The following is a 576716-nucleotide window of genomic DNA, read 5'->3' as shown; positions in this document are numbered from 1 at the left end:
AGTTTTCCATGAATGATGGAGTTGGATATTACTGCTAAACAGAGGGATTTAAGCAGAGTTGTTGTTGTGAGGCTGAACTCATCTTGGAAAGAAGCAACATTTTGGGGGATGAAAAATACAAGTTGATATGTAGGTCAAAAGGAAGAGTCTCTTTATAAAGAGTATTACACAGGGTTGTTATGCCCTGATATTGGATATTTGAGTGGGAAGCACTTTGAAATACTAACCTTCTGGCTCCAGGCATGGCCACAACTAAACCACCTGAATCATCTAGTTGTTCAGTTATTAAAGATGTTTGTGGAGATAATTATGTTTTTTTAAGCACTCACTATGTGTCAAGCACTGTCCTAAGTGCTGGGGTAGATACATGTTAATCAGGTTGGGAAAAGTCCCTGATTTGCATAGGTCTCACAGTCTAAGTAGAAAGGAGAATGTAGAAAAGTATTGAATCCCCATTTTACAGTTGAATCAATCAGTTAATCAATGGTATTTATTGAGCACTTACTGTGTGCAGAGCACTGCACTAAGCACTTGGGAGTGACAATACAAGAGAATAAGCAGACACGTTCCCTTCCCATAACAAGCTTACAGTCTAGAAGATGAGTTTACAGTCTAAAAAGAAGTGAGGGGTGCAGCATCTTGGGGCCCCAGAGAAAGAGGGGCAGAGTCTGGGGTGTGAGAGAGACTTCTCCCCCAGCACCCGATTCCCTCTGACTCTCCCCGTTCTTGCCTCCACATGGGGGTCATGGTTGGGGCTGGAGTGGGGTCCAGAGGGCAGTTTCCTCAAGTTGAAGAAACTGAGGCACAAAGAAGTTAAGTGGCTTTGCCACTTGTCTGTAGTGTGATCTGGGTCAAGTCACTTCTCTGTGCCTCAGTTACCTCATCTGTAAAATGTGATTAAGATTGTGAGCCCCATGTGGGACATGTACCCTGCGCAAGCTGATTATCTTGAACCTACCCCAGCACTTAGAACAATGTCCGGCACATAGTAAGCACTTAACAAATACCATTAATAAAATAAAAAAGGTGACTTCCCCAGGGTCACCCCAGCAGGCAAATGATGGGGCTGGGTTTAGAACCCAGGGCTTCTAACTCACAAACCCGTGTTCTTTCCACTTGGGCATGCGGTTTCCTGATTCTCAGCCCTGGGCTCTTTTCACTAGGCTATATTCCTTCCACAGACATTCCCCAGGATAGCTAATTTAGCCAAGGGCCTCCCCTGCCTAGATCTCAGTAGCAGCAACAACACTGGCCTTGAGTCAATTAGTCAATCAGTAATATTTATTGAGTGCTTACTTTGTGCAGAGCACTATACCAAGCACTCAGGAGAGTACAGTAGAGAAGATAGAACTGATCCATGACCTCAAGCAGTTTACAATCTAATAATAATAATTATTAAGGCACTTGTTAAGCACTTACTGTACGCCTAACATTGTTCTAAGAGCTGGGGTAGATACACGCTAATCAGGTTGGACACAGTTCCTGTTCCACATGGAGTTTACAATTTTAATCCCCATTTTCCAGATGAGGTAACTGAGGCCCAGAAAAGTTAAATGACTTGCACAAAGTCACAAAGCAGACATGTGGCAGAGCTAGGATTGGAACTTAAGTCATTCTGACTCAGGCCCATGCTCTATCCACTGGGCTGGTCTCCTCAGGCAGAAGAAAGTGGAGGACATGGTAACACTGCAAAACAATCCAGGATGGTCCACTTCACCAGGGGCCAGCAGAGCCAAGGGGACTAGACCACCCCATGCTGGAACCGCAAATTTGTGATTGTGAAGTCCTTGAGAGCATTCTGTCTTCTGTGGGGATGGAAGCAAATAGTACTCCTTACAAGCACCCTAGGTAAATCATAAATTACCCTTAAATTTCCTTTTATAAAATGAAATAATGACTTCTTTAGCCTTCCACATGATCGGTTTCCTAGTCCTACAATTACTCGTTCATCAAATGAAGGCCTCCAGTTCATTCTGAGTATTCCCAGTGACAAGGGTATCTTTCCTTTGATGGAACACTCAATTTTTTGATACTGTACATAGGAATTTTCAGTTTCTAATTTTTCTGCATCTTTCAGGTTCTAAACATTCAGATAAGCTATGGACTTTGGTGTGAAAGACAGCTACCATAAAACAGCTTATTAATCACAACAAAATCAATTAATGGCCATTTTCTTCAGAGAAGTTCAGAGCATACAGTATTATACCTTTCATCCTCCACAGAAGGTGCTAGGTATTAAGATTCCTTCAGTGTGGAAATCATTAATAAAGTTTTTCTTGTAAAGTGAATAAGTCTTTATTCCTTAGCTACTCACTCCAAACTTTCAGCTTCATGAACAAGTGAACAACCGTTCACTTCCCAGTGGCTCCTTCTCCATTGTTTTCAAACATGTCCATATATCTGCTATCCTAAAATGAAACCTCCTGTGACCCCACGGCACCCTCCAATTATCTCCCTAAGCCCCTGCTACCATTTGTCTCCCAACTGCCTCCATTTTCTCTATTCCACCTCTCTCCTTGACCCTTGCAAACTGCCTTTTCTCTCCTTCACTCTAAGGAAACTGCTCTCTCATGTCACCAATGACTTCTTGCCAAATCCAATCAATTGTATGTATTGAGTACTTGTGTGCAGAGCACTGTACTGTATTAAGTGCTTTGGAGAGTACAACATATCCTAATCCTCCTCGACCTTTCTACTACCTTTAAGACTGTGGACCCCCTCTTGTCCTGGAAACAATATCTAACCTTGGCATCACTAACACTGTCCTCTGTTGGTTATCTCCCTATCTCTCTGACTGCTCCTTCTCAATCTCTTTCAAGGTCTCCTACCTTCTAACTGTGGGAGTCTCTACAGACACAGCTCCGATTCCCCATCTATTCTCCATCTTCACCCACTCACTTGAAGAACTCATTCACTTCCATGGCTTCAATTACCATCTCTACACAGATGATTTCCGAATGTATATCTCCAGCACTGATCATTCTCCCACTCTGCAGTCTTGCATTTCCTCCTACCTTCAGAGCATCTCTATTTGGAAGTCCCCTGGACACCTCAAATTTAAGATGTCCTAAGCAGACCTCTTTATCTTCCCATGCAAACCCCCTCCTCCCCATGACTTTCCTATCACTTTAGACAGCACTGCCATCCTCCCTGTCTCACAAACCTGTAACCTTGGCATTATCCTTGACTCTTCTGACTTATTAAACCCCCAAATTCAATCTGTCACCATATCCTGTCAGTTCTTCCTTCAAAACATTGAAGCAGCCTGGCTTAATGGAAAGAGAATGGGCCTGGGAGTCAGAGGTCTTGTGCTCTAATCCCAGCTCTGCCACCTGTCAGCTGTGTGACTTTGGGCAAGTCACTTAATTTCTCTGTGCCTCAATTACCTCATCTGTAAAATGGGGATTAAGATTCCATGTGGTACAACCCGATTACCTTGTTTCTACCCCAGTGTTTAGAACAGTGCTTAGTACATAGTAAGCACTTAACAAATGCCCTCTATTATTATTATTATTATTAGAATCCATCCTTTCCTCTCCATCCAAACTGCTCTAGAGAAGTTTAATATGGTAATATTTCAGGTTCCACTCCTTTAAGAGCAATGCAATTCTGGATTGTTTATTCCCTTAGGAGAGGAATAGAGTTGAGGAGAAGATGAAGATTTTCCATCTTCCCCTCAACCTCCAACCCCCGTACTCGGGCAGCAGTTTCTTTGAGGCTGCACCCCTACTCTGCGGCCTGCTGGGCCTAAACTTTAAGGAAGAGCTTTCAAGCAAGAATACTGCAGTTGGAGATTCCCCCCAACTTCACAGTTACATCTTTTCCTCTGACGATCCCTTCTCACCCTGCACTGAGATAGCACTGACGTAAGAAAAAATGGCTGGTTCTTCAAGTGGTTGTCCATCCACCTCCACATCAATCGGAAATTCCTTACCATCAGTTTAAAAACACTCTATCATCCTGACCCCTCCTATCTTACATCACTGATTTCCTGCTACAATTCGTCATACTCACTTCAATCCTTTAACACCAACCTATTCATTTTACCTCATTTTAGTCTATCTCGATGTCGACCCCTTGACCATGTCTTCCCTCTGGCCCGGAGCTCTCTGCCCTTTCATATGTGACAGATGATCACTCTCCCCATCTTCAAAGCCTTATTAAAATCATATCTCATCCAAGAGGCACTAAGTCCACATTTTTTCTATTCCCTCTTCCATCTGTGTCAACCTTGCACTAAGATTTGTGCCCTTTACCATAGGCATTAACTCACTCAATCACCTTGTCCCGCCTACCTTACCTTGCTACTACCTTACCCTCCTACTACAATCCAACCCACACATTTAACTCCTCTAATGACAACCTACTCAGTATACTTCAATCTTGTCCACCTTGCCGCCGATCTTTTGACCAAGTCCTGCCTTTGTCTTGGAAGCCCTCCCTCTTCATTTCCAACAGACAATTACTCCCCCCCCAACTTCAAAGCCTTATTGAAAACACATCTCCTCCAGGAGGCCTTCCCAGACTAAGCCCTCTTTTCCTTATCTTCCACTCCCTTCTGTGTTGCCCTGACATGCCCCCTTTATTCATTCCCCCACTCCTCACCCACAGCACACTAAGGCAAAGTGTGGAAGCACTGCTGGCTCAGACGTTAACTCTCCCGAACAGTCATTTAATTTTGCTAATGCAAGAAACTGCTGATGCGCAATTTGGTCAGGTCTCATGGTGAAGAGCAGAGGGCAGCTGCTGGATGGGTGTTTTCATATGGCTGGAAGGACCCTGGAAAGGTCATCTAGTCCATTCCCCAACTACAAGAAAGCCTCAAGGAAAAAGGGTTGTAATTCCAGCACTGTGCCATTGAGACGTAGCTTCTAAAACTCTGCCTCTGTCTATATTCCTGTTTGTCACCTTGCATGTTTGATTTTTTTTTAATGCTAATGAATTTAAACCCTCCCTGCTCTTTTGGACTGTGGCTTCCCTTGCAGTCACATCTTTGGAGCAATGCATCACAAAGAGTATTGCAACCTAGTGATTTATCATACTCATCTATCAAGGGAGCACTATCTCTTTGCTGATCTATTAATGCAATGCATCATTAAAACTTCCCTGCTTTGGTGAAGCATTCATTGCTCAGTGGTGACAGGCCAGCCTGTAGCTGGGTGGAAGAAAAACAAGTTAACAGCTTAAATCAAAACCAGATAGATTTGCTCAAAAACTAAAGGAAAGATATCAAGCCTTGTGTCAAGGAACCTGGAGTGACAGTATTAATAGGCTCAGTAAGAGGCCCCAGTAATCTCTTAAGGCTTTAAAAAATTACAGTGCTCGATTGAGTGCTAGACTGTAAGCTCTTCTTCTTAGCTGTAAGTGACTTGTGGACATGGAACGTGTCTACCAACTCTGTAACATTCTACTCTCCCAAACACTTGGTACAATGATCTACACACAGCAAGTGCTCAATTGATTGATTGGTTGGTTGATTTTGCCTCCCACAATGTTTTCCTGTTCTGGAATGTGCAAAAAGGAAGGGGAAGAAAATGAGGATGATGTATGTTGAGGGCAAATTTCCAATGGCATGACTTGAATCTACTTGAATCTTCTCTAAGAAGGAGGGGTGGGGAATAGTGACACAAGCCATCAGCATCAGGTAAGGACAGATACCTAACCTTCCCATGGGAACCAACTGAGTCTCTTAGTGGTAGTTAGATGCTTGGACTCGCTTGCCAGTGACAGTATTAGGATGAGTTGAAAAGATGCACAGGTACCTATTCGAACAAAAGGATAATGTATGTTAGTCTTTGTTAATTTCTGGCAAATTACAGGGCTCAGGAGTAGAACATTTGTAAAATTCCCTGGCTGCCTCAAGTGTGCTGTGATTTGTTCAGAGGAAAATAAGGGTCACATCTGCTGAGGTGAAGTGGTCATGATGGAGTTGCCCAAATACAATTTATCTGATGCACTTACCCTGGGAAAAATAGTCCTTTAAAAAAAGTCTTAGGAGAATATACAGAAAATGCTCCAAAGGGTTAGGTATATGAGGTAATGTCTTTTTCCTCTTTAAGCAACTCAACCTATTTTTGGGACAGAAAACATTGGAGATCTGTAGTGGGTGGTAAGAAACTTGCACATGGTGTTTTTTTGGCTGTGGATGTAGGAAACTGGAACTGGTTCCAAATGAGATGAAAAGCTCTGTCAGCTTTAGGTTTCTACCTGATTGCACTGTCAGCTTTACTTATATACCTGGAAAATTATTGGAAGAAATGAGACCAAAAAACCCCACTGGAAAGAGAATGGAATTTTGGGTAGTAACCAGTGTGACATGCCAGATTAATCTAGTTTTCTTCTTGGACCATTCTGAGAAAATATGGTCTAGGCCACATAGCTGCCTGATAGCTACTTGATTGGTTGGAGTAGAGAAGCAGTGAGACTAGAAGAAAGAGCGTAGGTCTGGGTGTCAGGAGACCTGGGTTGTAGTCCTAGACTAGCTGCCAGCATGCTGTTTGGCTTTGGGAAGACTAAGGCCTAGTAGAAAAAGCATGAACCTAGGAGTCAGGGGACCTGGGTTCTAATCCTATCTCTGCCCACCTCCACATCAAACAAAAACTCTTTTCCAACAACTTTAAAGCACTCTATCACCTTGTCCCCTCTTACCTTATCTCATCGCTTTTCTAGTACAACCCAGCCTGCACACTCTTCTCTTCTAATGCCAACATACTTGCTGTACCTTGATGTCATCTATCTCACTGCTGACCTCTTGCCCACATCCTGCCTCTGGTCTAGAACACCCTCTGTCTTCAAAACCAATGATGAACACTCTCCCCACCCTCAAAACATTATTAAAAGCACATCTCTTCCAAGAAGCCTTCCCTGACTAAGCTCTTATTTCTTCTTCTCCTACTCCCTTAGGTGACACAAAAGGGGAATGTGTCTTCTGAGCCCCACAGCACTTATGTACATATCTGTAATTAATTTATTCATATTAATGTCTGTCTCCTCCTCTAGACTGTAAATTCACTGAAGGCAGATAATGTGTCTACCAACTCGGGTACATGTAAGCACATTATGGGCATGGAACATGTCTGCTAATTCTGTTGCTTTGTACTCTCCCAATTACTTAGTACAGTGCTCTGCACAGCGTAAGTACTTGATGAATACAACTGATTGACTTATTGATTGGTCAACTAATTGCCACTTGTCTGCTGTGTGACCCTGGGCAAGTCGTTTCACTTCTCTGCTTTAATGATGTTTCTTCATCATTAAAAATGAGGATTAAATCCTACTACCTCCTACATAGACTGTGAACCCCATGTGGAACAGGGACTGTTTCTAATCTGCTTATTTTGTATCCACTCCAGTTTTTAGAATAGTGCTTGGCACAAAGAAAGTGCTTAACAAATACCATCATCTGCAAAATGAGAATAATTGTGACCTCCTGCCTCTCACTATCTCACAGGGCTACAGAAATGATAGCATTGTTACAATGAAGCACAAAGAGTGGGCTTCACAAGAAATATGCTATTTTATAGGAATCAGGCCTCGGTCTCCTGTTATCTAAGCAGCATAGCTCAGAAAAGCAGCATGGCTCAGCGGAAAGAGCACGGGCTTGGGAGTCAGAAGTCATGGGTTCAAATCCCAGCTCCACCAATTTTCAGCTGTGTGACTTTGGGCAAGTCACTTAACTTCTCTGTGCCTCAGTTACCTCATCTGTAAAATGGGGATTAAGACTGTGAGCCCCACGTGGGACAACCTGATCACCCTGTATCCACCCCAGTGCTTAGAACAGTGCTTTGCACATAGTAAGCACTTAACAAATGCCATTATTATTATTATCTATTTTATCAGGGCAAGTTGGCCCTTCCTCTCTATCCAAACGGCCACCCTGCTAGCCCAAACACTTGTCATATTCCAACTTGACTCCTGCATCACTCTCTTAGCAGAATTCCCAGCCTCCAGTTTCTCCCCTCCCTAGTCCAAACTTCAATCTGCTGCCCTGATCATTTTTCTTAAATGTTATTCTGCTCACATTTCCCCCACTCTTAAAAACCTCAAACCGTTGCCCATTCTTCTCCAGATCAAGAACAAATTCCTGACCACTGATTTTAAGGAGCTCAATCAGCTCTCATGCCTATGAAGTTTCAATAGATTCAGTGGTGGGGCTAGGGAAAGAAAAATAAACCCCAAGTACATACATTTGTGATAGGGACAAACCGACTTAAAATAACAATGGCAGAAAAAGATCTGAGGGTTAGGGTGGCCCATAAGCCTTAACAACTCCCCCAGCCCACCCCCCACCAAAAAAAAACAACAAACAAAATCCAAAACAGTTCATTTTGTTCTTTACCAGTCAAATTCAGAGTAGAAATTTACATCCAGCTCTGAGTTCCAAAACTTCAGAGGAATCTAAAGAATTTGGAGAAGATCCAGAAGAAAGTTTGTTAAGGGGGCTGGAGGAAGAAAAGGCTTTCTTACTGTAGGAATGAGTGGAAACAGTGTTCTGGTACCTCTGGGGGAGGAGAAAAACTTCCAGTAAGCTCTCAATAAAGGTCACTGTCAAAAGCAGGAGAAAAAAAAACCTCTCAGCACAAGAGGATAAGGTCAGGAAGGAGGTTTTTAAAATAATTGTCCTTCTCCTACCATTGCCAAGAGTTGTTGAGAGCATGCTAGCTCATCTTCAGGTTCAACATTATTGAGAATCAGTAACCCTTTCTCTTGCCCTCCCTCCACTCCACCTGGTCTAGGTCTGACAGTCACGTGTGGATATAAAAATCAACAGTTCCAGATTCTTTTTTCTGGAAAGGGCTTAGGGTTGGGCCAAAATGATCGTTAGGTACATGGAAATTGAGTATCTGGAAGATAATGACCAGCTGTTCTTCTCCACGGAGGATAGGATAGGTGTCACTGGGCTTCTATCCAATAGAGGATAGTGAGGCTAGATATAATGAGTTATCAAGAGTGGTTGCTCTAGAGTCCTCTTGCTTTGTGGGCCTTAGAAACAGGATGTTTCCTGCCTGTCTGTCTGCAATGGGTTAGGTCCTGTGTGCCTCCTAAGGGTCCTCCCAGCTACATCATTTTATTTGTGGCCTTCAAGAACTCTTGAATCCAACTTTAGGAAATCCTGTCTGGGGGAGTGCTAATTATCCTTTAAGGTTGGAACAGATTTGGGTAGATTATCACAGTGAACTAGACACTGTGCCATACTGAAAAGCAGTGTTACCTAGTGAAAAGTGCACCAGCCTGGGAGTAAGAGGACCTGGGTTCTAAACCCAGCTCTGCCATTTGTTGATTGAATGAATGAATTTGTCTGCTGTGTGACCTTTGATAAGTTACTAAACTTCTCTGTTCCTTGGTTTGGTTATCTCATCTGTAAAAAGGGGATTAAGACTGAGAACTCCATGTGGGACATGGGTTGTGTCCAACTTGATTACCTTGTATCTACCCCAGCACTTTGTACAGTGCCTAGCACATAATTAGTGCTTAACAAATACCCTTAAAAAAACAAAAAACAAAAAACTGTACAGACAGAACAGGTCTCAGGTTTTTGTATGGTGTCCTGAATAATGTTAGAAAAATTGTCAAATGTTCTGGAATTAGGACCCTCCTAATTAAATTGGGTACTTTATCTTGTTCTTACTCACTTTTAAATTTTTGGATATCCACATCTGGGTTGGAGCATGTTCAGCAAAGTGCATGTTTAAGGCCAATGGCAATCTGAGATTTGTAGTTTGGAACTGCCAGGAAGTAGAGCAGTTTAACCTCACATCTCCCTACCTGGGAAGCATCATGGCGGGTGGATAGATCATGAGCTTGGGAGTCAGAAGGACCTGGGTTCAAATCCCAGGTCCACCAATTGTCTGCTGTGTGACCTTGGGCAAGTCATTTAAATTCTCTGTGACTCAGTTACTTTATCTGTAAAATGGGGATTAAGATTGTCAGCCCCATGTGGAACAGGGACTATGTTCAACCTGATTTGCTTTTATTCACCTATGCATTTAGTACAATGCCTGGCACCTAATAAACACTTAACAAATACCACAAGTATTATTATTATTACTTTCATTCTATCCCTGAGAAGGAAGGGATAGTGCCTTGATGTCCCCGTTTTCATCAAAAACCATATGATCCCCTTGCTGGGAGCCTTTCCACCTGACCAGTCTCTGAAAGGGAACAGGGGTACAACTGAGATGTGAAACTCTGCCTTAGGGGTAAGTCTATACAGTTCTGGGTAAATGCTGACAATTAAGTTGGCTCAATTCTGGCTTGTTCTTATATAGAAAAGCAAAAGGCTGGAGTAAAGGACAGCCAGAGAAATAGGCAATAAATTGAGCAAATAGCAACAAACTCACAAGTAGCCACCAGAGTCAAACTAATAGTATGTTGGGGAAAGGATAGCTAAGACTCCAGGTTCAAACAGTCATCTGTAATCTTTGAAAATGGGTCATACTGTAAGGAAGCCATCTGCTAGTAAGAGGTTTGGCTCTAAGAGCCTGGTGAATAACAGGTCTCTGAAAAGCAATAATGAATTTGTTCCTGTTTTCATTGTTGTGACTACTGACAGGGATGCCTTACTAATAAACTTGTGATGATAGGATTCTGGACAGAAGCTAGAATGATATGTCCTAAGTAATAATAATAATAATGATGGTATTTGTTAAGTACTTACTTACTATGTGTCTAGCACTGTTCTAAGTGGTAGGGTAAATACAAGATCATCAGGTTGGACACAGTGTCTGTCCCAAATAGGGCTCACAGTCTTAATCCCCATTTTACAGATGAGGTAACTGAAGCACAGAGAATAATAACAATAACAATAATAATAATAATGATAGCATTTGTTAAGTGCTTACTATGTGCCAGGCACTGTACTAAGTGCTGGAATGGATACAAACAAATTGGGTTGGACACAGTCCCTTTCCCATGTGTGGCTCAAAGTCTCAATCCCCATTTTACAGATGAGGTAACTGAGGCCCAGAGAAGTTAAATGACTTGCCTGATGTCACACAGCAGACAGGTGGCAGAGCTGGTATTAGAACTCACATCCTTCTGACTCTCGGGTCCATGCTTTCATCCACTAGCCGATGCGGCTAAGTGAAAAACAAGGCACAAAAAGACCACAACAGAGACTGGTGCATTCTTTCCCAGTGCTTAGTCCAGTGCTCTGCACACAGTAAAGGCTACTATTATTACACTACTATTGCTACTATTCAGTAGATACATGTGTAGAACATGGGGCCTGACTCCACAATGGCCAATGGAACTTCTGGTTTTACCTTCTGTCAGAGATCCTTTGATAGCTGCAACAGCATTTAAGCAGAGTTGTAAATTCTACCTAGCCTTTTTGTGACTTAGTTTAGTGTCATATTCATATGCTGCAAAACTGGGCCTACTTTTGAGTCTACCCCACCCCCATCACTTTCTAAAAACACTTATTCCCACTCTTTATCCTTTCTGACTGCCATCTTCCACTACTCACTCACTGATGACTCTTCCCTTCTGTCTTCAAACATATCAATGACCTCCCTGCAATAAAAAAGCCTAATCTCACTGTGGGCAGGGAATGTGTCTACCATTTCTGTGGTATTGTACTCTTCCAAGTGTGTAGTACAATGCTCTGCACATAGAAAGTGTTCAATAAATATCACTGATTATGATGATGACGATTATGATGACCCAGAGTTCAAAACCCTGACCCCATCCTCATCTAACAACTCCACAGAAATATCTGTCTCTCCATCTCTTATTCTGGAAGGATGGAGCCCTTTATGAAGGACAGAAATCCTTCAAAATGGACTTCCTGGGTATTTTTTATCAATGACTCTCAGGTGCAAAGATCTAGTAAAATGGAAAATAAGGGGAAATTTGTTCTAAGCCCTCTGATTTAAAGTCTTGGGTTGTAGTAGAGATTGAGTCAAATGGAAAAAAAACACCCCAGTATTTAGAATTCTTAAAAAATAATTTGATTAGTGAGAATTTTAATTAAAACCACTGGGTGCAAATTAAGGGGGTTGGGGGAAAGGGAGCAAGCAGAAAGAAGGTATAGATTAACAAATGACTTACAGTAGCTTAAAGAGCTTTGATTGCTGGAGGTCCATTGATGTGAAAGAGAGAGTGAGACCAATCAATCATATTTATTGAGCTCTTACTGCGTGCAGAGCACCGAGCACTTACTGTGTGCAGAGCACTGTACTAAATGCTTGGGAGAGTACAATTTAGCAGAGTTGGTAGACACATTTCCTGCACACAACAAGCTTACAGTTTAGAGGAGGAGATCAACATTAGTTTAACTAAATGAATTATGGATATGTACATAAGAGGTGCAAGGTTGAGGGAAGGGTGAATAAGGTATGCAAATCCAAGTGCAAGGGCATCACAGAGGGGAGTGGGAGAAGAAGAAATGAGAGCTTAGTCAGGGAAGGCTTTTTGTCGATGTACCTTTAATAGGGCTTTGAAGGAAGGGAGAGTGATTGTCAGATAAGAAAAAGGAGGGTATTACAGGCCAGAGACAGGATGTGGGCTAAGGATCTACAGCAAGATAGATGATATCACGGTACATTGAGTAGGTTGGCATTGGAGGAGTGAAGCATATGGTCTGGGTTGTAGCAGGAAATCAGGGAGGTAAGGTAGGAGAGGGCAGAGTGATTGAATGCTTTAAAGCTTACAGCAAGGAGTTTTTGTTTGATGCAGAGGTGGATGGGCAACCACTGGAGTTTCTTGAGGAGTGGGGAAACATGGTCTGAACATTTTGAAGAAAAATGATTTGGGCAGCAGAATGGAGTATGAACTGGAGCGGGGAGAGACAGGAGGCAGGGAGGTCAGCAAGGAGGCCAATACAATAGTCAAGGTAGGATAGGATAAGTGCTTGCATTAATGTGGTAGCAGTTTGGATGGAGAGGAAAGGGTGGATTTTAGCATGTTGTGAAGGTGGGACGACAGGATTTAGTGATGGATTGAATATGTGGGTTGAATGAGGGAGAGGGGTCAAGGATAATATCAAGGTTATGGGCTTGAGAGACAGGAAGGATGGTGGTGCCGTCAACAGTGATGGGAAAGTGAGAGGTAGAACAGGATTTGGGTGGGAAGATAAGAAGGTCATTTTTAACCATGTTAAGTTTGAGGTGACAGGAGGACATCCAAGTAGAAATGTCTTGAAGGCAGGAGGAAATGCAAGACTGCAGAGAAAGAGAGGGGTCAGGGCTGGAGATGCTGATTTTGGAATGCAGATGGTAGCTGAAGCCATGGAGTGAATGAATTCTCCAAGGAGGTGGGAGTAGATGGAGAATAGGAGACCCAGAACAAATCCCCTAAGGGGCTCTCTCAGTTAATAATAATAATGGCATTTGTTAAGTGCTTACTATGTGCAAATCACTGTTCTAAGTGCTGGGGAGGACACAAGGTGATCAGGTGTCCCACGTGGGGCTCACAGTCTTAATCTCCATTTTACAGATGAGGTAACTGAGGTACAGAGAAGTTAAGTGACTTGCCCAAAATCACAAAGCTGACAAAGTGGGAGAGCTGGGATTGGAACCCATGACCTCTGGCTCCCAAGCCCGTGAAATTTTTGGAGCACCAACTACATGGAAAGCATTGGGACAATAAGCTCATTGCAGGAAGGGAACATGTCTACCCACTCTTTTGTACTGAACTCTCCCCAGTGTTTAGTACAGTGTTCTGCCCATAGTCAGCACTCAATAAATACTATTGATAACGATGATAGCGATGATGTTAGGAGGTAGTAGGCAGAAGATCAGCCCATAAAAGCAACTTGAGAATGAGCGGCCAGAGATATAGGAGGGGAACAAAGAGAGAACGGTGTTAATGAAGCCAAAGTTGGATAATGTTTCCAGGAGAAGGGGATGGTCAACAGTGTCGAAGGCAGATGAGCAGTTGAGGAGGAATAGAAAGGAGTAGAGGAGTCTGGATTTGACAAGAAGGAGTTCATTGTTGACCTTTGGAAATGTAGTTTCAAATGAATGAAATTTGAACTCACACAGAAAATTAGGTACGGGAAATACAAAAGGAAGGAAAGATCCTTTGAAACTTCTGGAACTCAAAATACAGAGGAGATTTTACACTTTTGAATAAGAAAATTTTCTTTCAAATTTTAAAATGTTTTGTAAAATCCCTGACCCTCCCAATGCCTCTAAACCCTATTTTGCTAACAAGACTGGTTCCTAGGATTTGAGTTAGGGCAAGAAAAAGTACCTGAGAGATTGGGTCACGGATGAAAATTGTGACTGGAAAGAAAGCATATGAAGGGAAAATAACAAAACACCAGGGGAGCTGGTGCTTTGTAATTCAAGAAAAATTTGTATCCCAGGAAGCAGTCGCTCCATATTTGGATTAATCACAGGTCTGTTCCCCAGGGCAACTAGCTTAATCTAAGATGTTTGCTCATTCCTGGGAGATAGGCTAATGATGAGGGAAGAGAATCCCTTCCTCAGTGCTGCACACTTCTAGAAGAGTGATAGGTATAAACCATGCCAAGCATCCATCTTCTTTTCAAACACTTCACTTCTGCCTAACTATAGGAGTCCCTCAAGCCTCTCTTCTGAGTCTCCTTCGCCATCTACACCCACTCCCTTGGAGAACTAATTTGCTCCCATGGCTTCAATCACCATGTCTATGCAAATGATTCCCAAATCTGCATCTCCAGCCCTGATCTCTATCCTTATCTTTCTCCTGCCTTCAGAACATCTCTACTTGGATTTCCAGCTGACACCTTAAACTTAACATGTCCAAACCAGAACTTCTAATATTACCATTCAAACTCTGTCCTCATGTTTACTTTCACATCACTGTAGACAGCACGACCATCCCCCATCTCACAAGCCCATAACTTCGGCATTATCCTCGACTCATCTTGTTCATTCAACCCACATATTCAATCTGTTACCAAATCCTGTCAGTTCGACCTTTGCAACATATCTAAAATCAACCCTTTCCTCTCTATCCAAACTGCTACCATATTAATCCAAACACTTATCCTATCCCATTTTGATTTCTGCATCAACCTCCTTGCTGACCTCTCTGCCTCCTGACTCTACCCACTCCAGTCAAAACTTCACTCTCCTGTGTGGATCATTTTTCTACCAAACCATTCAGTCCATGTTTCTCCAGTCCTTAAGAACGTCCAGTGGTTGCCTATCTTATTTCACATCAAACAGAAACTCCTTGCCATAAGCTTTAAGGCATTAAATCACCTTGCCCTCTCCTACTTTACCTCCTTGATTCCCTACCATAACCCAGCCAGCACACTTCATTCCTCTAATGTCCCTGTAGTCACTGCACCTTGATCTTGTTTATTGCTTTTTTTTAAGATATTTGTTAAGCACTTAATATATGCCAGGCACTGTACTAAGTGCTGGGGTAGAAACAAGTTAATCAGGTTGGGCATAGTCTATGTCTCACATGGGGCTCACAGTCTTTATGTCCATTTTGCAGATGAGGTAACTGAGATCCAGAAGAGAAATGACTTGCCCAAGGTCACATTGTAGACAACTAGCGGACCTGGGTTTAGAATCCAGGAACTTCTGACTCCCAGGACCAGTTTCTTTCCACCTGGCCATGCTGCATCTATCTTGCCTCCAACCCCTCGCCCACAACCTGCCTCTGGCCTGGAATGCCCTCCCTCTTCATATCTGCCAGACAATCTCTTTCCCCACCTTCAAAGGCTTATTATCATCATTCATTCAATCGTATTTACTGAGCATTTACCTGAGCACTTGGATTTGCACCCTTCATTCACTCCATTCTCAGCACCACAGCACTTACATACATAGCCATACTTTTAATTTTTATTAATGTCTGTCCCTCCTGCAAAATTGCAGGCTCTTTGTGGGCAGGGAATATGGCTACCAGCATTCCCAAGCCCTTAGTACAGTGCTCTGCACACAGAAAAAACTCGGTAAATACAACTGATTGATGGATGGATTTTTTCTGCCTCCTAGCCACACCAAGAACTGTCCAGACTGCCTTTTTACAAGATGGAATTATCTTGAGAATGATTCAGTGACTGGTGATATTTGGAGGAAGGTAAATGTTTGACCACTGGGTGCCAGAGATGTACACACATACATTAAGGGCAAAGAAATTTGCCAGGAGGAAGGGAGGACAGAATCAATCAATCTGTCAATTGTATTTATTGAGTGCTTACTATGTGCAGAGCATTGCATTAAGTGCTTGGGAGAGTACAATATAACAGAGTTGGTAGGCACGTTCCCTGCCCACACTGGAGCCAATGAATTCTCCAAGGGAGTGGGTTTAGATGGAGAATATAAGGGGACCCAGAGTTGACTCTTGAAAGAATCCTACAGTTAGGGGGTGGGAGACAGGAGGAGCCCATAAGACAGACTGAGAATGAGCAGCCAAAGAAATAGGAGGAGAACCAGAAAAGGACAATGTCACTGAAGCCAAGGTTGGATAATGTTTCCAGAAGAAGGGGGTGGTCCACTGTGTTCAAGGCAGCTGAGAGATCGAAGGAGGATTAGGATGGAATAGACATCACCGGATTTGACAAAAAGGAGATCACTTATGACCTTTGAGAGGGCAATTCCTGTGGAGTGAAGGGGGTGGAAGCCAGATTGGAGGGGCTCGAGGAGAGAATTGGCAGAGAAGAACTGGATAGAGTGGATGTAGACAAGAAGGCAGTCCTAGGAGGAAGAGGAAGGAAAGATCCAATTGAGGAGGGCGGTTGGACCTTCAGGAGCTGTAGAGAAGTAGGTGGTGAATGCTCATTCCTGCCATCTCCCAAACCTTGAAATCAGATGAAAGGGACAAAAGGCAGAAGCAAACCTGCCTACCTGCATCAGCCCCAGAGTACAGAACCATTAATCTGTGGCAGGGAGACGGCACCACTGCTCCATTACTCCAGATGGATGAAAATGTAGATGGGGCTGAAAGACAACCAGCTACATTCAGTCTTTGTAAGCTCACCCAGCAAAATTGGGGGGAATTAATTAGGAACGCTTGAGTGGTTTGTTTCCAGAGAGTACCTTAGTGCCTGTGGGGTCCTGTGATGAGAGGAGAGAATTACAAGCAAGGGATTTTGTATTTCTGCCTAATTGGATTTAAACTTCAGGCAAACCCTTTCCAAAGCAGAACTCCTCATGTTCCCACCAAACCATGTCCTCCCACTAACTTTCCTATCACTGTAGACAATATCACCATTTTAACCATCTCACAAACCCGCATCCTTGGCACTATCCTTGAATCATCACTCTCATTCAACCCACACATTCCTTCTGTCACGTTATCCTATCAGTTCTACCTTCACCACATCTCTAGAATTCACGCTTTCCTCTCCATCCAAACTTCTACCATACAACATATCATATCAATCATATCATATCACTTAGCATATCTTACCTTGATTACTGAAACCCTTGCTGAACTCCCTCTCTCCTGTCCCTTCCCTCCCCAGTCCATACTTCACTCTGCTGCCTGGATTATTTTCCTGAAAAACTTCTCAGTCTGTATCCCCCTTCTCCTCAAATATCTGCAATGGCTCCCCATCTACCTCCACATCAAACAGAAACTCCTTACCATATGCTTCATGGTACTCTCCTTCCTTACCTCACTGATCTTCCATTACAACCTAATCCACACTCTTTGTACCTTGATCTCAGGTATCTTGTTGCCAACTCCTAACCCACGTCTTCCCTTTGACCTGGAACTCCCTTTCCCTTCACATACGACAATCCACCACTCTCCCCGCCTTCAAAACCCACCTAACATCACATCTCTTCCAACAGGCCTTCCCTAACTTAGCCCTCAATTCCTCTACCCACCCTCCCCCTGTGCCACTTAGGTAGTTGGCTGTTTGGAAGCACTTTGATACTCATCCCAGCCCCACAGAACTTATGTGCATATCCTTATATTCTATTTCCTCTATCTGTAATTCATTATAATGTCTGTCCCAACTGTAGACTGTAAACTCCTTGAGGGCAGGGATGGTTTCTGCTAATTCCATTGTATTGTACTCTCCTAATTGCTTAGTACAGTGCTCTGAACTCAGTAAGTGCTCAATAAATACCACTGACTGACTGATTGGTCAATTGAAAAAGAGCTGAAGAGTGAACTGGAGCAGGGATAAAAAGAATATTTGATTAGGCTGCACTTTCTCACCCTGCTGTGGACATTTATTTGAAGAAGAGTAGCAGCTTCTAACCCATTTTGAAGAAAACAGCATAGTCACATCATCATCACCATCATCAAAATCATCATCATCATCCACATGATTTATTGAGTATAAAGAGAAGTGGGATTCCCAGGATTCCCCACTGACAGAACAAGAAATCCCTAGGAAGTCACACCTAGCTTTCTCAGCCTTGTTTTTTCATGCTGGCAAAACTATGTTCTGAGCCTCACCCACTCACACTTCATCAGCCCACTGAAGAAACCAGTGTGGAAACAACTAGTATTAATTAACTCTTCCATTTCATTCCACAGCTAAGAACATTCAACAGAAGATCATGTTTGCCTAGGGCTCCTCAGGCAGCAATGTCAGCACCAATAAGAGATTCCTAAGAAGGCAGGTGGGACCCAAAGGAATAAATCTAATGTGTACTTTTGGGTCATAATTATTTGGATAATTTGCTTCTGTAGAACCAGTCTGAAAGAGAGAGCAAGAGGAGGTAGGGAGCAGAGGTTAAAAAGGGGAAAGGTTGAGGGAGGTGAAGGAGGGAAGAAAAAGGAAAGAAGATGTATATGCTCAGATAAAATGAAGAAAACAATAGTAAATACAATTTTCTGGGCCAGAGAGCCTCCCAGAATCTGAGAGGGCCCTAATAGTAGAGAAGCATCATGGCATAGTGGATAGAGCCTAGGTCAAAGAGTCAGCAGGACTTGAGTTCTAACCCCAGCTCCTCCTCTTGTTTGCTGTGTGACCTTCAACAAGTCACTTCACTTCACTGTGCCTCAGTTACCTCATCTTTTAAAATGGGGATTGAGACTGTGAGCCCCACGTGGGACAGAGACTTTGTCTAACCCTATTTGCCTGTACCAACCCACTGCTTAGAACATTGCCTGGCACGTAGTAAGCATTTAACAAATACCATGATTATTATTATTATTATCATTATTATTAATTACAGCTAAAGGATGAGCTTCAAGTAGTCTTCAGTCCATTCCCAACCCTGGTGCCAAATCTGGAACAATTGTAGCCCCTTTCCTCAAATTTCCACCCCCACCCTCATCATTAGTCCAGTGTTTCTTATCATCCCTGGGCAGCAGCAGCAGCAGTGGTGAGAGCAGAGGGGGTGGAGAAGCAGTGTAACCAAGAGAGGGACCACGAGATCCCCTCTCCCCAAATCACTGCTCCAACCAATCGCAATGAGCTCACCCCCTCCAGAAGGCCTTCTCAGACTGAGCCCCCTCCTCCCTCTCCCCCTCCCCCCCTCCCCATCCCCCTGCCTTACCTCCTTCCCCTCCCCACAGCACCTGTATATATGTATATATGTTTGTACATATTTATAACTCTATTTTACTCGTGCATATTTATTCTCTTTATTTTATTTTGTTAATATGTTTTGTTGTCTGTCTCCCCTTTCTAGACTGCAAGCCTGCTGTTGGGTAGGGACCATCTCTATATGTTGCCAACTTGTATTTCCCAAGTGCTTAGTACAGTGCTCTGCACACAATAAGCGCTCAATAAATATGATTGAATGAATGAATGACATGACCTGAAGAGCAGCATGGGCTAGTGGAAAGAGCACAGTTTGGGAGTCAGAGGATCTAGGTTCTAATCCAGATCCACCACATGTCTGTTGCATGGCCTTGGGCAAGTCACTTAACTTCTCTGTGCCTCAGTTACCACACCTGTAAAATGAGGACTAAGGCTGTGAGCCAACCTGGACTGTTTCCAATCTGATCAACTTGTATCTACCCCGTTGCTCACTACAGTGCCTAGCATATAGAAAGTGCTTAACAAATACCATCATACCATTAAAAAGCAAAAAAAGAAACAAAAAATGATCTGCTTGTCGATTGGCAGTTGTCATTCCGGATCTGCATTATGCTGCCTTGAGTGTGTATCCTGGTTCCCCAACATGTTCCCTTTCCTCAAGCAGCTTCAGAATGCCCGGCCAAGGCTAGCTGTCAAACTTTGTCCTAATAATGGCCCAAGTGACCAAAATCCTGGACCACCTCCTCACATAGGACCTATTTGAATGCAGATATGAGACATCACTAGGACTTGAACTTGAATTGTTTCTCATTAACTGGTGATCATCATCATCATCAACCATATTTATTGAGTGCTTACTATGTGCAGAGCACTGTACTAAGCACTTGGGAAGTACAAATTGGCAACATATAGAGACAGTCCCTACCCAACAGTGGGCTCACAGTCTAAAAGGGGGAGACAGAGAACAAAACCAAACATACTAACAAAATAAAATAAATAGAATAGATATGTACAAATAAAATAAATAAATAAATAAATAGAGTAAAAAATATGTACAAACATGTATGCATATATACAGGTGCTATGGGGAAGAGAAGGAGGTAAGATGGTGATGTTTTGTTCTGAGCAATGTACTCTTTTTTTACCCAGTCCTTTAGATGCCAACAATCAATTAATAGTATTCATTGAGCACTTACTTCGTTCAGAGTATAGAACAGTTAGTAGACATAATCCCTGCCTTCAAGGAATTTACAGTCTAATGGGGTAGACAGACTGAGTAGTATATGTACATAAGTGCTATGAAGGATGGGGTGGAGTTTGTTCCTTTGGGTGAGGCAATACAGAGGCAAAATAGAGTGAGGGATGAGAATGTAATCAGGGAGGGCTTCCTGGAGGAAATAGGATTTTTTAGTAATGATGATGGCATTTATTAAGCACTTAGTAGGGCTTTCTATTTGGGGAGAGTGGTAATAATAATAATAATAATAATAATAATAGGCCATATTTGTAAGCAGAGGGAGTTCCAGGTAGGAGGGAGGGTGTGAGCAAGCGGTAAATAGTGGGTGAGGTGAGAGTGTGGAAAGTGAGTACGATGCTATAGCAATAATAATTATGGTATTTGTTTGTACCAAGTACTGTTCTAAGCACGGGGGTAGGTACAAGGTAAACGGGTTGGACACAGTTCCAGTTCCATGAGGCTCAAAATCTTAATGTATTAGAGGAGCAAGGTGTGTGGACTGGGCCCAACCTGGTAGCTTGAATTAGCTTAGTGTAATTCCTGGCACATAGTAAGTGCTTAATAATTATCATTAAAAAAAATAAAAATAGGTGACAAGAAAGAAAACAGGCCCCGGCATTGCAAACATTAAATCTAACATCACAATAAGGACAGTCCTTTCGTGTGCACAACATGGCCAGGACTGTGGGGTCCACATTGGCCTTTTCATTCACATATGCACTAACTGGTGAATTTCATCATCAGTGGTGTCTTCAAATACGAAGGACAGCTATATTAAATCATGCCCCTTCTCTGTTCCCTCATTGACTCAATAAGATCACAGGGTCCATCCCCTCTAGGAGCTTATCTGTTTCAATAAATTGGGCCCCAAACATCTAGAATTGTGCTCTGAAACCTGAGACATACATATGGCTGATTAGTTGACTTTGCCTATTGTTTTTCCACTTCAAATATTCCATCTTTCCCTCTTGTTGGGGGGCTGGTGAGGCTTAGTGGGCTGATTAGCCATCTAGCACTTGATGTTCCCTGGATGAATAAAATGACAGAGAGTAACAGATTCCTCCTATTTATTGTGTGATACAGCATCTGCTCCAACACTGCCAGACCAGACATACCACACCACACTGCAAAATCATTTCTGTGACTTTCAGGGCAGACACCTGGGCATTTCTGTCATTATAGGGAATGCACTGGCTCTGCAGCCCTCTTTCCAAACTGATCGCCATGCTCAGGAAGGAACCCCCCCCTTCCTCTCCTCCTCCCCTCTTCCCCTCTTCCCAGGTCCACACTGCACAATTGCTGGGTACAGTCTGGATGGTCTGCGGGCTCATCAGGGAATAGTGCCTGCCAGAGGCAGAACACAGATCTTGGGCTCATTTTCTTATCTAGTGTGGCAAATTCAGGGCTCTGTTTTCCATTTGCACATGAAGAGGCTCAGGCAATTAAGTCTAAGGAACCGGATAGATTATCAAGGTTCCTCCCCTCCTGCTGAGTTAACAGCACCCAGCACTACTCTCTTTCACATATTTGTCCAAATCTGAACATATGGCACAGTTAATATTGAATAATTTATACCCCACGATTCCCTTCAGCCTATTACTGATTCATCAACTCTCCAGCTATTTTCAAATCTCATTGGAAAAACCTCTTTCCTCCCTTGCCTACCTCTTAATTATGTTCTTTCTCTGTGTTCAGTTCTCATTTCTATACCAGAGTGCTTGGATTTGCATGAAAGATTCTTTCCCATAACGACAGATTTTCCCAAACTGTGGGGACACTATAAATTCAGGGCTAAAATTCTCAGTGGCGATCTTTAATTTGGAATTTGGGTTTTGGCAAATGTGAATGACGATTCTTGTTCAGTCAGTCAGTATTTATTGAGTTCAATGCAACAGTTTAGGTAGACATGTTCCTTGCCCACAACAAGCTTTCCTCTCATTTGGAGGGTTTATTGGTACACTGCTTTATCATCCCAACTATGGACTTAGGGCTTTTGTTCAGGCCTTAAAAATGTTAAAATATCATTAGAAAATGGGGTAGTGACCCAGGCTTCCCCACTTCGTGCCTGTCTGGTGTACTTAGAATGTGAGCCCTAGGTGGGACAGGGACTGTGTCCAACCTGATAAGCCTTGTATCTACCCCAGAACTTAGAAGAGTGTCAAGCACTGCTTGACACATAGCAACCTCCTCTTCTCTTCTCCCACTCCCTTCTGAAGTGCTCTTAATTGCTCCTTCATTCACCCTCCTTCCCATCCCCACAGTTGTGTGTATATATATATACACACAAACCACAAACAAAGAAAGTCCATTATTATCAGAATGTTTAATGTGACTTCTAGGCTTTCACACACAAACTTTTGGCCTTTCTATAATCCAGAGTGACAAATCATTAGATGGAAGCAACTTATCGAGGGCCATTTTATCAAACGGTATGTCAGGATGAAGGGCTGATTCTTTGTTCGTATTCCAGCCAGTGAGATGTGTGTCAGTCAAGCATTCTCAGCAACTCATAGCTAGAGATTTCAACCTCTGTCAATGGGGGCAAAGATTCTCCCCATGCGTGTTCATTCAATTGTATTCGTTGAATGCTTACTGAGTGCAGAGCACCTCCAGCCTCCCTTCCTCCCTGGCCTCATCTTCAAAGGAAGGATAGAGTAAGTAGCTTGTTTGCAATTGTACTGGCTCAACTTTTAAGGGAAACTGAATTGTAGAAATTTCCTTTTCTTTTTGGGAAATATAATAATCTAGGTATATTCTGCAGCAAACCAGAAACCTCGTGCTTCCTCCACCCCTCTACATATGTCACCCTGAAGGAATGAGGGCAGGAAGGAGACCTGTAGTCCTCTGGTTCTAGCTCCTTCCTGTTGGGCAGGAGACATTTTTCTCAACTAACCTTTCAGGTGGGTGTTCAGCCATTTTACAAATTCTTCAGGGAAAGAGTGTCTATCTCTTCCCTCTGATGATGAATCTAGGGTCTGTAAATGATGATAATTGTATCTGTTAAGTGCATTAAGTGCCATTCCAAGCATTGGGGTAGATACAAGTAAATCACATTGATCTCATTCCCTGTCATAGATGGGGCTCACAGTCTAAGTAGAAGGGAGGACAACTGACTATGAAAACCCTGAGTTCCTTGGGGGTGAAGTGGGTGATTGGACTGGACTTCTTCTTCAGTCTTCTCATCCCTGACAAGCCCTGTGAGTTTCCAGACAGGGCTGAAAAGACTGAAAATGGTGACTTTCCTTGTAAAAAGTTGACAACTATGCCCAAACCTCCTTATTTCTGTTGGAACCTTTACTCTCTCTGTCCTCCTAGTGAGAGAGGAGCACTCCTCTCCTCCTCCTCATCAGTCAATCAATCAGTGGTAATTATTGAGCATTTACTGTTTGCAGAAGACCTTGGGAAAATACAATACAATAAAGCTGGTAGACATTAAAATAAATTGCAGGAGGGGAGATACTTCTCCTTGCTACCAAAACTATCATTTTAGGCCTAGCTAGGATTCTAACAGGTCTCTCCTCTCAGCTATCTCGTCCACTGCTTATGGGGAGCTAGGCTTTCCACCTTTAAATCAAGTCCTCTAGATGCTTGGTTTTGCATCCAAATCTCCTCAGCTCATTCTCCAAGAGAGCACCCACCCTCTTCTTCAAGTTGAGAGTCCCAGCTGGATCTCCAACACTGTCCTGGGACAGTTCATGATGCACCATCACTTTACCAATCAATCAATAGTACTCACTGAGTGCTTACTATGAGCACAGCACTGTTCTAAGTGCTTGGGAGGGTACAATACAGGGGAAATTAGCAGACACCTTGCCTGATGATAATGAGCTTATATTTTACCTTCATCCCTCTTCTTAAACCACTCTAGATTCTTATTTACTTTCCAGTTAAATGGAGCATAGTGCTTTTGCCACGGGTGAGGTTGAGTAGAAAACAGTGGCAAGGACACACCCACCCTTCTTCAATCAATCAATCAATGGTATTTACTGAGCACTCACTGTGTGCAGAGCCCTGTACTAAACACTTAGGAGAGTACAATACAACACAGTTGGTAGACACATTCCCTGCCCACAAAAAGCTTACAGTCTAGAGGGGGAGAAAGAAATTGACATAAATAAATTACAGATATGTACATAAGTTCTGTGGGGATGAGGGTGGGGTGAATGCCAAGTGACCAAAGGGTACAGGTTCAATTGCACCATTTAACCAAGCTTATAAGCACATCCTAATGGAGCTGCCCATTGCTTATGGGACATTTCTATCTATTTGCCATCCTGCCAACACAGCCACAAATAGGGAGGGGTGGGGGGGAAGAGGATGGGCAGGAGGCGAAGAGTGAAAGTCCCTTCTTCCTGGGTATGAATTTTCCCCTCCCTGATGACAGAGCTTGAAAACAACTAGATCAAATCTCTGTTCTTCCTGCTTTTCCCCCTCACCAGTACCAGCCTTCCCCTCTCTCTCCTCCACAGGCCATTCCTAAGGCCCCAGGAGACCTGTCTTTCAAGTTCCAGAAAAAAACCCACAAACACAACATAGCTCTTAGCTCTCCCTGGGGTGTCCCTGTTCCACTGGGGAAGATCAGGCCCCGAACAGAACAAGCGCCAGAAGAGCCAGAGGGAGCAAAGAGCTGAGAGCCAGAGGTGGTAGTTCTTTGAGGGGAGAGGGATTTGGTTCATGGGGAAGTGCAAAAAGGAGAGGAGGAGCATTGAAAGAGCTTAAATCTTCCTGAACCTCTGATCTGCCACCTTTCTTTGTGGGGGGCAGGGAGGAGGGCCTGGGCAGTCCTGCCTCTGGGACTCAAAGAGGTGAGTTTTCTTGGCCAGATACTGGACTACTCCCATAGCAGCTGGGGCCTGATTTATTTTCTCCCCTTGAGCTGCCACTGCAAGGTGGTGCTGGTGGGCATGGTCTGGTGGGTATGCTCGCTCTCCTGAGCGAGGTCTGCCCACCTGCTCCCAAGGCTCTGTGTCCTTAATGGCTAAATGGCACCAGCTGCCAGGGCTCTCTCTGCCTACTGCAACATCTGGTGCTTTCCTTCATATGGGCCAATAGTGCATCCTTTCAAAATGGTCCTAGGGCAAAGGGAGAGGGGAGAGAAAATCCTTTGGGATACACAGCCTAATACCTCACCAGGAAGGGCCCCAGGCCAGGTGGGGTCAGAGGCCAAACCACAGCAAGGACAGGCTAAGAGTGAGTTGGGACAGGTGGATTAGTGTCAGTCATTTGTATTTATTGAGTACTTACCTGTGCAGAGCACTGAACTAAGTGCTTGGGAGTGTACATATAACAAGGCACATTCCCTGTTGACAGTGAGCTTACAGCTAGAGGGACAGACAGACATTAAAACAAATAAATGAAATTACAGATATGTACATAAGTGCTGTGGGGTTGGGAGGGAAGATGAATAAAGAGAGCAAGTCAGGGCAGCAAAGAAGGGACTGGGAGAAGAGGAAAGGAGGGCTTAGTCAGGGAAGGCCTCTTGGAGGAGGTGTGCCTTCAGTAAGGCTTTGAATGGGGGTGGAGAATAACTGTCTGTCAGATATGAACAAGCTAGGTCTCTTCCTCCCTTCCTTCCTTCAAGGCCCTACTGAGAACTCACCTCCTCCAGGTGGCCTTCCCAGACTGAGCCCCTTCCTTCCTCTCCCCCTCGTCCCCCTCTCCATCCCCCCCATCTTACCTCCTTCCCTTCCCCACAGCACCTGTATATATGTATATATGTTTGTACATATTTATTACTCTATTTATCTATTTATTTTACTTGTACATATCTATTCTATTTTATTTTGTTAGTATGTTTGGTTTTGTTCTCTGTCTCCCCCTTTTAGACTGTGAGCCCACTATTGGGTAGGGACTGTCTCTATATGTTGCCAACTTGTACTTCCCAAGCGCTTAGTAAAGTGCTCTGCACACAGTAAGTGCTCAATAAATACGATTGATGATGATGATGATATGAAGAGAGGGCATTCCAGGCATGACAGAGGAGGTGTGTGAGAGGTCAGCGGTGAGGTAGACAAAATCCAGGTATAGTGAGTAGGCAGATGATGCAAAGATGTTGCTCTGCCTGAGACATGCCAAATTTTCCCTGATTCCCTGGTGGGGAGGCTAATCACTGGTTACCAAATGTCTGTCCATCTTCGGCAGGATATTGAATTAACACAGGTGGGAAAGGAAGACCTTTGACTGGCCAGCCAGGAGATGAGCTATCCAGAATGCCAGTGAGCAGTCGACATGAAACTGCCACTGGTAACCTCTGCTGCCATTCCCCACATCCTATGGCAACCTGGCAGAAAGGAATAAGAGCTAATGAATTGTGTTTCAAACCACCTGATGTCAGTCCCATGCTTTTACCCCTCAGATTTGAGGGCTGGAGTTGGGGAAGGATGAGAGGTAGGTTTCTGTGGGCTCTGCGGATAACCTCAAAACTGCTAATCAGCCAGCTCTGCAGTGTACTGCAGAGTTTGCTTTATTCAAACTCTCTGCTGCCTGCACACGTTCACTGGCACAGGCATAAGGAGACAAGCAAATACTTATCAAAGTGCACAGCACTTACTGCTGCATTGCAGAGTTTGCTGTATGTAAAGATAGGGGGAGGTAATTGCAGGTAGAAGCTTGGGTCATTCAGCCGGCCAATTTACATTCAGTTTTGCTGGCTGTCTGGAATACAGTGGCTTGGAGGAGGGCAAGGAGAGTAGAAGATCCGTGCTTTTGTGCCTGTTTTTTCCCCCTAATTAGCCCTTTGATGCCTAGACGTCACACCTCGTCTGAAATAACTGTAGAGTGGAATTCTCTGAGACTGCCTGGCTGTTGTACTTTAGGTATGTTTGTCCAGAGTTATTTACAGAGACTGATAGTTCTTTTCAGTGAAGGAGCTAGCAAAGACGTGCTTTAACAAAACCTCTAGAGCTGTCTAGGAGGTTGCTTACATAATGACTTTGCTGCCTCAATTTATAGACTAAGTGGGAGTGGGGGGCGGGGGGAAGCTTAAAACAGCTTTTCTGGGCATTTATGCTTTTGGTTTTGTCCAGTGAGAATGCAGTATTTTGCAAAATATTCATCCAAAACATCCTCCCTGGTAATATTTTAGACCAGATACACAGGGAAGTCTGCCCTCAAAGCAGAGTGACAATGCAAAGGAGTGTCTAAAGTTCCAAGTGTTCCTTAATGTTTTCTCAGAGAAATATTTGAATTTTCTCCCCGACTGCTCACTTTGCAGAAGAAACCCATCCCTCCACCTTGATAAAGAACAATAACAGGTGGTTAAATTTATAGTGGGACTTGTTTTAATTTTCAAGAGGAATTGAGTCTCTAGGCAGAGCAGTGCTACATATTGGAAAGAGACCCATACCTGACACTTTAGCGTTACCCCATATAGGACTAAATATGATGTAGCTTTGCACTGTTTGTTCTGTCTGTCTGTGCTCAGCTGCCATCTTATACAGGATCTGGCTGATGCTGACAGAAACACAACAGTTTTGACTGCAGTAGTGGGCTGCTCATAACCCTGCCCCATTTCCCTCCTTTTCAAGTATCTCTGTGGGGGATCTCCAAGCAGGCACGGGAGGACCCAGATCAAATCACTAGAGCAGAGCAACCACGATCTCTCTTCCTGAGAAACTGAACCAGATCATAGAGCTTTCTCTACCCCTGTATATGAGGTTGCTGTAGTGTCAGGAACCAAAGTTCCACTGAGCTAGCCTCAGTGGAATTCACCAGACCACATTTATATTATAATAATAATAGTAATAATAATGGTACTTGTTGAGCACTTACTCTATGCAAGGCACTGTATTAAGTGCTGGGGTGAATACAAGCAAATTGGTTTGGACACAGTCTCCAACCCATGTGGGGCTCACAGTATTAATTTCCATTTACTGATGAAGTAAAATGAAGTGACTTGCCCAAGATCAGACAGCAGACAAGTGTTGGAGCTGAGATTAGAACCTAGGACCTTCTGACTCCCAGGCCTGTGTTCTATCCCACTAGGCCACGCTGCTTTTCAGTTATAAGCAATAACAATCAATGGCATTTATTGAGTACTTACTGTGTGTAGAGCACTGTACTAAGGACTTGGGAGAGTACAACATAATAGAGTTGGTAGACACATTCTTTGCCCACAACGAGCTTTTCCCCCTAGAGACTGCCTGCAACAACCTGCACACATTGCTCAAAGCCTTACAACTTGACATAGGGTCTGTTGGGGAGGGATTTTATTTGAAGGGCATTTTAACTTAGCTGCAGATTTTCAGGTGACAAAGAACTTTCTATGAGCCTCAAAACCTAGCCATCATTCCCTGTGGCGGGATCTGGACTGACTTCATGCTGAACCAATGAAGTGAGTTAGGACCATTTACAGAGCATTAAGATAGTACACTGTAGTGTGGTATAGCTGACCTTCGAATTCAAAGATTACCCTATTGATGGTGAGATTTTAACCAGGGGTATATGTTAGGCTTCAAAGAAGACAGGGGTAACTGACAATCCTTTTCCAGAGAGGACGCAGTAAAGATAATCCTTTGCTGGGCTGCTGCAGTTGCTATTTGCAGTGCCTGGCACTGTTTTCAATTATGCCTCTTGGTTTCATGATCCCCCTGAAGCCTCAGCTCTGAAAGAACCACCCAGTCTTGATTGCTGCCTGCCAGACTCGTCTGACCATTACATCATCAGACCAAAGCCTCATTGGCTGGAGGCGTTTTTGCTTTATCAAATCAACTCCGTTATAGATACTGCACATACCTCAGGTTTCAAGTCTCACAGCATTGATATTTTAGTGCGAGCGGATGGGTGGTTTGTCCTTATGTCACATGGCTACATTTGGGGGTCACACAGAAGGCTCCAGTGGGCTAAAGTGTTCTGGGGGGGAACGGGGAGGATGTGGGACAATTTTGGAGTTGCTCTGTTGGCTGGCATGAAGGAAGGAAGGGCAAGAGAAACTGCAGCTTTTATTTGTATTCCTGAAGCCCTGAGGGGGTTTGTTTGCCTTCCTGCCAGAAAGATCCCATTGCTCCTGGGAGATGACAGAGCCCTCTCCTGCAGTGAGACGTCACCCTTCGTGAACCCCTGGACATTTTCTCAGTCGGGCTCGTGGGAGGCTCAAGAAGAAAGAAGTGATGTTGTTTTTCACTTCCCTGTTTTGTACTTCCCAAGCGCTTAGTACAGTGCTCTGCACACAGTAAGTGCTCAATAAATACTATTGATTGATTGATTTTATGGTCTGAAATGCAAGCGAATCAATGAAATTTATTGAGCACCTACTGTGTGCAGAGCCCTACACTAAGCACTTAGGAGAGTTCAATACAACAGAGGAGGTAGATACATTTCTTTGCCTACAAGAAGCTTGCAATCTAGAGCAGAAAAGCAAATTTTGCTTTTCTGGATAAAAGTAGAAAACACTCATGATGGGAGACAAGGCAAGAGGGCAGGTGGGAATGAGGAAGGACAAAGCTTGGGCAGAACCCCTGGGACCATCCTTAAAGTACAAGGAACTTTGGAAGGAGAAGCAGGCACTCAAACAGCAATGTGAACGCCTTTCTAACTGAATGATTTTCATCCCTGGGGAAGGCAGAAGGACCATCAATGGCTCAGAGCAGGCTTGGGGCATTGATTTGCATTCGATGTGGCAGCAAATACACAGGCATTCTCACAGGCTTGTTATAAACGGGTTTTTTTTTATAGCAAATCCTTCAATGCCACTCAAAATCACTCAGTGGGTTGGTGGAAGGAAAAGTGGAGGTGGGGTTTTATTCATTCAATCATATTTATTGAGTGCTTACTGTGTGCAGAGCACTATACTAAGCGCTTAATAATAATGGCATTTATTAAGCACTTACTATGTGCGAAGCACTGTTCTAAACACTGGGGAGGTTACAAGGTGATCAGGTTGTCCCATGGGGTGCCTCGTAGTCTTCATCCCCATTTTACAGATAAGGTAACTGAGGCCCAGAGAAGTTAAGTGACTTGTCCAAAGTCACACAGCTGACAATTGGCGGAGCTGGGATTTGAATCCATGACCTCTGATTCCAAAGCCTGTGCTCTTTCTACTGAGCCACGCTGCTTCTCATAATAGTGGCATTTATTAAGCACTTACTTTGTGCAAAGCACTGTTCTAAGCGCTGGAGAGGTTATAAGGTCCTCTGCCGCTAATCTCCTCACCATACCTCGTTCTCGCCTGTCCCGCCATCGACCCCCGGCCCACATCATCCCCCAGGCCTGGAATGCCCTCCCTCTGCCCATCCGCCAAGCTAGCTCTCTTCCTCCCTTCAAGACCCTACTGAGAGCTCACCTCCTCCAGGAGGCCTTCCCAGACTGAGCCCCTTCCTTCCTCTCCCCCTCGTCCCCCTCTCTATCCCCCCATCTTACCTCCTTCCCGTCCCCACATCACCTGTATATATGTATATATGTTTGTACATATTACTCTGTTTATTTATTTAACTTCTATTCTATTTATTTTGTTTTGTTAGTATGTTTGGTTTTGTTCTCTGTCTCCCCCTTTTAGACTGTGAGCCCACTGTTGGGTAGGGACTGTCTCTATATGTTGCCAACTTGTACTTCCCAAGCACTTAGTACAGTGCTCTGCACACAGTAAGCGCTCAATAAATATGATTGATTGATTGATGGATCAGGTTGTCTCACAGGGGGCTTACAGTCTTAATCCCCATTGTACAGACGAGGGAACTGCGGCACACAGAAGTTAAGTGACTTGCCCAAAGTCACACAGCTGACAATTGGCAGAGCCGGGGTTTGAACCCATCACCTCTGACTCCAAAGGCCGTGCTCTTTCCACTGAGCCACGCTGCTTCTCTTTCATAAGAAGATATGACAACAAGCCAAACAGGCTCTCCTTGTATGCATATCAACCACCTTTTACACTAGAAAGAGACAAAGATTGACTCCAGACAAGGTTGCTCACATCCTAGATTGAAAGGGATGGAGAAAAATTTCAGGCAATTTGCATTTTCCCAGTGGATATTTGATCCTATAGCTAAGGGTCAGTAGGCTAATATATAGCCAGTACTAGACCATTGATATTATTGTCTAAGCCTCTTGTACAGCACAGTAACAATTTGGAGAGAGTTCAGAGTAGAATGTCATTTAAGTGGTTTGTCAGGGGTGAGTCTGATCTGGTTCAATAGTCTTAGCCATAACCTGTTTCATGATGTGGTAAACCTGCAAAAAGAACTCTTTATTGATTTCCAAAATAATTTCATCAATTTCTCACCCTTGGAACCATGGCTCATAAATCATTTGAGGAAGTCTTATCTAATAGCAGCCATATCAGCAAAAATGTTTGAAAGGGCTTCAAATGTTTCTGAATGAATTCAACAAGATGAAAGTGTCCTGCTCATTTCTGTTTCCACAGTGGCACTGTAGGGTGAGCTCAGGGCATCTATAAACATGGTGCAGCCTGGGGGGCTTTCTCACGGGTGGGCCTTTGATGGGCAAAGATGGTGAATGGTGAACAGAGTGAGTGGCCTCAGTATCCTCACCTTATCCAACAGGCCTCAGGAAGGCACTTTACTGATTGCAGGAGAAAAACAAAACAAATAAAATGGACATTAACAGTCACTAACTGAAGATTTCAAAGCACTTCCACCAGCCTTCATGACTTAACTCCTCCAAAGATATTCATTTTATGGAGAAAATCATCAGTGTTCATCTGAGACTTTCAAGGTCCCTTAAAGACTAGAGACAAAGCATCTCCATTGGCCCTTGTGGGACAAGGACCATGTGGGATCTGATGGGTTCTAATCCCAACCCCCCTCGTGTCTGCTGTCTGACCTTGGGGAAGTCACTTAACTTCTCTGTGTCTCAGTTACTTTGTAAAATGGGGACTGAGACTGTGGGCCCCACATGGGACAAGGGACTGTGTCCAACCCAGTTGGCTTTTATCCACCCCAGAGCTTAGTTCAGTGCCTGGCACATAGTAAGAACTTAACAAATACCACAATAATAATAATAATTATTATTATTTTATATCTACCCCAGCTCTGAGCACAATGCCTGGCACAGAGTAAGTGCTTAGTAAATACCATCATTACTAAAGATAATTCAAACCAGAATTTAACTTTCTTATCCCAGATTACTTGGGATGTAAACCTCAAGGCTGACACAGAACCACAATGAATTTCCTCTAGTCTGGAGGTGTGGAGCATGCAACTAACTCATGGTTTGTCCCTGCACTGATGAGGCATTTGGCATTTAGGTTAAAGAAGAGTGAGTGTCTCTGCCTTCCAGGTGTTTACAATATAGTAAGAAAGACAATAAAGACACACACTGGTCAACATAATTATGTACAAATAGGTCATTCTCCACCTTTTAGAGGAAGATATCATTCTAATGAACAATCCCACAGCTCACAACTAGTAAGGGAACAGCTACATAACAAATGTTGCTCTTATGAGACCACGGAGAATACTAATCAGATGGCACAGAACTTTTGATGGTAAAAATGATTTTGGTTAGATATTTCCTCACATTATTCTAGGGAGGTAATTCTGAACAATAAATGACCTTTGTAGGTGTCCCCTTTTGGTAAACCTTACTTTTTTAATGGTACTTATTAAGTGCTTACTATGTGCCAGGCACTGTACTAAGCGCTGGGGTAGATATAAGCAGTGTGGCTTGGGAGTCAGAGGTCATGGGTTTGAATCCCAGCTCAGACACTTGTCAGCTGTGTGACCTTGGGCAAGCTACTTAACTTCTCTGTGCCTCAGTTACCTCATCTGTAAAATGGGGATTAAGACTGTGAGCTCCTCGTGGGGCAACCTGATCACCTTGTATCCACCCCAGCGCTCAGAGCAGTGCTTTGCACATAGTAAGTGCTTAACAAATACCAACATTATTATTATTATTATATAAGTTATTCAGGTTGGACATAGTCCATGTCCCACATGGGATTACATCATTTTACAGATGAGGTAACTGGGGCACAGAGAAATTAAGTGACTTGCCCTAGGTGATGCAGCTGGCAAGTGGCAGAGTCAGGATTAGCACCCAAGTCCTTCTGACTCCCAGGCCCACGCTCTATCCACTAGGCCATGTTGCTTCTCAAGCTTGCAGGGTGTCAAGCATCTCTCTTTCCTCACCACTTTACAGCTTGCCCTAATCAAAGCAAGTTAAGCATTTTCTGAACTCCTAGCTAGAGTTAGGGGAGCTTTGTATCCTAGCAACCTAAAAAAGCATTTCAAAAGGGTTTTGTAGATATTCATCCTTCGTACCCCATGCCTCCATTTGAAAATGTTAAAGGTATGACACCCACGGAAAAAAAAAAGGCAGTTCAGAGTTGAGGCTTATCTGGATCCTTTCCTTAGACCACCATTAAAAACAGCCGTGGCAGAGCTGTGGGAGGTGCAGGCAGGCCGCTCACACTCTCCCGATACCATCGCAACATGTCTTGTAATGATTCCAAATTCAGATTATTATCATTTCAGGGATGTAGAGGGAAGTTGAGAGTGTTAAAATGGTCCATCCTTAAACTCCAGGGCAGCCATCAAAAAAGGCAGCCATCATTCACTTAATAATAACTGTGGTATTTGTTAAGCGCTTACTATGTGCCAGGCACTGTACTAAGCGCTGGAGTAGATACAAGATAATTAGGTTGATCACAGTCCCTGTCCCACATAGGGCTCAGCATCTTAATCCCCATTTTACAGATGAGGTAACTAAAGCACAGAGAAGTCAAGCGACTTGCCTAAGGTCACACAGCAGAAAAATGACAGAGCAGGATTAGAACCCAAGTGCTTCTCACTCCCAGGCCTGTGCTCTATCCACTAGGCCATGCTGCTTCTCATATGTATGGTTCTTCCAAACATCCTGTTACCAGGATAGAATACTGAACTGGATGGGCCATTCGTCTGAGCTAGTTATACCATTGCTTAGGTTCTCTGGAGCAGTGTGGTCTAGTGGACAGTGCCTGAACCTGGGAGTCAGAGGACTTGAGTTCTAATTCCAGCTCTACCACGTGTCTGCTGTGTGACCATGGGCAAGTCACTTCACTTCTCTGTGCCTTAGTTTCCTCATCTATAAAATGGGGATTCAATGTCATTCCCTCCTACTTAGACTGTGAGCCCCATGTGGGAAAGGGACTGTGTCCAACCTGATTGGTAAACTACCCCAGCACTTAGTACATTGCTTGGCATATAATAAATGCTTAACAAATACCATTATTATTATTATTATTTCCGGGTGTCATGTTCATGAAATATTCTGTTTGAATGGCCCTGAGATTCTAAACTCCTGACATGGACTCCAATCCTATACAAAAAAGTTCCAGATAAAAAAAAAGATCACTAATATTCCTATTATTTAGCACACATTTGCACACTGGATTCAAGAGATGCTGCTGCTAAGTTTATAAGATGAACTGGTTAGAACTAGCCATTACAACCGAACTCGAGCCCAAACTGTCCTCAGGCCTCACCATCATCACTAGCTCCCTGAGTAAGACAGGGAGCCTTGCCCTCTTTTCCTGCCGAACATTTCAATATGAAGTCCTACCCTGACAGCTGGTGGAGAAAGCCAGCTGTGAAGCCCTTTTCGCCTCCTGCCACAGGCCCCTCTCCTTGCTTCCTCACAAGGCCTGAGGGATAGTTGAGGAGCCGGGGCTCAATGATGGTGATAGGGGACCCCACATACAACCTCCACCCGATCTAGGCTTCCATCAGGGAGGGGCTTCTAGCTCTTCAATTGGACAGCTACTGGACTGCAAACTTTCTGAAGGGAGGGATTGTGTCTTCCAAACACTTAGTACAGTGTTCTGCACACAGTAAGCATTCAACAAATACCATTGATTGAGTGACTGATAGAGAAATGTGTGTCGGGGTGGGGGTGGGGGAAAAGGGAGCATTAGAATACCCCAGAGTAAAGAGCAGATTCGTGGTGGATGGAGTACAGTGAGGGAAGAGACTTTCAGAATAATTTTTTTTAAAGAGGAATGGAAACAAAATAGACTAGATCAAGAAACAGAAATAGAGTAAGTCAGAAGGGAGGAGAGAGGAAACACAAGTGGGAGGAAAAGGAGATGGCGCCGACTGTATCTGGAGTGGACACTGGAGCTGTGGAGTTCTGAGGTAATGGGCAGCAGTCCCACCGGCCTCCAGTGGCTGGAAAATTCCATTTTCATTCTCTGGGCTTGTTAATCACTGTTCATCTAAACCCCATTGCTCCGCATTTGCTTGCTTTTTACAAAATCAATTTCATTCAATTATTTACTAATTGCTTATTTATTATTTTTATGAATTGAAAAGTGCAGCCAGGCCCCTGGATGCATATAAAACAAACAGAATTTTCCTTATTCCCCCTAACATCAACAGACCCACCAATAAGAAATAAATGCCAAGACTGGCAAAGATAGGCAAAGGCCACTCTGCCTGGATATCTGCAGCCCTGGCTTTAAGGAAATTGCCGTCTTAATTCCCTATTGATCTAGCAAAAAGAGCAAGGGCCTGGGAGTCAGAAGACCTGAGTTTTAATCCTGGCTCTGCCACTTGCTTGATGTGTGACCTCTGGCAAGCCACTTAACTTCTCTGTGCCTCAGTTCCCTCATCTGCAAAATGGGATTCAATACCTGTTCTCCCTCCTACTTAGAATATGAGCCCCATATGACATATGGTGATCCTGTACCTACTCCAAACCTTAATACAGGGCTTGGTGCATATAAGTATTTAATAAATACCATGTTCATTGTTATTATTATCATTCCATAGCACTGTGATCTAGTGGATAGAGCACGGGCCTGGGAATCAGACGGACCTGGATTGTAATCCCAACTCTGCCACTGGTCTGTTGTTTGACCTTGGGCAAGTCACTTAACCTCTCTCATCCTCAGTTGCCTCATCTGTAAAATGGGGATTTTGACTGTGAGCCTCATGTGGGACAGGGACTGTGTCCAACCTGATTAGCTCATATCTACCCCAGAGCATTGTACATTGCCTGGGACATAGTAAACACTCAACAAATACCATAAATACAAAACGTAGCCAGACTATATTCTTCCTTTACAGGTGGCTGGGATAGGTTAAAAGTCTCTACATTCAAAGCCCTCTTGAAGAGGTCAGTGCTCATCTTAAGGCTCAGCTCTAGAGCTCAGTTAGTGTGAAAAATGTCTTTCCACAGAGGGAGGGAGAGGTGGGTGGAGTGGGGAGGAGGAAGGGAAGGAGAGAGGGAAGGAAGCACAGAGGGAGGGATAGAGTATCTCCTAAGATATGACTAACCCTGACTCTGATCCCACTGTGTGTCCCTGCCCCAGGACACATTCCCTCACTGACTGGTTATCTCCTAGGTGACAGTCCTCCAGCAGCTGGGGTTAGGGTTCAACAAACTCATTTAGAGGAGCGGTTCCAAGTGGGTTCAGAAACATAATACAGCTCTGTCAACCGAGAGGGTAAACAAGCCTCTCTGAAAAAAATGACATGTCATATTGCTTTCCTGAGCTCAGTCAAGGACTCTTTCCACTTGGTTGGACGTGAGGCACTTGATCAGCCAGTTCAAGAAGTAAATCTTTCCCCAACCTCAGGTCTCCTCATTAGCCGAACTCTTCAATGCAGGAACCAAGACTTCAGTCTCATTTCAGGAAAGTGGGTGTCCTGATGCAGTGGGTGCTGAATTTAGGGAGATTAAATGAACTGAGGAGTCCGAAACAGATTGGTAACTCAGAAACTATGAGTATTTAGCCCTCTATTGCCTCACTCTTTAAGGCAGAAGAAAAAGTCCCTCCTTGCCCAGACAACCAATTCATCAATTCAATTCATTCAATCGTATTTATTGAGTGCTTACTGTGTGCAGAGCACTGAACTAAGCGCTTGGAAAGTACAATTCGGCAACAGAGACAATCCCTTCCCAACAACGGGCTCATAGTCTAGAAGGGGGGGAGACAGACAACCCATCAGTTGTATGGTATTGAGCACCTATTATGTATAGGGTACTGTAATGAGCCCTTGGGAGAAAACAAGACAGTGAGAATAATTCTTAAATTATTCTAATTTAGTAAATTAGAATAAATAAATCCTTTAAATACATTACAGCTAGGAGGAAGGACTGGAATGTTGCTCGTAGATAGAGCACAGGTCTGTGTCAGAAGGATCTGTGATCTAATACTAGCTCTGTCACTTGTCTGCTGTGTGACATTGAGCAAGTCATTTAACTTCTCTGTGCCTCGGTTATTTCATCTGTAAAATGGTATTTAAGACTGTGAGCCCCGTGTGGGACAAGGACTGTGTCCAACCTGGTTTGCTTTTATCCCTGGCAGCGCTCAGTACAGTGCCTGGCTCATAATAATAATAGTAATATTAACTGTGGTATTTGTTAAGCACTTACTGTGTGCCAGGCACTGTACTAAACATGGGGTGGTTACAAGCAAATGGGGTTGGACACAGTTCCTGTACCTAACTGGAACATATTAAATGTTTAACAAATACCATTATTATTATCATTATTATAAAGTGTTTAAGCACTGAACAAGTACCACAGCTATTAAGACATGAACTACAGAAGGTTGGGAGTAATAATAATAATAATGGTATTTGTTAAGCTCTTACTATGTGCCAAGCACTATTCTAAGTGCTGGGGTAGATACAAGCTAAGCAGGTAATCCCACGTCGGGCTCACAGTCTTAATCCCCATTTTACAGATGAGGGAACTGAGGCACAGAGAAGTTAAGTGACTTGCCCAAAGTCACACAGCTGAAAAATGGCAGAGCTAGGATTAGAACCCATGACCTCTGACTTCCAAGGCCATGCTCTTTCCACTAAGCCATGCTGTTTCCCAGTCATGCTCCTTTCCCAAGTGCTAAGTGCTTGGGTGAGATGAACTTGTTGATGTGGCATTTGGAAGATATACTGTGGGGATTTAGAAATGAATTGGGAAAGGCCTCCTGGAGGAGCTGTGCTTCCTTCTTCACTTCCATGGTAGCCCTAGGAGGGAAATGGGGTGGAGAGTAAGGGGAAAATCCAAATCCAGGAGCTGGAAGCAGCGCATGGAGAATATGGGCTTTCCTTCTCCACTACACCCAGGCACAATCCACCTACTTCCCTTTCCAGTCTCTGTCCTTGAAGATGTGCTCAAAGATGGGGAGATTATCAATCAATCTATCAATCAGTTGTTTTTATTGAATTCTTACTGTCTACAGAGCACTGTACCAAGTGCTTGGGAGAGTATAATACAACAGAGTTGGTAGACATGTTCCCTACACACAGTGAGTTTAGAGCCTAGAGGGGGAGACTGACATTAATATAAATAAATGAATTAATTAAAAGTATGATAAATAAATTATGGATATAATTTAACTACGTGGGCAAATTCGTTCATTAATTTAATCGTATTTATTGAGTGCTTACTGTGTGCAGAGCACTGTACTAAGCGCTTGGGAAGTGCAAGTTGGCAATATATAGAGATGGTCCCTACCCAACTGCTGGCTCACAGTCTAGAAATGAGACTGAAGAGACCAACTACAGCCCCTGCTGGCCTATCCACACTGTGCACATGAAGGAATCTCTTGTGCAGGGCTGCTAGGCAGGATTAAGGGTGCCATGGTCTGGAGCAGGTTGCTTTGGAACCTCCTGAAGGTCATCCTGGGACCTCGAGAGAACAATTAGGGGCTTTTTGAGACACAAAAGCTCTTTTTCTTTCATCATAATACTTGCTCGCTTGACTCCTGGGGGATCTTTTTTTTTATGGTATTTGTCAAATGCTTACTAAGTGTCAGGCACTATACTAAGCAGTGGGGGTAGTTACAAGCTAATTAGATAGTACACAGTCCCTGTCCCACATACGGTTCACAGACCTAGTGCTTCTGCACCAAAGTGATGCAGTGAAAAGAAAAGGAGCTTTCAAGACATACTTAGGCTGCCCCAGGCAACACTGGACTGTGTGAACACTGTCCCACTGGGATTTTCCAGGATGGCACAGGGATCCCTAGCATTGCAGGACCTAGATCAGTTGCCCCAGGATTAATTTGACCCTCCTCCCCCACATTTGCTTTTTGCAGGCTCTGGTGTTGTTTTCAGCTCTGCTTGCTGGTGACATGTTCTTCCAGAAGCCTCTGCTCCAAAATAGCCTCTGCTGTCCTGACTGGGGCATTCTAGGCTGCTCTGTTGGCTGTTTTTGACTCCCAGAATCCTCTACTCTTCTGTAACACCCAAGAGTGTCTGGCACTGATTCTTGAGATGTATCTTCTGTCCTCTTTGCTTATGGTTTCCACACTTAAGCTCACCATCTCATGGATGTTTGGACATCCTGCTGACCTCTGTTCTTCTCTTACACCGGGCCAGTGAAGCTGTATTGTCATGAGCATCGCCTCAGTGCTGGTGGTCTTGACTGTGGTTTAGGAAGTCGCTATTTGTAAGCCCATTAGAACACAAGCAATGGCGTGCCTCAATCAGTCCAATAGCCCATCCAGTCCCATCTTCTGGCAATGGGATGCTTGGAGAAAGCATCTGATGGTTGCCGTCCTGGACATTTGTGTATCATCTTGGCATTAGATATTGAGGGTGGCACAAGACACTTCACCTTATAAAGATCACACACAGAGGGAGCTGGACCAGTCTAATACCTTCCGTTGATGATCCATTTGTGGTCAGAAAGGTTTGATCTCGGCAACAGTCATGCTCACTTTCATGTGAGTTAACTGGGAACATTTAAAAAGAAGGTTTTCTTCTTTATGACCATGACTGAGTATTTAATTTATTGAATTTCCACAGGGCCCATGGGGGAGAGAGTCACATCATCTCGAATGAAATAGCTAAAATGACTCATGATTGAATTCCGATCACTGACATTTCCAAAAATTAAGATGAACCCTTCTTCAACCTCAGTTGTTGAGAACACTATATTGATGAAACAGCCTTTTTTTCTCCAGGAACTTGGGCTCCAAGTGGGGTCCACCAGGGCATGGCCCAAGGTACTGCAGTCAAGCTGATATATTTTGTCCTAGGCGGCACTGGGACAGATGGGATGTGGAACTGGGGGGATGTGATGCCTCTGACTAGTGCCTATTGGGAGAAATATCTGCCATTCTCCACCAACTTTCCCTTCAGTCACCCAGTGTCAATCTGGATCCAAAGTCTCATCCATGGAAGGGCTCCAGCAAACTTATCTGAAGCCATTCCAAGAATGGTAACTACCCCAGGTCTAAATTTGATCAACAGCTAGGTCGTTATTCGGGCAAAAGTTGAGATAATTTCCCTCTGCCTAAATAGTCAGCAGGTGGAATTTGGGACCCAGTTTGTGCAGAGGGGGCTGCATCCATTGAAGCTCCAGCAAAGGGATCCCAACCTCAGCTCAGAAAGAGACAGAACCATTCTGGACCCTTCATTTCTGACGCCTGTCTATGTTTAGATTTTTTGATGGCTAAACATTAGGGTATTAATTTTCTGATGGCTTCCCTATAAATACTCAATTTTCAATAATTTGTTATACTGCTGCTGGAGAGCCTCTTACTTTGTGTTCTGCTATTGGTCACATCTCCAGAATAGATAACTGTGTGCCACAGAATTTTTAGTATGAGAGTACCACTTGCAACTTTTCCTGAAGTTCTCCTTTTGGTTTACAGAAGACTTTCAGATAAGCAATCAATCAACAGTATTTATTGAGCTCTTGGTATAGGGCAGTATACTAAACATTTGGAAGAATACAATAAGAGTTAGAAGACACTGGAGGCAAAGTGAAAGACTGGGCAGTTTACCATTTCCTCTATTTCCTGCTACTGAAAGTTTTTAAATAGGTGAGTGACTATCTCTTTAAAGTGTTGGAAATATGTTGTATTAACCAGACACTGGGGATGTTCAGTGGTACTGTACTCTCCTAGAATTAAATACAAAAAATAGATTTTTTTTGCTATTTATTTTCCCAGTGTAGTCTTTTTAGTAGTCCAAACAAACAAGCTCTGAAGATGCTCTCTAGACAGCTATTCACCAAAGACATGACAACTTAAATGCATGCAAGGGCACTCTATGCAATGCTAATTAATTTTTAAGAGTTCATTTCATTTTCCAAGCTCCATATCCCTAGCATAAATATTGGTTTGTTTCTCTGTCCAGCTCTCTTTCTAAAATATGGTATATTCCTTGTAATGATATGGAATTTGTCTTCATGATCTATGAGGAAATGAAATGACACTCCTTCAAGTCCTTTGATCATCACGAGCCTTTTGAGCAACAAAGGAGACTTTTAATGAAACAACATTGCTTAGAGAGTTTTCTCTGAATTCACTGGGAAATTTGTGTCTCTCCTAGCCTCAGAGAAATGAACTCATCTTCACTACTGTCAGAATGGCCTTAACTTGAGTTTGGGGAACCTACATTCCTGGCTAGTTGACTTGGAACCAAAATGGCATTTCCAAATGTTGGGAGGGGGGAAGTGGGAGGTATAATAACTAACAATGAGACTCTGTATTTGAGATTATTTGAAAATCAGCCACCTGAATTTCATCAGTTTTGTGTTACTGACAACAAATCAATGGACAAGATCCAAAGTCTACTTTCTGTTTGCTTTACTCTCCTGGCACTCTATTAATGGCACTCACTGAACAACAGAGTTGGAAGACATGTTCCCTGCCCTCAAGGAGATTATGGTCTAGAGGGGGAGACAGACATTAAATATATTACGAATATGTACATAAATATAGTTGGACTTTTTTTCCAATTCTGTCCCATTTCCCTTTCTCTTGTTTTAGTCTCTATTCGTGCTCCCCTTCTCCCTCCTTTTCTCATTTAGTTTTTCCCCCTCTCCCCTTTACCTGTCCTAAGTAAGTTTAAATATTACAGTTAAGCTTCCAGACAGGAGACACAGCTTTCAGAGCAGCTGGTCAAGCTGACAGAAGACTCCCTCTTGGTAACATCAGAAAGAATGCTTCAACCATTTTCTTAAAGCCACCATGTTTCCACTAGTGGAAAGCTGCCCCAGTCCAGGAAATTCAGAAAGAAGACTTGATCCAGCAGCCTCTACTCAGTCAACCACTATATGTATCATTATACTCTTACTGATTCCTCCTACCTGTAATTTAATTTACTGTTCATCTCCCTCCAAAGCTGCAATCTCCTTGAAGGCAGCAATTGTGTCTACCATACTCCTCCAGGTTTTAGAACAGTGCTCTGTACTGAGTACAGAGTACTCCCTCTCTCTGCCCTACCCCCTTCCCCTCCCCACAGCACTTCTAATTACTTTATTTATTTTATTAATGATGTGTTTATATCTATAATTCTATTTATTTTGAGGGTATTGACACCTGTCTAACTTGTTTTGTTTTGCTGCCTGTCTCCCCCTTCTAGATTGTGAGCCCATTGTGGGTAGGGAATGTCTCTATATGTTGCCGAATTGTACTTTCCAAGTGCTTAGTACATTGCTCTGCACACAGTAAGTGCTCAATAAATATGATTGAATGAATGAATGAAGTGGAGTGCTAATTGTTTGATTGACTCTGGAAGTGAGATCCATTGCACAGAAACAAGTTCAACCATCCAGAAACAAGCCTAGAAGCAGCTTGGCCTAGTGGTAAGAGCACAGGCTTGGGAGTCAGAGGCCATAGATTCTAATCCTGGCTCTGTCACTTGTCTGCTGTGTGACCATAGGCAAGCAACTTAACTTCTCTGTGCTCATCTCTAAAATGGGGATTAGGACAGTGAGTCCCATGTGGAACGGGGACTGTGTCCGGCACTATTACCTTATATCCACCCCGGCACCTAGAACAGTGCTTGGCACATGGTAAGTGCTTAACAAATACCATGATTATTATCTTGCCCAGCAAGAACTCAGCCTACTAAGTGCATCCTACATGGAATTTTCAGCAAGAGATAAGGGCAGATTTCTAACTGCAATAGGGGTATCTTCAGGACCTCATGGGCAATTGAAATCAGTAATGATAATGGAGGAAAAGGAAACAGCCAATGGGTGTTGGAAATGGAGGGACCGTGAGGAAAACATTCTGGGTCATCCCAGTCCCACACTAGGGAAATCATTATTTCTAGTGATAATAATATCACCTTGGATTTAGAGAGCACTTCTCCAAAGATTTCACAGTCGTTTATCCTCATGCTAGCTCTGTGAGGTAGAGAAGAGCTGCTATTAATAGCCACTACACTGTTGATGTTCCCAGAGGAAATCATCTTTCTGACCCAATCAACTCTTCTAAAACATCATGTCTAGCTGAAGTTGAAGCACCGTATCAAAACTTTGGCTAACCTATGAGGAACTGGGTAATTCACACAAAAACATAAAAAGTCATACTAAATACTCATCCAACTAAGCCCAGTATTCTGTCTCCTTCCAAAGTACACATACTTAGCACTCTAACTTTCCCTCTAAAAGCTCACATGTACATATCAAAAGCATATCTGAAAAACTTATTTCATTATTCATTGAAGGGTTAAACCGTATTGTACTAAGTGTTGGAGAAATACATGAACAGTGATTCAGATGCAGTCACTGGCTCACCAGTGTAAAGATAACTAGCTGAACAACCTCTGTCCCTAATAGGGCTCACAGTCTAAGTAGAAGGGAAAACAGGTATCAACTCCCCATTTTACAGTTGAGGAAACTGAGGCACAGAGAAGTGAAGTAACTTACCCGTGGTCACACAGCCAGCAAGTGACAGAGCTGGGCTTAGAGCCCACTTCGTCTGACTTCCAGGCCCATGCTCTTTCCACTAGGCCATGCTGCTTCTCATTGTTTGAAACAGTTTTATTTTCTTTTGTTTGCTGGAATCTATCATGTTCAAAATTCAAAATATTGTGAGTTTTGGTAAACCCCACTTGCATGTTCATGTTTCATTTTTTATGATATTTGTTAAGTACTTACTATATATCCCACTAAACACTGGGGTAGATCTAAGCTAATCAGTTGGACACGGTCCATGTTCCACAGGGGACTCACAGTTTTAACCCTTGTTTTACAGATGAGGTGACTGAGGTACAGATAAATTAACTCACTTGCCTATGGTCACACAGAATGTGTGGAGTTGGGATTAGAACCCAGGTCCTTCTGATTCCCAGGCCCATTGCTCTATCCACTAGGTAACACTGCTTCTTGATTTATGACCTGCCACGATTTCTCTCAGCTTTCCATGTTGAAGAAACCTAATCCTTACAACCCATTTTGACACTGAAGCTACTCCATTCTTCTGACAATTTTGGTTACCCTTCTTCAACTCTGTAACAAGCACTGCACACAACATTCAGTGTGGATACCTTTTTGTGTATGAATTATATAAACTATATATATATATATATGAGTGTATATATATATGTGAGTGTATATATATATATAATGCCTTTAGATTTGTGATGTCTAGATTTTGATGCCTTTTTGACTGCTGCCAAACACTCAACCTGGATCCAAATGCACACACACACACACACACACACACACACACTGATAATGAATCATGGTGGTGGGAATGTTAAACAGGATTAAAGGATGTGGTTCACTGGGGCAATCTCTGAAAGTCTGACTTTGTAACTACACAACAAGCAGTCATTTTCACACAAGCTCTTGTGTAAGATATTAACTGATTCTGTAACAAGGTTGCCCAACCAACAAATGACTGAAATTTAGTGGAGAGTCACTATCTCATTCTTTCCCATACTGAGGAAATGACAAGGTACTCAGGGTCTTTCCTTGTTCTCTGCATAATTTGGTACTAATTGCATGTGTTTCTTTCTCAAATCCTGATCCCAACATCAATCTTGGTGTCTGGAATCCGGGTCACCTAGAAGCAGTGTGGCTTAGTGGAAAGAGCGCGGGCTTGGGAGTCAGAGGTTGTGGGTTTGATCCCAGCTCCACCACTTGTCAGCTGTATGACTTCGGGCGAACCACTTCACTTGTCTGTACCTCAGTTATCTCATCTGTAAAATGGGGACTAAGACTTGTACATATTTATTCTATTTATTTTATTTGGTTTATATGTTTTGTTTTGTTGTCTGTCTCCCCCTTCTAGACTGTGAGCCTGCTGTTGGGTAGGGACCATCTCTATATGTTGCAAACTTTTACTTCCCAATCGCTTAGTACAGTGCTCTGCACACAGTAAATGCTCAATAAATATGATTGAATGAATGAATGAATGAATGAATGTGGGACAACCTGATTACCTTGTATCTACCCTAGCACTTAGGACAGTGCTTGGCACATAGAAAGCGCTTAACAAATACAAATACCACCATCTCTCAGGTGAGCAATCTGGATCAGGCTTAGAACAGTGCTCCAGTGCTTAGAACAGTGCTTTGCACATAGTAAGTGCTTAATAAATGCCATTATTATTTTTATCAGGGAGAGTCAACATGCTCCAGAAGTAAGTTTTAGTCATAAAACACTTTGGCCATCATTGCCCTTGACTGTAAGTGGGGATTTCTGGGTTCTCTTAGTTTGTTAAACTCTCAGTCTCTCTCTCTCTCTCTCTGTCTCTCTCCTCTCTCTCTTTCTCTTTCTCTCTCCCTCTGTATGTGCGTGTGTACATATATAAACACACACACACATTTTCACATCCAGATTATAGTTATCTAGATATCTCTGAGGCAATCAGTGTTTTCCTCATAGATTTGGGCTTCCACATACTGATATTCTGTTTGTGGATAATACCTATGGAAACGTTGCAAGAGTAGTGTGAATGAGGCCGTTAGGCAGGGGAGTACTGTTCTCTACTGCAGATCTATGTGATGACATACAGCTCTTCATCTGTAACTGAAGTCAGAATAAATCAGGTGAATACTATAAGGTAGAACATGGCTCCACACCATCTTTTAGAAGAGGGTTTGGCAGCCTTTGTGCACAGAAGAGCTAAACCTTTGAACAGTTGGTATGCAAATGAGCCAATCATACAGTTTGAAGATACATTAACATAGTTTACTTCATTGTAAATCATCTAATTGTTTGAAAAAATTCCTCATCCTCCTTTCCATACAGTGGTGGTTGTCCAAAACTTCACCCCTGTGCAACGCCTCATCAGCAGATACTGAGCTAGATTAACTCCCCGACCACCCTGGGGGCCCAGGGATATTTGGTCTCACAAGCTCGTAATCTTGGCATTATCCTTGACTCCTCTCTCTCATTCAGCCCACATATTCAATCCCTCACTAAATCCTTTCACTAGGACCTTCACCACTCCAAAATCCACTCTTTCCTCTCCATCCAAACTGCTACTACATTAATATAATCACTCGTATTAACAGCAGCATGGGAAGCAGCATGGCTTAGTGACTAGAGCACAGGCCTGGGAGTCAGAAGGTCATGGGTTCTAATCCCGTCTCTGCTACTTGTCTTCTGTGTGGCCTTGGGCAAGTCACTTCACTTCTCTCTGCCTCAATTGCTTCATCTGTAAAACAGGGAGTAAGACTTGAGTCCTTTATGGGACAGGGGCTATATCCAACCCGATTTGCTTGTAGCCATCTCAGCACTTAGTACAGTGCCTGGCACATAGTAAGAACTTAACAAATAGTAGTAGTAGTAGTAGTAGTAGTAGTAGTAGTAGTAGTAGTAGTAGTATCATCATCATCATCTTCATCATCATCCTGCCTGGATTATTGCATTAACCTCCTGGCTGACCTCCCAGTCTCCACCCTCTCCCCACTCCAATATACTTCATTCAGCTGCCCAGATCATTTTTTTACAAAAATGTCTGGACATGACACCCTATTCCTCAAAACACTCCGGTGGTTGCCCATTCACCTCTGCATAAAACAAAAACTCCTCACCATTCGTTTTAAAGCACTCAATCACCTTGCTACTTTCCTACTACAACCCAGCCAGCATATTTCATTCTTCTAAAGCTTCTCAACTATCTCACAACTGACCCCTTGCCCAAATCCTTCCTCTGGCCTGGAACACCCTCCCTTCTCAAATCCAATGGACAATTACCCTTACCCCTTCAAAGCGTTAGTGAAGGCACAGCTCCTCCAGGAGGCCTTCCCTGACTAAGACCCCCTTTCCTCTTCTTCCACCCTGATTACAACCCTGATTTGTTCCCTTTGTTCTTCCCCACTCCCAGCCCCAAATCACTTAAGTACATATCTGTAATTTATTTATTTATATTAATGTCTGTCTCCCCATCTCTAGATTGTAAGCTCGTTGTGAGCAGGGAATGTGTCTGTTTATTGTTGTATTGTATTCTCCCCAGTGCTTAATACAGTGCTCTGCACACAGTAAGTGCTTATAAATGTGATTGAATGAATGAATGGATGGGCAATCTAATCACTGGAGGGTCTTAAGGAGAGGGGTAACATAGACTGAATGGTTTTGTAGAAAAGTGATCTGAGCAGCAAAGTGAAGTATGTACTGGAATTGGGGGGAGACAGAGGGCCAGGAGGCTGATAAAGTAATCAAAGTGGGAGAGGGTAAGTGCTTGGATTATTGTGGTAGCAGTTTGGATTCAGAGGAAAGGGAGGATTTTAGCAATATTGTGCAGGTTGAACTGACAGGATTTAATGATAGATTGACTATGTGGGTTGAATAAGCGAGATGAGTCAAGGATAGCGCCAAGGTTCCAGGCTTGTGAAACAGAAAAGATGGTGGTACTCTCTACAGTGATGGGAAAATCAGGGGGAGGACAGGGTTTGGGTGGGAAGATAAGGAGTTCAGTTTTGGACAAGGAAAATTTAAGGTGTTGGTGGGACATCCAAGTAGAGAAGTCTTGAAAGCAGGATGAAATGTGAGACTGCAGAGAGGGAGAGAGGTCAGGGCTGAAGATGTAGATTTGTGAATCACCTGCGTAGAGGTAGTAGATGAAGATGAAGCCATGGGAATGAATGAGTTCTCCAAGAGAGTGGGAGTAGATGGAGAATAGAAGGGGACCCAGAACTGAGCCTTGAGGGACTCCCACAGTTTAGGGGATGGGAGGCAGAGGAGGAACCCATAAAATAGATTGAGAATGAGCAGCCAGAGCAATAGGACCTGGAGAGGACGGTGTCAGTGAAGCCAAGGTTGAATAATGTTTCCAGGAGAAAGGAGTGGTCTACAGTGTCAAAGGTAGCTGAGAAGTTGAAGTGAACTAGGATGGAGTGGAGGTGTTCGATTTGGCACATGAGATCAATGATGAGTTCATAGAGAGAAGTTTCCATGGAATAAGGTGAGGAGAAGCCATATTGGAGGGGGTCAAGGAGAGAACTGTTGATGGCACTACCATCCTTCCTGTCGCACAAGCCCGCAACCTTGGTGTCATCCTCGATTCCGCTCTCTCATTCACCCCTCACATCGAAGCCGTCACAAAAACCCGCCGGTCTCAGCTCCACAACACTGCCAAGATCCACCCTTTCCTCTCCATCCAAACTGCTACCCTGCTCATTCAAGCTCTAATCCTATCCTGTCTGGACTACTGTATCAGCCTCCTCTCCAATCTCCCATCCTCTTGTCTCTCCCCACTTCAATCCATACTTCACGCCGCTGCCCAGATTGTCTTTGTCCAGAAACGCTCTGGGCATGTTACTCCCTTCCTCAAAAATCTCCAGTGGCTACCTATCAACCTACGCATCAGGCAGAAACTCCTCACCCTGGGCTTCAAGGCTCTCCATCACCTCACCCCCTCCTACCTCATCTCCCTCCTCTCCTTCTACAGCCCAGCCTGCACCCTCCACTCCTCTGCCACTAATCGCCTCACCACGCCTCATTCTCGCCTGTCCCGCCATTGACCCCCAGCCCACGTCATCCCCATGGCCTGGAATGCCCTCCCTCCGCACATCCGCCAAGCTAGCTCTCTTCCTCCCTTCGAGGCCCTACTGAGAACTCACCTCCTCCAGAAGTCCTTCCCAGACTGAGCTCCCTCCTTCCTCTCCCCTTCCCCCCCCCTCCATTACCCCACCTTACCTCCTTCCCTTCCCCACAACACCTGTATATATGTTTGTACGTATTTATTTCTCTATTTATTTTACTTGTACATATCCTATTCATTTTATTTTGTTAATATGTTTTGTTTTGTTCCCTGTCTTCCCCTTCTAGACTGTGAGCCCACTGTTGGGTAGGGACTGTCTCTATATGTTGCCAACTTGTATTTCTCAAGTGCTTATTACAATGCTCTGCACACAGTAAGCGCTCAATAAATATGATTGATTGATTGACAGCACTTTTAGGCAATTCACTCAAGGAGTTTGGAGAGGAATGGTAGGAGGGAGGTGGGGCGATAACAGGAGGGAAACATGAGGTCAAGGGAGAGTTTTTTTAGGATAGAGAGACCTGGGCATGTTTGAAAGTAGTGGGGAAGAAGCCACTGGAGAGAGAACAATTGAAGACAGCAGTCAGGGAGAGAAAAATGGAGGGTGCAAGTGCTTTGATAAGGTGTGAAGGGTTGGGGCTGGATGCACAGGTTGAGGGGTGAATTTTGAGAGAAGTTAGGTGATTTCCTCTTGAGATACTGTTCGAGATAAAGCACTCAATCACTTTGCCCCCTCCTAATTTACCTCTATGATTTCTTACTACAACATAGCCTGCACACTTTGCTCCTCTAATGTTAACCCCCTCACTCTTCCTCAATCTAGTCTATTGCCACTGACCTCTTGCCCACATCCTGCCTCTAGCCTGGAATTCCCTTCCTCTTCCTAGCTGACAATCACTCTCCCCATCTTCTAAGCCCTAGTAAAAGCATATCTCCTCCAAAAGACTTCCCCCAACTAAGACCTCAGTTTCTCTTCACCCATTCCCTTCTATGTGGCCTTTGCATTTGGATTTTCAACCTTTATTCACTCCACCCTTAGCCCCACAGCACCTATGTATATAACCATAATTTATTTATATTAGTATTTATCTTCCCTTCTAGACTGTAATCTCCATGTGGGCAGGAAGCATGTCCAACAACTCCATTATATTGTACTCTTCCAAGTGCTTAGTGCCATCCTCTGCACACAGTAAGTGCTAAATAAATACGATTGATTGAGTTGGAGAGACAGCTGCCTGCTGTCTTCAGTAATTCAGGACCTAATGTTTAGCCAATAAGTTCACATTGAAACATTAAGCATTGTAGGCTCACTGTAAGGTTCTTGTGGGCAGAGACTATGTCTACTAACTCCATTATATTGTACTCTCCCAAGCATGTAGTATAGTGCTCTACACACAGTAAGCACTCATTAAATTCATTGACTGATTGATTCTGATTTAGTGATTGCTCACTCTTTCTGATTTGATCTATTTGTAGAGGATTCCCTTCCAGGTTTGTGATCCATAAGTGCGGGGGTTGCGAGAAAGTGGCCATTCTGAACTTAGACAATACCAGGTCATTAGGTTAGGAAACAGTTTGGAGTGAAGCAGCTATAACTTGAATTCACTCCCAAAGATCTAGAACACCTCAATCAAGCTAGCAATTTGGAAAAGACATGGATTCATGTAGTGGTAGTGAGGGCATCCTCCCCCTGGAACTGGTTTTCACATGTTCAGGTTCAGAAGATACTACAGAATGAGAAAAATGTCCATCATCATCATCAATCGTATTTATTGAGTGCTTACTATGTGCAGAGCACTGTACTAAGTGCTTGGGAAGTACAAATTGGCAACATATAGAGACAGTCCCTACCCAACAGTGGGCTCACAGTCTAAAACGGGGAGACAGAGAACAAAACCAAACATACTAACAAAATAAAATAAATAGGATAGATATGTACAAGTAAAATAAATAAATAAATAAATAAATAAATAGAGTAATAAATATGTACAAACATATATACATATATACAGGTGCTGTGGGGAAGGGAAGGAGGCAAGATGGGATGGAGAGGGGGACGAGGGGGAAAGGAAGGAAGGGGCTCAGTCTGGGAAGGCCTCCTGGAGGAGGTGAGCTCTCAGTAGGGCCTTGAAGGGAGGAAGAGAGCTAGCTTGGTGGATGGGCAGAGGGAGGGCATTCCAGGCCCGGGGGATGACGTGGGCCAGGGGTCAATGGCGGGACAGGTGAGAACGAGGTACGGTGAGGAGATTAGCGGCGGAGGAGCGGAGGGTGCGGGCTGGGCTGTAGAAGGAGAGAAGGGAGGTGAGGTAGGTGGGGGCGAGGTGATGGAGAGCCTTGAAGCCCAGGGTGAGGAGTTTCTTCCTGATGCGCAGATTGATTGGTAGCCACTGGAGATTTTTGAGGAGCAACCTTGTCCAACCTTGTCCAACTTTGTCCAGCAACCCTTCCCAGAGCTGCAAGAAAATCTGGAGTCTGGGAGTGGGTTATGGCTCATTTGGTATTCCCATTTTGTCTCTGAACCACATTCCCACCCCTCAACCCACTGTTCACTCTCAGAGAAATATGAAGATATTGGCACTTTCAAAAGTAGCATTTCTGTTACAAGCCAGCTTCCCGTTCTCAAAACCAGAGTCCGAAATACCTAATTAGTATGGAGATTAGACAGTGAAAACTGAAAAAGAAATTGGGAAATAGCAACAGCAAAGGCAGCAATATATAACTTTATTCATACTACTTTTCTCTTCCTGAACATTTATTATTATTGTCACTAGTAATAGTAGTAATAATAATAATGATTGTAATTGTTAAGTGCTCACTATGTGCCAAGCACTGTACTAAGCTCTGGGGGAGATAGAAGGTAATCAGGTTGTCCCATATGGGGTTAACAGTCTTAAGCTTCATTTTACAGTTGAGGTAACTGAGGCACAGAGAAGTTAAATGGCTTGCCCAAAGTCACACAGCTGACAAATGGCAGAGCCAGGATTCAAACCCACAATCTCTGACTCCCAAACCCTTGCTCTTTCCACTTATGACATGCTGCTTCTCTAGGAGTAGTATTTTGGTTAAGGGCTAACTATGTGTTAAACACTGTTCTAAGTGTTGGGGTAGATAGAAGTTACTTAGATCAGACACAATCCCTGTTCCTCCTGGGATTTGCAGTCTCAGTAGGAGGGAGAACAGGCTTTGAATACTGATTTTACAGATGAGGAAATGGAGGCACAGAGGAGTTAAGTGACTTGCCTGAGGTCACACAGGAAGCAACTGGCAGATCAAGGTTTAGAACCCAGGTCCTCTGATTTCCCAGCCCATGCTCTTTCCTCTGGGCTGCAGCTGATCTTCAGTACCTTCCAAAATCCCTCAACTCTCTGGAAGCAGATACTGGTAAGTTCAATCTCACCAGGTTTACATTTCTGTAGCATCTTGGACTTGATCTGCAAATATTGGAGCAGCGTGGCTCAGTGGAAAGAGCGCGGGCTTCGGAGTCAGAGGTCATGGGTTCGAATCCTGATTCCCCCACATGTCCGCTGTGTGACCTTGGGCAAGTCACTTCACTCCTCTGTGCCTCAGTTCCCTTATCTGTAAAATGGGGACTAAGACTGTGAGTCCTAAATGGGACAACCTCATCTCCTTGTATTCCCCCCAGCGCTTAGAACAGTGCTTTGCACATAGTAAGCGCTTAACAAATACCAACATTATTATTATTATTAAATATTTTTCTAGGTAAAATTGAATTAGGTCTGCAAAATCAACCATCAGAAAGTTTAATGATTTTTAACACTGTAGATGAAGAAACTGAAGCTTACTTGAGGTCCCATGAGACAGGTAGGGCTAGGAGCTAGAACTTAAGATTTGAGTCCCATTCTTTCTCCAAACCACAAGCCTATGCTGTTTCCTTGCCATTTGCACCCGGTCCTGATGTCCTGTACAAGACAACCTGCTTTGGGTTGGAATGCTTGACTTTTTATCTTTAGAACTGGAAAAATGGAACGTGAACTGCTTGTGACTTGACACTGCTTAATAACGTCTCATGCTTACATTACTCTGTCTCGGCAGCTTGTTTGTAGCTTTGCTTCACTCTGTGCATCATACCCACGTCTGGCACAACAGTGCCACTGGCATCCACACCAACACCACATTGTACTGCATTGGTAGATAGAAATGGACATGATGCATCCCCCAATCTTGCAGCAGTTGCTATGGTGGGGCTTAGAAAACCAGCACTAACTCAGCGACCCATCCCCAGTGACCCATAAAGCCAGTGTGAGGACCTCTTAGGATTCCACATGGCATCTGGCATAGACCAAACCTTGGCAACTATAGAAAACCCGCATCTATCCCGATGTCAAAGAGAGAGGTCTGATTCTGGTAGTGTGCAGGCCTTGGGCCACTCATGGCAGAGGATAAACTTAGAGGGTGGCGATGGCATGAATTGCGCAGCAAATGTCTAATGAACAGGATGTCTCATTGAACCCACAGTTCTTTTAAAGGACATCATTTATCTCCTAGCTCTCAAGCCGCAATTGGGACAAATTTCATCTCATTTCAATATGTTTTGTAATTCTCTCTGTTTTAGGGCGACCTACTCATCTTCTTGTGGGTGGAGTATTAATACTGCTCCATGTGGGTGGAGTATTAATACCACGGCACGTGGGTGGACACGGGCCAGATTGCAGAGACCCAGCACATTTCCAAATATGTCAGAAATGGATTGAGGCAGGGTAACTGGGAGCACTACTGTGGAGAGATAAGATGTGGGGAGAGAGACTGAGTGAGTGAGTGAGTGTGTGTGTGTGTGTCTCTGTGTGTGTTTGGGTGTGTGTTTAGCAAAAGTTACTCTGGGTGCAATCACACACATCAGGAGTTATGTGTGTGTGTGTGCATGCATTTGGGTCTGCAGCAAAGTTTGGGTGGCTACAAAGAAGAGGAGGGCGGTCAGGGAAACTCAGTGGAAAATGCCATCTGCATTGTTCTTTTGGTACATGATCAAGGGTAAGAATGTGAAAACGCCCCTAAAAATCTCTTGCAGAGGAAACTCCTGTGTTTTTCAGCTTAGTCCAGCTGGAGAAGGCAGCAAGCAAGCAAAGAGCTTGTCATTGGGCAAGAGGAAACAGCTCCTGTTGAGCCTGGAAAAAAAAAAAATTTCCAGAGCCTTGAAATCTCAGATGTAGAAACCAGTGTTCTCTCACCTGACCATCCCTCAAATAACTAGCAGACAGAGTATGTTCTGGAAACACAATGCATTTTAGCTGTTGAAAAAATATCTAAAATTACCACTTGACTTCTGGGTTCAGCATGAGTTGAGAGAAAAATAAATTATCTTCCTGGGACATGTACCAATGCAACTCCTGCTGTTCCAGGATCTCTTTACTTCAATTCCTACTGCATCAACAGTTCTCCTGTGGCTCCATCAAATCTGGGGGTCAAGTTTGCTACTGCAGGGAGTGGCGTTTTCTTGCCCTGCTCAGCTTCCAGTCTGGACCTGAGACTACACCAGAGTCCAACAACAATGTAAGGAGGGAAAAGGAAGGTGAGAGAGAGGATGGTTGTGGGAGGCAGGAGATGGTGCTTGCTGGACCTATAATTGGATTCATTTACTGTAATGGCAGAAGCCCCTGGATGGAAAATGGTGGCTCTCAGGTCTAAAATCTTGCTTAGCCTGACTAACAGCAGGCTCTCAGGGCATTCCAGGGATCAATGGGCCCAGATGATGGTGGGCGGTTTGGGGGGAAGATAAGGTGTCAGCTCTAAACAATGCCCTCAGTTATCTTGAGCCCAACTGTCTCCAAAGGATCAGCCAATATTTACTGAAGTCCTTTGGTATGTCTTCAGGGTTTCTAATGTGGAGGAAAATGTTAAGAAGCAAATTGGCCTAGCGAATAGAGCACAGACCTGGGAGTCAGAAGGATCAATGAATCAATCAATCGTATTTATTGAGTGCTTACTGTGTGCAGAGCACTGTACTAAGCAGTTGGGAAGTACAAGTCGGCAACACATAGAGACAGTCCCTACCCAACAGCGGGCTCACAGTCTAGAAGGGAGAGACAGAGAACAAAACCAAACATACTGACAAAATAAAATAAATAGAATAGATATGTACAAGTAGGATAAATAAATAAATAAATAGAGTAATAAATATGTACAAACATATATACATATATACAGGTCCTGTGGGAAAGGGAAGGAGGTAAGATGGGGGGATAGAGAGGGGGACGAGGGGGAGAGGAAGGAAGGGGCTCAGTCTGGGAAGGCCTCCTGGAGGAGGTGAGCTCTCAGTAGGGCCTTGAAGGGAGGAAGAGAGCTAGCTTGGTGGATGGGCAGAGGGAGGGCATTCCAGGCCCGGGGAATGACGTGGACCGGGGGTCGATGGCGGGACAGGATCTGGGTTTTAGTTCTGGCTTTGCCATTTGTCTACTGTATGAACTTGGGTAAGACACTTAACTTCTCTGGGCCTCAGTTATCTCATCTGTAAATAGGAATTAAAACTGTGTGCCCCATGTAGGACGTGAACTATGTCCAATCTGATTACCTTCTATCTACCCCAGTGCTTAGAAGAGTGCCTGGCACATAATAAGCACTTAACAAACACAATTTAAAAAAAGTCTTCCTGATACCTAATATTTTAAACCCCCTTTCGTTTGTGGAGTCCACAAGTTTTACCAAACTTCATGGCTTTGGCTATAGCGTTTGAAGCCAAGTTATGACCAAATTGTAACAGGTCTTATTAATAATAATAAATAATAATAATAACTGTTGCATTTTTAAGCTCTTATTATGTGGCAAACACTGTACTAAGTGTTGAAGTAGATACAAGATAATCAGGTCCCACATAAGGTCCATAGTCTAAGTAGGAGGGAGAATAGGTATTGAATCCCCACTTTACAGATGAGGCAGCTGAGACATGAAGTGGCCAGGGTTACATAGCATGTATGTGGTGGAGCCAGAATTAGAACCCAGGTCCTCTGACACCCAGGCCCATGCTCTTTCCACTAGGCCACTAGGTTGGGTATGCCCTTTTTTAATGGTATTTGTTAAGTGATCACTACATCATCATCATCAATCATATTTATTGAGCACTTACTGTGTGCAGAGCACTGTACTAAGCGCTTGGGAAGTACAAATTGGCAACATATAGAGACAGTCCCTACCCAACAGTGGGCTCACAGTCTAAAAGGCGGAGACAGAGAACAAAACCAAACATACTAACAAAATAAAATAAATAGAATAGATATGTACAAGTAAAATAAATAAACAAATAGAGTAATAAATATGTACAAACATGTATACATATATACAGGTGCTGTGGGGAAGGGAAGGAGGTAAGATGGGGGGATGGAGAGGGGGACGAGGGGGAGAGGAAGGAAGGGGCTCAGTCTGGGAAGGCCTCCTGGAGGAGGTGAGCTCTCAGTAGGGCCTTGAAGGGAGGAAGAGAGCTAGCTTGGCGGATGGGCAGAGGGAAGGCATTCCAGGCCTGGGGGATGACGTGGGCCAGGGGTTGATGGCGGGACAGGCGAGAACAAGGTACGGTGAGGAGATTAGTGCTGGAGGAGCGGAGGGTGCGGGCTGGGCTGTAGAAGGAGAGAAGGGAGGTGAGGTAGGAGGGGGCGAGGTGATGGAGAGCCTTGAAGCCCAGAGTGAGGAGTTTCTGCCTGATACGCAGATTGATTGGTAGCCACTGGAGATTTTTGAGGAGGGGAGTAATATGCCCAGAGCGTTTCTGAACAAAGATAATCCGGGCAGCAGCATGAAGTACGGATTGAAGTGGAGAGAGACACGAGGATGGGAGATCAGAGAGAAGGCTGATGCAGTAGTCCAGACGGGATAGGATGAGAGCTTGAATGAGCAGGGTAGCGATATGGATGGAGAGGAAAGGGCGGATCTTGGCAATGTTGCGGAGCTGAGACCGGCAGGTTTTGGTGACGGCTTGGATGTGAGGGGTGAATGAGAGAGCGGAGTCGAGGATGACACCAAGGTTGCGGGCTTGTGAGACGGGAAGGATGGTAGTGCCGTCAACAGAGATGGGAAAGTCAGGGAGAGGGCAAGGTTTGGGAGGGAAGACAAGGAGTTCAGTCTTTGACATGTTGAGCTTTAGGTGGCAGGCAGACATCCAGATGGAGATGTCCTGAAGGCAGGAGGAGATATGAGCCTGGAGAGAGGGGGAGAGAGCAGGGGAGGCACTCAGGACAAGCACTGTCCTAAGTACTGGGGTAAGTTCAAGTTAACCAAGTCGAATACAATCCCTGTCACACATGGGACAGTCTAGGTACCTCGTTCTCGCCTGTCCCGCCGTCGACCCCCGGCCCACGTCATCCCCCGGGCCCGGAATGCCCTCCCTCTGCCCCTCCGCCAAGCTAGCTCTCTTCCTCCCTTCAAGGCCCTGCTGAGAGCTCACCTCCTCCAGGAGGCCTTCCCAGACTGAGCCCCTTCCTTCCTCTCCCCCTCGTCCCCCTCTCCATCCCCCCATCTTACCTCCTTCCCTTCCCCACAGCACCTGCATATATGTATATATGGTTGTACATATTTATTACTCTATTTATTTATTTGTTTATTTTACTTGTACATTTCTATCCTATTTATTTTATCTTGTTGGTATGTTTGGTTCTGTTCTCTGTCTCCCCCTTTTAGACTGTGAGCCCACTGTTGGGTAGGGACTGTCTCTATGTGTTGCCAATTTGTACTTCCCAAGCGCTTAGTACAGTGCTCTGCACATAGTAAGCGCTCAATAAATATGATTGATTGATTGATTGATTGAATCCCCATTTTTTGCAGTTGTGTAAATTGAAGTACAGAGAAGTTAAGTGACTTGCCCAAGGTCACACAGCAGATAAATGGCAGACCCGGGATAAGAATGAGCTGGGATTAGAACCCAGGGCCTCTGACTCTTAGGCCTCTACTTTTTCTAATAAGTCATGCTGCATTCAAATCTTTGTAAGACCTCGGTCTCAGTCCTGGAAGGCCTGCTCAGAATATCATTGAAGTATTGTTGCTACCTCTGCAGGTTTCTCTCCTGAGTCACTGTCAGCTGACAATAGCTACAGTCACAATTTACAAGAATTCAATCTAGTTTCACAATAGCTCTCTCTTGAAATGTTATTTTTAAAAATAAATGGAAGCAAAAAAATTTCATGATTGCAAAGCGGATAAAAACAACAATAACAAAAATAATAATTAATAATAGTATTTGTTAAACAGCGTGGCCGAGTGGAAAGAGCATGAGCCTAGGAATCAGAGGTGCTGCGTTCTAATCCAAGCTCTGCCAGTTACCTTCTTTGTGAACTTGGACAAATCTCTTAACTATTCTGTACCACAGCTTCCTCAATTGTAAAATGGAGAATCAAAACCTGTTCTTCCTCCTATTTAGACTGTGAACCCCACGTGGGCAGGGACTGTGTAGTCACTTGTATCTCCACCAGTGCTCAGAACAGTGCTCGACACATAGTAAGTGCTTAAATATAATAATGATAATAATAAAATAATGATAGTAATGTGCTAAACACTGATGTGGGTGCAATATAATCAGGTCAGACACAATTCCTGTCTCACATGGAGCTCTCAATCCAAGTAGGAGGGAAAACAGGTATTCAATTCCTATTTTACAGATGAGGAACGAGTCACTGAGGAGCTAATTGACTTACCCATGGTCACAGAGCAGGCAAGTGTTGGAGTCAAGGTTGCAACCCAGGTCTCCTGATTCCCAGACCTGTGCTCTTTCCACTAGATCATGTTGAAATCCTCAAGTAGTGATACAGACACACACACTCTCTCTCTCTCTCTCTCTCTCTCTCTCTTTCTCTCTCTCTCTCTCTCTCTCTCTCTCTTTTCTCTCTCTCTCTCAGCCCTGGTTGCTAAAACAGATTCTCAGGCTTAAGTGATTAGACAATTTTGAAAACCTGAATAGCTCCTTCCTTACCACTGAAACTACTGACTTTATCAATCGATCAATCATATTTATTGAGCATTTACTGTGTGAAAAACACTGTATTAAGCATTTGGGAGAGTACAGTATTAAGAGCTGGTGGACTTGTTCCCTGCCCAGGAGGAGCTAACAGTCTAGATGGGGAGACAGACATTGATATAGTTAAATAAATTATGGGTATGTATATAAATGCTTATGACTAGGATTGGTCAGCAAAGACACTCAAAAAACCAGCCCTGAGGGCCATGGGCCAATAAATGCTTTATACTGGCAAGCAGCAAGATGTAATGAGATCACATAGATGCGTTTTCTGTGGAAGTCCACCCAATTCCACATGAATCCTCTTAAAAGTTAAAGTCTCTGCAGTCTAGTGTTAACCAACCCCTCTGGATTGTAAACTCATTTTGGGCAGGGAAAGTGTCTGTTTATTGTTGTACTGTTCTCTCCCAAGCACTAACAGTGCTGTGCACAAAGTAAGAGCTCAATAAATATAATAGAATGAATGAATGAATGAATGACCCCCATCCCCTGCCTCATTGTGGTCTCCTCCCAGGTCCCTCTGAACCCAGGTGGGGCTTGTGGGTGGTGGAACTCAGCCATTGAGCCATAATGGAGGAAGGCTGAGTGTTAAAGGCATAAAGATTCCGAGGGCCAAACCTGTACTAGACAGAGGAGAGACCAACTGAAAATCTGCCTATCTAGTATAAAAACTTACAACTGACTGCTCTACTTATGGCAACAAGCCACAGCAAGCTGCACGACATAGTAGATATAGCACTGACCTGGGATTCTGAAGGACACTGGTTCTAATTCTGGCTCTGCCCCTTGTCTGCTGTGTGACCTTGGACAAATCACTTCACTACTCTGGGCCTCAGTCACCTCATCTGTAAAATGGTGATTGAGACTGTGAGTCCCACATGAGAGAGGGACTGTGTCCAACCTGATTTGTTTGTATCCACCCCCAGAGACTAGTACAGTGCCTGGTACCTAATAAGCTCTTAACAAATACTATTATTGTAAACAAATTTTAGTTGCAGAGCTTTTTAGCTGGGCAAGTCCTAAATTCAAAATCTGGGTCTCATTAAAGAATGGGTTTCCCTTCCTTTTGGGTTTATAAAACATCGTCAGTCTTGGAATCCTTGAGGGGAAGGACTGTGTACCCTGACTTTATTGTACTTTCCCACATGCTTAGTACTCAGTTAATAGTATTAAATAACTCATTGGAAGGCCAGGGATGTGATGGTCATTCCCTATTTACTGCTGTTTGCTTGAGTTCTTGTGTTTCTTCCTACTGCTTTCTGCAAAAAAATTCTAAAATATTAAGCTATGATTGGCACCAGCATCAACTCAAGCAGCCCCACAGCAACTCCCAAGCATGGGAGAGAGCAAGAGAGGAAAGCAAGTCTTGGTACGGAAATTGCTTCTGATTTTTATCTTCCAACAAATATCTGTAAACAACAGCGAATAAAAAAAATCTTTTCAAAATGATGAAGTGTTTGCTTTGGCTGCATTATGTCTCTTATTGAGTCTGGCTGCCGAGACGGCAGGGAAGGTGGGTGAGAGTTAAGTTATGTTAATTGTTAAAAAGGCAATTTTATAGAAAAACACGCATACCCCAACAGTAGGCAAATATAATGCCAGTATAACATTCCAAGAGACTGAGGAAAAGCAAATGGAGGAGCGCATTATGAGTGGAAAACATCACATCTGTGTGTGCTGCTGAGAGAAAATACCATAGTTTTGCTTGTGGAGTCATTTACCCATGAGCTCTTACCTAAAGCTGACTGATAAAAGGGGAGCAAAGAGAGGGGTAGAGAGGGGTACATGGTGATTTTCCTGTAGTTTTCCTCAAATTTTCTGCCTATGGACCACTTAGGAATAAAATAGCTTACTAGCAATCTTATTTGGGTGGGTTAACTTCCCCCTCCCTTCATACTCCTCCTGTCTTGCCTCAGTGGTGATTGGGTTGGTGGCATCAGTCCCATATCCAATTGTTCCCTGAGTTCTTTCCATTTTCACAACAGGGACACACCAGACAGCAGCTGGAAAAGGGGCCATAGGCCAGCTGGGTCAGGGAGTGGATGGGGAACCTCCTTCCACAAGTGAGGAAAGGCAAAATATGAGGAAGAAGTGGTATTACCTTTTCCAGAGGTGAAAGTCTGCTAGAGGAGCTGCAGCAATGGTAGCCCCAGACTGAACCCAAGTCACTTAGAGATGTTACTGGCTCAGCTCTGAGAAAGAATTTCTGCTCTTAAGAAATTTGCACCTGCTTTCTGTGATACCCAGATGGGGACTGCCATTTCTACTCACAATAGTTTGACAGTCTTCTGTTTCTTAAGTCTCTCCAGTGCCAGCTTGCCTCACTGAGCTTCAACAGACCACTCTCCATTTTCCTCAATAACTGTTTGGCCTTTGAGTGTGGACTTTTCAACTTCAGCATTACAAGAACCTCAGGGAACTTCATCCCCTTAAGTAGAAGGAGCTATCTTAGCACATGAGAAGTGGTTTCCAAGCTCAAAGAAGTTAGAGCACTATAGCTTTGCCTTTGGATCTATTGGTCCTGCCCTTCCTTGAGTGAAAAAAAGAGGCCTTTCCCTATTGTTCTGTGATTACAGTCCTCTAGACTGCAACCTCACTGTGGACAGGGAACATGTCTACCAATTGTGTTATATTGCATTTTAACCACACACAGCACGTGCGCGTGCACGCGCATACACACACACACACACACACGCACACAGAGCTCTGCACACAGTAAGTGTTCAATTAATATGATTGATTGATTAATATAGCTGATCGGCTGCTTTCCTCACCCCAGAATTGGAGCTTTTAGTGAATCCATGAAGGATAAACAAATTCATTTTTCTTTCGGTTTATGTGAAATGTCTTGCAAACTTTGGCCAGCCCATTCTAGAAATGGTTTCCTTTTCCAGATCTTTCCCAAAGATGCAGGAGTTGCTAGTAAGAAATATGTTTGTGATTAAAGATTGCTTATGTGTGTTGCTAGGGCTCTCAGCTTTTCCTCACTGCTAGTCAGCACTAGACTCTAAATTCATGGGGGCCAACCCCAAAATCAATTTAGGCATCCAGAACAAAAAATATGATCCAATTGGATGCGTGTATGTTTATGTGTTTGTGTGTGTGTGTGTGTGTGTGAGAGAGAGAGAGAGAGAGAGAGAGAGAGAGAGAGAGAGAGAAGGGGAAGAATTTTTACCTTTCTAGCTCACTTTTCATTCTTCGTAGTAATTGTACCAGTAGTATTAGTAGCAGTAGCATTTATGGAGCACTCACTAAGAACAGTACACTGTGCTAGGCATCTGGGAATTACAGAATTACAAAGTGACAAATTCCCGGCTCCTGAGGAGCTTACATTCTAATGGGGCAGACAAACATAAAAATATTTATAAAGAAAATGATCAAAAATAAATAAAAGGGGCAAGACTGTGAGCCCCACATGGGACAACCTGATCACCTGGTATCCTCCTCAGCACTTAGAACAGTGCTTTGCACATAGTAAGTGCTTAACAAATGCCAGCTTTATTATTATTATTATTATTATATGCATGAGTGCTTAAAGAGCATGTATAAAGCTCATAAATGCTAGGGATAGATGAAGGGATGGCTCATTGCAGGGTGCTAGAAAATTAATTGGGGACAGTTTTCTGGAAAAATGGAGTTTTAGGAAGGATTTAAATATGGGAGAAATGTCTGTCTGATATTAGAAGAGAGGGAGTTCCAAGCTAGGAGACAGCATGAGCAAGGAAACAGAGACAGGAAAGTTGATAGCAAGGCAGAGCTAGAAGCTGGCTTGCAAGGAAAGAAGACAATGAGTTAAGGAGAAGTGAAAGGAGAGAACAGAGAGATAAGATGGGGTCAGGTGGTGGAAAGCCCTGAAGCTGATTTTGAGGAATTTTTGTTTGATGTGAAAAGACAAGCAGTGGAGGGTTTCAAGGACAGTAGAGATGTAGGTCAGTAAGATGATCTGTGCAGTAGTCAGTAGTACATAGTAAAGACCGAAGAGGTGAGAGGCTAGGGACTAGGAGACCTGTGAGAAGACTAATAATAATTATGGCATTTGTTAAGCATTTGGTATGTACCAGGCACTTTACTAAGTACTGGACTAATACAATAGTCTAGCCGTGGCAAGACCTGAGCTTGTATCAGGGTGACAGCAGTTTGAGTGGAGAAGAAGGGGCGGATCTGGGAAATGTGCAGGAGGAACCAGCATGATTTAGCAGTGGATTGGTTGTGAGAATTGAATGATAGCTAAGAATTGAAATACTGCATGGACTATGGAAGTCAGAGGAGTAATAGTAATAGTAGTAATGATTAAGCACTTACTACTGCCAGGCACTGTACTAAGGGAAGCAGTACTAGGGAAGCAGCTTGGCTCAATGGAAAGGGCACGGGCTTGGGAACCAGAGTTCAGGGGTTCAAATCCCGGCTCTGCCAATTGTCATCTGTGTGACTTTGGGCAAGTCACTTAACTTCTCTGTACCTCAGTTACCTCATCTGTAAAATGGGGATGAAGACTGTGAGCCCTGCTTGGGACAATCTGATCACCTTGTATTCCCAGTGTTTTGAACAGTGCTTTGCACATAGTAAGCGCTTAACAAATGCCATTATTATCATTATTATTATTATTAAGGGCCGGGATAAATGCAAGATAATCAGGTTGGACAGAGTCCTGGCTCCACATGCTCTGCCACTGATTGCCATCTGATTTTGGACAAGTCACTTAATTTCTCTATGCCTCCTTTTCCTCATCTGTAAAATGGGGATTCAATACCCATTTCCCTACTCCTTAGACTGTGATCCCTGTATGGGATGGGCACTGGGTCTAACCTGATTAACTTATAGCTACCCTAACACTTAGAATAGTGCTTCACACCTAATAAGCACTTAACAAATACCACAATTATTATTATCAATACTGTAATTCATTGAGGATGGCATCAGGTTTGTAGCTTCTGGAACAGGTTGGATGGTGGTACTGTCCTCCAAGGTGGGAAAGTGGTGGGGGAATGAATTAAGGGGGAAAGATGAGACGTTTCCTTTTTGACATGCTGAGTTTGAGGTGCTGGCAGGATATACAAATTAAAATGTCCTGAAGACACAGGGAGATGTGGAATTGAAGATCAGAAGAGAAAGGTCAGGGCTAGAGTGATAGTTAGAGATGGCAGCTGAAGTCATGTGAGTGGATGAGCACCCCAAGAGAGGGTGTAAAATGAGAAGAGTAGGGGATGGAGAATAGAGCCAGAGGGACAACTGCACTAAGAGAACAAGAGATGGAGTCTAATTTTTACTCCAAAGTGTCAGCCGCAATGATTTCAGCAGTTCTCCATTGAGGATAGGCAAATGTATAGACAACAATCACTGATTCCAGAGCCAGGGTTGAGGACACAGCTGCTTTTCATGTCTCTCTACTTTTCAAGTGACCTCTTCTGCCCTGGAGATAGCCTCTGTGCTTTTTGCATCTGCAGGTTTGTCAGCTAGAATGTAGCCTGTTCATGATAGTTCTGTGTGATGTGATTCCAAGCACTCAGACATCTGCTGCAGTTCCAGGAAACAGACCTATGGAAAAGCTCTAAAATTCTGCCAGCCAATCTGCCAGCCTCTCATATTTTATCAAAATATCTTTAGAGAAGTGATTTTTTCAACCTGAAGGATGAGTTCTGAGGAAGATGAAAAACTAAATCAGGAGTTACGTCTCCAAACACAGCTGTTGATGGGAAAGGGAGGGAGAAAAAAAGAATCTTATTCATGTTGGTTCAATTCCACCATTTTCCCCTCAGAAGAACAAGTTAAAGGCAAACAAAAGGAACATGAAAAAGCAAAAACCTCCACTAGTCATTCATTCCTCTTTGCATCTAGCAGAAAATCTAACCATTGACTTTAAGGCACTGTATCAGCTTTCTTTTCCCACTATACTCCAGCTCGCACCCTCTGTTCCTCCAAGGCTAACTTCACTGGGCTTTGTTCTTGACTCTCCCACCTCTGACCCACAACTCTTGCCCTTTCTCCAGCCTACAACTCACTGCCCTTTCAAATCCATCAGTCCATAGCCTTCACCATCTTTGACGCCCTCCTGAAATTGCACTTCCTTTGGGAAGCTTAACCCAATTAACTATTTTTTTTCCTCTCCAGGTTACATCTTCCCATCTACCAATTCAGCACTTTTACATTCAAAGTTGCCCAGTGTAATTTGTGTATATCAATGCATGTACTCCATATTAAGCACTTCTTTATTCACCTATACCTATTTATATTCTCTTCCTCCTCCTAGCAGTAAATTACTTTGTGGCTATCTCTCCAGTTAGATTGCAAGGTCCAAGGGCAGGGATTGTGTCTTGTGTCTTTTACTTGTACTGAACTCTCCCAAGTGCTCAGAACAGCCCAGTAATTTGGACATGGTAGGCTCCTAACAAATACTGATAACTGATTGATTGAATGCTGGAGATGTGAGGAGGGGCCCTCAGGAATGCAAGAAGTTGAACATGCCTCTGAATTTGCAGATGATTTCAGAAAGGAGGATAACAGAAGAGCCAGCTGAAATATGGAGTGATGTGCAATAGTAATAGGACATCTTTCAGTAGGGAATTAGAGATGGAATGTTAGTCGGCAAAAGTCTGGATTGTGCATTTTCCATGGAAACTCCAAATGCATCACTGATACATTTGGGAGAGTGCTGTCCATTCATGGAAGAATCCCCAGCAATCCCAGAAAACCTCACCAATATCCATTCCAGACAAGGAGTAATATGTTTCCTCGAGGTAGGGTCTGCTTCTCATTCCCTTCCCTGATCAAGGAGCAGGGAAATAAGGCAGTAGGGAGTACAGATTAGGAAGAGGAAGGGGATGGTTCCTGAAGCCCCCTTTGCTATCAATGAAGTTGGGGCCTGGTGAGCTTCCAGTCTACTGAAAAACCTCTCCCAGGTTTATCCAGAATTGGCTGTTCCCTGTTCTGAAACTCTGGAGAAATCCACCCCAACACCAGTGACAAAAATGGCACAAATTCAACACTGTTTCTGTCTGTGGGCTTTGCAGACACATACTCCTTGCTATAAGCAGCATGAAGCAGCATGACCTAATGGATAGAGCACAGACCTGGGAGTCAGAAGGACCTGGGTTCTTATCTTAGGTCTGTCCCTATTTGCTGTGTGACCTTGGGTAAGTCACTTAACTTCTTTATGCCTCAGTTACCTCATCTGCAAAATGGGGATTAAGACTGTGAGCTCCAAGTGGGACAGGGGCTGTATCCAACCTGATTAGTTTGTATCTTCCCCAGCTCTTAATACAGTGCTTTGCACACAGTACATGCTTAGCAAATGCCATAAAAATAAATAAATGAATAAATTTATCTCACCTCACTTCTCTTCTTCTACAAACGAGCCCACACACTTCGATCCTCTAGTGCTTACCTTCTCAATGTGCCTTGATCTTGCCTATCTCACTGCCGATCCCAAGCCCACATCTTGCTTCTGGCCTGGATTGTCCTCCCTCCTCAAATCCGACAGACAATTACTCTTCCCAGATTCAAAGCCTTATTGAAGGCACAGCTCCTCCAAGAGGCCTTCTCAGACTAAGCCCCACCTTTCCTCATCTCCCTCTCCCATCTGTGACACCCTGACTTGCTCCCTTTGCTCTTCCCCCCTCCAGAGCCCACAGAACTTATAAACATATCTGTATTTGTATTTATTTGTATTGATGTCTATCTCCCCTCCCCAAGACTGTAAGCTCATTGTGGACAGGGAATATGACTGTTTATCATTGTATTGTACTCTCCCAAGCACTCAGTACAGTGCTCTGCACAAGTAAGCACTCAGTAAATACGATTGATTGAATGAATGAATGAATAAATAAATAAATAAATAAATAAATAAATAAATAAATAAATAAAGGGCTTGGCTTGGTGGGCTTGCTCTCCTGATGTTCTTAGCAATGTCTGGTAGGGGTTTTCCTCCAAAGGGTCTTTTTCAGGCTCTTTCCCCAAATCTGGACGAGGTCAGGCAATATGTTCCAGAACCTTTGAATCCTCTAAGCAGAACTTTGTGGCTTAGCTTTCCTTCCCTTCCCAACAGGAGTAGGGAGAGGAAGAAGGAGAGGGTGCAAATGAAGGTATCCCCATCTCAGAGCAGAGCAGGGTATGGTCACTAGGAACTACTGTTCTTAGCAATCTAGATTACTGCCTGTAGAAACGGCACCAGGCTTGTGGGGCCCACGCTACAGTTCCTTGTGACAAGCAGCTCTATGCACCCACCAGAAGGTACAGAAAGGCACACAGGGGAAGACATGAAGGATTTAAATCAGCGGTTTAGCCACTGGCTCCCTTAAAGTTCCTGTGGATGGCTGAGGCCAAGGGTCTCACAGCACCTCACAAACACAAGAGGGGCAGTCCAGAGATGGCCAGCTGGCACCTTCAGTGTTCCTAGAGGATGAATAGCTTCAGGGCACCAGCTGCCAGCCTGGAAGGACCATCAGTTTCAAAGAAACTGGAAGAGAAAGTTAGCACAAGTGGTTGTCTGGGCTGAATGCCTGTTCCATCCTCCACATGCTTCTGTGCTTAGCTCAGAGTTGGACTCGGCTTTGCAGTTCCCTCTTTGAAAGAAAAGGAAGATCCTTCCAAGTGTCACCCGAGGAGAAGATTCTGTCAGCCCCTGGAGCCAAGGAAGCAGCATGAGAAGCAGCATGGCCTAGTCGATGGAGCACTGGCCTGGGAGTCAGAAAGCCCTGGTTCTAATCCCAGTTCCTCCATTTGCCTGCTGCTTGATCTTGGGCAAGTCACTTTACTTCTCTGTGCCTCAGTTAACTCATCTGTAAAATGGGGATTAAGACCATGACCCCTATGTGGAACATGAACTGTGTTCAAGCTGATTTGCTTGTATCTATCCCAGCGCTTAGTACAGTGCCTGGAACATTGTGAGGACATAACAAATACCATTAAAAAAGAAGCTCATTAGGTAGGGAGGGGGGTGACAGGGATATCCCTGTCTGGATCTGGACTTCCTAGTGTCAGGGATGAAACAAGTTGCTGAATCAGTTCAATTAAGCAGGTCTGCTCATCTCCCAGAAGACGCTTCATTGCTGGTTCCTGAGTTACTGTATCTAGCAAGGGAGAATTACCCTTACCCAGCAGTAAGAACAAAACCCAATATACTTGGCAAAAACATGGAAAGCTAAAGCAGTAGCAGCAGGCCACAACGACAGCTGCCTCCCAGCTCAAACTGGATAGGTGGGCAATTGCTTCCCTCATTCCCCACCTCCCCATGTCCAGGGCTGAACCAAAGTCAGGAGCATGCTGAGAGAGGCAGTGTGCTGTTCTGTTTGAAGAGGGGAATATGAAGACCACATGTATGTTCTCAAGGCTTTAGAGAAGTTATAATGAGCCAGGCACATTTAAATTCAAGCTAGGGGGAATTTGCTATTCTGTGTGGGCAGATTTCAATTGTGAGCCTGGCAGCTATGGTATCCTGTTCTCTAATGCCATGGGATGAGGAAAAATAGGCTTTTCTTTCAGAGCAGTTGATTATTGAATTCGCACCAGCTGTTCACTCTAATCCAAGCTTTCTGTGCTTTCTCCCTCCAGTAGAAGCAACTCTCATCCATCCATCCCCCAGCTCCCATCTTTAGGCTTCTTTTGTAATCTCTGAGAAAGGTGGTGAGCAAGCAGCGGCAATGATAGAAAGAGACAGAAGTGTTGATGGAAGACGTGGGTTATGGCTAATTGGGGAGTGGAAAAAGGCAAAGAAGTGATTTGCCTCAACCTATGTCACATTTTTGAACACTGATGACAGGTCAAAAAAAATTGACAGCAGAAGTCAGGGAGCTATTTCATATCAGCAACTCTGTGGCTGAACTCACCAGAAAAATGCAAAGACGGGACTCTGGCTGGTACCAAATGGTGCATTTATTCTGCACCATTTCATTTCTTTAGGTGACCTTGTGGGGCTGCTTTATAAAACTGTCCATCCTCCCCCTGTTTCCACCAGTCCACAGAATCTGTCCTGACCATTTCTTACCAGTATCACCCTTCCCAAGATGGTCTTCTCCACTCCCTTTGTCCCCAGGCTAGGAGGCACAAACAGCTGATTTCCCCTGTAAGCCTGATGAATAGATAAAGGCAAAGCAAAGCAGAGCTTATTAAAGTTCTCTTCGACCTAGGTCTGATTACTTTTAAGCCAGAGACATTGCTGGCAGGATTTCCTTTATGTCTTTGTTTCATCCCTTTATGTGTCCAAATTAAGCAAAGTTGAAAAGGCAAGGTTCTTAGGTAACAATGTGTTTAGTCAATCTTCATTTTGAATGAAAATGTCCCTGGGCATTGCAGCACATAGCATTAAATTGGCCATTTCTGCCAACATGGTGTGACAAATTAATACATTTGAAAACCACTTGAAATTCCCTTTGATCATGTAACTGTAGGAAAGATATTAAACATTTGTTTTGTTGCCTAGCAGACAGAGAATGAAGAACCCTGTATAGCAGGGTTGAGCAGTATAAGAATATAATACTATGCAAAGTTGTACTGGTCAGCTCAGAGTTTCATCCAGCTAAAAATTTTCTTCCTGATAGTGGAGACCAAAGAATGCTTGGAGGGAGAGTGCATAAGTATTCTCCTGGTCCCCTTTGTCATGTCTATTAGTTCTGCTGTATTCTCCCAAGTGCTTAGTACAGTGCTCTGCACAGAGTAGGTGCTCAACAAATGCTATTAATTGATTGGTATTGACTGCATGGCTGAAGACATCATTTTAAAATCCCTAATAACTCAACATGGACCTATCATCTATGGGCAAAAATACTGCCCATGGCCTGGATCTGACCTGCCAATAAGTCTAGTGTCTGGCCTGTGGGCAACTCTCTCCACAGAGTTAATTGCTTCCCTCCGTGGCATCTCCCACCTAGCTTCAGGCCAGCCTGCAAAACCGATGTGGATAGCATGCTTTCACTGGTTAGGTGTCAAGCAGGTGTCAAAGACTGAATTCACAGTTGGGTTCGAGCTATGTAAGCAATTCTATACATGGAGGCAGCTGCACTTCAGTTTAAAACCCCCTCCTTTCCCCTCCTCAATCTCAACTTGGCAAGATTTGGCATGTGGCTGGCTCTTTACAATCCTTAAAAGTCCATAAATGGTCTGTAGTAAATATAGTTGCCCAGCTCAATCTAAACTCTTGTTGAGTCTTCTACCATCCTTTTCTTTTTCTTTTAATACTCCTAACTTTTTCTTCAAAAATCTCACAGTAATCCTTTCACCCTTATATTTATTCAAATATTTCTAAACCCATTGACATTTTCTGCCTGCATATCTTCCTGGAGTAATCAATTCTACATCCAGTAGCTGCTCCTTGCTATGTGAATGAAATGCGATTCCTGGATGAATTTACCTTCTGAAGAGGATAGAAAACTGTGGGGGAAAACGTGACAAATGGTGTGAAGGTCAGAGTGCTGGTCAGCACATCAACTACTAGAAAGAGAAATGGGACATTCCAACGACCTTGTAATGTTTTCCCAGTTCTTGTTTAGGGCTGAAGTTTGGCTCCCAAGATGGATGCCAGCCTGGCTCCACAATAGCCAGGGAGGAGGCCGATGCTCCTGACACTCCTGGTCCTTAAATGTTTGAGATCTGTCAGCACTATTCTCTCATCTCCACTCACAGCCTCCTGAAAGAATGGAGGTAGGAGATTCTGAGTGTTTCCAAACCAGCTTCCTTCTTCCTGAGGGAAATTACAGTGCTACTCTGACTCCTTCTAGCCCACAAAGCTGCCATATCCAGTCTGCCTAAGGGGTTCTTAGAGAAAAGCTCCAATGTGCCACACACAAGCCCTTTCGTGTTTCTGCAGCGATGACAGCCCAAAAGCTGCACAGTGTGTTCCTGAAAAAAGAATGACTCATATGAGCATATGTAAGAAAAAAAAAAGCCAGTGATGCCGCTAACTCTGTATTTCCCTAAGGGCAAGAGAATCCTAGATCTAATTTTATCAGTTGTGTGTGAATGTGTGTGTGTGTGTGTGTGTGTGTGTGTGTGTGTGTGTGTGTGTGTGTCTATACATGTACAGATATATAACACAGATACTGCAAAAAGGGATGAGGGAAGAGACAAGGCAAACTCAACCAGACGCTCGTGGGATGGAGATGATGCTAAGGTCTGAAAGCAGTTTTGCATTTCTGATTAACTTCCCTGTCCAGGGGGAAGCAGCCCCTTTTATCCGGAGCACAATCTCCAGTCGAAAGCTTTGAAGTGTTTGCAGAAGCAGCTCAAACAGACAGCCTATTAGGCACATAACCATATGACAGACTCAGAGGAAACTCCAAAGCTGTCAGGATAATTTATTATGTTTGGGGAAACTGGTGGCTTGAGGGATTGTAAAGGGAAGCAATTTCCTTCTTAGCATCTGAGAAGCTAAACAGGGAGGGATGTAACATTCACACTGGGTGACAGTTATTCCAGGCCCAAGGATGCTGAAGCTAAAAGGAATGCAATAGGAAAAATGGTTGTTCACCCTGCTCCTCATCTCACAACCCTGAAGGCCAGTCAGGCTGAAGTCCTTCCCAAAAGGCCCATATCCAAGGCACTCACAGAGGTCTGGACTGATCTCTCATCATTCTCAGTCTGAATACCCATGTAGACCAATGTGATTTTTAACCTAGTTCCATGGGTTCCCCAGGCTGAGCTGAACACAGCAGTGGGATTTTTCCTTATATTAACTCAGAACATACTTTCCCTCCCTTACACCTGTGCTGTATTTGATAGCAGCAACTTGTGATTCATGGAAAAGGACTTGATAGAGAAGTAGCGTGGCTTAGTGAAAAGAGCGTAGGCTTGGGAGTCAGAGGTCATGGGTTCTAATCCCGGATCCACCACTTGTCAGCTGTGTGACTTTGGGCAAGTCACTTAACTTCTCTGTGCATCAGGTACCTCATCTATAAAATGGGGATTAAGACTGTGAGCCCTAAATGGGACAACCTGATTACCTTGTTTCTATCCCAGCACTTAAGAATAGTGCTTGGCACATAGTAAACATTTAACAAATACAAATGCCATTATTATTATTATTAGCTCCAGGAATGAAAGCCTGGAATTCTGGGAGATTTTCTTCTAAACTAGGTCATGAATTTTCTATGAACCTCATCATAAGAATTAGATGCATGATGGCTTGAGGTAGAGTTAGAGAGGGAAGGGAGAAGGAAAGAGGGAGGAAAGAAGAGAGAGAACGCTAAGCCACAAATGTTCATTAGCACAAATACAAGTCTTTACATTGGCTAGCCCCCTCCACCTTCATCCTGCTCCTCCTGATACCAGAGGTGGATTAATGCAGAGACCAATGGGGGTTAAATTCCTGGCCTACATCTTAAGGGGACCCCTGGCCAACCCCCAACAGAAATCACCCCCACCCCCCAATCCTAGATCTTACCAAGAGTTACTACTTGGGGCAATATGAAGATGGTATCGGAAAAAGGACATTCCCAATATAGTCGCCTCAATTGGCAGCTTGGTTGCAAAAAGAAAAGTGTTGCACTTTCCCAGGCACTTAGCACAGTGCTTTGCATACAGTAAGCTCTAAATGAACACCACTGCTTGATTAATAAGTAACTGTGGTGTTTGTTAAGCCCTTACACTGTACAAAGTACTCAGGTAGAGACAAAATAATTAGGTCGGACACATCTAGTCACAGTCTAAGTAGGAGGGAGATTAGGCATTGAATCCCCTACAATGAGGGTGAGGAAACTGAGGCACAGAGAAGTTAAAAGACTTGCCCAAGATTAAACAGCAGTCAAGTGGCAGAGCCGGGATTAGAACCCAGGTCCTCAGACTCCCAGGCCAGTGCTGTTTCCTTTAGGCCATGTTGGGGGGTAGGGAAGAGAGAGTGACAGATGGACTGACAGGCAGGCAGACAGACAGAAAAGCATGCAGTGACAGAGAAAGGCTAACCTGAAAGATTGGGAGGGTGGTAACAGTAGTTTCAGCCATGATGGGAAAGGAAAAGATGATTTGGGAAAGAAAATGAGTAGTTCAGTCAATCAATGGTAAGACTGTGAGCCCGTTGTTGGGTAGAGACTGTCTCTATATGTTGCCAATTTGTATTTCCCAAGCGCTTAGTACAGGGCTCTGTACACAGTAAGTGCTCAAAAATGCGATTGAATGAATGAATGAATTATTAACCTGATTGTCTGCAGAGCACTGTACTAAGTGCTTGGAAGAGTACAATACAACAGTGTTTGTAGGCATATTTTCTGCCCACAGTGAATTTTTAAGTCTCCAGAATATGAGCAACATGAGGCTGTGTTCAGCTAAAGGAAAACATTTCCAAACTTCATGGAAAGGAAATCAACTCTTCGGCCACAATAAGGAACTCAGCACATCTCCACTGTTCCATGGAGGGCACAACTGGTGCCTGAGGTACACAGGTATGAAATGAATCCAAGAACTTTAGACTGCAGAGAGCTAATTCAGAATAACCTGGGAATAACCAAATGGTTATCCTTTCTCCAAGGGAAATACTGCACAACTGAGCCTGGAGGCCTGGAGCTGTGCTACCTGGATTGGGCGTGGGTCAGCTGGGTACAATGTGGCCACATCCCTTCCTAGACCGTTTTTATTTAGTCAGACAGTCCAAGGGGTGGGAGCTGAGCTCTCTGTGGGCTCACAGGAGAGAGGTTATGGCTGGGCACCTAAGTCCAGACCTGGGAACTACAGAAATCATCTCAGTTGGGAAGGTCAGTTTAGCATTCTTTCAGGAAGCCTCCCCTACTTTGAGGTCAAGAGACTTTCCCTGGTCTTCTTTTGCCTGAGCTGGGACAGAGAGCACACAGCAAAGATTGCATCCCACTAAGCTCCTTGAAGATGAGGTCTTCGTCTTTTATTTCTGTTATATGTTTGCAAGTGCCTTCCACAGTGCTTTGCATCCAGTAAGCACTCAGACAATACAGTTGATGAGGAGGCATAGGACCATCCTCCAGAACACATATCAGGACTGATGACATTCCAGTTACAGCAACAACTGAGGGATAATGGAACTACAGGGTGATTTCTCCAATGGAACCAGCCTACAATCCTGTCAAAATCTTCCCATAATCCATGATCCCCAGTTGGAGAAGTGCAACAAAGCCTATTTATGACCAAACCAAAAGGGCCAGTTTTAGAGGGGTTTTGTTATATGGAAGCTCTTTCTGATATAAAAAGGTAGGGGATTACACAGTGAGTGGTCAGGATTACAAAAGAGCGCAGAAATTTCATTCTAAAATAGATGGTTTTGAAGAAACTTCTCTGTACCCTCCTCTAGAACGAGACTGGGATGTCTGGTGGGACAAGAGTAAGAGAAATGGAAACAATGACTGCCCATTGTAAACCAGTGGGAAGCAGGAACTAGGGCAGCTATGACAGTGGTCCTCATTGCAGCTCTGTGCCCAGTGAGTAATGAGAAGTAGGTTATTTATGGAAATTGATGTCAAGATGTTGCAAACATATCCAGTGAAGGGCCAGCTGCAGCAGTGCTGGTGGTTCAGCTTCTCTGAGTACAGAAAGACATCACCGAGGCTCTCCATTTCCCCTTTTCCTGGAAGAATGTCTGATAGCAATCTAATAAAGGTCTGGATTTGATGACACCCTCTCTAATCACTCCAGAAAGGTCACAAAATCAGTGACTGTGGCCACATTCCTTCCTACGCTGTCATTGTTTAGTCAGACTGTGCAAGGGGCAAAACAACCTGAATCAACAGGGACAGAAGATGAAAACAGACCCCTCAGTGGTTTGGTTATAAGGTGAATTTCTGCCCCAGTCAGAGTGAAACAAGCTCCCTTCAGGGTCTCACAGCTATGGGAAAACCCTGGCTGGCAGTGGGGCTGGGCACCAACTTGAGTAGATCTAATGAGTGTGGATGTGCCACTTAGGTCAAGCCTGTACTAGGTCAATTATTCATGTCTGAGAAGTGGAAATTACCTGTCTGACTCTTCCATGTTTTCAGTACAAAAGGGAGAACCCATTAGCATCTGTGAGAAATGCCCCCAAATGCATTCAAGGGGTAATCAACCAATCTGGAGTATTATTCCCTTGGTGAACGGGGTGGGCTTTAGTTCTCCTTGGATTGATAGTCATGTCATTTCCCTGACACAGGTCCTGGGACACCTGCTGATGAAAGTGCATCTGGAATATATCAGTTAGCTTGATTAAGCCACCTGGCAGAGAAAAAGACAAAGTCAAAACAAGGGAAGAAAGATTTCCATCCTACTAAAAAATGCAATATCACCCTTAGTTGGTAAGGTTTTATCTTTCACTCAGAGTATTCTTTTAATCTAACTGTGAGAGTGGATTGAGTGCCTGGTGCCAGAGAATAATAATAAATAATGATGGCATTTGTTAAGCACTTACTATGTGCAAAGCACTGTTCTAAGCGCTGAGGGGATACAAGGTGATCAGGTTGTCTCACTTAGGGATCACAGGCTTAATCCCCATTTTACAGATGAGGTAACTGAGGGTCAGAAAAGATAAGTGACTTGTCCACGGTCACACAGCAGACATGTGGCAGAGCTAGGATTAGAACCCATGAACTCTGACTCCCAAGCACAGGCTCTTTCCACTGAGCCACGCTGCTTCTCTGCAGCAGAATATAACTGTAGAGGCAGACTCCACCTCCTGGGTCCTGGCATGAGCAGATGGGATGTTTCATTGGCTTTGTTTTGGTGTGTTGAATCTCTGGGCTGAGAAACCGTGGTATGGATTGCTGATCTTGTTCTCTCAGGACCCTAGCTGACTCCTGTCCCTGGTTTCCTTTTATTTAAAGCTGTCTTGAGTTTTAATCTCTCTTTTAAAAAATTACAAATAAAATGATAGTAGAGAGCTTAAGTATCCCCAGTGGCCTCCATGAGAAGTGTTCAAACATGACAGCATTATTTTTGGCAGAAGGAAAAGAAAAAAAAACCCAGAAAGTTCAACTTTATTGTTCACATGGGGTCTGAGTCCTGAGAGATCTGGTCTCCTGCCCCATGTTTTTGTTTAATTCCATCCAGCAATTTCAAGGCGTGACAGTAAGTCCCAGAAGATAAAATTCATGTCACTCTACTAGATTTGTTGCTTTCCTGAAGAAATGACTTCAGCCCTAGCTACAGAACTGCTAAAAAACAAGAAAAAAGCAATTTATTTTGGTAGCAGTGCCATGAAATATTTTAAAAAATCAGAATCATTAGATATAACAATATATGTATAGAGCACATAAAACTTAAGTAGAGAAAGATGTTATATTAAGTAATGAAATATCAACACAGATTTTAGAAATACAAATCTGTATTTAAGAAATAGGATAGATTTTACTTGGGTTATGCCATCTGAAATGGAGGAAAGAAGAGTAGAAAAGAGAAAAGATGACTGGAGACAAGGATGGAAAGACATGGGGAAAAGAAAGAAGAGCTGGTTAAAAAATTACAAATTGGACCTCTCCTCACTACGGCAACAGGATACAAGTACAGATAAGACCATTTTAGTCAGAGGTGCGGCTTTATAAATAAATAATATTTTGACTGAATTTCCACTTCTCCAGTCCTCAATCCAGCAAACTGAGTGACCATGTAAATCCTGCAGTCCTTTACAGAGGTGGTTGAGTGATAAGATGAACTTATTGCTGAATTCATCCAGAGATCATTTTAATCAATCATCAGCTTAACAAAACTTCCTTACAGTTGTCCATGGCCACATCACTGTCAAAATTTTCTCCAGAAAAGAGGAAAGAAGGAAGGAGAAGTGGACGGCAGGAAAGAAAATGGAGAGAAGAATATGTCAGGTTAAGGAAACTAACTAAAAATTATGGCAGTAAGTTGTTTCCCAGTGGCAGGCCTCCATCAATTCTCTTTTCTCCGCAACATCTTCCCCAATGTAAATCTCAAATTCAGGAAGTGGCCTGCTCTTCAAGGGCCTGGCTCCTCCCACATTTTCCATCTGAGACAATGATGTTGCAGGCTCCACCCATGACTTTAAGCATTGTTTGATGCTCACAAACCAAAGCAATTCTTTTTTCCTGCTTCTGGTGCACAGGCCTGTGGAGACACTACCTTATTGATTGGCTTCTCTTGGAGTCATTTTAGCAGTTTGATTAGAATTGGTTGGAAGGAAAGAAGAAAAGTCCTTTTACTCATCCAGCTGGATCAGTCCAGAGGCAGCCTCTATCTTGCATCCACTGGAACAATACCCAGTCCATATTTCATTGGCTAGTGATAAATTACTCCCTGTTTATTTCAACATAAACAGCAAAATTATTGCAGGGCTTTATCCCTTTTAATTCAGAATTAACACCTTTTAAACTCTTGTAGGAACAAAGCCAATTCCCTAACCGATCGAAGATGTCCTACTTTATCTTTCTTCAAAGAAAGTCTCCCTTTTCAGAGATTGTTTAAATTCCCTTAGACTGTGAGCCCACTGTTGGGTAGGGACTGTCTCTATTTGTTGCCAATTTGTACTTCCCAAGTGCTTAGTACAGTGGTCTGCACATAGTAAGCGCTCAATAAATACGATTGATGATGATGATGATATTGGTTATCTTATCCCCTTTCACCAGAGAAACCAGAGAAACAATTTGACAATTTGACAAAGACTGATTGGGGAGGGTAGAGAAGGGATGAAACTAAAATCCACCCCTCAGGTTCTTATCAAAGAACTAGAAGGTGGCTACTCAGTATGAATAGGGTAAGGCAAGATTTTAGACTGTGTTGGCTCCATATCAAAAGGTAACTTGCTGAAATGTCATGTGCCAAGGTGGGATTAATGCTAGATGACATCTTTCTCTTTAGTAGTCCCTGTGTCCCTGCCACATGATCCCTCCCATGATCTGGAAAACCCTCAGTGAAGCCACAAGTATGGCCTTATGGCTATTGCTTTTTTAATTGTATTCATTAAGCACTTACCATGTGATGGGCACTGTACTAAGTGCTGGCGTAGATATATGCCAATCAGTTTGGGAACAAGTCCCTGTCCCATTTGGGGCTCACAGACTTAACCCCCATTTCACAGATGAAGTAGCTGAGGCACAGAGAAGATAAGTCACATGGCCAAAGTAATTGAGTAGACGTGTGGCAGAGCCAGGACTAGAACTCAGGTCCTTTTGACTCCCAGGCCCATGATCTATAAACCAGGTCACACTGTTTCTTTCTTTGCCAAGAAGTGTTTTATCTTGAGGGGTGAGGGGGAGAGAGACAGAAAATTTGGGAATTGGGGATAATAAAGGGAACAGGGATTAAAGAAATGTCCCCAATTTATGATATACAATAGGTATAAAAACAAAAAAGCAACCTGTGCATACCAGTTGCAAGGGCTTGATCAGAATTTGATGCCTTTCAGGACCTGGGCAGAATCTGCCCCTCCCGCTACACCAGAGACCTGACATCACCTTAAATATATTTCTCTGGTGCCTTTTAAATGAAAGATTTCAATGAAATGCAGGCAGAAGCCAACCCTGAGATAGCTATTGGAGAAGAAGAGGTTAATCTTTTTTTAGTAACCCCAGGCTAAAGCCCAAGAGTGTTTTTTTTCCTCTTCCACAAAGTGATTAACACTAATGAAACTCCTGGGAGGGCCAAAAATATTAAGCAGAAATGAAATATAAGAGGAATTCTGGTAAATATGCATAAAATGCTACCCTGGGGGTTTGAAGAACGCATATCTGAAGGAAACTGTGGAAGGGCAATGGATGGTTTCCATGGTCTTGTATGCAGGAGGTGGAAAGGAAAATACATCTCTCACAGAAATCAGAGTGTAAGGCAGATGGGCTCCCAGAAAATAAGTGCAGCCCAGCCAGGGTTAGGGTTGACGCTTCCTGAATTCTCATGCCATTGAACCTGAGTGACCCTGGGCAAGTCACTTTATCTTTCTGTGCCTCGATTTCTCCAGCTACCAAATGGAGATAGAACACCTGTCTCTCTCCACCTTCCAAGAACACTGTGCAGATTCAGAAGACCTTGACTGTCATTATTTCTGGAATTTCTTGGCAAAAAACACAATTATTGTCAGTCTTTTGCGGGGACTGTACCATGAGTAGAGTCTGTAAGGTTTGCTCCTTGTTTGCTGGTGAATACACATGCCATTCTTTGGGGATCCCTTGGGGACTGTTTTTTAAACAACCTTAATCTCAATATTCTAATGAATTTCGCTTTCTGCCAGCAGTTGCTATGGTGATCGAAAAATGGACGAGGTAGAAGATTTTCTACTTGGCATCAGTGTATGGCGGTTCGCGTGTGTGGGTGTGTAAATCAAATGCATTTTCAGCTTCCTAAGTGCAAACTTATCTCTTTGTTGATTAGGAAGTCAATTGCTAAATTCAGGGTTTGTCAAACCCCACCACACCATAGTTGAGCCCCAGGGAAACTTGATTTTAGCCTGCAGAGAAGCAGAAATGACCTGCTGAAATCAACTTAATCAAGGTGGTTTAAGACCTAAATTTGGCCAAAATCTTGTGTCTCTTTGAAAAATCTGAGGGATATGTTTTGTTCTTTTTTCTCCCTTCTCTAGAACTGCTTGAACTGGAGGGTTTGGTTATTTGTCCATACAAATCCTTTAGGACCATCAACCCTAAACTTGGGCATCATCTCCCAGAAAACGAGGGCAAGGAGAAACTCTGTCACTAAGGAAATAAGATTTCAGGACTGAGTGCTTTTTATAAAAAGTGAGTGGGGAGAGGAAGAGGATAGGATTTAAAATGCTGGAAATCTTCACCAGGAGCAGTCTGGAGCTTTACCTTACCCCACAAGTGGGGCCTGGACAAGATACGTTTTCCCTCTGGTCTGGAACTTCCTCCCCCTTCATATATGGAAGACCACTCCTCTCCCCACCTTTAAAACCTTATAAAAATCACACCTCTTCCAAGAGACCTTCCCCAGAGAAACTCTCATTTCCCCTACCTGCACTCCCTTCTGTATCACCTATGTTCTTGGATCTGTACCCTTTCAGTACTTGATAGTCACCCAACCCTCAATCCCTACAACACTTTGGTACATATCAGTAATCTATTTTATTATCTCTCTCCCGGCCTCTAGACTGTAAACTCCTTTTGGGGAGGGATTGTATCTTCCAGCTATGTTATATTGTATTCTCTTGAGTGCTTAGTACAGTGCTTTGCACACAGTAAGCGCTCAATATGTACCATTGATTGACAGAGTATGTGGGCCATGCCTCATCCTACCTGCTCTGTTGGGATATTTGTCCAAACTTAGAACACTGCCTTACGGGCCACACTGCTCCAGTACAGGGAGAGATTCCTCCTGAACTTTTGATGTGTTTGCAGGTCCTGGCTGGGCCACATGTGAGGTGCTCTAGTTCTCAATCAGTGAGACACCCTGGTCCAAAGTAATCTTCACAAGCAGTAAGGTATATGCCTGAACTGCAGCGGTTTACTAACCACCCATATTCCAGTCCCCAGGGGTCATTCTTTCCCTGCCAGAGAGCAACAGAGCCTGAACCCCTCTCTCATGACCTCCTCCAGCTACTTGCAACTTTTGCCCCTGACTTTGCCTCTGAGGACAAGTGGTAGAAGACTTTGGGGAATGATCATTTTTATTTCATTTGCAATAGGAGGGTCATCTTCAAAAGATGATTCCTCCTTCCTCTTTTTCATCTCCCTTCCTCCCTCCCTCCTTTTGTCCATCCCCTCTTCTCCATAATAAACACACAGATTCTCAAAGAGTCTAATTTTGGGTCAAAGGCAGCAAACGCTCCATTATCTTTTGGTGAATTCCCATCTAGGCCTTTTATCCTAGAAGCCTCAGGCTCCTGTGCCTTTTGGCCAGGAGTCTCTCTTTCTCACACACACACATATGCCAAGGAGCTTGGTGTGCTTGTCTCTTGGCAATGTTGCGGAGCTGAGACCGGCAGGTTTTGGTGACGGCTTGGATGTGAGGGGTGAATGAGAGAGCGGAGTCGAGGATGACACCAAGTTTGTGGGCTTGTGAGACGGGACGGATGGTAGTGCCGTCAACAGTGATGGGAAAGTCAAGGAGAGGGCAGGGTTTGGGAGGGAAGACAAGGAGTTCAGTCTTGGACATGTTGAGTTTTAGGTGGCGGGCAGACATCCAGATGGAGATGTCCAGAAGGCAGGAGGAGATGCGAGCCTGGAGGGAGGGGGAGAGAGCAGGGGCAGAGATGTAGATCTGGGTGTCATCAACGTAGAGATGATAGTTGAAGCCGTGGGAGTGAATGAGGTCACTAAGGGAGTGAGTGTAGATCGAGAACAGAAGGGGACCAAGAACTGAACCGCTTACTATGTGCAAAGCACTGTTCTAAGTGCTGGGGAGGATACAAGGTGATCAGGTTGTCCCTCATGGGGCTCACAGTCTTAATCCCCATTTTACAGATGAGGTAACTGAGGCACAGAGAAGTGAAGTGACTTGCCCAAAGTCACATAGCTGATAAGCAGCAGATCTGGGATTTGAACCCATGACCTGTGATTCTCACGCCCATGCTCTTCCCACACAACTGAGTGTGGGAAGCAGCATGGCCTAGTGGATAATAATAATAATAATAATGCTGGCATTTATTAAGTGTTTACTATATGCAAAGCACTGTTCTAAGCACTGGGGAGATTACAAGGTGATCAGGTTGTCCCACAGGGGCTCACTGTCTTCATCCCCATTTTTCAGATGAAGGAACTGAGGCCACAGAGAAGTGAAGTGACTTGCCCAAAGTCACACAGCTGACAATTGGCAGAGTCGGGATTTGAACCCATGACCTCTGACTCCAAAGCCCGGGCTCTTTCCACTGAGCCACACTGCTTCTCCAAAAGCATAGGCCTGGGAACCAGAGGATGTGGGTTCTAATCCAGGTTCCACCCTTGCCTGCTGGGTGACCTTGGGAAAGCCACTTCTTTTTGCCTCAGCTTTCTCAACTGCGAAATGGGGATTCAATACCTGTTCTCCCTCCTACTTAGACTATGAACCCCATGTGGGAGAGGTACTGGATCCAGCCTGATTATCTTCATCTATTATATGCTTGTCACATAGCAAGCACTTTTAATGAATACCATTTTTTTTTAAAAAAAAAACAGGCTACCCCTCACCCCCAAACTCCTCCTATAATAGTAATAATAATGTTGGTATTTGTTAAGCACTTACTATGTGCCAAGCACTGTTCTAAGCACTGGGGTAGATATAAGGTAGTCAGGTTGTCCCACGTGGGGCTCACAGTCTTAATCCCCATTTTACAGATGAGTTAACTGAGGCCCAGAAAAGTGAAGTGATTTGCCGAAAGTCACACAGCTGACCAGTGGCAGAGCCAGGATTTGAACCCATGATCTCTGACTTCCAAGCTGGTGCTCTTGCCACTGAACCACGATGCTTCCCTAATAGTAAGAGCAGCAGCATACTATGTACTTGATGGGCCTCCAGCCCCCAGGGACATTTAATGAAGCATCTGCTATCACATCCCCTATCCATCCCCTATCACATTTACCCCAGGAATAGAAATGAAATGGAGGAAAAGAGGAGGAAGAGTAAGCTTATGATATGATTCCACCAAGACAACCATTCTACCTGTCTTCCTTTCCTTTCAATCTAATTCTGGAGGTCCAAAACTAGGTTATGCTTTAGGGTGTCTCTGAGCTGGAGCAGAATTACTGAGATTCAAGAAATAATAGAAAAATCGAAGACTTAATCCAAGCTTCACCAGTGGAAGAAGTACTTTGTACTGTACTGGGGCTTTCGGGTTTTGAGTCAGTAAATTAGCCACCTAACCATTCCCCTTAAAAGGCAATTGCACAAAGCTGAATGCTGCTTCTGGAAAATGCTTCTTCCTATTTGGACTTTCTGAACTTTTTCATTTCCTCCTCCATTCTGAATCCATATTCTCTGCTTCTTTATCCTCACCTCTTCCTGTTTCCTCCACCATCAGCAACCCAGCTGTTTCCCCAGGCTCTATAGCTTTTCTCCCAAGCTAGTCTCTCCAACCATTAATCATTGATAGTTGCTCTGATTTATATGCATGGAGCTGACCTGAAAAATTTCCAGGTTGGTGATGAGGCAACAGCAGTGGGTTATTCACAGGGAAAGTCAGCGCTTTGGTAGCCAGGCAACTCCCAGGTCACAGATCTGGGGAGGCAAGGTACCTGTGGTTCATGCAATGCAGTTGGGAGGTGTGAGAGAGTGCCAGGCAGTGAGAGAAGGAAGAGAGACTCCAGGAGATTTTACTGAAGCTAAATCTTGCTGCAGAAGGGGGAAACATTTTTCCCATCTCCACCCCATCAAAGCAGCCAAGACCGAAAACAGAGTTTTACTGTGGAATCTAGATATTCTGGGAACTGTGTTCTCACCTAAGCCACATTACCATTTCAGAAACTCACGGGCTGGTTGGTACAGGTAGCTACAACCCCCAGATTTCCCTAGGAACAAAATTATGAGTCAGCAAATAATTTTCTATATGACATTTGCTAATGCTTACTATGTACCAGTCACTGTACTAAGTGCTGGGGAAGATACAAGCAAATCAGGTTGGTCGCAGTCCATGTGCCACATGTGGCTCACAGTATTAATCTCTATTTTACAGATGAGGTAATTGAGGCACAGAGAAATTAAGTGCCTTGCCCAAGGTCACACAGCATTCATGTGGTGGAGCTGGGATTAGGACCCAGATCCTTCTGCCTCCCAGCCCTGTGGTCTGCCCACTAGGCCATGGTACTTCCCATCCACTTACCCGCTTATGCGAAAGTCAGTCAGAGAAATCAAACCATCTTCCTTGATGCCCTGAATGCAACCCAGAAGTGAGGTCTCTCAGTCATATTCATGCCACAGCAACTTTATTCACTAGGTAGAGTTGAGCCCCTGGGTAGCTGTTCTCTGCCACTCTGACTGCCACTTCCTAGGGACCCACTGGAGACATATGCCCTGGCCTGGAGTGAGAGGACTCAGGTCCTAGTAAGTAGAAAAATGATTTTTTTAACCCTCTAAATGTCTGAGTGGCAAGGGGAATGATGGTTGGGATTAATTCCCAGCTAGCCCTGGCTCACTTTCCCCAACACACACCTAGACTCTCTGAAGATCACTGGAGCAAGGGAACAGATGCCTTCCCTAGCTACTGGAGCCCATCCACGTCACCCCAAGAGGAAAGAGAAAGGAACCTGGCAAGGAGAGGTAGCAAGGGAAGGAGTGGAGACAGCTCCAGACAGGGCAGGAAGCAGATGAGACTGAGGGGGAAGGAAAAAGAGATGAGAGGAGAGGAAACTAATGAGACTTAGACAAGAGGGGAACTGAAAGCTGGGAAAAAGAAGTCCCTGAAGGCTGAGGGTGTCATTTATCTGGGAGAAAATATGGTGTTTTGAACTTACTCTGGGTAGTTTAAATTTAGACTCAAAGCACTGCTTAATAACCAAATGAATACACTTGGATGTAATTTGCTAGCAAAATACTATCCCTTACAGTACATATTTTGATCTTGGCTACTCTCCAACTCCTGCCAGATAAGAAATTCAATTTTAAGGGATATGAAGTCTCTATTGTACCCAGGCAATGAGCTCATGAGCAAGCAAGAGGCGATTTTTACTTGTTCTGCTAACTTGGCTTGGATTTCCTTTCCACATCCCCTTTCTTATTTTCTTTCAAAAATCCTTGCTTCAGAATCTTCCTGTTATGGAAAGTTTATTTATAATGCCCTGGTTCCTGCCACCTGAGTAGATGGAGGAGAGTTTCTCTGGGTCTTCCCCAGACCTACACGTGAACTGAAATTCATCTGAACAGCAAGTACCACTTCATCTCAGCGGGGGGCCCTTTCACAGGACCCTCTGATTTTGTCCCTCAGCAGAAACACCCATCTCCAGCCAATGAGCCCAGCTCACCAGTCGCTGCTGTCTGTTGGATCCATTAAAGGCAGACTCAGCATCCCACTGGGTTGGGATTTCAACCTTTCATTTGTTTCAAGCTGGAGTTCTCCTCTCCCCTCTGCTGTTGTGGCTGAAAGAAAACCAAAACTCCCCTCTGTCAGGCCTTGGCTTCATGTTCCCCAGTCCTCCCCCTCCCAGGTCCTCTCTGACCACAGTTGTGCTAAGCTTATAGGTTATTTCCTCCAACATTGTCGTCAACTACAACATTGACAAAACACTTCTTGGGTGCTGAGTATGGGGCTAGTCACTTGGAAATGCCCTCTAGAAGAAAGACATAATAATAATAATAATTATAGTACTTGTTAAGTGCTTACTATGTGTCAAGCACTGCTCCAAATACTGGAGTAGATACAAGTTAATCAGGTTGGACACAGTACCTGTCTCACATGGGGCTCACAGTCTTAATCCCCATTTTACAGATGAGGTAACTGAGACACAGAGAAGTGAAGTGACTTGCCCAAGGTCACACAGCAGACAAGTGGTGGAGCCAGGATTAGTTTCTGCCCACAAGGAGATTGCAGAGCAGTGAGAGAGACAAGTGGACATAAATTGCCAAATTTACAATAGGAAAAAGAGGGAGGCAATAGAGAAAAAGACAAATGCTAGTGAATAAATAAGGGAGTAGCATGTACATTGTATGCTCCTTACGGGCAGAAAATGTTATCACTTGCTTTATATCTCTTGCCCTGCTAGACTGTATGCTCATTATGGGGAGGGGATATGTCTACTAATTATGTTGTATTGCACTCTCCCAAGTGCTTAGTACAGTACTCTGCACATAACAAGTGCTCAATAAATACTATTGATTGATTTGTGCATCTCAAAGTGCTTCATAAGGTGAATTTCCCCCAGTGGGAGCTCTAGAAATGCTATTATTACTGTTACTATTGGACTGTGTATCAATCAATTGTACTTATTGAGCACTTACTATATGCAGAGCACAGTATTAAGTGCTTGGGAAAGTACAATATAACAATATAACAGGGTTGGTAGACACATTACCTTCCCAATGCAAGCTTACGCTCTAGAGGGGGAGACAGACATTACTATAAAACATACATTACAGATATGTACATAAATGCTGTGGGGCTGAGGGGTGAATAAGGAAAGCAAATCAGGGTGATGCAGAAGGGAGTGGGAGAAGAGGGAATGAGGTCTTAGTCAGAGAAGGCCTCTTGGAGGAGATGCGCCTTCAGTAAAGCTCCAAAGGTGGGGAGAGTCTGTCTGTAGGAAAAGAGAGTGACCAGATGGGACCAAGCTAAGTCTGATCAGAGCATCTGCTAATCCCACCTTCTGCTTCTGCAAGGACCAATCATTGGCATTCCTGTGGAATGCCCCCATCCCAGCACCCCAAGTCTCTTGAGAAACATTACTTGCAGGAGGAGGGAGAAGGAAGGTGGGGAAGTTAATACAGCACTTTTAGAAAATGAAACCTACCAAAGTTTCAGTTGTATATTCTGCTAGGCTGAGTGAAAATAAGCATATAAGTGAGTAACCCAAACAAGAATGGCTGTCATTTGAAACCCTTAGAATGACTTGTTTCCATGCTTGCAATGTTCCCTGGACACACACTTTCATTGTATAACAGTGACATTGCTGTGGTTTTTAATGTTGTTGTTTCAGAGTTAAGGATCTGTGGCTCTTAATATTTCCTTGGGATAACCACATAGCTGCCCTCTCATGTTGACATTCCCCTAGAGGGTAGGTTTTGAGTGGTGCTAAGATAACTCACCGGCTCCATTTTTAAATATGTAAATACACATGTTTAAATGCACAATAACCAGGAAGCCCTTGAAAATCCTGCAAAGATTTAGGGTTGTAATAAGACTAATTCTTTGGAGTTATGGCTCCCTTTTCCTCTAAAATGCTGAAAGTGCATTCTAATTTATCCTTCCGATATCCTGGCATAGCAGGCAGGGGCAGGTACTCTCCCCTCATCTAACAATAGGAAAACTGAGACCCAGAAGGGTGGAGAAACTTGCCCAAGGTCACCCAGGAGCTGAGTCTGCATAAGGCCAACCAACATCTGCTTGAAAATATTTTGTGGAGTCAGCATACATCTGGATGAGGCTAATGGCAGTCATTAACCAGATAGTACTAGAACTTCACACTAGAAATTTTATCTCAATTCAGCCTAGAAAAGCTCAAAATTGTAAGGATGCAGTGGTGTGAACAGGGAATATTTTTTTGTGAGATTGTCTCTTCTGCCTGGCCTCGATTGTCCGATCAATCAGTCAGTCATACTTATTGACTGCTCACTGTGTGCAGAGCACTGTACTAAGTATTTAGTTGAGTACAATATAATACAGTTCATAGACGCGTTCCCTACCCACAACAAGCTTACGGTTTAGATGGGGATATAAATAAATTATGGGTATGTACATAACTGCTGTGGAGCTGAGGGAGGGGTGAATATCAGCCAATCATATTTACTGAGAGCTTACTATGTGCGAAGTCCTGTACTAAGTGCTTTGGAGAGTACACTACAACAGAGTTGGTAGACACTTTCCTTGCCCACAACTAGCTTACAGTCTAGAATGAAGAGCTATAAGCTGCTGACTGGGAGTGCACAGGGTCCATACTTCTCCCCTTCCCTTCCAGCCCCCCATTCCAGGCCCCATCTGGTTTAGAGCCTGCTCTGAGTTCACCTCCCCCTGCAGGGGGTAACAAGATGGGGAGTTGCAGTGCTGGCAGGTAGAAAAAATGAAGGGGCTTGATGGTGAGTGAAGAGGCATGAGTAGGAAATGTAATTCCAGAAGTGGTGATGTTGCTTAATTTTAGATTGAGGCCCAAACCAGATATTTCTTCAGGCAAATTCTATTCAAAAATATTCTTGGTCCCTGAAGTCATGGCCAGTGAATCTATAACAGAATCAGTTTTAGAACACTGATCTTATTCTGCTGCCCACACAGTTATTCCTCCTAAATGAAGAGAATTCTTCTCCACACAAACACCCACTTTTCTGTCACTCTAAGCGAATCTCAGCCAGATTCCAATTTGTTTTCCACCCCGAGGCGCTATTTCTTCTACTTGGAGGAAATAGTCTCTCTCATCACTGCCAGAGAACTGACATCTTCATTGAATATCAATCACCAACAAACTGTCACAGTGTGATTTGACTAATCAGTTGGGATCCTCTGTCAGTGTTGATAATAGTAAACAAATTTAGGGTGACAAGTTGTCTTATTGGTTCACTCTTTTAAAATTAGTCTCCAGGCCCACTAAACAAATGCAGGATGTTTGTGTCTTTGGGAGGAGTAACCACAATGGAGCTCTTTTGGGTTGGTGTATTGCAAAAATCAGAGACAAAGGAAGACAGCCAGGCCACTGTTTCCCCCCAGATTCTTCATGATTTTAGGGAACAAACAGGACAACTGGTTCAAAGGATAGTATTTGGGGAATATATGAAAACATATTCATCCTTCTTTTTCCTTTTATCTCCAAAACCCGGGATAAATAATAATAATAATAATGGTATTTGTTAAGCTCTTACTAGGTGACAAGCACTGCTCTAAATGCTGGGGTAGATTCAATGTAATTAGGTTGGACACAGTCCCTGTCCCACATGGGGCTCGCAGTCTGGATCTCCATTTCACAGATGAGGTAACTGAGGCACAGAGAAGTTAAGTGACCTGCCCAAGGTCACACAGCAGATGTGGGGCAGAGCCGGGATTAGAACCCATGTCCTATATTCCCAGGCCTGTGCTATTTCCACTAGGCCATGCTGCCATCTCTGAGGTGATTCCACAAGCTCTCCTTGCCAGCTGCCTGGTCCAGAAGAAATACCTCTTAGTGTGGCTCCACTTGCTCCCCATGCCTCGTTGCCTTCCACTGGGTCTCAGGCTGTAATTCACTGAATCAGAGCTGTTTCAACAGTTAACCTCGGGAGAAAACCACACCTTAGAAAAACAGTCACCAACCAGCATGCCCAAAGACATGAGGTTGACTCATGCTAATGGACACCATATTCAATTTCCCCTCCCAGTTCTCTAGAGATGTAGGAGAATTCCTAGATTGCTTCCTGAGTGACAACCCTCCTCTTAATCATTGCTGCATCAGTCAGAGAGCCCTGGCAAGGCTGAGAGAGTGATGACTAATATTTCAAGGACTAAGACATCCCATTTGCAAGACAGCTTTTTTGTCTCCAAGCCTGGCTAGTGTCAGGGATTTTGCTGGCCATTGAACCCATCTAGTTGAAAGATGGGAACATCAGATGTCACATGACAGACCCACTGGAGATCTGTAGCAGAACTGGGGCATCCTTCTAGTACCAGAAAGCATTACAGCTTTCTTTCAATCCTGAGGCCCATGGACTCTGGCCTTCAGTCTGACAGAAGATACTGCCTATCGCTGGAACAGGTAGATGCTGGGAGGCAGCTGAAGGTATCAGGGGCAGTGGCTAAGGGAAAGAGAAAGGGAATAGGAATGGTGGCAGTGGGTGGTGGCAGCCCTAGATGGTCTCTTGTCAGCAGGGCAGAGGAGCTTCTGAAGCCTGTATCTCTCTGATGACCAGGCAGTTGGTTGCCATTTCTGGAACTGCCTCTGGGAGCATGGCATTCAACTAGAACTTGACTCCAGGGCATTCCAGGGAGTCTGGTTGAGGGGAAAGTTTAAGGGTGAAGATGTCCCTTGGGTCTGAGTACCCTGCCTGGGGAAGGCAGCAAGGAGAAGCAGACCTTCTCCCACTTTTTTTCATCTGAACTCCACCATTGCATGGGAGAGGCTGAAAGGATAGTCCTATGAGATTGGGCCCATTGGTGGAAGAACAACATCACTCTGCCACACACTTCAGCCCAAATGTTATATTTTCAACTCTATGAGGGGCAATGTCTATGCCTGTTTAATAACAGGATCTCCAGTACATTGGGTACCCAGTACCAAAAGCACTTAGTCCTCTGACATCAATTGGCCATAATTTATAGGTATCAAGACCAACATTTTCCAACTAAATTATAAAGTATACTAATAATAATCATAGCAATGATTTTTAAGCATTTACTATGTGATGGGCACTACTCTAAATGCTGGGGTTGATATAAGAAAATCAGGTTAGACACAGTCCCTGTCCCACATGGGGCCCACAATCTAAATAAGAGGGAGAAGAGGGATTGAGTCTCCATTTTAAAGATGAGGTAACTGAGGCACAGAGAAGTTAAGTGACTTGCCCAAGGTCATACAGCAGGCATGTGACAGACATGGGATTAGAACCCAGATCCTCTGACTCCAGGGCCCAATTCTTTCCACTAGGCCATGCTGCTGTTGACATTTACCGTCACAACCTACACTGTGGCCGAGGAGTAATGATCAAGTGCAGCATGTAAACTGATTATCATGATGAATGATAATTGCATTTGTTAAGTACTTACTATGTGCCAAGCACTGTACTAAGTACTGGGTTAAATACACAGTAATCAAATTGGACCAGGTTGTATATTCATTCAATTGTATTTGAGTGCTTGCTGTGTGCAGAACACTGTAGTAAGCGGTTGGGAGAGTACAATACAACAATAAATGGTCATATTCCCTGCCTGCAACTGACTCCACAAATACTAACTAAACTTCTGAAAGAGATGGGGTTTCATTAGGTGATGATAGTTCAGTAGGACAACTTCCAGGAAACTGTTACCTTCTTCTGGATACATTCACCTAGCGAGGATTTGCTTAAAATCTAAACAGTAGATTGTTCTAGTATCCAGGGATGATCCATAGTGTTGCAATGTGCAAGACAATGTCACCTGAAAATCAAGCTCCTTCATGAAGAACACAGGTTCCTGACCATCTCTTCCTTCAGCTTCACTGAACCACATGCTCCTCTCTTTTTTTTTAAAGATATTTGTTAAGTGCTTACTATCTTCCAGGCACTGTGCTAAGTGAGGGATAGACACAAGATAATCAGGTTGGACACAGTCCATGTCCCACATGAGGCTCATAGTCTTAATCCCCATTTTACATATGAGGTAACTGAGGCACAGCAAAGTTAAGTGACTTGCCCAGGGTCATACAGCAGAAAAGTGGCAGAGCTGGAATTAGAACCCAGATCCTTCTGACTCCCAGGCCCATATTCTATCCACTAGGATGCCCTGCTTCTTTCAGGACACTTTCAAAAGCTACCTCTCCACAAAGTTTCCTTGTTTAATCACCCCACCTTCCTAGTTATGCCTTCACCTCTTACATACTTGTTGGTTTATTAATGACATTGAATGATATATCTGCTTATCTTTATTATTTATAAACCCTCTTACACTCTCACTTTAAACTATTGTATAATCATCACTTTATGAAGAAGCATGGGAAGCAGCATGGTGTAATGAATAGAGCACAAGCCTGGGAGTCAGAAGGTCATGGGTTCTAATTCCAGCTCCGCCCCTTGTCTGCTGTGTGACTTTGGGCAAGTAACCTCACTTTTCTGTGCCTCAGTTACCTCTGGGCTCCTTATCTTCCCTCCCAAACCTTGTCCTCACCCTGACTTTCCCATCACTCCAGAAGGCACTACCAACCTTCCCGTATCACAAACCCATAACCTTGGTGTCATCCTTAACTCCGCTCTCTCATTCACCCCACACATTCAATCCGTTACCAGAACCTGCTGGTCTCTCCTTCACAACATCGCCAAGATCCGCCCTTTCCTCTCCATCCAAACCACTACCTTGTTGGTTCAATCTCTCATCCTTTCCTGACTGGATTACTGCATCGGCCTCCTTTCTGATCTCCCATCCTCCTGTCTCTCCCCTCTTCAGTCTATACTTCACTCTGCTGCCCAGATTATTTTTGTACAGAAGCTCTCTGGGCATGTCACTCCCCTCCTCAAAAATCTCCAGTGGTTGCCTATCAACCTTTGCATGAAGCAAAAACTCTTCACTATCGGCTTCAAGGCTCTCCTTCACTTTGCCCCCTCCTACCTCACTTCCCTTCTCTCCTTCTACACCCAGCCTGCATAATCCACTCCTCTGCTGCTAACCTCCTCACTATGCCTCGTTCTCTCCTGTCCCGCCATCGACCCCTAGCCCATGTCCTACCTCTGGTCTGGAATGCCCTCTGTCTACACATCCACCAAACTAGCTCTCTTCCTCCCTTCAAAGCCCTACTGAGAGCTCACCTCCTCCAGGAAGCCTTCCCAGACTGCCCCCCCCCCTTTTCCTCTCCTCCTCCTCCCCTCCCCATCACCCCCCTTGCCCTACCCCTTTGCCTTCCCCACAACATTTGTGTATATTTGTACATATTTATTACTCTATTTATTTTATTAATGATGTATATATAGCTATAATTTTATTTATTCTGATGGTATTGACACCTATCTACTTGTTCTGTTTTGTTGTCCGTCTCCCCCTTCTAGACTGTGAGCCTGTTGCTGGGTAGGGACTGTCTATATTGCTGATTTGTACTTTCCAAGCGCTTAGTACAGTGCTCTGCACACAGCAAGTGCTCAATAAATATGATTGAATGAATGAATGAATCTATAAAATGGGGATTGAGACTGTGAGCCCCATGTGGACAGGGACTATGTCCAACCTAATTTGCTTGTATCCACCCCAGTGCTTAGTACAGTGCCTGGCACATAGTAAGCGCTTAACAAATACCATTGTTATTATTATCATTAATATTATTATTATTATTAATTCTTGCCTAGTTCTTGCCTTCCTGATTTCTCTGTAAGATATCCCACTGCAGAGACTGTGTCTTTTACTTCTGAAGGTCCTCCAATTTCCCAGCCCAGGGTTCTGCACCCAGTAGGCACTCAATACTCAATAAATGTTGTTAACACTAAGACATAAAAAGGACAAGATGAGCATCTTGGATGGCATCTCTGTATCCTTCTTCCAATTCAAGGTTGGGAATACAGAAAATATGCATTAGTTTTGGCCCAGACATCAGACAATAGTCACTGAGTGGGAAAACACTGGGTGGGAAGTGGTGAATGAAAGGGAGAAAAGGAAGTGCAGGAACAACTTATAAAACAAAGCAGGTACACTGGAATCCTGAGAGCCAAACATCAGTTTGTTGTGGACAGGGTAACATGTCTAGCAACTCTGTTGTATTGCACCCTCCCAAGCGCTTAGTACAGTGCTCTGCACACAGTAAGCCCTCAATAAATACTATTGACTGATTGATGTCAATAATGATCATATTTGTTAAGGGCTTACTCTGTGTCAAGCACTGTTCAAAAGCTGGAGTAGATATAAGGTAATCAAGTTGGACACAGTCCCTGCACCACATGGGGCTCAAAGTCTAAATCCCCATTTTACAGATGAGGTAACTGGGGCACAGAGAAGTGAAGTGACTTGCCCAAGGTCACACAGCAGACAAGTGGTGGAGCTGGGATTTGGGCTTAGGTCCTTCCAACTCCCAGGCCCTATCCCCTAGGCCATGCGGCACAGAAGATGAGCTGGCCCATTGAGCAGCATAACTGGGGTTAAATGGAGGGAGATATGGTCTCAGCACAACAAGGATGTGCTCTCCAAGTTGCTATAACAGAGTCTGGAAGCTCTAAACACTCCTGTTTACTAAGACTGAGCAAATACATTAGCACACATAGCAACTAGGGAGACAAAGAAGAGTTTGTTGGCCATCTCTCTATCAGAGAATATTGTACTGGGTGGGAACAGAGAATTGGAAATGCCAGAGACCACGGGCGCCCCATGGGAACTTTCCAGATGATAATGAACTGTGGCATAACAAAGGTTCCAATCTGGAATCAGATCTGTAGTGCCACAAGGGGGAATAAGCTATGACCCAAAAAAATTCAAAAGCTTGACTGATGTGACTATGAAGGAAGACAATTATTCATGTTCAGATAAGGGCCATGGAGCGATAGGGCATTGGAACTCCATGGCAACTGTCCCAGCTTGCAGTGAAAGCCAATGAAAACAGACCTGAAGTAGATGGGGCCAATTAACAAAGTGATGAGTTAGGGGAGCTGGGGGTTGAGCAGGTTACGATCAGGCCATCGTCTTGCTCCTGCAATAATGAAATGGAGATGTTTCAGTTCAGTCTTTCACTACTGGAATAAATACTGGTGACTCATCTCATGAATTTATTACTTTAACCAATTCTTAGAGGGGGCGGGGCAGGTAAGGAGGAAATGGGGGGAAAAGAGAGGACAGAGCAGAGGAATGGGTGGACTTCAGCAGCTTGAACAGCGTGATCAGGCTTCTGGCCAGAAAGGAATCATAAAACTTCTAGAATGAGAGTGTGTGAGTTGGGGGATACAATAGTGGGTGTAGGCTGGTCAGACTTTTTTCCAAGGCCCTTGGAGGCATGAGCTCACAAATTTCCAAGAAATCGCTTTGTAGAAGGCCAGTGGCAAGTATGTATAACACCATTTTACTGATGGCAAGTAGGTTCAGAGGAGGTAAACAGTTGGCTCAAGGTCACACACAGCCATTCAGTGGTGAAAGAGGGACTAGAATTCAGGTTTCCCAACTCCCACTCCGTTTTATCTTTTACCCATGTCCACTGCCTTCCAACATTGAGTCGGGGAGGAGGGATGCTGAAGGATGGAGAGAGAAGAGGATGTTTGAGGTATATCGTGGGCGTATATTCACAGTTCCCAGGTACCATGGTGATATGGAGATGCATTGATGTGGAAATGCATCAATTGTCGGAAGGCTCTGGGTGGTGTGTCAGATTTCAAGGTGCTCTGCCAGCCAGAGAGAAGTCCTTGTACACAGTGAGGGCTCAATAAATACGAATGAATGAGTGAATGAATGAATCTCAGCTCCTGGTCAAAACTCCTTTATACTAAGGAGGCCCTGGGATCAGACAGCACATATAGTTTGTGCAATTCATAATCTACAGCCCTATCCTCTGCCAGAAGGGAGTTAGCCCTACTTCTTATTCAGCCAAGACTCCCCAGTACCTACTCTCTCCTGCTGCTCTCTCAATGGCAGCTTGCCCTTTCTGCTTTCTGGGTCCCAGGCTCACTCCACCTATTTAGCCTAAGAACAGAACATTCTGGGGGGAGAGTGGGGAGAGGAAGAAACAACCGATGAGTTCAGTTCTACAGGAAGCTCAGTATCCCAGACAGAGGAGTGTACATTTGGACACTCGATGGGTTCAGAAAACAAATGCTTTTTCCTTCTGGCAGTGTGTGTGTTGTGTGTAACGGGGCAGAAGCCTGCAAGCTATAACCTTATGTCATGGAGTCTAGAAAAATGTTGTTAGGAGGCCTGGATCATCCTATGACCCTTCATTAGAATGCCAGGTTCTGGATGAGGCAAAAATAAAAATAAAAGAGATGGTCTCTTGCATCTGGGGGCTAAAGAATTATCACATTCATCAGGTAACTTCAAAGTCTGCCTTACTTTTGATTGATTGGTATTTGTTATGCACTTACTATTTGCCAGACACTATATTAGGAGCTAGGGTAGATACAAGATAAACAGGTCAGACACAGTCCCTGTCCTACATAGGGCTCACAGTCTTCATCCCCATTTTACAGATGAGGTAACAGGGGCACAGAGAAGTTAAGCGACTTACCCAAGGTCAAGAAGCAGACAAGTGACAGAGGGGGAAGTAGAACTCATGTCATCTGACTCTCAGGTCCATGCTCTTTTCATTAGGCCACGCTGGTGTCCTCCAAGAAATGAACTTAATCATCCAGAACAGTAAGGCTGTGCTTCTTGTGAAGAAACAGTTAGGTGGTACTTGCAATGTATAAATCTCTCAGTGCTATTCCTTAATTGCATTTACAGTAATTACATGGATTCTATCAGGTAAAAGTGTAAGCTTGCATACAGCTGCTTTGCAGAAGCTTCCCTTTGTTGCATAGGGGCTGGAGCAATTTCCTGTTACTCCAGTCAGATAAGGCAATACATTTATATTATGGTGATATGATACTTATGGTGCAATTAAACTACCACCAAATGGCTTGCCCTGCAACTCTGTGATTGATGCGTATAAAGAGTAATGAGTTTTAAATATGGACTAGGGATAGGGCTATTAGTTTCCTATTAAACAGTTTATTATTATCATTATTATTAATAATTGTAGTATTTGTTAAGTGCTTACTATGTGCCAAGCCCTGTAACAAGTGCTGGGATAGATACAAGATAATCAGATCCCATTTGGGGGTCACAGTCTAAATAGGAAGGAGAACAGGTGTTGAATCCCCATTTTGTAGGTGAAGGAACTGAGGCACAGAGAAGTGAAGTGATTTGCCCAACATCACACAACAAACAAGAGGCAGAACTGAGATTAGAACCCAAATAATCTGACTCTCAGGCCCATGCTCTTTCCACTAGGCCACACTGTTTTCATGATGATAGATGACGGTCTCAAAGCCATTTCTTAAAGATCAATCAATGAATGGTATTTGAGTTCTTACTGTGTACAGAGCACTGTACTAAATGGTTAGGAGGGTACAACATAACGGAATTGGTAGACACGTACACTGTTCTTATCACAAACCTATCACTGGGGGATGAGGCCTTGGCCTGGAGGAGCCACCCAAAATGGAGTGAATCAGGATGGTTTAGTGGCTGGAGCTATGCTTAGGGAGCTTGGTCCATGGCTGGGAGTGACAAAGTGAGGAACACACTGACCTTGCAGCAGGAACAATCTGAGTTCCTATATTCTGGGACCTGCCTCCTCCCCGCATCTTCCCACATCCTCTCCTCATTAGATTGAGAAGCATGGCCTAGTGGAAAGAGCACAGGTCTGTGAGTCAGAGGACCTGACTTCTAATCCCAGCTTCACCACTTGCCTCTTGAGTGACTTTGGGCAAATCACTTTATTTCTCTGTGCCTCAATTTCCTCAACTGTAAAATGGGGGTTCAAAGCCTGTTCTTCCTCCTACTTAGACTGTGAGCCCCATGTGGGACAAGGACTGTGTCTGACCTGATTAACTTGTATCCATTTCAGCACTTACAATGGTGCCTGACAGATAGTAAGTGCTTAATAAATACAACAGGACAAATAAAATAAATTGTAAGATTCTTGGGGGCAGAAGCTGGCTCTACAATGTCTACAATAGAGAGAGAGTGTTCCAGGCATTCATTCATTCATTCAATCCTATTTATTGAGTGCTTACTCTGTCCAAAGCACTGTACTAAGCGGCTTAATACTAAGGCAGGAGAGACGATGGAGAGAGGGATGAGAACAAGGCACAATGGGTAGGTTGGCATTAGATGAGCAAAGTGTGTTGGCTGGGTAGTAGTGGGAGAGGGCGAGAATAAGTAGGGGAGAGAGAGCTGACCGAATGGTTTGCAAGTAATAAAGTCCTTCCTTTAGGCGTTCTCTTTAGCTACTGATGGCTGGTGCAACACCACTGTCTTGGTCCTTCTGAAATAACCTAGTTCCCTGCAGATGTTAGAGAAAGAAGCATCTTTTATTTTTTTGTATGTCTGTTCCCCAGGCATAGGTGTTTTGCCCAAATAGGTGGGATTCAGTCTGATTGAAGATGACGATGTGAGGATGCTAATGATTATACTTTATTTATATATGAACTAATTTATTTATATTAATGTCTGTCTCCCCCTCTAAATTGTAAGTTCTCTGTGGGCAGGGAACATGTCTACCAACTCTGTCATATTGTACTCTCCCAAGTGCTTAGAACAGTGTTCTGCATACAGTAAGTGCTCAGCAAATGCGATTAATTGATTGACTGATTGATTACTACCTTTTTCCTCATGAGACTACTCAGGCCCAGAAAAGAGAAAACACAGACTGTTCAGCTGCTCTCTGCAGAATGTGGGAGTCAGGCAACGTAGGTTCTAGTCCCAGTTCTGCCACTTTCCTACTGCATGACCTCGGGCAAGTCACTTGACCTTTGTGCCTCATTTTCTTCATCTGGGACTCTGAGCCCCATATGGGACAAGAACTGTATCTGGTCTGATTAGCTAGAACCTACCCCAGTTCTTTGCTCATAGTAAATGCTTAATAAATACCATTATATTTTTTTTAAAAAACCCTTTCCTATGACTGTGTGACAGAGGCTAGGTGCTCTTCCAATATCCAGGCTCACTGGCACATTTCTCATAATCATTTACCCCTAGCAATCTGTGTAGGTGCTGCCCTTGGGTCTTCTGCATCAGTGGGTGAAACAGGAAAATCCATGAGAAGCAGCGTGGCTCAGTGGAAAGGGCATGGGCTTGGGAGACAGAGGTCATGGGTTCTAAACCCTGTTCCGCCACTTGTCCGCTGTGTGACTTTGGGCAAGTCACTTAACTTCTTTATGCCTCAGTTCCTCATCTGTAAAATGGGGATTAAAACTGTGAGCCCCATGTGGGACAATCTTGATTACCTTGTATCCTTCCCCAGTTCTTAGAACAGTGCTTGGCACATAGTAAGTGCTTAAAAAATACCAACATTATTATTATTATGTGGGCTGAAAGAGAAGGAAATGTCTGTTGCCCTTTTGGAAATGAAAGGGAACTTAGTTTTCATTAGCAAGTAGGCCAGGAAGAGACTCAGTGGTGAAAGCTCCATTGTGTCGTATCTTTCCCTGAGGCTTCATCATGTCATCTCTGCTGAGCCCAACCTAATACAACAAAATAAACTATCGACCGAAACAAACCGTAATAACCTTTTAGGAAAAAAAAAATTCACCCTAGCCTCTCTTTCATTCAGGAGAATCAGTCTGACAACAGAGTGGCTCCTTGACTTGGGCACAGGAATTCTCAGCGAAGCATTGCATCTTAAGTACATTAAAAATGCTCACAGAAGTTTGGGCAAAACACATGACAGTAACAGCTCTAAAACTGGACCAGCAATACCAGTCCACCAACTTTGGGGATCTGGATTCATTTTAGGTCCCTTGCAGAGGGAAGATTCTTCACTCTGTTTCCCTCTTTATCTTTCCAAAGTCCTAAAACATCAAAATCAGTTGATATCAGTGGATTATCAAAATATGATAATGCTCCTGCTGTTGGCTCTCTAGACTCATGCAGCGTGTCACCAGCTGTGTCCGGTATGGATGGTGGTTTACTCCTGGGGCACAGGGGATTGTGGGAAAGGAGGTGGAGGTGCTGGGAAGTGGACTGGAGGAGGCTAATGGATAGCTTTGAGGGACCAAACACCTTGTGTGCAGAAAATGTGCCTCATGTTTCTGGTGTGCTTTTCCAACTGCTTTGTACAGTACCTTGCACCCATGGGGGTCTCAATAAAACACCATCATAATTACTACTACAGGGACTGCATTCAGGTGATAAGAAAGTAGTTCCATCCATCCATCCATCCATCCATCCATCCATCCATCCATCCATCCATCCATAGTTTCATCCATAAGACTTGTCCTTCTAGGTAATGATTGAACCAGAAATTCTCCAAGTGATCTTAAGTCTCCCCCCTGAATTGCACAAAGGCCTTCCAGCATCATGGTTTAACATTTTGTGCTCTGCTGTGAGGACCTGAAGGGTCAATTATTATCCCTGATCAACTGATGGGGCAATGGAGATCAGGGGAATTGGCTTACTTCTCCCCAGCATTCAAACACTCAAGATAAGATCCTCAGAAAAGTAGCACTTGGCATTGGATAAAAGGCAGTAACTACAAAGGAGGGCAGCCCATATCTACCTTTCCCCTTATCCTACTAGTCTTTTGAGCATTTGAGTCTTTTTTCCAGGGAACTAGAATGAGTCAACATGTAATACCTCCAGCAGAATGCATATTCTAGCATTTATCCCAAGCTATTTATTCCAAATCTGCAGCTGCTGAGTTTCGCTCTTCTGGATCAGCCTATAAGGGTTTGTGGGCGTGTGGGTAATGGGGTCAATTTGTGAATTCTAGGCCTCTAATGGGATATCCTCCACCAGGCCCACGAGTCATTCCCCAACCTTCTGATGACCTCACCTCCATGAAAGCAAGCACCAGCAGTTGTTCCTCTTGGACCTGCTCCACCATGGTTCCAACTGTACAAAACCAGCAATCTCTTTCTTGCCAAACTCCAGAGAACTCGCCATTAGCAGACTGTGGCCCAGAGGCTCTCTCAATTTCAGCACAGTTCAGGTGCTTGGAGAGCATTTCTAGACTTGAATAATCGGGAAGCTTGCAGACCACCAGGCTTTTAAAGTCTGGCTGGGGGAGGAGACTGAATCAGGGAAAATGGGCACATAATACAGTCACCTTGGTGGAAAGAAACAGCATAAAGAAACAGCATGGCCTAGAGGATAGAGCATGGGTTATGGAGTAAGAAGGACCTGGGTCCTAATCCCGTTCTGCCACTTGCCTGCTGTGTGACCTTGGGAAAGTCACTTAACTTTTCTGTGCTCAGTTATCTGTAAAATGGGGATTAAGTCTGTGAATCACATGTAGGACATGGATTGTGTTCAATCTCATTGGCTTGTATCTACTCCAGTGTTAGTATAGTGCCTGGCACATAGTAAGCACTTAACAAATGGCAAAAAATCCCAACACCTTGGCTGTGGGAAAAGAGAGGCTGAGGCTTTCTAACACTAACTTCAGCTCTGAAGAAGGAGGATGAATCTCTGGAGTCCCTGGAGTGGGTGAGGGAGGGTACAGGCCTCCAAATGAGGCTTTGGGACTGGTTTGATTAATCGATCAATAATCAATCACATTTATTGAGCATTTTGCAGAGCACCATATGTTGAATTAGGCCCCTTCATTTATCCCCAAAAGAGCCCCGGCAGCCATTGTGGGAGCTGGCCCTTGGAGTTGTGCTCTGGGATGTGAAAAGCAGGGGGAAAGGGTTCCTCATCCAGGCCAGTAAATTCTAATGATAACAACAATTATAATTTTTATTATGGTATTTGTTAAACACTTACTATGTGCCAGGCACTGTACTAAGTGTGGCACTGTATTAAGTGCTGAGCCCTGAGCCTGGGAGTAGGAGAGGTGTGGATCCAGCTGCAGTCTGGGTTGGGCCCCATGTGTAACCCCTGACCTCGAAGATTTTAGGTGGCTGATGCACCTAGGATATGCTGCATTCTACAGAACAGGAAAGATCATCAGCAGGAGGGCCAGTCTGTCTGCATTAAATATATGCAGTTGTCCTCCTAGTCATAGCGAGTGCTGCTGATGGTGAGAGAGTAGACATGAGGGAAGGGCCGAGACACCAGTTCTGTGGCTGCTTTCACTGTGGGGTAGCCATGGACACACGTGGAAATACCATATGCCCCTTTGCTCCCCTGGAAGTAACAGATAAGGGTTATGCAGCATAACAATACTAATAATTATGGTACTTGTAAAGTGCTTGCTATCTGCCAAGCATGTTCTAGTGCTGAGGTAGATAAAAATTAATCTGGTTGGACACAGTCCCTGTCCCACATGGCCCTCACACTCTTAATCCCCATTTTACAGATGAGGTAACCGAGGCCCAGAGAAGTTAAGTGATTTGCTCAAGGTCACAAAGCAGACACGTGGTGGAGCTGGAATTAGAACTCAGGGCCTTCTGACTCCCAGGCTTGTGTTTTTTTCATATGGAGCCTATTGCTCAAATCCAGAAGCTGGAGTACTTAGCTGGGGGAGGGCCTTAACCATCCTCTTTCCCCACCTAATCTTTTCCAGAGCAGTTGCAGATATAAAAACACCACTCATAAAGGCAACTGAAGCTGTATCCCTACTGAACAGGGGCAGATTGGCTGAAAATGAGACTGTTCAGTATAAAAGCAGACAAATGGCCACTTTTCCTTACGGTCAGGATGCAAGGTTTTCCCAAAGATAAAGATGATCTCTGACCTGGAAGTGGAAGCATTGCAATCCAATGCAATTGTTTCCTGCATTTTGAAATCAGACTGGCTTTGGAATTTCTTTGTTATGAGGCAAGGCTTCCAATGGAGGAGTCTACACTTGGAGGGGACCTGCTCATCAAGCAGTCAGTAATATTTACTGAGTTGCTATTCTATGCCACTGCACTGAATAGCTTCCACAGGAAGCGGCATGGCTTAGTGGCAAGAGCCTGGGCTTGGGAGCCAGGGGTTGTGAGTTCTAATCCCTGCACTGCCACTTATCAGCTGTGTAACACTGGGCAAGTCACGTAACTTCTCTAGGCCTCAGTTGCCTCATCTGTAAAATGGGGATTAAGACTGTGAGTTCCATGTGGAACAACCTCATTACCTTGTATCTACCCCAGCACTTAGAACAGTGCTTGGTACATAGTAAGCGCTTAACAAATACCATTATTTGAGGTGGGGAATTGTTTTAGAAGCAGCATGGCTCACTGGAAAGAGTGTAGGCTTGGGAGTCAGAGGTCATGGGTTCAAATCCTGACTCAGCCACTTAGCAGTGTGACCTTGGGCAAGCCACTTAACTTCTCTATGCCTCAGTTACCTCATCTGTAAAATGGGGATTAAGACTGTGAGCCCCACATGGGACAACCTGATCACCTTGTATCCCCTCCAGTACTTAGAACAGTGCTTCACACATAGTAAGCACTTAAGAAATACCATCATTATTATCACTGTGCTAAGTGTGAAAGAGTACAATACATTCAATAAATTCATTCATTCATTCAATCGTACTTATTGAGCGCTTACTGTGTGCAGAGCACTGTACTAAGCGCTTGGGAAGTACAAGTTGTCAACATATAGAGATGGTCCCTACTCAACAATGGGCTCACAGTCTAGAAGGGAGAGACAGACGACAAAACAAAACATGTAGGCAGGTGTCAAAATTGTCAGAACAAATAGAATTAAAGCTATATGCACATCATTAACAAAATAAATAGAATAGTAAATATGTACAAGTAAAATAAATAGAGTAATAAATCTGTACAAATATATACAAGTGCTGTGGGGAGGGGACGGAGGTAGGGCAGGGGGATGGGGAGGAGGAGAGGAAAAAGGGGGCTCAATCTGGGAAAACCTTCTGGAGGAGGTGAGCTCTCAGTAGGGCTTTGAAGGGAGGAAGAGAGCTAGCTTGGCAGATGTGTGGGGGGAGGGCATTCCAGGCCAGGGGAAGGATTTGGGCCGGGGGTCGACGACGGGACAGGCAAGAATGAGGTACAGTGAGAAGGTTAGCGGCAGAGGAGTAGAGGGTGTGGACTGGGCTGTAGGAGAGAAGGGAGGTGAGTTAGGAGGGGGGTAAGGTGATAGAGAGCCTTGAAGCCGAGGGTGAGGAGTTTTTGCATGATGCATAGGTTGACAGGCAGCCACTGGAGATTTTTGAGGAGGGGAGTAACATGCCCAGAGTGTTTCTGCACAAAGATAATCTGGGCAGCAGAGTGAAGAATAGACTGAAGTGGGGAGAGATAGGAGGATGGGAGATCAGAGAGGAGGCTGATGCAGTAATACAGTCGGGAGAGGATGAGAGATCGAACCAGCAGGGTAGCGGTTTGGATGGAGAGGAAAGGGCAGATCTTTTGCTGTGGAGGTGAGACCGGCATGTTTTTGTGATGGATTGGATGTGTGAGGTGGATGAGAGAGTGGAGTCGAGGATGACACCAAGGTTGCAGGCTTGTGAGATGGCAAGGATGGTAGTGCTATCTCCAGTGATGGAAAAGTCAGGGAGAGGGCAGGGTTTGAGAGGGAAGATAAGGAGTTCAGTCTTGGACATATTGAGTTTTAGATGGTGGCCAGACATCCAGATGGAGATGTCCTGAAGTCAGGAGGAGATATGAGCCTGGAGGGAGGGAGAGAGAGCAGGGGCAGGGATGTAGATTTGGGTGTCATCAGCGTAGAGATGGTAGTTGAAGCCATGGGAGTGAATGAGTTCACCAAGAGAGTGAGTGTAGATAGAGAACAGAAGAGGACCAAGAACTGACCCTTGAGGAACCCCTACAGTGAGGGGATGGGAGGGGGAGGGGGAGCCCGCATCTCTACCTTCAAAGAGCTTACAAATCAGGACTGGGTTAGGGAGTTAAGCTGCTCTGAAGTCCTCAGCTCCTCCCCCAGCCCTTCACTTTCTCACTGGGGAAAAACAGAGACATTTTTCTACACTCTGTCCTGAGGCTTTCAACCAACCCATGCTGACTATTTATTTCTAGATTTGGGTAGAACAGAATTTCCATTTATATCCCAGATCAAAACTAAGGTAGACACTTGTATTCAACCACTTTTTATTATTATTGTTGCTATATTATTATTATATTTGTTAAATGCTTACTATGTGTCAAGCGTTGTTCTAAGTGTTGGGGTAGATTCGAAATAATCAAGTCAGACACAGCCCCTTGTCCCATGTGGGGCTCATAGAGCTCACAGTTTAAGGAGGGAGACTAGGTGTCGAATCCCCATTTTACAGTTGAGGAAACTGAAGCCCAGAGAATTGACCTGACTTCAGCAGGCAACTGGCAGGGCTCGGATTAGAATCCTTCTCCATCCTCTTCTCTTTCTCTCCTCCTCTCTATCACTTGGTAAGCAAGTTTGATCAGTGTAGTGATGCTAATGTATGAGTTTCTGGAAAGATTTCACTCTTCCCTTGGGTCTGGCCTGCTAGCCAGCACCCAGGAGGCTGGGGACAGTGGGAGGCTATGTATGAGGACCTGGGGGAAGACTTTTCCTTGGATGGGCTGACCCCCAGGGCACAGATGGTGGAGCTAGGGGCTATGTGAGCTGTCTGATTACAGCCCCTTCAGCATGCAGCCCCCTGCTCCAGCCCAACAAGCTGCCCTTCCTCACATCTCCCATGCTCCTTCATGGAGGGTCAAGGAGAAAGGTAATGAGATGAGTGTGTTCCAATATCACTCTGCCTGGCCTGGGGGATGGTGAGCCTGCCTATGAATGATGACTGTAATTTGTGCCTATTACCTTCACACTCCAAATAACAGCCCTTCCCACCCACTTCCCAACTCTGTTTCTAGAATTTTTCAAGAGCCCACAAGCCTTCACTAGCTCTTTGCATGGTCTTCAAATAAGGCTGCTGCCTTTGCCGAAACAACAACAAATGAGCTTTCATGACTGCTCCTCCCTCTCAGTCGCAGGCTATTCTTCCTCAGAGGCAGGAACTAGCAGGGTTAACACTAAAACCCTGCCCTGGCCTCAGCCCTCTGGCTCTGGCTGCCCTGCTGCATCCTACAGAACAGTTAGGATCATCAGCAGGGGTCTCAGCATGTCTGTATTAAAGCTGCCCCTAGAAGGATGGAGACAATTAGCTGTGTGGTTACTTAACTTCCAGCCACAGGGAAGGAGGAGGGATGGGTGGTGAAGGGGTCTAATTTTCTCCTTGAATTTTCAATGCTGAATTTCTGTGTACTTCAATGCTGAGATTCCCCGGATCTGACCAGTTTTCAGTTGTCTTTCTGATGACACCAGATGCAGAGAAACAGTAGCAGTTAGTTGTCCCGATCAGGGTCCATCCTGCCTTCACGCCCCCCCGCCCATCCTTTAGTGAGCTTCCTTTAGTGAGCTTTGCTGGCCACCCCTCGGGCTTACTTGCCTCAACCAAGGCAAGCCCCGTGGGACGACTCAGCCTGCTTAAGCAACAGCTTAGAGACAGCCTTGGGAGAGTAAGTGCTGGCATTGGTGGGGCAGAGTGTACCACCCCCATCCCGGGTTGGTCCTTTGTCTTCCCCACCCCCACCTCATCCTCTGTCCGTCCCTGTCCTCCTGCTTGAGGACAGCTTCCCCCTGGAGCCGTGGAAGGGACAGGGTGACCTGGATTGGAGTGGCTTGTCAGTAAAGAGAGTGGGCAGGGAGCGGGGAGGGGTGGCCGCCCAGTGGCCGACCCTGATTTTGGCAAGTGGCCTAATGTGCAATTATCTTCCTGGGATAAATGGGGTTGTTACTGCGAGAATCTCATAGTGAAGTTGGACAAGTGGTGTGCAAGGGCACAGGGACAACAGGGTGATGCGAGCAAGGCCACCTCTGGTGGCATGAATTCCTGGGGGTATTGGAGAAGGGTTCTCCAAGGCTTACCCACCATCCCCTACCCTGACCCAGTTTGGATAGCTCCTCTGGGGAAGGGTAGAAGGCGGCAACTGCAAGCACATTAACATGTCCCCACGTTGCTGGTCTGCGCTACCGTCCTAGGGAGCAATGCCAGTTCTACTGGCCTGGGAGTCAGAAGGTCATAGGTTCTAATCCCAGCTCCACCACTTGCCTGCTGTGTAGACTTGGGCAAGTCACTTAATTTCTCTGTGCCTCAGTTAGCTCATCTGTAAAATGGAGATTTAGAATGTGAGGCCCAAGTGGAACAGAGACTGCGTCCAACCTGATTTGCTTGTATCCATCCACCCCAGAGCATAGTACAGTACCTGGCATATAGTAAGTGCTTAACAAATACTATAACTATTAATTTTTATTATTACATCCTGTGCCCAGAGGAAAGCTAGCCCAAGTCCTGGGGCTGGCCCTGAGGCCTCTGTAAGATCTTTGAGGGCAGTGGTTGTGTCTACTTACTCTATTGTACTCTCCTAAGCACTTAATACAGTGTTCTTCACTTGGCACTCAATAAATATCACTGACTGATTTTATTGGGTTGTGGAGGGGGCAGGGGAGGATGGGGTTAACCCCTTGAGACTCTTAATGACTGCAGTTAACCCCTTGAGACTCTTAATAACAACATTCCATTAGTCAACAAAATCAGCCCCTATAATCCACAGCTCCTGAGAAGATTTTATCTTCTGTATAACCCTCATATGGTCCTTGTTGTCTCTGGCTCACTGCACTTTGAATCTTGTAGCAGGACAGATCTTTCCCACTGCTATCCATATCAATTGGCTCCCTTGCCCAACCACCAGATAAATGTCACCTTTTCCCTCCTCTTAATTGTACCAATTGGAATCAGACACGCCCGTCCGAATCATTAATGACTCTGCCTAGCTAAGTGAATATGCCTTCCTTCAATGTCTACCCTCATGGTGACGATGACCCAGAAATCATTTATTCATTCATTCATTCAATCAATCAATCATTCAATTGTATTTATTGATCACTTACTGTGTGCAGATCACTGTACTAAATGCTATACAACAATAAACAGTGAAATTCCTTGCCCACGAAGACCTTACAGTCTGGGGGTGGAGGGAGACAGACAGCAATCCAAATAATTAAAATTGTCATGCTGCCTCTCCTATTGGATAGCCACTGACAAAAGAAAGTGCAGAGAGATGAGATGTCAGGATGTATTTAAGCAGGAATGGCTTTCTGCTGGAGACCTTGGTAGGACCATATTTTTAAGAGCCTCTTGTTTTTCCAGCATAGTTTAAAAAACTCCAGCATCAGGACTCCAGCACCTTCCCTTCCAGCCTTGTTGTGCAGCTATTGGATCTCAGTAGTTAGTGGCTCTTCCTGACTTCCCAGCTAAATTGGTCTCTGTCTCATTTCACCTGGCTTTCCATAGCTACATCTCTTGAGCCTCTTTGCTACTCCTCTTGTCTGCTCTCACCCTACACATCCTCTGTGCCCCCATGGCTTTTTTAGATTTATACCGACAGTCCTAGGACCCAGGCTCCTGCAGTTTCTCTGTGTTTCATGGGACCAGTCCCCTTCTGGAACTACATGTGTTCCCCCCAGCAGCACATGTGATGCCTCCTTTTCCAACAGGATTTCAATACCCTATGCAGTGGCTTTCCTGCTTCCACTGCTACTTCCCCTTCAGAAATACAAAGTGACCTGGTGTGTAATGAACTCTAGGGAATGCTCACTAGCACTTGGTGAGTCATTACTGTAAATTTTAGGCCCTGTTTTGTCTTTATTTGGTATCTTAACAGGTTTTCCTATTGTGTATGCTCTGATTGCCTGACTCTCCAGTGACAAGGCAGGCCATCAGAGACTCAACTGGGCCGACAAAGCATCGCTGCCAGATGCCTCCTGCCTTTAAGGGTTTCCTGAAGGTCCCGTTGCAAATTTTCACTGACATTTTGGGCTTCATGGGGTCAATGAGTAACTGAAGAACAATACTGAATGCTCAACTAAAGGGTCCAGTAGCCTTTGTGCTGAGCTGGTGATGTACCAACACTTAGATTCATTTAAAAACATTATTTTAGACTAAAACCCATTTTTTAAAATATCCAATGAATCATTATCTGCTCCTTCTGGTGCCCACCTGGGGCAATCCCATGGACCGCTGCCTCAAATTCCCTGGTGAAGCCATCCCATGGGATCTTTTATTAATAATAATAATAATAATAATAATAATAATGGTATTTGTTGAGTGCTTACTATGTGTGAAACACTGTTCTAAGTGCTGGGGGGATACAAGGTGATCAGGTTGTCCCACATGAGACTCACAGTCTTCATCCCCATTTTACAGATGAGGTAACTGAGGCATAGAGAAGTTCAGTGACTTGCCCAAAGTCATACAGCTGACAAGTGGTGGAGCTGGGATTAGATCCCATGACCTCTGACTCCCAAGGCCATGCTCTTTCCACTGAGCCATGCTTTTCTGGGACTGCACTCTGCATACATACACAAATTAGAAACATTTTAAGACCAGCTGGAGCCCACTAGGTCATAGGAGCATAAGAACTACTATCCTGGGTCACACCAGTGATCTATCAGCTTGGGGTTCTGTCTCTGAAAGTGGCTCCACTGCCTTCCTTGGCCTCCGTCCTCTTTATCATCTCTAACATCCTGTCATTCTCGCAAACATCTCCAATATCTAGTTATCTTCTGTAACATCTCTAACATCCTGTCATCCTTGTTAACAACCTGTCATCCTCTCTAAAATCCCTATTCTCCTGCCATCCTAACATCTCCAACATCCTCTCCTACTCTCTAACATCTAACATCCTCTCATCCTTTCTAACATCCCTATCTTCCTGTCATCCTAACGATTCCAACATCCTTTCATCCTTTCTAACATCTCTAACATCCTGGTATTCTAACATCTCTAACATCTTCCCATTCTTTCTTACATCTCTATCTCTCATCCTAGCTAACAGCTCTAACATCCTATCATTCTCACTAACATCTTTAACATCCTATCATCCTCTCTAACATCCCTATCCTCCTGTCATCCTCTTGAATGATCCCAACACCCTCTCATCCTCTCTACCTTATCTAACATCATCTCATCCTCTCTAGTTTATCTAATATCCTCTCATCCTCTCTAACATCCTCCCATCCTCTCTAACATCCTCCCATCCTTTCTGACATCTCTAACATTCTGTAATTTTCTCTTACATCTCTAATATTCTGTCATCCTTGTTAACATCCTGCCATTCTCTCTAGCATTGTTATCCTGCTGTCATCCTCTCTAACATCTCCAACATCCTCTCATCCTCTCTAATATCTCCTACATCCTTTCATCCTCTCTAACATCTTCCCATCCTAACATCTCCAACATCCTCTCATCCTCTCTAACATCCTCTCATACTCACTAATATCTCTAACATCCTGTCATCCTTGCTCATATCTTTATCATCCTGTCATCCTCAAAAACATCTCTAACATCTTTTCATCTCTAATGCCTCCAATATCCTTTAATACTCTCTAACACCTTATCCTCTCTAACATCTCAATCATCATCCAATCCTCACTAATATTTCCACCATCCTCTCATCCTCACTAATATCTCTACCATCCTGTCATCCTCTCTAACATCTTTAACATGCTTTCTCTCTCTATTTCTCTTTCTCTCTGCATGCACACACAGATGTAGTAATTATGGGTGTGGCTAAAACCCCTGAGGGTGATGGGTAGCCAATTCCCCAGTACATGCAGACCTATTGTGTGGACCCTTCTCAAACCTACTGATTTTTTTTCTTACACATTGCTGAGCCCTGAAACATGAGGTGAGATGGGGTGGGATGAACACTGGTCTCTAGCTATGACTGGCCTGCAGAGTTTGGATTTCCTTTTCCCAGGCATAATTCAAACCTGCTCATTAAATAATGAAAATCCCCTGACATTAAAGAAGCCTTCTCCCTCCCTCCAAAAGTGGATTAAGGCTTTGGAAGACCTGGGGGCACATTAGATTGAGGAGCTAGGATTTCCCACTCAGTCTTGTAGCCCAGCAGGGGTGAGAGGTGCCCACTGAGTTCTGGGACAAGACCCAGAGCCCACTGCCTGTTGGTCAGTGTTCCATGTGGTAGTCCTTGTCTGACTCTGAGAAGTGGGGCTCCAAGAAGTGGAGGCAATAATAATAATAATAATAATAATAATGATAATAATAATAATAATAGTATTTATTAAGCACTTACTATGTGCAAAGCACTGTTCTAAGCACTGGGGATGTTACAAGGTGATCAGGTTGTCCCACGGGGGGCTCACAGTCTTCATCCCCATTTTACAGATGAGGTAACTGAAGCACAGAGAAGTGAAGTGACTTGCCCAAAGTCACACAGCTGACAATTGGCAGAGCTGAGAAGGCAATGAGTCAGAGGGAAAGCCCCATAGCTTTTTAGACAAGCTGGGCAATGGAGACTTTGCCAACTGTATGGAACCAAGGGGACCCCACATTTTGAGAGACCTGGGGCTTGTGCCCCCTGATCCCTACATCATCCACCCCCTATAACAATCCCTCTCTACTATTAAATGATGACTGGGGGAATTGAAGGAGGAGAGCAGGGTCTGAATGATTTGGCAAGCTTCAGCAAGGCCATGGATTGACCCAAACTATCTGAATTATTTGCATCTGGGAAAAACAAAACAAAGCAAAGCAGAAAAAAAAAGCCCCATTCCCCACCACAAACTATGAGCTGTGGGCAAGGATTCTCTGAGATTTTCTGCTGATTTTCAGGCCAAAGATTCCCTGAGAATAAGCTTTTTCAAGACATTTCAGCACTTCCTCTGCAGTCTTGCTCAGAACAAGGAAGTACAGAAGAAGAAAGCAGTTAAAAATAGTTTTTCTTTCTTTTAAAGGTTTATTGACCTCCGCTGAACTTTGGGAGCTCATATGGATTGATTTTTTTCAATGGTACTTGTTAGTGCTTTCTGTAGGCCAGGCACTGTACTGAGTGCTGGGGTAGATACAAGATAATCAGGTTGGAACCAGTCCCTTTCCCACACGGGGCTCACAGTCTTAATTACCATTTTACAGATGAGATAACTGAGGCACAGAGAAGTTAAATGATTTGCCTAAGGTCACAAAGCAGACAAGGATTGGAGCCAGAATTAGAACCCAGGTCCTCTGACTCAATCAATCATATTATAGAGCAAGTACTATGTGGACTCTCTTGGGAGAGTCCAGTACAACAGAATTAGCAGACATGTTCCCTGCCCACAATGAGCTTTCAGTCTAGTGAGAGAGACAGATATGAATATGAATAAGTAATTTATAATATACAATTTAAAGATATGTACTTAAGTGCTGTGGGGTTGGGGGTGGAGAGAATATCAAGTGTTCAAAGGTCACAGATTGGAGTACACAGACAATGATGCAGGTGGGAGAGTAAGCTGGGAAAAAGAGGGCTTAATCAGAGAAGACCTCTTGGAGATGTGACCTTAGTAATACTTTGAAGATGGAGAGAGTGGTGGTCTGGCATATATGGAGCGGGAGAGAGTTTCAGGCTAGGAGGATGATGTGGGAAAAGGGTTGGCCGTGAAATAGATGAGATCAGGGCACAGTGAATAAGCTGGCACTAGAGGAGTGGAGTGTGTGGACTGGGCTGTAGTAGATTAGTGAGGTGAGGTTGTGGGTGGGGAGGTGAGCTGATTGAGTGCTTTAAAGCCAGTGGTAAGGAGTTTCTGTTTGATGTGAAGGTGGATGGGCAGTCATTGGAGGTGCCTGAGGAGTGGGGAGACATGAACTGTATGTTTTTGTTGATAAGTGATTCATGCAGCAGAGTGAAATATGGACTGGAGTGCGGAGAGACAGGAGGCCGGGAGGTCAGAGAGGAGGCAGACGCAGTAGTCAAGGCAGGAGAGGATAAGTGCTTGGATCAGCATGGTAGCAGTTGGATGGAGAGGAAAGGGTAGATTTTAGCAATGCTGTGAAGGGAGGACTGACGGGATTTGGTGATGGATTGAATATGTGGGTGGAATGAGAGAGACGAGTTGAGGACAATGCCAAGGTTATGAGCTTGTGAGATAGGGAGGATAATGATGTTGTATGCAGTGATGGGAAAGACAGGAGGAGGACAGGGTTTGAGTCAGAAGATAAGGCATTCCGTTTTGGACACGTTTAATTTTAGGTGTCAGAGGGACATCCAAGGAGATATGCCTTGAAGGCAGGAGGAAATATGAGATTGCAAGGAAGGAGAGCGGTCAGAGCTGGAGACATAGATTTGGGAATCATCTATATAGAAATGGTAATTGAAGCCATGGGAGCAAATGAGTTCTCCAAGGGAGTAGTCCTAGAAGGAGAATAAAAGGGGACCTAGAACTGAACTTTGAGGGACCCCTACTGCCAGAGGGTGGGAGGCAGCGGAGGAGCCAACAAAAGAGACTGAGAAAGAGCAATCCGAGAGAGATAGGAGAACCAGGAGTGGATAGTGTCAGTGAATCTAAGGTTGGATAATGTTTCAAGGAGAGGGGTTTGTCTACATGATCAAAGGTAGCTGAGAGGCCTAGAAGGATTAGGATGGAGTAGAGGTCATCAGAATTGGTGAGAAGAAGGTCACTGGTTGCCTTAGAGAAGCCTTCACTCTGTGGAGTGAAGTGGGCAGAAGCCAGATTGGAGGGGATCTAGGAGAGAAATGGAGGCTAGGAAATGGAGATAGCAAGTGTAGGCTCCCAGTACCATGCGGTTTCCCCTAGGCCAGACTGCTTATTTTTTGTTTTGTCCCCATTGCCACATCTAACCTCATCTTCAAAATCAACTCCCTCACCCTCCTGACCCTTCATCATTCTCACACCATCAATCCCCAGCCCTGGGCCACTCTTTCAATCTCCAAATTGAGTATGTTACCAAGACTTGTTGATTCTTCCTCCACACTAGTTCCTGGATCCACTCTTTCTCTCTCTCCAAATGGCCACCACACAGGTCCAGAGCTTTTCAAGTTCCAGTTTGGCTGATGCATAAATATTCTTTTGCTGTATAATTTCCCCATCTGTAATGTCTTTTAATGTCTGTCTCTCACTGTAGACTGTAAGCTCCTGGTGGGAGGGGATCACACCTCAATCAATCAATCACACCTCAGTCAGTCAATCAATCAATAGTATTTACTGAGTGCTTACTGTGTGCAGAGCACTGAACTAAGCTCTTTGGCGAGTACAGAATAACAGGGCTGGTATTTATGTTCCTTGCTTATAATATACCACATCTTATAATAATAATAATATTAATAATGGCATTTATTAAGTGCTTACTATGTGCAAAGCACTGTACTAAGGGCAGGGGTAGATACAAGATAATCAAGTTCCACTTGGGGCTCACAGTCTAAGTAGGAGGGAGAACAGGTATTTTATTACTACTTTACAGATGAGGGAACTGGGATCAGAGAAAGTAAGTGACTTGCCCAGGGTCACACAGCACATAAGTGGTGGAGGCAGGATTAGAACCCAGATCCTCTGACTCATTCATTCATTCATTCATTCATTCAATCGTATTTATTAAGGGCTTACTGTGTGCAGAGCACTGTAGTAAGCACTTAGGAAAGTACAATACAACAACAAACAGTGACATCCCTGCCCAAAGCAAGCTTTCAGTCTAGAGGTGGAGGGAGACAGACATTAATACAAATAAAATTACAGAAATATACATTACTGCTGTGGGGCTGGTTGGGGGGAAGAGCAAAGGAGCAGGTCAGGGAGACACAGAAGGGAGTGAGGAATGAAGAAAAGTGGGGCTAAATCTGGGGTCTCAGAGGAAGTGTGCCTTCCATAAGACTTTGAAGTGGGAAGAGTAATTGTCGGATTTGAGGAGGGAGGGGTTCAAGGCTAGAGGCAGGACTTGGGCCAGTGATCGGCAGTGAAACAGGAGAGAATAGGGCACAGTAAGAAAGTTGGCACTAGAGGAGCGAAGTGCGCGTGCTGAGTTATAGAAAGAGAGAATCTAGGTGAAATAGGAGGGGGTAAGGTGATGGAGTGCTTTAAAGTTAATGGTGAGGAGCTTTTGTTTGATACAGAGGTGGATAGGCAACCACTGGAGATTTTTGAGGAAAGGGATGACATGTTCTGAACATTTTTGTAGAAAGATGATCGACTGTGAGCCCACTGTTGGGTAGGGACTGTCTCTATATGTTGTCAATTTGTACTTCCCAAGCGCTTAGTACAGTGCTCTGCACATAGTAAGCGCTCAATAAATACGATTGATGATGATGATGATGATGGGCAGTGGAGTGAAGTATGGACTGGAGTGGGGAGAGACAGGAGGCTCTGAAGTCAGCAAGGAGGCTGATGAAGTAATTTAAGAGGGATAGGATGAGTGATTGTGTTAACATGGTAGGAGATTCCCAGACCCATACTCTGTCCACTAAGCCACACTGCTTCTCTGTTGTGTTGTACTTTCCCAGTGCAGTATTTTGCACACGGTAAACACTCAATAAATACCACTGATTGATCAACTGATCAGCTTCTTTTCTAATCACCCTATCTCCAGTCATCCTGCTCTACAGTCCATGCTTCACTCTGCTATCTGGATCATATTTGAGAAGCAGCATGTTGTGGTGGATAGAGTATGGGCCTGGGAGTCAGAAGGCCATGGATTCTAATCACAGCTCTGCCACTTGTCTGCTGTTTGACCTTGGGAAAGTCACTTCACTTCCCTGGGCCTCAGATACCTCATCTGGAAAATGGGGATTGAGACTGTGAGCCCCATTTGGGACAGGGACTGTGTCCAACCTGATTAGCTTGTATCTACCCCAGTGCTTAGAACAGTGCTTGGCACATAGTAAGCACTTAACAAGTACCAGTATACTGTTATATTTCTGAATATTATTATATTTATTATTATATTATATTTGATGATTGCTGCATCAATCTCCCCATGCCTCAAAAACCCCCACTTGTTACTTACACTACTCTGCATGAAGCAGAAAGCCCTGGCCAGTTTAAAGCATTCAATCAGCTCTCCCCTACTAACGTATCCACTCTACTCTCCCACTACAATGCAGCTTGCATTCTTTATTCTTTTCAAACTGACATCCTCACCTTTCCTCATTCTTCTTTCTTTGCCACCAGTTCCCCACATGGAACTCCCTCAGTTTTCATATTCAACAGCTCTCCCCATTTTCAAAGCCCTTCTGAAATCACATCTCTTCCAGGAGGCCTTCCTTGATAATTTCACATTTCCCTACCCTTTTCCATTCCCCCTTCTCAACTGCCACTTCAGACACCACTTAGGCATTCATAATACTCTATAGCCAATATATACATACCTAACACACTCTATTGCTATCTCCTATGTGTACTTTATTTTGGTGTTTGTCTCTCCCTCCCTCCTTCACCCTGGCAAGATTTCAGTCTCCTTCAGGGCAAGGACCATATATACTAATTCTCTATACTCTCCTAAGTGCCTAGTAAACAATTCAGTAAATACTATGGGATCGAATACAATGGCTGTGGCAATAAAATAAAAGAACAACAATTTCCCTTGACTTTCAGGTGCACAAAAGTACTTTTGTATTTATTTTCTTTTATGTTCTCCAGTCATCTTGGGAGGCTCATACAGGAATTATTAGTCCCATTTAAAGATCTGATAAGAGTGGTTAAGTGACTTACCTAAAGTCACAGAGCATGTAAATGACAGAGCCAGAATTAGAATCCAGTTCTCTTTAGGCCAGCCCAGGACTCTTTCTATTAGACTCAGCTAGGGGAGGAAGGAAGTGAAGAGAGGGGTGGGAGTTTAAAAACAAAAGCCAGGAAGGCAAACATTTGGGTGGAAATACTTTTAAGGGAAGTTTTTCTTCCTGATCCCTGGGCATGCTGAGAAACAACATGGCCTATTGGAAAGAGCAGGGGCCTGGGAGCCAGAGGACCTGGCTTTAATTAATAATAATAATAATAATAGTATTTATTAAGCGCTTACTACATGCAAAGCACTGTTCCAAGCGCTGGGGAACTTACAAGGTGATCAGGTTGTCCCACGTGGGGCTCACAGTCTGAATCCCCATTTTACAGATGAGGTCACTGAGGCACAGAGAAGTTAAATGACTTGCCCAAAGTCACACAGCTGGCAGTTGGCAGAGTCGGGTTTTGAACCCATGACCTCTGACTCCAAAGCCCATGCTCTTTCCACTGAGCCATGTGGCCTGCCACTAATCTGCTGTAAGCAGACTTTAGACTGTAAGCTTGTGGTGGGCAGGAAATGTGTCTGTTATATTGTACTTTCGCAAGTACTTAGTACAGTGCTCTTTACACTGGAGAAGCAGCGTGGCTCAGTGGAAAGAGCCCGGGCTTTGGAGTCAGAGGTCATGGGTTCGAATCCCGGCTCCACCACTTGTCAGCTGTGTGAGTTTGGGCAAGTCACTTCACTTCTCTGCGCCTCAGTTACCTCATCTGTAAAATGGGGATTAAGACTGTGAGCCCCCCGGGGGACAACCTGATCACCTTGTAACCTCCCCAGCGCTTAGAACAGTGCTTTGCACATAGTAAGCGCTTAATAAATGCTATCATTATTATTATTATTTACACAACAAGTGCTCAGTAAATACTATTGACTCACTGACTGGCTGCTCGAAAATGTCTTTTCTAGCCTGAAAGCTCACTGTGGCCAGGGAATGTGTCTACCAACTCTGTTGTACTCTCCCAAGTGCTTAGTACAGTGTTCTGCACACAGTAAGTGCTCAATAAATACCATTGCTTGCTTGCTTGATTGAGTGTATGATCTTGGACAAGTCACCTAACTTCTAACTGACTCAGTTCTCTCATCTGCAAAATGGGCATTCAACCCCTGTTCTCCCTCCTATTTGACTGTGAGCCCCATGTGGGACCTGATTATCTTGTATCTCCCCCAGCACTTAGTACAGTGCTTGACACATAGTAAGCTCTTAACAAATACCTCAGTTATTATTATTATCACTACAAAAGCCTTTTGTTGACCTCCCCTGGGGCTGACCTTGGATGCCTAAACTCTCCTGCTTTCCTGTGACAAGTAATTTTAGTTCCAAAAGCAAGCACTATGCTCAGTCTCCTGAGGGGCTGGGGGGTGGCATCATGGTTCCACAGTGGCCACCTCCAAGTTCCCCTCTCAAAAGCAACAACAACAACAACAACAGCAGTAGCAGCAAAGGCTCTTGGGGGAATTTCATCTCCCTCCTGTTTACCACAGCTCTCTTCTCCCGCCACCACCTTCGAGGTGTTTACGCTCACTGCTGAGCCCTGCCAGGTATTCTGCTCATGCCTCTCGATTCTTCTCCTCTTCCCCTTGAAAGGCCCAGTGATGAGAGTGGAGAAGTGTCCACACAGATGCCAGAGAGGAGAAAGATTCCTTCATATAACTGTCCATCCCTGCAGGGACCACAACACCAAAGGAATTCTGTCCAGTTGGAGGCAGTTGTATGACAGCGAGGGAATGCATAAATGAGAGCAAGGATATGAATAAGAAAGACTCTTGAGAGTCCCAGTAGTGGAAGTCCAGCTCCTAGTAGGTCATTCTGGCCATCCTGCCAGCATTCCTCCATGAGCCCTAGTCCACATTTGTCCTTTGTTCTTCCAGGCGGACCCTCCAGCCCATCCCTCTGCCAGGCTAAGCTGAAGCCAGGGTGCAGTGTTAGTGGCAGCCACTCTTACAGCGGAGTGATGGAAAGCCAGTGGGCAATCCCTCCTCTAATGTTTAGTTTCCCCTCAAATGATGGCTCTGACTGCCAAGAAGAGAAATGTCTTTTTGCAGAATGTCTTCCCCTGCCCTCCCCATAACATCTGACCTTCTTCCTCCACATAGAAAACTGGAAGGAAACCTGTGCCCTCTCTTTCTGAGAGTGTGAGGCTAGGGTGGCCTATCCTTTCTTGACCGCTGCCTTCCTCCCCACCCTACAGCCCCACTGCCCTTCCCACGTCCCAAACTGAAGAGCTAGGTGGGGATTAAGAGCCTCTGTGCTAGCTGCTGTCTCACCACTGTCACTGCCTCATCCCTTTCATCCCCACTGGGATGGAGAGCTCTGGTTTCCTAACAACAATGCAGTGTCCTTTGCCCTCTTAATTTCCCTCCCCCCACCCCTTTACCCCCACCCCATCCACCCCCGGGCTTTGATCAGCTTTGGGATCCCATCCAAAAACTCATTAAAAAGGAAGCACAGCCAACAACTACTTTTAAAACAGAGGAAAAAAGTGCTCATCTGTCAGGAGAAAGACAAACAATGTCACACACTGGTTGCTAATTTGTGCCCTTCCCCTCGGGAAATGATCCATTTCTTTTTAAGGAGGAGAGAACCTGGAGCCTCTGGAAGGTGCTGAGACAACCTGCTCTTAGGTTCGGAGAGAGCTTGCCACCTTTCTTTCCTTTCCCCAAGACTTTGGGAGTTATCGAGGAGAAGGAGTGTGGTGCATGGCGCAGGGAGGGAGGGGGGCACAGGACAAGGGCTTTGGGGGAGTGGGATTCATGTCTTAATGGTTTAAATCTTCTTCAAAGTTAGGGTACTGGCTTGGCAGCCCCAGAGAAGTCCTCTGTTTGTAGACTGAGGCTAGCTCTCTTTCGCCACATTCCTCTCCCCCTAGCCTGGGCCTTTGTATCTTAACCTTCCTTTCTCTCTTCCTCTCACAACACCTCTCTTCTGATTTTTTTCCCCTCTTCAATTTTTTCCCCTCCTGGACTCACCTTGCCCTGTCTTCAAAGCCCTTCTGACATAATATCTCATCCAGGAGGCCCTCCCTGATTAATTTTTTATCTCCCCCCTTTATATCTTCAGAATCACCACTTTAGGACTTTCGTGCCAAGTAATATTTACATTCTCACAATCCTCCCCATCACCCTCTCCCCATAACATTCATGTATGCATTTTATGTGCTGTATCATTTCTTCCCATTTATCATTTGTTTAATGTATTTGTCTCTCTGCCCTGCTGTATTGTAAACTCCTTAAAAGAGAGATCTTGTCTGCTAATGCTGTCGTATTCTCCAGAGCTGTTCTTACTGGCCTCAGACAGTGGAAGCTAGTTACATCTTTCAGTCCTCAGGACCAGATGGGGTTTTAAAAAAACAGGAGGAGGCAAGAGAATGGAGAACAGGCAATGTCCATCCAACAAGCACTCTTAGCACTTATGTTTATACCCTTTATAATCTGTGCATCTGCCGTATTGTACTCTTCCAAGCGCTTAGTACAGTATTCTGCACATTATAAGAGCTCAATAAATACCATTGATTGATTTATTGATTGATGCATGTTCTTGTTTGTACATATTTATTACTCTATTTATTTATTTATTTATTTTATTTGTACGTATCTATTCTATTTATTTTATTTTGCTAGTATGTTTGGTTTTGTTCTCTGTCTCCCCCTTTTAGACTGTGAGCCCACTGTTGGGTAGGGACTGTCTCTATATGTTGCCAATTTGTGCTTCCCAAGCACTTAGTACAGTGCTCTGCACATAGTAAGTGCTCAATAAATACGATTGATTGATTGATCTTGTCATGATCAACTACACTTAACTATTTACCCTTCCCTAGTTTTTCTATAACAGCCAGAGCATTTTGTGAATGACTCATATCTGTTAGTCTCTCCTGTTTGACCGTATAGTAACAATAATAATAATAATAATGGTATTTGTTAAGTGTTTACTATTTGCCAGGCACTGTACTAAGTGCTGGGGTAGAAACAAGCAAATTGGGTTGGATGCAGTCCCTATCCCACGTGGGGGTCACAGCCTCAACCCCCATTTTACAGATGAGGTAACTGAGGCACAGAGAAGTGAAGTGACTTGCCCAAGGTCACACAGTTGACAAGTGGTGGAGCAAGATTAGAACCCATGATCTTCTGACACCCAGGCCCATGTTTTATCCATTTCACCATGCCGCTTGGATTGTGTCTTGATTGTACCTTTCCGGGCATTTAGTGTAGAGCTCTGTACGTAGATGCACAAAAAATGCCAATGATTGATTGATGGGAAGTAGAGGGATTCAGAAATAATTTCCTGCAGACAGAATGAGATTAAATACAGAAGCAACCTGCTGTTTATTGCCCTCATGTGGCCTGCTCCAGGGCTTGTCCCAACCTGCCCTGCTGAGGATCTCCGCTCAGTGGGGCTCAGGTCAGGAGAGAGAAGTGTCCTGGAGCCCAGTCCCAGGACTAAGGGAGCAATAGAAAAGTACTGCCTCAGTTTAGGACTCAGCCACTGTCCCCTCTTGAGATGAAGGGCCGCTGGAATTCACGACAGCTGCCCGCCTCATGGATGAGGTGAAAGAAAGGGGTCTCAGCCCCTGGCCATGAACTCAAATGGCTGAGCCACCTCTGGTTGCTGTGGTGATGGTGCAGGTAAATGACAGCAAGGTTTGCCGGGGAACAGCGTGGCTCAGTGGAAAAGAACCCGAGCTTTGGAGTCAGAGGTCATGGGTTCAAATCCCAACTCCGCCAATTGTCAGCTGTGTGACTTTGGGCAAGTCACTTCACTTCTCTGTGCCACAGTTCCCTCATCTGTAAAATGGGGACGAAGACTGTGAGCCCCCCGTGGGACAACCTGATCACCTTGTAAGCTCCCTAGTGCTTAGAACAGTGCTTTGCACATAGTAAGCACATAATAAATGCCATCATTATTATTGTTAAAAGCGAGATGAGGCAAAGAGGCCTTGGAGTTCAGCAAACAGCCAGGAATGTTTCGTGTGGAGGGTGATCCCACAGTTACTCTCAGTTATTAAGGAGCTGACTATCCAGTGTGTGGATTATCCAGACTAATTTGCTTTTCCTTCTCTTCCTGCTCCTCTACTCCACTGCCAAAGAATGGGAGGGGACACTGAAAGAAAGCAAAATTCAAATCAGCCAGTTTTGCTGCTTGTTGGCAGCTCTGGGGAAATACTCAGTGGGGGAGAGGTGACCACAATTGGGCAAATTGTATTTAAAAAATAAGATTTTTTTCCCCCTGTGCTTTCCTTGCACCCCATCACCTCAGTAAGAGAGCTTGTCTAAACAAGAGCTTTGGACAGGCATAGGCAGAGGTCATTTGGGAAATAACAATTACTCTGCCCTGTTTAGCACCACTGTGTGAGGTCAGCTGAGGAATTGATAAAAAGGAGCAGCCATTTTAAAAGGAGCAAAGGAAACACTTCCTCCCTCTGAATTTCTGGTTCATCCCCAGTTCATCTCTGTGCTTCAGGATATTTGTGGAAGGGAAATCCAATTGTGTTTCAGAACAGGATGAGACAGGAATAGGGACATCAGCTCTGCTCCCTTGGCCCTTGTGCTCAGAGATCCACACTGGCAACCAGGTTCAGCCACAAACAGCTTCCCCAACAACTCTCCCTAATGAGAGAATGTATTTTGAAAGAAACAGCTTGGCCCTGTGGATAGAGTATGTGCCTGGGAGTCAGAGGACCTGAGTTCCTATCCAAGCTCCACCTCTTGTCTGCTGTGTAACCTTGGGCAAGTCAACTTACTTCCTGTGCCTCAGTTGCCACATGTAAAAAATGTGTCCAACCCAATTTGCTTGTGTCTACCCCAGCGCTCCATACAGTGCCTGGTGCATAGTAAGCACTTAACACATATTAAAAAAAACCCACAAAAAGATTTCCTGGCTGTGGACTTGTGGACAAGATGATCCCTGGAGATGGCATTCAACACTGAGGCTTTCCACTAATTCTCTTGTATTGTACTCTGCCAAGCACTTAGTACAGTGCTCTGCATATAGGGTAAGTACTCAATAAATATGATTGATTGATCAGTCTTTAAGGAAGGGACCCAGTGGCTCAAAGCCCATTCTGAGTCTCATGACTATTTTTTAAAATCTGTCCTACCCTGACTTTTGCCTATGGTTAATATTTGTTCTCTAATAGTAACATTCCTTCCACTGCAACCTGAAAGCTAAGGCCTCAGAGATCATTGTGACTGTGGGATCAGTCTGAGTGCCAAAGCTATCTTGCTTCTCCAGACCAACACTGTTTCAAGTTATTGAGCCATTCAACTGAGTTTATATCAGACAGTCTGGTTTTCCACTGGTCTTCCCCCTGTTCAGGAATGTCCTTGAACTGAATGCTTTTATATCTGTCCTCTAAATTTTCACCTCCAAGTGTCCCTTTGCCTAATCTCCTGCTGCCAAGCTCTGCAACTTGGATGCGATGTTGGAGTACGAGAGGGCCTGGAAGGGGCATTCACAGACTCTGGAGCAAGTGGGAAGATGCAAGCCCCCCCGCCCCCACCCCCAAAAGAAAGCCTCCAGAATCATGTGAAATTAGCGTGCTTCCTTAAAATAGCACGTGGGACATCATGGCATCACGCTAGATGCCCAACACAATGCTTGTGATGTCATGGGCTTCTTCTTGTCCAATATCCATGAGGGCCACCAGTGGCCACTGACATTAGACCCTGCCCCAACTCAAGGTTATGGCCACTGGGACCTGGTGGCCCAGACTGGGACAGTGAGGAGAGGAGAAAGGAGCTGTGGCTCCCTTTCACTATTATTTGTTTTGATCTATTCTTTTTTCCCTGTGTATCTGTCCAACCCCTTTTAGACTATAAGCCTTTTGTGAACCAAAAATGATATGAATTAGTGCCATAGATTTTGCTCACCATTTGCTTAGCACAATGCCTTGTCCATAATAAATCTTGAATGCATGTTAGTGTTGCTGCTTACTTATCCCAGGCCCCACCTCACCAGTGATGGGGGAAATATACTTTTTCCATTATTATAGCTAAGCAAATTAAAGCAGAGTGAGGTGAAGCGTCCTTTTCTGGGATCCCAGGCAGGGGTAAGGCCACTATCAACTCCAGGAGTCCTTCTTCCCCAACCCCTGTTCTAGTCCCAACTTTTCGTCATGGAGGTTACCATTTTGGCAGGGATAAATGCCACATTTCTTCCCTTTATGGAAAGGTTTTTAAACATTTATGCCCAGGACTCATCTTGGTTTTCCCCCCTCCTGTGACTCAGAAAATTGATCCTGGTGTTTCATTATGACCCTGCACTGCGGCACTGGTGCCATCAAGAACACGACCTTGGAGAAGCCAGTCTGGCCACTAGGAACGACAGGAGGGAAGTCAAGCCATTTGAGCTCAGGGTCTTCAGATGTCACTGGGAACACAGTTCTTTCCAGTACCCCTCCCACCATTCCATTGGATACCCATCAGGGCAGAGCATTGCTAGGAAGAATATGTGGAGGATGAGGCTATACCCTATGGTATGGGGGTCCTTCCCATTTCTGGCAGGTGGCAGAAGGGCATGGGATGGGAGGAAAATGTGTGATGGTGGATGAAGGAGAGAAGAGAAATGCTGGTGGGGTAAGGGTAGCTCTCTCTCTCAGAACCTCTCAAGCCTCACCCCTACTTTAGTCCCGGGCTACCAAATTTTCAAATGGAAAAGAAACAGAAAGAAAAAGAAAGAGAAACAAAAAGAAAAGGAAATTTGTTCAACCCAATTTTCTTGTAGCTACTCCAGTGCTTAGTAATAATAATGGCATTTGTTAAGTGCGTACTATGTGCCAGGCACTGTATTAAGCTCTGGTGTGGATTCAGGAAAGTCACGTTAACAGTCCTTGTCCAACATAGGGCTCACAGTCTTAATTCCCATTTTACAGATGAGAGGCACAGAGAAGTGAAGTGACTTTGCCCAAGTTCACTTAGCAGACAAGTGGCGGAGCCAAGATTAGAACCAGGTTTTTCTGAATCCCAGTTCCTTGTTCTTTCCACTAGGCAGTGCCTGGTATATAGTAAGTGCTTAACAAGTACCACAATTATTATTATTATTAAATTATTGGAAGCTAACTTCAATGCAGCTCAGTATACTGTGTGTGCAGTGTTTGCATGCTGATACATGAATGGAACATGGTGGGCCATGTCAGCTACAGGGCAGGCCCATGCAAGGTAGCAGCATGGCCTAGCAGTCAGAGAATCTGGATAATAATTTGGCTCTTCCATTTACCTGCTGTGTGGCCTGGGCAAGTCATTTAACTTCTAAGTGCCTCAGTTTCCTCATCTGCCGAATGAGGATTCCAAACTCTTTTTCCATCCTACTTAAATTGTGAGCTCCCTGTGGAAGAGGGGCGGTGCCCACTCGAAATATATTGTATCTACCTTAGTGCTTGAGTGCTTAGCACATAGTAAACACTTAACAAATACCACAATAGTAATACTGTGTGTGTTTAATGCCTTGTATATGTGACATTCAGTCTATTTTCAGTATCTACAATGAAGTAGTTAACTTATTCAACATCAGCTTGTTTGGCCCTGTTTTCTAGCAGGCAAAAGGAGTTTCATTCACTAGCAAGTATGTACAGTGGTCGAAAAACACTACTGCAAGATGTTAAAACTTTTCTGATTGCTCTAGGCAGCACGTTTAACTAGGAGTCCTGGCAATGAAAGAAACTCGGTCTTCGGAGCCTGCAAAATAGGGAGATGGCACCTGCTTCCCTATTTGCTTAGATTGTGATCCCCACAAAGGCCAGGGGCTGGTCTGACCTGATTATCTTGTACCTTTCTCAGTGTTTGAGAAACTGTGCTTGACACTGTGCTTGACATAGCGTAGGTACTTAATAGAGTAGTAATTATCACCATTAGAATACTGGTAGGAAACTGGTAGAATACTGAGATGTGAGGTAGCAGAGGGCCCAGCCAACTCACTTGGTGACAGTAAGTTTTGGCACTGTGATCACATTTAATGAGAAGATGAGGATGATGACAGAAGGTTGAGGAGAAGAGCTCCTGTGTGCAGCAACCTTGCCCAGCCCAGCCTTCTGCCTCTATCAACCTCCACCCGCTGAGATCAGCAGCTGAGCTGGACCCAAAGATAGGGGTTCTTCCAGCCCAAAGCCCTGACTAGCCCCTTTATCAGCAACCTGCAGAGCTTCCTTGCTGAGAAGGGGCTCAGAGGAGGGGGTAGGTCATCCCCCTTCCTTCCTCTGCTGAACGAACAGAACCTGTGCTTTTCTCTTTCTTCCTCCTTTTCAACACCATCCTATTTGGCTAAAAAGATGGAGGGAAAACCCAACATTCCCCAAAGCAATAATTGGAATGGGGGCGGAGCATGATTCTTTCAGCTTTGTTATCTTTGTCCCCAGTGGCCTCTGAGAGACTGAGCTGAGAGTCCGGTGTCCCTGCCGCCATGCACTGCTGCTCCAGTCAGTCCTGTGCCCTCTCTCTCACCCCTGGAGCATGCAACAGGTAGAAAAACTCCTGGCTGTTGATCCCTTATAATTAACGTTTTGACTTGGCAGCTGGCCTGGTCCTATCTGTAGAATGGACTGTTTTTTTCTTCCGGTGGGCCTCTCTGAGGTTAGAATCTGGTGCCAGCTGAATTTTTAGCCATTCTGAGCAACAGCACGCTAACAAAAGAGAAGGAAACTCTGGGATTGAAACGAGTGTGGTGGTGTCTGCTCCTGAGGTAGAGACTTCAGCAGGGTCTGTGCCAGCATGAGGGTCTATACTGAAGTCTTCCTTCTTCTCCATCTCTAAAAAGAGGCTGAAAGATTACAATACCTCCAATTTAGAAAACACCCTTGTTTTCCCACGGTACCGCCACAGAAACAATTTCAGTTTGTCCTATTTTTAACTCCATTTTATGAAATAAGGAAACTGAGACCCAGAGAGGTCAGGTGACAGCATGACTGACTTCTCCCTCCCAACATGGCTGATAACTTCTGAAGCCTCTGTGACTCTGGTTCCTCTTGAGGTTTTCCTCTCCACAACTTGGGATAGTAAAAACCAGAACGATTAATGAGGGATAGAGTCACAGCTCTGAACTATGCCACAGTTCAGAAACTGAGGAAAACACCGGAGGTGAGATGCACAAAAAAATCCAGTCCAGGAAATAAATTCAGGGAACTCTGGTGGAAAAAAAACAAGGATTACAAGAGAAAGCCCTTGGGGAGAACATCTGTCCTTGGTATTAGGGTCAAGGGAGAGCCACACCCCTGGAGGTCTGAGAGAGAGAGAGAGAGAGAGAGAGAGAGAGAGAGAGAGAGAGAGAGAGAGAGAGAGAGAGAGAGAGAGAGAGAGAGAGAGAGAGAGAGAGTATGTGTGTAAACAGCTGAGCCAAGGTCCCCCTGTAGCCCACTGAGAGAAAAAAAGCAGAACAATAGAAATATCACTCTCCCTTCCTCCCTCTTTCTGTCTGCATTTAAGCAGTTTTAAAGGGAAGTATATCTAAATACATGAGTATCTGATGTACTGTATGCTCCCAAGCACTTAGTATAGTGCTCTGCAAATAGTAAGCACTCAATAAATATCATTGATAATGATAATAAATATATACACCAGGCAGCCTTACAACACTTAGAAAATGCCCAATTTCTTGTTCTACGCACACTGAGTTTTCTGGTAAATCTAGAAAAGTGTGTTTGAACAAGGAGATGGGGGGAGGCAGTTGGGGTAAAGGAGGAAAGGTCTGGAACAACATGAATCAAGATGGGCTGTTAGTCAGGTAGACCCCCAGAGACCTTCTTGGGATGCCAGTCTGGGTGGGGTGGCTCCCCCCACCCTCAAGGTAGAGGAGGAAAAAGCTTGTCCCACCCCACCAAGCCAACAAGTTCCCAGCCATGGGCCAGGCCAGGTGCCTACATCAAAAGGGGCACCCTTTCCAGAGCCCCTGAGGAAATAATAATAATAAGATGGCATTTGTTAAGCACTTACTATGTGTCAAGCACTCTACTAAGCACAGGGGTAGATACAACCTAATCAGGTTGGACACAGTCCCTCTCCCATATAGAGTTCATAGTCTTAATCCTCATTTTACAGATGAGGTAACTGAGGCCCAGAGACATGAAGTGGCTTGCTCAAGGTCACACAGCAGACAAGTGGTGGAGTTGTGATTAGAACCCAGGTCTTTCTGACTCCCAGGCCTGGGCTGTATCTAGTAAGCCATGCTGCTTCCCCTGAGGTCTCCCCAGGCAGCTGTGTCTTTGGTTTCCCTTGCAGCTTTCCCTTGGTGTGCTGTAGCTGGAGTGACAGAGAGGCCAGTGGGAGGGAGGGTGGGAGGGGAGAAGGAAATGGAGCTGTGCACCAAGGTTACCAACCACAGCCGCTCGAAAGTCCCAAATCCTCCACTTCCTGGGAAAGATGACAGGCTGTGCGGCTGTAAAAACCCTTCCAAAAAAGGAATATCCAATAAGTGAGGCTATTTATAGACAATTGTGCTGAAAAGCCACAAAGTAAAACCCGCATCATCTGTTTCTCTTAAGGAAATTTAAAAACCCAGCAGATGGTAGTGACACCCAACTCCAGGCTGCCAAACAATTAATTATACTTACTGAGTGCTTATTGTGTTCAGAGCACTGCACGAAGCCCTCAGGAGAATACAATGTAACAGAGTTGGTAGACAGATTCTCTGCCTACAAGGAGCTTACTGTCTTGAGTCTACAGTAGTTCACTGGAGCCTGATGCCCACTGGTCCCCTGGGTCTGCAGTTGATGCCCCTTTCCAAACAATGAGTCAGTGGCATTTACTGAGCATCTACTCAGGGGTATTCGTTAAGCACTTGCTATATACTTAGAGCTTGAGTCCTTTCTTCAAATGCCTTCGAGGTGTTTCCGACCCATAGTGACTCCATGGACACACCCTCTTCAGAATATCCCATTTTATGTCATAAAGTTGTCCTGGTATGTGTATCCATATAGTTTTTTGGTAAATATATGGAAATGGTTTACCGTTGCCTTCTTCTGCACAGTAAAAACCTGCGTCTATGCCATTGTATCTGATCATCTTGATCACTTAATCAAAGACTCTTTCTCTTTGCCCAGCACAGAACTCAGGTAGAAACTAGGTAATCAGGTCAGACATGGTCCCTATTCCACATGGGGCTCACAGCCTAAGTAGGAGGAAGAACAGGTATTTAATCCTCACTTTACAGATGAGAAAACAGAGGCACAGAGAAGTTAAGTGAGTTGCCCAAGGTCACACAGCACGCAAGTGACAGAGTCAAGATTAGAACCCAAGTCCTCTGACTCTTCTGATTCCCGTGCTCTTTCCACTAAGCCACCCTAAGCACTTGGGAGAGAACGGCATCAGCAAGGGACATGTACCCTGTACAGTTCAGTGGAGAAGACAGACAAAAACAAGCATAAAGTAATCATTCAATCAGTGGTATTTATGGAGTGCTACTATGTGCAGAGGACTGTTCTAATCAGTTGGGAGAGTACAATCTAACAGTTAGTAGACATGTTCCCTGCCCACAGCAAGCAAAGCAGGAATCAGTACACACATATCAGAATGAAACAGCAAAACATTTGAGTGTATGGATAAATATAGAAACTTTACATTTGTGTGTGAGTGTGTGTATGTATTAAAGAGTGCTTCAGATTAAAATACACATGTGCCAACACAACTGAACCCTGAAAATTAATTAGGGAAGACCTCTGGGAGATGGTGGGATTTGGGGAGGGCTTTAAAAAGGCAAATATTGTTTAGTGAATTTGGTTGATAATAATAATAATGGCATTTATTAAGCACTTACTATGTGCAAAGCACTGTTCTAAGTGCTGGGGTGGTTAGAAGGTGAACAGGTTGTCCCACGGGGGGCTCATAGAATCCCCATTGTACAGAAGAGGTAACTGAGGCACAGTGAAGTTAAGTGACTTGCCCAAAGTCACACAGCTGACAATTGGCAGAGCTGGGATTTGAACCCATGACCTCTGACTCCAAAGCCCAGGTTCTTTCCACTGAGCCACGCTGCTTCTCTAATTAGGGCTCAGGTCAATCAATCAATCAATCGTATTTATTGAGTGCTAACTGTGTGCAGAGCACTGTACTAAGCGCTTAGCACTGTACTAAGAGATAAGAGAGCTCCAGGCTGGGTGACCAGCATGAGCTAAGGATCAGAGGCACAGTCACATCTGATACACTATTAGAAGTTGAGCTTGAGAGGAGTGAGGCTGGGGAACAGCAGGTGAAGAGAGCTGATGTGTCAGAGGGAGACACTGTAAGCTCCTGGTGGGCAGAGAGTATGTCTACCAACTCTGTCGTATTGTACTTCTCCAAGCCCTTAAGACAGTGCTTGGTGCACAGTAAGTGCTCAATGAATATCACTGTTCGATTGATTGAGTGAGTGAGTGGAAGAGCTGATGGAAGCCTTGTTCTTAATGGTAAAGAGTTACTACTTCATATGGAGGGGAATATGTAACCGAGTTTTTGAAAGACTGGAGAGGCAACTGGCACTGCCAGGAACCGATTCAGGCAACAGTATTGAGTATGTATTAACGTGGGAGGAGGGAGAGGCCAGTGAGGGCTGATGCAGTAGTCTAACTGTGATATGACCTGATCTTGGACCATGGTAATATCTGTTTGAGTGGAGAAGAAAGCATAGATCCAAAAGGTATTATGGAGGAAGAATCGATGTGGGAAGCTTGTCCTCTAGACTGTAAACTCATTATGAGCATTGAACATAACCGTTAATTCTGTTGTATTGTACTCTTCCAAACATTCAGTACAGTGCTCAGCACATAGTAAACACTCAATAAATGTCATTGATTGAAGCAGTATGGTCTAGTGGATAAAAAATAACCCTGGGAGTCAGAGGACCTGGGGTCTAATCTCTACTCCTCCATTTGTCTGCTATGTGACCTTGGGCAAGTCACTTAACTTCTCTGTACCTCAGTGGGGATTATGATTGAGTACACTGTACTCCATGGACAATGTCCAACTTTATTAGCTTGTATCTACCCCAGTGCTTGGTATCTGGCACATTGTATATGCTTAAATACTATGAAAAAAGAATCAGCAAGACTCAGAAACTGACTGGATGTGAGGGCTGAAAGTCAAAGAGGAGTCCAAAATTATGCCAAGGCTGTGGGCTCCTGAGTCAGAGAGAAGAGATGTTATTGACCCAGGCAGGAAAGTTAGAGAAGGAGCTGATTTGGGGCGAGGGAAGATAAGTTCAATTTTTGGACACATTTTGCTTGAGGCAGGCCACCCATGTAGATATGTCCTAGAGGTAGGAGGAAATGCAGAATTAAAGGACTCAGTAGTACAGTATGAAATCAATATGTACAAAAGCATGATAAGAGTTTGTGAGTGTGAAAGTGCTGAGATGATAATTGTAAAGTAATAACCTAGGGAGAAGAAAAATTAACTGAGGAAAACCCCTGGATGAGGTGGGATTTTAGAAGTGCTGTGAAGATGGGGAGAGTTGTGGTCAGGGAGAGGGAATTCCAGGAAGGAGGTAGGACTTGCACCAGAGGTCAGAGGTGGGAGGTGCAAGTATGAAGGAGTGAGTAGGTTAACTTAAGAGGAATGAAAAGGGTGACCTGGGGTGTAGTGGGAGAAGAGAGTGGAGAGAAAAGGGGAAGAGTGTTAATATAATGCCTTAAAAAGATGGTGGTTGGGAGGTTTTTGTTTGATGCAGAGTTGGTTAGGTAATCATCTGGGCCAGATCAACCCCCACGTGCTTTAGGGGCTCATCAATTTAGTAAGGTGTGTGATGTCAGGTGAAATAGTTCATGGCGTTATTGGGCAGCGGCAGCAGAACGAGAGAGAAAGCTCCCCCCAGAATCCCCAGGTCCTCCCCTCCTGCCCTCCAACATTACACAGGGACCTGTAATGGTGTGGAGGGCACACCTGGATATCCAGGCTCCTCCACTGGCACCCTCAGAGCCCTTGCAGCATTCTCCTTCATTCCTGAGCAGCCCCAGGAAGCTCTGAATACTGCATACAGTGTCCACTCAGCCAAGTAGGCAAAAGGGAAGATAGCTACCTGATTGGTAGCCCTGCAGGTGGAATTGGAGGACCTACAAGCCACATTTGGCCCCTTTTAAAACCAGTCATCAGGCTGGGCTCTCCCTGCCTTCCCAGGGAGCATCACCAAATTCCTGATTCAGAGTGAGGGAGAAAGATGCTGTTTTGTTTTTTCCCCTTAACCAAAAATGTGGACTGCTTCTTAGGACTGCAGCTGTTGGGGACTTCTGGACCAAAAGGGCAAATGCTGCCAGCAGACAGGAAGATGCCAGCTGTGTGAAGCCCCAGATGGCACCGTTGTGTGCCCCAGTCCCTCGGTTTGTACAGGACCAAGCAAATTGTGGGCTCCACTGTCTTCTGCCTCAAAGATGGTGTCCTTTTACTTTCCCATAATCTGTCAGCTCCATAGACCCTTCCCGGCTTCTAGACCTTAAACTCCTTGTGGGCAGGGAATATGTCTGTTATATAGTACTTTCCCAAGTGCTTAGCACAGTGTTTTGCACACAGCAAGCACTTAATAAATACGATTGACTAACTGACTGCTATCCTTCAACCCCCTGGGCTTCAGCCCTGTTAGTGCCTGTGTTAACTGGGCCCTGATAACCATTGGACATTCTTGAGGAACAGAAAGACTTGTGCCAAATGATGTTTTAAAAAGCTCAGCTGAGCTTCAGGAAGAAGTAGAGATTGGAGAAGGGAGAGAGAAGAATGAGATACAGATGCAGAATGAGAAAAAGATGCAGGTTGGGTTGTAGAGGGAGAGGACTTGGGATTAGTAGTGAGAAGAGAGCTGATTGAGTGCCTTAAAGCCAGTGGTCAGGAGTTTCTGCTTGATTCAGAGAGGTTTTTGAGGAGTGGGGAGACATGAACAAAACCATGTTTTAGAAAGATGTTCCTGATTATTGCTGGAGATGTCAATTCTTAGAATGTTTTATCAGGCTCTCACCCTGGAGAGCAGAAGCAGCAGAAAGGGGCAACTGGGGAGTGAGGGGAGAAAGGTAGTGCTGGGAAGTGGAGTGTGGGACTAAAGGAGCAAGCAGTGTGGCCTAGGAGATAGAGCACAGGCCTGGGAGTCAGAAGGACCTGGGTTCTAATCCCAGTTCTGCCACTTTTCTGCTGTGTGATCTTGGGCAAATCACTTAACTTCTCTGTGCCTCAGTTACTTCCTCTGTAAAATGGGGATTAAGACTTTGAGCCCCATGTGGGACGAGGACTGGGTCTGACCTGATTAACTTGTATCTACCCCAGTGCCTAGAACAATACTGGACACATAGTACTTGCTTAACCAACATAGCAGTATTAATAATAAGTGAAGATGGTTGGGGGCTGCAGGGAAAGGGAAAAGCAGGGGGAGGTTGTGCTACTGAGCTCTTTTGCCATTGCCCCCAACACCCTCCCCTGTTTGTGATTCTGCAGTTCCTGTCTCTGTGATCTCCTTGGAATTCCCAGAAGGTCATGACCCTTAATTTGGGAAGTATGGCTGTAGAGGAGACTTGAAGAGAGAAAGGTAGAGTGTTTAGATATAAGCAAGCTGATGCTGATGGAGAATTTAGGAGAATCCTGGGGAAGTTCATGAGGCAGGTTATGGGGCCCCTAAGGCAGGTTATGAAATCTCTGTCCCAGAGAACAAACACATTTCCTACTTCCTCCCTCCCTTAGTTGATTGAGGAGCATGTCTGCTTGGAAGCACTGGGATGGACTGGATGATTCTCTAGTGTGACGCTGTGACCCCACGATGTTTCGATCATGGCTATTTTATTTTTGTTGCCTTGAGGGAATAATCAGGCTCTCAAAACTGCTAATAGAGCTGCGTCTTTTTAAGGGAAACATCCTCAAGTATCTCTTCCAAAGATGGCATTTATAGCTAAATGAGATGCTGTTTACACAAAGAAAAGATCGATACTTGATGATTTTTCTTTTAAGTTCCCTGATCCATCATCCCAGTGGAACAGCAGAGACATTCCTCTCCCAAGAAAGGCTGCTGTTTGCTCTATCTTCATGCCCTGACTTGCCATTGGTGTGGCTTTTGTCCTAGAAGGCTCCTTCAGCTCTGGCTTCCCCTGGCAGAAGGTAAGTGACGGAGGCAACTGCCTCAGGGTGAAACATCAGAGTGGGGTGAAGCAAGCCGGGGCATGGTGGTGGTTAATAATTTAAAAGTGCCCAGGCGGAGTGGAAAGTGGTGCTCCTGGGAACAGAAATCTCAGAAGGTGACACCAGACTACGGGAGCCAATTGGGGAGGCAGGGGCAACTGGGGGAAATACGTTAGGCTTAGGGGTTCCATTGCTTTACACATACACACATGAAAAAAGTAATAACATTGTATGGAATGGGGGCAGGGGTGGCACATGGGGATTGGATGCACATTCCCCCCCGCCCCCTCCCCACAACTGCAGGATGGCCAAATGGTTGAAGCTAGATGTGTCTGGCAGATTTAAGTTGTCAGGAAAGACCTGGAAAGTTTGGGCTACATTTTCTGCTCTCCCAGCTGACAATTTTTTAAAGCATTCATGCCAAGCACTGTTCTAGGTCTTGGGATAGATACAAAGTCCATGTCTCACATGAGGCTCACAGTAATAATAATAATGTTGGTATTCGTTAAGCGCTTACTATGTGCCAAGCACTGTTCTAAGCACTGGGGGGGGATACAAGGTAATCAAGATTGTCCCACGTGGGGCTCACAGTCTTAATCCCCATATTACAGATGAGGGAACTGAGGAACAGAGAAGTTAAGTAACTTGCTCAAAGTCACAGAGCTGACAAGTGGCAGAGCCGGGATTAGAACCCACAACCTCTGACTCCCAAGCCCGGGCTCTTTCCACTAAGCCACGCTACTTATTAATCCATATTTTACAGATGAGGTAACAGAGACACCGAGAAGTGAAGTGACATTCCCAAGGTCACACAGCAGACGAGTGGAGGAGCTGTGACTAGAACCCAGTTCCTTCTGAATCCCAGGCCTGTACTCTATCCACTAGGCCACGCTACTTAAGTAAATGAGCTTTCACTCTTCCTTGCAGCCCTGGGACTTGATGGGGGGATGGAACACTTCGGTGGGATGGCCGAGTTCATTGAAAGACGGTCAATCAGTAGCATTTAGTGTTTGTGTAGAACAGTGTACTTGAGTGCTTGGGAGAGTCCAATAGACTTAGTAGACATGACCCCTGCCCTCAAGTAGACTACAGTCTAGTAGGGGAGACAGACACTAAGATAAATCGCATAAAGATTTATCACAAAGATATGTACATATGTGCTGTGCTGGTTGGGTAGGGAGTGCAGGGTGATACCCAACTGCTCAGGTGATGGGGAACTGGTGAAGTGGCATTTGGGTGGGAAGATGAAAGATTAATCAAGGCAGGCCTCTGGGAGGAGGTGTGGTTTCAGAAGAGTTTTGATGATGGGAAGGTGGGAGAGAGTTCTAAACAGGACAGGGGTTAATGTAAAAATGACAGTAGGAAGGGAGGGGAACCCTGAGACCATTAGAATGATGAAGGACCGACCCTGGGCCAGCAGAACTTGAAGTTAGCCATGACTGAAGACTCTAGATGCTGCAGCATGGGAGAAAATTGGAAAGAAAGTCCAGCTCAGAGCTGAGAAGTTAAAAAAGGAATCTAAAAACAATCTATCTGTGGATAATCCAGGATTCACTGTTGTCCCATGCATTTTGAGAATTCAGGGAAGGGGCAAGATGGATCCATAACAGAAATGTATTCCTGTTGGCTGCTCTGCCTCTCTCCCAGACCACTCTAAATCAAAATCATGTGCATTCAGGAAAAGCTGGGGTGGAGAGAGAGGACATATCTGCTCCCCTTTACATGAAGTTTCACTCAGCCTCATGTGGCTCCAACCCGGCCCTGAGCCACCATTCATTCATTCATTCATTCAATCGTATTTATTGAGCACTTACTGTGTGCAGAGCACTGTACTAAGCGTTTGGGAAGTACAAGTTGGCAACATATAGAGACGGTCCCTACCCAACAGTGGACTCACAGTCTAGAAGAGGGAGACAGAGAACAAAACAAAACATATTAACAAAATAAAATAAATAGAATAAATATGTACAAATAATAAATAGAGTAATAAATACGTACAAACATATATACATATATACAAGTGCTGTGGGGAAGAGAAGGAGGTAAGGCGGGGGTTACAGAGAGGGGGAGGAGGGGGATGGGAAGGAGAGGGGTGGGGGAAAGGAAGGATGGGGCTCAGTTTGGGAAGGCCTCCTGGAGGAGGTGAGATTGAGCTATCAGTAGGGCTTTGAAGGGAGGAAGAGAGCTAGCTTGGTGGATGTGCGGAGGGAGGGCATTCCAGGCCAGGGGGATGACGTGGGCTGGGGGTAGACGGTGGGACAGGCGAGAACGAGGCATGGTGAGGAGATTAGTGGCAGAGGAGCAGAGGGTGCTTACTGGGCTGTAGAAGGAGAGAAGGGAGGTAAGGGAGGAGGGGGCGAGGTGATGGAGAGTCTTGAAGCTGAGGGTGAGGAGTTTCTGCCTGATGCGTAGGTTGATTGGTAGCCACTGGAGATTTTTGAGGAAAATCTCAAATCCCCAAAGAATCAACAGGCCCCAGAAGTTCCAAACAGAGAGCTGAATTCCCTAAGGCTGGACATCATTTCTAGTCTGATGAGTTGACCCTGCGTGCTGACCATCAAAATAACCTGATGAGTACCAAAAGGTCCTGTCTAACCATAAGTCCTGTCTTTTCCTCCCAGCTGATAGCCACCCATATCCAGAGTTAACAACAAGGATAGGATAGGGGGGCCGGGGGGATTGGGAGTGTGATGTGGGGAGACACCCTACACTCCTGCATCTATATATGAATCACCAAAAAAGATTTTCCTGCAGCTAAAATGGAAGCCACTGATGCTGCTGACTTTAGTGCCCACATATCCTCCCTATCCTCTAGCTCCTCCTTCTCACAGATGTGAAGGGAAAGTGTCAGAGGTGAGGAAGACCAGGTGTCCCAGGGTTGGTTTGTCAGGTGTGGGGGAGTGGAGTGGGGAGAGAGAGAGAGAGAGATCGAGCAAGAGACAGGAAGAGCACCAGGGAATTCACACTGTGCTCAGGGAGGAAAGTATCATCGGCTTCACTCAGGCACTAATTACCAGTGAGGTGCACCGAAGCAGTTCCTCAGTGTGAGTCTTGTAAACAACTATTTTCCTGGCCTTGCCACTCACAGAATAATAGGAATCAGACTTCATGGCATGCTGCCTTCCCTCCAGGTAGGAGGGCAACTGAAGGTGGGTATAGACTGGGCCCCTTAGCGGTGTACCTGAGGGTGAAGCTCTGAGATCCTGGATTCTTTTTTCAGTTTGGGGTGAGCTTTGGAGGTGTTTGATACTGGAAAGCCCCAAGGGAGTGATGCAGCTTTATTCTGACAAGATGGCCGAGGGACCTAGCATCTGTCCCCTTGCTTGGCTGCATTCCTGGGTTTCTGGGGCTCCTTTCTTCCAAGTCTCAAGGATGGAAACTCCTTAATCCTCCACATCCCAGTGGGTCCAAGGCCACAGGGAGCCCATGACAGAGCTTCAGGGGGCATGGGCATCAACTTCTCCCCATTCCCTCACTCTTTTCCCTCCCCTCCCTCTCCGGTGACCTGGTCAGGAGGATGGGAGCTGTGTTTGATGGGAGCTTGTGGTGCCTCCTAGCCTACCTCTCTTTCCCAAGGGTGTGGCTACAACTTTTCCTCACTGTGCTTTAGGTTTTCAGTTGAGATTCTAAAATTTCCAAAATGTTAAAAATTCTTCCTGGCTTGTCACTTGATTTTTTTTCAGACACTAGCTCAGAGTGGAGCAGGGGGTATCATCCATCACCAATGCTTTTGGGTTGCAGCAGCAGAAAGAGGCTGGTGGCATCCTGATTGTCCAGTCCATGAACTGGGGGCGGGGGGGGCGTTGGGCAGTGAGGTGATCATTTTTCCCCTAATGTTCTGCTAGTCCCAGCCTCCGCATCTTAGCCCACTCTCCAACCAGTTCAAAGATCGGTCACCATCCAGAGGTGCTGTCTCCCCACATTGTTTGTTTCCTATGGTCATCAGTTCACCAGAAACGCTGTGTGTGTTGGGGGGTGGTGTATCCTTCCTCTGCCTCTATTTCTATCCTCTCCCCTCATAATGATAATAATAATAATTACAGTATTTGTTAACTTCTTGCTGAGCACTGATCTAAGTGCTGGGGTAGATTCAAGGTAATCAGGTTGTCCCAAGTGGAGCTCACAGTCTCAATCCCCATTTTACAGATAAGGTAACTGAGATACAGAGAAGTTAAGTGACTTGCCCAAAGTCCCACAGCTGACAAGTGGCGGAGGCAGGATTAGAACCCATGACCTCTGCCTCCCAAGCCTGGGTTCTTTCCATTAAACTACACTGCTTCTCATCTTTAACTCATGGTCCCACCTAATTCAGAGAGCAAGCAGAACCAGGGGCTGACTCTCTGTTCTCTGCAGTGCATTGTGGATGTTCAATCACTTGATAACAGTACAATTAGTGACTGGAAAAATCAGATTCTGTCATGCAGATATCTCTGTGGGAGCCAATTTCCATTTTGTGAGCGCCAGACAGCTCATTGATTCAGCCTGTCCTGCTGTCGAGGTTACTACTGTTCTACCCAAGTTGAAGAGAGCTTACTAGAGAGGGCATTCATCTTCCAGGAATCTCCAATAATTTTTTATGGTATTTGTTAAGTGCTTATTATTTGCCAGGCACTGTATTAAATGCTGGGGTAGATACAAGATAATCAGGTTGGACACAGTCCCTGTCCCACGTGAGGCTCACAGTCTTAATCCCCATTTCATTCATTCATTCATTCAATCGTATTTATTGAGCACTTCTTGTGTGCAGAGCACTGTACTAAGCACTTGGGAAGTACAAGTTGGCAACATATAGAGACGGTCCCTACCCAACAGTGGGCTCACACTCTAGAAGGGGGAGACAGACAACAAAACAAAACATGTGGACAGTTGTCAAGTCATCAGAATAAATAGAAGTAAAGCTAGATGAACATCATTAACGAAATAAATAGAATAGTAAATATGTACAAGTAAAATAGAGTAATAAATCTGTACAAATATATACAGGTGCTGTGGGGAGGGGAAGGAGGTAGGGCGGGGGGATGGGGGGAAGGGAGGAAAAAGGGGGCTCATGGATGAGGAACCTGAGGCACAGAGAAGTGAAGTGACTGACCCAAAGGCACACAGCAGACAAGTGACGGAACTGGGATTAGAACCCACGTACTTCTGACTCACAGGGTTGTATTCTGTTCACTAGGCCACACTGAGTCTCTAAATGTTACAATTTGTGTTGACTCCGAATCAAACCTGGACCTCCTGGGTGGCAGGCAAAAATTCTACTTCTAAATCACCCATGCTGATAAGGAATGTTCTCAGGAATTCAGGGAGGAATTCAGGGCAGATGAACAGGAAGTACTAGCAGCAGCTCGCTAGTGGCTCACCTTGCCTGAGGAGGTCAAATACCCAGCTGTGGGGGGTGTCAGGAGGGGATGGAAAGAGCTGCCACCTGTCTCCTTCCCCAAAATTGCTCTCCAGAGCAGGACTGTGCTTAAAAGAGGACAAGGAACAAGAAATCATTTGGAAATTTCTTTTTATATAGATCAAGCACTGGACTCTCTGAGTGCCAGAAATTCTACTATTTCAACCAAATTTGATCCCTTGTGATAGACAATCTCTGTCAGAATATTTCAGGATACAACTCAGGGTTTGGAGTCAGGAATTCTAGGCTTCATTCTGGGATATTACTTCCCGTTGGATGTAGAATTGACATCGACCATCCCTGCTTCAATGCCAACTCTATCTCCTTCCCCCATGTTTCCCTCCCACCCCCACTCCAGTTTAGACTCCTTCAGGCTCTCTCTCACCATATTCCTTTTACAGGACCCCCTCATTCTCTGCTTTTCTGGTCCCTAGTTCCCTTTCACCACACACAAATTTTTCATGTGTGTGCAGTAGCTGTAATTAGCTTCTCAGGGGGCAAACACAGCTGCTTATGTAGGAGAGTAGAGTGGTTATATTGAGCAACTACTAGGCTAAATACACTGTATTACATGCTTGGAAAAATACAAAATAAGCATGAGACATGCTCTCTGTCCACAATGAACTTACACTTTAGTGGGTGGCACAGACACCAAGGTATTTATAACTAGCAGAGGGAGAATAAATAATTGTATATTAAAATTAATGTGTGCATGTGTATGGCTGAGAGTGGGTGTAAATATGTGTGGGTTGACAATGACTCAGGGCAATGGAAATTAATCTGCAGAAGCTTGTTGGAAGCATCATGGCCTAGTGGCAAGAACATGAGCTTGGGAGTCAGAGGATGTGGGTTTGAAACCCAACTTCGCCATTTGTCTGCTGTGTGACTTTGGGCAAGTCACTTAACTTCTCTGTGACTCAATTACCTAATCTATAAAGTGGGGATAAAGGCTGTGAGCCCCATGTGGAACGGGGGTTGTGTCTAACCTGATTTCCTCTTATCTTCCCTAATGCTTAGAACAGAGCTTGGCACATATTAAGCACTTAACAAATACCATAATTATTATTATTTATTATTATTGTTGGAGGAAGTGGGATTTCAGAGGGCCTTTAAAGATAGGCAGAGCTGCGGTCTGGCAGATTTGGTGTAAGTGGTATTTTCAGATCAAGGAATAGTTGAAGGAGGGGACAGAGGCAGGAGAATGGAGAAAAAAGTACAGTTGAAAGCTGAGCCTGGTAGGAATGAAGAGAGTAAGGGGGAGTAGTGGGTGAAGACAGCTGAGATGTAAGGAGAATTGTGGTAGTTTTTGCTTGATGAGTAAGAAATGGGAGCAAAGATAATCCCTTGCTATACTGACATGTTGTCCTGTCCTGTCTATTGTTTTTACTTGCCAATTGTCAGCTGTGTGACTTTGGGCAAGTCACTTCACTTCTCTGTGCCTCAGTTACCTCATCTGTAAAATGGGGAATAAGATTGTGAGCCCCCCGTGGGACAATCTGATCACCTTGTATCCTCCCTGGCGCTTAGAACGGTGCTTTGCACATAGTAAGTGCTTAATAAATGCCTTTATTATTATTATTATTATTCCCAATGTAGGATTCCAATGGTTGCTGGGAGAGGCAAAAACTCCTCACCCTGGGCTTCAAGCCTCTCCATCACCTCGCCCCCTCTACCTCACCACCCTTCTCTCCTTCTACAGCCCAGCCCGCACCCACCACTCCTCTGCCGCTAATCTCCTCACCGTGCCTCATTCTTGCCTGTCCCGCCATCGACCCCTGGCTCACATCATCCCCCTGGCCTAGAATGCCCTCCCTCCACACATCTGCCAAGCTAGCTCTCTTCCTCCCTTCAAAGCCCTACTGAGAGCTCACCTCCTCCAGGAGGCCTTCCCAGACTGAGCCCCCTCCTTCCTCTCTCCTTCCTCCCCCTCCCCATCCCCCCCACCTTACCTCCTTCCCCTCCCCACAGCACCTGTATATATGTATATATATTTGTACATGTTTATTACTCTTATTTGTGCATATTTATTCTATTTATTTTATTTTGTTAATATGCTTTGTTTTGTTCTCTGTCTCCCCCTTCTAGACTGTGAGCCCACTGTTGGGTAGGGACCATCTCTATATGTTGCCAACTTGTACTTCCCAAGGGCTTAGTACAGTGCTCTGCACACAGTAAGCGCTCAATAAATATGACTGAATGAATGAATGAATGGCCCTGACTGTGGGGCTGACTTGGAGTGGTAGAGACCAAACTCTTGCTTTTTGGATTGGGCAGCTGTTGGAATTTTTACTTTGCACTCAATGAAAGGACATAGACCAAGTGTTTTCTTGGAGCAGGGGAAACATCATAGTTCTATTCATGAAAGTAATAATAATTGTGGTAATTTTTAAGCTCATATTATGTGCAAAGCCTGACTGTACTAAACACTAGGGAAGATACAAGATAAAAACTCTGTATTGTGGGAAAATCATGTTATAGTAACCACTGACTTGAAAAACGATGTGTATGGGATTGATGGTTTGAAGTAACGACCAAGTTGGACATTTTTCTATATAGGTTTCTACATTATTGCTATGCCCACCACTGGCAGAATGATTTGCACCCTTGTCACATATTGATATTTTACTGTATTAAATACTGTTCTCTCTCTCTCTCTCTATGTCTATTTTCTTTCTTTGGCCCTCCATATCCTTCCTTTGGCTTAACCAGGGCTGAAGTAAAGTACTCTGAAAGTGTAGTAGTAATAGTATTTATTAAGTGCTTAATGTGCCAAGCACTGTATTGAGAGCTGGAAGAAACTACACAGGTTGGAATTAAACATGGTCCCTGTCCCTCATGGGCATCACAATTTAGAAGATTAAAAAGGGAGAAGGGATTGGAAACAGACACAACAGGATTGATGAAACATTGACACGACAGAAATACAAACTCTGCACTAATCAATAACTAGTCAGTCAATCATATTTTTAAGTGCTTACTGTACTATTTTTTGATTAATCAAGAAAAGAGAGGAGGGGGCTTCTAGGGAACTGTGGTTCCCCTACACCTTGCCTCTAGGCTATCATGGCCATGCCTTAAACTCGTTTTTTGCTTTCTCACTTTCACCAACTGCTGCTAGCACCCCTAATACTGAACCCCTATTCGTTACTATACTAATACTTTGAAAAGGAATGTGAGTTTCACTCAACAGTTATCTGCAAACTGGATCCAGTTAGTTGTAAGTAGTAAGCAGATTAGTAGTAGTATTAATACCAGTAGTAGTACTTGATTAATTGGATCAATTAATTATATTTATTAGGCACTTACTATGTGCAGAGTACTGTACTAAGCATTTGGAAGAGTACAATACAACAGAATTAGAGAAGTAGTGTCGCCTAATGGATAGAGCATGAGCCTGGGAGCCAGAAGGACCTAGGTTCTAATCCCAGCTCTGCCACTTGTCTGCTGTGTGACATTGGGCAAGTTCTTTCATTCAATCATATTTATTGAATGCTTACTGTGTGCAGAGCACTGTACTAAGCGCTTGGGAAGTACAAGTTGGCAACATATAGAGACGGTCCCTACCCAACAGTGGGCTCACGGTCTAGAAGGAGGAGACAGACAACAAAACAAAACATATTAACAAAATAAAATAGAGGCCAGAGGTGGCAAGTCACCTCACTTCTAGAACAGTGCTTTGCACATAGTAAGCGCTTAATAAATGCCATCATTATTATTATTATTCTCTGTGCCTCAGTTGTCCTGGTGGTCCTCCTATTTAGACTGTGAGCCCATGGGGGATAAGGATTGGATCCAACCCGATTATGTAGTATCTACCCCAGAGCTTAGAAGAGTTCCTGGCACATAGTAAGCTCTTATCAAATATCACAACAAATTATTATTATAGGCAATGTGGAAGGGAGAGAGAATAAGGTGGGGAGAAGAGAGGTTAGCCAGGGAAGGCTTCTTGGAGGAGATATAATTTTAATAGGGCTTTGAAGATAGGGAGAGTGGTGGCCTTTCATGAAGTACCAGTGGAAATGTTGTCCAAACATTTTGGGAAGACACTCAGTAAATATCCTTTGTAGATGAGGGGAGGACAGGGTTCTAGGTAGGGGTCAGATTTCAATGATTTCTTGTTGTAAGCTCATCCTACCCCTCTGAGCTCTATTGTTCCCTTTGAAAGTAAGTGGTGTGATCTCTGACAGTTGTGTGAATGCTTCAGCTCCAGAAGTTTCCTTAGTGGCCAAACAGCAGGCGATAGTGTCTTGTTACAGGCTCCTTCCAGCTGATAGCAGGAAACTGAGATAAAGGAGGGCTTGAAAACAGCTCTCCTCATTTAGTTAATGATTTTTTTGGAAAAACAGCTTTTCTTTGATTCCCTCAAAGACCTAGAAGTTGGTTCAGTCCATGGCTGGGGTAGAGGATGAGGAGATGGGACTGGGAATTGGACTTGAGTGGGGAATTTTCCTGTCATCTGAAAGAGGGAGTTTGATCTGATAGCAGTGGAAACTCAGCTACCAAGGAGGGAAAGTGTTCCCAGAGCCAAAAAACAACAGACATCACAGGTAGAACACCTGTATCTGCCCCTGGAGTCCTGGGGGCAGTAAGAATAATAAGAATGGGGGTATTTGTTAATATTAACTATAATAAATGATATTTCTTAAGCACTTATGTGCCAAGCACAGTACTAAGCTCTGGTGTAGATACAAGATGATCAGGTTGGACACAGTCCCTCTCCCATATAAGGCTGCTATATTGTACTCTCCTACGCACTTAGTGCAGTGCCCTGCATGTAGTAAGCACTCAATACATACCATTCATTGATTGATTGAACAGGAGGGAGAACAGGTATTGGATCTCCATTTTACGGATGAGGAAACTGGGCAATAGACAACCCCTGAAAGGACTGAGAGATTGTTTCTCCAGTCAGTTTGAAACTCCTGCTCACTAAGTAGCCTCCCTCTTCAAATGTGTTTTACTCCCTTCTCCCCACCATACCTTTTCTAATTATCCCTGAGAATGTATCATGGTAGGGAGACATTGGAGCCACTGGTATTTCTGCATAGCACAACCACGGCCTGTCAGCCTATGACAGTCACGTGACATGCGCTTTTCATGTACCATTTTGATTTTGGCCTCTGAGGAAACTTCCACAGCCTCGGTGCCCATGCGACTGACAGAGAAGTTCATGTAATGCTTTTTTATAGGGAATGGTGTCTAGTGTAGGGATGTATGGCAGAAGCAAGGGTGTAGGATGAGTGAACAGGAAATTACTGAACTCTGCCTGTGGGAGGAAGATTTATAAATTCAGAGCACATTGCTAATTGAGAAAAACCTACAGTGGGATGATTGTGTCAATCTCCTTCCAGAGCTTTTAAGTATTTTGCAGGAGGTATCTGACCCATAATCCCTGGTAAAGGTGCAGGGCCCACCGTAAATATGTCTTTCCAATCTCCTCCACTCTCCCTGTCTCAATGGTTCACACTACTCAGCTCCGCTGTGTAGCCTTGATCTGACTGCTCTTTTCAATCTAGTGCATAAAAAAGCCCTCTAAGGATAGGATCACAGGAAAGGAGTCTGGCATGACGTTGCTTTCTGATCCAGAGACAAGCTGGCTTGCCTGCCCACCCGTGGCCCAGGGATGATGCCCGTGGAATGGGAGGATCAATATTGTTATACTGTAGTCTCCCAAATGCTTAGTACAGTGCTCTGAATACAGTAAGCACTCAATAAATATGATTGAATGAATGAATCAATCAGTGGTATTTATTGAGCTATTACTAAAAATATGCAAACCACTGTACTAAGCACCTGAAGAGTGCAATACAACAGAATTAGTAGACACATTCCCTGACCCTAACAAGTTTACAATCTAGGTATGAGTGGATGTGGGCTCTGTTTGCCCCCTCAGGTTCCTGGCCAGTTTTCAGGATGTACCATGGACAGCAGGACCCACTCGTCCATGCAGCAGTCGAACACAGATCGCCTGATATTGGCAGACAACTCTTTACAGGGGAGGCAGGAGAGAGGGGGAGAGAGGAGGCATGGGTGGCAACACAACAAATAAATTTCCAATTGATGATTTGATCTGCCCTCTGGCTTTCTGGAAGTACCAAAGAGCTGGCCAGATGGTCTTTATCATATAAGCAAACAACTTGTAATGAACTCATTCAGTCAATCATATTTATTGAGCACTCATTGTGTGCAGAGCACTGTACTAAGAGCTTGGGAAAGGACAATACAACAACAAACAGTGACATTCCCTGCCTACTATGAGCTCACAGTCTACAGTGGGGGAGACAGATACCAATACAAATAAATAAAATTACAGATATGTAAATAAATGCTTTGGTGTTGGGAGGAGGGAAGAGCATAATGGTTGGAGCAGGATCACTGAATGGCAGGACTCCTCGTCTGACTCTGTGATCATGTTGTTGTTGTAGTAGTAGCAGCAGTAATAGTAGTAATGGAATTTATTGAGCACCTGCTGATTGCTATAAGTACCTGCTGCCCACAAGGAGCTGACACTTTAATGGGGGAGACAAACCTAGATATAGTCACAGAGGGGACCATGTGAATACTTCCATATGGCTGCCTAAGGCTCTGTAACTATTGCACCAAACCTGGATCTCAGTTTATCCACCTGTGAAATGAGTTCCTATCATCTCCTTCTCAGGAAACCTGAGAGACTAAATGTAAGTGTCAACTGGAAACTATAAGCACCAGTTGAATATACAGAAATAAGAGAGTCTGGTAAGAAAGTGGGAACATCCCATTCTGGTTAAGTCCATGATGCCTTTTTCATGAGCTCCAAGTCTGGCTCGGTAGCTAGATGGTGAATATAACAGTCCCTGTCTTGATACTATAATTTCATTATGGCCACAGGTTCATCAGTGTAGCTGCACATGAAGTAAAGTATGTCTTCGTCCTGCACCATGTGGATAGGCAATTTAAGGTATTTTCATTTGTAACAGGGAGACTGTGATCCACAAATACAAATTCTGTGCCCAAGTCCCAGTCTCAAGTGGTGGAGGAAAAAAATACTTTCGTTTCTGTTCCCTTTTCCCAAGTAGCACTGATTTGTTTCCTTAGTGGCTATTGAAAAGTTTTTTTACGCAGGAACTCAGTCATGCTTAAGTGGCTGGGCTCCATTGTCCGCCTCTCAGTATCCTTTGGGTGACTTTGATCTCCCTGGGTGACCTCACCTGAGGTCCGACGGTATGCCAGTATACCCGGTCATTCAGCACCTGGGCCACCAGAATGGGACAGGATGCCAGGATACACCAGTAGTATATCAGTTCCCAACATTCTGGCCTCTGACCCTGACCTAATGGCTCCTCCTCCTCTTGGTGGGAACACTTTAGTTGTGGCTCTTAGCCAGGGGCATAGGACAGCCTCTCCGGCTGACAACCTTACAGCGCTTATCCCCGTAATTCCTGCCACTAACTTTTCCAGATTCTTTAATCTGTTTCTATCTGTGCCTTATTATTTGGCTCTGATAAGAGGAGACCCAAGCTACCAGGGTTCTGCACTCAGATGGGGAGCCCCCTGCTGGTTAAAGGGGAGTCAGAGCCAGGGGAGACCCAGGCTGCCTCCACCCTACAAATGGGTAGGGAGCACTATGCTGGTTGCAGCTGGGAGACAGTGCCAGGGGTGGGGAGGTTCTGGGAGAGTTGTGCATATGCAGAAGTGGTGGGTGGCATTCGTTTGAAGTATTAATCTGAAAAGTAAAAGCAGTCAACAAACAAAGTAATTAGCAACCAGAGAATTTCGTCATTCATTTGCTCTAAATGGATTCAGGCAGGATACCATAAAGAAGAAACAGAACCACACACTTTGATATTGGAGGCTCATTTTGTGGTTATAGACAAATGGGCTGAGAGCTGACCAGGTTTCCAATCTCCAGAGGGTCAAGCAGACCCGGGTCCTCTATGTAAGGAGTTGGAAAGTTCCAACTGATCAATTCCAAGTTCCCAATTCCTGCTGAAGGTCAGGGAGTCTGGATTCCAAAGAAAGCATCTCCCTCTCTCCCTCCCCCTCCCCAGTACTGAACCGCAGATTCATTCCCTAGCAACTCTGGCCCAGAAGATTTTACACATTTAGCAAATCCAAGTGCTAAACAGTGCAAGAATTTGGGATTGCGTGGGAGATTTGCATAATTTAGTGACTTGTCAGCCCACTGAGATATTTTGAGATCATCCTGGTTCTTTCTCAAATAGGCTTATCACTCTCACCCCAGGAGAAAACCGAGATTTCCTTCCCCTGGAAACCAACCAGTCCACCCAACTGCACTTGTGTGGGCACAGGATGAGCTAGGACAGTACACGGTTCTGTCTCGGCATTGGTTGATTAAGCTCTCTCAGGCTGGGCTCAGGATAGAGGTATGTAATGCTGGGCTCCAAGTCTCAAATGCAGCTCTCAGGAGGAGCAACAAACATCAGAACCAGTGCTCAGGGGCTAGAAAAAATAAGGCTGTGGGCCTAAAAGACATTGGAATGCCTCTTGCCTCTCTTGCCTCTTTGGGTTTGGCATCCGTGATAATCTGGGACTGGGGCCCAGAGAGATGAGGGGACTCGGTAGGTCTCTCCCAGGAGGGTACTTACATTCCTTTAGTCTTTTGAGTGTGAAGCCAGAGGTTGGATTGATTCAAAGCAGAGTTGGAGGTCAAAGGGAATTTTTGTTCATTGGACTCAAGGAGCACTCAGTGAGGCTGGGGCAAACTGTTTAGTCATATGCACAAACTCTGGGGCAGGTGGAATTGGAAAGGCACTAAGGTAACAGTTTCCCTTCAAACTCCTTCTGGAAGATCCTAGAATCTCTCAGGTCTTTGATTTTGCATTGAGCAGGACTTCCCGCATAGGGCAGGACTTCCCAGGAATCTTCTGTCACCCATCGTCCAAGGATGGGTTCGTTCAGTAATCGGCATGGCGAGAGAGAGAGACAGAGAGGCCGGGGATGGAAAGCCTGAGTTTTATATAAAATTTATTCCGTGAGATGAATTGAATTATTTAGTTATTTAGGCACAAAGGATTGAACTTCCCTTTCGGGAGGAATGTAATCAATTAGCAATATTCAAGCTTCCCTAACAGGAGGAAAACAATCATACGTTAATTGTGCATGGGTGAGGTGGCTAACTCTCAACCATGTGCACTTCCCACTCAGGATGAATCCACTTACGTTCTCACATGGGAAGAATCCACTTACTTTCCCACATGGGAGGAATCCATTCCGTTACCCACACACATGGTGGACGGCTAGTTCTCACCATATGCTCTCCCTACATGGGAGGAATCCACTCATGATCCCCATCCGCAGCAGGGCACATGGATCCCACCCACAAGACACTCACCCGTCCCGCGGCTCTTGCATCAGTGGATTCATAAGTGGATGTAACGTAAGTGGACATAAGTGAACATAGGTGGATTCATTTTGAGTGGGAAGTGCACGTTTCTGGTTGCAGAGCGGGCATCTGGCCTTCTGGGCAGATCAATTAATCGTATTTATTGAGCACTTACTGTGTGCAGAGCACTGTACTAAGCACTTGGGAAGTACAAGTTGGCAACATATAGAGACAGTCCCTACCCAACAGTGGGCTCACAGTCTAGAAGATAAAGACAAGTGGGCTGCTGCTGCAGCGGCTGCTCCTCCTGCTCCTGCGTGTCTTGGTGTTCTGCTCCCAGAAGATCAGAGGCGACAGGTATTTACCACCTGTGCTCCTAGGCCATTCCAGCTTCTGGCCTCAGTTTATCTAATCTCTGCCCTCCCCCCCACCTCCATACCTAATTTGATTGGCACGGGAGCGAGGGGCATCTTCTGTATTCCTGACTTGGGCTGTCAATCTCGCAGTTCTGGTTGTGGGGGCGGTATCTCACCCTCACCTCCAAGTTCCACCTGCTGGCTGGTACCCCAGGGTCACCTTGGGGACACCTTCCTTTTGAAATCTTTTTGTATGGAGGTGGGAAAAACCCTCTGAGTGGAATGGAGAGAAAGGGGATCAAATCAATCAATCAATGGTATTTATGGAGCACTTTGTGCAGAGCACACAGTGCATGGGAAAGTACCATAGAGATGGCAAACACGATCCCTGCCCACATAGAGCTTAGAGTCTACAGGTGTAGATGGACATTAAAATAAATTATTGATGGAGAAATAGTAGTAGTAATAATAACAATAATAACAATGGTATTTGTTAAGCACTTACTATGTGCCAAGCACTGTTCTAAGCACTGGGGTAGATACAAGATAATAAGACTATATACAAAAGTGTTATGGGGCTGGGGAGAATATCAAAGTGCTTAGGAATACACAACAAGGTGCAGAGATAACACGGGGGTGGCAGGGCTTACTATGTGCCAAGCACTGTTCTAAGCACTGGGGTAGATACAAGGTAATAAGACTATATACAAAAGTGCTATGGGGCTGGGGAGAATATCAAAGTGCTTAGGAATACACAACAAGGTGCAGAGGTAACACGGAGGGGGCAGGGGTATGAGGGCTTGGTCAGGGAAGGTCTCTTGGAGGAGATGTGATTTTTAGCAGTGTTTTGAAAGTAGGAGGAGTGGTGGACTTTTGGATATGAAAGAGGAGAGTGTTCCAGGCCAGAAGGAGGACTTAGACAAGGGGTCAACAGCCAGACAGTTGAGATAGAAGTACAGAGACTAGGTTGGTGTTAGAGGAGTGATGTGTGCAGATTGGGTTGTAGTAGGAGATAAGCAAGGTAAGGTAGGAGGGAGAGAGCTGTTTGGGTGCCTTAAAACCTATGGAAAGAAATTTATGTTTGATTTGGTGGTGTATGGACAACCACCTGAGGTTTTTCAGGATGGGAACTGAATGGTTTGTCAGAAAAATGATCGGGAGAGCAGAATGAAGTATGGACTGGATGGGGGGAAACAGGAGGCAGGAAGGTCAGCAAGGAAGCTAATGCAGTAGTCAAGGTGGGCTATAAGTGCTTTGATCTGTGAGGTAGCAGATTGGATGGAGAGGAAAGGTTAGATTTTAGTGATGTTGTGAGGTAGAACTGATAGGATTTTGTAACAGATTGAATGTGTGGGTTGAATGAGAGAAGTGAAGTTGAGGATAATGTCAAGATTATAGGTTTGTGAGACAGGGAAGTTGGTGGTGCTGTCTACAGTGATGATAAAGTCAGGGGAGCAGGGTTTGGGTGACTAGTTCTATTAGGATATGTTAGGTTTGAGGTGTCAGTAGGCATCCAAATAGAGATGCCCTGAAGTCAGGAGGAAATGCAAGACTGCAGAGAAGGAAAGAGGTGTCAGTGCTGGAAATGTAGATTTTGATATCATCCATAGAGATGTAGTTGAAGCCATGGGAGAGAATGCATTCTCTAAGGGGGTGTCCACAAGATGGGAAATAGGAGACCCAGAACTGAGCCCTGAAGGACTCCCAAAGTTAGGGCAAGGGAGGCAGAGGAGGAGCCCATGAAAGAAACTGAGAATGAGCAGCAGATAGGAGGAGAACCAGGAGAGAACAATGTCAGTGAAGCCAAGGTTGGCTAATATTTCCAAGAGAAGGGGGTGGACCATAGTATCAAAGGGAGCAGAAGAGCTGTAACCATTAAAGCAAGAGGACTAGACATAGTCTGGTTGAACAGAAACACGCACCAGCATTGAAATGAAACATAGACATCCCCTCCTCCCTCCAGTGTCTTCCTGCTCACCTCCTCCCCGGCCTCGGGCCTCCAGCCAGACCCTGCATGCACAGAGGATCCCTGGTGAGCAAATGGATGGCAAGGCTGGGCAGCATAGAGTCCAATGGTGTTTTACAGTTTTACCTCAGAAAAGCAGTAGCTGCATCAATCAATCTATTGATTTATTGAGTACCTACTTTATGCAGTGCACTGTATTAAATTCTTGGAAGAGTAAGGTGGAAACACAATCTCTGACCACAGGAGTGCATGCTGATTTAAAATGCTGTGAATTGCAACTGGAGATTGATCAATCAGTCAATAGTATCTGAAGTGCCTTTGTGCTTGGTACTGTACTGAGGCCTTGGGTGAATCTAATTAAAGTAGTAGCCACTATGCATTGAAAGACACTGAGTGTGTAATTTGAAAGGTTCCATGGTGTCCTCTAGAATGGGCCAGACTCCGAGAGTTTCAAAGAGCCATATTTCCTTTCTGAATCTAGTCATAACCCTTCCCCCTGGTATTCTGTACTTCAGTCCATATCCCCATTTCTCAAAAATCTCCAATGGTTGCCTATCCACTTCTGAATCCAGCATAAATTCCATACCATCAGATTTAAGCCCTCAATCAGTTCTTCGTCTCCTAATTTACTTAGTTGATCTACTACAACCCAGCCTGCACGTTTTGCTCCTCTGATGCCCAGCCTACTCAATGTACCTCAATCTTGTCTATCTCTTGAGAAACCGCATGCACTACTGGAAAGAGCACGGGCCTGGGAGTCAGAGGACCTGAGTTCTAATCCTGGCACTGTTAATTGCTTGCTGTATGATCTAGGGCAAGTAGCTTCACTGTGCTTCACTGTGCTTGGCTGGGCTTCAATTTCCTCACTTGCCAAATAGGAATTCGCTACCTATTCTCCCTCCTATTTAGACTGTGGACCCCATGTAAGACAGGGACTGTGGTCAACCTTATAAGCTTGTATCTACCCCAGTGCTTAGAGCAGTGCTTGGCCATATAGTAAACAATTAATAAATACCATAATTGATTAAGTAATATTGCCACCAACCCCTTACCCACATCCTCCCTCTGGCCTGGAGCTACCTCCCACTTCATAGCCAACAGAGTACCATTTTCCCCTCCTTCTCACCTAAAAATCACATCTCCTCTAAGAAGCCTTCCCTGACTAAGCTCCCATTTCCCCTATTTGCTCTCTTTCTCCTGCTTCACCTATGCCCCTGAATCTGTATGCCTTAAACACTCTGATCCTATGATCCACCTCTAGCTTGACAGCTCTTATTTACATATCCCCATTCTCTCCATAATAATAATGATGGTGTTTGTTAAGTGCTTACTATGTGCCAAGCACCAAGTGCTGGAGTAGATACAAGTTCATCAAGTTGTCCCATGTGAGGCTCCCAGTCTTAATCCCCATTTTATAGATGAGGTAATTGAGGCACAGAGAAGTTACTGACTTGCCCAAAGTCACACAGCTGATAAGTGGCAGAGCTGGGATTAGAACCCACAACCTCTGACTCCCAAGCCTGTGCTCTTTCCACCAAGCCATGCTACTTTCTCCCTCTAGACATTTATTTTAATGTCTGTTTCCCCCTCTAGTCTCAAGCTCCTGGTGAATAGGGATCTTGTCTTCCAACTCTGTTGTATTATACGCTTCTAAACACTTAGTACAGTGCTCTGCACACACAGTTAGCAGTCAATAAATACCATTGATTAATTCAGCCCAGCCCTAATTCAAATATCTTTTGTTGTTCATCCCTCCCTCGTTGGGAGTTGCTGTCTAATCAGCCTGCTTGTATTTGTTTTTTTAAAAACACTCTGCCTCCATAAATCATGCCCTTCAGCCCCCTCTGCCATTTCCCATTAATTTCTGGATGGCTGCCATCTTGTCTGCACCTTCTGGGTGTTGGAAGGGTCCAAAATGGAGCCTGGAGTTACAGGTGCCAAAACCCCTCACCCCAGCCTCCAGTCCTCAGCTCCCCTCCTCCCCTGGCAGTCTCATGCAGCGGGACCAAGACCGCTGGCCCATCCACCCGCCCTTCCTCCCAACTGCCACGTAACATGATGCCGCTCTGTAGGCAGCTCGGGGCTGACTTGTCATTTTTGCTGTCATATCGCATTACAAATTCAGATCTAATTTACTGCCCACCATGCCCCCAAAATACTGCCTGGGTTGTCTGGCGTGATGGCTCATTAAAAACACACAGTTCCTGGCTCAGGACTCCTCCTGTTAGAAATGGTTTTGGGAGGTCTGCTCCACTCCCCTGATCTCATTTCCCTGCTTCTCCACTGACAGCACTTTTGCAGGTGCTGGGTTTCTGGCTCCTTTGGGGAAAATAAGAAACTCACTTCTTTTCCAGCCTTTAGGTGACCACCTGCTGTTTCTCCCCCACTATATCAATCAATCAATCAATCATATTTATTGAGCGCTTACTGTGTGCAGAGCACTGTACTAAGCACTTGGGAAGTACAAGTTGGCAACATATAGAGATGGTCCCTACCCAACAGTGGGCTCACAGTTTAGAAGGGGGAGACAGAGAACAAAACAAAACATATTAACAAAATAAAATAAATAGAATAGATATGTACAAGTAAAATAAATAAATAGAGTAATAAATATGTACAAACATATATACATATATACAGGTGCTGTGGGGAAGGGAAGGAGGTAAGGCAGGGGGGATGGAGAGGGGAAGGAAGGGGAGAGGAAGGAGGGGGCTCAGTCTGGGAAGGCCTCCTGGAGGAGGTGAGCTCTCAGTAGGGCCTTGAAGGGAGGAAGAGAGCTAGCTTGGCGGATGTGGGGAGGGAGGGCATTCCAGGCCAGGGGGATGACGTGGGCCAGGGGTCGACAGCGGGACAGGCAAGAACGAGGCTCGGTATATTTTCAAATCACATTACCTTTTCACCACCGAATTTACCACCTGGATATCTGCCCACCCAGCAGCATTGGCAAGATGCCAGAACCTACTCTGAGGGGGCGGATATCAAGGTTGCCCCTTTCTTGAACATCAAGAACTCCTCAGTCTTCCCAATAAGGGGAAAGGGGGCAGAGGCCTTGGGAATCGTTGGGAGGAAGAAGGTGCAAATCCTGGATCCCCTCCCTTCTACCCCCAATGAAGAAGGTTGTCAGCATTCTTCTCATTCAGTCTGACTAATGCTTACTATCCTCTGTCCTCCCCAGGAGAACACCAATCAATACATCGTACTTACGGAGTACTTGCTGTGTGCAGAGCACTGTAGTAAGTGCTTGGGAGCTTGCAATGTAACAATATAACAGAATTGGGAGACACATTCCCTGCCCACTATGAACTTATGGTCTGGAAGGGGAGACAGACATGAATATAAATACATACATTTTGGATATGTACATAAGCCCTTAGGTGTGGCTCAGGGAGGGGTGAATAAAAAGAGCAAATTAAGGCGACAAAGAAGGAAATGAGAGAAGAGGAAGTGAGGGCTTAGTTGGGAAAGCTTCTAGGAGAAGATATACTTTCAGTAAGGCTTTGAAGAAAGTAATCAATCCATAAGTATTTATTGAGTGCTTACTGTGTGGGCAGAGAACGTGTCTACTAACTCTGTTATACTGTACTCTCCCAAACACTTAATATAGTGCTCAGCACACATTTAGTGCTCAATAAACCCGTTTTTGGTATGGGACTGTCTCTATATGTTGCCGATTTGTACTTCCCAAGCACTTAGTACAGTGCTCTGCACACAGTAAGTGCTCAATGAATACAACTGAATGATTGAGTGAATAAATACCATTGATTGTTTGATCCATGCAGAGCACTATACTAAGCGATTGGGAGAGTGTAATAGAGTTGATAGAAACTATCCCTGCCCACAAGGACCTTACAATCTAGTGAGGCAGACCGACATTAAATAAATTACAAATAGAAGGGAACAGAGTTTAAAGATATATGTGTGTATATATATATATGTGTGTACATATATATGTATATATATAGATAGACAGATAGATGTATAGATGTCTATATATAGAAGCAGCATGATGGGCCTGGGAGTCAGAAGGTCAAGGGTTCTAATTCTGGCTCTGTCACTTGTCTGCTTTGTGACCTTGGGAAAGTCACTTCACTTCTCTGTGCCTCAGTTACCTCCTTGTAAAATGGGGATTGAGACTGTGAGCCGCACATGGGACAGGGACTGTGTCCAACCCCATTTGCTTGTATTCCCCCTACCGCTTAGTACAGTGCCTGGCGCATAGAAAGTGTTCAACAAATGACATAATACATATTTAAGCATTTGTAAGCACTTACTATGTGTCAAGCACTGTTCTAAGTGCTGGGGTAGATGCAAGTTAGATAGGACAGAATCCCTGTTCCACACAGGATTCAGAGTCTAGCTGACAAGGGAATGCTGAAGTGGCAGGAAATGTAGCATGGATAGGCTTAATGGATAGAATTTGGGCCTGAGAGTTAGAAGGACCTGGGTTCTAATCCTAGCTCTGCCACATGTCTGCTGTGTGACCTTGGGCAAGTCATTTCACTTCTCTGTGCCTCATTTTCCTCATCTGTAAAATGGGAATTAAGAGCGTGAGCCCCTTGTGGGACAGGGACTGTGTCCAACCTGATTAACCTGTATCTACCCCAGTACTTAAAACAGTGCTTGGCACACAGTAAGTGCTTAACAAGTACTATAATTACTGTAAGATGAGCTATTAATTAGGGAAGATCTCTTGGAGATGTGATTTCAGAAGGGCTTTGAAGATGGGGAGAGCAGTAATCTGCTGGATGTGAGGAGGGAGGAAATTGCAGACAAATCTGTATCTCCAGTCCTGATCTTTCTCCTTCCTCGTAGTCTCACATTTCCTCCTGCCTTCAAGACATCTCTACTTGGATGTCCTGCTATCACCTCAAACTTAACATGTCCAAAACTGAACTCCTTATCTTCCCACCCAAACCCTGTTTCCCCCTGATTTTCCCATCAGTTTAAACAGCACCTCCATTATTCCTCTCTCACTAAGCCCTCTTTTCCTTTTCTTCCACTCCCTTCTGTGTCACCCAGACTTGCTCCCTTTATTAATCCCCACTCTCAGCCCCATGGCACTTAGGTACATGTCTGTAATTTTATTATTATTAATTTTATTATTAATTTTATTTATTTATATTAATGGCTCTAGTCAGTAAGCTCGTTGTGGGCAGGGAATATGTCTATTTTATTGTTATACTGTACTCTCCCAAGCACTTAATACAGTGTTCTGCACATAGTAAGTGCTCAATAAACATGATTGATTGACTGACAAGCCCATAACCTTGGTGTTAGCCATGACTCATCTCTCTCATTCATTCAATCGTATTTATTGAGCACTTACTGTGTGCAGAGCATTGTACTAAGTGCTTGGGAAGTACAAGTTGGCAACATATAGAGACGGTCCCTACCCAGCAATGGGCTCACAGTCTAAAAGAGGGAGACAAGACAACAAAACAAAACATATTAACAAAATAAAATAAATAGAATAGTAAATATGTACAAGTAAAATAAATAGAGTAATAAATCTGTACAAACATATATACAGGTGCTGTGGGGAGGGGAAGGAGGTAGGGCGGGGGGGGGATGGAGAGCGGGAGAGGAAGGAGGGGGCTCAGTCTCATTCAGGCCACATATTCAGTCACTAAATCCTATCGGTTCAACCTTCCTAACATTGCTAAAATCCAACCTTTCCTCTCCATCCAAACTACTACCATGTTAATCCAAGCACTTAGCCTATCCCACCTTAATTACCGTATCAGCCTCCCAGTTGACCTCCTGCCTCCTGTCTCTTCCAACTCCAGACCAAAAGTCACCCTGATGCCTGGATCATTTTTCTGCAAAAACGTTCAGTCCGCATTTCTCCACTCCTCAAGAACGTCCAGTGGTTGCCCATCCACCTCCGCATTAAACAGACACTCCTTATCGTTGGCTTTAAAGCACTCTATCACCTTGTCCTCTCCTACCTCACCTTGTGGCTCTCCTACTACAACTCAGCCAGTACACTTTAGTCCTCTGATGCTAACCTCCTACTCACTGTACCTCAGTCTCATCTCTCTTGCCACTGACCTCTCTCCCATGTCCCTCTGGCCTGGAACGACCTTTCTTTTCATATCCAACAGACAATTACTCTCTCTGCCTTCAGTCTTATTAAAGGCACATCTCCTCCAAGAGGCCTTCCTTGACTAAGCCCTCATTTCCTTTTCTCCCACTCCTAATCATGTTGCCGTGATTCACCCTTCCCTCAGCCCCAAAGCACTTATGTACATATACATAATACATTCACATATACGTATACGTAATTTATGTATTTATATAAATGTCTGTCTCCTCATCTAGACTGTATGCTCATTGTGGACAGGGAATGCGTCTACCAACTCTGTTGTATTGCAGTCTCCCAAGTACTCAGTACAGTGCTCTGCAAACGGTGAGCACTCAATAAATATGATTGATTGATTGGCATAGAGGAGAGAGCGAGGAAGAGATCGGTGGCAAAACAGATAAGAACAAGACAGGGTGAAGTAGGCTGGTTTGAGAAGGGCAAAGCATGCAAGCTGGGGTATAGTGGGAGAGGAGTGAGGATAATCAGTAGGGAGAGAGCTGATGGAGCGACAAAGTCAATGATCAGGATTTTCTGCTTGATGTGGAGAGGAATAAGAGGAATAGGGTTTTTTCAGTTTGGGGGAAGCATGTGAAAGATGATGTTTTAAACAAATGATTCGGACAGCAGAGGGAAATGTGGACTAGAGAGGGGAGAGACTGGAAGCAGGAAGATCTGTGAGGAGGATGATGCAATAGTCGAGAGGGGGAACTGACAAGTGCTTGGACCTGAATGGTGGCAGTTTGGATGGAAAGGTGGGGATGCTGGAGATTAGAAGAATAAAACAGCAGAATTTGGTGCCAGATGGGCTCTGAGAATTGAGAGATATGAGTCAAGGATACTGCCAAGGTTGTAGGCATGAGAGACAGGGAACATGGTGTTGTCAACAGTGATATAAAGTTAGGAAGAGGAGGGGGTTGGGAAGGGAAGATGAGTTGAGTTTAGGACATGTTGAGCTTGAAGTGCCAGCAAGGCATCCATGTGGAGATATCCTGGAGGCAGGAGGAGATGCAAGATTGCAGAGGTAACCGGTCGGGTCTACTGAGGTAGATTTGGGAGACATCTGCATAGAGGTGGTAGTTGAAACTGTGAAAGAGAATAAACTCTCCAAGAGAGTGTGTCTATGTCGAGATTAGAAAGGGACCCAGAACTGAATCTTGAGTTAGGAGGTGGGGGCTGAGGAAGTTGATGAAAGAGATGAAGAAGGAGTGGCAAGATAGGAGGAGAACCATGAGAGGACAGTGTCAGAGAAACCAAGTCTGGAGTGTGTCTCCAGAACTGGGTGGGTCCACAGTGTCAAAGGCCATTGAGAGGTCAAGGAGGATAAGGGCAAGAGTAAAGTCTGTTATATTTGGTGAGAAAGAGGTTGTTAATGATGTTGGAGAGAACAGCCTCTGTGGAGTGAACTTGGTGAGAAGGGGATAATAATTATTAATAATAATAATAATAATAATAATAATAATCGTGGTATTTGCTAAGTGCTTACTACGTGCCAGGCACCATACTAAGCTCTGGGGTAGATATAAAGTAATCAAGTTGGACACAGACCCTGTCCCTCATGGGGCTCACAATCTTCATCCCCATTTTACAGATGAAGTAACGGAGGCCCACAGAAGTGAAGTGACTTGCCCAAGGTCACACAGCAGCCAAGTGGCAGAGCAGGGATTAGAACCCAGATCCTTCTGACTCCCAGGCCCATGCACTTTCCATTAGGCCAACAGCTGGAGGAGAGAAAGTGACAGAAGTGGTTATATGCAACCCATTCGAGGAGTGTGGACAAGAGTAATTGGAGCAAAATGGGGTGGTAACTGGATAGGGAAGTGGGGCCGAAAAAGGAGGGTTTTTAGCAGAGAAAGCAGAGCACAAAGGAGCCATCAGACAGTGAGTGGTTGAAGATGGCAATCAGGAAGGGAAGAAGAGTGGGTACAAGTGTTTTTACAAAGTATGGAGGGATACAGAAGGAGGGGGGACATTTTGAAAGCAGGCAAGAAGATGAACAGGAGGGATGAAAGAGTGGATGGGGGGGTTGCCAGTCAGTCAATCATATATATTGAGCACTTACTTTGTGAAGAGCACTGTACTAAGAGCTATGGAAATTACAATATGACTATAAACAGACACATTTCCTGCCCACAGTGAACTTACAGGACTGGACAAGGGAGCTGAGGAGTCAATTTTGGGGAGTTCACACCTGATGGCTTCAAGTTCTCAACCTCATGCCCTGAGGCTTTAAAGCCTGAGAGCAGGTTAGTCTTATGGTCTCTGCCACAAACTCTCAGGAGGTAGAGGGTGAGTCCCACGGAGCGCTGCCTGGGAGAGGCCTGTTCTTTGGGACTTGCTACCCACCAGTCTGTGGGATGAGAGGAGCCCAGCATGGGGAAGGGAAGACTGGAGGCTTCTGCTGCCCTCACACCCAAGTGAAAGAATCTGGGAGCTCACGGGGTAAGTCAGGTCCCAACAGCCATAGGAAGAACCATAGAAGCAATGGAGCTGGGCCCAGTCAGGGCTTTAGGCAGGATTTAGGCCTCAGTCCACTTCTCAGCTCGGTGTTAGGCTGTTGTCATGCCCTGGGCTTCATTCTCCTTTCTCCATCTGCAATCAGTCAATAGATTGATTTATTTATATTGATGTCTGTCTCCCTGTCTAGACTGAACTATCTACCAACTCTGTTGTATTGTACTCTCCCAAGTGCTTAGTACAATGCTCTGCCCACTGTAAGCACTTAATAAATATGATTGATTAGGAAATTACAACAGAATTCATAGATGTCATTCCTCCCCACAAGGAGCTTACAGTCTGGAGGGGGAGGGGGTGGGTCGGGTCATGACAAACATTAAAGTAGATTAGGGGTAGGGGAATAGTGAAGTTAAGAATATTTACAAAAGGGTTGTGGGGCCGGTGTGAGTACAGCAAGGATTCCACTTGTCACTGACCTTCCTCATGGGGGTGGAATGAAGTTTAACTAGGGCACTTTGCCTAGTGGCCTTCATGACTGAATAACTGAGGAAATTTTAACCTTTTTGGATCTCCTTTCCAGCCCTCACCAATACCTAGGTCTGATCGAGTCTGACATCTCTTTTTGTTGCTTTTCCTTCCCCTATTTCATAGATGAGGGCTTGCCTCCTGGAAACAAGGAGCATCCCAGTGTAATTGGCAATACCTCAATTCTGCAGTCATAATATGCCCAGCCCAGGAAGAACAGAAAACACCTAAAAACCATTTCTCACTTTAGACCAAGCCTAAAGATCAGAATCTCCAGGCTGGAACAAGCTTCTTGAATATCCCTGATACAGTCACCTGCCATCAAGCATTCAGAACAATACAATACTTAGTACTCAGCAGCAGGTCAAGCAATATCATTGATTGATTGATTGATTTTCAGGCAAGACTTTACCTAAAACATTCGAGGGAATTACTTACCAATTCTTAAAACTCTTCTTTGAAGGCAATTCTAGAACTTCTACAGGTAACTAAGTAGGACAAACTGTCCTGCCTCAGGTGTCATGTCAGACCAAACTCCTGCTGAAATTGAAGTTCATTTCTTCTGTTCTGCCCTCCATGGAAGTTAAGAACTTCTGCTCACCACCTCCCATGCCTCATCTCTCTCAGCCTTCTCTTTTATGGACTAAATAATCCTCAACTCCTCAAGCCTGCCTCACAGGGTCTTTGCCAACACAACTCCATTTTTGTTGTTCTCCTTTATTCCCTCTCCAAACTCTCCCTATCTCATTGCAATTTCAGGGCCCAGAACTAAATGGGGAGCATGAAACCACCTTCAATATTGCAAGAAGACTCCACTCGGTTCCTGTAATTACCACTGCCATGCCAAGATGATCATTTCTCTGTGGAACCCTTTGCAGGTATTGTACAGAGTGCTAAATTCTACTTGCAACTTCAGTGAGGGTGATGGTGTGTCCCTCAGAGGGTAGAGCCAAGAGAGCCCTGGGAATGAGTAGAAGGAAAAGAGTGCTGGAACCTATACTGACCTGTGCCACCTCCCATTGGCTTCCTCAAATGGTACATAATTGAGGGATGCACCAGGGTGTTTACTCCCAGATGTGATCCCCAAATGAGGTTAGAGGGTCAGTCCCCCCAAAGTCCCTGCTTAACTTCGAGGCTCTGGACCACTTACATTGAGTCCACACAGAGAAACAGCATGGCCTACTGGATAGAGCACAGAACTGGAAGTCAGGAGGTCCTGGGTTCTGATCCCAGCTCCTCCACTTGGCTGTGTGAGCTTGGGCAAATCACTTCACTTCTCTTTGCCTGTTACCTCATCTGTAAAATGGGGATTAAGACTGTGTTCAGCCCAATTTCCTTGTATTCACCCCAATGCTTAGTACAGTGCCTTGCACATAGTAAGTGTTTAATAAGTACCATTCAGCCCAAGAATGGACTTGTTAAACCCGCCCTCTCTCTATGGATAGCACAGATTATTCTTCTTTCTAGGCCACGGGTCTGTTTGGGTAGCAACAGGGTAAGTGGCTTTCTCGATGTCATTCAGTGAGTTAGTGACAGAGAAGTAGGTCAACTTAGGGCTCTCGTCCACCAGTTCCCATACCCCAGAGGATGCTGGGGCCTCTGCCAACTGGAATAAGGCCATCACATCAGAAGAACTCATCATGTTCTGGGCCCCCAAGAGCCAAAGCAGTTTGAGAAATTTCCAGTTCCTAACCTTATTGTCAAGCCTGATGCTTGCAATCTGGGAATGAGTTCAGGATGTCTGAAGGAAGTGTGACAGATAGAAAAGTCCCCGCTTTGTGTAAGCCGCAGAGACCCGATCTGGTACAGCCTGGGCTTCTGGCCTGTGAGTCATACTTTTTTTTTTTTTAAGTATTTAAGTGCTTACTTTGTGTCAAATGCTGTTCTAAGTGCTGGGATAGGTAGGAGTTAATTAGGTCAGACAGTTCCTGTCCCACATACAGTCTAAGTAGGAAGAAGAACAGGCATTTAATCCCCATTTTACAGTTGTGGAAACTGAGGAAGAGGCACTTAATCCCCATTGTACTATTGAGGAAACTGAGGCACAGAGCAGGAAGTGACTTACCCAAGGTCATACAGCAAGCAATTGGAAGAGCTGGCATTAGAACCCAGGTCCTCCAACTCCCAGGCTGGTGTTCTTTCCATTAGGCAGCACTGCTTCTCAGGCTTAGAAAGAGGTGGCCTCTGAGTCACTGCGGAATTGCTTACTGGGACTTTGCAGTTGGCAACTTCCTGTCCCTAAAGAGACCCTTCAAATAGAAACACCCACATCTCTGTGTTTCTGGCTGTCTCAGGCAGAAGCCTAGTTTAAGAAAGGAAGAGTTCCATTCAGGAGAAAGTCCAGAGACAAGAGGCATTTTCCTGTCCTTGTTCTTTAATGGCCTGGGATAAGACAATATAAATGGATGAAAGGCAAAATTAGAGGGTGTCCAAAGGTATCACTAGAATGAAATGTGAGTTACTGTCATGAAATTTAAAAAGCTGTCATTCCTCTTGTGGAGAGTGCAAGGTTGGGGGAGGCTTTGAAATTCCAACTCCCTTGGGCTACCCTCACATGCTACAATGGGGTGGAGCTGCCATCCCTCTTCTTATAGGATAGCAGGAAGTTTGGAACCCAAGAATGAAGCCCAGATTTTAACGGAAGCCTTCTGCCACCAGATTGACAGTCCTTGTAGCAGACTGGAACAATATTAAAAATGGATAATTGTTTCTGGGAGGTGAGGAGAGCCAAATGGAAATCTGAGCTGGAGACGAGCTTTTGTGTCCTCCTGTTCTTTCCGGGGTGGAGGGTGCTCTTGTACAATTTCAAACAATGGTTCTGACTTTTGTCATGGAGCTAAGAAAAGCAATGGGGTATTGGGGAGTGTCAATCAAAAAAGCGATTGAAGTTGACAGTAGTGACCATCCTCTCACTGTCCCAAGGTCAATCCCAGGGAGAAGGAAAAAATGGGCACTTTTCCTTGAGCACTGGGCCCCAATTTGTTAGCACAGCCAGGTACGGACAATGGTTGCCCTGCCCATTCTCTGTCCTTCCATCTCACTAGCATCCACTGGGGGTAAATCCCAGGATGTGCCTGCCCCATCTTCAGCACAAGGTGAGCATGACATGGGGATGGGCATGGGAGGGGTTGGGGGACAGAGGAGGTAATAATAATAATTATTATAGTATTTAAGTGCTTACTATGTGCCAGGCTCTGTACTTAGCGCTGGGGTGGGTACAAGCAAATTGGGTTGGACATAGTCCCTATCCCATGTGGGGCTCACAGTCTCAATCACAATTTTACAGACAAGGTAACAGGCACAGAGAAGTGAAGTTACTTGCCCAAGGTCACACAGCAGACAAGTTGCAGTGGCAGGATTAGAACCCATGACTTTCTGACTCCCAGGCCCATGCTGTATCTGAGTATGCATGATCCTAGAGTCCTGGCTGGTAAGCCCACTGTTCGGTAGGGACAGTCTCTATATGTTGCCAACTTGTACTTCCCAAGTACTTAGCACAGTGCTCTGCACACAGTAAGCGCAGTAAGCGTAAGTTGTTTGATTGGTCGAGGGGCAACTTTCACTTCCTTGCCACAGCCCCTGGAAACAACTGGAGGCTGCTCTGCTGCTGCTGGTTGCAATCCCACCAATCTGCCTGGGACGAGTTCTCTGGTAGCTGATGCTGCAGTCTGGCATGGGAAGGGTCATCTGGTCTACTTTGCTTTTTGTAAAGCTTTTAAAAACAACACGGGCCCAGATACCATTTAAAAATCATTTTATTATTAACATCATCTTCCCATTTAGCCAAGTGTAGGTAATGTATAAGGAATGTCGGTAAATATTCCATTTGAAGTTTCTTTTTACATATTTCCATCGATAAATAAACTCTGAATTCACATAAAAAAGTTAAACTTAAATAACTCACATTTTCTTCTCTGGTAACAGGCATATATTGGTAAAATATAAATATTCTGGACTCAGGCTTTGTTCTAATGAAGACAATAATCAGCCACAAATTACAATTATTGACAACTAAAACCAAGAACGTGTCAACTGGTCTTTGGGCCTGGACGACACTGAGATGGAAAACAGAAAATTCACATTTTGTTTCTGGGCCAAGGTTGGGGGTGGGGAGTGAGAGCAGGGAGGAGAGAACAGTTTTCATTACAGGTCTGTTCAAAATAATCTGTTCTGCCACTGAATTTTAACTTTGAATATATTATTCTACATTTGGTGATTGATTCCATTATAATTTTACGTAACACTCAGATGTCAGTTAACAAAATATGGCACATAATCCATTTGGACAATATCATTAGATCTGAAAACTACCTTCAGGCCCCATGCCTCAAAAATCCACGTGACTCGAGCAGTGATTTTGTGTTCTGTTTGGTTCATCATTTGTCCACAGGCTGAAAAGTTTGTCTAATTCCTCTCCTCCACTTCCAATCAGGGGCTCCCCGCTTGTCAAGCTAAATGCCAATGCCTCCTGCCTTGGGGAGAGGGGTGGGGGGGCAGTTTTAACAAGTATTTGTTCACCCTTGTCTTTAGCCACCGACCTGCTCTGACTCCTGCTGGCCAGGCTCAGAGTACACGAGGGATGATGGTGAACGGGACGATGGGGCTGCTGGCCTCCAGCTCCAGAGCCGTCAGGAAACACTCTGTCGCGGCATCGTCATTGCCCTGAGCTTGCAGGACCTCACCAAGCCCGTTCCAAACCTCATGGGCGGTGGAATTCACCTGGACGGCGTCTCGGAGGATCTTCTCGGCCAGGCTGTACCGGCCCAGCTGGTGGAGTATCAGAGCCTGCAATCACACACAGAGGGAGCAAGGGAAAGCGTCAGCAGCTGGGGCAGAATCGATCAGTCAGGTGTATTTATGTAGTGTTTACTGGGTGCAGAGCACTGTACTAGGCCCATGGGAGAGTACAATATAACAGAGTTGGTAGACACGCTCCCAGCCCATGACAAGCACACAGTCTAGAGGACTCACAGAAAGGTACCTGGCTCCCGGCTACCAAAGTGTGGCCCTGTGAGGTGACAGAACTCTGTGGTTCTGCCCTCTCCACCTCTGCGTTGGGGGTGGAGGGAGAGAATGGTCTTTTTGCTGTTGGACAGTGGGCCTTAAGGATAGACAGGTTCTCTGGATCGTGGCTCAAACGGTGAAGTCAGAAGTTCAAATCAGTTATCTTTGTCTTTATCTTTATCTTTATCTTTATCTTTATCTTTGTCTTCAGCTCTAAGCTCTCTTTCAGGGTGTTTATCTGGGAGCTACAGGAGAGACATGGAATTGGAGACAAAGCTGCAGCATTCACCTTCCTTCTCCAAAAGCCAGGATGATGAACTTACCCGGCAAGTAGGACCAAGGCCTTGCCCATCGTAGAAATTCTAATTCAACCTGCTACCCAAGGGAAGGATTGGCAGTTTCTGGCTCTTGTGAGAAGGTCAGAGTCAGTACAGTAGAGGCAAAGCCATCCTTACTCCAGGCTGGCCTCCAGGGTACCGGGGGAGGGAGCTGGGGCGCCTAGTTCAGTTGCAGTGCTTAATGCTAGGGAGGCCTGGGTTTGGACAGTTCAGACATTTACTCTCCATTGTGGGGGTGGAACCTTCTGTACGAAGTGGGGAGGGAAGGGCAGGGGGAACGGAGAGGTGAGGGAGTTGATGGGATTTGAAACTATGAAGGCAAGGGCCAGACTGGATTCCAGCCTGGTGATGGAGGTAGCTCTAGATAATGGTGCTGGCAGTAGTTTCCATGGCCTTAGCAGCCATCTTTGAAACTCACTCTCCCTAGTTGGAGGGAAGGGTGGCCATGACATCAACACCTTCCTACTGCTCTTTGGAGAAGAGGTGGCTGGCTGCAAGGTTTCTTTTCAGTAGTTGCACTTCTTAGGCCTGGAGGCAGGAGCTTTTTATGATGGTAACCTACAATTAATTTCCTCCAGAGTCTTGATCTCAGTATCTCCAAAACTGAGTACCTCATCTTCCTGCCCAAACTGCTTCCTTCCCTGACTTTCCCATCACTGTTGACAACACCACCATCTTTCCCATTTCACAGGCTTGCCACCATGATTCATGATCCTTGATTCATTTCTTTTTCAACCACATGTACATTCATTCAGTGGTTCTATCTTCACTTCAATCAATCAACGTACTTGAGCAGTTACTGTGGGCAGAGCACTGCCCTAAATGCTTGGGAGATACAATATATCGGAGTTGGTAGACACATTCCTTACCCACAAGGAACTTTCCCATCTCTAGAATCCATCCCTTCCCCTCCATCCAAACTGCTACCATGCTGGTCCTAGCAGTTGCCATATCTTGTTTACATATAAATATATATACTGGTATTTAAGTGCTTACTATGTGCCAAGCATTGTTCTAAGCACTGAAGAAGATACAAGATAATCAGGTCAGACACAATCCTTGTCTCTCACAGAGCTCAAAATCTAAGTAGGAGGAAGAACAGGGACTGAATCCCCATTTTACAGATGATGTAACTGAGGCCCAGTGAAGTTAAGTGTCTTGCCCAAGGTAGCAGTGCAGGCATGCAGAGGAACTGGGATTAGAACCCAGGTCCATGCTCTTTACACCTAGCCAATGTAATCCTCACTGATGGCAATGTCTCCAAACTCTACCCTCTCCAGGACAAACTAGCATGCTCCCTCCTATTTATCCTTGCTCATCTAATACCAATCTACTCACTGTACTTCATTTCATCTTTCTCACTCTCAATTCCATGCTCACACCCTTCCTTCTGCCTGGAACTCCTTCCCACTTTGTATCAGACAGATGATCACTCTCCCCATCTTCAAAGCCCTACTAAAAATCACATCTCCTCCAGGAAGCTTTCCCTAATAGCTCATCTCCCCACTCTATTCTCCCTCCATTCTGCATCATCTATTCTCTTAACCTTGTACTCAGTAAGCACTTTAGTACTCACTCCAGCCCTATAGCACTTGTGTACATGTCCTTATACTTTGTTGTCTCTCTTACCTGTAATTTATTGCAATATCTGCTTCCCTTGCTAGACAAGTTCCTTGAGGGCAGGGATTGAGTCTAACTACTCTACTGTATTCGCCCCAGTGCTAAATATAGTGCTCTGCACACAGTGAGCATCCAAATACATTGATTGTGCCCAAGTTAGAAGGCTGTAAAGTGAATCACAGGACTTAGACAAATGTGCAAATGCTGAGGTTTGGATGATAGGGCTGAGAAACTCTGGCCATGAAGGCTCTTGAAAAAAAATCTGAAAGATAAAAGTGTGTGTGTGTGTGTGTGTGCGTGTGTGTGTGTGTGTGTGTGTGTCTGTGTGATTTCAAGGAGGAAAGCCAGGTGGCTATGTAGGAAAATAAGCGCAGCTATGACAGATGGGAAATTTCCTACCTCCCCAGTTCCACCCTGTAGGTATTTCAGGTGGCTTTGTAGGTCTCAGTCCCAATTCAACTCTACTTGAGCAAGAACCCAGATGTTGGGTGTTCCCTGTCTGAAAAGGAAAACTTCGCTTTGCACCCAGCAACTTTATCCAGCACAATGTCCTAATGCATCTAGGCAATAATCTAGTTCTTTTTCAGTAGCACCAAACTGCCATTTGATGTTTTTGTCCCTTCCCTTTCAGTTTTTTCAACCGTTAATTACTGACTTCATAGCTCCTTCAAATAGTTATGATTTGACATCCATTTTTTTCAAATCGTTAATTTTCTATAGCTTGACTATTTGGCATATTGTCCTACTTTGACCTTTGCAATTATTAGGGAGTCTTATTTTGTTGATTCTGATAAAAAATGACTGATGTTGCAGTGATGGTTGCAGTAATAAATGGGCTTATTGCTCACGATAGCCCAGAAAATTAAAAGGCATCTCAAGCAGAATACAAACAAAGGGATCTTCTTTTAGAAGACACCATTACTGCAGAAAAAGTGCAGACATCACTAACCAGAGCTATCCAGATGGTTTTTAAACTGAATTATCAGTTTCAGAGATGGAATAATTAGCTTGCTTCAGTTATAAAGTATTACCCTCCTGTTTGCTCTGCTGGAATTCCTTAGTTGAAAATGGTAGATGACTAAATATTCAAATCTCAAAATCTGCATGGCCACAAGTCAAATCTGAAAACATTCTAACCTCCTTTAAATAATGAAACCCTCACTTATTTCTTTTCACCCCCAAAGAACAGGTGGTATTACTATTCTGCTAGAGTGTAAAGAGTAAGTCCTTCAGGATGACTGGTTGACATTCACTTGGATAGTGTCTGAATCCCCCCTGTGAACTTGGGGGCCACTCGTTTCTCCTCATCTTTTCTTTACAGATCTGATTTACCTGAAAATTTCCCACTGGTGTTCTCTGGGATTGGCCTTTTAAAGACAGTGTCTCAGCTATTTTCAGATGAACTTCACAACCTTGAAGATTCCCAATAAACCTGTTCAGTAGAATTAATTTCTAAAGATAGAGCTGCTTGGAGGGACTTCACCAATCTATCAGTGGCCACATCAGCAGTGTTAGAGAGGGGAAAGTTTGACATGCACACTGCAGGACATGAAGCAGCCCTTATATTTTCTTTCCCTCGCTCACATGGATCCAAAAAAAAAAAATCCTATACCAGGGGTGAAACTGTGGCATAAAGGCAGTTAATGGTTTCCCCCGCCTGTTGCAACTGGGAGAGGGGAGAAAAGGGCAGGGTGGGCCTTGTGATGCCTATCCGACCCTTGGATGAAGGAGCATGGCTTAGTGGAAAGAGCACAGGCTTTGAAGGCAGAGGTCATGTGTTCAAATTCCGGCTCTGCCAATTGTCAGCTGCGTGACTTTGGGCAAGTCACTTCACTTCTCTGTGCCTCAGTTCCTGCATCTGTAAAATGGGGATTAAGACCATGAGCCCCCCATAGGACAACCTGATCACTTTGTATCTATCCCAGTGCTTAGAACAGTGCTTTGCACATAGTAAGTGCTTAACAAATACCATTATTATTACTATTTAACTAGTACAAGCCCAGTTGGCCTCAGCTCCATTTCCCCATTGCACAGTCAGGGAGCAGAAGCTGACTGCTCTGTCAGTTTATGTTTCTGTAAACAAGAAGTGAAGCCCTGTAACATGGCTGGCAGTGGCTGCAGTAATCAAAGGCTGGATGGTAGGGAAACAACTTAACTTCTGCTATCCCCTGCCACAAGCACTGGGCTGGTGATGGGAGATTTCAATTCTAAACACAAGGTCTGCGTGCTTATAAAACATTTCTTGTAGCCAGGGGTTGCCTCTTCTGGCAGAGGAAAACAGAAAGTTCATCCCATAGTTACTTTTTTTAAGCATTTATACTGGGGTAAGCACTGGGGTAGATACAAGGTAATCAGGTTGGACACAGTCCATGTCCCACATGGGGTTCCCAGTTAATCTCCATTTTACAGATGAGGTAACAGGCATAGAGAAGTGAAGTGATTTGCTCAAGGTCACATGGTATGCAAGTGATGAAGCTGAGATTCGAACCCAAATTCTTCTGACTCTAGGCCACACTGCTTCTCTTGAAGTGTTCATATACTATTGCAAGATTCAGGGAAAATAAACAGGGGGGTCTGAAGTCTCTCCCATATAGACTGTAAGCATACTGTGGGCAGGGAATGTGTCTACCTACTCTGTAATATTGTACTCTCCCAAATGCTTCTGCATAGAGTAAGTGCTCACTACCACTGATTGATTGAGCCATGACTCCCTCTCCCTTCTGCGTTGCTTATGTACTTAGATCTTTACCCCTTAAGAATTTGATATCCACCATACTGTTGACCCCACAGCACTTATATACATATCCAGTCATGCCTGTCTCCCCCGTAGACTGTAAGTTTCTGCTAGGCAGGGACTGTGTCTACCAACTCTGATGTATTGGACTCACTACAGTGCTCTGCACACAGTAAGCTCTCAGTAAATACCAACAATTGACTGATAGCACTCATAATTGGACTGATGGATTAGAAGGGTACTGTGGTTCAGGAAAAACAGATGAAGAAAAATGGGAGTCATGTGCAGCCTTGTTCAACCAGGTTATCCTAGTCATACCCAGTGGCCCAGGAAACAGGAGAAGGACAAAGTGAAAATTGACCACATGGATAGGGGTATCCAAAGCAAACAACACTTGTCTTGCCAGACTGGCTTCTGTTTAAGGACCTGAGGGTGATGGGAGACCTTAATTCTCCAGATATCTGTTGGAAAAACAATTCACTGGCCATCTGGGTTCTGTATTCCACTGGAACAATTTCCCAGTGCAGTATAAGAGGAATCAAGTGGAACAGGTGGCTCTCTCTATTTGATTCTTCAAAGCCAGGGAAGAATTAGTTAAAGATCTAAAGGGGGATGGAAACCTTTGTGGGAGAGGTCCCATAATAATAATAATGATAGCATTTATTAAGCGCTTACTATGTGCAAAGCACTGTTCTAAGCACTGGGGAGGTTACACGGTGATCAGGTTGTCCCACGTGGGGCTCACAGTCATAATCCCCATTTTACAGATAAGGTAACTGAGGCACAGAGAAGTGAAGTGACTTGCCCAAAGTCACACAGCTGACAATTGGTGGAGCCAGGATTTGAACACATGACCTCTGACTCCAAAGCCTGTGCTCTTTCCACTGAGCCAAGCTGCTTCTCAAGATGATAAAAGGCATTATCCTATGGGAAGGAAGGAAAGAACTCAGCAAGATCATGAAAGAAAAAGTAGGGCACTACAGGAAAGCCAAAGAGGCAACAGTGTCCAAGAAAGGCAGCTGGTTGTCCTTTGAAAAGGGGGTTCTGAGGCCAGAGGAAAAAACTACCCATGAAGAGGGAGGGAATTACAACTAACATGATGCCATGGCTAAACCCAAAACTCTTGAGGGCGCTGAGGATGAATGGGAAAGCTACAAAAAGTGGAAAATGGGCCAGACCACTAAAGAATTAGCATGATTAGGGTGGAAGGAGTTGAGAAAAGTGAGAACTAGGAAGAGGATGCAAATAATAGGAGCCCTAAGAGATGACAACAAAAACACTGAAATTATATAAGGCAAAAGAGTAGGATCAGGGAAAACGTTGCCCCTTGGTAAATGGGAAGGGAAGGGAGAGTTGATAACAGATGACAGAAAAAAGATTTTAAACTTTTTTCACTTCTGCTTTACCAATAATGATTAAGAATGAAGCACTGGCTACAAGTTACAATAGGGATGAAAGAATCCAGACTAAAGAAATTGTTGGGTGCCAGAGCTGAACCCCTGGCTATTGTTTTTTGAGAATTCAAGGCAGTCCTTTCTGTTTGGAAAAGGACAAATGAAGTGTTCACCTTTAACACTGGGAAAAAGGAAAACTCTAATGGTCATAACTGGGAAGGCAGGAGAAAAAAAACTGTAAAAACTTGGCAGCCACCCTCCAAAAAAACTGCCATGGCTCTGTTAAAAGTAAATTTGTGCTGAGCCAATTTGACCTCTTCCTGTGATAGTGTGGAAGAGCTTAGAGACATGGGAAATGAGGGCTCAAGTTAAACAGTGGCAATGAAGATGTTATAAACAGTATGGCTACCAAAAGAGCACAACCCTAGCCTGGGAGTGATAAAAATGTCTACACACACCAGGTATGCCACATTAGATGGATAAATCTTCTTGTGGTTATAAACATTCATTCATTCAATCATATTTATTGAGCGCTTACTGTGTGCAGAGCACTGTACTAAGCACTTGGAAAGTGCAATTTGGCAACAGAGACAATCCCCATCCAACAACGGGCTCACAGTCTAGAAGGGGGAGACAGACAACAAAACAAAACAAGTAGACAGGCATCAATAGCATCAAAATAGATCAAGAGAATTATACACAAGGAAGAGGGTGGATAGGTACTGGGTAAGGAAGATATGGGGACAGGGCCAATCCAGTGGCTCTCGTGTCACTTGATTCTATGATAGGAGTGATAGTATTGATTAAATACATCTGAAGTGCAGATTACAGTATTAAGCACTGACAGTTGCCTCCATGACAAGACGGGAGTTGGGGGCAACTGCGGGTTTAAGGCAGTGTTTAAGTCTAGAACATATGGTGAAGCCAATAGGCATGGGAGTCAAGGAGGGAAGGGAGTCATTGTTGCCAAGCATAAAAGAGCATAAAGTTCAATTCAATCTCACTAGCTCTGAGGTGGCTGAGGGGGTCCTAGGGCCTCGATTCCCACCAATGGCACTCCCCGGCATGAGTGGTCTGTTAGTGCTCCTACAAGTTAAGATGTCACTTCCAAATCATGATGTTGAAAATCCCGCCCTCTTGCCTGTATTTTCTGATCCTTTAGACTTTGGGAATACACTTCCCAAAGCTGTTTGTCCTTTGAAAAGGGGGTTCTGAGGCCAGAGGAACAAACTACCCATGAAGAGGGAGGGAAACCCAGAACTCTTGAGGGCCCTGAGGATGAATGGGAAAGCTACAAAAAGTGGAAAATGGGCCAGACTGCTAAAGAATTAGCAAGATTAGGGTGGAAGAAGATGAGAAAAATGAAAACTAGGAAAACTCTTCCTACTTGCAGGACAACAGCAATACAACTTTGCTGTCGGGAATACACTCAGTTCTTTGATCACATATTTTTCACTTATACATTTCAGATCAAATGCTTTTAGGGAATGTTAAGTATGAAATGTAAGTCAGTGTGGGGAACAGAGAGAGATTGGAGAGAAAAAACTTACTGCTGGTTGTTAAAGGCTCTTCGATGTCCCTTATTTTAATATTATATTTAATATTATATTAATATTAATATTTTAATATTATAGCACTTAAACATAGGTTTATTTCTCAGTGCTAGGAAATACATGACTTCTGCAGTAAAAGAATAGTGTCTGCATGGGCTATTCCCTTTAAATTTCAGAGGCAGAGGCCTAGAGATGACAAGAAAACTGAACTGCACAAATTTAATGCCACTCTTTTCCTCAGGTTTTAAAACATCTAGGCTAAAACACAAGTTTAGGTTTGAAAATAAATTGGGTTTGCCAATGCAGAATGACTGCCTCAAAACAGTTACGTTTGTTTGTCATATCCTTCTCCAGCAGAAATAAACAACCTTGAATTAAATACTCAGTGGTTAACATGGGGGTGAAAAACTGCTCTTGACAATTCTGGCAGACCATCCTACATGCACACCATCATACCGTCCCACATGCACACAAAGTTCTTGGTGCAGCTATGTGCATGCATACATGTGCATGTGTAAAAACACACACGCCCACCCACCCATACACCATGTCTCCTTGCTTATTCTGACTCTCAGAAGCTCAAGCCAAGGGCCATCTTTTGCCCCTTCCCAGCTTTGGAGGGGCAGAAACAGCCAGGAGTTTGAAACCCCAGATTTCCCAGATGCTGAAAGACCAGAGCACTGACTTGATTTTTCACTCTGTCTAGATGGGGGAAATACTTCAACATCCAGTGTTGGCGGGGGAGTGGGTAAGGTGTGTGTTTGTGTGTGAGATCTGTCACCTGAGAAGTAGTGTGGCTTAGTGGAGAGAGCACAGGTTTGGGAGACAGAGGTCATGGGTTCTAATCCCGGCTTCGCCACTTATGAGCTGTGTGGCTTTGGGCAAGTCACTTAACTTCTCTGTGCCTCAGTTACCTCATCTGTAAAATGGGGATTAAGACTGTGAACCCCAGGCTGATTACCTTGTATCTACCCTAGTGCTTAGAACAGTGCTTGGCACATAGTAAGCACTTAACAAAGACCATCATCATTATTATTATTACTACATCTCCTTCCTACCCTGTTTAAAAAAAACAAAAAAGGATGGTCCTCTAGTAAGTGTTTCTGGATTTTTGTTGCCTGGAGATTCAGTAGTTTACTGCAGTTCAGATCAGAAGACTCATACTGCTAATCCCTGCCTATTTAAAAGTCAGGTCTGTTGCTCTTGTTTTATTAAGAAGTGGCACTGTATTAGAACAGTGCTTGGCACATATTAAGTGCTTAACAAATACCATCATTATTATTACATGGTAATTTACCGTACACTTGGGCTGAGGGTTTTCCCACTCTTGTTTGAGTTTAAGAAGTGGCATTGTTTGAGACTACACGATAGTTTATTGTATGTTTGGGCTGGGCTGCATCACACCCTTTTCCAGCCCTAGGAAGGAGATGGCTGGATTCAGCCAGTATTGCATGATTCAGTATATGATAACCACTCTTTTGCAACTCCAACAGGTGTGAAATGAACCAAGAAGCCACCAGTAGAGCCGCTGAAGGAGAGCCCAGATCTCTGAGAAGGGATTGTATAACCAGTGCTGGAGGTGACTGAGGGAGGAGCCTGCCCCGCAAATGCAAAAGAGATGCAGAGAAGGGAGAGAGTTCCTGCAATAGATACTCAATGAGAGCAGCAAAAATAGAACTGCTGCATCATCAATCTCAGTGAGCCAGCAGTGTTGAACACATTACACCAGAGCCCTGAAGGCTGTGTTCTCTCCTGCTCTGCTTCTGGCACAGTTCAAGGTGGGTGGGGGGGAGGGTCCGTTTTAATACTCTCAGCCCTTCGTGATCTGGGGTTTGTTCTGAAAGATGGACCAGAAACAGCAGCAGTAGCTGGGTGCTAAGGAAGAAAGTCTTTTGCTGTGAAATGGGCATTTCTCTTGCTTCAAGACCTGAGTGGCTGATCCCCTGGTCTCTGAGCCAAACATTTCTGATTACTCACTGAGCAGCTGTGGAAGAGGGAGTAGGGATAGTCTCAGTTTTTCTTAAAATAGACCCACTGAGTTTACACATAGGTCACCCAGAAATGAGCACTCAACCCAGTTAATCCATTTTCCTCCCTTTGATGATTTTTTGCAACTTCATGGTTCGACTATCCTTTTTCAAAGGATGAAAATAATAATAATGGTACTTGTTATGAGCTTACTTTGTGCCAAGCACTGTTCTAAGCACTAGGGTAGACACAAGGTAATCAGGCTGGACATAGTCCCTACCCCACATAGGGTTTACACTCAATCCCCATTTTACAGATGAGGTAACTGAGGTCCAGAGAAGTGAAGTGACTTGCCCAAGGTCACACAGCAGACATGTGGTGGAACCAGGATTAGAACACATGATCTTCTGACTCTCAGTCCCATGCTCTAGCCACTAACCATTACTTCCAGAGAGCATTTCACAAAAGTGCTCAAGACCCTTTACATAAGCCCTCTGTGTCAGTGAGCTTTATAGCTTCCCCTTAGAGGGAGGGAAGGGCAAAGGGGCTAATATCCCCATTTGAAAGAGAAGGGAAACACAGGCACACCGATGGGAAGTGACATGCTCAGAGTCACATAAAGGATCCCCAGGTCAGATTCTACCCCTAGTCTTCCCCCAACAGATTCTGGCCAAAGCAGCTAGGGGATGTGGGGTCTCGGGAAACACAGGTATAGTTTAACCGCAGCATAAGCTGATGCACCGTATCCCCCCCAACCTGATGCACAGAACACATCCAGAAGAAACTCCGTTTAGTCAGGCAGAGTAATTTGGAGAATGTTTTCAGGGAGGATGGGGAAGGCTCACTCCACCTTCCAAATCTTTTTTTAACCCAATAAAGGGAAAGTTAAACCACACTGAGATACCCTCCTGTTCTGTCAGTTTGCCCTATAAATTTTCCCTATTTTCAATTTATAAAATTCAGAGCTTTTCCTACCTCTTCTCCACCCTAGACGGTATGCACCTTGTGGGCAGGGACCATGTCTACCAATTCTATTGGACTGTATTCTCCCAGGTACTTAGCACAATGCTTTGCATAGGGTAAGCTTTCAATAAACACTATTGATTAACTGATTAGACCGTGAGCTCTGGGTGGGACAAGGGACCGTGCTTGATCTGATTATCTTCCATCTACCCAGAGCTAAGTGCAGTGCTCGATAGATAGCAAGTGCTTAATGGATATAATAATAATAATAATAATATTAGGAGCGGGATCTATTCCAAGGCAGTGAGCCTGGCTGGCTGTAATCCAGCGAGGATTGATGGATTTGCCTATTCAACACGGACTCCAGTTATTCTGTGGGAAGGCAGGCTCCTGCCTCTTGACTTGGTGATGTTAAAAGTGACTCTACTGGAACCCGGGTAACCTTTTCTCCAAGAAGCTTCCTATCCATCATGTCTCAACCTCACCACTTCTCTATGAAGGTGAAAGGAGGCAGGTATCATCCTTCTGGAACATTTCTGGACATTGACAGAAATTCAAGGGCAAGAAAGCCTCGAGAAATGGGAATGAATTGGGAGCCATGTGCAATAATTGAAAAAAAAATATGACAATCTAAAGTCTGCAAAATCTCCTCTCATCTTGTTGCGTGGTCAATGTCAGAGGCATGTATTCTGAAGCAGCATGGTGTAGTGGATAGAGCCCAGGCGACAGAAGTTCATGTGTTCTAATCCCGGCTCTGCTACTCATCAGCTGTGTGACCATGGGTAAGTCATTTCACTTCTCTAGGCCTCAGTTACCTCATCTGGAAAATGCAGATTGAGATTGTGAGTCCCATGTGGGACAGGGACTGTGTCCAACTGATTTGTTTCTATCCATCCCAGGGCTTAATACAGTGCCTGGCACATAGTAAGTGCTAACAAATGTAATCATTATTATTATTATTCCCTGGATTTGAAAATATGCACAGGTAGGAAATGCAAATGCTCACACACTCTTTGAGTCCCATATGGGACAGGGACTCTGAGCTGATTATTTTGTATCTATCCCAACTCTTAGTACACTGCTAGGCACATAGTAAGTGCTTAACAAATCCCACAGTTATTAATGACATGGACAGTAGCAGAGGTAATGAGCTATTGCCTTCATTTTAGTGCTGTGCTTGTCCCCAAGCATTACTGAAGAAGCTGGGCAGACTGAGTCATTCATGACAAAGCCGCACAAAGCAAACTGTCGATTCGCAGCTTTCTAATGAAACTGCAAGGGGTAAGGAAGAACCTCACTGCCTTTTCCAAGAAGTAGCACTCCATTCTGAGACAGTGCTGACATGCAGGCTGCCCTTCCAAATGCAAATAAAAGGTCTAAATTCAGGAAGAGAAAGTTTAGCTCTTATTACATCAAAAAGTCATCATGCCCCATTTCATTCATGCATTCATTCAATCATATTTATTGAGCGCTTACTGCATGCACAGCACTATAGTAAGCGCTTGGGAGAGTAAAATACAACAATACACGGACACATTCCCTGTCCACAGTGAGCTTACAGTCTAGGGAGGGGAGACAGACATTGATATAAATGAATAAATTACAGTTATGTACATAAGTGCTGTGGGGCTGGGAGTGGGGAAGAACAAAGGGTGACACAGAAGGGAGTGGGAGAACAGGAAAGGGGGGCTGATCAAAATCAGCCTCTCTGGTCCACCAGGACCTTTCAATTTGCTCAGGCCAGGTTGGTCTACAAGGAAACGCAAGGCGAGAAGAAGGAAGTTGAAGGGAATCTGGGGGCTTTGGGAAAGGCTGGAGAATTGAGAATCAGAATCAGTTTCAGAAGGCAGGATTTGAGAGGATTAGGACCATTTCAATACTCCTAGGCAGGAAGAGGCTGTGGTTGAAGCAGGGGTGAGCACACACAGAAGGGCCCTGGGAAAGCTCGGCATTGGATGGAAGCAGCAGCGGAACTCCTCGGGTGGCATTGGGAAGCCAAGACCTATAGGAACAGGGAGGAACCAGCCACTTCGACCAAAGGGCTCTCCCTGGCTCCCAGCCCTCGAGAGGGGAAAGGGAGGTCACCGCTGCTGAGCTACCAACAGCCATTGGGCGGAGGGAGTGCCTGGGAGACAAACTTTGGGATTTTTTTGTTTCTCGCAACAGTGTAAGCATGGAGCATGATGGAGGGTGAGAGGGAAACAGCTGAGTGTTGAAAAATCTCAAGAATCACCAGCCAGAAGGAACACTCCATGTGGGCAGTTTACCTTGCTAAAAACCAGATCCTTGGTTAGAAGCATTAATTCCCCCAACAAAACTACCAGCTCAAGTTACAAATAAGAGCTTTATGCCATGTTAAAAAGGAAAATAAACTCTATACCTTATTAATAAAGAATTGGCAAGGAAAACCAAGGACAAACTGAAGACAAATCCAATATTATCAGCACATTAGCTGGGTGGACAGAGTCCCCATCCTTCTACCCAAGGATGAAGAAGAGTTTGCTTTGTTTGTAAAGTGACATTACTTCTTGCTAACAGGCTACATGTGAGTGCCTCATCACATACCAGGTTTTTTTTTCCTATAGCCCAGATGTAACTGCTTCTTTAAAACATAGACACAATTTTGCAACCCATCATTCATTCATTCATTCAATTGTATTCACTGAATGCTTACTGTGTGCAAAGCACTTTACTAAGTACTTGGAAGAGTACAATACAAAAACTAACAGACACATCCCCTGCCCACAACAAGCTTCTTGTATACATCCCACGGAGCTGCTGAAAGGTGTCTGGGTTGAAGACCTGAAAAATTGGGCCACAGGGAGTCTTCTGAATGGGGAAAACCTCAACCACCCTTCACTCCAGATACAATGTTCTGTTAGGATGTGGCATAAGCTAAGCACCAAGATATGAATAAATATAAAATGGCAAGTGAGGAGCACAATTCTAATTCCAAGGCATTAGTTTTCCAGGAGCTTTTTTTAATGGAACGCAGTGATTTGAAAGCTTTTTTATATAATCAGAAACACAAACAGAACTGCAATTTAGCCTCAGTTCAGAAGATGACAGGAACTATCGATTTTAGTGCTTTTTATGGTTTAAAGAAATAAGAAAGTCAAGGCTCTCTTCCTTTCCAATTCTGTCCTTTTCTTCTTTGGCAAACACTAACAGAGCTGTTGAGTTTTGAGAACAGGATTTTGTTTGTTACAGCAGCAGCAATGGGGGCGGGGTGGGGGGGGGGGCGGACGGACCCTCTAGCATGGCTGACTTTCCAGAAATTACCTAGAAACAATGTGTAGAAAAGTCAGGATATTGTACTCGCTTAAGTGCTTAGTACAGTGTTCTGCACACAGTAAGTGCCCAGTAAATACAACTGATTGACTGATTGACAGGGAATTGACAGGGAGATTTCAACTTATGAAATCTCTCGCTCCGTCCCTCCTGCCCTCCTTAACTTCCTTCTTCAACCGCTCACTCTCCACTGGTTCCTTCCCCTCTGCCTTCAAACATGCCCACGTCTCTCCCATCCTAAAAAACTCCTCTCTTGACCCTACCTCACCTTCTAGTTATCACCCTATCTCCCTCCTACCATTCCTTTCCAAACTCCTTGAACAAGTCGTCTACACGCGCTGCCTCGAATTCCTCAACGCCAACTCTCTCCTCGACCCCCTCCAGCCCGGCTTCTGTCCCCTACATTCCACGGAAACTGCCCTCTCAAAGGTCACCAATGACCTCCTACTTGCCAAATCCAACAGCTCCTACTCTATCCTAATCCTCCTCGACCTCTCAGCTGCCTTCAACACTGTGGACCACCTCCTTCTCCTCAATACGCTTTTCCAACCTTGGCTTCACAGACTCTGTCCTCTCCTGGTTCTCCTCTTATCTCTCCGGCCGTTCATTCTCAGTCTCTTTTGCGGGCTCCTCCTCCCCCTCCCATCCCCTTACTGTAGGGGTTCCTCAAGGGTCAGTTCTTGGTCCCCTTCGATTCTTTATCTACACTCACTCCCTTGGTGAACTCATTCGCTCCCACGGCTTCAACTATCATCTCTATGCTGATGACACCCAAATCTACATCTCTGCCCCTGCTCTCTCTCCCTCCCTCCAGGCTCGTATCTCCTCCTGCCTTCAGGACATCTCCATCTGGATGTCTGCCCACCATCTAAAACTCAACAGGTCCAAGACTGAACTCCTTATCTTCCCTCCAAAACCCTGCCCTCTTCCTGACTTTCCCATCACGGTTGACAGCACTACCAACCTTCCCGTCTCACAAGCCTGCAACCTTGGTGTCATCCTCGACTCCACTCTCTCGTTCACCCCTCACATTCAATCCGTCACCAAAACCTGCCGGTCTCACCTCCGCAACATCGCCATGATCCGTCCTTTCCTCTCCATCCAAACCGTTACCCTGCTCATTCAATCTCTCATCCTATCCCGACTGGATTACTGCATCAGCCTCCTCTACGATCTCCCATCCTCCTGTCTCTCCCCACTTCAATCCATACTTCACACCGCTGCCTGGATCGTCTTTGTGAAGAAATGCTCTGGGTATGTTACTCCCCTCCTCAAAAGTGTCCAGTGGCTACCAATCAACCTACGCATCAGGCAGAAACTCTCACCTTCGGCTTCAAGGCTCTCCATCACCTCACCCCCTCCTACCTCACCTCCCTTCTCTCCTTCTACAGCCTAGCCCACACCCTCCGCTCCTCTGCTGCTAATCTCCTCACTGTGCCTCGTTCTCACCTGTCCTGCCGTCGACCCCCAGCCCACGTCATCCCCCTGGCCTGGAATGCCCTCCCTCCGCACATCCGCCAAGCTAGCTCTCTTCCTCCCTTCAAAGCGCTACTGAGAGCTCACCTCCTCCAGGAGGCCTTCCCAGACTGAGCCCCCTCCTCCCCGTCCCCATCCCCCCCACCTTACCTCCTTCCCCTCCACACAGCACCTGTATATATGTACATGTTTGTACGTATTTATTACTCCATTTATTTATTTTACTTGTACATATTTATTCTATTTATTTTATTAATATGTTTTGTTTTGTTGTCTATCTCCCCCTTCTAGACTGTGAGCCCACTGTTGGGTAGGGACCGTCTCTATAGTTGCCAACTTGTACTTCCCAAGTGCTTAGTACAGTGCTCTGCACACAGTAAGTGCTCAATAAATATGATTGAATGAATGAATGAATTGACTGATCGACAGGGAGGGGCATTTCTAAAAAAAGAAAAAACCTACACACCAAGCAGTGCTGACTTAGAATACAATTCTCTCATCTTTCCTCAGCACTGAAAAATATCAAAGCTACTGCAGTAATGCCCATACCAGTCATTGCTAACCTTAGAGTTTTCTTGCCAGTAGACACAGTCCTGGACAACTGCCCCATCAGATCATCACAACTCTGAAGAAGGCCAAGTAATGGATCAAAACTCTTTAGGCAGGGTCTCTTTTGTAACAGGCTTACTAACAGAACCAATGTCAAAAAAGATGTTAAAATTTTATGATTGCTGAGGTCTTTAGCACACTTTATTCTTCTTCTTGCACTTCAGTGCCAGTGTGATTGTTCTGTAAGACTTCCCAGGTTCCTAAGCTGTGTTTAAAGTTGACCCTGGGCCCTTGCAGGTAAGAATGAATACACTTCCATTCCAGCCATTTTCACTAAGTGAAAATAGCAAGTGTTGTCACTAAGAAGCCTTTACTGGAAGCCACAACTGCCTCTCTTCCTTCAGCAGTTCCAGTGCTTTAGGTATATTGATTGGGCGTGACCCCACCCTACCGCTCTTGGACATTTCATTCAAGTACCAACAAATACCCTAGAATCTAAATTCATAGGTTTCTGGTAATTTTCAACTAGCAACCTCTAGGGACGAAGTTTAATTGTTGTCTACTGTGCACTTTTATCACCCAATCAATCATATTTATTGAGTGCTTACTGTGAGTGAGCAGAGCATTGTACCACGGACTTGGGAGAATACAATATATCAGACACAATCCCTGCCCACAATGAGATTACAGTCTGGAGTGGGAGACAGAAATTAATAGAAGTAAATAAATTATGGCTATGTGCATAAGTGCTGAGGGGGCAGTGAATAAAGGGAGCAAATCAGGGTGATGCAGAAAGGAATGAGAAAAGGGGAAATAAGGGAAGGCCTCCTGAAGTAGATGTGCTTTCAATAAGGCTTTGAAGATGGGGGAGATCAATCAATCGTATTTATTGAGCGCTTACAGTGTGCAGAGCACTGTACTAAGCGCTTGGGAAGTACAAGTTGGCAACATATAGAGACGGTCCCTACCCAACAGTGGGCTCACAGTCTAGAAGGGGGAGACAGAGAACAAAACAAAACATATTAACAAAATAAAATAAATAGAATAGATATCTACAAGTAAAATAAATAGAGTAATAAATATGTACAAACATATACACATATACAGGTGCTGTGGGGAAGGGAAGGAGGTAAGGTGGGGTGGATGGGGGGGAGGGGGAGAGGTAGGAGGGGGCTCAGTCTGGGAAGGCCTCCTGGAGGAGGTGAGCTCTCAGTAGGGCCTTGAAGGGAGGAAGAGAGCTAGCTTGGTGGATGTGGGGAGGGAGAGCATTCCAGGCCAGGGCGATGACGTGGGCCAGGGGTCGACGGTGGGACAAGCGAGAACGAGGCATGGTGAGGAGATTAGCGACAGAGGAGCGGAGGGTGCGGACTGGGCTGTAGAAGGAGAGAAGGGAGGTGAGGTAGGAGGGGGGTAAATGCCCGTTTGATATAAAGTTGGGTGTTTTTCAGGCCACTGGCAGGACATGTATGAGAAGTTGGCAGTGGGTAGATGAGATCAAGGTACAGTCAGTAGGTTGGCATTACAGGAGCGAAGTGTGCAGGCTGGGTTGTAGTAGTAGGAGAGTAGCAAGGTGAAACAGGAGGGGAAAAAATGATTGAGTGCTTTAAAGCTGAACGGCAAAAAATTTCTGTTTGATGCAGCGTATCATAAGTATTTCCCTATTAATTCTGTTGTATTGTGCTCTCCGAAAAGCTTAGTACAGTGTTCTGCACATAGTAAATACTTGACAAATACCAGATTGCTTGTTTACATTACTTGATTCAGAGTGGCCAAGCAAGCCTGCAAGCCCCACTGGTGGGGTGCTTGATGCCTAAACCACCAGAAACTATTCAAATTTCAAAATTTGTCTTTGTAATTAAAATCAAAAGGATAGAAGAGAAAAGGGTAGAGAGAAAAGAGACATCCTCTCCTGTACTGAGTGCTAAGGAGAAATTGCTGTCTAGTGTCAAACACACAACATTAGGATAGATCATGTTAGGACAGAAGGAAAACCTTTTTAAAACTCAATATGCATAAGAATACTTTAAGGACCACAGACAGAGAACTCACAAAATTAAATCTAAGAGGATTTTCGGTTCTCAAAAAGCTGTTCTATTTCAATTTCCTACAGAGTCAAGCAAGGGGAGAAGGGAGACACCTGGAGGCCTTTCTTAGTAAAGTGCTGATTTATTGACAGGCAGGGTGTGGGGAGGGAGAAGAGGGTGAACGGATGGTTAATACGTTCACATGAGTGGCTTCCCTTCAGGGAAATTTTCCAATTGAACAATTGCTGTGGGCTACATTTCTTAACACCACAGCCAACCACCGGTCCTCATGTTGCTGGAAAAGGAGAGGCTCCACTAATGGGCTAGGCAGTTGAGTATTTGAGGAGTGATGTGTAATTTTACAGCTGTAGGTCTCCCTTCCAGGTCAAAACGTTTTCATGAAGAAGCATGCCTCCTGGGTACCAAAGCCCTTTTTGGGGTACCCAAGCTAACATAATTCTTCTTTTCTTTAACTCATTTTCTAAACCAGTGGCTTGCAAACAGTCTCTTTTAAAATAAATAAAAAGTCTTCCCAAGACAACAGTGCTGAAAGGAACACTGTGAATGATGCATTACTTCTGTTGTGGACAAAGGGCCCACTCGGCTTAAGATGTGGTTTCATGGCTCCATTGAAACTACATCTTAAACTGAGTGCGTCCTTTGTCCACAACAAAAATAACTGAACATTAGATTAATAAACTGCTTTAATTCTGACTTTCATTCATTCATTCAATCGTATTTATTGAGCGCTTACTATGTACCGAGCACTTGGGAAGTACAAGTTGGCAACATATAGAGACGGTTCCTACCCAACAGTGGGCTCACAGTCTAGAAGGGGGAGACAGAGAACAAAACAAAACATATTAACAAAATAAAAAAGTAGAATATGTACAAGTAAAATAAATAAATAGAGTAATAAATACGTACAAACATATATACATATATACAGGTGGTGTGGGGAAGGGAAGGAGGTAAGGCGGGGGGATGGAGAGGGGGAGGAAGAGGAGAGAAAGGAGGGGGCTCAGTCTGCGAAGGCCTCCTGGAGGAGGTGAGCTCTCAGTAGGGCCTTGAAGGGAGGAAGAGAGCTAGATTGGCGGATGTGTGGAGGGAGGGCATTCCAGGCCAGGGGGATGATGTGGGCCGGGGGTCGACGGCGGGACAGGCGAGAAAGAGGCATGGTAAGGAGATTAGTGGCAGAGGAGCGGAGGGTGCGGGCTGGGCTGTAGAAGGAGAGAGGGAGGTGAAGTAGGAGGGGGCGAGGTGATGGAAAGCCTTGAAGCCCAGGGTGAGGAGTTTCTGCCTGATGCGTAGGTTGATTGGTAGCCACTGGAGATTTTTGAGGAGGGGAGTAACATGCCCAGAGCGTTTCTGGATAAAGACAATCTGGGCAGCGGCGTGAAGTATGGATTGAAGTGGGGAGAGACAGGAGGATGGGAGATTGGAGAGGAGGCTGATACAGTAATCCAGATGGGATAGAATGAGAGCTTGAATGAGCAGGGTAGTGGTTTGGATGGAGAGGAAAGAGGGGATCTTGGCAACGCTGCGGAGGTGAGACCGGCAGGTTTTGGTGACGGCTTGGATATGAGGGGTGAACGAGAGAGCGGAGTCGAGGATGACACCAAGGTTGCGGGCTTGTGAGATGGGAAGGATGGTAGTGCCGTCAACGGTGATGGGAAAGTCAGGGAGAGGGCAGGGTTTGGGAGGGAAGACAAGGAGTTCAGTCTCGGACATGTTGAGTTTTAGGTGGCAGGCAGACATCCAGAGGGAGATGTCCTGAAGGCAGGAGGAGATACGAGCCTGGACGGAGGGAGAGAGAGCAGAGGCAGAGATGTAGATTTGGGTTTCATCAGCGTAGAGGTGATAGTTGAAGCCGTGGGAGCAAATAAGGTCACCAAAGGAGTGAGTGTAAATCGAGAACAGAAGGGGACCAAGAATTGAACCTTGAGGAACCCCTACAGTAAGGGGATGGGAGGGGGAGGAGGATGTAGTGTTAATTTTATGGGCCTGATTTTGCATTTTTATTAAAATCCTTATATAGCTACACTCCTGTTACTTCTAAGCCTAAAATGCTCTGCTGGATGTTATAAAGACTTTCAGAAAGGCCCTACCTTTAATTCACGTCTTTAGCGTCCTTCTCAGCAGCCTGAGGTGAGGTACCCATGAGATTCAACTTCCTAGAACTGGTCCTCTTTTCAGGTTAAAGGTTGATACGAGCTGACTTGCCCTGCTGAGCAGGTGTTAAAGCCAAATGGCATTCATTACCCCCTCCAATCTTCAGATCTCTTGGTTCTGGACCTTTTGGTTCATTAATTTAAAAACATCCCAAGATGTTTCAAAGGAGCAGTATGGCCAACGTAAAGGTAGGTTGCATAAGATCAATAAAGAACTAGTGCAAATCTCTAAGGTACATTTCTTTTCTTCAACAGACAGCATAACAACTCCCAGTTCAAGAACTGGAAAGGACACTTGGCTATCCCATTTTCATCTTGATATATGGGGTTAAGTTCTTCTTGCTTATTACCAATGGGGGAGGGGAGGGTGGCAAAAGTCCAGTGGAGGGAACCAACCCAGACATTCTGCTCAAAACCTAAACAACAAAGTGAAAAAACAAATATGGGCATGACAAAAATTGACTTAACAGGTTTTCAGGGGAGAGCCGAAATGTAATTGATGGGTGGGAAATTTAAAAATGCATCAAAGTAGTAATGGCGAAAAGAGCACTTAGGACAAAAACCTTCAATGTAGATTTGTTGCAATGAATTTCAGTTTACATTCCGTGGCTTTCAGAGAAATATAAAAAATAACTTGCATTATTTCTAAAAGAAGGCTTGTATATTCACATCAGGGTGAAAAAATTCCTGATGGGTGTCTTGCTGAAAAATGGAACATGATTAAAGGCGGCCTCAAAACATTCCTCAGAATTCCCTGAGGGTTTTAAGAAAGGGTTAACCTCGGGCTAACCCCTTCCCTTCATCTTGTTGCCATCCCACCTCAGCCAGCTCCTAGCAATGAGAGCCAGAGCCTTTAATAGTGCAGGCAACAGGAAAGAAGAGCAATCAGAAGGCTCTGCCTGCTCCAGCCACAGGAATGAGGCCAATTCTCAGTTTTTGGTAACACATTCTGGACCACCCAGAACACACCCTGGTTTCCCGGGGGGCTTGGAACAGAGACAGAACTGAGAGGGTGCAGAAGCAAATACTCTTACCCAGAAGACACATTTGTGCAAATCTGCTGTCTGTTCCACTCTGTGACCAACTGCCACTGCAGCTGCTCCTGGATCCTCCAAAGAACTAATTTCTGTGGGGGCAAGGCCTGAGAAAGGACAGGAGCAAGGCCTACACCAACTTCTCCGAGCAGAGGGATGCCCATCCAGTACATCCTACCCCCACTTAAATCATTTCTTTTACTGAGTGCCAACTGTTTCCAGAGCACTGTGCTAAGCCCTCAGTTTGGGACAGCCTGCAGCAGTGACTAGCCACAGTTGCCAACACATAGCCCTTTGGCTCTCCGACACCAACAGGTGTGGCAGGCCAAGGGGAGGCTAGGAAGACTTTGGACAAAAATGACAAGTTGACATTAGCTCGGGCAGCTGAAAAGAGAAGTCCAGGCCCTCAATCCATGTTACCCTCCAGGGAGCATCCTTCCTGCTTGAGCTTAATTCAGATTGTGGCTCTCAAAAGGACCTTGCTAACATGCCACGAGGCAGTTCATTCTTGCGCATCCGACATTTTTATAGTACAGGTGCTGATCACTTGGGTTACTTAGCTAAACTTATAATTCATTATTTTAAGATGTCTTGGCTGAACGAGGAGTCTACTTAGGTAATTGCCCAGGTCGGTTTTAAGAGTGGCAATATATTATCTAAAAGGGAGCTACCTAAATGGGTAATATACATATATCATCCCTCATCCGCCTCCCACACACTTAGTAGTCCTGTCACATTATGACTTTGCTGAAATATACATGTAGGACAGTGTGTCCCCTTCATGGTGCCCTTGAGAATCAATGACTTTTTAATTTCACTTGTCAGTAAGTGGGGAGCCGTTGTAGTAATGGAAGGCTGATTTCTTCTCAATGTAAATATTTTTCTTGCAGCTCCTGACTTTCGGATCCACCGACTCCCCATGGTAGCTCTTCCCTCTTTCCAGCCTGTACCAAGAGGTGCTCAATGGTTTGGGTCTCCTTTTCCCCAAGCCCACTTTTAAAGAGGAATCATTCTTATTAATTACACCAAAGAACAATTACAAATCACTAAGTACCAGATGTTGCCTGAAGGCTTCGCACCGGTCCTTGGGGACCAGATATCAGCAAGATGGCCATGCGTGCCTGGTGTCACGTAGCACCTATTGCCAGGCAAGGTCCTCGCTGCTGCTCTGAAGTGATGCTATAATAAATTCAATGAACATGCTGAAATGCGCAGAGAAGCAAAATAATCATAATCATCCCAATGCAAGGGCCAGCGGACTGACCCAATTTCTAAAGCGTTGTGCAGAGCAATTCTCATTTGCTAGCAAAGGGCAATTAGAAAGAACAAATATAAAGCAGGATCCATTCTGCTCTGACATCATTCTTGGCCTCTGTGAAAGAGACATGGTCAAGTTTGTCAAAAGAAGAACCTGAGGTGCCAGCTTCTCCTTCCTACTGGCTTCTGGGAGGCAGAGCAACCTCTCAGAATTGTTCCTTCACCTCCATCCATCATGTGGGTCTTTATCACTGCTCAAATATGTACAAGTCTAGAGTCTTAAATGAAAGATTAATATTACATATTGGTGCTTAGGAGACATAAAAAGCATTGATTTTGCTCAGAAGCTGCGAGCCTTTTCAAAGCAGCCAACATTTTCAGATTGTGATAACATGGCCTCCCTTGCTATTACTTTTCCATTGGTAAAGAGTATAAAGATTTTTGTTTTGTTTTGTTTTTTTTTTTGCAAACCCTACCCAGCAACAGTCATGGAAGGAATAGCAAAGGATGGCTGGGAGTCAAATAACTCCCATATGGCAATGATCTAAGGCAGCATAAGGTTCTGAGACAAGCACCCTACTGGTGCTCCAGGCCCTAGGATACCTCTCTTACCTAACACACTGAGATGTTTTCGTGGGAAGCTCAGACATCCTATCACACCCACACACCCTTGTGGGTCTGGGGCATAAACAAAACCCATCCTTTCTGATGGAACACTCCGTGAACTTAACACCCTCAAAATATGCTGACTACACAAAGGTTTTGAGGCTCCCTTGCTTTTAGAGTGTTACACAAGAAGAGAACAATTATATCGGGAAAGGCAAGGCAACAAAAACAACCAACATGACCAGTGACCCTTCTCCACCCAGACTCAACAAGAAAATTGATGACATTAGTTGAGAAACAAAACTATTTTCCCTAGTGAAGGGCTAATCACAAACTTGTTTTACAGTCTGGCACTATTCACTGTAAATTCCCTGATCATGTCAACTTTCCCAAGTGCCTAGCACAGTGCTCTGCACACCAGAGATGGGTAATAAATACTCCTGCTTGATTGAGGGGATTTTCTACCCAAATATCTGGTGGCATGCCTTTTCATTCCTGTCAGCCATCCCCAACCTAACATCTTCATTCAGAGAACCTGAATGGGGTTCAGAGGGCTAGAGGTCACTTGGGTCTAGTTGGAATTTTCCAACACAGGCTTCACACAAACTTCATGTGTGGATATTCAACAACATTCTGCTGATGTTCAACCTTGCTGATTTTCAGAAAATCCAGTGATAGGTAAGACTTTGCCTGGGTTATTTAAAGTTTAAACAAAACCTGACTACGGTATTTTATTTCAGGGTAGGCGCTGTCTTTTTTAATGGTGCACACTTCCTCCAGGAGGCCTTCCCTGACTAAGCCCTCATTCATTCATTCAATCGTATTTATTGAGTGCTTACTGTTTGCAGAGCACTGTACTAAGTGCTTGGGAGAACACAATACAACAATAAACAGACACGTTCTCTTGTGTCATCTTTGCACTTGGATTTGCACCCTTCATTCACCCTTCCCTCAGCTGTACAGCACTTAATAATAATAATAATGATGGCATTTGTTAAGCGCTTACTGTGTGCAGAGCACTGTTCTAAGCGCTGGGGGGGATACAAAGTGATCAAGTTATCCCACGTGGGGCTCACAGTCTTAATCCCCATTTTACAGATGAGGTAACTGAGGCTCAGAGAAGTTAAGTGACTTGCCCAAGGTCACAGCAGACATGTGGTGGAGTCGGGATTTGAACCCATGACCTCTGACTCCAAAGCCCGGGCTCTTTCCACTGAGCCACGCTGCGTCTCTATGCACATATCTATAATTTATTTACTTTTGTTAATGTCTATCTTCCCCTAGAGACTGTAAATTTTTTGTGGGCAGGGAACGCTGAGAAATAGCATAGCCTCATGGATAGAGCATGGGCCCAGGGGTCAGAAGGACCTGGATTCCTATCCTGGCTCCGCCACTTGTCTGCTATGTGACCTTGGGCAAGTCACTTCACTTCTCTGTGCCTCAGTTACCTCATCTGGACAATGGAGATTAAGACTGTGAGCCCCAGGTGGAACATGGACTGTGTCCAACTTGATTAGCACTTAGTACAGTATCTGGCACACAGTAAGTGCTTAGCAAGTTCTCGGTATAGTGGTCTGCTCACAGAAAGCGCTTAATAAAAATGATTGATTGAAACCGATTAAGTATAACAAATCTACCAGCCCAGAGCTTGAAGAATAAATGGAAATGTATGTTTTAAAGGAGCCCAGTGATCATCAATCAATCTCTTTGGCCACAAAGTGTTCCCAGTCTAGATGTACATTCTTACTCTCTCGGGATGAGTAGCTGATGAGCTGCTTGCACAGGAGCTCGAAGCAGGGACTCCAATCCATCCATCCATATCATTAGTGATTGCTTACTATGGGCAGGGCACTGTACTAAGCACTTGGTAGAGTACTAAGGGAGCGAGCACCCAGAACGTTAGAACTCTAAGACACTAAGAACAAAATGACAGACAAATCTCATGCTGGGCTTTTCTGAATCGACCCCACGCTGAGATACTGAGGAGCAACATTTCCCAACAGGTAGAGGAGAAGTAGAAGTAGAGAATGTTCTAGATCGCAGTGATACTGCAGGAGGCCCAGTGAGATTTCCTGCTTCACAGTTGGAATTTGGCTCATTCCTTGAAGAACTGAGTCTAGCTGAAAGTGGAGTATAATAAATGGTCAGGGGAAGTCTCCTGTCTAAAACGCATCATGGGTTCTCTCCTTGGCTATTCTGACCAGGCGTTGCATGGCGTAAGTGAATGTGGTGACCCCCACCTGACTTCGGGAAGAGCGCCAACTACTGAGAATCAACTACCCCCTTGGCTGAGGAAAGGCTCCAAACTGAGAAAATGCAAAATGCCTCGGATGTGGACACAGTCATTCAAGCAAGCAAAGAGCAGCTCTGTGCCGTGCCATGGGCCTGCACAACAAACGTCACCACCGAGTCAAAGCAGCGACTTGAATCGACACTGTGTTGCTACTGGAGAGAAATAATTCTATCAGGGCAATACAATACGATCAAAATGTTGGAATGATTCACGGCTTGCAAAATCTAATTGCAGTCATTCCGGCTACAGCCTTTCCTCTGCCTGCCAGTGTCCATGCACTAATTAATTTTCCATTTTTAAACAGGAACAAACAAAAATGATAAGACACTTCTGGCTGAGAGGACAGGAATTGATAAATGTTGGAAAAAATCATTTTCCACAGATAATGAGAGAACAGACAATAAACGGAAAGCTCAAGTTGGGCAGAGTCTCTTTCAAAAGCACCACTTTGCATGTTATGTCAAACTCAAAAAAGCTAGTCCCCATTACACCAGAAATTTCAGGTACACCAGTGACAGTGCTGGGATGAGACTCATTGTGGAAAATTAACTCCCAGTTTGCCTGGGAATTGCAACTCAACTCATAAATATATGATGCCAAAATATATGTTATAGGTTGCCAACTTGTACTTCCCAAGCACTTAATACAGTGTTCTGCACACAGTAAGCGCTCAATAAATACGATTGATTGATTAATACTTTAACGAGTTCACTGTTAGACCCTGACATAACCTTTAAAACGCATGCCCAAAATATTCTTCAGAGAACAAAACTATCCAGTTCAACCGGAAACAATCACAGAGGAGAAAACTGGCATTCAAAGAACATCATCTCTTACATTTACATTCATGGCATAAATCACATTGGGCCTTGGGGATGTGAGAGCTGTTCTCTCACCCAGGCACTTTCATTTCCTATACAATTGAAGTCTTATCACTTACCACCTAAGTACAGCATAAATTAAACTCAAAATTAGAGTCATTTCCTCCAAAATCCCAGAATAGGCTCTTATCATGAGGAGGCACGACAATGTGTCCCACTCACCTGAAAGAAAGCATTTGGCAGGCGAATACCCAGTCCAGATATACATGACAGAGCTCTATAGAAAGGCACTGAAAGGAGCACTCAAATTCCAAACTTTGTAGATGCTTTCAGGCCCCAAACCCTCACTGACAGTAGACTTCTGCATCTGTGGGCCACAGATGCATAGTGGGAAGATGAACCTCTCTTGTCCCTCTCCCGCCTTGCCTTCTCAGATGCCTGGGCTGTCCTAACTTCTCCTGGAGAATAACCCTGCCCCTGGCCTATTAAGGCGGGGGAAGGCACGTGCACTGGAGTCAGAGAGACCAGGGTTCTAATCCTGGCTCCACCACTTGTCTGCCTTGTGGCCTTGAGCATGTCACTTAACTTCTCTGGGACTCAGTTACCTCAACTGTAAAATGAGGATTAAGACTGCGAGTCCCATATGGAACATGGACTGTGCCCAACCTGAATATCTTTTATGTACCCCAGGACTTGGTACAGTGCCTGGCATATAGTACGTTCTTAAAAAATACCATTTTAACAAAAAGGTGAATGGGCATGAATAATAATAATGACAACAACTGTGGTTATTTGGTAAGTGCTTACTATGTGCCAGGCACTGTACTAAGCGCTGGGGTGGATACAAATAAATCAGGTTGTACACAGTCCCTGTCCCTCATGGGGCTCACAGTCTTAATCCCCATTTTACAGTTGAGGTAACTGAGGCACAGGGAAGTGAAGTGATTTGCCCAAAGCCACACAGCAGACAAGTGGCAGAGCCATGAATGCATTGGCTCAGGGGATGGCACAAGGGGATCCCTAAGCCAATTCTGGGCTCATTTGACCATGGGAGTGCAGAGTCAAGTGGCACTTGTGGGCAGACTGCGGGGCAGGAGAGTGGAAGGAGCACCGGAAGAGGGGGCCAGAAGGAGGGAAGTGGCTCTCTCCCTCTGCAGTGGCATCCACTGCAGGGAAATGGCCCGCTCAATTCAAACACTCCAATTCACATTTTAAAAAAATTGGAGTGCCATGGCTTGTTTCTCCAACCTGGGGTTAAATTTAAATTGTAAAACCCATAACATATCCTGAGTATATTTCTTGTGGAAACATAATCACACCCATCTCATCTTTACAAGGAGCCCCAGGTAGTTCAGTAGGTCTTAAATAGGTCTTAAGACTTCAGTGGTGGCAGCAAAGTCACTCCCCAGTTATGACACTTCCACAGCTCGACTGCAAGGGAGCAAAGAGAAAGTGAGAAAGAAGCTCACCTGATCAAAGTAGAGCAATCTGGGTCTGAACATCCAGCACCGAGTCTTCAGCCCTTCCTTCAACCTTCTGGTTAGCTATCATCGTCTCTGTCAATAGATGGAAGTGGCATTCTACAGCTCTTCAAGGTCTCTAAACTGCCCTGCCTTCTTTCTTTCTTCCTCATTTCCCCTATTCCTTTCTGTTCTTGACCCTCCCTTTCTTCCAAACTGCCAGGACTCAAAACCACAAATCCACACCTTGAAGGCCACTGTCAACATCACTGGCAGAGCAATTAAAATACAATAATCTCCCAGTAACACCAAAAAAAGGGGGCGGGGGAAGGGGATACAAGCAAAGAAGAAAGTCCTGAATACCTAAAACATGCAAGCCCACCCTATCATTAAAATTATACTCTCCTGTAAGCCATGAAGCTCCACATTAAATATTATTATAGAAGAGGGTGGTAGAAATAGGGAGCTATCAGAAATCTTTCTTCCTTTGTTGGGAGAGGCTGAGCTTTAAAGCATCTCAAACCACTAAGAAAATCTTAACACATCTAAAAGGGGGCTTTTGGCTTCCTTTATTGTACTGCATACTGATTATTCAGCAATGCAGGTCAAAATCTTATTTCCCCAAAGCCAATTTCCTTGCATGCTGATGTATACAGCCTGCACTGTATCCAAGGGTAGGGGTTGGTGGTTGTAAAAATCAGATTGTATAACAATTTCTTTAATCATTTCAAGGCAGAGAAAGATTTTTCACCTTTTTGAAAGATGCTAGGCAGCAGGTAAAGAATTTAACAGCTTGTGGGAGTTCTAATTAGAGAGCCAATTATAACTAGATTGACCTGTCTTGGTTTAAAATGCCTACAAGAACGCATGTTGTCCTTAGGAAAAAGCAGGTTTTGCTTCTAGTGTGTTCTGGGAGATTCCCGCAGGGATTTCTCATTTGATTTTAAGCTCTATTTGGCCTTGTCCACTTACCTTAATACTAGATATTACCGTGACGCACAAGGAGAGAAAAGATATTAAAGGAAATGCTGCCAATGGAATACATTTTTTTATAGAAACTCCATCAAATCCCACAGGCTGCAATGCACAAACCCAGTTCTCTGAAGTGGATATTTCCCACCTCGTTTCCCTTTAATTTTGAGGGACATCTGCAAGGATTTCAATTATGGATATAATCAAAAGACTGACCTCCTAGCTAGCCCGGATGCATCGTGCTTAATCCACTGCCATGCCAGGGATCTGGGTTGTGTTTTTCACTTGCTAATTCTCTCTTAGAAAAATAACAATCAACATAACTGAGTTCAGCTTTTCCTCTCTCTAGAAGCTGGTTTCGGGGCTGGGGACACTGCATGAAGATCAGCCCTTGGTGCAGAATTAGTGAGCAGAAAGCCTCAGATTTCTATTAAGAATTGAAGAGAAGGCCTGTTCAATTTCCGGAGAAATCCCACATACCCAACTAAGTACAAAGAACTGTATGTGGAAGTGGAGCCTACCAAAAAAGGCATAATGATTTCTCAAAGTGCTTTAAGCTCTGCAAAATGACAGGTGCTATTCAAATTCTTGGGATGCTGCTGTTGCTGAGAGAGAGTTTATATGAACATGTACTGTGTGAAAGAGAACATTTCCAGGGAAGCAGTATGGAGTTTGATCAGGGTCAGGAGAGGAACAACTTGGAGATGTTGTTCCTTACTGGAACGTCAAATTTGTTAAAGCATCACACCCAGCCTGGCCACAAGAACAGTCATTAGGGGGCTAGCTATTTTTCTGTTGTCCACTTCTAACCTGTAATCCACTTACAATATCACAGGGGATTTCCTGGGCAGAACTAGGGATGACTTGACTTCATCATGCCGCTCCCCAGATGGAAGCTTTGATCTTTTATCACTCTGAGTCTGGCATTATTTTCTGCCTGTTTGTCAACATTCAAATCTATAGCACAACACTTTGGATTAATTTGAAAATGGAGCGTACGGTACAACTTGAGTGTTTGATATTTATTTTTACTGTTGTTCTAAACTCCCATCTCCTTGCCACTACTATTCCCCTCCTTTTCCTCACTGCCACTATCCTCGTCACCATCACTACCACTGCCTCTCTCCTCTGCATGACAGTCTCCACCTCTTCCTCTTCACTGCCATCAACTGCAGCTCCTTCCTTCAGAACTGGAGCCTAAAAAACTGGACATAGCGACCAGGATGTCCCAATCACCTGACTGCCCCTAAAGCCTAGGGAAGCTGAAGGATAATTCACATCTAGAGAGACCACAGAAAAGAGACTCTGAGGAGGGAGAAGAAAGGGGAAGTAGGTTTAGCTGTGTGGAAAGAAGTTGAGAATATGATGCTCTCCTCTTTTGGGAAAGGAAAGGACATATGGACAAGGGGACGATTAAAGAGTTGAGCAGCAGGGTTAGTTGCTGCTGGAATAGAAAAGATGAACAGGAACTGATGATGGCCTTATGCAAAAATATACTCATCCACTGCCACCTCTTTTCTACTTCATTATTATCAATTCACATTTGCTTGAGCCTCCACTGGGCCTGTGGCATTGTGCTGGGCCTTCTATGAAAATCTGGAATGGTGAGATGATATGATCTATGATCCCTGACTTGGAGGAGTTTACAATCCCATCTTTCAGCATTTCTGTGTGTGGCTCTGTGAAAACAGCATGAACCAAGGAGTCAGAGGACAGGGATTCTAATCTCGGCTCTGCCACTTCTTTGCTATGTGACCTTGAGCAAGTCATTTCACTTCTCTGTGCCTCAGTTACTTCATCTGTAAAATGGGAATTAAGATGGTGAGCCCCATGTGGGACAGGGATTCCTGTCCAATCTGATGATTTTGAATATACCCCAGTACTTAGTACAGTGCCTGCATATAGTATGCACTTAAATACCATCCTCTCTAGACTGTAAGCTTGTTGTGGGCAGAGAATGTGTCTACCGACTCTGATATACTGCACTCTCCCAAGTGCTTAGGGCAGGGGTCTGCACACAGTAAGCACTTAGTGAATATGATTGATTGATTGACTCCTGTTTCTCTCCTCGCCAGGTCTTTCAGCTTTTTCCCGTCCTCTACTGCACCAATTGCTGCAGCTGGAAGTTGAGCTGCCTCCTTCTGTGCCATAAATCAATACAGAAGCAAAGTATGACACTGGGTTCAATTGCAGAGGTGGGAAAGACTGAATATCTTATAAACTGGGGAGTAGCACTAAAGGGTGCAGGTTTTTGGGGAAAAGAGATGCAAGCCAACAGTCCATTTTTGATAAGAAAAATGACAGGCTAAAAGATGCTTAAACAATGCAGAAAATACAAAGAATTAATATCTTAAATCCACTCAGACTTATAGCATTGAACACCCAACACAAATAAAAATGCAGGAGATGATTAGATCAATATTGCTCTCATGACACATCAAGAGCAGCTCATCACATAAATTATTAGGCCCATTTTACTGAGGTACAAAACAGCAAATTAATTATATCATCCACACACATTTATATGCATATAAATAGAGATATAAAATTAAAATCAAAAGTCAAGACTTGGAAAGATTTCCCAAAGGAAATGTGTTTGTGGATATAGATATACACAGTAGTATGGTGCTTTGTACACAATAAGTGCTCAATATGATTGAATAAATTAATGAACAGTATTATGCAAGTATGTACGTCAGAAGTGCAGTCAAGAACAATGGATGAGCTTTCCTTCTGAGACTTCAGGACTGAGAACCTGTGTGAAAGAATTGATTATTAGTGATAATGGTTTATGTGGCTCCATTTACACTCTCTGGTTCTTGCCAGACATGTTCTCACTGGGGCATGGAGCGCAAACAGCCAGTAGACAGGCAGGCAGGCAGTCGGTCAGTCAGTCAGTCAATCATATTTATTGAGCATTTACTGTGTGCAGAACACTGTACTATGTGTTTGGGAGAGTACAGTACAACAATAAACAGAACACATTCCCTGCTCACAACGAGTTTACATTGTAGAAGAAGAGACAGACATTAATATAAATAAATGAAGCACAGATATGTACATAAGTGCTATGGGGATGGGAGGGGGGATAAATAAATAATATGTGCCTCCAAAAAGGCTTTGAAGTTGGGGAAAGTAATTGTCTGTTGGATATGAGGAGGGAGGGCATTACTGGCCAGAGGCAGGATGTGGTGAGGGGTAGGCGGCAAGATAGACTAGACAGAGGTACAGTGAGAGGTTAGCATTAGAGGGGTGAAGTGTGCAGGCTGGGTTGCAGTGGGAGAGTAGAGAGGTGAGGTGGAAGAGGGCAAGGTGATTTAAAGCCAATGGTGAGGAGTTTCTGTTTGATGTGGAGGTGGATGGACAACCACTGGAGTTTCTTGAGGAGTGGGGAAACATGGCCTGAAAGTTTCTGTAGAAGAATGATCTGGACAGCAGAGTGAAGTATGGATAGGAGTGGGGAGAGACAGGAGGCAGGGAGCTCAGCAAGGAGGCTGATATAGTAATCAAGGTGGGATAGGATAGGTAATTGGATTAATGTAGTAGCAGTCTGGAAGGAAAGGAGAGGAAGGATTTTAGCGATGCTGTGAAGGTCCAATAGGCAGAGGAGTGCAGCACATTGCAGAATGTACACATAGGCGTCTAACATGCAGGACTTGTTTACAGCTGGTGTGACACCCCAGCTAACCAAGCAGGCGGTTGCCTTGGCAGCTTCTGTGGTCTTCACTGTCTGCATTAGCCACTGAATTTTCAGCATCCTTCTGGACTAGTTCACGTCACAGACCATACAAGGAGATTCTTCCCAAACCTTCATCACTGAGGGTATAGCACCAGTAGAGAGCCAGGACTAGAACCCAAGACTCCTGACTTACAGAGCGGTTCTCTTTCCACTTGAATAATAAATAAAAGGACTGCTGTATATGTAGCCATACAACCACAGACACATGCACATCTCCTTTGGATTTGAAGATGATGCCCCTGTCAATGAGGCCAATATGAAGCTGATAGTTCAAACTACTCAGTCGTATAAAGACTGTCCTTTGTGGTACCACCAAATTTGTTATCTACAATTATTTTGCTTTTGCCTCTCTGTCTCCCAATCTGCTTCTGTTCAAAAAGTGTCATTTTCCCAAATGCAAGTGCATCATGCTGGTCTGTCAGTTGAAAATCTCTACCTGTTTTCAGTCTGAGACTTGGCTTCTCTGCATTTCTAAAGTACTTCCTCTGCCTTCCTTGCTTCCGGTTGCCCCGCTTTGTCCTCAAAAGCTGTACCCACCCAGCTAAAGTGTGCTGAACTAAGAATCACATCAACGCTACTACGTTGACGTCTTTGTGTGCATTCTTGCTTGCATCTTGAGATTGGGTCTGTCCTGTAAGAGACACTCAAGGACCTGGCTCAGAGTAAGATGTGGCATGTGGAGAAAGTCCAAGTCTCACAATCATTCTGCAAGCCGGCTGGCACCGTGTCAGTTTTTTCTTTCGTTTTAGTTTGTTCTGAAGACTCTACTTTTTGCCTTAATTCTCTAGACTGTAAACTCCTGGTGGGCAGGGAACACGTCTACCCACTCTATTCTGTTGTCTTCTCCCAAACACTTTAGTATAGTGATCTGCACACAGTAAGTGCTCAATAAATACCACTGACTCATTAATAATAATAATGATGGCATTTCTTAAGCGCTTACTATGTGCAAAGCACTGTTCTAAGTGCTGGGGAGGTTACAAGGTGATCAGGTTGTCCCGGGAAGTTAAGTGACTTGCCCAAAGTCACACAGCTGACAGTTAGCAGAGCTGGGATTTGAGCCCTTGACCTCTGACTCCAAAGCCCATGCTCTTTCCACTGAGCCATTCATTGACTGACTGAAGCCTGTGCCACCATTCTATCCACCCCCTCTCCTTCCCCCACACAAAGGACAGCCTAACCTTGAATCAATTTCCTACCTCCATGCTTCACTGCACAGAACCCTGCCTAGATAATAGAATTCTCTGGCCAGATTTTGTTCCATGTGGCCAATAAAGGTCATCGTTTGCGTGTAAGACTTTCCCTGGTCCAGGCTGCTGCCTCACCTTATTTTTCTTTAAACTTACTGTCAGCTCCTAAATTTGAGTGACTTTGCCAAGCAGTCTTCAGATCATTTGCATATATTCTTGAGTGCCTCTAGGGCACAGTCACTTGCATACAGCAACTCTTGAAAGGCTGCCTTGAGGACTTTGATGACGCCCACAGTTTGTTGAGTTGAAACAGTTTCCCAGAGTAATAGAAGCAAATTTTAATGCTGGCATCCACATCCCTTGTCACATTCCCTACCAGCGCTTCAGAGACTATCAGGCCTGTACAGACAGAAGAGTTTACATAACACGGACCCCAAATGGAGATAACACAATCTAAATTAGCATATTTTTGCATGCCTTTCTTCTTGTGGTGGAAACATAGGCCAGTCATTCAAAATGAGATGCCCAGATTCCCTGAACCTGTGGTAGCTTGAGGATACCCCAGGACTGTCCTGAGGCAGCAGAAGAGGGCCAGCTCCAAGCCAGGGTATGGACAGCTCCGATTCAGGAATTCTCTCTAACTCTACTTCCCCAAATGAGGGTGTGACAACTGTGGAGCTGCATGGAGAGATGTGCTGTTACTGCATTCATTCATTCGTTCAATCGTATTTATTGAATGTTTACTGTGTGCAGAGCACTGTACTAAGCACTTGGGAGAGCATGATATAACAATAAACAGACACATTCCCTGCCCACAATGAACTTTCCTAGCCCCTACATGGACTAGAGCGTTCATCTCCTAAGCACCTGGATACTTTCCCGACAACATTGTTGCTTCCCCCTTACCTGTAATTCATTGTAGTGTCCACCTCCCCTGTTAGATTATAAACTCCTTGAGGACAGGGATCATATCTGCTAACACTATTGCATTCTCCCAATCGCTTACTTCAATGTTCTGCACAGAATAAGCACTCAATAAATACTATTATCTAATTGCCTGGAGGGGTGTTCTGAAGAGATATTGATGGAACCAGAGGTGAAACTTCTGCAGGAGGGTCTGGAGCTAATATTCTTGGACAAATTACCTGAAAGTGGATGGCTCTAGGTGGGGTGGGGGGAGAGAGAGTTGGCCTGCACTCTCACTCCCACCCCCCCAGCTCTCTTTCAGTCCCATGGGTCTCCTGAGGTCACCCCGGGATGATCTGCACCCTCATTGTGACAGTTCCAGGTTAGTCAGATACTGTCCCAGAGTTGGGGGGGAGGCCCTTGGATGACAGCACTTTGACCATCAGACCATGATCATTAGATGTGCAAGGAAGCAACTTTCTTTTCAACCTCTCCAAACCAGTTAAAGAGGTGGAAAACCAAGCCAGACACCTTGTGGAACTTAAAAGAATCCAGACAATCCTTAACAAACACTGGGAATATTTTCTGTCGACCAAGAAGGCACAAATTACTAGGGTGCAGCTTGGACAGTCTAAGGTAAAAAAAGGTAGTGTCACCTTTCCGTGGAGAAAATATGCTACAAAAACAGGATGTCAGCAGCAGGACTAAAATCCAGAAATGATAAAAACAAGGTTTGGGTAGAAAAATTATTGTGCAAAAATAAAGCCAGCTCTTACTGTTGATAATCATACAATAACAAAATCTATGCCAAGTGAGAATAATAGCTGCTAAGTAATAATGCAAAGGAACCAAAATGTCAAGGCTCGGAAATAAAGTACCCGAATTTCTAAGAATAAGAGGTTTGGATACAGTGTGTCAGGTTTTAAAATAATTTTAGATCTATAATTACTAATGGAAGACTGAACAGTATTACCCATAATTAGTCATTCAAGACTCCAGAAAGTGCAACAGAAATAAACAGAAATTGATTTTTCTTTATGCAGTGTCGAGTGACTGTATACTGACAAAATGCACAGAATGAACTACAGAATCTGTACTGCAGTATGTCAGGTTTCAAAATAATTTTAAATCTATAACTATTAATGTAAGACTGAACAACATTACCCATAATTAGTCATCCATGATTCCAGAAAATACAGCAGAAATAACCATGAAATTGATTTTTCTTTTATGCAGTGTCAAGTGGCTGTGTACTGACAAAATGCACAGAATAGATTAAACTACAGAATCTGTACAAGGAAGGCTTTGCATTTGGCTCACTGATCTCAGCCATCAATTAGAGAGGGCTTCATTGAGTGTCAGCCCTGCCAGCTTCCAGGGACACAATGCACTGCTGAGAAGAAGAAAAAATGGGAAGCAACTAGAAAGCTGGTTCTAGAAACAATGTCTGGGTGATGCATTCAAAACAGTAGAGGCACTTGACAGGCCTCACAGGGTAGACTGCACATACAAGTGCAGGCAGTCCTGCCAAAATGCCTGTTTTTGTTACATATTTGAAGAGGACGCTCTTGAGGAAATAGGGAGTATCCTTTGGACCAAACATGACTGTCTGGATAGAATGCTACCCATTACTTTAGGAGACAGCTGGGTATAGGCCGGCAGTGCCAATCAAGGCATTGGTACCACAATTTGATTTCTCCTTAAAATGAGGATCACACACGCACACACTCAAACACACACCCTGCTGCATTTTAACTCCCGCATTTTTGGAGAACTGACTGTAATATAATAATAAAAATAGGAATGATAATTATAATAATAATAGTATGTTAAGTGCTTATTATGTATCAAGCACAGTGCAAAGTGATGGGGCAGGTACAGGGTAATAAAGTTAAACACATTTCCTGTCCCATATGAGGTTCACAGCCCAAGTGGGAGGGGTAAAAGTGACTGAAACCCTCATTTTAGAGATGAAGAAATTGAAGCACAGAGATGTTAAGTGACTTGCCCAAGGTCCTACCGCAGGCAAGTGTCAGAGCCAGGATTAAAACCCAGGTTCTCTGACTCCCAGGTCCTTGATTTCTCCTACGCCACGCTGCTTCGATATGCACCGAAAATTCAGGAGTAAGAATAAAATTGCTTCCATAACAATGAAGCAAGTGAATCATTCAATAAAGTCCTCTCCTGTGTCATGGGACAAATTTCAGCTAAACATACACTACTATCGAAGTCCCAGGACTTTGTAGGTACAGTAGAACCTTAGACTGGTCAACCTTAGAGAGATCTGCATGTTTTTATTTTCAAAGACTGTTCTTCCATAGCACCTGACTGCCTACTACTAGCCAAAAAAATTTTGATTTCTTTTACTGCTGTCCAAGATGTAGGCATGCTACCACTCCAGTCTTTTCATCTCTTGGCTTGGTTTCAATCCCATTACAGCTAATTTTACCATTTTTATTTACTGTCTTTATCCCTTCTTTGAAATACCTTTTAAAGAATATGTTTAACATGGTCTTCACCATTCTGGCAGTCATTGTTATTTTGGGACTCTCTAGCCCAATGCCATAGTACATTCCAGTATATTTTACTTTAAAGGAAGTGTGGTCTACTGGGAAGGGCATGGGTCTGGGACTCAGATTTAGGGTCTAACTCCAACTTACCTTCTGGCCTGAGCCCACTGTTGGGTAGGGACCATCTCTATATGTTGCCAACTTGTACTTCCCAAGCGCTTAGTACAGTGCTCTGCACACAGTAAGCCCTCAATAAATACGATTGAATGAATGGCCTGCTGTGTGACCTTGGGAAGTTCATTAATCATTTTATCTATTCCTCAGTTTCCTAATCTGTGTAAATGGGTAGCAATAATCACCTCCTTCTTTCTCACAGGAATGTTAGGAGGACAACATGACATGAGTAATGTTAAAGTGTTTTGCAAACTTCATTCATTCAATAGCATTTATTGAGCACTTACTGTGTGTGGAGCACTGTACTAAGTGCTTGGAAAGTACAATCTGGCAACAGAGACAAATCCCTACCCAGACTGTATGCTCCTTGTGGGCAGGAATAACGTTTACCACGTGCATTGTATTGTACTTCCCCAAGCGCTTAATAAAGTGTTCTGCACACAGTAAAAGCTCAATAAATACAATTGATTGATTCAATGTGCTTTAATATTCATAGTTCCAGAGGGAAAAAGAATAATCAAGTGATAGTCCTCACCAAAGATCTTCACTTGCCCCACTCCTGTGCAGATCAACTATTAAGCCCCAGCCCTCATTTCTCCTGACCCTAGGGTTCTTATGTGCTCTTGGTAATTGTAGTCCTGGAGCTTAGAAAATGCCAATTGGGTGCTTACTCACACCCTGATGCTTCAGGCCCTGGAGGAAGTTATAAAAGAACTGGGAAAATGGGCCTCAAAGTTTGCAAGTGGGCAACCTACTGTTCAGGAATTATCCTTTTCAGAGTTTTCAAGTCTCATTGCCCCAGTATAGATCTGTCCTGCTCACAGTTCTCAAGATCTTCAATTGGTCCACTTCACCCTTCCTCCTGCTCCTAATTTGTTGCTAGTTCCCCCTGTTCTGTTCTAATTAGTTTGGCCTGCTCCTCATCCCCGCAAATCACTAATCTCTTTTCTCAAGTGAAAGAAATCACCCGACCCCAGCTTCTCCAAGAAGTCTCCAGACTATAAACTGAGAATGTAACCAATGAATGAGGCCCTCAGTAGGCCAGTCTTTAATCAAACAGATTTGGAATCACTCGTCTCAAATGCAAGAAACAGGTTATTGCTGCTATCATTCCCTGAAATATATGTGGCCAATTTTTAGCAATAGTTTTTAGCTCAAATACCTGGTTTTGACTTTTGAGCCATGTTTGTCTGGAGAGTAGTGGTGAAGATATTGTAATAGCCCATTACAAGAGCCAAGACACATGCCTTTTCAATGAGCTTCTTTAATACAATCCAACTCAGGAGCAGTAAACATCCTTCCCTGGTCAGCACAGTGTTATATTAAAATGCTACATCATCCTGAAAAATAGAGAAGCAGCATGGTGTAGTGGGTAGAGCAGGGGCCTGGGTGTCTGAAGGTCATGGGTTCTAATCCCAGCTCCGCCACTTATCTTCTGTGTGACCTTGGACGAGTCACTTCACTTCTTTGGGCCTGTTACCTCATCCGTAAAATGGCAATTGAGACTGTGAGCCCCATGTGGGACAGGAACTGTACCCAAACCAGTTTGCTTGTATCCACCCCAGCGTTTAGTACAGTGCCTGGCACATAGTAAGTGCTTAACGAATACCATTATTATTATTTAAACTACCATATCTAATTTGTCTGCAGTTCCTACAGGTACAAAGAGATCATTCAACATGTGAACAGACAAATACACTCAAACGGGACACACCTTCTTGTTCAAACAGGCAATCACTTCCACAGCTTCAACTACCACCACTATGTGGATGATTCCCAAATAGACCTCTCCAACCTTGGCGTCTCTCCTCTGCAGTCTCGCATTTCATCCTGCCTTCAGGATGACTCTACTTGGGTGCCCCACCAACACCTCAAATTTGACATGTCCAAAACAGAACTCAACTTACCACCCAAAATCTCTCTTCCCTCTGACTTTCCCATCACTGTCAATAACTGCACCACACTTCCTGTTTCAAGAGTCTAAGGCATTATCTTCGACATCTCTCTCATTTAACCCACATATTCAGTAGGTCACAAAATTCCATCAGTTCTACCTTCATGAGATGTCTAGAATCCCCCCCTTCCTCTCCATCCGAACTGCTACCATGCTGGTCCAAGCACTTATTATAGCCCATCTAAACTACTGTTATCAGCCTCTTTGGTGCCACTAGTCTCTCCCCACTCTAATTCAAACTTCACTCTGATTCCCATGTCAGTTTTTGGAAAAACGATTCAGTCCACAACTCCCCACTGCTCACAAACCTCCAATGGTTGCCCATTACTCTCTGCATCAAAGAGAAACTCAACTCCTTACAATTGACTTTAAAGCAATCAGCTCACCCTCTTCTACCAAATCTCACTCCTCTCCCACTACAACCCAGCCCACACACTTTGCTCTTCTAACACCAACCTACTTACTGTACCTCAATCACACTTCTCTCATCTTCAATCACTTGCCCATATCTTCCCTTCTTCTCCCTGCCTCCCCTTCATATCCACAGACCACCACCTCCCTATCTTCGGAGCCCTATTAAAATATCTCCTCCAAGAAGGCTCCCTGACTAACTTCTCATTTCCCTATTTTATTTGCCCTCCCTTCTGCATCACCTATGTGCTTGAGTCTGTACTCAAGTCCTTTGATACTCACCCCACCCCCAGAACCACAGCACTTATGTGCATATCTTCATATCCTGCTGCTTCCCCTAGCTGTAATTTATTTTAATGCCTGCCTCCATCCACTAGACTTTAAGATCCTTGAGGGCAGAAAGGGGTTGTGTCTACCAAATCTATTGTATTATCCTCTCTCAGGTGCTTACTGCCTGTGTGCACACAGTAAGGGCTCAATGAATACGACTGATTGACTGCTTCCTCCCTCCTCTCCCATACATTCTCCCTCATCCCATTTGTTTTTCTTTTCCCTTCTCTGCCCCTATCTTCTCTCCTCTGCATGACTTGCCCTCAAGCAGCAATTACTACTTTAATGTGCTCATGGAGTGCACTAAAATGAACACCAACTGCACTCTATTCCCTGTGGGCTGTTTACCTACTGTTGCTCCAGGGGAAGAACTTCCTCTTGAATAATTTTACCCACAAGCCCTATTAACAGTGGGGAACAACTGCATCGGCTATGAGGTTGTAAAAATACATGGAGGATGACAACTCCTCGTAAAATCAGCTACAGAGTCTAAAAATAAATTACCACCTTATTTAGCTACAGGTTGAACACAAGTGCAGAGTGCCATGGGGTGTTTTAAAAGGCCCAGGAAAACAACTTAAATTCCTGTAACCACATCTGGCCAATTTTCAGAATGTTTACTGCCCAATATGAGGAATTTGTGGCTTTGAACAGGAGATCCAGATTACAGGGCTGATAAAATAATTTGGCTGAAAGAGTGTCTTGAACCTTCCAATTATTGCCTGTGCAGAAAAGTACAGATATAGACGGAATCCCTTATGCTGGGAACACTTCTCCTAGGAAGCCAAATAAATTGTGAGGAGGCAAGCAGAGTACAATGGAAGAGTTTGGATTAGGAAGAAAACAATTCCACTTCTACATAATATTTATCTTGAGGCAAGACAACATGTCCATTAGTATAAGGAGGAGAAAGAGAGGGAAGGAAGAGCTGGGGACTGACATGATAGCACATATATAAACCAATTTAATGGCATGTGCTTGTCTCACCATCCCTACCTGCCTTTGCCTTTTTCCAGAAGGAAACTGGGAGGAGAAAGGAGACAGGTGCAATGAGGAATGAAAACTGGCTCTGAATACTTTAATCAAAGATTTCCAAGTACAAGTTGAAAAGAAGCTTCAGCCAAACTGTATGAAGAGTGATGTGCTGGGACTGACTTGCAAAATACATGCTTCAGCTGAAAATTATTAACCTTACCTTTTTGCTCAAGACAAAAACCACACAAACGTTTGTTCTTCTCTTACAAGGTACCGTGCCACGTAAAATAAGTTGGCACTGGGTTTTAAAATTCTGAGGTTAGAGACAAGAGGAAATGAACAAGATTAATAAATGTTGTTCATTTTCTACAAAGTGTGTCACAAGAAATGCTCAGAGTCCTCAATCATATTCATTGGGCGCTTACTACAGGCAGAGCACTGCACTAACCATTTGGAAGAGTGCAATACAACAAAGTTGGTAGACACATTCCCTGCCCACAACAAGTTTACACACTAGAGTCCTCCAGTATAAACTCACCCGCTCTGCATGACCTGGCCCTCTCACTTCATTCTAAGCCCAGACTAAGCCCCTCTTTCCTCTTCTCCCACTCCCTTCTGCATCACCCTGTCTTGTTCCCTTTTTCTTCTCCCCACCCAGCCCTACAGCACTTATGTACACACCTGTAATTTATTTATTTGTATTGATATCTGCCTCCCGCCTCTAGACTGTAAGCTTGTTTTGGGCAGGGAATGTGGCTATTGTTGTATTGTACTTTTCCAAGTGCTTAGTACAGTGCTCTGCACACAGTAAGTACTCAATAAATGACTGAATGAATGAATTCTGTTTTATTAATTCAATTGTATTTATTGAGCACTTGCTGTGTGCAGAGCATGCTCACCATGTCTCTATTTCACTCGATTAAGAAGTTATGGACATTTCTCAAATTTATTCATTGACGTAACAATCATCTTTAGTGATAATACCAACTTCTTTGACTCATACATTTAGAAATAAAATTATATTCAATATTCAGCAATATGGATCAAAAGGATTCTCAAAATGTATAAAAGCTCACTTCAAATGCACTACAGCATCACACTGGTTAAATAAGACACTATGCCTTTCAGAAAGCCAATCTGTATTAATCTTATTTTTAATTTTAAAATCGCACACAGCCTGTCAGCTCACTCAGCTTACCCTCCTGTCAAATGGGATATAAAATACTCATCACTTCTCCCTTTCTTAGAGGAAAAACCTTATTTCAGACCCCATCAATCCAGCATTCATTCTATTTTATATCAGTACTTAATAATAATAATAATAATAATAGTGATAATTGTAGTATTTGTGAAGCACTTACTATGTACCAGGAACTGTACCAAGCACTGGGGTACATACAAACTAATCTGGTTGGACACACTGTCCCTGTCCCACATGGGACTCACAGTCTTGATCTCCATTTTACAGATGAGGTAACTGGGGCAAAGAGAAATTAAGTGACTGACCAAGGTCACAAAACAGACAAGTGTTTGTCACAGACAAGTGTCTGTCACAAAACAGGCAAGTAGAGAAGCAGCGTGGCTCAGTGAAAAAGAGCACGGGCTTTGGAGTCAGAGGTCATGGGTTCAAATCCCCACTCTGCCAGTTGTCAGCTGTGTGACTTTGGGCAAGTCACTTAACTTATCTGTGCCTCAGTTACCTCATCTGTAAAATGGGGATTAGGACCGTGAGCCCCCCGTTGGACAACCTGATCACCTTGTAACCTCCGCAGTGCTTAGAAAAGTGCTTTGCACATAGTAAGCACTTAATAAATGTCATTACTATTATTATTATTAAGTGGCAAAGCAGGGATTAGATCCAGGGCCTTCTGACTCCCAGGTCTGTGTTCTATCCACTGGACCACACTGCTTCTCTATACTTGCCCCCCGCTTCTTCCCTTTGCCATCTCTGCTGTTGGCTTTCACAGTGGTATCTGTTAAGCTTTTACTATGTGCCAAGCAATGTACTAAGTGCTGGGGGTAGATACAATATGAAGTGATAGGACACAGGCTCTATCCCTCATGGGGCCCACAGTCTAAAGGGGAAGGAGAACAGGTATTTTATCCCTGTTTTACAGATGAGGAAAATGAGGCATAGAAAAGTTAAATGACTTGCCCAAGGTCACACAAAAGTCAAGTGGCAGAGCCAGAACTAGAATCCAGATCTCCCAACTCCCAGGCCCATGCCTGAATACCCTTCATAATAAAGATAACTGAAGAAATTACAAGCTGAAAGGAAAAAAAAATTACCTTAATTTTTACAGTTGTCCTTTTGAAAATGTTGAATGGAGCCTATATAAATAATGAATGAAAGAGCTCTGAATCAGCTATTTTAAAGTTTGTTTTCGATCATGCTATCTTCACTGTGGACATGAGAAGCTATTCATGTTCCCGATTAAAAAGAATCCATTACAATTTGGATTTGAAATACAAAAGGTGTCTCAAGAAACACAAATTATAGATCATTAATGATTTGAAAATGTGTTAATTTTAATCAGTTTCAGAGGGAATTCAGGCATATTTCAATAACTCAAAAGGAAAACATCCAGACACTAGTCATGAATACTGCTCATGACTTCGCATCCCAGCTAATACACTTACTCACACAGGACGGGAAGGAAAATACTTCCCAAACAAGCTTCAGAAACATTCTCCACCTAGTTCGATGATGCCGAATAGAAAGTACAAAATGACAAAGCACCAGTTCCCTCTTGACTCACCCTTCTCCAGCCCAAGCTGCACTCTTAAAAAAAAAAGGTTCAGGCCACATCTTCCCACTCCTCAAAAACCTCTAAAGGTTGCCCAACTCCTCATCAACAAAAACATTGGCTTTAAGGCACCTCCTTAAAGTGCATGCCCTCCTCCCTTATCTCGCTGTTCTACTACAGTCCACACACTCTGCTCCTCTAACACCAACCTATTTAATGGACCCCAATCTTGCCTCCCTTGCTCCCATCCTACACCCAGCCTGGAACTACCTCCTCATTCTCAAAACCCAATTAAAATCTTATCTCTTCCAAGAGGCCTTCCCTGCTAACCTCTCATTTCCCCAACCTATTCACCTTCTCTGTGTGACATCTACGCACTTGGGCCTGTACCCCTTAAGCTCTATGACATTCATCCCACCTCCAGACTGACAGTACTGAAAAACAGCGTGGCCTAGTTTATAGAGTATAGGCCTGGGAGTAAGAAGAACCTGGGTTCCAATCCTGGCTCTGCCACCTGTCTCCTGGATGACTCTGGGCAAGTCGCTTACCCTCTCTGAGCTTCAGTTATCTCATCTGAAAAATGGGGATTGAGACTGTGAGATAGGGACTGTATCCAACCCTATTTGATTGTATCCACCCCAGTGTTTAGTATAGTGCCTGGCAAATAGCAAGCACTTATATATCACAATTATTATTAGTTGTGCATATATCCATCTGTAATCTATTTTAATGTTTGTCTCTCACTAGTCTGCAAGCTCTCCTACCTACTTTACTGTACTGAATTCTCCCAAGTTCTTAGTACAGTGGTCTACACACAGTAAGCACTGAATTAATACCACTGATTAATTGTTTGATAGATAATTAGTAAATGCCTTCCAGCAATGTTAAACAGATGGACGATTTGGGCAAAATGAGGAAAAAGAAAGTTTTATTATGCACCCACCAGCAATGCCTAACCCTTTGTACTACTCTACTTGATTGATGAGGTATTCTCACACACTGTAACCAGATTGTGCAACTTCAGTTCCGTGTTCAACTCCAGTCAACTCTTCCAAATTGAGTTTGGAAATGGGGAATAGTCCTTCATTTCTCCAGAACACTGTCTGCAAGAAAATGTGATCTGCTGTTCATTCACATATACAACTTGGAAGAGACTATCTCTAACTGTACTCACACCCACAAATGACACCTTACTATCAACAGCATTATCTTCAAATTCAAAAGACATGAATATACATAGTGTCTTTATTCCTTGAATTTTTCTTAATATTTCTGGGTCAGTACTTTAAAACTTTTAAAGAAATTAAAATGAAGTGAAAAATCCCTAAAACATTCTCCAATTTACCTTGTATTTTGGCATCTTTTCAAACTCAGCAATGTGCCATGACTGCACCTTTGGAGAGCTCAAAATAAAACACACTACTGAACTGCGCACTTCATCGTTTCTCTAGTTATTTACCAAAAATTCACAGAGACCTGAGAATTTCAATGCCATTTTTAATATCACTATGAATGAATGTTACCACTGATGCCCAATAGTAATATAATTTAAATGCAAAAGAAAAACAAAACATATAGCTGGGAAGAGAAAACAAAAGGTTGCAATAGGAAAACTAGTTAGAGAGATACCCTGAACACCAAAGGCCTCTCATTCTCTAGGCTTCATTGGCCCATAAAGAGTCCCAGCCTGCTACTGGCAGGGCTGACACCACTTACTTTCTCTCTTTATGTAGGTGTCTTCTCATATGCTCTACCAAATGGAACAAATAGGCATACCAAAGGGAAAGAGGACAAGGCTGAGAGTCAGAGGACCTGGGTTTTAATCCCAGCTCTGCCACTTGCCTGCTGTGTGATCTTGGGCAAGTCACTTAATTGCTCTGTGCCTCAGTTTCCTCCTCAGTAAAATGAGTAAGAAATATCTGTTCTCTGACTAGATTGTAAGCACTATGAGGAAAGGGACTGTCTCCAACCTGATTATCTTGTATCTATCCCAACACTATGCTTGGCACATACTAAATGCTTAATAAATACCACAAATATTATTCCAAAGGAGCTTCCATGTTTGTGTTGATCTCCATGATTTTTACTGTACCCTGAACCCCTTCTTTTTATGTCTTTCTCCAGTTAGCTTCCTTATTCTGTTATGATTTCTACTGTCTTTCTAGACTTTCTTGTGTTTAAATTCCCCCCCCCTTCAACATTCCTCACTATCATCTGTGCATAAGCTGCAGTGATGCTGGCAGAAATCTTGGTAACAGGCCAATGTCATCCACCTCAAGTTCATCCTTGCATGCCCATTACCCTTGCCAGCTGCTGCAGATGTTTAACTCAATTCTCAAACCCCCTGTCCCCTGGTCTCCCCAACCCTTGCCCCTTATTGAAAATACTGAAACTCACAGGTGCCATCTCCCTAAAATCTCCCCTGCTCCTTCTTCAACTCTCCCATCCTTCCCTGCAATGTCTCAAGAGGAGATCTCATTCTTCATTCATTCAATCATATTTATTGAGCACTTACTGTGTGCAGAGCACTGTACTAAGCACTTGGGAAATACAAGTCCTGCCTTCTAACCAGCTCCTTCACCTGTACATCCAACCCCACCCCTTCACACCTTATCAAAGCAATTGGCCCCTCTTCCTTTGACCCATCTTCGCTCTCTAACGGCTTCTTCCCCAGTGCTTTCAAACATACTCATGTCTCCCCATCCTAAAACACAACAACCTAAAAAACCCACACTTGACCCCACAGCATCCTCCAGTTATCACCCCTTCCCCCTCCTACCATTCCTCTCCAGACTTCTTGGGCAAGTTGTTTAAAGTTCCTCTCCTCCAATTCTTTCCTTGACCCCCTCCAATTTGGCTTTGGTCCCCTTCACACCACAGAAACTGCCCTCTTGAAAGTCACCAATGATCTCTTTCTTGCCAAATCCAATGGCCTCAACTCCATCCTAATCCTCATTGGCCTCACAGCTGCCTTCGACACTGTCAACCACCCCTTTCTCCTGGAAACATTACCCAACCTTGGCTTCATTGACACTGTCATCTCCTGGTTCTCCTCCTATCTCACTGGTCACTCATTCAGTCTTTGGCAGGTTCCTCCTCTGCCTCCCACCCACTAATTGGGTGTCCCTCAAGATTCAGATCTGGGTCCTCTTCTATTCTCCATCTATGCCTACTCCCTTGAAGAACTCATTAATTTCCACGGCTTCAACTACCGTCTCTGTGCAGATGATTCCCAAATTTACATGTTCAGACTTGATCTCACTCCCTCTTTGCAGTTTCACATTTCCTCCTGCCTTCAAGACATCTCTACTTGGATGCCCCTCATATAACTCAAACTTAATATGTCCCAAACAGAGCTCACGTTCCCACCTGAATCCTGTCCTCTTCCTGAATTTCCCATTACCATAGATGGCACCACCATTCTTCCTGTCTCATAACCCTGTAACCTTGTTGTTATACTTGACTCCCCTCGCTCATTCAACCCACATATTCGATCCATCACTAAATCCTGTTGGTTCAACCTTCCTAACATTGCTAAAATCCATCCTTTCCTCTTGATCCAACCTCTACCATGTTAATCCAAGCACTTATCCTATTCCACCTTGATTACCATATCAGCCTCCCTGTTGACCTCCCTGCCTTCAGTCTCTCCCCACTCCAATCCAAACTTCACCCTGCTGCCCAGATCATTTTTCTACAAAAACGTTCAGTCCATGTTTCCCCACTCCTCAAGAACCGCCAGTGGTTGCCCATCCACTTCTGCCTTAAACAGAAACAACCTACCATCAGCTTTAAAGCACTCAATCACCTGGACACCTCCAACCTCACCTCACTACTCTCCTACTACAACCCAGCCTGCACACTTCGCTCCCCTAATGCCAACTTACTTTCTATAGCTCAATCATATCTACCTTGCCCCCTACCTCTCTCCCACATCCTGTCTCTGCCCTGGAATGCCCTCCCTTTTCATATCCGACAAACGATTACTCTCCCCACCTCAAAACCTTATTGAAGAGGCCTTCCCTGACTAGGCCCTCATTTCCTCTTTTCCCACTCCCTTCTGCATTGCCCTGACTTGCTCCCTCTATTCATCACTGCTGCCACCACAGCCCCACAGCACTTATGTACATATTTGTAATTCATTTATTTATATGAATGTCTGTCTCCCCTTCAAGACTGTAAACTCATTCTGGGCAGGGAATGTGTCCATTATATTTTTGTTTGTACTCTCACAAGCACTTAATATAGTGCCCTGCACACAGAAATAGCTCAATGAATATGACTGAATGATTACCATCAGTACTATCATTTCATCTACAAAATCTTCAGAAATACCTCTCTTATTCCCAGTCCCAATTAATCTCCTTGTGCTTCCCAATCTCCCTTGAAGTCCCTAGTTACTTCATTTAATTCTATTCTTTCTCCTGCACTGGACACCTTTGCTCCTTCTTTTCACACACTGTCTATTCCATCAAGCCCTGCCTTATCCCAACCATCTGTTTCCCTTTTACTCCCATTTTCAATCTGTCAAGTGCTTTGGAGAAAGACTAAGCATCTCGCTGACCTCCACTAGGGTAAATTCACACATTCTTCCTGCAGTTCCTTCTTACTCACTAGTATTCTTCTCTCATCTGTTCCCATGCCTACAACTTCCTGGCTCTTCTCCACTTTCAACTTTCTCCGGAAAACGCCTGCTCTTTTTCTTCCTACAGATCCCACAATTTTCTTTAAAGATGGATTGAGGATAACAGCGCTAACAGATGTCTTTGTTTTGGCTGCCCTGACCACTTACTGGGTCACTGGAACTTTGATGGTTTGGGAAAGCAGGTCCAAGAAGCCACAACTTAACAGGACACAACTGGCCCTATTTCTTCAGGGACACAGAATAGTCAATCAATCAATTAATGGTATTTATTGAGCACTTACTGTATGCACAGCATTCATTCATTCATTCATTAAATTGTATTTATTGAGCACTTCGGAAATTGCAATACAACAGACCTTTACTACAGACTATTGCATTTGAATGTCCTTAGTGGCTGTACTAAGAGGATTCTTAAGTTGGAGTTGGAGTTTTTAAGGACAGTATCCAAATTTATGTTCCCAATTTTAAAAATTTATTCTAAATTACATGAAAATATGTGTCCCTAAATGTCCTAGAAATACTCTGATTGCCTTACATTGTAACACAAATTTCCCACTATCTTTTTCACTTTATTCTTTGCTTCTAAATGGTTCTTTCTGCCCTCTAAATCTAAGGTCTTGACTATAATTCCTTTTCCATCTACCAATCTCTCTTTCCTTTATCTTTTTTGCTTAATTGATTAGCAACTGCTGCAATTTTGTCTAATTCAAACACTCTTGGAAAAAAACAAGCTTTTCTTGGCTGGTCCAAGCCTGTCATATTCAGCTTCAACTACTGCAATGGCCTCCTCACTGACCTCCCTGCATTGAGTCTCTACCCCTTTCAGTCCACACTTCATTCTGATGACCAGATCATTTTTCTCAAAAAACATTCTGGCTTGTCTCTCTACTCCTCAAAAACCTACAGTGGTTGTTAATCCACTTCCACATCAAAAGAAAACTCCTTATAATTGACCTTAAGGCAATCAGCTGCCCACTGCCTACTAAATCTCACTTCTTTCCCTCTACAAGGCAGCCCGCACACTTCACTCCTCTAACACCAAACTATTCACTGTGCCCCAATCTCGCCTCTTATCCCTTGCTCATGTTCCCCCTCCAGTTTGGAACTCCCTCCCCCTTCATAAATGATAGACCACCACTCTCCCCATCTTGAAAGCCTTACTAAAATCATAAATCTTCCAAGAGGTCTTCTCTAACCCCTCATTTCCCCACTCTATTCACCTTCCTCTTTGCAAGACCCCTATGCACTTGGATTTGTACTCCTTAAATTAAGATCTTTGATACTCAGCCTACTCCTAGCTCCAAAGCACTTATGTATATATCCTTATACTCTTCTGCTTCTCCTAACTGTGATTTATTTTCATGGTTGTTTCTTTCAATAGATCATACACTCCTTGGGGGCAGGGACTGTGTCTACCAACAGTATTACACTGTACTCTTCCAAATGCTTAGTATAGTGCTCTGCACACAGTAAATGCTCAATAAATACCACTGTTTGAGTGACTCAAGCACTGACTGTGGCTATGATCTCCTTAACACTTTCCATCTTCTAACTCTCAACTGTCTGTAGTACAACGTCCAATCATTTTCCTCAGCTGGAACCCCCTTGCCCTAATCCAGGCATTTCTTTTCTAAAAACATCCTTCTCCACACCCCTGTCATTTTATAAGCTGACAATGCAGGAGATAAGTTTGAACTGGCTAGAATTAGGCTCCAGAAGAATAAAAAGTCTCAAAATGTCTGTTCCAGGGTAGCGAGGTGGGCGGAAGGGCGGCAGCTCTGAGATTTCCTCCCCACACTGTGCAAGCTTGCTCACTCAGTTCTCACCCTCCCCGCCCGACCACTGAAAACCCACTCACCACTGCAACCACTAACTCCTTTGCCAACCTGCTGCTCATCAGAGGGCCAGTCAGAATTTTGTTTTCACTTCAGCAATGCATATCCCTAGATCGACCTCTCTTCAACTTCTCCAATCTTGACTCTTATCCTCCCTCAGTTCTACTTCTCTTCTGCTTCTTGGGTTTTTTTTGGAAATTCTCTCTCATCTCTTCCATTCTTTGGGGCTGACCAACCCAACTAAAATGGAAAACTGAGCCAATCCCTGGTTGATCTGCTCCATGTAGACAGCCCAAATGACTACTTCTGCAACCCAAAATCCATTTTTATGGCATTTGTTATGCACTATGTTCCAAGCACTGAACTAAATGCTGAGATAGATACAACCTAATCAGATTGGACGACGTCCATGTTCCACTTGGGGCTCACAGTCTTAATCCCCATTTTATAGATGAGATAACTGAGGCACAGAGAAGTTAAGTGTCTTGCCCCAGATCACAAAGTAGACAAGTGGAGGACTGAATGACTGGGTTAACTATAGGGAGTAAATCCCCAAAATTATTTCTCAATCCTTTATTCCACTTCACTCAGGCTGTGCAGACTCAATCTTTTCAGCACCCTCTCAGAGCTCAGTTTTCAGTCCACTATCCTTTTCCCTCTTTGTACTTTTAATGGATACTAGCTGACTTGAATCTTCCCATTTTCCAAACCCTCTTTTTTCCACCTTGACCTGTTCTTTTCCTTGGACTCTAGCAAAATAACTGAATGCTTGATATTTCTTTAAATGTAATATGGCTACTTCTCCAATTACTAGTCACTTGATGGTAAAGTAAATTTTTTTCCTGTTTCATACATATATAGGATCATCTCCCCCTATTTTTCTCCCAACATTAAAGTGGTCAAACCCTGCTACTTCCACTCACATCTCACTCTCCATCTTTTCTTGCAAAAGCCCTTCTTTGTGAGGGCCCTTCCAACTCTTGTACATCTTTACTATTCTATTTATTTTATTTTGTTAATATGGTTTGTTTTATTGTCTATCTCCCTCTTCTAGACTGTGAGCCCGCTGTTGGGTAGGGACCGTCTCTATATGTTGCCAACTTGTACTTCCCAAGCACTTAGTACAGTGCTCTGCACACAGTAAGTGCTCAATAAATATGATTGAATGAATGAATGAACTCCCTAGCTGGTCTCCATTCCTGTGCTCTTACTGCTTTCCAATGCTCTTGAGGTTACAGCTGAAAAATTGTGTCTGCCGCTCTCTACAAACATGCCACTTCTCCTCCTCCATTAACAGCTAATCTCTTCCTGGCTCCCTATTGCCTACTGGTTCAAACTTAAGCTTTGACCCTTCATTTAAAGACCATCCACTATTACAGCTGAATTTCTTTCTTCCCAATTCTAGACTTTGTTCGCGTCAATAAAACTCGCTTTCTTTACATCATCTTCATTTCACTTCCTTCGGGTAAACCTTATAAGAAACCACATTGATTGCCCACATATAAAAACTTCTTCCCCATCTTCTTCAGGAACCAAAGACACTCCTTCAGTCGTAAGAAACAACTGGAATCAACCCACCTTCCCCCAAAACAGGTTTCCCAACTCTCTGTGTATTTCAGGCTTCTTGCCCATCTGTTGATTGTACAGGAATACTGTCTAAAATTATCTTCTGATGGCCTCTGGAATAGCACTAGTGTTCAGTAAGCTTCATTTTCCCATATTTCACAGTGCACATATTGTAAGTTAGCGAGCATTAATAGACAAGAAGGGAGATATGCTCTGAATTTCTTAGAAGAAAAATCACTACACTCATGTGAAGTAGCATTAGATATATGCGACCATGATTAATATGGTATTTAGGGATAACTACTGTTAATGCAAATCCACAAGTTTGCCTTTACACAAGAGGGAAGAAAAGTATAAAGAAAGAAAACAGACAGAAAGGTCTGAGAATTTCTACCATACTCATTTTTTAAAAAAATAAATTATTACTCTTATTCAAAATTAATTGAAGGTTGATAAGAAATCAAAAATAAGGGGTGAAAAATAGGAGCTGTGGAGAAAGGTAAAAGGGGTTAAAAATCATTATGGCATTTGTTAAGTGCTTCTTATGTGTCAAGCACCTCTAGGCTGCAAGCTCATTATGAGCAGGAAATGTGCCTGCTAATTAATTCTGTTGTACTGTACTCTCCCAAGCACATAGTACAGTGGTCTGCACATAGTAAGTGCTCAACAAATAGCATTGATAGATTGATTGATTCTAAGTAATGAGGTAGATACAAGGTATTCAGGTAGGACACATCCTTAGTCTCACATGAAGCTCATAGACTATGTTAAACTGTAAGTTTGTTGTGGGCAGGGAATGTGTCTATTTATTGTTGTATTGTACACTCCCAGGAGCTTAGTACAGTGCTCTGCACCCGGTAAGTGCTCAATAAATATGACAATGAATGAATGAGGGAGAAGAGGTATCGAATACCCATTTTACAATTGAGGAAACTGAGGTACAGAGAAGTTAAGTGACTTGCCCAAGGACACACAGAAGGCAAGTGGTGGAGCTACGATTAAAACCCAGGTCCTCTGACTCCCAGAGTCATATTCATTTCACTAAGCCATGGGGTTTCCTGTGGCCTAATGGCCATCCTTGTGCCGCCACTCTTTGTGTTCCTGCCAGAGAGCTCAATAACAGACATCTAAGTGAGCATACCTAGGACTTCTCTCCTGGCCATGAAGCCTCCTCCTCTCCAGCCATTTACACCTGGAGCTCTGGGATTAGGCAAGGAGGGAGCCCCTCAGGCCCGCCCAGCCTATAGTCCCATTTGCTCTCTGAAAACCCCATAATCAGAGAAACCAAGAAGCCTAGGAAAGAGAGCTTGCTGGGCAAAGGTTTGTGAGCAGTGTGATTTTTGTTTTCTGGTTTTACTTGACAAAATGTACAAAACATGCCAGAGACTGCAGAACATTTTGTAATTCAAACTATTTCAGATGGATTCAAAAAGAAGAGCCAAACTCCATAATATATGTTCTTTTTCACTTAGCACTCCTATTTTAGGTCCACTGCTTGCTTCCTTCAGAAAGTAAAGCTTTTGGCATTTGTCAGTGAGCTCAAATATCTGGAAAAGCTGTAAAGGTGAAACATAAAACTTCCCCTGTGCGATTTTCCTATTTGATCTTTTGTCTCATGTGTTCCCCTTAGGGATGTATGAGAAATGCTTCTCTGAATAATTCATAAGCACCTAGGCAGAAACTAGCTTATCCGTTTGAATAAAAAGGTTGGGTACAAGAAGCTGATTATAGCTGTTCCACAGAGAGATCTTAAAGGGCTTTAAAAATTCCCATTACAAGAGTGAGACCAAAATTAATAGTCATCTAATACTTCAAATCAAACATACCAGAGTTCAGAGTATTATGTGAAATAATTTAAGGCTGCAGTCACTTACAAAGTGTAGGTAAAGGAAAGTTTAAAGAGGTGACTCAGACAAATTTTTATTTTTAAAAGATTTTTTAAGGTCAGTCATATTAGGTTCAGTGTCTCTATAAGATGGGAAATAATATTCATGGCCTCTCTAAGAAGGGCAGTTGGAATTAACAAGAGTTTGAGCTCCTTTGGAGAAAGCCTTATATTATTTATTATTCCTCAACTTACCTAGTGAGTTGGTTTTTCTACTACAGTACCAAGATTACCCAAAAGTTATCAGAGTACCGTTTTTTTCTGAAGTTTTTAAGTGCAAGATGCCTACAGGTGGAGGAGAAATACACCTTCTGAACTTGAGATCTGGCCTGTATAGTAAATAAATGAGCAACAGATTTTCCCACAAGTATTTTGGTTTCAAACAGGTTAAAACTGCAGATGTTATTCAATTTAAAAACCTTCCAAATGGAGGCTGGGAGTGACCTTCTGAGATTAGGCAGGCCATTCCCCTGACACTGAGTGGCTTTCCCCTAAACATTTCAGGCAGACAGCAGCAGTCTAGTGGAACGAGTCCAACTCCCCAAGCTTGCAGTCACCCACGTGTGACTGCCAAGGCTTTCTGATTTTCCCTGAGCAGAGGTGGCAGGGGTGTGGAGGTGGGGAACATCTACCGATACTTCAGTTTCACTGTTTGCGTAACCAAGGCACCACTCTCCCCGCAATCCTCCTCCCAAAACCTTCCACTCTACCACTCTGACCAAATGTGAACTGACTTGTTCTGGGCCCATCATTCAAGCAGAGCTGATTTTGAAGTGCCAACGTTTCTGCTCGATTTCTTACTATTCAAGTGAAGTGCATGGCTTTACAGAAGCTCTGTCAAAACTTCAATTTTTCACCTGGTATTTGTTGGCCAGGGGCAGCTGTGATGTGGATATCATGTGGGGAAAAAAAGCGGGGGCTAATAGAGCACGGGCCTGGGAGTCATGAGACCTGAGTTCTAATCTCAGCTCTGTCCCTTGCATGCTGTGTGATCTTGGGAAAGTTTCTTAGCTTCTCTGTGTCTTAGTTTCCTCATCTTTAAATGAGGATTAAATACCTGTTCTCCCTCCTCCCTTGGACCCAATCCACATCCCACATGAGATTAACAGATAAAACTGTGAATCTGTTTGCAGTGTGTCCAATCATCTAGTATAGTGCTTGGCACATATAGGGCTTAATAAACACAATTATTTTTAATTAATTATTATGGTCAGGTGAAACTATATTTTTCTAACAACAACATTAGTGCTAAATGTAGGGTGGACCTCTTTACAGACATTAGGTTACTCACTCATAACCCTGGTTTTCCAAAAGACAAACCCTTTTCTCCTCAACTTCCCCAACCTCCAAAATTCTCACCAAGCCCACAAGGGAAGAGGAATCAGTGCCCTTTGCTGGGGTAGGGGGGCCTCTCCGCCTTCCCCCTATTCATTCATTCAATCATATTTATTGAGCACTTTCTGTGTGCAGAGCACTGTACTAAGTGCTTGAGAAGGACATGTCGGCAACATATAGAGAAGGTCCCTACCCAACAACGGGCTCACAGTCTAGAAGGGGGAGACAGACAACAAAACATGTAGACAGGTGTCAAAACCATCAGAATACATAGAATTATAGCTACATGCACATCATTAATAAAATAGAGTAGTAAATATGTACAAGTAAAATAAATAGAGTAATAAATCTGTACAAATATATACAAGTGCTGTGGGGAGGGGAAGGAGGTAGGGCAGGGGTGGTGGCAATGGGGAGGAGGAGGGGATAAAGAGGGCTCAGTCCAGGACTCCTATTAATTTTCCAACTACTGTCTTCAAGGAACTAAGTTCTACAGAACACTGTCAATATCTGGGCCAAAATCCTCAAGATAATGCCCTCGATGCCCACGGGTTGCTCTTGCCTGAGCTGTCCCTCTGCTCTACAACTCTGCAAATCCTCAAAAAGGGGAATGAAGGAGGGAATTGCCCATCTGAAGTAAGTCTGCCTGAAGATGACAAGTAGAAGCCTGTAGGTCAGTGATAAGGGGTGCTTTAGCTTCAGATACATTCTTTTTGCACATTCTGCAATGAAAGCAAAATTCCTTGCTTTGAATTTTGCCCACAATCTCAAATGACAGCACTAGAGCTAAGTGCAACTGCCACTGCACTTTGAAAGGGAAATCCAGTGGTGTTACCGGACATCTCCCAAATCCTACTGTTGAGAAATCTGAAGGGAGCAGTGGTGTTTCCAGGACAGCTTTCTGACTTACCAATCTTTGCATGCTCTTCACATGGGTAGGACTGATCGATAAGGCCTCTTCATACCAACGTTTTGCTTCATCAATATTTCCCCGGAGCTCTGAGACTTGGCCTCTCATGTAGAGGACATTGTGAGACATTGGAAAGAGGTTTGCTGCTTCCTGGGTACAGGCTGTGGCTTCAGCGGGCTTCCCAATTCCGATGTAGACTTCCGCTGTTGAGAGATGAGGAGGAGGGGATATTAACTACAATTTTTATGATATTTTTCTGGGCAACAGCAATGTATTCCAACATTCCATTAGGATTACATTTTTTAGTTCCTATCAAATGAAACAGACTACTTTGCTCATGAGGTGATCCACCTGGAAAAAGGGACACCAGAAAGAACCAGTTTCCCCAAACTTTTATTACTGCCACTCTTCATTTTACTCATTTTTACCCCATCTGCTTCAGACACCTATTGCGACTATTATCCCTAAGGAATTACCTGAGAGAATGTATGCGGAGGAGTTTGCCACTTTCCAAACCCTATTACTGCCCCTGAAAAAAATGATTTAACTCTTCCACTTCTGCTGTCCACTAGTAAATGTCTATTTCCCAACTAGGCCTAATTTGACAAAGCACACTGACACTCACAATCTAGTTGCTAATCTTTAGATCTTTAACTCTAACACTTCCTGAAATCAGAACATGCGAAGGCTAAGTATTACACTTCATTCTTCAATCAGTACACCACAGTGGCATTCTAGAGAGCTGTGGGTGGACTGGAAATTCAGGGCCTGTCCTAGACCAGTGCCAATCTTGGGCTGCCAAACCTGAGCACCAAGTTGGACACTGTCCTGAGCACCAGTTGGATGATGCTGCTGTAACTGCACAGTGTTTTCCCATTAGTGCAGACATTTTAATCTTCCCCTGGGGAAACACACCCTGTTCCCTCTGGCTTGGACCCCTGAAGCCAAGGGGGCCTTTGGACCTGGGCGCTGCCTATCATACTCAGCCCCTCAGCCACAGAACAAGCGGGCCTTGTTCAGCACCAGTACAGAATGCCTACATTCTCACTGAGTACTTCAAACAAATTGTTCTGAGGAAAGAGTCCTTAGCCTTTGAAAAAAAAATATACCAGATGATTCCTAGTCACAGTCTGAACTGCATATTAAGATAATAACAATACTAACTGTGGTACTTGTTCAGTGCTATCTTTGCTATCTTTTAGACTGTGAGCCCACTGTTGGGCAGGGACTGTCTCTATGTGATGCCAATTTGTACTTCCCAAGCGCTTAGTACAGTGCTCTGCACATAGTAAGTGCTCAATAAATACGATTGATTGATTGATTGATTTGCATTGAGCCCTGTGCTACACACTGGTGTAGATACAATACAATCGGATTAGACGCAGTCTGTCCCACCCAGGACTCATGGCCTAAGGAGAAGGGAGAACAGGTATGTAATCCCCATTTTACAGATGAGGAAACTGAGGGACAGAGAAGTTAAGTGACTCACCTAAGGTCAGAAGCCAAGTTTCCTCACTCTTTCACTAGGCCGTGCTACTTTGCAGAAACATATTTCTATAGTAATAATAATAATAATAATTCCCTTCAAGGCCCTGCTGAGAGCTCACCTCCTCCAGGAGGCCTTCCCAGACTGAGCCCCTTCCTTCCTCTCCCCCTCGTCCCCCCTCCATCCCCCCCATCTTACCTCCTTCCCTTCCCCACAGCACCTGTATATATGTATATATGTTTGTACATATTTATTACTCTATTTATTTATTTATTTTATTTGTACATATCTATTCTATTTATTTTATTTTGTTAGTATGTTTGGTTTTGTTCTCTGTCTCCCCCTTTTAGACTGTGAGCCCACTGTTGGGTAGGGACTGTCTCTATGTGTTGCCAATTTGTACTTCCCAAGCGCTTAGTACAGTGCTCTGCACATAGTAAGCACTCAATAAATACGATTGATGATGATGATAATAGTGGCATTTGTTAAGCACTTACCATGTGCCAGGCACTGTACTAATTGCTGGAGGGAGTAGAAGCAAATCGGGTTGAACACAGTCCCTATCCCACAACTGGTTCAGTTTTAATCCCCATTTCACAGATGAGGTAACAGGCACAGAGAAGTGAAGTGACTAGTCCAAGGTCACAGAGCAGACAAGAGGCGGAGCCAGGATTAGAACCCATGATCTTCTAACTCCCAGGCCCATGCTCTATCCACTAGGTGATGCAGCTTCTCATTCTCTCTACAGAATGTGATTTCTGAGAGTAAGTTCAGTATGATTACACAGCATTTTTTCAGGATATCACTCATTTTTAAACAATTTACACTCCAAACACTGCAAGATTACTACCACCTAATAGTGACAACAATTTAGGCAACATAATAGGTGAAGACTGCTCATCAGTCTCTGCACAGCAGAACATGATATAGCAGTGCAGGCAACAGGAAACACTTTCTAAATGAGACTCTTCCTAAAGGACAAACTCAACTAAACTATATTTACCACACTTCTACACTAATATGTAAAGGATCATGTTTCTCATAGCTCATATTTTATCAGCAGTCATGTTTTTCTTATAAAATTAGAAACATGTCCATGCCATTCAAATCTAATACTTACTGTGTAAAAATGCTCTAATCATGTATCCCCACTCATTAATAAAATCTTTTTGTCCTCACTGTGGGTGAAAAGTAAAACTCTATCCTTCAGGAGACAAGCATGCTCATAAAATGGGCTCTGAGCCTGTAATTATGTCTTTCAATAACACAATTCACCGGGTACAAACCAAAGAGAATTAACTGCAAGCTCACCCACGGCTTATATTACTTGATTACCTGATGACTGTTTGGGAGAGCTGTGCAGAGAAATCTTCAGAGTGCCCGCTTGGCTCTCCTGCTTTACTTCTGCATATTTTGTATATATACCATATTTTGTATTTCTATGGTATTTGCTAAGTACTTACGATGTGCCACGCATTGTAAAAAGAGCTGGGGTAGATACAGCTAATCAGATTGGATACAGTCCCTGTCCCACAAGGGGACTGCAGTCTTGATCCCCATTTTACAGATGAGGTAACAGGTACAGAGAAGTGGAGTGACTTGGCCAAGGTCACATGGCAGACAAGTGGTGGAACAAGGATTAGAACCCAGGTGCTTCTGAATCCCAGGTCTGTGACTCTATTCATTTTTATGCATTTCTACAGACTCTTGGCACCTCACATCCAGGTCAGTCTTTGAATACAAACCTAATCAATCAATGGAATTTACTGAGCACTTACTGTGTGCAGAGCAATATATTAAGAGCTTGGGAGAGTGCAATACAATAGAATAGGTAAGTATGCTGCTGCCCACACAGAACTTGCAGACTAGAGGGGGAGACAGACATTAAAATAAACTACAGTAAGATAGGTACATAAATGCTTTGTGGATGGGGTGAATATCTAAGCAATTAAGGGGTACATACCCAAGTAGATTGGCAAAGCAGAAGGGAGAGTGAGCAGTAGGGGAACTGTGGGCTTAAACAGGGAAGACCTCTTGAAGGAGAACTGATTTAAGTAGGGCTTTGAAAATGGGAAGAGTGGTGGTCTGTTGGATATTAAGTAGGAAGAAATTCCAGACCAGACATCTTACAGCTTGTCCTACCTCCTGTGTGAAGCTTTTCCTAATTATTTCTTCCTCCTCCATGGCAGTATTACCCAATTCAGTCCTCTGAACATTCATCTGTACAAGTCTCATCTTAATAAATATTGCTGTTTTTATGACCATGTTCTCCTATCTACATGTACACTTGCCTTGTTATACTTGCTTACCTCCCCAATTAGACTGCACATGTTTTGAGGCCAGGGATTTTGTCTTATCTTCTTTCCCCTTGGAGTCTAGTTCAATATATGGAACCCAATAGGTGCTCAATAAAAATGGTTATGATCTAATTAAAATCCCTTGAAGTTACAGAACAGCTTTTTCCTAAGAAGCTAGAAAGACCTCACCCAGAATGTCATATTTTTCCACAATATAACTGTAGTATTAGTAATGATGATGGTATTTACTGAGCACTTACTGAATGCAATGTACTGAACTAAACTCTCAGGATGTACCAAGATAGGGGTATTTGAGAACACATGCCTTCTAATTCTTAGTTCCACTTTCCAGGAGAAACTTGAAACTTTGCCTCCTATTAGCCATTGCTTTATGTTCACAAAGATGATGCTAATGATGAGGATTGTGTTCCATTGGTGCAGCTGTGTACAAAAGACCGACACCTGATCCACGGTTCTTTCAGAACTCTGTACACCTAATGATTGTCCTTTACTTTTGGGTTGCAGAAACTTGGTGCTGTTTGCCACTCTCCATTAAATACTTTTGCTCAAAGCGCCATCCCATCTCTGGGATTCAGTAGAATGCCAGGAATGCCATTAGGTCACTGTTTCCCACTGTTCCCAGAGCAGTGGTGGATATGACAGCTGAGGGACATGATAAGGGTTAGGAATCATGCACTGACAGCCAATTTCCAGGTGATTTACCTTGAGTTTGGATTAAGGGATTAGAGATTCTCCACTCACTCCTCTGTTTCCACAGCATTTCAGGAATGGGTCTGAAGTGCAGAGCTGGGGATTGGGGAAGCCATCCAGAGTCTGAGGTGCGGCTTGGGTGAACATGGAAGAGAGGTCATTTTGGATTTTCTCTTGTGCCTTTTTCCCCCCCACACTGTGTCCAGGGCCCGGCACAGTGCCACGGAGTGATCATGGAACACTTGGTCATTCCTCTCATTTACTTGGGGGAATAAAAAGGTTGCCTGAAATACTCCTAATAGACCAGGCATTGATGAATTCTGAGGTCAAATATTTCCCCAAAGTTAAATCAATCCATTGACATTCTCAAAATCTCATTAGGGTCAGGGTTAGGGACAAGTGTCACTAGTTGTTTGGTGGTTGTGTTGGGGTTTGACAAGGAGTGATATGTAAGCATTTCGCTTTTGATCCCCATTCACTTATTTAGTGTCACAAGAGACAAAGTGAAGCATAGCTAAAATTTTTATTGAAAAGTATTGTGCAACCATCGGGTAGCCCCTGTCCAACAAGAACCTAAGGGACTGTCACGATATCATCTTCCTCAAGGACTAAATTCAAATGGGAAAAAAACCAACAAAGCCCTCAGTTTTTTTTAACTTTCCAACAATGTATAAGAACATAGTGTTATTGCAAAGGAACAAAGACACTAAGTAAAGCTGGTGGTGTGCTATTCACTGAAATTAAATTTTTTTCAAACATGAACAATACACTAATGCAATGTTAACTTAGTAGCTGTGAATTCTCAAAGGTGCAGGTGAACAAGTTATTACCATATACTGTTCCCCTCCTCAGTTTGATAACCTCTAATAAGAAGATGAGATCACAGTCAGGGCAGTCAAGGTCACTCTGAAAATTCATTTCAGGCTCTACCCACTAAAAATTCTTTTTACAGATTAATTCCCCTACTTATGCAGGTAACTAAGAGAAAAACCCTAAACTATTATTTTAAAATGCCAGTACCCATGGTGCTACCAAGTTGGGAATTAAATGGAAGCAGGGCTGTAGATGCCACCCTTACAAAGTGGCACAGGTAGGGGAGAGTGCTGAGAGAAGACCAGCTCAAGGGCAGGCCTCTCTCCCCAAAAATCCACACAGAAATTACTTCCAGGGTACATATGGGGCTGGTTATCCAGCCAGAAACTTCAAGACTTGCCTGATGGAAGTTCCTTGCTGCTCCCCAGATTCTCCTCAGAACTTACTCATGCACCCTTGCTGCCTAAAATTGGTCAAGGGAGAGAAGGGGTTGCTGGGGCGGCATTCTGGCTCCTTTGAATTCTTTTCTAAGAGTCCCTGCTTCCACCCTTTGTTGGGGTGAAGTAGTCATTCAATTTTCCTTCTTTTTTGGGAGCTGAAGAAATGAAACCTAAATTCGTACGACAATCTCATAAGATCTTAAAACAAAGGGTCCTAAGTGTCAAATATGTTAAACTTAGGCATTAGACAAAACTGTTATCTGTATTCAATCCATGCGCTAACACTTTCTCTTACCTCGAGTTCAATTTAACCTAAAGATGACATACTCATTCTTATGAACAAAGCAGATATCAAAATGACTCACAGAGCGCTCATCCACATGAAGGAAAAGATAACATTGCCAAAGTCAATGAGATTTGAAATTTTTCGGTTGGGAATGTGAAAATCTACCCAAGGATCCATTTAATCCCAGGTTATAGATTTTCATGAATTGACTCCTTCATAAATTAATGAAAACACACTGCTATTAGAAGAAATGGGGCATGTGTGTTGAGACGACCATTATCTCCCTTCAAAATTAGAACAGAGGGCACTGGATGGAATTCTCAGATCCCTATCGTTATTCACTGCAAATGACATCTCTTTTAGAGATGATCCTGATGTCTCCTTTTACAAGCATGAGTTGGGAAGGCCTTGAGCAAAAGCAACCTCTCAATGGCTTGTTTGCCTTGCTACATTTCATTTAAAAGTACTGTTCTGGGTTTGTCAGCCTGATTAAAGCAATCCATTGCACTGCCAGTTCTGTCAAGAATGTAATTATTGGCTTCTACTCCCCTGGATGCACCCTGAATAGGTGTCATTGAAAAATGAAGATATTAATCTCTTGACAATAGGTGTGTGTGTGTGTATAAAAATGGGATTTCCTTGAAATTTGTCATAGATGATATTTCCTTTGATTATATATGTGTCTTGAGTAAATGTTCTCTAGCTTGAGGTGTACTGTTTCAGGTGACTTCCATACAGTCTGTCCAATAAAATGAAATCTATAGTAAGGAGACAGTGTCTTCTCACTGGTTATTGTTAGTCAAAAATTCTTATCACTACCTGGCAGCTTGTGCGTGGATATTTCATGTATTTGAAAATGGGATAGATACTGCAACTACAATTGTCTAAATCTACTGTCCAATATTTACATATCCTTTTATATTTGCAAAGCATTTTACAATCACTCATCAAGGATTTATACATTAAAATGGAACAGTTCAGGGCTGCAGGAGCCCTATTTAAACCTTATGTAGAAGAGGTAAATCTTAATGAATTACAGAATTATTTTGTGTGGTGTGGTCAGAAGAGAAAAGAGTTCTTTTATCATTGTTATTAATATCAATACCTGTTCTCCTACCTACTCAGAATGTGTGCCCCATCTGGGACAGGGACTGTGTCCAACCTGATAAACCTGTATCTATCCCAGAACTTAGAAGAGTGCTTGACACATAGTAAGCCCTTAATAATATTAATAATAAACATAATAATGATAATGGTAGAGACAAGATTAGAATTTAAATGTCCCAACTCACGGCACTGGCTCTATCCACTAGATTGTGCTGCCTCTTGTTAAAAATGTTTTTTCCCAACAAAGATCTTCATATGTAGTGATCCTCCCACTCAGAGAGATATCTTTTTATGGTATTTCTTAAGTTATTACTATATGTCAAGTTAATCAGGTTGGACACAGTCCCAGTATCACAGAGCCTAAGAAGGAGGGAGAACAGACATTGAATCCCCATTTTACAGATAAGAAAACTGAAGAACAGAGAAGTTAAGTGACATGTCCAAGATCACACAGCAAGAAACTAGCAGAGTCAGGATTACAACCCAGGTCCTCTGACTCTCAAACCTGTGATCTTTCCACCGGGCATGCTGCTGCTCCTTTCATAGTTCCTGTCACTGCTGTCAAACTGCCACTGCACAAGATGATCTGCCCTCCAATGCTAGCTAAGCAACAAGGGCCTTCATTAAAGGAATTACAGTAATAGAGTAGCATGAAGTCATGACTTCGATATTAGCCCTACATGAGCCAGAGTCAAGGAGTTCACAAAACGACCATAACTTTAATAATCTTCCAAAGCCCGGTTTCAGGAAGTCACAAAATCTGATCTTGTGCAGTCTAAGAATAGCCAGCCATTTGGACTTTGAAAGGTGCCAAAGTTAAAGCTATAATTATTTGTAAGTAACAACCAGAAATTAAACCACCTACTTCAAAGTCATTTTTAACTGCCATCCCAATGATTTTAACTGGAAAGATCAGGTCCAAGACACTAACTTTGCTTTAGAGAGGTTCAGTTCAATTTTACTAGTCACTGTCTGTAACATGTGGACAGAACTATGTCACATTGATGTGAAAGTGCTTTGGGAAAATACATGCACTATACAAAAACAAGATATTACATGGGATGTTGTGTGAGTTAGCGGAAAAACCGTGGGACTGGGAATCAGGGAGACCTGAGTTCTTCTCCTAACTCCAACACTAGCCTGCTACGAGACAATAAGCAAGTTCCTAACCTCACTGTTTCCTCATCTGAAAAATGGGGAAAAGATGCTTGTTTTCCTACCTCTTAGACGTGTGCCCCGTTTAAGGCAGACACTCTCAGTTCTGTTCATCTTGAATAAAACCCCAGTGTGTAGCCCAAAATAAGCATTTAATAAACACCTTTAAACTTAGTTATGCCAGAAAGCAATATGCCAATTTGCCTTTAATTTCAATAATTTTAAAGTAATTTCAATATGCCTTTGGCTAAAAACAATTAAGGTACTACTTTCTTACACGAGCCTGAATGGACTTGGCATGCCACATTAATGAACAGGAGAGCACTACAGCATGAGTTTTCCTTTAAGGCAAGGCTTCATGAGGAAATTACTTGATGTTAAAGGATAACTTTTTTGTAAATATATAAATCATCTGTTGATTGTGTGGCCCAGTGCAGGGATCTGCAATCTATTCATGCAGCAGAGTCAAAAAAAAAAAGAAATCTTTTAACAGTCAATATGCAAAGAGCTAATTACACAAATAAAACACACATAAAGTTAACGTTAACATACTTTTTTAGTGATATTTGTTAAGTGCTTACTATGTTCCTAGCACTATACTATGCACTGGCAGTAGATACAAGAAAATCAGGTTGGACACACTCCATTTCCCAAGAGGGGCTTACAGTTTTGATCCCCATTTTACAGATGAGGTAACTGAGGCACAGAGAAGTTAAGTGACTTGCCCAAGGTCACACAGCAGACTAGTGGTGGAGCAGGAACTGGAACCCAAGTTCTTCTGACTCCCAGGCCTGTGCTCTATCCACTAGGCCAGGCTTCTTCTCACAAACTTCACTGTTGAAATATCATTATGAAATAATAGAGAGGAGGAGAGAGAAAAGGAAAGGACTACAGGAAGGGAAAGAGAAAAGGAGGGAGGGTAAAGCAACCAGTTCCTGTTCTCCCTCTTATTCTATTATGGATGGCAGCAGGCAGGAAACCATTGTTTAAAAGCAACACACATTAAATGGGCATGTTCAAAGGTGTTAGGTGTCAGCCTTGACTGAAGTTCTAGAGGTAAAACCTTTGCTGATACTCTGCTGGAAGTTAAGAGTTTCAGGAACAGGGTCTCTATGCCACAAGGGATAGGTAAAAGGAAACACTGGCTCAGTTGCCTAGGTTTTGCAGGAAGGGAGAAGAAACACACAAAGGGATTGAAAACAAATCAAAGCAGGCTTCCTTGTAAATTGGTGGGAAAGGGAGGGAAGCTGCTTGGAATTGAATATCTCCTTACCTTCTGGAGGGAAGAGGAGGCTTAGCACCCCATAGAGAGCACACAGAAGCAGTATCAGGAGTGACATCAAGCCGTTAAGCAGTTCTCTCTCAGCCTGCTCCTCTAGTTCTGGGGCACAACTAGGCTACCCAGGTCCTTAGGTGGGCCATGATCAGTGAGTGTGGTACCCCAGCACAGGGTTGCCCTTGCCCCCTTTCCCAGTGTCTCTTGGGGTCTCTTGCTGCCCCAGCGCCCACAGTGGGGTGAATGGTTCCCTTTGCTTTCTCAGTGCCCATGGCAGGTGAGAGGTGCTCTTTGCTTGCCCCAGTGCCTGTGAGGGGTGAGTGGTTTCCTTAGATGCCCAGCTCACCTGGCCACCTCAGTGCTGCTGCTTCTTGATGACGGAACAGATGGGCAGGCCACACATGAAGGGACCAATTAGCTCATCCATAGGAAAGGAGAAGGGTCACCCTCCTAGCATCAGGGTGAGAACAGCTCCAGTTCGTCCTACCACCCAGTGAGGTTGGAGGGAGCCCCACAGATCTCTGGGCCTGGCAAGGCCTTGTCCTGCCAAAAGGGGGCAAGGAACAGAGCCATTGTCTTGGCTCCTTCTTGGCTCTGGGCACACCAACTGCTCAGAGATTTCATTTTATGTGGCTCTTCAGCAGACCTCTGGTGTAGTGGAAAGAACACAGAGTTTGAAATTAAAAACCTGGATTTTAATATAATTAGAGGCAATTGGCACCACCTCTGTATCTAAGATCTAAGGAAAATAAGCCCTAGTGACCTGGCCACATACTTTGAGAAGACTGAAACCAACAGGCATGATCTCCCTAAACCACCCCCTGCTCCTCTCCTGTCTCTCCCTCCTCTAGTCTCTTCTTCAACTCTCCCATCTTTCTCAGAGGAGATCTCCCAACTTCTCTCAAAATTCAACCTCTTGACCTGCACCTCTAAGCTCATCCCTTCGCATCTTATCAAAACACTTGTCCCCTTCTTACTTCCCTCCCTGACCGCCATCTTTAACTGTTTACTCTCCAATGGCTTTCCCCTCGCTTCCATTCAAATATGCTCATGTCTCCCCATCCTAAAAAAAAACAAACCCTCCCTTGACCCCATGACTCTCTCCAGTTATCATCCCAACTCCCTCCTACCACTCCTCTCCCAGTCGCTTGAGCAGGTTGTCTACACCCACTCAAGTTCCTCTCCTCCAATTCTCTCCTCGACCCCCTCCAATTTGGTTTCCATCCCCTTCACTCCACAGAACCTGCCCTCTGAAAGGTCACCAATGTTCTTGTTTTTGCCAAATGCAATGGCTTTTACACCATCCTAATCCTCTATGACCTTTCAGCTGCCTTTGACACTGTTGACCTCCCCCATCTCCTGGAGACATTATCCAACCTTGGCTTCACTGACACTGTCCTCTTCTGGTTCTCCTCCTGTCTCTCTGGCTGCTCCTTCTCAGTCCCTTTCGTGGGCTCCTTCTCTGCTTCCCACCCCGTAACTGTGGGAATTCCTCAAGGCTCAGTTCTGGGTTCCCTTCTATTCTCCATCCCATCACCAGTAAGACTAGGGCTAGGGTTTTTCAGGATCAGTTCCTGAAGAACCTTCCTAGCCACATATCTGAAGAACTGCAAATGGCTTCAGACCTCTCAATGCAACAAAAAATAAATATCTTCTTGTCATGATGCACCCTGAGGAGTCTAGTAGCTATGCAGAGCTCCCCTTTCCTACTCCACTGTTGGCCTGCTGAGAATCATCTCCCTTGGAATGGCAGGGGATAAAGACACATGGCTGAAGGGATGGAAAAGTCCAAAATGTTAAGCTGTCAATAAGAGTAGAACTGAAGTCACTTTCTGGCATGGGTTTTACTTTCAAGGGGCAATATTTACAAACGCTGAGAAGCACTATGGCCTAGGGGAAAGAGCAAAGGATGGAGTCAGAAGACCTAAATTCTAATCTCAGTTCTGCCCTTGCATGCTGTGTAACATGGGCAAGTCACTTTATCCTCTCTGTGACACAGTTTCCTCATCTGTAAAATGGGGATTAAATACCTATTCTCCTTCCTCAAGTGAGCCCTATGTGGAAAAAGCACGTCTGATGTGATTTCTCTACATTGTATCTACCTAGCATTTAGCATAGTGCTTGGCACATAGTAAGGGCTTAACAAATACCATTACAATGGCAAGTTGGCCCTCAAGGTGGGTTTGCTCTGTGTAATAATCCCATCAAATGTACATCTAGTTTTGTGCAGATTTGGACAAGATTCACTTTCAGCAGTGCAAGAAGTTAAAAAAAAATAATGTGTTACATTTCAATGAAAGAAACAGGAAATAGGACTATATCTTTCCAGGCACAGATTTATTCATTCATTCATTCATTCATTCAATCACTTTTATTGAGCACTTACTGTGTGAGGAGCACTTTACTAAGCACTTGGGAAGTAAATTCAGCAACAGAGACAATCCCTGCCCACAATGGGCTCACAGTCTAGAACATCTCCCTATTTAGATGGGCAGGGAGGACCTAGAAAAGCTATAAAAAACAACCAAAATTATCATCATGTCTGCTAAAGTTAGAAGGGTGGTTTCAGATCCCCCTGAAAATAACAGAGATATAATCTAAAGCCATTCCAAAGAGTCTTATTTAATTACTTAGTGAGGCCCTGAGGGCCAGGAACTTCATCAAATTCACAACTGTGCATTCTTTCTAAGTGCTCAGTACAAGTCTTCAGCACATATTAAGCATTTAATAAATACAATTACTACTTAGTTCTGCTAGACCTGTTTTAATAATCAATGATCATATTTACTCTTTGGACTAATAATTCCTATTTTAAAATTACAGAAATTTCATAGCTGTGTGTGGGTGGGAAAATTCTGGGAGAAGTAACTGTGTTTTGTTGTTTTACCTTTCATTTATTTTACCATTAAAGGGGTGCTTCTATTAGCTTCCCTTTTGCTTCTGGTGTTTTTTAATACCACCAAAATGAGGATATTTTATGGAAAATTTTCAGTGCAAGTTAAAGTTTTAAACTTGAATCTACAACGGTCAGGAAAAGTGAAAATAAACTCAATCAGCATTCCCCACTTGAAATTCAGAAATATCATACATACCTGAATATAAAGGTCCCCTTTATAATGTTCCTCTTAAAATGCTCTTGTGATAACCCAAATGAATTATCATACCGGAATTTCTTACAGCACAAATATCACTTGCAAAGTTCAACCTGCCTTCCCCACTCATGAATCTCTCTTCCTTTTCCCCTCCACCTCCAAAGCATTTTCACTGACTTGAATGGAGAAGTAAATCCCATTTCAGTTCAATACCAGATAATGACCCACCTATTTAGTAAACACAAGGAAAACTTTCTAATGTTAGCACCAGATGTGTTTATTATAATTATTATTGTATTTATTAAGCACTTACTACATGCCACACACTGTTCTAAGCACTGCAGCTGATACAAGTTAATCAGATCAGACACAGTCCCGGTCCCAAATGGAGCTCCTGTCTAAGTAGCAAGGAGAACAGGTTTTTGATCCTAATTTGCACTTGAGGACACTGAGGCACAAAGAAGTTAAGTGACTTTCCCAAGATCCCACAGCAGGAAAGTGGTGGAGCTGAATTTAGAACCCAGGTCCTCTGACTAGGCCCATGATCTTCCCCCTAGGCCATGCTGCTTCATTTTGGCTAAATAGAGTGTGAAAGACAACACTCTGAAACCTAATTGCAAATGTGCAATCAATTCAAAATGTATTACTAATATCTGTTTATATTGTTATTTGGTCATGCAGCTCCATTGTGCTTTTTCACTTATTTTATATTTATAGTTTACATGTTTATTGTTTGGGCCAATTTTTTTTATTTTGAAAATGCATTACTGCATCTTACATTATTTCCTATGGGAAATTATGCTTTCCTTAACACTTTTACGTAACACTATTTTCATGAAACCAGTTAAGAACACTAACTGGGATATAGCAGGTAGGTAGTATTAACTACGTAGATACTGAAGACACCCAAATATCAATTTAGTGAGTTCTGATGCCGAAGGAGGAAAAATAATTACCTAGATGTTGTGCCTTTGGATAGTTTTGTTTTATGGGCATCATAATTCTACAAGGAAAATGAAGTTTGTGACTGGCCATACACAGAGTAAGGTCAATGGCAATTATTATTCTGAAGTAACTGTATATTCAATTTTAATGGTGTTTTTGAGTATGTATATGACCCATATTGATGAGGGGTATGAAAGTGCTTTTCAATCAGTTCATTACACTTCATAATATTCTTCAGAAACAGGAGGTGGCATTTCTCCTCATCTAAGAGACTACGGGACACAAGGTAACAGATTAAAGGACTCAAGATTCAGTCTGGCTTAAGGAGTTTGGGGGAAGAGAGGGAAGGGGTAAGGCACATCCAGGCCCGGTGGTCAGCATGGCCAAGTGGAAAGAGCATGGGCCTGGGAGTAAGAGAACATGGGTTTTAATCCCTGCTTTGCCACATGTCTGCTGTGTGACCTTGGGCAAGTCACTTCACTTCTCTGTGCCTCAGTTATCTCACCTGTAAAATGGGGATTAAGACTGTGAACCCCATCTGGGACAGGGACTGCGTCCAACCCGATTACCTTGCATCTAACTCAGTGCTTAAAATAGTAGCAAATAGTACATGCTCAAAAAATACCATAATTATTATGGCTGAAAATTAATTTTCCTCTCTTTGCTGTGACACACACATTCACCAAAAGGTACAAGTGAATTTCAAACCTCATAACTTAGAACTGCTGATATCTTTACTCTAAAATCCACAAGTGAGGCAAAAGTGGGAGCTAGCACCGATGTCTGTAACTAGGGCTCACCTGCTTGAAAATGATTAAATTTTGGATGCTATGCTTGTTAATATAGATAACATGTGAGCTCTCTCCGGTCATACAATCCACTCTGAATTTTTCATGGTAATGAAGGATGAGGATAACATGGTTAAGTAAAGTCCAGGCCAGTTAAAAAAAAAATCTTCAATCAATCAATCGTATTTATTGAGCGCTTACTATGTGCAGAGCACTGTACTAAGCTCTTGGGAAGTACAAATTGGCAACACATAGAGACAGTTCCTACCCAACAGTGGGCTCAGAGTCTAAAAGGGGGAGACAGAGAACAGAACCAAACATACCAACAAAATAAAATAAATAGGATAGAAATAAATAGAAAGTAAAATAAATAAATAAATAGAGTAATAAATATGTACAACCATATATACATATATACAGGTGCTGTGGGGAAGGGAAGGAGGTAAGATGGGGGGATGGAGAGGGGGACGAGGGGGAGAGGAAGGAAGGGGCTCAGTTTGGGAAGGCCTCCTGGAGGAGGTGAGCTCTCAGCAGGGCCTTGAAGGGAGGAAGAGAGCTAGCTTGGCGGAGGGGCAGAGGGAGGGCATTCCAGGCCCGGGGGATGACGTGGGCCGGGGGTCGACGGCGGGACAGGCGAGAACGAGGTACAGTGAGGAGATTAGCGGTGGAGGAGCGGAGGTTGCGGGCTGGGCAGTAGAAGGAGAGAAGGGAGGTGAGGTAGGAGGGGGCGAGGTGATGGACAGCCTTGAAGCCCAGGGTGAGGAGTTTCTGCCTGATGCGCAGATTGATTGGTAGCCACTGGAGATTTTTGAGGAGGGGAGTAATATGCCCAGAGCGTTTCTGGACAAAGATAATCCGGGCAGCAGCATGAAGTATGGATTGAAGTGGAGAGAGACACGAGGATGGGAGATCAGAGAGAAGGCTGGTGCAGTAGTCCAGACGGGATAGGATGAGAGCTTGAATGAGCAGGGTAGCAGTTTGGATGGAGAGGAAAGGGCGGTTCCTTCAGTGGTTTCAACCTTCTCCTCCCCAAGAAGTTTTGTAATGGAGCTAACAAGTAGCAAAATTTGAGCTTCACTTGACATGTCAATCAATCACTGAGCACTTACTGTGTGCAGAGCAATGTACTAAGTGGTTGGGAGACTATAACAGAGTTGGTAGATATGCTCCCTGCCCACATTGAGCTTGCATCTAGAGGGAAAACAGTGGTCTAGCACACTGAGCTATGTGACCTTAGTAATGCTTTGAAGGTGGAGAGAGGCATAGTAGGGTGTATTTCATTCAATCATATTTATTACGCGGTTACTGTGTGCAAAGCACTGTACTAAGTGCTTGGGAGAGTACAATATAACAAACAGACAGGTTGGGAGATCTGGGCTGGGGAAAGATGTACAAAGAGATAGATAAAATCGGGGCACAGTGAGTAAGCTGTGGCTAGAGGAGCTTAGAGTGTGGGCTGGGCTGCAGTAGGAGATCAGTTAGGTCAGGTCAGGAGCGAGCTGATTGAGAGGATTAAAGCCAATGGTAAGGAATTTCTGTTCGATGCAGAGGTGGATAGGCAGTCGTTGGAGGTTCTTGAGGACTGGGGAGATATGGACTGAATATTTTTGTTGAAAAATAATTTAGGCAGCAGAGAAGTATGGACTGGAGTCAGGAGAGACAGGAGGCAGAGGGGTCAGTGAAGAGGCAGATGCAGTAGTCAAAGTAGGACAGGATAAGTGCTTGCATCAGCATTGTAGCAGTTTGGATGGAAAGGAAGAATTTTTGCAGTGTTGTGAAGTTATAACTGGCAGGATATGATGACAGATTGAATGAGTGGGTGGAATAAGAGAGGAGAGTTGTGGATAATGCCAAGGTTATGGGGTTTGTGAGAAAGGGAAAATGGTGGTGCTGTCCTAATAGGTGGGACTACTGAATGGTGCAAAGTCCAGAAGACAGTGGAAAGGAGGAATAAGGGGAGATAATCAGCAGCCTTGAAGAACTCCCCAAATTGATAACTAGCTCTAATCTGGAGCTGTAAAACACTAAGACTTTCCTACAACTTTGAAAACACTTTGAACTCGCCCAGACTACTCTAATCTGCCCAAAAACTAAAACTTTATATTCCTCAAAATACCCAGACTTGACCAAGACATACCTCAATGCAGGAACATGGAGCATCTCCTCCAAAAGGCCTTTCCCAACTAAGCCCTCATTTCCTCTTCTCCCACTCCCTTCTGTATCACTGGCTTTGCATTTAGATTTGCACCCTTTATTCACCACTCTCTCAGCCCCACAGTACTTATGTATATAGTTATTTACTTATATTAATGCCTGTATCCCCTTCTAGACTGTAAGTTCACTGTAGTCAGGGAACATATCTACCAATTCTATTATACTGTACTCTTCCAAGTACTTAGTATAGTGCTCTGAACACAGTAAGTGCTCAATAAATACTATTGACTAATTGATTTCAACCTGGTTCCTACTACAATGTGAGAGTACCTATTCATTTCTGTTTTATTCCTTATAAACACCTCCAAAATCACCAACTTAATTAAAATGAACAAAAATTAGAATTCTAACTGGAAAAAAAATAGTCAATAGGATCATTTCATCATCACCATCAATTGTATTTATTGAGCGCTTACTATGTGCAGAGCACTGTACTAAGCACTTGGGAAGTACAAATTGGCAACATATAGAGACAGTCCCTACCCAACAGTGGGCTCACAGTCTAAAAGGTAAGAAGGTAATGAAAGGATATTTCACAATTTCATTTAATACTTTCACACAAGCACAATACACAGTCTGTGTATGTATTGGTCGTATTTATACAGTTAAACCTAAAAACTAACCTATGCAAATCTTCCTTTTACAAATTAATCCAGTAATTGAATATATGGAAGTTACCTGCTCAGTATTACTGGGTAACTTTTATACACAGAAAAAACTTCCTTCAGGTTTGGCAAGTTTGGGGAATAGTTTACCATTAATAAGCTCAAAATAATTCCTATTCCAATCAAAGGTAGCTAAAAGGCTGTATGAATACAGTTACTTTTCACTATATTGCAAGATATTTACAAATACAAGGGCTAGCAACTTAAGCACTGATTAGGCAATATATCAAGACTGATAAATGATATTCAGATTTATCAAATGAAAATGCAAACATTAAGTCTTCCTGACCAATTGGTCAGACAATTTTCCAATAGTACAATTCTAAAAGACAAGTGAAAACAAAATTTGTGTGTCCTTTGGAACTTTAATTCCAGTTGATGAGTGATCAGTCTAACCCAGTGAATGCATACAAATTCCTGTAGTCTCCCCCACTACAATGCTGTGCGACAGGGAGAGGGGAAAGGAGGAGAATGGGTAAGTTTCACTGTACCTGCATGCAGCCAAATCTGAGCCAGAGTCATCCACGGATGCAAGGGACCCTGTTTGGGAGTGCTACTCTGCAAAGAAGAAGCAACTTCAGATAGTGCTTGTTCCACTCGTGAGGCTGCTATTGATGTTGCATGGATGGAGCCTACGGAAGTTTAAAAAATAAAAACCAACAAAAACTTACATCAACAGCAAAAGTGGAACAGAATTTTCATGCATACACTTCCCTTTAATCCTTTCTAAAACCAATACCAACTGCAATTCAAATTGGCTTCTGAATACTTTCTAACATCTTTTCAGCTATAAAGTAAATGTAAGGAATCCTTCCTAAAATCAACTTTTGACTACAAGGATTAGAGTTCAATGTAGACTTATTCTTTGAATGCAATATGACTCAGAAATCCACTGTTGCAGCCAGAAATAGAGGATGCATGTGGTGTCACTATATGAGGACCTTCATTTTGTAATGCAGTGGTAATGTGACCAAAGGCAATACCTTTTCAGTGTATGCAATTAGATTACTATTAAGGCTAATAATACAGTGTGTGTGTATGTGTGTGTGTGTTTGTGTGTGTGTGTGTGTGTGTGTGTGTGTTGTGGGGGTGAGGAGGGAGCAAAAATGAGTGAGTTCATAGTGTGTGCTCACCCAGGGGTGTGGCAAATCAAATACAAAATGCTTATTTGAAAGAAAACTGAAAATAATTTTCAAATTTTTTCATGCTAGAATCCTCACTCTCTCTTCTATCCAACCCTTGATTTTGTTGGACTTGAATGCCAATGAAATCCTCACTAAACCCCCCTTCCCCCCCACCAAAAAAAAACCTTGGTGATTGGATGAATTTTCTTTCTGGTTTCCTTAATGCCTCTTTTGTTGGGCACTTTTTTGTTTTTTTGCCACTTCTGGTAAGTATCATATTCAATTAACAGTTTTTTGAATTGATATTAAAAACTATCCACTAACATAAATGACTCTTCTATGGGAAAATTTCAACAAATCAAGAGAATGTGGCTCACACTAACACTGTAGTCAGTAGAGATAAGCCTAAAAATGTGCAGCATTGCTCCCCATGTTCATTATCATGCTTAATAATAGTGGTATTTATTAAGCAGTTACTGTGTGAAGAGCACTATACTAAGTGCTGGAAGAGAATACACAAGTAGAAATTAGATACAGCTCCTGTCTCTCAGGGGGGTCACAATCTAAGAATTGAAATTGCCATGCAAGGTACTCAAGATGATTCACAGGCTCTTGCACACGGTGGAATCAAGAGTGAGTCGTAATAATAATAGTAATTTGGCATTTGTTAAGTGCTTACTATGTTCCAAGCACTGTACTAAATGCCAGGGTTGATAAAAGATAATCAGGTAAGAAAGTCCCCATCCCAAGTGAGCTTTACAGTTGAGGGAGATGGAGAATAGGCATTTAATGCCCACTTGACTTTTGAGGAAACTGAGGCACAGAGAATTAAGTGTCCTGCCTCTAGTCACAGAGGATGCAAGAGACCAGGAGTAGAAACCAGGTCCCCTGACCCTCACGTCCATTCTATCCCCACCAAAGCCAAACTCCTTCCTTACTGTAATTCATTTAAAGGTATTTACTTAAGTGTTTACCACCCATCGACTAGGTGCTTGGGATAGAGCAATACAGTAGAATCAAAAGACATGTCCCTTGCTCGCAAGGAGCTGACAATCTATTCTACTGTTCCTTTCAAAGCAATTAAAATTCTTAAAGAGCAAGAAGTTGTAGGGAGAACTGGAGAGCTAAAGAGATTCCATAAGAACTGGGGCAAAACATCAGCCAAATGATTCTATTTTATGCTTAACTACTCTAACAAAATAGAGGAAAAAAAGGAACACACACATGAGTATTAGTGAAGATGTCAGTCATATTCTAATTATTGTAAGTCCTTGAATAGATCTTTCCTTCTTTATAAGACAACTAAGTGAACTGTGCTTTTGAGAAAATTTGCTCCTTGAGGGTAGAGGCTGTGTTCTCAGAAGATTCCTGGGGCACTGTGGGCAAATATTTTTTATTATTTGACTCCTTAATAATAATATCATTCTCCACTTAACTTTTCTCCCTTCTCGACTGTAAGCTCGTTATGGGCCTGGAATGTGTCTGCTAATTTTGTTTCACTGTACTCTCCCAAGCACTTAGTACAGTGCTCTGCACATAGTAAGTACTCAATACTGTTGATTGATTGATCCTTAGACATGCTGAACCCAGCTTTCAATGAAATTTTTCACATAGAACAAGGCAAGAGTAAAAGGAGGCAAAAACTAATGAAAAATGGAAGAAAAAATAAAAAAATGTACTTAGCATGGTTGCTATGTTGATGGATTAAACTTTAAAGTAGGTTTCTGGCCAAGTTGTAAGCAATTTAGGATGATCAGCCCTTAATGAATACATTTGATACAGCTTTGTGCCTTCTATCAAAGCACACACATGTTCTTACCATTGCTCTTGATGTAATCCAAGCCAAGCCTGAACAATTTTGGACTTGACTCAAAGGAAGCAAGAGGATTAATACACTGACACAACTATGGGACTAATTTTCCATTTAATGAATGCACTTTAAGGTGCTCTAGGGAAAGGCATTGTATTCCAAGTAAATTCAGAACAATCTAGGTTCAACAGGTAGGCCACGGAAAGATACATATCATCTATTATTTATCTCATTAATTTAAGAAGTGCTTATTACTATAGCAACTATCAGTGCTGGGTACTGTTACCCAGCTGCTGGACTCCAAACATAGCAATTGGCCATGGCAAGATAACACAGTTTTGAATGGAAAAGAAGAATATAACCATCTGAAGCTACAGTTGATTTAGGGAAATAGGAGTAAATTGATATTTCTCTTGGCTCCCACAGCTAAATCACCAACTTATCAAGAGGACCCAAAGACTCAAATGGGCAAAGGATCTCCATTTCAGGCTTCAATTAAAAGGTGACCCTCAGTAGAGTGGCTCTCACCTCTGACTGGAGGAAAAGTGCCTCAAGTCATCAATGCCATTTTTTCTGTATCACTCAGAACTTTAATCTGGTACCCTTCCATTCTCATACAGGCTCTTACCCAAAGGTTGGGGTGACATTAATTTTTTTTCAGAAAAAGGCTATAGTAATGTGCAAAATGAATAAGGAACTCTGAAAAGACTTCCACCCTGGGAAAAAGCAATGCTGTTTTCAGACTCACTACAACCATCAATAGTAATTACTGAGTGATTACTGTGTGTGAAGCACTCTACTAAGCACTTGGGATAAACTCACTAGTCTTTTAAACTACTCTTTTAGACTAGTCTTTTAAAAAAAAGACATACCCTTTGCATGTGTTGGTATGTATAAATGTGAGAACAAGGATGTGTGTAAAAACTCCAGCCTGTCCTGCTTTTATATTTCATCTACAGTCCCTAAATGGAATGTTTAAAAACCTTATTAATCAAAATTAAGGAAATTAATTAAGGAAATTATTTCCTTAATTCCCATCCTGATTCAGTTTGCCTGGCCAAATGGGTAAAATGGGTAGTCAGAAAAGAGATGGCAAAGAGTTTAAACAATTATAGCAGGAATTCAGAAGATTCTAAGGATGACTTCCTCAATTTGCTTCTAGTCTTAAAATTTTCTCCTCTAAAATTTCATTTTCTAAGTCATAAGGATGTAGGGAGTTTTTGTTCAGTAATGTTCATATTTTACCTTCAGCATTCATATAATTTGTAGGGTCTAAATTTCATCATGGGGACACATGCTACTTTCATACTAAGAATTAACTCACTGTATGCTGTGTTTCATGTATCACATCCTAAACTATAAACTAATCAGTTCTTGAGAATTTGGAGTTGTGTCTATTTGAAGTGGCTTTAAATAGCTTTACCCTTTGCATGTGTCGGTATGTATAAATGTGAGAACAAGGATGTGTGTAAAAACTCCAGCCTGTCCTGCTTTTACATTTCTTGTCTACAGTCCCTAAATGGAATGGTTTAATGTGGAGACCTACTTTTAATTTGTAATTCACTAAACCTTATTAATCAAAGCTTCATTAATGGGCATGTACAACATAATACTTTTAAATTACTGAAATCCATTTAACAGAGCCCCTAAGTCATTATCACCCGTCCACAGATTTCCCAATTCTTTACTTATCTGGCAAAACGGAAGCTTTGAAAAACAACAACAAAGAATTCATTTTCAAATTACTTCAATATTAAATCGTAATTATTTGTAATGAAGCAATCCACCGAGAGCTAAGATATTTTTTCCCCCAACAAGGAATTTCCTATTTTCAAAAAAATCAACCTCTTCCTACCCCAAATTCTTCTCAGACTACTTGGTAGACAATCAAATAATAGACCCAACTCAAATGTGCATCTTCCACTGGAGGCACCAAAACCATAAGCAGCATGGCTCAGTGGAAAGAGCCCAGGCTTTGGAGTCAGAGTGATGGGTTCAAATCCCGGCTCCACCAATTGTCAGCTGTGAGTCACTTAACTTCTCTGTGCCTCAGTTACCTCATCTGTAAAATGGGGATGAAGACTGTGAGCCCCCCCTTGGGACAACATGATCACCTTGTAACCTCTCCAGCACTTAGAACAGTGCTTTGCACATAGTAAGCATTTAATAAATGTCATCATCATTATTATTATTGTTATTATTATTATTATTCTGGGATAGTGGAATCAGTGTGTTTTGGGGATTCCCTAGTGCCTATACCACAGAGGGGGACATTTCCAACACAGAATGCCATGCAATCCAGATTCATGGACTTCCTCTAATTCAACAAAACTTCACACATCTCCCATTTGATCAAAGATTGCAACTGACATAAAAGTGACTGGTCCTTGAGTATCTGTATCTGCAATTGCTCTGTGATGGTCACAAAGTCAGTTCCACAAAAACTATGCACCTGCTCTTTTGTTTCCCTCTAATAGAGTTATATGGTCACAATGGCAGATGCAAGTAAATACTCCCTTTTTCCACTCATCCTATAACCCTCTTTTGAGAATGACCAAGCCCATAGCCCCAAACCCATGATTTCCAAATAACTATAGCACATCAGACACTTGATTTAATTCAAATTTGTTTCTCTTCCTTGAAGTGGAAAATTGGACTTTCAATTAAACTTCATGAAATAATCCCACTGGGAGGGTGAGACCTCAATGTGAGAAAGAACCACGCACAGCAAACTTCACAGCAAACTTTCCATGCAAGACAAACAGCAAAGCATTTAAGAAAACCATAAACAAAACATGCAGAAAATCACCATATGCCATAGTAAGCAAATACACTCCCATATTTGCGAAGAGACAGTACACTCTTCTGGAGGACTACATGGGGCAGGTGCATTCATTCAAATTTAAATACTTTATGATAAATATTCATAAGGCTTATCTGTGCTTGAGGTGCTGTTTACCAATGTAATGTTATTGATTTTAGGAACAAGGGCTTGTTTCCTGCAGGCAGTGGAGAGACAAGACATGGTTTACAAGATTTATGCTAATGTTCCCATCACTAATTCCTACATACAGCTAACTGAACTTAGTGTAAATGTGTATCAATGTTACCATTTGCACTAGCTTCATCCTTTTTTAAAAACTATTCTTACATAGTTTGTGCAGTTATTCACTACTTTCTTTGTTTTACTTTACTGATAGGAAGGAACATCATTTATTTTGTATTTCACACTTAGGTGAAACCTACATCTACCTACAGTTGAAAGGAAAAAGAGCAGTACTTTAATAATCATGCCTGAATTTAATAAATTAAAACACTGTGAGGCATTAAAAGAAACCCTCTAGGTGCCCTAAGGAAAAATGGGAGCATCCACAGGAATGTGATATTCCAGAGTCATTAAAATAGTATAATATTTCTGAATGCTGCCCAATAATTTATGCATTTATCTTCTGAATATGAATTTCTGCTGTTAGAAATGCTAAATCAATGTGCAATTGCTAATGAGCAATTTTTATTTCATTGTTTGTTTCCTCTTTTTGGATGCTTCTATTGAAAGAATCATTGTTTATATGGCAGGGCTCCCTTCAGTGACTGCAACAGCTCCCTAGAATACATGATAAAAAAAAAAACCAAAAAACTGTCCCAAGAACGAGATACAACTCCCTTTGACATTTTGCTGGGGAGTGGTAGAAAGCATCCCTAAAACAAGTTAAAAAGATGGAATAGTTAGGAAAGTGTTCTGCTCCTTTAAGAAAGCACACTGTGGGCTAGATGCTACAAGGGATAAATTGATCCCTGAGGAAAAGTCAGCGTTCTGAGAGGTGAATTAACTGTTTAGGGTGAACTGCAGCCTTAAATACTTCCTTGATAGTTTCAAACCTTAATTCATTTCCTAAAATGCTTGACAGTCCCACCTTACACTCAAGGGGTGGCCTACTCACTTCAAGGATCAGGTCCCAACAACGCAGGCTTGGCAGAGGCTCAAAGAATGGGCTGGATTGAGCTATTTCACCAACTACAACAAACTAAAGTTTAAACCTATCTGGACTTTAAATCTAAATATCCCAATATTACATACACTATTTTCCTAAAACACCTTTCTTGTAGTCCTCAAGAAGGGAATACTGTCTCTTTAATAATTAAACGCCAGTGACGGCTGAGTGCGCTCAGATCTCCTAAGATTACAGCCCTCTGGGTGACTAAATGGGTAAACAGCAGCAGCCTTACTTTACACACAGCTTCAAACTTCCACTACTGATCAACAGAACACTAGCATTCCCTGGTGAAGTGAGATAGGATTTTCAAGGCTGTTTAAAATTTAATGACAGATTTCTAAGCTACTAACTGATAAAATGGAAGACAAACCATGAAAATATACATCTGGAAGGTTGCCTTGGAACAACAGATTATACCCCAAATTAAAAGCACCTGAAAAACGAAAAGCAAAAACCAAAAGAAAGCAGATACATTTCTGATAACCTTCTGGCTGTAAATTCAATGGAAAGATTCAAGTTTCAAATAAAGTGGGGGGGGGGGGGGCATACTTTTTAGTAAGTATTGCTAAGCAACAATAATGGCTACTTAATTTTCATGTCCTGAGGGGTAGATTTCAATAGGGAGAACTCCTAAAAATTCATGAGATGTGTTTTGTCTCCAGGACAAGAAATTCCCAAGGAATATGGTGGCTAATTGATCTTTCCACTCATCAGCACCCATCATGGGTTCCAGGAACTCACAAAAGACAGACCTTTAGAGTCAAAGTGAAAAAGCCCCCAAATGAGCTTTGGACCATTCAAATTTGCTTAAACTGAAAGAAAACTAGTAATTCAATTTCATTTCCAATCAGTCAAGGCCGTATACTGATCTTCCACATTTGAACATGAACAATTTTTGTTTTTCATGTTACCACCTTCTTCATTTGAGGGGAAAAAACACAAGAGGCTTGGAATCCCTGCTTCTGGCCCAATGCCTCTACATTTTCTCATAACTGACTAAGCATTCCTGAAGGAATTGGTTGTTACTCAGAGCTCCAGAAAAAAGAAACCATTGAGCATTGCCTAAGATGAACCACATTTAGAGGTTGCCCTGTGGAGGTTGTGACAAAAACTCAATACTCTACTAATTCATCAGGTACAAAATACCTCAAGGAGGAATCAAGTCTCCCATTGTCAAAAGCTTTAACAGAACAGAAGGAACCACCAAGTTAAGTGTAAAATTAGTGGGTTTTTTTTAATTCATCACATTAAGTTCAACTAAATGGGTTAATTGATTCAGGTGGAAACCGGACCCCTCATATCCTAAAGAAATAATTTCGCTATAATTCCACTCAAACCAGGTCATTTTTTTCCCCTTGATTTTTAGTGCATATGCTACTTTAAAGTGGGTAACAAAGACTGATAGTTGTTGGGTAGGGACTTGCCGACTTGTACTTCCCAAGCGCCTAGTACAATGCTCTGTACACAGTAAGCGCTCAATAAATACAGTTGAATGAATGAATGAATGAATGAATGAATGAATGATGGGATATTAGAAGAAACTACCCAATAGTCATACCTAGGGCTGGTGCTTACAGCAATAACTATGAAAATAAGGAGGCAGACCCTATTAGGTAAGTTAAGTTATTCCCTGAGTTGGTAGACCTTTAACAGGGATGTCTGTACATGCCACTGGGGTACCATTTGTTCAATCACCACCTAAAACACCTCAGTTTCATCTAGAAGTAAACCTTCCCATTTGACAGGACCTTAACCCATTATGAGATGCTCCAAATCCTTCGTTTTCATTTTACTAGTTAATTGAATTAAAAGATCTGATACAAATCTCTTCCACAGATCCTCTTATTGGAAAAAACAGATTTATTCATTATTCTAAGAAAAAAATTAGAATTCATTATTGACAATAAAATAATATTCCTAAAAATGTACACAAAAAATCTCAGACATCTGAAAAATTTCACTGTTCTACTTTCAAAAGTATGTGATTGCACTAACAACCCTATAAACTTGGAATACTCTGATGCTGAAAAATGGCAAAGAGAGGAACTTCCTTGCTTCTCCCACAGGAAAGAGGCATTGCGACTGTGACTGTACTTCCCAAGCGCTTAGTACAGTGCTCTGCACTTAGTAAGCGCTCAATAAATATGACTGAATGAATGTAGAATATTCAACATTTGAGCAATGTTGCTGGGGATTTACATTTACATGTTAAAATATTATTTTCCAAATGTTTTGATGTGAGATTAGGATGACTTTTCTCCCTCCTAAATGTGCTGGGCCTCACTAGGTTTTCACAGCTAGAGTTGCTTTTCAGCTAGAAAGATTATCAGAAAAAAATAAAGCACCAAGCAAATTAAGAGGCCTACAGAAAACAACAATAGCAACAAAAAAAAATTCAAAAACATTTTACAGAGAGAAGGTGTGCGTTGCGGCCCAGGATCACTGAATGAATAGGTTACGTGGGGCCAGACAAAAGTATCAGATTTAGGATGAGAGTGAGGAAGATGAGAAGATACAAACAGGTGAAGAGATTCTGTCCTTGAAAGGGAGGAGGAGGAGGAGGATGAATTTGAGGCTAAAAAAGTGAAAAAGAAAAAGAAAAAATGGATAAAACCAAATAACTTTGAAAAAATGCTACAAACAGGATTTTAACATTCACATAATTTGTAAAAAAAGTGACTTAACAATGCAGTCATCCCAGTACCTAATAACAGTATGAAAAGAGCATTATACAGAAAACAAGTGCTTTTCTTAATAATGGATATGTTAAATTGTACATTCTGCAAGAAGAAAAGGGAAAAATGAATTTTAAGTTTACCCTGCGAGCCTTTTACACATAAATCAACTCAAACACATAGGTTTCATCAGTACTTACTGATTGCTTTTCTATTTTGTTAAAAAAATAAAAAAAAACATTGAAATCATTAATATTAGAATTTGTCATTCTATTTGTTGCCCGTTGGATGGAGGGAACTATTGAAAACCAACTTAAAAAAACCAACCTATTTAGTTTATCTGAATTCTGTGACTCAGTACTTGGGACACACCACTGAAATAAAACAATACACTGAGAAGAGTTTCTCAAAATGGAATGTGGAAACTTTTAGGGGGATACGGTATCTAGCTAGTGCACTTCTGGAAGGAAGTTTGTACTGATATTTCATGTTTTACCTGTTATATGGATGAGTGAGGAAGTTTAGAACACTTCCAAATGGACCCACTCTCTCAACGGGGAAATTTAAAAAAAGGGCTATTCTCTAAACACAAGTAAGTTTCGTCATTTCAACCTTCCATGAAACACATCTTCCCCACCCCACATCCTATTTCAAAGGCACTGGGAGAAAAACTTTTTAAAATGACTACTTCTATTTAAGGACCTACCAACTTATTCCAACACAAGGCAGTGAGTCACAATTTCCAAAGACAAACTTGTCACTCATCAGTTGTACTCCACTGCTGGCTGCGATAGTAGATAATAATAATAATGGTATTTGTTAAGCGCTTACTGTTCTCCCGCTTCTAGACTGTGAGGCCTGTTGTTGGATAGGGATTGTCTCTGTTGCTGAATTGCACTTTCCAAGTGCTTAGTACAGTGCTCTGCACACAGTAAGTGCTCAATAAATACAATTGAATGAATCAATGTGCCAAGCACTGTTCTAAGCAATAAACAAGATGTTCAACAAGGCAGGGGCAACTGACTCTGGAACATCATTAATGGGTGTTGCAAGCAACAGTCAGGATGGTCTATAGCACCCAGGTGATCACAATAATTTTCTATTTAATTGGGCTCTGAACATTGGAGGGGTCTTCCTTCTTGAGGTGGTTTCTTACGAGAAGGTTTAATAACCCCAGAATACTAAAACTGCACTCCCAGAAGGAGCATTAAGTGTTCAACCTATGCCCCAAAGCAAAAAAAAGAGGCAACTTTAAATTCAAAATAGTTCAGGCTAGACTGTCATCACAGAGGTTTTTAAGCAGCAGATGATTTTTATACTTCCCTACTGTCAATAGGTGACAAAAGGGAATAATTGACAGAGTTTTCTTGCTTTTATGCGGTCAGACAAAATTGTGTAGCTTTTTCCAAGCTAGTATATTTGTGCCCTAAGAATGGGAAACACAATCTCATGACAACCTGTGAGAATTACAAATTCTTCCTTAGCCCCATAAATATAGAGCTTAATGGAAAGAAGACAGCATATGCTGCATAAGATTCTTAATGGGCCAAATCCAAATGTTTCAGGCAGGCAAAACTCTCCCTGAAAATGCTGGATCAGATTTGCTGGGTTACCCCACTCCAGAAAAATACAGTCAACAAGTACAAACCTAAGACCAAACAAATGGTTAAACTGCATTTGTGAAGGGGGAAGAGGGTTTAATGCCAAGGGCAAGGAAAGGGCTCTGCACAGAGTAAACACTTAATTAATACCACTACCTAGGCCCCTGGAAAGAAGGGAAGACAGAGGACACCCAAGGAACTACCTGAAAGCATCTCCTTATGACTGGAAAGCTTTAAACCAAATAGGTAAATCAGCCAAGCGATGGCACAGAAGATGTTAAAATTCGTTTTTGAAATCACCAGTCCCTCTCTTTCTGAAAGTTTGGAAGGCAATGCTATATTCAGGAAGTCTGAAGATTTCAGGGGCAACAAATCTTTCAAATATGTAACCACCTTGGCTAGTTGTCTCCAAATGATGCTGGAAGGGAACATGTTTTGAATTTGGTCTGATTTGCCTCACAGGAGAAGAGGGAGGAGGAGGGGGAGGGAGAGCCACAGCAGTTGTTTCAAACCTGTCAAAATCACTGCAGGTGCTGTAACTAGCCCTGGTTCTCTCCTTCCTTGGGCTATGACGGAATCAGTCCCCCCAGAATTTAATCACACTGGAACGCCTATTCCTTTCCTTTTGTCAGGCATTCTCATGAGTCATAACAGTGTAAGATGGCTCACCCACAAGTCCCAAACCCACTTGCAAGACATCCTTTCAGAATGGATAGAAACACCTAAAAATGGTTTTTAACTATTCTTCTGGATCAAGTGGACAACTTTCTACTGCTGACCTGTCTGCTTTTTCTTCAAATGCAAGAGTTGATAGGGCCTTGGGCAAAGCCTTGACACCTGCTCAAAGCTGTATGTTCCTCTACCAGAAATCAGGTTCCCTGTTTTAAGGGCCCACCACCACTGGCTCTGTTGACTAATCCAGGTGGGGTGGGTGAATCATGAGGCCATTCTCTTTATTGTACTTAAAGTGGTTCACTCATTCATTCAATTGTACTTATTGAGCGTCTACTGTGTGCACTGCACTGTACTAGTGCTTCGGAGAGTCCAATACAACAATAAACAGACACATTCCCTGCCCACAACAAGCTTACAATCTAGGGTTTGGGAGACAGACATTAATAAGGATAAATAAATTACAGATATGTACATAGGCGTGATGGGACTCGGAGGGGGGAAGGACATAGGAAGCAAGTCAGGGTGATGTAGAACGGAGTGGGAGAAGAGGAAGGGGGGAGGGTGCTTAATCAGGGAAGGCCTTCTGGAGATGTGGCTTCAAAAAGGCCATGAAGAGGGGGCGAGTAATTGTCTGTTAGTTTGAGGAGGGAGGGCATTCCAGGCCAGAGGCCGGGTGTGGGCAAAGGGTCGGCAGCGAGTTAGGCGAGATCGAGGCACAGTGAGAAGGTTAGTATGAGAGGAGAGAAGCATGCGGGCTGGGTTGTAGTAGAAGAGTAGAGAGGTGACTTAAGAGGGGGCAAGGTAGTTGAGTACTTCGAAGCCAATGGTGATTAAACCAGGCCAATTAAATTGTTCTTTATTAAAACATCTTCATAGAATAGTTTTAATAACTGTCTGTAACTGGAGCTTTTGCTTTGCCACCAAATAATGGTTCATATTTTCACTGTCAAATTTTAAGACGGCAGAAACAAAGGCTTAGGAGAAAAACGTGAACCTGCTCTGAACCCAAGCAATGCTATGCTGCATACTCATGCAAGACAAAAGAAAAGGAATCAGAACAGTTAGTGGGAAGAGAAGGATGCTGGGGGGGAAAAGGTAATATGATTTAGGAGAAAGTTGAGTGTTCCAAAGATCTAGAGCAGGCATTAATTAGCATGGGCTTTTTCCTAGAGCTGCTGGGCCACGAGGGGAACTGGGCTTGAACAGATAGCTGATAGCAGTGGATGTTTCTCAAATATCTCCTATTACCATCTGACCCACTCTTTCTCCTGGGTAATGCCTTCAGGTATTATGCGCCTGGAGCAGAGGGGCATAAGACCCCAAATGAACTAGGCAGATTGGCAGGGACTTAGATCTGTACTTCTTAAGTACTTGCTGTTCACTCCACTTTCAGTCCCTTACTATTTATGTATGTGTGTGTATATACATATACACACACATATACACCCTGCCATTTCCCCTGTTGCAATTTATTTTATTGTTTGTCTCTCCCAGTAGTCTGTAAGCAACTTGTGGACAGGGATAGTGTCTACCAGCTCTTCTGTACTGTACTTTCCCAAGTACAGTGCTCTGCACACAGAGAGTGTTTAGTAAATACCACTGACTGATCAAATTGATCAGGAGAAACCTGAGAGTAACAGAACATGGACCACATGAAATCTTGGAATGTGGGGAAAAATGGCAGCCCCCAACAAATACCAATCAATCAGTTATATTTACTGAGTACTTACTGTGTGCAGAAAACTGTTCTATGTGCTTGGGAGAGTTCATTATAACAGACACACTCCCTGCCCAAAATGAGCTTACAGTCTAGAGGGGGAGATAGATGCTAATATAAATAAACATATTATGGATATATACAGAAGTGCTGTGGGGCTGAGGGAAAGGAGTGAATAAAAGGTGCAAACCTAAGTAGAAAGGTGACACAGAAGGGAGTGGGAGAGGAGGAAATGAGGGCTTAGTCAAGGAAGGCTTCTTGGAGGTGATGTGCTTTTAACAAGATATTTGAAGGTGAGGAGAGTGACAGTATGTCAGATATGAAGAGAGAGGGCGTTCCAGACCAGAAGTGGGATGTGGGCAAGAGACTGGAAGCAAGATAAATGAGACTGAGGTACAGTGAATAGGTTGGCATTAGAGGAGCGGAAAATGTGGTCTGGACTGTAGTAGGAAAACAGTGATATAAGGTAGGAGGGGGCAAGGTTACTTAGTACTTTAAAGCCAAAGGTAAGGAGTTAATATTTACTGCAGAGGTGGATGGGCAACTACTGGAACTTCTTGAGAAGTGGGGAAACATGGACTGAATGGTTTTGTTGAAAAATGATCCAGGCAGCAGAGTGAAATATAGACTGGCTTGGGGAGAGACAGGAGGCAGGGAGGTCAGCAAGGAGAGCAACGCAGTAATCAAGGAGGATGATATTGAAATCAAGGTGGGATAGGATAAATGCCTGGATTAATGTGGTAGTAGTTTGGATGGAGAGGAAAGGGCAGACTTTAGTCATGTGATGGCTGAACCAACAGGATTTGGTAACAGATTGAACGCGTGGGTTGAATGAGAAAGATAAGTTGAGAATAACATCAAGGTTACAAGTTTGTGAGACAGGGAGGAAGGTGGTGCCAAGATGGATGGGCCTGGCTGCTGGGTTCTAACACATTTTCAGGGGAGGTTGCCAATGCCTGTCTAAAACAGTTGTCTGAGTGAGACCTTGTGGTAATTTTGGTGTGGTCAGTAGAAAAATAATATAAAATCAAAATATTAAATTTTTTATAAAAATGTCCATTTTTCATATATTTATGTTCCTATTTGACTACATATCTTGGCCAAATAGCCAGGTAGAGCACACTAAAAACCACTGGTCTAGAATGTTCCAATGTCCATAAACAGTAGAATTTGGTTAGGATGTCAACCCTGCTATATAATAATTTCCAACCTTGCCCCAAAGAATCACCCACTGCATGCAAGCTATGTGGTATTATCTCCCTTTTCACAACATTGGTTTTTGTTCCACAGATCAAAACCAGATTCCTCTGTAACAGGTTAGTTCAGCTAACTGCTTAAATCTGCTTACAGACACTTTCAATAGAAGCTTAAAAAGTATACCAAGATACTAAAGATATTGACATGAAAAACGTTTGTCCAATCCCAATTATTGTCAATCTCATTTAACATCATGACAAAATACAGAGAACTAAATTATTTCTCTTTCACATTTTTTCAACTCTTCATTCTCACCTGTCTCAGGATCACTGAAGTCTGGTAAAGTAATTGTATTAAGCTGTCGTCTGTCAGCAATGGTTCTATCTAGGAGGCTGCTCCCACGTCCAGAGTCACTGTAAAACACAGCTATAAATGTCAGTCATTTGAAAAAAAATTGAATATTGATTCTTGAGATGCCATCACTTACTTGGTCTTCTCCAATACCTTTCTTAAGATTAGGAGACTGAAGAGGCCTGCTTCATATTTTAACTGTTTGGGATTCCTTCCAAGCCACACCAGATTGTAAAGAATTGAAATGATCCCCAATTAATTCCTAGTTTTTGCAGATCTCTCAATATACAAAGCAAAAACTTAAATTGCCCAACTAAGTCCCCAAATCTGAACCTTTGCCAAAATGTGATTAATCTTCTATAGCTTTATCTCATACACAGTTCTAGGTGGAAATAGTTTTGGCTTCAGTAAATTATGTTGGCCCCTTTGGTGGGCAGAGATTAGTGGCAAAACAAGCAGCTTTTCACCTCTAGGTCATTTCTATGTCAATTTTAATCCATTTTATCTCCTTTGTGAAACAAAATGTTGACACTGAGTAGCTGGCCCAACTAGTGCAAATGAAGTTGATGGCTTTATTCCCCACAAAATATTACACAGCAAATGTTTCCTAATTAGGCATGTTGGTTGTTGTGGAATCTGCCATGTATCTGCAGCAGACCTAGCTTAGGACCACTGGGGAAAACTAATTGTGATACTAAGTTCACCCAAGATGAATTATGGAGACATGCAACTTTGATTTTAGAGTGGCTTAATCCAGATTCTTTAACAACCAAATATAACATTCTCTCACCCTTGGAATATTCCACCATGAAAGCCTCAATTATAATTGTGCATATTGAGACATAAACATCTGCCTCTTGAGAATAAAATCCTGTAAGGTTTTTTTTTTACCAATTTCTGACAGATTTGTCTTCAAAAGACTATGAATTCTGTTATGAAGTTTTACAATAGATTGAAACCATTCTCTTGCTTTGTGCAGCTGCTGCTAAAAGTGTTAGAAATATGATTTTATGTAATGCTTAATACCATTTGCACGACTGCAAATTTCCTGTACAGTGATGCAGTTGCCGAAATCCATTTGAACATAAAGAGCTTTGCTTAGGTACAAACAATGCATCAATTTTGTTTATGATATCATTCAATACATATTGTTGGTAATTGATCAATTATTTTCCTCAATCAGAAGTAAAACCAAGCACAAAAAATGTCTCTGAGTGGGAGACTAAAGCTAAAGAAATGCAAATGATCAATTAATCATATTAATTAATTACCAGTGATATCCCTTATATTACAGTGATTAATATTATCAGCAATGGATTGTTCAAATATATATTTTCTTTTTAATAGCAACTGCAAATGATTTCATCTGAGCACTCTCTAACCTTCCCCACCCTCAAAAGATTCAAGAGTTATCTAAAAACAAGTATAGTCTACTCGCTGAAGGAATTTAGGGATACAAAGAGATGTTTGTATTGAAAAGGAAGGACTTATGTTGGTTTTCAATGGACCATATCTCAGGAAATAGACTAAAGATTCTTTGTTTCAGGTCTAAGATTATCCAGAACCTAAAAGGCCTTATAGGTTAAAGCCACGGAATGATTAAACTAAGACAGGGAAAGGAGAAAATGTTTATAGTTAATTAAGCATTATACTCTACCCCTAATCACTCCTTAATAACATCAGATGTTAGGAGTTACTGCCTCTTCTGCCCCTTCCTTCTTTCCCCAATGCCCCTGCCAAAACTACCCCTGATTCCTTCTGTTTCATGAAGCTTCAGTCACTGGGACCAATTGCTCCTCAGACAGAAGTTGACTTGAGTTTCTTGCAGTCTTCCACATTTTCTTTTTAAAAAGTGTAAAAACAACAATTATCTATTGAAAGCACAGAGTCTATTGTTTCCACATTTAAAATTCACTAAAAATAATCGGGCTTTTGTAACTGATTAAAAATTTTGTTGGGTGGCTGGTGCAGTTTGCAGTTCTTCATTTTTACAATTCAGTCATAAATAATGATGGTATTTTGTTAAGTGCTTACTATGTGCCAAGCACTGTTCTAAGCGCTGGGGGGATACAAGGTAATCAGGTTGTCCCACGTGGGGCTCACAGTTTTCATCCCCATTTTACAGACGAGGGAACTGAGGCACAGAGAAGTTAAGTAACTTGCCCAAAGTCACACAGCTGATAATTGGCGGACCCGGGATTTGAACCCATGACCTCTGACTCCAAAGCCCATGATCTTTTCCACTGAGCCGTGCTGCTTCTCTATTCAAACATTCAATATTCAAATATTCAAACAATGACTTTCATTCGTTCATTCAATCACATTTATTCATTCATTCAATCATATTTATTGAGCGCTTACTGTGTGTAGAGCACTCTACTAAGCACTTGGGAAGTACAAATCGGCAACATATAGAGATGGTCCCTACCCAACAATGGGCTCACAGTCTAGAAGGGGGAGACAGACAACAAAACAAAATAAAACAAATAGACAGGTGTCAATACTATTAGAATAAATAGAATTATAGCTATATACACATCATTAATAAATATAGTATGTACAAATAAAATAAATAAAATAAATAAAGTAATAAATATGTAGAAATATGTCATGACCTATCAAGCTAGATAGAAGGTAAAGAAGCCTCCAACTCCCAAGGAACCTCATTTTTTCTGGCTTACTCAATCACTCCAATTGATTTGGTGGTCGCTCTCTGTCAATAATTCAAATCCTCTCTCCTAACATGCTGCAACACTATGAATCCACAAGATCACATTAGGCCAATTAAGGTTAAAGACTCCACTCATCTAGGGACTGCGTAACCAGTAAGTGGATTACTGAGATACTTTCCTATTATTCTACTTCTGGCTGCCTATGTTTTGGCTGGGATATTGGTCAACAGGCCCTCCACCAGAAGGTGGGCCAGGATAAAGGAAAAAGGGTGAAACTAACGTGAGCTATGCTTCCTTTTGGAATCTCAGGCAAAGGTTTTGATTGGAGAAGACATTAACAGTATATGTTTACATAAGGCTTTTTTGGATTATTTGGTCATCTCCTTTCTCCATGGTATCCACAAGCCCTCCTACAATAAATTACTATGGTCATAAAATGAGAGATGTAACAAGGGTTATGGTTCTCTTTCTTGAGATCCAAAAAGAACTCCTTCATAGTATTTCTACAGACTATCCAAGGTTACTCCTGAAATGCAGAGGCTTTCCCTTTCCACTTTCATTCTCAATTCTAAGACTGATGGAATGACTAGGGTATTTATTCATTCATATATAACACCTGACTGCTTCATGGTTATGACCAAAAAAACTCCATAACCACCCCGGCTGTTCTGTTCCATGTAGCATGATGGGGAAGGGAACGGAGCATGGTTAGGGAAAAGGGACAAAAAAATAGTGGAACATGAAGCTGGAGTTGATGCCCCACTCCACGATGGTACTGAGAGAGTGGCTTGCTGAGAAACTGGGGCAAGGCTAACAGAGACACTTTTATGACAGCAGATGGAGAGGTTATGAAGCTATTCCCAACCATGGGAACCAACAGCAGATTTCTGGGGGCCATCTTTCTGGGGGGATGCCCCGGGCTGGGATTTGGAGGACCTGGGTTCTAATCTCAGTTCTGCGATTTACCTTCTGTGTGCCCTTGGGTGAGTCACTAACTTCTCTGTGTCTCAGTTCCCTCCCTCACACACAAAATGGGGATTCAATACCTGCTTTCCCTCCTACGTAGACAGTGATCCTCATATGGGACCTGGTTATCTTGCATCTACTCCAGCATTTAGAACAGTGTTTGGAACATAGGAGCACTTTACAAATACCACAATGATTATTATCATGGTTCATTAAAGTGAAGCCAAGGCAGAGCACACTGTTAAAAGAGACAGTAAGTGGAGACTTTATCAAACCTTTACAACTCCTCACTGCAGTAAAAAGACCCCCATTTTCCAAGAGCAGGTTAAAATTTTATGAGCATTCTATGATCTTGACATAAAGAACAAGTACAAAATAATTAAGCAATCTTAAGTAGCTGCAATTTGGTTAATATATACTTGTGAGTTCCTGAGGAACAAGGACTATGTCTCATTCCCAACTGTGTATTCTCTCCCAGTGCTGAGTTCAGTGCTCTGCACACAGTAAACACTTAAAAAATACTACTTTGACATACGAACTGGGGATGCATTTTACCTCATGAGCAAGAAGGGACAAAGCCTGTGTAAGATTCCTGTACTAAGAGCATGCAGAACCAGAATAGAAAATATAGAGTTCTCTTTACTATATAAAACATCAATCAATCGTATTTATTGAACACATACTGTGTGCAGAGCACTGTACTAAGCACTTGGGAGAGTACAATATAACAATGTAACAAAGTTGGTAGAAACATTCCCTGCTCACAAGCTTACAGTCTAGCTTAACATCTTTCTAAATTTACATTTATACATTTTCCCAGTCAAAACTGCTATTACTACATCTTAGAAGGTAATCTCTCTCAACAGACTGACTCTAATACAATTTCTACTTTTACCTCAATGTAAAATAAGAGATGGAACTTGGAGGTTAACACCATGAAAATAACTTCTGTGTTTGAAAAATGGGTGAATTTCTGCTGTTCACTTTCCATCATTGCCCATACCCACTACTATAACAGTACCGTCAAATTCTGTGGAGACCCAGACAGATCACTGAAAAAAAGACATCAGAGCTTGAGAATGAAACCAAAGAGGACCCAGCACTCATGAAAATGCACTTAAAAATAGGGAATGAGCTCACTAGGAAAAAGCACAGTAGACCAAATGTAGCATAAGCCAAACCACTTCAACAAAAGTTTCTTTCCATTTTTCCCATGAGAAGCAATGAGTATTCACAGTGCCTGGCACATCGTAAGTGTTTAACAAATATCATAATTATTATGACCTTTTTTAAATTATAGGTGTACATGCTGTTTATTCTCTAAAAGAAGAGAAGCAGCATGGCTCAGTGGAAAAGACAACAGGCTTTGGAGTCACAGATCATGGGTTCAAATCCAGGCTCTGCCAATTGTCAGCTGTGTGACTTTGGACAAGTCACTTAACTTCTCTGTGCCTCAGTTACCTCATCTGTAAAATGGGGATTAAGACTGTGAGCCCCCCATGGGACAACCTGATCACCTTATAACCTCCCCAGTGCTTAGAACAGTGCTTTGCACATAGTAAGTGCTTAATAAATGCCATTATTATTATTATTTTAAAAACCCACATTTCTTTGACCCTCACATGTACCAAAAGGCAGGTGGGAGATTGATGCAATTACCTAGGAAACTGCAGCCAGGCAAAAATGACTTAAGTGGCCACTGATCAGGCCCACTCCTGAATGAATGTGAATTTTATTGCTTTTTTATACAGATGGAACCTGATGTGGTTAGGAAATGGGGAGAACTGCACTGCAAAATGGAAAAGGGGAACACAACTGCTACCCCAGATGCACTGTATTGGCTCCCACTCAAAACTAATACGAAAATAGTTACTCTTCCCAAAATGTAACGGGTTTGTACCTTTCAGAGAATGGGTACAATTGTGAAAGCCAACAAGGGTCCAGAGGGCAGAGATTCTACAGGAAAACATAAGACCGTTTCCAGTCCAGGGTCAATCAATCAAAAGAAAAAGTATGGGCACATGAGACTGTCAAAGGTTTCAAGACAGCCTTAAAAGTTTGTTGGTTTTTTACTTACTTTCAACATTCTAGGCTGTTGAGGGAAGTGTAGAAATCTAAGTGAATGATGAAACATAAAAATTAGTGGGGTTCCCCCCGTCCTGTTTCTAAAAGGAAGCTAAGGAGATAACTCCAGATCTGAGGAAATTCAATTAATTTTGAAGACAGGAAAAATATAAATACCTTTAATTAAAAAAATGTTCAGAATTGAACATTCAGAACACCCTTTGGAAAATTTGATAAAGTTTTGTCTGAGAAGCAGTTCTATGTATATCACATTTGGTCACTGTTCTTCTCAGCTGAGCTCACTCCCCATTATCCCACTAAACTGTAAGGTCCTTTAAGGCAGGGATCATGCTTATCATGCTCTACTGTACTTTCCTCTCCCAAGCACTTAGTACAATGCTCTGCACACGGTAAGTGCTCAATAAATACTCATGACTGACTGATTGATTAAGCACATTTAAATGAGTGCTGTGTCCTCCTCTTCAATGTGCCCTTGGTTTTCCTCCAATTTAATCTCACGACAGTCTCACAGCAATTGCTCTTTGTTGTGCACTCACTATTTCTGAAATTCTTTAAATAAAAAGTTATAATCTGTTTTTCTCTTAATTCAGGTATCACAGGGGGTAAAATTTGTAAAGGGTGACACTTCCCTAAAAAGCTTTTTCATTATCCAATTTAGGAACAAAATTGCTCACTTGCTGGAGGTAACACAATTAAAGCCTTGCAAATCAATAAAAATGAAGCTGGGTCTAAAAAATAACCACAAAACCCCCACTGTGAATTGAAATTGTTGGACTTCTAAGAGGATTAAAACACTTTCCTTTGTCCTCCCAGATATTTTGTTGAACTAAAAGTTAGTCGTATAAATCCCTGAAATAGGTTGGGGAAGGTGTCACTAGTCCCTTATCCAAGTTGGAGAAATGAGTTCCAAAGGTTACACAATCAGTTCAAAAGTGGACCTGGGCCTAGAACTCAGATCTTCTGGCTCCTCGTCCTCATCTAGGTTGTAAACTCCCTCTTGACTGCAAGCTCCTTGTGGGCAGGGAACATGTCTACCAACTCTTTCATACTGTACTCACCCAAGTGCTTAGTACAGTACTCTGCACACAATAGACGCTCATCAAATATCATTAAATGATTGACTGCTTATTCCAAACATTAGGCAATACTGCCTCTCCTGCTTCAGGCAAGAATACATTTTAAAAAAGAAATGAGCTAAAATTAAAATAGGATTTTGTTTGGACATAATAAAGAGTTTCTTGACTGCCAGGGTGACAATCCTTCCTACAAAGGAGGGTGTGGAGTTTTCATCCCTTGGGATTTTTACAGAAAAAACACCTGATTCTTTGCCTGAGTGGTTTACTCATTTACCTGCTTGGAGACAGGAACCTGTCTTTCCTCTTAATGACTCCTTCCAGAACTAGGACTGTTTTCTATAGCCTTCAGATTTAGGATCAAGTGGTTAAAAGGTTCCTTGTAAACTGCCTAAATCCATCCACTGGTTTTTTTTTTCTTTAAATTGTATCTTCCTGAGGAATGAAACGGTACCTTGGTGATTCAAAGAAGTGAACAATTTTCTCCTTTCTCAAATGAATCAGACCAGTTTCTAGACTAGTGTCATAGCAAGTAATGTTAAGGAAGAGAAACAAAACACATTTAACCCATTAATCCTAGATCTGTGTACTGTAGTACTGTAAGCAAAATTTTATGCAGGGCCCAGCACAAATATCAGCAAGTTTTAAAAGGAATTAAATACATTATGTTTCTGAGGAGATATTAAACTTGATTTGAGCTTGAAAACCATAATGGAAGGAGAACAAAATAAATCCACCTGGAGAATTGTCTATCCACATCATCATCGTTGGTATTTATTGAGTGCCTAGTACATTGTAGTGCACATCAGTCTTCTGTAACACAACACTACAATGGATAAACTCTCACTGTTATTAATCGTCTTCAAACTCATAGACCAACTGTAAATACTGCATATGGAGGACACTAAAACATTCTTTTTGGTGATTTTGTAAACTTTCCACACCAAAAATGAGCCAAACATTTTTAAGGAATATTTAACAATTTTAAAATGCTGACCATCAAGGTAACAATGAAGATGCAAAATATAGGTGTTTTGATATTTTACCTGGGATTAGTGAGATTGTAGCAGGATTTCCATATCTGCAACATGTGCTTACAGGTGAGTAGTGCCTCATCAGGACCTCGGCAGAGTGACTCCAACTTCACTTTGGAAAACAATAATCTGAGACAGAATATGGGAAGGGAGGGAAACAACAGACAAGATTCAAGTCCATCATCTGCTACCCAACAGAATAAAGAGAGAACTATAGTAATACAGTAGATCTATAGAACACCATTACAAGGAAGAGACTGAAATGCTTCTCCCATCCATTCTTCCCACATGTCCTCATATCACACCCCTGAGGTAGCTGAAGCAATTATTATTTTCTTCCTTTTACCAAGAGAATTGAAAGCAGAGAGAGTTCAAGGAGCTTGTCCAAAATCACACAGACTGGTGGAGCTAGGAGATCATACACTTTCAGAGGGCAGGGAATACACCTTCTACTTTAGCTATTTCCTCTAAATTTCATAGCACAATGATCTGCATATGGTAAGTGCTCGATTAGTATTGCTGGACAAGCAGAAAGAGTGTGGGCTTGGTGGTCAGAAGGCCTGGGTTCTAACCTCAGCTCTGCAACTTTGCTGTGTGACCAAAGCAAGTAACTTGTCTTCCCTGTGCCTCAGTTTTGACATCCATAAAATGGAAACCCAATTCCTGTTCTCTCTCCCACTTACATTCCAAGCCCCATGTGGGAAAGGGACTCTGTCCAACCAGATTTTCTTTTATCTACTCCAGCTCTTAGTACAGGGCTTGGCACTTAGTAAAAACTTAACACAAACAATTTAAAAAAGGGGTTATGATCTAATTGGTAGATGGCACTGCCTGGCATGAACATAACTTTTTCTCTTAATACAAGACAAAGACAATTAGGTTCATGATGATTCAAGAAAAGCACTGAAAATGCGTGACTTCATTTTATTCAGGACTCCAAGTGGAAATAATTTTGATACAAGCATCCTCTTGGGAATATGACTGTGAACTCCAATTTAGATAGTGAGTCCCATGTAGGGAAGGAACTGTGTCCAACCTGCTATCTTGTATCTACCCCAGCCCTTAGTATAAGTTTGACACAGTAAGCACATAAATATGCCATGGGCCTCAGAGTCAGAGGAGCAGGGTTCTAATCCCAGTTCCACCACTTGTCTGCTGTGGAACCTTGGACAAGTCACAACTTCTCTGTGCCCCAGTTACCTCATTTATAAAATGGGGATTAATACTGTGAGCCCCACATTGAACATGGATTGTATCCAACGTGATTAACTTGTATCTACTGCAATGCTCAGTGCAGTGTCTGGCACATAAATACCATTAAAAAGGAAGAACTACTATTAACATGCATTTTTTTTTATAAAACATCCAAACCTCTTGAATTTTATTCATTTACAAAAATCAGTCTGGTGTCAAGGTTCAGTTGGGAAAAACCCCCAGGCTTTCACTATCTGTAAATAATTTTTGTCAGTCTCCCCCATTAAATTGGAAACTCCCTGAGGTATGAGAACGTGTATCTTGCTACTAATATATTTTCCCAGTGTTTAATATAATGCCTAGTACTTAGCACTCAATAAATACCAATGACTGATTGATCAAAGTTCTAATCCCAAATTTTGTATGCCTTGTCCAAACCTAGAAGCTCAGGGCTAGAAAGCTGGGGGAAAAGGAGGAACAAAAATGGGGAAGAAAAGAAGGGATTGCAAAGAAACTAACTACTTCGTACAGCAAAACCTCTCAAGGTTGCTGCGGAGATATAGTATGTTTGTTTGAAAAAGCATTAAGGAAAAAAAAACCAAAATCTTCAGTGAACAGAGTTATGAGACAATAAACTGCCTGTGATGGAACTGCCTAAGGTGTGGTTCAGTGCCACAAGAGGACAATCTACAGCCCAGGAAATGACATTACTGAACAGGAGAGTGGGCCAGGTTTCAAAATACCATGAGCAACTATAAAAGTTTTGAATATTTTGTCATTAGGAGACATAAATTCTATCCTACCTACTTATATTCAAACTGTCATTCCTTTCTAAGGGGAAAGAGGAAAAATAATAATTTCAACTGCACACAAGGTACAGAAAACCAAGAGCCTTGTTCTAAACTCCCAGCTTGGAAAAAAAGGTTATAGGCAACAACAATCCTACTGGAAAAGAACTTCTAATTAACATGAAATAACAGCTTTCAAACACTTGACTCAGGATATGGAATTGAAAAGGTGTGGGTTGAATTTAAGGAAGCCAGACACAGAGAACAATGAAGAATGCAGTGCGCAGAAATTAAAGGGAAAACTAGCATCGACACCTGGAAGTTGGGCAGGAAGAAACAGCATGAAATAGGGAAGCTGGCAACGAAAAACATATATCTCTAAAATAAAGGAAAGTGAAAAAATTAATATATATATATATGAAAATACCCATCTTGCAGTAAATCATATTTTTCAACCATGGTCTATCATCTATACAATCTTTACAGCAATGATAAGAGAAGGAAGGAAATGAAAGAATGATGAGGATGAGAAAAATATTTCTTATCACAACTTTAAAATATCTCAGGCTGTTTTATCAATAGAAAAATAATAAAAATGGAACCCATGGTAGTTGGCATAATCACCAAATGCTGTTTACATGTTTCAAGATGTTCTAAAACAACTGGCCTGGGTACATTAAATTATAAGTGAAACAGATTCCCAGAGAGTGATTAACATTTATTTACTACAGTCCATGTCTCAAGCTATAACAAGCTCAAGTCCCTAAAAAACAATAGAGCCAAAAAAACAAAACAAAACAAAACTGGACAAAAAGTATAAAAGGAGTGTTTAATCCAAGTATAAATAGGTAATTATTCAACTCTACTCAATTCGGAGAGAATGACCTAGTAGATCGTCAGACTAATGCAATTATGTGGGGGTCATAACCTACATTCAAAATGCAAAGTAAATAAGGTTGCTTGAAAAATACTAATAAGTTATTCATCAGGAAAACAATGAATTTTCAAAAATACAACTCTCTGATCACCACCTTCACTGAGTCCCAAAACCCAGCATTTTCTTCAGAAAGATTCGCTCAGACACACACTTTATGTTCTTTCAGCAAAGTAATGATAGACATGACTGAAGACAGTAAAATTCTAACTTCCTTTTTATGTTGGCACTGTATTGCGAGAATCACTGCTGAGTGACAAGCAACACAAAGATCAACTGGGGAATGGATTTTTTGAGTTACTGGCCCCTGGCTGGATGATTTACCTCCTTGGTAAGATTAACCCTTCAGAGCAGGGGTTGGTGCACATTTTGTTGCAGAAGAGCCAAACTGAAACCTTGGAGCAGTTGGTGTGCAAAGAGACATGGAATGAACAGCCTTCCACGTGGCCTAGAAGGCCATTAGGGAGAAAGAAGAGAAGGGTGCCAACTTTGGAATATACTATTAAGTGGTATTCTGACAGTTATGTTGGTCCTCCATGAAATTTTCTTGAATAGCTAGCTGGAAGAAAATTACTTGTTTTCTACAAACCTCAGAAAATACAATTTTCCTGACTCATTCTTCACTCTCCAGTATACAAAATTCATTCACTCCTCTGCTTACATCCAATAATTGTAATAATATTTATTGAGCATCCACTTGGAGCAATCACTGGGTGCACAAGCAGTGACTTATTCCCTGCCCACAAGGGAACAGGGAACACAGACATAAAACTATTTTTAACACGGAAATCACAATGAATAATTGATTTTATGTGTAAACATAATGCTATTTATATTAATTTAGCTACAGCCCCAAAAGCATGTTTTTAAGTCCTGCTATATAGCTTATATTTTTTGATGATGATATGTAGGCAGGTATCCTTTCAAATTAGGTTTCTCTGTACAGTCCCGGAAAACACCATATGCGAAAAGAGGAAGACAAAAGAAAGAAGAAGAGGGAAAGGAGGAAAAAGGAGACAGAAGTAGCAAAGTAAGGTGGATGAGAAGGGAAAATGGAAGAAAGAAAAAAGAGGAAAAGGAGAGGAAATTTTATTTATAAAACTAACCAGAGGGAATGAAAGGAAGAAGAAGATGGGTAAATGAGTGAGAAATAGGAGAAGGTAACAGGGGAGAGGAAGGAAAAAGGGTAAGGATAAAAGTGACAAGATTATTGCCATAAAGTGCACAGTGAGAGTTAGCTAGCAGAAAGGCACTGTAGCTTTCCACATTAACCAGACTTGGTTGGGCACTTATTAGGACACACTGTTCAAAAGTAAGTTCTCCTCAGTTACTCGACCAACATCAACAACTATGATTTCCCCCCCTCCCCACCCCCCACCCCCCACATTTTTTCCTTGGAAGCTATCACATCTTAGTTTTGCCAACAGGTTTTCTCCTGATTCTCCTTGTACCTCTCAGATAGCTCCTTCTGTTCCTTTAACTGGCTCCTCTTCCACCTCTCATCCCCTACCTGCAAATATCGTACAGGGTTCTATTCCAGGGCCCCAATTCTTCTGGCTTTTTCAATCTCCCCTTTAAAGTGTTGTTCTTTGGTCTTCTGTTACATCTTCCCAAATGTTTAGTACAGTACGTGGCACTCAGAAGATACTCACATCCAATCAACCACTAAATCCTGCTAGTTCTTCCTACAAAACATTACCCTGATCCATTCTGGTTCAGACACTTATAGCACTGTCCGATACAAGTCCAGTCTACTCACTGGGCTCCCTCAAACAAGGCTTTTTTCTTAAAATCATTATGGTGTCTGATTGACTGATAGAACACGCTATGCCTCACTTTGCTTGAGTGACTCCCTGTTCGGGTCCAGAACCTGCATTGCTCACTCTGAATGGAAGTGAATGAGATAAGTTCTTGAGGGGACAACTTGGTACTGTGAATTTACCCTTGACACTTAAAAGGCTTCCAGGCTCTGACCAAAGGTCTTAGCTTTCCATGGATCCTATGTGTTCTGGGGCTCAGCTTCAGCAAGCTCCAGTACAAATTAAGTACCAAGTCAATGCTCTGAGCAATCAGTTACCAAACAGGAGAATGTACCACAGCCTGGGAAAATACAAGTAGTTTACTCACTTGGTTTGAGCACTCTGGTTGCTTTGCCTAACTGGCTGCCCCTGAGATCACTGGAGGAATGAGTGAAGGATGGAATCGCCTTAGTGAAATTTTTGATCCAACCCCATTACTTTAAACCTCAGAGATGGGTAGGAAGGAGTGTAAGACGAAGTCTTTAAACTACTTTCACAGTTGACTGAATAATTTCCTTGCAGTAGCCTTATTCCCAGGTCTCCTAGGATCTATTTTCCAATGCACCAGAAATCTGAACTCCTTGCATCTTAATGGAAGTCTCTTGAGAGTTTCCCAAGCCCACTCTGCCTTTAGGTAGGCTCCACCTCAACCTTGCTGTCACAAATTACTGCTGAGGAAGTGGCCTTCTTCTCTCCATCTTCTACAGGGGGCAGCAACCTGAGCAAGGAATTCCAGATCCTTTTATTTCCCCTCTCTCCTCAAATTCAGTTTCATCTCAGGGATTTTTCCCTGCAGAAGCTCTGACCTAGAAGAAAGTAATGACATGAGCTATAGTCTGAAGTTCTGAGGAAAAACTTTAAAATATAGGGAAAAAGATGGAAGTACCCTCTAGACTGTACACATGTTGTGGGCAGGCAAAAAAATCTACCAACTCTGCAGTACTGTACTCTCCCAAAGGCTTAGTAAGGTGATCTTCACACAATAAACACTCAATAAATACCATTGATAAATTGATGAAAAGCCACAGTCCGATCCCTCACTAGCGAGTTCACTGACCCTTGGGAAGTCAAGTTGCTGTTCTTTAGGCAATGAGTTTTCATAAATCACCCCTAAGTCATCTAGACAAGACAGAATCTATTTGAATCTATTTCAAAGGCCTGCAGAGATTTTCAGCCATTACTACTTTAAATAATCCTGTTCGCCTTTTTCACAGAGATTATCTTCCAAACATTTATTCATCATTAGAACTATCCTCTGAACCTTCACTTGGCTCTCTCTAGTCTTCTTCCCATTTTACAGATGAGGAAACTGTAAGAACATCAAGAAGTCACTTGCCCAAGGTCTCCCAGCAGGCCAGGGTCAAGGTGGGAGTAGAACAAAGTAGAAGCAGCATGGCCTACTGGTTAAAATACATTCCTGGGAGTTAGAAAGGCCTGGGTTCTAATCCTGACTCTACCACCTGTTTGCTGGGTGACCTTGGGCAAGTCACTTCACTGTGCCTCAGTTACCTCATCTGCAAAATGGAGATTAAGACTGTGAGCCTCAGGTGGGACAGGGACTGTGCCCAACCCAATTTTCTTGAATCCACCCCAGCACTTAGTACAGTGCCTGGCACAGAGTAAGCGCTTAACAAATGCCACTATTATTATTGTTATTATTAAATTGTGGAACTCAGACCTAGACTAAGTTCTCTAAGAAGAGTCAGATCTATACTAGGTCTGCAGGTCCCTCTGTGCACTGTTCATGGTTTCTCCAAGGCTGTAAAGGAACCTCAGTTCCCTGCCTGAATTCTTTATGGATTTAGTTCTTTTCTTACAAATGTAATATCTTCACTTACAAATGACATTCATCCTCTGGCATATATCTGCCTGTTAATTTGTGTGGCACTCAAAGAAAGAAGCCTGATAACTTAAAATTACAGTAACTGACGTAACAGAAAATGTCAATGTGAAAGCTACACAATGAGCTTAGTTACTGCAAAGTATCTCACTTTAACAATGGTATCTAGACTCCAGGACTTGCTTATTAATGGATAGTAAACTTAACACCATAATGAATCTTAGCAGCAACAAGTGCAGACTCAGGTTATAAACCCAAAAATTTCAGAAAAAAAATCACTTATTTTGTTGGGTCAGCTATGAAAAAAACCCCAAAAAACCAGAATTGAAGATGTTACAATTTTGAATGAGGGTACTTCTTGCCCATGATTCTGGCTCAAGCAATTTCTCATACTCTTATCTTTCCCTATAGTTATAATGGCTAGTAACACTTCTGTCAGATTCCAACAGCCACATTTCCATCTCACTTTCAGTAAAAGTACCACCAATCTGAAATGACTCCCCTATTTTTCTCGCAGCATTTAATATGAACAGCTGTGTGAGAATGAGAAACCTTGAGAAACCCTGATTCAGTGATATTTGCCCACTACATCCTCAACCTCAATTTCACTGACTTTCAATGAATTGGTTTAAAAAATAGCTTAAGGAGATTCAAAATGGTCCCACCCAATCCCCATGAAATCATCTCCAAAACTGTCACCTGTATCAATTGACAGAAGACAGATCTGAATTTGTTTCCCAGGAAGTCATCTGCTCCATTCTCTAACCTCTCAAGCTTTGTTTGTTTTCTTTCAAAGGCTTGAGGGGCGGGTGGTGGTGGGCAGGCCAGGAGCAAGCAGATCTGGCTCGCCTGTCACCTGCGATCTTCGGCACTGGGAGGGGCACCTTTGTAGTATACATTCTTTTTCCCACAGTACCTGATCCTGCATTGAGCCCCAATATCCTCTCTAGACTGTAAGCTTGTTGTGGGCAGGGAATATGTCTGTTATATTGTTGTACTGTACAAAGTTGTACTCAGTAAGTACAACTGACTAACATCAACCTGAGGCTGGGTTAGTATCCCCATCCCTAACCCAAATACCTCAAGTCCCTAACCCCCAAAACCTCCAATGCTATCACACAGGTACACAATTCTCCCAAATGATCCAATTTAGTAACAAAGAAAGGAGATGTCAAAATAAGGAACTATAGTTTGTAACATTATTAATAATAGCCCTAACTTTGTGCCATGCTAAAATAACTGATGTTAAGATACCCCTGATTTAAAAATCACCTTTGTTATTATATACCAACTCTTCAACAATGTGAACATTTCAGTGAAGGAACTTCTACGCTAGAAAGCCACCAAGTAAAGATACAAGAAGGGGAACCTTATTTTCTGGATTTCTAACAGCCTTTGCAGAACTACATGGTATACAACGGCCTGGCCTAGGGCATTAGACATTTTATTATCTAATTAACTAGTTTGATCTTTTAAGAAGATCCTGCAATTTCAGAGCTTTCAGTCTGCAAAAATGATGCATAATTAAGAAGGAGATGCACCATCTCCAGATCCACTGGCGAAAAATAATTACCCTATCTCTTTTGTTCTATCAGATATTCCTTTATTTCTCCTCCTACCCTGTTTTTAAAGATTCATGGTAGACTGGGGTCTCTCCACAGGGAAAAGGTGAAGAGAAAAGCCTTTGTGATTCTCTGACATAAATCACCAACATTTAGCACACGGACATACAGAAAACCCATCACTGCCCTTTCCCGAACTGGCACTCAATAATGGTGGTGTCAGGTTTTTGACCAAGACTAATAGCTGGTTTCTCGGGAATTCTTCTCAGATTCTTCTCTAAACTAATTCCAGTCATCCAGTAGAGGTTCGGTCAGTATTACTGACAATGATAATTTTAGACTAATAGCTGGTTTCTCGGGAATTCTTCTCAGATTCTTCTCTAAACCAATTCCAGTCATCCAGTAGAGGTTCAGTCAGTGTTACTGACAATGACAATTTTATTGCCCAAACTCGTCATATACAGATAGACCATAGATTTGATTCTTGTTCTCCCTTCTTTATGTCACACATGGTGGCTACTCTATTTCCTAAACAAAATGCACTTTAGAGTCTTTCAATGAAAAAAAAATACAAATGAAGATGGTTTCTGACTAAAGCTGAAACAAATTAGCTAGACTTCAAAATTCACTGAATGGTCATTTGCCTTGAACTCCCTGAGGCTCTCAACTTAAGTTGTAGCAATGATGTCCCTGATGAAATTCTGATGACATATTCACTGCCTACCTTTTCCTGGAAAATGTAACATTACGGATAAATTGCTTGGAGCTACATGCCCAACTTTATTAGAACCCGATGATCTTTAATATCTGGCTAAAGACACCAGTTAAATAAGTTACTATTAAAATCAGTCAGGTAAACAACAATTACTTCTTACTCTTCCTGAATGAGAATTAGATGGTTTTCATTAGCAACAAATGATCCTACAGTAATGAAAATCTGGAAATTATATGCAACTTCACGTTTCCACCACAGTGCACTAGGGTAAATCAATATTATTGTAAAAAAAAATTGGCTTTACTTCATAGAATCCTAGTCTGGACAGCTGACTTGAGGGCATTAAGACCCTTATTACCTGACAGGATTATGCCAAAGCCAACCCAGACAGACAATTGCTCTTCTTTTTCTCAAAGACCTCCTTAGAAAAAAAATTCTACAACTTCCCTTAGTCTGGTTCCATTATTTAATAAACCTTATTATTATCTACTAACTCCACTGTATTCTCCCAGTGCTTAGTACATGGTTGTGCACAGACCATGCACTGAACTGAGTTGAACAGTATTTTTCCACATATCAAGTAATCTACGCTTCCCAAGCACCTAGGACAGTGCTCTGCACGCAGTAAGCGCTCAATAAATATGACTGAATGAATGGAGCTTGTACTTCTATATTGCTAAGGAATACAATATAACCTCATGAACTTGAAATATAAGGATCCTGAAAAAATGTTTTTAAATTAACAAGATGTAATTATCCAGTAGTTTTTATTAAAGAACAATAGGGCATCTAGTCCACTGGGGAACTGAAGTTGCTTGAAACTGTATGCTATTTTGAAGAAACCAATATCAGCTTAGCAAGACATTTCAGTAACATGCCAGAACTCGGGAATTTAAAAATGAAGTTATTAAAAAAAAAAAAAGAAAGACTGTAAGATAATGTTTATCCTGAAGGAGGGCAGTTCAGTATTCAAGCGCATGCCTCTATACCGGTGGCCCCCAAAAGTGAGATTTCTGAGGAAGTGTGACTCCTTGGCCCCTAGTTTCCTGGCTAACATGAGGTAGGGTGTGGGTAACTTTTCCCAAAGTGCTCCTTCACTGTCTCTAACCTACACGGCCATACCAGACTCCTCCAAATTGGGCTTAGGGGGCACTGCATGATGATGAGGACAATGACCTCCCAGGATGAAGGGTGGTCCTTATAACTCACTGGCTGGGTATGGAGTGGATATTGCAGTATGGGGCAAAGATGGGAAGCTCCTGTCAACGGATGCTAGCTGCATCACCTACTTGTGGGAAAGGAATGTGTATGTATTGTTGCATTGTACTCTCCCAAGCACTTAGCACAGTGCTCTGCATACAGTAAGTGCTTAATAAACACAATTGAAAGAATTTGCTTTTGTAAAGACCTTACCTCACTGAATTAGCATCTGGCTTTCAAATCTGAGCACTGGGCTTTTCAAATTTGCACTGGCCCTTTCCAATCTCCCCAAAAGTTACTATCTAAGGATTCTACAGTTGCCCCTGAAATAACAAGACTTTCCACATCTGCCCTACTCTGATGCTCCCGCTCTTTCTTGGCAGGGTTGGACCAAGTGTACAAAGGACAACATTTTGTTTTGGGGTTTTTTTCTTGCTTGCTTTGGAGGCAGGAGATCTGGGTTTTAATCTCAGCTCTGCCACTTGCCAGCTTTGTGACCTTGGGCAAGACACAACTTCTCTGTGCCTCATTTCCCTCACCATATAAAATGGAGATAAAATATCCATTTTCCCTCCACCTTAAAAGTGTGAGCTCCAACTGGGAAGGGGACTGTGTCTAAACTACTTATATTCATATCTAACCCAGCTCTTACTACAGTGCTTTGCACTTAAGCACTTAAATACAACTGTTCTTCTACTCTTTACCTGGTTTTCATACAAAAAGTAGAAGAGACTCCCCAACCTTTACTAAACCCTCCTTTAGTGTCGTTCTCAATAACAGCTTAAAAAACGGGTGGCAGGCACAATGCTATCTGCTGCCTCTCATATCTATTCAATTCCCTGACTGCAGACTGCAACCACTCTCACTGCCAGCTGTCTCACAATGTGTGCAGCTGGACACAGGGGCACTGGGAGAGAGGACGTGGGTGGTTTAGCCTTAAACATCATCCCTGCTTCACAACACCTTAAGCTCCACCCTCTTGTGCCCACCCTAAAGTCCTAAGAAATATAGGCAGCACCAATCTGTTTTCTTACAGAAGGAGAGGAGGCAGCAACGCCATCATCAGCTTAGGGAACGATTGCTCAACTTGAATGGCAAGGGGCCAGAAAAGGTGCCTCTGCTCTTCTCGTGGATACAGTATGCAAGCCCCAGTCTCTTCATGATCCTCAGGCTCAAAAATGCAATCTCACTGATAGCAGTGTCATCAACGAACATGAAGCTGCAGTACTACTGCCATGATGACTATTTAACGCAGGGAGGCTTCTGCAGGGAGAGACGAGGATTTTCAAGAATGCCAAGGGGTGGGTGTCTGCCCGCGAACAACCTGACGGACCGGGTTGGTTTTACAAGGCCACTTGTCAGAGGCCTGAGCTAGTGAAAGAAAGATTCTTTTCAACACTGATCCCCCTGAACTTGGTTCTGAAATGACTGCCAACGGTTGGCGAGCACTGGACTCACTTTCATTCTAGGAAGCAGCGAACCAGATCTGACGCAAACTATTAATGTGGGATTATTGGAAGAAAAAATTTCCACCATGAATTGAGAAATACAAACATTTAAACAGAAACCCCAGTCTTTTGTTGCTTTTCAGCTCTGTTACCGTATGCCTTGTTTTTCAAGCTTACTGCTGAACATTTTTAAAAAAGGCTTGCATTCCTCAAATATCTCCACTGCTGTTCCTTACTTCTGCCACTTGAAAAGGCTGTCAGCTGCTGTCACTTGGAGCCATCAACAATTCACAGTATAATATTAGCAGCAATTGTTTACTGCTTATTGCGTGTGATAGCTTTTGGTTAAATCAGACTCCTCTCAGGTAACAGACTAGGCTATCAATACTGTAATACAGCACTCTCGGTTTAAAAAATAGAACTGGAGGAGAAAAGGCAGCTTCATAAATATTTGAGAGAGAAACAGAACTCTGCTCCTCAATGCGGTAATTTATTGATGGGCAAAGGATGAAACATAATAAAAAGGTATTTAAAGTTTTCACAGCCCCAGTGGTCTTGGACAAAATCTAGAAATACACTTAGTGAGTGAAGGCCAACTGAGAAATGTGAAGACAGTAAAAATAACCTTATATCGCACGGCAAAATTATCTGAACCCACAATAAGTCTTACTAGAGAAGCAGTATGGCTAGTGGAAAGAGCATAGACCTGGGCATCAAAAAGACCTGGGTTCTAATTCTGGCTCTGCCACTTGTCTACTGTGTGGGAAAATCACTTTACTTCTCTCTTCCTCAGTTACCTCACCTGTAACATGGGGATTCATTCATTCATTCAATCATATTTATTTTTTTAATCATATTTATTGAGCACTTACTGTGTGCAGAGCACTGTACTAAGCGTTTGGGAAGTACAAGTTGGCAACATAGAGACGGTCCCTACCCAACAGTGGGCTCACAGTCTAGAAGGGGGAGACAGAGAACAAAACCAAACATATTAACAAAATAAAATAAATAGAATATGTACAAGTAAAATAGAGTAATAAATACGTACAAACATATATACATATATACAGGTGCTGTGGGGAAGGGAAGGAGGTAAGGCGGGGGGATGGAGAGGGGGAGGAGGAGGAGAGGAAGGAGGGGGCTCAGTCTGGGAAGGACTCCTGGAGGAGGTGAGCTCTCAGTAGGACCTTGAAGGGAGGAAGAGAGCTAGCTTGGCGGATGTATGGAGGGAGGGCATTCCAGACCAGGGGGATGACATGGGCTGGGGGTCGACGGTGGGACAGGCGAGAATGAGGCATGGTGAGGAGATTAGCAGCAGAGGAGTGGAGGGTGCGGGCTGGGCTGTAGAAGGAGAGAAGGGAGGTGAGGTAGGAGGGGGTGAAGTGATGGACAGCCTTGAAGCCGAGGGTGAGGAGTTTCTGCCTGATGCGTAGGTTGATTGGTAGCCACTGGAGATTTTTGAGGAGGGGAGTAACATGCCCAGAGCATTTCTGGACAAAGACAATCCGGGCAGTGGTGTGAAGTATGGATTGAAGTGGGGAGAGACAAGAGGATGGGAGATCGGAGAGGAAGCTGATACAGTAGTCCAGATGGGATAGGATGAGAGCTTGAACAAGCAGGGTAGTGGTTTGGATGGAGAGGAAAGGGGGGATCTTGGCAATGTTGCAGAGCTGAGACCGGCAGGATTTGGTGATGGCTTGGATGGGGGGGATGAACGAGAGAGCGGAGTCAAGGATGACACCACGGTTGCGGGCTTGTGAGACAGGAAGGATGGTAGTGCCGTCAACGGTGATGGGATAGTCAGGGAGAGAGCAGGGTATGGGAGGGAAGACAAGGAGTTCAGTCTTGGACATGTTGAGTTTTAGGTGGCGGGCAGACATCCAGATGGAGATGTCCTGAAGGCAGGAGGAGATGCGAGCCTGGAGGGAGGGGGAGGGAGCAGGGGCAGTGACGTAGATTTGGGTGTCATCAGCGTAGAGATGATAGTTGAAGCCGTGGGAGCGAATGAGGTCACCAAGGGAGTGAGTGTAGATCGAGAACAGAAGGGGACCAAGAACTGAACCTTGAGGAACCCTCACAGTAAGGGGATGGGAGGAGGAGGAGGAGGAGGAGCCTGCAAAAGAGACTGAGAATGAATGATCGGAGAGATAAGAGGAGAACCAGGAGACGATGGAGTCTGTGAAGCCAAGATTGGATAGCGTGTTGAGGAGAAGGGGGTGGTCCACAGTGTCGAAGGCAGCTGAGAGGTCGAGGAGGATTAGGACAGAGTATGAGCCGTTGGATTTGGCAAGCAGGAGGTCATTGGTGACCTTTGAGAGGGCAGTTTCCATGGAATGTAGGGGATGGAAGCCAGACTGGAGGGGGTCGAGGAGAGAGTTGGTGTTGAGGAATTCGAGGCAGCGCGTGTAGACAGCTCGTTCAAGGAGTTTGGAAAGGAATGGTAGGAGGGAGATGGGGTGACAACTAGAAGGTGAGGTGGGGTCAAGAGAGGGTTTTTTTAGGATGGGAGAGACATGGGCATGTTTGAAGGCAGAAGGGAAGGAACCAGTGGAGAGTGAGCAGCTGAAGATGGATGTTAAGGAGGGGAGAAGGGATGGAGCGAGAGATTTCATGAGATGAGAGGGAATGGGGTCAGAAGCACAGGTGGCTGGAGTAGCACTTGAAAGGAGGGAGGAGAGCTCCTCTGAGGATACTGCTGGGAAGGATGGGAGAGTAGCAGAGCGTGTTGAGAGTCAGGGGGTTAGAGAAAGGTGGGGAGTGACTTTGGGGAGGTCAGACCTGATGGATTTAATTTTATTAATGAAGTAGGAGGCCAGATCGTTGGAGGTGAGGGAAGGAGGAGGGGGAGGAACCGGGGGCCTGAGAAGGGAGCTGAATGTATGGAAGAGCTGACGGGGATGATGGGAATGGGTGTCAATAAGGGAGGAGAAATAATTTTATTTGGCAGAGGGGAGGGCTGAGTTAAGGCAGGAAAGGATAAACTTGAAGTGAACGAGGTTGGCATGGTGTTTGGACTTTTGCCAGCAGCGTTCGGCAGCTCAAGCATGCGAGCGAAGGAGGCGGACAGTGGCAGTGATCCAAGGCTGTGGGTTAGTGGTACAAGAGTGGCAAAGGGAAAGGGGAGCGAGTGAGTCTAGTAGAGTAGAAAGGGTAGAGTTGAGAGCAGCAATCTGATCATCAAGATTGGGTAGAGAGGAGAGGGAGGCGAGGTGGGGTGAGAAGCGCTCAGAAAGATGGATGGGGTCAAGAGAGCGGAGATCTCTGTGAGGGAGTAATATGGATTTACAAGGGAAAGGAGTGTGAGTGAGGAGGCAGGTGAGAAGATTATGACCAGAGAGGGGGATGAGCTCATGTGGGACATGGACTGTAGCTTGCACCTATCCCAACACTTAGCAGAGTGCCTGGAGCATAGTTAGGACTTGAATAACATAAAAATAAATAAATAAACCTCTACGTTTCCCTTATTAACTAGTATTTTCTTTGTTGGGGAGAAGATAAACTTTTTTGTTTAGGCAGCAGAGTTGCTTGTAATGTATATGTAGGAAACTATTCTAAGCAGAGCTGCAGAAACTCTTTGGATGAAAAAGAAAATTAGATAAAGAGAAAAGAAAATCAAAGATGACCCACTTGTAAACCTCTAAGCTACACCATATCTGCAGAGAGGTAGGCAAAGCTTTGCTCCCGTCTCCATCTGACAAGGACATTAAAACCTGATCATTAGAGCTTTCCAGTATGTGGTTGATTTCTTGGGCATAACACAGGCATTTGAGGGAGAAGAAGCAAATTCACACTTCGTTATGAATACAGCTAAGAAATGGCACCCTGGTGGCCTGAAGGATAAAAGGCACATGAGAAAGAACCTAACTTGCACCTGGGGAGGCCCTTTCAAAGAGAAAAATGGATCGTTAGGCATTTGTTCACTCTCCCAGGGATTAGAATTCAGGCTGATTTAGTGCCTCTCCAAACACTTGCCAAATATGAACTCATTCATCCAAGAGGCTAAAGCATCCCCATTTCAGAGAGAATCAAATTTATGTTCCCAGAGGTTGTGCCACCTGCTTCGACGAATTCAGGGTTACTCAATGGCTAGGTTTTCACAGATGAAGCTGAACCACTGGAGCAACCACTCCAAACCAGATTTCACTGTCAAAAGTATGTAAGCATCCCTGTCGTCATGGTTGGGTGACAGCATCCAGAGTGAGTAGGACCAGGCCTCTCCATCCCAACTATAGACACAATTACAGCTGGCATCACATTTTGTAATAATAATAATAATAATAATAATATTTGTGTAATAATAATTTAATAATAATTTTGGTATTTGTTAAGCGCTTACTATGTGCAAAGTACTGTTCTAAGCACTGGGGAGGATACAAGGTGATCGGGTTGTCCCACATGGGGCTCAAAATCTTAATCCCCATTTTATGTGTCAAGCACTATTCTAAGCACCGGGATCGATACAAACTAATCAGGTTGGACACAGACGCCATCCCACATGGGGCTCACAGTTTTAACTCCCAATTTACAGATGAGGTAACTGAGGCTCAGAGAAGTCAAGTGACTTGCTCAAGGCCACACAGCAGACGAGTGTTAGAGCCGGGATTAGAACCCAGGTCCTTCTGAATCTCAGGCCCATGCTCTATCCAACTAGGTCACACTACTTCAGCTGGGGAAGATGTGGTCAGTATTACAAAGGACAGAGAAAGTAAAATACAAATCAAACAAAATTTTCATTCAATCCAAACTACCCCTCTATTAGATTAAGCTTGTACATGTGCCAATCCTTATTTAATACAGTTAGAATGCTTTAGTAACTGAACCCACATTCAGTTGCAAAACCGTGGGTGAGGATCCTGATGTGGCCATTCAGGAGTGATGATAAGACTTGAATATTAAACCCCCTCAAATAATTCAATTTGAATATAAGCCTCCCAAATTAGAAAAGCTCTAAACTAGAGATGGTAGAAGTCAAAGACAATGAAAGGAAAACAAACTACACAAGATACTTACATAAAATTTTCTGGATATTCACTCAAGGCCATATCAATGATGTTCAAAGCATCATGGTAATGTTTTTGGGCTGACAGAAGGAGTGCAAGAAGATGCAATGAGTTGGCATCGTCTCCTTGAAGCTGAAGAGCCTGGCGAACATAACCCAGAGCTTCTGGTATCTGTTTTTTTTTTTAAAAGGGAACAAAGATTATGGGTTTTGTGTTAACATTTTAATCAACACTCACCTGAGACACCAGGGTCTGAGAATGTATTATAATGTGACCTTTGGACACTTGATATTCATCCCACCCACAACCCCACAGCACATGTATACATATCTTTAAATTATATATTACAAATTACTTATTTATTCATATTAACTTCTGTCTTTCCCTCTAGACTGTAAGCTCATTATAGGCAGGGAGCATATCTTCTAATTCTGTTTTAATGTACTCTCCCAAGAAATTAGTACAGTGCTCGGCACATAGCAAAAATATCAATAAATATGATTGACAATGGCTTTAAAAGTCAAAGACATTATTTTTGGATTTGGGCTTTTTGAATTAGAATTTACTGCACCACGATAATGGATTGAAAGTTTAGTAATACCTATAAATATGGATCCTGAGAATTTGTTACTGGATAAGCACTTACTTTCCCTGCATCCATTCTCTTTCTGATGATGTCCAAAACGTTGTACCCTGAACTGATTTACATGAAAATAAGTGTAGATTTTAAAAATAAATTCATTAAAAAAAGTTTTAATTGCTGAAATCAATCAGCTTTTTGAAGTAATGCCTTTAAAATTCATAAAAAGCAGTACTAAAATAAATGCTATTAAATACTGATCAATCTTCCTATTTTCAAATAGAACAGACTCTTTTGTCCTATGTGACCACATAAAATAAAGAGTAGTTATCTATAATACACAAGCAGCTCTTCTCCAAAATACTTTAAACATAACCCAACACAGGAAGAAAGTGACAATTACAATGACACAGAGCAGACAAATTCAAATTCACATCGAGCACAAGACAACCTCATTGCATTTAAAAAGAACAAGTGAATAAGAGGTACTTAGTAATTCCACCCTAGGGGCATGGCACCTTCCCTCCCCTGACCTCACCTCTCATTTTGGTAACATTTTTCAAATTAAACCAGCCATGAATGAAAGGTGTGTATACATCACTGACACAAGGATACTCAGAATTCCAACAGGGATTTACAACTACAGGGAATCAGACCCGCACCTCTACTGCTATTGGTGATAGTGTGGCTGAAACATCATTAACAATACCCCAAAGCTGATTCCCTTTTTCTCATCCTAGTCCAGGTTTAAGGTGGGTCACCACCTCCCAGCCTCATGTCTTCTGGAATATTCCCTTGCCTTTAACGGCACACCGCGCTCGGTTCTTCATAGCCTGCCACTGTTTTTCTCTGTTCTAAACAGTGCTATTGCTCACTGACAGTGCATTCATCTTACATATCAAATGATAAACGCCTTGCTATAATTGGTCCTGAATTAACAAAGGGAGATGACAAGCTTTAAATGTCCTAGCTGGCAGGGAAACTATCCAGAGGCAAACTCAAAGGCTTCTAGGTAATAGTCATCAGGATGATCAGGCACCAGGCCACAAACTGTCTACCACCTCCTGTTCCCTAACATGGCTCCAGGGAATGAACCGTTGCCGCAGAAGTGATCCCAGAGCAATTCATAGGAGCGGCCCCTCGCTTTTCTGCTTGACCTCACAGTCCTGGATAAAGGGAGCCACATCATCCATCCAGTAGGTCTACATGCCTATTGCATCCAGAGGGGCAAAAAAGAGTGTTGGGAAATGGAGCTGTGAACAGGTTGCTACAATAGGTCCAGGGCTTTTGGGGATACCCACTTCTGAGGGTGACTGCGGGTGACACAATATGTAGTGTCATGTAGCATCAGGCTCTCACAAGCACCACTGATATCAAGGGAAGGCAGCTAACAGTCATCAATCCCTGTCAGTTTAGGAGCACAGCGCCCCCTTGTGGACACTACGTTGGTATTGAACTACAAGACAGGTATTTTGTTTCTGAAAGCAGGATGCTGTAATTCCAAGGAGAGCATTAAGGAGTCCTTAAAGATTAAGGGGTCATGACTCCGAACTGGGAAGGAAGTGCTCCCCGTCTTAGAAATGTTTAGGGCCTCAATTCATAGTTCTCCAGATGACATGCTATCACAACAAACTGAGAGGCTAAAAAAACCTCAATTCAGGATGCATTAGCCCCTGGAGTAAAGTGAAGTCGACTGACCTGTCTGGAAATGGCAAGCTGCAGAGCCAGGTAAAATGCTGCCAGGTGATCTGTAGGAGACAAACTGTGGGCTCTGAAAAAAGTAAATATGTTTAGCAATTAACACGAATAAATGGTATTCACACCTATCAGTTACAAGTTCGAATCTGCATTTCTTCCTCTCTAGGACTCAGACTTTCTCTTTCACCTACAGGTGAAGGCTAAAATATTAACCCTTTCATTAACAGACCAATAAAACAGACCCTGCATTAATTTTTCCATTTTCAAAAAGGTGCATTCCCCTTTAAACCAAGACTATATATCAATCAATCATTCAGTGATTTCTTTGAGCACTTACTGTGTGCAGAGCACTGCACTAACCACTGGGTAGAGTACAATAAAACAGAGTAGGTAGAAACACTCCCTGCCTACAATGAGCTTACAGTCTAGAGTGGGAGATATACATTAACAGAAATAAATAAATTACAGATATGTACACAATATGCTGTGAGGCTCAGGTGATAAGTGCTTAAAGGGTACAGATCCAAGTGCATAGATGATGCAATAAATAACATTAATGATAGCTGTAATAGCAAATTACTTTTGATAATGTTAATTAAGGTCTAAATCCTCAGGTTTAAAGCCCCAAAAGTGAAAGGCATGAATCTTAAGAGTGCTATTTGATTTTCAACCCTTGGGCAAATTCATAAAGGCACACAGGTTTAACTGGGATGTGGTATCTGGGACCAGTTATAGTCCATAACTGCTCTGCATGGACGGTAACAATCCAATGGCTTGCTTTCAACTTTTGTCAAAATTACTCAAATTCAACTGATATCATATGAAAAACAAAAGCTTGGCTTTTCCCCCATTTTTTAAAAATGGTTTTCTACTTGACAAATAAGAGTGGGAAAAGTAGCCAACTCCCTCAAACAGACTTTTGGAACTTTCACTGAGCTAAAGTCAAGCTGGCTACTTAACTTTTATATTTTGGGGACCTGGTAGTAAAGTCTAACCTGAGGCTTCTATGGACTCTGGAAGAGAAAAATGAAGTTCTTAGGAGTTTAACTGTTTGCAAACATGAATTTCCTGCTTTACGAGGAGACAATTACTATTCACTCAACGCTTCACTACATGGAGACATAATGCCATGTTTAGCAGTCTGCTTGAAAGGAGAAAATGATAAGTCACTGCAATGCATACAAATTAAAAATGTCAGGACCTAAACCACAAGTAAACCATTAATCTGTTATACTGACATGCCGTGGTTCAAGAAGGATTCAGAATTTTAAAAAATTCAAGTCATAATTAATTTTGTTATGATCAAGCAGTAGATGGCTTTAAGACACTAACTGTGCCTATCATTACATATCATTAGATATCAAGATGGACAGAATACTATGTAGATACACTAGAGATTTTTTCCAACCTTTTATAAAATCATTAAATACACTTCTCTTACCAATTTAGGAAATTCCTTATGCTCTTCTAATGGACTGTGGGTAAAAGTTGAGTGTTTTTTTAGCCATGTATTACTTTTGTGGTAGAGACCTGAATGGGCACAATATATCAAGTACTTTACGTTCCTTGTGCTGGCAAGCCACTCACTTGTTCCTGCCTGAAACTAACATTAAAATGTGAATGTTTCTAGCCTGGCCATTGACTTTGCAATGGATACCCCCAGATGCCCACATGCTGGGCTGGATAAACCATGGGTTTTGACTGCAGGGTGGCTGGACATGCATAAGCAGATGCATTAACTGCCTGACATTCTCCCCTCTGGGTAGATTGGTGCATGCTCCTGGTTTGAAGTGGCGAGGGGTCAGGAGAAGGAGGGAGAAGGGAAAAAAGGAGGTGGGGGTGGAATGGCACAATCCTGGCCAATACCAGAGCCATCCTGAGGGCAGCAATATTTGTTCAACATTTACTCTGTCCCAAACACTGTATAAAACGTTGCTGTGGATTGAACACAATCAAATGAGACATGGTCCCCATCCCACATGTGGCTCCCACTCTAAAGTTGAGGGATAATGGGTATTTCAACCCCATTTTATAGATGAGGAAACTGAGGTAAGTAGAAGCAAGATTAGAAGCCAGATCCCCTGGCTCCCAGGCCTGTACTAACGATAATAATTGGGATATTTATTAAGCACTTACTATGTGCCAGGCACTGTATTAAGTGCTGGGGTGGATACAAGCAAATCGAATTGGACACAGTCCCTGTCCCACGTGCGCTCACAGTCTTAAACCCCATTTTACAGATGAGGGAAACTGAGGCACAGAGAAGTGACTTGCCCAAGGCCACAGAGCAGGCAAGTGGCAGAGCCAGGATCAGAACCCATGATCTTCTGATTATGCTCTATCCACTATGCCATGCTGCTTTCCCAGGACTCAGTTGCCCTAGGCTACTTCCCTTTAATTCAATGCAGCATGAGCCAAGCTTACCTGCACCTGGACACTAATTTTCTGAACTGACCTCAAAATTATGCTGCAGGTCAGGTAAAGTGTGGGTATGCAGGTTCTCTAGTTTCAGGGCATGAGCAATCTAATTTAATAATAATAATTATGATATTTGTTAAGTGCTTACTATTTGCCAGGCACTGCTCTGAGCACTGGGGTAGAGTCAAGATAATTGGGTTGGATACAATCCCTGTCTCACATAGGGCTCACAATCTTAATCCCCACTTTACAGATGAGAGAACTGAGGCATAGAGAAATTAAGTGACTTGCCCAAGGTCACACAGCAGACAAGTGGCAGGCCCGGGATTAGAATCCATGATCTTCTGATTCCCAGGCCCATGCTCTATCCACTTGGCCACGCTGCTTCACCATTTAATGGTGAATATAATATTCCCAAAGACTCCTGCTGAATAAGTCTTTTCATTAGTAATCTCATCCAGGATTTTAAGAATCTACTGAGTCTTGAACTTCTATTGTTTGCTTTGAATCCAAAAGGTTTCCATTCTTTTCACTATTTTGCCATGTCATCTGGGAATATCTAATCTCCCTGCAATGCCTGTGCATCGTGCTCTTTCAGTCTTCTATTTCTCCCAGCTTCCCACTTCTTCGCACATCAGAACATTTTTCTTCTTCATTGTTTGTAAAAAGCTACAGACTGGAGTGTTGTGGTTTATGACCCACCCCCTGTGGAAAAGAGAATCTAACACAGTACTATGAAACTTGAAATTATTCTTTCCCTAACGTATCTTCTTTCAGAGCCAATGCCTCAATGGTCTCCTAAAACCACAAAAGTTTTCACCACTGTAATGAGAACCAATTTCCAAAGTTTCCGATTTTGAATTACTAGAGGATTCCAGCTCATGTAAAAGAACTATCCCCCAAAAAGTGTTTAGAAGGTTTGTATCTTCAGAGAACACTTTGGTGGCATTTAAATAATCTTCAACTGGGTTAATAATCTAATGCTAACTGCTGAGTTCATCTCCTCCAAAGGAACAAATACCACATTCCAAATGCATTTAATTTTTTTTTTTCTAACTTGGCAAATGTATTAAACTGCTGCCATCAGCCTGGAAAAAATAGAAAATAACAAGAATGCCAAAGAAAACCATAAAAAGTACATTGTGCTTTTTTTCCTGTGAATACTCTGTGGAAAACTTGTGTTAGTAGTGCATAACAATCCCAAGAGTTAAGTCCTCAATGATAAATGAAGCGCTTTCAGTATATCAGTAGTTAGCCCATAAGATTAAAAAAAGACAGACAGACAGACAGACAGACACACACACACACACACACACACACACACATATTCAGGCAATCGAAAGAAGATCAGTTTATTTGAAAAGTCTAATGAGCACAAGACAAAACACTCTTTTAAAATGTGCAAGCTTAATACAACCTTGGAAATGGTCACTTGCCCATGGCCAGTAATTATTTGCAAGGGTGAAGAGGAGAGAATGCTGATTTCACTGCTTTTACTAGCTGTGTGCTTTCAACAGGAATGGCAGATCAGTGTAATTTTTCATGGGTAACTAAATTTCTGGCCTTTCTACGACACCAAATCCTTAGGAATTCCATTTGTAACATGTTACCAAGAAAGTTTTAAATTTCATTGGCTCATATACCCAAAGGTCAATACAGAAATTGATTCTGATGTTTCCTGCCTACTCAGCCAGATGAGAGGTGCCCTTCCATAGTGCTGGGGATCCCCACTGATTCCAACAGAGGCGAGGAAAAGGGCTTGGGAGGACACATGTTTACTCCACCTTACAGGAGCAACCACTTGTCAGACCAGTTACCAGAAGCCTCTGATTGGGGTCCTTGCCCACTACCCAGGGTATTTCTATGACCCATTATTCAGCCATATTTTGGACAGAGTAGGAACCATACCAAGGCCTGAATAATATAACAAAATGAATCCAATAAGCCCTATGATGAGAAGGGAGGGAAGGCAATGTGGTCTAAGGGAAAAAGCCTGGGCAAGGGAGTCAGGAAACCTGGATTCTAGTTTCGAATCTGTCACTTGCCTGCTGTGTGAACTTGGGCAAATCCCTCGGTTTCCTCAACTGTAAAAGTGGCAGCAGGAGTGGCCTAATGGAAAGTGCATTAGCCTGGGAGGCAAAGGAACTGGGTTATTATTAATTATTAATATAATTATTAATTAATGATCATGATAATAATAATGGTATTTGTTAAGGGCTAAGTGCCAGGCACTGTACTAAGTGCTGGGGTAGATACAAGCAAATTGGGTTAGACACAGTCCCTGACCCACGTGGGGCTCACAGTCTCAATCCCCATTTTGCAGATAAGGTAACTGAGGCCTACAGAAGTAAAGAGACTTGCCCAAGATCACACAGCAGACATGTAGTGAAGTCGGTATTAGAAGTAATGGCCACAGTTCTAATGGTTCTAACCCATGGTTCTAATTCAAGCTCCACCAGTTTTCTGTTTTGTGACCTTGGACAGGTCCTTTAACTTCTCTGTGGATCAGTTACCTCATCTATAAAATGGGGATTAAGACTGTGAGCCTCCTATGGGACAGGGGCAGTGTCCAACCTGACTGTCTTGTATATATTCCAGTGCCTGGCACATAGTAAACATTTAAACACCCTTAAAAAGAATAGTGGTGATAAAGTACTTGTCCTCCCTCACTCTTGGATAATGAGCCCTGTGTGCAACAGGGATTGTTTTGATTGAATGATCTTGCATCTACTCCAGCTACACAGTCAGCACTTATTAAATACCATCATCCTTAATATTATTATTGTAGGTGTGAGGTGACCTTTATCACCTCAGGAAAAAACAAATCCTTTCCATTATCAGGGTTCACCCTACCATTTCCCAAAAGCACAACACTCACTCTTTCCAGATTATAGAGTCCTAATTTTTTCAGTCTATCCTCGTATGGAAACTTTTCCAACCGTCCCCACAATTCCCTTGGTTGCCCTTCTCTCCACCTTCTTTTGTTCTTTTAGTCCTGTCCAGAACTACATGCGGTATTCCAGGACCAGGCATGCCCCAATTTCATACCATGGAAAAACGCTGCCTTGGGGGTCCCCTTTCCTAATTTCCCAGCTCTTAGCTGTTCACAGCCACTACTGGAGCACAGCAGACCAATGACTGAAAAGAAAAATTCATGATGATACCTTTCCTAAATCTCTCTCTCTCTCTCTCTCTCTCTCTCTCTCTCTCTCACACACACACACACACACACACACGCATATAAATTTGGCTGTGGAGGACAGTGCTGCAGTAGCAGGACTGAGCAAAGCTGAGTATCCCTCTTCTCCTAGTCAGCAGCCCAGATGATTTGTCCTTACACTTAGCAAAGGGATGCTGTTGCCATTCCTACTAAGGAAACTGCTCCCTAGAATTTCCGGTCAGGAAGAATGCAGGCACAGTGATTCACCCTGAACCCCAGAATCCAGAAGAACAGTTTCCTGGTAGTAGAAGCTACAGCTCCTTCAGCTCAGAGAAAGGAAACAGAAGTGGAATGGGGGTGGGGGTGCTTGGGCATGGCTGGATGGCCCTGTCCCCTTCCTATTCCCTGCTGCAAGTGTGCCCTATGTGGACACAAGTTTGATGTGCTTGCTCTGATTCTGGCACTCAACTCCTTCCCAAGTCATGTCAGGGGAACAACCACCCTTGGCACTTATGTTTAAAACCCTATCACAAGTGCTTTTGCATATCTCCTTTTATGTTATTTATAGTAACTTCTTCTGCTCCCAAGAGATATAGTTATATTGGTGTTCTTTCTTCAGCTTCCACTGCCTGTAAATAATTTTTGTCCTATTAGACTGTAAGCCTTTTGAGCTGGGAAGAAAGATGATATACAAGATGGGGGAAGCTGGTGGAGGGCCTTGAGGTCAATGGTAATGAGTGTTTCCTTGGAGTGGTGGGAAATGGATAGCCATTCAGAGGATTTGGAGGAGAGACATGTGCCAAATGACATTTTACCAGAGATGTTGATGTTGCTTGGTCCAACATCAAAGCAGGAGCACAGAGTATTTCTTGAAGGGAGAGGCTGATACAGTAGTCATGTTGGGAGGTGAACAAAGCCTGAATTGCAGGTGGTGGCTGTTTAGGTTGAGAGGAAGGGGGAGATCCAGGATACGATGTAGAAGAAAAATTAGCATGATAACCCCAAGGTTGCCTGCTTCTGGGATGTGAAGAGTGAGGCTGCAGAATTCTAGAACAGGGAAGATGATAGAGATGGAAAATTTAGAAGGGGTGGGGGTTTAGGAGGAAAAATGAGAAGTTCACAAGTATATGAAGGGCTTTTATGAGTAGGATGCTGACCAGTTGTTTTCTGTGCCCATTGTAGACCACACCAAAGAAAATGGGAGACATTTCGGTTGGAAAAAATGAAACATGTTATGACATTCAGGGTGATAAAATAGTAGAATATGATATGGCATAGGCGGGGGGGGAAATTTTGGAGACTTATTCTCAGTAATCTTTTAGGAAAGAATAGGCCCATATTGAGAAGCAACGTGACTCAGTGGAAAGAGCCTGGGCTTGGGAGTCAGAGGTCATGGGTTCTAAATCCAGCTCTGCCACATGTCTGCAGTGTGACCTTGGACAAGTAACTTCACTTCTCTGGGTCTAAATTCCCTCATCTGTAAAATGGGGATTAAGACTGTGAGCCACATGTGGGACAACCTATTACCTTTTATCTACCCTACTAAAACTAATGGCATTTATTAAGCACTTACTATGTGCAAAGCACTGTTCTAAGCGCTCGGGAGGCTACAAGGTGATTAGGTTGTCCCACGTGGGGCTCACAGTCTTAACCCCCATTTTACAGATGAGGTAACTGAGGCCCAGAGAAGTTAAGTGACTTGCCCAAAGTCACACAGCTGACAATTGGCAGAGCCGGGTTTCGAACCCATGACCTCTAACTCCAAAGCCCGGGTTCTTTCCACTGAGCCATGCTGCTTCTCTGAAGCACTTAGTGTGAAGCACTGTACTTAGAACAGTGATTGGCACATAGTAAGTGCTTAATAAATACCACCATTATTATTAGTATTGTCTTGCATGGTTTAGTCTTGCTGGGGTGACTGTGACAGCTTCTCACCAAGAATTGATAGGTCTGTAATGGTAAGGTACCCAAGGACTGTCCTATTCAAGAAATGTCGGGAAGCAGCATGGCTTAGTGGATAAGAGCACAGGCCTGGGGAGTCAGAAGGACCTGGGTTCCAATCCCAGCTCCACCCACTTGTCTGCTGTGTGACCTTGGACAAGTTACTTAATCAATCAATCAATCAATTACATTTATTGAGCGCTTACTGTGTGCAGAGCACTGTACTAAGCGCTTGGGATGTACAAGTTGGCAACATATAGTGACAGTCCCTACCCAACAGTGGGCTCACAGTCTAGAAGGGGGAGACAGAGAACAAAACCAAACATACTAACAAAATAAAATAAATAGAATAGATAGGTACAAGTAAAATAAATAAATAGAGTAATAAATATGTACAAACATATATACATATATACAGGTGCTTTGGGGAAGGGAAGGAGGTAAGATGTGGGGGATGGAGAGGGGGTCGAAGGGGAGAGGAAGGAAGGGGCTCAGTCTAGGAAGGCCTCCTGGAGGAGATGAGCTCTCAGTAGGGCCTTGAAGGGAGGAAGAGAGCTAGCTTGGCGGATGGGCAGAGGGAGGGCATTCCAGGCCCGGGGGAGGACGTGGGCCGGGGTCGACAGAAGGGCTGAGTAGGTGCCAATGAGGCTGTCATTAATGTAACTTGGTGATAACAAGGGCCTTTTTTTCCGGGGTGGGGGAGAGTCAGTCAGGACCGGACCGGGAAGGGGGGTCACAACTTTTCATTGCTTCAGTTACCTCATCTGTAAAATGGAGATTAAGACTGTACACCCCATATGAGACAGGACTGTGTCCACCCTGATTAACTTGTCTGCCCCAGCACTTGGACAGTGCTTGAAACATAGTAAGCACTTAAGTACAAACATCATTACTAAGTGTTTCTACATAGCATTTTGCTGTTGTCTTCTTGATTGCTAAATTTTAAACTTGTTTTTATTAACTGGACTATTATAATCTTATTGATCTATTTGTCTGGCCATCCCCATTTAGATTGAAGGCCAGAACTGTGCCTTAATTGGTTTTCAGGTAATTACCCCAAAACCTGGAATGGTGCTTTTCCCACTGCAAATACTTAATAAACGTTAGTAATAACAATAATGTTTATAAAAAATTAACCTGCCTGGAGGCAAGGGGTCAGACTAAATGATGCCCTAAGATGTTTCCAATTATATTTTATGTTTGAACGAGTTACTTTTCTGGCCACTATTGTTTGAAAAATCTGCCCCTCACCATTCAATAACTCTAAAATCACTTTAAATTGAACCCTATGTAAACTGAATAAGAGGAATGCCAGCAGAAATAGTATTATCATTTTGGTGTCCAATAAGATGAAATTATGCCTTTCAACTCAAAAGCAGAATACCCCAGTGGCTGTTTTCAATCAGTCGTGGCAAAACATAATAAAAGACCAGAAAACATGCAGATTTTAAAAAAAGTGAAACAGGGTAACAATCATTTTCCAAGAAGCTTATGTGTGGGCCTCACATGCTGTGCCTGAACAAAGATCTTAAGGCCACAAATCATTATGAATTGAAATTCTATCCACACACTATGTGGAAGGACATCAATAAGAGTTCACTAAACAAACAGATTTGTTTTCTGATGTCAATTTGTTCTTCTCACCTTTCTCCAGGCTAAGAAATGGCATAGTTAAAAAGTCAACAGGAAGCCAGTTAGTTGGCTGTAAGGAATGAGATTGAAAAGTTCCTGGGAATAACAGAAACAGAAAGGAAACGATAATGGTTCTCTTTTTTAAAAAAATAAATAAATAAAAAAGCACTCAAGTCTCCTGGCAAACATAGTTTTAAGAAAGAAATATTAATGCACTTTATGAAAGATTTAGAGTTCCTCATGGGTTTCTATAGAAATAATTAACTTTGAGAACAAAAGTAATTTGAAACTATTTATAAGAAATGTATATGAACAGACAGTAAGTTGGAAAACAGTTCTACAGCAGCATTAATTCTGTGTATCTATAGAGGAAAAATTGTCCATGAACATGAGTACAGTGATAGGCACTAAAAACCTTGAATGCTTTCTAAGCTATTAAAAATGTAAGAATAAACTATTTTAATAGATGCCATAAATTCATAATCAAGCATATTTATTGAGCACATTACTGTATGCTTCATGTATGAATGTTGATGAGAAATACATATAAACATATGTCAATACACAGTATATGAAACTAAATATGAATTCGAGTCTTAAAAAGGAAATCATCCTTATAAAGTTAAATAAATAGAAGAATAGATTTTAAGCTTCTCTAACACCACCAGAAGGAAAAAGTAAATGTGATTTTCAGCTCCTGTTTAGGAGAGACAATGGATTTTAGAGCTTCATCTGATTTAACTCAACCCCTACTCCTTGAATATTTTAAAATTAGGATTTAGTCCAAAAAAAGACTCCAAAACTTAATTTTAATATATTTTCATTATTTCTTAAAATGTTCACTGCCAAAATGAATTACAATATATTATTCAATATTAATACAGTCTAATTAGCGCGTTTGTGAGATGCATGATCAATCTTTCTACTGTCAACACTAGAAAATATATTTATTTTGGAATGTATCTGGAAGTTTAGTTCATTTTAAAATATATCAATTTTTTTTTCCCCTGGAGAAATTCCCTTTTTCCTCACTATAAAGATTAATGAATGTCCTTGAATAACTAGCAACTGTGGTTAGTTTTTACTTCTTTTATATGTGGTATTTTTGCTCCAATACATACAACCAAAATTTAGAGTTAAATTTCTGAAACAATGCAAATTTTTACTCCATTGATTAAAAAAAATAAAACCTATTAATATCACTTAAACAATATGAGCTTTTTCAAATCAGATAGGGACATTCAAAAGTGTGGAAGAGGAACCTTAGAAGCAGTGAGTATACTTTTTCTCATTTAGGTAATTGGTGTTATTTAATCAATGTTTCCTCCCTGCCCCACCATCCCCATAAGTGGCTGTGTAAATCCACAGCAGAGCTTATTCATGCATAAGAACTGGCTGAATCTCTAGGAAAAAAAGGAATCAATGGAGGGCCTCCTCCTTTCTATTTTGTAGGCAAATGGTGGAAATAATATTGGACTTTTTAATACCTTCATCTCTGCCACTATGTGGTTTTTCACTACAGGTTTTCTTTAAACACTGTTAAGGAAGTACAGAATGTTTATCCAATAGCACAAGTGTGTTTGGTTATTGTGCACCTTGGAAACTGAAGAAACAGCTTGTGTCCATGCAAGCAACACTGGAACCTCTCAGAACCCCTTAATGTGGTATTCTGTAACACTGCAAACCTAATGCTTTAAAAGAACTGGAGTATCTATTTTCTCCAAATGCATCTTAGCTCCAAATTGCTCTTTAGCACAATGAAGAAGCTTCCAACTCACCCACTACAACCCATTCTACACTTTGCTCCTCTAATACCATCCTACTTCTTGTGCCTCACTCTCATTTTAGCCAGCACTGAGCCCTTGCCCATGCTCCCTGCCCAGAATTCTCTCCCTTTGCATAAGAGACCAACTACCCTCTCCACTAAAAGCCCTACGAAAACAGCCTGCTGGCCTGCCTGCCTGCCTGCCAAGGTACTCAGTCCTTCCTCTGGGAAGCTAAGGCCGCTCTGCCGGCGACTAGCATCGCGTCAGGAAGCCCCGTCTCTGCCCGGACAGCAGCATGGCCTCCATCGGCGAGCTTGTCTGCATCTACTCCGCCCTCATCCTGCATGACGACAAGGTCACCGTCACAGAGGACAAAATCAATGCCCTCATCAAGGCAGCCGGCGTCAGTGTGGAGCCCTTCTGGCCCGGCCTGTTTGTCAAGGTGACAACCCATCTGAGTCTGGCCTGCATTCCGGTTCTGGGGCAGCGGGGCCCGCCAGTCGCCCCACATCTTTCTTGGCAGAGGCGGTTTGTCCCTTCCCTCATGCTCCTGGTGCCCTCTCTCATGCCCAGCACAAGCAGAGGGGGCCCAGGCCCCAGGGGTGCGGTTCAGTGGCTGCAGGCAGGGACGATGGCACCACAAGTGGGCCGCTTTCTTAGCTGGGCTGGCTCATTGCCTGGTCAGATACCCTGCGGGGGGACTTGGAGAGGAACCCATTCTGTGCCGAAAAGCTCGCATTCCCAGCTGCTTAGGTCCAAGATCTGTTGAGGTCGTTATGGGTGGCAAAGCAGAATTGGGTTTTGGTGCTTAAAAGTTTGTTTTAAGTCAGCCAGACTCATTTTGAATTTGTAAAGTCCCTTGGAGTTTCCAGTGAATGTAATCCCCATGTTGATGGGGTAACTATGCCAACACCCGTCTACATGTTTTGTTTTGTTGTGTATCTCCCCCTTCTAGACTGTGAGCCCATTGTTGGGTAGGGACTGTCTCTATATGTTGCCAACTTGTACTTACCAAGCACTTAGTACAGTGTTCTCCACACAGTAAGTGCTCAATAAATATGATTGAATGAATGAATGAATGAATCATATCTCCTCAGGAAGCCTTCACTGACTAAACTCTCACCCCTCAACCTTATTTCCCCCCCATGTCCTCAGTCCCATCCCATAAGCACGTACGTACTTACCCCACCCACCTCACCCCACATCACTTTGTTTACATCTTTATATTCAGGTGTTTCCTCTACCTGTAATTTAATGCCTCTCTCCCCCGATTAAGGAATTTGCTCTACTGAACCATGCTCTGCAGAAAGTAAGCATTCAAAAAATACCACTGACTGAGCAATTCATCCTCAAATAAGAGTGAAGTCATTTCTTGACATAGGTATTTTGAGCTTGGGGCCCTCTCATTTACTCTTTCTAAATACTTAATAGATAACCCAGAAATCCTGGGTGACTTTCAGACCATTTTTCAAGTGAATTACTTGTTTCATAACTCAAAATCAAATATGCTTCCTCTTTTCACCTGTCACTACCCTGTTTCCAAGGTTTTCCTAACTACAGCAGCCTGCATACAAAATGGTCAGTCACTTTTCTGAATATCTTCGATCACCAAATCTTGTCGGTTCAATCTTCACACACTTCTAAATCCACCCTTTCCTCTCCATCCAAACAGCTACTACGCTGATCCAAGCACATATTCTATCCTGTCCTGACTACTGAATCAACCTCCTCATTGACCTCTCTGTTTCTCCCAATTCCAGTCCTTATTTCACTCTGCTGCCTAGTTCCTATTTCTAAAATCTTTCCACTCCTCCAGAACCTCCAGTGATTGCCCGTCCATCTCCGCATCGAACAGAAACTCCTTATCGTCGGCTTTAAAACCCTCAATCAGCTTGCCTCTTCCAGTATTACCTGATTTCCAACTACAACACAACCTGCATGCTTTGTTCCTCTAATGTCAACCTACTCACTGTACCTCAGTCTCACCTAACTGCTGACCCCTTGCCCACAAACTCCTTTTGGCCTGGAATTCGCCCTCCCTTTAAATGTGACAGAACCCCTCTCCCCACCTTCAAAGCCTTATAAAAATCACATCTCCTCTTAAGAGGCCTTCCCCAACTAAGCCTTTGTTTCCTCTACTCTCTCTGCCCTTTGGGTTGACTATACACTTGGATCTGTATGCTTAAGCACTTGATATTCACCCCACCCTCAGCTCCAGAACACTTACATACATATCCAAGAGAGCTCACCTCCTCCAAGAGGCCTTCCCAGACCAAGCCCCCTTTTTCCTCTCCTCCTCCCCATCCCCCATGCTCTACCTCCTTCCCCTCCCCACAGCACCTGCATATATGTTTGTACAGATTTATTACTCTATTTTACTTGTACATATTAACTATTCTATTTATTTTGTTAATGATGTGCATTTAGCTTTAATTCTATTTATTCTGATGACTTGACACCTGTCCACATGTTTTGTTTTGTTGTCTATCTCCCCCTTCTAGACTGTGAGCCCGTTGCTGGGTAGGGACCGTCTCTATATGTTGCCAACTTGTACTTCCCAAGCACTTAGGGCATTGCTCTGCACACAGTAAGCACTCAATAAATACGATTGAATGAATGAATGAATCCATAATTTATTTTAATATCAGTCTCCCCCTCTAGACTGTAAGCTTATTGTGGGCAGGAAACCTATCTGCCAACTTTTGTACTGTATGTTCTCAACTCTTCATACAGTGCTCTGCACACAGTAAGTGTTCAATAATTAACTGATTGACTAATCTGAACCCAACACAGTCTTGGAAAGCTTCATCAATAGCCAATAAAGCTAACTCAGGCTTAAGTGGACAGCTGCCCAGTTGATTTCCTGCCCTAGTGGGCTCAAACTTGCCTTACAAGGGACAGCACAAGATAAAGACGGGTCAGGGTACAGCAGGAAAGCCCCTAGGGACATTCACTCGTACAGAAGCAGCTTGGCTTAGTGGAAAAAGCACAGGCTTGGGAGTCAGAGGTTGTGGGTTCTAATCCCAGCTCCTTCACTTGTCAGCTGGGTGACTTTGAGCACGTCACTTCACATCTCTGTGCCTCAGTTACCTCACCTGTAAAATGGGGAGACTGTGAGCCCCACGTAGGACAACCTGATTACTTTGTATCTACCCCAGCACTCAGAACAGTGCTTGTCACAGAGTAAGTGCTTAACAAATACCATCACTATCATTATTATTATTATTATTCAATCACTCTAAAGGGACATAGCCAGCCGGAAGCACCCCAAGGATTAGATGTTAGTTCATGAATCACTGTGCTTTGAATTCAGCAAGAGTAATACTAATAATATGCTTTTCCTTAAGTGCTCACTATGTGCACACATTACGCTAAATTCTACAGTAGATACAGCAATCACATCAGGGACAGTCCCTATTCCACAGGGGACTCAATTCGAAAGGGAGACCAAACAGGTATTTTAACCCCATTTTACAGATAAGGAAAGTGCAAGGTAGTTAAGTGACAAGGATCAAGGTCAGATAAGAGGTAACAGAGGCCACAGTGCCTTCCAGTAAGGACTATTTTTAGATCAAAAAAATTGGTTTTAAACATAAAAATGAAAAACAGACAATCCATAGTTCAAATTTCCCGAGCAAGCTCAGTTAGCAAAAAACTTGGTTGTATAAATATTCAGACCTCTACTGGAGGTTAGAATTGTGATCAAAGAGGATTAACAAAACTAGAAAGCCTATTCTAGCAACCCTTTCTTTTCTGGGAACATTTCCCAGAATTCAGAAGAGCCCACTTCCCAAAATCCTTCGGGAGATGGGAACAGTACAAAGCCAGGCCAAACCTCAGCCAGTTACTGAATAAGACAGGGCTTAAATCCTAGGAGACCAGCTCTTTGTGTGTGATAGGAGTGATTGCCTCTGCAGCTTCTTGAGCTAGATTCCCAGTCTTACTCATCCCAGGTCTCTGACAAGGTCTGAGAGTTTTCAATCAGTAACAATAACACCCAAAATGATGGCATTCTAACCTGTTGGCTCTATGAAGCCTGTCGCCTCCTGTCTCTGGCCCCCCAGAATTCATGCTCCACTTTTCTCTCCAGGCTCAAAATGAAAACTTGGCACGTCGGCTTTAAATTCAAAGGGTAAGAGGGTGGTCATCCTTTTTTAATCTCCCTCCTTTGCTCCTCAGAATTAAATCTAAATTGCCATTTTAAGATTTCCTGGGGTGATCTGAGAATGTCTGGACTAACCATAAAATTTTTCCAGTCGTTCCAAAGTGTAAGAATGGCCACTTGACTGCTGCATGACCTTGGAGCAAAGTCACCTAACTTCTCTATGCCTCAGTTCCTTTACCTGAGAAATGGGAATTCAATGCCTATTCTCTTTCCTACTTACACTGTGAGCCTCATGTGGGGCCTGATTATTTTGTGTTTACCCCAGAGTTTACTACCATGCTTAACACATAGCAAGCACTTAAATACCACAGTGAGAGTTTGTAGAACCCAAGTTTAATAAATTTCACTTCCAATTAATTTGAATACTTAACATTCTCTGGTTACTTCTCTAAAAGCCCGTTGTTGGGTAGGATTGTCTCTGTTGCTGAATTGTACTTTCTGAGCATTTAGTACAGTGCTCTGCACATAGTAAATGCTCAATAAATACAACTGAATGAATGAATGAATAAAAGTTCTCAGGCTGACAACTGGAATGGGAACTGTTTCATTAAAAGTCTGTTCCCCTCAAGGCAGGGCACAAGGGCAAATTATTATGTCAAAGCTTCAACTGTTGCAAGGACCTCAGTATTCAATTCTTTTTTGATGTAACTGTCCTCCATATGAGATAGTAATACCAATGGCAATGAAGTTCACCTATTCATTCTTTCAATCAAATTTATTGAGCATTTACTGTGTGTATAGCACTGTACTAATTGCTTGGGAGACTACAATACAAACAGCAAACACATCCCCCGACCACAGTGAGATATGCAACTAAAGAGGCAATCTGCAGCCACACTGCACTCACCAAAAGGTTGCCCCTTGTGTCATCATGGTTGATGTTTGCACCACCTGGAGCCACCTTAATCTCCTGTACCTTCCAAAAACTTTGTTCAAAAAGAACCAAACCTTTCTTGGTAGAATTAAAATCTCTAAAGCTACCTTAAACCAGTATCTAGCAAAGTTTCCCCTGGAATCTCTGTATCTATACAAGATTGTTTTTAACATTAGAACAGTGGAATATTCCCTTGCCATTTTCATACAGATATCAGAAATGGCCTGGAAACTTTTTGATTCCCTTATAGGGTGTCACCCGTTAAATTAGAGAGAGAGATTTTAGTAACACTGCTTACAGAAATATCACCTATAATTCTATTTATTCAGGATATCCCTTTAAGGAGTTTAAGAGAGTTAATGAAGGATAAAAACATCTGCTAAAATAAAAAGACTATAGGTATGGATTTAAATAACAACAGATGGAAGGCATTTTCTGCTAAAATAAAAAGACTATAGGTATGGATTTAAATAACAACAGATGGAAGGCATTTTCAAACAATTATTTCAGAACTCAAGAAGAAAGAGATCTAATAATAATAATAATGATAATTATGGTACTTGTTAAGTGCTCACTATGTGCCAGGCACTGTTCTAAGTGCTGGGGTGGGTACAAGCAAATCAGGTTGGACACAGTCCTTGTCCCACATGGGGCTCACAGTTTGCATCCCCATTTTACAGATGAGGTAACTGAGGCCCAGAGAAGTGCAGTAACTTGCCCAAGGTCACAGAGCATATAAGTGGCAGAGCCAGAATTAGAACCCATGACTTTCTGACTCCCAAGCCCATGCTCTACCCACTACGCCATGCTGCTTCTCTATGATCAAAGACCTAGCTACAGGTAATTGAGACAGACACCCTTGCCTTGCAATAGCTGCCTTTTCCATCCCATCGCTTCCTTGATAAGCCCAATATGATTCATTAATCAGCAGTTTCCACTCTCTTGGCTCTTGCTCACATAAACAGCACTCAAAACCCCTACTCTCAGCACCTAAGAAAATTTGGGGGTTGACTGAGGTTTGAAAACTCCAGTCAGATGTTTTCAGTGAAAGGTTTCTGCCAGTCAGATGTGGCCCCCCCAAAATCTCCAACAGAGTACAGGAAAACAAAAAGATTAAAACCCACTCACCTCTGAAATGCAAGAAGAGCTTTTCGCTGCAACACCTCTTGTATCCCTCTCAAAGAAGCTATAAAAAAGGAGGTGGAGGATGGGGTGGGGGGGGGAAGAAATCAGTCAAGTGCCAAGGTACCAAAGCATTTGTGTTACACCTACAAAATGAATTGTTAAACAATGAATAGCCTGTGGGAGTCAACACTGGTGTCATCTGAGAATTGTGGGCATGCCCCTGATACAAAGGGAAAGCCTGGGAAGTTCCTTAAGGAAACTCTCTCCTCTACCACTTGTAATAGCCACTGAAGGGGCCAAATCATAATCTATGTTCCTTGGGATTTGGAGCACAAGTGAGCTACCAGAGAAAAGTCTCCAGGAAATCACATACAGCAGAAATGGAAGGAGGTGCTTAATTCATTATTGAATCAGCACTAATTGAGTGCCCACAGTAATAAATGTTTTGGTATCAGGTCACACAATGAAGTCATGCAATCTATTCATGGAGCTTATGGCCAAATTTATAAAACAGAAAAACAACAATCTTATATGAACAAGGTTTAATGTTTAGAATTGTTCTGGAAACTTGGTGGGGGGGTTTTTGGGTTTTTTTAATGGTATCTGTTAAGCGCTTACTATGTGCCAGGCACTATTCTTAGTGCTTGGTTAGATAATAATAATACTACTAATAATAATGACAATTGTGGTATCTGCTAAGCACTTACTATATGCCAAACACTGTACTAAATGCTGGAATAGATACAAGGTAATTGGGCTGGACATAGTCCCTGTCCCATATTGGGCTCACAGCCTTAATCCCCATTTAACATATGAGGCAAAAAGAAGTGAAGTGACTTCCCCAAGGTCACACAGAAGACAAATGTCAGGGCCAGGATTACAACCCAGTTCCTCCAGCTCTCAGCACCATGCTCTTTTCACTAAGCCATACTTCTTCAAGATCTTTTACTTTCTCTCTATCTTTTCCTCTTCACATTTGGTACATTGCTACATCCTGATATTTTCCTAGCCACATTACCTCTCCACCCCTACAACCAGAAACCTGGTTCAAAGTCTCATCTTCTCCTAACTAAAATATATGCATCACTGGTATCCCTCAATCTGACATGCCTTTTCAGTCTATACAACCCTTGGCTGACTGGATCAACTTCCTAAAATATCAGCCCATACATCTCTTCATGCCTCAAAAGCCTCCAGTAGTTACTCACTTCCCATCTAACATGGATGCTCCTGGACACTGATATCAAGGCTTTCCATCAATTCTCTTCTTTCTTACCTGATCTCTTCATTACCTTGCTCCATCTTGAACTCCTAATTCCTCACAAGCTAACTTTCTTACTGAACCTCTCACTCCCGATTCTACCATCAATGATCATTGTTCATGTATTTTCATGTGGATAAAACTCTCTATCCAATCAAATCCACCAATCTATCACCCTCCCTATCTTTAAAGCCCTTGTAAGAACCCATGTGTTCCAGGAGGCATTCCCCAACTAATTTCCACCAGCCCAGATGGTGGCATCTCAAGAACCACCCTTCACACAATCATAAATACACAGCCACTCAGCATTTATTTATATATTGATTGAGAATGCCATTCATTTGTTCAGTAATTCTAGACTAAGTTCCTTGGGGGGAGGCATAATGCCTATTAATTCTACTATATTCCCCCTATGTGCCTAGTGCAGTGCTCTGCTCACAGTCAGTGCTCAATAATAATATTTCCATTATCATCAATGGCATTTACTGAGTGCTATGTGCAGAACACTTTACTAAGCACTTGGTTGAATACAAAATGGTGAAGGCAGACACATTCTCTGCCCACTCTGAGCTTACAGCCTGAAATTCACTTTTCCCCACTCTTACTATTATCGGCTGTAACTATGTTTCACCTCCTGCACTCACTATTTGTAAATAATTTTTGTCTGTTTCTCTCCACCATTATACCACAAACTCCTCAAGTGTCCTTTACTTTTATTATACTTGAGGTGCTTAGTAATAACAAATACCACAGTTATGAATTATTATGTGCCAAGCACTGTACTAAACACTGGGGTAGATGCACGAAAATCAGGTCCTACACGGGGATCAGTCTAAGTAGAAGGAAGAGCAGCTATTTAATTCCATTTTGCAGATGAGGAAACTGAGGTTCAGAGAAATTCAGTGACTTGCCCAAGGTCACACAGCAGGTAAACGGTAGAGCTGAGATTAAAACCCAAGTCCTCTGACTCCTGTGCTCTTTCCAGTAGGCTACACTGCTGCTTCTCAGTGCTCTGCACACACTAGACAATAAAAACTATGGAACAATACTATGGGAGGGGGCCAGTTCCTGCCAGATTAGGCAAAGCTTCCTAAAGGAGATGCCAAGGAGATTCTCCCACAAATCAATCAACCTTCAACAGACACTTCCAGGTCCATGGAGCAGGGGATCCTGCCACTGTCACTAGGTTAGAACTGCTGCTTAACACACCTTTTCCATTTTACCCTCAGCCCTGTTGGCTGACTTGCTTCATATGTCACTGGATTACTGGAGACTGTGGTAATGATGATGGTACAGTTGCAAAACAAAACAAGGAAATGCTCTTCTTTACAGTCTTCAATCTGCATTTTCTGAAGCTTTCTGTCCCAGTTAACAAAAAGCATTAATGCACATCCAAGTCTGTGGATGCAACAGTCTCTTACCATCAGTGGCCTGCAGACTGTAAGTCAGTCCCAAAGCCAAGTAGCCTTTTGCTTTGAACTCTGATGTTTTCTCCCCAGTGTCGACAACTGCCTTTGCAAAACTCTCAGCTTCTTCCAACTGAAAAATTATACCAAAGTAAGAAGTTTACTGGTGTTCAACTGAAATAATTTGGAGACAAAACATTATTGTTGGGCCTGCTTCAGAATTTTGCTACATATTTTCTGGACAAAACTCAAAAATCAACTCCAAAGTATTAATGATACAAAAGACCATTCCTATTTATTAAGGACTGAAAATCTGTCTCACCAAATATTGAGGTTCAGTCACAAACTCTACCATTGACAAGCAACACCTTACCCATGCAGGTTAAGGAGAGAGTTACTGGTGAAAGTCAGGAAATGCCTCTTGTTAGTCAATTATTGAATATTTTATAACTGCAGGTATTGATTTCTGGTTGCTTAATGTGATCGTTTATCATGATCACCATCAAGAGCCTCAAACCTTTCAGCTTTGTGACAACCCTTTTATTTCTCATTTTGCTCTTTCGTTTCCGTCATTTTAATGTGCATGAGTCCTCTCTCATACTTTCCCTCCCAATTTTAATCCTTGTCCAAAAGTGCCATAAAGCTACCAATTCTCTACCTTCTCTCCTTTTTCAATATGTTCTCTTATAAGAGAAGATAAGACTTATTTTAAGACTAATGATGGTTGACTGGAGAACCATTTGTATTAAGAATAAAATTAGCTGGAATGTTTTAAGGCAAGACTTTAGCAGATATTTGCAGAAAGAGAATATTTTTTCCAGGGCAGTTTCTAGTTTCTAGTCAATGAAGGTCAAGTCAAAAACAAAAAACATTGAGAATCTTTTATTAGACTGATTTGTAGGTTTAGTATATTTCCAAGCACAAAATGTGCCCCTGAAATACAATCACAAATTGATGTAAGCATTCTCCCTGCAATCATTCAATTAGAGAGGATGAAAATACTTACAAATTTAAGAAGCAAAATTTATACATAAAATTTTTAATATATTGAAAACCTGAAATAGTTATATAATACCTGCCTGTCCCTCAAACCAGTGCTTCCTGAGAAGGCATTCCAGATGTCTGTGAATGCCAGAGCAATGTCTGTGAGCAGGCCAGAGCAATTCTCTTGTAGGCTTGGGAATATTAGATTTTGTGTCCTCTGCATGCATGTCTTTGATTTAATTTAAAACAAAATGACCACAATTCTGGCATTGTTGATTGAAACCATTAATGCTATACTAAAATTGCATTTTACACCACTCTGTGGCTACATTTCAGTCAAAGTATATATAATATAATTTTAATAATATCAATGGATTATTAAGTGCTTACTATGCACCAAGCACTGGGGTACACACAAAATAATCAGATTGGACACAGTCCCTGTGCTACCTGAGGCTCATAGTCTAAAATGGAAAACGAAAAACCATTTTATCTCCATTTCACAGATGAGGAAATTGAGGCACAAAGAAATAAAAGCAGCTAATGCCACAAAATGGGCAAATGGCAGAGATGGGACGAGAATCCAGGCTTACTTAGTCTCTGCCTGCTCTTCCCTCTAAGTCAAACCCACCTCCTGCAGTGTTTAAAATCAAAACAACCTACTTCTTACCCTACAACAGCGGTTATACATATGCCAAACCTTATACATATCATAAGTATATTGACATATAAACTGATCAATTTATCTTTACCATAGATTAATCTATATATTCATGGATATAATGATCAATTTATTTTTTAGGTGCCCCCTTACTTAGTCCAAGGCACTGGGTTGCAGCCCTTAAAGTTCCTGTGTTTACCCATTCCAGTTTGAGGCAGCATTTTAAATGAGTACTTTGATGTCAGCAATCAGAGTTTACTCACTTTTCTGCCTACTGCCTAGCTTGTTTCATTTCCTCTATTCCCAATATTCCTCCAACATTCAGACCCATGTGATCAGGATCAAAAGCAAAATCTGATATCTGAAGTCTTTCAGAACCATGAAGACTCGTTCTCTGAAAAACTGATCCCTTTTCTAGGTACGCCCTTTAAAAATTAAAGAATAACTTGATGGTTTATTTGGCGTGCATACATACTTTACCGACATTGAACTAGATTACTGCATTTGAAAAAAAAAGTGGTGGTTAATACAGCTGCCAAGACCTAAAGCCAACATCTTCTTCTTGACTAAACATTTTTGCTAATGCTACTAGCTCCTGCGATGAGGGGAAGAAATCAGTCACTCAACCAGGTACTTAATATGGCCTCTGAAATCCATCTCTACCATAGCAGATATCTGAATTAGCAAACAGGCACTATAATTCTATTCAAGTGGAAGCATTTTGCAGTATTTCAGCACTTCATATATTGACTCTGCTTTAGATAAACTTAATTTAAGTTCTACATAAGAATTAATGCTTGAGAGAGTAGAACAAGGTGATTCAATAAAATAGTTCTAATACAACCAGATACTGTAAGAGCCACATTTCTGAGCCTTTTGAAAACATGTTAGATGAAAACAATCAGTTTTTTAAACCCATTTCAAAGAGGAAGGTACAGATTCTTACCCAGTGAAGTGAGCCCATACACAACTTGGCTGCGAGGAGAGGTATGGTAGCATCATCAGGCTTCAAACGGATACACTCTTTCAGGACCTTCACAGCCCGAGCAGACTTGACAAAAGAACATTCTTTCAGTGAAAACAAACTTAAAATCTGCAAAGCACAAGCCTACCACTAGCCTACCACTAATAATTTATGCAAAGGAAGTATTTATTATGATACAAATAGATTTTTAATATGGACTTAAATTTATGATAAAGACAAAGTGCCAAAGAACATAGTCCTTATAAAATGGCCAGTAGCACCTATGTGAATTATATAAAATATTTCCATCTCTTCTGGAGACAAATTTGATTTCACTTCCTGAGTTAGGGTGAGAGGAAGGGAAGAGATTCTTTACCAGGATCCATATAATGGTTCCAGATTCTATCCTTATATATTTCCCCAACAGATGAAAAACTGTGGAGCACAATTAAATTTATACTAACAAAAAATAAAATAGGGAATTTATAATATATATGAACTTAATCCTTTAAATCCCAAGGCAATTCATTCAATCGTATTTATTGAGTGTTTACTGTGTGCAGAGCACTGTACTAAGCACTTGGTAGCAACAAGTTGGCAACATATAGAGAGGGTCCCTACCCAACAACGGGCTCACAGTCTAGAAGGGGGAAACAGACAACAAAACAAAACATGTAGACAGGTGTCAAAATCGCGAGAACAAATAGAATTAAATCTCACACATTATTCAATCAGTGACACCATAGGTCCAATCTAAATAAAATGCGTATTGAATTTTTCCCATCAGCATTAATTTATTATCTCTCTCATCCTCAAATGAGCATCAGAGATCATGAGTAGTTGACTTTAAATTCAGAACAAACATCATCACAACTGGTACTTTTTACATTAGACAAACGTGTTAATACTAGCTCATTAACAACTAATGACTTGTTAGTGCTTGCCCATTCACTCTATCTGCTATGATGACCTGCTAACACTAACACTAGACTGTGAGCCCTTTGTTGGGGAGAGACCATCTCTATACATTGATTTGATTTGATTTGTACTTCCCAAGCAATTAGTACAGTGCTCTGCACACAGTAAGCGCTCAATACGATCGAATGAACGAACCTATAACCTACTAATGACTTGTTATTAGCTCCATTCACTCTTGGGGCTCCCTCCACCTGGGAGCTACTGAGTCCCCATCTACTAGAGGATCCTGCATTTGTCCTGGGCTCTCCAGATCAGCTGCTGCAGTTCTGGACCTTTTTCTTGAATAATAACAATAATGGTATTTTGTTAAGCGCTATGTGCCAAGCACTGTTCTAAGTGCTGTACACCTTAGCCCCACTATGTCCCCCTTAGTCTCCTCCCTCTGGTGCCCCCATCCCTTCCTCCTATATTCAGCACTCCCCACATACACCTACCAAGCCCGCTCAGCTCACTCCCATCCAACCCCCTCACACTCCTTGCTCCATCCTCCACCTACTTCCATTATCCTGGTCCTGACACTGCCATCCTTTCCTAACCCTCATGCTGTCTCCACCCTCCACCTCTCCACACAGCCTCAGCCACATGCAGCCTATGGAACCCCCAGCTCCATCATGGGAAAGTGCCCCTTCATCCTTTGGCCTACTACTGTCTCGGTCATTGCTCCTTCTTGCTATGACTGAAAGGTGGCCCTCCCCAGATAGCACTATCTCCCCTTCCTCTCTCACGACGAGGGGCCTCATTTTCTCCCACTCCCCAAGATTCACTGGGAAAGGGGGAGGAGGTGGCTTCCTTTTCGCCCCCCAATGCCACCTTTGCACCATCCCACCTCCCCATCTCTCTTTTTCTTCTTTTGAAGCCCATATCATCTGCCTCTACCACTCCCCTCCAATTAATAGTCATGTTCACCTAACGCCCCAGCCCTCCCTCCAACTTTCTGGAGCATTTTGATCCCTTTCTCACATTCCTTCTCTTTCTCCATCCCTACAGTGATCCTTTGGGACTTCAATATCTGACCTTTCAGTTGCCTTCAACATTGTGGACCACTCCTTTCTCCTTGAAACATAATCCAACGTTGGTTTCACTGAAATTATTCTACCATGGTTCTCCTCCTATCTCTCTGACAGCTTCTTCTCAGTCTCTTAGGCAGGCTCCTCCTCTGTCTCTCATGCTCTGACAGTGGGGGTCCCTCAAGGCCTAATTCTGGGTTTCCTTGTATTCTCTATCTGCACCCATTCCCTTGGAGAACTCATTCGCTCCTGTGGCTTCAATTACCATCTTTAGGTAGAATATTCCTAAATTTACCTCTCCAGCCCTGACCTTTCTCCTTTTCTGTAGTCTCACATTTTCTTCTGCCGTGTGGACATCTCTATCTCTATGTCCTGCCAACACCTCAAACTAAACAAGTCCAAAACAGAGTTCCTTATCTTTCCATCCAATTCCTGGCCACCCCTTGTCTTTCCCATCACTGCAGACAACACCACACTCTTCCTACTTCACATGAGCATTACCTTAGCATTGTCCTTAGCTCACTTCTCATACAACTTACATATTTAATAACAAAGTCCTGTCAGTTCTGTTTTCACCGTAATATCCGCCCTTTCCTCTCCATGCAAACTGCTATTAAGATGACCCAATCACTTATCCTATCCCCCCTTGACTACTGTATCTGCCTCCTGTCTCTCCCCACTCCAGTCCATACTTCACTCTGCTGCCCAACTCTTTATTATACAAAAAGTTCAGTCCATTCCTCAGCACTCCTCAAGAGCATCCAGTGGTTGCCTATCTGCCTCTGCATCAAACAGAAACTCCTCACCATTGACTGTAATGCAATCAGCTTGTCCCCACCTACCGTACCTAACTGATCTCCTACAATAGCCCAGCCCACACACTTTGCTTCTCTAAAGCCAGCTTACTCACTGCCCTAATCTCATCAATATCGCCGTTGACCCTTTTCCCACATGCTCTCTCTGGCCTGGAACTCCCTTCCCCTCTGTAGATGCCAAACCACCACACTTCCCACCTTCAAAGCCTTATTAAGGTCATATCTCCTCCAAGAGGCCTTCCTTCTTAGCCTTAGCGAAGACTTGTTGTAGGAAGGGAATGCCTTTGTTATATTGTTATAACTGTACTCTACCAAGCACTAAGCACAGTGCTCTGCAAACAGTAAGCACTCAAAAAATACAACTGTCTGACTGAGGCTAACCCTCATATCCCCCAACTCCCTCTCCCTTTTGTGTCATCTATGCACTTGGATTTGTGCCCTTTGGGCATTTGATATTTACCCCAATCTCAGCACTTATGTACATAACCACAGATTATTTTTATTAATGTCTGCATTCCCCTCTAGACTGTAAACTCACTGTGGGCAGGGAATTTATATACCAATGCTGTACTCTCCTTAGCACTTAGTGCAGTGCTCTGCACACAGTACACACTCAATAAGGACCACTGATTGAACATCATTACAACTAAAATCAATATTTCTAGCTAGTCTATTTGTTTTTAATCCTTAGTTTCAATACACCCAGAAGGGACTTCAAACAATGGATTTTGGTATACATGTACTGATTTCTTCCCTTGAATTCTTGGGCATTAATTTTCAATAAAAGAAAATACACTTAAAAAAGGATGACTCACTTTTCCTGCTGCCATCAACGACAAAGCAAATTGGTACCAAAGATGGAACTCTTCAAATGTAAACTTCATAGCTCTTTCTAAACACTAGGTTTTTTTTAAAAAAAAAAAAGGACAAAAAAGTTAAATTAAGAATATATAAAATACTGAAACAATAGTACTGATCTTATGTGATTAATTTAAAGTATGAGTGAGATATAATTGTGTAGGCAACCTGATTTATGGGATTCTGAGCAGTCACTGAAAACCCTGCCTACTTTGTTTAAAATATTGACTTCAATTACCTGAAGTTTTGAAGAATACACTTAAATATGTCTTGCTTTTGCAAGAATCAGTCTTCCCAAAAGACCTTCCTAAAACAAGACAACCAAAAGGACTGCTCTCATTTAAATAGTCTTATGCTTTTTCTTACTTTTGGTAGCAAGAATTATAAAGAACTGTCTTCTTGTTAAACCAATGGAACTTGGCAACTAAAAGACTGTTCTGAACCAAAAATTGAATTCCTAAATATAAGCAGAAACATTTATTGTCTCATACTGAGCATTTAATTATTACAACAAAATTATCCCCTCTGACTAGGAAGAGTACTTTATTATTTGGCAGAAATATTATTTCCAACATTAAGGCTGATTCCTCTACCAGTCAAATCCTATCTCTTCCTTAAAATCACACATAACAATTTTACTGCCTTGAAATAATCTGTGGCTCTCTTTCAGAATAATAATTAGACTGGAATTTTAACCATTTATATACAGAGCTAAAATAATAATAACAATGGTATTTGTTAGGTGCTTACTACATGCCAGGCGCTGTACTAAGCACTGGGGTAGATACACGTAAATAGGGTTGGACACAGTTCCTGTCCCGCATGGGGCTCACAGTCAATCCACATTTTACAGATAACATGCACAGAGAAGTTAAGTGACTTGTCCAAGGTCACACAGCAGAAAAGTGGTGGAACCAGGATTAGAACCCATGACCTGAAGACTTTCAGGCCCGTGCTCTATTGTGGTCAAAATGGCAATTCCAGAAATGATCTGCTTTTGGCATAAACAGCTCATTCTTCTTCAATACATCATTCTGATTTAAAAAAAAAAATCAGGCCAGCTCCAGGGTGTCCAGAAATGGAAACCTTTTTTGATGTAAGAAACTGATTTAGCAATTATTTTCCTGGCATATGGAGCCCAATTATGTGAACTAGGTGACACTAGGTGAACACTGACAGCTGTATTAAACCATAAACAAAAATAGCCAAATCCTATTTTGGAGATTCAAGAGAAAGACTAGAGAATTATGAAAATTACAAGAAAACAATCACTTAGATATGTATTCAATTCAGCTAAGAAATGTATGTACCACTTTAGAACAAACTGGGTAATTAACAGTCTTCTTTACTCAGCTGTATATGCTATAGTGGATTGCATTTTATGCCTTCTTAAGACAAGAGTTCTTTAACTGATTTGAAAGTTATTTAAAAAACCCACTACTTATGTATTTAATTAGTATGTTTTCAAAAATCTCTTGGCACCTTCTACTGTAAATTTTCATCAGTATATGCAGTTTTTACTTTAAAATTGTTTTCAGTGAATAAATGTTGGAGCAACATTTAATAGCTCTCATTATATGTTCTTATCCTCTAAAACCATGATTGCTTTTAGAGAAGTAGGGCTCAATAATTCAAAAATATTTCCATGTCTCACATATGCCTGGGCCATGAAACAGTTCACAACCACCAAGTCTGATGGAATTATTAGAAGCAAGTTATCCCACTTTTAGTAATATGAAATATTCATTATATGGGAATGGGGCAGTGAAGTTAGGATCAACAGCTACAAGATTTATGAATTTGGAGTGGGGAAAAAAAACCAATGACAATCCTGACAATGGGGGGTGTGAAATTTCCTACAAAAAATCAGGAACAAATTTAAGCTATGAGTTTGAAAACTTGGGTATGCTTTTGAATGGTCCCAGAATAGGGGCCTCTTCAGGCTGGATAGAGACAGTCAAGGAAAATGCCAGGAATATTTTTCTAAAATTCTCTTTATTTGTATGGTATTCGTTAAGCACTTACTATGTGTCAAGCACTGTTCTAAGCACTAGGATAGATACGGTTAATCAGGTTGGAAACAGTCCCTGTCCCACATGGGGTTCAGTCTTAGTAGGAGGGAGAACAGGCATTGAATCTCTATTTTACAATTGGGGAAACTGAGGCAAAGAGAAGTTAAATGATTTGCTCAAGATCACACAGCAGACAACTGGCATAGCAGGGATTAGAACCCAGGCCCATGCTCTTTCCACTTGGCTGAACTGCTTTTCATGCAGAAATAAATTAAATGAAACACTAACTACACAAAGAGTATGCATAAACGCAGCCTCATTAATAACTTTACAACCAGCCCAAATAGTAAATTGATCTTTTATTTCCATAGGACAGTAGGGAGTCAGAACAAATGAACTAGGTAACTACTGCCTTTTTAAAAGATATGAGAAATTCATTCTTGGAAAATAGAAAAAGGCTGTCCATATTGATGGCACATTTTACTGCTGACTATAAGAACTACTTAGATGCATTTCCTTGTGTTCCTTCTGAAAGCTAAGATTGCCAAGAGAGACTAATGCATAGATCATTCTGGAAAAAAATATCCAGAATGAATTAATCACAAAAACACTTTGCCATCATCACAGTTTCAATATCCGTACAATACTCGGAAATCAGGACTCGCCAATTCTGAGTAAGAATATTGAAAGAAAATGAAGGCTGTGCATCACAAAAAAACTGGTGGAATGCTGTTAGGCAAAAAGTCAACTCAGCAGAATCCATTCAGCTACCTAAGCACAGTTTTTAACTGAAGCAGCTGTTTCCCAAACCAGGAACCTAAACTGAGAGCAGCAAGTTGGTAAATACATTTATGGGAAACTGGTAATAAATAATTTTATTACTTCCAAATGATTCTATGTTTTTTCTAGATTATCTGTAGATTTAAAAGGTTAAAAAGGATATTTGAATTTCATCATTAAGAAGGGCCATTTTACCTACAAGGCAAAATGGTCACTTGCCCAGTACCTCCCATAGTTGGGGACTCGAGGGGTGCCTAAAGACAAACAGCTACCATTTTGCCATTCCACATATTCTCCCCTCCATTCTGGGGATAAAGAAGTTGAAGAAGAGCTCAGATTTCTGGGCTCAAAATGGCTGGCCAAGCAGGAGAGAGATGCACGTACATTTCTTGTGGCATGGAAGGAGGCAGGGACCCAAGAGCACAACCAGAAACAGCAGGGCAGGAGTCAGCAACATGGGAGAGACTGTGGCAGAGCGTAGGAGGGACACCTCTTTTTCAGTCTTTGCCAGAGTCCACCAGAGACTTCAACTGGCCCTGGATTACTTATGAGCATATGCCAGGGGTAGATGTAACATGCAGCAAAAATAAATTCTGTTGTGGGGAGTGGCCACAAGAATTTGGGGGGCTGTTGATTCACTGAAAATATTGGTAAGAATATTCTAAGCTCTAACATTTGTTATAAAAAAGTATTCAAAATGAGCATGTTACAACATAAACCCATTTTCTATTGTTCTTAGTGGCAATGAATAATAAATATCTTTCATATTCCTGGAGGCATTTACAACGTCACCCTTCAGCCTTCTATTCTCTAAGATTAACAATCCCAAATTCTTTCATCTTTCCAATTCTGATTAATTTCACTTCCTTTTCTCATTTTGTCACTTTTGGAGACACTGTCTAGTTTCTCTATACTCCTTTCAATATGTGGTAACTGTAACTAGACCCAGTACCCTAGTAATAGTTGGCAGAAAAATCTTTTTCCAATTCTTGTGTATTGTATTCTTGTTGCTATCATATTGCTCTCAGTACCATGTTATTAATAACAGTACTACACTGGTCACTCATTTTCAGCTTGTGGTTGAATAAGACAATTGATTTATGTTGTTTTTCTGCCACTACTTCTACTTTTTGGTACTTTATTTTGACTGGATTCTTGTAGGGTCATTTTTACAAGTCGGACCATGACTCTTTAACTTTAATTCCAAAGTGTTAGCAACCTGACCTAATTTACTAAAACGTGCTAAAATGAACAGTCTCAATTCCTTTGCCCTGAATGTTAATATCAGCCAATCAATTGTATTTGATGGTTTACTGTGTGCAAAGCATTGTACTAACTGCTTGGGAGACTACAGTATACCAGAATCTGTAGGCATGCTCCCTGCCCATAGTGAGTTAATCCTGGCTCCACCACTTGCCTGCTGTGTGCAATGTGTCTCAGTTACCTCATCTGTAAAATCAGGATTAAAATTGTGAGCCCCATGTGGGACATGGACTGTGTCCAACGTGATTAGCTTGCATCTACCTCAGTGCTTACCTCAGTGCTTAGTACAGTGTCTGATACTATCAGCACTTAAATGCCATAAAAAATGAGTTTAGTCTAGAGAGGGAGATAAACATTAATATAAATAGATTATGGATATGTATATAAATGCTGTGGGGCTGAGTGAGGGGTGAATATAGGGAGAAAATCCAAGTGCAAGGGAGACACAGAAGGGAGTGGGAGAAAAGGAAATGAGGGCTTAGTTGGGAAAGGCCTCTTGGAGGAGATGTGTTTTTAACAAGGTTTTGAAGGTGGGGAGAGGGATCATCTGTCGGATATGAAGAGGGAGAGCATTCCAGACCAGAGGCAGGACATAGACGAGAGATCAGTGGTGAGACAGATGAAAATAAGGTACAGTGTGTAGGGTGGCATTAGAGAAGCAAAGTGTGCAGGCTGGGTTGTAGTAGGAAATCAGGGAGGTAAGGTAGGTGGATGTACTGCAATTGAGTGCTTTAAAGCCTATGGTAAGGAGTTTCTGTTTGATGCAGAAAGGGATGGGCAAACACTGGAAGTTCTTCATGAGTGGGGAAACATGGACAAAATAGTTTGTAGAAAAATGATCCGGGCAACAAAGTGAAGTATTGACTGAAGTGGGGAGAGAAAGGAGACAGGGAGGTCAGCAAGGAGGCTAATGCAGTAATCAAGGTGGAAGAGGTAAGTGCTTGGATTAACATGATAGCAGTGTGGACAGAGAGGAAAGGGTGGATTTTACCTTTGTTGTGAAGTCTGAATTGACAGGATTTAGTGACAGATTAAAGACGTGGGTTGAATGAGAGAGAAGAGTTGAGGATAATGCCATGGTTATGGGGTTATGACACAGGGAGGATGGTGGCACTCTCTACAATTATGGGAAAGTCAGGGTGAGGACAGGGTTTGGGTGGGAAGATAAGGAGTTCTGTTTTGAACATGTTTAGTTTGAGGTGTCAGTGGGATACCCAAATAGAGATGTAATGTGTTAAATAGTTCCGACCTGACCACTAAATCTTATAGGATACCTAAAGCATCTGGCAGAGCAAAATGTTCAAAGTTCCCAAATAAACAGAGATTTTTCATGGAAATAAAGAGCAAAAAGGGTGCTTTCAGTTTTCCCCTTTAGACTGTATACTTGCTGTGAGCAGAAAACATGATTACCAACTCTTTTGTATTGTACTCTCCCAGGTGTTCTGCACTTACTAATTATTGTTAGCCTTATTAAAAGCACATAGACTTATTAAAACATCTCCTCCAAGAGGCCTTCCCTGACTAAGCCCTCATTTCCTCTTCTCCCACTCCCATCTGCATTGCCCTTGCAGTTGGATTTGCACACTTTATTCATCTTTCCTCAGTTCTACACATTTACATTCATACCCTTAATTTATTCATTTATATTAATGCCTGTATCTCTCTCTAGACTGTAAGTTCACCATGGGCAGGGAATGTGTCTACCAACTCTGTTATATCGTCCTTTCCCAAACGAGGGAAGCAGTGTGGCCTAATGGACAAAGCAATCTAGAAGGGAGGAGACAGACATCAATACAAACAAATAAAATTACAGATATATATATAAGTGCTGTGGAGTGGAGCTGGGGTAGGGAGAGGAAAGGAAGACACAGAAGGGAGTGGGAGATGAGGAAAAGTGGGATTTAGTCTGGGAAGGCCTCTTGGAAGAGATGAGCCTCCAAGAAGGCTTTGAAGCAGGGGAGAGTCATTGTCTGGCAGGTGTGAGGAAGGAGGGCATTTCAGGCCAGAGGCAGGATGGGTTATCCCCAGAGGAGCGAAGTGTGCGGCTGGGTTGTAGAAGGAGAAAAGCAAGGTGAGGTAGGAGGGCACAAGGTGATGAACTGCTTTAAAGCCAGTGGTGAGGAGTTTTTGTGTGGAGATTTTTGAGGAGGGAGATGACATGTCCTGAACATTTTTGGAGAAAGATGATCCCAGCAGCAGAGTCAAGTAAGGACTGGAGTTGGGAGAGACAGCAGGCTGGGAGGTCAGCAAGGAGGCTTAGTGCAGAGCACTGTACTAAATGCTTGGGAACATACAATACAACAATAAACTGACACATTCCCTGCCCACATTGAGCACACAATTTGGAGTGCTCTGCACACAGTCTGTGCTCGATAAATATGACTTTCTGACAACTCTGACACCTGTCTACATGTTCTGTTTTCTTGTCTGTCTCCCCCTTCTAGACTGTGAGCCCGTTGTTGGGTAGGGACCGTCTCTGTATGTTGCCGACTTGTACCTCCCAAGCACTTAGTACAGTGCTCTGCACACAGTAAGCACTCAATAAATACGATTGAATGAATGAATGGGCCTGGGAGCCAGAGTACCTGGGTTCTAATCCCACTCCCCCACACCTGCTGACTGACTTTGGGCAAGTCACTTAACTTCTCTCTGCCTCCGTTTCCTCAACTGCAAATACTTGTTCTCCCTCCCACTTAGACTATGAACCCCATGTGGGACAAGGAACTGAATAACTTGTATCTACTCCTGCACTTAGAACAGTGGTTGACACAATGTACACACTTAACAAATACATAAAAAAGTGCTTAGTGTGATGCTCTGCACACAGAATGCATTCAATAAATGATTCATTGCATACATTAAGCACTCAATAAATTCCACTGATTGATCTTTTGGGTACTCTGCCTGATTTCCATTCAATCACACAGATTTCTTTTAGGTGGAAGGCATGCAGACTTGTAGTTATTACTAAATTAGACCCAGGGGCTTTGTCAGTTACTTAACTGGGTAAAGGGGTAAAAAGCAACAAGTGATATGCATTATTATTTCTCAAATTAATTCATAAAGTGTCCATTGTAATAGCAATACTTGTTGGAATGACAACCACACTATTTTTGAAATCTAGACCAAATTTTTATGTGAACTAAAAAATCTGATAATCACTTCTAATCACCTCTTGAATCCTATTTTTTTTAAACCTGAAAATGTTATTTTCCAATTATGCATTATCCCATGGATAATCTATGATCTACTTTACAGAAACAGTACAGTCACTATTCAGGAAGTACCAACTAGAGGGTTAAATTTGGGTGGAATTTTACTGTCAACAAATGTATGTGGTCTTAAATGGAAATGGTTAAAAACAGTAAATCTGAACATGAATGCCCTGGTTACATATAGTACCCCCACCCTTTAAAAAAGTATAGGTTGAAGAAAATGCTTTATAATTTATGGCCAAGACTGAGACATTAACAGTAACTGCAGAAATCAAGTCTATTTAGCAGTTTTAGTTCATTCTAAAAATGAGGGGAAACAGTATTTCTTTCTTTACTTTTAATAACTTCAGTTGTCATGCCAACAAGCACTGCTATTTAAATTGAAAAACAGTTTCCCTTCCTACACAACCCTCACAGTCCTCAAAAACATAAAAACCTATAGCATTAATGATACATAAATATAGTTTCTTTTAAAAATCCAACAAATTTAGGGAAAAGATAAACATTCTGTTTATGTTTTCCTGCCACATGTTCAGTACTTGGATGACGAGCACTCTGGACAACACACATAGCATACCAAGAATTATGGGAAAAGAAGTGGCAGGTTCTAGAAAGGAATCTTCCATTTTGAATTTCTACAGTAGAATCAGGCAAAATCTGGTCTGGAAGGGTGTGGGGCTGGGTGGGATTTTATAAGAGATCAACTCCACTCTCACAGTGGTCAGAAAATCACAAACTTTCAGGACATCACTAAGCATTCACCCTACTCAAACAGATCTGTGCCAGTGCTACAACTGGCGGAGGTCATTAAAATGGTAATTCATTGGGAGAGTGTAGCATCTGTTTACAGAGAAATGTGGAGCTCTGGAGGATGGCCATAGGTGCAATGCAGCAGATTTGATTGCTTATGATGGCATATGGGTCCAGAACTGAGCTGGGGGATTCAATCCTCTGAGAGGCATTGATGCTGGGATTCTATTTACTATTACTGTTCTAGGATTCACAACTGGCAGTATAAGCGACTGCAGTCCCTGGTTACCTGTGGCACAGTGGCAGCAGAAACAGGAGGGCTTCTAGATGAGAGATACTAGCTTTCAGCCCCTTTCATTAGCAGTGCAAACAAATGTAATCTTCATCAGAACTGAACAGGAGCTGACGGCTCCAGAAGAGCATTTCAAAAATGGAAAAGGTAGCAGCCCTGTATCTCTGTGGGCAATGGCATCTAAGGCCTGGCATGGAGCATATGTTTTATCAGCCCCTCCATGCCCAGTGAATCACCTCAGTTTCCCATAATCCACCATGACTGACCCCAGGGATCACAGCAATTTCCCACTTCAGTGATTTCTTAGTTGTCCTAGTAATATCTTCCTCACTGAAACTGTTTCAACACTGAAATTTATTCTTAAATGCCTTTTTAAAGAACTTTCTGTTTATTCACTGCCCCAGGAAAGTCTTTTCAAATAAAAAAATAAATTTGTGAGTATAACTGAAGTACTCTATGTTAAACTACTTCGTGCTCTCTGAGGTAAAGTGCGATATGAATTCAAGGCATTTTTATTAAAGTTATTAAGATTGACTGGATCACTCACTGCTAAAGCCCATAAAAATAATTCCCAGAATTCTAACTGAATTACAAGGCACTATTATTGACCTCAATTCTCTCATCTTAACTCCCAAGGGTGCAGCAACACACCATTGAGAGCCTCAGGGGAGAAAGAAACCTTCCTCCACCTGCAAACTAACCTCTGGTGAACCAGGGATGTATATGTTTCAAGCACAAAGTCAGCAACTGCATAGCAGCTGTGATATATATGTGCCTGAGGAGAACCATTCTCCCCACTTTAAGACCACCCCTACAGGTAAGCCAGTCACAAACTCAGCCTAGAATACAGCATTGTGTTTTCCTCACCTATCAGCATCCTAAAATGATGGGGATTGGAGAGGGGAGAAGAGTGGAATCCTTTTAAAAGGTGAGAAAGGATGGAGTTTCGAGATCCAGGAGGGATGGACACATTTTGAAAGCAAGGAGCTGGGGGGGGGAAAGTCTGTGGATGTTGGGGTGGGAAGGAGCTGGGGAGTTGAGAAGTTTGGGGGTGCTCATCCTCTGTTAACCAAGTAGTTGGCAGGGTCATCAAGGGGTCAGAGAAAGGGGAGGTGGGGGCATTGGGGATTTCTAGAAGGACTTAAAAGTCTGCAAGAGTTAGTGGGGGGATTTGGGCATGAAAATCAATGATGCTATAAATTATATGCAGGCAGGGTTTGGAGGCAAAGAGATCCAAACCTGGCTCTACCCATTTTGCCGAACATGACCTTGGGAAGGAACCCCAACTGTTGTGTGTCTGGAATCTCATCTTTGAAATTCACATTGTATCTACCATCTGGGATACCGTGTACCTTCACTCATGAGTCACTGAAGAGAACTTCACAAATAAAAAACATAAACAACTAGGAATTGATAGCTGTTCTCTGTTTCTTTTCCACCCAGTTAAATAAAGAGCAGCCTGGCTGTGGCTGAGGCTAGAGCCTTCATGGACCTGGCCTATTCACAGGTCCCAGGGGTCTGACCCTCTGGGACCACGTCAGGTTGTGGTGTAATGCTAAATCCACTTAAGTCTGCCCTGACACAGGCCACCTCCCCTTCCACTGCTGCCTGCCCAATGCAGGGCTAAGGTGAGAAGAAGGGCTCTAAATACACATTTAAATGCCATTTTTGTTTTGATTTCCTCTCCTGCTGCACTGATCTTACAGGGTGGTGAAATCAAAACACAGAAATGAAAATACCTATTTATTTTTTGTTGCTGCCTGGGCTGAGACCAGCCATGCTGCATGTGCTGTGAGCACTCGGTACAGTGCTTTTGCACACAGTTAGTGTTCAATAAATACTACTGAATGAATGAATGTGCAATCAGAGCCAGCTATGGGGCCACTTAGAGGCCTCACCCCCTCCCTCCTTGCAACATCAGCCCTAATATGCAAGCATATTTTGAAAAGTATTCAGGTCTGATTGGGATGTGCCCTGAATTTTTCAGTGCTGTTGGGCTCAGGCAGAAAGGTTCCAACTCAGCTCGGTTTGGGCCCCAAAATTCTAAGCTCACTGAGAACCAGGTGGAATTTCACCATTTCAAATATTAATGTTTCTTGGAAAAAAATACCTAATTTCTAAATTGCAGAGCTGGAGAAAAAGCATATGTCTGCTCATTAGCTGAGTCATCCTGTCATCATCAGCTGGCATGATCTAAATCATCTGCGGAATGCAGCCTTAGGAGGAAACATATGGCAGGGCTGATGTGTTCTTGGTGGACTGCTGCTCAGGCTTCAGCTTTCCTACTGTAGTAGTAAGGACTTTTATTGTGTGTTCACAGGGTGCAAAGAACTGTACCAAGTACTTGGGAAAGTACAATAAAATGAGACTTGTTCCCTGCCTTCAAGAAGATTATATTCTAACAGGGGAAACAGACATCAAAATACTTACAAATAGAATCATCAGAATAAACACAGTGTACAATTGAGCATACCTAGAGACAAAAGTCCAGAGGAAGGGCATAAATAAATATGTAATAAATACTGGAATGCTCCGGGGAAGGAAGAAGTCAACACAAAGAGAGAACTATGAGCACTGCAAAGCTAAGGCAAACAGCTCTGATGGCTCTGTCACTGTCCAGATACAAACAAATTCACATCCTTGGAATACTGTTATAGTTATAAGATGATGACAATGGGGAGGTCCGGATTAAACTGGTTACTTACAACACTGAGTTGAAATCGTCATAACTGGGATAATATTCTTTTAAGTAGTCAGGTAGGTCAAAGAACAAGTATTTTTTCTTGTTAGAAGAAATGAAATAACAAGAACCCATTGGCTATATGAGCACTGAGTACAGGACCTAAGGGAACTTTCATCAGCTTTCCAGGGTTAGGCATAAGCCTGAAAAGGGGGGGGGGGGGGGGGGGGGTGGGGGGGGGGAGAGAGAGAGAGAGAAAGAGAGAGAGAGAATTGCCTAGTGGAAAGAGCATGAGCCTGGGAGTCAGAGACTAATGTTCTAATCCCGACTCTGCCAAATGCTTGCTGTGTGACCCTGGGCAATTCACTTAACTTCTCTGTGCCTCAGTTCTCTTGTTCTCACTCCTCCTTAAACTGTGAGTCCCACGCGGGTCAAGGACTGTGTCCAACCTAATTCACAGAGATCTACCCCAGCACTTAAGAACAGTGTTTGACACACGGTAAATGCTTAACAAATACCATAAAAAGATAGACAGCATTGAAATTAATCACTCTTAGGAAGAAGTCCACACCATCGGATATTTTCTGAAGGTTGATGAGCTCCCTGGAGAAAACAATGCCTCCTACTAGCTTCAGGCAGTCTCTACCTAAATTGGAGAAGAGCTTACAGATTTCTCTTTTTCAGGGCCTGTGGCTGTGGGGTTTAATAAAGCCACAATTGTAATGTTTCTCAAGCTGACCGGCCTCTTTCCTCTCAAAACCCAAATACTTAAATAAAAACCCAAACCATAAAAGGCTCATCTGTTCTCTGAGGCTCCTGCCTAATGTGGCGATGCGCTGGCAGGCTAGGAGATCTGCTGCGGAGGGGAGCTAATTTGGTTTCAGCCAATCTGTTACTGTTACCATTTTCTGTCCATGTGCCCAGAGGCTGTGGCAATGGGAGTAGTTTCAGAAAAAAAAACCCAGTAACAGTGAAAGTAAGTCGATCTAAAAAGTGCAGAAAAGTTTTTTTTCAAGAGATATTTGGTAACATATGACTTACTTCATTATTGTTATTATGAGCTATGACACTGACAAGCAGGCTACCAAAGCAAAACAGTACAAAGGGACAAGGACTAATTTTGCAAAGTATACAATATGAAGAATTCAATGACTATACTAGGCTGTCTTGCACTGAACAGTAAACTTACAGGTGCTGACTTCAAAGCATAAAAAAAGGTCATCGTAACTAAAAACACACTGGTAGTGCACTTAAATACTCGTGATGATGCTGATGCTAATAAGAATGGAGAGCTGCTGGGAATTAATTTCTTTCATGAGGTAATCAATTATAGTAACAATACTTTTTTCTAATTGTAGAGCTTTTTGATTGGCAAAAGTTACTTTGGAAGATGAATATGCTACACTGCCCTTCTTTTACCATCTGTCATCAGTTAAGCCATTTTAAGCTGGCTGTCCCCACTAACAAGTAAATCAAAATTTAGTAAACCTACCTCTGAGAGCATTTCATATTGACCTCGTCTTCCCAGTGCTATAGTAAGCAAGTCATACACCACTGATGCACTTTGCAAACTGATGATCCGATCACTTTTGTGCTCCGGTATCCTGCTTAACACAGCATCCCTGTTAGCCTGAAGAAAACATCAAAGTATATATATATATGCATATATGCATACACACATATATATAAACCATCAAGAACATAATGAAACTCTGATAATTCAATAACAATATTTGTGCATAAAATCTACCTTATAGCCTTGAAATAAGTGAAAAGACCAAGAGGCTGATAAGGAGAAGGGGCACAAAAATATACATCATTTCACTTTAGGTACTGTAAAGCTGTTTATTACAGCAATACATGTACTGCCTTAACACTACCACCACTCCATTTCTCTTATCCAAACTGTGGTCTGAAGGTGTACTTCTAATAAGGCAGGCATCCACAGGAAATTTCTGAAAGCCAATGCAAAGCAGGATAATTTCCCCAGGGCATAAATTCTCCTACAGGATCCTTCAGGCACAGTTGTGTTTTAATGCAGCAGCAACAGCAGTGTGAATCAACTGGGCTTTGGTATATGGATTATTATTGCCCTACAATTGCATGACATTTTTCCTCAGTGAAGGAACAAGACAAATCCCAAACCTATTCTGCATGTTACGTAACCCCAAATCAGTGTCATCAAACAGGCCGGTTCTACTGAGATTTTCTGTTTCTTATGGTCCAGTTATAAATTTTCCTTGTAAATCATGAAAGTCTAATTGTGAATATGGTACTTAACTTCAAAACAGCTGAATAGGGAATGAGGCAACCAGTTTATATAATAATAACACAGAAGTCTCCAATGAGTAACTTTCCAATTTCATGTTTTCTCAATTTAGCATAGAAATACGTTAGGCATAAACATTCACACTTATGTATATACATTCATCTAGCTATAAATCAAATATTCTTAACAGCAACTTGTTTTCATTACTAGCCAAATGTGACATTTTCAGACTCCCATATACACATTGTAATTATGTATTAATCAGTTAATTTTTCTCTTTCCCTTTTAAGCCCCCATATCTATTAAAGGTTTTTATTGAATGCTTACTATGTGCAAAACACTGTACTAAATGATTGGGAGACTACAATACGGAAGAGTAGGAATATATGATCCCTGCCCACAAAGCTTATAGACTAAGGGGGGAGAAAATATTAAAATAAAGATGGATACTTGCATAAGTGCTGTGGGGCTGAGGGAGGGGTGACAAAGTGCTTAAGGGGTATGAACCCAAGTATATACACAAATCCATCATATTAAATTCTACTTGCTTTTTTTCCCCTCTTTGGCTAAAATTTGGAAAGCTGGCTCCAACAGCTGGCTCCTTCTCCTCAACACGCTACCCAACCTTGGCTTCACAGACTCCTTCCTCTCCCAGTTCTCCCCTTATCTCTCTGACCGTTCATTCTCAGTCTCCTTTGCAGGCTCCTCCTCCCCCTCCCCCTCCCATCCCCTTATTGCAGGGGTTCCTCAAGGGTCAGTTCTTGGTCCCCTTCTGTTCTCTACCTACACTCACTCCCTTGGTGAACTCATTCGCTCCCACGACTTCAACTATCATCTCTACGCTGATGACACCCAAATCTACATCTCTGCCCCTGCTCTCTCTCCCTCCTTTCAGATTCAGGTCTCCTCCTGCCTTCAGGACATCTCCATTTGGATGTTTGCCCACCATCTAAAACTCAATATGTCCAAGACTGAACTTATCTTCACTCCCAAACCCGGCCCTCTTTCTGACTTTTCCGTCACTGTTGATGGCACTACTATCCTTCCCGTCTCCACAAGCCCACAACCTTGGTGTCATCCCCGACTCTGCTCTCTTGTTCACCCCTCACATCCAATCTGTCACCAAAACTTGCCGGTCTCCCCTCCACAACATCGCCAAGATCCACCCTTTCCTCTCCATCCAAACCGCTACCTTGCTGGTTCAATCTCTCATCCTATCCCACCTGGATTACTGCATCAGCCTCCTCTCTGATCTCCCATCCTCCTATCTCTCCCCACTTCAGTCTATACTTCACGCTGCTGCCCGGATCATCTTTGTGCAGAAACGCTCTGGGCATGTTACTCCCCTCCTCAAAAATCTCCAGTGCCTGCCAGTCAAACTACGCATTAGGCAAAAACTCCTCACTCTCAGCTTCAAGGCTCTCCATCACTTTGCCCCCTCCTACCTCACCTCCCTTCTCTCCTTCTACAGCCCAGCCCGCACCCTCAGCTCCTCTGCCGCTAACCTCCTCACCGTACCTCGTTCTCGCCTGTCCCGCCGTCAACCCCCGGCCCACGTCCTCCCCCTGGCCTGGAATGCCCTCCCTCCGCACATCCACCAAGCTGGTTCTCTTCCTCCCTTCAAAGCCCTACTGAGAGCTCACCTCCTCCAAGAGTCCTTCCCAGATTGAGCCCCCTTTTTCCTCTCCTCCTCCCCATCCCCCTGGCCCTACCTCCTTCCCCTCCCCACAGCACTTGTATATATGTCTGTACAACAGATTTATTACTCTATTTTCCTTGTACATATTTACTATTCTATTTATTTTGTTAATGATGTGCATCTAGCTTTAATTCTATTTGTTCTGACGACTTGACACCTGTCCACATGTTTTGTTTTGTTGTCTGTCTCCCTCTTCTAGACTGTGAGCCCGCTGTTGGGTAGGGACCATCTCTATATGTTGCCAACTTGTACTTCCCAAGTGCTTAGAACAGTGCTCTGCACAAAGTAAGCGCTCAATAAATACGAATGAATGAATGAATGAACAGTGAAATGAGGGAGACAAGGACTTAGCGGTAGTTATATGGATCAGGTGACATGTGAGATAACAAACCCAAAAGTATGGTCAGTTATTCCGGGGCTTCCCACTCTACCTCCTTAGAAAAATAGGCTTAGTCTTCTGTGCCAAGTTCCCTTAAGGGTTCAGCAATAATTAGCTTTAAAAATCATGATTTTTCAATGAAAGAGTTAAGCTAGAATCTGTACGACAGAGCCCTCTCTAAGGTCACTAATGACCTTCTTGACTAATGCAGTGACCTTTTTTCAATGAAAGAGTTAAGCTAGAATCTGTACGACAGAGCCCTCTCTAAGGTCACTAATGACCTCCTTCTTGACTACTCCAGTGACCTCTACTCCATTCTAATCCCCCGCAACCCCTCTGCAGCTTTCTACACTGTAGACGACCCAACTGGACAGATTATCTAGCCTTGCTTCACTTACCTCATCCTCTCCTGGGTCTCCCTGACCGTTGCTCTTTCTCAGTCGCTTTTGCTGTTCCTATTCGGCCTCACTCCCTCTAACTGTGTGGGTGCTTCAAGGTTTAGTTCTGGGTCCCCTTCTATTCTTTATATACACCCATTCCCTTAGAGAACTCATTTGCTATCAGGGCTTCAACTAACCAACTCTATATAAGGTGATTCCCAAGTCTACCTCTCCAACCATGACCTCTCTCCTCTGCAGTCTCCCATTTCCTCCTTCCTACCTTCAGGATGTCTCTTCTTAGAGGTCCCGCCAATACCTCAAACTTAACCTGTCCAAAAAAGAAAAGTTCATATTTCCACCCAAACCCTTCTCTCCCTCTGTCATTCCCTTCACTCTAGACATCACCACCTTCCCATAACTGTGACAATATCTTTGACTCATTTCTCTCATTCAACCTGGCATCAAATTCTGTCAGTTCTACCTTCACTACATCGCTAAAATCCACCCTTTCCTCTGTATCCTAACTGCCACTATGCCAATCCAAGTGCTCATTTTCTGCCTTGACTACTACATCTGCCTCCTTGCTGACCACACTGCCTCCTGTCTCCCTCTCCAGTCCATACTTCACTGCTGTCTGGATGATTTTTCTGATAAACCATTCAGTCCCTATCTCTCCACTCCTCAAAACCACCCAATAGTTACTCATCCACCTTTGCATCTCCTCCAAGCACATCTCCTCCAAGAGGCCTTCCCAGACTAAGCCCCACTTTTCCTCATCTCCCACTTCCTTCTGCATTGCCCCGACTTGCTCCCTTTGCTCTTCCACCCTCCCAGCCCCACAGCAGTTATGTACATATCTGTAATTTTATTTATTTGTATTGATGTCAGTGCCACCCACCTACACCGTAAGCTCATTGTGGACAGGGAATGTGACTGTTTATTGTTGTACTGCATACTCCCAAGTGCTTAGTACAGTGCTCTGCACACAGTAAGTGCTCAATAAATACGATTGAATGAATGAATGCATCAAAGAGAAACTCTTGAACATCAGCTTTAAGATATTCAATCAGCTCTCTCCCTCCTACCTGACCTCGTCGATCCCCTACAACAACCCAATCTTTACACTTCGCTCCTCTAACTCCAACCTACTCTCTGTATCTCAGTATCAAATATCCCACTGACAAACCTTTGTCCACGTCCTCCCTCTAGCCTGGAACTTCCTCTCCCTTCATATCTAACAGTCCACCACTCTCCCCAGCTCCTTCAAAACTCTCCTAAAATCACATCTTCTCCAAGAGGCCTCCGTTTTAAGCCCTTGTTTCCCCATCCCTCCTCCCCTCTAAGTTGCCTATACAATGGGCTATGTAGCCCTTATAGGCAGGGATCACAGATGCTTAGTACAGCAAGCACTCAACTTATTTATATCCCCATCAGCACTCATGTATACCTGTCCATTTTACTACTGACTTCTCTAGTTCCAAATAGTTTTAGGTTTCCCACCCATTAGAGTGTAATGAGGGCAGGGAAAGTGTCGCCTCATTATTCTGTACTTTCCAAGCATCTAATACAATGCACCGTCCCAAGTGGGCACTCAATGCACACTTCTACTCTACTATTACTATTACCACTCCCTATCAAACAGTATCACTGGGGAAAAGGGAAAAATGAATTATCGAAGTTTCAGTGTTTCATTCTTCTTTAGAAATAATTTTGAAACAAGCATGTAAATACAGAATTTAAATTAAACATGAGAGAAAAGTAGAGGGTATCCTGTTCTCTCCTCCATTCTCTGCCTCATATCCTATTTCTCTTACCTAAAGATTCCTATTATAGCATTCTCTTGTCCTGTCCCTTGAAAGCACTGGCTGCCCCTCCTGGGTAAGCCGCACAATATGTCCGAATATTGAGTTGCCTGGGAAATATACAGGCCCTCTCTCCCAACAAAAAGTGTTACTATTATTATTATTATTAATACTAACTTGTTTGATACTGATACTAATAAAGATGGTGATAATCATGATAATAATAATAATATTTATTATGCAGCCAAGTGCTGTACTAAGCTCTAAGGCAGTTTGGACACAGTCCCTATTCCACACAGGGTTCGCAGTCTAAGAAAGAGGGAGAACAGGTATTGATTCCCCATTTTAAAAATGAGGAAACTAAGGCTCAGAGAAGGTAAGTGATTTGCCCAAGGTCACTGAGCAGGAAAGTGATAGGGCCAGGATTAGAACAAAGTGACTTCCAAAGCCAAGTTTTTTTTCTGATAGGTCATGCTACTTCCCAGTTTGCCAGGGTAGAGGGATTGACTCTAGGGCAGGAATCTATGGGGAGCTATTTAAGATCTAGGACAACTACAACTGCAGTCGCTGGGCAAATTAGTCTTTAGGCTGCCCTTTGATAGTATCAATTTGTCTTAATTGTAATTTATTTAATTTTACTCTTTTTTAAGGTTTCACGTTTCTCTTATAACCTGAGGCTTTAAGGCCAAAGCCATCTTGAGCACTTAGGTGCTCTGTCAAAGGCTCTTGCTGAAAAGATAGTTGCCTCTTTGTTTCCCTTTCTTTAGTGTTTGCCTTTCTCCCCAAGGTAATCTCCCACTGGGTTTAGTTTAAACTGAGTTTATCCCATCATGTCTTACCCCTTAAACTCTTGACATTCACCCCAGTCCCATCACACCACACCCCATACTCAGGATATCTATTTCCCCTATCTGTAATTTTGATATAATTTCAATGTCCTGTGATCTTGGGCAAGGCATTTAACTTCTCTGTTTCTCAGTTACCTCATATGTAAAATGGGGATTAAGAATGTGAGCCTCATGTGGAACAGAGACTGTGTACAATCTGATTAGCTTGTACCTACCCTAATGCTTAGAACACAGTAAGTACTTTGAACATAAGTGCTTTACAAATGCCATCCCCATCATTATGATTATTAATATATACTGAATGTCTGCCTCCCTCTCTAAACTGTAAGCTCCTTGTGGGCTGGGATCATGTCTACCAACTATATTGTATTATATTTTTCCAGACACTTACTACAGTGCTCTGCACACAATAAGTGCTCAATAAATACCACTGATTGCTTGTCTCATGAAGGAAACCACACACACACACGCACACACACACACACACACACACATCAATAAATTCTGGGTTCATGGAATTATTTCTTTTGAAGTCATGAGGTCTTACTATATATTCCATGGAGCAGGTTAGAGAAAGGATACGCTAAAGGCAGAATAGATTTCAAGGCAGGGAAAAGCCAAACTTAGAATAGGGAAAATTCCTGAAACAACCAACATTCGAGAATACCCTGCAAAACTTGGCAACATGATCAGACTTACTGTTCAAGAGGAAAGCATTTTCTATTAAAGGTTTGGGAAAGTACAGGATACAACTCACTCTGTCCCAAGTTAGCAAAGGAGCAGAGACATCTGCTAGGGAAACAGGACTGCAACCTGTTATTTTATGAAGCAATAATACCAAGGTAACTGGAAAAAGAACGTATTTCTGACAAAAAACCCCACCCTCGCAAATATCTCACAAGCTATTTATTGGCTTTGGGGATCAATGCTCTACACTAGACAATTGTATCACTACTCTCCAACCCTGGTGAGCAAATGTCCTGATCACATTTTAGCTGAAATATTTTCAGATGCCCCAATCCAATGGGATTTCTCAAACTTTTTTAATGTAAGGGTAATGAATACACTCCCCAAAGCACTTAATGGATGATGGCATGGTTTTGGAGAAGAAATGCTAAACTCATATTGATAGAATTGCTTCAGGACAGTGAGCCAAGCCATTAAGGAAAGTAGACAAATGTGTTCTCTTATTTTTTGACTTTAAATGTGGGTCTGGTCCTGAAGACACTGGCATTAGTTTGCAAGAAATCACCCAAACACTATTCATAGCCAAGACACTGCTACTAGGGAAATGGACTGGGGGAGAAGGTAGTACTTACCATTGACTCACTGATCAGCAACAATAACAGGGCTTCTTCAGTATTTTCTTGAGGACAAAAAATGCTGTATAGAAACATCAATCTTAGTATCTGTCCCCAAACAATTCAATACCATATCTTTCTGAAATCATGTTTATACCTCTATTCGGTTCCATGGGACAATATTAGCTAATTGGCATCCTTCCTCAGGGAGAGTATTAAATCTTACTATTTCTATCCTCAAACTATTACCTGATTTTATTTGCCCCCTTGAAAAGCAAACAAAGCCAAGAATAGTTTCAACCAGGGAACTAAAAGTTAACCACCTAGATATCATCAGGATGAATAATGAAAAATGTTAGAGAAAAGAATATTTCAACAGCAATGAAATGACATTATGTACAATAAAACAAGGCTCCTACACAAATTTTACGAGTAGATAAACTGCAGTCATGTTAATGATAGGATTGATCTTACTCCCTGATGGTAATTCTCCATAGTGCTTCCTTTTTTGGATGAGAAAAACAGGGTAACCTTAGAGTGTCTTCTACCACTGGAGGAATTTACTGAGATTTATTTTTTTAATGGTACTTTCGTTAGGTAACTACTATGTGGCAGACACTGGACTAAGCGCTAAAGAAGATATAAAATAACCAGGTTGGACACTCAAATAGTCTAAGTAGAAGGGAGAACAGGTACTGAATCCCCATTTTTGCAGGTGAGAGAACTGAAGCACAGAGAAGTTAAGTGATTTGCCCAAGGTCACAGAGCAGATAAGTGGTAGACGCAGGATCAGAACCCAAGCCCTGTGACCTCCAGGCCTGTGCTCTTTTCACTAGGCCACACTGCTTCTCACCTTAACATACAAAAGTTTATTACAGAGCAACAGGCAGGAGTTGCTTTATCAATCTGCTACTTAAATCTGGCTGAAATCTTAACTCCAGGGATTAATAAGGAAGGCTTTTATACTAATCTGCAGGTTTCCTGTAGTACAAGGCTTCTCAGGGTTATAGACCAATTAAACCATAATAAAGCTCCAATCTCTGCATTTTCTGCAATTTACTTTTCATATTTTCGTTTACTAAGCATAAAATCCTTTGTATTCAGAAAGATCCTAAGGGCTTTTGTGTAGACCTGTGAATGCCATTCCTGGTTGGATCCAATCACATATTTTGTGAGAGAAGGTTTTGAACTAAAATTAACTTGGGTAAGAAACTGACTAGGCATCATGGTTGATTACATTACGCCTACTTTTGCTCCTTCCTAAACTGATGAAATCATAACTGCCGTATCATGAAATTACCTAACTTTTAAAGAAATGGATCTACTTAGTTACATCCAATCACCTAAGTCCCATTTTCCTTAAACTCAAAAGCTCAAATTGAGGGTTGTCTGTATTCCAGTTGAGAGGAATACCATGGATTAATGAAATCCACATTTAATCCCAAAATCTCATTTTAGCCCCTCATCCCTGCCTCTCCTCAATGCAGCCATAAGGATGCAGATCAACTGCTTTAAATTTCACCTCCTTTCCTTTTTCTTGCCTGCTCTCTGGTGGAGAAGAGTCATTAGCAAAAGGATGGCCAAAATGGGATGGGTAGCAGGCAGAAAAGTTAAGGTTCTAGAAAATCCATGTCTAAAAAAATGAGCTGGCTATTTAGGAATTTCTAAGAAGCAAAGGCAATTTTTAGCAAAAAAAAAAAAAAGACTAATTTCACCTTGACAAGGAAGTAATCAGTTTGCCAGGGCCCTCTTCTATCAAGGAAATAATGGTTAATCAGTAAAAGGGAGCCTGCAAGCCTATTTCTAAATTTTAAAAACAGAGTTTAGCTTTGCAGTTGACTTTACACATCAGCATAAGGCACAAGGACATACTTCTTGGTTATCAAGAGGTGAAATAGTCAGTTTGGGATTCATCTGAGTCCCTTCACTGCCCAATTTTTGCTCATTTCACTGCTGAATGCCATCCCCACTACATAGGCAAAGGGAAAGAAAGGAGCATATTCAAACTTTGGTTCTTTTCCCTTCATCACTGGTTATTAATCAGTTATTTATATATTCCATACCATTCCCCACCTCCACGTAATGAGTGTTCATCACCCAGCAAATGGCAGAACCAGTATAAGAACCCAGGTCCTCTGAATTCCAGGACCGTGCTCTTTCCACTAAGCCACACTGCTTCTGTAGACTTGATAGCACTTGGTGAAGTGAAATAGTTTTCTGACCAAGGGTTGGAGACCAAAAGAGAGCATAGAAGAGGAGGAATTCAAGGTCCTTACACATCTGAAACTAGGTGAAGATTTAACGGTACGACAAGATGCAGCCTCCGAGGTTTATACATTTGGCCTGCTGTTTCCAAAGCTCTTATTATGGTCCCAAGTTCTTCATAATGTGAAGGGAGGTGGGAGATGTCAGTCAGTGAGTCGTATTTAGTCGTATTTATTGAGTACTTACTGTCTGCAGAGCACTGCACTAAGCGCTTTGGAGAGTACAACATTGTAACAGACACATTCCCTGCCCACAACGAGCTTACAGTCTAGAGGGGGAGATGGACATTAATATAAATAAATAAAATTACAGGTGTGTACATAATTGCTAAAGGAAAAGAGGGTTAAGTCAGGGAAGTCCTCTTGGAGGAGATGTGCCTTCAATAAGGCTTTGAAAGGTGGGGATAGTAATTGTCGGATTTGAGGAGGGAGGGCCTTGCAGGCCCGAGGCAGGATGTGGTGAGAGGTTGGCAGTGAGACAGAAGAAACTGAGGTATAGTGAGAAGGTTAGCACTAGAGGAAAGACGTGTGGGCTGAGTTGTAGTAGGAGAGTAGCAAGGTGAGGTAGGAAGGGACAAGGTGATTGAGTGCTTTAAGGCCTATGGTAAGGAGTTTTTTTGATGCAGAGGTGGAATAATAATAATAATAATAATAATAATAACAATAATTATGGTATTTGTTAAGCGCTTACTATGTGCCAAGCACTGTTCTAAGCACTGGGGTAGATATAAAGTAATCAGGTTGTCCCATGTGGGGCTCACAGTCCTAATCCCCATTTTACAGATGAGGTAACTGAGGCACAAAGAAGTGAAGTGACTTGCCCAAGGTCACAGAGCAGACAAGTGGCAGAGCTGGGATAAGAACCCCCGTCCTCTGACTCCCAAGCCCGTGCTCTTTCCATTAAGCCACACTGCTTCTCATGAAAGCATGAAAGCAAGTGGAAGGGCAAACACTGGTGGTTCTTGAGAAGTGGGGGAAAATAGCCTGAATGTTTTTGTAGAAAAGTGGTCTGGGCATTAAAGTATGTAATGGAATGGGGAAAGACAGGAGGCAGGGAAGGAAGCAAGGAGACTGACAGAAATCAAGGCGGGCTAGGATAAATGCTTGGATTAATGTGGTAGCAGTTTGGATGGAGAGAAAATGGCAGATTTTTAGCGATGTTTTGAAGGTCGAACCAGTATGATTTAGTGATGGACTGAATATGTGGGTTGAATGAGACAGAGAAGTCAAGGATAACACCAAGGTTATGGGCTTGTGAGACAGGAAGGATGATGGTACTGTCTACAGTGATGGGAAAGTCAGGAGAAGGACAGGGTATGGGTGGGAAGATAAGGAGTTCTGTTTCAGACATGTTAAATTTGAGGGGACAGCAGGGCATAGTGCCAGAGAGAAGGAGTCAAAGCTGCCACATTTGACTGAAATGTTCTACAGAGCAGTGGTTGCAACTTGCTCTTTTGTAACACCCTTGGCAATAAGCACTTGGGATAGTGCTTTATATTCAATAGATTCTTAAACAAAAGTCCACTGATGATGATGATGATGAACTATCATTTTGCTAGGGGGTACTGGAATTTACTTAACTCTCTTTCCAGTTCAATTTCTTTAGTGCAACATTCTCCTAGCACCAACTGAAAAATGAGGAGGGGTGCTGGTGCTTGGGTGTGAAAAAATTCAGGGAAGTGGTTCAAAAGAGTCAAACAGTGATGGCTAACAGTGATAATTTATGTGCATACAGTATTAACACCAACACAGGAACATAACTGCTGCTGTCAAGTATGATGAGTAGTAGGTGTAGAACTGAATTTCAATACATACGGGGTGCGTTGGCTTTAAGAAGCTTCCAGGGAAGAAAACATCGCGTACCTATTTTCAAAAAACAAATGCTAGTAGGTATGCTCAGATTTCCCTCTCAGCAAGCTGCTTCTCTTTGGTACCAAAGGCAGTAAAATCACATTCCAAAAAGCAGACTACATAAAAGAGAGTTTCCCCACACCCTAAAAATGACATTTACACTAATGAAAAACCAAAACTGAAAACACCCCCCTTGGCTTTGCTCCTAAAGAGTTTCCAACTCATACTTCTAGAATCATTATTTCCAGAGGGAGGGAGAGGGAGACATCATCCCAAAAAGACCAATGATCAACTTGGAGGTAAATGTGGCTGGCAAATTAAGAGAGATTATGGCTCAAAGCAGCAGTGGATAAGAAGGATCAGACTAAATTAAACCAGTCCAGGAAGAGATCTAAGAATATAGCCATTTGCTGAATAAGAGGAAGAAAAGCAAATTGAACAAGATCAGGAGGGAGAAGAGCTAAAGTTGGTTTAAGAGGATTAGGAGGTAGTTGCCTGGAGTAACACCGTCCCTTTGTCAAGCGCTTTCAAGGCTTCTTCAAACCTGTCCCTAACATCATGAATATCTCCACTAAGGCCTCAGCCATTGCTTTCTCAGGGGCAACTCAAGATTCAAGACAATCTGCAATTCTTGCCATTCTAGCACCCAAACACATTGACTTGTTATTAATTTTGTAGGAATTAAAAAGAAAAGCCTTCCTCACTGCACATTTATCTCTTACAGGAGAAAATTCTGATTTGGTATTTCCCATGGGTTCCTATGGAGTCACTATGGGTCGGCACTTGGTGAAGAATGGGCTCAGATGCTCCACAGTGTTATACTCCCATTACTAATCCCAAAAATATGAAAGACAGGGGAAACAATCTCATACTTCTCTCCTGCATACACACGGGGTCTTCGGTTAAGAGTGTAATTTTTAGTGTTTGCTCCTTTCCTCAGAGGATCATCGAGAGGGGACTGGAAAGGAGGGTCCTCCAGAGGATTCCAGTAGCTCTGTTCACACATGCCCCTTAACAAAATTTCAGCCAACTGCCTGGCTATTGTCTGTGAATGCAATAGAAAAAAAAATTAGTGGTAATTTACCCAGAGATTCTTCGATTCCAATAAAAACTTTGTCACTTAAGAGTCGATGATGTTTACAGAATTGTATTGATCCATCAATCAACTGTATTTATTGAGTGCTTACTGATGATGATGGCATTTGTTAAGTGGTTATTATGTGCCAAGCACTGCTCTAAGCACTGGGGAGGTACAAGGTAATCAGGTTGCCCCACGTGGGGCTCACAATCTTAATCCCCATTTTACAGATGAGGTAACTGGCACAGAGAAGTTAAGTGACTTGCCCAAAGTCACACAGCTTAAAAGTGACGGAGCCGGGATTAGAACCCACAAGCGCTGACTCCCAAGCACAGGCTCTTTCCACTGAGCCATGTCGCTTCTCATGTTCAGGGTATTGTACTAAGAGCTTGAGAGAGTACAACACAACAATAATGATCCTATCATGGACTAGGTTCACCTAAATGTGAAAAACATGGGTTTTCAATGTGATTAGTAACAAAACTTTGAGAGGGAGGATGACAAATCCTTCCAAATAGGAATTAACAAAGGTCAGCTTCAATTGTTCTCCTGCCCAGGCTGTGAAATTGGCCATTTCAGATAGAATACCTGAAGATTCTTTCATTTCTTTTGGACTATCCCAGTTCAAAAATAGGAGAAACTTGGTGTTATTCCAATGTTTATCAAAGAGATCCACATGCCTCAACACATCTTAGATACCTTGCATTACTGAAAATAATTATATTAAATACACTCCTAAACTTGCTAAACTTCAGTATAACGCTGCTTAATTGATAGGTAAATTGCAGATACTGTAAAGAAGCTTCAGTTGATGCCAGCTGAAAAAAAAATAATAAAATTATAACGTTCAGCATGAAAATTTCATTACCTACATAAATCTTTTGGGCCATCATGATAATGCAACTACAAGAGCCTCATTCTCAGGACCCTATAAGTCCAGTTTCTGGCACCCTAAAGGGAATGTTCTTCTCCTTACGAGCAAGCAGCAGCTTGGGTGACTCTGGTCTCCTGGTCGCCAGAGATTTCTGGCCTTCCTTCAAGTTGAAAGGCTTGTGCTCCTGGAACAGCCAGTGTACTAGGGCCCTGCGTGGGCTGAATTTTGTGGGGGAGCTTAACCTGATTTGACCTTAACTTTGCCTGGACAGAACCCAATAAGCATCAAAAGGATTTGGGGTCAGGCCCACCCAAATCATCATTATATTTTTAAAGTATCTATTTTTAAGAAGGTGCAGTCCTCTTAAACGGCCACTTCCTGGGCTTGGTTGTGAGAACAGCCCCTGGTCCCACCTTCGGAAGCAGCCCGGCTTAATGGAAAGAACAGGGGCCTGGGAGAGAAAGGATCTGGGTTCTAATCCCGGCCTCATCACTTGTCTACTGTTGGATCTCAGGCAAGTCACTTAACTTCTCTGTGCCTCAGTTTACTCATCTGTACAATGGGGATTTTTTTTAGACTGTGAGCCCCACGTGGACTGTGTCCAGCCTGATTAGCTTGAATCTGCTCCAGCACTTAGTACAGTGCCTGGTACATAGTAACCACCTAAATACCATTGGGGATGGTGGTGGCAAGAAAGAATTAGATGTTATTTCATCTTAATCTTCCCTTAAGGAAACCACTCTCTCCTTCATAAAACCCAATCAGAACTCAGTTTTGCTAAAACATTACTAACCGGGTTCCTCTCCCTACCTCTCTGATTGACCCTTCTCAGTTTCGCTTGGTAGCGGCTCTTCTTACTCTTATCCTCTTACTGTGGGAGTCCTAAAAGGCTCTATTCTAGGTTCCCTACACTTCTCGCTCTGTTCTCATGCCCATAGAGTTCATCACTCACATGGTTTCACCTACAACAGCCAAGCAGATGACTTTCAAATATTCTTCTCTAGTCCTGACTTCTCATCTGATCTACAATCTTTATCACCTCTTGCCTTTGGGACATTACTACTTGGATGGCAGGCCAGCAGCTCAAACTCAAAATGTCTAAAACGGAACAACTCATCTTCTCCCCTAAACCCACTTCTAATTTTTCCTCCACCAACAATAACACCACTACCCTCCCTGTTCCAGAAGCCTACACTCTCAGTGTCATGCTGGACTCCTTGCTGCTGTTAAGTTCTCACATTCAATTTACTGCCAAATCTTGCTGGTTCTTCCTACATAATAACTCCCAGATCTGTTCTATTCCTTTTCACCCAAATAATTACCCTCCTGGCCAAAGTTCTGGTAAGATCTTGGCTAGCCTATTAACCCTCAAATTTTTATATTAAAGAAGTGAAACCTAGATCCTAACCTCTTCCATTTCATCCCTCTCTTCCCCACCCCACATTTAAAACAGAAAAATAGAGCTGCATCCACAAAAATTATGGCTTCTGCCTGAACTGATTAACCAGCAAGTCTGGAATCCTGAGAAGGCAGAAAATGTGTACACAAAATGGCTCACACTTACACTATTCTAATGCATTACTGAGATCTGTCACTTAAGATGACACACATGGCCTTCCAAAAAGGTCTAACTCAGGCCTTGCTCAGTGGCATCAGACAGGGACAGAAGTGAAGCAACACCAGGCTGGAGTCTGAATTTTATCCAAGTCTGGATCAGACACCAATCTGCATGTATTTTTATGTCTGTCTTCCCCAGTTCCCCACAAGGAACTAGGACTGCAATATAGTTCTCCTAGATTACCAATAAAATGCACTTTCTCTTTCTAATATTGAACTTCAAGAGACTCTAATCTGAACTATACAATGATGTTTTATGGAAATTGGCTATTAAATATATCCCAAAAGGGTATTTCTCAAGATTTTTATCTACTTGAAATATTTTCTTAAAACCACACGGAAACTTATCTGCAACCAAGTCCCTGGCTTAGTGGTTTCCAATAGCCACTAGTAAATGGAACCATTTTTATATTATCCCCAAATAGGTCCCAGTGGTCTTAAAGATCTATAAAATTCAAAACCAATTTCATTCTTGTAGTGCCAAAAAGTTCATGACAATTTCAAATGAAGACACTATTTAGGAGCTAAACTATTTTTCTTGAACTCTTTTCCCTAAAACCTTTCATTAACCAACAAATGTTTATCTTATTTCAGATCTGTAGACTAAAAGAGAAGCAGTGTGGCTTAGTGGAAAGAGCACGGGTTTGGGAGTCAGAGATCGTAGGTTCTAATCCGGCTCTGCCACTTGTCAGCTGTGTGACTTTGGGCAAATTACTTCACTTCTCTGTGCCTCAGTCACCTCATCTGTAAAATAGGGATTAAGACTGTGAGTCCCACGTGGGACAACCTAATTACCTGGTACCTTCCCTAGCGTTTAGAACAGTGCTTGGCACACAGTAAGCATTTAACAAATACCATTATTGTTAATATAATCCTATTTCAAAAATATATGTTAATGATTTCTCTTGGAACCTGTAGATGACAATGACACACTCTTTCATTGTATAAAGCATAAGTGCTTCTTAAAAGTTAAATATGCCAAGCACTCATTTTACAAGAAAAAAAAATGTGTCTTCTATACATTGTAAAAGTAGTGCTCTCCATCTCGGGATTCATTTTCTACAGAGATTTCCTAATAAATATAGTTTTCTCCCAAGTCTGAATACAAAAGCTTTTAAAAGGTTGTCTGGTGAGCAGTACCTTGTCATCTGGCTGCATTCATCTAAACCCCTAGTGCAACTAAAAATAATGAGACGTCAAGTTCATAACTATGGCCTCCAAAACCCTGGGACATGACTTTGTCCTTGCAAAAAAAACTTCAGCCATTTTTGAATTTTACTTCAAATGTTTGAATAGTCAGCACTTCATCTCCAAAAGTTTGTGAAATATTTTAAGAAGGGGCTAGGAGCAAATGTAGATATATTATTTAAAAACTCCATAATTCCATGAAAAAAAATCAGACTACTTTTCCGATGGTTTGCTCTTAAGTGGTCCTATACAACTGAAGTGGCACTTTAAGGAATGCCATCCAAGCTGAACTACTACAATCTTATGGGTGATTGTGTTGAAACGAACTTCTTCACCCCCTCCTCACCAATTTCACAACTGAAATGCTTCCAGCCAAAACTGTAAAATGCAAAGTAAACTGACTTACAAATGGACAATTCACAAATCTCTGAATGAAGTGGGAAGCATACTTTGACCATCAGAAAGAGTGGGGATGGAAAACAGCGTTAGGCAACACACATAAATCTATGACAGTTTCAAAGTTCTCATCTTCCCAGGGGGGGAAATGAGCTGATTCCATTATAGACTATGATTGAACCATCTCTCTGTACAAATTTTCCCCACTTAATTCTCAAAGAATGGCTTTTTGGAAAAAAACAGACTTGTGAATTTGGGCATTTTACTTTATTAGCATTGGAAAGTTTTGAAGGAACAATAAGGAGTGACCTGTTGAGACATTTTCAGAGTATTTTGGGAATAATTGATTCTTGATAAAAAGGAACATGTGGTAGTCATTTTCTCTACATCTTCTGCTGTTTTTCTAAAAGACAACAATAACCCCTGCAAATTGAAAAGGCTGGTTCAACTTCACAGGTTAAACAGCTTGCTAAATTAACATTTGTTACCTGGAATCTTCAGGCTTGTTGACACTTGAAAAGTTCATCCAGACCATCCTCCCTCCTATACCTGATCCCAAATCACCTCAAACAAGTAAAGGTCTTCTCTCTTCAGGCCCAGAAGCCCCCCATCTTCCACAGACACCCACACCAGTGTCAGGAAATGTTACTTAGGTCTCCAACCTAATTCTCTCCAGTTCCCCTTGACAGCCATTCTTTTTGGTCTCACCTTCATGGTGATTAGGATGTATTTCAAGGATTCAGGATAGAAGAAAAAAAAATCAACACACACAGTAGGGGATTGATTTAGAAATGGCAGGTCAATGTGATGGTTCATTTGCATGGGATAGGAGTGTACCAGGATAAAAGACTCAGAAACCACTGTTCAGTTTCCAAAAGGGTGTTGCTCAATGAGTCCAGAAATACAGTTTTCCTGATTTTATTTAATCACAGAGGGCAATGAAGAGAAGAAAAAGGAAGCATACAGCTAGAGATTGAGAAATAGTTAGCTGGGGAGGCTGCTGTTCTATATCTGAGTTAAAATAATTACCTTTGCATTTCTGTACCCAAACTTTCAAACAGCACAGTTGGAGGTCATTTTGCTACTCCACAGCACTCAAAGAAGATGAGATTTGATCATCCCCTCTAAGCATTTACTTCATTTGCTTGCATTTATGCAGTTACAATATTCAGTAACAGAAGTTAATAAAACTTACCATTCGCAGGTTTTGTGTAGTTCTTGTTTCAACAGCTCTTAAAATTTCTCTAAATCTACCGACTCCTCTCGTCAAGTTCCTGCATATACACAGAATTTGACAAGGTTTCCATCTGGCATGTATTAATATTGAACATTTTTATATGCACATTTCAATGTATTTTGTTGAAGCAAAACCTGCTAGCTGAATTCCAAGCTAGCCGTTTCAAGGCTGAAATTTCTCAGTTCCACTAAACTTTCACAGACAGGTGAGATCTAGGGCTGCTGGTCTTATAATGTAAATACAAATCAAAATAACTAATTGCCTCTCCTTTCACTAAATTTTTTTTTTTAAGTTACACTACAGCAAACTAGTCTGGTCGATAAAGTAAGTCCTTTCACAGCGGTATTGGCTGTCCAATTGTAAAAACCGTGATCAGTCATAAACACCCTAAGATGATGACCACTGCTCAAACTTCATCATAATCTTGTAGCAGACATTACCAATGAAGACCTGGCCTTGGAGGAGATTAGAGATACAACCTATGAAAATCTCATTAAAAAATGGAAATGTTTAATAATGGCATCAAAGAATACTTCTAGACTCTCCTTGTGGGCAGGGAACGTGCCAACCAAGTCTGCTGTACTATACCCTCCCAGGTGCTTAGTACAGTAAGCGTTCAAATACCATTCACTGATCGAAAGAATATGACTTTCAAATACTCTCTAAGAAAAAGCATAGTTGACTGGGGAAACCTTTTCATGAACCAATACTAAGGACTGTAGTTGGGGTAACTAGCAGATATCCCATCTTAACTGTCAGATTCACCACCCCCCAAAAAAAAAAACTTTCAATAACTCCTTCAATTCCTTCTATGGCCCAGCACGCTCACTTCACTCCTCTAAATGCCAACCTACTTGTCAAATCTCTATCTCCTCTATCTCACTGCTGACCCCTTTACCCACATCCTGCCTCTGGCCTGGAACTCCCTCCCCGTTCATATCTGACAGACCACTACTCTCCCCACCTTCAAAGTCTTACTCAATCAATCATATTTATTGAGCACTATGTGTACAGTACTGTACTAAGCACTTGGAAGAGTAATAATAATAATAATAATGATGGCATTTATTAAGCGCTTAGTATATGCAAAGCATTGTTCTAAGCGCTGGGGAGGTAACAAGGTAATCAGGTTGCCCCACGGGGGGCTCACAGTCTTAATCCCCATTTTACAGATGAGGTAACTGGGGCACAGAGAAGTTAAGTGACTTGCCCAAAGTCACACAGCTGACAATTGGTGGAGTCGGGATTTGAACCCATGACCTCTGACTCCAAAGCCCAGGCTCTTTCCACTGAGCTACGCTGCTTCAAAATATCATCTCTGCATTGGCCAGGAATCGAACCCAGGTCAACTGCTTGGAAGGCAGCTATGCTCACCGCTATACCACCAATATAACAGAGCTGGTGGACACTTTCCCTACCCAAAACAAGCTTAGGGTCTAGATTACTAAAATCTTATCTCCAAGAGGCCTTTCCTAAGCCCTCAATTCTCCCACTCCCTCTCCCTACTGAGCACTCACCTCCTCCAGAAGCCTTCCCAGACTGAGCTGCCCTTGTCCTCTGCTCCTCCTTCCTCTCCCCATTGCCCCCACTCCCTCCATCTGCCTTACCCCCTTCCCCTTCCCACAGCACTTGTGTATATTTGTACATATTTATTACTCTATTTTATTAATAATGTGTATTTAACTATAATTCTATTTATCTGTTCTGATGGTACTGACACTTACTTGTTTTGTTTTGATGTCTGTCTCCCCCTTCTAGCCTGTGAGCCCGTTACTGGGCAGGGACCGTTTCTATATGTTGCTGATTCGTACTTTCCAAGTGCTTAGTACAGTGCTCTGCATGCAGTAAGTGCTCAATAAATACGATTGAATGAATGAATGGATTCTGCATCACCCTTGCACTTGGATTTGTACCTTTATAAACCCCACCCTCAGCTCAACAGCACATACGTGCATATCTGTAATTTCTTTAATTTCTGTCCCCCAGCTTCTAGACTGTGAACTCACTGAGGTCAAGGAACATGTCTACCAACACTGCTGTACTGTACTCTGCCAAGCACAGTGCACCCAGTAAGCACTCAATAAGCACAACTGATTAATAACTCATTTCATTTAAAAACAAATATTTGTTTGCATCCTTTCCTGCCAAATAGCCTGAATTTTCTCTAATTCTCCTCTTGTACAAACGTGACAGGCCATTTTAGTCAGGCTCCTTCCCCAGGCCTTTCCATCACATTGAATATAGGCAAACAGATGACATTAGGTTTACATTATTAATAACCATCTTATTAGAACAGATCTCATCTTTCCTCAGAAACAAAGTCTGGCTCAGCCATTATAAGCATGGACAGCCAAGCTCTGCAGCCTGGGGCAAATGATCCTGGATCCTTTGCTCTCTGCTCTGATCATGGTTTAAATCCCCCAAGGTTGTTTTTTTTTTTTTAAAGTGTGTGAGAGGACTTTCTGTCTTATGGAAACTGCCATGCCACGTCATGCCAAGTTGCACCTTTAGCCTAGATTCATACGGCTACATAACCAAGCCTTGTGACTCTATATGCACAAAGGCTGTTATAACACTTCCACTCACCTTAACAGTACATCAGACCAAAAACTTGATTCCAGCTCTCAAAAATACGCACGTGCCCTGGGCCCAAGGCAGGGCTAAAGGAAATACGGCAGAGGGCCAAATGAACATCAGGCCACTTTTTGTGGTGGGACAAACAGGGTGTATTTGCTGAAGGATGACATTTTGTATTCTCCTTAAGCCTTTCATTTTGAGGAAGGAGGTGAGCCTGGCCAAACATGCACAGGTGAGTGGGGATGGAGCAATGCAAAGGTAGATGGAGAAGAATGCTGTGAACCTCAGAAACTGTTAATCATGATGAAAATAGAATCTACAGCAGAAGACCAGATGTGATCTCAACATTGAACACAATCACCCAGACATGGTTGAAGACTTTTAAATTACTTCCTTGTATTTTCCTAGTTTTTGTTTTGAGAATAAATTACACCTCAGCAGAGAAACAGAAGAGTAAGATCCAGAGGTGTAAATTTAGGGGTTTAGGAAAAGGCAATTCTGGGACCTCCAACCCCATGAAATTTACAAATCATCTAATGTGATTAGATGATTAATATGTCAGCAGTGTGACCTAGTAGAAAGTGCAAGACTCTGGGAGTCAAAGGACTTAGGTTCTTTTTTCCACTTCCACCACTTCCCTGCTATGTGACCTTGAACAAGGCCCTTCTCTGTTCTTCAGTTCCCTCATCTGTAAGGATCTAGGTTCTAATCTCAACTCTGCCAACTGCTTGCTGTTTGACCTTGGACAAGTCATCTAACTTCTCTGTGCCTCAGTTATCTCATCAGTAAAATGGGGATTATATCCTACTCTCTCCAATTTAGACTGTGAGTCCCAAGTGGGACAAGGACTGTGTCCAACCTTGTATCTATCCCAGTACTTAGAACAGTGCTTGGCACAGTATGCACTTAAGTACCATAAAAAAAGAAACTTGTTCTCTCTCCCCCTTAGACCGTGAAGACGACGAACGTACCTCGTTCTCGCCTGTCCCGCCATCGACCCCTGGCCCACGTCATCCCCCGAGCCTGGAATGCCCTCCCTTTGCCCATCCGCCAAGCTAGCTCTCTTCCTCCCTTCAAGGCCCTGCTGAGAGCTCACCTCCTCCAGGAGGCCTTCCTAGACTGAGCCCCTTCCTTCCTCTCCTCCTCGTCCCCCTCTCCATCCCCCCATCTTACCTCCTTCCCTTCCCCACAGCACCTGTATATATGTATATATATTTGTACATATTTATTACTCTATTTATTTATTTTACTTGTACATATCTATTCTATTTATTTTATTTTGTTAGTATGTTTGGTTTTGTTCTCTGTCTCCCCCTTTTAGACTGTGAGCCCAATGTTGGGTAGGGACTGTCTCTATATGTTGCCAATTTGTACTTCCCAAGCGCTTAGTACAGTGCTCTGCACATAGTAAGCGCTCAATAAATACGATTGATGATGATGATGATGTAAGCCTGTGTCTGACTACTGAATCTTTCACAGTATTTAGCACACATTAAGGATTTAACAAACATCACAATTATAATTTCTCTGCCAACAGCTAGTGAGAAGCCTTTACAACTAGCTTAAATATTGCCCTAATTAGAAATGAAATATGGTTATCAGGTAGCCAGTGTGAACGGCTTTGGTCTCAGTTCAGAAAAACTTCGTCCCGGCAATCTGAAGCCTTCAAAGGGAAATTAATTTCCCCTTTTGTGCTCAGCGACGGTTCTTCCATGTGGGGCTGGGGCCCTCTGGTGGACAAATGTGGGGGAATTCTACTAGTGCAGTCATCCTGAGAATTAGAAACAGCGGCCTCTTTTCTTTGAGAGAGTACAAGATGCATTCGAAACAGAGAAAACATATTTCAAGTTAATTTCTAGCAGAAATGAGCAGAGCACAACATCAAAGCATCTCCTGGGGCTGGGTAAGTACTGACAATCTCCTATACAGAAACAGAAAACACGATGACTTCCGCAACATTACGAATATAGTTAACGGCTATTTTCAATAAGTAGCTGACATCATGAAACCAGCATGGGTCATCCAGAACTTGGCTCTGGCTCTCTCCATTGCCTCCCTACCTGTGAGAGGGTCTACTGAGGGGGTCTTCTGGAGTAGGGATTGTCTCTCTTTATTGCTGAACTGTACTTCCCAAGTGCTTAGTACAGTGCACTGACATAGTAAGTGTTCAATAAATACGATTGATTGAATGAATGAATACTGAAGGTGGGCTTGCATTTTCAGGACAGACACAATGGTCTATTATCGATGGTAATCATTCTCCCTCCCTTGAAAGCCTTATTGAAGGCACATCTCCTCCAAGAGGCCTTCCCAGAATGAGCCCCACTTTTCCTCATCTCCCACTCCCTTCTGCGTCTCCCTGACTTGCTCCCTTTGCTCTTCCCCCCTCCCAGCTCCACAGAACTTATGTACATATCTTTATTTGTGCTGATGTCCGTCTCCCTGCCCCCCGCCTAGACTGTAAGCTCATTTCGGGCAGGGAATGCCACCGTTTATTGTTGTATTGTACTTTCCCAAGCATTTAGTACAGTGCTCTGCATACAGTAAGTGCTCAATAAATATGACTGAATTGATGAATGAAGGATAGTAAAGTCATGACTTCATTGATTTGGTTCTGTTATTGCCAGTTAAGAGATCCACAAGGAAGCAATGGTACTTCAGCTGGCGATAAAGACTCACTAAGGTGGAATGAGCTTTCCAAAGGGCATTCAATAGTGAGCTGTAGAAAGAACCTGGGGCAAACACCAACCATCTGGCTGGATGGATCCTAACACACTGCAAGGACTAAACATTAAACAATGCCCATGATGAGATTAGTTAACTTGGCTGAAACGTCAACTCAGAAAAAGACCAGAAACTGGAAGGGCTGGCTGAATTAAAATAAACAGTTTTAGAGAAATGGAGCAACCTAGTGAGAATGAGAAGGACCTACCTGTACTCTTTTTTCCCTTTTTAATTAGATTTTGCACCGTGCCATGTAGGAATTTATGGTCTACTTCTGTATCCTTTGTCTAGAAGAAAAAGTCTTAAATTCTGACATGATGCCCAAGTACTTATTTTTCCTTGAAGTCTGTATCCAGGCAAAGGCATTGATTGAGCACAGTTTCTTCTAATGAATTCTGACATCATGGAACTCTCCTGGTCAAGGTTATTGTAGGATGATGAAGTGAGGTAATAATTTCCAAAGCAAGGAAATTCCTTTTCCTAACTGCTAGGACAGGTTTGAAGCTAGAAATTATTCTAAATAATTGTTTGGGGAAATATTTTGAGGCAAACTGTATCTGCTGCTTACTCAGTGGAGACCTACAAAAATAGAGGGGCTTGTAGAAAAAAATTTATTTTGGGGACCTTAAAAAGATTTATTTTTATCAAGGTTAGCGCATCACTTGTGTGATTTCATTTTCCTTTTTATCATCATCATCATCAGTAGCATTTATTGAGCCCTTACTATGTGCAGAATCCTGTACTAAGCACTGGGGAGAGTACAAGACAGGAGAGTTGGTTGAGATAGTCCCTGCTTACAGTCTACTGGGGGAGACAGATGTTAATATAAATAATTTATAATATATAATATAAAGATATGTGCATAAGTGATGGGGTGTTGAAGGTGGGGCAAATGTCAAATACCCAAAGGTCACAGATCTAAGTGACCATCATCATCACAGATGATATAGAAAGGAGAACAAATCGGGGAAAAAGAGGGCTTAATTGGGTGGCCCTTTGGCGATCTTAGTTTTCTAATGTTGAAGGTCATTTTAAAATTCCCTTTCCAAGCAATGACCTCTTCTAGCACCATTCATCTTCTCCATACCACTTTCTTTGGAAAAACCTGAATGGACCTCTCATATGTGACAAAGAAAAAGCAAGCTAAACATTTTCGGAAACGTTCATTATGAAGAAAGCACCAACAGTTGAAACTATTTTTTTAATGGTATTTGTTAAGCACTTCCTGTGTGCTAGGCACTGTTCTAAGCACTGGGGTAGTTCCAAGCTAATCAGGTTGGACACTGTCCATATCCCAAATGGGGCTCTCAGTCTTAATCTCCACTTTACAGATAAGGTAATTGAGTCACAGAGGAGTGAAGTGACTTGCCCAAGTTCACATAGCATATAAGTGGTGGAGCCTGGATTAGAACCCAGGCCCATTCATTCATTCAATAATATTTACTGAGCGCTTACTGTGTACAGGGCACTGTTCAGAACCCTTGGAAGAGTACAATACTACAATAAGCAGGTACATTCCCTGCCCAGAGTGAGCTTACAGTCTAGAGGGGGAGACAGAGACAGACATTAAGAGTAAGTCAGTACCTGGCTCAGTTCTGCGTCCCCTTCTACACCCACTCCCTTGAAGAACTCATTTGCTCTCACGGCTTCAACTACCATCTCTACCTAGAGGATTCCAATATCTACCTTTCCAGCACTGACCTCTCAGTCTCACATTTCCACATGCCTTCAGGATATCTCCACACTGATGTCCCACTGACATCCATCTTCTATTACGCCCAAGAAAAGCACCTCAGTAACTGCTGCCTTTGACCCACCATGAAGGGTCCCTGTTCCCAGCATGCTCCATATGGTCCAGCCCGGGGATAAAAGATGCTCACATGTGCTCCAAGACTCTTCTATCGCTGCCAAGAAAACACCACAGTAACCGCCTCCTTCCCTTCTGCAACTGAGGTTACCCACTCCAGGCACGCCCTGTAAACGCTATGCTGCCTACGCATATTCAGACCCTTTCATCGCTGTTGAGAAAAGCACAGTGTATCCTCCACCTTCCCTCCCGCTACTGCGAGTCCCTGCTTCCGGCTTGCCCCCTCAGGCTCTCGGACTCCTCCATCACTGTGGAGACGTTGAGCCTATTTTGTCTGCTTGTGTAATGCTTTAATGTTTCGCCGCTCGTGTTGTGTCTTTTTCCAATCCCTTCTCCCTATAAGCACAAGGACAGGGACTGTGTCTAATTCCCACCTGTTTATTTTTTCCCAATGGTTAGTAAAGGGCTCTGCATACATTAGGTACTTAGCAAATACTATTATTACTGCTATCACTTCAAAAGTAACCTGTCCAAAACAAAACCCCTAGTATTCCCACCCAAACTCTGGGTTCTAATTCTGGCTCTGTCACTTGTCTGCTGTGTGACGTCAGGCAAATTACCTGGCTTCTCTATGCCTCAGTTGCCTCATCTGTAAAATGGGGATTGGGACTATGAGCCCCAGGTGGGGCATGGACTTTGTCCAGTTTAATTATCCTGTATATACCCAGTGCACATAAGCACTTAAACGCCATTAAGAAAACTCAGTTCTCACTCTGACTTTCCCATCACTGTAGACAGCACCACTGTCCTACCTCTCATAAGTCCATTATCATGGCATTACCCTCAACTCATCTCTCTCATTCAAACCACATATTCAATCTTTATCACCAAATCCTGTCTGTTTTACCTTTGCAACATCTCTAGAATGCACCCTTTACTCTCCATCCAAATTGTTACCATGTTGATCCAAGCACTCATCATATACTGCCTTGACTAATGCTTTAGCCTTCTCACTCATCTCCCTGCCTCCAGTCCATACTTCACTTTGCTGCCCGAATCATTTAAAAAAAAAAAAGGTTCAGCCCATGCCTCCCCATTCCTCAAAGACCTTCATTCAACTCCGCAAACTGAAACTCCTTACCACTGGCTTTAAGGCATGTGATCAGCTCTCCCCATCCTACATTACCTTGCGGATCTCCCAGCCTGCCTATTCCACTCCTAACACCAACTAACACCAACCTAATCACTCTATCTTAAACTCATCTACCTCACTGCCTACCCAGCTCTAAACCTGGCTCTGCAACTTGCCTACTGTGTGATCTTGGGCAAGTCACCTAATTTCTCTGGGCCTCAATTACCTCCTCTGTAAAACTGTACTCTCCCAAGCGCTTAGTACAGTTCTCTGCACACAGTTAGTGCTCGGTAAATATGACTGACTAATGAATAAAATAGAGATTAAAGCTGGGAGCTCCATGTGGGATATGAACTGTGTCCAACCTGATTATCTTAAATCTACTCCAGTGCTTAGCACATAATAAGTGCTTAACAAATACAACTATTATTGTTACTACCAAATACCCTCTAAAAAAAAAACCCTTCTCCATGTTCTCTCTCTGCTCTTAAACTCCCTCCCTCTTCATCTGACAAAACACTGCTCTACCCTCCTTTGAAGACCTCCTAAAATCACATCTCCTTTAAGAGGCCTTCCTTGACTAAAGCTCACCCTTCCTTCTGTGTTGCCTATGTATTTGGATCTGTACCCCTTAGGCACTTGCTAGTCACTGCATCCTGAGCCCCACAACATTTATATACATAATCTTATTCTCTCCTGTTTCTCCTATATGTAATTTATACAAATGTCTGTCTCCCCCTCTACATTGTAAGTTATTTATGAGCAGGGATTGTGTCTACCAACTCTACTGTATTGTACTCTAAGTGCTTACTAAGTACAGTGTTCTGCACACAGTGTGTGCTCAATAAATACGACTGATCGACTAACAGAGGAGAGACAGAAAGATCAAATGACAGATCTGAGATCAAGGGATTAGGGAGAAGGTTGGTGCTGAGGAGCCAATTATACAGGCTGGGCTGTAGTGAAGTTAGGAACGGGAGGGCTGACTTGAGTGCCTTAAAACTGATGGTATGGAGTTTCTGTTTGATGTGGAGATGGATGGGTAACCCTCAGAAGATTTGAGGAGTGGGGATTTATAGGCAGAATTTTTTTTAGAAAAATGATCTGGGCAGCAGAATGAAGCATGCACTGGAGTGGGGAGAGATCAGAAGTAGGGAGGTCAGGAGGCTGATGCAGTAGTCAAAGGGGGATGTTATTGATAAGTGCTTGGACCTACATGGAAATAATAATTAAAGCATTTGTTAAGCTCTTACTCTCAGGCACTGTTTTAAGCATTTGAGTAGATACACATTAATCAGGGCAGAAAGTCTCTGACCCATTTGGGACTCACAAATTAAGTAGGAGGGTGAATAAAAAGCAAATTGAGTTGGACACAGTCCCTGCCCCATGTAGGGCTCACAGTCTCAATCCTCATTTTCCAGATGAGGTAACTGAGGCACAGAGTGAAGTGACTTGCCCAAGGTTACACAGCACACAAGTGGCAGAATGGGGATTAGAACCTTCTGTCTCCCATGCTCTACCCACAACACTATGCTTTTACAATAGGGATTTAATCTGTATTTTATGGATGAGGAAACACAGAGAGACAGGTGGTAGCGGTATGGATGGAGAGGAAAGAGAAGACTCTAGAAAGATTATGAATGAAGAGCTGACAGGACTTGATGACTCACTGAATATTAGCATTGCCTGAAAGAGATGAGTGGAGGATAATGTCAAGGTTACAGGATTGTGAGATTGTGAAGATGGTAGTGTTTTCTACCATGATGGGAAATTAGGTGGGAGGGCAGGTTTTGGGTGGGAAGATCTTCAACTCTTTCACCTTTCCCAGCAGAATCTCAAGAGGATATCTCCTTCCTCCTCTCAAAATCCACTCCCTCCACCTGTGCCTCTGATCCCTTCCATCTGCACTTTATCACAGCACTTGCCCCCTTCCTTCTTCCATCCCTGACTGCCATGTTCAACTGTTCACTCTCCAGTGGCTTTTTCCCCCCTGCTTACAAAACAGATTGTAAGCTCATTGTGGGTAGGGAATGTGTCTGTTTATTGTTATACTGTACTCTCCCAAGTGTTTAGTAGAGTTTTGCACACAGTATGCACTCAATAAATATGATTAAACGAAAGAATGCTCAAGTCACCACTTCCTTCGACCCCACAGCTTCCTCCAGTTACCACCCCATTTCCCTCCTACCATTCCTCTCCAAGCTCCTTGAGCAAGTTGTCTAATGTCTCCACTTCCTTTCCTAGCCCCCCTCCAATCTGGCTTCATCCCCTTCAATCCACAGAAATTTCCTTCTCAAAGGTCACCAATGATCTCCTTCTTGCCAAATCCAGTGGCCTCTATCCCTTCTAATCCTCCTTGACCTCTCAGCTGCCTTCAACACTTACAACCACCCCCTTCTGCTGGAAACATTATCCAACCTTGGCTTCACTCACACCGTCCTCTCCTGGTTCTCCTCCTATCTCCCTGGCCAATCATTCTCAGTCTCTTTTGTGGGCCCCTCCTCTGCCTCCCACCCCTTAAACGTAGGAGTCCCTCAAGGTTCAATTCTGGGTCCCCTTCTAATTCTCTACCTATTCCCACTCCCTTGGAGAACTCATTCGCTCTCATGGCTTCAACTACCATCTCTATAGGAAAGATTCCCAAATCTACAACTTGAGCCCTAATCTCTCTCCTCCTTTGCAGTTTCAGATTTCCTCCTGCCTTCAAGACATCTCTCCTTGGATGTCCCACTGACACTTCACACTTAACATGTCTTCCCAGGAGGGCTTCCCAGACTGAGCCCCTTCTTTCCTCTCCCCCTCGTCCCCCTCTCCATCCCCCCGTCTTACCTCCTTCCCTTCCCCACAGCACCTGTATATATGTATATATGGTTGTACATATTTATTACTCTATTTATTTATTTATTTATTTATTTTACTTGTACATTTCTATCCTACTTATTTTATTTTGTTGGTATGTTTGGTTCTGTTCTCTGTCTCCCCCTTTTAGACTGTGAGCCCACTGTTGGGTAGGGACTGTCTCTATGTGATGCCAATTTGTACTTCCCAAGCGCTTAGTACAGTGCTCTGCACATAGTAAGCGCTCAATAAATACGATTGATTGATTGATTGATTGATTGATGTCCAAAACAGAACTCCACCAAAACCATGTCCTCCCCATTATTTTCCCATCACTGCAGACAGCACCACCATGCTCCCTGTTTCACAGACCTATAACTTTGGCATTATTCTCGACTCAAGTCTTTCACTCAACCTATATATTCAATGTCACCAAATCCTATTGGTTCAACCCTCATAATATCACTAAAAATCCGCCCCTTCTTCTCCATCTAAACTGCTACAACATCAATCCAAGCACTTATCCTATCCCACCTTGATGACTGCATCAGCCTCCTTGCTAACCTCCCTGCCTCCTGTATCTCCCCACTCCAGTGCACACTTCACTCAGCTGCCTGGATCATTTTTCTATAAAACTATTCAGGCCATATTTCGCCACTCCTCAAGAACCTCCACTGATTGCCTAACTACTTCCACATCAAACAGAAACTCTTCATTATAAAGTCTATAGACTTTAAAGCACTCAGTTACCTTGCTCCACACTGCCTTACCTCCCTGGTTTTCTACTACAACTACTACAACCCAGACTGCACAATTCACTCCTCTGATGCCAACTTATTCCCTATACCTCAATCTCATCTATCTTGCCACCGACCTCTCATCCACATCGTGCCTCTGATATGGAACACCCTCCCTCTTCATATCTCAGTCAGCGTGGCTCAGCGGCAAGAGCCCAGCCTTGGGAGGTAGAAGTCGTGGGTTTGAGTCCCACCCCCGAAACTTGTCAGCTGGGGGATCCTGGGCAAGCTGCTTCACCTCTCTGAACCTCGGTGACCTCATCTGGAAAATGGGGAGGAATCATGTGGGACAACCTGATGTACTTATTTACTGTTCTATTTATTTTGTTAATGATGTGCATATAGCTTTAATTCTATTTGTTCTGATGATTTTGACACCTGTCTACATGTTCTGTTTTGTTGTCTGTCGCCCCCTTCTAGACTGTGAGCCCGTTGTTGGGTAGGGACTGTTTCTATATGTTGTCGACTTGTACTTCCCAAGTGCTTAGTACAGTGCTCGGCACACAGTAGGCGCTCAATAAATACGATTGAATGAATGAATGAATGAATGACCTTGTATCTACTCCAGCGCTTAGAACAGTACTTGGCACATGGTAAGTGCTTAACAAATACCGTCATCATCAACTTTAATATGAGAAGCAGCATGGCTCAATGTTAAGAGCACAGGCTTGGGAGTGAGAGGTCATGGGTTCAAATGTGGGCTCTGCCAATTGTCAGCTGTGTGACTTTGAGCCAGTCACTAAACTTCTCTGTGCCTCAGTTACCTCATCTGTAAAATGGGAGTGAAGACTGTGAGCCCCACTTGGGACAATCTGATCACCTTGTATCCTCCCCAGTGCTTAGAACAGTGCTTTGCACATAGTAAGTGCTTAATAAATTACATTATTATTATTATTATTATATCTGACAATTATTCTCCACACTTTTAAAGCCTTTTTGAAGGCACATCTCCAAGAGGCCTTCCCTGACTAGGCCCTTATTTCCTCTTCTCCCAATCCCTTCTGTGTCCCCCTTGCTCTTGGATTTGCTCCCTTCATTCACCCCTCAGATAGCCCCACAACTCATGTGCATATCCATAATTTATTTATGTTAATGTCTTTAGCCCCCTCTAGACTGTAAATTTACTGTGGGCAGGAAATGTGTCTACCAACTCTGTTATACTCTCCCAAGCTCTTAATACAGTGCTCTGCACAAAGTAAACACTAAAATACAACAATGACTGAATATGAGGAATTCAGTTTTCGATGCACTATATTTGAGGTGTTGGCGGGACATCCAAGAGAAGATGCACTGACGACAGGAGGAAATATGAGACTGCAGAGAACCAGAGTGGTTGGGGCTGGAGAACTAGATTTGGGAATCATCTGCTTAAAGCCATGGAATCAAATAAGTTCATCAAGGGAGTGGGTGTAGATGGAGAATAGACAGGGACTCAAACTGAGCCTTACGGCAATTGGGCATGGAAGGAGACTGTGAAAAAAACTGAGAAGGAGCGGCCAGAGATGTAGGAGGAGATCCAGGAGTACGATGTTGGTTAAGTCAAAGTTACACAGTGTTTCCAGGAGAATGGAGTGGTCCACTTAGAACAGAGTCTGTATTTCCCAACAGGTATGTCCAAGAATGGCCTACCAAGCCATCCTGTCCATCCAACTGGCTTCTGGTCAAATTTTAGTTGCTCCCTTGCTCCTTCTTTCTGGTACTCTATTACTCTCTTCTGGCGATTTCTTCCTCTCCTCAGGCAGCAGAAATCATGGGAGCATGGGACCAAAGCACAGGTGGCTGCAGCAGGGAAGAATCCCAGAAGTGACAGCATCTGGCAGTACGCAGTTGCTGTTGGGAATTCAGCACAAACCCTCTGACTTCTCCCTTGCTGCCTCCTCTCATTAGCACAGCAAGTGGAAAGCTGTCAATGCCTGATGAAGAGCCCAGCCAAACCTCCCAAAGGTTTATCAAAATGTTTAGGAATCATAACTCTAAATGTAACAGGAAAATAGGAAAAATCAATTTAAATTTTGAAATTTTTTCTAATTCTCTAAATACAATGAAAGGATTTCCTGGAAAATTCCAAATTCAGCTATGAATTAATATAGTGTGTTTACTGATCACACATGCATAGGTTCACCATGAAATCAGGTGCATGCACTCAGAGAAAAATTTAGTTTCTCCACTCATTTCAAATAGAAACTTTAAGGTTCCTCAAAATACTCATCAAGGCCTCATTGAATCTCCTTCAATTTTCCCAAATTCACTCCTAATAACTCTGCAGCACAACCTGCACTTTAAAGAAGATTTTTAAAAAATGCAAAAGGGATTCAGAAGTTTGTGAATGAAATTTGAGAAAGTGTCCTTTTTAAAACAGAGTAGCTGAAAGCATCATGATGCACTGATTTGAGAACACAAGTTATAAGCCAGGGAGATTTTTCTAAAGAAAAGCTATATGAACTGGACTAACAACTCTGTTTTCATGTCTTTGAGCTCTTCACTAATCTCGATCTTGTTTCTTGCTATAAAAAAAAACTACGCCTTGTCTGTGAGGTGCACTTCAATACATTTTCAAGAAAACATCCTATAATTCAACATGTTTCAATGATATCTGGCTGAAACATGTTATGCTCCTGGGTCAGGCAGGATGAGAACTCCTCCCTTTTAAAAAGGTATTTATCTGTTAAATAGTTTCCAGTTATTGCCTGGAAACCCCCACTTTTGAACAAATTCAGGTGTTTTTACTGACCAGCTACACTGAAAATATTTCTATTTAAATACTTAACTTTGGGGGAAAAAAATAATGAGCATTGGGAATTTTCAAAGCAAACTGTTTCTATGTTGAGGGAATAGCCATGTGGTTTCCTAGGCAAAACATATTACCCATGATATGCCAGTTGCAGCATCCCTTTAAGTTTAAAATTCTCCTCGAGGGACGGAGCTCATGTCAAATTCCCACCTGTGTATTCTCTCCCAGTGTTTAATGTAGTGTTCCACATACAGTAAGCAGTTCAATACTACCACTAAGCTTATAACATGGGATACATTTAAGTATTTTATAGAGACCTCACAAATTTCCCCAGAATATAGAAAGTTAACTGATTTCAGGCGTTAAGGTCTAAAATGAAAATCAAGTTATCTTGAGTCTCTAAAATTGTTGGAACAAAGCAAGATGAAGAAATTTAGGAATCAAAGGTTTTTTTGAGCACTGTTCTAAGTGCTTGGGAGAGTACAGAGAAGCAGCGTGGCTCAGTGGAAAGAGCCCAGGCTTTGGAGTCAGAGGTCATGGGTTCAAATTCCGGCTCTGCCAATTGTCAGCTGTGTGGCTTTGGGCAAGTCACTTAACTTCTCTGTGCCTCAGTTCCCTCATCTGTGAAATGGGGATTAAGACTGTGAGCCCCCTGTGGGACAACCTGATCACCCTGTAACCTCCCCAGCACTTAGAACAGTGCTTTGCACATAGTAAGTGCTTAATAAATGCCATTATTATTATTTGGTGAGAAGGTCATTGATTACTTTAGAGAGGGCCGTTTTTATAGAATGAAGGGGATGGAAGCCAGTCTAGAGTGGGGTCAAGGAGAGAATTGGAGGAAAGGAAGGAGGCAGCTGGTGTAGACCACATGCTCAAAGAACTTGGAAAGAAATGGTAGGAGGGAGATGGGGTGATAACTGGAGGGAGTCATAGGGTCAGTGGGAGGCTTTTATGCTAGGGGAGATATGAGCATGTTTGAAAACAGTGGGAAGAAGGCATTGGAGAGTGAACAGCTGAAGATGGTGGTCAGGGAGGGAAAAAGGGAGGGGGGCAAGTGATTTGACAAGGTGCAAAAGAATGGGATTGGAGGCACAAGTAGAGGGGGTGGATTGGGAGGATACAAGAGATCTCTTGAGATAATGCTGGAAAAGACTGAAGAGTCAGAGAGGGTTCAAGAGGAGGGACTGGAAAGGAGCAGAGCAAATTTTAGGGAGCTCACACCTCATGGTTTCAATTTTATCAATGAATTAGGTGGCAAGGTCATTAGGGGCAAGAGATGGGGTAGGTAGAGTGTTTGAGGAGGGAGTTATAGGTCTGAAAGCTGCTGGAACAATGGGCATGGTAGTAAAGATGAAGAAATAGAGTTACTGGGCACAGGCAAGGATGACTTTGACATGGACAAGAACAGCCGACATCTGAAATTCCACCAGCAGCACCCCACAGCTCATGCACAGGAACGAAGGAAGCATTAATGGATATGATAGGTTTGAGGTGCCAGTGGAACATCCAGGTAGGCATGTCCTGAAGACAAGAGGAAATGTGGGACAAGGAGAATGAGAGAGGCAGATTTGGGAAACATCCATGTAAAGATGCTAGCTGAAATAGTGCAAGTGAATGAGTTCTCCAAAGGAGTAGGTGTAAATGGAGAATAAAAGGGGAACCAGAACTGAGCCTTGAGGAACTCCCACAATTAGACGGTGGAAAGCAGGAAAAGCCTGCGAAAGAGACTGAGAATGAGCAGACAGAGATAGGAGAACCAGGAGAGGACAGTGCAGTGAAGCCAAGGTTAGATAACATTTCCAGGAGAAAGGGGAGCTCCACAGTGTCAAAGGCAACTGAGAGGTATAGGAGGATTAGGATGGAGTAGAGGAAGGTTTGAATTTTCTATTATGACAGTCACTGAATTAAAAAAATACTGAATTCCATCAACTCAATAATAAAATAAACCAAATTTCAAGGATGACACTTTGTCTTAACTTTCTCCTGCTACTATGTATCACGGCCCTAAGTTTTGTAATCCTAGCACTGAAATCTTGAAATCTCTTCTGGAATCAGTATTTTTAAAAGGTGTCCCTATTTTAGAGGAGTACAAATTGAACCAGGAACGTACTCCACTTACAAGTCACCGCTTACTCCTATACACAAATGGCCAACCACAGGGAAAACCGGGGAGAGAAAATGTCTCTTGAACCGAGACCACTTGATTAAGTCTGACTGCCTGAAAATGCCCAGGAGATGAGTGAGACAACAAGAAGACAATCAGCGAAAAAAGCAATGAAATTCAAAATGACGTTAGACCTTTAGGCTTTCATCTCAACAAACTTCAACCAACTTGGCAGAAGCTCAAATGCATGTGCATGCATTTGAAATTGTCATCTTCAAAAAGAGAGAGGAGACCCGGAGAGCCTGGGGTAAGCAAAACAAATTAGTCTTTGCTGATCATCTGCTCTTAGTGTCTGATGAAACAATTAACTCACTTCCTGCGGGTATTGTTCTCTGAGTTCATCACATGAGGAAAAAAAATTTTATACAACAAGGCAGGAGAGATAGTAGTTAGGGGAGCATCTTTCAAAATTATCTGTCAAGCAGCCCAGAGAGAAGAAATGAAGGTGAGCTTCAGAATCAAATCCGAATGCATTAGATTCAATGAAGAGTAAGGACTCAATTTGTGAGATTGCTTAGAGACTGAAAATACAAAACTGGATCTACCCCGCAATGTTTCAATACTTTTGGAATGAAAAGCACTGGCCTGCCTGCCCAGAGCCTGCAAAATGAAAAACATCAAATGAAAATAAAATTACAAAATTGGTAATATTATCAATTGTCTTTAAACACTGTGGACCACCCCCTTCTTCTCAACACGCTATGAAACCTTGGCTTCACAGACTCCATCCTCTCCTGGTTCGCCTCTTATCTCTCCGGTCGTTCATTCTCAGTCTCTTCTGCAGGCTTCTCCTCCCCCTCCCATCCCCTTACTGTGGGGGTTACCCAAGGTTCAGTTCTTGGTCCCCTTCTGTTCTCGATCTACACTCACTCCCTTGGTGACCTCATTCGCTCCCATGGCTTCAACTATCATCTCTACGCTGATGACACGCAGATCTACATCTCTGCCCCTGCTCTCTCCCCCTCCCTCCAGGCTCGCATCTCCTCCTGCCTTCAGGACATCTCCATCTGGATGTCTGCCCGCCACCTAAAACTCAACATGTCCAAAACTGAACTCCTTGTCTTCCCTCCCAAACCCTGCCCTCTCCCTGACTTACCCATCACTGTTGATGGCACTACCATCCTTCCCATCTCACAAGCCCGCAACCTTGGTGTCATCCTCGACTCCACTCTCTCGTTCACCCCTCACATCCAAGCCGTCACCAAAACCTGCCGGTCTCAGCTCCGCAACATTGCCAAGATCCGCCCTTTCCTCTCCATCCAAACCGCTACCCTGCTCGTTCAAGCTCTCAACCTAGCCCGTCTGGACTACTGCATCAGCCTTCTCTCTGATCTCCCATCCTCGTGTCTCTCCCCACTTCAATCCATACTTCATGCTGCTGCCCGGACTGTCTTTGTCCAGAAACGCTCTGGGCATGTTACTCCCCTCCTCAAAAATCTCCAGTGGCTACCAATCTGCGCACCAGGCAGAAACTCCTCACCCTCGGCTTCAAGGCTCTCCATCACCTTGCCCCTTCCTACCTAACCTCGCTTCTCTCCTTCTCCAGCCCAGCCTGCACCCTCCGCTCCTCTGCCGCTAATCTCCTCACCGTGCCTCATTCTCACCTGTCCCGCCATCGACCCCCGGCCCACGTCATCCCCCTGGCCTGGAATGCCCTCCCTCTGCCCATCCGCCAAGCTAGCTCTCTTCCTCCCTTCAAGGCCCTACTGAGAGCTCACCTCCTCCTGGAGGCCTTCCCAAACTGAGCCCCTTCCCTCCTCTCCCCCTCGTCCCCCTCTCCATCCCCCCGTCTTACCTCCTTCCCTTGCCCACAGCACCTGTATATTTGTATATATGTTTGTACATATTTATTACTCCATTTATTTATTTATTTATTTTACGTGTACATATCTATTCTATTTATTTTATTTTGTTAATATGTTTGGTTTTGTTCTCTGTCTCCCCCTTCTAGACTGTGAGCCTACTGTTGCGTAGGGACTGTCTCTATATGTTGCCAACTTGTACTTCCCAAGCGCTTAGTACAGTGCTCTGCACACAGTAAGTGCTCAATAAATACGATTGATTGATTGATTATAATTTGAAGGGAAAGTGTGGGTGTGTGGGTGTGTGTATGGGAAGTCTTTTCTCCTTATGCCTCCTCATTTTTAGGGCCAATGGTTTACGAAGATCCCCACAACTTCAATCCCCACCAAATCATGATGGCGTTCATGCTGAGCCCAAAGTCACAGTTCCAGCTCTGATGAGTACATCATTTGGGTAAGCATGTGACTCAAATGATGGACCTTTACTAAAAAAAAGGACATCTGAAAAAACCATTATTAGCCAATGCTAATATGAAAACTGAAATTCAGCTCCTATAGCCACAGCACCCTTGCTGATTTTGTTGTTATTTTGTGTATTTGTCTGTGCTGTGTTTTAAGGTTTTTTCATTCATCATGTATCTTCAGTCCCTTCTCCCCAGGTATACCCTTAGATTGTGAGGCTCCTAAGGAACAGGAACCATGTTTAAATCCCACGTTTATATTTCCCACCAGGGTTTAGTACAGTGTTCTATACATAGCAAGTAGTTAACCTCCAGTGTTTGCCCATCCACCTCCGCATCAAACAGAAACTCCTCACCATTGGCTTTAAAGCACTGTCACTATGCCCCCTCCTATCTCACCCCATCACTTTCCTATATCAACCCAGACTGCACATTTCACTCTCCTAATGCTAACCTTCTCACTGTACTTTGATCTCGTCTATTTCACCACTGACCTACTGCCTGGAATACCCTCCCTCCTCATATCTGACAATTACTCTCCCCTTCTTCAAAGCCGTATAGAAGGCACATTCCCTCCAGGAGGCCTTCCCTGACTAAGCCCTCTTTTCCTTTTCTTCCACTCACTTCTGCATGGCTCTGACTTGCTCCCTTTATTCATCCCCTCTCCCAGCCCCATAACACTTATGCACATATATGTAATTTATTTATATTCCTGTCTGTCTTCCCCTTTAGATTGTAAGCTCATTGTGGGCAGGGAATGTGTCTTGTTCTCTCCCAAACGCTTAGTACAGTACTCTGCACACAGTAAGCGCTCAATAAATATGACTGACTGACAAATACTATTACTACTCCTCCTTCTCCAAGAGTGCTTGTTGTTGGGGTGGAGGGGAGGGAGGCCCAGGACCCTGAACATCTAGTGATGGAAAAAGAGGGCTAAAGGTGAAAGTCCCACCTTTAAATCTCCTCCTCACATTATACAGTGTCTTCCATCCACAATCCAATTCCCCCACCCCAACTCAGGACAGCCCTGGTCTACACCTTGCCTGGCCAAGTAGATACTGGAGAACTACCGCCTTGTGGAGCAATGTGTGAAGGTCAGGGCCGCAGTGCGAGACACCTGCATTTACATGCTGTCAGACCCAATGTTAATCCAGCCCTGGTTGACAGGGGTGGGCTTACACCCAACAACTCCCACCCTCACCCTGCTCTTGCCTCAGTGTCACCAACCTAGGAACAGCTCTTTTCTGTGATCTTGGGCAAGTCACTGTGCCTCAGCTCCCTCATCTGCAAGATGAGGATTCAATCCCTGTTCTCCCTCCTACTTAGACTGTGAACCCCAGGGTTGCTGTAATGAATCTAGTATGGAGTACTTGGGGAGAATAAGGCTCCAGGAGGCCTTCCCAGACTGAGCCCCTTCCTTCCTCTCCCCCTCGTCCCCCTCTCCATCCCCCCATCTTACCTCCTTCCCTTCCCCACAGCACCTGTATATATGTACATATGTTTGCACATATTTATTACTCTATTTATTTATTTATTTTACTTGTACATATCTATTCTATTTATTTTATTTTGTTAGTATGTTTGGTTTTGTTCTCTGTCTCCCCCTTTTAGACTGTGACCCCAATGTTGGGTAGGGACTATCTCTATATGTTGCCAACTTGTACTTCCCAAGCGCTTAGTACAGTGCTCTGCACACAGTAAGCGCTCAATAAATACGATTGATTGATTGATAGAAGAGACTAATCTCAAGTCTCCTCTTATCTTCCTCTTCTCTTTTTCTCCATTTCTTCTTCACTTTTTTCTCCTACCCCTTTATTCCTAGACTTTATTCCTTGCACAATAGTCCCTCGCCTGCTTTGAGGCTGCAAAAATTAAGCAAAGAAGTGTGGCTATTATGTAAGTAATTACCAAGCAACTTGGCCTATGGGCTTGGGAGACAAAGGACTTGGGTTCTAATACCAGGTCTGCCACTTGCCTGCTGTGTGACCTTGGGCAAGTCACTTACCTCTCTGTAACTCCGTTTCTTCATTTGTAAAATGGGGATTAAATCCTATTACCTGGTTATCTTGTACCTACCTCAACACTTTAAACAGTGCATCATAATAATAATAATTCTGGTATGGCATTTAACAAGTACCATTATTAATATCATTATTGTTATTATTATTATTAATTATGGTATATTCAGGGTCTTTGAGCTGAGATCCCAAAATACTCTACGACTGAAGTTAAAAATTTAACAATATAATGAAAAGGATTAAGACACGCAGAAATTTATTAGAGTATGGTCACTTAGAAAAGTACTGAAAATGGAACAGATTTGAAGCTTGGAACATATGCTTTCCAAATTAATCATACTTAGTACCACTTCACATTGCAAAATGAATCTTTTATTCTTTGTTAATCTGTGTATCTTGGAGGTAATTGGTCCTCTTTCCCATTTTTCAGAGAAAGACACTGAGGCACACAGCAAAAGATTTGCCAGTGGTCACTTTGTCAGTGCAGGGCTCAAATTGATCGCCGGGGACATATCACTTTGTGGAGATTCTAAGCATAAAGCCAACTGAAGGGCATGCATCTTGTTTCTGCCTTAAAAGCATGAAAATTTCTGGCTAAATTAGAACATTTACTTTGAAACATTCACCAACTATCGAGATCTGGACCTGGCCTTCCAGGACAAGGAAAACCTAACAGAGAGCTGAACCCTCATTTCCCCTATCTGATCTACCTTCTGCATTGCCTATGCACTTGGCAGGGTACCCCTTAAACATTTATCAAAGTATCATCTCATCCTGGCCCCATAGCACTTATGTACATTTCCTTATACTCTACTTCCCCAAACTGTAGCTTATTTTAATGCCTGTCTCCCCCTGCAGACTGTGAGCTCCTTTGGGAAGGGATCCTGTCTACCAACTCTATGATACTGTAATTTCCCAAAGTGTTTAATACAGTTCTCTGAACACAATAAGTACCATTGAACAGAATAGTTTCTGGGAACTGAATCCATGATTTAATTAAATAATCATTTTATTCACATTTTCTAAACAAAGAAAATGAATATGAAAAGGAAGGATTATGTTGTTAAATGCTGATCTGCTTTTACACTGCTGGAGTTTCTAATGATTAAGATATTAACCTTATAAAATATAGAAATAGCAAATTGCTGCCCCCCAAAATTAGACTCTTAATCAATCAATGGTATTTATCGAGTGATTACTGTGTGTGAGCACTGTACTAAGCACTTGGGAGAGTACAATACAGAGTTGGTTGATATGTGAGCCTGTTGTTGGGTAGGGACCGTCTCTATGTGTTGCTAACTTGTACTTCCCAAGCACTTACTACAGTGCTCTGCACACAGTAAGTGCTCAAAAAATACGATTGAATGAATGAATGAATAGGTTCCCTGCCCACAACAAACTCACCGCCTAGTGGGGAAGACAGACCTAATACAAATAATTCACGAGTATGTACATAAGTGCTGTGGGGCTGAGGGTTGGGTGTATACCAAATGCCCAAAGGGTACAGATCCAAGTGCAAATATGCTGCAGAAGGGAGAGGGTGTCAGAAAAAAAAGGCTGGGTTGGGCTTATTCCATCACTAAAAGGAACGGTTCATGATTTTCATAATTAAAAGTGACAAGCTCCATTTCACTTCAAAAGGTGAGGTAACATTAAGGAATAAAACTTTCTCCAGTAGAAAATTTGGCACTGTGCCACTCCTAACCAATTCTTTGGCTTCAAGGATTAAATCTTCCAGGAGATCCAGCATTTATATTTCTTCCCTGCCTGGAGGAAATTAGAGTGGGGGTGGAAGAAAGATAGGGTTGTGGAGCTGAATTTATATATAGGGACAAGGCAGTGGTAGGTTTTCCTAGAGATCAATTAGTCCATGGCCTGGAGTAGCCCACTTTTCTGCTGCCAGTTTTTAGTGCTGCTGTTTCACCTCCCAGCAATCTGCTACCAAATTTGCTTCCACAACCCCACTCCTCTCACCTCCTTCAGACAGGGAAGAAATATAAATGCTGGATCTCCTGGAAAACTTAATTTTTGAGGCCAGAGGATATATGTAAGCACAAATAGATGTCTGTGTATATACACAGACATATATATATTTACATAGGCATTTATTTATATATATAATTTTCCCCAAAAAAACTCCACTTTTTAAATATATTTGGTGTAGCTAAATCCAAGTTTAACTACACAGGCAAAATAGTAAAAAATATTTACTTCAAAAGTGTGAAGAATCACTCAATCGGGAAGCACTGTAGCCCAGCTGAATGAGCATGGGCGTGGGTTCTAATCCCGGCTCCGCCACTTGTCGGCTGCGTGACTTTGGGCAAGTCACTTCACTTCTCTGTGCCCCAGTTCCCTCATCTGTCAAATGGAGATTGGGATTGTGAGCCCCCCGGGGGACAACCTGATCATGCTGTAACCTTCCCAGCGCTTGGAACAGTGCTTTGCACATAGTAAGCGCTTGATAAATGCCATCATTATTATTATTATTATTCTCTGTGCCTCAGTTATCTCATCTGTCAAATGGGGATTAAGATTGTGAGCCCCCCGGGGGACAACCTGATCATGTTGTAACCTCCCCAGTGCTTAGAACAGTGCTTTGCACATAGTAAGCGCTTAATAAATGCCATTATTATTATTATTAAAATCCCATCTCTGCCAGTTGCCAGCTTTCTGACTTTGGGCAATTCATTCAACTTGTCCGTGCCTACGTTTCCTCATCTGTAAAATGTGAATTCAGTGCCTGTTCTTCCTCCTATTCAGACTGTGGGCACAATGTGGCACAGGACTGGGCCTAACCTGATTAACTTGGGTCTAACCAAGTGTTTAGACCTATGCTTGACACCTAGTAAACACCCAACAAATACCTTAATTATTATTATTTTTAGTTGAATGGCAGATTACTGTACTGTGCTGAATTTAAAATGTGATATTTTCAAGCCAATTCAACATATATTACAGTATATGGGAAGCAATTTAGAAACAGAGCAATTAAAATTCATCAGATGCTACTTCCTAAGGATGGATGGAACAGCTACTGCAAAGAACAAGTGTCAGTTCTTTTCAAGGAAAGATGAGTGCTCAGTTTCAGGGACACAGAGTGAACGGGCACCACCATGTTTACAGGATCTCCAAAACGAATCGGTGCCCTTGGTCTTCAATGACCAATGAAATCTTGAAATGCTCTTCTTCAACAGAGATGAATAGAAGATGGAGAAATAGCTCTGCTCACTATACTTGCTGGAGCTTGTCTCTTTCCCTGCATCCCAAACCAGGGCCCCACTGAATAACTTGGCCACTCTATGCCTGGTGAGCTGATCATCATTATCATCGATGGTATTCACTGAGTGCTTACTGTATGCACAGTACTGTGCCAAACACTTGGGAGAATACAATGCAACAGAGTTGGTAGACACATTCCCTGCCCACAACAGGCTTACAGTCTGAAGGGGAAGACAGACATTAAAATAATTTATATGTAATGTATAAATATGTACACAAGTGCTGTGGGGCTGAGCTGATAGTAAAAACAAAGATACTTTTTTTCCCCTTTTAAAAAAATCAGGATGGGGATTATTGCTTTTCACAATCATATTCATTCAATCGTACTTATTGAGCGCTTACTGTGTGCAGAGCACTGTTCTAAGTACAAGTAGGCAACATATAGAGACGGCCCCTACCCAACAACGGGCTCACCCTTTCCCTTCCACATTACACAAATAACCCTCCAGAATCCAAGTGGGGTAACCACTGCCAGTCCCACCTCGACCATTTTAAGAAGAAAATACCAGAGTAAGATATTATGGAAAATGCTGTCACTATGTTCAGAATAGCCAGTGCAGGCAATACTTAGCCAAATCTTAATTCCAATGGACCTGTTTAAAATTTAAAAAAACATTTTGGTTCAGACCCTGCCTGACATGAAACATAGAAACTTGAAATAATTTGATTTTTTTTGCTTATAATGAATGCTTAATAGCTTCCACAAACATTTCACAAATTACATATTTTCATCTAGGAATATAAATGAAGATTTCAGCTGTGAAATTTTTCACCAACTATCCCCCAAGACTTCCACCCTGAACCCTCCGCCCTCTTCTCCTCTATCTCCCCCTCTCCCAACTACCTCCACAGGTACATTCATTTAATGTTGGTGTGACATTCAAGGTAAAACATAACATAGCAGTAACAATTAAATCTGGCACTTGCTTCACAGTACTGGAAAACTGTTGATAGCTTCTTATGACAACTAAACCAAATGTTACTGGTTTCAGCATAATTCACATAAATTAACATCTGATTAGATAGGCAATCATTTAAAAATACTATGTAAGTGAATACAAATTAAATTGCTAAAATGTTACTGGTACACTGGTACTCTTTTTTTTTTTTAACAACCCTCCTGTAGACTGTAAGCTTCTTGTGGGCAGGGTTCATGTTTACCAACTCTTTTGTATTGTGCTTTCCAAGCACTTAGTACACAGTATTGTGCTTTCCTAAGCACTCTGCACACAGTAAGCACTCAAATATCATTGATTGCAGGGAACCTCCCATTCATTAAAATAACCTTTCTTGTTGTGGGCAGGGAATGTATCTGCTAACTCTATTATACTGTACTCTCCCAAGTACAGTGTTCCGCACATGGTAAGCACTCAATAAATACCACTGTTTGAGTTCTTTGGCCCCAGTTAGTGCTGAGTGTGGATCATGTGCTAGGTATGGACCAACCCATGGGCTCACTTTATCCACCTTAGATTTTATCCAATTTAAGCTTAGAAGCTTAGAAAGTTTCTTACCAACCAGAGCTTCAAGACCGTGACCTCTCCCTCAAAGGGGAGGGCAGGTCAAAATCCCCCGAGAAAGGAAAGTTAGCGGCCACGTCCTTGCTTAGGTCTCAGGCCACCCAGAGTTCACCTCTCCCACCCACCCGACCCCCAACTCCAAGCTGTGGAAATTCACCCTCTCGCTCCTGAAATTTGAATTCTTAGATCGGGTAGCATAAGACTGGAGTTTCACTCTGCCCCAGTGACCCCTTCCGCTGTCTACTTGCCCTCACTCCTCAGTTCCTATTCATTCATTCAATCGTATTTATTGAGCGCTTACTGTGTGCAGAGCACTGGACTAAGCGCTTGGGAAGTACAAGTCGGCAACATATAGAGACGGTCCCTACCCGACAACGGGCTCGCCCCTCTCACCAACTTGGCTTGATCTCATCATCTCTAGTCACTGTAAAATCCCCACCCTCATCAATTCTAATTCCCGCTCTCCCATCTGCATCGCCTACACTTGGAATTCACCCCACCCTCAACCTCACAGCACTTACGCACCTATCCAGAATTTATTTATTTATATTAATGCCTGTCTTCCCCTCTAGACTGTAAACGCCTGTGGGCAGGGAACGGGTCTAGCAACTCTGTTATGTCGTACTCTCCCAAGCGCTCCCAAGTACAGTGTTCTGCACACAGTAAGTGCGTAATAAATACCACCGATTGATTGAACGTTAGCTCTGTAAAGAGCATTCCATGACTCAGTGGAAAGAGCCCGGGCTTGGGAGTCAGAGGTCGTGGGTACTCATCCCTGCTCCGCCACTTGTCTGCCGTGTGACTTTGGGCAAGCCACTTAACTTCTCTGTGCCTCAGTTACCTCATCTGTAAAATGGGGATTAAGACTGAGCCCCACGTGGGACAACCTGATCACCTTGTATCTACCTGTGTGCTTAGAACAGTGCTTGGCAGGTAGTAAGCGCTTAACAAATACCATTATTATCACTGGAGACACAGAGTGGCTCAGTGGAAAGAGCACGGGCTTTGGAGTCCAAGGTCATGGGTTCGAATTCCGGCTCCGCCACATGTCTGCTGTGTGACCTTGGGCAAGTCTTCTAGACTGTGAGCCCACTGTTGGGTAGGGCCCGCCTCTATATGTTCCCAACTTGTACTTCCCAAGCGCTTAGTACAGTGCTGTGCACACAGTAAGCACTCAATAAATATGATTGAATGAATGAATGAACAAGTTACAGCCATGTTCCAACACAAAAAGCATAGGGAAAGAGAACAACTGATCCAAGTGAAGGAAATGGTTGTTGATGACCCTGACGGGGTGGACAAGCTGTAGGAAACTATTCCTCACACCAGTAGAGAACCCTCTTCAACTCTCCATCTCAACGTGCTCAACTGGCTGATATTTTCCACTAGGACAAATTATTCCTCTTAAAAAGGTGGGTTTTTCCCCCTCATTGTACTTTACTTATTTAGAACTGAATTGCAGGCCATCGGTCTGATCAACTGACTTCAAAACAAAAGTTGCAAATTTTCTGTTGGCCATCTAGATCTAATTTCATTGTGGTCCTGTTGATTCCACTTTTCCTGCAGGAGTAAATGGGTGAAATTATCCCCTGCATATTTTTCAACTATTGTCAAAATTACAAATTAAACAGTGATTCTAGCAACATATCAGCAGACTTCACTCTGAAAACTCTTTTCTTTCTACTTGAAAACTCTTCTTTCTGCTCAGCAGAAGCAAAAATGCTTCATAATCCCAAATACTGTCTACCAGAGGTCTCTTTCCACACTGCTTCAGAATCTGCAACCAATACTCCAAGTCCACTGCACTTCCTAAAGGAACCCAATTTCTCAAAGTCCAAAAGCAAATCTGTAGCTGTTTCACAAAACTCTATAGATTCTTAATTTTTAAGATTTTTAAAAAGGGCCTTTTTAGAGTAGCCTAAAAAACATGAGAGAAAAATCTTTTCTGTTTATCAGTTGTTGCAGAGTAAAAGGGAATGGCATTAAGGGAGGTGGCATGCTCATTTAATGATACATAGAATGATGCTTTGATCACAATAAGTGTAAAGATCTATTTTGGTTGACAGTTTACAGAAAGGAGAGTCTGGAACCCCTCCTTTTTCTCCTTTTCTCCTCAAGAGGATTTTGATGGTGAAAATATATGTATATATATATGTATATATATATATATATATATATATATATATATATATATATATATATATATATATTCTTAACTCTCTCGCCCCAGTCTTCTCAAGCGCAAATACTTAATACCAATAAGAAATTCCATTAGGAGTTCTATCTGGTCTGACCACAGGTCAACCCCTGCCCTAGGTAGTCTCTCACCACAAAGATTATCAGTTGCTTGTGGTTGTCCAGGCTGCAGCAAACAACCGTAAGGGAGCTGGTTTGTTCTTGACATTTTACTTCAAATGAAAAAGGAAAAAAAAAAAGCAATATTCCATTCTTCTGCCCTCCCATCTCACAGCTGCAATGAAACTACAACTAAAACACAGCTCCGACCATGCATTATTTCTCTCTCTCAAACCACTGCAACTGAACTCAAACTTAGTGAGCACTTTCATGCCAAAGCCACTGAATAGTTTCAAACCTTGGAGCCTTTTTCATATTTTTTTTTTGGTAATTGTTAAGCACTTACAATGTGCAAGGCACTTTACTAAGCACTGGGGACGATCAAGCAATAAGGTTGGATACAGTTCATATCCAATATGGACTCACAGTCTTAATCTCCATGTTACAGATAAGGTAACTAAGGCACAGAAAGGTTCACACAGCAGATAAGTGGAGGAGCTGGGATTAGAACCCAGGTCTTCTGACTTCGAGGCCCATGCTCTCTCAAATAGGCCATGCTTCTTCCCATTTATCTTCCTTATTAATGGCCTCCAATCTGAAACGTTTTATGGGCAGAACAAGACGTCTCCAGAAAATTATTTCTTTTCATTTGAAAAATAATTACTTATTCTCTAAAAATAAAAAATGGTCATTAACTTTGGGCCACCTAAATAAAATTCAATTACATTTTCTATGTGCCCCAAGTTTTGAAGCTCTTAAAAATGAAGAGAGAGATGAACTCCTTTGTTCATTTTCTAAGAAGTGGAATCTGTGTTCCTTCTTCCCCTCAAAGCACATTTTGTTTTCTACAAGAGTTAAATTCTGAATGGCTTCCCATGCATAATTTTAAGAAAGGGATGGGCTAAAGGAGACAAGACCAAGAGAATCCATATACATACTGTTGATCTTCATGCACATCTATCCTGCAGCACAATGTTAAAATAAGTGACAACTGAAGAGATTTGGAAAACAGTCTATTATTTGAATTTTAAAGTAATGAGAATTACTGATTTTGATCACCAAATGCTTTGGAGAAACACCTTCCGGCTCTTAGCCAATTAAGCTCAAACAATTTTCTAAGAGAATAAAATACAAATTGCTGATTTTTAGGATCCTGACCATTTTTGACATCCCACTCTACCCCAAAATTTAAAATGGATGATTTGGGACTCAAAAACTCTCTCTAGATTATAAACTCGCTACAGGCCAGGAATGTGGTTACCAAATCTGCTATATTGCACTCTCCCAAGCACTTAGTACAGTGCTCTGCACACAGTAAGCACTCAATAATACAATTGATTGAATATTCCAAATAGACAGATCAGTCATGCAAAAGGGATAGGTAATCACTACCCCTGGGGCAATCACTGCTAAGCCTTCTCCATACACTCCACTGAAGAGAGGTGAAGCTGCTGAAGAGAAGCTCCAAACTTAAGGCACAGCCTCACGCACGCCCTTGCTCCCCTTTGTGCCAGTGGAGAGAAGGCAAAGTGGACACCTGGTTTGATTTTAGGGTCGTACTTTTTTTTTTTTAGATCCAAATTGCTATCCGAATTCCAACCATAGGTTTAACAGTTTACTTTGAACAGTTAAAGGTAAAGACAGCAAAACAGCTTTCAATCCTCATCTTTTTTGGGGAAGCGAATGTAAAAAGACAATATAATCATGTCTTACCCATTTTTGAAATACAGTACGTGGGCTCTCTGCAGTCCCGTTTCTAGGAAAAAACCCAATTCTTGGTCATGGGGCGCAGGCCCAGGTTTAGGGCTTCGGTTTTGAATATTAGAAATTATTACCTGAAAGGGAAGAAAAGAAAATAATCAGATGCACATCCAAACTTCAGTTCCTATCTGGACTTCTATGAGATTGAAAACCAGGTACAAAAATAAATATACATGCCAACACTGTATGTGGGCAGTATCTGAAAACTGAAAGATGACTTTCAAATACAAGGTGGGATGATGACCCTCTTCAAGGACATGGTGAAGTGTAATTTGAAGCAATGTAACATTGACATGACTAGCTGAGGAATGACAGCAGCAGAAAGATGGTTTTGGCAAGAAGGCATTAGTGGCTCTGCTTGAACCCTGTTGTGTTGATAGGAAGGCAGAGACACAGGATCACACACAGTAGCCACACAGGCCCAATGAAACAGTGAGTGCAGTCAGTATACACAAGACAGATGACCCAGGCAGTCGGGGGAGAGCAACCTGCCAGTAATGCCCTGGCTTTCTCAGCAACATTCTCAGGCTCAGCATTACACATCACTGGTAGCTCCATCTTTGGGTAAGAAGAACAACGATCACCATTACTCTTGGCATTAACAAGACCAGTTTAAACTCACTAAACAGAGAGGCTCCAAGCTCCAGACCAGCTAACAAAGTGCAAACAAATTCCAAGGGCAGTTTTAGGCCATTCAGAGAAAGGGAAACCCAGGATTCCATCTCCTTAAAAATGAGAACAAAACTATTGTGGTGGACGTTTGCCTAACTTTTTAGGAAGTGTTTCCCTTCCAAAGCTAGGAAATGTGCTCTAGAGAAAGTATGTCAGCTAATTTAAGCAGGCCCCATATCCCATTTGCTATATCTCTTTAAGAACATCCAAGATAAATATAGCACTTACCAAATTTACTTGCTATTTAGCTTACAGACAATTTTTTAAAAGAAGGTTTGCAGAGTCATTTTACTCTGTAAAGTGAAAGCTTAAAGCACAGTCACAATTTACAAACTTGCCAAATTATACAAATAAATAACTTGACCCTGCTCCTCGCTCTTCCCAGAAAAGCCCAGTCTCCTCCCCACTGTGGTGGGGGCAAAAGGGTGGGGAGAAGGAAGAAGCCACATGTAGAGGAGGATTGCCTGCTGGAGGTATGCCACCAGTGGCGGTGATTTTTGGCAGAAGAACCTAAAATGTTTCCACTGGTCCAGAACAGCTCAGTACAAATCCAGAAGAATTGTTGGCTAGTGTGGGTGGCAGAGACCCCATGACTTATGGAGGAGCTACCCTGGCAATGCCTACTGAGCAGTGGTGTGTCAGACCAACATTAACACAATTGGCCGACTGGACAGTGGACAACTTGGGCAGAAATGGGTTTTGTAAATAAAATTAGTGTGCCCTAATCTAGCCCTTCTACATGCTACTTGCTTGTTGCATCTACTGCCTTCAGTGGAACAAGAGAGCATGAATGGTGCTGCACAAAACACTAGCACTATAACCCAATTCCCTCACACTGGTTCTTGGTCCCAAAATCTCTGTGACCAGATGGAGGCTTGTCCGTTGTTGGACATGCCACCATGTACCTTGAAATGAGTCTCAAAAGACCTTCCTATGCATTCATTAAACACTCTTGTCTAGCAATGGGTTCCCTGAAATGGTAGGATTGAGTACTCAGGTAAGTGCAAGAGAGGAAACAGGAAGAGCAGCAGAGGGGGAGCACAGAAATGGAAGGAAAGGAATGGAAAGACAGATCTTTCCTGACTATCTGGAGGGCTTAAACAGATATAGATGAACAGAGAAGAAGATGAAGCAACACATGTCAGCAAGCTAAGCTTATCCTTGGCACACAGACACAAACTCACACCCTCAATACAACTGTAAGTTACTATAAAAATAATTCAATTCAAATTCTGCACTACTTCAGACTGGATACCCACTTTAGTCCAAATTGTGAGGTTTTTCCCTTCTGCGTTAACAATCATTCTACATTTTCAGGACAACTGTAGAGATACCAAGGATAGGGAAGCTACTATCCAGTAGGTGTGCTACTAAGTAATGGAATCCAGAGGCCAAAAGAGGGAGAGCAAAAAAAAATCAGGAGATGATCAGGGAGCTACTGAATAAAGAGACTGGGTTGAAGTGCAGCATGTACAGTCAAAGGAAGTAATATGAATCTTGAATTGGCTTCTCAATCTTACAGAAATCATGGTAATGTATATAGTGATGAAGTAGTGTTTGGTAGCTATGACCTACTAACCTTGGTGATAAAACCTTGTGTTTTGACTGTCACCAAATAGCTTTCCCAGTGACAACACCGCTTCACCAAAAACAGACAAAGAAGAGTTTGTTCTATGATATTCACTAAATATAAATGCACTACATTCCTGGGTCTCAAACAAATTTAAACATGCAGGCCTCAGGAACGGAACTGTGAGCTCCAAGCAGACCTTCCTCAATTCAGTGAGACAGTTTACTGTTATGGGAGTGGACGGTTACATTCGGTGGGCAGGCAAAAACTCAATGATCGGGAGGGAGGCACCATACCAATTTACAGCTTGAACCTGGGAAATTACTAAAAAAAAAGTTTCAAGCTATTTTAAGTGATTTCAAAAAGTGAATATCCTAATAGCTTTAACTTTGTGATTCTGATAGATCTGCAGACTAAAATATCCATATGAAGAAAGCAATGGATGCCCCACAAATGAATGTTAGCTTATTTTTCCAAAATAGTGTCCAAAGAACTGAATCATTTTGGCACTGCTCATGCAGCTAGAGGAAGCAGAGACAATTTGTTAGCTAACGTGCAAAGGACAGAGTCAGGATGATTTCATTTGCCAAAAGCAGGATCCGTATAATGATATACAATTATGAGGTCATCTATGTTAATACAAATGCAACACCAGAAGCTCTTTGAAGGGCAGACAACTTTATTTACTTTTGGCATGCTGTCACTATTCCGAAGACAAACTAATTAGGGGTATAAATATATCATATCTAAATCTGCTTTACCTAATGTGATTTTCCCTATTCATTAGAAGGAAGCTTGGAGCATTTACATAAGGAATATTTTCTTCCCCTTTGGGGATTAAGTTCCTCCTGGACAAACAGGAGTGGACATCTGCATAACCCTAAAAATATTAATCACTACTGACTACCCAGCATTTCAAATACCGTAACAGAAACTTCAGTTTAAATAATGCATCTGCTACCAAGTGGTCTACATTTATCTTTGTGACTGAGCACTCATGTTTTTCACTTCTCCAGCTTTGCTCTTCCAGTTTCAAATTCAGCAGAATAATTGAAAACCCAAAATAATTCATTCATTTAATTTTTTAAAAGCATTTTTCAGCTGTAGCTGCTCTTTTCGCCACAGCACAGACTCACCTTACCAAGCCAATACACCTGAGGGCTACTAAAATATACTTTTCTCTAGACAGAATAGTAACAAGGCTAAAAGGACTGGGTTAATACAACAAATAATGGTTCACTCATTGTGTTATTTAGTTCCAAGTCATTAAGGACCCAATTTTCAGGTGAAATCATCTCCATGAACCAGGGGAGCAGGAGTCAGAAAATCCCAAAGCTCAAAAGAAGGCCAGAGAGAGAAGAAAAGTAGAGAAAAGTAGAGAAGAAAAACCAGGTGACTGAATGAGGGACAGCAAAAGCAATACCACAAGGTTGGAAGGCAAGAAGAAAATCTCGATCCCCAAGGGAAGGCCAGTCATTTCTTAATTAGTGAAAGAGATGGTAACACTAAAAAAAAACAACCAGTGAGCTTCAGTGCTTTAGCGCTATTTTATTGAGTTTTCTTAAAGAGGATACCACCATCTCTAAATTCATACACTTTTCCCCCTCCTCTCAGGAATCTTCGATGTGGACATTTCAGTCCAGAAGCCGAATATTTTCCCCAATTCCCAGCCTGGTCTGGTCAAACATTGCTATGCTAATATTTACGAGCCTTGGTTTATAGCTCTTGCCCATACCAAAAAGAAATACTGAGCAGAAGGTTCAAATGACTAAAGGACTTCAGTCATGCAAATACAGGTTCAGGTACAATTTACAAGATGGCTGCCAAATATTTATAATAGGTGACATTCACCAGGATTTTGGCACCCATTCCTGTAACAATATGGAGAATACACAGCCTAGAAAGCCCAAAGATCCTTTCACATTCAGCACAGCCCAAGGCTGAATATTGTCTGCCTACTCAGAAATGACGGTCAACCCTCTGCCTACTCTCCAGGACTTGTGGTTTGGACTTCGGGAAGGGACCATTCTCTTGACTCCAAGAATCTCAACCAGGCTGTCCTCTCATGTAAACCAAGTTGTTTTTGCTCTTCCATCACCGCCCCCCCCCCCCCCCAACCTTTTCACCACCTTTGCCATCCCTTCCCTAGCGGCTCTTCACTAATCCAGGGAGAGGCTTCCAGGAGACTTTTCATAGAAACTTTCAAGATGGTGTCATTCTAACACTCCCGCCTGGAGAAGAATACTTACACAGTGGATTATGTTTTGATTTGGGGACGCCCTTTACTGCCAACTGATGTCTAAGTTGAACGCGGCCCCATATGAAAATCTGGCACCTCTCTGCCAAGGATCAGGTTGTTGGGTTTCTCGATCTGGTGTAGGCAGGAACACTGATTCTTGACAAGGTCAGACCACTGCAAGAGTCTCTCAAGCCTGTCAGATAGCCCGGATATAACCCAACGTGGGAAAGTCCACCCCTGCAATGTCACTTTACTTCATACAGCTCAACAGTCTTCCGAAAGCTGGCTAACTTTCTTCCTCTCCTTTCTCCAAGTTTGCTAGTCTGTGAACTGGTCTTGTTCTAAAATTAATTACAGACTTAGTTTATCTATCCTGCACATATAGAAAACAGTGATTGGAAGTTAAGATGGCTGGAGAGTGACACAGCAACATGTAAGGGAGCCAGAACAGATCATCCAAACTAAATAAGGGTGGAATTGAAGTTAAAAATTAGCTATTTGAAATATAATCAAATTTGACTATTTCAAAAAGGTGTGCTGAGTGTTCCCCCCCACCAGCAGATTTTATTGTAATTTTCTTTGTGAAAATAGCTGAGTTTTGATTTTTTTTGATCACCAGAGTATAGCTAATTGGCTTTCTCCCATATTAGGAGCTGCACAACATTACTTTCACCAGGAAACTTAAAGAACAATCCAAACCTTTTCCACAAAGAAGGAAATTCTGATCACAGGTATTTTATAACTAGAGAAAAAAAAACAGAGCATATGCCCAGATTCACATAAGATGTCAGTGGTAGAGCTGAAAACAGACTCCAGCAACCCCGATGCCCTAGCCCATTAACCTCAATAGAGAGACAGTATGGCCTAGTGGACAGAGCACAGGCTTGGAAGTCAGAATGACCAGGGTTCTAATTCTAACTCCACCACTTGTCTGCTATTTTGTGACCTTGGGCAAATCATTTCACTCCTCTGTGCCTCAGTTACCTCATCTGTAAAATGGGAATTAAGACTGTGAGCCCCATGTGGGACATGGACTGTATTCAACCTGATTAACTTGTATCTACCCCAGCGCTTAGTACAGTGCCTGACACATGGTATGTGCTTAACAAATACCACTTAAAAAAATAAAAGAGAGAGAACACATGCCCCATGAAATGGACCCATCATCCTCACTTACCCTTTCTATCTCCTGGAGGTACAGGAGTGCAATGTCCCCTGCTTTCTCATAGCAGGTGATGATATCTTGTTCCCGGTCCACATGGAGATTACTAGTGGAGGAAGAAATTGGCAACTTTTCTAAACAAAGACCTGAAAGACAAAAACACACAAAAATGGGGGTGAACTCCTTTTCAAGTATGGAAGCCCCTTCACGTAAAATGCTTATGTTAAGTTTGGTAGAGGAAAAGATCTTGTTGTTTAAAAGCGAAGATGTAGAAGTCCCTTCCATGACTGCTGTCTTCTATTTGTGTTTGTGCTCAAAAGAGGAATACAGGAAAAATAGTTGAAGATACACTAACTGGGAAAAGGTTCAGTTAAACTAAATGCCACTGTGTCCGGGGGATGGAGTCAAATGATCACCTACAAGGCAAGAGAAAATAACCCTTTCCACCTGCTAGTACCCCAGGACTACTAAAGCATCATCTGTAAAAGGAGGATTAAGACTGTGAGCCCCATGTGGGACAACCTGATCACCTTGTATCCCCCCAGCACTTAGAACAGTGCTTTGCACATAGTAAGCGCTTAACAAATATTATTATTATTATTATTATTATTATTATTAGAGCAGAACAGAGTTCAATTTGGAGTAGCCTGTGTAAATGACTGAAGCTCAATAACTTATACATACATATATATATATATATATATATATATATATATACACACACTGGCTTTTAATGAATAATTACATACATATAATATATATCTATACATATAAATGATACTATTAAGCTCTTACTATGTGTCAAGCACTATTCTAAGCACTGGGGTGGATACAAGCTAATGAGGCTGGACACAGTCCCTATCCAACATGGGGCTCAGAGTCTTAACTCCCATATTACAGATGAGGAAACTGAGGTACAGAGAAGTGAAGTGACTTGCCCAAGGTCTCATAGCAAACAAGTGGCAGAGCCTAGATTAAAACCAAGGTCCTTCTGACTCCCAGGCCTATGCTCTATCCACTAGGCCACAACACATTTCACAAATGGAATCCATTTTAAATAATTATTGTTCTGCTCTTCCTCTCCTCTGTGACAACAAATAATACTCAACATTCCTCTTAGGCTTGGGCTCCATGCAAGTTCAGGGGATCCTAAGCTACCCAGTTTTCAGTACTCTAGATCTCCAGGTGGTCTGGATCATTTTTGGTATCAGCACTCACTTGAGTCAGCATTTCCTTCCAAGGAAAAAGGCAGTCAGCCTTACCAGAAGCATTTGCTCTCAGAAATAATCAAACAGGGGACAGGATCTTACAAAATATAGCACGGATTTCTCCAGCAGTTAGACCAGACCCATTCCCCAGGGCTCTGGATTAGCTAAGCAGTTGTTTTTTTTACAAGCACCCACTCATAAAAACTCATATAATGCTCTGACTCTGGATTATTTAGTTTCACATATTCAGTATTAGAGCCTACCTGAATGATACTGTGGAATATCTAGATTGATTATGCAAATTTTTGACCAATTTCAAGTGGCTTGGGTAATCAGGGATCTAATGTACTAATTATTCTTACTGAGCATGCAGCCTTTAAATTCAGAGACCTAACTGAGGTCCTTCTTTCCAACAAACTCTGAGAGGGTGAAATGACTAGTCTCTAAAGCAGAAGTTCTCAACATCTACTCGCTGATCATATTGGTGCAGCCACCAAAAACATGCATCAAAATGTATGGCTCCTATTACATCATTTGATTTTCTTGGCACTTTCCACCGATGGCTGGATCAAATTTGCCTGCTTTGGTGGATTCACAGAACGTTGTAGTGACCTAAACAGCACCAAATACAAAATACAGTTTGAAAACCAACTTCCTGGAGTGAGAGAAATGGGTTGGGAGGGATTGGAAGGGTTTAAAAGAGAACTTTATTTCTGGTGCTAGCAGCAGGTCTTGGGGTTGATGAATGAGTGGCTGTCCTAAGGGCAGACCGAGCTCCCCTACACCACTACCAACTAACTTCCTCTCCTTGCCACGGTCAGCTTCTTAAATTTACTGGGACCCATCCCAGAGGTGCCTAAGGCACCACTAATGGAGAGGTCCAAAGGATGATGCAGTATGGCCTAGTGGAAAGAGCATAGGCCTGGGTTCTAATACCAGCTCTGCCAGTTGCCTGCTGTGTGATTTTGGGCATGTCACTTAACTTCTCTGCCCCATATTCTGCTCATGTGTAAAATGGGGATTAATTTCTATTCAGTTACCCTGTGAACCCCATGCGGGACAGGGACTGGGTCCAACTTTCATTCATTCATTCATTCAATCGTATTTACTGAGCGCTTACTGTGTGCAGAGCACTGTACTAAGCGCTTGGGAAGTACAAATTGGCAACATAACTTGACAAACTTGTATCTATTCTGGTGCTTAAAACAGTGCTTAGCACATAGTAAGCACTTAAATACCACAGTCATTTCCTCCTAGTGCCTGGTTTGGTTGGGACTGGCTGCCCTTGCCACTCTCAAATGCAAAACTCAAGGCTGAATTCACTGCTGTGAATTTGCCACAGCTAGTAATTTGAAAATAGTAAAATAGACATGTTATGTGCAAAATATTTTTTTAAAATTGACTTTTCTTCACCAACACTTGTTTTCATGACTGTCATTCCATACTTGAGTACAGTCCCAATCCCAGGAAGGAGATTCAACTCAGTTTAAAAGGAAGCTATGAAGGATCCATTCATTCATTCACTGAATCGTATTTACTAAGTGCTTACTGTATGCACAGCATTTTACTAAGCGCTTGGGAAACTACAGTACAACAATAAAGAGTGACATTCCCCACCCATAACAAGCTCACAAGTAATTGATTAATTACAAAAAAGCTTCCCTGATGCTTTTCTTTTAAATACAATTGAAGTTTTTTCTCTTCTTGCTAGTGCCTACCCCTGCAGTCATTTGCTGTAGGTTTCACTGGGGTGAAAAAATGGCATTTCCCAAAGGAGGTCCCTAAATATTAAGAAAATGGATAAAAATAGAAAGGACATGCCCATATTGCTCTATAACATTATATTTTTACATTATAAATTATAATATGTATATTTCCTATTATTTTTCTCAATTTTTTTAGTTTTTGTAATGTCTGTAAAATTCATTATTGTCTTCATATTCAGAAGGTATATTCAGATCTCGCATTGATTACACTATCTCTGTATTTTCACATACTATATCAATGAAAACAGAAACACTCAAAAATTTTTCAGAATAAAATCTAACCATTTGAGAGGGTAATTAAGCATATATCATCAACCAGAGATTCACACATTTGTTCTCAATTATGCATTTTGCAAAGTTGAAGAATATTGGACCAGATGTACCTTTTGAGTGTAAATTGGGTGAGATAACTCATTCAAGCCAGTAAATTTTACTGCTGCTTCCCTATGTTTAGTGGTATTCTACAGACTTAATCAGTGGTATTTATTGAGCTCCTGTGGATGCAAAACACTGTTCTAAGTGTTTGGAAGAGTTCCACAGAAGCAAGGCTCATGTTCCCTGTCCTCAAAGAGAGACTGTAAGCTTATTAAGGGCAGGGAATATGTCTACCAATTGTACTGTAGTTTCCCAAGTACTTACACTACTCTGCACAAAGTAAGCACTCAAGAAATACCACTTATGGACTTATCACAATCTAGTGGAATGCACCAATAAAAGTTGCCAACATCTACCTAGGGGCAGAACTTTGCACATCCAATATTTTTCACCCCCCACATTATAACTTCTGGTGCTCTGTCTGTACCTTCTCCCATATTCAAAAATCACCAGCTGCATTAGTCAAGTCTCAGAGCAAAAGCAGAGGCTCCAGTTATATCACACTGTCTATATGTGCTGAGAGATCTACTCAAACTTATTTACATTCACTACTGCAGGTTTCAAACCAGTCCTTCACTGATACTCACTTATAAATTTCCATGTGCCTCCAGTCCACATGGTCTGAGAGGTAAACTTATAAGGTAAAGGCCTGGAAGAGCAACCACTGAAATTGCCAAATGAGTTTTCCTCAGTTTAACAGGAGCAACCATCAATAGTACAGTTACTTTTAATTCCGTGGAATGTTACAGTGTTTTTATTCCTGAAGTAGAAAATACAAAGTAACTGTTACTCCCTAAATCTTTTGGGAATATACGATTTAAATCTCCAAAAATGTAAATATCTTGAATCTTGGTTAGTATGAAATGCTTCCTTTCCTACACTACTATTATTACTTTTATTTTATATTTTATTATTACTTATTTGTTAAGCACTTACTATTATTCCCTAATTTCTCTAAAGAAACAACCTACCTCATCATCATTTTTTAAAACCGGTATTTGTTAAGCACTTACTAAATGCCAGGCACTGTACTAAGTGCTGGGGTAGATACAAGCTAATCAGATTGGACACAGTTCATGCCCCAAATGGGGCTCACGATCTTAATCCCCATTGTACAGATGAGGTAATTGAGGAACAAAGAAGGGACTTGTCCAAGGTCACATAGCAGACAAGTAACGGAGTCAGGATTCAAGCCTAGGTCCTTCTAACGCCCATGCGTTATCCACTAAGCCATGCTGCTTATCATTTAAGCAATTCTTTCTCAGTCACCTCTCTTTAAATGCCTCATAGAAACTTAGGCAATCATTGCTTTCCATGAAAGGATTAAGAGAAGCTTGCTGTAATCAGGATATGCGTCTACCAACTTTGTTATATTGTACTCTCCCAAGCACTTAGTACTGTGCTCTGCACACTGTAAACTTTCAATAAATGCAATTAAGTGCCAGAAAGTTCTTAAAGCTAACTGTCATAAAATCATCGGCACTTAATAAAATTCCAGGCACACTATTATTTTGTGGTGAAAGCAGCACAATTTGGCATGACACCATCACTGAGACAGGTAAAGGATGACACATAAAAATTACTGGATAGTAATAACAATAATAATAATGAAAATACCATTTGATTCCATAAAAGAAAAACACGAGTGCTTGGAAGCCAAAATTAGAACAACTTAATAAAATGTATAGGGACTTGATTCACTAAAAAGTAATACCCTACAAAAATTAGCTTCCTACTACCATTTTAAAGCAGGTACTGCCTATTTTCTCAGTTCAAAATGCTTAACAAAAAAGCTGTGATTTATCCTCTAGCATCTCTGGGAGGCAGGCTATCTCCTTTTTCTAAATTGAGGAGAAATTGAAGTGCAAAGGGATTAAGGCACAAAGCAAGTTACTGCAAAGCAAGAGTTAAACTATAAGTGTCCTGACCTCTAGCTCTGTGTTTTCCACCCAAATTATGCTGCTATCCATACTTGGATTCAATACAATTCAATTTTGCCTTCCTACTAGATAGAAATCTAACTCAAATGAACATCTCAGCCTTCACATGGCAACTATATTCAATCATAAGTCCCCACCTCTGCATGAGTGGGTTGACTGTGAGCCCGCTGTTGGGTAGGGACCGTCTCTATATGTTGCCAACTTGTACTTCCCAAGTGCTTAGTACAGTGCTCTGCACACAGTAAGCACTCAATAAATATGCTTGAAAAAAAAAGACTTCATAAGGGAACCCTGTCTCTAAAGGCAGAATTAACTAACCTGATTATTATACTGATAATATTAATTGGGAAGCAGAAAGCTTTCCAGAACAGGTTTCAAATCCTTTTATCCACGAAAATTTTGACTGAAAGAGAAGATAGGAAATTCTGACTTGATCCCACCACGCAATAAGCCCAGTAAAGTGAGTGATAAGCATACAGGGTCAGGCAATGAATACTTTCACATGTTGATGATGAAAACAGTTCTATGCAACATATAAAGTTTCCTCTAGAATCTAATTTGAAAGAGAGCAGGCAGGGCAAGAGACAAAGCACAAAACATTTGATTTCTATCCACTGGAAAAATCCAGTAGAGCAATACTAAACAAACAAAAACCCATTAAAAATAAGTAGAAAAAACTGGTAGAACTAAAGAAATGCATTCCATTTTTCACCAGAGCAAATGGAGACAAAATAATGACTAAAATTAGGGCTACTTCTTAACTTTTCAATGCTATGGTTTAGAACTGAGTTTCCATGGAAATTTTAAAAACACAGATGTGTATAACAGTTCACAAATACTCCCATTTGCCAACCTATTAAAAAATTATGACACAAACACAAAAATTGCAAATATATTTCTTAAATATGAAGTTGGGTTCTAAACTAGTCTCTTCCACTGACAGGTGATCCAATTTTGTGATTATTGAAGAAAGAAGTTTGAGTGTTACTTTGCCCTAAATAGCCTAACCACTTTCCATTGTTTTTCTTAACAGTGTTCAATATGAAAATACTTAAACACATACACAACTTGTTTTCTTCAGTGTAATTGTAACAGTCTACAATTTGAATTTAGTTACTTTATCACTTCATGTATTTAACTGAAGTTGGCTCTAATGATTTCCAAAGTGCACCTAAGCACTGCTGCTGATGACTCAGATCACATTTCTGTCCTGAGTTTAACCTTAAACTAAGGCTTAACTAGAGTACTTTGGTCAACCAAAAAACTTGAAATTCTTCCACCCGATACTGTCTCTGTACCTTGTGAGTCTTTGTTTCTGGAAATATACTAATGAATTGCCAATCACTTAAATCACCAAATGCAACATTAAATTTGAATATGGGTCAGTGGTTGTAAAACTCATCTTACTTTCCCCTTCTTAAACCATCTAGATATAAATAGGGATGCTTGAACTGGCAATCTAAAATGCCAACCCTTGTGCAACAATACGGCTTACATCTCAGTATTCTCAGATACTGGGGAAGGAAAGTCTTATTAGAATAGGAAATCATATCCCTGCCAAACAAAACCCAATTAAAGCAGCATTATCTGCTCCTTTCACCATCCTTCCTCTCCATACACAGCCAAATGACTGATTCAGGGGAAAATGCCTAATCAGAAGTTGTCATTTCAATATGAAAATGGCAGAGGAGCAGTGAACAATGTATGCAATAAATTGGAAGCCAACCTTATGCCAATATAACCTGAATGCCAATGGGGTAGACAGGAAATCATGGGCCACAGTAGAGTTAAGGGGCACAGGGGACCTTGGGGGAAGGTGGGGAGAAGAAGCTTCTCTAACCCAAGCACTTCTGGGATATATAGTCTAGAACACAAACCAAAAATTTCCCCTCAAAAAGGCAGCAGGACCTCCAGGCTCTACTTTGTTAAATTAAAAAAGTAGCAGCTGCCATTATCACAGTCTCGAAGACGGCACAGGTGCTGCAGCTTGGCACTACAACTGCACACGATCGCCGAAGGGGGCCTCCCAAAATTCAGGGCTCCGGCTTTCTTCTGGCCTAGGCACTGCTGAATGCCACTCGATGTTTTTTTAGCCATGAAAAGGAAAAACCAAAAAAGGGGATTCAACATCTGCTGAAGTTCGATGAGATGATATGCTTTCAAATATTTTCCTTTCTGCACACTAAGGAAATAATCTAGGACAAGAATAATTTAACTGATTAAAATTCTTTAACATTTGAGTCCCTGAAAGTATTATCTTCTGAAAGAAAATTAGTATGTTATTTGTGTCTGTGATAACAGCCAAAAAGAAAATAACATCTGCAAAAAGAAAAAAAGAGAATCCCCTTGAGCAGTATAAATGCTGACATACTATTTTCCCCTAGGAGACTCAGAATTCATGGTTAATGAGGAGGACTGGTATCTATACATTCAGAGTGTAAGTTGTCCTTTGTATTCAAAGAAGATAACACTGATGGTGAAGTTCACCTATGCTGCATTTGTGGATAAAAAGGCCAAGGCAGGATCTATATTCCCAGCTACACTGTGCACACAGAAATGCAATTCCCTTCTTCTGTTGTCATTTGTAGTGCCTGGCACTGTTTTCTCCTTTGCCTCCTTGTCTCTCATTGCATACGTAGCTTTTGCTCAAAAAGAGCTATCCCCTTCTTAAGGGCAGTGTGAGATAGTGAGATACAAGTCAGACCTCAGCACTGACTCCCAGGCTTCAGCTGGGATGCAGCACTGTCTGAGACTTTGTTTTTATGATTTTCTTAACTCTCAGAGCAAGCCACAGATAATACATTAAATTACAATTACTACAAATAATAGTTCAACCCTTAATTATATTGGTTTGGCCAGATACAGCAAAATACTATTTACCCACCCTGAACATTCGCCCTAATGAAAACCTTCAAATAGTAGAGATCTTCTGACGATGTTGGAACTTGTCCTCCAAATACTGGAAATCACCAAGTGAAAAAAAATTGCCTAAACTAAAAATTGTTCTTCCTGATTTGAACCACAAATAGCAGGGTCGCTTTCAGAGTCTCAACATCTCCATCTGGACTATAAGCTCATTGTGGGCAGGGAACAAGCCTACCAACTGTTATACATTACTCTGCCAGGCGCTTATTAATACAGTGCTCTGCACACAGTAAGCGCTCAATAAATACAACTGATTTATTGATTTCCATCCTGCATTTTACAAAGGAGAGACAGGAAGAGGGGCATGGCAAGCAAGGGAGCCTGGCTGCCCAAGCAATAGAGAAAGAGGGACCCCTGTTGACATTTTTGTCGAAGAAGAAAAGGGTAAAGTGAAGCAAGTGCCTGCTAATGAGAAGCCAATACAGGTGGGAAGACTGGAGACAATGCTGAGCTGATTAAATGCTGATATTTCAGGGAAACAAATATCTTTGGAAAATCTGGAAGAGGGGAAGAACTAAGCAGTGGGGGGGGGCGTGTGCGTTTTGGAGTGGTAAAATTGATTACCAGAAGGTCAACCCAAAGAAGTCAAGTGACAGGGAGAAGGGAAGGGGCAAGTACAGAAAAAGCAGTAGGTGGACATTCATATTCTATGGTTAAAGGGGGTGGGGTTTATATTTTGCCTAAATATTCCTGCTGGGCATTCTACAGAAGGGATTTTTTCCATTTAATAACCTAGAGAAGCTGTCAGGCCTAGTGAAAAGAGCATGGGCCTGGGAGTTGGAGGGCCTGGGTTCTGATCCTGGCTCCTCCATTTGTCTGCTGTGTGAGTCTGGACAAGTCACTTAACTTCTTGGTGTCTTGGTTCCCTCATCTGCAAAATGGGGATTAGTATCTGTTCTCCTGCCTACTTAGACTATGAATCCCCTGGGGGAACTGATTATCTCATATCTATCCCAAAGCTTGGTACAGTGCTTGGAAAAAAAAATAGGTATTTGTTATTAGGTGCTTCCAATGTGCCAAGCACGTTACTAAGCACTGGGGTAGATACAAGCTAATCAGGTTGAATACAGTCCACATCAGGCTCACACTTTTAATCCATATTTTACAGATAAGGTAACTGAAGAACTGAGTGACTTGCCCAAGGTCACACAGCACACAAATGGGGGAGCTGGCACCAGAACCTAGGTCCCCCAACTCCCAGGCCTATGCCCTATCCATTAGGTCACCCTGCTTTCCTTTGCTTGGCAGCTAGTAAGAGCTTATCAAATACCACAATTATTAGTATTCTGAAGAAGTCTTACTTGGATAGCTGATCACTATCATTGTGCTTGTCAGGCCATGACAAAGCTAAAGAAGGGGGATTTAGAACTAATGCTTCTATAACCACCTATGGTACTTCACAACTGACCAAGTGGTGCTCACCCTTGGTACAGAAAATGAACCTCTTTAGTGTTGACATTCTTAGGTGAGATATGGGTAATTTGTGCCCAACAGGAAGGCAAGATGGGCAAAAGCCACAGCCCCTGGCTGGCCTTGGCTCCTCTGCCCTCAGGACTCCAGGCTCTGTGGAGGTGACCTAAAGGCTAGGGCTGTTTCCATCAACTTCTCTCCCTTACTCCCTTCCCTTTCATTCACTCATTCAGTTGTATTTATTAAGCACTTAATGTGTGCAGACTGTACTAAGGGATTGGGAGAGTACAGGACAACAATACAAAGATACATTGCCTGCCCACAAGGAGCTTACAGTCTAGAGGACAAGTTTACAGTCTAGAACCCTCACCATGCAGAGGCAGAAGGAAACCTACCTTCCCAAAATTAAGAACATTTGGAAAATTTTTGTTTGTTTTTTTAAATGACATTTGTTAAGCACTTACTATGTATCAAATGCTGTTCTAAGTACTGGGGTAGATACAAGTTAATTAGGTGAGAAAGTCCCTGTCCCACACGGGACTCACAGTCTAAGTAATGCCCTCTAAACTTTTAGCTCCTTGTGGACAGGGAACATATATGCCAACTCTGCTGTACTGTATGTACTCTCCCAAGTGCTTTGTACAGTGCTCTTCATACAGTAAGCACTCAAATACCATTGATTGGTTTCTCACTGAGGACTATTGCCTGGAGCAGTGAGGATCCACGGACTGGACTCTCTATCAATTAACAATTACATATTTTGCTGTTGATCTTCTGAGCTGACAAATTTTAGTCTGCATTTCTTACTGATTGGATTTTAAGTTAGATTGTTCAGAATGTCTGTCCTCCATTAAAAATTGGGAGCCAGGGACTATATCTTAACTGAGTTTTAAGCAATAATCCCAGCACTAAATACTGTGCTTTGCACAGGGAAAATGCTTAATAAAAGTTTTATTAACAACAACAATTACAAGTAGGGAAGAAAAATATAGGGCTGATTTATGTACAAGAAAGCAGCTCCAAACAGCCCTCTGGTGGTATCGTGCTTCACTGCAGTTTCCGAGCCCTGAGCCTTGGATAGAAAATTGGATAGAAAATTCCATAGAGACAGGAAAATCGAGAGGGTTACCCAGAAAGCAGGGTAACCCTCAAGTAAAGGGTAAAGAACTATAGACTACTGCAATTACAGCACCGGGGAACTAATATGTTATTTCTATTTGGCTTTGCAATCTCAGAAATCTTACATCTACAGTGAAGCTACCTTTGGAATTTTACCTTTTAAAAGCAGTCTCAGATCCAAACTTCTCACTGTATTATGAAAATTTTTGGAACTTCATCAGTGGCTGCTCCAAAAATATTTCCCAGTGTTCGTGAATCAGTTTAAACTTTATACCCCTTAAGTCAATACAATAATATTCTAGACCGATATTTTCATTCAATCAAGTCATGATTTTAAAGAGTCCATTATGATTGTTGGTCGCTCAAGTCACAAATGGAAGTCTAGCTTAACTTTAGGGTGGCAATTATTAAGGGACAAAGCTGGAGATGGAGAATGAACAAACAGAGGCATTCCACCCCAACAGCAAGAGTGGAAGAGCTCAAAATAACTTTGTCATCTTGCCTACACAAAAAAATCTAATTTCAACAAAAAAAGCAATTCAGTGTTTTAGAAAGAACTGTAAGGACAATATACCTATTGCTGATTAGTTTCTGCTATTCCAAATGACTTGTTAATTATTTGGGTAGTTTCCAAATGGTTCCCTCTGAGATTCATGCAGACAAACTCCTTTTATAATCCCACTGAGGAGACTGACGGCCAGAATGAAAAGCAAACAAAATCAAGACAGAAATAAAATTTAACGAGATTCTTTCAAAGCTCAGTGCAGTCAAAAAACCAAAGATTTTACAAGCATAAAGATGTCAGTGAAATTTACTTTTTATGGTATTTGTTAAGTACTTGCTATGTGTCCCGCATGTTCTAAGCATTGGGGTAGATACAAGTTAAGCCTCCATGAACCCCCAGGAAGACTAGTGGCTGCTGCAGTGGTTGCTGTAGCCAAAGGAGTGCCCTGTATTCTGCCACAAGGAGCCTGAAATTCTCCTCTAGCCAAAGTACATTACTTATTTTTGTTTTGTTTTATGTATTTGTCGATGTTGTGCTTTAATGTCTCCTCATTCCCCATACACTATTTCCAGTCCCTCCTCCCCGCTTATACTCTCGGACTGTGAGCCCTGCGAGACAAGGACCATGTCTAATTGCCACCTGTGTATCCTCTCCCAGCACTCACTACCATGCTCTGCACACAATAAACATTTAATAAATACAATTACTAATAAGCGCTTGGTAGAGTATAATAGAATGGGTCTTCATCCATACCGCTACCCTGCTCATTCAAGCTCTCATCCTATCCCGTCTGGACTACTGCATCAGCCTTCTCTCTGATCTCCCATCCTCGTGTCTCTCCCCACTTCAATCCATACTTCATGCTGCTGCCCAGATTATCTTTGTCCAGAAACGCTCTGGGCATATTACTCCCCTCCTCAAAAATCTCCAGTGGCTACCAATCAATCTGCGCATCAGGCAGAAACTCCTCACCCTGGGCTTCAAGGCTCTCCATCACCTCGCCCCCTCCTACCTCACCTCCCTTCTCTCCTTCTCCAGCTCACCCCGCACCCTCCGCTCCTCTGCTGCTAATCTTCTCACCGTACCTCGTTCTCACCTGTCCCGCCATTGACCCCCGGCCCACGTCATCCCCCGGGCCTGGAATGCCCTCCCTCTGCCCATCCGCCAACCTAGCTCTCTTCCTCCCTTCAAGGCCCTGCTGAGAGCTCACCTCCTCCAGGAGGCCTTCCCAGACTGAGCCCCTTCCTTCCTCTCCCCCTCGTCCCCCTCTCCATCCCCCCCATCTTACCTTCTTCCCTTCCCCACAGCACCTGTATATATGTATATGTTTGCACATATTTATTACTCTATTTATTTATTTATTTATTTTGCTTGTACATATCTATTCTATTTATCTTATTTTGTTAGTATGTTTGGTTTTGTTCTCTGTCTCCCCCTTTTAGACTGTGAGCCCACTGCTGGGTAGGGACTGTTTCTATATGTTGCCAACTTGTACTTCCCAAGCGCTTAGTACAGTGCTCTGCACACAGTAAGCGCTCAATAAATACGATTGATGATGATGATGATGATGAATGGCACACATGATCCCTGCTCTCAAGGAACGTACAATCTAGCTGGTGAGCAACTTTCTTCTGATTCTACTCAAAGATGGTGTGCTTTATTGTAATCTATGTTCTGTATATGTATTGAGTACTTATTGTGTGCAGAGCACTGTGGGAACTTGGGAGAGTACAACATAGTTGGTAGACACATTCCCTGGCCCAGTAATAAAAGTAAGCTTAAACCCAAACTCTTCTTCAGTTCATAATTAATGCTAGCCCAAACACCAAAATTTAGCTCAATCACTCTTAACCCATTCAGTATTATTTATCCCGCTCTGTTCCCCAATTCTATTTCCACCTTCTGAATGAAGATTCTGTTGACTGACCCTTGCTCTTTGGCACTCCCCAGGGGGAAGAGTCAAGATGTTTCCAGTTAATGTCTGCCTACTTATGTCAGCTCCATTCATTCATTCATTCAATCGTAATTGAGATCTTACTGTGTGCAGAGCACTGTACTAAGCGCTTGGGAAGTACGAGTTAGCAACATATAGAGACGGTTCCTACCCAACAACGGGCTCACAGTCTAGAAGACGGGTTCACAGCTCCAGAAACATGAAGTTTTAAAATATCCAAAAAGCTTATCTTTCATGAGATACTTTTTGTCCTGTCGCCACAAAAATCAACAATATGCCTCTAGCTATATTCTGGGAATGAAAATATGTGTTTGTCCAAGGGTTTATTTTGAACTGATTGTACCTCTTAAGGCTAAGGCTTAAAGACTGAGTTCAAGTGCCTTCCTTGCTTTTCCATACCCCCTTCCCCTCTCTCAGGCCTACAGTAGGCTAAGTGGGCAGAAAAGAAAGCTGGATTTCTATTTAGAAATCGCCTGGGAAATGCGGCTGAAAAAAAATTTTCTCATTTTGAAGAGATTCATTTCAAGGCCTAACTGCAATATCCCTAAACATTTATTTTTAGGAACAACTATGGGTTTGACAGGAAATGACTTGGAATTTCAATTTAAAAGATATAAGGAATATTTTCTGCAAGTTCATAGTCACACACCTAATGAGAAGCTAAATAATTACTCTGGGAATAAAGTGTACTTGTGGTTTCCCACTTTAAAATCCTAGCTTGGCGAACCAAACGACAGATTATTTCCAGGTAAATGAACCAAGTTTCTTGTAGTTTTCCATCTTCTGAGGTTTCATCTAATCCAAACCAGTTCTGCTCTATATGCTATCAAAAATCCTGTGGGCATCTGAAGGAGAAGAGGAAGAATTAATTGTACTGTGCCCTGATGTTTACAGGCTCTTCAAATATATCCCAGCTAAAAACCTGTGACATGGGAGAGCCTAGGTTACCTTAATATAGGATTAGGTACCCTGCAAAAGAGATGAATATACTGACTTCATGATAAAATATCCCTAGGACTTGTCTGGTAATCATGTAAATGTCCTTGTAATGTTTTGTTCAATGCTCCAACCCATCTTAAAAAGGAGTAAGAGCGTTTTTAAAAAAAATTCACAAAACCTAGGCTGCCATTTTCCCTATTTCTCTCTCAACACTTGCTCTGCAGTTTCCCATAATGGAAACTGTGGGGGTGGCAGGCAGCCTCTCCTAAGCTAATGTTAGAAACCTTCCCTGCTCAGTCAACAGCAAATGCAGCTCAGTCATCTCCTATATGCAGAATTCACAGCCTGTCACGGGTCCACTCTGACACAGCCACCTCATCCCCAAACACACATAAATAAAATTTGTTTTCACTAATCCTCAACCCAAAAGGGCAGCTCCGATGCCTAGTGAGCCGACCTTCCTGGGTTCTGTCTTTATGGGGTCACGTTACAGTTATAGTCACTGGAACGTCCTGACACATAAAGAGCTCTACCTCAAAACAATGAATTGGCCTCCTGTTTCACACGCCTCACTCCTTCAATAAATCTCTAAACTGTGGGGGCACTGCCACCCTTAGACACAACACCTTCATTACAGCTGTCACTGAGATTCCCCTCAAGAGTTACCCAGAAGAGCAGGGCTCTTATTACCCTGCTATGTGTCACACAAAAGAACAGAAAATCCCCAGTCCTGAGCCACAGGCTATCATGCTTCGGACCGGATGAAATGATCTATATCAACTCCCTAAGAACAAACAGGCCTGATGGACAGAAAATTAGCAAACTGAAAAATGAATGCCTCCCCCACTAGCAAAAAACAGCAGGTCTGAAATAACCACTGGTTTACATCAGCTCAGAGCAGATGAAATGAAGTCATCACAGAAGAAAAACAGGTTGTGTAACAGACCAAGAGAAATATGAACTTTGCAAACTCAACTCTTCTAGAGGGCCTCCAAATACTGTACCAAGTAAGCCACAATAGAGCCCTTCCAGGAGACTGGACATCTTTCTTCCGCCCCACAGGACAGTTGAGAGTCTTGGCAAATGCCTGGCAGAGTCTGGAACTCCGCAAACAACAGGTTATGTGAATACAACACAATCTTGTGGATTATCGAGGCCTCCCTCCTGTTTTGCTCAACTCCTGGCCACGTTCTGTTCATTAGAACCACCAACAGTGGGCAAGCAGGAGAAAGGCCCAAAAAACCTCAACTTGAGTAACATCAGCAAGTTGATTCTGTGTCACAAAGCAAGGCCACAGCAACGGTGCAACTGCTGGGATGCTTCCCTGTGTACAGAGAAGCAGCATGGCCTAGTGGGAAGAACATGGGCCTGGGAGACAGAGGACCTGGGTTCTAATCCCAGCTCTGACTCTTGTTTGCAGTGTGACCATGGACAAGTCACTTAACTTCTCTGTGCCTGTTTCCTCATCTGCAAAGTGGGGAACCAAAACCTATTCTCCCTCCTACTTAGATTGTGAGCCCCCTGTGGGATAGCGATTGTGTCTGACTTATTAACTTGTATCTATTTGCGGGTTTAGAACAGTGCTTGACACATCTTAAGTACTTAATGCCATTATTGTGATTATTAATGTTACTATTACAAGGAGAAAGAAAACCCTTTGCACCCTTCAAGTACTGTAATATATTTTACAAATTGAGACAACTACACAAATGTCTATTCTTAAATTAAACATATTCAGCTTAACTAGAATTCCAAAGGGCAGTTTTCAAACCCTAATGTCCACATTCTCTAAATTTTCTACGTTACAAGATATTCATGCTAAGGTTTTCCTTCATTTTTCCCAATTCTCCATTTTAGATTCGGTGACCTAGAGTTAACAAGAGACTCATGAACCGGTGGACCTGTATAACCAGAGGTAGAAGCAGTGTTTGTGTGATAGCAAAGAGCAAAATGCCAAACAGAACACACATAAATGTCTTGCTTTTCCCAATCAGGGAAGAGTCCTCAAAGAAAAAACAACAACGAATAAACAAAAAAAACCCGACTCACCTTTGGTAGAATATGCTTCAGCAATCATCCTCAGTCTATAAGGAGGAACGGCTGCTAGTTGCAAATCATCCAGGCCAACCCTGGCATATGTGTTGAGAGCTTCTTTGTAATCTCCTTCCACATAGTTTAACTTGGCCATGATCAAATTGGATTCTTGTAGGAATTCTGACTAGAAGGAAAAGGAAGAAAAATATTTTCCTGCAATATTGCATTTAGGATTTTCTTCCTGCAGAGCCATCTGTTATAGTTCACCTCCTTTCAGGTATGTGCACTGTTCTGTTAGAATTATGGATCAAAACGACTATTCTTGGTGAAACTCTCAGTGGGAACAAAACAAGAAATCTGCCATAAACCAATCAATCCCTTCTCTCTTTCCCCTACTAATGATCTTATGGTGACCCAGGGCAACAAAAGGACAGCCCCCAAGAGAAGGTGAAGATGAACAAAGGAGACTAAGGCATGAGTAAGAAGCAAGCTGCAGACGATGGAAATAAGGGGACATTGATGCCTCATGGTAGAGAGACACAAAAGCATTGTGGATGACCTGAAGCAAGGCTTCCAATCAATCAATCAATCAGTCAATCGTATTTATTGAGCGCTTACTATGTGCAGAGCACTGTACTAAGCGCTTGGGAAGTACAAATTGGCAACACATAGAGACAGTCCCTACCCAACAGTGGGCTCACAGTCTAAAAGGGGGAGACAGAGAACAGAACCAAACATACCAACAAAATAAAATAAATAGGATAGAAACGTACAAGTAAAATAAATAAATAAATAAATAAATAGAGTAATAAATATGTACAACCATATATACATATATACAGGTGCTGTGGGGAAGGGAAGGAGGTAAGATGGGGGGATGGAGAGGGGGACGAGGGGGAGAGGAAGGAAGGGGCTCAGTTTGGGAAGGCCTCCTGGAGGAGGTGAGCTCTCAGCAGGGCCTTGAAAGGAGGAAGAGAGCTAGCTTTGCGGAGGGGCAGAGGGAGGGCATTCCAGGCCCGGGGGATGACGTGGGCCGGGGGTCGACGGCGGGACAGGCGAGAACGAGGTACAGTGAGGAGATTAGCGGTGGAGGAGCGGAGGTTGCGGCCTGGGCAGTAGAAGGAGAGAAGGGAGGTGAGGTAGGAGGGGGCGAGGTGATGGAGAGCCTTGAAGCCCAGGGTGAGGAGTTTCTGCCTGATGCGCAGATTGATTGGTAGCCACTGGAGATTTTTGAGGAGGGGAGTAATATGCCCAGAGCGTTTCTGGACAAAGATAATCCGGGCAGCAGCATGAAGTATGGAGCTTCCATTCAAGAGACCATTAAGAAGCAACCAGAATAGACTCAAGAAGGGAGTAGGGCAGTCAGAAATATTAGCATTGGCCTAGGATGAAAAAAAAATCAGGGATGGCCTAATGGAAATTAGGTGGGGAGCCTAAAAAAAAACTTTAATATACTCTTTGTTCTTTCTATTCCCTCTTAGAATGGTTTAATGGGAACTCTGAATATTTGACGCAGGCACATGTTCTTATTCTAAATGCTCTTAATGTTCTTACTCTAGAGCAGGGGTCAGCAACCTTTCTGTGGCAATAGCCAAGCAATGAAACCTTTGAGCTGTTAGTACACAGAGGCAACCATACAACATAGGTGCACATTATCATAGTTTACTTCTTGAAAATGTAATGGTTATCAATCAATGGTATATCAGTGTTTACTTTTTACAGAGCACCATACTAAGCACTTGGGAGAGTACAACAAAGTTGGCGGATATGTTCCCTTACCACCAGGAGCTTACAGTCTAGATGAGGACACAGACATTGAAATAAATAAGTTATGGATAATTACATAAATGCTGTGGGGCTAAGGGTGGGGTGAATATCAAGTGGCCAAAGGGTAAAGATCCAAGTAAATATATGACGCAGAAGGGAGAGGGAGCTAGGGAAGAGAACTGAATCTGGGAAGGCCTCTTAGAGGAGATGAGACGTTAATAAGGCTTTGAAGGCAAGGAGGATGGTGGTCTGCCATATATCATTTGAGGGGGGTGATGGGACGGGGGTGTTCCAGGCCAAAGAGAGGATTTGGGAAAATGGTCAGCAGAGAGGTAGACAAGATTAGGTCTACAATGAGAAAGCTAGTGCTACAGAAGCAAAGTATTGTAGGCTGGGCTATAGTAGTGAGGTAAGATAGGAAGGGGCAAGCTGACTGAGTGTTTTAAAGACGAAGGTTAGGAGTTTCTGTTTGACGCAGAGGTGGATGCACAACCACTGGAGGTTAGTGAGGTGGGAGATATGAACTTAACTTTTTTTTTGGAAAAATGATCCAGGCAGCAGAATGAAGTATGGACTGAGGAGGGGAGAGAAGAAGGCAGGGAAGTCAGTTAGGAGGCTGATGCAATAGTCAAGGCAGGATAGGAAAAGTGCTTGAACCAACACAGAAGCAGTTTATATGGAAAGAGGAAAGGATGGATTTTAGCACTGTCGGGAAGGCAGACAGACTGGATATATGGGTTATACGTGTTTTGACCCTTATCCCTCACAATGGCAAACGTTTTAAATGCCTCAATACTTACCCCACCTCTGCACAGCCACTGGGCCAATTAACCCTCATCCTCACCCCAACCTCAGGGCCCAGGTTCATTCATTCAATCGTATTTACTGAGCACCTACTGTATGCAGAGCACTGTACTAGGTGCTTGGGAAATACAATTCAGCAAGAGACGATCCCTGCCCACAATGGGCTCAAAGTCTAGAAGGAGGGGCCGGTGGGGGGGGAGTGACTAAGCTCTAAACAGAGTAGTTTGGTGAAGGGATCTCAGAGTGAAATTTTGGGCTGAGAGAGACCCTTATATGCCTGAAATTTGAGGAGACAGTGGTCTACTACAGAGACAAAACAGAGGGACTCAGAAAAACAAAAAACAAGGCTTGTTGACAATAGAGGAAAGGAGAATGGCGAGTAAGAGAAAGGGGAGGAATTAAAGAAGGAAGGAGGAGATTAACATAGACAACATATTGTGAGAGGTGAAAAAACAAGAGGGTTAAAAGTTAAGAATTTCTTTGGTATGTCATCAAAACTCAGCAATAACTGATGTAGAAATTAGCACTGTGGTTCTCCACCAAACGCAATATCACTATTTCCACTAGTGTTGAATAGCTCCATGGGGATTTAGTCTCAAAACAGGATTATGAGGCAGCCTGTCTAAATTATGAAAATCTGTATCAGGGGAAATTTATAATGAATATGTCATTTTTCCCCTCTAGACTATAAACTCCTTGAGGTCAGGGATTGTGTCTACCAATGCTATTTTAATAATGAAAATAATAATAGTAGTTATTTGTTAAGCACTTACTATGTGCCAGGCGCTGTACTAAGCACTGGGGGAAACAAGCAAATCAGGTTGGATATAGTCCCTGTCCCACATGAGGCTCACAGTCTTAATCCCCACTTTACAGATGAGGTAATTGAGGCCCAGAGAAGCGAAGTGACCTACCGACAGTCACACAGCATACAAGTGGCAGAGCTGGGATTAGACCTTAGGTCCTTATGACTCCCATATCTGTGCTCTACCCTCTAGGCCACTCTGCTTCTCATATCCACCCAAACCTTTAGCATAATGCTCTGCACACAGAAAGAGCTCCATATATACCACTGATTGATTTCATTTTTTTAAAGCCTTAGTTCATGAAATTACATAACTGTGATATATTTCAAGCAAAAAGAAAATAATAACATGGCTTTCCAGAATCCATTTAGAGAAATATTCACATACATTACCAACACAAGAACTTGAAAGTTTGTAAAGTAGCACTAGGATCAAGGACATTAATAAATATGGTGGAAGCAACTCTCTACTATGACAACTGTCTCTAAACTTCTATACGATACAAAACTCTTTCAAATTTCTTCTAATATTCTTGCAGGAATAAAATTAGGCAGAGACACCCACTTGAGGTTTGCTGGAAATCTCAAACTTTCAATACTCATGCCAATCTTCCAAGTGCTCATAACTTCTCCAGATTTCGATAAGTACCTTTAGATTTCCTCTGTCAATTGCAGCAGTAAGATGCTTCCGGACCTCTGTCAGCTTTGGTCTGGGGCCCCGAGGACTGGCACCCTGTTTAAATGGATTTTCTTTCAAGAACTGCTCTAGTTTGGACTCCCCGAGAAGCAGTTCAGCCATGTCATCTACAAAAAAAAAAAACAGTCAAGGTCAGGCAGGATTATATTTGTCTGATACAAAAAGAGGAAATAAACCCAATTTTCCCATAATTAGAAAGTTGTGTCTTTGAAGAATCTTGTGTTCACTGACTCCAAGGAAACTAATGTGTTAGGGGCAATGAGCGGCACTTTACAAAGAACTGGGGTGGTTACAACATCTGCAGATCAGACACAGTCCATGTCCCACACTGGGCTCATGGTCTAAGATGGCTTGGAGATACCATCTTGACTGACATTTTTCAATGTAAATTCTTTATCTTTATGTCCCTCACCAGATCTCCCCCACTTCAAAACCTTACTGAAGCAACATGAAGCCACTTAGTGGAAAGTGCATGAGCTTGGGAGTCTGAGGTCATGGGTTCTAAGTCCGGCTCCACCACTTGTCTGGTGTGTGACCTTGGGCAAGTCACTTAACTTCTCTGTGCCTCAATTCCCTCATCTGTAAAATGGGGATTTAAGACTGTGAGCCCCACGAGGGACAACCTGATTACCTTGTATCTACCCCAGTGCTTAGAATGGTGCTTGGCACATAGTAAGCACTTAATCTACCATCATTAATAATAACCATCATTATTATTGAAGGGACATCTCCACCAAGAAGCCTTCCCTGACTAAGCCCTCCTCTCTTTTCCCACTCCCTTCTGCACCGTGATTACTTGCTCCTTCATTCATCCTCCCTCCCATCCAACAGCACATAAGCATGTCTCTCTCTATATATATATCTGTAATTTATCTATTTATATACTTATTTATATTAATGTCTGTCTTCCCCTCTAGACTGTGAGCTCGCTCTGGGCAGGAATGTGTCTGTTGTTATATAGTACTCTCCCAAGTGCTTAGTACAGTGATTTGCACATAGTAAGCATTCATTCAGTCATATTTATTGAATGAACCATCAGACTACTCCAGGCCAGATCACAGGTCAGCAACAGGCACCCACAGTGTGAGCAGGCACGGCCCGACGAGGGTGACGCCATTAATTCTCCCTCACCATTCCTGGGCAGGAAGCGGCTGACCCGACCTCACCCCTTTGAGTCGGAAAGGGGATGAAACTGGGAGTCGACACGGCGGCTCCACCCCTTGCTCTCTGCCGGCAGGATGGACAGAGCTCCTACCATCCTCAATGGCAGCAGAGCAAGCTGGAGGTGCTATCACGCCACCCCCAGCATCTGCGCAAACAGCCGGAGTGATGCCTAGCACGTGGGGTCGGGGGAGGCGGGGGTGCCCACCACTTCAAGCCCAGAAAGGGAGCCCTTGTCCCCACCTGGGCACCGAGCAGGTCACAGGTGGTGCAGCAGCAGAGGGCAACCGCCTGTCAGGCAGGGAAGAACAGGGAAGCAGGAGACATCCTTCCCCACCTATCCCAAATCACAAAAGTGGCAAAAGTGAAGAGCCCCATCACCACCCCTAAAGAATACAGAAAAGGAGATTCATTCATTATTATTATTATTAATAATAATAATAATAATAATGGCATTTATTAAGCGCTTACTATGTGCAAAGCACTGATCTAAGCCCTGGGGAGGTTACAAGGTGATCAGGTTGTCCCACGGGGGGCTCACAATCTTAATCCCCATTTTACAGATGAGGTAATGAGGCACAGCAAAGTTAAGCGAGTTGCCCAAAGTCACACAGCTGACAATTGGCGGAGCCGGGGTTTGAACCCATGACCTCTGACTCCAAAGCCCATGCTCTTTCCACTGAGCCATGCTGCTTCTCTGATTCATTCATTCATTCATTCAATCGTATTTATTGAGCGCTTACTGTGTGCAGAGCACTGTACTAAGCACTTGGAAAGTACAAGTCAGCAACATATAAAGACAGTCCCTACCCATGGATTTGCTCAACCAAGTACTCCCTGAGTGTAGGGCTCCTATCTGTGTATGTCCTGCCCCTTGATGTCTCATCTAGAGAAGATGGCCCTGCCAAGAGAGGAGTCCATACAAATGAATCACTACCCCATAATATAGGATCATAACAAGTTGCAAGGTCACCTTAATCCACCCCCTTCTTTCAGGAAGAATGACATTTCTCCTGTTACTAGAAATACCACAACTCCCTCCTTGGTGACCTGATCAGAAAAAAACATTCCTCATATTTAATATAAATGCATTAGTTTACTTTAGGTCTTTATTCGGTGGAGATGGAGAATAGCTGGCTACCCTCCGTTTAGTATTCTTCAAATACCTAAAGGGCACTCACGCACCACCTTTTCAGTAACTGAATGAACCCAAATCTTCGGCCTCGCTTCTCAAAGATCTCATTTTCCACACCTTTAATAATCTTTGTGACACTCTTCTGTATCCTTTTGACATTCCTCTCTAAGGACCTAAGAAGGAGTGTAAGAAATACCATTACTGGATTATAGCAATGGTCATTCCACCAAAAATATTCACTGACGGCAGCGGCAAGATACTTGGAAGAATAGTGTATAAGCTGCCATCTCTGACCTCCATCTTAAAGGTTAGGGATGAAAAACGAACATTCCGAATTTCACTTCTAGGAACCCATCATTGCTTTTTTGTCCACTAATTCATCTAAAACCCACCTTAAAACATTCTGATATGTTTGATCTACACACAGCCTTAAACTGGTGGTGAAAAGTTTACCAGGAAACCTAACTTCCCTAGAATGCAAGCTGGAGAGCAGGAGTGGGGACAGAAAAGAGATAAGAAGGGCTTGAGGGCTGAACCTGTTCTATTTCTGGAGGCCCTGTAGCATGGTAGCTGCTGAAGGTCTGTCCCCCATGACCCTCAATACAACACAACCCAAATAGGCCCCCCTGGATTTTCCCAGAGTTCCTCTAAGTCCACCTCAACTTACTGATCAACAGTTTTCACTGAGTGCTTACTGTGTGCAAAGCACTGCACTAGGTGCTTTGGAAAGTACATCAGAGCTTAGTCTACAGCTTCAGTGCTTAGCAGTGCCTGGCACATAGTAAGCGTTTCACAAAAACCATTGAAAAAAAAAAGAATTGGCAGATATGTTACCTGACCACAAGGAGCTTGCAGTAGAGGAGAAGTTTATAGTCTAGTGGACTACGTGACAGATTCCATCTGTTTACCACTTACAGACAGGAGAGTTTCTTTTTGTTTGGTCATTTGAAGCCAATCACTTTCAAGATTTAATGAGAGGTCCCTCACCCTTTTCTAATGGGACTTGATGAGCAACAATCCTGAGATCATTCCTGCCCACAACCTTTATGAATCTCCACACTTGAATCAGATTTGAGCTCTTTACTGGTGGAGCCCGGTAAGGATCCCTACTCTAATGAACGAGACCCACCTTACCATCGATAAATGCTGAACTCCTGCTATGCCCCCTAGAATGGGCTTCCTTTTCTAACTACTGCACCACATTTCTGACTCACAGTCAACTTCTTATCCTCTGTGGCCCCTAGATATTTCAGTCAAGATTATGCAACGCCAGCTGCTCATTCTCATCTTGTACTTGAGTATTTTTATTTTCCCCCTAAGGTTACCACCTAGTATTTGTCCCTACTGAATTTCACTCTGCTTGCTTGCAACCACTTCTCCAATTGAGCAGACCCAACCCCCAGCTTGATGGCATCTGCCAACATAAGAAAACTCTCTATTACATCATCTGGGTTAACTCAAAGAAATCTTGCTCAATGTATGACCCAAGACCAAACACTCTCTGAACACCACCCCAGCTATGAGCTCCCAAATAATTGTGTGACCTACACCATGTTGTCCCTTTAGGACTATGTCATGCAGCACAGATTCAGTACTTTATGAAGTCGAGATAATTGCACTTTTTGGCTTTTTCTTGACTGATCACTCCCATTAATCTGTCATATGAAACTGGATTAGTCTAAAATGAAACTATGCCAACTAGGTCCATATTTTCTTCAAAGAGTTTGCAAATTAAGTCTGTGATCATTTTAATCCAGCATTTTACCAATTACAAAGTTAAATTTCAGTCTAACTTTTTAATAGTATTTATTAAGCACTATGTGCCAGGCACTGTACTAAGCCTATCATGCTGGACACAGTCCATGTCCCACATTGGGCTCAAAGTATTACTTGTATTAATCTCCTTAACTGAAGCACAGAGAAGTTAAGGGACTTGTCCAAGGACACACAGCAGACAAATGGCAGAGCCAGGATTAGAATCCAGGTCCTTCTGATTCCCAGGCCTGTACTCTGCCCACTAAGCCATACTATTTCGCTATCTTCTAGGGTCTTTGGCTTTCAAGGAACTTACAAAAGATAAATGTATACATCCACTTACTGATTTGTCATTTGCGGGCTAGTGAACTGAAATGGTGAAAAAGTAGTCACAGGAAGCATTTTAATGGCATTAAAATGTAGTGCTAATTCTGACCAAATTCCCTACTGAAATCCTAGCCTAATCTCTCTCATTCAACCTACATATTCAGTCTGTCACCAAATCCTGCTGCTTACATCTACATCTCTAGAATCCACCCCTTCCTCCTTACTCAAATTGCTACCACACTGGTCCAAACACTTAAGATATGCTACCTTAACTTCTGCATTAGCTTCCTAGCTGACTTCCCTTCACTCTGCTGCCCAGATTTTTTTAAAGAGTATTTGTTAAGCGCTTACTAGATGCCAAGCACTATACTAAGCACTGGGGTAGATACAAGATAATAAGCATATAGTGGATAGAGCACAGGCTGCAAGTCAGAAGGACCTGGGTTCTAATTCTGACTTTGCCACTTGCCTGCTGTGTGACTTTAGGTAAGTCACTTAACTTCTCTGTGTTTCAGTTCCCTCATCTGTAAAATAATAATGATGGTATTTGTTAAGTGCTTACTATGTGCAAAGCACTGTTCTAAGCACTGGGGAGGTTACAAGGTGATCAGGTTGTCCCGGGGGGGGGGGGGGGGCTCACAGTTTTAATCCCCATTTTACAGATGAGGTAACTGAGGCACAGAGAAGTTAAATGACTTGCCCAAAGCCACACAGCTGACACTTGGCGGAGCCGGAATTTGAACCCATGACCTCTGACTCCAAAGCTCGTGCTCTTTCCACTGAGCCACGCTGCTTCTCAGAGGAGACTAAGATTGTGATCCCCATTTGGGACAGGGACTGAGTCCAACCCGATTATCTTAGATCTACCCCAGTGCTTAGTTCAGTGCATGGACATAGTAAGCCCTTAACAAATACCATACCACCACCACCACCCCAAAAAAATAGGTTAGGACACAGTCCCTGTCTCACATGGAGCTCTCAGTCTTAATCCTCATTATACAGATGAGGTAACAGACACAGAGAAGTTAAGTGACTTGCCCAAGGTCACATAGTACACAGGTGGCAGAGCCAGAATTATTTCTAAAAAGTAATTCAACCCTTATTTCCCCACACCATAAACTCCAACAGTTGCCTAGCCATTTCCACATCAAAAAGAAACTCCTTAACATCAGTTTAAAACACTCAATCAGCTCTCCTCCTTCCACCTAAACACTTTTATCTAGTCCAGTGCAGCCTGCACACCTAATTTCTGCACCTTGATCTCATCTCTCTTGCCAATGACCCCCAATCCAGGGCCTTCCTCTGGCCTGGAACTCCCTTCCCTTTCATAACGACAAACTACTATTCTCCCCATCTTCAAAGCACTACTAAAACCACATATCCTCCAAGAAACCTTCCCTCATTTCCCCTCCCTACTCCCATGTGCTTGGTCCTGCCCCGTAACCACTTTGATACTCACCCCACTCCCACAGCACTTAATTATATATCCTTATACTCTGCTGCTTCACCTATTTGTAATTTATTTCAATGTCTCTCTCTCCCATTAAACTGCAAGCTCCTTAGGGGCAGCAATCATGTCTTCCAACTCTTTTGTACTGTATTGGGAAGTAGCCTGGCCTGGTGGAAAGAGGCCAGGCCTGGAGCCAGAGGAACTGGGTTCTAATCCCAGCAGCATGGCCTAGTGGAAACAGCCCGAGCCTTGGTCAGAGAACTTGAATTCTAATCCCAGCTCCATCACCTGCCTGCTGTGTGATCTCTTCTGTAAAAGACAGTTCCCTCATCTGTAAAAGACAGAATTATCTTCAGTGGTATTTATTGAGTGCTTACTATATGCAGAACACTCTACCAAATGCATGGGAGAGTACAATACAACAGAGTCGGCAGACGTTCCCTGGCCACAACAAGTTGCCTCCCTCCTAATAATAATGGTATTTGTTAAGCACTTGACTTGTACTTCCTAAGCGCTTAGTACAGTGCTCTGCACACAGTAAGTGCTCAATAAATACGATTGAATGAATGAACGTACTATTTGCCGAGCAATGACTGTGAGCCCCCATAGGCCCTGATTTATCTTGTCTCTTATGCAGCGCTTAGTAATGCTTGGCACCTAGCAAGCACTCAAATACCACAATTAGTACTCTCCCGAACACTTAGTACAGTACTCTGCACACATCAAGTGCTCAAATACCATAAATTTCAGCAGCCTCAAATACTCAAGGGAAGGTTTTGTTTGGCAAACACTGAGAGGAACAAGCATGTTTGGCTTCTCAAGCCAGATCGCACGACACTCAACTGAATGTGGGTTAACCCAAAGTTCAATGTTTCGAAGCCAAAAGTGAGCTGGAATCAAAGAAACGGCAGATAGGCACGTAAAGGGACTCCTCACCACAGTGGGATGCTCTCACAAAGTGAGGACAGAACATGGCTGTTTCCACCACTACAGCGGGCCCGGGCCATACCCTTCAAAGGGCCAGCCAATCTCCAGCACTGGTGCCCACAACCCCAGCTTCTCAAACGATCCACGACCAAGTCCCACCAAACTATGCTGATCCATTTGTTCAGTCATGGGATTGGAATTTTTCCCCAAGAAAATTTTATCACTTTGGCTCTTTCTACTCTCAAGAAATGTTTTTACCATTCACATGATTATTAGATTATTAAATCAGAAAGGAGCTCCATGTTTGTCAGCAGAATCTGAAGCTTAAAAATCCCCACCACAAAACCAAATGATCATATTTTCAGGTACTATTAATATACACCATTAAAAAAAATGACAATTTTAAGGTCCTAAATCAGCAGAGCTGATTATTGTCCCCAATTTGAAAAGGGTTAGCTTCACTGGCACTCTGCACCCAGCCAAAAATATTTCTAAATTCTAACACAGGGCTCAACAGTACAGAAAGAATTGACTCCAAAGAAAGTCAAAGGAAACCACCACCTAAAGTGATGTTTCTACATCAAACACATGAGGGGGGAAGAGGGACAAACAGACGATCTTACATCACTGAAATAGAACTTTCTTCCAAAGAAATCTTTCTTTCCTGGAAGCCTTAACTTCAAAGGTCTGTAAATTCATCACATGAATGAACTTAGTTTTGAGTTTGTTTTCAAAGCTAGTTCATTATTGAGGTTTTCTTGATCAATGCCTGCAAAATCCTCCCTCATATGGAAACCAGGAGCAATTGAAAAATAGCTTAAATATGTCTCTAGCTTGACATTTATGGTAATGCCTTTCTAGTCTTTAATGACATTTTATTTTATTTTAGTGTCACCAACCACAAGAGTAGTCATGATTTTAAAAATAGATCTGCCTGCTCTTTCAACTCACCTCTTAATGCCCCCACTAGTTTATCAGGACCTGAGCAGCTTCCACATATGGAAGGCAGTATGGAGGGAATGGGTCACACAGGGTTGGGATCACCATGCCTTAGGTCCGGCTCCTTCCCTGGAACTAGAAAATGGCCTCGAAGGCCAGGAGTGGGCAGAGAAAAAGATGGCCGGCTGCCACCCCAAATCCTGAGCCCTTCAACAGAAACTGAATTCTTCCAGGAGGGAAGAAATTCAGTTACAATGGGCTCAGTGGGATAGTATCACTGAAGTGTCCTTGACATACTACACCCACAGCATAGAGGGACGTGAAACAGCCGGGCTTAGCCATCAGTGGTGAAGGTTTCTGACCAAAGAACCTCCTAGGGTGTCTCGCAGAGTGGACAGTAGCAGTAAGGTTGCTGAAACAGGCTGGCTGAAATGGACAGCAAAGATCACAGTGGCTACTGAGGCCTGCCGGTCTGAGTTCCTAACCATGCAAAATTGGTATTATGGTTCAGCCACTTTGGCCATATACGGGCTTTTGTACATAACACTCTTGCAGTGTGCTGCTCTTCAGGCCCCAGCAGGAACTGGGAATTTGCTTGGCAGAAGTGATAGCATGTGGCTGGCACTGTAATCAATTCCTTCACACAAATTCTCTATCCTGAATTGAGGGTTCTCTCTGCTGTAGACGGTGGTCTCTGTTATCACTGTAATCACTGGCTTGGTCTATACCACTATTTCTAGCTCTTGTTCTGGGCACTTAGTCCATAAGCACTGACAGAAAGGCAGGCAAAATGAAGGGCCTGGCATGTTGGCTTAAGAAGACTAGTTTTGCACAGTGCCCTCTGAAGGTCAACAAATTAGGGTTTGGTTTAGCATCTGAAGATTTCCAATTCTCACACAATCTGAATTCCAAAGAAAAACTGTCACTGTCAGTCTCATCACCTAGTCTTCTTACTTCAATCAAATTTATCATGTTAATTATATGCAGAACATTGTACTAAGCACTTGGGAGAGTACAATATAACAGAGTTGATAGACATTCCCTGCCTACAGCATGCTTAGAATACAGCCTCTGCCATATGTGACTCTGCTCCCCGTATTCTGCCCACAACACCCTACTCCTCAAAAACCATCAATCATTACTCATTCCTTTCCTCATCAAGCTGAAACTCCCAATTATTGGCTTTGAGGGCCTCCATCAATATATACTGAGCTCCTACTGTGTGCAGAGCACTGTACTAAGTGCTTGGGAGAGTACAACAAAGTTGGTAGGCAAATTCACTGTCCACAGCTCTCTAGCTCTTATTAAATCCACTCATCTCCCACTGCACCGCAGTTTGCATTTTTTTATGCTCTAAAAATAATGTAATCATGGTGCCTTTTTCACATTTCTCCCCCTCCTGCCTCCAACTTCTTGCTTACACCCCTCTGCCTGCCTGGAATTCCCTCTCCCTTCAAATCTGCCAAACCACCTCTCTCTCCCAATTTTCAAGGTCCTTCTGAAGTCCCTTCTTCCTCTGGGAAGTCTTCTTATCTATAATTTATTTTTATATCTACCCTATAATTCATGAACTTTATATATGTAGCTCCTTGAGGGCAGGGACCCTATAGTCTAAATCTACTGTACTCTTCCAAGTGCTTAGGACAGTGCTCTGCCCACAAACACGTCTTCAATAAATACCACTGATTGACTGCCAAAATTTTGCAGCAAGAAAGCCCTAAACTTGTTCAAGATCCTTAAAGGAAGTTTGCTGCAACAGAGCTTGGACTAGGGAGAGGAAAGATGACTAGATGAAATGCACATTCATTCAATCATATTTACTGAGCACTTACTGTGTGCAGAGCACTGTACTAAGCACTTGGGAAAGTACAATATAACAATAAACAGTGGCATTCCCTGCCCACAACGAGCTTAGACACTGCACCTGCAATGGGGAGATTTTTGGCACTCACAAGCGAATGTGTATTTCAATCGCAAGACCACATCTCCTCCCTCCTCCTCCTCAGAGCTTCATTTTAGAAATCTACACATCCAGTGGCCTTCCAAGTGGTAACCAGAGGTGAGTGGGAGTCTACTTGAACTGGGTCTTGTTTCCAAATTTGCATGACTAGTGTGAAAGAGCAGCCACATCAAATGTTCTCCCAGGTGCTTACTGGAAGATTGTCAGAATAAGAACAAGAGTCTCCACTGTTAAAGCAGTAAAGACACAAATATGTAGGAGTAAAAAAAAAAATCACGCAGTTTTTTAAATCAAACCAACCCTCATATCTGTCCAGTGAAAGAATTATCCCAGATGTTATCAGCTTCCTGTAACATTGCTCCATTAATGAATATGAGGTTTTCTTCATTTACAACACCCAATGAGTGGTGAAACAAAATTGCTGCCCTGGTGATCATGCTGGCACTTTGACAAGTTTATTCCAATTAAAACCCAAAGGAACACTGCAAGCTCTGCAACTCTACACTAGGGAGAAGATTTGTTTATAAGCCCAATAACCTAAGGTAACATTCAAGTCATCCAGTGACTGGATAATGTCACTTGGCAGGATCGTAGTTTCCAACCCAGGGTTTTGTTTATGGCATTCGTTAAGTGCTTACTATGTGCCAGGCACTGTTCTAAGCACTGGAGTAGATACAAGGTAGTCAGGTTGGACACAGTCCATGTCCCACTTGGGGCTCACAGTCGTAATCCCCATTTTACAGATGAGGTAATTGAGGAACAGGGAAGTTAAGTGACTTGCCCAAGGTCACACAGCAAACAAGTGGTGGAGCCAGGACTAGAACACAGGTCCTTCTGACTATCAGACCAGTGCTCTATCCAATAGGTCACGATCCTTCTTAGGGCTTTTGCCACTAACGTGGCCTTGTCTCATTTGTGTTGGCACGGAGATTCACTGCCTTCACAGGGAGCAGCAGTGGGCTAAAGGTCCTTATAGGCCGTGCCCCGTGGCACTCTAGGAAGCACTTTAATAAGCTGCCCTGTCTGATTTAACAAGCTCCCTGGACAAAGAGGGCCAGGATGTATTTTCTAACCTGGGCCAAATGGATAACTCTCTTGGACATTTCTAAAGGCTACTATGTTTAGGAGCTTTTCTCCTCAGGAAGCCAGCTTCTCTGGGTGGGGAAAAGGGAACTAACTTTATGACTTTTCAAGATCCCTAACTCAAGGAACTGAATTGCCTTCATTGTGTGCTCTGTGCGGCAGGAAGCCTGCTAGAAAAATATTATCAGACTCCCCTTCCTCAAGAAGAAAAGGAACTGTCTTTCAGGAAGTGGTCCCAGTTGAAGTATTTTCTTAAACAAAAGTGTCACTGATATTTCCAAGCTCAACCCAATAAGCAGAGGAGGGAATCCTCGTCCTTGGAAGAGGGACATTTTCTGCAGAGTTAGAACACCTGAATAGAGTACTGGTCCAAGACAAAAATGATTGCAAGTCCTCAGTCTGGGCCCCTCTCCATCTGGTTAATAGTAATAACAATAATTGTGGTATTTGTTGAGTGTTTACTATGTGCCAGGCACTGTACTAACTGCTGGGGTGAATATAAGCAAATAGGGTTGGACACAGTCCCTGTTCCACATGGGGCTCACAATTTCAATCCCCATTTCACAGATGACTGTGAGCCCGCTACTGGGTAGGGACCGTCTCTATATGTTACCAACTTGTACTTCCCAAGCGCTTAGTACAGTGCTCTGCACACAGGAAGTGCTCAATAAATATGATTGAATGAATGAATGAATGAGAGAACTGAGGCCCAGAGAAGCAAAGTGACTTGCCCAAGGTCACACAACGGACAAGTGGTGGAGCTGAGATTAAACCCAGGACCTTCTGACTCGCAGGCTCACGCTTTATCATTTACACCATGCTGCTCACTGCTGGCCCACATAAGGCTCACCAAGGTAATAAATTACTCATCCAAACTTAGCAGAGAGCTGATTTTCACAAGCGATGGCAACAGCAGTTAACCAAAATCTCTCAGGATGTAGAGGGCAGGAGATAATGACTAGAGAGCCAGGAAGAACATTAGTTTAACCCAGAAATTCAAGGACCTTACAGGTGGCTTAAAGCCACAAGGCTTTTGTTTTTTGTTATTTTTTTAAATGGTATTTGATAAGCACTTATTATGTGCCAGGCATTGTACAAGATATAATCTAATCAGGTTGTACCAGTCCATGTCCCACATGGGCTCACAGTCCTAATCCCCATTTTATGGATGATGTAATTGAGGCGTAGAGAATGTGAGTGGCTTGCCCAAGGTCACACATAAGTGGTGGATATGGGATTAAAATCAATCCAGGTCCTCTGAGTCCCAGGCCCGTGCTCTTTCCACTAGGCCATGCTACTCCCACAAAAGGTGAACTATCCCAACCCTTGTCAGGATTACTCTGTTCCTAAAGGGTCAGAATTCCATTATGGGGTCATTTGGGTCCACAAAGCAAAATTCTACAGCTGAACTCCACTGAAAAGATTATATACTCCGGTCCCCTGCCGTTGGGCAGGTGAGTTTAAAACTACCCAGGGTTGATGACTGAAAGGCTTACATCAAAGGGGTGGGTTAGGCACTGGAAACAGAAGGTCAGGAGTTGAAAAAGCAATTCTGGGAAGGTTTGTATATTTCACAAACACTGCACACTGTATATATAGTTGTCTTTCACACTCAAAGAAGACACCACTGATGGCAAAATTCACCAGTGAATGCAACATGTTGCTTGGGTAGCTAGTGGTGATGATGATGATGGCATTTGTTAAGCACTTACTATGTGCCATGCACTGTTCTAAGCACTGGGCTGGATACAAGGTAATCAGGTTGTCTCACGTGGGGCTCACAGTCTTAATCCCCATTTTACAGACGAGGGAACTGAGGCCCAGAGAAGCTAAGTGACTTGCCCAAAGTCATGCAGCTGACAAGTGGCAGAGCCAGGATTAGAATCCACGACCTCTGACTCCCGAGCCTGTGCTCTTTCCACTAAGCCACACTGCTTCTCCATGCTGTCTTCCACTCGTCTAGGGATACCACCCAGCACCAAGGTGTTGTAGGGAGCACAACTTCAAGCTGTACGTGTAACAGGATTGTAGTAAGTGCCTTTCCCAAGGCCGGACCCAGAGACGGGAACCTCCGAGGACTCTTGGCTCCCCTGCTCCTGCCTGGGGTGATACAGAAGGTAGACCTTTTAAACGTTTTCCACCTTTCTCCACTTCCTGAGTCTCCTCCATCTTGTACTCCCTGGGACTGGGGCATTGTATGACGAGAATTTGTTGCCCAGAAACTATGGCATCACTTGAAGCCCACAGACTGGTCAAGTGTGGATACAACAACCCAACACTGGGTGAGACAGGCCAGCCTGATGAAGGGTGCCTCACTGAGACAGGATCTCGGGGCATCTTGTTCCAGAGAGGTCTTTCCTCACCTGAGTGGGAGCTGACGGGGCCTCACTGGCAGACAATTGCTGGGATCAGGCCTTCCAAAGCTTCCCAGAAATATAAGTCTGGTAAAGCAGCTTGGCCTAGTGAATGGAGCATGGACCCGGGAGTTAGAAGGACTTGGGTTCTAAGCCTGGCTCCACCACCTCTCTGCTGTGTGACCTTGGGCAAGTCACTTCACTTCTCTATGCTTCAGTTACCTCATCTATAAAATGGGGTTTAGGACTGTGATTCCCATGGGCGACATGAATTGCATCCAATCTAATTATTTTCATTTGTTCATTCATACTTACTGAGCACTTACTGTGTGACCTATGTGCTTGGGAGAGTACAATACAACAATAGACACATTCCCTGTCCACATGACCTTGCAGTCTAGAGATGGGGAGACAGAAATTAATGTAAATAAATTACAGATATGTACATAAGTGCTGTGGGGCTGTGAGAGGTGCGGCGGAGAACAAAGGGAGCAAGCCAGGGTGATGCAGAGGGGAATGGGAGAAAAGAAAAGGGGGAGCTTAGTCAGGCAGGAGTCCTGGAGAAGATGTTCCTTTAATAAGGCTTTGAATGGGGGGTAAAGAGTAATTATTTTGCATCTAACCCAGTGCTTAGAGCAATGCCCAGCACATAGTGAGCACTGAGCAAATATCATTTAAAATAATAATTTTTTAAAAATCTGCCAGCTTCCAAAAACTTCAGCCCTGGCCTAAGCCCTACTCAGACGCTCCTGCTGTTTGCCTGCTCCAGTCTATTCGAGCAGAGGACAACCTTTTATTGTTGTTGCTGTTCTCTGTTTTATGCTCTTCCTCTGGTTTGTGAAAGTACAAAAAAACCCAACACCTCTTCTCCTTTCCCCTGAAACTCTTACTTGGCAATTCCAAAAATCATTCTCAAGGATGGCAGACCAAATGGGAGGGGTGGCAGGAGGGGCTGCTCCGGTGGAGAGCTCATAGAGATCTGAAGATTCCACCTGTTCTGTCTACCAGCCATCTGGCTGGGCACAGAGGACCTGGGCAAGGGAGTGGGGATGGCTCAGCACAAACCACCACCTTCACCACAAAACCTACTCAGGCACACGTTCTGCTGGCAACAGAAGATATCTCTCCCCTCTTAACCCATTTAACAGTGCTCACCCAAAAGGCAAGGGGTCAGAAAAGACACATGACTATATTTAAAGTGTGCCAACAGATTCTCATTAAATGCCACTCTCAAGAATGCCGTCACACCGGCAGCATCTTCAAACTGAATACTCAGTCAATCGATGGTATTTACTAAGTGCTTGGGAGAGTACAACAAACTTAGCATGCAGGCACTCATTGTGTTGTAAAGCAGGAAGGGTAGTCCCTTTATATTCCTCTTCCATTAGTGTAAGCTCCTTGTCAGCAGGGACCCTCTTGTGTTTCTGGTGCACTTTCCCAACCACTTGGTATAGTGCACTGCACTCCATAACTGCTCAATAAAAACCATTATTACTACTGCTACTTTTATCATCTTTTATTCAGGAAAAACAAGAAATATTATGTAACCATCGTTTTCTAGGAAGGGATATCAGACAGTTTAATACCACTTCTAAATTTTCACCTGAAATTTCCACTCTCCAACTGGCCCATAAGGAACATTTCTTTCCTTCGGCAATTTCCTCAGGACTCCCTCTTTTTCCCTTCCCTTCACAGTCCTTCCTATTTTCCACTTCAGAACTGGCCCCCTTCTCCAAAACAGCCCAAAGAACTCTCATACAAACAGGAGACACCTACTTTAGAAGATAACTATACAATTCCTTTGGCTTCACAGAACTTCTAAGTCAAAAGCTTCCAAAGTGGATAGGCTTGGCCTAGATTTTAGTGCATTCATCAGTTCAAAAGTGGATGGTGTTCAAAGAACTGTCTTATTTATTTTGCCAACAGCACTGTGAAGTAGGGTGGGACATGAATTATTATCCCCATTTTAGAGGCAGAGAATGAGGAGTGGCAAGGAGGTCATTTGACTGAGGTTATAAAGACAGTGTAGTGTCAGGCTAAATTTCATCCAGTTCCTTTTAATCACCAATGGTATTGACCACCCCCCCCATCATTTTGATATCACCCCACCCCACATTCAAAGGGCCCGGGCTTGGGAGTCAGAGGTCATGGGTTCTAATCCCGGCTCCACCACTTGTCTGCTGTGTGACCTCAGACAAGTCACTTAACTTCTCTGGGCCTCGGTTCCCTCATCTGTAAAACAGGGATTGAGACTGTGAGCCCCACGTGGGACAACCTGATTACCTTGTATTTACCCCAGTGCTTAGAACAGTGCTTGGCACATAGTAAGCACTTAACAAATACCACAATTATTATTATGTACATATCCTGATAATCAACTGTATTTATTGAGTGCTCACTGTGTGTAGAGCACTGTACTAAACGCTTGGGAGAGTACAATATAACAGACACATTCCCTCCACACAACGAGTTTACAGTCTACGGGGGAGAACAGAAATTAGTATAAATTATGGATATGTACATAAGTGCTGTGGGGCTGGCTGGGAGAGGGAGTGAATAAAGAGAGAAAGTCAGGGCAATGCAGAAGGGAATGAAAGAAAAGGTAAAGAGGGCTTAGTCAGGGAAGGTCTCTTGAAAGGGATGTGCCTTCAATAAGAATTTGCATGAGGGGAAAATAACTCTGTCGAATATGAAGAGGGAAGGCCCTCCAGGCAGGATGTATGTAGGTGAGGAGTTTGTGGTGAAACAGGGGAGATGGAGGTACAGTGGGTAGGTTAGCATTAGAGGAGGAAAGCGTGTGGACTGGGTTTAGTAAGAGAGTAGCGAGGTGAGGTAGGAGGGGACAAAGTGATTGAGTGCTTTAAAGCCGATGGCAAGAAGTTTCTGTTTAATGCAGAGGTGGATGGGTAACAACTTGAAGTTCTTGAGCAGGGGGGAAACATGGCCTGAATGTTTTTGGAAAAAAAGGATTTGGGCAACAAAGTGTATGGACTGGAGTGGGGAGATACAGGAGGCAGGGAGGTCACCAATGAGGCTGATACAGAAATCAAGTCGGGATAGGATAAATGCTTGGATTGACAAGGTAGCAGTTTGGATGGAGAGGAAAGCGTGGATTTTACCAATGATGTGAAGGTTGAACTGACAGGATTTTGCACTTACGAAGTCTTGTCTTAGGCTGTTGAGTCATCTTCGACCCTTAGTGACACCATGGTCACTCTCCCTGAATGCCCCACCTCCACCTGCAATTGTTCTGGTAGTGTATCCATAGAGTTTTCTTGGTAAAAATATGGACGTCATTGCCTCCTTCTGCACAGTAAACTTGAGTCTATGCCTTGGTTCTCTCCCACGTCTCTGCTGCCCAGTACAGGTGAGTTTTGATTTGTAGTAGATTGCCTTTCACTCCCTAGCCACTGCCCCAGCTAGGAAAGGGTAGGCCTCTGCTTGACTCTCCTTCCCATAGTCAAGACTGATAGAGCTGACTGGAAACTCTCCAGGTGCGATCCTGAGGACACAAACTCTACTTCTCTTAAAAAATGGTTCTCTACATGTTAGTGTGCTTCAAACATTTGTTTTTTAATGTATCTTTTCTTTAAGTGCTTTTGTCCCTTGAACTGGGATTAGAATGTTTCATCTTTTTGCTTGTCCTGCCTTCCACCGTCCTTCCAAAACATCCTTAAAAAGGGTCTGTCTTGTCTTTTCACAGAAACCTCCTCAGCAACTAGCATTACTGCTGCAAACCAATGACATTTTGTAAATAAACTCAGTTCTCCTATAACGCAGGGGTGACATTCCTGACAAACCCCGTGTTACGGAAAAATAATGTTATTGCACCTTAACCAATGCCTCCTTTGTGCACATAACTACTTCTTCCAACACCACATCCTGTCCTATCCAGATAGGTATCAGCTGGAAGAACATTTCCTAATTTCCTAGCAGTGTTCTATCCAAAACACACACTAAAATGTTGTGTAGTGCTAGAACAGGTTGTATTGTCTCCTGGCTATTTCCAACCTTTCAGTTTTTCCAAATTATGGTTATCATTTGTCAGTGTTTGAGGACTTAGTACAGTGCTCTGCACACAGTAAGTGCTTAATAAATACGATTGAATGAATAAATGACTTGCAGGGTATTATCCTCCACAGTGCTCCCCTCTGTTGTTTTTTTCGGGGGGGGGGGGGGGTGGCCAGCGGTGGAGGGAAGTTAAAGTTGATTTTTTGTAGTTGTTTGTTGGTCGTATTTTTTGAATAAACCACCATCCTATTTTGCCAGGAAAAGTTCATTCTATTTGTTACTGTCTCAACTGTTTATTAACAAATTAGAAAATTCCTTTCCAAAGATGGTAGATACATTGGCAGTTTACAAAGGAAAATACTAATGTTCTAGCCAAGAGGATTAATGTTCTCCTCCTGCCAAACAGGTCACAAAGAATGACCTGAGCATCTGTGCCATGGCTCCATTTCAGAGCAGCAAACCTAGTTTCAAAATTCCAGGTGAAATATCAGCTCTGGAGTCAAGTATGCCACAAACTATTCCAGGCAGCAGGTACATTCCCATTTATCCCAAATTCTTTCTGCACATGACCCACTTGGACTCAGTAACCCAACAAACCCAGAGTGAAAAGCACCTCCTCTGAACTTTCCCATTTTAGGCAGTAACACTTCCATCCTCCTTTTGTCCCAAAAGTAACTCTGATGTTAGCTTTGTCTCCTCACTCTTCCAGTTCTCACACCTATTCAAACTTCTAAATGCTGCTAGTTCTTCCTCACAGCATTTCCTGGATCAGCTCGTTCAGCTCCAACCAAACTGTTACCAGCCAAATATTTCCCCGATGTCTATGGATGTGAACTAGCTGAGAACACAACTTACTTGGGTATGTTTCCCATACCATGAGGATTGGCAGAGACAGTGGGAGCCGGGTTGGCTCCCTCACTCTGGAGTGGGGTAAGGGTGGAGAATAAGAAAGGAAAAAGCTCTTTTCGTTTCCAAGAGCCCCGGATAGTTGACACATCACTAAATCCTGTTGGTTGCACCCGTACAACGTCATTAAAATCCACCCTTTCCTCTCCAACCAAACTGCTACCACCTTAATGCAATCACTTATCCTATCCCACCCTGATCACTGTAACAGCTTCTTTGCTGACCTCCCAGCCTCCTGTCTCTCCCAACTCCAGTCCATATTTCACTCTCCTGCCTGCAATGTTTTCCTACAAAAATGTTTAGAATGCCTCCCTACTCCTCAAGAAACTTCAGGGGTTGCCCATCCACTTCTGCAACAAAACTACTCACCTTTGGCTTCAAAGCACTCAATAACCTTGCCTCCTCGTACCTCACCTTGCTACTCTCCTACTACAACCCAACCTCAACACTTTGCTTCTTTAATGCTAACCATCTCACTGTGCCTCGATTACATCTCGCCACTGATCCCTTGCTCACATCCTGCCTCTGGCCTGGAAACCCCTCCTTCCTCAAATCTTACAGATAATTACTCTCCCCCCACCCAAAGTCTTATTAAAGGCACATCTTCTCCAGGAGGCCTTCCCTGACTAAGCCCTCCTTTTCCTCTTCTCCCACTCACATCTGTGTCACCCTAACTTGCTCCTTTATTCATCCCCTTTCCCAGCTCCACAGCACGTATGTACATATCCACAATATATTTATATTAATGTCTTGTCTCCTCCTCTAAACTGTAAGCTCACTGTGGGCAGGGAATGTGTCTGCTTATTGTCATATTGTACTCACCCAAGAGCTTAGTACAGTGCTCTGCATACAGTAAGCGCTCAATAAATACGAGTCATCTACACCCGCTGCCTCGAATTCCTCAACACCAACTCTCTTCTCGACCCCCTCCAATCTGGCTTCCGTCCCCTACATTCCACCGAAACTGCCCTCTCAAAGGTCACCAATGACCTCCTGCTTGCCAAATCCAACGGCTCCAACTCTATCCTAATCCTCCTCGACCTCTCAGCTGCCTTCGACACTGTGGACCACCCCCTTCATCTCAACACGCTACCCAAGCTCGGCTTCACAGACTCTGTCCTTTCCTGGTTCTCCTCTTATCTCTCCAGCTGTTCATTCTCAGTCTCTTTTGCGGGCTCCTCCTCCCCCTCCCAATCCCTTACTGTAAGGGTTCCTCAAGGGTCAGTTCTTGGTCCCCTTCTGTTCTCTATCTACACTCATTCCCTTGGTGAACTCATTCGCTCCCACGGCTTCAACTATCATCTCTACGCTGATGACACCCAAATCTACATCTCTGCCCCTGCTCTCTCTCCCTCCCTTCAGGCTCGTGTCTCCTCCTGCCTTCAAGACATCTCCATCTGGATGTCTGCCCGCCATCTAAAACTCAATATGTCCAAGACTGAACTCCATATCTTCCCTCCCAAACCCTGCCCTCTCCCTGACTTTCCCATCACTGTTGATGGCACTACCATCCTTCCCGTCTCACAAGCCTGCAACCTTGGTGTCATCCTCGACTCTGCTCTCTCGTTCACCCTTCACATCCAATCCGTCACCAAAAACTGCCGGTCTCACCTCCGCAATATCGCCAAGGTCTGCCCTTTCCTCTCCATCCAAACTGCTACCCTGCTGGTTCAATCTCTCATCCTATCCCGACTGGATTACTGCATCAGCCTCCTCTCTGATTTCCCATCCTCCTGTCTCTCCCCACTTCAATCTATACTTCACGCTGCTGCCCGGATCATCTTTGTGCAGAAACACTCTGGCCAGGTTACTCCCCTCCTCAAAAATCTCCAGTGGCTACCAATCAACCTACGAATCAGGCAAAAACTCCTCACTCTCGGCTTCAAGGCTCTCCATCACCTCTCCCCCTCCTACCTCACCTCCCTTCTCTCCTTCTCCAGCCCAGCCCACACCCTCCACTCCTTTGCCGCTAACCTCCTCACCATGCCTTGTTCTCGCCTGTCCCGCCATCGACCCCCGGCCCATGTCCTCCCCCTGGTCTGGAATGCCCTCCCTCCGCACATCCACCAAGCTAGCTCTCTTCCTCCCTTCAAAGCCCTACTGGGAGCTCACCTCCTCCAGGAAGCCTTCCCAGACTGAGCCCCCTCCTTCCTCTCCCTCTCCCCATCCCCCCCACTCTACCTCCTTCCCCTCTCCACAGCACCTGTATATATGTTTGTACAGATTTTTACTCTATTTATTTTACTTGTACATATTTACTATTCTATTTATTTTATTTTGTTAATATGTTTTGTTGTCTGTCTCCCCCTTCTAGACTGTGAGCCCGCTGTTGGGTAGGGACCGTCTCTATATGTTGCCAACTTGTACTTCCCAAGCACTTAGTACAGTACTCTGCACACAGTAAGCGCTCAATAAATACGATTGAATGAATGAATGAATGAATGGTCCAAAATCTGTTCATATAGCAGACTACTGCCTCAGTCTCCCCACTGCATCTCCCTGCAGCTCACACTCCCTGATGAATAAAGGCTCTTCCTAAACTATTCCTTGGCAAGTATTGCTTCCACTCCTCAAGCATCAAGCAGAAACTTCTTACCACTGGGCTTCAAGGCTCTCTAACAAGCTTTCTCCATTACAAATCAGCTCCTTTCACCCACAACGCCCCAGCTCACACTCTTTGCACCTCCAAAGCTCACTTAACTGGAATTTGTTCTCAACTCTCTCAACCTCCAGCTCCTTGCTCCCACCATTCCTCTGGCCTACAATTTCACTCAACAAAATCCACCAGACCACAGATCACTCCATCTTCAAAGTTCTCCTAAAATCCCACCTCCCCAAGGTAGCCTTCCCTGATTAATTTGCCTCATTGCTACTCAGAGCACATGTATGTTTTATTCCTACCCTTGGCACTGATGTGGACCAGATACTAGAACTATGCATACATCAGTGTCACAGGGAAGACAAATGTAAGAAGTGAGCTTGAGGAAGGACATTCAAGCCATCTACTCATGGCCTTATTTTTTTTTTACCCAGCCAATTTCTCAAATGATTGGGGTCAACATTTCAGAGGATTCTGCTACTCCTCAACTTCAGAGTTTGCCTAAAAATAAATAAATGAACCAATCAGGCTAGGAGGACAACAACATTGCTCACTGACATCTCCTCAAGAGCTAGAGAACAACAACTCTCTCCAGTTTAAACATCATGCCTCGTCAATGGAAGTGGCTATCAATGAATCAATCTAAGATATTTATTGAGAGTATACTGTGTGACTGTGTGCAGAGCACTGTACTACATGCTTGGGAGTTGGCAGACATTTCGCCTGCCCACAAGGAGCTTACACACTAGAGGGGAGATACTGTGTTATGTCTATATATTCTGCCACAACCTGTGGTATAAAAAAATTTTCTGTCAAGCCCTGAAAACACCGCATCCAGATTCTTCTTTATGGAGAGAGGGATGATGTCAACTAGCCAGGAATTTTACCCTCTGAAGCACTAGCGAGTTTAAATGTGTGAGTATCTCATTAACCAATTGGCCCTCCATTATGAGGAGGAAATTTGGGAACTTGGAGATGACAATGAAATATACCCTGCTTCCTCCAGAAGATACACAATATCAGTTACTGGCAATTTTGGGAATGACTTCAGTCTCACTAGTTTAGATCCATTTTTAAATTAATCTTTGCTCTGAGGAGTTTCTCCTAGCTAAAATGATCCAAAATAGGATGTAATCAACAGGAAGGGAAAAAAAAAACATGAAGAGGGAAATGACCATTTGAGAGCTCAGTTGTCCTGAGGAAGCTGAAGATGAACGGTCACCATTCAGATAAATTCATTCATTCATTGATTCAATTGTATTTTTTGAGCTCTTACTGTGTGCACAGCACTGTACTAAGTGCTTGGGAAGTACAAGTTGGCAACATATAGAGACGGTCCCTACCCAACAACGGGCTCCATGACAACTAGGTACACATAATAATCATAATGGTGGTATTTGTTGAACGCTTACTATGTGCCAAGAACTGTACTAAGCACTGGGGTAGATACAAGATAATTAGATCAAACCAGTCCCCATCCCACATAGGGCTCACAGACTAAGTAGGAATGAGAACAGGTATTTAATCTCCATTTCATTGATGAGGAAACTGAGATCCAGAGAAGCAAAGTGACTTGCCCAAGGTCACAAAGCAGGCAAGTAGAAGAGCCAGAATTAAAGCCACTTCCTCTCCTCAAACCCCTGCAATCTTGCTCCCACCCCTTGCATTCCATGCAAAAAGCCCTCTCTAAGGTCACCAATGACCTCCTTGTCAAATCCAATGACCACTGTCCCATCCTAATCCTCCTTGACAGGAGGAGATGGCATAGCCTAGTGGAAAGAGCACAAGAATGGGAGTCAGAGGATCTGGATTCTAATCCTGGCTCTGCCATTTGCCTGCTGTATGACCTTGGGCAAGTCACTTAACTTGTCTGTGCCTCAGTTTCCTCGACTGAACAATGGGGATTCAACAGCTGTTCTCCCTCCCACTTGGACTGTGAGCCCCTTGTAGGACAGGGACTATGTCTGACCTGATTAACTTGTATCTACCCCAGTACTTAGAACAGCGCTTGACACACAGTAAGCACTTAATACTGCAATCATCACCATCATCGACCTCTCAACTGCCTTCAACTCTGTGGACCATCCCCTTCTACTGGTAACATCAGCTAACCTTGGCTTCGCTGACATGGATCTCTCCTGGTTCTCCTCCTACCTCTCTGGCTGCTCATTCTCAGTCTCTTTTCGCAGGTTTTCCTCTGCCTCCCACCCTAACTATGGGGGTGCCTCAAGACCCAGTTTTGGGTCACCTTCTATTCTCCACCTACACCCACTCCTTTGGAGAACTCATTCACTCCCACAGTTTCAAATACTACGTCTATGCAGATGATTCTTATATGTACCTCTTCAGCCCCCATCTCTCTTCTCTACAGTCTCAAGATACCTCCTGCCTTCAGGACATTCTACTTGGATGTCCCAACGACACCTCAAACTAAATAAGCCCAAACAGACCTCCTCCTCTTTCCACCCAAACCCTGTCCTTCCCCGACTTTCCTATCACTGTAGACAGCACCACCATCTTCCCTGGCTCACAAGCCTGTAACCTTGGTGTTATCCTTGACATCTCTCTCATTCAAATCACACCTTAAATATGTCATGAGATCCTATCAGTTTTACCTTCACAACATCTCTAGAATCCACCCTTTCCTCTCCATTCAAACTGCTACCACACTGATCTAAGCACTCATCATTTCCTGCCTTGACTTCTGCATCAGACTTCTCGCTGACCTCCCTGCATCCTATCTCCTTCTTCTCCAGTCCATGCTTCACTCTGCTGCCTGGATCACTTTTCTGAAAAACCATTCAGTCCAAATCTCCCCACTCCTCAAGGGCCTCCATTGTTTGCCCACTCATCTCTGCATCAAACGGAAACTCCTTTCGATCAACTTTAAAACACTCAATCAGCTCTCTCAGAGCCAGCTGCCATTGGTGCTGTTGGACAAGTGCTTATTTGCTGTTGGTGGTCTCTCTGACCCAAGTAGTGATGTTAATGAGAAAGCTCTTAAACATTATGCTGTTACAGAATCTGTATTTCCCCCTTCAAGTCACCCAGGGGTTAAAGAATAATATAACTAAAAGGGATCTAGATAAACAGAGTGGCCTACTTGAAATAGCAAGGGCCTGGGAGTCTTGTCTCATTTTATGCCGTCAAGTCATCTTCGACCCATAGCGACGCCATGGACACATCTCTCCCAGAACGCCCCACCTCCATCTGCAATCATTCTGGTAGTGTATCCAGAGAGTTTTCTTGGTAAAAATACGGAATTGGTTTACCATTGCCTCCTTTAGCGCAGTAAGCTTGAGTCTTCGCCCTTGATTCTCTCCCATGCTGCCACAGTTGAGTTTCAGAGAACATTAAAATTAAATGAGATGCCTAGGTACATAAGTGCTGTGGGAATACAAGTGCTAAGCAGCATGGCTCAGTGGAAAGAGCACAGGCTTTGGAGTCAGAGGTCATGGGTTCAAATCCCGCTCTGCCACTTGTCAGCCATGCGACTTTTGGTAAATCACTTAACTTCTCTGGGCCTCAGTTACCTCATCTGTAAAATGGGGGTTAAGACCTGTGAGCCCCCATGGGACAACCTGATCACCCTGTAACCTCCCCAGTGTTTAGAACAGTGCTTTGCACATAGTAAGTGCTTAATAAACGCCATCATCATCATCTCAATCAGCTCTCTCCCACCTACCTAATGTTGCCAATCTCTGATTCCAACCCAACAGGCACACCCTATTCCTGTAACACCAACCACCTCTTTGTACCTCGATCTCATCTATTCCACCTCCAACCTCTTGCCCAAGTTCTCCCCACCTTCGGAACTCTCCTAAAATTACAACTGCTCCAAGAAGCCTTCCCTGATTAGATCCTTTAGTTCCCCTATTTGCCCTCCTCTCTGCATTAACTATGCACTGGGCTAAGTACCCCTTAAGCACTTTACTTTAGGGAACTATTCTTATACCCTACAATTTCCCCTGTCCCAATCTACTTTGACTCCTAAATTATGTTGGTATTTGTTAAAGCGCTTACTATGTGCCACACTGGGGAGATACAAGGTAATCAAGGTTGTCCCACGTGGGGCTCACAGTCTTAATCCCCATTTTACAGATGAGGGAACTGAGGCACAGAGAAGTTGAGGATTTGCCCAAAGTCACATAGCCGAGAAGTGGTGGAGCTGAGATTAGAACCCATGACCTCTGACTCCCAAGCCCGGGCTCTTTCCACTGAGCCACGCTGCTTCTCTAGACTCTAAGCTCCTTGTGAGCAGGGATCACGACTACCAACTCTGTTGTTCTATACTCTCCCAAGTGCTTAGTACAGTAAGCTCTAGTAAAGAAAGTGTAATTACTACACAGTACAGTAAGTGCTCAATAAATAACAGAAGATTGATTATAATCCAGGTCCTCTGACTCCCAGGCTCGGGTTTTTTCCACTAGGTCAAGCTGCTTCTCTACGTTGCATAAAGAAAGACTTGATTATGTAAAAAAATCAAGTTGCACCTGCATCAGAAAGCAGATCTGAGGTCTTTGGCCCAGATGCCTCGCGGTTTATTATTTGCTTTGTAATTTTCCTAATTCCCTCTTAGGTTATTCAGGAAAACTTGGCCATACAAAGTTTGGTGTCTTTACTGTGTGATCTCGCTTTCCTTTCTGCCTTCTCTACCCGGCTGCTACTTCGCCCCAGGTTTGACGATGAGTCAAGTGCCCAGCTGAAGAAACTCACACTTGGGATCACCTCAAAACTCCAACTCAGTGCTGCAACCTGAGGCTGACACATTCCATTACAAGTTCTTTACAAATGAAATTCTATCGACGCGGAAAGGCAAGTGTAATTACAACACTCCCCTAGGAGAAGAACCGTGCAAATCTGTGTCCTTCGCTTCACTTGTGGCCTAAGGCCTCCCTAGGTTCAGTAAGAGAATTATCTCTCTGGCCGCTCATTCAGTCTCTTTTGCGGGCTCCTCCTCCCCCTCCCATCCCCTTACTGTAGGGGTTCCTCAAGGGTCAGTTCTTGGTCCCCTTCTGTTCTCTATCTACACACACTCCTTTGGTGAACTCATTTGCTCCCATGGCTTCAACTATCATCTCTACGCTGATGACACCCAAATCTACATCTCTGCCCCTGCTCTCTCTCCCTCCCTTCAGGCTCGTGTCTCCTCCTGCCTTCAAGACATCTCCATCTGGATGTCTGCCCGCCATCTAAAACTCAATATGTCCAAGACTGAACTCCTTATCTTCCCTCCCAAACCCTGCCCTCTCCCTGACTTTCCCATCACTGTTGATGGCTCTACCATCCTTCCCATCTCACAAGCCCGCAACCTTGGTGTCATCCTCGACTCTGCTCTCTCGTTCACCCCTCACATCCAATCCGTCACCAAAAACTTCCGGTCTCACCTCCGCAACATCGCCAAGATCCGCCCTTTCCTCTCCATCCAACCGCTACCCTGCTGGTTCAGTCTCTCATCCTATCCTGACTGGGTTACTGCATCAGCCTCCTCTCTTATCTCCCATCCTCCTGTCTCTCCCCACTTCAATCTATACTTCACGCTGCTGCCCGGATCATCTTTGTGCAGAAACGCTCTGGCCATGTTACTCCCCTCCTCAAAAATTTCCAGTGGCTACCAATCAACCTATGCATAAGGCAAAAACTCCTCAATCTCGGCTTCAAGGCTCTCCATCACCTCGCCCCCTCCTACCTCACCTCCCTTCTCTCCTTCTACAGCCCAGCCCGCACCCTCCACTCCTCAGCCGCTAACCTCCTCACCGTGCCTCATTCTCGCCTGTCCCACCGTCAAACCCCGGCCCACGTCCTCCCCCTGGCCTGGAATGCCCTCCCTCCGCACATCCGCCAAGCTAGCTCTCTTCCTCCCTTCAAAGCCCTACTGAGAGATCACCTCCTCCAGGAGGCCTTTCCAGACTGAGCCCCTTTCTTCCTCTCCCCCTCCTCCCCCTCCCCATCCCCCCCGCATTACCTCCTTCCCCTCCCCACAGCAACTATATATATGTTTGTACAGATTTATTACTCTATTTTACTTGTACATATTTACTATTCTATTTATTTTATTTTGTTAATATGTTTTGTTGTCTGTCTCCCCCTTCTAGACTGTGAACCTGCTGTTGGGTAGGGAACATCTCTATATGTTGCCAACTTGTACTTCCCAAGCGCTTAGTACAGTGCTCTGCACACAGTAAGTGCTCAATAAATACAATCGAATGAATGAATGAATTTTCATACCATCTAACTTGACAATAGACTCTGCCACTCTGCCCTGGCAGTGGTGGGATGAAAAGTTTAGCCCAATGTTTTTCACACCAGGAGGAACAAAGGGGTCCAGGAAGGTCAGGAACCAGAGTTCAAGTGCTGAACAACTGGTGGCAACCGGAAGCTAAAGGCTTTAATCAACAGGCTGAACTGGCCTGGTGGGGCCGCTTTCGCCAACAGTCTGAGAGTTACAATGAAACACACAAACTAGAGGGAAATGAAGAACTGGCTATGCCTGTGTGTTTCTCAGACCTGAAAGCAAGACAAATCGGTCTAATAGATGACTGGGTGAATGGGAAAAAGGCAGCTAGAATCCCATCATCTGGATACACGACGGAACTCAAATACTAACGTCTCATTCCTCCCTGGCTCAGTGATCTGTAATTTATTCCTTCATTCATTTATTGAGCACTTACTGTGTGCAGAGCTCTGTACTAAGTGCTTGGGAAGTACAAGTTGGATCAAGACCCAAATGGACGGCTCCCTCCACCCCCTCCCCTCTACAGCTCCAAAATGGGGTGGGAGCAGCTAACCCCTTCCAACAACTCTCCACACTCATGAATGAGGCAGATCGGAAAGATACAGAGTGCAAGCCCCAGGAAAGAGAAGTAGAAAGATGAGGGACAGAGGAGAGTGGTTTCCACAGCTTCCAAGGAGCCTTTGTGGTGCTCTCAGAAGCAGTGACAGAAAAGTGAATTCTCCTTTCCCAAGAGAGCACCCCAAGAGATTGGTGTCTCAGTCACTGAGAAAGCAGTATCTCACATTCCATGAACCCTAAGAGAGAAAGGCTTCTCTTGCCAGATAACAAATCTCCTTAAATGCAGCCCCTAAGTTTTCTCCAACTGCAGCTTTGAGAGCTTTTTGACCCCAACCTTCTGAGCAGACCCTCAACATCAAAGGGAAAATTGTTTATTAGAGCAATATTATTCAGGGGAACAACAATGGTCCATGGAGATACTAGCCTCAACTGGTATATTGCGGTATTTACCTAAGTGTTGTCACTCTCTCCATGATCTGAAGTAATTACGACCAGTAAGAGCCAGGTGGGTAGGGAGTCTACCAACCCTATCATATTGCATTTTCCCATGCCCCTTGGTACAATGCCAGCTCAATAATTACCAACGACAGACTGATAGCAAGGACAACTGAAATACCCAGATCATACCATATTTTTATTTCAGGTAGCAATTCAGCTGTCCCCTTTGGTCAAAAACTTAAAAGAGCCTGACATTTCTTCTCTTGTTCCTTCTCTTGGCTCAACTCTTGTAGTTGCAAGAAGTAAAATGGACAAAGGTCCTGGGGAATCAGTCACTGAATAACTAAATAATTCTTAGACCTGGGTACTTCGGCATCCAAGTATTTTAGCTATTTTCATTTAATTTTTTTCTTATACCATCGTGCACACTCTGAAATAACATCTGGGAAGTTAACAAAAATTAAGTTGCCCGAATGGAAACAAGACAATTCAGCGCACCTTCCTATTTTTGACTCCTCTCCCTGCTTTCTTGCATTTTTATTAATCCCAGGACATTTATTACGAGAGTCAGAAAATAGCATAAGTACTTTACAACCGGTGAAAGTGCACTATGTAGGTTCCCATCCCAAAGGGCTCACACATAAAGAAAACAATACCCTGGGAGTGGATGCTGAGGGATAAATACTAGGGATAAAAGCGGGACGTACTTCAGGGTGGACTGCTTCTTTTAGAGGAGAGAGGTGAAGTCCAATGCAAATATCCTTTAAGGCATTATTTTCATCTCCTTAAAAGACCTGCAGGTGGTTGTCTCAGAAGCAAACAAACACCAGGTGGGAGGCCTTCTGAGTAATGTGACCTTGGACAATCCGTGACTGTACGCCATATGGCATGAGAACAAATTTTGTAAACTCAGATAAAACTGGCCCATTTCCACCTCTCATCCCACCTCACACCCAAGACTAATTTACTACTTTCCTACTATTCACCTGCCTATCAAAGCTAACGGACTCCCAGGTGCAGACCCCCCCAGGGCCCGATATTCTCAGGTCTTCCATGACATGTTTCCCCTACATGTTTTGGTTAGAATATGATTAAGGAATGAAGGAACATTTTTTTCCCACAAGTGCATCTATACGGATAGAATGCACTGTGATTTTGGAAAAAAAGGCTGCGAATCTGGATGGGGAAAGAGTACCACCAAATTACATATACTAGCATAGGAGTTTTCCTTAACGCTAGGTGTGTCAAGATTGTAATTCCCCTCTCCCCCTGCATTATAGAATTCAGTAGGCTTGCCACCTTCGTTTAATTCGTTTGCATTTATTGCGCGCTTACTGTGCGCAGATCACTATACTAAGCACTTGGGAGAGTGCAATGCAATAAAGAGGCATATTGCCTGCCCACAAGGAGCTTATTCCAGTATCCCAATCCCTATCTAAATGGATCCTGTAAGATTTCCCAAAGGGGGCCACCATCCACAGACCTAAATGGATATTGTAAGATTTCCTAAAAGTGGCCCCCATCCACACCAACTCCCCAGATTCACACCTTAGCCTCAGTTGCCTAGGATGCCCAGGCATCCCGGCTCCTCCACTTGTCTGCTATGTGACCTCAGGCAAGCCGCTTAACTTCTCTGGCCCTCAGTAAATAATAATAATAATAATAATGGCATTTATTAAGCACTTACTATGTGCAAAGCACTGTTCTAAGCACTGGGGAGGTTACAAGGTGTTCAGGTTGTCAATCAATCAATCAATCGCATTTATTGAGCGCTTACTGTGTGCAGAGCACTGTACTAAGTGGTTGGGAAGTACAAGCTGGCAAGTCCCATGGGGGGTTCACAGTCTACATCCCCATTTTACAGAAGAGGTAAATGAGGCCCAGAGAAGTTAAGTGACTTGCCCAAAGTCACACAGCTGACAATTGGCGGAGCCGGGGTTTGAATCCATGACCTCTGACTCCAAAGCCCGGGCTCTTTCCACCGGGCCACGCTGCACCTGTAAAATGGGGATGAAGCCTGCAAGCCCCACGTGGGCCAACCTGATTATGCCATATCCACCCAGGCGCTCAGAACGGTGTTTGGCGCTTAACGAAGGCCGTTATTACTGTTGTTGTTATTCTTATTAATAATTATAATCTTAACAATTATAATTATTAAGAAGCAGCGTGGCTCAGGGGAAAGAGCCCGGGCTTTGGAGTCAGAGGTCATGGGTTCAAATCCCGGCTCCGCCACTTGTCAGCTGTGTGACTTTGGGCAAGTCACTTCAATCAATCAATCAATCATATTTATTGAGAGTTTACTGTGTGCAGAGCACTGTACTAAGCGCTTGGGAAGTACAAGTTGGCAACATATAGAGACAGTCCCTACCCAACAGTGGGCTCACACTTCTCTGGGCCTCAGTCCCCTCATCTGCAAAATGGGGATGAAGACTGTGAGCCCTCCGAGGGCCAACCTCCCCCACGCTTAGAACAGCGCTTTGCACATAGTAAGCGCTTAACAAATGCCATCATTATTATTATTTTTATTATTATGCATCTCCCCAGCGCTTAGAACAGCGCTTTGCACATAGTAAGCGCTTAACAAATGCCATCATCATTATTATTATTTTTATTATTATGCATCTTCCCAGCGCTTAGAACAGCGCTTTGCACATAGTAAGCGCTTAACAAATGCCATCATCATTATCATTATTATTTTTATTATTATACATCTCCCCAGCGCTTAGAACAGTGCTTTGCACATAGTAAACGCTTAGCAAATGCCGTCATTATTATTATGTATCTCCCCAGCGCTTAGAACAGTGCTTTGCACATAGTAAGCGCTTAACAAATGCCATTATTATTATTATTATTATGTATCTCCCCAGTGCTTAGAACAGCACTTTGCACATAGTAAGCGCTTAACAAATGCCATCATTTTCATTATTATTTTTATTATTATGCATCTCCCCAGCGCTTAGAACAGCGCTTTGCACATAGTAAGCGCTTAACAAATGCCATCATTATCATTATTATTTTTATTATTATGCATCTCCCCAGCGCTTGGAACAGCGCTTTGCACATAGTAAGTGCTTAACAAATGCCATCATCATTATTATTATGTATCTCCCCAGCGCTTAGAACAGCGCTTTGCACATAGTAAGCGCTTAACCAATGCCATTATTATTATTATTATGTATCTCTCCAGCACTTTGCACATAGTAAGCGCTTAACAAATGCCATCATTATCATTATTACTTTTATTATTATGCATCTCCCCAGCGCTTAGAACAGTGCTTTGCACATAGTAAGCGCTTAACCAATGCCATTATTATTATTAGTAGTATGTATCTCCCCAGCGCTTGGAACAGCGTTTTGCATATAGTAAGCGCTTAACAAATGCCATCATTATTATTATTATTATGTATCTCCCCAGCGCTTAGAACAGCGCTTTGCACTTAGTAAGCGCTTAACAAATGCCATTATTATTATTATTATTATTATTATTATGCATCTCCCGAGCGCTTAGAACAGCGCTTTGCACATAGTAAGCGCTTAACAAATGCCATTATTATTTTATTATGTACCTCCCCACATCATTATTATTATTATTTTTTATTATTATGTATCTCCCCAGCGCTTAGAACAGCGCTTTGCACACAGTAAGCGCTTAACCAATGCCATTATCATTATTATTATTATGTATCTCCCCACGTCATTATTATTATTATTATTATTATTATTGTGTATCTCCCCAGCGCTTAGAACAGCGCTCTGCACATAGTAAGCGCTTAACAAATGCCATCATCATTATTATTATTATGTATCTCCCCAGCGCTTGGAACAGCGCTTTGCACATAGTAAGCGCTTAACAAATGCCATCATTATTATTATTATTATGTATCTCCCCAGCGCTTAGAACAGCGCTTTGCACATAGTAAGCGCTTAACCAATGCCATTATTATTATTATTATTATGCATCTCCCCAGCGCTTAGAACAGCGCTTTGCACATAGTAAGCGCTTAACAAATGTCATTATGATTATTATTATGCATCTCCCCAGCGCTTAGAACAGCGCTTTGCACATAGTAAGCGCTTAACAAATGCCCTCATTATTATTATTATGCATCTCCCCAGCACTTAGAACAGCGCTTTGCACACAGTAAGCGCTTAACCAATGCCATTATTATTATTCTTATGTATCTCCCCGGCGCTTAGAACAGCGCTTTGCACATAGCAAGCGCTTAACAAATGCCATCATCATTATTATTATTTTTATTCTTATGTATCTCCCCAGAGCTTAGAACAGCGCTTTGCACATAGTAAGCGCTTAACCAATGCCATTATTATTATTATTATTGTGTATCTCCCCAACGCTTGGAACAGCGCTTTGCACATAGTAAACGCTTAACAAATGCCATTATTATTATTATGTATCTCCCCACATCATTATTATTATTTTTTATTATTATTATGTATCTCCCCAGCGCTTAGAACAGCGCTTTGCACATAGTAAGCGCTTAACAAATGCCATTATTATTATGTATCTTCCCACATCATTATTATTATTTTTTTTTTATTATTATGCATCTCCCCAGCACTTAGAACAGCGCTTTGCACACAGTAAGCGCTTAACAAACGCCATCATTATTATTATTATTATTATGCATCTCCCCAGCGCTTAAAACAGCGCTTTGCACATAGTAAGCGCTTAACAAATGCTATCATTATTATTATTATTATGCATCTCCCCAGCGCTTAGAACAGCGCTTTGCACATAGTAAGCGCTTAGCAAATGCCATCATTATTATTATTATTATGTATCTCCCCAGCACTCAGAACAGCGCTTTGCACATAGTAAGCGCTTAACAAATGCCATCATTATTATTATTATTATGTATCTCCCCACTGCTTAGAACAGCCCTTTGCACATAGTAAGCACTTAACAAATGCCATCATTATTATTACTTTTATTATGATGCAACTCCCCAGCGCTTAGAACAGCGCTTTGCACATAGTAAGCGCTTAGCAAATGCCATCATTATTATATTATGCATCTTCCCAGCGCTTAGAACAGCGCTTTGCAAACAGTAAGCGCTTAACCAATGCCATTATTATTATTATTATGTATCTCCCCACGTCATTATTATTATTATTATTTTATTATTATGTATCTCCCCAGCGCTCAGAACAGCGCTTTGCACCTAGTAAGCGCTTAGCAAATGCCATCATTATTATTATTATGTATCTCCCCAGCGCTTAGAACAGCGCTTTGCACACAGTAAGCGCTTAACCAATGCCATTATTATTATTATGTATCGCCCCACATCATTATTATTATTATTATTATTATTATTATTATTATGCATCTCCCCAGCGCTTAGAACAGCGCTTTGCACACAGTAAGCACTTAACCAATGCCATTATTATTATTATTATTATGTATCTCCCCAGCGCTCAGAACAGCGCTTTGCACACAGTAAGCGCTTAACCAATGCCATTATTATTATTATTATTATGTATCTCCCCACATTATTATTATCATTATTGTTATGTATCTCCCCAGCGCTCAGAACAGCGCTTTGCACCTAGTAAGCGCTTAACAAATGCCATTATCATTATTATTATTATGTATCTCCCCAGCGCTTAGAACAGCGCTTTGCACATAGTAAGTGCTTAGCAAATGCCATCATTATTATTATTATTATGTATCCAACAAATGCCATTATTATTATTATTATTATGCATCTCCCCAGCGCTTAGAACAGCGCTTCGCACCTAGTAAGCGCTTAGCAAATGCCATCATTATTATTAAGTATCTAACAAATGCCATTATTATTATTATTATCATGCATCTCCCCAGCGCTTAGAACGGCGCTTTGCACACAGTAAGCGCTTAACCAATGCCATTATTATTATTATTATTATTATTATTATTACGATGATGATGTATCCAACAAATGCCATTATTATCATGCACCTCCCCAGCGCTTAGAACAGCGCTTTGCACACAGTTAGCGCTTAACAAATGCCATCATTATTATTATTATGTATCCAACAAATGCCATTATTATTATTATTATTATTATGCATCTCCCCAGCGCTCAGAACAGCGCTTCGCACCTAGTAAGCGCTTAGCAAATGCCATCATTATTATTATTACGTATCTAACAAATGCCATTATTATTATCATTATTATTATTATCATGCACCTCCCCAGCGCTTAGAACAGCGCTTTGCACACAGTAAGCGCTTAACCAATGTCATCATTATTATTATTATTACTATGTATCCAACAAATGCCATTATTATTATTATTATCATGCACCTCCCCAGCGCTTAGAACAGCGCTTTGCACACAGTGAGCGCTTAAGCAATGCCATCATTATTATTATGTATCTAACAAATGCCATTATTATTATTATTATTATCATGCATCTCCCCAGCGCTTAGAACAGGGCTTTGCACCTAGTAAGCGCTTAACCAATGCCATTATTATTATGTATCCAACAAATACCATTATTATTATTATTATTATTATTATCATGCACCTCCCCAGCGCTCAGAACGGCGCTTTGCACACAGTAAGCGCTTAACAAATGCCATCATCATGATTATTATTAAGTATCTAACAAATGCCATTATTATTATTATTATCATGCACCTCCCCAGCGCTTAGAACAGCGCTTTGCACCTAGTAAGCGCTTAACCAATGCCATTATTATTATTATTATGTATCCAACAAATACCATTATTATTATTATTATCATGCACCTCCCCAGCGCTCAGAGCGGCGCTTTGCACACAGTAAGCGCTTAACCAACGCCATCATCATTATTATTATGTATCCAACAAATGCCATTATTATTATTATTATCATGCATCTCCCCAGCGCTCAGAACAGCGCTTCGCACCTAGTGAGCGCTTAACAAATGCCATCATCATTATTATTATTTTTATTATTGTCATGGTCACCTCCCTTGCAAGCCCCACGACCTTGTCCCGGGAACCGCGGCTGCCCCCCCCCCCCCCCTCCGCGCGCGCGCGCGCGGCTGTCCGCCTGTCACTCATCCAGGCGTCTCGACCGGGCGCTGGACTGCGGGCAGGGCACTGTACTAGACGTCTCGGGGGGGGGGGGGGTGGGGGGGGGGGGGAACGCCGCAACACTAATCCGGGCCCGTTACCGTTGGCGATGAGCTTGGCGGAGAGCTGCCGGCTGAGGTCGGGGATCCGCTCCCACTGGCAGTCGGAGCGGCAGCGCTCGATCTCGCTCTCCAGCCGGGAGCCCGCCTTCCTGGCGGCCATCGCGGCGGGAAGATCCCGTCCGGGATCGGGATCGGGAACGGGATCGGGATGGGGATGGGGCCTCCGCGGCGGCGGCGGCGGCGCAACGGGAGCGCGGGGGCGGGCCGGGGGGGGGGGGGCGGGGGGGAGCGGCTTGCAGCCCGCCCAGAGCGACCCCTGCCGGCCAGGAGCGAAACGGCGCAGCCGCTTGAGGCCTAAAGGGCCGGCCGCGGACGGGAGGGAGAGAGGGCCCCATTGGGGTCGCCCGCTGAACGGATGAACACGTTTGTACGTATTTATTAATAATGATAACGTTGGGGTTTCTTAAGCTTTTACTATGTGCAAAGCAATGGGACCCACAGTCTTCATCCTTGTCTTCCCTCCCAAACCTTGTCCTCTCCCTGACTTTCCCATCTCTGTTGACGGCACTACCATCCTTCCCGTCTCACAAGCCCGCAACCTTGGTGTCATCCTCGACTCCGCTCTCTCATTCACCCCTCACATCCAAGCCGTCACCCAAACCTGCCGGTCTCAGCTCCGCAACATTGCCAAGATCCGCCCTTTCCTCTCCATCCAAACCGCTACCCTGCTCATTCAAGCTCTCATCCTATCCCGTCTGGACTACTGCACTAGCCTTCTCTCTGATCTCCCATCCTCGTGTCTCTCTCCACTTCAATCCATACTTCATGCTGCTGCCCGGATTATCTTTGTCCAGAAACGCTCTGGACATATTACTCCCCTCCTCAAAAACCTCCAATGGCTACCGATCAATCTGCGCATCAGGCAGAAACTCCTCACCCTCGGCTTCAAGGCTGTCCATCACCTCGCCCCCTCCTACCTCACCTCCCTTCTCTCCTTCTACTGCCCAGCCTGCACCCTCCGCTTCTCCACCACTAATCTCCTCACTGTACCTCGCTCTCGCCTGTCCCGCCGTCGACCCCCGGCCCACGTCATCCCCCGGGCCTGGAATGCCCTCCCTCTGCCCATCCGCCAAGCTAGCTCTCTTCCTCCCTTCAAGGCCCTGCTGAGAGCTCACCTCCTCCAGGAGGCCTTCCCAGACTGAGCCCCTTCTTTCCTCTCCCCCTCATCCCCCTCTCCATCCCCCTGTCTTACCTCCTTCCCTTCCCCACAGCACCTGTATATATGTATATATGGTTGTACATATTTATTACTCTATTTATTTATTTATTTATTTATTTTACCTGTACATTTCTATCCTACTTATTTTATTTTGTTGGTATGTTTGGTTCTGTTCTCTGTCTCCCCCTTTTAGACTGTGAGCCCACTGTTGGGTAGGGACTGTCTCTATGTGATGCCAATTTGTACTTCCCAAGCGCTTAGTACAGTGCTCTGCACATAGTAAGCGCTCAATAAATACGATTGATTGATTGATTGATTCATCCCCGTTTTACAGATCGAGCAATCAGTCAGAGCGCTGGGGTAGAGGCAAGGTGATCCCGTTGACCCACGAGGGGCTCACCGTCTTTATTTATTTATCTATCTTACTTGTACCCATCTATTCCATTTATTTATTTATTCCATTTATTTATTTTATTTTGTTAGTAGGTTTGGTTTTGTTCCCTGTCGCCCCGCGGATTGATGGATTGAGAGCGCTGGGGTAGATAGGAGGGAATCGGGTGGTCCCACGAGGGGCTCACCGTCTTTATTTATTTATCTATCTTACTTGTACCTATCTATTCCATTTATTTTATTTTGTTAGTAGGTTTGGTTTTGTTCCCTGTCGCCCCGCGGATTGATGGATTGAGAGCGCTGGGGTAGATACGAGGGAATCGGGTGGTCCCACGAGGGGCTCACAGTCTTCGTCCCCGTTTTACAGATCGATCAATCAGTCAAAGCGCTGGGGTAGATACAAGGTAATCAGGTGGTCCCACGAGGGGCTTACAGTCTTCATCCCCGTTTTTCTTTATTTATTTATTTATCTTACTTGTGCCTATCTATTCTATTTATTTTATTTTGTTAGTAGGTTTGGTTTTGTTCTCTGTCGCCCCACAGATTGATGGATTGAGAGCGCTGGGGTAGATACGAGGGAATCGGGTGGTCCCACGAGGGGCTCACAGTCTTCATCCCCGTTTTACAGATCGATCAATCAATCAAAGCGCTGGGGTAGATACAAGGTAATCGGGTGGTCCCACGAGGGGCTCACAGTCTTCATCCCCGTTTTTCTTTATTTATTTATCTATCTTACTTGTACCTATCTATTCTATTTATTTTATTCTGTTAGTATGTTTGGTTTTGTTCTCTGTCACCCCGCAGATTGATGGATTGAGAGCGCTGGGGTAGATACGAGGGAATCGGGTGGTCCCACGAGGGGCCCACAGTCTTCGTCCCCGTTTTACAGATCGATCGATCAATCAAAGCGCTGGGGTAGATACAAGGTAATCGGGTGGTCCCACGAGGGGCTCACAGTCTTCATCCCCGTTTTACAGATCGATCAATCAATCAAAGCGCTGGGGTAGATACAAGGTAATCAGGTGGTCCCACGAGGGGCTCACAGTCTTCATCCCCGTTTTTCTTTATTTATTTATTTATCTTACTTGTACCTATCTATTCCATTTATTTTATTTTGTTAGTAGGTTTGGTTTTGTTCTCTGTCGCCCCGCAGATTGATGGATTGAGAGCGCTGGGGTAGATACGAGGTAATCAGGTGGTCCCACGAGGGGCTCACAGTCTTCATACCCGTTTTCATTTATTTATTTATTTATCTTACTTGTACCTATCTATTCTATTTATTTTATTTTGTTAGTAGGTTTGGTTTTGTTCCCTGTCGCCCCGCGGATTGATGGATTGAGAGCGCTGGGGTAGATACAAGGGAATCAGGTGGTCCCACGAGGGGCTCACCGTCTTTATTTATTTATTTACCTTACTTGTACCTATCTATTCTATTTATTTTATTGTGTTAGTATGGTTGGTTTTGTTCTCTGTCGCCCCGCAGATTGATGGATTGAGAGCACTGGGGTAGATACAAGGGAATCGGGTGGTCCCACGAGGGGCTCACCGTCTTTATTTATTTATCTATATTACTTGTACCTATCTATTCTATTTATTTTATTTTGTTAGTAGGTTTGGTTTTGTTCTCTGTCGCCCCGCGGATTGATGGATTGAGAGCGCTGGGGTAGATACAAAGGGAATCGGGTGGTCCCACGAGGGGCTCACAGTCTTTATTTATTTATTTATCTTACTTGTAGATATCTATTCTATTTTATTTTATTTTGTTAGTATGGTTGGTTTTGTTCTCTGTCACCCCGCAGATTGATGGATTGAGAGCGCTGGGGTAGATACGAGGGAATCGGGTGGTCCCACGAGGGGCTCACAGTCTTCATCCCCGTTTTACAGATTGATCAATCAGTCAAAGCGCTGGGGTAGATACAAGGTAATCAGGTGGTCCCACGAGGGGCTCACAGTCTTCATCCCCGTTTTACAGATCGATCAATCAGTCAAAGCGCTGGGGTAGATACAAGGTAATCAGGTGGTCCCACGAGGGGCTCACAGTCTTCATCCCCGTTTTACAGATCAATCATCATCAATCGTGTTTATTGAGCGCTTACTATGTGCAGAGCACTGGACTAAGCGCTTGGGAAGTACAAGCTGGCAACATATAGAGACGGTCCCTGCCCAACAGTGGGCTCATGGCCTAAAAGGGGGAGACGGAGAACGAAACCAAACATACTAACCAAATAAAATAAATAGAATAGATATGTACAAGTAAAATAAATAGAGTAATAAATATGTACAAACATATATACATATATACAGGTGCTGTGGGGAAGGGAAGGAGGTAAGATGGGGGGGAAGGAGAGGGGGACGAGGGGGAGAGGAAGGAAGGGGCTCAGTCTGGGAAGGCCTCCTGGAGGAGGTGAGCTCTCAGCAGGGCCTTGAAGAGAGGAAGAGAGCTAGCTTGGCGGATGGGCAGAGGGAGGGCATTCCAGGCCCGGGGGATGACGTGGGCCGGGGGTCGATGGCGGGACAGGCGAGAGCGAGGCCCGGTGAGGAGATTAGCGGCGGAGGAGCGGAGGGTGCGGGCTGGGCTGGAGAAGGAGAGAAGGGAGGTGAGGTAGGAGGGGGCGAGGTGATGGAGAGCCTTGAAGCCCAGGGTGAGGACTTGCCCAAAGTCACACAGCTGACAGTTGGTGGAGGAGAGGAAAAAGGGGGCTCAGTCTGGGAAGGCCTCCTGGAGGAGGTGAGCTCTTTATAAATCCTAACACTTGGTTGCTTGCCCTCCCCATAATCTATTTTAATAATAATAATAATTATTATTATGGTATTTGTTAAGTGCTTACTAGGTGCCAAGCACTGTTCTAAGCACTGGAGTAGATACAAAGCAATTGTGGGGGGACGGAGGGGGACACAGTCCCTGTCCCGCATGGGGCTCAAATTCTAATCCCCATTTTACAGAGGAGGTAACTGAGGCACAGAGAAATTAAGTGACTTGTCCAAGGTCACACAGCAGACAGGGGGCGGAGCTGGGATTAGAACCCACGCCCTCTGACTCCCAAGCCCGGGCTCCGGCCACCAAGCCATGCTGCTTCCCAGCTCCTTGAGGGCAGAGATCATGTCTACTTAGTACAGTGCTCGGCCAGCAATCAATCAGTGGTATTTAGTGAGTGCTTACCATGTGCAGATATGTTTGTACGTATTTATTAATAATGATAATGTTGGTATTTGTTAAGCGCTTACTATGTGCAAAGTGCTGGGGTAGATACAAGGTAATCAGGTTGTCCCACGAGGGGCTCACAGTCTTCATCCCCATTTTACAGATCAATCATTCAGTCAAAGTGCTGGGGTAGATACAAGGTAATCAGGTTGTCCCATGAGGAGCTCACAGTCTTCATCCCCATTTTACAGATCAATCAATCAATCGTATTTATTGAGTGCTTACTGTCTGCAGAGCCCTGCACTAAGCGCTTGGGAAGTACAAGTTGGCAACATATAGAGATGGTCCCTACCCAACAGTGGGCTCACAGTCTAAAAGGGGGAGACAGAGAACAAAACCAAACATACTAACAAAATAAAATAAATACAATAGATATGTACAAGTTAAATAAATAAATAGAGTAATAAATATATACAAACATATATACATATATACAGGTGCCATGGAGAAGGGAAGGAGGTAAGATGAGGGGGATGGAGAGGGGGACGAGGGGGAGAGGAAGGAAGGGGCTCAGATGAGGGAACTGAGGCCCAGAGAATCAATCGTATTTATTGAGTGCTTACTGTGTGCAGAGCACTGTACTAAGCGCTTGGGAAGTACAAGTTGGCAACATATAGAGATATATATGACTTGCCCAAAGTCACACAGCTGACAAGTGGTGGAGCCGGGATATGAACCCACGACCTCCGACTCCAAAGCCCGGGCTCTTTCCACTGAGCCATTTATTGCTCTGTTTATTTTATTTGTACTGATTTATTCTATTTATTTTATTTTGTTAATATGTTTTGTTTTGTTGCCTGTCTCCCCCTTCTGGACTGTGAGCCCAATGTTGGGTAGGGACCATCTCTGGATGTTGCCAACTTGGACTTCCCAAGTGCTTGGTACAGTGCTCTGCACACAGTAAGCGCTCAATAAATACAATTGAATGAATGAATGAATGAATGACCCTCCCGAGCTGCGGGGGCTGATGGTGGGGAGAGAGAGAAAGAGGAAAAAGAGCTTCTAGACTGTGAGCCCACTCTTCTAGACTGTGAGCCCACTGTTGGGTAGGGACTGTCTCCATATGTTGCTAACTTGTACTTCCCAAGCGCTTAGTACAGTGCTCTGCACACAGTAAGCGCTCAATAAATACGATTGAATGAATGAATGAAGCCAGGACCAAAGGCCGCCTTTCCCCAACAGAAATTGGAGGGGCGGAGCTGGGAAGCAGAATCGTGAGCCCCGCCCCCACGTGGACCAATGTGACAGGTGAATAATAATAATGATGGCATTTGTTAAGCACTATCAATCAATCAATCAATCAATTGTATTTATTGAGCGCTTACTGTGTGCAGAGCACTGTACTAAGCGCTTGGGAGGTACAAGTTGGCAACATATAGAGACGGTCCCTACCCAACAGTGGGCTCAAGCACTGTGAATAATAATAATAATAATGATGGCATTTGTTAAGCGCTATGTGCCAAGCACTGTTCTAAGCACTGTGGGGGGGGATACAAGGTGATCAGGGTCCCATGTGGGGCTCACAGTCTTCATCCCGTTTTGACAGATGAGGTCATTGAGGCTCAGACAAGTTAAGTGACTTGCCCAAGGTCACAGAGCAGACACGTGGCAGAGCTGGGATTAGAACCCATGACCTCTGACTCCCAAGCCCGGGCTCTTTCCACTGAGCCACGGTGCTTCTCTAATGTTGTTATGTATTCATGCGTGTGTGTGTGTGTTCATTTGGTTGTATTTTTTTGAGCGCTTACTGTGTGCAGAGCACTGGACTAAGTGCTTGGAAAGTACAATTCGGCAACAGATAGAGACAATCCCCACCCAACAACAGGCTCACAGTCTAGAAGGGGGGAGGCTGACAACAAAACAAAACAAGTGGGCAGGCATCAATAGCATCAAAATTAATAAATAGAATTATAGATATGTACATATATAATGACCGTGCTTGTTGAGCACCTACTGTGTGTGTGTGTGTGTGTTTTACAATTTTGGAAGCCAGTTTTCTCTCAAGGGTATTTGGTTTGGGGCTAAAGATCCCCACCTGAGCATCTGCAACAGAAGACTTGCCCCAGCAGGGGCTGTGCCCACCCTCCCAGGTCCCTCAGCTGACACCAATGGGAGACCCCCTCTCTTCACCACCCCCAGAAGTTGGCAGAAAGGAGATCTGATTGCTCCAGACTACTTATTGGATTGTTAGCATATTCTGGTGAGCCCATTGTGGGTAGGGATTATCCCTGTCTGTTGCCGAATTGTACTTTCTGAGCGCTTAGTACAGTGTTCTGCACACAGTAAGTGCTCAATAAATATGATTGAATGAATAAATAATAATAATTGTGGTATTTGTTAAGCGCTCACTATGTGCCAGGCACATAACGCACTAAAAGCTGGGGTGGATGTAAGCAAGCAAATCGGGTTGGACACAATCCCTTCTCCAACGTGGGGCTCATAATCTCAGCCCCCATTTTACAGATGAGGTAACAGAGGCACAGAGAAGTAAAGTTACTTGACCAAGCTCCCACACAGCAGAGAAGTGGCATAGTCAGAATTAGAACCCATTACCTTCTGATTCCGAACCAGTCTATAGCTAACAAGATCAAGATCCGTCTATAACATGGTCAAGATCCCCCCTAACCTGCAATAGCATAATCTGATTATGCAGAGTTACATGCTTAACTTCCCGGGGTCATCAGACACACATATAAATGTGTGTGTGGAAAAGAGAGAGGAGAAGGAATGAAGTCAGGGACCCTTCACAGAACACATCCTGTCATCACTGACTCTAGATTTAAGGTGCTACAGTTATTGATCTCAGTATACATGATCTTGAGCAGGGATGAAGTGGGTCTCCAGAGCCTCGAACCTATGTTTGAAAAAATCTTGCCATGTTGATGATGATGATGATGGCATTTATTGAGCACTTACTATGTGCACAGCACTATTCTAAGCGCTGGGAAGGTTACAAGGTGATCAGGTTGTCCCACGGGGGGCTCACAGTCTTAATCCCCATTTTACAGATGAGGTAACTGAGGCTCAGAGAAGTTAAGTGACTTGCCCGAGGTCACACAGCAGACATGTGGCGGAGCTGGGATTCAAACCCATGACCTCTGACTCCAAAGCCCGTGCTCTTTCCACTGAGCCATGCTGCTTCTCTAGTGCCATGTTCCCACTGAAACTTAATTGCAATAAATTCAAGTTATGAATAGTGCCGGGATTCAAAATATTTAGAGACTTTGAGCCTGGGAAAGGTTGAAATTGATCAAGAGAGCCCTTCAGCCCAGCTATTATAGCAACCCTAGAGGTTGCTGATGTAAATAAGCACTTGAAGGGCAACAGCTGAAACTGAAAAGTACACTCTTCATCTGCCCATGCAGACACAAAAGCCTCCTCTCTGTGTTAGACTATTTAGATGCATTCACCTCTCCTGCAGGTAAGGGTCTAAACACCCTGATCATTTTAGAGGCCTTCCAAGGCATTGTATTGAGCATTTGGGAGAGTAGAGTAGAAGAGAACACAATCCCTGCCCCAAGGAGATTCCAATCTGGCAAGGGAGACATAAAATAATTTACAAGTAAGAGGAAGTGTTCAAACTCTATACTTTGTTAAGCAATATATTTGAAAACACTATGAGAAGTAGTAAGTTCATTCATTAAATTGTATATTGAGCACATACTGTGTGCAGAGCACTATACTAAGCACTTGGGAGAGTACAATATAACAATAAACAGATATATTCTTTGCCCACAACGAGCTTACAGTCTGTGTGGGGCCGGGGTGGTGGTGGGGGAGACAGACATTGATATAAATAAATAAATTACAGATGTATGCATAAGTGTTGTGGGGCTGGGAATGGGGATCAATAAAGGGAGCAAAAGCAGGGTAATGCAGAAGGGAGTGGGAGAAGAGGAAAGGGGGGCTTAGTCAGGGAAGGCTTCTTGGAGGACATGTGCCCTCAATAAGGCTCTGAAAAGGGAGAGAGTAATTGTCTGTTGGATTTGAGGAGGGAGGGCATCCCTGGCCAGTGGCAGGACATGGGAAAGGGCTAGGTGGCGAGATAGGAAAGATCTAGGCACAGTGAGATGGTTAGCATTAAAGCACCGAAGTGTGTGGGCTGGGTTGTAGTAGGAGAATAGTGAGGTGAATTAGGAAGGGGCAAGGTGATTTGAGTGCTTTAAAGCTAATGGTGAATTTTTGTTTGATGCGGAGATGGATGGGCAACCACTGGAATTTTTTGAGGAATGGGGAAACATGTCCTGAGCGTTTGTGTAGAAAAATGATCGAGGGAGGAGGGTAAAGTATGAATTGGAGTTGGGAGAGACAAGAGGATGGGAGGTCAGCAAAGAGGCTGATGCAGTAATCCAGGCAGGATGGGATGAGTGATTGTATTAGCGTGATAGCAGTTTGGATGGGGAGGAAAGGGCAGATTTTAGTGATGTTGTGAAGGTGGGACCGACAGGATTTAGTGATGAACTGAAGATGTGGGTTGTATGAGAGAGCGGAGTGCAAAAGTGCAGAGATGGCTATATGGAGGATGTTATCAGAGGAGAAGAATAAATACTCAAGGAAAGCCTCTGGAGGAAGGATTTTGAAGATGGGCATAGCTGTGGTCAGGTGGATTTTAAGGGGGAGGAAGTTCCAGGCACAAAAAGGGGCATTAGCAAAGGGACAGAGACAAGAATGAGTTACAGTAAGTAGGTTGTCTCGAGAGGAATGGAAAATATGAGCTGAAGTGTGTAGGACAAGAGAGTGGATTATAAAGAGGAAGAGAACTCATGGAGTGCCTTAAAACCAAAAGCCAGAAGTTTCTATTTGATGCAAAGATGAATGGCTCATCATTGGAGGTTCTCAAGGACTGGAGAGATGTATGCAGAATGACATGTTAGAAAGGTGTTCTGTGCAGAAGAGGAGAGAGTGAAGGTACCTAGACCAGTGAGGAGGAGGTCAATACAGCCATCAAATTGGGAGATGACAAATCCCTAGACTAGCTTGGTGGCCAATTTAGAAAAAGAGAAAGCTTCCGATCCAGGACATTTTGTAGAGAGAAAAAAACTTACCAGATTTGATGTTAGAGTTGAAAGTGAGGATTCAAGGATAATGCCATGGTAGTGGACTTGAGAAACAGGGAAGAGGATGGATTTGCCAACTGTAATGGGAAATTAGGTGGAGTGATAGGGTTTATTAGGGAAGATAAGTTCGGTTTCTTCCATCTTGACTTTGAAGCAAAGGCAGGACATCCATATGGAGATATCTTGCTGGCAAGAGGAAATGAAAGGCTGTAAATGAGGGGTTTGCAAGGTCAGGGCATGCAAGATAGATCTGGGAGTCAGCCGAAGCCATGGGAGTGGATCAGCCAATTCATCAGTGGTATTTTTTGAGCACTTACTGTGTGCAAAGCACTGTACTAAGTTCTTGGGAGAATGCAGTGCAGCAGAATTGGTAGACACATTCCCTGCCTACAATGAGCTAACAGTTTAGGGACCAGATCCCTGAAGGAATGAGTATAAAGTGAGAAGATCAGGGTACCCAAACAGAGCCTTGAGGGATACCCACAGTTAGGAGGTGGGAGCCAGTGAAAGGTTGAAAAAAACAGCCAGACAGGTAGGAGAAAAAGCAGGAGAGAACAGTGTCAGTGAAGGCAAGACTAGTTAGCACTTCCAGGAAGAAAGAGGGGTCCACATGGTCAAAGCTGGCTGAGAGGTCAAGGGGATTTAGGATATGATAGAGACCATTAATTTGGAGAAGGGAAGGTCCCTGTTGACCATGAGTAGTGTAGCCTTGAAGTGAAGAGGGTGGAAGCCTGATTGTAGTGGATCCAGAAGGAAGTTGGAAAAGAGGAAGTGGAGGCAGCAGGTGAATGCAGTGAGTTGCGTACTGTCAGTTTCAGGAGTTTGGGCAGGACTGGGAGCAGGGAGCAAAGCAGCAAAATAATTACAATTGTTTCCCACTGAACACTATTCAAAAGTATGGTTAGGGAGTGGGAGGAGAAATGACAGGCATACATGAGTGACTGTCTCCACAAGCTAGCCATGAAGGAGCTGAGATTCTGCAGTAGGTGGAGAGGAAACCACCTAAATGAAATAAAGAACATCAGGAAAATCAATCACTTGTATTTACTGAGTGCTTACTATGTTACAGAGCACTATACTAAGCACTCAGAAGAATACAACACAACAGAATTAGCAGAAACCGTTCCCTGGCCATAGCAAACTTATAGTCTACAATGTAGATGAAAACCATCCACCTCTTGGACCCAATAATGAATGGTATTTATTGAGCACCTTATTGTGTGCAAAACACTAACTTATTGTGTGCTAAATGCTTGGGAACGTAGAATAGAGTTGGAAGACACAATCCTTGTCCTCAAGGGCAGGTTTTAATCTACAGACATTGTTTATAGGACCAGAGTAATTGCTAGACCCATCTGACATTTTATCAGCAGACTCCAGATGTCAGTTATTTCCATAACCAAGAGAGGAGTCATGTATTATTTGTACAATATCATTTGGGGAAAGAAAATGCAGAAGTGCCCTTGGGAACGGATTAGGAAGTTCTCAGTCAATTGCAAGACCCCACGCTATTGCAAAGTGTTCATCTTTAGCCAGGTTTCTACAAATCGAAGACTTATGAGAGCAATACGTAGGCCTGGACAGTTCTCTTTAACTTCTTAAGATTTCATAAATGGACACTGTGACAATGGCCACTCTACAGGAGAAGGCTGCTTTTATCTATCAGTGTATCGCTAGGAGAGATCGACATAGCTGTTCTCCATATTGGAAGATGATGCTGATGGGGTCTTCGGCCTTACCAATAAAACTTTATTAAAACTTTCGGCAGTCACATGCTGTCTGACTAATTCTTTAGTTGCCAGGCGACCTTGGTGGCCATCCAGAACAACCGCCGCCATCAATGCTACTCTCAGGGAGTGCCTTATCATGCATGTGGGTATGGCTTATAGACCAACGGTGACCTGCAATCTATTACATGTTTGGGCCCAATGAGATAATTGCTTGTTGTGCAAATGTGTTTGCCCCTTGCAGCTCCTGTCTATTACAGTGTGCTTCTTGATATCCCAGTCTTCCTGATGTCTTTACCCAAGGTTGGTAACCGCTCCTCTAGTTGCCACACACCAACAACCACCATAATTTGAGATAATTGCTTGACTATATATTTGAAATTGTTGTCCTGCCCTCCTTGCTTATACATGCCTTATTTTGGGTCACCATAAAGCAGTGCCTGGATGGATACTCTGCTCCACCCTATGCTCCACTCTGGAAGCTGATAATGATCAATCTATCATATTAGTCATATAAATGCCATTATTATTATTTATGGATTTATTTATTATTTATTACAGCAGTCATATTTATTGAGCATTTATTGTGTGCAGAGCACTGTACTTAACCTTTTTTTATGGTATTTGTTAAGCATGGCCAGGCACTGTACTAAGCCCTGGGGTAGAAACAAGCTAATCAGGTTGGACATGGTCTATGTCCCACAATGGGGCTCACAGTCTTAATCCCCATTTTACAGTGAGGTTGGACTTGCCCAAGGTGCACAGCAGACAGGTGGCAGAGCAGGGATTAGAATACAGGTCCTTCTGACTCCAAGCATGTGCTCTGTACTGAGGCACAGTACTTGGGAGAGTACGATATAACGGAGTTGATAGACATGTTCCCTGCCCATAGTGAGCTTACAGTTTAGATAACTTTGCCCAGATGTGAGTTGACTATGCCTGGACCACGTTGCTGGCTATTTTTTCCAGCCCTTTGAAGGGAAATATGAATCAGTAAATATGACTCAGTAAACCTGAGTCAAAAGCAGAGTAAACTGGGATTCTTTATCTACTTCCATTTTCTGAATATTGTCCAGGAAGAACAGTCTCAATTATTTTCCTGCTCTGTTTTAGTTCACAAAATTTAATTTCTTATAATGAGCACAATCAAGCTTGTTCTCTTTCATACATTTTATCAGCACCAAAAATTACCTCTAGTAAGGGTCTCTATCCCATTTGGCAAATGGGGAAACTGAGTCTCCTGAGATAAGTAGATTCCATCAGGGAAATGATTAAGCAATTTGATCATGTTAGGCTCCTATTTATGTATTTTTACAGGCTATCAGTACAAGATCTGTCAGGGGAAACTTAAATTATGCAACCAGCTTTATTCACCCCACCCTCAGTCCCACAACACTTATGTACAAATCTGTAATTTCTTTTAATGTCTGTGTCCCCTTCTAAACTGCAAGCTCCTGTGAGAAGGGAACATGTCTACCAAATCTGTTATATTGTACTCTCCCAAGCACTCAGTACAATGCTCTGCACATAGTAAGCACTAAATAAATGACTGAATGATCCACTCAGGTTCCCAGAGAAGCAAGCCAAAATACTGAATGGATTTCCTGGATACATTATCTCTCTCTGGTTAAAAATCCCAAAGTAGCAATAGGCTTGACTCAAAGAAAAAGAATCCAAGAAAACTACCACAGACCACAATTACTAGGGTAAGAAATTGGATTAATGGTTCCCACCGCATTACACAACCTGCAGAATAATTGTGATATCAGTAGAAGAGCTCATTCTACCTCTAGATGTGGCCTGTTATTTCAGAACAGGCAGCCACATTGGGGTAAAGGATACAAAGGAGAAAAAAGAAAACCAGCTACCAGGTTCAGAGGAGGGGCAGCTGTGAAGTCATTGCATAAACCAAGAACATCGTGGTCACCTAAGTGTTGGGACAGCTCTCAGCTATTGTGGATTTTAGCAGTTAGCTGGTGCTGCTGGGTTCAGAATAATGATGATGGTATTTGTTAAGCACTTATTATGTGCCAAGCAAGGTTCTAAGCCCTGGGGTAGATAGAAGGTTATCCGGTTGTCCCACTTGGGGCTCACAGTCTTAATCCCCATTTTACAGATGAGGTAACAGACACAGAGAAGTTAAGTGACTTGCCCAAGGTCACACAGCAGACACATGGTGAAGCGAGGATTAGAACCCAGGTCCTTCTGACTCGCAGGCCCATGCTCCATCCACTAAGCCACACTGCTTCTCAGAATAGTTTTGTTAGAATATTAGAACAGCAGAATGATAGAAAAGCAGAGTTGCCTAGTAGAAAGAGCACAGGCCTGGAAGTCAGAGGACCTGGGTTCTAATCCCTGTTCTGTCAGTTGCCTGCTGTGTGACTTTAGGCAAGTCATTTAACTTCTCTGTGCCCTAGTTTATAGATGGGGATTCAATTCTGTCCTCCCTCCTACTTAGCCATGTAATAGGGTCACCCATTCGGGTATAATGGGGTTGGTGCTGGATTTTAATAGAACAAAAGCCAGAAAACAGAGATTCAAACACAGCATTTCAGGGAAATATTTTTAATTGTTTGTCCTCAAACGTACTTCTCTGTCCTGACAACAAAAGCTGTAGGAACCGAACTGTTCTTTTTAAAAGCTCAGTCGTGAGTCCCATGTACTATCTGTTAAATTTATCCCATTCCAGCACATGTGAAAACAAAAGCAACATGGCCTATTGGAAAGAGCATGGGAGTCCGGGACCATGGTTCTTAATCTTGGTTCTGCCACTTGCCTGCTGTGTAAACTTGGGCAAGTCACTTAACTTCTCTGTGCCTCACTTTCCTCAACCACAAAATAGGGATACAACATTCTCCTACTTTGAACTTTTACTATGAGCCTCACTATAAAATGGGTATTCAGTACTCTCCTACTTAGACTGTGAGCCCCAGGTGGGACAGGGACTGTATTTGGCTTGATTAGCTTGCATTTACCCCAGCACTTAGAACAGTGTTTGACACATAGTAAGTACTTATGCAATACCATAAAAAAAGGGAAAGTATCTGACCTCATTTTCCTCTCCCCTAGTGCTTATTACAGTGCTTGGAACATAGTACGTATTTGACACATAACCCACTTATTTAAACACACATAACCAAAAATTACCAGCCTACTCCATAAGCAGTGAACCAGACGTGGGTCTGAAGATGCTGTTCTTAGTTCTTTTCTTCTTCTAACAGTAAATAGGGAAGGAGAAACTAAAGAAACTGAATCATAAGGAAAGGCGGTCAGTCCTTTCAGGCATATGATAGAAATAACCAACAAATGACTGAAGCCAATAGGTAGCAATCATCTGCTAGGTATGTAGAAGGTAAAGGACTGCAAAGTCCTAAGTCACAGAATATTTCCAAACACAAATGAAGGTGTAAATTTTGGAACTGAACAAAATCACAAGTTTGTCTTTGTTTCATCTTGAGGTTCTGTGCCCAAGAGCCAGGCAGAGGATTAAATCCTGTTTTTTTTTAAAAAAAAAAACAAAAGCAAAAAGGGATTTTCTTTATGGAAGAGTTGTTTCATTTAAAGAGCAATATGCAGGTTTGGGTTAGCAGGATGAGATGAAGATAAATGTAAGGCATCTAACCAAGACGATCGTTTTGCAAAGATTGGAGCTCTCTGAAGCTGAGTTCAAGTAGAAGGGCTGTGCCAGCAGGGTAGCATGAGCCAATGATGGTTTATTTTGATGAAGTCACACTCCTTATGGGTTATTTCATTGGAGAACTCCCAAATTGTTTGTTAGTCGGATGAAAAGATTGCAGGGGTGGAAAGGAGTGTTTTCTGCTTGAATCAGCAGGGCCAGAAGGAGCTGTTCTGGGTTAGTGGACAACAGTGCTCTGGCTGACATTTCCCAGGCACAGAATGAAAGAGACAACTAACTGGAAATCAGTCCACAGAGAGCTTATAGTATAGTCAGCATGATTACAGACAGGCATCCTTCAGCAATGCCTCTGATTTTATTGTGCTTGCTTCTGGTATCTTTAAGTGAAAGATGTGCTTTTTAGATTCCTGCAAATAGATGAATCTATGCTCTTTCTAGAAAGGCTATGTGCCATAAATCATGAAGCTGAGCTAATACAGTAATAGAACAGAATGTGATGAGTTGGTCAGGACAGTTTACAGCATCGAGAGAGATCACAAAAGGTCACTGGGGCAGAAAGCAGTGTGGTCCAGTGCAAAGAGCATGGGCTTGGAAGTCAGAGGACCTGGATTCTAATCCTGACTCCACCACTTCCCTGCTGCAAGGCCTTGGACAAGTCACTTAAGTTTTCTGTGCTTCAGTTTCTTCATCAGTAGAACAGGGATTCAGTACCCTTTCAGCCAATTTAAAATGTGAGCCCCACATGGGGGTGGGAGTGTGTCTGACTTGATTAAGCTGTATCTTGCTTTGGCACTTTGAAAAGGGCTTGGTACAGAGTAAGTGCTTAACAAACACCATCATCATTATTATTAAAAGTCTTGAGAATCAAATCAAATCACTCTTTGTGGTGGTTTTTTTTTGTTGTTGTGGTGGTGGTTGTTTATGGTATTTGTTAAGTGCTATGTGCCAGGCACTAAACTAAGCGCTGAGGTAGATACAAGCTAACCAGGTTGGACACAGTCCCTGCCAACATGGGGCTCAGTCTTAATCCCCATTTTACAGATGAGGGAACTGAGGCACAGAGAAGTTAAGTGACTTGCCCAAGGTCACACAGCCAACAAGCGACGGAGTCAGCATTAGAACCCAGGTCCTTCTGACTCCCAAACTTGAGCTCTAACCACTTGGCCATGCTGCTTCTCCTCATTTGTTCTCCTCAAAATGTGCTTCCTGCCTTTTCCATGTCCAAAATGGTTTGCTCAGTAAGGCCAACCTAGTTTCCCAACCAGACTGGGTTTTAAGGGTTTGTGGAGGAAAAGAAAGAGGCTGGGACAGTTGAGAGCACATTTCCTCATCCCTTCTCCCCTTCCCCTGCCAAACAGGCCCCAGGTTGGAGAGCAGACTATGAATGCTGCCCACCTGCCTCCCTTGGCCCTGGAAGATGAGATGAGCAGTCACTACTTTGTTCAAGTCAGAAATAGAGGCAGTGATGGCTGAAATCCCGAGATAATCTCATATCCTCATTTTCTCCAGTCGTTTGTCTTCTTTTTTAAAATGGTGTTTGTTAAGCGCTTATTATGTCAAACACTGTTCTTCCCACAAAATCTTTTCATTAGAGCAGCCAAGGACCCAAGTAAGGTGGAATTTCGACTTTTCTCTCTGCCCCTGCCAAAACCCGACCAGAGGCACAGGGTCCAAAAGTCAGGGCAGCAGGGGAGGGGGAGGAGGAGGAGCAAGAGGATGCTGACTTGGCTCTGCCCTGTTCTGCTCCCGCTAACCCAGCTCTCCCTCTACCATGACCCAGGTCCCACCCCCCTGCCTGCCCCCCATCAATGGGGCTTCAGCCCCAGCAGGCCCTCTTCTTTACCCACAGGTTCAGGGATCCTGCAATTACTTTGGCACCGGATCCCTTACATGTTACAGACAACTCTCAGCAGAGGGGAAAAAGAAAAGTGGGCTGGAAGGCTAGATTGATGGCAGTGGATGGGGAAAGTGGAAATGGCAGGCCATGGTCAGTGCCCTGCAAGGCAGGGAGGTCAATGGGCATGCTAGAAATATTACCTTCTAGAATGAGAAGTAGCATGGCAGAGTGGATAGAGCATGGGCCTGGGAGTAAGAAAGTGAAAAGCAGCATGGCTCAGTGGAAAGAGCATGGGCTTTGGAGTCAGAGGTCAGGGGTTCAACTCCCGGCTCCACCAACTGTCAGCTCTGTGACTTTGGGCAAGTCACTTAACTTCTCTGTGCCTCAGTTACCTCATCTGTAAAATGGGGATTAAGACTGTGAGCCCCCCGTGGGACAACCTGATCACCTTGTAACCTCCCCTGTGCTTAGAACAGTGCTTTGCACATAGTAAGCGCTTAATAAATGCCATCATTGTTATTATTAAAGTCATGGGTTCTAATCCCGGCCCTGCCACTTGTCTGCTGTGTAACCTTGGGAAAGTCACTTTACTTCTTTGGGCCTCATCTGTAAAAATGGGGGTTGAGACTATGAACCCCATGTGGGATAGGGACAATGTCCAGCCAGATTTGCTTGTATCCACCCCAGCACTTAGTATAGTGCCTGGCACATAGTAAGTGCTTAGCAAATGCCATAATTATTCATTATTGTTATTAGAATAGGTCACCAAAAACTGTGTCTGGCTGGCCAGAGCAAGAACCCACTCACTGCTTGCAATGATAAATCCCACCAAGTGACATCTGGGGGTACCCAGAGGAAAAAGAAAGACTAGTATCTGTGAGGCTTGGACATCATACCATGTCCTTTTACAATGTATCAGCAGTTATTCATGAAATCATACTTATTTAGCGCTTACTGTGTGCAGAGCACTGTACATTCCAATCTTTTTGGCATGGCTCTCTTAGCTCCCAAACTTCTATTTCCCTAATTACCATCCACCACAGTGCCCTGAATAGGAAACCTTTGCCCTGAGAGAGGAGTTGGAGGAGGTCCAGATTTCAACTGGACCAGTCTGACCTGGTTAAGATAAAACATCAACCAGAAACTCCTTGATCTGGAAAGGACCAGGGATTGATGGAGCTCACCCTGTTCACTGAGGGTAGTGCCTGGCATGCCCATCTCTGAAGCCCAAGGATCACTGCAAAAGATCATTGCAGGGAGAGTTCATTGGTCCCACCAATATCCATGAACCTGCGCTGAGTGGTGACCCAAAGGTGCACTAATCAACCTATCCAATAGTGTTCCCCAGGAGGCATGAAAGACCCATCCCAGTTCTCAGGAAAGGGCCAGGCATCTTTCACAGACTCAATACATATTTCCTTAATTAAAATTGATTTCTGAGCCTGGATTTCTCACCTCAGGGAAGGCCTTCCATGGAGATTCTGGTATCCAGCTTGAGCCTATTAGGTTGTAAACTGGCCCTTTCCCTCTGCTCCCAGCTCAGCAGTTCTCATCTGGAGTACAGATACAATCCCAAAGGACTTGCAAAAAATATTTTAAATGGCTCGACCCCATCTGCATTCTGTCCATTGCCTGATCTCTTGTACTCTGCATTCTTTCTGCTTATTTTGTCCAAAAAAACATAAATGGTGATTCAAAATAACTGTGGTATTTTTATGCATTTACTATGTGCCAAGCAGTATACTAAACGCTGGAGGAGATACAAGATAATCAGATCCCATTTGGAGAACAGGTATTGAATTCTCATTTTGCAGATGAAGGGACTGAGGCCCAGAGAAGTGAAGTGACTTACCTAAGGTCATACAGAAGGTATGTGACGGAGCTGGGATTAGAACCCCAGGCCTCTGACTCCCAGGCTCTTTCTGCTAGGCTGCACTACATAATAATAATAATAATAATAATGATAATAATGTTGGTATTCGTTAAGCACTTACTATGTGCCAAGCACTATTCTAAGTGCTGGAGGAGATACAAGGTGATCAGGTTGTACCACGTGGGGCTCACAGTCTTCATCCCCACTCTACAGATGAGGTAACTGAGGCCCAGAGAAGTTGTGACTTGCACAAGGTCGCACAGTAGGGATGGGATTAGAACCCACGACCTCTGACTCCCAAGCCTGTCCTCTTTCCACTGGGCCACGATGCTTCTCAAGAGCATGAGAGCTGAAAGATGATGATATCGTCTCCCAGGGTCCTATGGGTTTAAGGATGTGATTTTGTTTGCCTGCCCCCAAGCTGCCATCCTGGAGGAAACCCCTGAGGAGAGACATACTGTCTCTACCCTGAACTGACACTCAGCGCTGTGACTCTGTGTGGCTTTGGTGGGAGGATGGCTCAGGAGGGAGTCTGTTCTGAGTGGGAACGGCTGTCGGGCCCAAAGATGGTGACCAGCAGTTACCTGAGGCACTCATCTGGAATACGACCCTGTTCCTCCTTCTTACACTCCATTTGTGTAAAGTGTCTGGAATAATCTTAATTAATAATGGTGGTATTTGTTAAGCACTTACTATTGGGTCATGCACTGTACTTAATCCCTGGGTAGATATACGATAATCAGGACACAGTCCCTGTCCCACGTGGGGCTCACCACCTAAGTAGGGGAGAGTAGGATTTAATCCCCATTTTACAGATGAAGAAACTGAGGCATTGAGAAGTTAAATGACTTGCCCAAGGTCACACAACAGATAAGTGGTGGAGCTGGGATTAGAACCCAGGTCCTCTGACTCCCAGGCCCATGATATTTCCATTAGGCCAAGTTACTACTTATGGAGTCACTGAAGAACATGGAGCCTCTTATCCCCGCACCTCCAGGGCTCCCTAGCCATCATTGAACTCGTCCTCACCACCAGGAAAGCGCCCTAGATAGTAGCAGGTTGCTGTGCTACCTCTTCCTGCCTCTTCATCCCTCCCTGTTGATTCAGACAGGGAAGATACATAGAACAAGGCAGACATGCTCTAAGCCAGGTGAGAGTGCGTGTGAAAGGACAGTCACCATGGGATTGAGAGAGAACTGGAGGATGCCAAAATGCTATTTGGTGGCTAATGTGAAGGGAGTGTATGGGGCTCCTTGCAGCTCCTGGGACCCTCCCCTTACTTACAGGCTCTATCTCTTTCCTTCCCTGCCTGCAGGCTGTGTGTCCTTCCCTCCCCACTAGCCTTTAAAACCTGCAGAAATGCTGGGGAGATTGGAGCAGCAGAGCTGTTGTTTGGTGGTAGTGGCAGCTGCAAGACAAACCTCGCGTGATTTGTTTTTAAGGAGGGAAGATGGTGGAGAATAATAATGATAATGATTGTGGTATTTGTTAAGTTCGTTCAGTTGTATTTATTGCACGCTTACTGTGTGCAAAGTACTGAACTAAGTGCTTGGGAGAGTATAACAACAAACAAATTTCTACCCACAATGAGCTCACAGTCTAGAGCTGGAGACAGACATTAATATAAATAAATAAATAAATTACAGCTATATACATATGTGCTGTGGGAATGGGAGGGAGGATGAATAAGGATGAATGAATGAATGTGCACTTACTATTTGCCAAGCACTGGGGTAGATACAGGATAATCAGGTCCCTTATGGGGCTCACAGTCTAAGTAGGAGGGAGGTAGTAGATCCATTTTACAGTTGAGGAAACTGAGGCACAGAGAAGGTAAGTAATTTGTCCAAGGTCACACAGCAAGTGGCAGAGCCAGGAGAACAACCGGGGTCCTCTGACTCCCAGTCCAGGGCTTCTTCCCCTAAATCATTCTGCTTCTCCGTGAAATAGCCCAAATAACCATGTGGGCCCCAAAGCCCCCCAGGGATCATATCAATCAATCAATAATAGTACTTATTTAGTGTCTGTGTGCAGAACCATGTTCTCTGCTTGGGAGAATACAAATAGAAGACAGGATCCCCACCCTCAAGGTGAGTACTATCTAATGGGGGAGACAGACATTAAAGTTACAGTTAAGGAGGAAGAAATAGGGTATATAAAATAAGTACTTAAGTGCTGGGAGGCAGGGTGTGAGGAAAATGGCTAAGTGGTGTGAAAGTACATAATTGAGAAGTTGGCTTTGTGGAAAGAGCATAGGACTGGGAGTTAGAGGCCTAAGGTTCTAATCCTGGCTCTACCACTTGTCTGGTGTGTGTGAACTTGGGCAATCACTTAATTTCTCTGTGCCTCAGTTACCTCATCTGTAAAATGGAGATTAAGACAGTGAGCCCCATTTGGAACAGGGACTGTGTCCAACTGATTATCTTGTATATACCTCAGCTCTTAGTACAGTGCCTGGCACATAGTAAATGTTTACTATATACTATAAAAAATGGTTTGGAAACCAGTGCTCTGATTGAGTTGCAGGTGGCTGAAAGGAGAGAAAAAATGGAATTTGTATCTGACAGGAAGGTTTTGAAGAGGCACTGGAAAATCACAGACATGATCATTGTCAGTTGTGCTGTCAGCCTGGGCCTTTTAATTATGGTAATTATGGTACTTGTTAAGCACTTACTATGTGTCAAGCACCGTTCTAAATGCAGGGGATTCCGGCCCATAGCAACTCCATGGACACACCCTCTTCGGAATGCCCCATCTTCTAATAATAATATTAATAATTATGGTATTTAAGTGCTATGTGCCAAGCACTGTTCAAAGTGCTGGGGTAATGGAAGCTACAGACAATGTAACTGAAGCACAGAGAAGTTAAGTGACTTGCCTAAGGTCACACGGCAGACAAGTGGCAGAGCGGAGAGTAGAACCCATGACCTTCTGACTCCCAGGCCCATGCTCTTTCCACTATGCCATGCTGCTTCTCTTCTGTCATAAAGTCGTTCAGGTATGTATATCTATAGAGTTTTCTTGGTAAAGATATGGAAGTGGTTTACCATTGCCTTCTTCTGTGCAGTAAAGGTGGAAGGGGTAGATACAAGTTAGGTTGGGCACAGCCCTGTTCCACATGGGACTTACTGTCTAAATAGGAGAAAGGATTTAATTCCCATTTTACAGATGATCTGAGGCACAGAGAAGTGAAGTGACTTGTCCAAGGTCACACAGCAGACATGTGGCAGAGTCAGAATTAGAATCCAAGTCCTCTGACTCCAGGCCCATGTTCTTTCCACTAGCCACACTGCTTCTTTTCTTGCCCAAGATTCAGCAGAAAAATGCATGGAACAGGCCCTGCCCTCCCAAAGTCCCCATTCTAAAACTGCTTTCAACTGGTGGGTGGTGCTTTTTATCTCTGATGGTTCTTCCTAACGTATCAGGGGCTTCTGGGTCCAAGCCTCTTTGGTAAGTCCACTCTGGTATTTGCTGCTCAGAGTGGGAATGAGGGTCACCTGTTTGCCCATTTGCTTTATCTGGAAACTTGTGGGTCTCTTTTGCTCACTGTCCAAGGCCGCTCTGTTCCTGTAACTGTCAATTTTGTTCGTGATCTTTCAGCCATTTCCATATTTCCTGGGCAGGAAGTATGATTGATTGATGTCCAGAATCATCATTTGCTAAACAGAAGGCAGGCTTCAGAGGGAAAACTCACTTCCAAGTGTTACCAGTATTCATGCATGGAGTTTTTGCTCCTGCCTGGAGTTCATATTCAACCTATCGCTCTGGCTCTCATTTCGTAAAACCATTTCCTTAAAAGAAGCCTGTTTTAACTCACTAACTATTCTGGACACGCCATCTACCAGCATGCTCCAAACACTTTTATAAATTTCTTTAAGCCCTTGTACATTTTTCATGTTGCATGCTTGCCTTCTTCACCCCATCCCAACTATAAACTCTTCTGGGGCAGGGACTTTGTCTTTTAAATCTTTGTAAATAATTGTGGTACTTGTTAAGTGCTTACTATGTAATAAGCACTTTGCTAAGTGCTAGGTGGATACAAGATAATCAGAATTGCAACAGTCCCTAAACTCCACTGGGCTCACAATCTTTGATGTTTGGCCAGCAATTACCTTATTCTCTGTTTTACAGATATGGAAACTGTGGCACTGAGAGATAAGTGACTTGCCCAAGGTTACTCATTCATTATTCAGTTGTATTTATTGACCGTTACTGTGTGCAGAGCACTGTACCTAAGTGCTTGGGAAGTACAAGTTGGCAACTTATAGAGTCGGTCCCTACCCAACAACGGGCTCACAGTCTAGAAGGAGACAGACAACAAAACAAAACATGTGGACAGGTGTCAAGTCGTCAAAACAAATAGAAATAAAGCTAGATGCACATTAACAAAATAAACAGAATAGTAAATATGTACAAGTAAAATAGAGTAATAAATCTCTACGAACATATATACAGGTGCTGTGGGGAGGGGAAGGGGGGGAAGAAGGGAGGTGAGTGGCAGTCCTGTCTTATGCTATCGAGTTGTCTTTGACCCATAGCGATGCCATGGACACAAATGTCCAAGAATGCCCCACATCCCTCTGCAATCGTTCTGGTAGTGGATCCAAGTTAGAACTAACACTTGGGTCTCCTATCTCCCAATTCAATACCCTTTCCACTAAGCCATGCTGCCTCTTCCTAGTGCTTGTACAGTACACAAAGTAGGTCCTATAGAAATAAGAGGGATATCTTGGAGAATGTGGAGACCTATAGTTCCTTCCAGAAGCTCCTTGGAATGGGAAGCAGTGTGGCTTAGTGGATAGAGCATGGGCCTGGGAGTCAGAAGGCTCTGGGTTCTTGTCCCAGCTCCACCACTTGTTTGCTGTGTGACCTTGGGCAAGTCACTTCATTGCTCTGTGTCTCAGTTACCTCACCTGTAAAATGGGGAGTAAGACTTTGAGCTCCTTGTGGGACTTGGACTGTGTACCACCTGATTAGTTTGTATCTACCCCAGTGCTTAGTAGTGCCTGGCACATAATAAGTGCTTAAATACCATGAAAAAACCAAAATGGTACATGTGTCAGAGGCTGTGCATGTACAGCAGCACCCCTACTGCTTCCAGCTCCAGCCCTACTACTACTACTAATAATAATGATTGTATTTATTAAGTGCTTACTATGTGCTAAGCACTGTTCTAAACGCTGGGGTAGATACAAGGTAATCAAGGGCTCACAGTCTTAATCCCCATTTTACAGATGAGGTAACTGAGACCCAGAGAAGTTAAGTGACTTGCCCCAGGTCACACAGCAGACAAGTGGTGGACTGGGGATTAGAACTCATATCCTCTGACTCCCAAGCCCATGCTCTTTCCACTTGTGAGGGATGGAACCCAGTGTAGTTCCCTCATGAGACCCCAGGAGGGAAGGCAGAAGCTATCTCCCCGGGCCAGGCTGGGTTACACCAGATACAACGAACCTGAAGGAGATAAAGGGAGATAAAACAGCCACATTGCAGAACCTGCTTACCGAAAAACAGGATCCAGCTAACAAAAAAAGCCAGGATGCAGTTTAAATCGCAAGGCCACTGTCAGCCTTGTACGTGAGTGTGTGTTGGGTGCTAGCTGCCGCGATTAAATTGTACGCCCCAAGTATCCAGCCAATGGAGAAAGGGGATAGTTGGTGGGAGGAAGAGGATGCGTTAGGGCTATAAAGATCGGCTTCGCACAATCAACAAGCGCACTCCCGGGCTGTTGCTGTTTGAGTGACAGGGGTGGTGCCCTTTCTCATGAGAAAGAATAAAGACTCTTTCTGATCCTGACTCGGACTCTGATTTGGGGGGTAGAGGGAGCCACTATCCCACACACACTGAGCCATGCTGCTTCCAAACCCAGCTGTAACAGCTTGACCCCAAAAATGTAGGTCTAAATTTGTACTCTCCTTCTAATCCAATAAAGCTGGTTCTCCTAGAATTATGCCCACACATGGTGAAGAAAGTTAACACATTCCCTAGGGTCATATGCAATATCACTTCAGCAAGTCTTCTTCATAAAAGCCAAGTTAGGAGTGTCACTGCCTCACAAAAGGCTTCCTGTCCTTAAGGAGAAATGGAAAAGCCAGAGGAAAGGTGTGGGTGGAAAAAGGATGCAAACCACGCCCTACATCTCTTCACACAGCCCTCTCTAAAAAAAATAAAGACAAAGAGAAAGTGGTGGATGGCAAAAGGAAGAACAGGAAATTTCAGACACTTGTGGAAGTGGCTGCTCTTTACTCCTTCCAAATAATGGGTCAGAGCACAATAAGTGTGGAGCATGCTCAGTTGAGTTGCATACATCATGAATGCTGAGAAAGTCAAGCATAAGAAGCTTCATTTCAGCCACACAGAAATAGTATTACATCAGTGAGAATTAATGCAAATAAGTCCATCTTTTAAGTGGAAAAACTATGCAATGTCTTATCTAGACTTATCTAGTCAGAATAATTCATCATGAATAAAAGCAAAACAAATTATAACATACCACCACAGGTTTCAGGAATTTATACATAGACAAGTTTATTTGTTTTTTAAAGGCAGAACAAATCCATCTTAATACACACACACACACGCACACACGCACACACAGAGAGAAATTGGTAAATGTAAGCCCTTACTGCTTTATTAAAAATCAAACCCACACAAAGCTTTGCAGCAGAACCCCAAAAGCAAGAAAACATTTTATTCCCACAATACATATTACATTTTCCACTTTTTGAAGATGTGTTAAGTTGATACAACTCATTCAGCACTTGCCTAACAAAGTGAAAACCAACTTCAAGACATTTGGGAAAAAAAATGCATGCCTCCCACAACTGTTAAGACAAGTATCTACTGAACTCTTAAATTTTTCAATAAATATTCCATAGTATAAAAATCCTTTACTCTATGAATTTTAACCTTTAATGGCAGTGCCAACCATCACCATAATAATAATTCAAAGACCATCAATACCACTGAGTCTATTAACAGCAACAAAAGAAAAACAAGACTTTGACAGATTTCAGTCTTCCAAATGACTCCAGAAGAGGCAGAGTTCAATGTTACATAATAAGTTAACGCGTTCAAGTACTAGCCCAGCTAGAACCGCAAAAAAGTGATTTACTATAGTTAACTAAAGATTTACATTTAAAGGGTATAATTGTTAGAATTTGAGGAAGCAGGTGAGGAAAGAAAATTACTAAATGTTCGGCTCATGTTAAGTGAACACAATTACTCTTCAAGGAAGTCACTAAAGATATTAATAGCAAGAAAAAATGGCATCTATGAGACTAGGAAATTAAAAAAATGGTTCCTTGATATGTAGAAATGTTTATTAACTGCATAATAAAATGTCTTAGGTTCCTCTTAAATTAAAAGGCTTGCTAGTGAAAGAGTAATTAAAGGCTAAAGAGCAACCCAGCCAGAGGTTAAATCATATCAGAGTCTTTGCAAATGGATTTTTAACTCACTGAATTGAATTGCAATTGTATTTACATAAAGCCTCCTCCCCTCAAAGGGAGAACTCACCTACACAAGTAGCTTTCAACCAATGGGCCCTATAGTATTCTTTACATAAAAATACTGTTTCTTTTGTCTTTACTTAGCTTTTGAATGGTATGGGCCTTCAGTAGCTAACCATGGGACCCCCCTCTGGCCCTGCTTCGCATAACATCAGGAAGCCTAGGGCAAAGGTCAACCCAGCCACCCACTGCAGGACCTTTCCATTTTTATCGAGTAGTGATCGCCCAGCTTTCCAAATCATGCCATTATGAACAGCAGAAGGGGGAAACAGACCTCGGACAGTAACCTTTCCAACCAGAAACACGATTTTAGCTAGTGATGGGGTAAACAGAAAAAGTCTGAAAACTTAGGAATGTTAAAGAGACCCTTCTGAGAAAATATAGGCCCTGTCAGCCTGCGATGGACCTATAGTTGGGGGTGGAACTACCTTGGTTTGTCCAGTGTAGAAGTAAGGGCCTATAATATGGCAGGGAGAAGGATAGGAGGTGCAGCTCTTTTATAGCCAATGGCATTTGCCCTCTTTCACTGAGTTCAACTCTGCCATCAGGCATATCGCCATAAGTGCAACATCAAAGCTAGTTCTGGGGTTCATACTTGGTGAATCTAAATAAACAATTGTTAACTTTAGCCTCTTTGGAGGCCTCAGCTAGGAGGAGACTGGTGCCTCTGCCAGGACATCAATGCTGCTTCCCCCAACCCACCACCAAATCCCTGCTCATCAGGCCAGGAGCACCAACACCACACTTGCTCTGGGACCCAGGGTGCTTATGTCCACCAATGCCTGGACTCTACCAAAAATTCAACCCCCATGAAAAGCCCAGCAAAAAGGATATTGCCAAAAAGACACAATTTTAGTTACTGCTCCTTCTGATAGTTCAGTTGAAATGAAAAGTGTTTAAGGATTGTAAATGTGAACAAAATTCATGTATTCCTAATGGCAAGAAGGCAAATTGGAAGGAAATTAGCTTGTATCTACCCCAGTGCTCAGAACAGTTTTTGACACATAGTAAGCACTGAACAAGTGCCATAAAAAAACAACAACTGGCTTCCAAAGTTAGAATCATGGTACAGAAATTTCTGTAAAATATAAAAAAATATTCAGTAGAGCTTCTTCAAATGGAAAAGTTTTAATTTACAAAGAATCTTAAAGAGTCTATATCCAGACCAATAAATAAACACATCCAGATTTTAGGAAGGTCTTGAACACAAAGAACCCTCCAAAAATACTAGTTTCACTAGTTCAATAATGTACCCATTGCAATTCTATATTCTAATGGACTTAAAATCATAAAAAGGATGCATTTCCTACAAACTAACCATGCGCAATACTCTATTTGAAAAAAATCAAACCAAGGCCACAAAACCTATTACAGTTTTTCACCTGAAAAGCAGATTCAATGACGTCTTACCTTTCATTTCAAAATTGTAACTCTGAATCCCTTACTCTTTGTTCTTATAGCTTCACATCAATATGGACTGCAGTTTCAACATTATTCCAACCACCGGCTGTTCAACCCAGAAAGTTATTATTATTAAATCTCCGTCTTCATATTTACATTCTGCCTATCAATGTATTTTACAGACTGGTTCACATTTTCATCCTCTTCTCCTCCCCCAACATCAGCCTTACCTGGGAGGGAAGGCAGTGAAAAACAAACAAAAAACAATCAGACCCCACCCTCCACCCTCAAACCACCCCCCAAAATTAAGGCACAGGCAGGTTAAGTCCCTTGCCCATGTCTACATTCATTCATTCGATCGTATTTATTGAGCGCACTGTGTGCAGAGACTTGGAGCCAACCAATATCCAGTTGTTAAAGCCAAAATAAGCTGGGGAAGGAGCGTGGCCTAATGGAAAGAGCAGGGACCTGGGAGTTAGAAAACCAATTGCTTGCTCTGTGACCTTGGGCAAGTCACCTTACTTCTCTGTGCCTCAGATTCCTCAACTATAAAATGGGGATCAAATACCAGTTCTTCCTCTAATTTAGACTGTGAGTCCCATGCGGGACAGGGACTGTGCCCAATTTAATTAACCTACCCCAGCACTTAGAACAGTATTTGACACATATTAAGTACTGCAAAACTTAAAAAAAAAAATCCCAAAACTGTCTCTGCTTCTGGGATTATGTGTCATCAGGAATGTCTCCCAATGGGTTCAGGTATCCATCTGGGACTGCTATCCCTTGGGAGTGCAGCTGCCAGCACTGTGCTGGTCCTGGACTTGGAAAATTGTTCTGAGCCCCAGCTGGGAGGCAGCAGGGCTGAGGGCTGGAAAAGCTCGAAATGCCCTGCCAATCAGGTGGTTTGTTGATGTTTGGGCTCAGGGCTAACAAATGTACAAGCTAACAAATGCAGATATGAACCTCAAACAGGTTCCCTTCTCTGCCCAGAACTATTCCAATATGTGTTAATTAGGTACTGGAGATGGTGTTCCATGTGCAGATTTAAGTCCCAAACACATTTCCAGCAAAAATATTCAAAAATCTGCTCCAAAAAGTATCCCTGCCCTATGCAGATTTAGCCAGTTAGCTTACAGTAATGCAGGGCCTACCACAAAATTTCTCAGGGCTAGTAATACAAAGCTATATCTTCATTGCTTTCTTTTTTCTACTCATTAAACAGCACTGAAAGAATCCCATGCAAATTGGGATTTTGATCCCAGCAGCAGCAGGACAATTTCAGCAAGCTTCTGGGTTAAGACTCTTCTTTCCACCTTAGGGCATCATGTTGTCAAATGTAGGAGGGAGGATAAAAAAATTTGAAGCCCAAAGTCCCTGGGGAAATATAGTCCCAGGAGGGATTTCAAGTACCGCAAATGTCTGAAGGTCAAACTAGCCCAAAATATGGATGTTCAGGATTGTTCTGCAGAAAGCCAAAAGTCTTGCTGAGGGCAGCATTGGGAAAGAGGAGAAGGTTGGATCGTCCCGAGTGTCCAAAGTTCTTAAAACAATGACCCTTGTAGTGCCACCCTGGTCTAAAATGATGCTAGGGGACAGCGCGGGGCTATATACAATAAAACCTGTATTTTTGGGAACCTTACTTTCTTTTAAAAGTATAATGAGTTTTTCTCACTGAAAATCATGTTAGTAGAAACAGAATGCCTGCCATTCTGCCAGCAGTCATAGATAAGACAGTTTTGAACTATTGATCATGGAGCTCTCTATCTTACTACAATTTGTGGATTGCCAAAGATTGCCAAAACAGGAGGCCCTGCTGCTGAACTCAGTGTTCATCAGGTTCCCACTGTCCCCTCTTTCAGTTACCTCACAAATCATCCCAGAGTCATGGAAATTAAAAAAAAAAAAAAAATGAAGGCATACCCATTAAGAGTTGTGTTTCTAAAAGCAGGTTATTAGTCATGTTGATATTGCCAGAAACAGGAATATGAAACCCTTTCTGGTTACAAAGCAGATGACGACAGATCATCAAAGCCCTTAGTTTAAGAGATGGTAAGTTAACTCTAGTTTCACCCAAGATGGTTTTGCAGATTTAGGGCTCTTAAGCAAGTTTCTAGCTTCCAGTATACAGTACCTTAAAAAGAAGCAGTAAGTATTTCTGAGTCTCAAGGAAACCAATGGGAACCCAGTAAATAACAAATGATTCAGAAGCACTTTACAAATGGAAAGGGCAATATAAATGCTTTATAACCCCACAGTATATTCATGCACACTTGGAACAGATTGGCTGTAAAACAGCACTGCTAATTTAGTGTTTCCAGGGGACGTATCCATACTACTTTATTTTGCCCCATAGAAAAAGAGATTAATCTTCAAATAGATGTAAAGACCAGTAGACCTTTGATCAAAGAGAACTGGCATATCTGTGCTGAAGGAGCTGTATTGTAATTTCTTACCCTTTAAAATCTGCATAGATATCTAGTACCAATAAACAATGTTCAACCTTGAGGAGCAATTTTTGAATACGAGATCTTAAATACTCTTAAAGAAAGGGCATTCTGCCTTTGTATTATTCAAAGCAGGTACACTTAAGTCACCAAACTGCATTTTACTATTATACAATCAATCAATGGAATTTACTATAGTAAGTGCTTGGGAGAGAACAATATGGCAGAATTGGTAGTCACATTCCCTGCCCACTGGAATTTAGGGTCTAGAGGAGGAGTTTACAGTCTAGAGTACTGGTCTTGGTCCTGGTCCTGAGGCCAAAGAATAAATTTTTTTCACAATGCTTCTTGTGAGAACAGCCCAAAGTTATTTATTTTGTATCCCAAATAGAAACCACATTTATTTGTTATCCTATTTGTCTCCAAAACATTTTTTTATCGCCATAGAAGTTTCCATAAGTTTTCTCACTTAATATCACAAACATCACTTAGCGGTATTTGCCCCAAAAGGCCTTGATAGTCACAAAAAATAATAAAAGGAGTCAGTTTGATTAGAAAGGCTGAGGTTTGTTAGCCAAAAGTTTTCTAGTAAGAGGTGAAGAAAATGTAGACAACTCAGATGATAGTAAAGTGATACTTTAGTAAAATCTGATCTTGTTAAAATTTAGAGTAACTCAGTGATGAATCCATTTTTAAAGGGTTTTTTAAAATGGTACTTGTTAAGTACTTTCTATGTGCTAGGCACTGAACTAAGCACTGAGGTAGATATAAGATAATTAGGTTGGACATAGTCCCTATCCCACCTGGGCTCACAGCCTACGTAGGAGGGCATAGGATTTAATCCCCATTTTACAGATGAGATTAAGAGGCAGTTTGAGAAGCAGCTTGGTTTAGTGGATAGAACATGGGCCTGGAAGTCAGAAAGATCTGGGTTCTAGTCATAGCTCTAACCATTTGCTTGCTGCATGATCTTGGGCAAATCACTTAACTTCCCTATGCCTCAATTACCTTATCTGTAAAATGGGATTAAGATCGTGAGCTCCCTGTAGGACATGGACTGTGTCAAATCTGATTAGTCTGTAACAACTCCAGCATTTAGTACAGAGCCTGGCACCGAGTAACTGCTAAACAAGTACCATTAAAAAAAACCCAAATAAAACAAAAAACAGGTACAAAAATGTTAAATGACACACCCAAGGTCACATACTGGGATTAGAACCCAGGTCCTCTGACTTCCAGGCTTGTGATCTTTCCCCTACACCAGGCAACTTCTTCTTTAATCAACTGGTAAATCATGCTTAAAGCTGTTGACATTCACTTGCTGTTTTAAAGAGTCAGCTAGAACCTAGGAATTTCCTTATTAAATCAAACTCCACTAAGATTAGTTAAAAACAAATTTTTCTTGAGTAGCCTTCTAAATTACGGCCTCTAGCAAATCTGTATGAGCCTCCCCTTTTAATTTTGTCTGTGCTTGTCACATTTTGACAATACATGATCCTTGCCCTAAAGTTTAAATGCCAATCAAATGAGTACTAATTACATTTTATTTAACTAATCATTTAATTATTCATTTTAGAGAGAGTGATCCGTTAAGTCACAAAATTTGGCTGTACTGTTTTCCTCAATGCACTTCTATATCACTGGTTAAATTCACTGAGCTCTGGTATTTGGAAAGGTACATGCATGTTTAAGAAGAAAATGCTGTAGAAACCAGCTCCCAACATACAATTTACCCCCAATAATATACTTCTTGGCCTAAACATTTTGTGCAGCTATTTTAGGGGTTTGGCTAAGCTCCGTGTCAAAAACAGCCAAATTGGAACTCAACATGGAATACAGAAACCCTTGCTTCACCTTACAGCAAGTTAGCATTAAGAAAGTGATGCCTGAGAATGTTTCTGAAGATTAAAAAATTTGGACCTAGCTCTCTGATATCAGCAGACTGATAATAAAAATAAATTCAGAAGTATAAATAAAACAGGCACAGCTTCAGGAATCTAAAAGTCAAGTCTACTGATAATTCTGCACTTTACCTACGCATCTAAAATATTTCTAAGAAGTAACCACATAGTAAAATACATACATTTGTGAGTACCAATAAATCTCTGTTCTCAGCTCATAGTCTTTGTCTTAATAATTCTACACACATTACTTCACTAAAGATGCAACACTGTATTAAAATTGTATCATAAATATGAGGTGCGCTTAAATCTTAGGAAATGCTTTGCATGACTAGTTACTATTTAAAAATATATTTTACATTTAATATTAAAATTCATAAAAACTACTGATTGTGTTGTATCTCATTATGCAGAACAATTTTATGTAAAACAATGTGCACCTTGAAACAGTTTTACTAGTTTTTCTAAGGTCTTTTTTAAATATGACCATTTTGAAGCTCTCTAAATTTAATTCTCTTCAGTAATAAAACTACCCAGTTTTGCCAGACATCCCTGCTAATAAAACAATTTACATTTGTTATTTCAGTGCTGGTGAAATCTCAAATTGCATGTAATGGGTGTAAAAATATTCAGCATTACAAATTTTCAAATATTATCCATCTCTCTTCACAGTGAACACAGAGAAATAAGTTAATTTTGTTACTGATGACATGGAAAACCTCCCACAATTAGCATGCATAAACTAGCCCATTCTTTCCTGACTTGGCAATAAATTATATATTCAGAAGTTTCATGAATATTAAAAAACACTTCTATGACATTACCATATTTGCACTCAAATACTTGTCTTCTACACAATAAAGTTTAGGCAAGAATAAAAAAAGTATTAATGAGATAGAGAACTGCTTCTTAAGAAAGAGAATTCTTCTGGCAGCTGAATAAGAGTGAACTTTTGCTTTAAAAATGGTGCCAAACCAATCCTCCAATTGTCTTAAGGGCCAAGAGTAGTTTACTTTGGAGAGTAACAACTGTGGTATTTGTTAAGTAATTACTATATGCCAAGCACTGTACTAATCACTGGGGTAATACAAGATAATCAAGTCGACAGAGTCCCTTTGCCACATGTGGCTCACAGTCTAAGGAGGAGGGAGTTGAGGAAATTGAGGCATGGAGAAGTTAAGTGATTTGTCTATGGTTACAGCAGGCAAGTGACAGAACAGGGATTAGAACCCAAGTTCTCTGATTCCCAGACCCATGCTCTTTCCACTAAGCCAAGCTGCTTCAATAGTAACATTCAAGTTTCTAAAAGAAAAAAGAATGTTGTGACAAAGACCTTCAGGTCAGTACTGCCTAATGAAAGGGCTGATTAGACTAAGAATTTCCACTAGGATTTTCTCTGTGGTACAGTATGGGGCATCTCCCCCTCTAGACTGGGCAGGGAATGTGTCTGTTATATTGTACTTTTCCAAGCACTTAATACCATGCTCTGCACACAGTAAGTGCTCAATAAATACGACTGATTGATTTAGTTGAATTTGCATGCCTGTATTGGACAGAGTATTCTCAGGCAATTTACAATTGAAAATAACCCTACTGCTTCAATTACAGTCATCAATTTTTTATTTTTCTCTCTATCCCTTCTCCTTCGATGGACATAAATCCTCAACACCAGAAGTGTAATGAGAGGGTGGGAAAAAAATCAGGAAAGAAAAAAAAATAGGAGACCAACAGAAATCTCTGTCAGTTCCTCAACTATGGCCTGGTGAACACTCACTCAGTCTGGGAGACATCCTAACTCTCAGTTGGGCCTACAATTAATGGGAATCAAGCCAAATGAAAGGATAATTTATCTCCCTTTATAAGGGACTTAAATTTTAGCTTAGAGCTAGAACCTTCTATATTTGATTGGTAGCTATGTTATGATGAAAATGGAGAAAGCAAGATTGTGATCAATAGGCTAGCTTGTTTTTGTTGAGGACCAGAACATCAGAACACCATTACACACTTTCCCTTTCCCCTTATTGACAGAGAGATGGGGTAGGGGCAGAAGCGTAGGTAGTGTAAAATCTCCAAGGATTCTGGGATGTCATTACTACCAGGTAGGGTGCTGAAGATCCTAAATTGAGCTCTAGTTTAATCACCAATTTAAAGTGAGAAAGTTCCCCTAGGGAATCAATGCAATGCAGTCTAAATGGTTTATGCGTGATACTAAAATTGTCAGGCCCCAAATGTGAAAATTCAGTGTTCTCCCAGTTAAATCTGGACATACTGTTGGTTCTAGTGTGAGCTCGTCCTCTAGACTGTGAGCAGGGATTGTCTCTCTTCATTCGCCAATTGTCAGCTGTGTGACTTTGGGCAAGTCACTTAACTTCTCTGCGCCTCAGTTACCTCATCTGTAAAATGGGGATTGACTGTGAGCCCCCTGTGGGACAACCTGATCACCCTGTAACCTTCCCAGTGCTTAGAACAGTGCTTTGCGCATAGTAAGTGCTTAATAAATGTCATCATCATTATTGTTGTATTGTACTTCCCTAAGCGCTTAGTACAGTGCTCTAAACACAGTAAGTGCTTAATAAATATGACTGATTGAATGAATGAATGATAAAAATGAAAGGGTACAAAATATTTCCCCAGGCCTCTTTTCAGGTATTCACCACTTCTTTTTCCTAAATTTTATTGTGGAGACAACAGAAATAAATTGGTATCTATCCTTTTAAGGCACAAATGATGTTTGTTCAGAATAAAATATGTTCCCTATATTAGGGAAAAAGTTTGTCTCCAAACCAAAGAAACTCTCTCTGTGGCAAGAAACCTACTCTGTTGAAATCACCTGAATTTTGCCTGAAGACACTGGTAGCAACATTATATTTAACAGGAGAGTTGCCAAAGTTAGATGTGTGTGGGGGTGAGTACATTTTGAATAGCCAGGTGCAGAGACATTTTACCTCTTTAAAAATAAAGCTAAAGCCTATTCAGTGTGTAACTTTCACTGATTACAGAGGAACTTCTGCTCCAGGAACACACATTAGGAGGCTGCGATTGTCTGACAAAGTGAATGCTCGCTCTCTTTGAGAAAAACAATCTGGCAGAATGGAAAAAATGCTACATCACTTTTTTTTTAATAGCTCTGCAATTGCTCCCTAACCAAACAAGAAAAAAACTCAAACTGAGTTATTTTTACTGTTTTGAATAGGTAAAAGTTCTGCCATTTCAAAACAGTGAATAAAACCACTGGAACCACAGTATAGGTGATTAGGTTTATTCACAATGCCACAAAAATCTATTGTTCATACAACTGCTTAAAAGCTTAGTTGCTAGGTGTAGGCTGGTGCCAGTTGCAATTTTCAAATTCTGGCAAATTAAAAACACATTTAATAAAGTTTTAATAGGACCAAATCTGTCTAAATGGGCTTTTAGTTTATGGAACGTGCAAAACTAAAAAGGAGACTACAATGGAAAATAAAACCAACAGCGAGAGTTTTTCTACATGGCTCTATTTTGACCCTGCTCGAAAAGTGCAACTTCAGGGCCAAGTTTAAATTCATCCATGGCATTTCAATCAACAAGTTACTAAAAATACCTTTTGTGATCCAGGCCTGACAAAGGTTATTTGTTCAAGGAGTCCTCACACTAATGACTTCATCACTTCTGGCCTGGGCTGCACTTCAAATAGAAACATATCAACTGAAAAGGTATATGGCCAACTTCCAAAAGTGTTGGCCCAAGCATTCCTTGTCCTCTCCTTTTCTTCCAATATGAATTTTGCAATAATCAGTGTCTGCTAACTAAATATAGTCTAGGTAATTCAGGCTTGTTTATGGTGGCCTGTAAAAAAAATCTGAATATCACATATTTCCCATTAAAGTCAGAAATTTCATGAAGGCAATATGCTGCATTTCTATAAAAGGCAGTGCTCAATACGTTGTCTTCTCAAAGGCAAGGGTGGGATTTTAGCAGTCATCAAGTTGATCCTTTACGTAAAAGCTGGTGCTGTGCTTGATGAGGCAGTGATGGAAGCAAAATGGTCCCATCAGAACGTGCACGCAGTGTCAATGCCCTGTATTCTGTGTTGGCTGCCCTATGATAAACTTCGGCTGGGGAGAAGGCAACAACTGGGGCTTTTGAGAAAAACAGAGAATGTCCAAAGATATGAGAAAGTAGCAACTTCGGCTTTCATCCTGAGAGATTTCAAACCCACAACTTTACTCTGCCTTTGTAGAAAAACTATCTTTTAAAGCTTCTTGTTTAAAATTAAGGTGATTATTGTGGAACAGATAACCCTACAGCCTTAGTAATGGGCAAATAAACTTCTCATAACTTTTTTTTGGGTAGTTGCCTTTTATTACCCCACCAAATCTTTGTGTCACTAATCATCTATTCTTCAACCAAACTCCAAAACCTGTCATACTAATGCCCTATTAATCTCGACTACAAGCTTAGATCACACCTAAACTTTTCCTTCTTCTTACTCCAATTCCTGAATCTTAGATTCTGACCCCTCATTAAAATTTCCAACTGTTAATCCATCAGTAAATATTTTGGAAATCTGTCAAAGCTCCAGTGAACCACTAATATAAAGTGAAACATCTATTTTGGAGAAGAAAGGAGACAGGAAAATCAGTTTGTTAATCTATAGACAATTAAAACCTAGCCTTAATAATAATAATAATGATGGCATTTATTAAGCGCTATGTGCAAAGCACTGTTCTAAGCACTGGGGAGGTTACAAGGTGATCATATTGTCCCAGGGGGGCTCACAGTCTTCATCTCCATTTTACAGATGAGGGAACTGAGGCACAGAGAAGTGACTTGCCCAAAGTCACACAGCTGACAAGTGGCGGAGCCGGGATTTGAACCCATGACCTCTGACTCCAACGCCTGGTCTCTTTTCCGGGCCTTGGTTGTGCACAGGTCAAAATCCTGGAATGCTCCTAATAAAACTTGTCTTTCCTGTCTTAAATTCCAGAATTTCAAAATCCTTTTCTGTTTTGTTTCATAGTGGTTTAGGAAAAACATGCTACATAAGTCAATTTTAGAATTCCCTGTAGAAGTAGAAAAACATGCATTTTAAGTAAAATGAGAAAAAAACCCACCAAAAAACAGTCAAGATGGGAAGAAGAAGGAAGTAGCACTTTTTGACATGCCAAATAAGAACTGCAAGTTCTCAGGGAAATTGCTACACTAATCATATTTAAGTTATGCACAGCACACACAATTCCTTTCTTTTTTTAAAAAAATTAATCCCCTACCTAAAGTTGAAATACTGCAAGTTTTCTATTTTGGGTCAGGAGATGCCAGGATTTTTCAGACTGAACACTCTTAGCAAAATGTACTTATGTGAATCTTTCTGCACAGGATCATCAATTCTTTAACACAATGACAGCTACAAACCGGAGAGGAATCAGTACTTACTCTGCAAGGGTTAGAAATCAGAAAAGTCAGTTGGACTTGGGGGATGCTTCATTTACTTATTCCTCAAGTGACAAGAGCAGAAAATGGAACAGTGATAGCTTCCCAATGCATAAGACCATGAGACATGCCTGACACAAACCTTTACCAAGGGGAAAAGCTCCTACAACTATTATCTATTTAGTGAAAAACTACAATTGGAAGCAGGGGGAGGAGAGGTACCCAAAGGAGCACCCACAAGGAAACTCTAGTTGAAGCTCATGAGAAAAACAACTAAAATGCAGCTTGTAAAACATTTTAAAATGGCAAATGGGTCTACTTCTTTAAATCAAACCTATCCATTCTTCAGGAACTTTTCATAAAAGGCACTCTGACCTTTTTGTTTGATTTAAGTTTCCCTCTAAGCTGTGAGCATCTTAAGGATGGGGAAAGTGTCTACCAGTTTTATTGCATTTTGCTCTCTCAAGTGCTTAGTGCCATGCTCTGCACATAGTAAATGCTCAATAAATATCACTGATCGGTTTCTGATAGACAATAAGTTCACAAAGGATTTAGATTATACCACATTCTTCCCATGAAACATTCTTTTTATGTAACTCCTTATGGAACACCTGATATGGTATTCTACCTGAAGTAGATTCTCAGTAATAGTTTGTAGAAGATGAGAATGGAAACATTCTGGTAATGAGGCTTATGCAGAATAACCAATAGGTGCACAAAATCTCTATGGTATTACATCCCCTACTATTTTTCTGGGGAAAGGCATACTTAGAACATTATCTGATTGGGCTTTTCTTTCAAGAGAAGTATTTTTAAATCACTTCAGCTCTCTAATTTCTTTTTGCATATCTTCCTATTTCAATTTGTATTTGATGTGTTTCTGATAGATTTAGCTTTGAAGTAGTTTTTTTTATCCTTTTGTCTGTGAGTGAAGGAAAGTGTTCACAGAGGATGTAAATTTAACCTGGATAGGAGCATATTTCCTGGAAAATTATAACAAAGTACAATTTTCCTAAAATTTCCTAAAATTCCAAAAAGCAAACATTTTCAAAATACTACCCAAATATTTCATTTTACCACAAATATCTTCATCTTGTAGGATCACTATTCTGACATCACTTACATGTAAATTAAGTCATTACTTAAAATTTGAACCCGAATCCTTGTCTTTGTACTACTGTCAGAGTCACCATTAGTCAGGTGGCCAGGCAACAGTACTAGAAAATGACAAACTAGAAACAGTCACCAATTTTAAGTTCCTTTTTCTTAATGAATGATTGGAATTCTACTTGAAGAGATGGACAAGTGCATATTAAATTGTAATTATACTCCAGTAGAATACAAAATCTACTTTCCTTAAAGTTAATAGAGACATTTATTCAAAATATGCTTTTCAACTTCTACAAATAGAAATATTTAGGCACAGCAATGCACAGATTCTTCTTTAAAATAATCTATTTATCATACCATTATAATGTGTTCAGTAGACACTAATTTCAGCAACTTCAGTGTTCTTAGCAGGCACTTTGGGAGGTGAGTGAATTCTTCCATTAGGTTCCATTTATCTATTTTACTATGGAGGTAGCCCCAATGGAATGGGCAGGTCCTGAAAGTCTGGAAGAATTCACATACCTCACGATACTCCAAATTAATACTCAGGGAGTTAGCTGCCTATAGAATTTATCCTGTGAGGGTCTTGATGCACTCTGAAAATCATAATCTCTGCAAGAATACAACTTCCCTTTGCTTCTGTTGAAAAGTTATCTTCTCTCAACTCCACATGTAAATTACAAAATTAAACGCAGTTTGGATTTTCAAGAATGAATTGCACGATAAAAAGCAGAGTCCCTGTATTTCCAAAATCTGGACCCAAAAAAACTTCACTTGAATAGGGGCCAAACTTTTATTTAGATTTAATTTTTCAAAGTGCTCTGAAAGCTCTCTTTATATTTCAAAGTGCAATTTATTGTACATTGGAGGCAGCTTCAACCCAAACTACTGATGCATCGTATTGGAGCCAGAAAAACTGCTGACTTTTTGGTATTTATCATAGGGAAGGGGTGTATTGGTCCTGTAATCAACCAATCCATCCATGTTTATTTAGGAAGTGGGTTATCCAACTTTCCATTTAACCCCAATTTTTCCTTCTCTTTGCTTAGCTTTCTGCCTATTTCACAGTTCACAAATTCGTCCACCAGGGGGTGGGCTGAGTTAAAGAGAAAAGATGACACTCAAATTCATCAATTTAGCTTTAACCCATTAACCTGAATAACAAAAAATTGGCTTCTTGCTTAATTCTCATTGGGTTTGATACAATTATGCCAATTTATGGCCCTTGGTTTTACTATACAAGATTTCTATCAACGACTACCAAGAAGGCAAATTTATGTCAGCATTGGCCCCTTTCAACTGTCTCCGCCATCTGTACTTACATAGATCTTTAATATTAAATATACTACTTCTACATAAACAGTGCAAAATTTCAATATTCACATCAAGTTAAAAATAATTTTGCTATCGCCTTTGATGTTACCATCATATAGTACTTAAAGAAAGTTCATGCCTAAATCTTCCCCTAAATACCTGAAAGGCTAGCATTGATAAAAATGAAAACAAAACAAAACAAAAAAACCCAAACAAAACAAACATATAGGGCTTGCTTTAGATACAGATAATCCTTGTAAACACGACTAAACTCACTTTCTCAAATTCTGACACTTGCTGTGAAATACAATCTGATGAGGATAGCTCCTAAAACTTTTTTGCATAGGCGATGAGTTAATTTAGCTTTAAAATGCAGCAAGCTCTTACTTATGCTTCATAGTCAAAGAATTGGCACTAAGATTTCCATATGCATTAAGAATTTGAGCAATAAAAGCATTCTGTATAAGGTTTTAAAATAGGCTTTTCCAATTTAAAATTTAACAATTGAAATTCCAAAACAAGTCCCATTTATGAGTCTCAACAAATTATGTACATAATATATGACCACAGCAGGAAATACCTCTCTGCAGTACAACACAGTGTACAGTTATGAAGCACAGTGTTTAGTATAATTTCCCTTTAGTTTCCTCACATCAGTGCATTAGTGACTTACAATTACACTATATAAGCGGCCCTATTCTATTTTTTGTGTACAATGTAGAATAGGGATGTGAGGCGTGATTTAGTCTAGGTGAAGAAAAGATGGTGACAATACAGTACATAGGCCATATGCTCTAAGCAGCACACTTTATAAAACAGCCTGGTGTTTTTTTTCACTCTTTCATAAAGTGCAGTATTACTTAGAAAAAGAGATAAATATGCTCTATTATTTTACAATAACTAATAAGTTGCTAGGACAATGCAGTGCAAAATAAAAACTTACATATCTTGGCATGCATTTTGCAGAAATCCCAAACACAAGTCTAAGGGATCTAACATTTGCATCCTTTTTTCCATTTCAAAAAATGGTGAACACTAGCAGGTTGTCATCGGGTGTAACCACAAAACAGAAAAAAATAAATTAAACTTTTTTCTCATGTGTGACATCTTATTTCACATATGAAATTGACCACAGAATCCTTGGGAGATTTCAGCAATCTTCTATGGTGATGATGATGACGATGACAATGCTGTCTTGAGACTACCAGATGAAGAATCTGCCCAAAACGATTGATTTCGTGCTAATGATTTGCGTACCGCCATTTGTACTCTCTTGCCCCTGCCGGTACTCTTCCCACTAGAGTGCAACAAGTCAAGAGGTGGGCAGGGGAGCAGCACATCGCAGAGTGCATGCAAAGCCTTTTTTTATTTATATGTGGGACCCATTTACGACCAAAGTGACTGCAGCATATCCAGTGTTGGGCCGTAGCGCCATATCCCAGTAGGTGTTCGCCTTGATGGCTGCTGTGGCCTCTGCCGCCCACGTTAATCAGCTATTTTTCAGGATTCATGGTGGGTCCATCCACTTAGCACCGTATGCCCTAGGATGGTTCTTAGGTCAGAAACCTGAACGACTGATGCCTCCCACCCCACCCAGGGCCTTCTGCTACCTACAGAGGTGGGACTAGAACCCAGGTCTCCTGATTCTCAGAGCTGTGCTCTTTCCACTGGGCCAATAGCAGGGCTGTACTCGAATGTACAAATGCTCAGTGGAGTGGGAATATCTCTTTTACAAAAATTATTTTCTGTAATTTGAAAACAAATGGTATCATGGGACTTCAGACAAACTCACTTTGGCACACATCTAAGAAAACCAAGGTCAGGGTATTTTTGAATAGCACAGAACAAAATCACAACACCCGTGACCAACTTCATCACAACCACTGCCCTTTCCAAGAAAAGTACTGATGTTATGGAATCACTTTAGTTCCAAACAGTATGTAATGCTTATTCTATTCACAGTAATATAACACTGTGCCCAGTGCTCCTGGACAAGGACAAGCCAAGCAGCTATCTTAAAGAAGTTCACTAAAAAGCAGGGCTGAAATGAGAACAATGCGGAAAAAACAAGGGTTTCTAAATAGGGGCATCTTCATTTGTCCCACAGTTGTAAACTGGGGAAAACGAAAGCATGGTTAGCTACTAAAGACATTCCTGCCATTGCTCTGCTACTTAGTCTGAGAACTGGAAGATGGTTTCTGGATTATTGCTGTCAGGAGGGTTAGTGGGCTGCAATGTCTTTGTAGGTGTAGTTTTACCATGAGAATGAGAGGAAGAAGAATGAGAACTTTCGCTTGAACTGCTACGTGTTTCCGTACTCGTGCTGGTCTTCTTCATCTTCCTTCTCTTTGCAAGAGGTGCTTTGTCAACATTTTGGAGGCAAAAGCCTTCCCTCTTGTACTTGTTAAAGGCCTAATTTAAGAAAAAAATTACCAGTTGGTATATTGGTGCTTTTTGTAATGCATAAAAATCACACTTCACTAGAAATGCCTGAAAAATGTCCGTTGTGTAAACGACCTATATCCTGTATGTATATCACTGAATTCTCAAACATTCAATAAAATTCCCTTAAACAACTATTTTTGTAGTTTTCAAAATGGAGGTTTATAATTCAAGATTCTTTTTCCAATCCTATTCAATTTTTATTGTACTAGGGTCAAAAGGAAAAGAAATGTACCCATTAGAAACTGCTCTCATAAAGAAATAATAATAAAAATTAGTGGTACAAAGCCATAATCTAATTAAAGGCTAATTAAATGTGGAATGCTTGAAACTTGGATTTTGGGATTTTCCAGATTTGAGTACCTCTGAATATTTTCTGAAGTCACCCTGAAAATTTATTTTTTCCATTATAATTTTGTGTTTCACTGATCAATAACTGAGAATGCATTCCTTACTTTCCTCAAATATTTACAACATTTTCTGTAATTCTACAGGCTCCAGATATTTGGGAAAGCATTATAATGCCAACAATATATGGCTGATTCCTGAAATTTATACGGCACTGCAACTTTCTCACATAAAATAAAGTTGAGAAGACTAGTTCAATAAAAGGGAACTGTTTTTAACCAGAAAAAAAATCCAATGAAAGAAAAAAGAAATCCCCAATAGTACCTTAAGATTAATTCTTACTCAGCCATCTTATTCTTCAAATCCACAAAAGCTAGCCAAGAATACAAACTACTAATAGAGTCTCATTTGCAATAAAGTTATGGATTCTAGGAAATAAAGCCCCAAAATGGGGATTATCAGCAGGCATGAAGACATAATGGCCATAAACTTCTTTCTCCCCTATTTTTTGCTACAGTTGTTTCCTTGCAAATTCATGCCAGTGGAGTCTTATACTCAAGCAGAGCCTCAGGGCTCAATTTCTGCCCCAAGATTATACATATAATTTCACAGTAGAGTAAGATTCAGTTTGAGTGAAAGTAGTAGCAGCATAGGTGTGGTGTACTGTACCAGGTGCTTAGGAAGTACAGAATAACAAAGTGACATGTCTCTTGCCAACAAGAAGTTTACAGCCGAATGAGGGAGACAAACATAAAAAAAATATTTGCGACTAGAGGTTGGAATGATGTAGAACTTGGGAATGAAACAGCAGAAAGTTCAAAAAGGATCAAAAAGACTTCATTATAATCCATAGCTTTGAATGAAGAAGTAGAAAGGAGATGGATGTGAGAAAAGCTACTTTCAAATGGATGGTATCATGTAAAAATGATGGTGCAGAGTATTCAACATTCTCCCCAACTCTCCCCTAAATAAATGCTACCCAACTGTGTCCCCATGTTGTAGGGGCCCCGCTTAGGAGGTATGCTACCTAACTCAGAAACTTATCTGGGCAAGACACCCAAGACGGCCACATTCCCAAACTGATATAAGGGAAGCAGAGTGGCTCAATGGAAAGAACACGGGCTTTGGAGTCAGAGGTCATGGGTTCAAATCCCTGCTCTGTCAATTGTCAGCTGTGTGACTTTGGGCAAGTCACTTAACTTCTCTGTGCCTCAGTTACCTCATCTGTAAAATGGGGATTAAGACTGTGAGCCCCCCATGGGACAACCTGATCACCTTGTAACATCCCCAGCGCTTAGAACAGTGTTTTGCACATAGCGCTTAATAAATGCCATTATTATTATTATTACAACATAGCAGAGTTGGTAGACACATTTCCTGCCCACACTAACTTACAGTCTAGAAGATAAGATAATCAGGTCAGAAAAGGTGTGGTGAGGACTCAGGTTTGAGTCCGAGCTGTGCTGTTAGCCTGCCATGTGACCATGCACTTAACTTCTCTGTACCCAGTTTCCCCATCTGTAAAATGGAGAGAGTAATACCTACCTCACAGGGTTGTTGTGAAGGTTGAAATGAACTAATTAATGAACCATTTTAGAGAAGCAGTTTGGCTTAGTAGATAGAGCATGGGCCTGGGTGTCAGAAGGACTTGGGTTCTAATCTCAGCTCCACCACATGTCTGCTGTGTGACCATGGGCAAGTCACTTAACTTCTCTGTGCCTCAGTTACCTCATCTCTAAAATGGGGCTGGGTATGAGCCCCATGTGGGACAGAGACTGAGTCCAACCTGTTTAACTTGTATCTACCCCAGTATTTTGAACAGTGGTTGGCACATAGTAAGTGCTTAACAAGTACAATTATTATTATTACTATTATTATTATAATACAGTCCCTGTCCTGCAAGAGGCTCACAATCTAAGGTTGGGAAACACTGCCCTAGAATTCTGCACATTCGTAAAGTCCCTGAAGAACCCATATCTGCACAGTAGAGGATAGAGGTGGCTATACAACACTGATAAGAAGCTGACTGGCTTCACCCACTACACGGTAAGCTTCCCCCCTATGCTGTAAGTGTGTTGTGGACAGGGAATATGTCTGTTATATATTGTTGTGCTGTACTCTCCCAAGCACTTACAATAGTAACACATGGTAAGCGTTCAATAAATATGACTGATTGATCCATCCCTTGTCTTCCTGTTGTGGCAAAAATCCAGGTTTGGAGGCAACAGGCTGATGGAGTGCCACGTGTGTGCCCCCCACCTAGGAGTCCAGGAAACTAGCACTGCAGACCTTTGAGGAGGCGAGTACATACACTACTGAAAGCAGTGGGACGTATTAGTGGGACTTGAATCTGGAAGCATGGATCAGTTCCATAGAAACTCTGGTGTTTTGGGTGGAGAGCGGAGGTTCCTCCATTTTATTTGTTTTTCCCAGGTTAGCAGCAGTCTCAGCTTTGTCATCTCCACCCCTGACAAGGCCTGCAACATTCCGCAGCCTGGGCAGGGGTGGAAGAGATAAGAACTATAGCTGCCATGCCTGGAAAGAAAAACTTAAAAGCACAGAAAACAGATGGCATTTGTACCCTTATACCTACTTCCTGGGCAGGTTCTGAACATGCACAAATGGTTGGGAAAGGAGAGAGAAGAAAAAAGAAGGAAACACAAGAGCACAAGGGCAGAGACGGACACTTTGCATGTCCCCTCATTCAGAAAGGCACACAAACTTACCCAGATAGATTTTCTTGGCACATAAGGAGGGAAAAAGTTGTGTATGACTATTTGCAACAATTGATGGATTATGCTACTCCCAAAACAGACTCATGTGGTGGGAATAAAGTTCTATAATACTTCCATCATATTGCACCCATTTTTTTTTCTTTTAAAGGTATTTGTTAAGCACTTACTCTGTGCCAGGTACTGTACTAAGCACCGAGGTAGATACAAGCCACTTAGGGCTCACCATCTTTATCCTTACAGATGAGGTAACGGAGGCATAGAGAAGTTAAGTGACTTGCCCAAGATCACCCAGCAGACAAGTGGTGGAGCCAGAATTAGACCCCCAAGTCCTTCTGAACCCCAGGACAGTGCCCTATACACTGGACCATGCTGCTTCTCAAATTGCAAAATGAAACACAAGTTAAAACAGAATGGACTGATCCTAGAAAGAAAACAGTTACACCCAACAGAAAATTATCACAGGCTAGTTCTGAGGAGCAGTTGACCTTACGTGAAAAGTTGCTTTTACACAAGTGTGTACAGCAGCTCCTGAGGACCCTAAGATATCTGGAGTCATCAAAGGATTTGAGGATAGCTGGCTGCCATCTTGAAGCCATTCATTGTATCTCAAGCCAGACATTTTGAGTCTTTTATTTGGATCCACAGTAAGAAGTCCTGAGGGAAAAGCAATACATCCTTATTATATTACTGACTTCCCATTTTAATACAGTAAAAATGGTCATAATGCCTAGTAGGCAGTCAATTGGCCAGGTACTCAGTGTAGGAGAAAGCAGGCTCAGGGCTGGTTAGAGTGCAGTCCTGGAGCTAGCGCCGACGAGGACAGGCTACTGCAGGATTGGAGGAAGTTGGTGGGTAGCAGGAAATAAAACTCAGATGTTGGCTAAGGTGGTAGCTTGCCCAGGCCTGGCAGAAGACCAATCCTTGGGGCACCAGAAGGAGGAAAGTGGGAAGGAAACCCGGTGAACAAGACCTAGGAAGGATGCCAAGTCTGACACAGGTGCGAGCCTTAGGCAGCAAGAAATTTGGGGCTAACACAAAGCAGGTTGTGAGAGTGAGCCCAGGGAGGTGGAAGGCCAAGGTGAAGGAAGGAAGCAGGGAAACAAGCCTGAAGCTTGTAACAGAAAGAAAGAAGCAGGGTCAAAGGGGCAGAAAATAAAACAAGCAACTGTCGTGGAAAAGGTCTGAGAGAAGGGGAAGTAGCATGACCGAACAGAAAGAGGACCTGTGTTCTAATTCTAGCTCTATCACTTTTCTGCTGTGTGACTTTAGGCAAGTCACTTAACTTCCTGTGCCTTAGTTATCTCATCTGTAAAATGGGGATTAAGACTATGAGCCCTATGTGGTAGAACAGAGACTCTGCCAACCCGATTTTCTGGTATCTACCCCAGGCCTTAAACTCTTTATGGGCAAGGAATGTGTCCACAAATTGTACTTTGTCCACTCTTGTAGTCTCCCAAGCACTTATTACAATGTTCTGCACAAAGTAAGTGCTCAATAAATACCACTGTTAGCACAGCTCCTGGCATATAGTAAGCACTTAAATACCGTAAAAAAAAAAGCCACAGTGCAGCTATTGGTGAATCGGGCAAGTTGCAGACCATGAGACTTCCAATCAGTAAGAGCCCCTGGCCACGGAGGGCTTATGGGCCGCCTTACAGGGGTAAACTATGGGAAGTGCCATTACTGTCACCAAGAAGTCAGCTATGGAAGGGATCTAATCAAGAAATGGAATTCCACCCCTGCGGCAGAGTGAGTAGGGAAAAAGAGTTTGATCTGAAATGACAGCCACAAACACAAACCCATCAGTGTAGTGCAGGAGGTAAGAGTAGGAGTTAGGAGGAGGAGGTGAGTGAGGGAGCAGTGGAGAGGAAGAAAAAATGGAAGCGGGAGAGAGGAAGAGAAAGATATGGAAAAAAATGCCTAATGAGAGGAGGTCTGCATACTTTCAAAATCTACCTCTATTTCCTGCATCTCTAAGCTCTTCACTATTTAAAAATATTTGCTCCCAGTTTCTTTCTCTCTTTCTCTCTCCTCTTTCCCCTCTGACTTCAAACATACTCAAGTCTCTCCTGTACTAAAAAAAAGCCTTCTTGGAATCACACTGCCCATTCTAGTTCCCACCCAATTTCCCCATTCCCAAAACAGGTTGTATACCCCCACTGCCTCCATTTTCTTTTCTCCAATTCTTTTCTGCCCCACCACATTCTGGTTTCCACCCACTTCACTTCTGTAGGACCAACTTCTCCAAAATTACCAATGCTTCCTCTTTGCCTATTTGAATCCTTTTTGACCTCTCAGCCTTTTTTGACACAGTAAACCACTTCTTTCTCCTAGAAATGTTGATCCAACCTTTGGTTAAACTAATGCAGTTCTCTTCTGGTTCTCCTCCTACCTTTCTTGCTGCTCCTTCTCAGATTCTCTTTCTAGCTTCTCTTCCACCTCCAACTCTCTTACTGTGGTGTTCCTCAAGATTCTGCCTTGAGTCCCTATTTTTCTCCTTATAATTATTTTTTCAGGGAGCTCATCCACTTCAGTCCATCCCAAATCTAACCTCCCCCACCTAAGCTCTCACCTCTGCAGTCTTGCATTTCTTTGAGCCTCTTAACCATTTCCATTGGTACCAGCACCTTAAGCTTAAATATGCTTAAAATGAACTCACATTCTCTCCTCCACCCCATCACAGTGGACAATTCCCCTATCCAAAGCTTGCAGCTTTGGTATCTTTTATTCCTTGCTATCTTTCAACTCTAATATTCAGGCTGTTGTTAAATCCTATTGGTTTTTCCTCTGCAGAAAAATCAAGCTTGTCTAGTAAGCGCCCCCCGCCCCCGCAGCTCTGTGCTCCTCGGTGCTGTGCCTGTCAGCCAATCAGTCAGTAGTATTTATTGAGCACATAATATGAGCAGAATACTGTTCTAAACGCTTGGGAGAGTACAATACAAGAGAATTGTGCTATTCATTCCCTGCCCAAATGCCCATTCATTCAATCATTTCCAGTTCAATCCCTTCCTCTCCATCCAAATGGCCATCAACCAGGGTTCTATCCCAGCACTTGGTACAGTGCTAGGCAAATAGTAAGGTCTTAAATACCACAACTATTATTCTTTTAGTAGGGACTTTCCCTATCCCAGCTAGATTACTGAATTAGTCTTCAAACTGCCCTCCTCACTTCAGCGTCTCCCATCTCTATTCCATACTTCACTCTGTTGCCCAGTTAGTTTTTCTAAAAATGTTGCCCTGTTCATCAGTCAATATTGAGTGCTTACTGTGTGCAGAGCACTGTACTATGTGCTTGGTAAAATACAATGCATGGTCCTTGCCCATAGGAGCTTACAGTCTAGAAGGGGAGGCATACACTAAATTAAATTACCAATAGGAGAAGCTCCAGAGTTTAAGGATATGTACATCTCTCTCCACTCCTCAAAAACCTTCAATTGGAAAACCCTCTTTCCCCTCCATAGCACGCAGAGTATTTTAATGCCAATGGGTAGGAGTTTCTATCAGCTCACCCCCTTTGACCTAGCCTCTCTCTCCTCCTACTTCCCCTGGGTTTGTGCTCATTGTTCCACCCAGGTTACCCTTCTCACTGTACTTTGTTCTTGGTGGTTCTGATCTCTTGCTCATGCTCTTCCTCCTTCCTGGAATTCTCTCTCCCTTAAGGTCTGCTAAACCATGGCTAGCCCCTTTGAAAAAAGGTACCCTTCAAAACGACCACTTTCAAACTCACACCCCAAAGAGACTTTCTAAAACTAATCTTCCTTTTCCCCATGTAATATCTCCCATCTACCACCTTGGCAGTTTTGCATTCACATTCACCAACAGCACTTATGAACATATCAATTTACATCCCTTATTGTATAACCACTTATCATCCATCACCTACCCATTTTCTTTTTCCTTTCACCTATTTGTAAATTATTTTATGCCTGTCTCCTAAGTTTGACTGTAAATTCCGTGAGGGCAAGAATTGGGTCTTCTATTGTACTCTCCCAAGAACTTTATGCAGGGCTCTAACACACAGTAGATATTCAATAAATTCTGAGTGCTTGTAGATGCTATTGACTGATTGAGAGAAACAAAGAAGAAAAATGGAGGAAGTTAGTTAAAAGAAAGATAAAGGATTAAGAGGAATAAGAATCAAAGATGGAGAAAGAAAAAGGATGAAGAGAAGATAATGATAAAACAGAAGAGCATACTGGAGAAAATAAAAAACAAGACTACCTAAGATTTCATCATGGGCCTCAGTTGTGTTTCAAGATACAAAAAAAAAAAAAGAAAAGAAAAAACAATAGAATACTAGATAAATCTGACATATTATTATTATCATTATTGTTATTATTATTCTATTTGTTAAGCACTCACTACATGCCAAGAACTGTTTTAAGGGCTGGTGTAGTTACAAGTTCATCAGGTCAGACACAGTCCTGTCTCACATGGGGCTCACAATCTAAGTAGGAGGGAGATTCATAACATGAAAGCAGGCTTTATTAAACATTTTAAATCATTTTTGACAACTAAATGCTAATAAAATTATAGTCCCCTTGCAGCTCATGTCTAGATCATTTTTCAAAGAAAACACCACAAGGAAGAAATATCACTTATAACATTTGTTGTAACCACTTCTATCACTTAGAACACTCAAATTTCAGATGAACAAAGAGACAAAGACAAAAGAACATAAATTCACCAAACACTGGATAATCAAAAAGTATAGATTTTATGAATATGTACACCTGTGTTCCCTAGGCATTTAATAATAATAATAATGGCATTTATTAAGCGCTTACTATGTGCAAAGCACTGTTCTAAGCGCTGAATTTATTTACACTAAATTCCCTAAGGAAGCAACTTGGCCAGGATTCCACTCTGCCTTCCCACCATCCACTGATTTGACCTCTGCCCCATCCTGCTCTGATCAATCCCCAAAGAACCATGTGACTAAAGGCCTTAGTGTAGAACAGAGCAGAGATGGAAGGACCAGCCCTTCCCTGTCCTGATTCCCATCTATCCCCTGCCCTTCCACAGCTGCCAAACCTCTGTCCCACATTCTGAGCTATAAGGGAACGATGGGGTTGGGACAGACCCGATCCGATCCTCCCACCCTTGCTACCCCTAAACCCAGTCACTCCCCTCCATCCCAGGTTTCATGATCAGTGGATTCCATCTCCCAGAGTTTATCCCAGGTTTCATGATCAGTGGATTCCATCTCCCAGAGTTTACACGGTCTAATTTCCTTCCCCTCAGCTTGGTGCTGCTGGGCCCCATATCCTCAGGTTTTAAGGTACTGGCATACTAGCACTGGGGATGTGTTCCAGATCCAATAGGGCCAGGTACTGTAGGACCAAACCAACCAAACCTGCCTACAATTCCCAGTGTAGTTGGACCATCGCCAACCTACCCCCTAATTCTAGCACAGTTGAAATCAGGCCCCAGGATCTATCAACTCCAGGAGATGCAAGCAAGAACAGAGTCCTCCCGTTACACTGGGGGAGGAGGGGAATATGAGGGTTGGGCTCTCCCCCAGCAATATCTGGCACTGCCAGACCTTGTAAACATAATAACAGTGATAATAATAATGACGGTACTTGTTAAATGCTTACTATGTGCCAAGCACTGTTCTAAGTGCTGGGGTTAAGTACAGGGCAATCAGGTTGTCCCACGTGGGGCTCACACTTTTAATGCCCATTTTACAGATGAGGTAACTGAGGCACAGAAAAGTTAAGTGACTTGCCCAAGATCACACAGCAGACAAGTGGCAGAGGCACGATTAGAACACACGTCCTCTGACTCCCAAGCCCGTGCTCTTTCCACTAACATCTCTTAAACCTCTCTCCAGCCCTGGTGCTGCCAAATCTCAAACGTTGCAGATACAGAGCCCAAGAGCAATCAACAACTTTCACTCCTGAACGCTGTCTTTCCCTTTCCTCCAACCTACCAGGACCAACTGTTCTCTGATCCCCAATTTCTGCAGTTCCTGATTCCTGTCCATGCCCCATTCCTGAGTTGCTAACATCTTACTGTCTACTCAATCCACCGAGTCTGATCTGGGGGCCTGGGTAGGGATGAATTCTGCATCCCGAAGGGAGCGTTTGGAGTCAGGAGCAGACAGTTGGAAGGACAGAGAAGGGAGATGGGAAAACATGGGGGTCAGGAACTGTAAAGGTGGGGAGGACTGTAATGGTTGATTGATTCCCAGCACCTCAGTCACCTTTAGCACTTGCATACTTTAATCCTATACTCAGCACTCATGTACCTGTGTATACTTTTATTTACATACCCATCTGTACATTCAGTTACTTGTTCACCTGCTTCATCTGATTTGTTTGATCTGCTTCCGGCTTTACACTCCTTCTTCTTCTGACTTGCACTAGCAAAAAATATTTTTGGTCTAACTCTCCCATTGTTACAGTTCTAATCTCCCAAGCACAGAGTAGTCAGTAGGTGCTCAATAAATGCTAAATAAGATGTTAGGAGAAGCAGCGTGGCTCAGGGGAAAGAGCACGGGCTTTGGAGTCAGAGGTCATGGGTTCAAATCCCTGCTCTGCCAATTGTCAGCTGGGTGACTTTGGGCAAGTCACTTCACTTCTCTGTGCCTCAGTTACCTCATCTGTAAAATGTGGATTAAGACTGTGAGCCCCCCGTGGGACAACCTGATCACCTTGTAACCTCCCCAGCGCTTAGAACAGTGCTTTGCACATAGTAAGCGCTTAATAAATGCCATTATTATTATTATTATTAAATGCAACTGATGGATTGGTTAGGTTTGGTGGGTTAGGAAGGTGGGAGTGGCCAGGGATTTGGGGAGGGAATGAATCTGGTGTCCTTGCCCTGACCTGAGGAAGCAGCGTAGCTCAGTGGAAAGAGCACGGGCTTGGGAACCAGAGGTCATGGGTTCTAATCCCAGCTCCGCCATTTGTCAGCTGTGTGATTTTGGGCAAGTCATTTCACTTTGCTGGGCCTCAGTGACCTCATCTGTAAAATGGGGATTAAGACTGTGGGCCCACGTGGGCCAATCTGATCACCTTGTATCCCCTCCAGTGCTTAGAACAGTGCTTTGCACATAGTAAGCGCTTAATAAATGCCATTATTATTATTAAATGCAACTGATGGACTGGTTAGGTTTGGTGGGTTAGGAAGGTGGGAGTGGCCAGGGATTTGGGGAGGGAATGAATCTGGTGTCCTTGCCCTGACCTGAGGAAGCAGCGTAGCTCAGTGGAAAGAGCACGGGCTTGGGAACCAGAGGTCATGGGTTCTAATCCTGGCTCCGCCATTTGTCAGCTGTGTGATTTTGGGCAAGTCATTTCACTTTGCTGGGCCTCAGTGACCTCATCTGTAAAATGGGGATTAAGACTGTGGGCCCACGTGGGCCAATCTGATCACCTTGTATCCCCTCCAGTGCTTAGAACAGTGCTTTGCACATAGTAAGCGCTTAATAAATGCCATTATTATTATTAAATGCAACTGATGGACTGGTTAGGTTTGGTGGGTTAGGAAGGTGGGAGTGGCCAGGGATTTGGGGAGGGAATGAATCTGGTGTCCTTGCCCTGACCTGAGGAAGCAGCGTAGCTCAGTGGAAAGAGCACGGGCTTGGGAACCAGAGGTCATGGGTTCTAATCCTGGCTCCGCCATTTGTCAGCTGTGTGATTTTGGGCAAGTCATTTCACTTTGCTGGGCCTCAGTGACCTCATCTGTAAAATGGGGATTAAGACTGTGGGCCCACGTGGGCCAATCTGATCACCTTGTATCCCCTCCAGTGCTTAGAACAGTGCTTCGCACATAGTAAGCGCTTAACAAATGCCATCATTATAGAGAAGCAGCGTGGCCCAGTGGAAAGAGCCCAGGCTTGGGAGTCAGAGGTCATGGGTTCTAATCCCAGCTCTGCCACATGTCTGTTGTGTGACCTTGGGCAAGTCACTTAACTTCTCTGAGCCTCGGTTCCCTCATCTGTAAAATGGGGATTAAGACTGTGAAGCCCCACGTGGGACAACCTGATCACCTTGTATCCCCCCCAGCACTTAGAACAGTGCTTTGCACATAGTAAGCGCTTAACAAATGCCATCATTATTATTAGGGAGGTGAAGGTCATGTGAACAAGCTAGAAATTGGGGAAGAATATCAACCTTGAACCCTCCCCCAGTCTTCTGTACCCTTGAACTTTATATGCTCTTCTGGTCCCCAGAAACTCAAACATTCCCAACTCCATTATCTCCCCCAGTTACTTGGTTTAGAGAACTGTGGATCAGAACAGGAAACAAGTCAGGGTCAGAAGTACCCCAATACTCAGGTCCAGTTTTTGTGCCCTACCATCCACTCCTCCACCTGCCCAGAGCAGGAGTGGGTGAGGAGAATTAATCAATCAACGGTATTTACTGAGCATTCACTGGGTGTTTCTACTGTACTGTACTGAGTGCCTGGGAAAGTAAGATGCAATAGAGTTGGCACAGATGCTCCCTGCCTACAGCTTATAGCATAGAGGGGGAGACAGACATTAAAGTAAATTTAAAAATATGGGAAATAGGAACTAGGAAGCTAAGAACAAGGGTCCAGGACACTTGCCTTGTGGTCAACCCCTCAGAGTCACAAAAGTGATTTTCAGGTAACCCTGGACCAATATGTGGAGCTTGCCAAAGCGCAGCTTGGCAGCCCCACTGGTAGAACAAGAAAATAATGCTATACCAAATAATCATCAATGGTTTCTATTGAGTGCTGAGTGTGTGCAGAGCACTGTACTAAATGCTGGGGAGAGTATAGTAGATACATTCCCTGCCCACAGTGCTTCAATTATAAGAATAGTAAGCATTTTAAAAATACCATAAATATTATTACAGTATTTGTTAAGCACCTACTCTATGAGTCAAGTGCTGTTCTAAGTGCTGGGGTAGATGCAAGTTAATCAGGTCAGACACAGTCCCTGTCCCAGATGAGGCTCACAGTCTAAATAGGAGGATTTATATCACTAAATCCAAGAATTATTATCATTTGCCCTTACCTTGAATTAAGTCTTTGGCCTCCTGCGATACATTCTTCCAGGCTTCTCCTTCGAAAGAGAAATCTCCCTTTTTAATTTTCTTCATAATTTCCACTGCATTGGTACATGTTAAACTTTTGTCATGAGACTGAAAGGGTACCTGTCCTGACAGCATTGTATACTAGCAAGAGAATAAATCAAAGTGTATGATCATTGCTATAACTAACCATTTTATTGATGACTATATAAGTATAGTCTACAGTTCCTATATTCCAACGATATCATTTTATTCAACAAACATAGGATAAATTACTTTCAGAAAGGAAACATTTAATCTAAATCAATATTTACAGTTCTAAAAACATCTATGGAGTTATAGTAACATGATGAGCAAACGGTCCTGTGGTTTCTGAGAATTTAAACTCTATAATCCAACAAGTCTTAGCAATGAGCCACAGGTTTGGAAATTACTCTCATCTGGCTGGCACATGCTTTTAAATTCTACTAACTGAATAACTACCACTACTATAAATGTCATTTCTGTAACTTTTTACAAATTACTGTATATTTTCCTCACCTGATGAAAATAGGTCTAAGACTGCAATCTTGAATGCAATCTTAAAAACTGATTAAATTAATGATTTGGGTTAATTTCAAAATAACGCTTCATCATAACCACAAGAATAAGTAATCTTTGCTAGTCCTTCTCAAATGAAATACTAATTTTATTTCGGCCAAAAAATTATTTATGGGTTAAGATTGACAAAGTGCATGCCAATGAAAGAATGTAAAAACAAATCCCAATAAAGGGGATATTTGCTGAAAGAATTATCATCTTGAGTTTATGAGATTTGTAATGCAATTTTGAAGTTACACATCATCACAGATCAAGAATTTTACAATGAAACCATTTGAGGTTTAGGACTTCGTATAATATTCCAAAAATATTGCTTAAACATTCTATAATTTGGTCCACTTTCTCTATTCATGTTGGGTAACACACTGTTCACATCTTTTAATACCATACTAGTTTCTGTATAAACAAATAGTTCATTTATTTTCATGGTAGGTTACTTTATTCTCACACGTCATAGTCACTCACAAAGCGCAACTGTTGGATTCTTGAATATTTTCAGGTAAGAAGCCTTCCAAATGTAGTCAATCAAAATTCATATTATGGTCATTAAAAATATTCTCAGACACCTGAAACCTCACCCACTGATATTTTTTAGATTTAATTGAAATAAAGAGAACAAGTAAATCTATTAATTTTAAAGAAATAACTCACTAAAATGACTCCTAAGCTCCAGAGATCACAGGACTCATCATAGCCATTATGATTTAAGAGCTCCGGAGCAGCATAATGAAGAGTGAAACACGGTGTTTTGAGAGGCTGATTATCAGGTGGCTTTAAGCGTGCAAATCCAAAATCAATTATTTTTATTTCCAAATTATCATTTTCATCAGTGAACAATAAATTCTGTAAGACAGAAACCGATACAAAGAGTTTTTTGTGGTAACATGCAATTAGAAATTTTTTAAAAAAGGAATAATCAATACAAAAATATGATCCATTTAAATGCAACATGGCCCTGTGGCTCTGACAGCAACCTTAAGACAAAGTTGCCATTTCTCAGACATGGCCAGCATTGGAATGATACTTTCCAATCAATACGTTTGCCTCTGGCCTACCTCCAGCCTCCCACAAATATTGTATTTGATTTGGAGTTGGCTCTGAGGGGAAGCTAAGCATGCAACACACACATAATTGTCAAGTCAACATCAAATGCTATTCTGGGAATAGTCGGATGTTATGAACTTGGATATCATAGTGGGAGGTCCCATTCCAGTTCTAGAGCTCTGTGAGGAGAGAAAGTCAATGGTCCCTGCTTTTGGCTCAGACTTGAAGGATGTGAAACCCCAAAAGTCTACATTTCTGTGATTTAAAATGCATCAACAGAAAAGCCATTTATTAAACCTTAGTAATACTAGCATAGGCTAAAGCCACCCCAGGTCCTTCACAACCCTTTTCTTAAAGCAGTGGGGGAAAGAATAAAAGTAACCAGTGTTAGTCAATGTTAAAGTACAGTAGTTAAAACTTCAATAGACTCTCTTCCTACCATTAATTTCTCCTGGCCTGTCCTGACAGGTTAACGACAGGTTAATATCACTTTTCATTATAATAATAGTAATAATAATAGCATTTATTAAGCGCTTACTATGTGCAAAGCACCGTTCTAAGTGCTGGATTATAACTGAAATCTTTTACAATCTTTCTAAATTAGAGGAAAAACTAGACTGTATCAGGTTGTAATGAGCCAATTTATTTTATCTCTTTCAACATCAATGAAATCCATGAAAATTCCTCATTTCATTCTAAATTGACTCTCAACTCTCATTTTTTTTTAGGACCTAAACCTTAAACAGTGTACCTGAAGTGGAAAACATGGCAGAGAAGGCTGAAGAAGTCAATAATGCAGATTAATGCAATTACAAGGATGAAAACCCCAAACAGAATAAAGTAGTATGAAAAAGGGAACATTTAAGAAGGAAAAGCTAACAGGGAAATTTAATAAGTCAATCAATCAGTAGCACTTTTTGAGCCCCGACTGTATGCAGAGAACTGTACTAAGCACTTGGGAGAATGCCGTAGAAATAAGACAGGGATCAAGTCTATTATATTCTCCCAAGCTCTTAGCATGTGCTTTGTACAGAGATGGCACTTAATTAATACTACTAATTATTTGATGCAAAGGGGAGTGGGCAACCACTGGAGTTTTTGAGGAGTGGAGGGGACATACATAGAATGATACTTTAGAAAAATGATCCAGTCAGCAGAGTTAAGTAGGGACTGGAAAGAGGAGAGACTGAGGCTGGGAGATCAGTTAACAGAGTGATGCAGTAGTCATACATTGGTGAACATGGGGTTTGAAAGAGAGGGAGGGGTGAAAGATATAGTTGAAGTTGAGAGCTTAACAGTCAGGAAGATATGGGTGGGGGAAAGGACTTGGGAGGGAAGATGCAAAGTTCAGTTTTGGATATGGGGAATTTGAGGAGATTGCAGGACACTCACATAGAGATTTCCTGGGAGCTAGAAGAATAAACGATTGCATGGTGTTTGACACACAGTAAGCCCTTTGAAAATTTAACTACTATTATTAAAGCTCACCTAGAATGATTATGCCTCATTATGAGTGATCAAAAAAGGCTACTGCCAAGAGTACATGCATGTTTGCATGTGCTTTACTTTTAAATTACACACATGTCCTTGTCTTTGAGGAAAATATTCAAGCTGTCTGATTTTAATCATTTTAAAATAGACAGTTAATTTCTAACACACCCAGAGCACCATATTGTTGGTGGGAGGTATGTAGAAGAGCAAGAACTGCAATGAGGGAAGCAAAGAAGCTAGTTACTCAAGCTTCAATGATTGGAAGAAGTATACCCATTTTATTTTGGTAAGCCATGGAAAATCTGCATGAAACAAAAATATTCAATCTATTTAAATTCAAGGGAGGAATACTATGTTCGTAAATATATCTTTGGTGGCCTCACAAAACACATTAAAATACCACTGGGTTTGTAGTTCATTCACATCAATAAAAAGAAAAAGTATGGTACTTCAAAAATAGAAGTGAATTAAATTTGTGGTCAATATTTCTAGTGATTCATTTTCTAAATTCGGCTTTGAATTGCACAATTTTAACCTCTATCCCAAACCAAAGATTTTTTGGGGTGGGGAATAATTTTGTCAACAATTGTCTGTTCCTGCTTCTTGTGAGAAGGGAACATGTCTACCAACTTTCTTATATTAAACTCTCCCAAGCGCTTAGTACAGTGCTCTGTACAGATTAAGCACTCAAGAAATATTAATGTTTGATAGTAAATACACATGCGCACATACACCCTATTTTGTATGCACCTCTCATTTCTAATGAGAAATTCTTGACACAAGCTCTAGAATAGGTTTTCTAGAACCTGTTTAAAGGGACAAGATACTTCCTCCCTCTTTGTCACTGGGGTCTCAGCAATGCTCATCCCAAATGGGAAGGAGGCAAAAGGGAGGCTGCCCTTTCAATCAATCAATCATATTTATTGAGCGCTTACTGTGAACAGACCACTGTACTAAACACTTGGGAAGTACAAGTTGGTAACATAGAGACAGTCCCTTTCATGGACAAAGTGCACAAGAGATTCGCTATGAGATATAGTTTCATCATAAACAATGTTAATTCTTGCAGCACTTAATATCCTATATATGAAAAGCAGCATGGCTCAGTGGAAAGAGCATGGGCTTGGGAGACAGAGGTCTAATCCTGGCTCCACCACTTGTCAGCTGTGTGACTTTGGGCAAGTCACTTAACTTCTCTGTGCCTCAGTTCCCTCATCTACAAAATGGGGATTAAGACAGTGAGCCCCACTTGGGACAAATACCATCATTATTATTATTATTGTTGATCAGTTGCCCAAACTTTTTTTCTTTCTTTCAGCATTCATTTCATTTATTGAGCCCCTGCTGAGAGCAGAGCATTATAAGAGTTTAATGAATTGTCTTCCTACCCTTCAATGCAGGACTAAGTGGAGGGCAAACTAAAATGAATCTGTCCACCAATATTCCATATTGAAGAGAAAAGGAGAAGCCATTTTCGACCCTGAGTGGAGCCTATTGTCGATAGTAAAAACCTACACATCTTCATGATCTATATAACAGAGAACACTAGAGTATGCAAAAGACATATACAACAACATCAAGGAAACCAACAAAACCAAAGGAGATTCTTAATGCCTAAATAAGTTTCCTACAGTTTGTTTCTACACTTTACTTAGAACCGTGCTAACACATCACAAGGTCTGTGGGAAGAAAATCATCGGAATTCTGAAATTACATATATAGTTGGTTTTCTCCCATTGCATTCATAAAGAGCTTAAACATAAAGAAAATCTGTGCTATCTTATTCATGCCTTGGCTGACACCGAGCATGAGTCAAATAGTTTCTTCTGACATCGCACAACGTTATATCCAATAGCAGCACAATGAAAGGACATTCCCTAATAATATTCTCTTCAAAATGCATAATGAAAACATATTACAAAAGACCTGACTGAACTGGAAATTTGCTACAAAAAGTGTGAGAATTATTTTTAGTGAATGATCTGTATACAAGCTACTCATCCATTCTTAAAAGTATAATTTCAAGACCATCAATGTAGCAATACTTTGTTTCCAAAGAAACAAAGGCAATTTGTTTTATAAATTAAAGAAAAATGGTGATGAGCAGAAAAAATACTACAGTTGAACAAATAACCACAACCCCAGGTCATCAGACTGTGTTTTGCCTTACCTCTGGTTTTAAATCTCTGTGTACTACTCCCACATCATGCATGTGGCTTACAGCTGAAACAAGCTTCCGCATGATGGAACTGGCTTCAGTCTCACTGAAGTGTTTTTTCTTCTGAATCCGTTCAAACAGCTCACCACCATTCAATAGTTCCATCACTAGAAATGTGTGAAGCTCCAAAACAAACAAATCATAAATTCCATTAGCAAAAGGAGGTGTCACTGTGAGATTCAGGTTGTCATCTTTCCATTCATTTTGACTAAAATTATATATATTTTAAAAGGAAGCACTACAAAACTTGCCAATTAAGGTGGCATGGAGAAAAATGGAACACTTTGAAAACTCAAAGCATTTAAGTGAAATATTTACAAACATTTTTCTGGATGTTTTATGATTTGTGTTTGTGATTAATTTCAATTAAATACCACTAAAATGGGTCTGCATCTATGAATTGTGGAAATAATGGGTGACCTTGGATGTCCCCACTAATGGGAGATATGAACTTATCTGATGATAGGTGCACCAAAGAAGATAGAGAGAGCATTCTGCCAATGTCCCAGAAATAACAAGGTTTGTGTTCATTCATTCAATCACATTTATTGAGCGCTTACTGTGTGCAGAGCACTGTATTAAGTGCTTGGGCAGTACAAATCGGCAAAATATAGAGATGGTCCCTACCCAACAATGGGCTCATGGGACCTGCAAACAAATGCTACACTGCTTCCCAAGTACTATCCTGAAAACTGATCTATGCATATTTTCCCATAGCTTCCTCTAATCCTAAAGGTATATATGGTGCTTGGCAATGTTGCTCTATCATCAATAAGTCACATCCTTTTATGTTGCTCTGCACACATTTGAGCCCAGTAACTCAAATAACAAGTCTGTTGTAAACTACTTTTTAAGAACACCTAATTACACAGAAACATTCAGGGAAAACGTAAGGCCTATTTAAAACTACACAGGCACTCAGATAAAAGGGTTACATGAAATCAAGTTAATAGTCATTTAACCAACAGCATCTCAGATGAATGTTTCAAAGGGAGAAAAACTGACAAATGACAAGTTAAACTTTTTATCCACTACCCTTAGTCATATATAAAACATAGTTTTTTCCCTTTCTTGAGAGAAACTAAGGCTATCAGTGGACAAACTAGTTCTGAAACACGATATTGGAAGAAAAAGGATTGTATTACAAATGTTGGCATAATTACAGTGGCTTCCCCATAAGAAATTAATAGTTAATAGAAAAATAAGGTTTACCCCCAAGGCAATATTCCTTGTATATAAATACAAATTGTTAACACATTTATTCCTTCCTTTGATAATAGCTATTGCTGCATTTTTTCTAAAAAGACAAAGTAGCCCAACATTTTTATTGGTAGCTCTTAAAGCTTCTGAAAAAAAAAGGGAAGAAAAATGGAATAATGGTTCCTTTTTTAAGTCTTAGGTAAGGAGTTTTCATGACTCTTTACATGTCAGATCAACTTATTCAATGTTAAAGAAATAGGGCATGAAAATGGAGATACCCTGCTTAATCTCTCATTACGACCCTACTCTTTCTGCTGCCACTCAGGGAGCAGCATGGTAGATGAGAGGGAGAAACATACTTGGGGAGAGGATGCAAGGGTCATTTCTGTCAGCCTGCAACTTCTGGTCACTATCAATTCTACCACTATGTGCAGCAGGACAAGGGAAGTGCTTTCAAGAGAGGAGGGTGTAGGCCAAATGGCACTAAGTACAGAAGACGCAGCATAGCCTAGTGGCAAGAGCACAGACTTTCGGGTCAGAGGACATGGGTTCTAATCCCAGCTCTTCCACTTGTCTGCTGTGTGACCTTGGGTAAATCATTTAACTTCTCTGTGCCTCAGTTACCTCATCTGTAAAACTGGAATGAAGATTGTGAGCCCCATGTGGGACAAGGACTGTGTTCAACCTGATTACCTTGTATCTACCCCAGTGCTTGGAACTGTGCTTGAAACATAGTAAGCACTTAACAAATACCATTATTATTATTACTATTAATCCACTAGTTTTATAGTTTTCTAGAGTTACACATAGGGATACAATTTAAAATGTGACTAAAAATGCTGGCCAAAATATGAAAAGTAGGTGTTTATCATATGGTCAAACAAACCTAATCTGTCAATAAACTAATGTTAGGTATAGACAGATAACAGGAAAAGGTAATATGGATGTTTCACTAGGAAATACCTGATCATGATAAACTTCATGCAATTTCACTATGTTGGGATGGCCTTCACAGAGTTTCAAAGCAGCTATTTCTTTCTGAGTGTTGGCTTCCATTCTGGAAAATTAAGCATTCAGTTTACACCACTTTACTTGAGTAAATCTTTATGTTAAACTTTGCCCCAATCTAATCTAGTTTTTATATCCTCTGTCATCCAAAGGCCAAAGTCAGCTTTGGATGCACTAAATGATACAATCAACTTGGTCAGATGGAGAAATTATTCCAGAGAAAAATCATCAGCAGATCCCCACGTGAAGGTAAATGAATAAGAGATTTTGTCATTAGTCTTGCACAGTTTGTGCACCATTCTACAACATGGAGATGATAACCATTCACCAAAACAAAGAACTTACTGCTTTGCCCAGCTTGATTCTAGCACCAATTCCTGTTAGTCAGATCTCAGAAAAAGACCCTCTAAAAGTCTCAGAATAAAATAACCTTCACAAACACAAGATCTATCAGCTTGATTATATTGTACTCTCCCAAGCGCTTAGTACAGTGCTCTGCACACAGTAAGTGCTCAATAAATATTATTGATTGATTGCCCCTTGTACACAGTAAATGCTTAATATTAGTATTAACAATAATAATAACAATGTCAAACGTTTTATATATGTATACATATGTATACATATATACATTCCATCATAAGAAAGCAGTAAAGAATTTTACAATGAGAAAGTTTCAGATCAAATACTATTCCACAACATTATGAGATCTCTTCTTTCAGAGATTTTTTTATAGTAAAATCGCCTCTTACATCTAGGAACAGGATGACAAGTTGATTTACCAAAGAATAGTGATTCTGGCAAACTTTAAACATGCTCATATAACAAGTTAGTTTTAGATAACTTCATTGGCCAACATCACTGAACAAACTGTTAATAACTGCAGCTAAGTCCAAAAAACCTTTTTCTTTGTAAATTCATACCTTTTGCTTATGATTTTGACTGCATATTCTTGGTTACTTTTCTTATGTAAGCACTTTCTACAAATGGAAAAACTTCCTTCTCCCAGTGGTTTATCTTTCAGATCCAAATCATAATGCTGATAAAATGGAGAGTCCTGGCCAAAAAGTTGGGAAAATTTACAAATGCAAAAGTTTAAGTGAAAGCTGTTTAACGAAAATGATATTTAGACCATTAGTCTTCTAGACTGAAAGCTGCTTATGGGCAGGGAATGTGTCTACCAATTCTATTGCATTATACTCTCCCAAGCACTTACTACAGTGCTCGGCACACAGTAAGGGCTCAATAAATACCACGCTGATTGACTGGATTGCATAATTCAAAAATATTTGCTGAGTTCTGCCACAGATCTTGCTTTGATTTTCTCCTGTTATTCACTGTTGTTATACTCAAACTAAAGTGTACCTAAAAACAAAGGTCACACAAATTAACCTAAACAGTAAACATGTATAAATATCATTTTGTTCCAAGTTTTTTGTTTTTGTTTCTCTATATTCCACACTAAATTCCACTATTATTTCATAAATGGTTCTATCAGGACAGAATATATCCAGTTACATATATATCATTTAGTTTTAGAGGACAAGTCCATAGGTAAACACAGCCTCTAATTCTCACAGAGCAGGGGGAATGGTTTCATCTATAATTCCACAAAGCTACTAGGACATTCTGGAGGGATACTAACTCCCCTGACAATAACAGAAAAGCCCACTCTCCTGAGGATGGGTCTAAGTTCTCCTCAGGGAGAAGAAATTCTGTTTGGAACTTCTAGTGGTATGCTACTTTTCCTGCTCTCCTGAGATCCTGCCAGGAAAGATTCCATGTGGTTGATTTTGGTCCTAATTTGGGATTACACATTTAACCAGTCACAATTTCAATGTCCCAAAGCAAAAGCCTCAGAATTTTTGAGGTTTTTTCTTTTACCTTCATCATTGCACTTCTGGCAATAGTTGTCACTCCTGGACGTTCAATTCCCATATGAAACTGAAGAGGGTCTATTATGGCTGCATTACGCTTGAATAAGATAGAAGGAGCAACAAAAGAATATCCCTGGAAAACAAAGGCAAGAAAATAGAAAAGTACATGAAATCTTGAGATCTCAAGTTGCAAGACTAATCATTAACAATTGAAGCTAGCATTCAGGGAAAGAAAAAATAATCACCTAAGAAATGGTGACCTTACATTTTATTCAAGGGCTAAGATGAAGTTACAATTCAAATCAACAGAGATACCTTCCTGAAGTGTGTTATGTCATCTTCTGATCTAATCATTTCAAAATTATGAGAGGGTGAAAATGCTCTCCAAAATATCTAAAAGCTTATTTTTTTGCTCCCAAAAATATATATCAAAAGAGCTAGTTTCTCAAGAAGCCTACATGCAAAGTAATAAACATACAAATGGGATGGACTGAGCTTCTAAAATATTTCATCCTGGTAAAAACAAATTTCACCTTCAAGATTTAACTGAAGTCAGGGACAATATGACCCTCCAATACATTCCTTCACCAGGTACAGTAACAGGAATTAAATTCCGTAAAACAAATTTAGTATTAAATTCTACCTCACCTCGCTATACTCCTACTACAACCTAGCGCACACACTTCGCTCCTCTAATGCTAGCCTTGTCACTATGCTTCGATCTCATCTATCTCGCCACCGACCCCACTTCACTTCATCCTGCCTCTGTCCTGGAATGCCCTCCCTCCTCAAATCCGACCTGCAATTCCACTCCCTCTTTTCAAAGCCTTACTGGAGGAACATCTCCTCCAAGAGGCCTTTCCAGACTAAGCCCCCTTTTCCTCTTCTCTCATCCCTTCTACGTCATCCTGACTTGCTCCTTTTGTTCTCCCCTTCCCATCCCCAGGGCACTTGTGTACCTACTTGTAATCTATGTATTTATATTAATATCTGTCTTCCCCTCCCTAGACTGTAAGCTTGTTGTGGGCAGGGAATGTGTCTATTTATTGCTGTATTGTGCTTAGTGCAGTGCTCTGCACACAGTAAGCCTCAATAAATAGAATTGAATGAATGAATTTACTCAGTATTATCAGCAAAATACAGAACTGAATCACTGGATTAATATTTTTCTTGAATTTGAATAGCAATACAATGTATTTTACAGCTATTACGAGTAGCTGTGTTTTCCATGGACATAAACATAAGTAAATACTTTTGTTTTTGTATTCTGATCAGGTATTGCCTGAATTCCACCTCTTGGTCCTGAGTTAATAATAATAAAAATAAAAATAAGTGAATACAAAGGTACTTATAATTTAGAAAAACCCCAATACTAAAAACAACAGTAGGAGCATAGCATAGATTTCAGTCACAATAGCTAAACTATTGCACATGAGTAAAATTCACCCATCTGCATTTTCTACATTTCCTTTGGAAAAAAAGTTAAAAATTGTATTTGAAATCTCAGCTTGACTTAAGAATTATTTTAGGAGTATCCCAGAAAGCTACAGAGTAACACAGCATTCATAAATATTGAAGATACACTAACATGGTTAGAAGGAAATAATCTGCTACCCTTTTATTAGACTGAACATGCAGTTGGTAAAAGCACAATAAGGAAAGATCATTTTTCTGAACTTTTTATAGATTGAAAATAGTCATTTAGATTATTTGAATGAAATAAGACAATGGAATTTAATTAACTAGCATCTAATAAAAAAAGTAAAGGAATTAATACCATATTTTCTATGTGAGTTTTGAAAAAAATCTGAATTCCTTTAATAGTGGCAAAATGATTACTGCCTTCTGCACGGAAATGAGTCTCACAAACAGGATTTGCTGTTTAGTAAGCCTTAGACTTCACCCAGTAATTCATATCTACTTGTCCTTAATAATACCTAACTTTTAATAAACACCTGACATACAATCCTAAAAATCTCATTAGAGATGGAACAATTTATCTCACTTGAAAAATACTACTATAAACATTTGGTGAACATTTAGGGTGTCCTCATATTTGAGATTACCTGAAATACCCTTTCTGAACTCTGAGGCAGGGCTGCGGGAGAATATGTGGGATCCATTTCTGTAAACTCCTCGGCAAAATTACTGACATCCAATTCATCTCGGATTACTGGTTTAAATGGTGCTGGCATTTTTTTGGCAGCTAAATCTTCCCAATTTATTTGCTAAAAGAGACACAGCAAATTAAACTTTAAGCCATATTTCAACAAGGACATAATAAGGAGACAGGCAAATTCTCAATATTAGCATCACCATATTTTCATAATTAACTCATCCTTAGATGAAGGTCCAGAGCCAGGGCCAAGTTTATGTTTAAATCAGTACTTTAGATAGTACAGGGCAAAACTATTGCTGTGCCCGCACTCAAGTAGCATTTATTTGTGGTGGGACAGATGCAAGTAAGTAAACGTGCCAGAGTGGATGGCTTCTTCTCCCAGTGACCATTTGGGCACACTGGAAGGGAAAATGTCCTTCCAGTAACCCTTTGTGTTGGGAGCGAGGGGGAGAAAGGGAGGGAGAGGGAGGGAGAGAGAGAGTGGAGGTTGGGAGGTACAGATGAAGAAAAACAACCTTTTCCATGAACCTAATATTCCTTGAACTCAGCTAATATTATAAACTGGGTGCATTTACCAAGAGACTCATGTTATATTCTAAGAACTATTTAGAAGCATTCTTTTGAAGGTATAATATTTGGGGTTATTTTACCTCAGTCAATCAATGGTATTTATTTAGTGCTGGGTTAGGCAATAGAGGGAGTACAATATAACAGAACTGGTAGGCAAGATCCTTGCCCAATTGAGCTTACTACAGTCTAGGAGGGGAGACAGACATTAATATAAATAAATGAATTATGGATATGTACACAACTAACATGACAGCAGAGGAAAAAGGCCTCTTTTGAAGAAATAGGTTTTCTTGCCTAAAAAGAGCCTTCTCCTTTCTATTTCCACTCCATCCTTCTTTGTAGTTTCCTTTATTCCTCAAAAAAATAGCTTTTTTTATTAGTGGTCAATAAATCCTCCAAGACAACTCTTGAAAAATGATTCTGATTGCACAGTATCAGATGGACTTGGCAAGTGTTTTTTTTCTTCCAAAGAAAGAACTTGACTGCATTGGAATTATGCAAAAAAATACAAGTTATCCTGCAGAGCTCTTTTCTGTCAATTTTAATGTTAAAATAAAGTGCCTATATGATGCCCTCTTGTGGATGGAGATGGGATCAAGCAATTCATTCATTCATTCATTCAATCGTATTTATTGAGCGCTTCCTGTGTGCAGAGCACTGTACTAAGCGCTTGGGAAGTACAAGTTGGCAACATATAGAGACAGTCCCTACCCAACAGTGGGCTCACAGTCTAGAAGGAGACAGAGAAGAAAACAAAACATATTAACAAAATAAAATAAGTACAATAAATATATACAAGTAAAATAAATAGAGTAATAAATACGTACAAACATATATACATATATACAGGTGCTGTGGGGAAGGGAAGGAGGTAACGCAGGGAGGATGGAAAGGGGGAGGAGGGGGAGAGGAAGGAGGTGGCTCAGTCTGGGAAGGCCTCCTGGAGGAGGTGAGCTCTCATTAGGGCCTTGAAAGGAGGAAGAGAGCTAGCTTGGCGGATGTGCGGAGGGAGGGCATTCCAGGCCAGGGGGATGATGTGGGCCGGGGGTTGACAGCAGGACAGGCAAGAACGAGGCACGGTGAGGAGATTAGCGGCAGAGGAGCGGAAGGTGCGGGCTGGACTGCAGAAGGAGAGAAGGGAAGTGAGGTAGGAGTGGGCGAGGTGATGGAGAGCCTTGAAGCTGAGGGTGAGGAGTTTCTGCCTTATGCGTAGGTTGATTGGTAGCCACTGGAGATTTTTGAGGAGGGGAGTAACATGCCCAGAGCGTTTCTGGACAAAGACAATCCAGGCAGCGGCGTGAAGTATGGATTGAAGAGGGGAGAGACAGGAGGATGGGAGATCAGAGAGGAGGCTGATACAGTAACCCAGTCGGGATAGGATGAGAGCTCGAACAAGCAGGGTAGTGGTTTTGACGGAGAGGAAAGGGCGGATCTTGGCAATGTTGCGGAGCTGAGACCGGCAGGTTTTGGTGACAGCTTGGATATGAGGGGTGAACGAGAGAGCAGAGTCGAGGATGACACCAAGGTTGCAGGTCGTGAGATGGGAAGGATGGTAGTGCCGTCAACAGTGTTGGGAAAGTCAGGGAGAGGGCAGGGTTTGGGAGAGAAGACAAGGAGTTCAGTCTTGGACATGTTGAGTTTTAGGTGGCGGGCAGACATTCAGATGGAGATGTCCTGAAGGCAGGAGGAGATGCAAGCCTGGAGGGAGGGAGAGAGAGCAAGGGCAGAGATGTAGATTTGGGTGTCATCAGCATAGAGATGATAGTTGAAGCTGTGGGAGCGAATGAGGTCACCAAGGGAGTGAGTGTAAATCGAGAACAGAAGGATCCCAGAACTGAACCTTGAAGAACCCCTACAGTAAGGGGATGGGAGAGGGAGGAGGAGCCTGCAAAAGAAACTGAGAATGAACGACCGGAGAGATAAGAGGAGAACCAGGAGAGGACGGAGTCTGTGAAACCAAGGTTGGATAGCGTGTTGAGGAGAAGGGGGTGGTCCACAGTGTCGAAGGCAGCTGAGAGGTCGAGGAGGATTAGGATAGAGTATGAGCCATTGGATTTGGCAAGCAGGAGGTCATTGGTGACCTTTGAGAGGGCAGTTTCCGTGGAATGTAGGGGACAGAAGCCAGATTGGAGGGGGTCGAGGAGAGAGCTGGTGTTGAGGAATTCAAGGCAGTGCATGTAGACGACTTGTTCCAGGAGTTTGGAAAGGAATGGTAGGAGGGAGATGGGGCAATAACTAGAAGCAATGAATATGAATCACTTGAAAGTAGGCTTTAGTATTTAATTTCACCTGAAAGAAGAGATGCTCTTTGATTTCATCAGCATCACGTGGACCACAGCCTAATCGTTTCTTGGGATCTTTCTTCAACAGATGTTGAATTATATCTTTAGCCAATGTGCTCATTTCTTGGGGATATGGAGGTTCACTTTTTAATATTCTCCTAGAAACAAATAAAATGAGGATGAAAACATAGCAAGAAAAATGTAGTCACATGGAGCATTTCTTTAAGAAAAGCACACATCATAGAGAAATGGCTGAGGGTTGAATTAAGAAGAAAGGCTATTATAAAAATTAAATGAGCTTCTGAAAATGCAGCAAACTTCTAGAAATGAAATAGAAATGAAAAGGAACCTAGACCGAGTAGCAGAATTATAGACTTCGGATCAACCCTTAGCCACTCCCCTCTTTCCTCTGACAGTCAGGCGAGGAGCTTTTTTAAAGAAAAGAAAAAGAAGGAAACTTAAATCCAACAGTAGAGTTCATTCATTCAATCATATTTATTGAGTGCTTAATGCATGCAGAGCACTGTACTAAGCACTTGGGAGAGTACAATACAACCATAAAAAGACATATTCCCTGCCCATAACAAGCTTACAGTCTAGAGGGAGTTGGTTTCGGTGACTAGATTTTCCCTTTTTATGAGACTAAGGTGATTCACTATTCTGTTTTATGACTCCACCAAAGACCCTTCTCATTATTCTAATATAATCATTCTTATCAGTTATCTTCCTTGTCCCAGAAGCTCATGACCTCTTGCCTTTTACCTTCCACATTTCATCTGCAACTAAATCCTGCCAGTTTTCCTCCACAAAATTTCCTAGACTCACTCCATCTTTTTCATCCTTAAGGTCACTGCCCTAGTCCAAGCCCTCATCACATACCAGTTAGATTACTGCACTTCCCCTCCAATCTATCCTAGACCCTGATGCCCCTGTCATCTTCCTACAATGCCATTCACGACACTGCCCTCCTCAAAAACCTACTTATTGTCTCCACAACAAAAAGAAATCTTGGCCATAGGATTCAAGGCTCCTTATTAGTTTGTTTCTGTCTTACCTGTTAGTTCTTTTCCATTGTACTCCAACTTCTACTCCATTATACTTCACCTTGAACCCTTTGGTCCTCACAAGCTCACCTCCTAGTTGCACCTTGCTGTCAGTTCTCTCCTATGGCCGACCCACTGGCCAAACTCTTCCCCCAGCATGGAGCTCCCTTCAGATCTGCCAAAAAACATCTGTTCCCACCTTCAAAGCCCTCTTAAAAATAGTTCTCCAGGAGGTATTCCTCATTCCCATTCCCCAAATAATCTCTAACTCCATGATTCTGTCGTGAATCAATCATATTTAATGAGGACTTACTGTGTGTGCAGAGCATTGTACTAAGTGCTTGGGAGAGCACAATAAAACAGAGTTGGTAGACATGTTCTGTGCCCATAAGGAGCTTATGGTCTAGAGGGGGAGATAGACATTAGAAAAAGTAAAATTACTTACATCAGTGCTGTAAGGCTGAGGGTGGGGTACAAGTGTAAGGGTGACATGAAAACGGGAGGGAGTAGGGGAAACGAAGGCTTAGTCAGGAAAGACCTCTCAGAGGTGTGATTTTTATAATGCTTTCAAGGTGGGAAGAGTGAGGGTCTGTCAGATAAGAAGGGCAGGAAGTTCCAGGCCAGAGGGAAGACATGGGCGAGGTACAGTGAGTAGGTCGGTGTTAGAGGAGCGAAGACAGCTGTAGCAGGAAATCAGTGATGTAAAAGAGAGTGGGCAAGGTGATTGAGTGCTGTAAGGCCAATGGTAAGGAATTTCAATTTGAGATAAAGGCAACCACTGGAAATTATTGGAGTCAGCTCAAAAGCTGTCACATTAGAGTTCACTGATTTATTTTTCCACTTACATATTCATTTCATCACTTTTTAAAATCCTTTTTGTAATCAGTTGTAACTGTTTCTCCTTTGTGTTCCTTATTCGACCATAAGCTCCTGCAGGTGCAGGGGCCATGCCATCTACCTTTATTGTATTCCCTCAGGCACATAGTACATGGTTTTGGACTTTGAGGGTCTCAGTTACTTTTCTCTCCTACACTGATCCCTGGAGATGCCAATACCCACATGGATGTTCTCAATGGCCCCCACCCTCTCTACCCACCCTCTTCTTAGAGAAGCAGTGTGGCTCAGTGGAAAGAGCATGGGCTTGGGAGTCATGAGGTTCTAATCCCAGCTCTGCCACTTGTCAGCTGTGTGACTTTGGGCAAGTCACTTAATTTATCTGTGCCTCAGTTACCTCATCTGTAAAATGGGGATTAAGACTGTGAGCCCAACATGGGACAACCTGATCACCTTGTATCTACCCCAGTGCTTAGAACAGTGCTTGGCACACAGTAAGCGCTTAACAAATACCATCATCATCATTATTATTATTACCCCACAACTACCTGCTTCCTCTAGCTCCTCAACTCTGAAGACCTATGCTCCACCAAAACCCCAATACCAACTTAGACACACAATGAATGTCTTCATTACAGGTCACTGTGCCATTCTCCCCCGCCCGGATCCCAACTTTAAAATACCACTTGTTGACCACAACCTTCCAACTTGCCTCTCACTCTCATCTTTCCTAGCCACAAAATGGTTCTCTCCCCACAGATACTTCCTATCTTTATGCAACTATCCCAAGTCACCATACCCCCAACTACCATCTCAACACTTCTGCATCACTTGGATACTCAGTCAGTCAATTTTATTTATTGAGTGCTTACTGTGTGCAGACCACTGTACTAAGCCCTTGGGAAAGTACAATATAAAGGCACATTCTCTGCCCGTAGGGAGCTTACAGTCTAGAGGGGGAGAGAGACGTTAATATAAATAAATAAATAAAATTACAGATAAGTAATATTTATGTACACATCTTTATGCTAATTTGCTTCCTCCTACTTCTAATTTTTTGAGTGTCTGGTTCTCCTGCTAGATTTTAAGCTCCTTAAGAGCAGGGATCATGCCTATTAATTTTTTATTGACATTTATTAAGCGCTTACTATGTGCAAAGCACTATTCTAAGCGCTGGGAAGGTTACAAGGTCATCAGTTTGTCCCACATGGGGCTCACAGTCTCAGTCCCCATTTTACAGATGAGATGACTGAGGCACAGAAAAGTTAAGTGACTTGCCCAAAGTCACACAGCTGACAAGTGGTGGAGCCAGGATCTGAACCCATGGCCTCTGACTCCAAAGCCCGTGCTCTTTCCACTGAGCCACACTGCTGCTGCTTCTCAGTATTAATTCTACTGTACTCTCCCAAGCACTTTCTACCAAGCTCTGCACACAGTTGGTGTTGAATAAATATGACTGACTGAATGCAGCTAGCAGAAATCAATCAATTGCCTTTATTGAGCACTTACTGTGTGCAGAGCACTGTACTTACCACTTGAGAGTACAACAGTTGGTGGACATGATCTCTGCCCATGAGGAGCTTACATTCTAGAAAGTCAGACAGATATTAAAATAAGTTACAGATAAGTGCTGTGAGGTTGAGGGTGCTCTGGGCTAATTTCTGCCACAAGAGATGAAAAAAGAACGAGCAAAAGAGAGTGAGAAAAAGCGGCCAAAGGGGTAGAAGGAAAACGAAGTGGTGAAGGCAAGATTAGATTGCCTTACCCAAACGAGGCAGTCATTCACAGTGTCAGAGGTGGCTGAGTGATCCGGAAGGATTAGAATGGTCTAGAGACCATTGATTTTAGCAAGGAGATGGTCGTTGGTGTCCTTAGAGAGTGTAGTTTCAGTAGAGTGCAGAGAGTAGAAATCAGATTATAAGGGGTCAAGAAGAAGTGGAGATAAACTGTACAACCCATTCCAGGAGCATAGACAGGAATGGGAGATGGGAGCCAGTAGGTATAGTAGGATTGAGAGAACATTTTTAGTATGACAGAGAATTGAACATGTTTGAAAGCAATAGAAAGGGAATCATCATATGCTGAAGATGACAGGGTGGGGAGGAGGGGAGGAGCCAGTAGTTTTAGGTGAGAGGGGATAGGATCAGATGGAGATAGAGGGGGTAGAATTAGAAAACAGATGAGAGTCTTTCTCTTGAGAAACAGTTGGGAAGCGGAAAGATGAGGAAGGAACAATAGAGTTTTGAGGATATTCAAAGGTAAAATGACTAGAAAATGAAATCTGATACGATGATTACAAGTGGGTAATAAGGGTCCCAGAAATTACTCTGAGATACATAAACTGCAAGTAACTATATACACCAAAATACAGAAATTTATGTTAACCAAATTATTAATATGGGGAATGGGTTAATAAACCATTTGATTTGTAAACTGCCAGACAAACGTCAATGCTTTTAATGAATTCCAAAAGTTCTGGATAGAACAGTAATATAAACTGAAACCTAGATATGAGTTAATAGAATTTCAAAAAAATTTACAGTATGTTTTTCCAAAGACACCTTAATATTCACTATTTGCCTCTGTTTTCCTTATTTCCTTTCACTATGATTAATTTCAGTGTTTGCCTCCCACGCTAGATTGCAAACTACTTAGAGGCAGGGATCATATCTACCAATTAGATTGATTCTTCCAAGTGCTTAGAACGGTGTTCTACACACATTAGGTGCTTAATAAATATGACTGATTGATCAATAAATAGTAACATTTTCATTTAGGAACAGACTTGGTATGTCAAGATCTTGGGCCAGTTACTTCACTTCTCTATGCCTAAGTTAACTCATTTGTAAAATGGGGATTGAGACTGGGAGCCCCATGTGGGACAGGGATTGTGTCCAATCCTATTTGCTTGTATCCACCCCGGTGCTTAGTTCAGTGCCTGGCACATAGTATGAGTTTAACAAATAACACAATTATAATAATAATTATTATTATCAAGGTTTCACCTACTTTTCAAATATAAAGAAATTAAAAATTCAAATTGGATGAAAACATCAGAAAGGATTGACAGAAAGGAGTGCAGTCACATAAAGTGACTGTGACAAATTAATACCAGGAAGAATTTTGATAGTAGTATGAAATAAAGCTGATAATTTAGGTTCATATAGCTTTTGAAGACACCTTATTAAAAGAAAAAGACATATGAAGCAGTCAGTTCAGGGAAGGGCATACTCAGAACCTAGAAGAACTGTCTATTGAGGAAAAGAGACAAAAGGAAGATATTTGGGGACATGAGGAGGCACATATTCTCAAGGATGTAAATTTTGAGAGAGAGGAATACAGAAGTCAGAACAGGCAGGAAGATAATTAGAAAGCCTAGCTTAAAGGGAAAAGCTAAAGCCACTCAGTGCATTATTACCACGGAAGATCTGATTTTTAAATAATCAATTTAAATCACTGGATTTTGATTTTATCAGTGTTTTCATGGACATGCTTGCTGTTTGATCAGTGTTATTTATTGAGCGTTTACTGTCTGCAGAGCACCATTTTAAGCACTTGGAAGAGTACAAAGCAACAGGGTTGATATAATTCTACATAGGTCTATCACAGAAACACAGCACATACAACACCCCTCTTTTAAAAAAAATGGTATTTGTTAAGCACTGATTATGTGCCAGGCACTGTATTAAGCACTGGGGTAGATATAGGATAATCAGGTTGGCTAAAGTCTCCGTCCCACTTAGGGCTCACAGCCTTAGTCCCATTTAAAAAATGAGGTAACTGAGGCACAGAGAAGTTAATTGACTTGCCCAAGGTCAACAGCAGACATGTGGTGGAGCCAGGATTAAAACTCAGGTCCTGTGGCTCCCAGGCCCATGCTCTAGACACTAGGGTATGCTTTACCCCATGAAAAGCAGATGTCAGGGAACTTGTTGCCCCTCAAATCATAGCTCAACTGTGGTTAAAGGGTGTGCAATTGGAGGATTTACTCTGTTAACCCAAGCATTCATCAAAACTCTCCCCATCATGGCCATTTCAATCAATCAATCAATGGTATTTATTGAGTGCTTACTCTGTGCAGAGCACTATACTATGACAGAATTAGCAGACACTTTCCCTACCCATAACAAGCTTACAGTCTAGAGGGGGAGATTTCCAGGGGAGTGGGGGCACTGGCAAAGGTGGCAGGAACCTCCCTCGGCATGCTTGTCTTTCACCGAGGAAGCAAGGTAGGGAGTTCTACCCAGACCCACAGGGTTCATTTTACTGGCCATGTTTCCCCATTCCTCAAGAAACTCCAGTGGATGTCCATCCACCTCTGCATCAAACAAAAATTTCTCATCGATGTCCTTAAAGCACTCAGTCACTTAATCCCCTCCTACCTCACCACTCTTCCACTACATCCCAGCCCACAAACTTTGCTCCTCTTATTCTAACTTTCCCACTGTAGCTTAATCTCAACTGTCTCACTGCTGATCCCTAGCCCACGTCCTGTCTCTGACCTGGAATGCTCACCCTCCTCAAATCTAACAATTACTCTCCCCACCTCTTCAAAGCCTTATTGAAGGCACATCTCCTCAAGAGGCCTTCCCTGACTAAGCCTTCCTTTCCTCTTCTCCCACTCCCTCCTGCATCACCCTCACTTGTTCCCTTTATTCATACCCCCTCCCAGCCCCACAGCACTTATGTACATATCTGTAATTAATTTACTTATACTAATGCCTGTCTCCCCCTCTAGACTGTAAGCTCCCTGTGAGCAGGGATTGGAACGGTTTATGGTTATACTGTACTCTTCCTAAGTGCTTATTGCAGTGCTCTGCACACAGTAAGTGCTCAATAAATAGGATTGAATAAATGAATAGTCTAAAATCAGGTATTTCACATAAGTAGTGGTGAGATCCTGGGTTGGTGACTAGGTTATAGGACTCATGACCTGCTCCTGGTTTACGTCAGGACTTGTAATGCTGTGGGAACTCTGGAGATCGTCTTGGGTGACCCAGACATTGACCACCACTCCAGCCTAGCAGTGACACCTCCATGGGGACGACCAGGAGGAGAAGAAGCGGCAAGCTCGTTTGCTGGTGGGGGCGCCTACAGGGTGGGCTTGCTCCAGAAGTCCCATGAACACTAAGCCTATAAATCCAGAAACAGAGCACTGATATGGACAGTAAAGGGCGAGGGACAAGAACAAGAAAATCTGAAAATTTCTGATAGTAGCCAATAAGCTGACACCTTCATTAGAGAGCAAACAATTGCCAGACATGCATGAAGTGTCCATCCATCTAGCCTGCACTCTAAGGAGGGGGAACAGGATGCCAGGAGAGTCACTTTGTGGAGCTCCTTCCTGATGAAAGTGTCCTTCTAGTCTTGAATGGAAATACGTGGCACTGAGCCAATCAGAGTAAAGCCCTGAAAAGTAAGTTGGGGTGGGAGGGGCGGTCTAGGTAGTTGGGCAAGAAGATCTTCAGCCATCTTGGCGGTGAGAGGTTGCAAAGCCAGGTACCTAGGAGGGAAGGACTCAGAGAAGGCTCGTGCTGTGACTTTGGGTAGACACAGGGCACCAGGAGGGATTGGGGAGGATTCCGGGAGAGGGTTAGGCTAACCTGAAGGTTTGGGATCTGGTGGCTAGACTCCGGAGGAGTGAGGCTCCTGCCCCTGAGGGTGAAAAAGGACGATGGGAGAACCTAGCACCTGAAGGGCTTGGAGAGGGTGAGACTGGAACCTGGGATGCCCTGAGAGAAGAGGGGAAAGGGCCAGTGGAATGTGAGCATCAACATGCCTAAAGGAAAGTACAGAGAGTCCCGGAGGGAAAAGTATTAGACCTAGGGAGAGGCAGTTTGAACCAGAATAATTTTTATTATTACCAAAGTAAGAATATTATTATACATTATTGAGATCTCTGATCTTGATGTCTGCCTTAGGAGGGGCTGGAGGAGAAGCTCCAGGTGCTGGGGAAAGGCCTGGGCTCCAGAAGAGGAGTAGCAGAGATAGGGTTGCAAGGACTTGAGGTCCGTGGGCAGAAGGTCCCCAGTTCTGCTTTTTCAAGAACGGAAGAACAGGTGGGCTTTCAGATCCAGTGGGGGCCGTCCAGGGTCTGGGTACTCCTAAAGTGACTAGGGGGGCTATTTAGGAGACTTTAAGCTTGTTGTGGGCAGGGAATGTGTCAGTTTACTGTTGTACTCTCCCAAGACCTTAGTACATGGCTCTGCACACAGTAAGCACTCAATAAATACGATTGAACAATTGACTAATTTAGAGCTGAGAAACCTTAGTAACAACACATGGTGGCAACTACTGAACAAAAATCAAATCCTCTTCAATTACGTGTCCTAAACCTTCCCCTAGATCACAGTGCCTAAACAGGCAGAATGATCTTGTGGATGAACCAAGGAACTTGGGATCTGGCCGCAGCCCTGCCACGACTTCACATATAATTTCAAGTAAATAATTTAACATCTCTGGGCCTCAGGTCCTCAGTTATAAAATGGAGGTAATGATCCCTCCCTCCCTCTACCACTCATGGATATTTCTAGGATAAGATAACATAATTGATATGAATGCAGTTTGTGAAATGGGCTAAAAAAGTTTAAGGCATATTTATCTTGGGGTCTCAATGTATTTGGTAAGCACAAAATAGCATGTCCCTTTTAAAAATGGCAAAACTGAAATCCTAAAGTTATTTTTGCCAGCCTTCCAATGAATTATTTTGTGGATTTGGGACTAAAATAAAAATGTTCCCAATAAACTGTATTAATTTCTATTCATTCATTCAATCGTATTTATTGAGCGCTAACTGTGTGCAGAGCACTGTACTAAGCGCTTGGGAAGTACAAGTTGGTAACATATAGAGACGGTCCCTACCCAACAGTGGGCTCACAGTCTAGAAGGGGGAAACAGAGAACAAAACAAAACATATTAACAAAATAAAATAGAATAAATACGTAAAAATAAAATAAATCAATAAATAGAGTAATAAATACATACAAACATATATACCTATATACAGGTGCTGTGGGGAGGGGAAGGAGGTAAGGCAGGAAGGATAAAAAGGGGGAGGAGGGGAAGAGGAAGGAGGGGGCTCAGTGTGGGAAGGCCTCCTGGAGGAGGTGAGCTCTCAGTAGGGCTTTGAAGGGAGGAAAAGAGCTAGCTTGACGGATGTGCGGAGGGAGGGCATTCCAGGCCAAGGGGATGACGTGGGCCGGGGATCGACAGCGGGACACGTGAGAACAAGGCACGGTGAGGAGATTAGCGGCAGAGGAGCGGAGGGTGCGGGCTGGGCAGTAGAAGGAGAGAAGGGAGGTGAGGTAGGAGGGGGCGAGGTGATGGACAGCCTTGAAGCTGAGGGTGAGGAGTTTCTGCCTGATGCGTAGGTTAATTGGTAGCCACAGGAGATTTTTGAGGAGGGGAGTAACATGCCCAGAGCGTTTCTGCACAAAGACAATCCGGGCAGCGGTGTGAAGTGTGGATTGAAGAGGGGAGAGACAGGAGGATGGGAGATCGGACAGGAAGCTGATACAGTAATCCAGAAGGGATAAGAGGAGAGCTTGAACGAGCAGGGTAGTGGTTTGGATGGAGAGAAAAGGGCGGATCTTGGCAATGTTGCGGAGGTAAGACTGGCAGGTTTTGGTGACGGCTTGGATGTGAGGGGTGAACGAGACAGCGGAGTCGAGGATGACACCAAGGTTGCGGGCTTGTGAGACAGGAAGGATGGTAGTGCCATCAACAGTGATGGGAAAGTCAGGGAGAGGGCAGGGTTTGGGAGGGAAGACAAGGAGTTCAGTCTTGGACATGCTGAAGATTAGGTGGTGGGCAGAGATCCAGATGGAGATGCCCTGAAGGCAGGAGGAGATGTGAGCCTGGAGGGAGGGAAAGACAGCAGGGGCAGAGATGTAGATTTGGGTGTCATCAGCGTAGAGATGATAGTTGAAGCTGTGGGAGCGAATGAGGTCACCAAGGGAGTGAGTGTAGATCGAGAACAGAAGGGGACCAAGAACTGACCCCTGAGGAACTCCTACAATAAGGGGATGGGAGGGGGAGGAGGAGCCTGCAAAAGAGACTGAGAATGAACGGCCGGAGAGATAAGAGGAGAACCAGGAGAGGACGGAGTCTGTGAAGCCAAGGTTGGATAGCGTGTTGAGGAGAAGGGGGTGGTCCACAATGGTGAAGGCAGCTGAGAGGTCGAGGAGGATTAGGATAGAGTAGGAGCCGTTGGATTTGGCAAGCAGGAGGTCATTGGTGACCTTTGAGAGGGCAGTTTCCTTGGAATGTAGGGGACAGAAGCCAGATTGGAGGGGGTCGAGGAGAGAGTTGGCATTGAGGAATTGAAGGCAGCGCGTGTAGACGACTCATTCAAGGAGTTTGGAAAGGAATGGTAGGAGGGAGATAGGGCAATAACTAGAAGGTGAGGTGACAGACCATATCTACACTTCAAAATTGAGCTCGCAGAAGAAAATCAATTAGGTAAAATTTCTCTAATTTAAGATTTTGATTAGCAAGCATTACTCTACTAGATAAGAGGATTTGGCTCTGGTTGCAAAGGCTTAGGGATAGAAACATATTGAGTGTCCCTGGTAATGAAAATAGCCGATGAGAGCATGTTGGAGAGCAAGTAAGAGAAGGTTTGACAGCCACCTTTGTAGGCCCACTTCCACTGGCTTCATCCTCCTTAGAGAATGTATTTTAATTTTTTTAAATGATATTTGTTAAGTGCTCAGTATGTGCCAGGCACTGTACTATGGGCTAGGGTAGATACAAGGTAATCAGGTTGGACTGGGTCCAACATCTCATATGGATCTCACAGTCTTATCACCATTTTACCGATGAGGGAACTGAGGCACAGAGAAGCTCAGTGACTTGCCTAAGGTCACTCAGCAGGCAAGTGGCAGAGCCAGGATTAGAGCCCAGGTCCTTCTAATTCCTGCCTGTGCTCTATCCACTAGCTCACACTTAATGGCTGGTGGAAAGAGTATGGGCTTGGGAGTCAGAGGACGTGGGTTCTAATACCAGATCCGCCACTTGTCTGCTGTGTGACCTTGGGCAAGCCACTTCACTTCTCTTTGCCTCACTTCATCTGTAAAATGGGGATTAAGACTGTGTGCCCCACATGGGACAACCTGATTACCTTCTATCTACTCCAGAGCTTAGAACAGTGCTTGGCATATAAGTGCTTAATGAACATCATAATTATTATTATTATTGTCACTGAATCAATCAACTGTAACCATTGAGCACTTAATGCATGCACACCACTGTACTAAGTGCTTGAGAGAGTAGAATGTAACAATAATAACAAGCACATTCCCTGCCCACAAAGAGCTTGCAGTCTAGAAGGGGACAGACATTAATAAAATGAATTATGAATATGTATATAGTGCTGTGAGGCTGAGGGAGGGGTGAGTTAAGGGAGAAAATCAGGGCAATGCAGAAGGGAGTGGAAAAAAAGGAAATGAGGGATTAGTTACGAAAGGCCTCTTGGAGACGTGCTTTTAATAAGGCTTTCAATGTAGGGAGAGTAATTGCCTGTCGGATATGAAGGGAGAGGGCATTCCAGGCCAGAGGAAGGACGTGGGCAAGCATTCGGCACTGAGATAAACAAGATAGGGGTACAGCGAGTAACTGAATAACAGTAGAGTCAGTTCTGCCATAATGTATGCTTTCACTAAGCTTTTTGGATGAAATGCAATGGCAGAATTAGAGATCATTCTTCCTACAATGTGTCCTGTGGTGTTGGAAGAAATGATCCTACGTTCAAGTTGCTTACAAAAGTCAGATTTTTTTTTTCTTCTGAAACAGGTCTGCTTTTCTGAGATAATATGAATTTTTTTTCTACCTGAAAAGCTAGGAGGTACCTTACATTTTTAAAATGACCTAAGATTTTGGATCTAAATTGGACTCTCTGAGGAGGACTGTCCATTTAATCGTTTCTCCAAGCCTTTATACACATGCGTGCATGGACGGACGCGCGCGCACACACACACACACACACACACACACACACACACTCTCTTTGATAAACACCAGGAATTTTCCACAATATTCTAGTATCCAGTTTGAGTGACTGTATCCTTTGTAGAAGGAAAGTGTAATAAAAGCTACTATAGGGAACTGCAATATCCATATTTAGGTATCAATTTTTTCAGAAGGATAAATTTATGGAAATATTATGCATTAAAATCACTTTGAAAATTTTATTTTAAAAATGTATAAATATTGTAATTATAATTCAGTTTTTAGGTATTTGGTTTATTCACCTCTAATATTCAAGAACTTTAAAATATACCTGAAACATATAATCATGGCCTTTGGTGGGCTTAGAAAATAACTGCATAAATATATTCTAAACAAAATATTTAGGTTGTTTTGATTTTTACAACAGTTTTCATTTACAATTGTACAAATTTGTATGAAAGGACCACTACTTCATTGAGATTTAAAGTTATTTTAAAAAAACTCACTATGAATATGAAATATGTTATTAAACTGAAATATACCAGTTGAGCTTTTCTTACCCACTAAAAATAAATTAGAAAGATGATCTATTTTGGCATTATAATCAGTTTCTATGATAAAAAAGACATTCATTTTATTTTCTTTTAGCTTACCTAGATATCTCTGCTTGGGAATTTTTCTCTCCATCAACAGTAAAAGGAGATGCTCCAGTTAATAACTCATACATTAGAACACCTAAACTCCACCAGTCAACTGCCTATAAAACAGTAATCATTGCATTTTATGGAATTATTAACAAAAAAATTTAAGAAGGAAATAAAATGTTGCCATGAAGAAAATAAAACAACAATCTGGGGAGGAAATATTTAACACAAGGATAACTGTGTTGTCACACAAACAACTTAAACAAAACTGGGAAATGATTAGATTACCCAATTCACTAAAAAAGAACACTGGGAGTGGAAACAATCTAAAAGTAAGTTTTACTATTGAAACTATAGTAAAGCAAATCCAAAGATCAGAATTTAAATACAGATTAAATAGCTTTTATCTGCTCTAATGTAGTAACACTTTTTTTCAGTCATTGTTAATGATGAAGAATATTCAGAAATGATCCAGTTGAGGGAGAGCACAACTTGGTTGCTCCACAAACGCTCATCCATATGTACTGGGATCAATATAACCCAATCCAGGTTCTGCTGTACATCCCTAAGGAATCCCACTTAAACTAAAGACCAGACAAAAGCCAAAACTGGCAGATTGAGTACATCTTGTGAATTACTGACCCTTATTTCAACCAAAGGTGTTTTAAATATTGTTAGGAAACTGCCACAAACTCCCTGTGGAATGAAACCAGGAACACGAAGGTTAACTTGTCTGCCCAATTTTCAACTTTCAAATGTTTAGTACAGTGCTTTGCACATAGGAAGCAATCAGTAAATATGATTGAATGAATGAATGAACTTTCCAGAGGATCTAAAGCTCTTCTAAAGAGTTAAAAGAGCCACTAAAAGTAGTAGTACCATTTGAATACTTTGATATTAGATGTAAAAATCCCACCATTAGGATGGTCTCCCCACTCAATTTGGATCACGGTGGGAAGAATCTCATTAATTGGCAGAGGAGTAGGGAGAGGAGGTTGCTTAAGGCACCTTTCTGTTGGAGGTGACTTCTAATAATGCACGGAGGGAGCTTCAGTGGGCGATTAGGAAACTGTTGGCAGAAAAGAGTTGGTCCCCAGCCAATAATCAAACAGCAAGTACAGGAATTGGAAGAATATTCATAGATTTATTTATTTTTTTGACTGCCCTGGTTGCTAATAACCAACAGAATGGCTTTACAGGAATGTGCTTTGGCCCTCATCACACAAGAGTGTAAAGAGCAAGGGGAAGAAATCTTCACTGAGATTCACTGAGACAAAAATATATGCTCTAGATTTTTCTACAAACTGCCATCCTAAGGAGGTTTCACTTTAAACCTTACAATGTACAAGGTGCTATGAGAACTGAAGAAAATAAAGTAATAGTGGTTACAGAAAACAGAAGAGGAATTTTAAAATCTAATTTTTATTTTAACATGACAGTAACGCTTTATGAACTATTTAACATGCATTCAACACTGGGGTTTTTTTGTTTGCAAAGCTATTTTGCTTAATAATCTCTCAAATAGCAAATATTAAGGAAGCCCATATGGCCAAGTAAGGTAAAATTGTACAGTTTATAATGTTGACCACTGGGCCGGGGGTGGGGGGGGGGGTGGGGGGGGGGGGGACACGGACAGACGGACACAGACTCTCTTAATGGCAACGTATACTGATCTTAGTTGTCTTGACACATTCCATATAAACAGCATCTTAGCTAAAAAGGTTATAGTTATAAAATATAAAGCACTTACTGGATGTTGCTAGAGATTCTGGATAAAATCCTGGCTTAAAAATAAAACTTTGTTTAAAAAAATTGATTTTTGAGTTCTTTCTCTATTTAAAATCACATACCCTCCACCAGTCTTAAAATCAATAAAGTTTGCCTGGCATTTTCTAATCCTTAATATTTAGACAATACTTCTTGCTTTTCAGTTGCTAGGAAACCTAGCACCAATAGGAATTAAGGTCAACATAGATGAATGGACTACAGGGACCTTGTGAAAATAATTGAACGATGTCATGAGATAGCTTTTTTATTACTACTTAAACTTTGTAGAGGTTTTGAGCAAAACAAAAGGAAGGTGTGAATGAGACTATACCTTGTCATGTCCTGTATCTCCCCCTCTGACAATATCTGGTGCCATATATTCTATGGTTCCACAAAAGGAATACGCTCTTTCATTCTAAAAAAATAATAATTTTCAAACATTACAAGTAGCATAGAAGAATAAAATAGGCTACCACATTTCAAATTAAAGTTCAATTATCTACATTGTCCACTATTCATACAGTACTGCATATATAAAATGATTAGTGTGAAAACAGCTGGTCCTCCTTGCAAGAACAAATATCTAAAATTCTAATGAGTATTTCAGTGGGGCCTGGTTAGGGCTATACACGTGCTAAAGTTGAATACATAGGCTTCATAGAAGTGGTAGGCACGTGTGTGAGACCCTCTGCACACCTTCTAGACTCTAAGCTCATTATAGGCAGAGAACATGTCTGCAAATTCTGTTGCACCATACTCTTTCAAGTGCTCAGTAGAGTGCTGTACACATAGTAAGCGCTTAATACATACCACTGATTGACTTAACAAAATAATCCCTGAAACTATTCCATCAGTCACCCTGGGATTCATGCATTGATTTATTTGATTCTATTACTTATAATAATTATCTTATTCTCTGGGTGCAATGTGGCCTAGTGTAAAGAGAAAAGGACTGGATGCCAGGAGATCTGGGTTCTATTTGCAGCTCTGCCACTTGTCTGCTGTGTGACCTTGGGCAAGTCACTTGCCTTCTCTTTAAAATGAGTATTCCTCCCCTCTAGACTGTGAGCCCCATGTGGGACAGGGACTGTGACCAATCTGATTAGCCTGAATCTACCTCAATGCTTAACAGAGTGCTCAGTATAAAGTAAACATTTAAATACTACTATTATTACTGTATTATTATTGTTATTATGGTATATTTGTCACTTCATGCCAACTCTTGGCCCCATTAGATTGGCTCCTCAAGGGCAAAGTGGCATTGTTTTACTTCTTTTGTATTATTCAAGTGCCTAGCATACAACTCCCTGAGTAGAGTGGTAAGCACACCCTGGCTATTAATTTATTAAAATTTGAATAAGCAAAGCTAGACCACCTCCATTTTTTTTCATAGATTTGTATTTCTCTTTTTACAATTTATATCTGTTTCAAAATTTAAAAAAAGGAAATGAAAATGTAAGGAAACCACATATTTGTACTCCTACTTTTAAAGTGTGTTTAGTGGAAGGTATGTTTGAGTAGCTAATACAATTCAGACATTAAATATTTACATTCTTATTTAGTCATTTCTAGATCAATTTGCTCATGCAGTTTCCTTTGTAACCCTGAATGTATGCAGGATGAATTTAAGATAAATTGATACATTTTAAACACCAAATCTGTAGCTGTAATTAAAAGTGTTGCTTTTCTAGGAGCATTTGAAGAAATATCTGTATTAAGAATTCTTATTTTTTAGGATATTGTTTTGGGGGTTTTTTGGTTTCTTTTTTTTTCCAAAAAAGAATGTAACCGTATTTATTTAAATGGAAAACCTTTTTCCTGACACTGTCTATTTTAAGACTAAGCTTAACAATTATGTAAAAAAATGTGTTGTACTATTCATTTGAATTCACAAATGAAAATCTAAAATGAAATGGGTGAAAGACTGTATCTATTTGTTGCTGAGCTTTAAGCTCTTGAAATTCACCATCTGTGTAATGTTAATTCACTACCCGAATGTTACCAGCCAATTCTCTAAGCAATCTTATTTTTTTAAAGAAGTCTTTTAGGTTATTCCTTCCATTAAATGTTGATTTATTATTTGGGAAATATCTTGGACAAACAAGCAAATCTGAATTCTTGCTTCTAGATTCAGTAGCACATTCAAAAGACCATAGAACTCACCACCCACAAAGCTTTTAGCCTACATAGCTCTTCATTTCACTGGCACAATCTATTCCACATCACTTACAGCCTAAGGAAGAAGCTAAAAATTATAACATTTTGTTCCATATGGGTGTGTCTAACTTCCATTACTGTCATTGGAGATTATTATCTTTGATAACAGGTCTTCCCAAAAGCTAAAAGCAATACGTCCCAAATATCTGCGAGGAAAAGAGAATAAAATACTTGCATGAATAGTCTATAGTACTTTAACAAAATGAGCATTGTAAAACATAATGGGCATTCAGTAAAATTTGCTACTGACAATTTTAAGGAAGTCCATTTGGGAGTACAAAAATCAAGAAAACTTCAATCAAACAAGGTTTGAAATCCCCTCTTGATTCACCTTCCCTCTTGCTCCTCAGCCAACCTGGCTCACTATGTCCAATCTCTCACTATGCTGTAGCTACCTCTGCCTCTCTCATCCAATTGATGGTATTTATTGAGCACTTTTGGGAGGCAGCAGACTGAGCTAAGTGCTTGGAAGAGTACAATTCATTACAGTTGATAGACATGATTCTTGCCCTCAAAAAGCTTACAGTCTACCCCACTAAGGTACTTGGTCTTTTTTATGAACCTTAAACTGCAGAAGTTGCTTCCTCCCAGAAAGATGGATTGATCGAATGTTTCCTTAGTCCCAGGTTACTTGGAGATTTTAGAATAGTTACCTTTGAGATACAACTACAGTTCTGCACATTTTATGTTGACAAGAGAAGCAGTGTGACCTAGTGGATAGAGTACGGGCCCGGGAGTCAGAAAGCCCTGGATTCTAATCCCAGCTCCATCATTTGTCTGCTGCTTGACTTTGGGCAAGCCACCTAACTTCTCTGTGCCTCAGTTACCTCATCTGTAAAATGGGGATTAAGATTGTGAGCCTTATGAGGGACAGGGACTATGTCCAACCTGATTTGCTTGTACCCACCCCAGGGTGTAGTACAGTCTGTGGCACATAGTAAGTGCTTAGCAAATACCACAATTGTTATTAATATCATTAAATACAATAACACCCCCAAAGCCCCAATGAAATACATTTATTTTTTTTAATCAAAGTGCCTAAATTTGAATTAGGGAAATGACCTTTTCTCCTTCACCTTACACAACCCAACTTGGTTTCCACATATTTTCCTACTTCTATGCCCCCCCTCTTTTTTTTTTACTTTTTCTTTCATTCTCTAACAAAAGTTTTAAATTGGCTATTCTTTTTATTTTTTTTTCCATAAACCTCCTTGGGATGAATTCCAGCCAGTCTTCTTTGCATGTGTGTATAAACATGGGCTGTTAGTGTACACAACAATTATAAGAAGGGTATAATTTTTGAAAGGGCATCATTTAAAAAAATAAATAAGTATACACACATATGGACAAACCCTCAAGTGAACTGGGTTTCAAAATGTCCCCTTTGAAGAGGTGCCATTTCAAAGTCACATTTTAATGTAATCCCTCTCAGAAAATCCATTTTCTGAGGTGAACCTAGAATGCAGCTGTTACATAACATCTGAGCATATTCCATTTGTTATCAGTAAATCATGCAGAGGCTGATGAGTGAGAGCTTTCTGAATGTAAAAATAGCTATGCTTCTGAGCAGTGGAATGGGATATGAATGAAATACATGGTATTCCTGAGCAGCAGGAAGTACTATCTAGTGTTTTGGATAACATGATGGAGAGGTTAGAAAAATGAGAGGGGTCAGGATTATTTAGTGGCTCTTATTTACTCCACATTATGAGCATTTGCACATCAAGATTTATTAGAAATCAGACTGTACCAGATTTTCTCAAGTTTCATCAAATCTACAAGAAACAAACATCCTAGTTCCGTATTTGCCACAAAAGTGGTTTTTGTTTCAGTCCAGATTTTAGGATGGATCCTTGAGAGTTCCTCTTTGTAAACATGCAAATGAGTTAAGCCTGCTGACCTGTTTTGCATATGCACCAGAGTTTGACACTTTAGTCAAAGGCCTTGCCTTTCAAATTTCAATCTTTCAGCAAGTATCACTTTACCAATTTCTCCCATTCCATATATCCTGAGGTACACTCAGAAAAGTAAGTTGACAACCCGAATTAGAATAGCAGTGTCGCAAAATGGAAGTTGTGTGCTGCCCTAGTGCCCAGCTTTAAAGAACGCTTTTTGCTGCAATGAAAGAGAGATTTCATAGGGGACTATCATCCCTTCGTTTCATCTACTTATCTATTAAAATGCAGTAATGAAATCTCTTAACAAATTATTTCAAATTACTTACCAAAAACATGACCCACCAGAAACAATATTAACCTCTAGGTTGAATGTCTGCTTTTGATATCCATTTTCAATGAAAAGCAGCTTTGCATCCTTAATATTGTAACTTGTGCTGCTATTAACAGCTGGTTAACCTGACAAGCATACTGCTTAGCTCTACCTAAGATCTGCTGCCCCTAAAAATTTCCCCCCAAAATGCTGGAAATGTATTTGAATGTAATCAAGAAGAAATGTTTTTGAATGATTTGAGGGGGAAAAATGCAACCCTATGGTCTGATTTCAAGGGAACAAGAGAGAGATTCATTCATTCATTTGTATTTATTGAGCACTTACTGTGTGCAGAGCACTGTACTAAGTACTTGGGAAGTACAAGTTGGCAACATATAGAGATGGTCCCTACCCAACAATGGGCTCACAGTCTAGAAGGGGGAGACAGACAACAAAGTAAAACATGTGGACAGGTGTCAAGTCTTCAGAACAAACAGAATTAAAGCTAGATGCACATCATTAACAAAATAAATAGAATAGTAAATATGTACAAGTAAAATAGAGTAATAAATCTGTACAAACATATATATCGGTGCTGTGGGGAAGGGAAGGAGGTAGGGCAGGGGGATGGGGAGCAGGAGAGGAAAAAGGGGGCTCAGTCTGGGAAGGCCTCTTGGAGGAGGTGAGCTCTCAGTAGGGCTTTGAAGGGAGGAAGAGAGCTAGCTTGGCGGATGTGTGGAGGGAGGGCATTCCAGGCCAGGGGGAGGATGTGGGCTGGAGGTCGGCGGCAGGACAGGTGAGAACGAGGTACAGTGAGGAGGTTAGTGGCAGAGGAGCAGAGGGTGCGGGCTGAGCTGTAGAAGGAGAGAAGAGAGGTGAGGTAGGAGGGGGCAGGGTGATGGAGAGCCTTGAAGCCGAGAGTAAGGAGTTTTTGCTTGATGCGTAGGTTGACAGGCAGCCACTGAAGATTTCTGAGGGAAGTAACATGCCCATAGCGTTTCTGCACAGATGTATTAATAATAATAATGATGGCATTTATTAAGTGCTTACTATGTGCGAAGCATTGTTCTACACGCTGGGGAGGTTACAAAGTGATCAGCTTGTCCCACAGGAGGCTCACAGTCTTAATCCCCATTTTACAGATGAGGTAACTGAGGCACAGACAAGTGAAGTGACTTACCCAAAGTCACACAGCTGACAATTGGCAGAGCCGGCATTTGAACCCATGATCTCTGACTCCAAAGCCCGTGCTCTTTCCACTGAGCCATGCTGCTTCTCTATTAAATGCTACATCATGAAACTTGGTTCTGTGAAGCTGCTGCCAAGCTCTAAGCTTAGCAAGAGAAAAGGTAACAGGCCTAGATGTATTTCCTTGGTAGTAAATCTGCATCTTTTCATCAAAACTTAATTATATGGCCAGATTTCTGATAACTCTCCAAATCATTTTCCATTAATCCTCGTAGAGCTAAATTATCTACTGCACAAAAATATAACTCTGCAGTGTTGGAGAGATGTGGATTCTTTCCAATCATTTCCCTTTAATGATCCAAGAAAAATCCATATTTTTATAAGACAAATTTATAGTTCATTTTATAAGAGTAAAGCAAAATTGTTTCTTTCCCAGGCACATATGTAAAAAGAATGTGAATGTATGTCAGTAATTGATCATTAGTCAGGTGGCATAGTTAACTCAAAACTTCCTTACGTACTTGAACACTTGGTTTTCAATGTAATAAACTATTTGCCTCCATCTGAACTAAATCTAGTTGGTATCCTTGGACATTTCGAAGTTTTCACTTCTAAGGACATGCATTTGTAATTAATAGTGGTATACCTTTTTTTAAAACTTTTTGCAAACAGTGAAGAAAAAAACACACCACACATACAATAACAAGCAACCCTGTCTTTGTTCAGGGAAGTCTGAATACTGTTACCAAAAATGGACAGAGGCATATCAGTCCAATCTAAGATAGACATGCCTAGTTACTCATTTGAGAGTGAAATCCAAATTCACAAAATTTTACCTTTTAAAAATCAGGATTTCGCACTAGCAAATCCTCATCTTTCTTAAACCAGATCAGTATTTGTAACAATTTATCTTAGTGAAAGGACAGTGAAGGAACCAGGGGTGGCGTATTTCAGATCTGATTTATAAACAATAGCTTTGCCTCATGTCATTCTGTCAGCAATCCCTCAACCTCTAGTCAGTGAGGAACTCAGGATCAATACTGTTCTTATGGCAGGGAGGTCAAAATGACCACAGCCTTTTGTTTGTTTTATGGTACTTATGAGGCGCTTACTATGTGTCAAACACTGTTCTAAGCACTGGGGTAGGTACAAGTTAATTAGGTCAGACACAGTCCTTTAAATTCTAACTGTGGGTGCTAGTTAAAGTGCACAGGGGAAACTTCTCAGGAAAATCTGCTTTTAATCCAAACCAGTTAGAGGTGGTGATCAAATAGGAAATTAATTTAAAGTTTTTAGAAGAAATACATTTATCCCACATATAATTAGAGGGAAATTGAGGGCACTTGACAGAAAAATATTAATAGCATTGGTCTCATCCTAGGAAAACACGGACAAGAGTTTTTGAAATGTTGCCACAAAGAGCTGCTAATACCATTCTTGCCTGACACCCTGTCTTTCAAACAAACCTATTTAACATTAAGGACTCACAAGTCCATTAGATTTCAGTAGTAATGTTTCCTTCCTGTCAAACTAAGGAAGTTAGTGAAAAGCATCCTCAATGATTTTGAGCATTTTTGGAGAAACAATAAACAAAGTCAAAGTATCATTTTACAATATCTAAGGCTCTGGCCAATTTTTTTAAAATACCAAGTGTCTGCACTTTCATTATCAATAATTGAGTTTGCTGATCCTTCAGTAACAGCTATGCACAGGCCCTAAAAAAGAGAGAGGTTTTGAGTCGGGGTCTGAAAGTCAGCAAGCTGATGCTTGGTCAAACTAGTTTGGGAAGTGAGTTCCTGAGAAGTAAAGAAAAGCCCTCTATTCCCCAGGCCAATGGAGACTGTAAACTTTTACCTACTGTGGCCTATTCATTCATTCGATCGTATTTACTGAGCGCTTACTGTGTGCAGAGAATTGTACTAAGCGCTTGGGAAGTACAAGTTGGCAACATATAGAGATGGTCCCTACCCAACCACAGGCTCACAGTCTAGAAGGGGGAGACTGACAACAACAACAAAAAACCATGTGGTCAGGTGTCAAGTCATCAGAATAAATACAGAAAAAGCTAGATGCACATCATGAACAAAATAAATACAATAGTAAATATGTACAAGTAAAATAAATAGAGTAATAAATCTGTACAAACATATATACAGGTGCTGTGGGGAGGGGAAGGAGGTAGAGCGGGGGGGATGGGGAGGAGGAGAGGAAAAAGGGGGCTTCCTGGAGGAGATGAGCTCTCAGTAGGGCTTTGAAGGGAGGAAGAGAGCTAGCTTGGCAGATGTGCGGAGGGAGGGCATTCCAGGCCAGGGGAAGGACGTGGGCTGGAGGTCGATGGCGGGACAGGTGAGAACGAGGTACAGTGAGGAGGTTAGCGGCAGAGGAGTGGAGGGTGCGGGCTGGGCTGTAGAAGGAGAGAAGGGAGGTGAGGTCGGAGGGGGCGAGGTGATGGAGAGCTTTGAAGCCGAGAGTGAGGAGTTTTTGCTTGATGCATACGTTGACAGGCAGCCACTGGAGATTTTTGAGGAGGGGAGTAACATGCCCAGAGCGTTTCTGCACAGAGATGATCCGGGAAGCAGCGTGAAGTATAGACTGAAGTGGGGAGAGACAGGAGGATGGGAGATCAGAGAGGAGGCTGATGCTGTAATCCAGTCAGGACAGGATGAGAGATTGGCCCAGCAAGGTACTGGTTGGATGGAGAGGAAAGGGCGGATCTTGGCAATGTTGCGGAGGTGCGACTGGCAGGTTTTGGTGACGGCTTGGATGTGAGGGGTGAACGAGAGAGCAGAGCCGAGGATGACACGATGACACCAAGGTTGCGGGCTTGAGACGGGAAGGATGGTAGTGCCGTCTACAGTGACGGGAAAGTCAGGGAGAGGGCAGGGTTTGGGAGGGAAGATAAAGAGTTCAGTCTTGGACATATTGAGTTTTAAATGGTGGGCAGACATCCAGACGGAGATGTCCTGAAGGCAGGAGGAGATATGAACCTGGAGGGAGGGAGAGAGAACAGGGGCAGAGATGTAGAGTTAGGTGTCATCAGCGTAGAGATGATAGTTGAAGCCATGGGAGTGAATGAGTTCACCAAGGGACTGAGTGTAGAGAGAGAACAGAAGAGGACCAAGAACTGACCCTTGAGGAACCCCTACAGTAAGGGGATGGGAGGGGGAGGGGGAGGAGGAGCCCACAAAGGAGACTGAGAATGACCAGAGAGATAAGAGGAGAATCAGGAGAGGACGGAGTCTGTGAAGCCAAAGTTGGATAGCATGTTGACGAGAAGGGGGTTGTCCACAATGTTGAAGGCAGCTGAGAAGTCGAGGAGGATTAGGATTGAGTAGGAGCCATTGGATTTGGAAAAAAGGAGGTCACTGGTGACCTTTGAGAGGGCAGTTTCGTTGGAGTGTAGGGGATGGAAGCCAGATTGGAGGGGGTCAAGGAGAGAGTTGGCATTGAGGAATTCGAGGCAGAGGGTGTAGATGACTCATTCAAGGAGTTTGGAAAGGAATGGTAGGAGGGAGATAGGGCAATAACTAGAAGGGGAGGTCAGGAGAGGGTTTTTTTAGGATAGGGGAGAGAGGATGGGGGAGATGGGATGCCTATGCCCTAGGAATGGAGGCCATCCAGTCCTAAACAATAGAATGTGGCGCAATTTATTGTTACCATATTGAATCAAAATTGGAACTAAAGAGGCCGGTGTTCCAGAACCTAAGCATCAGAAAGCTTCAGGTCAGCAAGCTCCCTCAAGGAAATCCATTTCCTGAGGACTATAGTCTGCATCATCATCATCATCACCAACTAATGCTGCCGAGGTGGGCCTGGAAATCAAACTTATTCAAGTAACTTAAGGAATTAATTTCAGCTTTTCTTGGGAATTTTAGTTCCTGTTGGAATTAATCAGAGTTAACAAATAAATTCAACACATAAAAACAGTACTTATTTGCATTTAAGAGACTGATTCTTTCATAACAACAGGACTTCCCCAGAAACATAATTTTCCCTCAGCAGTTGCCACACACTCTTCAATTTGGGATAGAATGATTGAAGACCATTCTCAACCTAATACTTCAAAAAACAAATATTTAACTTCATTGGACTGACTTAAGAATGTAGAAAAATTGTTTTTTGCAAAAGCACTGCAAACCAGTTATTACTCTTATTACCAGGACTCTGTCACCAATGGTTTAAGGTTAAATACTCACTTCATCAGCAAGGAACTCCTTACTCAGGCCAAAATCTGTCAGTACCACATGGCCATTAGAATCAAGTAGAATATTCTCAAGTTTAATATCACGGTATATAATCCCCAACTGTAAAAATGAATAAACAAAATTTTAAAAAGCAATTTCAAAAGACAGTTTCAGAATTATGAGACTGATTTTAAATTTGGAGAATAGTTAGCTTAATTTCCTTGAGCTGGTCTTATACAATCAATTAAAAAGCTCGCACATCTGGGAAAGAGTATTTGTTTTATCTAGTATTTCCCTTTTGATGACTACCCTTCCCCTTGTCATATACATTTGTTCGCATACCCTTCTTATGGCTGGTTTCCTAGTCAGGATTTCTTCCAGAGTTAATCAGCTTAAGTGGCTACCATTACCTTAATGCTGAGATTGTGTGAAAGCCCTCAAATTTATATTTACCTCTAGGCCTCCAGTTTTCTGTTCAAACTATTAATGATATACTGCCCCACAACATTCTCCCTTAAAGAATTCTATACTGGAAAGGTGGGAAAAACTAAGGAAGCCAATTATTACCCTAGGAATGCAAGTTTTCACTCTGGAAACTCTGGTTTCTGGCACTGGAATTTGGTCCCTCCCTACCTCCTCATATCCCACTTGTGGTCAGGGAATGTGTCTGCTATATTGTTATGTTGCACTCTTCCAAGTACTTTGTACAGTGCTCTGCACACAGTAACTGCTCGATAAATATGACTGATTGATTTATCCCCTGGGGAGGTAGCCCTTATCAATATTGCTAAATTGGGAACCAGACTCTCTATCCATATAGTCATCAGCCCTCTAGTGATTACCAACACCAGGGGATTCTCTTCATTACTGTCTCCCTGTAGGTTCCTGCCCTCCAGGGTCTAAGCCATGCATGCTACACTTGGAAAAACTGGAATGGTTCCGGGTTATTTGACTCACGGTATTCAATCCAAGGAAATTTCACTTAGGGCGTTTTGCTCCTGATGCATATGGGAGGAAAAATTTGACTTCCATTTAAATAAGTTACTGTGATTTAAAGTGAAAATTGGCCAGCAAATTTACAAGGAAGACATCATAGAGAAGCTGAGTTGAGAATTAAGCTAAGATGCATTTCCTTTGGAATTTCTTCCACTTGACACTGTCACTGATGATTGTGAGAAGATTGTAAATGGTGATGACATCCCCCAAAAACTAGTGTCATATTTCAAAATGTGCTATAGCCAGCTAAAATCAGCATCTGTATGATATCTTTCTGTTAAACCTGTAGGCACTGCCTTCTGCTAATTCAACCACCCTCCTCCGCTGACGCTAAACTCTCCCTTCCCTTCCGGGTCCATCAGCATTTCCTTTTTGTGCTTCATTTTGATAACTGATATTGTCAACAAGTTTCTTCTTTTCCTTTGTGCTACAATGGCACTTCTCATCACCTTTGGTTGCCTTTTTCTGCACCTTCTCCAGTTCTAAATCAAAATCCTTTAATGGGATACAGTCTACTGAAAATTTGAATGTAATAAATAATTAATTACATGGCTTCCTGAAATACCGTCAATACCTATATCTAACTCTTTAAACCAACATCAATTTATACAATGAAAACACTTTAATGTTCAGACCAAATAGCCACTCATATGTGACTCAACAAAATGCAGGACAGCAATCTTTACATGCTAATTGCAGATCACAAAGGTGGTTGTACAATTTTTTTGCCAACTACTCTGTTATTATTTCATATTGAATGCTCCATTAGAAAAGTGTTTAGATATGATAACATTCGCAACAGCTTGGAAGTTAAAAGTACTAATACTTGACTCAAACTGTAAGTTTGTTGTGGACAGGGAATGCGTCTGTTATATTGTACTCTCCCAAGAGTTTAGTGCCTCCCTTCCTGGATGTCCCGCTGACACCTCAAACTTAATGCATCTAAAACAGAACTCTTCAGCTTCCCACCCAAACCCAGTCTCCCAACTGATTTTCCTCTTACTGTAGAGAGCATCACCATCTTCCCTGCCTCACAAACCCTCAATCTTGGCATTATCCTCAACACATCGCTCTCATTCAACCCATATATTTAATCTGTCACCAAATGATTCCACCTTCGTAATGATAAAATCCGCTCTTTCCTCTCCATTCAAACTGCTATTAGGCTGATCCACATACTTACAATAATAATGATATTTGTTAAGCGCTTACTATATGCCAAGTTCTGTTCTAAGCGCTGGGGTAGACACATGGTAAATACACGGTAATCAGATTGTCCAACGTGGGGCTCACAGTCTTAATCCCCATTTTACAGAGGAGGTAACTGAGGCACAGAGAAGTTAAGTGGCTTCCCCAAGGTCACACAGCAGACAGGCGGCAGACCCGAGCTTATAACCCACATCCTCTGACTCCCAAGCTTGTGATCTTTCCACTAAGCCATGCTGCTTCTCTAATATCCCACCCTGACTACTGCATCAGCCTCCTTGCTGACCTCCCTGCCTCCTGTCTCTCTTGACTCCAGTCTACACCTCACTCTGCTGCCCAGATCATCTTTCTAAAAAATAAAAAAAGTTCAGTCCACGACTCCCAACTCCTCAAGAATCTCCATGATTGCCCCTCCACTTCCAAATCAGACTGAAACTCCTTACCATTGGCTTTAAAGCACTCAATCAGCTCACCCCTGTCCTGCTTTTTACCCTGCTGATTTTGTATGGCAATCCTATCCGCACAGTTCATTCCTCCAATGGCAACCTATTCACTGTCCCTTAATATCATCCATCTCTCTGCCTATCCCTTACTCACATCCTCCCTCTGGCCTGGAACTCCTTCCCACTTCATAGGCAATGAACCACCACTCTGTCCACCTCAAAACCTCATTAAAACCACATCTCCTCTAAGAGGCCTAACCCAATTACACCCTCTTTTCCCATATTCCCCTTCCCTTCTGCATTTGAATCTGCACCCTTTAAACACTTGATATTCACTCCTCCCATGGTAATTATGTATATAGCTGTAATTTAGTTTAATGTCTTTCTACCCTTCTAGACTGTAAGCTCCTTAGGCATAGAACGTTCTACCAACTCTGGGGTACTGTGCTTTCCCAAGTGTTTCGCACAGTTCTCTACACACATCAAGTGCTCACTAAATACCACTGATTGACTGCACATTATTGTCAGGCTTGTATTTTTGGACATTCACAGTGACTGTGCAAGAAATGGTAATATTTTCCTACACTCATCTGCCTCATCCTGCATCAATTTAGATCTGCAATCCCAACCTGTCTCTTCCTTGAAGGATTCATTTGCTTGAAAAAGAAAGTCCAAGAGAGCTAAAACTCACTGCTGACAGTTTATCATTTTTAAACATTTGAAATGAGAGAGCTATTCCTCACTGCTGGCAATTTGTTTATCTTTAATGCTTTGGCAAAGGAAGAGGGAAGAAAGATGTCCTAAATAAGATAATTATAGCATCCTGCAGTGCCTGCCCATCAACACATTTCCACGATGGAACTAAAAGGGCCAAAGAATCCCAAAAGGAAGGGGAACAGCTGAAATCTCTTACCTTGTGGAGATGTTCAAGAGCAAGCACAATTTCTCCAATATAGATCTGTACCTCATTTTCTGTGAATCGTTCTCTCTGGGAAAGGTGAGTAAAAAGTTCTCCACCATTTATATAATCTATTAAAACAAAACAGATGTCTTCTTTCTCTTACTTGCATTCACAACATCATAAAAAAATTAAAAGACTGACCAAACAGATAAGGACTACAGATCAGCCTTTAAGATTTTGTTTATCATTTTGTATCTCTTGGACTGAGATACTTACCACTTAGTATCCCTTGGGCTGAGATCCCTTAATTACTGAGGATAAGGAAAAGCCTTCATAATTATTATCACACCCACAAAAAAACAATGGAATATGCAAATTAAATACTGTATTGAAGCATTTATTAGCATTTCAATTTAGGTTTCTAGTCAAATTATATTTGTATATGAAGAAAGACTTCCATAAATAACTTCAAGTTGGCACTGCAAAAAATATTGCTGCTGAAGTTTAACAGTTTAAAACAGCTATTAAACATTGCAGCAACCATGACAGGCAATAAAGCAACTTGTTTTCTATAGTAATTGTCAGTTATCCCTTAATTTGATTTTCTTTCTCTTTTCATGAGCATTATGTGCCTGCATAGCTGGTGCTAAGAATTGGACAGCCTTGGGAAAAATCAACATTTTGTCTCACAAAGGGCTTTTTTTAGAGAGAACAAGATGCTGCACTGAAAAAAGTCCTGCAAAATATAAAACTAAGAAAATAACCACTAAGTTTGTGGTCATCTGGACTGTGTGTGACAAAACAAGACAAGGACAGCACTGTACTTATGGCGTATGAACTGACCAGATGAAAACTTGATAATGGAACACATCTCGACATTTCATCTTGGAGTTCTGACTTCATATTTAGAAAAGCCGATTCAAGAAAGTACAACTAACCTAATGAATGGGCTAGTTTGTGCTGCAAATTACAAGAACAGTGTAAATTATAAAGAATTTATTTTCTAAAACTTCTTGGCATTTTATCATATGTTTTCACAAAATATTAAAAAAGGTGTAAAGGAGGACAGTCCTACTGGAAACTCACACTTTTCCTTACTCTTAATAAAGTATGTATTATTCTAGTTTCAGATATTTTCGAAGAATTTATGCTTAAGTGGTCTCCAGAGGCACTGATAGACTAGTAATAGGCACCTTAAAAGCTGTAAATCTCAGTAGGCACCAGGGTCTCAAGAGTCTCTATGAAGCTCAAAAATTAATTAATCAATCAATCGCTTTTATTGAGTGCTGTGTGCAAAGCAATGTACTAAGCACTTGGTAGAACACAAAAGTGTTGGTAGACACATTCCTTGCCACAAGCTTACAGTCTAGAGGGAGACAGACATTAATATAAAATACAAATATAAACATAAATGCGATGGGGCTGAGGGAGGGGGAATAAAGGGAACAAATCCAAGTGCAAGGGTAACATAGAAGGGAGTGGGAGATGGGGATAGGTCTGCTGGATTTGAAAAGTACTGGTGTTCCAAGCCAGAGGCAGGACATGAGCAAGAGGTTGGTGGCGAGATAGATGAGATCGAGGTACAGTGAGTAGGTTGGCATGAGAAGAATGAAGTGTGTTGGCTGGGTTGAAGTAGGTGAGCAGTGAGGTAACGCAGGAGGGGGCAAGGTGAACGAATGCTTTAGAGCCAACGGTAAGGAGCATTTCTTTGATACAGAGGTGGCTGGGCAACCACTGGAGATTTTTGAGGAGTGAGGAAAATGTGGACTGAATGTTTGAAAGATGATCCAGACAGCAGAACGAAATATGGACCAGAGTGGGGAGAGACAGGAGGCAGGAAAGTCATCCAGAAGGCTGATGCAGTAATCAAGGAGGTGTCAACAAGATAAGTGCCTGCCTTAACAGGGTAGCAGTCTGGATAGAGAGGAAAGGGTGGATTTTGGTGATGTTGTAAAGGCTGAACCAACTGGATTTAGTGACATTGAATATGCGACACTAAGGTTACCAAAACTAAAGCTCTCTTTATTGTATTTTGGGCTCCTTTCCCCTCAGTTTACGGGGCACCTTCCTAAAAATGAACCTTCAGAGACATGTGGGTTAAGGTTGGGTGACCACAAATCTGTGGAAATGACATTCAGTGAAAAAGGGGGAAGTAATATTGCTCGCAGCTGCCTGAGTTCATTGGTTGGTCCAAAAGGGAAACTGATTCAACGAACACTCACAAATTAAACTTATTTTGTTAGAATGGATGTCATTGAGGACAACCATCTTGTTCTTCCTTCAAGCATTCTGCTCCCACTCTTGGAGACTGAATGCTAACAAGATTAGATGGGGCACTAGTTTCTTCCAGGAAGAGCTTAATTTTATGTTCCAATGTTCTTAATTGCAAACAACCACAACGCTCTCTCTCAGCCATGTCCACCAAGGCTTAATATAGAGCTCCCATTCAGATTCCGATCTCTCTCATGTTGTCTGACAACCTCTTGCCTAGTTTGCCTCTAGGCCAGAATCTCATAATAAAGTTGTCCAATCAATAAGTGAAAGGTCACCTTGGAAAAGGAAATACTTCTAAGGTCACCATCATCTGCCTCAAAGAAGCCAAAGCAGAGATGGATAATTATTTGGGCTGAAGGGAGGCTTACTTTTAATAACACATTGAAGGTGGTGCACAAAATATTTGGTGTCCTTAAAACCAATAAAACTGAGATACTGAATATACAACATATCGAACATTCAGATACTCCAGAGACAGCTGCTATGAACCATCTAGCTTTTATTTCCATGCACAGCTAACCATGTCTAGTGATTCCTTAACCTTTCTTCCAGTCCTGAGCACTTCCAAGGAAAGGAGATGTGACATTTTTTAAACAGGACTAGGAACTGGACCGAGAACTATTCCTGGGATTAGGAAACTGACTGCCTGCCAGAATTGAGGATTTAGGGTGTCTCTTCCCAGGACCTTCTGGAGTGAAAAATGACTGGGTCGACTGGAGATCTATTTTTTTCAAAAGCTAGCACTTTCTACTGAATTGCTTGGAAATGATAATGTGTACCATATACGATATATGACAAATGTGTGCCATATACTGACAATTATATTTCCCCTCTAATCTTGAAATATTTGTGGTTTTTTTCTAAAGATGTAATGAAAATTCAAGCCCAAACTCTCCCCTTCACTGTTGAACAAATTAACTGAATTTAAGCATAGGCTCGAGGTATATTTCAAATGAATCTAAGTCAAATATTCTGTGGTTTTTCTCACCTATTTCAAATAAGAAGAATTTACAGTCTTCAGACATTAATATACACTTATATAACAGGAATGAGCTTTAAAGATTTTTTTTAGACAGCAAAAAGCCAAGAGCAGTTAAGTGTGCTGCTAGATAATTATGCCATATTCACATGCAAATGTTTCTTATGTAACTGACATCCATTTAGGTCCTCAATGGCTTTCAATGAATGGTTTTATTATTCAAATTCAAATAATGAGCTTTTTAAGAACTTTGTCATGATGTCTTATGTGTCAAAAATCCGTGAAAAATAAGTATTCACAAAATTATGAAGAATTTTGAAAGCCTCTTAGGAGTTAAGTTCCTGTACAAATAGAAAGAATGCAGTCTCTACCCAAAGGTAGGAAACTCTAGTGTCACAAGTTCAGATCACAAGCTGCACTCGTTTTTGCTTCATGTCTTTGGGCAAGTCCTTTGGGCAGAGTGGATGCCTTTTGGATGCCATGTGTCCAAAAGGGGTATCCCTGGCAGCAAGGAGGATTTGCTGAGAGTGGAAAACAAGTCCCAAGACTGCTTTCCTCCTTTGCAGTTATTGTCCTTCTTACTGGTAACTGAAACTTCACTTCTTTCCATTTAAAACTTCTCAAAATACACTTTGTACTTCCACATGCCATACCTATTGGTCCCCAATATTTCCTACGGGCCTGTTGGGGGCATAGCAGGGTCTGTGGCTGAGAAGGCACAGAGATTTTCTGTCCCACATGACCATGTGCCAAGAAAGACCCCAGTGACAAATACCAAGAAGTTGTGAGTGCCTCAGTTAACTGCAGTGCACAGACTGGACGAAGGCACAGCAGGGTCTGCTGCTCAGAGGGTAGACTGGGACACGGCCACAGACCCCACCCATAACCTATCCAACCATTCTCTCAAGGCATACTGTTGGCTTCCAGGCGCCTGAGCAAAGAAGTGTATAGGTCTCAGCACAAACCATCACTGCTAAGAAAATGCAAGGCCTCCTTATGACCAGGTATCCCTCATGCCTGAGCTCTCCAGGATGGCCTGCCTAGCTGAGACAAAACCAGGCCAAGCTACATAAGCCCTTTGACCAAGAGGAAGAAGCAGAAATGACACAAATGGAGATATTTCCCTTGAATGGTCCAAACAATGATTGTGAAAAGAAACTTCTGCCTTTAAGGCTGTAGTTTGTTCACCTGTACCCCAAAAATAAAAGAGGCAGTCCGAGAGCTATCGATAAGGCACCACATCAGGAAGTAAGGAAAGGGAGCATATAACTCCATTTCCCTTTTGGGCCCACCTATCCAAATAGTTCTTTTGACTATCCTGAGCTTTTGCTTCTTCCTCTGTCTGACCCTCAGATCTCTTACATCAATCAATAAATACTATTTATTGAGCACTGACTGTATGCAGAGCACTGTATTAAGCACTTGGGACAGTACAATACAACTGAGGTAGTAGACACATTCCCTGCCCACAACAAGCTCAGTCTAAAGGGAGAAACAGACACCAAGATAAATAAATAAATGACAGATATATACATAAATGTCGTGGGGCTGAGGAAGAGGGGAATAAATGGAACAAATCAGAGTCACACAAAAGGGAATGGGAACAGAGGAAATGGGATCTTAGTCAGGGAAGGCCTCTTGGAGGAGATATGTTTTCAGTAAGAATGAGAAGGTGGGGAAAGTAATTGTCTGTCAGATATGAAGAGGGAGGGCTTTCCAGCCCAGAGGCAGGATGTGGGCAGAGGTCGGCAGCAAGATAAACAAGATCGAGGTATGGTGGCAAGGTTAGAATTAGAGGAGAAAAATATATTGGCTGGGTTATAGTAGGAGAGCAGCTAGGTGAGGTAGGACGGGGCAAGTTGACTGAATACTCCATCAGGTAAGGAGCTTCTGTTTGATATGAAGGTGTATGGGTAACCATGGGAGGTTCTTTAGTGGGGAAACATGGACTGAACGGTTTTGAAAAAAATGATCTATGGACTGCAGTGGGAGAGACAGGAGGCAGGGAGGTCAGTAAGGAGGTTGATACAGTAAGTGCTTGGATTAACATGGTAGCAGTTTGAATGGAGAGGAAAGGACAAATTTTAGCGATGTTAGGAAGGTTGAACCAAAAGAATTTAATGATAGATGGAATATGTGAGTTGAATGAGAGAGATGAGTATAAGGATAATGCCAGGGTTTTGGGTTTGCAAGACAGAAGGATGGTGGTGGTGTCTATAGTAACGGGAAAATCAGGGGAGGATAGGATTTGGGTGGAAAAATAAGGCATTCACGTCTCACTTCAACTACAATAAACCATCTGTTTTTCAGAACACCTTCGCCTTGACGGCTTCCTCCCACTCCTTAAGTGTTTGCCATGGATCCTTAAGTTTGCAAAGGATCATTCTCTTTCCCTATGACTCTTAACAACTATCTATGTTTCTTGCGCTATTACATTTGCTCCCACATCCTTCCTTAAAACAAGTTCCAACTTTGCTTTCAGAAGAGCTTCACCTACCCTCCCACCTATTTCTCTCTTCTCATCTCACATTACCCTCCTTCCCTCACACCGCTCAAATTTCTCTTCAACTGATTCCTACAATACAGGACCTTGTTTTCACAAAATCCCCTTTATACCTGAAACAGATCTCCATTTAACATGTCACGTTACCACCTGCTAGCCTTATACAAATAGTTTGGTAACAGCAAAACCACTGAATTCTCTCTGCCTCCATCCACTGAACCTGGTAACCATTTTCCTGAGGTTTGGGTTTTTTTAGGACACTTCTTCAAATATTTTTTGCTCTCTTTTGAGATATTGATTACAGGTTTCAGTTATTTGGCATCATTTCCCTTTACACACACTTATAACTGCCCTCCAGGGTGGTGGGCCTTAAAGATTGGGAGAATGGTGGGGCTATCCACTGTGATGAGAAAGTCAGGTGGAGGAGGGGATTTGGAAGACAAGATGAGGAGTTTGGTCTTGGCGAGATCATCAGAATCAATCGACAGAGGCACTGAGGGATTGAGGAAGCCCCCCTCTTTTTTTTTTAATGGTATTCGTTAAGTCAATCAATCATATTTATTTATTGAGCGCTTACTGTGTGCAGAGCACTGTACTAAGCGCTTGGGAAGTACAAGTTGGCAACATATAGAGACAGTCCCTACCCAACAGTGGGCTCACAGTCTAAAAGGGGGAGACAGAGAACAAAACCAAACACACTAACAAAATAAAATAAATAGAATAGATACGTACAAGTAAAATAGAGTAATAAATATGTACAAACTTAAGTGCTTACTATGTGCCAGCCTTGGTTGTCCACAGAATTCTGGTGGCTTGGGAGCGCTGCAGACACATGTAATCAGTAAGGTAAACAACAGCTGAGTCTCCCTAAGTACTGCGTAGAAGTAGTTGATTGAATCATCCATTAAGCTATTCCTTCAAGCCTACCTTGGCCAACTCTGGGCTTCGGGCACAGCTACCCCAGTGGACACTCTGATTAGCTGGGGATGCCTCAGGAAAAGTTAACTGTACTCTGGCCATGTGCCACATTGCAAACAGGGCAGAATTCTCCTGTGTACTTCACAGCTTGAACTGTCAGCTCCGTCAGGCCACTCAAAGCCCATAGCAGGGTCTTAGGTGTGCCTGTCAGAAGTAGGTCTCACAAATGGGCACGAACAGGAAGCACTAACAGTTTTACTGAGTCCTTAAAGCTTTGCTTGGCCCTTCTTACTTTCAGTCCCCCAAATTCAGCTCTCCCTACAGCAATTGTTTGAGTATCCTGCTGGCACTCATTCTCCACAAATGTCTTACCCTGTACAGCTGTGTTACAGTGAACTTAGTTTTGATGCTAGGAGATGGACTATGCACCATAATGTCACTGTTTGTGATCTTTTCTTGCCATTTAATATTAAGACCCATGTATGATGCTAATTGAGCTAAATATGTAAGGAGTCTTACACTGTACCATTTTTCCTATCCTTAATCTACTTTAATATCTACCTCCCCTCCTAGACTGTCATCTCCTTGTGGGGAGGGAATCATATCTACCAACTCTGTTGTGTTAGACTTTCCCAGAGGCTTACTACAGTGCTGTCTGCAAACTAAGCACTCAAAAGATACCACTGATTGCTCAAGAAGTTGGACGTGATACCTCTGTGGAGCCTAGCTCTCACAGCCACAGAGAAAAGTAAGCAACATTAAAGCTCTGCAGGCTTTAGTTTGGTCGGAAGCCTGATACCATGATGCTGCCACCATACACTGTTTGACAGTCCCCCACAGAATGTATGGGTCTCCTTGATTAGGTTTTCTACTTCCTTATACAGCGTGACTTCATTAGTCAGGGTGTTGCCTAAGTGACTGAATTCGTGATAGCATTTTGCTCTGTGTTGCCAATGTAAATTTTTCGTTGTAAATATGGCTTCTCTGGGGTAGTGTGATAAATCATCTTGGTTTCCTTTAGACCATAACATTGATTTACTTCATCTGCAGATCATGTTGGATGAAGGCCTCTAGGCAACTGTATGCAGTAATTCTTGAATGACTGCTTACAAGACTTTGGATGAGGCACGGAGTCTTTTGAGTTGGAAGAGTTTCCCAGAGGAGCGAAAACAAATTTTAACACTTGCGTTCAGATTTCTTGTTGCATTCTACAGCATGGCCGAAAAGAGTCAGTTTAACAGAATCACGCCCACTCCACATGCTTGCTTTACTCCACAAGTGACGGGTAATGGATCTGACAGGACACCTTTGGCTCTGACACGGCCAACTGTGATGGTAATGAAGTGCTTTCAGAATCCTGATCAACTCTTCAGGGCAGCCAGATTTGCTTAGTAATTTCCAGTGCCCAGATCTGCTGACCAACCGATAGATCAATGGTATTTATTGTGTGCTTACTACGTGCAAAGCACTGAACTAAGCACTTGGGAGAGTACAATACAACAGAATTAGCAGACACGTTCCTGGCTCGTGATAAGCCTACAGTCAGTCAAATTATTTTAGAAGGCCAAGGAAAGCTATGTGAAGATCCTGGTCCTGTGCACTGGCCTTCTCTTGTATCTGACAAGCAGCAATTAGTATGTCCACTGCACCACACTGTGGCCTGAAGCCACGTTATAATTCCAGGAGCATTAGCTGGACAATAGTCCTTAGTAGCCAAGCCAGGAGTGCTGTGGCTAGGATCTTGCTGGCAATAAAAGAATAATGAGATAACCGTCAAAAACTGATTTTTCACCTTTGTTCTTGAAGGTGGTAGTGATGATGACAACCTTAAGAGTTTTTTTATTTTGTTTTGTTTTATGGTATTAAGCATTTACAGACTATGTGCCAGACACTATACTAAGCACTGGGGTGGATGCAAGCTAAACAGGTTGGACACAGTCCATGTCCTACATGGGGCTCACAATCTTAATCCCTGTTTTACAGATGAGGTAACTGAGGCTCAGAGAAGTGAAGTGACCTGCCCAAGGTCACACAGCAGACAAGTGGCGGAGTCAGATTACAACCCTGGTCCTTCGGACTCCCAGGCCTGTGTTCTATCCAACAGCTCATGCTGCTTCTCTGTGGTATTCCCCCTCCTTCTAGACTACACATTCATTTTGGACAGGGAACATGTCTACCAACTTTGTTATATTGTACTCTCCCAAGCACGTAGTACAGTGATCTGCACAGAGTAAGTGCTCAATAAATATGATTAACTGACTTATTGCCTCAGTGGTCCACACATTGAGGAAGAGATTGGGCAAGTCTGTAGGTAGGGTGTAGCTCTCAGCAAGAATTTCAATGGGTCCAAGTGCTTTAACATTTTTCATGGCTCCAACTGCGAGGTGACTTCTTCAATAGTGGGTACAAGTGATTGTGAGCTTGATGCAGGCAGGGGATTTGTCTGTTTATTGTTATATTGTATTCTCCCAAGTGCTTAGTACAGTGCTCTGGACACAGTAATCACTCAATTAATACAACTGAATGAATGAAAGTGCCAGGTCTTCACATACTGGGAGGTGCATGTGTGGCAGAGCCTCATCTTCAGTAGTAGAAGGCAGGTTGAAAATGAAGGCTACTTCACTGCCAGCGATAAGGATGGCGTCTGCCACTAATCTCTTCACTGTGCCTCGTTCTTGCCTGTCCCGCCGTCGACCCCCAGCCCATGTCATCCCCCTGGCCTGGAATACCCTCCCTCCGCACTTGCGCCAAGCTAGCTCTCTTCCTCCCTTCAAAGCCCTACTGAGAGCTCACCTCCTCCAGGTGGCCTTCCCAGACTGAGCCCCCTCCTTCGTCTCCTCCTCCTCCCCATCCCCCCCGCCTTACCTCCTTCCCCTCCCCACAGCACCTGTATAAATGTATATATGTTTGTACGTATTTATTACTCTATTTTATTTGTACATATTTATTCTATTTATTTTATTTTGTTAATATGTTTTGTTTTGTTCTCTGTCTCCCCCTTCTAGACTGTGAGCCCACTGTTGGGTAGGGACCGTCTCTATATGTTGCCAACTTGTACTTCCCAAGCGCTTAGTACAGTGTTCTGCACACAATAAGCGCTCAATAAATATGACTGAATGAATGAATGACTCTTCACTCTTCAAAGTTACTGTGATGGCATGCATCACACCATATAATATCTTTAGCTAAGTTGAGAAGTTTTTGGTTTCATGGCGCTCTGGATAGACCTGGATCTCTTCAGCTTAGGCATCCCACCATATTACTTAATTTGTACATATAAATATAACTGAACAAACACAGGCGTCATGTAAAAACCAGGGCAAGGGTTTTGGAAAGCACTATACCACTTTAGGACAATGTAATAATCACACAATTTAAAGTACTCAAAATGATACGGTTAATGATAAGTGCTTAGTACAGTGCAAGTGCTTAGTACAGTGCTCTGCACACAGGAAGCGCTCAATAAATACGATTGAATGAATACGGTTTAAACTACTAATATCAAAAACTTAGTTGCTTTGCAACTCATATTGAATCAATCAATCAATCGTGGGTGATTCATGACTTTGAACTTTCTAAACGGCTGGGGTGGCATATACTGCCAAGAATTCTCTTTGGCATTGCCTTAATTAATGCCTCTGTGATTTGCTTCTTCAGTATCTTATGAATTATGCCGATTATTCCGACAATTGATGCAGTCTTTCATCTCCTGGGGTTTTTGACATGAAAATCACTAAAAGCTACTAAGAGAAATTTCAGAAGGATGGTCTTTCTTCATGAAATTCCCTTCCCTTGCTATTTAAAATGAATGAGGATTTTGTTTTAAATTCAGAATGTTTACACATTTCTTGTTGCAGCAATACAAAGCATAATAAAAATTCCAAAAAGAGCTGAGTCTCCATTATGAGCTACCATGGGTTTTTAAGCAAAAACAAAGAGATTGTCAGAGTATGTCAGAACAAAAAAGAAGGATGCACAAATGGTAATTCAGGGTTGGTGCAAAATTTACGTGGACTTTATGTTAGACTTCAAATGCATGAGCCCTGACACTATTTTAGGATAAAGTCTGGCCAACAGGACCAGTGAGGTATAAAGAGAGAGAAAAGGGGAGAGTGTCGTGGGCATATGTTGGATTTGGCAAGAAGGATATCACTGGTGTCCTGTGAGGGGGCAGTTTCCATGGAGTGAAGGGGGAGGAGTCAAGGAGAGACTCAGAGGAGAGAAACTGAGCCAGTGGGTGTAGACAACTTGCTCAAGGAGTTTGGGGAGGAATGGTAAGAGGGAGATGGGGGTGTTAACTGGAGGGATCCATGGGGTCATGGGAGGGTCTTTTATAGGATAGGGGAGACATGAGCATATTTGAAAGCAGTGGGGAGGAAGCCACTGGAAAGTGAACAGTCAGGGAGGGAAGAAGAGAGGGGGCAAGTTCTTTAATAATAATAATAATAATAATAATGGTAGATTGTGAGGAGGCAGGAGATCTACTCGAGATACTGCTAGAAAAGAAGGGGAAAGTAAGGGCAAGAAGACAGAGGGACTGGAGAGCAGCAGGGGAAATTTTAGGAAGATAATAATGATGGCATTTGTTAACCACTTACTATGTGCGAAGTACTATTCTAAGCGCTGGGGGATACAAGGTGATCAGGTTGTCCCACGTGGGGCTCACAGTCTTAATCCCCCATTTTACAGATGAGGGAACTGAGGCACAGAGAAGTTAAATGACTTTCCCAAAGTTACACAGCCGATGAGTGGCAGAATCGGGATTAGAAACCATGACCTCTGGCTCCCAAGCCCATGCTCTTTCCACTGAGCCATGCTGCTTCTCCCAAATTTCAATGTTACCAACCAGTTTCGAACCAGGGATCTTTCATGTGTTAGGCGAATGTGATGACCACGACACTACGGAAACAGTACATCATGTACAGAAGATCATGCCTGATGGTTTCAATTTTCTCAATAAAGTATCTGACCAGGTAATTAGGGGCAAGAGATGTGAGAGCGGGAGGACAGAGGGTTTGAGGAAGGAGTTAAATGTCTGAAACAACTGGGGAGGGCAGAGGGCATGGGAGTCAATAAGGATGAAGAAATAATGTTGCTGGGCAAAGGAGAAGGCAGAGTTGAAGCTGACAAGGATGAAACTGAAGGGGACGAGGGTTTCTAAAACCTGGATTTCTGCCAGCAGGGCTCTAAAGCCTATGCATAAAAGTGAAGCAAGCACACAGTGGAGATGATCCAGAGCTGAGTGTTGGTGATACGAGATCGGCAAAGGGACAGAGGAGCGAGAGAGTTAAGTTCAGTAGAGAGGGTAATAATAATAATAATAATAATAATAATAATGGCATTTATTAAGTGCTTACCATGTGGAAAGCACTGTTCTAAGTGCTGAGGAGGTTACAAGGCGATCAGGTCGTCCCCAGGGGGGCTCACAGTCTTAATCCCCATTTTACAGATGAGGGAAGTGAGGCACAGAGAAGTTAAGTGGCTTGCCCAAAGTCACACAGCTGACAGTTGGTGGAGCCGGGATTTGAGCCCATGACCTCTGACTCCAAAGCCCATGCTCTTTCCACTGAGCCACGCTGCTTCTCTAGTAATAATGGCATTTATTAAGCGCTTACTATGTGCAAAGCACTGTTCTAAGCGCTGGGGAGGTTACAAGGTGATGAGGTTGTCCCACGGGGGGCTCACAGTCTTCATTCCCATTTTCCAAATGAGGGAACTGTGGCCCAGAGAAGTGAAGTGACTTGCCCAAAGTCACACAGCTGACAAGTGGCGGATCCAATATTTGAACCCATGACCTCTGACTCCAAAGCCTGGGCTCTTTCCACTGAGCCACGCTGCTTCTCTGATGGCATTTATTAAGTGCTTACTATTTGCAAAGCACTGTTCTAAGCACTGGGGAGGTTACAAGGTGAACAGGTTGTCCCATAGGGGCTCACAGTCTTAATCCCCATTTTACAGATGGGGGAACTGAGGCACAGAGAAGTAAAGTGACTTGCCCAAAGTCACACAGCTGATAATTGGCGGAGCCGGGATTTGAACCCATGATATCTAATTCCAAAGCCCGGGCTCTTTCCACTGAGCCACGCTGCTTCTCCCACTGCGTTGAGAGCATCAATTTGGTGGCCAAGGGAAGGCAGTTAGGGTATGGAGACTAAATGGGGTATGATGACTTGAGAAAATTGCTGTGGGCCAATAGATTGGAGGCCTCTTTGGGGGAGAAAGGACAGATTTGTGGGGTGTGTGGAGAGAAGACAGGTGAGGAGATTATGGTTGGATACATGGATTTTACAGTTGGAGAGGGTAGAGATTGTACAGTGGCTAGAGGTGACGAGATTGAGTGTGTGTCCAAGTTGGTGAGTGGGTAAGGTGGGATGACGCAGGAGGTCAGTTGGAGTTGAGGAGTGATAGAAAGCAAATAGCAGAAGGGTTGTCAGGAACACCCACATAAATAATGATTGATCCCCAGGGATCAATGAATGGATGGAGAAAGAGAGAAGGAATGTGGTAAAAGGGAGCAAAATGGCTCAGAAAATTGGAGGAGAGCCCTGGAGAGCAGTAGACCATGACTAGTTACTAGAGTGAGTGATAAAGGTGAATAATATGGGTTTTAAAGGAAGGGCAAGAGAGGGATGGGGGAGGTAGAATGATGCAAAAACAGCACTGGGGAGTGAAAGGAAAGCTGCTCCTCCCCTTTTCCTAGTAAGTCTTCGGGAGTGGAAAAAGATGAGACCCCCTTTAGAGAGAGCAACAGGGGAGACAGTGTCGCCTGAGGAGACCCAGGTTATAGCGATGGTGAGTTGGAGCAGTCAGTCAGTTAATCGTATATATTGAGCATTTACTGAGTGCAAAGCACTATACTAGTCACTTGGGAGAGTATGATACAACAAAAAACTGACACATTCCCGCCCACAATGAGCTGACAGTCTAGAGGAGGAGACAGATATTAATATAAATAAATTAAACATATGTACATAAATGCTGTGGAGCTGGGAGGGGGCAAGTCAGGAAGCAACTCATGATGATGCAGAAGGCAGTGGAAGAAGAGGAAAGGAGGGCTTAGTCAAGGAAGGCCTCTTGAAGGAGATGTGCCTTCAATAAGTCTTTGAAGATGGGGAGAGTAATTGTCAGATATGAAGAGAGAGGGCATTCCAGCCCAGAGGCTGGATGTGGGCATGAGGTCAGCGGCGACATAGGCGAGATTGAGGTACACAGAGAAGGTTAGCATTAGAGGAGTGAAGTGTGAGGGCTGGGTTGCAGTACAGATTTATTACTCTATTTTACTTGTACATATTTACTATTCTATTTATTTTGTTAATGATGTACATCTAGCTTTATTTCTATTTATTGTGATGACTTGACACCTGTCCACATGTTTTGCTTTATTGTCTGTCTCTCCCTTCTAGACTGTGAGCCCGTTGTTGGGTAGGGACCGTCTCTATATGCTGCCAACTTGTACTTCCCAAGAGCTTAGTACAGTGCTCTGCACACAGTAAGCGCTCAATAAATACGACTGAATGAATGAATGAATGAACGAGGAGAGGTAGGAGGGGGCAAGGTGATTGAGTACCTTAAAGCCAATGGAGAGGAGTTTCTGTTTGATGTGGAGGTGGATAGGCAACCACTGGAGGTTTCTTGAGTGGGGAAACACGGACAGAACATTTTTATGGAAAAATGATCTGGCAGCAGAGTGAATTATGGACTGGAGTGGGGAGAGACAGGTGGAAAGGAGGTCAGCAAGGAGATTGATACAGTAATCAAGGCGGGATAGAATAAGTGATTAGATTAACATGGTCGCAGCTTGAATGGAGAGGAAAGGGCAGACTGTAGCGATTCATTCATTCACTCAATTGTATTTGAGTGCTTACTGTGTGCAGAGCACTGTACTAAGCGCCTGGAAAGTACACTCCCTCTTCACCAGAGCCCTCCACTAATAACAATGATAATAATGGTACTCATTATGTCAGGCACTGTACTAAGCGCTGAGTTGGATACAAGAAAATTGGGTTGGACCGTCCCTGTCTCATATGGAGCTCATAGTCTTAATCCCCATTTTACAGATGGGGAAAATTGAGGCCCAAAGGAGTAAAGTCACTTTGCCCAAAGTTACAGAGCAGGCAAGCGGCAGAGCCGGCATTAGAACCCGTGGCCTTCTGACTCTGAACCTGAGCAGTGACTGGGTCAGGAACAGGTCAAGGATGACGGAAGCTTTCCCACAACAGAGCAGGGATGCCACATCTGGCTAAGGCTATGGAGAAGGTGTCCTACTGTTGGGTAGGGACTGTCTCTATATGTTGCCAACTTGTACTTCCCAAGCGCTTGGTACAGTGCTCTGCACACAGTAAGCGCTCAATAAATACGATTGATGATGAGGGGAGGGGATGCCACACGGGGCAGGGAGGGGTAGGGTGAAGATGAGCTGACAGGGACTGGTGTGGGAGGAGGGGGAAGAGGGGCAAAGAGATGAATGGAGGAGCAGGAAGGGGGTGCTAGGAAGAGAGGACAGGGATAGGCTGATTGGAGGGCGGGAACTGAGGGGACATGGTGGGGTCAGAAAAGTCAAAGGGTTACAGGTGACTGTCAACAGCAATAACTGTTTAATCTGATGGTTCCATGATTAAAGAACTGACTGCAAGTCCTTGAGAGTGAAAAGCCTAGCAAATGAGAGCACATTAGCTTGAAATCATAAATAATATTATGCTTAGCCACAAAACACTCTTTATTCAAAACTCTACACTCAGAAAAGGAAAACTGATAAAGAAAAGTGACCAAAACTCCAAACAGAAGTTGGAAAGGCTGCTTTTGGTAGGGGAAACGTGCACAGACACAATACTACGGTGACAGATAGAGAAATTCTAGACCAAAATTGTTATCATAGATCTGACATTCAAGTTATAAAAACTGCTTCTGTTAGACTTCAAAATAAGGATGGTCCTTCAGAACTGCAATATGATCTCCCTTGGGATAGAATATTACAAAACCAAATATAAAAAAGCAAAAGAGTACAAGAGAGAAAATCCCACAAAAATAAGAATAGTGAGGGGACAAATAATTTAACTAACTCATAAAGGAAATTTGCCATCCCAAATTAGTACGTCAGCCCCAGAAACTCACAGTTACCCAAAAATGAAAGAGATCCTTTCAAAGAAAGCTTGAATCCAATGGTCATTTACCTAAAATGAGATGAAGTTTCGTCTCTGTTTGGAAAGCATAATGCAACGTGACCAAAAAAGGCGATTGCCTAATATGTTCCAGTACTTGTCGTTCCGTCCTTGTGTGTTCTGTTGTTTTGGCTTTTTGAACTATCGTTGCTTTTTTCAAAACTTTCATGGCATACAACTTCCCAGCATCATGGCCACTTATTTTACGGACCAGGAACACCTTCCCATAAGCTGAAACCAAGAATAGAGAAAAAAGGGCATTGAGATTTTAAATAAACTGGAAATTGAAATATCAGACTACATATAATTATTTACAAAAACATTCTTTTGCAGGTGTGTAGGAAATGAATCTCCAGGCATGTTTTAGACAAAGTTCTTTAATAGGTTCCTTCAACTCTGCCCCAGTATATTTCCAATTTAAACGCTCTGTGTTTGCATACTTCACCACTGCCAGCAGAGCTAGGTATGCGCTCTTTTACTTTGTTATCCACTCTTCAGTATTTTTAGCAGCAGGAAAACAGCCAGAGTCATTATGGTTAACCAAACACAACTCTATTCTGGAAAAGTATAGTACATTCTGGACTTGGAATAAAACCTCGAGGCATCCATTATCAGCAGCAAACAAATCATAGGCAGGTGAATACAAGTCCTTTAATAGGAACTTTGTACATCCATATAAATCCTGGCATCTCAGTGAGCCACTACATACAAAAATAAAAGGCTATGTTAGCTTGTGACTGACTGCTCTATTTCTCAGTCACACATAGAAGGCACATAAGCCAAAGTAAGCCTTGCTGACATCCTTTATTAATGAGGTAGATTTCAGGCCAAATGAATAGCAAAGGCTTGTAAATGACTTGCCAATTATAATGAAGAAATGCAGAGTTCATGAAAAGAACATTACCACCACATTGTGGTGGCTGTGAAGAATAGGAAAAACACTACTAGAGCCAGTTAAAAGTTGCGTTAAATGAACTATCAGAGTTGTATTTGTAATAAGTCCATCAGTGGTATTTATTGAACACTGACTGTGTGTGGAAACGATAACTGCCCAGAAGGAGTTTACAGTCTGGATAACTATAAGCATGACACCTTTACATTGAGCTGCTAGGATGATAGAATTGAACCAAGAGCTACAAAACTGCAACCCATGGGCTATCATCAGTATTACCAAGTGTGTTTATTAAACGCCTCCTATGTACAAGCATTCTATTGAAGGGGGAAAAAATTGTTCATTCATTCAATCATATTTATTGAGTGCTTACTGTGTGCAGAGCACTGTTACTAAGCTCTTGGAAAGTACAATACACCGATAAAGAGACAATCCCTGAACACAACAGGCTTACAGTCTAGAGGCGGAGAGAGAGACATCAAAACAAGTACACAGGCATCAATATAAATAAATAGAATTTTATATATATATATATATATATATATATATATATATATACACACATAAGTGCTGTGGGGTGAGGAGAGGGGGAGAAGAGCAAAGGGAGCGAGTCAAGGTGATGCAGAAGGGAGGGGGAGCTGAGGAAAAGGGGGCTTAGTCTGGGAAGGCCTCTTGGAGGAGGTGTTCCTTCAGTTGGGCTTTGAATGGGGGAAGAGTGATCCTTTGGCAGATTTGAGGAGGGAGGGTGTTCCAGGGCCGAGGTAGGATGTGGGCCAGGGGTTGGAGGCAAGACAGGAGAGGTCGAGGCGCAGTGAGAAGGTTAGCACCAGAGGAGTGAAGTATGCGGGCTGGGATGTAGAAAGATAGAAGCGAGGTAAGGTAGGAGAGGGCAAGGAGATAGAATGCTTTATAGCCAATGGTGAGGAGCTTTGATTCAGGGTGGATAGGAAACCAGTGGAGATTTTTGAGGAGGGGGGTGACATGTCCTGAGCATTTCTGTAGAAAGATGATCCAGGCAGCAGCCTGAAGTATGGACTAGAGTGGGGAGAGTCAGGAGGTTGGGAGGTCAGCAAGGAGGCTCATGCAGTAATCCAGGCAGGATAAAATGAGTGATCATTAGCTAATCAAAAATGAAAGTGAAAAACAGTCCATCTATCCATATGCATTTCAATCCAGATTCCTTTATTCCATAATATATCTGAATGCTATTTTCAATAACCTGAAAGTTAATTCTGCAATGGAATTGATAATTTTGTGGCTTACTCTAATTACCCAATAAAAATCTGAATCCAAGAAAATATAGTAAATGATGATAAAGCAAAGCCCTGAGAAATTCCCATTGCCCAAATGTGGGGTATTAACCCAGAAGAGGACAGGAGGTTTGAGACAGGGTGAGCAAATGCACAGGTAATAAAGCTGCTTATTTAAGAAAAATGCCACTTGGCACTATTTCTCTGTTGTTACTTGGTTATTAATAGTGATGGCTAAGAGGTCACCATCTTCAAACACAAGTTTCATGGTGAAGTGACAGAAAGTTAACAAGAAATATGGAAATAAAATGGCAAGAAAAGTGATATTAGAGTTTACCTCCATTTTTTCCTCTCATCAAATGCCCAGAATAAAGCTTAAAATCCTGCTTTGTGGCCCACAGTGGACTAAGAGCCCTCTAAGTGTTCTGGTCTGTAGGTGCAGGCGTGATTACTTCATGGTCTAGAATCCAGCCATTTGGCTAAAACTTGAAGCTGGGTCTGGAGGTGGAAAAGTTCTGGACTTTTCTGACACTACTTGGCAGGATTTGTCCTACTGAAGTTACGGCATCAGTGCCATCTTACCAATAAAATACATATCTGCCACAAAATCCAGGATGGGGGATTTTAAGTGGGCAGGTTTATTTAAGGATTCGTGAATCTGAAGGGCTTTGCCCACACACCAATTAGAAATACTCATCCTCTCAATTCCTCAGAACATTTTGCCTCAATTTCACTGCAATTCACATTTCAAAAATAAAGAAAATTGAAACTTGAGCTAAGGGAGAAGGGTTTCAGCTAACAAGATAATGACACAAACTCAGAAAACAAGATCCATTTAGTATCATTTATTAGAGCATTGCCACAAAAATTCACCCTAACAAATAAATTCCAAAAAGAAAACTGTGAGCATTCATCAGATAAACAGGCTCTTCCTGACTTTTGGAAAAATAAAAGCTATGAATGCAAAGTTACTTAGTAAAGGAGTACAGCTGCTGTGGGTCAAGAAAAGTGAAACAACGAATATATGAAAGAGGAAATGAATCTGAAAGTGTCTTTCAGTGACCAAGAAGATTTCATTCTTAGGCGAACGTTATCGTTATCATTATAATAGTATTTATTAAGGACCACCTGTGTGCAGGACACAGTACCAAGCACTTGAAAGAGTTCAGCAGAATTTCCATAACAGATCCTTTTTTTTATGGTATTTGTTAAGTGCTTACTATGCACCAAGCTATGAGCTGTGCAAGGAGACTACAGTAAAACTCAATTCTTCTAGTTTTGCTCACTGCTGATAGCTTTAAGATTAGATTGATTATCTATGGATTGCATTTATCCCTCATCAGGTGGCTGAATTTTAGCTCTCCCCTGAAAGCGCTCTATATTTGTTCTTCTCTGAAATACTATATACCCTTATAAGATATGCCTGTGCATACCTACAGAGATGTAAGAAAAGTTGCATAACAATTTAAATGCCAACTTTGACAGTTCAATGAATAAATGCCACAAGAGGCACTTTCCAACAAAGGGAATAAAACTGACAAAAGATGATTCACACCTCATACCTGTACACATATAACCTTGACTTGTGACTCAGGCACAGGCTATTCATTTCAAGCATTATCAATAGTTGGGCATTATCAGTATTGTATCTTTAAAGGCAAATTCCCAGCACCCTCTAGTGGTAAATTATCTGGTGGAATAAATTACAGGTGGTTCTAGAAGCTGAGGGCACTGAATAAAAGCTAGAGGAACGTTTTTAGAAGCATTCAAATGTTACAATGAGCATTTCCATTCTAACTTTGTTAGCTGCACTTTCACAAAAGAGGAAGTTAACTTAGGTGAACTTCTAAACATAAGTAGTACAAAAAGCTTTTCCTTTTTTCTCATCACTAAACTAAGTCCGGAGGCAAGATAGTATGAGAACTTAAAAATACACTCAACTTTAAAACATTACCATCACAAAGGAAAAGAACAACAGAAATGAACACCATGTATAAAACCTCCTAAAATCTATGCTTCAAAGAGATGGAAAAGTAATTAATCCCACTACTTATCTTGTCTCTGGACACTAAAAATTCATTATTTTAACCACTTCCCAAATAGTCAAAATATAAATGGCTAGAGGTGGGGAGAAAAAGAGACTAATTACCATTAAACTGAATAATCAGCTCTTGAATATACAGATTTGGGCTTTAGAATAAAATTATTCTAGTATGCAATCAAACATTATGCCTTGCATCTATTAGAATTAAACTGAATTAAAAATTATAGTTTGTAAAGCTTTACAGCTATTACGACTCAGTCAATCAATTGTACTGAGTCCCTGTATGCCAAACACTCATTACCCAAGTACAATTGAGTTAGTAAATATGGTCCCGGCTGTCATGAAGCTCCTCCCTAGGATAAGCCACTATGCAATATTTTTCCTCAGTACAAGAAAAGCATTGTGGCCAAATGGAAAGAACATGGGCCCGGGAATCAAAGGACGTGGGTTGCAATCCTAGCTCTGCCACTTGTTTGCTGTGTGACCTTAGGCAAGTCACAACTTCTGTGCCTCAGCTTCTCCAACTGTAAAATCAGAATTAAATACCTGTTCTCCCTCCTACTTACACTGTGAGGCCCTTGTTGGACAGGGGCTGAGTCCAAACTGACTAACTTGAATCTACCCCAGCACTTAGTACAGTGTTTCACACAAAGTAAGCACTTAAATATAATAATTATAATAATAGCGATGGTATTTTGAATCTTTGCTGTTGACTTGCATGAAAAGAATCAGGAATTTACTCATCTACTTTGTAGTTAAATCAAAGTAGGGGTTAAATCAAGTGGGGTTGACCCCAGTTGGAAGAAGACGAAAAAACAATCTAAAGCTACTTAGACAAATCAGAAAAGTGGTCCTTCAAAATACAGGTCAAAATTCAACAGGGATTCATTCATTCAATCGTATTTATTGAGCGCTTACTGTGTTCAAAGCACTGTACTACGCACTTGGGAGGGATAAATAGAGAATCATAAACCTACAACAAAACACATTCATAAACTAGAACATAGCCAGTGGAAAAAACAAACTATGCACAAGCGCAACAAAAAAAGACCTCAGAGACTAAGTTGGAAGAAGCTAAAAATCAATCAGTAGCATGCTGGTATTAACGGGAGTATAACACTCAAAATCCAGGGGATAATTTAACTCTACCCTGCATAGGTCAGTCAAGTTTTGGTGGTCACACTTTAAAAGGATGTAAAGTCACTAGAAGAGGCCTAGAGAAGAGCCACAAAATTAAAGGGATGAAAACTAAGCTCTATGAATAAAGGAAATAGATTTGGGCTTGTTTAGCATAGAGTAGTGAAGGCTAAGGAGTGATTTATTAGTCTTCAAGGAAATCTGGTGGGGAAGGGCTGACCTGCTCAGATATTGGGTCTCAAGATATCCTTCTGGCAGGTTGGCCCTGAAGCATTTTCCAGCAGCTCCGATTTCTTGGGGACCTCGGAAGGGACTACCTTATCCCTATGCTGCTGAGACCTACGCCTATCTTTTGAGAAAAATTAATGGCTCTAAACCTCAAGCATTGCAAAAAACAAAGCTTTCAAAAATGACATCTCATTAACGAGAATCACCAGTCTAATTTCTTCCCCTCGATTCTAGCGTATCTGATTGTTAATCAGTCGTATTTACTGAGCACACACTGTGTGCAGAGCACTGTACTAAGTGCTTGGGAGGGTACGATATAACAGCTGGTAGATGCTCCCCGTCCACAACAACCTCACAGTCTAAAGATTGTAATGATTGGTTTTAATTGTACTCTCCCAAGCTCTTAGTACAGTCCTCTGCACATAGTAAGTGCTCAATAAACAGTAATGATTGATTGGAGGGAAAGAATGGTGTAACTCAACCAATAAGATGCACAGTTACAAATGGAGTTGGGAACAGTTTAGAATTTATCTAAGAGTTAGCACAACCAAACAGGATCACCAACTCTGAGGGAAGGGACAACGGGAGGTATCATCTCAATACTCTTGGGAGCTCCTGGCTCTGCCCAATAAAAAGGGGATCAGCAGTGTCAAAGACCCAACTGGGGTCCATTCATTCATTCATTCCATCGTATTTATTGAGCGCTTACTGCGTGCAGAGCACTGTACTAAGCGCTTGGGACGTACAAGTTGGCAACATATAGAGACGGTCACTACCCAACAGCGGGCTCACAGTCTAGAAGGTCCAGACAGCAGCTCTGTCCCAGGCCTGGTTTCAGAAAGGAGAGGACACTTGATGCCTCGCCCAACCCTGACCTCAGGTGACAGCAGGCCACTCGTTTATGTCCATCCGTGGGCCCATCTCCCAACTCCCAGTCTGTAACATTTAATTAATCAATCAGTGGCATTTATGGAGTACTTACTGTGCGCAGAGCACTGCACTTATTCATATTTCCACCTTCAGGGGTCCTGTGCCAGCCAGAGTTGTGGGGGGGAGACGGTTGGAGAGAGAGGGGAGGAAGGGAGAGAGAGACAAAAAGAGAGACAGAGCACTACAGTGTGTGTGTGTGCGTGTGTGTGAGACAGAGTGATTTTTAACCCATTCTTGCTCCCGCCAGGAACTCATCCTTCAGTGATCACCAGTGATCAAAATCATCATCATCATCAATCGTATTTATTGAGCGCTTACTATGTGCAGAGCACTGTACTAAGCGCTTGGGAAGTACAAATTGGCAACATATAGAGACAGTCCCTACCCAACAGTGGGCTCACAGTCTAAAAGGGGGAGACGGAGAACAAAACCAAACACACTAACAAAATAAAATAGAATAGATATGTACAAGTAAAATAAATAAATAAATAAATAGAGTAATAAATATGTACAAACATATATACATATATACAGGTGCTGTGGGGAAGGGAAGGAGGTAAGACGGGGGGGATGGAGAGCGGGACGAGGGGGAGAGGAAGGAAGGGGCTCAGTCTGGGAAGGCCTCTTGGAGGAGGTGAGCTCTCAGTAGGGCCTTGAAGGGAGGAAGAGAGCTAGCTTGGCGGACGGGCAGAGGGAGGGCATTCCAGGCCCGGGGGATGACGTGGGCTGGGGGTCGATGGCGGGACAGGTGAGAACGAGGTACGGTGAGGAGATTAGCGGCGGAGGAGCGGAGGGTGTGGGCTGGGCTGTAGAAGGAGAGAAGGGAGGTGAGGTAGGAGGGGGCGAGGTGATGGACAGCCTTGAAGCCCAGGGTGAGGAGTTTCTGCCTGATGTGCAGATTGATTGGTAGCCACTGGAGATTTTTGAGGAGGGGAGTAATAAACCCAGAGCGTTTCTGGACAAAGATAATCCGGGCAGCAGCATGAAGTATGGATTGAAGTGGAGAGAGACACGAGGATGGGAGATCAGAGAGAAGGCTGGTGCATTAGTCCATACGGGATAGGATGAGAGCTTGAATGAGCAGGGTAGCGGTATGGATGGAGAGGAAAGGGCGGATCTTGGCAAAATGAAAGTTGGCGCCTCTGCCAGGAGGATACATAATAATGTAAATTCCAAATTCACAAAATGAAGGAACTGAAAACAGTGAGATCAATACCTCCTCCTGGCTGGGCTCACAAACTAGAGTTACGCAACAATAATGACATGCTTGTGTGGGGACAGCATCAACGAAGACTTCTGTCCATATTTCCCAGAAGGTCCCCATCAAAGAGGTGAAGGAAATTCCATCACTGGAGCAGAGACTGCTGTGGAAAACGGGGCCTGAGTCCATGTTCTCTGCGCAGATCCCCATCTAAGTGGCATGAAATTCCTCAAAAGCTACCAATGAGAAGGGAGGATGGGACCCTTCTCCCCTGTCTGACTTAAGTATGTGAATTACCAAAAACCAGCTACTAAGAGCCACACGGGGAGGACTTCCAAAGAAGAATTTCTGGCTAGACATGGGGACTGTGGAAATCAAGGAAAATAATGAGACAGAAAACAAGAGAGAGGGGAGAAGGGTAAAATAGAGCAATCAAAAATGGAAAAAAGAAAAATAATAAGTTTTGAGGTCAGGAATGAGGACTGGAAAGGTGCAGGAAAGAAAAACTGCCAGGCAATGAAGACAACAGGAGAGCAAAACAGATGGGACAGTCTACATGATTGGGCAGTGGCAGAGGAACATTTAAATGATGGAATACAGGAGAACAAAAAAGGGAATATGGAAATTCAGCAGGGGAACAGGGCCAGAGAGAAAAAGGGCAGGGACAGAGAAAGGAAAAAATACTGAGAGACATGAGTATACGAAGAGAAAAAAATAGATAGAAATACAAACAGCAAAGAGTTGAGAGATATAGTAGTAAGAGTATTTAGGAGCAGTATTTTTGAAGTGCTTACTCAATGCACAGCACTGTACTAAGCACTGGGAGAGAATACACAGGTGGGAATTAAAACACAGTCCCTGTCCTGCAGGGAGCTCACAATCTAAGAAGAATTTAAATGATGAGACTAGAAGAAGGCTTTGAATAGAAGACTTAGGATGGAAAAGACCATTTCTAAAACTTAATTTTAGAAATTACAACATTATGTAGAGCAACTCATCCAATTATTTAGAAAGCTTCACATATTCTTGATTAAATTTTCAATTTTCTCCCCAAAAGCAATTTGCAGGGCAGATGGGAGCTTGAGGAGCAGACTCACATATATAAAGACCAGAAAAATGAATCTGCATAGGGTAAGAGGAAAAGAACGGCCAGGGAGAATTAAAAACAGACAGGGAGGCACAAGGAATAAGAGTACAGTGTTCGCCATTTTAACCAGTCAGAGACTGCATTTCAACTAACCACTTAATATACTCTTTTCAAATTTCAAAGCTTCAGTATACGAAATAAGTAGAGTAGCATTTTCAAAAGACACCCTAAAAGTCTTACCTCCTGTTCCTAGAACCTTCAGGAGTTCAAAATTTTCAATTCCCACCTTCTCTGCATGCCCTGTTAAATTAGCTAAATAAAAGCAAAAGAAAAAAAGTCACGTTAAAAATCAACTCAACGAATTGTGCCCGGGCACTGAAAGGTGCTATCGAAGACCCAACTTCACATTAAAATGAAAACCATTAGCCAATATATATTACTCAAAATCTCCACGCTCCTCAACAGATCAAGTACAGCTTGGCTTTGTCCTTTCAAATCCAGAATTGTGTGTGGTTAAAGATACCCTGAAATGTATACAGTATGCTTTAGAAAACATCTAGCAGGGCCAGATAGATTAGTATTTCTCAATTTTTTTTCCCCAAACTCCGTGTGAAATAAGTAAGAGTTTCACATATATGACAATAATACATTAGGGGCCATCCCTCCGGTAAGACCAACTGGGGCAGTTACTGCCCAAGACCCACTTTTTAGGGTGCCTTGCCCCTACTCTAAGCAAAAAGAGAGATTACCAGCTTTGCCCCTCAAAAAACACCAGTTACAAATGTAAGTTTATCTGAAGCTTTGCAGCTTATTAAAATACAAGGTCATTGATTTTTGTAATCACTACTGAAGCAGAGATGGAGAAGAAATTATAATGCGATCTAAATTTCCTACTAAAAGAATTTAACTGAAGAACTTAACATGTGTGTCTCAAGAAATCAGGCTGCCCTATTCATCACCACTAAATAGCATTTACTTGACACCCAAGTGGGGATGGTCCTGTGCTGGGTGAAATATTTGAGACTTATCAGTTGTAATTTTCAGATTTTTATTTCAGGAAGGGGAAAAAGAGAACTAATACAAAACCCAAGTGTTGTGACTCCAATAGGAAGTACTGAAAAACACAGCTGTTTTCAGTTGAAGTTGAAATAATTAGGATGTAAGACTAAAAGCCACAATTACAATGCCTTTAAACATGCACTGAGTTTTCATTTTAAGAAATTTTCTACTCAAAAGTCACTGGCCTACAATGCTCCGACAATGCTCTGATGCTTTTGGTGCAGTGATTATCAATTTTATTTTCTTAAAAAACATTATCACATTAACAAAGACCATGAAGACACAGTCTTAACGGTTGTTGACAGCAAGTACTTTGATAGATATGGCAAATTCCAATCCAGTAAAGGAAGTCCTGTAGCTCACTGATTTAATTCATAAAGCCAACTAATATTAGGGAAATTTTATCTTTAGCTCTTAAATTTCCTAGGCTTTAAATGAACAAGATCAGGTACTGGACATGTGCAGATTTTGTTTCATGTACACCCAGTTTTCTTCAGACTCAGCCTTAGGTGGTGAAGTTCAATTTATGACAAGAACTTTTAAGCCCATTAAGAATTTATTTCCTGGATGTGCATACATTAATGTATTTTCAAGGTATTTGTCACAGCAACATTTTACACACACACACAAACACGTACGCAGTGTGAAAATGTTAGTCACTTTTTGCCAAGGTGAGCAAGGCCTACTAGAAAGAGCACGGGCTCAGGAGTCACGGGCCGTGGGTTCCAATCCCAGCCCCACCACTAGCCTTAGACCTTGAGCATGTCACTTAACTGTTCTGTACCTCAGTTTCCTCAACTGTAAAATGGAGATTAAATCCTACTCCCTCCCACTTAGACCATGAGCCCCATGTGGGGCAGGGACTGTGTCTAACCTGACTAACTTGAATCTACCCCAGCACTTAGAACAGTGTTTGACACATAGTACCGGCTTAACAAATTCCATTATTACTAATTACAATAGAAACATTTCCACTACCCCAAAACATGCAAAATTTTAAAAAGGAATCTGAAGAAAACAGGGTTTTCCCTATTGGCTTCCAAGGGAGGGGGCAGAATCAGCCATTCGACATCTAACTGGGAGGAAGCAGGGTCGCCTTTTTAGTATTCCCCCCCCCCCCATTTCCATAAATGTCAATGTTTTCTCTGCCATTGGAAAAGCAAATGTAATCCTCCCTAGAGGGTTCAATTCACTGGTATGACTGACCAGTCCATGCCACACTGGATGAGAATTATGTATCTGTGTAGAACTGCAGGACAAACTTTCCAGGTTCCCAAGTATTTGCAAAATGTTTCTGAGGGGAGTCAGTTTAATGTTTAATCTAAAAAGTGGAACATTTTACATGGTCTAAATAAATACTAAAATGTCTAAAGCAATGTAGCAGCCAATTCTCTTCCTGAGGTGTTTAGGGGAGTTACACAACAGCCATTTGAGCTCATGTGCTCACCGAGTTTGAGGAGCCAGGGATGCTTACTCCTCACTCTAGAACCTATTAAATACCTAGCAGGGCCACAAGACCCCAGCTCACAGCAATAATCACACAGTTGGGGAACTAAGAGAGCTTCTGCTCCTCAAACTCTCTGTTCTCCCTTAAACTCCAAGGAAAATGGAGATATGACCATGGAATTCAAAACTTGGGTGGAAAAAATGGGCTGGCAGCCTTAGAATGTAGCTAAACCCAGACAAGCTATGGCAACACTTCATTCCTTCTAGGTGCTAATTTCTTCTGCAACTTTACTGTCACTTCTACACTGAATTCTATTTTGGAAATGTAGTGTATCAACACCCTTAACATTTTATATTTTCTAGACTACATTCTGCCAGAGTGCCAGTCTGCATTTTATTAGCCCATGAATCTACCAGGCTTGGAATTTACAAATAGCCTGCAATTCTGTCTTGAGGAGGCACACTTTTAGAGGGTCACTGCAAATAATAAGTAGCTCAAGAACAATCCCTGCTTTAGAACAGATTACTATTTGTGGTAAGATTCTTTGGTGGTTTGTCAATAGCCTTTTGTTTCCCCAAGAAGCTAGGAGACTTTAGGCACATTGTGTTAGATTCTCCCGGTTCATAAACTCCTCCTTCTGAGAGCCCTGGCCCCAGGCCTCTTTTACAGGCCAAGTCCTCTTCCCCAGGAAGAGCAGGCAGGGCTCAAACCAGCCTGCGTCCAGTTAAGATAGTTGCTCCTGGCAAGCATGGTGGCTTGGATGTCACGCCTCCTGGAAAAAAATTTTTATGCACAAAAAGACCCAGGGCATTTTCTGCAACTACGTGTTCTGGCAGTCAATAAAAGCAAGTCACAGTGCAGGTCACACCGAGTGTGTGTGTTCTGCCCTCCTGGAAAGTAGGGTTTGGATCCCTGAATTGAAACCAAATGGAATGAAACAATGCTGTTGGATCCCTGAATTGAAACCAAATGGAATGAAACAATGCTGTTTCTCAAAACGCCTAATTTAATGAACTAATCAATGGTATTTATTGGGTACTTACTACGTGCACAGCACTAAACTAAAAACTTGGAAGTGCACAATACAACAGAATTAGCAGACTCAGTCCCTGGCCGTAATGAACTTACTCCAAAGGAATACTTTAAGCCGTGAGAAAACTCAGTTCATCTTCTCACTGATGTTCACATCAGGTAGATGAACACTCCAGAAAATTGACAAACAAACTAGCATCACAGGCAGCCCATGATGTTTACAAGTAAGCATTCCATAATTACAGTAACACATCTACCTAATTCAGATAATCATAAATAAATCCCTTGGCCCTAGGAAAATACAGCCAAAAAAAGATCTCAAGAGTTTTTACAAAAGTCTACAATGTGGCCCGCATTTAGGCTTCACAATTGGAAGGCCAATTGAATAGAGGACAAGAAAACTGTCCCAAAGGCACTCAATGTCAAATTCCAAACCACAGATTTCCCACATAAATGGAGAAGTAGCCCAAAATTCCATCCAGGGAGAACTAATATTCTGCTCTAAGTCTAATAGACAAAGATTTTGCCACAGGCAAAGGTTTGTCTGGGGCTCTGCTTTGGCCTATGTCTGAATTAATGCCACACTAGACCAGAAGTCTGTGTGCCAAATATGCCGACTCTAATGTTGGCCCAAAGGGTATTCGGAGACACCAAAGGCTGGCTCCCCTCCTTCATATCGATTCTCAGAGTAATAGTTGTGAACCATCTAATCTTAACTATTCCAGAATACCACATTTCATATATATATAAATAACTTTACTCTTTGGAAGAAGGAAAAAAGGCATTTTGTAAAGTCTTAAATGTTAGTTAGTATGACAAAGAATTCACTTAGTGAAAGGGTGTAACTAAACCTTTGTATCCTAAAGGATTTCAGTGCAAAAAAGTAAAAATTGATCAAGCTCTTACAGTTGGAGAGCCATGTCTTTCTTTTCTTTTGTACTTCCCTGCAAGAGCTAATGCAGTGCTCTTCACAAACTGGATTCTCAAGAAATGCTCTTTCTGTGGCTACTGATGATAAAGTAATTTTCTTTAACTCTCTTTTTGGTCAAGTATCCTGTTCAGTTATTTTGTTCAGTAATATCTCTATTTTATGCCTACAAAAAGAGATCACAGTTTAATGTATTCCTGAAACTAATAATCAATCGATTCTCATCATAATTCCAAGAGGGTGCAACAACGAATTCAACTCTGAGACAAAAACAACCTTCCTGACACCCTCTCAGGCTCTCCTCTCAAACCAGACACCCTCTGATAATTCTGAATGTAGCACTGGGATAGATACAACCAAATGATTGGTAGATTAAGAAATGTAAAAATCAATCAATGGTATTCATTCATTCATTCAATTGTATTTATTGAGTGCTTACTGTATGCAGAGCACTGTACTAAGTGCTTGGGAAGTACAAGTTGGCAACATATAGAGATGGTCAATCAGTCCATCAATCGTATTTATTGAGCGCTTACTGTGTGCAGAGCACTGTACTAAGCGCTTGGGAAGTACAAGTTGGCAACATATAGAGACAGTCCCTACCCAACAATGGGCTCACAGTCTAGAAGGGGGAGACAGACAACAAAACAAAACAGGTGGACAGGTGTCAAGTCATCAGAATAAACAGAAGTAAAGCTAGATGCACATCGTTAACAAAATAAATAGAATAGTAAAGATGTACAAGTAAAACAAATAGAGTAATAAATCTGTTGTACAGACATATATACAGGTGCAGTGGGGAGGGGAAGGAGGTAGGGCGGGAGGGATGGGGAGGAGGACAGGAAAAAGGGGGTCAGTCTGGGAAGGCCTCCTGGAGGAGGTGAGCTCTCAGTAGGGCTTTGAAGGGGGAAAGAGAGCTAGCTTGGCAGATGTGCGGAGGGAGGGCATTCCAGGACAGGGGGAGGATGTGGGCCGGGGGTCGACGGCGGGACAGGCAAGAACGAGGCACAGTGCGGAGGTTAGCAGTAGAGGAGCAGAGGGTGCGGGCTGGGCTGTGGGAGAGAAGGGAGGTGAGGTAGGAGGGGGCGAGGTGATGGAGAGCCTTGAAGCCGAGAGTGAGGACTTTTTGCTTGATGCGTAGGTTGACTGGTAGCCACTGTAGATTTTTGAGGAGGGGAGTAACATGCCCAGAGCGTTTCTGCACAGAGATGATCCGGGCCACAGCATGAAGTATAGACTGAAGTGGGGAGAGACAGGAGGATGGGAGATCAGAGAGGAGGCTGCTGCAGTAATCCAGTCAGGATAGGATGAGAGATTGGACCAGCAAGGTAGCGGTTTGGATGGAGAGGAAAGGGCAGATCTTGGTGATGTTGCGGAGGTGAGACCGGCAGGTTTTGGTGATGGATTGGATGTGAGAGGTGAACGAGAGAGCGGAGTTGAGGATGACACCAAGGTTGCGGGCTTGTGAGACGGGAAGGATGGTAGGGCCATCTACAGTGACGAGGAAGTCAGGGAGAGGGCAGGGTTTGAGAGGGAAGATAAGGAGTTCAGCCTTTGACATACTGAGCTTTAGATGGTAGGCAGACAACCAGATGGAGATGTACTGAAGGCAGGAGGAGACTCGAGCCTGAAGGGAGGGAGAGTGAGCAGGGGCAGAGATGTAGATTTGGGTGTCGTCAGCGTAGAGATGATAGTTGAAGCCATGGGAGCGAATGAGTTCAACTGAGTGAGTGCAGATAGAGAACAGAAGGGGACCAAGAACTGACCCTTGAGGAACCCCTACAGTAAGGGGATGGGAGGTGGAGGAGGAGCCTGCAAAGGAGACTGAGAATGAACGGCCAGAGAGATAAGAGGAGAACCAGGAGAGGATAGAGTCTGTGAAGCCAAGGTTGGATAGCGTGTTGAGGAGAAAGGGGTGGTCCATAGTGTCGAAGGCAGCTGAGAGGTCGAGGAGGATTAGGATAGAGTAGGAACCATTGGATTTGGCAGGCAGGAGGTCATTGGTGACCTTTGAGAGGGCAGTTTCGGTGGAGTGTAGGGTACAAAAGCCAGATTGGAGGGGGTCGAGGAGAGAGTTGGCATTGAGGAATTCGAGGCAGCGGGTGTAGACGACTCATTCAAGGAGTTTGGAAAGGAATGGTAAGAGGGAGATAGGGTGATAACTAGAAGGGGAGGTGGGGTCAAGAGAGGGTTTTTTTAGGATGGGGGAAATGTGGGCATGGTTGAAGGCAGAGGGGAAGGAACCAGTGGAGAGTGAGCGGTTGAAGATGGAAGTTAAGGAGGGGAGGAGGGAAGGGGCGAGAGATTTCATAAGATGAGAGGGAATGGGGTCAGAAGCACAGGTGGCTGGAGTAGCACTTGAGAGGAGGGAAGAGATCTCATCTGAAGATACTGCTGGGAAGGATGGGAGAGTAGCGGAGAGGGTTGAGAGCAGGGGGGTTGGAGAAGGGGGAGGAGGGCCTTTGGGGAGCTCAGACCTGAGAGGGTTGAGAGCAGGGGGGTTGGAGAAGGGGGAGGAGGGCCTTTGGGGAGCTCAGACCTGATGAACTCCATCAGGTCTGAGCTCCCCAAAGGCCCTCCTCCCCCTTCTCCAACCCCCCTGCTCTCAACCCAATTTTACTAATGAAGTAGGAGGCCAGATCGTTGCGGGTGAGGGATGGAGGAGGGGGAGGGACAGGGGGCCTGAGAAGGGAGTTAAATGTATGGAAGAGCTGATGGGGATGATGGGCACGGGTGTCAATAAGGGAGGAGAAATAGTTTTGCCTGGCAGAGGAGAGGGCAGAGTTAAGGCAGGAAAGGATAAACTTGCAGTGAAGAAGGTTGGCTTGGTGTTTAGACTTTCGCCAGCAGTGTTCAGCAGCTCGAGCATAACAGCGAAGGAGGCGGACAGTAGCAGTGATCCAGGGCTGTGGATTAGTGGTACAAGAGTGGCGAAAGGAAAGGGGAGCACGCGAGTTGAGCTGATTAGAGCGGGTTGAGTTGAGAGCAGTAATCTGATCATCAAGATTGGGTAGAGAGGAAAGGGAGGCAAGATGGGGTGTGAGGCGCTCAGAAAGATGGATGGAGTCGAGAGAGCGGAGGTCTCTGTGAGGTAGTAAAATAGATTTATAGGGGAGAGGAGTGTGAGTGAGGAGGCAGGTGAAAAGGTTATGATCAGAGAGATGGATTTCAGAGTTGGTGAGGGTGGAGACAGTGTAGCAGTAGGAGATGATGAGGTCGAGGGTGTGACCAAGTTGGTGAGTGGGTGAGGTGGGGTGGAGCAGGAGGTTGGCAGCATCAAGGAGAGATAGAAGGTGGGTGGCAGAGGAGTCACCAGGTACATCCATGGGGATGTTGAAGTCTCAACTGTTTATTGTATGCAAAGCATTGTACTACACTCTTGGGAGAGTACTATATTAAAGAGCTGGTAGACATGTTCCCTGCCCACATGAGTTTGGAGACAGGCATTAATATAAATGAATACATTACAGATATGTATATTAAGTGTTGTGGGGATGAGGGAGGGGGCAAATTCAAGTGCAAGGGCGACATGGAAGGGAGTGGGAAAGTAATTAGCCTAGTGGAAAAAGCATGGGTCTGGGAGTAAGAGAACCTGGAGTTCTAATCCCAACTCCACCACTTTTCTGCTGTGTGTGACCTTGGGTAAGTCATTTAACTTCTTTGTGCCTCAATTATCTCATCTGTAAAGTGGGGATTAAGACTTTGAGCCCCACTTGGCACAGGGACTGTGTCCATCCTGATTATTTTGTTACTAACCCAGCACTTAGTACAGTGCTTAGCACATAGTAAGAAGCAGGGAAGCAGCGTGGCTCAGTGGAAAGAGCACGGGCTTGGGAGTTGGAGGTTATGGGTTCTAATGCCGACTCCCCCACATGTCTGCTGTGTGATCTTGGGCTTCACTTCTCTGAGCCTCAGTTACCTCATCTATAAAATGGGGATTAAGACTGTGAGCCCCATGTGGGACAACATGATCACTTTGTATCCCCCCCAGCGCTTAGAACAGTGCTTCACACATAGTATGCGCTTAACAAATGCCATCATCATCATTATTATTATTATTATAGTAAGCACTTAAATACCATTAAAAAAAGAGGAAATGATGACTTAGTTGTAGAAAGCCTCCTGGAGGAGATGTGCTTTTAATAAGGTTTTGAAGGTGGGGAAAATAACCATCTGTTGGGTATAAAGAGGTAGGGCATTGCAGACCAGAGGCAGGATGTGGGCGAGAAGTCTGCAGTTAAATAGATGAGATTGGGGTACAGTGAGTAGGCTGGCATTAAAACAGCAAAGTGTGTGGGCTGGGTTGTAGAAGGAGAGCAGCAATGTGAGGTAGGAGGGAGCAAGGTGATTGACTGCTTTAAAGCCGATATTAAGGAGTTTGTTTGATGCAGATGTGAATGGGTGGTTCTTAAGGAGTGGGGAAACATGGACGGAACAGTTTTGTAGAAAAATGATCCAGACAACAGTGAACTATGGACTGGAGTGGGGTGAGACAGGAGGCATGGAGGTCAGCAAGGAGGCTGATGCAGTAGCCCAGGCAGGATATGATAAATGCTTGGATTAACATGGTAGCAGTTTTGATGGGGAGGAAAGGGCAGATTTTAGTGATGTTCTGAAGGCTGAGCCAATGGGATTTGGTGACAATGAATATGTTGGTTGAATGAGATGGATGAGTTGAGGATAATGCCAAGGTTACGGGATTGTAAAACAGGGAGTATGGTGGTATTGTCTACAGTGACAGCAAGGTCAAGGGGAGGACAGGGATTGAGTGGGAATATGAGGAGTTCTGTTTCAGAAGTGTTAAATTCGAGGGGTCAGTGGGACATCGAAGCAGAGATGTCCTGAAGGCAGGAGGAAATGTGAGACTGCAGAAAAGGAGAGAGGTCAGGGATAGAAATGCAGATTTGGGAATCATCCACATAGAGATGATGGTTGAAGCCATGGGAGTGAATGAGTTCTCCAAGAGAGAGGGTCTAGATGGAAAACAGAGGAGCTAGAACTGAACCTTGAGGGACTCCTACAGTTAAGGGGTGGGGGACAGAGGAGGAGTCCATGAACGAGTTTGAGAATGAGTGGCCAGGGAGATACGAGAACCAGGAGGTCAGTGTCAGTGAAGGCAAGGTTGGATAACAGTTCCACAAGAGAGGGGTGGTCAACAATGTTGAAGGCAGTTAAATGGTCGAGGAGGATTACGATGGAGTAGAGGCCATTGGATTTGGCAAGAAGGAGTTTTCCCTGGAGTGAAGGGGAAGGAAGCCGGATTGCATGGGGTTAAGGAGAGAACTGGAGGAGAGGAAATGAAGGCAGCAGGTGTAGGCAACTCACTCAAGGAGTTTGGAGAGGAATGATACAATGAAGAAAAAGGGAAAAAGGAAAAAAGAAAAAAAGGAAAAGGAAAGAAGGGAATGGCATTTGTACAGGTTAAGAGAACAGAAGAGATTGGCTTTTTTCTCAATCATATTCAAGTTTTCTAAAAAGTATTTTTTGTTTTCACCCAATTTTGTATTATGCAAATTCAGCAAAACTTTCTCATTCTCCCCTAACCCCAGATCAAGAAGAAAAATTAGTTGCTTCTTCCCCTTCTAGTTGCTTGGGACTCAAAACAGGTATATTTAAGTTCAGTTCAGGGGTGTCTAAGAATTAGCACAATCACCTGACCAGTACACCAGTAGAGCTGAGAGAGGAGGTTGGCTGAGGGACAAACGAGTGCGGTGGGAGTTTAGGTGGTTCTTAAACTGAGTGAAAGCCAAACTAGGATAGGGACTGTATCTGACCTGATTATCTAGTATCTATCACACTGCTTGGTACATAGTGAGCACTTAAATAAACATCATCGTCATCGCACCTCCCTTGATTTGTCTCCCCCAAAAGATTGTGAATTCCTTGAGGACAAGAAAGTTGTGTCCTGCTTCTACTGGACTCTACTAAGCACTTAGAAAAGTGCTTCAGTCAATCAAGGGAGTGCTTAATGTGTGCAGAACACTGTACTAAGCACTTGGGAGAGTACAATACAATAAGGCTATAAAAGACATGATCCCAGTCCTTGAGGAACTTTACTCTCAGCAGGTTGCTCTCAATTAATGCTGATAGTTGACTGAGCTGCTGGTGTAGACTATAAGCCCCTTATGGGCAGGGATCACATCTACCAACTGTCACACTGTACTTTCCCAAGGGCTTAGTACAGTGCGCTGCACACTGTAAGCATTCAATAAAAAGCCATTGATTGATTGGTGAGAGAAGGAATGTTTAGAACCCATTTCTGACCTAAACATATATTATTAATTATGCAGAATACCAATAATTTTTTCCACCAGCTGTCACTCACTTTTGTTCTAGTAATATACCCTGAATCTAAACTGTAAGCTCACTGTGGGTAGGGAACGTGTCTACCAACTATGTCTCACTGTACTCTCCCAAGCACTTAGTACAGCGTTCTGTACAATGTGCTCAATAAATATGATGGATCAATTCTCAGACAAAAAGTACATAAATAGAGGAGATAGCTCTCTACTAAGAAAACCATTTTCCATTTAGACTTCTCCAGATTTTTGAACACCCTGATCGTGCTTGGAGTGGAATGAACCAAAAAACAATGCTGTCCTGGACTTGTATGGATGTGATGGGTAACTCTGAGCATAGACATTATCTACTTCATTAAAGTCCTTTGATTTGTGAAAAACAAGAACAGCTCTCTCCCTCTCTCCCCCCTCCCAGAGCCCGTTACATGAAATTCATTTTCACATCTAAATAGCAATGTAATCAGGGCAATATATGGATGGTAAGAGGGCAGGCCCTTCTCTATCCAGGGCGAATGCACTCCAAAGTCCTTCATTCCAAAAACCAAATAGAGAGAAATACAGGTGTGACCTCTCCAGGGTGCTGGAAAGCAACATTACCTGAGCAGACAGAGACATGGCAGGCATGCCTACATTCAAAAGCAGCCATCTGCTCTCAGTGCCCTAAGCTTTGGCCATTTAAGAACCCAAATTTATCGTTTGAATAAACATGTGGAATTTTAGTCTTATGGCACATAAATTATGGAGTTACACTTTTTTTCTATAGCAAATACCTATTAAGGAGTCAATTATATACTAAAGTTATTCCGTTAAAAACAGTAATTTTGCAGAACATTTCCATAGGCAGTGTGAAGTAGAGCCATGACTCATTCCAAGGCTTGTTTTAAAACTACTCAATGATTTTGACTGTACAATATTAGAGGAAAGTAGAATTGATGGGAAAAAAACCCTTTCTAATAAGGACTGTTTATGTAATAGAGGTATATGGAAAAATTTGACTTTTCACCATCTTTATGCAAACTCAAGAATTTTTCATAGTGATCCACTTCTTTCTCTACCAAAATAAGCAGCTTCTAAAGCCCTAAGATCCAGAGGCTCAGCATAGCTTCCTAAGCGAGTCACAGCTAACATAGGGTGCGAACACTAAGTAAATGCAACTCATTCTTTTTATGGATTCATGCCTGCCTTGTTTTTAGGTTCTCTGGCACAATGATCTTTGCACAGCATTTTAACAAGTCCTAGAATATGTATTTAGCATTTCATTTACAAAAGCTAACCCAATAATTAAAGCTGCAAAACAACTTGCCTTAAAGATGTCTTGTGTCATTTGCAGTTTTCAAAAACACACTCTCGAGTTTTTGTGCTTTCCAATTTCAGTTTTAGACAAAGTGAAAATTGACCAAAATGTTCTCACTAATAAGTCCTTTTTAATATGTGCATGTCTCCCTCTCAGCCCCCAACCAAAAAAAAAAAAAAATCCACTGCGGTTCAAAATGGATTCATTTAGATTAATTTAGCTGCCTACAGCTTTGATGAGTATGAGACAAGGCTCAGAAGGCATTCCTGCCTTTTAAGTCCAAACTACCAGGTGATCTAGTTAGCTCAACTCTAGATGGCAAATGCAGACTTCAAAACACTCCACATGGCTAGCGATTGCCTTTAAAGTTTAGACTCTTTTCAACTGCCAACTGAGCAAAGGCTCTTCCAGAGCTCTAAGACTGATCAGTTCCCAACTATTTTACTCTCCAGAGTTCTCTCAAACACACATCCCATATTTATGTACTTAAAAACATTGCCATGTTTTGAGTATGAGAATAACTTTCCTCCCTTGTCTACAATATTGTGTGTGGAGATAGAATGACAGTGTATTTATCCAGCTGTTTTGAAATTAGATCATAGGTTCAGTGAGAAAATCATTGAGTCACTAAAAAAACAACTGCTTAAAAAGCAGCAGTTAATAACCAGCTTTTTAGTAAGTTTCAAACAGTTACTTGAAGGAGTTAACACAACAGAAGCAGTGTGGTCTAGTGGAAAGACCACAGGCTTTTGAGTCAAAGGATCTGGATTCTAATACCAGCTCTGCCACTTGTCTGCTGTGACCTTGGGCAAGTTACTTTACTTCTCTATGCCTCAGTTCCCTCACCTGTAAAATGAGATTTAAGAATGTGAGACCCAAGTGAGACTTGTACTGTGTTCAACCTGATTAGCTTATATCTACCCCAGTGCTTTAGTACATTGCCTGGCACATAGTAATTGCTTAACAAATGCCATTAAAACAAATAATCACCCTAAAAAGAGAAAATGAACAAAATCCCTAAGGTTTTCAGTTCAGTTCCAATAATTTGGCTTAAAACTTGGTCTCAATGTAATGGTAAGATGGTATTTTTCTGAACTCAAAGATCCTTACAGTATAAATTTTGCTTTTCTAGTCCTAAAGGTTTTTTTTTAAAAAAATGCTAGAATAATAAGGATGATAATTAATGTTAGACCAGCTACTCCTCTTGGCCCAGGTACCAAGTTGTTTTATTATAAGTATTTTACCTTTAATACAAAATGGAATTAGACATTTCATGTCCATTACAGAGGGTTGAATGTGTACTCCTAAACGTTGTCTTTACCCTAGTTTGGGAACCCTAACATCCACAGAGTTTGGGGAAAGTGAATATAAGAACTGCACTTTCAAAAGGACCTCCCTAGAATGTGATCTCACTTACAAAATGGACCTACAATAAGAACTTCATGTTCCACAGAGCTGGATCACACTACATTTTTATCCTCTAGAAAAAAAAATCACTTATTCAGATGAAGTTTCCTTAAACAATCCAACATGTAAAACGTTGAAGGAAGAGAGAAATGATGGTGAATAATTGCCAAATTCCATTTTGTTTTAAAATAAAATAATTATTGTGCTCGTTTCACCCACATTTTGGAAAGTAAATACAGGTTTCTGAGATTCTATAGACTAAAGGTGCTATAAAACCCACAGATATCAACACTATGCTCAGTTTATTATATATCAACACTGGAATCATATGGAGTAAAAGGGATGTGGAATATCTATACATTCTCTCTCTCACACACCCACACACACATCACCATGTTCTAATTTATTACACATCTATTCCATAGAGTCCTAGCACTTTGAATAATATTTTTGAATACCTGTGTGCAGAGCACTGTACTAAATGTTGGGAGGGCACACACACACACAAAATATTTAAAAAAAAACCTGGTCCCTACTGTCCAGGAGTTCAAAACCTACAGTATAAATAAATTTGCACATCCTTCAGAACACAATATAATCATGCTCAGTATTTTAAGAGTAACAAACTTCCTAGAAAAGATCTTTCCATACAGAGTCCTAAATGTTTCACAGTTACAAAAAAAGTTTAAAAAAAAAGACAAAAGCATCCCAAATACTCTCCTTTTAGAAAGCCTTTGGTAAAGTCTTCAAGAAGGGAAGGCAGCTAAAGTTTGAAAAGAGTTTATCTTCTTTTGAAAGAAGAAGCAAGGGAAACAGAAAGTAGGGTGGTGATAACCTAAAGTCCTGTTGTTTTTTGCTCTGTTGATCAAATGCTTTCTTGGCTGCCTAATATTTTTTCCCCACATTCAACCCTGGTCTTGGAATACATTTCAAGTGGAACAAAAATCTACTGACATAAAATATTAGCAAACATTACAGGGACACCCCATTGCACCCCCAATCCTGGCCAACATTCAAATCTAGGTGCCTGGGCTCACGCTTCCCATCCCGATTCAAGTGCGTAAATGCTGAGGTTCAACATCTGGGCATGGAAAGAGTGCGCATAACGTCAGAGGTGCCAACTTTTCATTTAAGCATGTGGGTAAAAATGGAGCAGGGGTAGATATACTGTAGCCTCTCTATAGGCAAGAGGCACCTATACAAGTCTGGTATTTCAAAAAATGTCTTGGCCCAGAGAGAAGAAAGAGAGGAAGCGTCACAGAGTACTGTAAGTTCTTGTTAGGATTCGAGTCCAGGAAGAAGCAGCCCTGATTGACCACAGAGGAGTAAACTTGGGGGGCACTCTCCTCCAGCCTCAAATGCTATCAACTTTTATAAACTCACTTCCCCACTCTGGATTCTCTGGGACTCGCTTTTCCTCTTCCTTTTCTCTTCTCTCCAGACTATTTTCACTGACTCTGGTGTCACCGGACCCTTTGCAATCTATGCCGACAGGCATAAGTGCATATGAGTGTGGCATGAATGGGTAGGTCTGCCTGCCACACAACCACACAACCACACTCACTCCCATACCCTCTGGGGAAACATCAATTATGTAAATGCAGATGGCTTCTGCATGAGCGTAGGACATGATTTAGCTATATAACATGATCAGATAATTGGCAATTGTGCTAGTTAAAAAAATAAAAAAACCTCAGATTCTACAGTGTTTGTCTAAAATAAGGTGAGGATCCTGTAGTAAAAATTATACATATACAAAAAATTTAAAATATAATATATATGTATATAACTGAAGTTGTGTTGGGAATGGAACACACTGAATTATTCTTCAAATGTGTGTCTATATGTATATAGAGAGGTATAGATATTTCTCATTAAATTGAATTTTTCACATTTGAAGAGATTCTTTATCAAATACCATTTTTCAAGTAACAAAAATAAATTTGGTTCTACCATACTGGGCAAACCAGCCCAACCTAGTGGAAGAAGCATGGGCATGAGAGCCAGAGGTCACAGTTTTTAATTCCAGTTTTGCCATTTGCCTGCTGGGTGACTTTGGGCTAAACACTTAACTTCTCTTTGCCTCAGTTTCCTCTGTAAAATGGAAGTTAAATCCCCCTCCCTGGGAGCCCCATATAACACAGGGACTATGTCTGACCTGATTACACTGCATCTGCCCCAGTGCTTAATGTAGTGTTTGTCACATAGTAAGCATTTAATGAATTACATGATTATGATTATTTTTGGTTAGAATACAACAGCAGAATTACAGAAGGTTTTTCTGACACCCTATTTCTGATTGGATACAATGCAATGTTGCAAGAAATGGCTGTGCACATCTGAGGCACTGGACATTAGAAAAGAACTGTACTACAGGGTGAGTGTGCCTTAACACAAACCCACATTCTAGAGTATTCTGAAATATTGATTAAGCTGTTACATTTCTAATAAAAAAATAATAATAATAATAGCAATAATAGTATTTTTAAGTGCTTACTATGTGCCAAGCACTGTACTAAGTGCCGGGGTAGATATAAGATAACCAGGTCCCACATGGGGTTCACAGTCTAAGTAGAAGGGAGAACAGGTATTGAATGCTCATTTTACAGATGAGGGAACTGAGACACAGAGAAGTAAAGTGACTTGCCCGAGGTCACACAGCAGGTATGTGGTGGAGCCGAGATTAAGGAACCCAGGACCTAACACTCCCAGGCCCATTCTCTTTCCACTAGGCAAATGTATGTTACTTCCACATCATTGAATATAGTGATATAATTACAAAACCTTTAATCCTCTAAACTGTAAACTCACTGTGGGCAGGCAATTTGTCTACCAACTCTGTTGTGTTGTACTTTCCCAAGCGCTTAGTACAGTGTGCGTTCGATAAACACCATTGACTGATTTTCAGAGAAACTTTTTATACATACATATGGCAGACTACATATGTGCACACTTGTCATTTTCAAAAGGTGGTTTATAAATAGTACCTAAATTTATTTCTCACCTATATAGAAAATAAACACTTTAAAATTAAGTACTCAAGAATTTTAAAAAGGGCACAAAAAGGCCCTTTATTTGGTATCCAATGACCCAGTGGTATTTACTGAGCCCTTACTATAAGCAGAGCACTGTACCAGTACTTGGGAGAGTACAACACAACAGAATTCCCCGCTCATAACGAGCTTATGTCTTGCTAGCCAACTAGTCGAAGCATCAGTGCTTAGAACAGTGCTTGACACATAGTAGGTGCTTAACCAATACCACCATCATTATTACTTGCAAGATTAGAACATTTCCTTCTAACCCTCAAAACCTTGTCCTAGGTGGCACGGGTAAACTGCTGCCCTTACGAGGGAAATGTAGGAATGCCCTTCACCAACAGAAATGGCACTAATCTTAAAAAAGCTGAAAGAGAAAGAGCATTAGAGAGCTTAGTTGAGGATACTGAGGAAGAGAAATAATGGTTTTTAAAGAATGGGTCAGAGAGAACACCTTTGCTCCTCTCCCACTAAATCCCAGCCCCACCCACTTCACTCCTCTCATGAAAATTTACTTATTCACTGTGCCTCCTTTTCCTCTAGCCACAGACCTCTTGCTCACACCCTCCCTTCTGACTGGAATGTCAACTAATCAATCAATCATATTTATTGAGTGTTTACTGTGAGCAGAGCACTTACTCTAAAGCACTTGGGAGAGGACCCTATAACAGAGTTCATTCATTCATTCACACAATCGTATTTATTGAGCGCTTACTGTGTGCAGAGCACTGTACTAAGCACTTGGGAAGTACAAGTTGGCAACATATAGAGACGGTCCCTACCCAACAACGGGCTCACAGTTTAGAGGGGGGAGACAGACAACAAAACAAAACATGCAGACAGGTGTCAAGTCATCAGAATAAACAGAAGTAAAGCTAGATGCACATCATTAACAAAATAAATAGAACAGTAAATATGCACAAGTAAAATAGAGTAATAAATCTGTACAGACATATATACAGGTGTTGTGGGGAGGGGAAGGAGGTAGGGCGGGGGGATGGGGAGGGGCTCAGTCTGGGAAGGCCTCCTGGAGGAGGTGAGCTCTCAGTAGGGCTTTGAAGGGAGGAAGAGAGCTGGCTTGGCGGATATGTGGAGGGAGGGCATTCCAGGCCGGGGGTCGACGGTGGGACAGGCGAGAACGAGGCACGGTGAGGAGGTTAGCGGCAGAGGAGCGGAGGGTGCGGGCTGGGCTGAAGAAGGACAGAAGGGAGGTGAGGTAGGAGGGGGCGAGGTGATTGGTTATAGCTCACGCGAGCTCTGGAGAAATAAGGGGGAAGAGACAGAAGTGAGAGAGAGGAGAGACAGACTGAGACAAGTTGGTAGACACATTCTCAGTCCACAACGAGTTTACAATCCAGAGAGGGAACTTCCTTCCTCTTCACATCTGGCAGACCAGGGCTTTTCCCGTCTTCAAAGGCCCTTTGAAATCATATCTGCAAGAGGCCTTCCAATCAGTCAATGCTATTTATTGAGCGCTTACTGTGTGCAGAACACTATACTAAGTGCTTGGGAAAGAACAATATAATAGAGTCGGTAAACATTCCCTGCCCATCACAAGCTCACAGTTTAGGACTAGACTGTTTCCTAGTTAATCTCCCATGTCGCTACCCTATTTCCCATCCTGCTCTACCACCTAAGCATTTCTGCTTCCCAAAAGCCCATGCATAGTCACCCCCGCCCCTCCGCTGAATATATATCTTTAAACTCATTTTTCCCCCCACCTGTAATTTATTTTGGTGTCTGTCTCCCCGACTAAATTGTCAGGTCCTTGAGTAAAACTGTTTTAGTAACACTTCTGTTCTCTCCCAGAATAAGCGCTCACTGTGGCCTAGTGAAAAGAGCATGGGCCTGGGGGTCAGAGGACCTGGATTCTTATTCCGGCTCTATCAGGTGTCTACTGTGTGACCCCGGGCAAGTCACTCAACTTCTCTGAGCATCAGTTACCTCATCTGTTAAATGGGGATTAAGACTGTGAGCCCACGTGGGGCATGGAGTGTGTCCAACCTGCTTGTTCATTCACTCAATAGTATTTACTGAGCACTTACTGTGTATAGAGCACTGTACTAAGTGCTTGGGAGAGTATAATCCAACAATAAGCAGACACATTCCCTGCCCACAACAAGTTTACAGTCTAAAGGCAGCTTGTACCTACCCCAGTGTTTCAAACGGTGCCTGGCACTAAGTTAGTGCTTAACAAATGTCATTTACAAAAACACTATTGACTGACTGTCTTGGCCACTCTGGTTAACACCACCGCAAATCCACAGAAGCTGGCAACCTTGGTATCACCTTTGATTTTTCTCTAACGTTTAACTCCCACATTCAGTCTGTCTCTAAATCCCACTGGTTTCTCAACCTCAATATTTCCTGAATGTGCCCCTTTCCTCCCCACCCTCTGGTTCAAGCTCACCACCTCTCACAATTATTGCATCAGCCTCCTTTCTGAACTCAATTCTAGGCTGGAAAGCATAAATTCAGCTCTGTGAGCAGGGAGGGGAAAAGGAAATTGTAGGCACACAAACTGCCACTCCTCATAATTTCACAGCACCCTTGCCCCATTCAATCTGATATACATTCCATCTCCTTCTAGACTATACTTCCCTTGTGAGCAGGGACCATGTCTACCAACATGTATGGTTGTATGGTATGAGAATATTGTATGGTTCTCTCCCAAGTGCTTAGTACAGTGCTCTGCATACAGCTTGGTTTTAAAGCACTCAATCAGCTCACCCCACCCTACCTCACCTTACTAATTTCCTACTATAGCCCAACCCACATACATCACTCCTCTAGCATCAGTTTTTTGGGCCCCTATTAAGTCTATCTCATCGCCGACCCCTTTCTCGTGTCAATCCCCCTAGCCTGTAACTCCCTCCCGCTCCATCTATGCCAGACAACCACTCCCTTTTCAAAGCATTACTAAAGTCACATCTCCTCCAAGTTTCCCCGGCTCACTCTCCCTTCTGTGTCACCTATGCACTTCAATCTGTGACCTTCGGACACTTGATATTCACCCCACCCCCAACCTCACAGCGCTTATGTACACATCTTTCAGTTATATATTGTAAATTACTTATTTATTCTTATTAATGTCTGTCTCCCCTTCTAGACTGCAAGCTTGGTATGGGCAGAGAACGTGTCTGCTAATTCTGTTGTATTGTACTCTCTCAAGTGCTTAGTATAGTGCTCTACCCAATCTGAGCTCTCAATAAATACGATTGATTAAGTCCTCAATAAATACCACTAACTAATTGACGGATTCAAATACAGGTGGATCACGCTTTGGGAAAGTTCCCCATTCTGCTTTTCTGCCCTGATTTGTTCCTGGAAAGCACCATGCTTTCAACGGTACCTGACTAAGAATGAACAAATTATCTATATTAGATTTGAGCAGTATATTTCAATACAACTACCCATATTTGGTCAGACATCTCTGCAGTCACCAATACCGCAAAATGAATGCTTATTTCCATTTACTGATAACCAAACAAGTTAAGCATGATCATCCCATCTATCAAAAATATTTCTAAACTGCAAACTTGTGGCTGATGATTCACAAGCAACTAATGGAGTTAAACAGGGCTCATTTTCCTTAAAACAGGCATTTGGCAAAGAGAGAAAGAGAGAGAGAGAGAGAGAGAGAGAGAGAGAGAGAGAGAGAGAGAGAGAGAGAGAGAAATAACAAAAAATCCCTGAGATAAAACTAATGTGTGTTACTCACTGTCCAACTTCTGTAGTAACATAATGTCTGTTGATTTATCAGAATCATCCAACCTCCCAAGCCAGGGAAAGGCATATTAGGAGGAGCAACAGAAAAAACTACCCATAGTCCTGCTTCCCTTCTGTCCTTTTGATGCTTCCCCTTCATCTTCCCCAATGCTGTCACCATCCCCCTACACACACACACACACACAAAACCACCAATCAATCAATCACTGGTATTTATTGAGCACTTACTGTGTGCAAAGCACCATAAGCACTTGGAAGAATATAACAGATTTGATAGGCAAGTTCCCTGCCCCAAACAGGCTTTCAGTCCAGAGGGGAAGACAAATATTAAAATAAATTACACAGATATACACTACTCCTGAGGATTTGATGGGGGATGGGGGGAGATTCAAGTGCTTAAAGGGTAGAAATCCAAATGTAAGGGCGGTGAGGGGAAATGAGGGCTAACTCGGGGAAGGGAGGAGATGTGAATTCAAATGTGGCTTTGAAGGTGGGGAGAGTGGTGGTCTGTTGAATGTGAAGGGGAAGGGAGTTCCAGGACAGAGGAAGACATGGGAAAGGGGTTAGTGCAGAGATGGATGGAATTGAATACTTAGTAGTTGGTGTTCGAGGACTGAAGTACGCAGGCTGTGTTGTAGTACAAAATCAGTGAGAAGATAGGATGGGGCAAGGTTCTTGAGTGTTTTATAGCCAATGGTGAGGCATTTCACTGGATGTGAATATGGATGGGCAACCCCTAGAGATTCTTGAGGAATGGGGAAATGTGGGCTGAACTATTTTTAGACAAATGATCCGGACAGTAAAGTAAGGTACGGACTGGACTGGGGACAAATAAGAAGCAGGGAGATCAGCGAGGAGGCTGATGCAGTAGTCAAGACAGGTGTGTGGATCAGCATATTAGCACTTTGGATGGAGAAGAAGGGGCAGATTTTAGTGATGTTGTGACGGTAGAACTGATAGAATTTGATAACCGATTGAATAAATGGGTTGAATGAGAGAGATGAGTCAAAAACAATGCCAAGATTAAGGACTTGTGAGACAAAGAGGATGGTTGTGCTGTCTACAGGAATGGGAAAGTCAGGGGAAGTGTCCTTAGGAAATCTGATATTTGCCCCACCCACAACACCACAGCGTTTATTCATTCATATCATATTTATTGAGCGCTTACTGTGTGCAGAGCACTGAACTAAGCGCTGAGGAAGTACAAGTTTGCAACATATAGAGACGGTCCCTACCCAACAGCAGGCTCACAGTCTAGAAGGGGGAGACAGACAACAAACAAAACATATAAACCAAATAAAATAAATAGAATAAATACGTACAAGTAAAATAAATAGAGTAATAAACATGTACAGACATATATACATATATACAGGTGCTGTGGGGAGGGGAAGGAGGTAAGGCGGGGGGGATGGGGAGGGGGAGTAGGGGGAGAGTTGTACCTTATGTACCTACCTATAAATTATACATCACAAATTACTTATATATTCTTATTAATCCAGCGCTTAGAACAGTGCTTTGCACATAGTAAGTGTTTAATGAATGCCATCATTATTATTATTATTATTAATGTCTGTCTCCCCCTCTAGAATGTAAGGTCATTACGGGCAGGCAACATATCTGTACTCTCCCAAGCGCTTAGTACAGTGCTCTGCACAGAGAAAGTGCTCAATAAATATGACTGATTGATTGGCAGGGGGAACAGAATTTGGGACATGTTAAGTTTGAGGAGAAGGTAGGAGGAAATGTGAGACCGCAGAGGAGACGGAGATCTAGATTTGGGAAATCTTCTGCCTAGAGATGGTAGCTGCAGCCACGGAAGTGAATGAGTTTTCAAAGGGAGTGGGTGAAGACGGAGAACAGAAGATGACCCAGAACTGAGCTTTAAGGGACTCCCACACTTAGAGGGCTAGGGGGTAGAGGATGAGCCCGCAGAAGATATTAAGAATGAGAGATAGGAGGAAAATCAGGAGAGGACAGTTCAGGGGATACACTATTCGGACAATATTTCTAGGAGAAGAGGGTGGTCCACAGTGTTGAAGACAGCTGAGAGGTTGAGGAGGACTAAGATGCAGTAAAGCCACTGGATTTGGAAAGGAGATCTTTGATCTGTGTACAGTGCTCTGCACACAGTAAGCGCTCAATAAATACGACGGAATGAATGGCTCGTGCACAAGAGTGAAGGCAGCAGGCTGTGCAGGAGATTCAGGGTTGAGGATTAGTGGTACGAGATCCTCAGCGGGTTGGGGAGCAAGAGAGTTGGAGAGGGCTTCCATTTGTGCAGAAGTTTTATTTACTCCTGCATAGATCATCAAAATATTTCTGGAGCAGCTATTTGGTTCAATGCAGTCATGTCAGGTCAGACATAACATGATTAGACTTGAGTGACACTTCCAGACTACCAATACACTTCACATTTTGAAAAACAAAATACTACAGAATTGTTTGCAAAGACCTGCTGTAGCCTGCTCTGAGATGCCATTTGGCAATAAACTAAAGCCCGAGAAGAAAAATAAAACCAAAATTAGATTAAGAACACATTCAAGGAAACGGATTAAATTATTTACACACCCTAATAAATTATAGAGCAATTGCTTTACCCTCTTCCGTACTGACCAAAGCCAGAAAGGCAGTTTAATAACCTCTATGTAAATTATTTAATGGGACCTAGGCTACAACATAGGAAGCTACCGCAACTGACACACACTGGTACCTTAATTGGCAGCAACATAAAAACACCTAAACAAAGAACAGGAAGGAAGGGTAAAATAATTCTCAGCCTCTGGTATGGTCTCTGTCCAAGAGGCAATCAATTAGGTGCACACAGTTTGCATTAGATACCTGTAGGTATATACTTCCTGGTATGCCAAGTTGGGCACTTGTTCCACATGCTTCATAAATTTAAAATAATATTCAATCAAAAACATTCAGCTCTGGCATTCAAAAAATACTGTAGGATCTCTCTAATCAGAGATAGAGTCTCCCTCAAATTTTCCTAGGCAATTATGTGCAAATGAATGTAATATCTGAATTCTCCCAAAGGATAAGATATTTTTAAAATGCTGAACCTTGAAACAGTCCTACTGACCTGAAATATTTACATATTACTTAACCCATCTGTTTTAGGATCTTTATAAGCTTCACTGTCAAGTTTTCAGAGCCTTAGACAACAACAATGTTCACAAGAGGCATATCTTACCATAACAGAAATAAAAACAATATCCCTCTGCAGTAGTAGTATTAACGTTTAATGAGCAGCCGCTTGGTGTAGGGCATTGTACTAGGCTATCTGGATAGATGGAATACCGAAGTGTCCTGCTCCCTGCGCCAAGGAGCTTGGCTTACATGCTATTTACAACTAGAATGGCTAGAATAAAGAAATTGCGCAGGCACAGAAATGCGGGTGTAAGGAAGTTTGTACATGCTACAGCTGACAGAAGGGCTGGTACGGCTCAGGTGCTGGAAAACTAATTGGAGAGTTCTGTGCTATTGGATTTAAGGAGCTCAATTTTTAAATTACCGTGATCGAATGAAAGGGACCCAGGTTTTTTTTCAAAAGCTAAAAACACCTCTCCGTGTGTAGTCAGCCACAAAGGCAGCCACAATTAACTCGGAGGAAGCAGTGGACGGAGAAAGAGAAGTGAACCAAATATGATTTATTGCACGTTTATTTTTAAATTGAGCGCTGAGTTTATTTTCCCCTTCCAAATAACGTGGTGACACAAATGTAATGAAAAGTGGGTAGGCAAGGAACAACAGAGACATCATATATAGACATATACACAGCTTGTTGTGGAGAGGGAACATGTCTACCAACTCGGTTACACTGTATTCTCCCAAGCGCTTAGTACAGTGTTCTACACACAGAAAGTGCTAGATAAACACCACTGATGGATTGCAAAGCAAATTCTCAAATACTGTCTATAGTCCTCTAGACTAGAAGCTCGTTGTAGGCAGGGAATGTGATTGGTTTACTGTTGTGCTGTACTTTCCCAAGCGCTCAGTACAGTGCTCTGCACATAGTAAACACTCAATGATACGACAAAGAAATATTGAGTTGCAGGTGAGGTGCAACTGTATGTCTTCTGAGTAATATGCAGGCATGCAAACCAATAAGTGGTATTGAGCGTTTACAGTTTACGAGGCACAGTACTGAGCACTAGGAAGATTATACTTAGGGAAGCAGCATGGTGTAGTGGACAGAACACGGGTCTGAGAGTCAGAAGGTCACGGGTTCTAATCCCGGCTCCACCGCTTGTCTGCTGTGTGACCTTGGGTAAGTCACTTCACTTCTCTGGGCCTCAGTCACCTCATCTGTAAAATGGGGGTCGAGACTGTGAGCCCTACGTGGGACGGACGGGGACTGCGTCCAACCCGATTTACTTGTATCCACCCCAGCACTTAGTACAGTGCCTGGCACATAGTGTGAGCTCCTTGTGGGCAGGGAATGTGACTGATGTTATAGTGCCCTCTCCCAAGTGCTTAGAACAGTGCTCTGCACACAGTAAGCACTCAATAAGTATCGTTCATAATAATAATCAGCGCTTAACAAATACCAGGATTACTATTACAACATGATAAAATTATCAGACACAACCCATGCCCTAACTGCACCCACTTTGGAGCCCTGAAAAGTGAACCCGGTTTCTAACCCCGGCTCTTCCACTTGTCTGCTGGGTGACCTTGGGCAAGGCACTTCACTTCTCTGTGCCTCTGTCACCTCCTTTGTAAAATGGGGATCGAGACTAAGTGGGATAGGGACTGTGCCCAAACCCATCTGTTGTATCCACCCCGGCGCTTAATACAGTGCCTGGCACATAGTGTGAGGTCACTGGAGGCAGGGAATGTATCCGATGTCACATTGTCCTCTCCCAAGTGCTTAGTACAGTGCTTTGCACACAGTACGTGTTCAATTAGTACAATTAATAATGATAATAATAATAAGCGCTTAAAAAACAGGATTATTATCACGATACGATAAAAGTAGCAGACATGTCCCATGTCCTAATGGCACTCGTTTTGGAGCCCTGAAAAGTGAACTCAGTGTATGACTTTGGGAAACTCACTTTTCTCTGGGCCTCAGTTCCCTCATCTGTAAAATGGGGAAAGCCCCACATGTGACAGGGAGACTTTATCCAACTCCATTTGCTTTCTTTACTCCAGTGCTTAGGACAGTGCCTGGCACCTAGTTATAATAATAATAATTACGGTATTTGTTAAATGCTTACAATGTGCCATACACCATTCTAAGCACTGGGGTAGATACAAGGTAATCAAGTTGGACACAGTCCCTGTCCCACATGGGATTCCCGTCTCAATCCCCATTTTACAGATGAGGTAACTGAGGCCCGGAAGCAGCGTGGCTTTAGTGGCAAGAGCCCAGGCTTGGGAGTCAGAGGTCGTGGGTTCTAATCCTGGCTCTGCCACTTGTCAGCTGTGTGACTTTGGGCAGATCACTTAACTTCTCTGGGCCTCAGTTACCTCTTCTGTAAAATAGGGATAATAACAATGGCATTTATTAGGCGCTTACTGTGTGCAAAGCACTGTTCTAAGCACTGGCACTGTGGATGAAGACTGTGAACCCTACATGGGATAACCTAATTACCTTGTATCTACCCCAGCACTTGGAACAGTGCTTGGCACATAGTAAGCGCTTAACAAAATATCTTAATTATTCATTATTACTCTCTGGGCCTCAGGTACCTCATCTGTAAAATGGGGATTGAGACTGTGAGCCCCACCGGGGACAGGGACTGTGTCCAACCCACTTTGCTTGTATTCACCTAGGTGCTTAGTACAGTGTTCGGCACATAGTAAGCGCTTAATACCATCATGACTATTATTAAGTGACTTGCCCAAGGTCATGCAACAGACAAGTAGCAGGGTCAGGATTAGAACCCACAACCTCTGCCACCCAAGCCTCTGCTCTTGCCACTGGGCCCCACCGCATACCGCTTGTCTTTCGCTGTTGAGCCTAGTAAGCCTTGGGCAAGTCACTTCACTGGGCCTCAGTTACCTCATCTGTAAAATGTGGATGAAGACTGTGGGCCCCATGTAGGACAACCTGATCACCTTGTTTTCCCCCCAGCGCTCAGAACAGTGCTTCACACATAGTAAGCGCTTAACAAATACCATTTTCTTTATGAGAAGCAGCGTGGCTTGGTGGAAAGAGCCCGGGCTTGGGAGTCAGAGGTCATGGGTTCTAATCTCAGCTCCACCACATATCTGCTGTGTGACCTCGGGCAAGTGACTTCACTTCTCTGAGCCTCAGTTCCCTCATCTGTAAAATGGGGATAATAATAATAATGATGGCATTTGTTAATAATAATAATAATAATAATGGCATTTATTAAGCGCTTACTATGTGCAAAGCACTGTTCTAAGTGCTGGAGCACTGTTAAGCGCTTACTATGTGCAAAGCACTGTTCTAAGCGCTGGAGCACTGTTAAGCGCTTACTATGCACAAAGCACTGTTCTAAGCGCTGGAGCACTGTTAAGCGCTTCTTCTAGACTGTGAGCCCACTGTTGGGTAGGGACTGTCTCTATATGTTGCCAACTTGTACTTCCCAAGCACTTAGTACGGTGCTCTGCACACAGTAAGCGCTCAGTAAATACGATTGATTGATTACCATGCACAAAGCACTGTTCTAAGCGCTGGAGCACTGTTAAGCGCTTACTATGTGCAAAGCACTGTGCTAAGCGCTGGAGCACTGTTAAGCACTTACTATGTGCAAAGCACTGTGCTAAGCGCTGGAGCACTGTTAAGCGCTTACTATGCACAAAGCACTGTGCTAAGCGCTGGAGGAATAACTGAGCACCCCCCGTGGGACAACCTGATCACCCTGTATCCCCCGCCCAGCGCTTAGAACAGTGCTTCGCACACAGTAAGCATTGAACAAAACGCAGAGAGGCTCAGTGGAAAGGGGCCGGGCTTTGGAGTCAGGGGTCATGGGTTCAAATCCCAGCTCCGCCACATTTCTGCTGTGTGATCTTGGGCAAGTCACTTGACTTCTCTGGGCCTCAGGTCCCTCAGCTGTAAAATGGGGATTGAGACTGTGATCCCCCCCGTGGGACAACCTGATCACCTTGTATCCCCCCCAGCGCTTAGAACAGTGCTTTGCACATAGTAAGCACTTAACAAATGCCATTATTATTATTATTATATATGTTTGTACGTATTTATTACTCTATTTCACTCATACATATTTATTCTATTTATTTTATTCTGTTAATATGTTTTGTTGTCTGTCTCCCCCTTCTAGACCATGACCCCGCTGTTGGGTAGGGACCGTCTTTAGACGTTGCCAGCTTGTCATCATCATCATCATCAATCGTATTTATTGAGCGCTTACTGTGTGCAGAGCACTGTACTAAGCGCTTGGGAAGTACAAGTTGGCAACATATAGAGACGGTCCCTACCCAACAGTGGGCTCACAGTCTCCCTTCCCAAGCGTTTAGTACGGTGCCCTGCACAAAGTAAGCGCTCAATAAATACACACTGTTGGCTAGGGACCGTCTCTACATGTTGCCAACTTGGACTTCCCAAGCGCTTAGTACAGTGCCCTGCATACAGCAAGCGCTCAATAAATACGATTGATTGACATATTTATTACTCTATTTATTTATTTATTTAACTTGTCCATATCTATTGTATTTATTTTATTTTGTTAGTATGTTTGGTTTTGTTGCCTGTCTCCCCCTTTAAGACTGTGAGCCCACTGTGGGGTAGGGACCGTCTCTATATGTTGCCAACTTGGACTTCCCAAGCGCTTAGTACAGTGCTCGGCACACAGTAAGCGCTCAATAAATACGATTGATGGTGATATTTATTACTCTGTTTATTTTACTTGTCCATTTCTATTCTATTTATTTTATTTTGTCAGTATGTTCGGTTTTGTTCTCTGCCTCCCCCTTCTAGACTGTGAGCCCACTGCTGGGTAGGGACTGTCTCTAGATGTTGCCAACTTGGACTTCCCAAGCGCTTAGTACAGTGCCCTGCACACAGCAAGCGCTCAATAAATACGATTGATTGACATATTTATTACTCTATTTATGTATTTTCCTCGTACATATCTATTCTATTTATTTTATTTTGTCAGTATGCTTGGTTTTGTTCTCTGCCTCCCCCTTCTAGACTGTGAGCCCGCTGTTGGGTAGGGACTGTCTCTAGATGTTGCCAACTTGGACTTCCCAAGCGCTTAGTACAGTGCCCTGCACACAGCAAGCGCTCAATAAATACGATTGATTGACATATTTATTACTCTATTTATTTATTTATTTTGCTTGTACACATCTATTCTATTTATTTTATTTTGTTAGTATGTTTGGTTTTGTTCTCTGCCTCCCCCTTCTAGACTGTGAGCCCGTTGTTGGGGAGGGACTGTCTCTAGATGTTGCCAAGTTGGACTTCCCAAGCGCTTAGTACAGTGCCCTGCACACAGCAAGCGCTCAATAAATACGATTGATTGACATATTTATTACTCTATTTATTTATTTATTTTGCTTGTACACATCTATTCTATTTATTTTATTTTGTCAGTATGTTTGGTTTTGTTCTCTGCCTCCCCCTTCTAGACTGTGAGCCCGCTGTTGGGTAGGGACTGTCTCTAGATGTTGCCAACTTGGACTTCCCAAGCGCTTAGTACAGTGCCCTGCACACAGCAAGCGCTCAATAAATACGATTGATTGACATATTTATTACTCTATTTATTTATTTATTTTGCTTGTACACATCTATTCTATTTATTTTATTTTGTTAGTATGTTTGGTTTTGTTCTCTGCCTCCCCCTTCTAGACTGTGAGCCCGCTGTTGGGGAGGGACTGTCTCTAGATGTTGCCAAGTTGGACTTCCCAAGCGCTTAGTACAGTGCCCTGCACACAGCAAGCGCTCAATACGATTGATTGACATATTTGTTACTCTATTTATTTATTTATTTTACTTGTCCATATCTATTCTATTGATTTTATTTTGTCAGTATGTTTGGTTTTGTTCTCTGCCTCCCCCTTCTAGACTGTGAGCCCGCTGTTGGGGTAGGGACTGGCTCTAGATGTTGCCAACCTGGACTTCCCAAGCGCTTAGTACAGTGCCCTGCACACAACAATCAATCATATTGATTGATGGATTGATTGATTGCTGTGTGCAGGGCACTGTACTAAGCGCTTGGGAAGTCCAAGTTGGCAAGCGCTCAATAAATACGACTGACATATTTATTACTCTATTTATTTTACTTGTACCTATCTATTCCGTTTATTTTATTTCGTTAGGACGTTTGGTTTTGTTGTCTGTCTCCCCCTTTTAGACTGTGAGCCCGCTGTGGGGTAGGGACCGTCTCTATACGTTGCCAACTTGGAGTTCCCAAGCGCTTAGTACAGTGCTCGGCGCACAGTAAGCGCTCAATAAATACGATTGATGATAATGACTGAATTGGTAGTAAGCGCTTAAGCGAATCCCCTGGTTGATTTTTTTATTTATTTTTAAAAACTTGCTGAGGCCAATGAATGCTGGGGGGGGGGGGGGGGGGGCGCGAGCGCCCAACGGTCGTCGCCCTCAGGCGGCGCGCGCCCCCAACCGCCCGCGCGCGCGCCCCCACCCGCCCGCGCGCGCGCCCCCCGCTGCGGCGCGCGCCCCCAACCGCCGCCCGCGCGCCTGCGCCGTGCGGCAGCCGGCAGAGGGCGGGTCACTCACCCGTCCGCAGCTCGTGCTTGACAGTGAGGAGCCGCTCTCCGTCCCCGCCGCCGGCGCTGGTGCCCTCCTCCATCTTCTCTCCCTGCACCAAGGCCGGGGGGCGACACCTCCTCCTCCTCCTCCTCCCCTCGTACCGCGCAACCCAACTGCCGCGCTCCCCCCTCCGGACCCCGCCCCCTCGGCCAGCAGGGTAGGCAGGCCGCCGGCGCTCATTGGGCCGCGGGCGCGCGCGCCCCGCATTCTCGGTTCCCATTGGACGCACCCGTCGGGCGTTTGCCCGGAGGCCCCGCCCCCCCCGGGCTGTTGATGCTCGCGGGGGGCCGGGGAGGGAAGGGGATGAGACGGGGGCTCTGATTGGCCAACGCTGAGGCCCCGCCCCCCTCCTTCGGGGTTGCGTGCGCGCGCCGCGCCTCAGTGACCTCATCTGTAAAATGGGGATGAAGAGTGTGAGCCCCACGCGG

General features: G+C 42.8%; 2 protein-coding genes across 8 annotated transcripts; both read right to left on the bottom strand.

The window, feature by feature from the left end:
* Nucleotides 1–162323: 162323 nt before the first annotated feature.
* TTC7B (tetratricopeptide repeat domain 7B) lies at nucleotides 162324–425355 on the bottom strand. 5 transcript variants are annotated; one of them, XM_038769766.1, is made up of 20 exons: nucleotides 425226–425346; nucleotides 390177–390331; nucleotides 386167–386335; nucleotides 369992–370122; nucleotides 364286–364407; nucleotides 334383–334461; nucleotides 328907–329079; nucleotides 323938–324001; nucleotides 316734–316871; nucleotides 304207–304290; nucleotides 300574–300678; nucleotides 297998–298115; nucleotides 295319–295376; nucleotides 278235–278307; nucleotides 275967–276127; nucleotides 259489–259605; nucleotides 251611–251708; nucleotides 236993–237133; nucleotides 219227–219429; nucleotides 162324–163371 (listed from the first exon to the last, which is right to left on the bottom strand). In XM_038769766.1, the coding sequence occupies exons 1-20, from the start codon at nucleotides 425344–425346 to the stop codon at nucleotides 163150–163152; spliced, it is 2532 nt and encodes an 843-aa protein (XP_038625694.1). In that variant the 3' UTR covers nucleotides 162324–163149. The 5 variants fall into 5 exon arrangements, with proteins under 5 accessions (XP_038625694.1, XP_038625868.1, XP_038626031.1 ...); XM_038769940.1 differs by lacking the exon at nucleotides 425226–425346 and adding an exon at nucleotides 391629–391647 and having other exon boundaries at nucleotides 163150–163371; XM_038770024.1 differs by lacking the exon at nucleotides 162324–163371 and adding an exon at nucleotides 191195–191238 and having other exon boundaries at nucleotides 425226–425355.
* Nucleotides 425356–465745: 40390 nt separating this feature from the next.
* On the bottom strand, nucleotides 465746–576337 carry RPS6KA5 (ribosomal protein S6 kinase A5). Of its 3 annotated transcripts, none has more exons than XM_038750158.1 (18): nucleotides 576256–576337; nucleotides 546578–546649; nucleotides 537581–537799; nucleotides 521749–521864; nucleotides 518203–518310; nucleotides 508725–508808; nucleotides 506636–506739; nucleotides 494165–494315; nucleotides 491253–491414; nucleotides 489194–489319; nucleotides 488233–488366; nucleotides 487265–487358; nucleotides 485054–485224; nucleotides 481000–481191; nucleotides 479733–479892; nucleotides 471234–471397; nucleotides 467477–467630; nucleotides 465746–466759 (listed from the first exon to the last, which is right to left on the bottom strand). In XM_038750158.1, exons 1-18 carry the CDS (start codon nucleotides 576326–576328, stop codon nucleotides 466719–466721), a joined length of 2325 nt encoding a protein of 774 aa, XP_038606086.1. In that variant the 5' UTR covers nucleotides 576329–576337; the 3' UTR covers nucleotides 465746–466718. The 3 variants fall into 3 exon arrangements, with proteins under 3 accessions (XP_038606086.1, XP_038606078.1, XP_038606069.1); XM_038750150.1 differs by having other exon boundaries at nucleotides 465746–466515; XM_038750141.1 differs by lacking the exon at nucleotides 465746–466759 and having other exon boundaries at nucleotides 466770–467630.
* Between the last annotated feature and the right edge of the window lie 379 nt (nucleotides 576338–576716).

Source organism: Tachyglossus aculeatus, chromosome 1, assembly GCF_015852505.1.
Source record: "Tachyglossus aculeatus isolate mTacAcu1 chromosome 1, mTacAcu1.pri, whole genome shotgun sequence".
NCBI lineage: Eukaryota > Metazoa > Chordata > Mammalia > Monotremata > Tachyglossidae > Tachyglossus > Tachyglossus aculeatus.
Note: the sequence above shows the minus strand (reverse complement) of the source record. Positions and strands in the feature narration are given on the sequence as shown.

What these genes read in the sequence shown, in the direction of transcription:
- TTC7B (XM_038769766.1), bottom strand. Translation starts at nt 425,346, where the DNA reads ATGGCCGCCAGGAAGGCGGGCTCCCGGCTGGAGAGCGAGATCGAGCGC. An exon ending in CTACACAAAACCTGCGAATG is followed by an intron (nt 329,080 to 334,382) that starts GTAAGTTTTATT and finishes TTGCATTCACAG; the next exon opens with ACAATAGCCAGGCAGTTGGC. An exon ending in AATATGAAATGCTCTCAGAG is followed by an intron (nt 304,291 to 316,733) that starts GTAGGTTTACTA and finishes AAAAAAACCTAG; the next exon opens with TGTTTAGAAAGAGCTATGAA.
- RPS6KA5 (XM_038750141.1), bottom strand. Translation starts at nt 576,328, where the DNA reads ATGGAGGAGGGCACCAGCGCCGGCGGCGGGGACGGAGAGCGGCTCCTC. An exon ending in CTCTTGAACATCTCCACAAG is followed by an intron (nt 518,311 to 521,748) that starts GTAAGAGATTTC and finishes TCATTTTTACAG; the next exon opens with TTGGGGATTATATACCGTGA. An exon ending in ATGAAGTTTATCATGATCAG is followed by an intron (nt 485,225 to 487,264) that starts GTATTTCCTAGT and finishes TTTGTTTTGGAG; the next exon opens with CTTCACACATTTCTAGTGAT.